Here is a 549,270-nt window from a genome sequence, read left to right as displayed (position 1 = left end):
AAAACACCAGTACTCTTATTTCATAAAACCAGAAAAATAATCAAATAGGAAAATCATTTTTAAAAGGCGTAATTCAAAAAAATAGTACCCAAGAGCAGTCCTAGATTTCAAATAGAATAAACCTATCTCCTTTCTTTACAAAGGTGGAAAACTATGGGTTTGGAAAAGTGCATGTACTATCACAATTTGTTGATTAGTTTTGCTGATCTTTTTTTATTCTAACAAGTGATCCTTTGATAATGTATTGATGGAGAGGAAGGATGAATTCATAAATAAAAAACAATTTTTTCAGCAATGAAAGTACACGAGTACTACCAACTATAAAGGTTACTACATAAACAATAGTTTTAAAACTAGTTGATACTAGTGGATGCAAAAATAATAGTGATAGAAAAAAGGGGGGAGGGGCAGCAAGGTGGTGCAGTGTATATAATGCCAAGCCTGGACTCAGGAAAACTTCCTTAGATCTAATCTGGCCTCAGACTCTTACTAACCCTAGGCAAATCACTTAACCCTGTTTGCTTCAGTTTCTTTATCTGTAAAATAAACTGGACAGGAAAATGGCAAACCACTCCAGTATCTTTGCCAAGAAAAGCCAAATGGAGTTACAAAGAGTTGGACACAAACAAGTGTGATAGATCTACGGGACAAAAAACTTGGAAAGTTCAAAGACTAAAACAATTAGTTGGGATAAGTCCACAGAGACAATAGTTGGAAATGAAATAACTTTAATAAGGTCTTGTGGGGAAAAAATAGATGGCTACATGATCCCCAAAAAGCTTAGCTCCACATAATACTATATAGGAAAACATTTTCCTAATTGTAAAAAAAAAAATTATCAAATTAAAAAAACATTGGAGATAATTCAGATTTGATAAAGGATTTTACACAAGAAAATATCTAAAAATACAAAATGGATTGGGGAACATTTTAAAAATAAATATAGCTATATATACAGAATTTGTAAAGTACAGATGACTTAATGGAGCAATAAAAAAAAGTTTCCCACTGAAGCAAGATTTGAAAATAACTTATGAAGGAAGAAATGTAATTTGTTAATTGTAACAAAATGTTCAACCTTGCTATCAAAAAATAGCCAAGGCAACTTTACAATATCAATTTATATTCCACTAGAATAGCAAAATACTAAAATTGGTAAAAAAAAAAAAAATCAATATTGGACTGTAGGAAAACACTATTAGAATTGTAGAGTATTACATTTTTGAGAACATATGTAATAAATCACAAAAACACCTTTCAATCTAGAAATTCCATCATTAGGATTCTTTCTGATGAGCTGCAGCAAGAGAACAAAAAGCAAAAGGACTTAGAAAAAGAATTGGAAACAAACCAAATGTCTAACAAATACAAAATGGCTTCATAAGTTAAGACATTAACATGTAAAGAAATAGAGTGGTACTGTAATAATCAAATGGATAGATGATGACCTAAGAGTTCCTTGCAGTGACATAGCTCACAATGCTTCCATGACCTCCCATTCTCTGTGACTCATCCATGTACTCTTAAGTTTGCCATAGTGATTTTACTCAACATTCTGTAGACTTTCCTTGCTTTCTCCTGATACTTTGAAGAGCCCTCTTGTTTAAAGCTATAAGCTTCACCTGCAATGTAAGCAACCCATCTTCATTTCCTGTCATTTCTCCTTGATGACATCTTTTATCAATTCAAAGTTCTTAATTTCCTAGAAGCTGCAGCCTGTTCACACATACTGTGTGTTTCCCTGTTGCCCTCTGTGACAGTTTTAATTCTTTGGAGATTTATTTTATTTTATCACTTGCTTTCATAATAGAACAAAGAGGAGATTGGAGTTTTTGAAGGCCTATTGTTTCCATGGTAAAGTGAGGATCATTAGAAGAGCTCTACAAATTTCTGAAGGCAATCCAACCCATTTTGCTTGACTTTCCTGCCTTAGAAATGATAAATAAGAATTGTGCAAGGAAATACCTATGTGAAATATGAAAACAGTCAATGGTTATATAGTGTCAAACCTGTCAAAATAGGAAAGGATCACAAAAGTGAAAGTATTTGTGTATTCTTTATTAGTTTGGTTCTGCTTTGTAGAAGGCTGGAGTTTCAGGTAAGATTTTGTCCCTTTTTTTGTTTTTTTGTTGTTGTTTTTTTTGAGACAGTCCCTAATAAAAGTAAAATTTTTTAACAAATTGTTTTTATTCATAGCTATTTATAAAATGGTTGTGGCATACACTGTGTTCATTGTGGAGGAAGGGCCTTTTAAAATCTTAATATGCTATATTAATATAACAATCTTTGATATTTGATATTAATAAACAACCTTTGAGAATAAAGGAAGTAAAATACAAATTGCACTCAATTATCTCAGGTTATGGAGGATAGGGGAAGTACTTTAAATTCCAGGTCAATTTTCACATAGGAACAATGATAGTAAGATTCACATTCTAGCCCAGGGGCATAGTGCCTACTAAAATGACAACAAACATTTAATCAACTTTCAATCATCCCTTCAACATCAAGCTTTTACATGTGTGTGTATATATATATTCATAGGAGTAGGAAATTGTGAAAAAATATTTTTATGATATCTTGTAATAATTTATTCTATCAAGTTCATATACTTTTAGAATTCCTGATTTCCATTTTAAATTTTATAAAATGTGTATTAGAGACTTAATGAAAATCATTGCAAACAACTTGCTTAGTAACTATTTACATTTAAATTAGTTTTAACACAAAGTATCAACGTTATTTTAGTCACTACTAAATACCTAGTCAGGAGTTTTTGGCCTTTCTTAATTACTTTTTTCATATTATTTTAGTGTGCACCCCTATTCTTATAGCTATTTTTTCATTTGCATTATTTCATAAAGGACTTTCAAGTTATTGTCCATACTTGTTGGTTTTAATTGCATTATTATATTCTATTGCATTAATATGTCATTTTTTTCTAACAAGTTCCATCATGTTTGACATTGAGATTGCTTCCAAATTTGGATAATTAACATGCAGTGATGGCATGAAACTACTTGAATAGATATATTTTTGTGGTTTTTATAAGACTTTCAGGATATATTGCCACCAGTGAATTCTTTAGACTAAAGTATATGACTAATTTGTAACTTTACTGAATATATTCCCATTGTAGTCCAAAAAAAGATCCTACAGGTTTTTAATTCTCCCAGCAAAGTATCCATTTTCCCACAACCACACCAGTTCTGAGCTTCTTTAACTTTTTAATTTTTTGGCAATTTGACATGTATAAGCTGGGTATCTCAAAGTTGAATGATTATTTCTTTTTTATGAAGTGAAAAAATATGCTTTAATCTTTAGTGAGATTTCATCATTTCTCTTTCTGGAAGTGGATAGCATTTTTTCATCATGGAACTTTTGAAATATCTTAGATCATTGTCTTCATCAGAGTAGCTAAATCATCATTACAATATTGCACTTACTGTTTACAATATTTTTCTTCACTTTGTATCAGTTCATATAAGATTTCCCAGGAATTTAAAAAAAAAAATTTGGGGGGGAAAGACTGAGAGACAATTGGGGCTAAATGTTTTCCCCAGGGTTACATAGCTAGTAAGTATTAAGTATCTGAGGTCAGATTTGAACTCAGGTTCTCAACTCCAGTGTTTTATCCATTGCACCATCTAGCTACCCCCATTCCCAGGCTTTTCTGAAACCATTATTGTTGTTATCCTTTTATTCATGTCTGACTGTGATCCTATTTGGGGTTTTCTTGGCAAAAGTATTCGAATAATTTGCTATTTCCCTCTTCAGCTTATTTTTACAGATAAGAAACTGAGAAGAACAGGTTTAAGTGGCTTGCCCATAGTCACACAGTAAGTATCTGAGGTCAAATTTGAATTTAAGAAAATGAAATCTTCCTGACTCTAGGTCCAGCACTCTGTTTATAGGGCCATCTAACGGTCCCTCCGACTTGCTTATCAGTTCTTATAGCATAACAGTACTCTATCACAATCATATACCACCACTTGTTCAGCCATTCCCCAATTGATAGGAATCACCTCAAATTCCAATTCTTTGCCACCACAAAAGTGGGGTACTAATTAGAACTAATTACTAATTTCTTTAGAAGTGGTCTTTAGTCTAAGTACTTTTTTTATCTCTTTGAGATTCACACCCAAAGTTGTATAGTGGTATTGGTATATCATAACCCATAGTTTTTAATTATTCTTCTCAGAATGGTTAAATTAGTTCACCACACCACCAAGCAATGCATTAGTATTCCTATTTTTCCACATCTTCTCTATCAATACTTGTTGTATTAACCTTATCTCATAAATTCCTCTCTACTAGCAATCATCATAATTAAGATTATTGTGTTGGATAAGATTGTGATTCTGCTTTATTGAACTATATCATCATTAGTAGTTTTACTTCTTGCTTTAATGGATCAGGTTTGCCTGAGAAAAGTATGGTGACCAGTCTTTGCTGTTAAACCAAATTTTTATTTTTTTGACCCATTGCCATGATGTGAAATCAAATATCAAAAAAAAAAATCTAAAAAAATTTGGCTTTAATAGTAGTTACACTAAAACGATACAGTCATGAGCTTGATTCTGAACCTACATATTTAAACGTCCTCCCTTATCCATAATGTTTTGTTGTCCTAGAATAATTGATTATGATTGGAGCTTTTTCCCCTTAGCTATTTTTAAGAGTTCCATAGGAGGTGTGATTGATACTCAGTTGCTTAGTTAAGAAAGGAAGAGTACGTATTGAAATAATCACTTTTCTAAAGTGATTGCATATTTTGGTCTATGAGAAAATATTCATCTTACCTGATTATTGGAGATAAAAATATTGATATCATAATTCTTAGGTATTTTTGTGAGGAAAGATTTCCAGTGCCCACTGGTTTTATGCCTATTTATCTGGTTCCATCAGTTCTGCTCTGTGGATATGTGGCAGTGCCACAAGGATTTTCAGGGTCAGAAAAAGATCTCAAAATCTGTAAAACTAAATATATGGTCCAAAAAAGTCTTTTGGCCAAACCATTGGTACAATTCAGCCAGCAAAATGTATGTTAAAAGGCATGTGGCCTAAAAATCAGAGGAAATGCGACAACTTAGGGAATTCAAACAAAGAAAGCCTATTTGGGGACCAAAGAAGAAAAAGGAAGCTCTTACTGCTTTATTCTAGATCATTGATTTAGGCTGAAATATCTTACAATTAACCCAACTGGAAAGTCTTTAGGAGAGAGTGTATATAGGAAATCCCTAATTAATCAAGATAGGTTTGAACCATTATTCTTTCTACCATATGATGGCTGTCATTAATTATTCATCCTTGCATCTTAAAGTTTCCTTAATTTTGGAAGGTTTTTTCTCTCTGAAAGGACAATTTCATACCTCCTCTCCTGTTTAAAAATGTGTACATAGTATAGCTAGATAAATCAAAATTGAAATTACAAATGATTTACAAAAAGACCTCCAATGAAGAGGAGCTTTATTTTTTTTATGATTTTGTTTTCCCCAGATACATGTAAAAAAAAAAATTTTGCATTTGTTTTTAAAACTTTTTAAGTTCCAAATTTTAGATTCTTTCCCTTCCTTCCCCACTGAGAAGGGATGTGTGAAGTTAAGCAAAACATTTCTGTAACAATTATGTTACAAAAGAAAACATGGATCTCTCCCCTCAAAAAAAAAATTCAAGGAAAATAATTTTCTAAAAGTATTTTTCAAACTATTCAGACATGACCGGTTCTTTGGGTATGGATAGCATTTTTCATCACAAGTCCTTCAGAGTAGTCTTGGATCATTGTATTGCTGAGAATAGCAAAGTCATCCATAGCTGATCATCTCACAATATTGATATTACTTTATACATAGTATATTTCATTTTGCATGAGCTCATGGAGAACTTTCCAAGTTTTTATGAGAGCATCCTGCCTATTATTCCTTATAGAATAAGGCCAATCACATACTACAATTTATTCAGCCATTCCCCAATTGACGGGCATCTCCTCAATTTCTAGTTCTTTGCCCTGAACATAGAGGTCCTTTTCCTTTTATTTATTTAATATCTCTTTTGGCACTCCTTACTGCTTGAAGCAAACCACTCCAAATTAGAATAAATATAATTGCTAGGAAGTTTTGCCTTACATTAGCCCCAAATTGGATTTTCTTTATCTACCTAACATTCATAGTTCTGCTGTTTGGGATCTCTAATATTCTATCTGTATTCTATATTTTATTCTATCTGTATAGAATAAAGCTCTTCAAATAATTTGAAAACTATGATGTCCCTTTCACTCTCCAAAACACATCCTTTTCATGCTAGAAATACTAGTTTCTTCAGTCCATCTCCTCAATTTTGTGGAGAACAAAATGCTAAATCATTCAGTCAATAAGTGATAAGTGCTTCCTATGTGGCAAGCACTATGTTCAATAGACTAGATAACTCAGCTCTTGCCTGAAATAATCATCTGAAATAATACAATACTGTGCCCATGAGCTGGGAATATTGAGACCCTGGAGTTGCTATGTTTGTCTCCTGATTTTATGTATCCTTATAATAAACCTTGCATGAAACTATAGCCTCTTGAGTGCCTTGCATGATCACTTTCTGCAACTCTGTACTAATAAATATAAATCTATAAATGGATTGACAAGCACAGAATTGGTAATAAGAGTAAGATGCAGAAACTGAATCCAGAAGTAAGGGCAAACAAGAATAAACATGAAAATATGAAGTCTCCATTCTGAATTGGATGGATGAACCCAGGTCAGATTTTTTTCAACCCTCAGCTGAGCTTAACTGGTGACACCAAGGTTTTTCATTGTGAAATTAAGAAGGAAGCACTAAGTGGAAGCTGAGGTCAGAAACATCTTGGGAAGAAGTGAATAGAGCACCATGAGGCTATGGTTTTGAAAAGAAAAATGGAAGGAGAAATACCACTGCCCATGATTACTTAACTATGAACAGAGTGAAAAGTACTAAGGAAAAGGCATTTAAACCCAGGTTAAGTTAGTAGAGCATGATATAAATCCAAAAAGGTTGACTGACTTTTCTTACTTTGTATGGTGCCTGATGACCATCTCTAGAAGGAAAATTATTTTGTTTTTTCAGTGTTAAATCTATATTTGTGTGTGTACATGTCTTCTAGTAGTAAAGATGATTGGGAGAGTACTATTTCTTTCCCTATTTTAGGAGAATATAATTCCTCTATATTTATATCTTTTTATTCATAAATATATAGTTTATATATTTAAAAATATATTTTGCATATTTATATTTATAAATTATAATTTATAATAATATAAATTCCTCTGGCATTTAAAATCTTTCAATTTTGGCCCCTAACTACTACCTCTCTAGCCTTATTGCTCATTATCTCCCTTTCACACTCCCTAGAATTCAGTCAAACTTTATTCTTTGTCATAGAGAGCACTCTATTTTCCGTTGTCTCCTGCATCTGTAATGCATTCTCACTTTATCTTACCTTTCACTTCCATGTCCTCCAAGGCTCTAGTGTTGCTCTCCCTCTTCCCCCACCCACCACCACCACCACTTTGTATTCCTTAAGAGAATGCAGAGACAATTCCCTTGAAAGTCAGGGACGGTTTCTCTTCTTTCTATGCTCAATAACATACACAACACCTGTCAAATTTCATGCTAAATGGTGACATTTACAAGGAAACCCGTTTCCTGTCCTAGGAGGGCAAGAAAAGGATTCTAGATGTTTTGTGGGAAAACAAACTAGGAAGAGAGGGATCAACAATGGCGGCCTTTGATTGGTGGAGACATCCTCACATACTGACTTCTTCCCTACTCCCATAAATATTACAAACCAGTTGAGATTTTTATTTTTATCAAAATTTACTGGTTTTTGTCTTTCACTGCCCTCTCTACCTCAACAGAACAATTTTTAAAATCCTTCATAGTAAATACTCTTAGTACAGCAGAACATACTCTCAAATTGGCCACTTCAAACTTGCATGTCAATCTCCTTTGGGTGGCAGGAAGCCTGATTCGTCTTCAGCTCTCTGGACTTGCCAAAATTCCTTTTTTGAAGTCGGTTGCTAAAATTCAAGACTTGTAAAGTCTTCCAGGTCTGGGAACTAAAGGGAAGCTGTGGCGGGGGGCGGGGAGGAAGAAAACGTCTCAGAAAACTTCCAATAACTAGTCTCTACAAGAAAGAAGCTGCGTGTGTCGTGGGATTCTGGGAATTGCAGTTCTGAGGACCCCTGGGTGCAGGCGCAATGCCTCGCCTAAGTATGAGCTAGTAGTTCCCTGTAGTATCTTTGGTTAAAACCTCTGGCGATCATTCCAGTTCCCAGATCCAGTCCCTGGTAATTTAATGACTTGACCCCCACACTCACCGCGCCTCTCTTGTCCTCATGACACCCTCGCAATCACATAGATCCAGAATGCTGGACATAAAATTGGACAGTTCTTTTTCTTGGGGATGTATATGTGTGCTCAGTCTATTTATTATTTATATATGCCCCAAATGAAAGACCTCATATATTTTTTTTAAATAATTATAACTTTTTATTGACAGAATCCCATGCCAGGGTAATTTTTTACAACATTATCCCTTGCACTCAATTCTGTTCCGATTTTTCCCCTCCCTCCCTCCACCCCCTCCCCCAGATGGCAAGCAGTCCTGTTTATGTTAAATATGTCACAGTATATCTTATATACAATGTATGTGTGCAGAACCGAACAGTTCTCTTACTACACAGGAAGAATTAGATTCAGAAGGTAAAAATAACCGGGGAAGAAAAACAAAAATGCAAACAGTTTACATTCATTTCCCAGTGTTCTTTCTTTGGGTGTAGCTGCTTCTGTCCATCATTGATCAAATGAAACTGAGTTAGATCTTCTCTTTGTCAAAGAAATCCACTTCCATCAGAATACATCCTCATACAGTATCATTGTTGAATGTATAGTGATCTCCTGGTTATGCTCATTTCCCTTAGCATCAGTTCATGTAAGTCTCTCCAAGCCTCTCTGTATTCATCCTGCTGGTCATTTCTTACAGAACAACAATATTCCATAACATTCATATACCACAATTTGCTCAACCATTCTCCAATTGATGGGCATCTATTCATTCTTTAGTGTCTAACCACTACAAACAGTGCTGCCACAAACATTTTGGCACAGACAGGTCCCTTTCCCTTCCTTAGTATCTCTTTGGGGTATAAACCCAGTAGTAGCACTGCTGGATCAAAGGTATGCACAGTTTGATAAATTTTTGGGCATAATTCCAGATTGCTCTCCAGAATGGTTGGATTCGTTCACAACTCCACCAAAAAATGCATTAGTGTCCCAGTTTTCCCACTCCAACTTTCATCATTATTTTTTCCTGTCATCTTACCCAATCTGACAGGTGTATAGTGATATCTCAGAGTTGTCTTAATTTGCATTTCTCTGATTAACAGTGATTTGGAACACTTACATATGAGTGGTAATAGTTTCAATTTCATCATCTGAAAATTGTTCATATCCTTTGACCATTTATCAATTGGAGAATGGCTTGGTTTCTTATAAATTAGAGTCAATTCTCTATATATTTTGGAAATGAGGCCTTTATCAGAACCTTTAACTGTGAAGATCTTTTTCCAGTTTGTTGCTTCCATTCTAATCTTGTTTGCATTAGTTTTGTTTGTACAAAAGCTTTTTAATTTGATGTAATCAAAATTTTCTCTTTTTGATCAATAATGGTCTCTGGTTCATCTTTGGTCACAAATTTCTAACTCCTCCACAGGTCTGAGAGATAAACTATTCTATGTTCATCTAATTTATTTATAATCTCATTCTTTATGCCTAAATCATGGACCCATTTTGATCTTATCTTGGTATATGGTGTTAAGTGTGGGTCCATGCCTAATTTCTGCCATACTAATTTGCAATTATCCCAGCAGTTTTTGTAAAATAATGAATTCTTATCCCAAAAGTTAGGATCTTTGAGTCTGTCAAACACTAGATTGCTATAGTTGACTATTTTGTCTTGTGAACCTAACCTGTTCCACTAATCAACTAATTTATTTCTTAGCCAATACCAAATGGTTTTGGTGACTGCTGTTTTATAATATAGTTTTAGATCAGGTACAGCTAGGCCACCTTCATTTGATTTTTTTTTTCATTAATTCCCTTGAGATTCTCGATCTTTTGTTCTTCCATATGAATTTTGTTATTTTTTCTAGATCATTAAAATATTTTCTTGGAAGTCTGATTGGTATAGCACTAAATAAATAGATAAGTTTAGGGAGTATTGTCATCTTTATTATATTCACTCGGCCTATCCAAGCGCACTTAATATTTTTCCAATTATTTAAATCTGACTTTATTTGTGGGGAAAGTTTTTTTTGTAATTTTGCTCATATAATTCCTGATTTTCCTTTGGTAGACAGAATTCCAAATATTTTATGTCATTGACAGTTATTTTGAATGGAATTTCTCTTTGTATCTTTTGCTATTGGATTTTGTTGGTGATGTATAAAAATACTGAGGATTTATGGGGATTTATTTTGTATCCTGCAACTTTGCTAAAGTTATGAATTATTTCTAATAGCTTTTTAGTAGAATCTCTGGGGTTCTGTAAGTATCCCATCATATCATCTGCAAAGAGTAATAGTTTGGTTTCCTCATTGCCTACTCTAATTCCTTTAATCTCTTTCTCGACTCTTATTGCCGAGGCTAGAGTTTCTAATACAATATTGAATAATAATGGTGATAGTGGGCAACCTTGCTTCACTCCAGATCTTACTGGGAAAGGTTCCAGTTTTTTGCATGTGATGCTTACTGATGGTTTTAAATATATGCTCCTGACTATTTTAAGGAAAAGTCCATTTATTCCTATCCTCTCAAGTGCTTTTTATTAGGAATGGATGTCGGATTTTATCAAATGCTTTTCTTGCATCTATTGAGATGATCATATGGTTTTTGTTAGTTTGGTTATTGATATAGTCAATTATGCTAATAGTTTTCCTAATATTGAACCAGCCCTGCATTCCTGGTATAAATCCCACTTGATCATAGTGTATTATCCTGGGGATGATTTTCTGTAGTCTTTTTGCTAATATCTTGTTTAAGATTTTAGCATCAATATTCATTAGGGAGATTGGTCTATAATTTTCTTTCTCTGTTTTCAACCTACCTTGTTTAGGTATCAGAACCATGTCTGTGTCATAAAACGAATTTGGTAGGACTCCTTCAATCCCTATTTTTTCAAATAGTTTATATAGCATTGGGGTTAATTGTTCTTTAAATGTTTGGTAGAATTCACATGTAAATCCATCTGGTCCTGGGGATTTTTTCTTAGGGAGTTGGTTAATAGCTTGTTCTATTTCTTTTTCTAAAATGGGACTGTTTAAGATATTTACTTCTTCCTCTGTTATCTGGGCAAGCTATGTTTTTGAAGGTATTGTTCCATTTCATTTAAGTTGTTGAATTTATTAGCATAAAGTTGGGCAAAGTAACTCCTAATTATTGCCCTAATTTTCTCTTCATTAGTGGTGAGTTCTCCCTTTTCATTTTTAAGACTAACAATTTGATTTTCCTCTTTCCTTTTTTTAATCAGATTTATTAAGGGTTTGTCTATTTTGTTGGTTTTTTCATAGAACCAACTCTTAGTTTTATTAATTAATTCAATAGTTTTTTTACTTTCAATTTTATTGATCTCTCATTTTATTTTTAGAATTTCAAGTTTAGTGTTTGACTGGGGGTTTTTAATTTGTTCCTTTTCTAGCATTTTTGTTGCAAGCCCAATTCATTGACCTTCTCTTTCTCTATTTTATGCAAGTAGGCCTCTAGAGATATGAAATTTCCCCTTATTACTGCTTTGGCTGCATCCCACACATTTTGGCATGATGTCTCATTATTGTCATTTTCTTGGGTGAAGTTATTAATTATGTCTATGATTTGCTATTTCACGCAATCATTCTTTAGTATGAGATTATTTAATTTCCAATTATTTTTTGGTCTATTTTCCCCTGGCTTTTTGTTGAATGTAATTTTCATTGCATTGTGGTCTGAAAAGAATGCATTTACTATTTCTGCCTTACTACATTTGACTTTGAGGTTTTTATGTCCTAATATATGGTCAATTTTTGTATAGATTCCATGAACTGCTGAAAAGAAAGTATACTCCTTTCTGTCTCCATTTAGTTTTCTCCAGAGATCTATCATATCTAACTTTTCTAGTATTCTATTTACCTCTTTAATTTCTTATTTGTTTTGTGGTTTGATTTGTCTAATTTTGAAAGTGCAAGGCTGAGATCTCCCACTATTATAGTTTTGCTGTCTATTTCTTCTTGCAGCTCTCTTAATTTCTCTTTTAAGAATTTAGACGCTACACCACTTGGTGCATATATGTTTAATATTGATATTGCTTCATTATCTATGCTACCCTTTAGCAAGATATAGTGCCCTTCCTTATCTCTTTCAATTAGATCAATTTTTGCTTTTGCTTGATCTGAGATGAGGATGGCTACCCCTGCTTTTTTTACTTCAACTGAAGCATAGTAGATTCTGCTCCAACCTTTTACCTTTACTCTGTATGTATCTCCCTAAACACTCCTCATGTGTATTTCCTGTAAACAACATATTGTAGGATTCTCGCTTTTAATACATTCTGCTAACTGTTTTCTCTTTATGGGGGAGTTTACCCATTCACATTGATGGTTAAAATTACCAATTCTGTATTACTTGCAATGTTGTTAACCCCTGTTTATGCTTTTCCCCCTTCTTTCCCCCTTACCCCCCTTCCCAGTATTAAACTTGTGAGCACCACTTGCTTCTCATAGTCCTCCCTTTTGAGTATCCCTCTCCCTATCTTAGAGTTCCTCCCCCATCTTACTCCTTTTTCTCACAGTTTCTGTATTCCCTTCTGCTTAGCTTATTCCTTCCCTTTTCACTTTTCCCTTCCCACTTTTCAATGAGATGGGAGAAGTTTCACCACAAATTGAATATATCTAAATTTTTTCTCTTTAAGCCAATTCTGATGGCAGTAAGATACCCACTGTATTCATCCCCCTCCAATCTTTCTCTCAGATATAATAGGTTTCCTTTGCCTCGTCATAAGATGTAGTACCCCAACTTTACCCTTTTTCTGGTACAATGTCCTTTCCACCTCTAGTTTCTAGAACAAGGTATACATGTATTCTTTATATATCTTTAGAGCAGAAATATAGTTCCCAAGATTTCTTTTTACCTTTTTAGGTTTCTCTTGAGTTCTATATTTGTAGCTCAAACTTTTTGTTAAGTTCTGGTTTTTTCATCAAAAATAGGTGAAATTTGCTTATTTTATTGAATGTCCATCTTCTTCCCTGAAAAAAAGATGCTCATTCTGGCTGGGTAAGTTATTTTTGGTTGCATACCAAGTTCCTTATCCTTTTGGGATATCATATTCTAGGCCCTTCTATCTTTTAATGTGGACGCTGCTAGATCCTGGGTAATGCTTATTGTGGCTCCTCTATATTTGAATTGGTTTTTTCTAGCTCCCTGCAGTATTTTTTCCCTCATCTGAGGATTCTGGCATTTGGCCACTATATTTCTTGGTGTTTTGATTTTAGGATCCCTTTCAGTAGGTGATCGATGAATTCTTTCAATGTCTATTTTACCCTTTGTTTCTATGACTTCTGGGCAGTTCTCTTTGATAATTTCCTGGAAAATAGTGTCCAGGCTCTTTTTTTCATCATATTTTTCTGGGAGTCCAATAATTCTCAGATTGTCTCTCCTGGATCTATTTTCCAGGTCTGTTGTTTTCCCAAGAAGGTATTTCACATTTTTCTCCATTGTTTGACTTTTTTGGTTTTGCTTGACTGATTCTTGTTGTCTCCTCGAGTCATTCAATTCCATTTGTTTGATTCTGATTTGTTTTCGAAGAGGACCATGACATCAGGGAGATTATATCATAACATGCAAGTGAATTGATTTAAATGAGGGAGGGCTGTGCAAAATCACCAGCCTTACTTTCTCCTCTGGAGGCATCTACACCCAAGGGACAAGATATAGATCAGGATGAGTGGAACATCATGTCTACATCAATAACTCCTCAATTCCTTCTGGCCTTCAGTCTCTTCTGAGCTTCAGTCTTGCACCACTAACTGCTAATTAGACATTTGGAACAAAATATCCTGTAAATAGCTCAAACTTGAAGTGTCTTGCATAGAACTCATTTCACTGTCACCTGCCACCCTTACTTTGGACCCGCTCCTTTTCCAAATTTCTCTATTGTTTTTGAGGACAACACCAACCTAGGTATCTTATTACTGACTGTCAGATAGATAATTTGTTGGATTGTAATGATCAAATTCCTGAGACCACCCCTTAAACTTACCCAAAAGCCATAAAATTAGCAAATATAATCTGTTTGTCAGTAATGACCAAGTTCCTGAGAGACCAATCCTCAAAGCTGAAAACCATAAAATTGGCAAATAAGTAACATGAAGCTCTGATCCAATTTTGTATAAATCTATCATCTCCTTCTCTCAGATCCCTTGCTAATTTCTTTTGGAATTTAGCCTGCTTGTAATGGTGTTACAATTAAAAATAAACTTTGCCATTTGACTAGGAAATGGATTGAAGCCTGTAAATTCTTTTGAGATACCTATCGACACTGGTCTCCTTCCCAATCTCAACAATTGCATTTAGATAAAGATTATATCATTGCATTACACAAAGCTCCAACAATAGTTAGGGAAGATGTGGGAGAACTAGTACTACAGGGAACTTATAGACATGAGGATTTTCAAAGTGTTTTATATACTTGTCCAGGATCACTTGATCCTACTTCAATAATGGGAATGGATAAGCCCTCTGTTCTGACCAGAGCCTTCTTTCCACAATACTGACATTTGTAGACACATCCCCACCACTTATCTTATTCCACTCCTTTGCCTCTTCTAATCCTCTTTGAAGGATGACCTCATTCAGATTCTTTCACTTGCCCTTTGTCTTCCTTTTCCATTCTCATCCACGATCATTGTGCCATTGTTCTCATCATTATCACTTCATTATTCTCAATTTAGTAATTTCCTGCCTCCCAGCACAGGCTATAGGGAACAGTTTTATTATTTTTCTTTTAGAATGGGATGACAGTCATGAAGTCAAGTATCCATTTTCAAAGCAGAGAATTTCTGAAGGGGAATCTTCCAAAGGATCCACGGTGAAAAGATTTACAGAGGATAGCATCTTGTATCCAAAGCTAGAAATCTGGAAGAACGATGACCAACTTGTTATGCAGAGATACCTACCAAAAATAACTGTTTCTCAAAAGACAATGTTTCAAGGGAATGCAGGTTCTGAGTATAATGAATTTAGTCCAATCTCAAACGTTGTTACAAATGGAATGGTTTTACAAGAGAGAGTATGCATACATGTGATATACACAGAAAAGTCTTAAAATATAAAATACACCTAATTGGACACCAGAAACTCTGTGTAGCAAAGAAACCCTATGATAATAATGAGCATGCAAAAATTTTTAATAAGATGCATTCTGTAGACAGCATCAGAGGGTCCCTGCTAGTAAGTAGACCTTTTCAACTACATGGAAAGTTTACTCAATATTAAAAAATCCATATTAGTGAGAAACTCTCTGAGAATGCTAAATGAAGGAAAGCATTCAGACTATATGGACACCTTAGTCCATAGATAGGAAATATTGGAAGTGGGAAATCTTTTTATTCACTGGGGCAATTAGGGTTAAGTGATTTTCCAGAGTCACACAGCCAGGAAGTGTTAAATGTCAGATTTGAACTCAGGTCCTCTTGATTTCACAGCTGGTGTTCTATCCACTGCACCACCTAACTGCCCCAAAATCTTTCAATAAGGGTGAATTCCCTTTACAACATCAAAGAGTTCATATTGTAGAGAAACCCTGTAAATGTGATAAATATGGGAAAGCTTTCTGTAAGAGTGCCCTACTGAAGCAACATCATAAAAGCCATAGTGGAGACAAGCCTTATGATTTTAATGAATGTGGAAAAGCCTTCAGACTGTGTGGACATCTCACTCAACATAAGAGAATTCATGTTGGAGAGAAACTATACAAATGTTACGAATGTGGTAAAGCTTATTGTCAGAGTAGAGATATACAGAAGTCCTGTAAGTGTATTGATTATGGTAAAAGTTTCAGTAATGGTGCATTATTTACACATCAGAGAGTTCATACTGGAGAGAAACCTTATAAATGTAATGAATGTGAAAAAGCCTTCAGCCTGCATGTAAACCTTACTCAACATCAGAGCATCCATACTAGAGAGAACCCTATAAATGTATAGGCGTAGGCTGATTAAATGTAATCAGCATGGGAATGTCTTTAGGCATAGTTCAGTCAAGATCAAGCATCAGAGACTTCATAAAAGAGAATAATACTCAACTTAATGAATTCAAGAAAGTTTGTATCATTTATTGAAACACCTTATGATTTTGGGATCACAGTTTGTCATCAGTTGAGAATTTTGGGGATGTTTGAGTGAAAAATATATTTCCTTTCATATGTTACCTTAACTGCATTTTATTTTTCTGTAAAATTCACACCAGTCCTGATAAAGAGATCTACATCTGTTCACCTCAAAATAATTAATCTTCTGATCAATATGCCTACTGATTAATTTACCTGATGCCAATTATTTAAATTTCTTAAATACTTTCATATTATTTTAATTACTTTATTTTATGATTTTTATTCCTTATTACAAAGTTTCATATCATTTTTGGTATATATCTAACAATAGTACTATTCTATTCTAAATACTATTCTAATATTGCTAGATATTTTAGAACAGTTGGTCATTATTTTTATTGACTTTAAATGAATTAGTTTGCTTCTTTTAGATGTAAAGTTGTTACATATATAATTAAATGATTTATTAGATAATAGCTTCTAAAAATGTCAATTCTTTAGAATCACAATAATTATTTTAATTTAAAAATAGAAACCAGGAGCAACTGGTCTAAGAAATCAGAGTGGACTGAAGGAAACTAGTCTCTTAAAGAGTGGTTTTATTATTAATATGGTTTATAATGTACAGTTTCCCTTATGTTGAACCAACTCTGCATTTCTGGTCTAAATACAACTTGGTAATAGTACATTAACTTAAATCTATTGTAGTCTCTTTGTTAATACTTTATTTACTCTTTTGAGAAAATATTCATTAGGGATGTTGAGCTGTGATTTTCTCTGTTTTAATTTTCTTTGGTTTAATTATCAAGACTATATTTGTTTTATTAAAAGTTTTGAAGAATTTCTTCTTTTCCTATTTTCACAAATAGTTCATGCTTTTTTTTAGTGTTTGATAGAATTCACTTCTAAATCCATCTGGTTCTGGTATTTCCTTCTCTGAAAGTTCATTTATAATTTCTTCAATTATTATTTTAATATTGCATTATTTAAACAATCTATTTTTGTTCTATTAATCTGTGTAGTTTATATCTTCATAAATATTCATTTCATCTTAGTTATAAGTTTTGTGGGTATATAATTTGGCAAAATAATTTCTGATAGTTTCTTCTACTTTATATTCAGTTGTCATGAATTCAACTTTTTTCAGTTTTACATTATTTACTTTTTCTTTTTTCTTAAAACTACTTTTAATCTATTTTATTAGTTTTTCTCCTCCCAAAAAACTAGCTCTTAGCTTTCTTAATCTATTTTATTAGTTTTTCTCCTCCCAAAAAAGTTATCTCTAGCTTAGGCAATTCAATTATTGCCTTTAATTTTACTATTCTTTTGTTTGGTTGTCAGAATTTCTATTTTGTTGTGTCATTGGCATTTCTTAATTTGTTATGTTTTTAGTTTATTTCATTGAAGCTTAATTCACTTATCTATTCTTTATCTCTTTTTGTTTATGAAAGCATTCAAAGATAAAAATTTCTTCTCAAAACTTTACAAGTATGTTGTTTCATTGTTAGAAGTTTCATAAAATCATTTATTGTTTCCATGATTTATTAAATGATCTCCCTTCCAATTCTTTAAAATTCTCAATTATTTATCCTCCAGTTAATGTGAATTCTTTCTATAAAGATGCTTTATTGAATGATACTTTTATTGTATGGTCGGCAATAAAGGATTATAGTTAATATTTTGCTTTTCTGTATTGATTTATGAGATTTTATGCTCCAATAGAGGGCTATTTTATAAAGGTGCTAGTTATTTCTGGAGATATGTAAACTCTTTTCTGTTCCCATTTAGTATTATGGCTATCATATCTAATTTTTACAAAGTACTAATCAGTTCTTATCTTTATTGTTATTTTTTGTTAGATTTATCTGGGTCTTAAAGGAATATACTGAGGATTCTCCCTATTTATGTTTTATTATTTCTCTCTGTAATGTAAGAATTTTTCTTGTATTTAAACACTGTTATTCATTGCATATATCTGTGTGTGTGTATATATATATATATATATATATATATATATATATATATAATATTTGTGTTAATCATCAGTGGCATCTTTAAACATGTTGAGGTTTTTATGTCTATTTTTATTTTTGCCTTGTCTGGAATCATCATTGCTACTCCTGATTTTTAGGCAGCAGGGTGGCTTATTAGATAGAATATTGGGCCTAGAATCAGAAAACCTGAATTCAAATCCACTTTCAAACATTTACTATCTATGTGACTAGGCAAATAATTTAACCTTTGCTTTTCTTAACCCATTGAAAACGGAGATTGCAAACCACTTCAATGTCTTAGGCAAGAAAATCCCATAGATATTATTCATGTGATATAGTCCACAGAGTTACAAAAAATTGGACATGAATGAATGACTGAATAATACCCCTGATTTTTCACTTCACTTGAAGTAAAAGAGATTTTTCTCTAGCCTTTATTTCAATTGTTTTAATTTTATATTTCAAGGATATTTCTTGTTTCAACCTCTCAAAACCTGAATGTGTTCTTTCATATTAAAATGTCAGCTTCTTCAAAATAGATTGTATTACTTCTCTATTTGTATTTCTAGTCCTTAGCACAGTACTTTGCCCCATAGAAAACATAAAATAAATGTCTTAATTTATATACTTTTGTATATTTGTAGACCTCTTCCCCTATCCCTCCATAGAATATAAACTCCTCCAGAGAAGAAACTGTTAAAAAAAATTTGTCTCACTTTGAATGTCTAGCACATAACACTGTGACTAGCATGTAATAAAATGATAGATCAATTGATTTTTTGTGACATCCTATGATCCTTATTATTGCCTCACAGCCTGTCTTCTTGGTTACTTTGTTTCAAATTGTTTTCCAGAAATGATCAATATTCATAACTTCACCAGCACTGCCTTAACATGCCCATCCTATTACAGCTCCTTTAACAATTATTTTAATCTTTTGTAATTTTTGCTAATTTGATAGACTGGGATATCAGGAATTGTGTTAATTTGCAATTCTATTCTTAGAGGTTTGGAGCACTCCTCCATATAGCTGCTAATTACTTTTATTTTTCCATTTGAAAATTAGTTGTATCCTTTACTTTACTATAGAATATTCTTATTCTTATATATGTGCATAAATCCTTATATATCTTATATAACAGACCTGTATCAGAGATATTTGCCAAAGAGCTTTTTTTTTCTCTTGTCCCAGTTAACTGTTGCATTTGCAATTTAACTGCATTCATTTTTGTTTGTAAAAAAACTTTTAAAGTTTATATGATTTAGACTGTCAATTTTATTTTCTATCATGTCTATCCCCAATCTACAAAACTTTTAAAGTTTATATGATTTAGACTGTCAATTTATTTTCTATCATGTCTATCCCCAATCTACTCTTGCCACCTTTTTCAATATTAGCTGCCCTCCCCCATCTTTTTAAAATAAACTAATTTTTAAAGTTTTCTTTTTAGAACAATTCTGGAGTTTTATGCTTTGTGCTTGAAGGACTCTATAGGATTTTCTTTCTCATGGGGTAATTTCAGTCCATTTTTCTCCATGTTATATTGTGTTATGATATTTGAAGTTTAATATTTTTTGTGTTTTTAATCTTTATCTGCTTATGAACTAAGTCTTATTCTTGCTTTCTCTCTTGGAACTTTTGGTCTTTCTAGACTTTATATTGCCAGTATTTTCCTCTGGCTTCCTTTGTGTCTTCTTCCTCTTCTACAGTTGCACAAATCTCCAAAGTTAGACATATCAGTTGTTCCAGGTTAGGAGGAGTTTTTGCTTTGTTTTTCTTTGGGTGGGCAGGGTTGGAGAGAAGGAGAAACTATTCCTTTTCACATTTGGCTGATTAGAATCATTGTATGCTACTTCATGTGAACTCACACTAAGTAATAATATAGAGTAAGTTGGTAGGATTGCCTATGGACAGACCCTGTCACAAATTTTTCAGTGTGCTTGTTCCTGCTGGGACATATGTGGATTGGATATGAGGGTGGGGCTACTGAGAGTTCTAATTGATGTTATTTAATGGTTTTGAGCCTGTGCAGTGTTTTTGTCCTCATTCATTGAATTTAGCATTAGTTACCGTATGTGTGTTGCATAGCTCCTTTTCTTGAAATTTTGTTATGTTAACAGAACACAACTATTCCACCATCTTTGATGACATGAGTCACTATTTGTTTTATATTAGTCATTTCCCAGTATATATTCCCTGACCCCCTTATTGAACTCTTTGTAAAATAGTTAAGCAACAGTGAAAAGGCTCTTGGAAATGAAAGTGATGTATAAACCAAATAAATCAATAAAACTATTCTTAAAGGGGTATTTACTTTAAAAACAGAGAGGAAACATAAAAGCTGGAGCCATAATAACAGGTGAAAAGGGATAACATGACTACAATATGACAGCATATTTAATATTTCTCTCATAAATGAGAAGCAGAATTAGACACTAACCTCAGAGACAGGAAGTCCTGGGTTTAATTTCTGCTTCTGTCATTTACTTGCTCTTTCCCTGGCAATTAAATTGATCTCTCATGTGTTCCAAGTAACTAAGACTGCAAGTTACAGAGAAAGTGATCTGCATTGGTACAAGATGTTCATCACGTGGAACTATTTACACTGATGAAACAAATTTCATTTTATACATACATACATACAAACTTACACATGCGTATACATATACACATGTGTATCGGTATGTACATACACATATATATTTACACAGAGTCAAAATATTTTGGAAATGACCCTATTTCTCAGAACTAAGGCTCAGAAAGCAGGCTGTGCCCTAAACTTGGCATAGCAATGATCCTTTGTGCTCTGGATATCACCCTCTGAAAAAGTGAATTACTTGTACCAGCACTAAGGGAATTCACTAAGGGAATTAGCTCTCTATTTCCTAGGATTGTCCATCACATATTCACAATCTCTGTTCTTTGTCACTGACAGGTACTGAACTCCTGTTTCTGGTTCTGTGCCCCACAGGGTGGATACAACCTTCCAAAAATTGAGAAAATAACTGTTCCCATGGGACCAAATACCACATTACTGTTCCAAGAAATGCTATGAGAACTATCTCCAGATCTAAGAATGCTGCTTGTGCACCAACCACTTTCTTTATATAAGTGGCTCCAGGCTTGCCAGGGCTAAGCCCTACTCAGAAGGAGTGCTTCCCCCTGCAAGTATCATTTTCTTCACTCTGAAATTAAATTTCTGTTCTGACTCTCCTGTCACTATTCTGTGTGGCTCAGCCACCCCCAAGTTAGAAGGCTTGTTCTGATCCAGTTGAGATTAATTGGTGTCAGAAATGGAATTTGACATGGAACCAGATCAAATAGACTTTCCAGTATTAGTGGAGATGAACTAGGTGCACTGGAAATTTACTTCTCTAATGTCTAATTCCCCTCATCTATTGGGTCCATCATCTTTTCCTACTCAAATCCTCTGGTTCAGCCTTGATTGAGCTTGACTTTCTTTATGAGGAATATTTCAGGATCTTTTTTCTTGACCAGATCACTTTGATAAGGCTGGTGAACCTGTGACCTCTATGTATAAATACCTGAAATAGGAGAGAGAATGGGACTGGAAAGAGAGAGGTCCCCTAACAGAGAAAAGGCAAGGAAACCTCTAACCATCAAGGGATAAATCAGTGAAAGTCATTATATAGAGCAATTCTCAATTTAACTGTTTATGAATGATGTGATCATAGGTAATTCATCCAACTTCTAGGAAATCTACCATGAAATGGGAATGAAAATGGTTATCTTCTTCATAAAGTACGAAGGTTGAATGTAATAGATATAAAACATGTATGTATATATGAGATCAATTGAAAGAGCATAGTAAGCTTCAAGAACATGGAATTAGAGAACCTTGTTATTTATAGTGATTATGAACAAGTCACATCACTTTTCAGACCTATCATTAGACAAGAACTGACCAGTTCATGAGACCACTAGACCTGAAATTGTTCCAACTGCTAAAAATTCCAGCCAACTAGTAATTTTACACAGAAATAAAAAAGACACACTTTACCCTTAACTCCCCATACAATTGGATGTTATAACATTCTAGCTGCAACTCCAGGAAGAGCAGATTTAGAGATTTCAAAGGGCTATTGATTTCTGTCTCTACCAATGGAACCCTCCCTTATAATATAGGTACAATTAAACAAATACATCTGACTACATATGCCTCATTTTACACAACAGCATACCATCTCTTTACTGAAATGAGATGTTTCATCATCAGTCCTTTGGAGTGGATCAGTCACTGCATTATCTAAGTTTTGGTGTTTTTCACTGTCATTTTCCTTTGCAGTATTGTTGAAATTGTGTATACTGTCCTTTTTTGTGCTTTGCCCTTCATCAGGTCATCTAAGTAGTTCCATATTTCTTGATATCTCATATTCATCATTACTGCATAGTAATACCCCATTACCTTAAGGTATCATTGTTCAGCCATTTTCTGACTGATGAGTATCTACTTTGTTGCTAGTTTCTTACTTCACAAATATACACATTAATCACTCTCATCATGCCAAAGATCTTTTGGGATTTTGGTCATCACTCTTAAAGGAAGTACATGACTTCTTCTATATCCTCTTGCTTCCCCAAACATATTCCTTTGCTGTAAAGAGTAAGAATAATAATCTAAATAATGTAATATAATCCAATAATCCAAAATAATAATCCAAAATTGAACTCTGACCAAGTTTAGCTCTGAAGATATGAAAAATGAAGCATACTTCCTTCTTTGCAAAGGTGGGAGACTAGGTTTTGGAACACTGAATATACTGTCAAACTTGTTTTAATTAGTATTGCTAAAATGCTTTATTTCCATTTCTTTTATTCTTTGTAACAAGAAATGATGCAATTCATGGGGGAATGAAACTAAAAGTGATATACAAACCAAATATATCAAAATTATTTTAAAAGGAAATTGACTTTAAAAATAGGAAAGTAACATAAAAGGTAGGGCCATGACAAAAGATAAAAAGAAGTAAAGCTTTATATGTTGCAAGTTGTGAAGTTTAATCCTAAATTTATGTCCCAATTTATGAAGTGATCTTAGGTAATTGCTTTCCAAATGCTCATTATTATTATATCGGAGATATCTAAATCACAACTGCACCTAATAATAATAATAATAATAATAAACCTTCCTAATCATATTAGGTGTAACCTATATTGGGCATCACACTGTTGTTTCATTAACAAAAATGATTTGGAAATAATTAATGGAAGCTAAAAATTATTCTGGTAAAATAGGTAATTTTTAAAGAAGCAAAATTAAAATGTTTATGATTTTTAGAAAATTGGTATGAAGTGAATTAATCATTAAACAAAATTATCAAATGAATTGCTTTGGTGTAAACTTATTTAACCTCACTTTGTAAGTATCAGCTTTTATTGTAGTAGAGAAAGAAACAAAGAAGCATATTTCTTATTTTAAATACCCCAAGTAAGGTAATTGATAACATGTGATATTGTGACCACAGAATATTTGGATATGAGTTTTCCTGAACTTACCTCAATCTTATGTTACAGGGATGAAAAATGAGAGTCTAAGATCAGTATTCCCTTTAAAGAGCCTCCAATTTGAATCTTCACAGAATATTTCAAACTAGATTATGAATCTAGCAACAACTTGACCTTGCTCTTCTGTTTACCAAGTAATACTATTCTCCTATTTGAACCTTAGGCTGTAGCATCTCATCAGATTTAGAAGCTTGTCCTTCTTCACGCTTTATCTGAAGAGAGAAACACTCAGGCTTCATGAACATTCATTCTATTGCTCAATCTATTTCTCCCAATTAGATCAGTCCCCACCAGACATTATGGGGTTTGGGTTCTCATGTTCTTCAGGTATGTAATTGGCTTCCAAATTTTACTTCTTTTCCTGACTCTGTAGCCCCTTGTGTTTCTTCTGTCTTAGCTTCCTGTTCACTGGCAGTATTGAATTGACAGAAACATAGAATTAATTGGCATTGGAAACTATCTTATTAAAAATACATGAGTATTACAACTGCATCAATGAATTGTAAATTTTTACCTTTCCAGTAATCAGGCAAAAAAAGTTTTATAATTATTACAGGCATAAGTATAAATACAAACACAATTACCTAGGACATTCATCAACTTTTTCAACATATATTCTGGAAACTCAGAATCAAACTCACAACTTTGGTTGGAGTTTGAGCATCATTAAAGACAAAACTTTGAGGTTTTTCATTCTTAAAAATCCACAACATAGTGATGAATCATAAAATGAACAGTGACAATAAAAGCTGATTCATGCATTTTCAAGGTAAGTCTGCTCTGCAAAACATCAGCCTACAAAGTGAAATTATTAGTGCTTAGATGACAGTTCAAAAAGAAGAAAGATATTCTGTCATAAAACATAAGAAAAATTCTAACAAGTTGACATTTCTATAGTTAATATTACAAGAAAATTTGAAATAAGACAAGCAAAAGTTATAAAACAAGAAAGGTAACAAGGAGCATTTTCTAATTTCATGATCATGATAAAGTTTTGCCTTTATTTTTGATTTCCCAAAGTACAAAATAAGGCAATAATTATTATGAAGAAAATAAGAATTTGACAGAGCACATTATGAATTTTTCTCTTTGCTATCTGTTACTGTGTTGTTCTGTTAAATTAACTTCCATATACTTTAGAAAGTTTGATATCACGAGATAAATTACTTAAAGTTAGTGTAGAAAAAACTATTTGCTAATATTTTTTTTAAAGTTGGGCAGGAATATTTTCTTAACAAATTTTTTTTATTGCAAAAGGTTTGTTTTTTAATTAAATATTTCAATGATGTGAATAGTCATAAAATAATAGTGTATGTATTCTCTTTCCCAATGCCCCTTAAAACTTTATCATATTGCAGTAGATGCTTTCATGAACTACTATGACTTAAAAATTATTTTATTTTTAAAATTATTCTATTATTTTGAAGACACTATGGAATTTAGTCATTATTACCTGATGATCCACACAAGTAAACTTTCCAGTGACATTTCTTTACACTTAAGGACAATAATAAACCTTCCTAATCGTATTAGGTATAACCTATACTGACCATCACACTGTTGTTTTGTTAACAAAAATAATTTGGAAATAATTAATGGAAACTAAAAATTATCCTGGTAAAATAGGTAATTTTTAAAGAAGCAAAATTAAAATGTTTATGATTTTTAGAAAATTGGTATGAAGTGAATTAATCATTAAACAAAATTATCAGACGAATTGCTTTGGTGTAAACTTATTTAGTCTCACTTTGTAAGTACCAGCTTTTATTGTAGTAGAGAAAGAAACAAAGAAGCATATTTCTTATTTTAAATACCCCAAGTAAGGTAATTGATAACTTATGTGATATTGTGACCATAGAATATTTGGATAAGGGATGTCTAAAGATCTTACATTATTCACTAAATACTCAGGTTTACTCTCCATTATGAAGTCTTTGATGTCTGACTAGGGCTGAACTATGCCTAAAGGCATTTCCACAATGAATACATTTATAGGGTTTCTCTCCAGTATGAATTCTTTGATGTCGAGTAAGGTGTACATGCAGGCTGAAGGCTTTCCCACATGCATTACATTCATAGGGCTTCTCTCCAGTATGAGTTCTGTGATGTTGAATAAGGTCTGAACTTCTAATGAAGGCTTTCCCACATTCGGTACATTCATAGGGTTTTTCTCCAGTGTGAATCCTCTGGTGTTTAGTAAAGGATGACCTGTCACAAAATGCTTTTCCACATTCACTACATTCATAGGGTTTTTCTCCAGTATGAATTCTCTGGTGCTGAGTTAAATGTGTACTTTGAATGAATGTTTTTCCACATTCAATACATTTATAGGGCTTCTCTCCAGTATGAATTCTCTCATGTTGAGTGCGGTCTGTACTCTGGCTGAAGGTTTTCCCACATTCCTTACATTTATAAGGTTTCTCTCCAGTATGAATTCTCTGATGTTGAGTAAGATGTCCACGCAATCTAAATGTCTTTCCACATTCATTACATTCATAGGGTTTCTCTCCAGTGTGAATTCTCTTATGGCGAGTAAGGCAAATGCTCTGACTAAATGCCTTCCCACATTCATTACACATATAGGGTTTTTCTCCAGTATGGACTCTCTGATGTTGCATAAGGAGTGCAGCTTTACTGAAAGCTTTTTCACAGTCATTACATTTATAGGGTTTTTCTCCAGTATGGACTCTCTGATGTTGAATAAGAAGTGCACCTTTACTGAAAGCTTTCTCACATTCATTGCACTTATAGGGTTTCTCTCCAGTATGCACTACTTGATGTTGCCGAAGAAGTGCACTTTTACTGAAAGATTTACCACATTCATTACACTCAAAGAGTTTCTTTGTTGCACAGATTTTCTGATGTCTAATTAAATGTGGATTACATTTGGAGTTTTTTTCAGATATGTCACATTCAGAATATCTCTCTTTTCTAGGAACATTTTCTTCTGTAACAAAGATTGAACTCAGACTATACATATTGTACTCATTGTCCCTCTTCACAAGCAGCATTTTCTTGTGGGGAACTGCCATTTGTCTCAAATGTCTCTCCTGGATTTTTTGCAGTCTCCCATACTGGACATCTGATTCCCAGACTTGTCCTAGATTAGAGTAACAGAAAAAATTTCTTGTGAATCTCTCCATTGTCACCTCCTGGGATGATTGCTTTTCAGAAATAAATTCCTTTAGAGTTAAGTTAATGCATTGATTTCAGGCATTGTCTCCCAATCTGAAAGATGGAAAAAAATGCAATTGTGCCATTGTGCTTACAAAAATGGAAATTATAAAGTGAAAAAAAGAAGAGTACATGTTTAAAATGTTGAGTAAATAAGTGGATGGTTTGTTTGTTTGTTTGTTTTTTGACAATTTTCAAACTCCAGAGAGTGGAAGGGAAGTCAAGGTACAATGAACAGAAATCAAAGAACTAATTCAGTGTGAACAATAAGCATGGTGGACACAAACTCACTGAGGAAGATTAAAAGGTAAGGAAAGCTAGAATAAGCCAAATAGGAGGTATTTATCTAGGATCAAATATCAGTATTATGAGAAGCAGTTTAGATTATTGTAATGGAATCCTAATTGGTTTCCTAGGTCACCTTATATTATCTATTGTAGTTGATACTACTGCTACTTAAAAAAAAAAATCATTCACAAGCAACATTGCAATTGATTATAAGGACTCTTCTGGATTCCCAGCTTCCCTTCAATCTCCCTAAATCAGTCAGAGCCCAACTATAGCCATAAGCATCTAATGTCCATTTCTCTTTCTCTACAATCATTTCCTACACAGATTTAAAGAGATTTAGGACTGCCTGTACTTATTAGGAACCATAAAAATGTCTGAAGCCAAACTGCTTTATTTTCTCCCTATCCACTGGTTCCTTCCCTACCACATCCACATCCACTAACCTTAATAGTTACCATCCTAATGACATTTCATTCCCTTCTCAACTAAGCTCTAGAATATGCTATGTTCAGTGCCTCCATTTTTTCTCTCTCACTTTCTTCTGAAATCTGGCTTACACCTCATCCAACCTGCTTTTTAAAAAATTATCAATGACTTTTTGATGGCCAAATTTTTCTCAGACTATATCATTATAGATCCCTTGCAGTATCTGACACTTTACTATTTTCTTCTCCTGGGCACTTTTCTTTCTTTTTGTTGTTAAAACATTATTCTCTCTTGATTTTTTTACCTTTGTGGCTCCTCCTCCTTAGTCTCCTTTGATGGTTCTGTGTCCATGTCACCCTCACTAACTACTGGTGTTACCTAAGCTCTATCCTAAGCCTTCTCTTTTCTATCTATGCTCTCTCATTTGGTAACTTCTAGAATTTTCATGGATTCAATTAACATAATCATGCAAATGATTCCCAGATCTATCTATCCACTTCACTTTCTCTCCTTAACTCTAATCCATCATTGCCAACTACCTGCTGGATATTTCCAATTGGATGTCACATAAGGATATCAAATTCAACATGTTCAAAACAGAATTAAGTATCTTCTCTCAAAAGTCTAACTTGCTTTTCTCCCAAACTTTCCTATAACAAGGTTTCATCATATTTCCAATTCTTAGGGTTTAACTTTGGTGTCTTTCTCATCTTCTCACTTTCACTCAGCTCACATATCCATTCAGTTCCCAAATCTTGTTTCTGTCTCCATAATGTATCTTTAATCCTCTCCCTTTTCTGCACACACAGCCACCATCCTATTTCAGGACCTAATCATTTCTTTCCTAGACTATTTGCAATAGTCTACTATTCAGTCTTCCTGCCTTAAGCCTCTTCCCAATTCTAATCTATCCTTAACACTAGTGTTAGAGTGCTTTTAATAAAGCATAGGTTTGACTGTGGCATAGGACTGAACCCTGCTGGAATTCCCTATTGCCTATAAAATTATATAGAAATTCCTTTGTATTAGTTTCAAGATTCTTGCATATTACTCCTTGACATAGTAAGAACGTAACAATGTCTGTTTATTCATTGACTGATAAGTCTGAAATACTCATGTAATATATTCAAGATATTTGAGGGAGCTTATGCCAAGTGGTCTTAGTCTTCTCTAAAGAACTGTAAGACTTTTAGGAGTATTGTGAAACCAATAGTTCCAAGATAACAATCTTTCATGACTTTGTGTTGGAATCTTTACAAAGTGTTAAGCCATTAGAGTTGATAGAGACAATAATTATCTAATTTAGCATGGTTCAATATGATTGATTTGATCTTAGAAGGAGATATTTTAGGCCAGAACTTGAAACAAGATACTGAGTACAACTGATGGAAACAATGCTTGTGTTCACACCTTTAGAGAACTCATCTAAGTACTCAATGGAGTTCACACTTGGGAGATTGCAGGGCTTAGTATGAGATATCCGAATTCACACCTCCCTTAAGGCCAGAGAGCACTCTGGGAGATAACCCAGAATCCCTCTCTCTCTAGAAGGAGGAGTTAACCTTTGGGAAATCATATATATACAGGAAGCTCTTAACTTTGTTATAATCATTGTCTTCTGTGCCTGGTTCTCTTTCATTTACCTTGGAAGGCATCTCTTGGAATTTCTCTCTCTATCAACCAAGGTTCTTCTCCTTGCTCCAATTGGGAGATCACATCAGGTTTGGAAATTTGATGCCCTGCTCATATGGAAAAACAAAAGATTTAGGTATTTATGCTCAGAAAAAAGACATCCCATAAAAATTCCAATTCCTTCCTTTTTTAGGACCTCTTTAGAATAACAATAGTTGTGGCATCAAAGGCAGCACAAAGAAAGCATCTAATTAATCCTCTATAAAGTATGACCTTTCATTCAGAAAGGGAGAGTAGGAAATTCTGTTTCTGTGACCAAAAGGCTAGAGATCTCTAATAATTGAGCCAAAGCCTCAACCCAGAGCAATATATCAGCATACCAACCCTTATCTTTTAATAACTAAGGAAATAAAGATATTACAGTGGACAATATGACACAGGAAAAGTAGATTTACCTAATGAGACCAGGTTCCTATAGTTCTCCAGCATAACATCCCTATACAAGTATTTCTGACCAGGATCCAGTTGTCCCCACTCCTCTTGAGTAAAGTTCACAGCTACATCCTTGAATGTTAATGATTCCTGAAAAGCCAAACAAATGCTGGCTCAAGTTAAGAGTCATTGACCTCCCTTAAAGGTCATGTTAATGGTCTTGAGACAGAAGCTAAAACATCAGAGTATATGTTCCAATAAGAATCAAAAAAATCTGACTGTTTGAACTTAAATTATTTAATTTACTTTCTACCATATGAGGAACACTTTCTATCTATAAAAAAGGATATCCAAAAAAGTATGAGACAGTCAGTATCCTTGAAGAGTATAAAGTTGGGTGGGGGTTGCACTTAATAGGATCTATTTTTCCCAATTACATATAAAAACAGTTTTCAACATTAATTTTTTGTAAATTTTTTATTTCCAAATTTTTCTCCCTCCTTTCTTCTTTCTTTCTCCCCAAGATAGCAAATAAATCCAATATAGGCTGTACATGTACAATCATGCTAAACATTTTTTCTATATTAGTCATGTTGTGAAAGAAGAATCAGAACAAAAGAGAAAAAAAAACAAATTTTTAAAAGTGAAAATAGTATGTTTCAATCTATATTCAAGACTCCATGTTTCTTTCTTTGGATGTGAATGGTATTTTCCATCCCATGTCTATTGGAATTGTTTTGGATTATTGTATTGCTGAGAAGAGCTAAGTCTATCATAATTGATCATCACAAAATGTTGCTGTTAAGTATAAAATATTCTAGTTCTATTCACTTCATTCAGGCTCAGTTCATATAGAATGTTTCTGAAATCTGCCTGCTCATCATTTTTTAATAACACAATAGAATGTCATTACATTCATATATCATAGTTTGCTCAGCCATTCCTCTATTAATACAAATACAAAGCTAATTAGAAAGTTTTTCCTTCTACTGAACTGCATCCTGCCTTCTGGGCAAAAATAGAAAGAATCCACCAAACAATTCCTAAAAGAACCCCAAAGTGAAAATTCCCAAGACTATTATAGCTCATATTGTATATAAATATGATGCAATACTCTTGTGCTGATTTTGTAGCTTAACAACCAACCACAGTTCCAAAAGAATTTTTTCACTATTTTTCAAAATATTTTCTCTTGTATTTATTTTTAGTTTGTTAATTTTATGGTTTTCTAGTTTTTAACACTGCATTCTCAATCTTCTCTTTTTCTATTTTGAAATATGTGCTTTCAGAAACATATTTTCTCAGAGGCCTGCTTTAGCTGCATCCCCTAAATTTGGAGGCTTCTAAAAATGATTTGCTTTTATATAGTTTATTATTTGGATGATTTGTTATTTGATCTGCTTAATTTGTTCTATCTCCACTGTCATCCTATATTCCTTCTGTCCTTTGCAGCTAAAATCCTTGAAATGATTCTCTATAATAGGAAATCTCACAATACCCTATATTTTTGTAGGACTAAACTGCAGGATGATAAAGTGTATGAGAGGAAAAGAGAGGAAGAAAAAAGGGGATAACACTTGCTGTACCCTAAGGAAAAAGATCTAAAATGCAACAACTTATTAATTACTTAATATCAGGTATCTCAGCAGCTTTTATCCAGTGATGAATAGATAGAGACTAAAGAAGGAATAGTGACTGTAAGGATCATGCATATTAATAATAAAAATCTAGAACAGATAGAAAGGAAAGAGAATTAATGGACAGAATGAGAAAAAATCCTTTTGTAAAATATATAAAAACCTTACAAAACAAATTGGAGATAAAAGAAAAAGGAAAATTAGACAAAAAGAAAGACAAGAGAATAAATCAAACAAAATTCTAAAACTAGGAAAAATAGTAATGTGGGGAAAAGAGGCCAAAGGTTTTCTCAAACTTTTTCTTTAAAAAAAATAATGTTTGGGGGCAGCTACCTGGTGCAGTGAATAAAGTATTGGTCCTAAAGTCAGGGGAACTTGAGTTCAAATCCTGCCTCAGACACTTAACACTTCAAAAGCCACTTAATCCTAATTGCCTCATTAAAAAAAAAAATTTAATGCTTTATATAGTCATAGGACTGATTGCTTACCATCTTAGAGAAGAGAGAAAAAAGGGGAAAGAAAGAATTTAGCACTCAAAATTTTAAATAAAATGTTTTTTAAAATAATGTTTTGCATGATTTCTTATTATAATAGATTATCATATTTCTTGCCTCCTTAAATAGATGCAGAAGGGAATAAAGGGAAGGAAAAGATTTGAAACTAAATATTTGGAAATCTATCTACCAATGGAAAGTCAGGAATTATATGAGCAAAATTACAAAACACTTTGAACACAAATAAAGTCAGATTTAACTAATTGGAAAAATATTAAGTGCTCTTGGATAGGCTGAGAAAATATAATATAGATGACAATACTCCCTAAATTAATCTATTTATTTAGTGCTATACCAATCAGACTACCAAGAAACTATCTTAATGACCTAGAAAAAATAACAAAATTCATATGGAAGAACAAAAGGTCAAGAATTTCAAGGGAATTAATGAAAAAAAAATCAAATGAAGGTGGACTAGTTGTACCTGATCTAAAACTATATTATAAAGCAGCGGTCACCAAAACCACTTGATATTGGCTAAAAAATAGATTAGTAGATCAGTGGAATAGGTTAGGTTCACAGGACAACATAGTCAATAACTATAGCAATCTAGTGTTTGACAAACTCAAAGATCCCAACTTTAGGGATAAGAATTCACTATTTGACAAAAAGTGCTGGGAAAATTGGAAATTAGTATGGCAGAAACTAAGCATTGACCCACACTTAACACCATACACCAAGATAAGATCAAAATGGGTCCATGATTTAGACATAAAGAACGATATTATAAATAAATTAGAGGAACATAGGATAGTTTATCTCTCAGACTTGTGGAGGAAGAAGGAATTTGTGACCAAAGGAGAACTAGAGATCATCACTGATCACAAAATAGAAAAATTTTATTATAACAAATTAAAAAGCCTTTGTACAAACAAAACAAATGCAAACAAGATTAGAAGGAAAGCAACAAACTGGGAAAACATTTTTACAGTTAAGGTTCTGATAAAGGCCTCATTTCCAAAATATATAGAGAATTGATTCTAATTTATAAGAAATCAAACCATTCTCCAATTGATAAATGGTCAAAGGATATCAACAGACAATTTTCAGATGATCAAATTGAAACTATTTCCACTCATATGAAAGAGTGTTTCAAATCACTACTGATCAGAGAAATGCAATTAAGACAACTCTGAGCTACCACTACATACCTGTCAGATTGGCTAAGATGACAGGAAAAAAATAATGATGAATGTTGGAGGGGATGTAGGAAAACTGGGAAACTGATACACTGTTGGTGGAGTTGTGAACGAATTCAATCATTCTGGAGAGCAATCTGGAATTATGCCCCAAAAGTTATCAAACTGTGCATACCCTTTGATCCAGCAGTGTTATTACTGGGCTTATATCCCAAAGAGATACTAAAGAAGGGAAAGGGATGTGCCAAAATGTTTGTGGCAGCTCTGTTTGTAGTGGCTAGAAACTGGAAAATGAATGGATGCCCATCAATTGGAGAATGGTTGGGTAAATTGTGGTATATGAATGTTATGGAATATTACTGTTCTGTAAGAAATGACCAGCAGGATGAATACAGAGAGGCTTGGAGAGACTTACATGAACTGATGCTAAGTGAAATGAGCAGAACCAGGAGATCATTATACACTTCAACAACGATACTGTATGAGGATGTATTCTGATGGAAGTGGATATCTTTGACAAAGAGAAGATCTAATTCAGTTCCAATTGATCAATGATGGACAGAAGCAGCTACACCCAGAGAAGGAACACTAGGAAATGAATGTAGACTACTTCCATTTTTATTTTTCTTCCCAGGTTATTTTTACCTTCTGAATCCAATTCTTCTTGGATTGCAACAAGAGAACTATACGGTTCTGCATACATATATTGTATCTAGGATATATTAAAACATATTTAACATATATAAGACTGCCTGCCATCTAGGGGAGGGGATGGAGAGAGGGAAAGGAAAAGTCGGAACAGAAGTGAGGGCAAGGGATAATGTTGTAAAAAATTACCCAGGCATATGTTCTGTCAATAAAAAGTTATAATAAAAAAAGATTTGAAACTGAAAATAATATTTTAAAAACTAATGTAATGGGAAAATGTTTAAAAGTTGGATAAAATGCTATAAAACATTTAAAATATTATTTGTTATATGGCATAGACATTCATCTCTGAGAGGGGGAAGGGGAAGCAAATACTGGAACAAATCCTGGTAATGAAAGAAAAACCCAAAATAAAAAAAATGTAAATTTATTTTTAACATTTCTCTGCATGATGGATGCATCATTTGATTATTTATAAGCACTTTGCAAACCTTAAAACTCTAGATGATGATGATGATGTCAGAGGTAGGACTTAAATCAAGTATTCCTAGCTCCAACCCTAGATTTCTATCCACTCTGTAATCTTGCTGCTCTTCATAGTGAAACTCATAGAATAAGATGCCTACATTTATTGCCCTAACTCTCTTACCACATACTTACTTCTCATCACTTATTCAACTGCAATCTGTCCCAATTCACTAAAAAATATTCTTTCCAACATGACCACTAATTTTTTCTAAAATTTTTTATTGCTACATTTTGCTTTTTTACATCAACATAATTTCCCCCAGTATTCCTTCCTCTTCTTCCAGAGTGTCATTCAGTAAAACAAAGAGTATTTTTAAGGGCAAAAAAAATAAATACAAGGAAAAAATCAACACAACTCTCAAATCAATGAAAAAAAATCTCTAAATATATGCAATACATGTAAGACCTTCAACCTTCACAAAGGGGTGGGTTGAAAGTGGCCTCTCATATTTCTTCTCTTGAGTCATAGTTGGTCTTTATAATTTTGCTACATTCACTTCTGATATGTGTGTGATTATTCTTTCCATTTACGATGTTATAATCCTGGTGAATTTTGGGTTTTTGGTCCTGCTTACTTCACTCTGTATCTGATACAGACTGCTTCATGTAGATATTCCCATGCGTCACTCATTATATTCATCATGGTTAATAGTTTTGCAATTCTTTCAAGAATTGTTTGATCATTCTCTGACTACTTATCTGTTGTGTAATACCAGGATCATTTTATTGCTAAATCCAATAGCCTTCTCATAGTTTTTATTCCTCTTGAAATCTCTATAGAATATTACACTGTTAATCATTTCCTATTTTGGAGCCGCTCTTTTTTTTCAGTCCATTTCTTGTAACATTCTTCTCTCTTGGTTCTGCTATCAATTTATTCATTTGTAATTGAAACAAAACTTTCAAATAAATTGAGTATTTTTATCATCTATTTTGTGCTTTATCCACTTGGTTAATAGAATGATTTGAAAACTCAAGAGTCGGGATATATATAGCTCAGTAAATAAGAATCAAAACAAAAAGAACTGCAGAGATTAATGGTACATTTTTATTATATGTTTGTAGACACTTAATTAGAAAAAATAATTTTTTTACCTAGTTACTATATGTACTAGAATACTTTGATCACTTTGTTGTGTTCAAGGACAAAATAGAAATGGCTTTTTATTCAATTATATAAATTATATGATTTTAGTCTTCTAAGGCTTACTTAAGTCAGATGTCCACAAGGAATCTAAAATACTTAGGGATGGCATTTATATTTCAGATACATACATCCATGTAGCATTGGAGTATAACTAATCTGTAATAAGAGTTAAAACCCATTCAAAATCAAAATGTTCTTTCTTAAATGTTTCTAGATCACTTTTTATAAATCTCTCCTTTGTACCCATCATTCCCTTTTATTATACTTTTATTTATATATTTCTTTTTATTCCCCACTCCTTTAAACTTGCATTTTAAGGGCAGAAATGGTTACTTCTTTGTATTCCAAATGCCCAGTCATGTAGGAGGCAATTTTTAAAAGTTTATTGAATGGAATTAAATATGGGGATAAAACATACATATGAAAAACTCTAATACAAGTCAGAAAACATATACATAGAGAATTTCAAGGAGGAAAGTCTCATGAGATCAATAAGAAAGGGATCAAAGGAAGTAGCACATGAATTGAACATTGAAGGAGAAATATATTAATGAATGGGGATGAGAAAAGCCTGTAAAGAGTGACTATGGGCAGTCCTTGAGGAGGACACAAATTAATTTCTACAGGTATTAGATAAATTAAGCAGTAGCAGAAAGCCTAAGCTGATATTTACAGACTGGGCCATCATAGCATTGTTGCATAACTATTTACTGAGTAAAAAAGAAAAACTGTTTAACTGGATGAGACCTTGTCATGGAAAAGCAATGCAACTCTAAGTGTTTCTTGAATATATTTGTTCATGTGTTTCTATGGTTCTTCTCCATTTACCTGCAGATGTTGGAGAGATCAGAAAGAGCAGAAAACTCTTTCTAGAAATTTAGTAGTAAAAGGGAACACTTAAAATATAACAATAGTTTAAGGATATAAAAAGTCAAAGGAGAGACAGCTAGGTGGCTCAGTGGATAGAGCACCAGCCGGGAAATCAGGAGGACCCAAGTTCAAATCTGACCTCAGACACTTAACACTTCCTGGCTGCGTGACCTTGGGCAAGTCACTTAACCCCAACTGCCTCAGCAAAAAAAGTCAAAGGAAAAAATTTTAGAATAAGAGACCTGAGACTGTATGCAGACAGATCAAAAGGTAACAAGAAAAAAGGAGAGGAGGTGAATCAATGAAGACAAGGGCATAAAGAGAAGGGTTAGGTCTATCAAGGTCAAAAGCCTCCTCATCTTCCAAGATTATATGGAAAAAAATATGGGAATAACTCCAGAGAAATTAAAAAAAGACTTTTTATTAAATTGTTTTAATATTAATTAATTTTATTATTAAATTAGATTTAATTTATTTTATTAATTATCATTAATTATTTTTAAAGATATAAGGGAACTCAGGTTGAATAACTTCATTCTCAGTAAAGGAATAGTTGACATTACTTCCTAAAAAAGAATGAGCTCAAGGTAGAGTTAGAGGCTTCCAAAGAAAGGAGGAGGCTTTTCATGGCCACTGTGGGGAAGGTAATGGGAAATCAACACTGGTAAGGCACAGTAAGGGCTAATTTGAGATTAGATAGTACTACGTGTGTGTGTGTGTGTGTGTGTGTGTGTGTGTGTGTGTGATCTCCCAGAAGTCCTCCAATGCTTCCAGCACTACATAACACATTTCAAACTCTTTAGTCTAATATTTAAGGTCCTAAATAACTTAGCAATGATTACATCTTTCAAGGCAGCAGTGTAGTAGAAAAAGTGCTAAACTTAAGAGTAAAAGGAGTTAAAATTGTGCCTCTGAAGTTTACTAGCTATATGACTATTTAAAATTTCTCTCTGCATCAGTTTCTTCATATACAAACTAAGGATAACAATTCTCATAGAGTCTACCCAGAGTTGTGATGAACCGCAAATGAGAATGTATGGAATGGCAGAGAATCATCCTAGACAGTTACCCTACCTCACTTTAAGCGTTAGAGGAGGTATAAGAAGACAAAATAAGACAATGTTGAACTTACCACTAGTGCTATATTTATGTAAGGTTCTGTGTGAAGAACTTCCTAGAGGGGTCTAAAGAACCCACAGAGCATATGTTTATGTACATATACATAGGTAAAAAAATCTGAAGTGTAAAACTGTGTAAAGAGGCCCCCAGTATCTCTGAGTGGTCAAAGAGGTACCATGGGATATTACCAGATGAAAGGTGAAATATTCCTAGTTTTTTGGACAAACATTCAGGGACCAGGTTCCTTGATGAAACTTAGTTGGATAGAGAAATTCCAGGACAGAAGAACAGCATGTTTTCACCCTCTATCTAGAAAAGGAATTTGAGGGCAAAGAAAAGAAACTCCCAACTCACCTGGGATCTGGCTGTCAGAAGCTCAGAAGTCATATTTAGCTCATCAGTGCTCACCAGTTGAACAACAGCAGGTTCTTGAAAAGAAAGAACTGTGGAAGAGAAAGGAGCTTCCTGAGGGTGAGATGCTTGCTTTGCAGTTTCCAGACTCACCTCTCTGTGAACAAATGTTCACAGGGCAGGCAGGTCTTAACATCTCTACCCCTCCTGAGTCTTATAGAAGAAACAAGGAGCCCATAAACAGCATCTCCTTAATTATAATCAAAGCAAGTGGGCAAAAATACTTTTGTCTGGAATCCAGGCTCTATCCCTATGGTCCTTGCAGGTCTTAGGGTTTTTAGCTAAGAATTTAGCCACTGCCTACAATCTCAATTTAAAACCCTCTCCAAAGACTACCATTTTTGACAGTTTTCACTAATGTCACCTTCACACTCATTTTTAGAGCATCTATGAAAGTCAAAATATTACAATCCATGCTCCTTGCACAAAATCCAAAATTTTATAAAGCCCTATTTCTTCCCAACCCAAACTCCAAGGAGATCAATATATTGAAATATTGCACTTTTGACTCCTTCCTGGTGAGTAAAAAATAGTAGGGATAATGAAAAGTACACTTTATCAGAGTACATAGTAACTCCCTAATTAAACAATCATTCTAAAGGAAAGGCAATTTCAGGTCAAGTAATGGAAAGTGCAGAGTAAACTACTAATGCTTTAGTTTACTCTGGCAACTAATAGAGAATGCAACTCCTCTCCCCACACCTCCTTCCCATTTTCTTTCTCACCTTTTTCCTCAAGCTTTTGGGTCAAATCCACCAAGGTCATCCACTCCTCAAGAATATCTGGATATCTGATATCACCCCAGTCCTATTTATACACAAACATAATGATCAGGAAATATTCAGGCATCAGCATCCTCAGGACTTGCTCCTTCTCTTGCTTGTATCTACTTCTGGAACAGATTCCATAGGTCTGGAGTCTTAGAAGGAAAATCACTTTATCTAGAAATTTCACTCTGAAGTGGAGATTTCTGAGTTCCTCAATAGAGAATCCTCCTGCTGGTTTTCCAGGTCAGACATGAAGTAGTTTTGCAGGGCTACTGTGGCTGAGAAGATGCAATCATTGGACAGAATTCAGCAGTCTCAGTCAGTCTCAGAACTGAAGAGCACTGAAAATATAGCCAGAGGACCAGACATGCAAATGAGTATATGATGGACTGAATTCATTACACAAATATCTAATTCAATTCAATTCAGTAAGTATTTAAGAACATGTAAGACTTTATGCTGCTGATGAAAATACAAAAACAAAACAAAAACATTCTTTTCCCTCAAGGAACCTCTATTCAATTGAGATAAATAAGTAAAAGGTAATTTGAGTAGAGAAGGATGAACCTGGCATATTAGGGGATCTAATGGGTACCCTCTGTATTCAAATAAACTTATAGCAGCAGCTGTGGAAGATATAACCTCAAGATATCTAACCTCAAGAGCATAAAATGTCAGACAGCACATGGCATTATGGTCACTTACTCTAAACAGAACTTATTCAATGGACCCTCACAGATGGACACATGCCACAGTCAGACACATATTAGGAGTTCCTTACATATAGTTACAGACACATGAGGGAGCTTTCTACACAAACACACTTTTAAGTTTCTTTACATACACAGGGATAAAGACACACTTCAGGTTCTTCAATTCTTAGATACAATATAGCTTCTTCATTCACACAAATCCCCTATGGGCTCATGTCATAGATACATACACTATGGGCTACACACATACACGCATACACATACATACATGATATGTTGGGTCCTCCACATACTATGGGTTCATTTCATAGGCACACACACACACACACACACACACACAACTCTATAGGCTGTTCCCACATACAATACACAAAATGCAGGTTCTTCATGTGCACCAAGAACACACATAGCTAAGTTTTGGGTTCCTCCAACACAGACCCACATACAAACTATGGGTTTTTCACACAAACATTTTAGGATTTTTCTTTGTTTTTAGTTGATTTATTTTTAATATACATTGTTTTATGAATTATATTGGGAGAGATTTTTTTAAAAGACAGAAAAAAGAAGTGAACATAGCATGTGTGATTTACATTCAGTCTCCTTAGTTCTTTTTCTGGATGCTGATGGCATTTTCTGTCCAAAGTCTATTGGTATTCCTTTGGATCACTGAATTACTGAGAAGAGTCAAACCTTTCATAGTTGATCATTGCATATTCTTGCTATTATTATGTACAATGTACTCCTGGTTCTGCTTGTTTTACTCAGCACCAGTTCATGTAAATCTTTCCAGGCCTTTCTATAATCAGTTTGTTTATTATTTTTTATAGAACAATAATCTTCCATTATCTTTATATATCAGTCATTCCTCAACTGATGGGCATCCATTCCTTTTATAATTTTTTGTCACCACAAAAAGAGCTGCTAAAAACATTTTTGCACATGTTGGTCCTTTTCCCTCCTTATGATTTCCTTGGGATACAGACCGAATAATGGCACTGCTGGGTCAAAGAGAATATGCATAGTTTGATAGCTCTTTGAGCATAGTTACAGATTGCTCTCTAGTATGGTTGGTTAGATCATTTCACAACTTCATCAGTGACCCAGTTTTCCCCTATCCCCTTCAATATTTATCATTTGTCCTTTCCTATCATCTTAGCAAATCTGAGAGGTGTGAGGTGGTACTTCAGAGTTGTTTTAATTTGCATTTCTCTAATCAATAGTGATTTAGAGCATTTTTTCATATAACTATAAATGGTTTTAATTTCATCATCTGAAAATTGTCTGTTCATACCCTTTTACCATTTGTCAATTAGGGAATGGCATGTAATCTTATAAATTTGACACAATTCTTTATGTATTTTAGAAATGAGACCTTTATCAGAAATATTGGCTATAAAGATTTTCCCCCAGTTTTGTACTTCCCTTTAAATCTTTTTTCTATTGTTTTTGTTTGTGCAAAATTTTTTTTAATTTAATATAATCAAAGTTGCCCATTTTGCCTTTAATAATGTTGTCAATTTCTTCTTTGGTCATAAATTCTTCCCTTCTCTAAATATGATAGTAAATTATCCTTTGTTCTCCTAATTTGTTTATGCTATCATCTTTAAGCCCAAATCTTATATCCATTTTGATCTTATTTTGGTATGGAGTGTGAAATGTACATCTATACCAATTTTGACATATTATTTTCCAGTTTCCCCAGTAATTTTTGTCAAATAGTGAGTTCTTATTCCAGAAACTGGAGTTTGGGGCTTTATCAAATATTAGATTGCTATAGGCCTTGCTTATTGTGTCATGTGTATCTAATCTATTCTACTAAGCCACCACTTTATTTCTTAGCCAGTACCAAATGGTTTTGATGACTACTGCTTTATAATATAGTTTTAGATTTGGTACTGCTAAGTCATCATCCTTTGTATTTTTTTCCATTAATTTCCTTGATATTCTTTTATTCTTCCAGGTAAATTTTGTTATTTTTTCTAGTTCTATAAGATACTTGTTTTGGCAATTTGACTGGTATGGCACTGAACAAGTAGACCAATTTAGACAGAATTGTCATTTATATTATATTAGCTTGGCCTAGCAATGAATAGCTGATATTTTTGCAATTGTTTAGATCTGATTTTATTTGTGTGAGAAGTATTTTGTAATTGTGTTCATATAGTTCTTGGGTTTGTCTTATTTTATCTATAGTAATTTGAAATGGAATTTCTCTTTCTATCTCTTGCTGATGGCCTTTGTCAGTAATATATAGAAATGTTGATTTGTGTGGGTTTATTTTATATTCTGCAACTAAAGCTGGGAATTGTTTCTAGTAGGTTTTTGGATTCTCTAAGTATATCATCATATCATTTGCAAAGAATGATAGTTTTATTTCCTCATTGCCTATTCTAATTCCTTTAATTTCTTTTTCTTTTCTTTTTGCTAAAGCCAATATTTCTAATATAATGATGAATAATAGTGATAATAATGAACATCTTTGTTTCACCCTTTATTTTTTGGGAATGCATCTAGCTTCTCTCCATTACAAATAATGCTTGCTGTAGATTTTAGATAGATATTGCTTATTATTTTAAGGAAAGCTCCCTTTTTCCCGATACGCTAGTGTTTTTAATAGGAATGAGTGCTGTATTTTGTCAAAAGCTTTTTATACATCTATTGAGATCATAGGATTTCTGTTGATTTTGTTATTGATATGGCATATTATGGTAATAGTTTTCCTGATATTGAACCAGCCTTACATTCCTAGTATAAATTCTACTTGGTCATAATGTATTATCCTGCTGATAAATTACTGTAATCTCTTTGCAAATATTTTATTGAAAAAATTTGTACCAATATTCATTAGGGAAATTGATCTGTAATTTTCTTTCTCTGTTTTGGTCCTTTCTGGTTTAGGTATCATGCCATATTTGTGTCATAGAAGGAATTTGGCAGTACTCCTTTTTTACCTATTTTCCCAAATAATTTATATAGTATTGGAATTAATTGTTCTTTAAATGTTTGGTAGAATTCACTTGTGAATCCAACTAGCCCTGGAAATTTTTTCTTAAGGAATTCATTGATGACTTGTTCAATTTCTTTTTCTAAAATGGGACTATTTAAGTATTTTATCTCCTCCTCTGTAAATCTGAGCAGTTTATAGTTTTGAAATATTCATCCATTTCAGTTAGAGTGTCAGAACTGCTGCTACAGAGCTGGACAAAATATTTCCTAGTTTTATTTATTAGTTCAAGAGTTTTCTTAGTCTCTATTTTATTAATCCTTCCTTTGAATTTCAGAAATTCTAATTTAGTATTTAATTTTTAATTTTTCTTTTTTTAGCTTTTTTATTTGCATGCCCAATTCATAGATATCTTCTTTCTCTATTTTATCCATGTAGCTATTTAAGAGATATAAAATTTCCCCTAAGAACTGCTTGGGTGGCATCCCATAAGTTTCGGTATGTTGTTTCATTATTGTCACTCTCTTGAATGAAATTATGGATTGTTTTTGTGATTTGTTGTTTGACCCACTCATTCTTTAGAATTAGATAATTTAATTCCCAATTGATTTTTAGACTATCTTTTTGTGGCCCTTTATTGAATATAATTTTTATTGCACTGTGGTCTGAAAAAGAAGCATTTACTATTTCTGCCTTTCTGCAATTGATTGTGAAGTTTTTATGCCCTAATACTAGTCAATTTTTGTGTAGGTGCCATATACTGCCAAGAAAAGGGGATATTCCTTTTGCTCCCTATTCAATTTTCTCCAGAGTACTCTCATATCTAGGTTTTCTAAAGATCTTATTAACCTTCATAGTTTCTTGTTTATTTTGTGATTAGATTTGTCTGATTCTGAGAGGGGAAGGTTGAAGTCCCCTACTAAAACAATTTTGCTGTCTATTTCTTCCTATGTAACTGACTTAAAATCTTCTCTAGGAATTTGCCTGCTCTACAAGTTGGTTCATACACATTTAATATTGTTACCACTTAATTATTTACTATACCCTTTATTAAAATGTACTTTCTCTCATCTCTTTCAATAAGATCTATTTTTACTTTTGCTTTATCTGAGATCAGAATTGCTACCCCTGCTTTTTTTACATCAGCTATGATAAATTCTGTTCCAGCCTTTTACCTTTACTTTGTATGTATCTTTTTTTTTTATTTAATAGCCTTTTATTTACAGGTTATATGCATGGGTAACTTTACAGCATTAACAATTGCCAAACCTCTTGTTCCAATTTTTCACCTCTTACCCCCCACCCCCTCCCCCAGATGGTAGGATGACCAGTAGATGTTAAATATATTAAAATATAAATTAGATACACAATAAGTATACATGACCAAACCGTTATTTTGCTGTACAAAAAGAATCAAGACTCTGAAATATTGTACAATTAGCTTGTGAAGGAAATCAAAAATGCAGGTGGGTATAAATATAGGGATTGGGAGTGCAATGTAATGGTTTTTAGTCATCACCCAGAGTTCTTTCTCTGGGCGTAGCTGGTTCAGTTCATTACTGCTCCATTGGAAATGATTTGGTTGATCTCCTTGCTGAGGATGGCCAGGTTCATCAAAACTGGTCATCATATAGTACTGTTGTTGAAGTATGTAATGATCTCCTGGTCCTGCAAACTGGTCATCATATAGTACTGTTGTTGAAGTATGTAATGATCTCCTGGTCCTGCTCATTTCACTCACTTACAGAACAATAATATTCCATAATATTCATAAACCACAATTTATTCAGCCATTCTCCAACTGATGGGCATCCATTCAGTTTCCAGTTTCTAGCCACTACAAAAAGGGCTGCCACAAACATTCGTGCACATACAGGTCCCTTTCCCTTCTTTATAATCTCTTTGGGATATAATCCCAGTAGTAACACTGCTGGATCAAAGGGTATGCACAGTTTGATAACTTTTTGAGCATAGTTCCAAACTACTCTCCAAAATGGTTGGATTCGTTCACAACTCCACCAACAATGCATCAATGTCCCAGTTTTCCCGCATCCCCTCCAACAATCATCATTATTTTTTCCTGTCATCTTAGCCAATCTGACAGGTGTGTAGTGGTATCTTAGAGTTGTCTTAATTTGCATTTCTCTGATTAATAATGACTTGGAGCATCTTTTCATATGACTAGAAATAGTTTCAATTTCTTCATCTGAGAATTGTCTGTTCATATCCTTTGACCATTTTTCAATTGGAGAATGGCTTGATTTTTTATAAATTAGAGTTAATTCTCTATATATTTTGGAAATGAGGCCTTTATCAGAACCTTTGACTGTAAAAATATTTTCCCAGTTTATTGCTTCCCTTCTAATCTTGTCTGCATTAGTTTTGTTTGTACAAAAACTTTTCAGTTTGGTATAATCGAAATTTTCTATTTTGTGATCAGTAATGATCTCTAGTTCTGCTTTGGTCATAAAGACCTTCCCCTTCCACAGGTCTGAGAGGTAAACTATCCTATGTTCCTCTAATTTATTAATAATTTCATTCTTTATGCCTAGGTCATGAACCCATTTTGACCTTATCTTGGTGTTCGGTGTTAAGTGTGGATCAATGCCCTAGTTTCTGCCATATTAGTTTCCAATTTTCCCAGCAATTTTTATCAAACAGTAAGTTCTTATCCCAAAAGCTGGGGTCTTTGGGTTTGTCAAAGACTAGGTTGCTATATTTGTTTACTGTTTTATCCCTTGAACCTAACCTATTCCACTGATCAACTAATCTATTCCTTAGCCAATACCAAATAGTTTTGGTAACTGCTGCTCTATAATATAATTTTAGATCTGGTACAGCTAAGCCACCTTCATTTGATTTTTTTTTCATTAATTCCCTTGAAATTCTTGACCTTTTGTTTTTTTCCATATGAATTTTGTTGTTATTTTTTCTAGGTCATTAAAATAGTTTTTTGGGAGTCTGATTGGTATAGCACTAAATAAATAGATTAATTTAGGTAATATTGTCATTTTAATTATATTTGCTCGCCCTATCCAAGAGCATTTAATATTTTTCCAATTGGTTAGATCAGACTTAATTTGTGTGAAAATAAAGTTTCTGATTTTCCCTTGGCAGATAGATTCCTAAATATTTTATATTATCAGTAGTTACTTTAAATGAAATTTCTCTTTGTAACTCTGACTGTTGGATTTTGTTAGTGATATATAAGAATGCTGATGACTTATGTGGGTTTATTTTATAGCCAGCAACTTTGCTAAAGTTGTGGATTATTTCTAATAACTTTTTAGTAGAATCTCTGGGGTTCTCTAAGTGTACCATCATGTCGTCAGAAAAGAGTGATAATTTGGTTTCCTCATTGCCTATTCTTATTCCTTTAATCTCTTTCTCAGCTTTTATTGCCAAAGCTAGCGTTTCTAATACAATATTAAATATTAACGGTGATAGTGGGCAACCTTGTTTTACTCCAGATCTTATTGGGAATGGTTGCAGTTTGTCTCCATTACATATGATGCTTACTGATGGTTTTAAATAGATGCTGCTGATTATTTTAAGGAAAAGTCCATTTATTCCTATACTCTCAAGTGTTTTTAATAGGAATGGATGTTGGATACTTTGTATGTATCTTTGTCAAGTGTGTTTCTTGTAAACAACATATTGTAAGATTCTGTTTTTTAATCCACTCTGCTATTTGCTTCCATTTTATGTTCATCCTATTCACATTCACAATTATGATTACCAGCTCTGTATTTCCCTCCATCCTATTTTCTCCCCTGTATATACTTTTGTTCTCTGTCCTTAGTCCTATGTGTTTTTTTAACCCACTCCACCCAATATCTTATTTCCTATCACCCCTACCCCTTCTTTACATTTTTTGTTAGTATTTCTGCCCTCCCTTCTATCCTGCCCCTCTCTTTTCTTTCCTCTTTCTCCTTCTACTTCTTTATAGGGTTAGATAAATTTCTATACCCAAGTGAATGATGATGAGATCAAGCTTCAGATAATACTCATCCCCCTCCCTTTTTATCCTCCATTTTAATAGGCCTTTTGCACCTCTTCATATACTAATTGTCCCATTATACCTTCCCTTTCCTCTTTTTCCAGTACAGACCTTTTTCCACCCTTTAATATCTTTTTTTATGTCATCATGTCAAGGATCATTCACAACCACACCCCTATCCATGTGATGCCCCCTTTGTCTTCCCCAATATGTCAGATACAGTTTGTAAGAGTTACATAAATTGTTTTCCCATCTAGAGATGAAAATAGTTTAACTTTAAACACACACACACACACACACACACACACACATATATATATATATATATATATATATATATATATTCCCCCCTTCTGTTTACTTTCTTATGGTTCTCTTGAGTCCTCTTCGTAAATTAAATTTCCTGTTTAGTTTTGTTTTTCTCAATAGAAATGATTGAAAGTCTCTTACTTCATTGAAGATCCATCTTCTCCCCTGAAAGATGATGCTGAATCTTGCTGAGTAGTTAATTCTTGGTTGTAACCCTAGGTCCTTTGCCTTCTGGCATATGGTATTTCAGGCCCTTCAATCCTTTACTGTAGAAGTTGCCAGATCCTGGTTAAATCTCAATGTTGCTGCTTGATATATGAATTATTTTTGTTTGGCATCTTACAGTATTTTTTCTTTGAGATTATAGTTTTGGAGTTTCACAACACTGTTCTTTGGGGTTTTCTTTGTGGGATCTTTTTCTAGAAGTGATTGGTGGGTTCTTTCAATCAGTATTTCCACCTCTGTTTCTAGACTATCAGGGCAGTTTTCATTAATGACCTTTTATAGAATGCTATCCATGCTCTCTTTTTGGTCATGGCCTTCAGGTAGGCCAATAATTTTCAAATTTTCTCTTCTGGATCTATTTCCAGGTTGACTGTTTTGCCAAGGAGGTATTTCACATTTTCTTCCATTTTTTCAATCTTTTTAGTTTGTTTGATTCTTGTTGTCTCACAAAGTCATTAGCTTCCATTTGCCCTGTTCTATTTTTAATGTGTGATTTTGTTCAGTTATCTTTTGTATCTCTTTTTGCATTTGGTTTATTCTACTTTTTAAGGAGTTGTTTTCTTTGGACAATTTTTTTCCTTACTTTTCCAAACTTTTGACTCTCATTTCTTTTCTCATTTTTTTCTTCTGCTCTCTCATTTGCCTTTTGAAGTATTTTATGAACATTTCCAAAAAGCCTCTTTGGGCTTCAGACCAATTAGCTCACTCTTTGAGATTTCTTCTGTGGACATTCTGTCCTCATCTGTGTTTTGGCCTGCCCTGTCACCATTGTAGCTTTCATGGCCAAGGTTCTTTTCTGTTTATTGCTCATTTTCTTTCCTTTTCTTTTGGTATTTCTTCTTTTTTTACTTTTAATGTGGAACTCTGCTCCTTGTATAAAGGGGACACCATCTTAAGCTTCCTATACACCTCTGAGTCTTGATTTTGAGCACAGGAGTCCTTGTGTTTGCAGGGGGGAGCTTTGCCTACTTTGTTCTGGAAACAGCCTTGTTTCCCAGAGTTTGCTTTCTGAGCTGGAACTGGAGGCTGCCCCACTGATTTGTTCCTCCATGAACCAAAACTGAGGGTCTTAATTGCTGATTTGCTGTAATTAAGACCTTCTCACTGGCTTTCCCAGAGTGTGTCTGAGCTGGCCTGAACACCCTTTTTACCTCAGTGAGAGTGACCTTTCTTCAAGTTTTTCCAGTCTATAATGAGCTGGAGAGAGGTTTCCTTTAGTCAGGCTCTGCTTGCAAGCTTGGGCATATGGTATTAGAGGGAAAATGGAAGAGCTTGAGCAGCTTCCTGATATTAGTCTACCATCTCAGCTCTACCCCCTCTAGATTTTTTCATACTGTGTACATATATGTTATCTCCTGGTATGCAAAAATATACTAAGATTTCTTCAAGCATGCACAGAGACATATGCTATTTCTTCACACAGATATGCACACTGTATTCTCATAATCAAAAACCCGCTGTAGGTTTTTTCACACAGATATACTGTGGGGTGCTTCCCTCAGAATCACAAATATGAGTACTTCTCATAATGCACATCTGCATGTGTGTGTATATATCGATACATAAATGTGTGTGTGTGTGTGTGTGTATATATATATGTGTGTATGTGTGTGTGTTTTCCATATATGTACACACATACAACCCCCCCCCCATATTATAGCCATTCATCCCTTGGGATCTTCACATACAGACACAATAAGTCCTTTGTACAAATGGAGACATACCAAACATTTTACACAAACAGGGACCTATGAACAGGGGGAAGGGGCAGAAAGGGGAAGGGAATCTTCCCATCCAGGGGAAGGCCTATTACAGCTTCCTCACATTAAAGGGTTTCAGTACGTGTGCACACACACACACACACACACACACAGAATTTCAGCTCACATTCACAATAACACACATACTGCACATTCAAAACATACTAATCACAGTTTCTAACCCACAATGACATATACAATATTACCAACATACATACATAGACTTCATGTTCTTTACATATATTCTGTGAGTTAATCTTACACTCACACTACACATTCTCTACACTTCCTGATATACTGCAATGCATGTTCTTCCGATAGTCAGAGGCACCCGATCTATCCCACAGACATGCTGAGAATTCTCATCCCCCACACAGGGACTTCTAAAAGCTCTTCAAACATAGACACATACATTTTGAGTTCACCTCACATACAAAGACCCACCCAAACACACATTGCAGCTTCTGTACCCACACACGCAGAAGACACTTATCTCAGAGAAGTACATAAAGACACATTATGAATTCTTGACATAAAGACACATATCTTGGCCCCCCCAAAGAGGGTTCTTCACACAGATACACCCAAACACACGTAGGGATAACTCTGGATTCTCTATACTCAGATAAACTGAAAACACAGGCACAGGGAGGGATACATCTTCTACATGGACACATACACACAAACAGTGAGCTCTTTCTACAAATTTATGCACACATAGATACACCTGCTACTTCAAGTTCTTCCCCCTATGGGAGTGGGTATGTCAAACAGAGATATATCAGGGGCACTTTACACCTACACACTGTAAGTTTGTATAAACACACAGTGCATTTTTCATACACAGTGACAGATTCTTCTTACATAGTCAGGAAATAGGTAATTCTCACACACAAAGTATAGATTCTTTTCATATACACAGTACAAATCCTTATATATAGTCTATGTTCTTTGCATGCAAACACATCCAGTTGTGTGAGTTCTTCTCACACATGATTCTTTACCCCCAAGCAAAGGTACTATAGGTTCTTCACAAAGGATACATAAAGACATAACATGGATTCTCTCTCATACATATTCAAAACTGAAGTTTCTCCAAAAAAATACATATATATATATATATGTATCTATATGTACATATAGATATAAGAGCCATGCCCCAATTGATAAATGATATGATCTATGCCCAAAGGGCTATAAATTCATGCATATCTTTGGACATAATAATACTACTACTAGTCATTCCAAAAGAGTTTTAAAAATGAAAAGGACCTATAGGTACAAAAATATTGTAGCAGCTCTCTTCTCAGGGCAAAAAAAAATTTTAAATTGAGTGGATACCCATCAATTGGGAGATGGCTGAATAAACTGTGGTATGTGATTGTCATAGAATATTGTTCTATGAGAAATGATGAGCAGGATGCTCTCAGAAAAATACCTGAAAAGTCCTCCATGAGCTCAAGCAAAGTGAAATGTACTAAATACAAAGTAACAGCAATGTTCTGAAATAAGCAGTTGTAAATGATTTTGCTCTTCTCAGCAGTATAATGATTCACACCTACTCTGAAGGGTTTATGATAAAAATCCTATCCACATCCAGAGAAGAAATTGATCGTGTTTGAATACCGTTTGAAGTATTCTCTCTCTGTGTCTCTGTCTCTTTCTACCTCCCCTTCCCTCTTTCTCTCAAAATATTAAAAATGCATGTTAAAAATATTTTACATGTGACTGTGGAAAATAAAATATTAAATGAATGACAATTTTAGAAAAGGGAAAGAAAGTATGCTTTCTTGACACACAGACACACCCCCAGAAAAAAAGCATACAAACAATATTACATTATATGCAGACACACACTGGACTCTTTACACTTGAACAGACATTGAATATTCTTCACAGAAACATAGACACAATGTATGCTGTATATATATATATATATATATATATATATATATATATATCTCAACAGACACACCAAGTTCTTGAGACCTTATAGAAACACTAAAGATTCTTCAGAGTGGTCATATCTATGTGTGAAGAACCTCAAGTGTGTCTGTATGTATCTTCACTCTTTCCCTATCTATTGGTTCCTTCCCTGCAGTCTTCAAACATTTCCAAGTCTTCCCATCCTTAAGAAATTTTCACTGAGACCTTTCATCTCCTTAAACTATTGTTTTATATATTTGCCCTTCCTTTTTCAGTCAGATCCCAGAAAGAGCTATCTACACTGTGTGCTTTACTTAATTCACGTTCTAATCCTTTGTAATCTGATTACTGACCTCATCTCTGCTTCCTCAAACTGCTTCCTCAAAGTTACTAATGACCTCTGAATTGCGAAATCTGATGGTCTTTTCTCAGTCCTCATCCTTGACCTCTGAATAGCTGAGAATAATCTTGATCATCTTCTCTTGTACAATGTCTCCTCTGGGTTTTGTTACACTACTTTCTCCTGGTTATCCTTCCACTTGCCTAACTTCTAATTCTTAGTCTCCTTTTTTGGCTCATCATCCATTTTATAGACATCTCTAAGTGTTCCCCAAGCTTCTGTTTTAGGCAGTCTAAGCTCTCCACATTATCTTCCTTGATGGCTTCATCAATTCCTATGAGTTTATCATCTCTAGATATATGATTCACAAACCCATATATTCATCTGTAATCTCTCTCCTAAATCCCAGGTCAACATCACAAATTGCTTTTTGGACATTTCAAGAATCTTTCGGTTTCTGTTTCTGTGCTTTTGTAATGGCAGCCCCCAGGCCTGGAATGTACTTTCTCATTTTTGCCTCAGAGAATTTCTTACTTCTATTGGGATTCAGCTCAAACAACACCTTCCTAAAGTTTCTCCTTAGGTCAACTTCTAGATCCCTGGTGTCTAACTACCTATATTTGTGTTTAATTTGTTCTATATATTCTTATATATGTACATATTGTCTTCCCCCAAGAGAATTCAACTTCCAGAGAAAAGCATCTCAAGTCCCTAGCAGAGTGTCTGGCATAGAGCAGAAGCTTTAAAAAAAATGCTTGAGTCTTTAACACCTGGTAGGCTCTAACCACAAACAGACACAGATACATTGTGGTCTCTTCAGAGCACACACACACACACACACACACACACACACAGTAAATCAACCAACAATAATTTATTACACACTTACTACGTGCTAGGTACTGTGTTCAGCTATGAAAATATAAAGAGGCAAAAATAGTACCTGTCCTCAAGGAACTTACTGTATTCTCACAGAGGTGACAATAAGTAAATAATTAGCTACATAATAGATAGAAGGTAACAGAGAGGAAGGCTCTGGAAAGGAAACAGTTTATAAAGAACTTTAAGTACCAAACAGAGGGTGTTCTACTTGATCCTAGAGTTTACTGAAAGCCTCTGGAGTTTATTGAGTAGGGGGTAGAGGTAACATGATCAGATCTACACTTTAAAAGTGTCAAATGCCAGGGAAAGAGTGAAGATTAATAAAAAGTCATTAGATTTTACAATTAATGGAGAATAACAATTATTTTGGAGAGGTGCAGTTTAAGTTCTTTGAAAAGAGAGAAAGTGGAGACACCAAGTACAGAAAATCTTTTCAAGGAATTTGTTAAGGAAGAAAAAGATATAGAACAACAGTTATCAGGAAAGACAGGAGAATGAACTGAGTTTTTTTTGAGCACGGGGGGACATTGTGTGTATGTTTATAATATGTGGGATGGGTGTGTGTCTGTGTGTCTGTGTGTGTGTGTGTGTGTTGTGTCAGAAGGGATGGAGTTAACAGATGAGGGGAGATTAAAGATAAATCATATATAAAGGCCTCATTTCCAAAATATATAGAGAATTAACTCTAATTTATAAAAAATCAAGCCATTCTCCAATTGAAAAATGGTCAAAGGACATGAACAGACAATTCTCAAATGAAGAAATTGAAACTATTTCTGGTCATATGAAAAGATGCTCCAAGTCATTATTAATCAGAGAAATGCAAATTAAGACAACTCTAAGATACCACTACACACCTGTCAGATTGGCTAAGATGACAGGAAAAAATAATGATGATTGTTGGAGGGGACGGGAAAACTGGGACATTGATGCATTGTTGGTGGAGTTGTGAACGAATCCAACCATTTTGGAGAGTAGTTTGGAACTATGCTCAAAAAGTTATCAAACTGTGCATACCCTTTGATCCAGCAGTGTTACTACTGGGATTATATCCCAAAGAGATTATAAAGAAGGGAAAGGGACCTGTATGTGCACGAATGTTTGTGGCAGCCCTTTTTGTAGTGGCTAGAAACTGGAAACTGAATGGATGTCCATCAGTTGGAGAATGGCTGAATAAATTGTGGTATATGAAAATTATGGAATATTACTGTTCTGTAAGAAATGACCAACAGGATGATTTCAGAAAGGCCTGGAGAGACTTACACGAACTGATGCTGAGTGAAATGAGCAGGACCAGGAGATCATTATATACTTCAACAACAATACTAGATGATGACCAGTTCTGATGGATCAGGCCATCCTCAGCAACGAGATCAACCAAATCATTTCTAATGGAGCAGTAATGAACTGAACTAGCTATACCCAGAAAAAGAACTCTGGGAGATGACTAAAAACCATTACATTGAATTCCCAATCCCTATATTTATGCACACCTGCATTTTTGATTTCCTTCACAAGCTAATTGTACAATAATTCAGAGTCTGATTCTTTTTGTACAGCAAAATAATGTTTTGGTCATGTATACTTATTGTGTATCTAAGTTATATTTTAATATATTTAACATCTACTGGTAAAAAAAAAAAAAAGATAAATCATATAGGAGGATGATGGATAATGGAAGAAATGGGTGATAGGCAGAGGGATTTCTTCAGAATATGCCATACTATAAATTCTTCATACTTCCAAAAACAGACACAGATATACTGTGGTTTCTTCACTATCACAGACACACACTGGGTTCTTGAGAACACATAGACACAATTTGAGTTGTTCACATATATAGATACATAACCAGTTCTTGAGAAGAGAGAGAAATACAGGTTCTTCACACAGACATAAAATGGGTATAACAAAACACAAAGATAATTGTAGTCATTTTTGGCACTTCAGAATAAACAGACACTGGATTCTCTACAGACAGATAAAAATAGAACAAATTCTTCACAGACAAACACATACAAGACAAAGATATACAGATTTTTTAAGACAGAAAAATAACTGAACATTCTAACACACAGTAAGGTTATTCACTCATAAACACACAGAGGGTTCTTACACAGAGACAAAAGTAGGTTCTTCACAACCTAGAATAGTCGTTTTTTCAGAGAGAGCATATGCATAGACATTCTTTACACAGAAACGCAAGACTGGACAGATATATTCCAGTTGCAACAGATATAGATACATTGGAGATTTCTTATCATAGGAAAAGAGGAGTTTTTCACAATCATACATACTGTTGCCTCTTCACACAGAAACAAAACATAACTTGGGCTACACACACACACACACACAGCAAAGGGTTACCAGAAAATACAATCCAGATTCTTTAGAGACTAAAGGACACAGGAAAAACCTACAGCTTTTCTTGAAAACATACACATCACTGTCTTCACAGAGAGACATACAGAAGACACTGAGAGCCACATGAATACTCCTGAGAACACAGACCCAGTGGGCTCTTCAGAAATAGCCCATACAACACACAGACAGATACAGTTATTTTTCAGAACACACAGCTACACAATGTGTTCTCTAGAAATAACACAAACATCTGCTCTTCAGAGCAGATTGTTTGCAGACACTTACATATACAAGTCACAACTACACTACTGTTCTTCAGAATACAGACCCAAAGGATTCTTCAGAGGAGTGCTTGCATGTGTGCATACACATGCACACATACATACACACACATCACACACACACAGTTCTTCAGAAAATAGACAAAAGATATGGATTTATAATTGTTCTTTATAACCAAGAATTTCACAGACACTCAAAAAAGACAAAAAGTTGTTCATGACACAGCTTGTTCTCTAAAACATATAGACTAAGTGAGGTTTTGATAGACACACTACTATTCTTTGAAACACACACATAAAATAGTCTACACAGACACACAAGCCCCCGGCCCATATATAAATCCAGAGCATGTATTTCATAAAAAGGCAGGTGTACAAGGCATAAGACATACAGCTGACTTTTCAGTACACATATATACAATGGCTTCTTTACATACGCACACAAAACAGACATATAGCTGTTTCTTTAGAACAATCACAAAAGTCAAACAATACAAAAAAGATTTTGACCATTGAAAGTGACTATGACGAAAAGGAAAATTAAAACATACTCATACTTTTTGTAGTGGCAAGAAACTGGAAACTTAGTAGATGCCCATCAATTAGAAAATGGCTGAATAAGTTATGCTATATGAATGTTGTGAAATATTATTATATTATAAGAAATGATCATCAGGATGATTTCAGAGAGGCCTGGAGAGACTTACATAAACTGATGCTAGTGAAATGAGCAGAACCAGGAGATCACTATACATGGCAACAAGATGATTATAAGAAGATCAAATCTGATGGATGTGGGTCTTTTCAATAATGAGATGATTGAGGCCAGTTCCAATGATCTTGTGATGAAGAGAGCCATCTACACACAGAAAGAGGATCCACACTCAGTTGAGAATATGGATCACAACATCGCATTTTCACTCTTTTTGTTGTTTACTTACATTTTGTTTTCCTTCTCATTTTTTTCCTTTTTCATCTGACTTTTCTTGTGCAGCATGCTAATTATATAAATATGTATACATATATTGGATTTAACATATATATCTATTTTAACATGTTTAACATATATTGGATTACTTGCCATCTAGGGAAGGGAGTGGGGGCAAAGGAGGGAAAAATTTAGAATACAAGGTTTTACAAGAATAAATGTTGAAAATTTACCCATGCAACCCACATTTGCGAAAAATATTCATGGCAGCCCTTTTTGTAGTGGCAAGAAACTGGAAACTGAGTGGATACCCATCAGTTGGAGAATGGATGAATAAGTTATGGTATATGTATGCTATGGAATATTATTGTCCTATAAGAAATGATCAGCCGGATGATTTCAGAAAGACCTGGAGAGACTTGCATGAACTGATACTAAGTGAAATGAGCAGAATCAGGGGATCATTGTACACAGCAACTGCAATATTATATGATGATCAATTCTGATAGGCATAGCTGTCTTCAATAATGAGATGATTCAGACTAGTACCAATGTTCTTGTGATCAAAAGAGCCATCTACATCCAGAGAGAGGACTATGGAAACTGAGTGTGGCTCACAACATAGCATTTTCACCCTTTCTGTTGTTGTTTGCTTGCATTTTATTTTCTTCATCATTTTCTTTTCTGGTTTGATTTGATTTTTCTTGTACAGCAAGATGATTGTATAAACATGTATGCATATATTGGATTTAACATATATTTCTGCCATGTTTAACATATATTGGACTATTTGCCATTTAGGGGAAGGGGATAAAAGAATAGGGGGAAACATGAAACACAAGGTTTTGCAAGGGCTATTGTAGTAGAATTATCTATGCATATGTTTTGAAAAATAAAAAGCTTTAATTTAAAAAAAAGAAGAAAAATTACCCATGCGTATATTTTGAAAATAAAAAGCTGTAATAAAAAATATAGAGGAAGATAACAAAGTCAAAGCTCCTATATCCAAAGCCCCAGAGAAAAATAAGAATTGGTCTCAGGCCATGGAAGAGCTCAAAATGTTTGTGAAAATCAAGTAAAAGAAGTAGAGGAAAAATTGGGAAAAAGAGATGAGTGATGTAAAAGGAAATACAAAAGGCTAATAGGATGAAGAATGCTTTAAAATGCAAATTTTGGGGCAACTAGGTGGTATAGTGGATAGAACACCAACCTTGAAGTCAGGAGGACTTGAGTTCAAATATGGCCTCAGACATTTTAACACTTCCTAGCTGTGTGACCCTGGGCAAGTCACTTAACCACAACTGCCTCAGGGGAGGAAAAAAGCAAATTTTGCAAAGGAAATACCAAAAACTCATTGAAGAAAACTCCTTAAAAATTAGAATTGAGTATATGGAAGCTAATGACTTTATAAGAAATCAAGAAATAATAAAACTAAACCAAAAGAATAAAAAAGTAGAAAACATCATGAAATATCATTGGAAAAACAAGTGACCTGGAAAAATAGAGATAATTTAAAAATTATTGGTCTACTTAAAAACTCTGATCAAAAAAAGAGCCTGGATATCATCTTTCAAGAAATTATCAAGGAAAACTGTCCTGATATTCAAGAACCAAGGATAAAACAGAAATTGAACAATTTGAATTGTAACAATTCAAATAAAATGGAACCATAGTAAGGATAATACAAGAGTTAACAGCTTCTACATTAAAGGAATACATAAAACGAAGGACTTTCAAGCACTTTGGATAAAAAGACCAGAACTAAATAAAAAATTTGATTTTCAAATACAGGACTCAGGAGATCCACAAGAGGATAGTCAAGAAAGGGAAATTACAAGGGATTTAAGGTTTACCTGTTTCTATTCATACATGGGAGAATGATACTTGAAATTCCTCAGAATTTTTTTCATTATTATGGCAGTTTAATATATATTGACAAAGGGAGTAGATGTGAGTTGAATACAAAGATATAATATCTAAAAAAATAAAATTAATGAGTAAGAGAGTAATGTACTGGGAAAAAGGGAAAGGGAGAAGTGGAATAGCATAAATTATCTGCTGTAAAAGAAGCAAGAAGAAACTTTTACAGTGGAAGGGAAGAAGTGGAGGAGTAGGGAAGTGAGCAAACCTCACTCTTTTCAGAATAGGCTCAAAGAGGAAATAACATACACACTCAATATAGGGGATATGAGAACGGAGGTTGGTAGAAGAGAAGGCATACTGGGGAAAGAGACTGGCAGAAGCAAAACACTTTTGAGAAGGGAGAGGATGAAAGGAAAGAGAAAAGAAAATAAATGGAGAAACTACAGTTAGCAATACTAATTGTGAAAAGAATTTTAAATCAAGTTTCTCTGATAAAGCCTCATTTTTCAAATGTATAGGGAACTGAGTCAAATTTTAAAAAATTAGAGCCATTCCCCAATTGTTAAATGATCAAAAGATATGAACTATGCCCAAAGGGCTATAAAATCATGAATACCCTTTGACCTAACAATACCATTATTAACTATAAAATTCCCAAAGAGATTTTTAAAAAATGAAAAGGATCTATATGTATAAAAATATTCACAGCAGCTCTTTTCTCAGGGCAAAGAATTGGAAATTGAGAGAATGCCCATCAATTGGGAAATATCTGAGTACATTGTGGTATGTGATTATGATAGAAACTGTTGTTCGATAAGAAATGATGAGGAAGATGTTCTCAGAAAAACTGGGAAGTCCTCCATGAACTCAAGCAAAGTGAAATGTACTATATATAAAGTAATAACAATATTGTGGGATGATCAGCTGTGAATGACTACTATTCTCAGCAATATAATGATCCAAGACTACTCTGAAAAATGCTATCTACACCCAGAGAAAGGTTATATGTATAGATATTTACTATATTAGAAATAAAAACTAATTTTGAATTTATAGACTTTCTGAAAGGGTTTCAGAGACACCAAGGATTTTCTGTACCACACTTTGAGAACCACTGATTTAGAGTTCTTCATAGAACCTGGGATTTTTAACATAGAGTCCATAGACTACTAAAGAAATTTCAAGGGATATGTCAAGTTGGGTAGGAAAAAAATTACATCCTTATTTTCAACGATTTCTAATTGAAAGTTAACCTTTTTTTGATTACTTAAAACATTATTTGAAAAAGAGTTGGTTCATAGGCTTCATCAGATTGCTAAAGAGATCCATGGAACAAAAAAGGTAAGGAATGCCTGTCATACAAAGAATTGGAGAATAAGTTATGGTATATGAAAGCAATGGAATGTTATTATTATTCTATTAAAATTGATGAACAAATTGAGTTTAGAAAGGCCTGGAAAGATTTACATGAACTGATCCTGAGTAAAACAAGCAGAAGCAGGAGTACATTGTACACAGTTAACAGCAAGATTGTGTGATGATCAACTATGAAAGACTTGGGTTCTTCTCAGCAATTCAGTAACCCAAGGCAATTCCAATAAACTTTGGATAGAAAACAACATCTGCATCCAGAGGGAGAACTATAGAGACTAAACAAAAATCAACACATGCTATGTTCATTTTTTTTCCCTTTCTTCTTTTTTTCTCTTTGTGGTTTTCCCTTTTGTTCTGATTTTTCTTTCCCAATGTAATTCATAAAGAAATGTGTATAAAAATTAATGCACATGTATAACCAGAAAAAAAAATAAAACAATAAAAACGTTTTAAAAAAAAAAGAATGCCTGTGATAGACAGATACATGCCAACACAAACAAATGGTGGAGTATTCACGGAAAGACACACACAGTCATGAATATACTGTGGGTTTTCTCCAAGAACACACAAACACTAACACGCACAATGTGGGTCTCCAAGGCAGATAGACCCAATGCAGGCTCTTCACATACAAAAAGAGACCAACTACACCATAGTCTGTTTTTTTTAAGCATGACACAAATACATGCTGCTGTTCTTTAGAACATAAAGATGGTGTAAGTTCTTCACATATATACATGACAGAGATACAAAACAGGTAAAACATGTAGAAACAAAGTATTTCTCATATACACTGCTCTTCATGGATACAATAGATATACCATGTTTTTTCATTGGCAGACAGAATATAGGTTTTTCACTACCATAGATACAATAAAGGGTTCTTGAAAAGAAAATCATGATTTGGGTTCTTTACACATAGAACACAACACAGAGAAACATTTCAGGTTCTTCACAGACTTAACAGAAACATCCACGTCATGGGTTCTTCAGAACACACAGACCCATTATAATTCTTCAGAGACAGATACATACAGTTACACATACACACTATGTTTCAGAACACACAGATACACTGTGTATCTTCACCAACTCATGCATACAGAAGGTTCATACCAAAGATATTATGAGCCCTGTACAGTCACAGACATAGAAAGTCTATTCACCATTACAAGCAGAAGGCTCTTTAGAACAGAGATGGTGTGGGTCATTCACATATATACACAGAGGATTAGGCCATAAAGCCATAGTGTGGATCCTTTTTACCCACAAACACTGAGTGCTTCAGAATTCAAAGATATGGTAGGGTTCTTGACATGCACAGATACAAAGCAATCAAAAAGCATTTATTAAGTCCTCATTCTGCAAACTAAGAATTCAAAGAAAGATAAAAATGGCCCTGCCCTTAAGAAGTTTAAATTCTAATGAAAAAGACAACATGTAAATAGCAAGTCAACAGGAAATAAATATAAAGTATATGGGGTATAATTTCAGAGCAAAAAGTACCATCATCTGGGGGAAGCAGGAAGACATCTTCTGAGGCAAAAGGTGGGATTTGAGTTTCGACTTGCAGAAAGCCAGAGAAAACAAGGAAGAAAGGAAGACATTTCAAGCATGAAGAACTATCTGTTCAAAGGCACTGAGGAGATGGCAGAGACTGCAAGGAACACTGAACAGGCCAGAGTACGTAGATCATAAAGTCGAGGAAAACTATAAAGATGTGAAGGGACAAGGTTAGGAAGAGTTACAAATGCAAATTGATTTTATATTTGATATCAGAGGTAACAGGAAGTCACTGCAATTTATCAAGTATGGCAAGAGGTGACATAATCAGGCCTATACTTTAGAACAATCACTTTGATATTTGAGTAAAGGACAGAATTGGAGTGAGGAAAAGATATGAGGCAGAGAGATATGGAGAGTTGCTGCAATAATCCAAGCCAGAGGTGATAAAAGGCCTGGACTAAGGTAGTAGTAGCTGCGTAAGTGAAGAGATGTCGATACATATGAAAAATATTGTGAAAGTAAAAATGACAAGATTTGGTAATTAACTGGATGTATGAGGTAAACAAGAATGAGGGGGTAAAGAAGGACCCCAAAGTTGTGAGCCTGGATGACTAGGAAGATGGTAGAGTCCTTTTCTTTGATAGTAACATGGGAAGTAGCAAGAGGGGAGTCACATTCAGTTTGAGATGCTTATAGGACATCCCATTTGAAATGTCTAAAAGCAGCTGGTAATGTGGCATTTTAGCTCAGAGGAGAGATCAGGGTTAGACATACATATCTAGGAATCATCTGCATGGAAATATTGAACCCATGAGAATTTATGAGATCAGCATGACAGATAATAGAGAGAAAAGAGAAGACAACCCAGGTCAGACACTTGAGGAATATCCTCAAGACACAGATAAAGAATCAGCAAGGAGATAGAGAAGGTGCAATTTGCCTGAGAAGTAAGAGGAAAACCAGGAAAGGGCAATCTCACAAAAACCTTGAAAGAAAACAGAATCGAGGAGGAGATGGGGATCAACAGTATCAAACACTACAAAGTTTTAAAAGGATGAGAACTGAAAAAAAATTATATTTAGCAATTAGGAAATCAATGGTAACTTTGGAGAGAGCAGTTTCAGTTGAATTAGGTTAGGAACCAGACTATAAAGCATTTAGACAAGACTGAAAAAAGAGGAAATGGAGGAATCTGGTATAAACAGCTTTCTTAAGAAGTTTAGCCTAGCAGCCTTTTTTAGTAAGAAGAAACTGCAAACTGAGTGAATGCCCATCAAATGGAGAATGGCTGAATAAGTTATGGTATATGAATGTTATGGAATATTATTGTTCCATAAGAAACATTTAGGAGGATGATTTCAGAGAGGCCTGGAGAGACTTACATGAACTGATGCTAAGTGAAATGAGCAGAACTGGAGATCATTGTACACGGCAACTTCAATATTATATGAAGATCAATTCTGATGGACATGACTCTTTTCAACAATGAGATGATTCAGATCAGTTTCAATGATCTTGTGATGAAGAGAGCCATGTACACCCAGAAAGAGGGCTATGGGAACTGAGTGCAGAGTACAACATAGCATTTTCACTCTTTTGGTTGTCGTTCGTTTGCATTTTGTTTTCTTTATCATTTTTTCCTTTTTGATCTAATTTTTCTTCTGCAGAACAATAATCATATAAATATGTATACATATGTTGGATTTAATGTATTTTAACATGTTTAACATATATTAGATTACTTGCCATCTAGGGGAAATAGTGGGGGGAAGAAGGGAAAATTTTGAAACACAAGGTTTTGCAAGAGTCAATGCTGCAAAATTATCCATGCATATGCTTTGAAAATAAAAAGCCTTAATTTAAAAAAAGTTTAGCCTAGGAAAGGAGAAAGATGAAAGCATAGAGATATGTACATCTGTAAGCATCCAGAAAAGATCCAGTAGGTAGGGAGTTGAAGCTAAAAGAAAGAATAGAGATGATAGTGGAGACAATTTGCTGAAAAAGATGGGAGGGGAAGGAATCAAGGTACATGTACCTGTGTTGGTAAGAAGGGACACCTTTTCATCAGAGATTTCATCAGAATTAAAGAGTAGATTCTAGTAAGGTAAGATTTCTGCATATTTTAAGATGAGGAAGAGAGGGGGGAAAAGTAATATTAGTAAATGGCCTCAGTTTTTTCAGTGAAGTATGAGAAGTACTATGGGAAGCTTGATGAGGAGCACAATAAGATTTGGAAGAACTGCACAGACACATGGTGGATTCTTAGAACACACACACACACACACACACATAACAAATTCTTCACAACACAGTATTCAGAGCACATTCCAACACAGTATGAGTTTTTCAGAACACATTCATAACTACAGAATCCTCACAAATACACCCAAATTTAGATAAACAAAGATACAGAGTAGATGTTTCAGCATACATACAAATTAAGACAGACACATTGGTCAATTTTCACAAGCAAACACCCAGGTGATTTCACAGAACACAAAAACACAGTGCAGATTCTTTAGAAAGTTATGTATTTTAGACATATTACATATTTGCAATATATATCACCTATATTCATACATATTCAATGATTTATGTATATGTTCTTCAGAATACTCACAATGCATGTTCTTCACATACAGACACACAAAAGGTTCTTCAAAAAGCAATGACATAAATGTTTCACACCTACATTTACAATGCAAGTTCTTCATAACATAGCTCAATATAGGTTCTTCACAAATGCAAGCATACAGTTGATTTTATAGAACACACAGTTTCAGATTCTATACCTACACAGAACACGAAAGTGCAGTGAAATTTTTTTGCAAACATACATACACTGAACTCAGTGTAACTTCTTAATACAGAGACATTCTTCTTGGATATACTGAGGGCAGTTTCTTCACACACACACACACACACAATGGATTTTTCAATACAGATATACACTATAGTCTTCATAGACACAGTCAATGTAGATATTCAGAGGCAAGCACAAAAAGAGATACATTGCAAATACCTCACAGACACAGATTGCCAATTCTTCAGACACTCAGTGACACCTGTATGGGTTCTTCAAAGATATCTCACAGTAGGCACATTGCAGGTTCTTCACCAATAAAGACATACTCTGGGTTTTAGGGTTCTTCACAAACAAAGCCACTTTATGAGTTCTTGGGTTACTCACAGTATAGGGGGCATAATCACGCATATCTGGATCTTCTCAGACACACACACAACTAGACAAAAAGAAGGTTCTTCATAAACTGAGAAAAAGTCCAGGTTATTCATTTGTATACACACACACACACACACACACACACACACACACACACACCAGTGAGTTCTGCATATTCACCCAGAGGCATATGAAAGGTTCTTCATTCAGACATGTTGAGAATTCATTACCTCATATAGATTGTGAATTCACAGACATTGAGTTCTTTACACATAGGCACACATGTGGGTTCTTCACACAGATATTGTGCACTATCTTTTTTACATCCTTACAGATACACTACAGGTTCCTCGCTTAAATGCGTATGTATGCACATACACACCCAAGTGAATTTTTCACTCACATAAAGCAGTTATGTGCTAGCTCTTCAAACAAACACACCTAAAGGATTCTACGTGTGGATAAAAGACACAGTGGCTGCTTTAGAAGACAAGTTCTTCACACATTCACATACACAAGGTAGGTTCTTCAGAACAGAAGTACACAACAGATTTTTCAAACAGACATTCAAACAGACATTTCACTGCAAATTCTTTACAGACACAAAAAGAGGCATGCATACAATTACATTCTGGGGCTTTTCACCTCATATACTGTGAGCTTTCCATAGATAGATAGATAGATAGATAGGGATTCTTACAAGGTGTCAAATAAGTGGAATTGAGGAGATAATGCTTAAATCTAGTTTAGCATTGATTTAATCCAACAACAAATAATGGTTTCCTAGTGATATAATGGTTGGTGTATACTCAGTATAGGGCATATAAGGAGGAGGTCTCAGAGCCAACAAGGACAAGCCCACTAAAAGCTCTCTCGGAGCCTCAGCCAGGATTCAGTTGAGGAGATTTACAAGCCAGAGAAGGCAGCTTAAGCTCTCAGAACCGACTACAGAAGGCCTCTAAGAAAACTAGCCAAGCCCCAAGTGAAGGAGATAATTTACTTTGAAAGAAACAATAAAGGATTTGCACTTTAACTCCTGGCTGCATTTGGGATAATTATACTGAACTGAAAGGAAGGCTGCTCTCAGAAGCCCCCCAAGAAACCTGCTCCCAGAGAACATTACATTTTAGAGAAGAACATTACACACACACACACACACACACACAACCCTTAAAAGTTTTTCACAGACACAATAGAGACATACACACATACCCTTTGCAAGTTTGTCAGAGGCACACAATATATTGTGTATTCTTCATAACAAACATACATACTGACACGTATCTATGCACAAAACATACTGCGGATTCTTACACAACACATACACATCAATTGTGGAGATCTTCACAAACTGGGAGTTTTGCAAATATACAGTTCTTCCCTCATGGATAGGCACTTGTTTTATACAGACACACACATTGTGGGTCTCACATACAAAGACACCTAGCCACCGCAGGTTCTTCACACACACACACACGTGTGTGGCACACCAGGGATAAGTCAGAGGAGATACACTGCAGATGCTTCACACACTCTGTGGATTCTTTGCACAGACAGTTTTCTTAACATAACACAACCACAGGCTATCTCCCAACTACGCAGGAGCACACACACACAACTGAGAATTATTTACTCACACAAACCAGATTCCTGGAGCTCTTCCAACAGACACACGCGAAGAGTTCTTCACATATAGAAAGACGGAGAATGCCTGCTTTAGAAGACAGGTTCTTTACGCAGTCATACATACCAAGTGGGTTTTTGAACATTGGGAGATTCTAATAACACATTCAAGGCAAGTTCTTCGCACAGACTCACAAGCAAAGATAGGATCACACCGTGAGGCTTTTCACCTTCTATATATACAGACACGTAAGTTCTTCTCTCACACACACACTCATTCTCCTCTACGGTTTCTTCGCAAGCAGATGCACATGGCTTCGGAACACAAAGATCTATTACAGTTCTTCATACAGAGGTATACACACATACTAGCATCCACTGTCTGTCTCTCACACGCACGCGCGCGCGCGCCACGGAACGGGCAGGGTTTTCACACGTTGCGGGTGCTTTATACATCCGCGGTTATCTGCGAGATTTAGGCACAACCTTAAGGCATCTATTAACACACCTTCCCCCATCCCCTCCACAGACGCACGCACGCACGCACGCACACCCACCACGCACGCACGCACACGCCCGCCCACAGAAGGAACCTCCTCCCCCGAGTCCTCCAGTGGCTTTGCTAAGAACAAGCCCGCCCCTTGTCCCGCCCCCGACAGGAGAGCTAATAGCTCAACTCACAAGCCCGGCCCCCGACCCCTCCCGGATCCGCCCAGCTCGGCTTTGGCAGCAGGGAACGGGCCTGATCATTAAATACCTGGAACTGGGTCCCGGGCTTGGCCTGACCTCCGATAGGTAGCTGGTTCAGGGCCAAAAAAAATCAATGATGGCGCTGATACTGCGCGCGCATCTTCAGGCCCGGCTCGGAAGTGCGCCTGCGCCCAGGCAGCCTCGGAACTACAACTCCCAGAAGGAGGCGGAGCGCGCCGCTTTTGTTTTCCAGGAGTTCCACCATTCCAAGGCGCAGCGGCCCGTTCGCCGGCGGCATCAAGTCCGATTCCTCCCTCGCACTAGGAAGGCTAACCTTCTTTACCCAGAGCATGGCTTGCCCAGAGCTAAACTGTCATTCTCCATAATCCGCTACCACATCCCCTACCCCTCTCCCCAGGGTTGACAACCCCTCAATCCGACTAGCGGAATTGCGCTTCTAGCGCTCCCCAAATTAGGAATACAATACGGACTCCTGCAACCCGTCAGTTTTTCCTTCGGAATGCAAACCCCTGGAGGGCAGGATCGGGTTTCTTGTATCTCAGCACTTTGCATAAGTGCTTACTAAAAGGTGGCGGAATTGAATTAAACGATTAGTTTGCCCTTTCAAAACACTGGCCAAAGTTTCTGCGTCAGAAATTAGTCTTTTTTTTTTTTTTTTTTTAATTTATAGCCTTTTATTTACAGGTTATATGTATGGGTAACTTTACAGCATTAACAATTGCCAAACCTCTTGTTCCAATTTTTCACCTCTTACCCCCCCCCCCCCCCAGATGGCAGGATGACCAGTAGATGTTAAATACATTAAAATATAAATTAGATACACAATAAGTATACATTACCAAAACGTTATTTTGCTGTACAAAAAGAATCAGACTCTGAATTATTGTACAATTAGCTTGTGAAGGAAATCAAAAATGCAGGTGTGCATAACTATAGGGATTGGGAATTCAATGTAATGGTTTTTAGTCATCTCCCAGAGTTCTTTTTCTGGGCGTAGCTGGTTCAGTTCATTACTGCTCCATTGGAAATGATTTGGTTGATCTCGTTGCTGAGGATGGCCTGATCCATCAGAACTGGTCATCATCTAGTATTGTTGTTGAAGTATACAATGATCTCCTGGTCCTGCTCATTTCACTCAGCATCAGTTTGTGTAAGTCTCTCCAGGCCTTTCTGAAATCATCCTGTTGGTCAAGAAATTAGTCTTTAAAAAGAAAATTGAGGTCTTAATTGGGGGGAGGGGGAAGAGAAACAGAATACACTAGAATGGAGAGGAAAGTTGAAATTCAGAGACCACTTTGAAAGGAAAAGTGTTAATGCAGCGATACCCAGGGCTAGGGTTTGATTTTTTTAACTCCGTTAAAAGTGACCGGAAAGGGAAAAGTGGAATACCCAATAAAATGTCCAAACTGGCAGCATTCACTGAGCTCTTCTGGGCACCTAGATGCCAACTCCACTGGGAATAAACTGCAGGAGAATATTTGGCCATTCTGTGAGTACACAAAAGAAGCGACAAATGAGTTTCATTGTCGGTAAATACAAGGTAATTCAGCCAGAAGAAAATTACAACTCTAACATAGGATGATGTGAATCTTACTCTCCCACCAAAGAAAGAACCAGGGTATTTGTAGATTGCTCTCTGAAGTCCTGTACCCAGTGTTACCACAAATCCCCGAGCGTCTTTGGGTTAAAAAAAAAAAATAAAAAATAAAAAAAAAAAAAAGGAAGTAAAATGAAAAAAAAAAAAGAAGAAGAAGTAAAACAAAGTATTTCTCTACCTTTGCAAAAATTCATGGTTCATCTGCACCCAGACAACCAAATATATCGTGATTTACATGTCAGAGCTGGAGAAGTCTCAGAAAATGGGAACTACAGTAATCAAGAGGATGAGGAAGCAGTTATATGAATTGATAAATAAATGATTAGAACCTTCCTCTGGAAAGATGCAAGGCAAAGAAGGGATCAAACTAACACCTACAAAATCAATAAAGGGTATGAGTAGGTTGAATATGAACTTGTTTACTAAGGCTTAAATGAACTAGCTAGCGGATGCAAACTCTGCTTGTCTTGAAATCAGAAAGACCTACTTTGAAATGGGCCAAACTAGCTCTGTGACAGAGAAAATCATTTATTTTCTGTTTGCCTCAGTTTCTTCATTTGTAAAAGGGGGAATAATAAAAGTGCCTGACACATATGTGTTAAGTGTTAAATAAATGTTAGCTGTTATTATTTATTAATTATTATTATGGAGATGGAGAGAAGTAATTTTTGAATAAAAAGCACTAATTTATATAGCACCTATTGTCCTTACAATGCAAAAATATCTTTATGTTCAAGAATAGCTTAAATAAGTACATGACTGATACATCCTTAATAGGTCATTTTTTATAAATTAGAATATTTGAATTTGACATTAAGACATCCTGTGCTGCTCCTACATTGGATCTTTTCCCATTTATATATATTCCAGTTCTCACATTCTTATTGAAGTCACTCTTCAATAGATCCCTTGAGGTTTTAGAAAAAAAAAATCTACCTTCAATAACTTCAATCTTCCTATTTACAAAAACTTAATTCTGGTAAAAGAAATACAGTGAATGTGACTATCTGTCTATATATATATATATATATATATATATATATATATATATATATATATATGTAGTTATTTCCTTGTTATGAATACAATTATTTTTAAAATGACATTTACCTACTGTTTAGTAAAGTTTGGATTATAACTGAAAAGACCAAAATATTAACAGAAATATTAAAGAAACTATCTGCAACATAACCAGACATGGCAGCACAACAGATAGGAATTAGTGGGGTCATTCATCATTAAAGTTTAGAAGAACAATAAGCTACTATAGCTGGACTGCATTGCATCACCATGCACCATGCATGCATTAGCATGCCCCAGTTGACATTACAGAAGACATTTATGTAAAGCTGAGGAAAGATTGGGTTTGGTTGTAATTATCAGGATGAATAGTTTTGGTGCCTTTATATTATACATTTTGGACTACTTGCAGAAAAAAGAATCAGAGCAAATAAATCTTGTGAATAATAAGAACATTTAGAGAGCACTTTTAAGGTTTACAAAGTGCTTTATACATGTCATTTCATTGGGCGCTCACAATAATTTTGTGAGACAGATACTATATCACTCTTCTGACTTTATAGGTGGGAAAAGTTAGGCTGAAAAAAGGTTTAAGGGACTTGAACAGGGTAATACAACTAGAAAGCATATGAGGAAGAATTATGAACTCAGATCTTCCTGACGTAAAAGGTCAGAACTATATCCACTATACCACATGCTCCATTCCCTATGTAGATGTTTTCTTCTTTTTATTCCCTAGTACACTAACTAGAAAGGAGGCACTAGGGGTGAGTTTGTGTATGTGCATATCCCTTCTTCTATACACCTGGTATCTGTTAATTAGTAGCAGAGTCAGGGCTTTAGAGTTTGGAAGCATGTGCTTCATTCTATACTGATAGTTCAACCACATTTCTGCTGAGGGGAGGGTAGTGCTTTAGGTATTCTGAAGTTAAGATTGGTCATTGCACTTACTTGATTTCTGAAGTATTTTAGTACTGTTTTCCTTTCCATTATTATACGCATTATGCTTCTTGTTCTCTCGATCATATGTCTTCTCTACTTTTTCTGAAACCCTCATATAATTTCTTAAGGAGCAATATTCCATTATACTCATATACCATAATTTGTCCATACTTCCCACAATCAATGAACACCCATTTTATTTCCAGTAGTTTTATGATATGATATCATATAGAATGAAGCACATGCTTCCAAACTCTAAAGCTAGAAGACCCAGGTCCAAAGAACACTTCTAATACACTTCTAATACCATCTTGGCAAGTAATTTGTCCTTCCTGGGTCCCAGTTTCCTCATCTGAAAAATAAGAGGGTTTGATTAGCTGTCTTCTCAGTCTCTTCCAGCTTTTAATCTATGATTTTATGATCTTATGTAAAACACATCATGGTCATTATAATGATATGTTTAGATTAACTGAACTTTTTTTGTTATGGCAGGACATGTATTGGAAGGGCATTGAAGAGTAACAATGTATAAATATTTTTACATAAATTTTAAAAAAATTTTTAATATGGAAAAATGTACAGAAGTTGGGGCTCAATAAATTAATTACAAGATGATGAAAGCATGACTATGTAGCAGCTGTTCTGAAAAAAATCTAGACACTTTAATGAATTCCAAATCCAGTATAATTAAGTTATGTCATATGGTAAAAAGTTAATGCACCTCAAGCTACATTGAGATACAGTGTCCAGCACTAGAGGGATAGCAGTAATAATATACATTATCTTGGTCAGACAGTATTGTATTCATTAATTTTATTAAGTACAGAAGTAGAATTGAAAAATCAAACAATTAAATTGATAAATAAACCAGGAACTGTTTTGTTAAAATAATAAAATTTGCAAATTGAATTTTTAAAAGGAAAAATGTAAATCAGCAAAATTATAAGTAAAAAGGAGTTATAATAAAAGATATTAAGAATATTATTAAAGTATACTTCATATATCTGAATGCTAACAAAGTATAGAATTTAAAGGAATAGGAGCAACTAAGTGGTACAGTGGATAGAGCACCAGTCCTGAGTCAGGAGGATCTGAGTTCAAATGTGGCCTCAGACATTTAACATTTGGGGTTTTCTTGGAAAAGATCCTGGAATGGTTTGACATTTTCTTCTCCAGCTCAATTTACAGATGAGGAAATTGAGCCAAATAGGGTTAAATGACTTGCCTGGATTCACATAATGTCTGAAGTGTTTGAACTCACTAAGATGAATCTTCATGATTTCAAGGCCAATGCAATTAAAAGCAAAAATTATTTACAAGTGGCCTTGATCGATGTAAATGCAATACTAAATAAAATGTGACCTAACAGAGTACACTAACATATTAAACAAATTATTCATCAGAATGAACGAAAGGGTTAAGTTAATTATTCATCATGGGTAGCATAAGCCTGATTCAAATTCAGAAAAAAATTATCACCATAAAAATGATCACAAAAAAAACACAAAAATAATTCTTTCAGTAGATACAGAAAAAGTATTCAATAAACTCCAATATTTACTTTTGATTTTAAATATATATGTACACTTTTCCCCTTAATACAATTTTAAATTATCTGTTTTAATCAAGTCCCAACATAGCATGCAATGAAAAAATATTAGAAGTATCACCATTAAAACAGAAACAAAACAAAGGATATTAATTCTTAGCAATTTATTTGGTATAACACTAGACATTCTAGAAATTGTCCAATTAATTTCTATTTCATACAATGCTTATCAGAATACTAAGGGGCTTTTTTTTGCAGAATGATACTAAATATAGGCATACAGAATATGGCATTAAAATTCCATAAAGAAAAAATGGTCTAGGAAATGGAGGCAGCTAGTTGGTGCAGTGGAAAGAGCACCAGCTCTGAAGTCAGGAGGAACTGAGTCCAAATCTGACTTCAGACATAGCTGTGTGACTCTGGGAAAGTCACTTAACCCCAATTCCCTTAGCAAAAAAAAATATTAAGGAAATGTTGAAAAAAAGCTGGTGAATGTGGTATTGCAGCCTTAATCATCAAATGTTATCTCAGGATTTTCATGGCAACATGATATGTAACTGCTAATTAAAAAAAAAAAAAAAACTAGAAACAACTAAAACTCCAACAGTAAAGATATGGTTAGTTGTGGTACATCAGGATAACAGAATATCATAATACAATGAAGTTCAACAAACATAAGGAGTATAAAGAAACTAAAAAGTACCTATATCAAATCATGCAAAAGAGAAAATTCATAATAAATTCATAATAAAGGATCCATTAAATACCATGTGAGAAAAGGTAAATTAAAACATCAGTGGACAAAGAATTGTGATGTTAGAAGAGAGAGAGGACAGATAGACAAAGAGAAACAGAGACACAGAGACAGAGGGAGGGAGGGAGAGACAGAGAAACAGAGAAAGAGAGAGAGAGACAGAAACAGAGACTTCAGCCTAGAGAAAAATCAGACTCAGGGGAGATGATGCTATTTTTAAGTCCCTCAAGGGCCATCTTGAAGAAGGGATTAGATTCCAGCTTTTGCCATGAGTTAAACTAGAAACAACTGATGGAAACTACAAAGGGGCAGGTTTAGGCTCGATATAAAGAAACATTTCCTAGCAATTAAAAGTTATTCCAAATTGGAAGAGAAAGAATGAAAAATTTTATTTTATGTATTGAAAAAGAAATTCAATGTTGCTACTAAACAAGATTAATTAGACGTATTGATGTTCAGTACTAATTTTTTAACAAAGCATCTTAAATATTTGTCCATTAGCTTGTGAGCTTCCTGAGGGGAAGGAATGTCTTTTGTCTCCCTTTGTATCCCTAGCACTTAGTACATTGTAGACAGAAAGAATACCCTGAAGAAATACTTATTGAATAGTTGACTTGAACAATCAGATATATGAAATAATATACATATAAATCAAAGGTGTCAAACACACAATCCATGGGTTACACTACAGCCCATAATACCCTCCAGTGCAGCTGGAACTAGATTAAAATTGGTATTTAAAAAATAAATATTGATACAAGAGTATATTGTCAATATGTAGTTTTCTAAGTTAATGTGGTATTGCAAGGATTCTTATGTACAAGTTAGTGGCCTCATTTCTATTTAAATTTGACAACACTGAATTAAGCTATTAAAAGTAAAAATCATTGTATGCTAGAAAGAAGAGGGAACTTGTACTTGTCCTAGTTCTGCAATAAACTAGCTACATGATTGTAGTGATGTCATTACCCTCTCAGTCTCAATTGTTTTGTGTGTTTACATAACATATACTTGCAAGGTCAGTAAACATTGGATGCTTGTCACTGTATCTAGTTGCTGGTCTCTTCCCCTTTCATTTACTTTGTATATAATTTATATGTAATTATTTTCATTTTTTTCTCCCATTAGAATGTTTTTCTTTTTTTTTTTTTTTTGTCTTGATTTCTTTATTTTTTTAATAGCTTTTTATTTACAAGTTATATGTATGGGTAATTTTACAGCATTGACAATTGCCCAATTTTTCCCCTCCGTCCCCCACCCCCTCCCCCTAGATGGCAGGATAACCAGTAGATGTTAAATATATTAAAGTATAAATTAGACACACAATAAATATACATGACCAAACCGTTATTTTGCTGTACAAAAAGAATCAGATTCTGAAATATTGTACAATTAGCCTGTGAAGGAAATCCAAAATGCAGGCAGGCAAAATTATAGGGATTGGGAATTCAATATAATGGTTCTTAGTCATCTCCCAGAATTCTTTTGCTGGGCGTAGCTGGTTCAGTTCATTACTGCTCCATTGGAACTGATTTGGTTGATCTCGTTGCTGAGGATAGCCAGGTCCATCAGAATTGATCATCATATGGTATCGTTGTTGAAGTATATAATGATCTCCTGGTCCTGCTTGTTTCACTCAGCATCAGTTCGTGTAAGTCTCTCCAGGCCTTTCTGAAATCATCCTGTTGTTCATTTCTTACCGAACAATAATATTCCATAATAGAATGTATGTTTCTTAAGAGTAGAAACTGTTTTTATCTTTGTGTCCTTAGCACTTGGCACTGTATCTGGCACACAGTAAGCCTCACTAAATACTTGTTGACTCATTAAATACGCATTCTAGATATTTAGTTTTCTTTGCTACACAAGACTTTGTGTGGGATGGTCATGACATAACCTCTATCCAACTGGATCCCACCATACCAATGTGGTACAGGAAAGCCCAAATTTGGCCAATATTGCCATTGCCCAAGTTCACTGTCATGAAAGTTTTCCCTTTACATTAGTAAGCCCAGGAATCAACTACTGGGTTCTCTTCTCTGCTGGGTTCAAGTTGCTACCATCTTGCCTTCTATTCTTGCGTTTCTGGTTTCCAGGTCATCATGAGAAAGGGACTCTTCTTCCTTTTACCCGTTTCCCCAAACAGTCCATTCTCTTTTTTTTTTGGGGGGGGTGTTAAAAAAGAGAGAGAGATTTACATCAAACATTACTGGAGAGTATGTAAGAAGCCACAATAAAACATAAAAAGGGGAAGAAGTGGCTTATAAATTGCAAGCTCTTAATGATTTAATCCTAGTTCGATGTCCCAAGTATACAAATATGGTCTACTTTTAAGTCTCCTTTTCTTCCCTGCATAATCTTCTTCCATAAGGTTCTATGTTTGACCTTAGCTTGTTTCTAGCTCCTTTGCAATGGAACTGGTTGACCAAGCTCAGCGTTAATCTTCTTGAATCTGCTCAATTGAACTATTATGGAGATCGAAATCTAATATCTGAAAAATTCAACTTTCTTCTAGAAGCTCTCATTTCATCAATCACAGGGTACTTCACTCTAGACTATTAACTATGAACACAGAAAGCTCTTCCTCTTGATTCCTCTGGTTCTCAAACAAGAAAGTATTTTTTAACTCTTCAAGTCATTTTAGTCCCTCAGATTTCAGGCCTTGTCCTTTTCCCATCAGCTGGAAGATTCCTGTGATTAATATGCAATGATCCCCTGAAAATTCACTGTTTTACTCCTCTTCTCTCAGGTCAATTGTTGACTGAACCAGATTCTGTTACCTGAATTTTCCATGCTGAATTAATCACCAATGCTTGGTTCCTGAGAAATCTTTGGGTTTGTGCTGCTTAAAGCATGAATTCAGCTTCCAGATAACACTCCAGTTTCTTCAGATTTGTCCTAGCTCCATATTCATTAGCAGAACTAGCAAAGTAGAATGATATTACTTTGAGCCAAAGTGTAATATAAATCTTTCTATAATCAGGAAAAGATTTTTCAACAATATTTTTAATAGTAATCACAGCCACAAATATAAATACAAATACAAATACCTATACCTGGGACATACAGAGATAATGTCAACACATACTCTTCCCCCTTACTCCTTTAGGAACTGAACAGTCTTATCACCCACCACCCTTCAAAACAGCTGATAAAAAGGATTGAGGAAAAACTCTTAATCATAATCAGTATTTTGGGTTAGTATGCAGAGTTAGGGATAGAATGTCTTGACATTTCTAGATTCATTTCATTTGGTAACCTTTAAGTTTGGTTATATTAAAACCAAACGTTTGATGTTTTTAGATAAAATCCAGTAACATGATAATGAATCAAAAAGTTAAAAATAAATGTCAGCAAGGGTTGATCCACGCATTTTCAAAGCAGGTCTGTCCTGGCTAATATTAGAATAAAAGATGAAGTTGTTTTTGGTGGTGTTGAAACAGAAATTCAAAAACAAAATGGAAAGATATCTTGTTTTCAAAAGCAGCAGAATGACCAACAAAAAGATCAATTAATTCCTGTGTTTGCTACTCCAAGGAAATCTGCAATGTGATAAGGGCAACAGAACACATCCCCAAATCAATTTTCTCCAAAAGCAATTAAATAAAGCTTTATCTTCTTAATTTGCTGCAGTATAAAATAAGAAATTTAAAAAATAAGAAATTTAAAAAAACTGATATATAATTGACACTGGATTATACTAAGTGAGATTTGAATGGTATTGTATTGTCTGTTGAATTATATACTTTGAAATGTACACTGATATCCCATTCAAGCTAATTATGGTTTCTACTCTCATTTCTACAAAAAGTTATCAAGAACTTGGTCATAATGTGAACCTTATTATAGTTGCTATGTGAAAATTAAATGGGACTAAAGAGTATTTCAATTTAAAGTACTTCCTGCCAATATGAAGCCTGGTTGTATTTTCTTAGTTTAATTCCTTCCTTCCTAATCTTATTTTTTAAAATTACATTCTTTTCTTACAAAGTCTTAGTTTGGTATTTTGCTTGTGTGTTTTAAAAGTCTGGGTACTTCTTTCATTCAACACACATTTCTTAGATTATTTCAACTGGGACACTAATACATAGTTGGTGGAGTTGTGAATTGATCCAACCATTCTGGAGAGCAATTTGGAACTATGCTCAAAGGGTTATTAAACTGTGCATATATTTTGATCCAGCAGTGTGAATTGGTATCCCAAAGAGATCATAAAGGAAAAGGACTCATGTGCAAAAATGTTTTTAGTAACCCTTTTTGTAGTGGCAAGAAACTGAGTGGCTGCCTATCAGTTGGAAATGGCTGGATAAGTTATGGTATATGAATGTTAGGGAATACTATTGTTCTATAAGAAACGATGAGCAGGATGATTTCAGAAAGGCCTGGAGAGACTTATGTGAACTGATGGTAAGTGAAATGAGCAGAGCCAAGAGATCATTGTACAGAGCAACACGATTACGTGGTCAATTTTGACTGACATAGCTCTTTTCAACAATAAGGTGATTCGATAAATTCCAATAGACTTGTGATGGAGAGAGCCATCTGCATCCAGAGAAAGAACTATGAGGACTGAATGTGGATCACAACATAGTATTTTCACCTTTTTTTTTTTTGTTTGCTTGCTTTTTTTTCTCATTTTTTTTCCTTTTTTTGATCCGATTTTTCTTGTGAAGCATGATAAATGTGGAAATATGTTTAGAAGAACTGCACATGTTTAACATTGATTATATTACCTGCTATCTAGGGGAAAAGGTGAAGGGAACGAAAGGAGAAAAATTTGGAATGCAAGATTTTGCAAGGGTAATGTTAAAAATTATCTTTTCATATGTTCTGAAAATAAAAAGATATTTATAAAGATTATTTCATCGATTACTATGACTGAAAATGAATTTTTTATTATAAGCTTAACAATAAAAACAACAAACATACAAGGTAGCAAAATATTGTCCCAAAAAGTATAACAAGGCAGAAACAGACAAATTAACAAGCCACAGAATAGACAAATACTTTTGTTCTGTGTCTTTCTAGGATTATTTAGATTTCTGCTACTTTAACTCTATTTTATTTCTTTTTTTATTTAGTAGTTTTAGTCACTGTATATACAGTTCTACTTCTGATTTTTACCTAATATTTTTCACATTTTTTGTATGCTTCATAGTTAAAGCACCACAATATTGCTTTATAGTAATAAGATTTTATCTAGCCATTCTCTAATTGTTTAACAATTAGGTTGTTTCACATTTTTCTCATTGCACAGAGAACAGCTACTAATATTTTATACCAATAAGTTCATTTTCATTTCTATATTATTTTTAGAGACACTGATGAAATCACTAGTTAGAAACAAGTTTAGTGACTCTTACTGTATGCTGCCAAAATATTCTCCAAATTATCATGTCTGTGTTCCCAACAATGCATTTGTTTTCTTTTGATTTTTTTCTTTTGTAAGCTTTTAAAATATAGATTCAATTAATTTTTTCTTAATCTAGATTTTTAGAATATGTGAATATTTTTAGAATATGAATCTTTTTTGAGCAACATTTTTGCCTGCATATCAGAGATTAATATATATATATAAAATTATTTTTGTGTTAATATGTCTGGTTTCTATAATTTGTTCTTTTCCTCAGTCTTTCTAGATTATTTTTAATTTCCATAGGGACTTAAATCCTTCATTCATAGAATATTAATATTATTGCATGATGGTAGGTTAAACATTACATAGTTTCTCTTTCCTATATTTGTTTAGCCCATGATCCACTTTTAGATAAGTTCAGTGAACACAAAAAAAAAAAAGGAATTTTTTGAATTTGGAATTTTTAACCTATAGAATTTTCTCCCTGTAGTTATCTACTTTAATATGCTTTAGCTCCATTTGTTTATTATCTTTTTGATTTATCATATGTCAGTAAAGAAGTTTTGAAATGTCTAAGTATAATCATTTAATTCTCATATATAACAATCTTAGATATACAAAGTCTTAGAAGATTGAGTTTTTCTTTATGAATTATGCAGAATTAAGTGAATACATGCACATATACTTACAAATATTTGATTGTTATATCCCAATTCATCATTTATAAGAATTCTTAGGAAAATATACATTATTACTTTCCAGTTTGAATTTAATCAGTCAATATCATTATTGCCACATGTGCTTCTCCTGACTTGACAGCAATGTGATGAATTTTAGAGTAGCCTTCTATTTAAAATCTATTGATATTTCTGAATTAAATGTGTCCCATAAGCAACATGTTATAGTTTAACAAAACTGTAAGTCTTTTGTACTTTAATTGGACAGTTTGGCCAATTTGTGTTCAGCTGTAGTCCTTAGTGGCTTTTTTTGTTTGTTTGTTTGTTTTGTTTTTTAACAGAGAGGTGGTACAAAGTAGTGGAAAGTGTTAGTCTTGGGAGTCAGGAAGCCCTGAATTTAAATCCTATCTCTAACACATATTAACTCTATCTAAGTAACTATGAATAAACTATTTAATTCAGAAAACATTTACTTCATAGTAAGCATTTAATATTTATTGAATTAACTTTCTTGCAGTTTGCCAAATTATAAAATTTAGTTATAGTAAATACTTAAGTTCTCTGAGGCTTAGTTTTAACTCTCTAAGACTATTTTCCAAGTTAAATATAGGTTATGTGAGATGATGAACTCACAGATAGTTGATATCTTTTTTTGACCCCTTCAGAATAAAGTATAAATAAGTTACGTGAGATGATGAACTCACAGATAGTTGATATCTTTTCTTGACCCATTCAGAATAAAGTATAAAACCTTTTAATTTCATTTCTATTAATCCAAACTAAATAGAGCAACTCCAAATGTTGTTGCTATTATGGTTGGACTTAAGAGCCTTGATTTGGGATTACCTTACTCCACTTCATTTTAATTGGGCCTTTTGTCTTTATCTGACATATTCTTCTAAAACCTTCAATGAATCAATATTCTAAGAGTCTTACCTTGTTTGTTTGTATGTACCTTAAGGGTCACCTGTTGGCTTTTTGAAAAACTGCTTAAAGACCCAGCTTTGTAAATTTTTTGAAGTATATTTGCCATCTCAAATACCCATTTGCTTTCTTCATATAAAACCTTTAATTTACCTGGATCAGTAACATTGAATCCATGGCTTATGTGCTTTTTTTAAATGCTGGGTTCCATTTTCTTAATTGTTAACTTTTCCTCCCTGAAAGATCTGCTCTTATGCCAATTATGATTTCTGGGTCAGTGATTTCTTCACTATTCATAACATTGCGTAGTATTTTTCCCTATCATTGTAGTGCTGTAGGTTAAATATAATCTAAATTAAATTTTGTTTTTGAAGTCTTTTTAATTATATTTTAATTTAACTAGTTGTGTTCACCAATTCTGAAAATATTCTTTGACAATTTCAGTCAAATAACAAACATTTATTCAGTGTCCACTATGTGTCAGGCAATGTGGTAGATGATGGGGATACAAAAAAAAAAAAAAAAAAAAATCAGTCCTTGCCTTCTTAAGAGTTTACATTCTATTGGGGAAGTCACATACACATAGAAATAAATACAAAATGCATACAAAATCAATACAAGATAATTTTAAGAGGAGGCACTAATAGCTGAGAACATAAAGGCCTCACAGAAGTGGTGCTCTTCAAGCTGAGCTTTGAAAGAATTTAGGGATTCTGAGAAATGTGAGAAGGGAAGTGTATTTTAAGCACAAGGGGTTGTATATGAAAAGGCACAGAAACAGGAAGGGAGAAGTTGTATACACACACACACACACATATATATATATATATATATATATACATATACATTTATGCACACATGTACACACATACATGAGGAACAATATGAAGGCCTATTTAAGCACAGAGTATATATAGGATAGTAATATATAATAAGAAAAGAAAGGTAGTTTAAAATGAATTGTGAAAGACTTTAAATGTCAGATGACTTTTATATGTGATCATACAAATAACAACCATAGTAGTTTACTGAATAGAGAACTAATATTAGACTAGTGCTTCAGATATATCACTTTAGTAGTTGAGTAAAGGATGTATTAGAAGAAGGGAAACCAGTTAGTGTCTAATAGATACTAATAGGGTATAGTGTACTCCTAAAATGGTGGCTCTGTGAGTAAAGAGGAGATGGATGTGGGAAATGTTGTAGAAGTAGAAACAAAAGAGATTTGATAACTGTTTAGATGTTAAGAATAAGGAGAATGAATCTAAAGTATTGAACCTGGCTGACCAGGAGGATGATGGTGCTTTTTGGCAGAAATAAGGATGTTAGAGATATTAATTTGGGATGGGGTGGGAATGGGGAATAATAAATTCTGTTTTGGATATGTTGAGTTTGATATGCCTACATTATTCAATTAATAGAAAACTTTCTGAATTGTAGTCTCCAGAGTCTTTTTCTCCCCTAAGTTCTCTGGGTTGTCAGTAATACTCAAATTACAGCATTGTAATATAACCTTTAGGTCTGTTACTTGAATGTGTTTTCCAGTAGTCTAGATAATTGTATGAGACTGGAGTTTGAGCTGCTGTACTTGAAGTAATTGCATTTTTCACTGAAATAAGTCTGGATTTAACTGCCACAGATTTCTGAATTTTTTTTTTACTATATTTTCCATTTACTTATTTTTTATATCTTAATTTCACATAATTTCTTCTTTCAAATTCTTTTATTGCCAGTTTTTGCTCAATTTCTTTGAAATTTTATCTATTTACCTCAGGACATCCAATAAAACAACAATGAATGGATTTGTTTTTCCTATCTCCATTCTAGTCAATTCATAACATTTTAAAATTGTATTAATAGTCTTCATTGTGCTTGCTTTAAAGTTTGGTTACTTTCAAATTTTTTGTATGAACTTTTAGTCAATTTCCATGTCATTTTTGTACAACATTCTGGGTCAACATCCCAAATTTCTATCTTTAAAATAAAAATCTTTTTTGTCCCTTTAGAGAAAACTAGAAGTTCATTGGTCTTCATTAAACAATTTCCATAAGCATACTTCTCACTGACTCATATAATGTTAATTCTAAGAAAAATAGTCTAATTTATTTAAAAGTTAAAAAAAAAAAACTAACTTCTATTGGTATCAACTCTTGAATGGTATCACACATCATGTTTAATCATGAAAATGATGCAAAAATAATTAGTAAAAGCTTTATGAAAAAAATTTGTAATTTAACAAAACTCAAAATATAAAAATGATTAGTAATTTTAAAATTTTGTTTAATTATTGGCAAATTGTTCCTGAATTTTTTTTAATATTATAAACTCCTTTATAGACAGCAGAGTGCATATATATATATATATATTTGTGTGACTATGAGGAAAGAAAGTACACAGAGGAGAGAGAAATGTGAATAGAAGCATATCACTTTAACACACCAAAAACAATTACAATGACAAACTGTGATATCATGACCAAAGAGAATGAAAGCTCCATCTAAAAGGTGGCTACATTTACTAAATTCCCAAGATTACTTTCCACGGTGAACTCTTTGATGTCTAATCAGGGCTGAACTGTGCCTAAATGCATTTCCACAATGAATACATTTATATGGTTTCTCTCCAGTATGAATTCTTTGATGTCGAGTAAGATTTGCATGCAGGCTGAAGGCTTTCCCACATTCATTACATTCAAAAGGCTTTTCTCCAGTATGAGTTATATGATGTTGAATAAGATATGAACTTCGAATAAAAGCTTTTCCACATTCATTACATTCATAAGGTTTTTCTCCAGTGTGAATCTTCTGATGTTTAGTCAAAGATGATCTATCACAAAATGCTTTCCCACATTCACTACACACATAAGGTCTCTCTCCAGTATGGATTCTCTGATGTTGAGTACAGTCTGTACTTTGACGGAAGGTTTTCCCACATTCACTACATTCATAAGGCTTCTCTCCTGTATGAATTCTCTTATGTTGAGTAAGGTGTCCACGAAGTCTGAAGGCTTTTCCACATTCATTACACTTATATGGTTTTTCTCCAGTATGGACTCTCTGATGTTGTCTAAGTAGTGCACCCTTACTAAAGGCTTTCCCACAATCATTGCATTTATAAGGTTTCTCACCAGTATGGACTCTCTGATGTTGAGTAAGGAGTGCTCCCCTACTAAAAGCTTTCCCACATTCATTACATTCATAAGGTTTCTCTCCAGTATGAATCCTCTGATGTTTGGTCAAGGATGATCTATCACAAAATGCCTTCCCACATTCATTACATTCATAGGGCTTCTCTCCAGTATGAATCCTCTGATGCTGAGTCAGGTGTTTACTCTGACTGAAGGTTTTCCCACAATTATTACATTTATAGGGTTTCTCTCCAGTATGAATTCTTTTATGTTGTGTAAGATTTCCACGAAGTCTGAAAGCTTTTCCACACTCATGACATTTATAGGGTTTTTCTCCAGTATGGACTCTCTGATGCTGCATAAGTAGTGTCCCCTTACTGAAAGCTTTCCCACAATTAGTACATTTATAAGGTTTTTCTCCAGTATGGATTCTTTTATGTTGAGTAAGATTTCCTCTAAGTCTGAAGGCTTTCCCACATTCATTACATTCATAGGGTTTTTCTCCAGTATGAATTCTCTGATGCTGCATGAGGAGGGCACTGTTACTGAAAACTTTTCCACATTCATTACATTTATAGGGTTTCTCTCCAGTATGGGTTCTTTTATGTTGCAATAGAAGTGTAGTCCTATGGAAAGCTTTTCCACATTCATCACATTCATAAATTTTTTCTCCAGGATGAATTTTCTTATGTTGAGTAAGGTGTCCATGCAATCTGAAGGCTTTTCCACATTCATTACACTTATAAGGTTTCTCTCCAGTATGAATCCTTCTGTGTTGAGTAAGGTTTCCACGAAGTCTGAAAGCTTTCCCACAATCATTACATTTATAAGGTTTCTCTCCTGTATGGATTCTCTGATGCTGTCTAAGTAGGGCACCCTTATTAAAAACTTTTCCACATTCATTACATTCATATGGTTTCTTCCCTACACAGATTTTCTGATGTCCAATTAGATGCAAATTACACTTGAAAGTTTTTTCAAATACATCACATTCAAGGTCAATCTCTCTTGTAGGAACTCTTTGTTCAGTAACAAGGATTGAGTTCAGACTAACTTCATAACACTCAGGGTCTATCTTTCCAATGAAAGTTTTCTTTGGGGAAACTGTAACTTGTCTCAGATATTTTTCTTTGTTATTTGGCTGCTTTTCAAATTTATCATCAGACTTACAGACTTCTCCTATTTTAGAGTACCATACACCATCCCTTGTGAATCTTTCTACTGCCGCCTCCTGAGGTATTTCCTCTTCAAAAATGCCCTGTATGGGAATTGGATCCTTGACTTCAGGTCTAATCTTCCAGTCTGAAAGAAAGAAAGAAAAAATGCAACTATGCCCTAATGCTTTATGCTGGAAGATATGAAACTATCATGCTTAAAGAAATGAATTTACTAACATAGGAATAGGAAAGGGAAATAATAAGAAGTATAAAATAAATGTTTTGAATACTTTCAAATAAGACTTTGCAGTTGGAGAGAGAATGAGAAGAGAACATTGGTGGTTAGATATTTATTTAGTGTGCAAGGAAAGTAAAGTCAACTAAGTCAATCAACTTGGAATAGCCTAAATAGATGGATTATAGGCAAAGATGAAAAGCAGGATACAAGGAGACAGGCAATCTGGAAGTCCACAGCTTTATTGTAGCATGCCATTATTATAATAGCAACTTTCCAGCAGATCTTAAGACACTGCCACCAAAGAAATTCTTTAAAGCAACTATTTCATATCTGTGACAACATTCCTGCAGTACAAAACCCTCCAACTCTTCCTAATCATAACTGGGTACCATCTACAGCCACAGTAATATCATCTTTATGTAGCTCTACTTTTATTGTCACTTTCTACACACTCATCTAGTTCTCATCTAGCAGGAAGTTAAAGGATTTAGAGGCAAAATATTGATACTTCAATATTTGAATCACTTCTATACTCACTTGTCTCATTTTATTCTCCTGAAATTATTAGATTTTATGTATTTATCTATTCTGACTGCTAAGAACTATTTTAACCATTCACACTTGACTTCCTCTATTTTACTTCTAATTCCCAAAATCCCAGGCCTTTAGCCATTCTTGAATTTTTGACAAATGAGGAATTACAAAAGTGATTTCCTTTTAAAGGATAAAGAGGAAGTAAGGGTGGGATTCTATTGACAAATTTTACAGGGGAGGTCACTCCTATAAATATAAGAAGCTCTGAAAAATTAAATTCTGACAGACATGAAGGAAGCAATGACAATATAGAATTCCAATAAAGAGAAAAAAACATTATGTGAAGAGATGTGGATATACAAAGAATTTTTTTAAAAGCTATGAACAGAAGAACATGGAAAGAATAGGTAAGTATAAAAGTGAAGCAGAATACTATAAAAGGTCATAAATTCTAAAGCCAAAAATTAATTCAAACTGGTGAAGAAAACTAAGGACAATAAAAAAAAAGGTTTCTTTTTTTTGTTTTAAGCTATTTTGTGTCAAAGATAAGAGAATCTTGAAGTAGAATGGATGATAATGTGCAATTTTTATTTTGCTTCTATTTTTTTCCTGTCAAAGAGAATGACCTTGGAACTAGAAAAAATGGAAATGGCTAATACTAAATGATAAAGAATATAAATGAAGGATAAAGAGTATATAGTTTTCCTTGATAAATTCAAGTTACCTGGGCTAAAATGAACTACATCCTTAAGTATTCAAAGAACAGAAAAAAGTAATTGCTGAGCTACTGTCATGGAAAACAAGAGAAGTATATCCAAATTGGAGAAGAATAAATGTTACCCTAATTTTCAAAAAAAAAAGTGAAAAGAATGTAATCTGCAAAACAGTGTCTCAAAAATCTTGGTGCAGTTTAAAAATATCAAAACTTAAAAGAAATGACTTTTGTGATTGAGTTGACCTTGATTTCTTGACAAAATTCTAGAATTATTATTAAAGATCTGCCATGTGAATATTTATAAATAGAAGTATTGTGGAACAAATAGCCAGCATAACTTAATCAAGAATAAATCATACAATCCAATCTTATTTCCTTTCTTGACAGATTCACTAAACAACTAGGTTATGGAAATACTGTACACAGGGGTTACAAAGAACACGGTAAAGCATTTAATAAAATCTTTCATGTCTCTTGTGGAAAACAGGGAGAGATATAGGTGAAATAATACCATTAGGAATATTTGGAACTAGTGAACTGGATAGAAGCCAAAAATGGTCATTAATGTCTGCAAGACAGTATCCATTTGAGCACCTCAGAAATCTATGGTTGATTTTATGTTGCTCAATTAAAATATGCTTATAATTCACATTTATTTAATAAAAATTTTAAACAAGATAAAATCAAGCATAAACCTAAAGGACCCCTCTAATTAAATAACTGAGATTGATATGAAATTGTACTAAGGATAAATCTAGTTTGAGCCACTTACTAGCTGTATGACTCTGAGCAAGTCATTTAACCTCAGTTTGCTTATCTGTAAAATGAAAATAACAGTACCTACCTTGCTGGGTTCTTGTGAGATCAGATAATTGTACAGCATCAACCATAGTGCATGGCACATAGTAAGTGCTATATAAATGTTAGTTATTATTTCCTGTGAATTCAAATCAATGACCCAACTCTATTATTATTATGGTAAGTTCTTATCATTAATATTCCTATTAATATTATGATGAATAATTTTGAAAAAGGCCACAAAACCATATTTGAGAACTATATATTCTGTCCATATTTCTTGTACTTAGTAATAGCTTTTGTTTCTTATATTTAGTAATAACTTGTGGTCTAATCTAATTGCCCTTGATTTTACTTCTTTATTATCTGTTATGTGTACCAATTGAAAAATGTAATCAGAATTCTTTGGCAAAAACAGTAAACTTTGTCACTCTACTAGATCTCCCCCAAATTAAAGTATCTCTGGATGATAAAAATAAAGTATCTCTGAAAGATATAAAAGTTAAAGGAGAGAATAAAGTTTGTTTCTTTCAAATGCCCAACAGATATACTAATTTTATATTCATTATATTCAAATGTATAAAACTCTTCAGAGACCAAATTATGTTACTCTCATCTTTAAAATAAAAGTTTTCTTTGACTTCTTGACTTATACTTCATGCTTCCTTGTTATAATTATCTATTTATATTTTTGGCTTCTCCATTTACTAGTTACCATCATCTCTACTCCAAACTAGAGTCCTTTCCCTTCTTTGATCTTCTTCTTTTTTCTCAATATAGTTAAATGTACATTTTATTATCCTGATTTCTTCACCTCTTCTCAGCTCATTTATGAATTATAACACAACTGACAACATTCTTTCAGGATGATGCCATGCTTCTGTATTCATCCTTCCATTAATTGTTTTTGTTTCCATCTTCTGTACAACTTTATAATATCTAAGTTAATTGATGAGTACCCTGTGTGTCCACATTAGTTTCTATAAAGGACTCCCACCTTTTTTCCTCATTGAATTGTCTATTTTTATGTTCTTTAGGTGGAGTTGGTCTTTTAATACATATTATCTTGGACAGAAACAGCACATGGACAATGAGCTGGGTCCAGAATTGAACAGGAGGAAGACAGCGCTGGATTGCATTTGGAAAAATTGTGCTTTAATAATTCCAAGCTGTTCTTAACACCAAAACATAAAAATTAATATTAATATTCATCCAATGAGACTATATGGCTGAAAATAACAAAATACCACAATCTCTAAAGAATTTAAATTTTGATCGACAGTCAAGGTAAGAGGTATAAGAATGTGAAAGCATAATGCCAATGAGGAATTATATATAAGAAGCATATACAAGATTTCCAGAGATACAAATTAGAAAATCAGGGAGGTCAGTCACATTTCAAAAACAATTGATAGATAGGAAGAGTGCTGTACTGATATTCATGTAATAGAAAAAAAAATCTGGAGACCTAGTTTGTTAAATAGTTCTGTGAAGGAATCTGTAGGTTCAAAGTCATTGACGTACTGAATTAAATAAATAAAAGGTAGGAGAATATCGGCATAAAATATAGGATTCAAGAGAGTATGTTGTATTTGGTTATATTATGTTAGGTACATTTATTCATTCAATAAGCACATATCACGTATCATACTTTGTGCAGAACATTGTGATGGGTGTTCGGGAAGAAAGATAGTTTAGGTAATAGCAAATCTCTACCCTCATGAAGCTTACAGTATACCAGAGGAATAAGAATTAAAATCTATTTCAAAAAAAGGTACATCAGAATCATAAAACAAAGTGCTACACAAGGTCAGAAGAAGAAAATTATCAACTAAGAAAATCTGTGAATTCTTCAAGGAGATGATGAAAAAACAATAAAGATTCAAGTGATATTCTGTAATCTAAATTTGTAGTAGGTTATGTTGTGATGTTATGCAACATGATGCATCAGGAAAATCAGTTGGCTATGGAAAAAAAGTCCCAGAAAATTCTGAAACATGTAGAATATAGACAGTCAATGATGGAAATAAGAGAGAAAACTTGGTGTTCATGGAGCTTAAAGCTTATAAGACTGAAATTATTCCTAAACACATTAATCAGTCCCCCTTTGCCCTATCTGTCAACAGGATGAAAAAGGCTGTTAACTTTTTTTTAAATTTCCTGAGAGTCCAAATTATTCTACAACTTTGGTACAACTGGAGATAGAGAAATTGGTTATATCTTCTCCTTGAGTGAAGTATGAAAGATGGTATAATGAAGGAGAGAGAGAGGGGGAAAGGACTCTATAGGCAGGGCAAATCCTTTCTGATATTTTCAACTTTATGCCTTAATAAATTCCAAGAGGAGGAAAAAAACCATAAATATGAAATCATACCTTTAAAAATTAGAAGAGAACTAAATGTTATATATTTATCAATTATAGTTGAAGGGAATTTATAATGATACAAGTTAGGTGGTATAACAATAGTTAAAGAGCTAGACTTGGAATTGGGATGACTTAGGTTCAAAAACTTCTGACACCTATTAGTTATGTGACTATAAGCATATCACTTACCCTCTTTCAGCCTCAGAGGTAAAATGGGGCTAAAACCCTATAGCACTTGCCTTACTGGGTTGTTGTGCAGCTCAAAGTTTGTACACAAATAAAATCAATGCAGCCTGAATTAGAAAAATAAAAAGATATAGATTGGGAAATATTTTTATTAAGCAATTCATTCAAATTGTACATATTTGTAATTTCATGCATACATGATTAAATTTTAAAAGTAATTATGATAAAAATCTAATACCTAAAATCTATAGAGAACTGACACAAATATACAAAGTTAAGAGTCACTGGACAAAAACACATCATGTCAAAGAACATGAATAAATATTTTGGTGGTAAGGAGAAAGAAAAAAATTCAAATTATCAGTCATAACCTGAAAATATTCTCTAAATTACTATTAAAAATAATCAAAAAATGAAAATTAAAGCCTACCTGCTATGAAACATTACTTATACTATCAGCCTCAGTTTGAAGCATAGGTTGGTTTTGCTGAATTGTTTTTCTTTTTTATTCTTTGTTACAAGGGATGGCTCACTGCATAAGGGAGGAGGATATATCTATTCAGAAATTAAGTTAATATAAAATGGATACCAACAAAAGTTTTTAAGCTGTAGAAAAATGAAAGCTACACTGAATTATCACTTCACGTCTATCAAGTTAACAAAAAATATAAAAAACAGAAAAATTAATTTTTGAAAAGACTGCGAAAAAACAACACTTCTAATTTCTGGGCTGTAGAGTTATAAAGTATGTTAATTCTAGAAATCAAATTTTAATTTTGAAAAAAAAAAACCTATTCATAGACTAAAAATTACAGACTTAAAACTGGAGGGGACCTCACCAGTCATATTGTACGCATACTCCAACAAGCATGAAAATGTTCATAGCAGCATTATTTGTGACCAAAAGATATAAATAAAATTTGCATTCAATGAATAAATGACAAATGAGAAGGATTCAGAGAAACATGGAAAGAATTGTATGAAGTGATGAGGAGTAAAGAAAGCAAAGTAAAAAAAAAAATACATAATGATTACAACCATTGTAAATAAAGGCAATATGAAGAAGAGACAAAATTCTGGTCAATCAATGTTAGTATCATACTATCAAATTTAAAGGACACATACTCTTCCTTGTTTGTTCCCATTCCCTACCCCATTTAATAATAATCCATAAACTGTTTTTCAGTAAATATACTTTGTAAAAGGAGTTGTTTAGAAGTACATTATTAAGTGTATGCTGTGGCAAAACAAGATGTATCAATAATTTTATTTTTTTGAAAGATGAGTAGGAATTCAACAAGTAAATGGGGAAAGGTAAACATTCTAAACACAGGGAGTAGTCTGAGTAAAAGTATGGAGGGAGGAGGGTATTATAGCATATTTGGGGAATAGAGGACAAACTAGTTTGCTTGGAACAGAGTACTAGTAATAATTCGACTTTAGGCAAGACAAATAAGGTAGTATGTGAATGTGGAAGATCTTAAATACCAGCAAAGGAATTAAAATTTTTTTTCAGAAGGCACAAATAAGCACCACTGAATATTTTTAAGTAAAGGAGTGAAATGATCAAAAAGTTATTCTGAAAGGCATGGGAAGGATTGATTGGAGAGGTAAAGGGTGAAAGAAGACCTGATGAAGATTACTGAAATAGTTCAGGTGAAAATGAGGACCTTTACAAACATGATACTATTGGGAATAGGGAGGAGGGAGTGGAAGCAAAAAATATTGTGAAGACTATAATGATAGCATCTAATAATTAACTGAATATTAGTAGTGAGACGAAAAACGCAATGGTACAATAAACAAGAGTGAAATCAGAAAGAAAAGCAGATTTGGGGAGAAAGATAGTAAGCCTAGTTTGAAATAATAATAGAATACCTACAAAATGCAGAAGATTTTAAGGGTTTTAGTAGAGGAAGAAATGAATTCAGGCTCACTCAATATCAGATATTCAAGTAGAAAGGGCTGGTGGATAGGTGTAAGGTAAACTTGGCATGCTTGTAAAACAAAGCCTAGAAATGAAAATGTTATTACTATACAAAGCAACTGAAACCATCAGAAGGAATTAGCTTTTGGGAGGAGGGATGTATAAAGAAAAAACTGACTAATTCCAGGAAGATGACAATAAAGCAGAAAAACTGTGTAAAAGATTTTAAAAAAAAGCTCAGGATACTATACAGCATCACCTAAAAGAAAGTTGAGAGGATCAAGAAAGGAAGATCAATATTCTCAAAGAATAAAGGAGGATGAAAAAGGGAAAAGTCATAAAATTCAATCAAAAAGACATCAGAGGTCACATTCAAAGAACTATTTTTTTAAAGTTTTGAGGGCCAAGGTTAGGGGAGGGAGAAATAGCTGAAACTGTATTGCAGTGAAAAAAATTTTAGCAGTGGGGAGAATGTACAAGTTTGAGAAATTTGTGAATTAAAGAAAAAAGAGAAAATGAAAGGGTCTATGAACATGTAAAGACAAAAACTACAGTCACTATTAGGTTGTTTAATAAATGTTTATTAAACTGAATTGAATGCTAGCATGAAGACTAATCAAAAGATTCAGGCTCAGGAAAAGGATATTGGGAATTGGATCCAAAGAATGATTAAGTAAATAGCTTTCAGGAGCACAAAATCAATAAATCTCAATGTATTCACTGATGTTTTTATGGACATGGCCTTTGAAGAAAAATATCCCCTCAACCAAACTATACTACTGGTTGTGAAACCTTTACTTGATGACTTCCTGTAAAATGAAACCTACACCATCTGCTGAATCTATCGATTCTACTTTAGGACAATTATTAAGAAGTTTCCTCCTTACATAAAGCATAAATACATCTTCCTGCACCCTCCAATCACTACTCTATTTTGCCCTCATGGTCCAGCAAAACAAGTCTAATCCTCTTTCTACAGATAACCCCTTCACTGCTCAAAAACAGCTACCATATACTATATAACTTCCCAAAAGTTCTGGGCTAAACACCCAGGTTTTTTGTTTGTTTGTTTGTTTAATTATTGGTACACTGGAAAGAGCACTGACTTTGGTGTTACAGCACCTAAGGTTTCAAATCCCAAATCTGCTCACTCTATCGTTGTAACCTTGAGCAAATCATTTAATCTAACTGAACCTCATTCCTCATTTATAAACTGTTGGGGGAGTGATTAGATATCATTTATATCCCCCACTTCAGCTTTATGATCTCAAGATATATAATTCTTTATGATCTATATTCCAGGCTACCTCAGAAAGGCAAGAAATTCCTGTCCTTGGAAATGCTCAAGTCTCAAGGCTTCTTAACCACAATCTTGGTTGCCTTTTTATGCTTGTTTCTCAGGGCAATTCCTTAAGTGTGATACAAAGAACTGTATATAATACTCCAGGATCTAATCTGACAGGGGAAGACTCTAAAAATCAAGGGACCAGGACCCTAATCCTGGTCATTATGTCACTCTTAATGTTAGCTTTTTTTGGTTGCCAGATCACACTGTTGATTAACTCACATGGAGATTACAATCTACTAAAACATGCAAATCTTTTTTCATGTGAACTGTCAAGGAGCCATGATGTCCCCCCTCTTGTATTTGTAAGATTGATTTTTTTTTAAGTGTTAGACCTTACACTGATCCCTATTAAATTTTGCCACAATGTGAAATTTCAGCAAAATGTTCTGTCAAACAAACTCTTTTCAGACTCAGAATCTGTCATCTATCTTGTTTGTTTTCCCTTCCCATCTTTCTGTCATCTTTGTTCTTGGTTCTTTAGAAACGTTGAGAGATATCTATTTCCTTCAAACTGGAGAGGTGTACAAAAGAAAGAAAATGTAGAATTAACAATTATTCAAATATATTTAAGATTATTATATAGAACAAGGAGTATGCCTTCAGTTTTTTTTTTCCCACAAAAGGGCAGAAGTAGGATGAAAGAATAGCAAGAATCTAACACAAACAAATTTGAAATGGACACAAAAAAAAGACCACTAAAAATTACTGGTACTTGGGGCAGCTAGGTGGCCCAGTGGATAGAGCACCAGCCCTGAAATCAGGAGGACCTGAGTTCAGTCTGGTCTCAGACACTTAAAACTTCCTAGCTGTGTGACCCTGGGCAAATTACTTAACCCCAATTACCTCAGCAAAAAATAATAATAATAACAATAAAAATTTTTTAAAATTTACTGGTACACTGGAAAGAGAGCACTGACTTTGGAGTTGCAGGACCCAAAGTTTCAAATCCTAAATCTGCTCACTCTATCTTTGTAGCCTTGAGCAAATCATTTAATCTAACTGAACCTCATTCCTCATTTATAAACTGGAAGGGGAGTGATTAGATATCATTTATATCCCCCACTCCAGCTTTATGGTCTCAAGATTTATAATTCTTTATGATCTATATTCCAGGTTACCTCAGAAAGGCAAGAAATTCCTGTCCTGGAAATGTTCAAGTAGAGGCTTCATGTTTAGTAAGAAGATAATACACCATCACCTCTCCCCAAATACCAGAACCTAAAATAACCAAAATTGTAACTCAAATAGGAAATAGGTTTAGAAATTTGTTTGAATTTTTGCCTTTTCAAGCAAGTACCATATTTTCTATTTGGTTGGGATGTTCTTTGGCTTTTTAGGATTTCTGAGTTTGGTGAGAGTTTGGATTAAATTACATTTATGTATAATTCAATTCTTAAGATTACAAAAATTTTTGACATATTGAGGTGAAGTAATGATACTTGAAGGACTTCAAGTCAAATTACCTCAGTTTTCTTTATAGGCCAGTTTGAAGATTACAAATCCTAAATTACTTACAGTGATTCCAATGTGGTTTGTTCCCTTACTCACCTTTGCAGTTACTTCTTGAGATTTTTCTCTCTACTATCCAAGGCTCTTGTCCTTGTTCCAATTGGGAAATCACAAATGGTTTTGAACCTTGATGCCCTGTTCACATGGAAATATGAAGGGTTTGGATATGTATCCAAGAGACAAAGAACCGATCTATAAAAATCCAAATCTCTTCTTCAGGATCTCGGAAGGATGAGATCATGGCAACATAAAAGACAAAATATCCATTTCAGAATTTACAAAGCATAGATACCTCTCAAATAGAAAGAAGGAGAAGAAACACTCTGTTCTGTTATTCAAAAGGGATTTGGATTTTTTGATCACTTAATTCCAAAGTCAAATACAAATAAACACCTCAGAGTGCTTTCCCCTACTCCTACATAAACACACACTTTATATCTGAGAAAACAAAGATATTCTAATAGGCAGACTGACAGGAGTCACAAAGGAAGCCTACTCTTACCCAGTGAGACTAGGTTCCTGTAGTTCTCCAGCATTACATCCTTGTATAGATATTTCTGACTAGAGTCCAGTTTCCCCCACTCCTCCTTGGTGAAGTCAACAGCTACATCCTTGAATGTCAATGATTCCTAAAATACCAAACACATTTCAGTTTAACCTAGGACCATCCATTAACAATACGAAGAAGAGTAAGCATCAGAGTATAGAACTGACAGGATTATATGTTCTGATAAAATTTAGGAATCGGAGAGTTCTAAGGCAACCAAATTATTTTCTATTGTATCCTTATGCTAGTCAACACATATACAAGACATTAAAACATGTACAAGACATGGTCAATGTCCTTGAAAACATAAAGAGTTTTGCTTAGTAGAAAAATATACAAAGGACAAAACTGGAGAAGACAATACTGTACACAGAGTAAACCACTAAATTGTGTGAAACAGAATAAGTCATATAAATCCAGAGAAGAAAGAGACTTACCTGGCTTCAGGGACAAAGGAAGACTTCACAGAACAAGAAAACCTTAAAGGTAAAAGAGATTTTGGAGGTATGTAGTACAACCTCTTAGCTAACAAATTATAATCTCTGGAATATTCCACAAGTGACCATTTGCAATATCCAGGATATAACTGACTGTTTCCAATGAATTATGCCCTCTTAAGACAAACTGGTGCATTTTTGTGAATCTCTAAATGTTAGGAAATTTTCAGTCTTATCAAGCTAGAAACTACTTCCCTTTATCTTCACCTAGTTTTTCTGTTTTCCCCAATGGAACTACAAAGAGTAAATCAAATCTGTATCTTATCATTATCACATGTTAATCATTCAAAAATTTGGAGGAAACTATATGGCTATTAAATTTTCTTTTCCAAGGCTAAGCATTCAAGTTCCTTCAACCATTTCCCAAACATCCCTTTCATGCTGCTGGCCATCCTCTTCTAGAGGAACACCAATTTCTCATCTCTATTAAAATATGACAGGAGGAACTCAACATATCACTTCAAAATTAGCATAATGAACCACAATACAGTACATATTTCATCTACTTACTATGGTCATTACAGTTATGCTAAGTTATGCTAAAGATAGCATTAATGAAATTTTTGTCAGCCATATTATATTATTATATCACATACCATAATATTATCCGTCATATTATATCATATTGTATGATAAGCTCAAAGCCAAATAACACAGCAAATATAATAGGCATTCAGGTCAACTAATCTTTGAAGCAGTCAACCTGCCTATAGTGGCACTACCTGGAATGTCACTTAAAGATAACCACTATCTCCCAAAATTCCTCAGTTTGAATTCATTTCATCTGAAACCAAGTATGACTTTTCCAAACACATCTGACACCTATGCATTAAATGAGCAGGCATAACAAGTTTTAGAGAATTTGTCGAAGAGCTTTTATCTGGACCTTGTGATCACTACTCCACATCCAATTTTTAATAATGTCACGAAAGGTGGGATAAGAAGATCCTTGTATTGATCACAGCCTGATTACCAGGCTGAAATCACTGTCTGAAACTGCTATTCACTCTGACAACTACTAGCTTTCATCTCCCAAATTCATAAGGAACTAAGCCTGATAGGATCTAGACCTTACAGAGCATAAAACAAGTTGCACCTACTATTTATTGGATGACCAATTAAGGGACTATGTCATTCAAGGACTATTTCTCAAGGGACTGGATTAGACCACCAAAGAAATTATATCTCTTGTGTGTGTCCTAGCACTGAATGAAACTGTCCACAGTGAAGAGATGTTCTCTGGGTGATATGAGTGTGCCCGTATGAGACACTGATTATATTCTAAAAAGAGGCGAGAAAGACCCTAGCTGTATGACCATAAGTAAGTCACTTAACTTCTCAAATGTACTAGACAACCCTCCAAGTCTATTAGTTACAAAGAAAGTAACAACTTTCATTGGTAGGGAGAGTTTCCTATACCAAAGAAAAAACATAGATCTAGTCCCTATCCTTCTCCTTGTGCTCAAGAAGTTTCTAACCTAGAAGTATACATGACAGACAAACATGCAGTACTACATAATAGCAAATAATCATAGTGCTTAACTGAATACAGTGTGCGAAAATCTGTATAATGACAAGTATTAAAAACCATACAAGACCAGAAAGGAAAGGGAATACCAGCTACGTAGGGGAGAATCAATGAAGGCATTATGGAAGAGGTAGCATTTCAAATGTAGCAGTGGTTGGAAGATGCAGAGAATCAGATTTAGCTTTATTTAACAATTAGAGTTGTACAAAAACAGAATAAGCTGCTTTGGGAGGGAGTAAGTTCTTAATCATTGTAGGTCTTTAAACAGATTACTTGCAAGGAATGGTCCCTTCCTGAAGTGCTGGCTGTACTTGAAGACCTCAGAGATGCTTTCAACAATAAGAATATCTGACACCTGGGCCTAGATGGGAAATGATTTATTCTCTCTCTAGTGTGAAATGACTTACTTAACCTAGATTATTGTCCTTCATTCTCGAAGAGGACCATGACATCAGGGAGGAGATGCCATGACATGCAAGTGAATGAGATTTAAGTCAGGAAGGGCTGACCTAAATTGCACGCTGAATTAATAGCAGAGCCAGAAAAAGAACTCTGTACACTGAACTAATAGCAAGTCAGGAAAAAAAACTCAGTTCTCTTAACCCTCAAATCAGTGATTTGGTAAAGACAATGTATATATTTGTTTTGGAGCCTAGAAAGATTAAATTAACATCAATGAAAATTTATTAAATGTCTATGGTGCATATGACATGCTAAGTATTAGGGCTACAAAGACAAAAATGAAACAAATTCTTCGATCAAGCTTATATATAACCAGGAGTGATGCAACATGTATATAAGTAGATACAAAGTATGCATAAAGTAATTTCAATTTCAGTGTGGGACGAATGTTTGTGGCAGCCCTCTTTGTAGTGGTTAGAAACTGGAAACTGAGTGGATGCCCATCAGTTGGAGAATGGCTGAATAAATTGTGGTATATGAATATTATGGAATATTATTGTTCTGTAAGAAATGATCAGGAGGATGATTTCAGAAAGGCCTGGAGAGACTTACACGAACTGATGCTGAGTGAAATGAGCAGGACCAGGAGATCATTATATACTTCAACAACAATACTATATGATGACCAGTTCTGATGGACCTAGCCATCCTCAGCAATGAAATCAACCAAATCATTTCCAATGGAGCAGTAATGAACTGAACCAGCTATGCCCAGAGAAAGAACTCTGGGTGATGACTAAAAACCATTACATTGAATTCCCAATCCCTATATTTATGCCCACCTGTATTTTTTATTTCCTTCACAAGCTAATTGTACAATATTTCAGAGTCTGATTCTTTTTCTACAGCAAAATAACAGTTTGGTCATGTATACTTATTGTGTATCTAATTTATATTTTAATATATTTAACATCTACTGGTCATCCTGCCATCTGGGGGAGAGGGTGGGGGGTAAGAGGTGAAAAATTGGAACAAGAGGTTTGGCAATTGTTAATGCTGTAAAGTTACCCATGCATATAACCTGTAAATAAAAGGCTATTAAATAAAAAAAAAGAAAAAAAAATTTCAGTGTGGGAGCATTAGGAGAGAAGCTTCATGTAGGTGGAAATATTTGAGCTGCACTTTGTGAAAAATACAACCTGTTTAAAATGATCATTTAATGACAGGTCCCAAGAAGACACTATGGTTAAAAATGTGGACAGCAGTACATGGCATGTGAGTATACACAGGTACGTGTGTGTGTGTGTGTGTTTTCACAAGTTATAACTAAAATTGATAAATTATTTTTCTTTGCTTAAGTTGTACAGAGTTGTTTAATTATGCTACAATCACATCAAGTATATATATTCATAAGTTGTCAACGGGGTCAATATTTCTGGAAGATTAACTTGTCCTTATTAGCTTTTTATTCCTTCTCTAATAGAAAATATCTTCCTCTCTTCAAGGACAAATTCGATGCTACCTCCTCATGAAGTCACTTCCTGTCCCTCTTTCTCTTAGTTATTTTATTTTCCTTTCTTTGCAATTTCTAATGTTAAGAGCCTAAACAGAAGGCAAGTAGGGATTAGAATGCTTCAGGGTGTTCTAACTTGCAGAATACTCATCTGTCCAAATTCAAATTTGTTCATAATTTTTTGGTATACACATTACTACTTTCTCCAGGTTCTGGTATGGCAGAATGGTGTCCAGTTCAGCCTTTTGCTGTAGCCTCAAATATATAACCTTGAAAAATGTAACCAGTAGTGACAGTTCAGTAGAATGCAATTATTTGTCTATAGCTATTAACTTAAGTGAAGAAACTGCTATGATTCTTCAGTCAAGTTAATCCATACAAATTCCAATTATCTGTAAGACACATGCCAACTCTTAATGTTTTTTAACCAGTAATGATATACTAGAATCTAGTTACTTTAAAATAAACCAATTATCCATTGTTGGTGTTAAAAGTAGTGAGTCTGATCAGCGCTCTGAAAATGGCAAAGAAATTAGAATATATAAAAATCAAAGTGTTAAAAGAAAATACTAAATGCAATCTATGATGGATAAAACAAAGCAAATAGATTTTAAATAATAACTGAATTGCATGCTTTGAGAATATTCCTAGGTATTGGAACAGTCATTCTGAAAAGCCATTTGGAATCCTGCTGAAAAAAATTACTTAACTATGCCCTTAAGTACAAACCTTACTAATTTTTTTGGTTTATATATGAGGATGCTAACACATGCTGAGTTTACAATTCACTAAAATCCCCAAATCTTTTTCAAATTGATTGCTGTCTTCTTTTTGTCTTTGTGAAGTCAATTTCTTAAACACAAGTATACAACTTTAATGTATCCCTAATAGAATTGATCTTAGATTCAGGATCCTTTTAAGTCCTATTATCTAATGTGTTAGTTACCCTCCTACCTTTGTATATCTGTAAGTTGTCTTTTTTATCTACCTTCTGAATCCAATTCTCCCTGTGCAACAAGAAAACTGTTTGGATCTGCACACATACATTGTATCTAGGATATACTAGGACATATTCAACATATATAGGACTGCTTGCCATCTAGGGGAGGGGGTGGAGGGTGGGAGGGAAAAATCGGAACAGAAGTGAGTGCAAGGGATAATGTTGTAAAAAAAAAAATTACCCAGGCATGGATTCTGTCAATAAAAAGTTACTATAATAAAAAAAAAAAAGGATAATATTTATTTTTTTATCCAAATCATTAATTAAAATGTTAAATAGCACAGAGCCAAGCACAGATTCCTGTGTCAGATCCCTGGCACACACCATTGAAGACATAGTCACATAAAAAATGTGGGACCATTCATGTTTATTCTTTTTAGTATAGTCATTCAACCAGTTCATATGCATTTAAAATTAATATATAGTAATCCCTTCCACATTAGGAGGGTTGGTTCCTTCCACTCTCTCCTCACCCCCCACAATCTGAAAAATCCATATAAAAATTATTGACCCTCCCTTGGTACCAAGAAAAAAATGACTATCTATGGCATTTTTAAAAATATGTGTTCGTATTATACAATATTATACCTGTATCTTATGCATTTCTGAATTTCTAAACTTCTTCTGTATTGTCTGTTGGCCTTCATGTGCCATCTATGGCTTCTACAAAACTCACCCAAAATTCATATTTAATTTCTTAAGTTAATCTGCAATATATTAAAAACTGCAATGGGAAAAGTTGTGATGTAAAAGGGACAATTGTAGTCTAACCCATCTCTATCCAGAGTTCCAAAACAACAACTTAATGAGACATTTCATGAATAGTTATGTTCATCCTAACTACCTAGATCATTCATTCTGCCTATGCAGAAACCCTGAAATCATCTCCAATTCTCTTGTCCTTTGTACTAAAGTAGTCAATGTTTCTTCAAACACTGTTTTCTTTTCCCTACCTCAACTCATTATCTCAGTCAATCCTAAAATAAATTTCTTATCTCTTTAAATTGCCATTCAAAGTCCTCTACTACATGGCCCATGCTATAGATTTGTTCTATAACTATTTCTCATTGCTTCCTAAAACACACCCTTTGTTTTGACCAGATGTCTCTTCACTAGTTTTTTTGTGAATGAAATGTTCAACCCAGTTTCACACTTTGAACCATGTTGTTCTCTCTGCCTGGAATGCCTTCCACCATTTCTAACAATATAATCCTCAAGTCCAATTGAAACTTCATCTCTTTCAGAAAGCTTTCTTTGTTTATTATAGTCACATTTACCTTTCTCTTCTCTCAACTTTTATGACATCATCTACACTATTTGCTTTGACCTGGTACTCATGTACTTTCTTAAATTAATTTTTATCCATGTCAAAATTATAGTCATCATTTTATGAGTATATTTTGTCTCTTTGAGGAAAACGTATGGTTCTTGAAAGCAAAGATGATGTTTTCTACTTTTTTTGTCTTGTTCACTACCCCAAACTCATTATATTAAAACATCCTGCTAAATGGAGAGGAAGAAGACAGTCCCTATGAACACTTCTTGTCTTCTGGGTGAAAACATTTGGGGACTCAGTCTTTGGACTGGACTTTTTGGAAAAAGTATCTCTAAGAAGAGGAAACTGGAGAGAAGAACTTTTTCTTTGTCCTGAAATGTCAACGTACCTGGGATCTGGTTGTCAAGAGCCCCGAAGTCATTCCTTCTCTCTTAGAACTACCCTCTTGTGAAGTACAGATTCCTAAAAAGGCCAAGCTGCAAAAGAGAAAAGTGTCATTTTTCCTACATTCACTGGGTAGCAAAGGACAGAAGGGTTTCCCCCTGTCTCAATGTTATAAAGGAGGAAGAAAGTCAAAAAGAACCTAGAAATAACCTGATCCCAATAATCCCAAATAATACTAATAATATCTAACATTCATATAGCACTTACTATATCTCAATAATTGTGTTAAGTAATTTATAATTATTGTATGTGCTACTCATAACAACCTAAGTAGGAAGATGCTATTTTTATCCCAATTTTACAGATAAGAAAACTGAGACAAACAAGTTATGTGACTTGTCCGGTATCATTAGCTAGTGTCTGAGGCAAAATTTGAACTCATATCTTCTTTCCAGGGCCAGACCTCTATCCACAAGAATACACGGCTATTCCAGTTCAAAGTGAAGGCATGTAAGTACTCTTCTGGGGTTAAAGTCTTTCACATGTTTCATGTTAACAATCACAGTTTCTAGTCCCAACCAAAAAACCACCTCTCAAGAAAACCGGATTAGTTGAGATCTCCCTTAGATGGGGTTTTCTTTTTTATGTTATCTACTTGCAAAGTACTTACAAAGCACCAACTAAATCCAAGCATTTTACTGTATGCCTAGGTTTTCAAATTCACAATCTCAGAAATACCATAAGCCCTGCTCATTGCTATACTTGAGAATACCCCCTGCTTCTCTTTCTCAAAATCATCCTTTTTGTTGCTTGAAGAATGGGGATACAGTTAGCCTCATCAGGGTGCATAGTACCCACTTACTAGGAAATTTTCTAGAAGAAAGGTCATTCCAGATCAAAGAATGTTGCAGTTTTCTATAAGCATCTGGTCTAAACTCAAACTCCTCTCTGGACAACTGATTCTTTGCCCCATAGTAATTCTCACCTGTCTCCTGAAGCACCTGGGTGAGATTTTCCAAGGCTAGTTTCTGGATAGTCTACTTTCACCCCAATCCTGTTTACCCAAGCAGATTGGTCAGGAATCAGTTCAGTACCAGTCACTTTCATGACCTTACTCAGCATTTTCGGAAGCTCTGAGCAAAGGTCTCAGAGCTCAGGTATGCATGCTCCTGGCATATATATTTATATCTGATTCCCAAAACCTGGGAACTCAGTAGGTCTCCCGGACCTTCATTGTGGAGTTGATATCTCTGCTTCTTCATTAGGAAACCTTTCCTCTGGTGCTCAGAGCTGGAAACCTGAAGTCTCTATACATCGCTGCTGTGAACAGAGAGAAAATGACAGTCAACATATAGAACCTAGCAACCTCAGTCACAGTGTGAATCCTGCAAAGCCCTTGAGAGACAGCCAGAAAGTCAAGCATCTGAATGGGCACTTGATGAATTTCATTCATTCAACAAACGCTTGGATTCAATTCAATAAATATTTAATAAGCATCTACTAAATGCAGAGCACTGTGCTAAGAGCTAGAGAGACAAAGAAACCTTACCCTGCTGGTATTATTCTACTGGAATGCAAATACAGAGTGCCTCGGATAGTATCTTTTGTGTTCACACACAAACAGACGCACGCACACAGAGCTCTCGCCTGACACTCGCACATGATCTCTTTCTCAGGCATAGGGCGTGGAGAGGATAACATGTCCTCTCTCTGCCCCATAAGCTCGGCTCCAGTCGACAGCTAAGCGGGAGTTGGTAGCTGGCTCATTAAGTACCTGGGACTAAGTCCGGGTATTGGCCTGACCTCCAATAAGAGAGGGTTCGGCCGAAGAACCAATTATGGCGTCAAGCCTGCGCGCGCATTACCAGACAAAGCTTGAAGGTGCGCTTGCGCCTAGAGAATCTCTTGGGACTACAACTCCCAGAATAATAAGGGCCTCTCTTATTCCCTCTGCCTTCACTACGCCCCAATCTCCTACACCAGTCATGAGCTCGATCTCCCACACCTGAGCTCCTCCAAGCCAGTAGCGATTACTCTGCCAGTCAGAGGCGCAGACTAGCTTCGCACTCCTCCCTCCACCCCAAACAATCCTAGTTATGCTCTGAGACCCCATCTCAGCCCGTCCTTTGGCATTTCGCTCTCCAGTTTGTTTCCCATTAGGGCCACACGCTGGTCGGTTTTCAAAGAGCGAAGGGAATCAATACGGCTGATGACGAGCGAGGCCGTGGAGGGGGAAACCTTCCAGGGACGGGGCCTGCGAGGGGAAGAGACTCGCAGTAGTCCTTTTTTTAGAAGAGATATAGGAAGAATATCAATAAATTGGGCCAAAAAATAAAAGAATGAAATTTAAAAATGAATTATGGATTTAATTTGTTACATACTTGGAAAGCAAACTGTATATAAAAGAATTTGGCAGTTTTGTGCATGAACTTCTTGTTCTATTTCACTTTGCATTTTAATTTATGGTTAAATTCTGAATAAAAAAATAAAATTTAAGATACAATGGAGGGAAGAAATAGAACTTGTTCATTAAATCTCAGTGGGCTAAGGATTCTTTGAAAGAGAGAAAAAATATTTTTGAGTAAATAAAAAGCCCTAATTCATAAAACATTTATAATTCTTAAAAGATCAAAGATAACTGTAGAATCAAAACAGATTTGGATAAGAGGTACAATTTTACATGCTAACATATACCTAATTTTTATATTCTTATAATCTCAAATCCCTTAAAATCATTAGGGGAAAAAAAGTGTACTCTTAACAGATTGTGTTTGTGGTCTTGATAAAGTTTAGCTAAATTCTGATAGAAGAAACAGGATTAATGCATGTTCTCTTTATAGAAAAACATTTTTTAGTGTTTTAAAGCCACCTCTCTGTGTTTATTGTTCCACAGTTTCAGAGGATTTCAAATTATATGGAGAAATGAAGATAGCTACTTCATTTATTAAAAAAAGCAATCAGCACCATGGCCAGGGGTAACAGCACCACAAAATAGCAACTGACTAAGAGAAACCTTAAGGCTTAGGAAAGCAAAGAAACTGTCATAGCTGAATTTAATTGAAAGGTCAATTCTCCAACATACAGAAGAGACATTATCAATTAAATTTACAAGGTGGAGAAGAGTTGTAACTAGTTGTGAGTATATTAATCAAGTTCACTCACTATGATGACTTTAAGTCATTTTGGATTACTTGCAGAGTGAAATTCAGAACCAAATAAGACTATGGGACTCACAGGGGTTCTAAGGGGTTCATTTGGTGTACTAAGAAGAAAATTCCCACATGCAGTCATTTTTCTATTTGACTTTTCTGGTATACTAATTGACAAGGAAGCAACAGGAAGAGGAGGAATATATATACACATATGTGTATGTGTGTATATAGTATATAGTGTGTGTGTGTGTGTGTGTGTGTGTGTGTGTGTGTGTATAATGTATATCTCCCCTAGTTGCCTGGTATTCTATGTTAATGCCACTTTCCTTGAATGGCAAGGGTTTGGTTTTTATGTAAGATTTGATTCTGTAATGAAACGGTCTTTCAGAGACAGATTCAAGTACATTTTTGATACATTTTCTGCTTCATCATGTCAGATTCTGCTTCATCATCCTATGATTGTGTTTGTAAGCCAAGATAAAATACAAGTGCAGGATATAATGATAGAGTGGATCAAAAGATGTCATGCCATAGCAAGCAACAGACTCAACCAAGAAAATGTCAACATAAACTCGGAATAAAAATCAAAGGATAACTAATTAATTGGAGAGGTAGGACCAGAACCCAAGTTTTTTGACTCATACACAGTCATTTAAAAAACACATATATAATAACAACAACATACTAAGCATCCTAGTCTTCAAAACATCATAGCATGTGTACACTTCAATTCCATTTAGTCCTAGTTCTGTGTTCAATGATGTCATGTAATCTACTTTGTCCAACCCCTTCCATCTCAAACCAACAAACACAATTTAAGAGAATAGGTATAAAGAGTCTAGGATTATGTATCCTGAACTTTACGTTGTTCTGCTTTACCTCTAAGATTCTATCACAGAGCGTTTATGCTTGCTGAATACCTATATTTTGCTAGTTATGGAATTGAATGTGTAGCTCATATAGTCTCGTCCTCCTAATCTATTTGTCTTCATACAGAGCCACTTAATCAATTTTCTTATTCAGTCATCAAAAATAATGATGATTAGCCATAACATTAAATTATTATTAAATTAATTCTTTTAAATTATTAAATTCCCCCTCACGATTGCTTTGGCGGCATCGCAAAAGTTTGCCATTATCGTTCACAAAATTATTTATTGTTTCTTTGACTCACCAAAGCTTCCTTAGCTTAAAAATTTGCTTTTCACTGTTTCTGACTTCTGCACTCTATTGTACTCACATCCCCACTCCCATTGCCGGCCCCCCATACCACAGGACTACCACGTGTGCTTCTTTTCCCCCTCTTTTCCCTCTTCCCCTTTTCCCCCTCCCCCCCCCCCCCAACTGTTTAGACCTCTTCTTCCAGCCCTGCTTAGTATCCCAAGGACCTGTGCGAGACCCAAAAAAAGAAATAATAGCTAACAAGCCGCGCTCCTCCAAAGTCCAAGGCACTAGCCCCACCTTCACTGGCTCCTCCCCCTTAAGTGCCTCTTTAGGATTAATCTAGGTAGAAGTTTCTCGTGTTGAAACAGACTCCTCAGCTTTGAGGGAGCATGAAAAGAAAATGCTTTTCAGGTCCGGCGTGAGAAAAAAATGGGGCAATTTCTATTGAAATAGACAGTGATGGTGGACTTTTGAAGGATAGAGAAGTCGATACCCTCTTCTCTAACATAGCCAATGAAGAGACCGAGTCTCCTTGCTGGGCAGGGATTAAACGTTAATTCAAGAACCATAAGGAATTTAAACAGAAGAGAACCTCTATAGAGATTGAGAGCTGGAGGGGAGGAGATATGGGAAGGAACGAGGAAAGCACTCAGTCCTAGCATTCTGGGAACTGTAGTCCACCTCTGGGCAGTTGTGTGGTAGGCTTGTGCCTGGAGATGTATGCGCATGCTCGCCGCCATGGCTGGACAAGATGATTGTGAGTTGCAGCTGTGTCAGTCCAGGCCCCGCGTCCGGTGACCAGGTATTTAGTGACCGAGCGTCCGGCCCCGAAGCCCACTCGCACTCTCGCCCTTATAGGGGCAAGTCCGGGAGGGGAAGAGTAGCGGCTGCGCTCTCTGGGCGTGACCGCTTGGGCCTTCCCACCGCGCCCTGGATATGCGCGGCGGGACCTGTCTGGGGGGTGCCGGGGACTGGCCAAGCATTGCGGACGTGTGGCCGCCTCCAGCAGCTTTGCTTATCCTGTCTGACCGCAACACCCCGTGCTGCCTATAGAGTGTAAGCTCCGTGAGGGCAGGGACTGTTTCGGATTTTATCGTAGGCACTTAATAAATGCTCTTTGATCGAATGAATAAGTGACTGAAACTCACCTTGTGTCCATTTTGTGTATCCAGGGTTTCTGGCCATCTCGGAAGGTCTCTGAGGGCCTACTCTGACTGAGGCTGCTGGGTCCCTCCTGCTGACTCCTTCCCGACTGCCTAATCGGCCCCGATTAGCTACAGGGGCAACAGAGGGAGGACTCATTCCGGGGGAGACAGATCAGAGAGCCCCAGAGTGAAGGAGCCCAAGCTCTGCAAGAAGGTGAATGTGGAGGAAGGAAGATACCACATCTGACTTGAGATCTTTGGCTAGAGCTTAGGGGCAGAAAGGAGTAAATCCTGGAACTGCTTGTGCTTTAGCCATTTTCTGATTCACCTGCCTGGTTAGATAGCAATTGGGTGACAGCAGAACATCCAGAAGCCATTGAGAAGTGGGTGACCATGGAAGATCTGACCCAAAGGCTTGGGGAGAGAGGTGAGATTTATAGAAGGGGAGGGAAGATGACAAGTACCCCAAGATGGGAAGAGGAGAACATATCTCAAAAGAAGGTGTGTGAGTGAAGGAAAGGGTGGGAAGGAAAGTAAGCAACATTTAAGGATTATGCCAACTTTGTTTTCCCTTCCCTCCCTCCCCCTTTTGACCCTTTCTCCCTTCCTGCTACACACATGAAGATTCTGAACCTGTTTGGTCCCGCAGCTCTTGATCACCTTGATCTCTGGGATCATGAGGATTCACCTTCCTTTTCTGTGCCAAATAGGGAATAATTCTGTTTCCTCTTAGATAAATTTGAATTTTTTTCCAAAAAAAACTTTTACTGAGAACTTAAGAGAAAACACAAGGGAAAAAACCTGACTCAGATACCAAGTTTCTAACATGCAGTTATCTGAATAATATTGATGCCTTTCCCAGATTAGAGTCTTTGGTCAGCCATCTCTTGCAGGACATCTGATCCTGGTTCCTCTTTATGTTAAACTCGTATGGAGAACCTTGCTGCACATCTCCTCTTTGTAAACCTTAAGTATTCCTTCTCCATTCCCTCTTGTGTTTCTTCCTTTACTCCGGTGAGGGCCTGAATTTGGAGTTTGGATTCCAGGTGATGGGAATTATATATACATAAAACACATGTACACACACATATAAATTGTTTTTCCATCACCTGCATTTCCCAATATATTCTTTCCCCTTCCTATTCCCAGCCATAAAAAAGAAAAAGAAAATTCAGGAAAACTGACTACAATGTTGAAAAAGTTTGATGAACACAGTGTTCTATATCCTTAGGCCTTCACTTTTCCAAAGTAGAGAAAAGGTACATTCTTTTATCTCTCTGGCTCTAGGCTTGGTTATTAGGGATAATATATTTTTAATTAATAAATAGGTCAGGTTTCACTAGAGAAGAAACCCGTTATATATCAATAGATAAACCTCATATTAAAGTCATTACCAATGTTGTCAGAATGATATTACCATAATATTGTATATACTTTGTTTTTAAAAGACTACAGAGATCATTTTCTTTCATTTTTTTTTCTTTATGAACTGATCAATATCAACAACCATGAATATTTGAGTACTTCAAAGATCAGTTTCCGATTGGGTATTATTCTTGGATTAAAGAGTAAGGGAGAGGTAGATATCTCTGGCCTTGTAGTCTGGTGAGCTCAGTGAATGAGAATGTTTGGAATCTCAATATGTTTCTCCTATGTTGTCCTACTGCCTTATCTTTTTTCTGCTTTGTAACATATCCTCTCAAGCCAAGGTTCTTTCCAACATTCACTATTAACTGTTCTTGGTGGCATTTGATGGGATAGGTTGATTAGAAAGGGGAGAGAAGAACTATCCAATCATACCTTTTTTTAAGCCATTTTCTCCAAAAGCTTCTCCCATTCTAACTATGTATCAAGTTGTCAGTACATTTAGCTCTATTTCACAGAAATCTTTCTCATCAGTTATCTCATTTGGTCCTCCCAAAGGACCCCATGAGTCAAGTAAGGTAGATATTATCATCTTTCCTGTTGTACAAGTATGGAAACTGAAACCCAGGTCAGGTAAATTGCAAACTATTTCATAGTGGGAAAACCAGGACTTGAATCCAGGTCTTCTGACTTTAGTCCTGTATATATTTCATTGAGTGATATTTCTCCCTGCTTGAAAACCTCGTGTTTTATATCTAAGAAGCTGAAGATTGTGAATTGGGGGAAAGACACAACAGAATGTTTTGATGAGCTTTATACTAATAAAAGCTTTTAGAACTACACCTTTATTTGTCTGGCTGTCTTTGAAAGTACTTTCACTGGGGCTGTAGGTATTAGGTCATTACATTTTGAACCTATCAGAAACACAAGGATAGACTCTGTGTTCTAAATGACCATATTTATGGTTCTCTCATTAGGAATGGGTTTCCTTTAGTCCTCCTTCCTTCATAAGGAGTGTGGGGAATCCACCTAACTGGCAAGTTAGTCTAGCATGTGGTCTAATGAGTCTGGGAACCACAAAGTAGATGGGTTTCCCTCATGGCTCCTTTCTCTTCCCCAGCTCTGCTTTCTCAGGATTCTACCCTTCCCCAAGAGGGGAGCATGAAAGAAGAGAGAATTAACTCTGGGCTCCTGACAGCCAAATCCCAGGTGAGTTGGGGTTGCTTCTCTCTTTTGAAATGCTATCTCAGGTATCAGAGGGTAAAAACATTTCCTCTTTCTTTTCTGCTTTTGCTTTTCTGCCCAATGACATGAGCTCCAATTCTTATAGGAGTTTTAGGTATTAGAATGACCAGTAGGTAATGTTTTCAACTTGCCTATCTTATCCTCAGTTTTCTTATTCTCTTTGCCCAGCATCCACTCAACCATTAAATAAGTGATTCAGAGCTACCTGTATATTCAGTACTATATTCAAGAACTACAAATAGGACATATATGACAACCTTCATTCTCAAGCAGTTTGCTTTCTCTTAGACTCCTAGTTTCCTTATTTGTAAAAATAAAGGAATTATAATAGATGATCTTTAAGGCCCCTACTGCCTTTGAGAGATTAAAGATTTACCCAATACCAGACTAAGAGGTAATTATTGGACTTCATCTAGAACCTGGGACCTTTGACTCCTTATTTAGTATTCTTTCAACTGACTGTAGCTCTCTAGGGAAAAAAAGATACATATACAAAATAATTATTTTTACTATAAAGAAAAATACAAATATATTAGTAAATGTTAAAATAAATGGCACAGACAATAGATAAAGTAATTGAGATCACTGTGGACCACAGTAACAAAAGGCTTTCTTTCAGAGTTGGGATATGAACTGGCCCTGAGGTTGGATAGATGATTGGAAAGGATTGGAGAGGATATTTCTATTAGGTAGAACATCATGAACAAAGTCTCAGAAGGGACCTGTTACACTGACCTGGCCAAAGTGGAAGGATCATGTTAGAGAGCAATGGAAAGTGGATTAAATATATAGAGTAGAGTTGGATTGTAGAGGGCCTTGAATGCTAGCAATCTGAGGAATTCATAATTTGAAACCACTTGATTTTGATGTGCTGAATGGATAGTTGTTTGGAATAAAGAAAGGGAAGATAATATAAGGGTTTATATGATGGAAGACTATTGATAGTAAATGTGGTTATGATTTTCTAGCAGTTTTTAGCCATTTCCCTGAAACATTCCCCATGGGAAAACATTTTCACTCCAACAAGTCCAAATATCATAACTCTTACAGATTTTTCTCTGAGGAGTACTCCATTTATTAGGAGTGTGGCAGCAGAGCAGCCTTTCCTAGACATTTTCTTAGAAGCTAGATGTTTATATATTCTGAACAAGAAAACAAAGAATTGACCTTCCAGAGGAAGCAATATAATACCTAATATAAGCTTTATTGTCCACAGTAAAATAGATAAGAATTTGCCCAGATTAAAATTCCATAGGTCAACATTTATATATATGTGATACTACTTTAATTAGTATTTTTAGATATCCAGTTTATGGAGACTGGGAGAAAAAAAGGTTATTAACCTCATATTTTTCTGAAGTAATATAGTGAATCTTAACTGTTGTGTTCTGGTGATTAGTTTGTATTCAGTTCAAGAAATAGCTGTGTGATCTAGTAGAAAGCACTGGACTTCAAGAGTCAGAAAAACTAGCTTTTAGTCTCAACCTTGATACAAACTGTGGAGCCATGGGCTAGTCATATAACTTGAAAATGTTAAGTTTCTTCTCTTATTAAATGGTATGTATACTTTTTACCTCAAGAGGAATATTGAAGGGAAAGTGTTATATAAGCTTTTGTAAAGCACAATGTAGATGTGAAATCATTAATATAGTTATTACATTCATCAACAATGAATTCAGTTCAACAGACACTAAGGTGTCTCCAAGACACCTTTTTGTTAGATCTGTAGACATAAAAAATGACACTCAGGCTTAAATAATGTCCAGTGTTATACCTGGGGAAAGTAAAGAATGATGTTCGTAGCTAATTATTAATATAAGATAGAGTGAAATGAGTGCCAAAGAGAGATCCAAAATAATCTAAGAAAATTTAAGGGGATGGAGAACACTTTTATTTGGCTGGATCCAGAGGGTTGCTTCATGAAGGAGTGGGGAACTAGACTAAGCCTTTGAATTAAGATCAGGATCTTGAAAGACAATTGAGGAGAGAGTCCCTTCCAAGTTTGGGGAGCAGCCTAAAGTGAGATCGGGGAAAGCTACAATCTAGTGTGGAATGCAAGAAGGAGAATAAAGTATAATAAGGCTGGAAAAGTAAATCAGACCCAGATTGTGGAGGGTTTTAAATGGTAGATTAAGGACTTGATTTTTATCTAAAAGTCAATAGGGAACAACTGATAATTTTTGAGCAGGGGAGTAACACCATTTCCACCGCTGTCAACATCATGATGATGTTTAGTTTAGAATAGTGCCAAAAGTTGGAATATCATTATCATTTATCTAGGTTTCTTATTTGGATCATACAACTCAAAAGCCAAGTTATCAAGTATTATAATATGACACGTTATTATAAATCTATATCTGATTTACAATTAGAGTTCTTTGCAAACATTAACATTAGCATAGCACTTTCATGTTTGCAAAGTGTTTTATATACATTATCTCATTTGAGCTTCAATAACCTTGTGAAATAGGTAAGAGTATTATTCTCTCTCCCCCTTTTATAGATGAGGAACCTGAGACTCAAAAGTTTATGACTAGTCCATGAGTACTAACACAACTGGAAAGTATTAGTGATGAGATTTGAATCTTAAGTCTTCCTGACTATAGAAGCAGAACTTCTTAAAAGTATGTTGCCCATTCCACTATGTGAAGTCAACATGCTCATATGCCTTAGTATATGATTAACTGACTGCTTTGTAAAATGTGTTTTGGAGAAGGGAAAAACTTAGGCAGAAAGAGAGTTATGGTGCTTTAAAAATTATTTGGGCAAGAGAAGCTGAGGATCTGAGCTAGAATATTGGTTGTGTGAATAAAAGGAAATGGATATTGTAGAGGTAAGATTCCCAGGATTTGATAAAGGATTGGGTATAGGGGCTTACACGTAGAGAAGAGGCAAAGATGATATTTTTATATAAATGCACATATAGATAGAGACATACATACCCCCAACTATGTCTAGACCTAGCTTAACATTTGAGGCTACAAAAAGAAAGGACAGTTTCTATGCATATGTAAGACACATGTATATTGTATGCATACAACACGAATATGTGTATGTATAATAATAGTGTATATTGTAAAACACAAGCATATGTATGATTATGTGTTTATGTGTATACACAGGCAGTCTATACTTCCCCTCCTTTTCATTAAGTTATTATGTTGCTAACCCAGAACTCAGAATCATAGAGCATTAGAATTGGAAGGGATGTCAGATATCTAGTCCACAGTGGGTCACAGTCCCGTATGGGGTTGTATAACTGAATGTGGGTCACAAATAATTTGGCAGTAGTAAAACGTTGCTGAATGCAATTACCAAAAATTAATTCAAAATCAAACGCATAATGAATGTGAGGTGTTTCTGGCAGCACTTGCCTGTGTTGCATTGGGTGACTTCACTGCAGCATTGGTTGAACACACAGCACTCACACTTTGCACTGTACATGCATGAATGCTGCCAGAAACACATCAGCTCCAATTCAAGACGGGATCAAGTCAAAACTTCGGTGAAAAGGGATTGTGAGTGGAAAAAATTTAAGAAACCCTGATTTAGTCCATAACCTTTACTTTATAGATAAGGAAACTGAGGTCAGAAAGAGATGAAGTCATAAGACCATGTGTTAATGGCAGAGCTGAGACAAGAACTCTAAAGTTTACAAAACATATTCTTTAGAACCCTGTGAAATATTGTAAGTATTATTATTCCCATTTTATAAATGAGGAAACTGAGGCTTAGAGAAGGAACTTGTTCTTAGACAGAATATGTCAGTTAGAATTTGAACCCAGGTTTTCTGACTCCAGGAGCTCTTTTTGTTGTTGGGTGAGATAAATTACCATATTAATAAAGTTGTTACAATTCCATTTGTGCTTTTCTTAATTGCTAGGTCTTTTATTATTCCACATACACTGAGCTATACTGATAGTTAAATGTCAACTTAGTGTTAGAACTTATATTTACTTTATGATCTGCAACCTTAGTGTCATCCCTGTTTTCACAGCCTGCTCCTCCTCCCCCCTTTCTTATCCAAATAATTACCAAGTGTTCACTTCTTCCTGCACATCTCTCATGCCCATCCCTATATCTCCCCTCATATACTTACTACCCTAATTAAGACCTTTATCACCTCTTGCCTGGACTACTGCAGTAGCCTCTTAATATTGTAGCTCACAGAGTTGATTTCATCTTTCCCTTGGCTTCTTATGAGACTAGAACAGGACCAGCACCATCCAGCTCCTCCCCAGGGGCCAGCATTTACCCTCCAGAGTCTGTCTCTAGACCATCTCTCCACACTTAGGTAATTCTCCTTTGCATATTTTGTGTTCTTGCCAAACTAGCCAAGAACTGTTCCTAGAAGCATTCTATCTCCTTTCTCTACCTTTGTAAGAGCTGTCTTTCATTCATGAAATGTACTCCTTTCTCACCTCTGCCTTTTAACATCATTAGTCTGAGTCCCCAGTTCAGGTACCACCTCTTCTTCATCCTACATCACCTTTTTTACTAACTGCATCTCTTTCCCCTTTACCATGCACTTCTTTCCCCTGGTTAATGGTCTCACCCTCATTACTTTAACCTATATTTACTTAATTGTGTACTGTTGGATTCCACAGGTAGAATGTAAGCTGTTTGAGAGCAAAGATACCTGTGTGTTTATATGTATGTATGTATATATGTATCCATTCCCCATGGGACAGATAATGCTTTGCCCCAGTGGGTGCTTAATAAATATTAGTTAAGTGGTCAAACGATTTTAAAAACCCATGTTGTCAATCCAAATCTTTTGAGCATTTTCATAAATTGCAATGAATTTTAACTTTCTTTTGTTACTTTGGCTTAGAATTTGGAACTAGAACAGATAATAGATCTTTTAGTCCAGACCACTTATTTTTCAAAGAAAATGGAGGAAAAAATTTTCAAAATGGAGGAAAAGTGACTTGTTCAGTGTTACATGGCTAATTTATGATAGAATCAAGGTTAAAAACTAAGAACATCTGACTTTACTAGTGTAATATTCTTATGCTACAGCCCCTGATTGTTAAAAAGAATTATCCTTTCTTTGCTTCAATTCAAATGATAAAATTAAGTGTGAATGATAATTAACCTTGAGTTGTAGTTGTCCATATCCATAAGCCATGGAAACTTGTTATCACAAGTTTGTGAGCTAGAATAGTGTCTAGGATTTTTTTAATTAGTTCAGAAATTATGACACAACTATCCTGAATTATAGGAAAATCCTCTTTTAAAATATCATCTAGATTACAATCAGGAAGACTCATCTTCCTGACTTCAAATCCAGCCCTAGGCATTTACTAGTTTGTGATTTTAAACATATCATTTAGCTCTATTTGCCTCAGTTTCCTCATCTGGAAAATGAGCTGGAGAAGGAAATAGAAACTATTCCAGAATCTTTACCAAGAAAACTCCAAATGGGGTCACAAAGAGTCAGATGTTACTGACAGTGACAGAACAATAGAAACAACAATGGATTTTAAACTCTTTTTGTGTCACCCTTGTCAGCTAACATATTTTCCACTAACTAGATGATTAACAATAAAATTATAAGATTTTAAAGCTGTCAGAAACCTAAAAATCTAATATAGTACTTGTTGAATAAATGAAATCATGGGGTGTCACTTAAAAACAAAACCAAAAACAAACTAAATGAAATTGTGAACCTAATAATGGTGTTTCAAGCATGAATTTTCAAAAAGGCACATATAATAAAAATCTGAATTTTCTACCTCCTTGATTTTATTCTTAAAGCAAGACTAAAAAGTTGAAGACAATTTCAAATTCTTCAGCCATCTGTATTGTACAAAATTTTATTTTTGAGACAAAAGACAGAGACTCACATTTCATGCATAATAATAATATTTTTGCTTGAAAATTCTCCAACTTTAGATTTCCCAAGTATAATTATTAATGTTTAAGTTCATTTTTTTTTTTAGCTTTTAAAACTATTCTTCTCTTTCTTGCAAGTTTATTGAAAGCATGACCTTATCTGAGTAGAGATGGACACCCTCATATATCTGGATTTAGAATCATAATTCATTTTTTGTTGTATTTTAAAAACTTATAAAAACAACATAGCTATTACAAGTAAGATCCATTGTAGATTGGTTAAGTACTCTTGTTTGTAGATAACATGCTGATTATTGTGAGCTCTATGTCTACTCATTAGATCTTAACTGATAATGATGAAGAATGCATATTACTCAGATCATTACATGGATGGACAGCCCATTCAGTTATTTATGTATGTTTTCACAAGTACTGTAAGTAGACATGAAGTAGGCCCAGAATTTAACACGAATCAGAATTGGATAAGTTGCACTTAGCAAATTAAACATTGTTTTCAAAAACCTTAAGATGCTCTCCAGCAAGTCTTTTCAATGCCAGTATTTTCCCAATGATGTTATGTGTCTATGAATCGATAAATACCATTATTTTCAAAGAATCAAATTTGTGGGTGATTTAAAGGAAAATAGAGAAATGAAGTTACCTTCATTTCTTAAGTAACTTAAATGACTGTGGCACTTTACTAATGACTTGCATGCAAGAGATTGCATAAAAGACAAAATACTCATGACAGAAGTCTGGTCATTTAGCCAGAGCAAGGGAAAATAAATGGATGGCCCAAATGTACTAGAATTTGTGAAATGATAACTCAAAGGAAGTTCTCCAGCACCCAGCTTCTTAAACTGTACATTGTGTCCCATATGGGGTCTTGTAAGTGAATGTAGGGATCACAAAATAATGACTTATTATCATTGTTTGATTTGTATATCTAATTTATGTACTTATATACCTGGAGTCATGCAAAAGTTTCTCATGCCAAAAGTGGTTGTGAATGGGGAAAGTTTAAGAAGTCCTGCTCTGGCACATTGAGTAGATCTTTCATGGAAAACTTATGACAGGACATAGACTTATATTGTAAAGATCAGGGAGGTACCGCACCAAAAGAAGGGGCATTGACATCAGCACGCATGTAATTACAAATCCATCAGAATTTTAAACATTAGATTAAATGTTTAATTTAAATTAAACTAAATTAAATTAGTTAATTTATAATATATATATTATATATATATAATATATAATTTATAATAACTAAGTTAAATTAAATTAAATTAGATTAAAACAAGTTATGTTCAGTAAAACATTTGGAATAGCTTCTAATGTTATCTTTATAGACAAAATGGAGGGATGTAGGCAAGATAGTTAATAGCTCAGATAGATTTGAATTTGGTGGAGTGATCCAAATTAATTATTACCATCTTGGAAATAGGTGTTGAATTGAGTGTCCCAGGGATCTGTTCTTGACCCCATGCTGTTTAACGTTTTTATCAATTGCTTATCTAATGAGACATAGAAGGTGTATCTGTAATAAACAATTAAAAAGCTGAATAAAAACTGATATTATTCTCTCATGTCATGTGTGTATTTACATTTTGAACAAAAAAAGTATGATCCTTAAAGGCAAAAACCGTGTTTTGGACTTTTTTTTTTTATGTCAGTTACATAGTAAAAAAAAAAAAATTTGATTTGCTTTGGAATGCTTAACATCCTTTATATTAATTAAGTCTCAGAGTTTGACATGTTATCTAAGACAAACCCTCCCTGAAATATTAAACTTCTACTCAACATCCTCACCACATTGATGAGGGACCCAGTTCTCTTCATAAGTCCAATCTACTTTTCTACAGCTCCAATTTTTAGGAAGATTTTCCTTCTATTGAAAAGAAATCCATTCACTAATCCTACTTATGACCTTCTAGGACAAGCAAAATCCAATACATCTTCCACATGAAAATCCTTCAGATATTTCCATGCTACCCATCAACAAGCATCTACTCAAACCTTGCCATTCCAGGCACTATACTAGATGCTAGGAATACTGTTGCAAAAATGAGTCCATGTCCTCAGGGAGCTTATACTCTCACAGGAGAATACAACCTTCACAAATAAGTAAATACAGACTATATAGAAAATAAATATATAGATAGAGGGAAGTACTAATAATTAAAAGAATTAGGAAAGGCCTCTTCAATGAGATGACATTTGAACTGAGCCTTGAAAGAAGCTGGAGTTTCCAAGGAGTTGAGTAGATGGCATTGTAGGCATGTGGGGACTGCTTGTACACAGCCACAGAGGTGGGATATGGAGCATCATGTAAGAACAAGAGCAAGTAGGTCAGTGTGGCTGGAATATAAAGTGTGCAAAGAGGAGTAGTATATCATCAGCCTAGAATGGGGGGGGGGGGGGAAATAAGATAAAAATAAAATAGAATGGGAATAGAAGATTTGTATTATTCTAAAGTATACTAACAAAAGTTTGTATTTTATCCTAAAAGATAAATCAGTGATATTTCTCTAGTAGGGAAATTGATATGGTTGGTTACACACCTGTGCTTTAGGAATGTCAGTTTGGCAATTGGGTGGAGGATGGATTGCAGAGAAACTGGATGAAGGGATTTCTGTTAGGATTCTAGTGCAACAGTTCAGGCAGCAGCCTGAACTAGAGGAGTTGTGGTGAAGAGAAACAGAAATGAATGTGAGAGATGTTAAGGAGATGAAATTGATACAACTTGGCAATTAATTGAAATTAAACATCCCATACACTTTCATAGATCCTGATTCATTTCCCCTGAATGCATTCCTCTAAGTTAATATCTTTCAAAATGTGACACCTGGATCTGAATAGATAAAACACTCCAATTTTTTATAACCAGGACACAATAGAGTGAAATTATTGCCATTTTTGTTCCGTGCACTACACTTCCATTAATGCAGCAAAAATCTACATTCGCTTTTTTGATTTTTCTGTTACAGTGTTGTCTTATACTTGACTTGCAGCCCAATAAAATCCTTCAGTGTTTTTTAAGATGAATTTAATCAGGTTGTGTTCTCATCTTTATGCATACAGTTGATTTTTGAAAAAATATTAATTCATCCCTATTTGGCCCATTTGTTCAGCCTATCAAAATAGGCTCTCGAATCCTGATTTTGACTTCTAACATGTCATCCACAAATATGATAAACATTCCATTTCTGTCTTCATTGAAGTTAAAATGTTGAACAAAACAGATCAAGAAAGGTTGCTGCAATACTCCCTGGAGATTTTCTTCTAGCTTGATATCAACTCATTAACTACTACTTTTAGGGTCCAATTTAACTAATTTTGAATACACATAATTGTATTGTCATCCAATCTACATCTTTCCATCTTGTCTTCAGTGATATAATGAAAGACTGAGAAAGGGCTTGCTGAAATTAAGGTATATGTTGTGCCGGTGGCACTTAATCTACCAGTCTGATCTATTTTTTAAAAGAAATTAATTTTTTATAAAATGATTTGGATTTGATTAATTCATGTTGATTCATACATCCTTGTTAAGACCACTTATAAAGCTTGTCCTCATCCTGTGATGCTCCCAGCTTTCCCCAAAGCCACGTTGCTGATGGTTCTAGGTTTAGCAGGAATGTCTTTGGAATTTCAGGAGTCATTGACGTTCAAGGATGTGGCTGTGGACTTCACCCCGGAAGAATGGGGGCAGCTGTACCCTGCTCAGAGGGACCTGTACAGGGAAGTAATGCTGGAAAACTATAGGAACCTGGTCTCATTGGGTAAGGGTGGCTTCCCTGGAAGATTCAGAATCTGCCTTTTAGATTATCTTTGTTTCCTTGATTGTTAAATGCTATAGGTCCTCTAAAATATTAGCAGAATTTGGGCTTGGACTTCAGGGCTCAGAGAAACAGGGTGTCCTCAATCCCTCTTTCTAAGTGAAAAGTCTATACTTCCTAGTATTAGAAATGGGCAGCTTCAGTGTGCTGCTCATTATGCTGCACCTTTCTCACCCTTCAGAGGTCTTGAAGAGCAAGTTACTGAGACTGAATTCTAGGATTGTTCTTTGTCCCTAGCACAAACAACCAAGTCCTTTGTCTTTATCCATGAGCAGGGCATCAAGTTTCCAAACCACATTTGATCTCCCAGTTGGAGCAAAGAAAAGAACCTTGGATGATGGAGAGAAAAATTCCAAGAGGGAACTGCTCAGGTGAGTGATGAGAGCAAAGCAAATAGGAGTCACTCATTGTAAGTAAGAATCTATGGGGTGAAATTTGGGAAATATTGTGTGGGTGGTCCTCTGGAAAAATCCCAATGCCTCTGAAGAAGACTGGGACATTTGATAAGATGTACCATGAGTACCCTGACTTCACCCTGCTGTGTCATAGGAGAATATTTTACTTTATACAGGAATTTTTTTCTTATTACATCTCTGAAAGATAGTTGACTATCCAGTCTCTTCTTGAACATTTCCAGTGGCTACAAGATAGCTTGATTTATTTTGGGACAACTCTAATTTTTAGAAAGATCTTTCTTGTATTTAGTGAATTTCCTTTAATTTCCTTATCCCCTGTAATTTCTGTTCCTTAGTCCTAGTTCTGGCCATTGTAGTAAAATAGAATAATCCTACTCATTCATCTGCATGCCAGCCCTTCAAATATTTGAAGTCAGTTTCCATATGTCTCCTAAATTTTTTCTATGTCCCAATTTTGGAAGAAGAATTGTCCTTCTTTTTAAAAAGCTAAATTCTCCCTCACACTATGGAGTGTGAATAGAATATAGAATCTTCTAGAACCTAGATCCTTTACTTCTTTTTCTAATGTGTGATCAGTCTTTTCCTATTCATAGCTCCCTATTTTTTCCTTCTTCAAATTTGTTACCCATATCCACTGCCTCAATTTCTATTCTGATGATGATGATGAGGATCATAATTTGCAATTATAATACTTCCTAAGGCTTACAGAGCCCTTAATACCTATGATCTGGTATCTTTCCTTCCTCCATTGCTATCCTCATTTCCATTCACCTTTCCCATACTCACATCTCACACTTTCCTAATGACCTTTTCTTCATCTGCATCTTCTTCACTTTCATTGTATTTTGTAGAGGGCGGAACTTTGGATTTATGTATACTCCAGATTCTAAACATGTCCTTGCTATAGATTTCCAGTCATTAGGGGTTAAAATTTCAAAAGCCAAATTCTGCCCTCTACAGTATTTGATAGTGATGACATATTTGATATTGATTCTTGAATTTCCTCCAGTGGCTTATATGATACACTACTATGTTGCTCTTTTTCACTGGCTTTTCACCTTCCTTTCTCCTTTTGTAATATATTATAGGGCTCAGTATCTTCAGTTCTCTGTTCCTCCTTTTCTGTAGCAGGTCCCTTGGAGAACTTAATCATGGTGATTATTTCACTTTTTTTATGCTTATGAATCTCAAATCTATATTTCCAACCTAGATGTGTCACATTTATACTAGTCACATTTTTACCCACCTCCATTATAATCTATTTGGATATCCCCCTGTTTATTTCAAACTCAACTTATTTCAAACAGAATTTATAATATTTTATTCCAAATACTTTAACAGATCCTGCATTTTTTTGCCAATAGTCCTACTCTTACTTTCTTGATCTGGAAATTATAGCATCATATTAAATAATCTATCTCCTTCATGCTCAATCTATCACCAAGTCTTGTTCTTTTAAAATTTCTAGGGTCTCAGTTTTTAGCATCCATCATTCTAGGCTAGGTCTACATTGCCTTACAGCTGGATTTGTGGTGTGGTGGAACAAGCACTGAATCTGAAGTCGGAAGATCCTAAGAGATCACTTCTCTTCCATGGCTAATATTAATTATACCTGGTCATTTTTAATGGTCGGCTCTTTCTCTCCACCAATTTATCTTGTATGTGGACTATCAAAATTAATCTATATTAAAGATGCCTGCTGTTGACTTTACAAAGAAAAGACATTTCTGATAAGTGGCATGGTAGAATGGATAGGATACTGAACTTAGAGAGACCTGGATTCAAATCCTATTTTGAAACTGTGTAATCTGGGCAAGTCTCTGTGCCCCAGTGTCCTCAATTGTAAAATTTGATAGTTATACTCAATGACACCTAAGGCCCATTTTAGCTTAAAATCTATGATTCTGTGAACTTCTAGAAAAGGGAAGGGAAAAGGGAAAGAAAAATACTTTGTCTCTGTGTTCTAAAGAAATCAGAAATGTTGGACAAAAATCTTTCCTAAGATTCTCTGAGGTTCTGTGATTTTTAATATTTAAGGAAAACAGGGCTTCAAATGGACAAATTGCAAATAAGTCATTACCCTATGAGTCAAAGTTCTAGGTCTCTTACTTGCCTCCTAAGTAATATCTAAATCTTACTTTCTCTATTTCTCAATCAATAAACTCTGCTTCATATTTTTTATAGATGATGCTTTTTTTCTCAAACTGTGGCTTTGGATTGTTTTGCTCTGCTTGAATATCCTCCACTTTTCTTTTTTGGCTACTAAATCCTAAGCACAAAGCCTTTACTGTCCCCTGAAGTTCTCCAGAAAATCTTCCTTGATTACTGCATGTTATGTTGATCTTCCTTTTTTATGAAATACTAAACATGTATAATCAATGCCACATAGACCTTCTGTTTATTTATATGGTCTTTTATTTTCAATTTTTCATGTGTTAGTCTTTTTTTATCTAGCTAGTAAGATCTTTGGAGGTAATGCCCTTTATCTCATCCCTTTCCTTGTATCTTCAGTTCTGCTTAAATAGTAAATACTTAGTAAATAATTTACATAGTAAATTCTATGGACCTATGTGATGAGATCCCAACATTGTTGCCTACTGGAGGAATCCTGTGACCTCTGACACCTGGAATAATTGAAAAAGGGTCACATAGGATTTATTATAAGAAATATGGCTGTTGCTGTCCTCAGGATTCAAAGTCATCCCCACTCTGTCTTTTAATATGTTTTGGGCTTTATACTTAAGGTAGCATTTAGTACTGTAGCCCAGTGTATAACATTTTCCCAGAGAAATACAGATACAAGGAAAGCCTCTTAACACCAGAAAGCCTAGAACTTTACTCTGCCACAAAGAGATCTCATCCAGCTTTTTTGCTTGCCTTCTTTCCAAAATAATAACTCTACAATTAAAAAAAGACCAATTTGGGAACATCAGGCCAGAAGACTAGTTTTTTCCTTCTTGTATATATTTCCTTCTAACATTTTCAGAGAGAAAAATGGACTCATGATAGGCAGCTTAGTATGGTAGCTAGCATGTTAGACTTGGAGTCAGGAGTGCCAGGGGTTGAATCCCACTCCTGTTGCTCAATAGCTGTGTGACCAAGGATAAGTACTTTATCTTTAAGAGCCAAGTTTCCTCATGTGAAAAATGAGGATAACACTATCTATAGTACTTACGTCAGAGGATTGTTAAAAGGCTGTCACAAGATAATATGTAAACTGCATGGCAGATTTTAAAGTGTTTTATAAATGTCTGTTATGATGATGATGATGTGAGTGCTATTGGCAGCTTCTGCTGCCTTCCTATTCCCACAATTCCAATGCTCTGCTTCCCTGATTGTGATAAGACCACAAGGGAAGGATTTTTCCATTTGTTTATTCACACAAAAGCATTTGTTTATTATGGAGTAAGATACAAAAGAAGTAAGTGATGTATTTACCTACACACAAGATCTTAGAATTCTTTGTTGGAAAAACAAAGTAAAATCTCACGTGAAATATTATATATCTGAACATAAAATATGGGTAATCTTGAAAGATAATATGGATAAAATAGGTAATAGCTTAGACGTACTTTAGGAATAAAATATAGGAAGTATTGATTGTGGTCCTACTGAGTGCAAAACCCTAAATTATACTATTTAGGCCCTGTATAGGGGATATAAAAAGAATAAATATGCTACAAAATTCATAGTTAATAGTGGGGATAAGACTTAAAAAAAAAAAAAAAAACTAAGTATAAATTCCATGAAAGGAGAACATCAGTCAGTATGGCTAAATGGCTTTGGAGACTTTTTTTTTTTAAGTGGAACATATCCTGAAGCATGTTTAGAATTTTATCCCAAAAGGGCTTTTGAGGTATATTGAACAATATGATCAAGGCTTGAAATTTTGAATGAGTATAGTGTATGTAAGAAACTGGAGTTTGGGTGGACTAAAGTGGAGGGTACTTGTTAGGGGAAAGTAGAGTATAAATTTGAATAGGTAAGACCATGCCAAATGGTAGTGATAGTTGATCAAATGGATAAAGACCACAGACTTCATCCTTTAGGGAGAGGGGCAAGCCATTTCAACAAAATTTTTTCAACAAAAGACTAACATTGTTCTTTTAGGAGTGTGATAGCAACTTTAGAGTGGTAGACAGCCTGATGCTCTTGTGAAGGAGATTGATAATAGCTTACTGTATTAGAGTACTGATGGTTAGATAGGTCCCAGGATTAGGAGATACTTGGGCAGGAGATCAGAACTAGGAATACAAGGTTTAAGACCTCTTTCCTGAAATAAAACATTCCAAGATCTGAAAAGCAGAAAGTTAAAGTTGTTACTAGAACGTCTAATATCAGTAATCAAGCAAAATGGATTTTGATCATCAAACAAAATTAGAATTTGCAATCTAGGAAATAAAGGAGATTAAGACAACAAATAAACTCCAGGATTAAAATGTCGAAATAATCCTAATTTTGGGGTAATTAATGATGGTTTTTCTTCTTGCTCTTTTTTTACTTCATGTTCAATATGGGTTTTTGCAGGTGGGTTCAAGAAGTGATTATAGCTAGATATTAATAGGAGACTGCAGAATTCCTCTGATCATGATATCCAAGAATATAGAAGACTTGGATGGACTTCAGGAATATTTTTAAAGATATGGTGTTATTGAAATATTTCTTTGGTAGTAGTATACCAGATGATTAAAAAATTAAAAGAAGTTTATGAGAAGATAGATTAGTTAATAGTTATGATACTGTTACAGTAATTCAGGTATGGAATAATAAAAATCAATGCTCTATTATCACACTATACTTTATTCCTAATTTGCTCCTACATTTCCTTCACTTAGCCTTTTTCCTTGGTTACCCTTCTTCCTATGTTTGTTAAATTGTATTTGTTCTCTGTGTTCAATTCTCATACTAGATTAGGTCTCCTGATGATTTGTGTTCCTTCCCCACTGTATATTCTTTCTATAATTATTTGTGTTCCTTCCTCATTTACTCTTTCTACTTTCCATTCTTCCCAGATTGGAAGGTCATATTTCAGAATTTTCAAAGTCATATATGCCTTTAGTTCCTCAGTTCCATGCATAGCATGCTATAGCAATTTCCCTGCTCTCAGCATAGGAGATATTTTCATGTTTTATTTCTTACAGACTGGGAAACTAGACCTGAAACCAAGGAATCTACTCCAAAGGAGAATATTGGTAAAGAAGAATTGCAGGAGGTGATAATGAAAAGATTCCCAAGGGATAATCTTTGGTGTTCCACAATTGAAAAAGCCTTGGAATATGATGAACAGTTAGGGAGGCAGGAAAGAATCAAGGAGAGAATGTTAAAACAAATGTCAGTCACCCACAAGAAAAACTTCAGTGGTAAGAACCATTCTGAATGTAATGAACTTGGAATAAGCCTTAGTCTAAGATCAATATTTGTTACTCAACAGAGAAGTTCTGTAGAAACGAGATATAATAAATGTGATACATGTGGAAAGGTCTTCAAACATAATTTAGATCTAGTTAAGCATCAGCAAGTCTGTGTAAGGAAGAAACCCTATGAATGTGATGATTGTGGAAAAACCTTCAGTCAGATTTCATACCTTACCCAACATCGGAGAATTCATACTGGAGAGAAACCCTATGAATGTAGTGAATGTGAGAAAGCCTTCAGCCAAATTTCATACCTTACCCAACATCGGAGAATCCATACAGGAGAAAAACCCTATGAGTGTAGTGAATGTGGGAAAACTTTCAGCCAGCGTACACACCTTACTTGGCATCAGAGAATTCATACTGGTGAGAAACCCTATAAATGTAATGAATGTGGGAAGGCCTTCAGTATCACCTCATCACTTAATAAACACTGGAGAATTCATACTGGAGAAAAACCCTATGAATGTATTGAATGTGGAAAAGCCTTTAGCCGAAGTACAGCCCTTACCCAACATCAGAGAATTCATACTGGAGAAAAACCTTGTCATTGTGATGAATGTGGAAAAGCCTTTAGCAGAAGAACAGCCCTTACTCAACATCAGAGAGTTCATTCAGGAGAGAAACCCTATCATTGTAACGAATGTGGAAAAGCCTTCAGACAGCACAGAGCCCTTACTCAGCATCAGAGAATTCATACAGGAGAGAAACCTTATCAATGTAGTGAATGTGGGAAAGCCTTCAGCAACAGGTCATCCCTTATTCAGCATCAGAGAATTCACAGTGGAGAGAAACCCTATGAATGTAATGAATGTGGGAAAGCTTTTAGTTGGAGGACACACCTTACTCAGCATCTAAGAATTCATACAGGAGAGAAACCTTATCAATGTAATGAATGTGGGAAAGCCTTCAGTGACAGGTCATCTCTTACTCAACACCAGAGAATTCATACAGGAGAGAAACCCTATCAATGTAATGAATGTGGGAGAGCCTTCAGCCGCAACTCATCTCTTACTAAACATCAGAGAATTCATGTTGGAGAAGAACTGTATGAGTTAAATTAACCTAGGGAGTTATTGAGTTGAAATAGACATGTTATTAATTAATTCATAGTGTAAAGGAGCACTATGACAAGAAAGATCTTTCTTATACAAACTCAGACCACAGTGGAGATCAATGCAAAGTCTCTGAAGAATAACACTGGAAATGAAGTGGATTTACAGAAATTTCTTTCAGATTCATAAATATCCTTAAATTATACAGTCATATAATTTGAGTTGAAAGGGACATCAGGGATAATTTGATACAATTTGTTCCCAAGCAGAAATTTCTCTAAAATATCTGTACCAAGTGATCACTCGCTTGGTTCCCAGTATGGAAGAAATTCACTACTCCAACCTCTCAAGACAGTCCTTTCTACTTTTGAACAGCTTCAATTGCTAAGAACTTTTCCTTTAAATCAAACTGAAATCTATTTTTTACCATATTTCTCTTTTATATGTTGTCTTCTGCCATTAGAATGTAAGCTCCTTGAGGGTAGAGTCTGCCTTTTTTTTGCTTGTATTTTTACTCCCAGTGCTTAGCATAGTGCCTGGCACATAGTAAGCACTTAATAAATACTTAATCCATCTTCTCTGTCACTTCATTCATTGTTCTTAATTTTGTCTTCTAACTGAAGACAACTGTCGTGTCTTTTCTGTTCTTCTCCTGGCTAAACATTTACAATTTCTTAAACTGATTCTTATATAAAAGGCTTTCTATTCCCTTCATCATTCTAGTGATTGATGGTTGAATTCTGTCTTGCAAATATCCTTACTAAAATGTGATTCCTAGAAAGGAACACCATCCTCCAATGTGGTCTAAGCAGATCAAGCATAAGTTTATATGCAACAGTTTGTCACTAGCTATGAGTTTGCAGTGTTATTTTCTCCTTTATTTCTTTCTCTCCTACTATATTTACTGGTTTCATCTCATATTCCTGTCACATTTGAACTCTAAATATGAAGTGTGCTGGTTTCAGTTTTCAAATGACATTTAGATGTGTTCCAGGTTTTCTAAATATGTATTATGTATGGATTAATATACATATTTTAATAAATATATACATATGTACACATGTTTACATATGTAAGCTTTTTAAAATAAAAAAATAATGTAAAAATCTTTTAGAGCAATTGGACTAAACCAATGCAAATAGCACATTACATTACTAGAGCTGAAGTTTAAATAATGAAAATTGAATCTAATTTTCTAATTAAAATGGTATAAGATCACACATTCTTTATCAGGAGACTGATGTCTGATTTGCCTTTTTTTTTAATTAAAAATTTTTATTTACAAAACATATGCATGGGTAACTTTTCAACATTGACCCTTGCAAAGCCTTCTGTATCAAATTATTCCCTCTTTCCTCCCCTCCTCTTCCCCTAGATGGCAGGTCGTCCAATACATGTTAAATATGTTAAATATACATTAAATCCAATATATGTATACATGTTTATACAATTATCTTTCTGCATAAGAAAAATTGGATTGAGAAGGAAGAAAAAAAAACTGGGAAAGAAAACAAAATACAAGCAAACAGCAATAGAAGGAGTGAGAATGCTATGTTGTGGTCCACACTCAGTTCCCAAAGTCCTCTCTCTGGGTGTAGATGGCTCTCTTCATAACTGAACAATTGGAATTGTTTTGAATCATCTCATTGTTGAAGAGAGCCACATCCATCAGAATTGATCATTGTATAATCTTGTTGTTGCCATGTACAATGATCTTCTGGTTCTGTTCATTTCACTTAGCATCAGTTCATGTAAATCTCTCCAGACCTTTCTGAAATCATCCTGCTGATCACTTTTTACAGAACAATAATATTCCATAACATCCATATACCATAACTTATTCATCCATTCTCCAATTGATGGGAATCTACTCAGTTTCCAGTTTCTTGCTGCTACAAAGAGGGCTGCCACAAACATTTCTGCTCATGTGGGTTCCTTTCCCTCCTTTAAGATCTCTTTGGGATATAAGCCCAGTAATAACACTGCTGGATCTACTACTGGGATTATATCCCAAAGAGATTATAAAGAAGGGAAAGGGACCTGTATGTGCACGAATGTTTGTGGCAGCCCTTTTTGTAGTGGCTAAAAACTGGACTGAATGGATGTCCATCAGTTGGAGAATGGCTGAATAAATTGTGGTATATGAATATTATGGAATATTACTGTTCTGTAAGAAATGACCAACAGGATGATTTCAGAAAGGCCTGGAGAGACTTACACGAACTGATGCTGAGTGAAATGAGCAGGACCAGGAGATCATTATATACTTCAACAACAATACTAGATGATGACCAGTTCTGATGGATCAGGCCATCCTCAGCAACGAGATCAACCAAATCATTTCTAATGGAGCAGTAATGAACTGAACTAGCTATGCCCAGAAAAAGAACTCTGGGAGATGACTAAAAACCATTACATTGAATTCCCAATCCCTATATTTATGCACACCTGCATTTTTGATTTCCTTCACAAGCTAATTGTACAATATTTCAGAGTCTGATTCTTTTTGTACAGCAAAATAACGTTTTGGTTATGTATACTTATTGTGTATCTAATTTATATTTTAATATATTTAACATCTACTGGTCATCCTGCCATCTAGGGGAGGGGGTGGGGAGGTAAGAGGTGAAAAATTGGAACAAGAGATTTGGCAGTTGTCAATGCTGTAAAGTTACCCATGCATATATCCTGTAAATAAAAGGCTATTAAATAAAAAAAATAAAAAATAAAACACTGCTGGATCAAAGGGTATGTACAGTTTGATAACTTTTTTTTAGCATAGTTCCAAACTGCTCTCCAGAATGGTTGGATCTGTTCACTGTTTCACCAACCCAACAATGTATCAGTATTCCAGTTTTCTCACATTCCCTCCAGCATTCGTTATTATCTTTTCCTGTCATCTTAGCCACTGATTTGCCTTTATATAAAAAAAGATAATACATAACACTATATTTAATTTCTACTTTGAAGTTTTTTATAGTTCATGTAAATCAGCCAGTTAAAGAAATAATAAATCACATAAATTGCCTTTAAAGCCAAACAGAGAATTTTGTCTTTTATCCCAGAGGCAACTTCTTGAGCAGAGGAGTGACACTGTACTTTAGAAATATCAATTTTAAAGATAGTGGAGGTAAATTGGAGAGGGTAGACATTGGAGATTGGGCCAATAGTAAATTACTAAAATAATCTAAGTGAAAAATGATTGATGAAGGCTTAAATTAGAGAGGTTTTGTGAATGGAGAAGGGGGAACTGATTTAAGACATTGTGGGAGAATTGACAAAACATGGCAATTGATTTGATGTGAAGAATGAGCATGAGAACAAAATTAAGGATCATAAGGTGCTCTCCATAGTATGATGGAAGTTAGGGAAAAGGGAGGATCTGAGGAAAAAAGATAAATGAGTTTTTATTTCTGACATGTTGAGATTGAGAAGTCCTTAGGGTGTCCATTTAGAAATGTCTGTTAAGGAGTTAGTGATACAAGGCTGAGTTTCAGGAGAGAATAGAGTTAAGATAAGTAGATCTGGGACTCATCTGCATGAAGCCAAATCCAGAAACATTTATTTTATTAACTGCCCTACTCTGTGCCAATCTGTTGTAAACACTAAGGGCATAAATACAAGCAAAAATCGTCCCTGACCTCATGGAGCTCACAATCTAATGAGAGAGGCAACATGCAAGCAACATTGTAAAAACCAAAATATTTACAGAATAAATTGGAGATAATTTCAGAGAGTGACTGGGAAAAGTTTCTTTCAGAGGTAGATTTTTAGCTGAGATTTGAAGGAAGCAAGGAGGTAGAGAAAGAGAAAGGAAATTCCAAGACCTAGACAAGATCCTGTGATGACCACATATTTTAAGATCAGCCCGAGTCAGGAATTCAGGTTAAGAGAAAATCTTCGATCTTTATTCTTTGTGAAAGTGAAGGGGGATGGCGATAGGAATGTGAGCCACCGCCACACGAACTGGCCAGCAGTCTCTCTGCCTCTCTCTCCACCCCTCTCTCTCCACCCCCCAAAATCGTCCCCACATCATTTCCCATACAATACATCAGAACTTGCACAAAGAGTGGGCGGGGCCATTCTTTCTCCAAGCATATATTAATAGAGTATGGTCCAGTTACTATTTAGTCTTACATGCTTGGGACCTCAGTGCATCAACTCGAGCTTCAGCGCATTACAAGATCCAAATAAAATACCCAGTGTCAGGAGTGTCTGCCTGGAGTAGCCAGGAGGCTAGTGTCACTGGATAGTAGAAATGAAGGAGAATAAAGTGTGAGCAGACTGGAAGATAGGAGGAGACTGGGGCATGAAGATTTAAAAGCCAAACAGAGGGACTTTATATTTCGTGTTGGAAGTAAGGGATAGTGAGACAGAGGGGATGACAGGCCTTTGCTTTGAGATCACTTTGATAGCAGAGTGGAAGGTAGGCTGGAATCTAGCAGAGCCTTGAGGCCAAAAGTCCAGCCAGAAGGCTATTGAAATAGTTTAGGTATAGGAGTTTTAGGGCCTGCAACAGAAGGGTAGAAGTGATAGAAAAAAGGAAGTATATTCAAGAGATGCTGCAAAGTTGGATGAACAGGGCTTGTTAAGAAATAATTAAATGGAGATAAGCAGTAAAAGAAAGTGAGAAATAAAGGATGAAAACTAGATTACGATCCAGGTTATCTGTAGGGCAATTAAGAATACGGTAAAGAGTTTGGGATAAAAAGTTAATAAATTCACATTGAAACATGTTGAGTTTAAGATGTCTATTCTCAAGTCTGCAGTTATTTTGTTATATCACTGATCAAATGTAGCCAACATCCAGTTTGTCTGCAACTGGAGGAAGGATGGTAATGAAAGATAGCATGGTTTATTTATTTATTTATTTTTGCTGAGGCAATTGGGGTTAAGTGACTTGCTCAGGGTCACCCAGCTAGAAAGTGTTAAGTGTCTGAGATCACATTTGAACTCAGGTCTTCCTGACTTCAGGGCTGGTGCTCTATCCACTATGCCCCTTAGCTGCCCAGCATGGTTTATTCTTTAAAATTTTGTATCATTGATCTTCCCTAAGGCTCTGTTGTTCATTCAGGGTTGGGATATCCAACAAGTCTTCCCTGTCTCATTGGTATGTTTGGTAGAGAGGTGGTTCAAAGATTATGTGAATAAATTGTGTTAAGGACCTAATATTGCCTCCCCTCTCCACATCCTTTACTGATCCATCCCATAGGTGCAAGACATTTCAGAATGCTAAACAAAGGTCCTGAATGAATGTTTACCCATTACTATGCCTGGCTAGATAGAATGCTTTAGTTCCTGAATGTTGGTTGAAGATAGTTAAGTCAGCAACTTCATGATAATTTGTTCTTCCTTTTGCCAAGTTTATATTTCCTGACTTTAAAATCCCTAATTTAAAGATTACTCCATTCTTTCTGGAAGCTTTTGGTTCTGAGGTCGTTTCTTGAACCCCATCCAGGACCACAAGAACAGTCCCAATAAATTTGCAAAGTTACCTATGGGGTAAGTGAGACTCCATTCCCACTCTTCATTTTCTCCCTTCTTTGTCCCCTTCTTCACTTACAAGGCTCAAAGATACTAGAATTAGAACTGGGAGTAGAGTGATATGCCTTATCTTCTCACTAATTACTGTCTTCAAATCCCTGGGAAGTAAGGAAAATAGACATACAACTTAGAGAGGATGAGAATGTGAGTAATAAAGAAGCTGGGAGTCCACATTAACTATCTATCTTGCAGTTGCCCTCAAAATTCACATGAGGGACTGTCACACCCCTGAATTGAATTGAGACTTCAGGCCCCTGCATTTCCCAAACAATTGATGGAGAACCAATTCAAAATGCATACTTGAAGAACCATAGCACCTCCATATCTAAGCCTACCAAGACTTCTGGCGGTAAAGAATAACTTAAAACTTAAAATAAACCTTATTAGGATATGTAAATTCAATGTGTATGTGTGTTCTTTTTTTCCTCTTTGGTAAAGTGGCTATTTACTACATAATAAATCATGAAAAAAAGATCATTCACTGCTAAATAACAAAGGAAAATTGGTAGGATTACTTGAACAATTCTTTTCACTTATCCTTTATGGGCCCAAAATAGAACTAATTTATACTGATGCAGTGGATAGAGCATCAGGAAGACCTGACTTCAAATGCAGCTCCAGACATTTAACTGTGTGTTCATGGGCATCTCTTAACTTCTGTTTGTCACAGTTTCCTTATATGTAAAGTGAGAATAATATAATAGTACCTATCTCCCAGGATTGTTGTGAGGATCAAATGAGATAATGATTGCCAAGTGCTTAGTCCAGTGTTTGGCACATAGTATGCTTCATAATAACCCACTTTCACATTGCACTTTGAGGTTTGCATAGACCCTACTTTAAAACAAGCATGTTGAGCCAGTACAAGGATTATTATCATCATTTTGCAGATAAGGACATAGAGACTCTTACTTTTGATTTCCTATTTATCATATATTATTTTCATTTTTATGCTGTTTCCCCCATTAGACTGTGAACTCCTTGAGGGCAGGAATTGTCTTTTGCCTTTCTCTGTATCCAGAGCACTTTGCCTAGTACTGGCACATGTTCAGTTGCTTTTCACTCATGTCAGACTCTTCACGTCTCCATTTGGGATTTTCCTGGCAAAGATACTAGAGTAGTTGGTTTGCCATTTTCTTTTCCAGTTTACTATATGGAAAAGGAAATGGAGGCAAACAGAGGTAAGTGACTTGGCCAAAGTCACACAGCCAGTTAGTTGAACTCATGTGAATAAGTCTTCTTGATTTCACAGTTCTATCCACTGCACCACCTACCAGTCCCTGTAGAAACTTCTCTGATAAGGCTGATTTCTAAGATATATAGGGAATTGACTCAAATTTAAAACAATAAGAACCATTCACTAATTGATAAATGGTTAAAGAATATGAATAGTCAGTGTTTAGAGAAAGTTCAATCTGTCAACAACCATATGAAAAAAATGCTCTAAAATACTATCAGTATTTTTCTATCAATTTAATGTAGATTAAAATAACTCTGAGGTATCACCCATCAGATTAGCAAAGTTGACAAATAAAGGAAAGTGACAGACACTGGAGGCTATGGGGAAACAGGTATATTGACACACTGTTTGTACAACTGTGATCTGATATAGCCATTCTGAAAAGTAAATTGGTACTATGCCCAAAAAAGCTCTCAAACTGCATATACCCTTTGACCTAGCAATACTGCCAGTAGGTCTATACTACCAGAGAGATCAGACAAAGACACACATGCAAAACTATTTGCAGCGGCTTTTTTTTGTAGTGTCAAAGAACTGGAAACTGAAGGGCATTCCCATCAACTAGAAAATGACTGAACAAGTTATAGTATATGAATACAATGGAATGTTATTGTTCTGTAAGAAATGATAAAAGGAATAATTTCAGAAAAGCCTAGGCAAACCTGTATAAACTGATACAAAGAGACCTAGGATAATTAACACAATAACAACATTGTAAAGACAAGCAATTTTGAAAGCCTTGAGAACTGGGATTGATAGTGATCAGCCAAAAATTCAGAAAAGAGATGTTACCTATATCCAGTGAGAGAAATAATACTTACAGTATAGATTGTGGTATATTGTGGGGGAGAACATGGCTGATAGGGAAATTTATTTTGCTTGACTATACATGTTTCCCTTTACCAATCAAATGTACTTTTTGAAAGTAGAAACTAGTTCATTTTTTGTCTCAACACCAAAAATAATGCCTTGCAGCTTAATAAATGTTTGCTAAATTAAATTAAATTGTGTTAGACTCTTTTATCTTGGACCTTTACAGATACTCACATGATCTGTATCCTAAAAGATCATAAAAGAGGGGAAAAGAGTCACATGTGCAAAATTGTATGTAGCAATTATTTTTGTAGTGGCAAGGAATTGGAAATTGAATGAATGTCCATAAATTGAGGAATGGCTGAATAAGTTATGGTATATGAATGTAATGGAATATTGTTGTTGTATAAGAAATGATGAGTAGATTGATTCAGAAAGACCTAGAAAGATTTATATGAATTGATGCTGAGTGAAGTGGGCAGAACCAGGAGAACATTATACATAATAATAACAAGATTGTATGATGATCAATTATGATAGACTTAGCTCTTCTCAGTATTGTAGTGATCCAAGATAATTCCAACAGACTTAGGATAGAAAATATAACCTGCACCCAGAGGGAGAACTATGGAGACTGAATATGGATCAAATAATACTACTTTCACCTTTTTTGTTTATTTTTTCCTTCTTAGGTTTTTTTTCCCCTTTTGTTCTGATTTTTACTTTTACAACATGAGAAATGTGGAAATATGTTTTAAATGATTGTACATGTATAACATATCAAATTGCTTGCTATCTTGGGTGGGGAGAGGTAAGGGAAAGAAGGAGAAAAAATTGGAATCCAAAATCTTTCAGTATTGAAAACAGACACTCGTGAAAGCATCCTGGTTGGCTTTTCAGTGTTCTTTTTGTCTAATTCAGACCCATCTTTTTTACCCCCATTTGAGGAAGCAGCGATAAAACTGCTTGCTTTTCTAAAAACCTCCGGCAGGGGACTCCAGAGACCATATCTCAGGCATCTGAAAAACTAATGACTCGGACATTGTTTTAGCGTGGACAGAGGATCTTAGAATGTTCTAAGCTCATTGCAGATTGCTTATGAATGGCTATCTCTAGGATCCATGAATGGAGCCAAGGCAACTATCTGTCTGGCCTGACTGAATGCTTATGGACAAGAAAATAATCTCCTAGTAGCAAAGGCTAAGAGATTAAGGGGAACTTCTTCCGTTGAAACTGCTAGTTAGATAATTTATTAACTGTCACAAAGGAAAGAAACTATGATATAAAAATTCTAAAATCAGAGTTTAGCATTAAATACATTTATTTGGATCATTCAGTTTTGTCTATTTCCATTGGAATAAATTAGCCCAATAAGACAAAGCTGCTGATTTATAGATGTTCCTAGCTGTATGCAATATATGTACCTTACAGTCACCACTTCACTTATGGCCAACCTAGTGATAGTCATTATAGAAGTCTGTCTGCTAGGACCTGGTTGTACTTGAGGGTGAGCTAGCATATTACAACTTATAAACCACAACATATATTGTACAGTCCACCCATAATGTTAGGGCAAGTATTTCCATTGAAAGAAATTACCCAAGAATTACTCTATTATTATGAGAAGGAGTCTGTATGATTTGCACTTCTTATCTCCAAACTGGTCACCTTTCACCTTATACCAGATGGCCTATCTCTTTATGATACTTGAACCCAAACTTCCAATTTTTATTGTAAACTTGTAATCTCCTGTGAGCTTTATAAATTTAATGCTGGCCCAGAAAGAGCAAATATCCCAGAGATTTCATATGTCCTTCTGGTATTTGAAGTGTAAAGGTTAGTGACCAAATACAGTGACAGCTGCTTTACATTGGCAGAGAGGGAATAGTTTAGTAGATAATCTAAGTGCAGAATACACAAAGACCAACAGATGGTGTTTAAACCTAATATGTGCTTGATACCACAAAACTGGGTCAAACTACTCCCTGTTTTCTTAGCCTAAATTTCTATCTTATCTAGGAATTTGATTAATTCTCAACATTGTTGAGAGAGCGAGAGCTAGAGAGAGATGATGATGATGATGATGGTGATGATGATGATGATGATGATGATGATGATGAGAGCTAGCTACTCATCTTCTGATAGAGCAAGTGAGGGACTACATATACAGAATATGTTTCACATTTCTGCACATGACCAATATGTACATTTGTTTTGGTTGACTATGAATATTTGTCATAATGGTTTTATTTTTATTCTAAATTGGAAAGAGAAAAAATCTTGATAATTTGACAAAAAACCCAAATTCTATTTTTAAAAAGTATTTAAAACCTATATCAGAATGCTTGCTGTCTTGGGTAGGAGAGTGGTAAAGTAAGAGAAAAATTTGGAACACAAAGTTTTACAAAAATGAGTGTTGAAAACTATCTTTACATGTATTTGAAAAAAATGCTATTGCAAAAAGTATTTAAAACACACTTATTCCAGTTACAGGATGTTGAAAGAGCTTTTTTTTTTTTTTTTTTTTTTTTTTTTGGTCATTTCTCACATGAGATAACCTTTTTTCAGGTTTATCTCACAATCCCAACTCTGATTCCTGTCACGTGGGGTCCCCATGCTACGTTACACAGAAAATAACAGATTCGATGAACATGCAGACCTATAGTCCAAGAACCAATTAAAATAAAGGTAATAAATAGTAAACCTCACAGCCTCTCAGGTATTCAAGTATTTATTCAAATTTTTCTTTCAGCATGAGCCCTGAAATCCCTCCTAATTTGAGATTCTTCGATTTTAAGAATGGAAGCTAATCTTTCTGGACTTTGGCTTCCTCATGTGTTAAATGAGGATAATAATGTTTTAGTATCTACCTCGAAGGATCATTGTGAGGAAAGCGCTCTGTAATCTAGACGCACTATATAACGATAAGGCGTTATTAGTGATAATATTTTTTATTAATAATATTACAGACATTTTCTAATGGGCAGAGTTTGATCTAGCCCCCAAGATGAATTTCGTCGACAGCTTCTAAAGACGGATAATTCTTGGGGCGGGGTGGTGTCTCTTCCGGAGGCTGCGGACAATTCCAGCCGACTTCTTTGAGCTTCTCGGGTCGGTCAGAGAAAGCCTTCAGAGAGCAGAAGGGTTGGTTGAAGAGGGAGGAAACACCTCAGACAGAAAGACCTGAAGTTCGAGGCTCGATCTGCGCAGGCGCAGTTATCAGTTGGCCAAGAACTTTATCCCCTTTTGTGCAACTGCTCCGCGTGGTGGTAAGTGCGGCCCGGGTCCCGGGGGTCCGCAGCCTGCTCCCCACATTGCTCAGTGTCCCGCTGCCCCGCTTTCTGCACGTCCCAAGCTCCACAAACCTCCTCCCCGAACCCCTACCTCACTTCCCTGTCCCGCATCTTTCTCTGCCATCCCTCAGTCATCCTCTCTCCAGTGGAGCCTGAGAACATCGCGCCCATCGCGCCCATCCCACGTCTCTGAACCTCTTCTGCGCACCGCTCCGGAGAAGCTCCAGGTTCTCTCTCCCTACGTTTCGTACCTCCTCCTCCCATCTGCACCCCAAAATCCTCATCCCTTCTCTTGGGATTCCTCCTCCCCAGCGATTCCCACTTCCCGGTGGCTTCTCCGGAGCCCCCCGCCCCTCCCCGCGTGCCCTTCCATCACCCTCTCTTCCAAGCTTCCTTCTCCTCTAGTTGTACCGTGTTCCGCATCCTCGCTCTCTCCAGCCTCACTTTCTGCCCAAGTTCAAGCTCCGTGAGATCCTCCGGCTCCCATTCTGCCGCGCGCCCCGCCCGTGACACTTCCCTAGCTTTGATCTGGACGCCCTGTGGAGACTGGGAGCGGATGAGTGGGTGGGAAGAAAACGGATGCGAGGAATTCAAAGGAAATCTGGTGGAGAGGGTCAGGAAAAGGGAACTATCTGAGAAGCGTCATACTTTTACCCACACACACACAAGGAAAAGCGCTGAAGAGTCGTATTTGCGTGAGGGTGTGCTTAACTATGGATGTGAGGAGCCCAGGCTTCCCTTTCCTACTCTCTATGTGGATGGTTTTAGTAACTAAACAGGCTTCCGGTTCTTGCTGGACGGTCAGGCGTGGGTGGAAAAGCAGACTCCTTCTGAGTCCAGAGGCTGGCTCAGCGCCTCATATTCTGAAGTTAGATGGGGAACTAGATGTTTGTCTCTCTGGGCCTCTCAATGCCAGTGAAACACCAGTGGGATGGGGTGCGCTGGGGGGCTTCTTGTCAGAAGACCCTTGCCTATTTGACTGTGTGTACCTCAGAAGATCCCCGGCATAGGTCTATGTATAAATCTCTTTGGATGACTCAGTGAGCCCTCTGAGTAGATAATATCAGAAAAAATTATCTTGTATATCAGAGAATATTGTGTAGGTAGGTAGCTCTTTAAAGTTAGAATTTAAATTATTATCATTTCATTATTAATAATAAAAATTAATATTATTTAATATTATCATTTATTTCATTATCATTTAATTCATATCTCCCCATCTTCTCTACATCAGTGTTTTAAGATAGTATGAGATACTTTATCAAAAGATTTGCTAAAAGCTAAGAAAACTGTATCCATAGCATTCCTTTCATCTACTAGTCTAAAAATCTTTTCAATGCATGAAGTTAATCCAGCATGCTCTTGATTAACCCATGCTGGCTTTTCAATTACTGCTTTCCCTTTTTGGAAATTCAACTAAATATATTTTTATTGAACCTTTACAGAATTTTTTCAGGAATTGAAGTCAAGCTCATCAGTCTATATTTTTCAGTTTTTGTTATCTTCCTTTTTTGAAAATTAGATTAACATTTACTTTTTTCCAATCTTGTTCCCTCTTTCACATTTTCCAGGATCTCTCATAGCATTGACAGTGACTCTGCCATCACCTCTGCTAGTTCTCTTAGGTCCCAGAAATGTCATTCATCTGAACCTGGTGACTTGAATTCATGAAGGTTAAGGGTTCATTCAATTTCTACTTACTTATCCTGGATATATACTTTCTGTTAATCATTTTCTTTTGTCATTTCTAATGTAAAAGTTATTCTCCTTTGCTGAGAAAATAGAAACAAAATAAAAATTGAGCAGCTTTACCTTCTTTCTTTTATCATTTATCATTGTTCTTTCCACCCTAAGCAAAATTCTTATTGCTTCTTTCATCCTCCTTTTCTCTCCCAATATAACTTTTTTAAAACTCCTTTTTGTTGTTAGTTAATAAGCATTTATTTAGCACTTACTTTGTGCGAGGCATGGTGCCAAGCATTAGGATTAAAATAAAGGCAAAAAGAGTCCCTACTTTCAAGGAGTTCACATTTTAATAGAGGTGGACAATATGCAAACATATATGTGCAATACACAGGGTGTATTAGAAGTAAACTTAGGGGGAAGGAAGTAGCATTAAGGGATGCTGGGAAAGGCTTCTTGCAGAAGGTAGGATTTTAGCTGACTTAAGGAGTTGGTTAAGAGAGAAAGTATTCCAGGCATGGGGGACAGCCAGGAAAAATTAAGAGAGTAGGGAAATAGGTTATTATGTGTAAGTAACGGCAAAGAAGAGAACAGTGACACTAGACCCTAGAGTATGTAAAGAGGAGTAAAGATATGAAAGGGAAGAAGCACCTAGTTATAAAGGGCTATAAAAGCCAAGCAGAGTGTCATATGTTTGATCTTGGAGATAATAGAAAGTCATTGGAGTTTAATGAGTAACTCTACTGTGATATGGTTAGATCTATGCTGTCAGAAGACCACTTTATTAGCTGTAATGGTGAGAGGTCAGGCAGGAAGACCAATCAGAAGACTATTAAAATAACCTAAAAATATTAAATAAATAAAAATATAAAATAATAAGGACCCTGCACTAGGGTGGTGGCAATGTTTGAAATGTTGCAAAGATAAAATAAACAGAATTTAGCAAAAGACTGGAAAATTAGATTGGGGAGAGGGAGTGAGAAGGAAAGGAGCTAAAGATGATACCTGTGTTGCCAGCCTCAGCTCATTCTGAGCTTTAGCAATCCTGACACTATATTTATAATATCCCATGCTGTGCTCATATTTTTCTTCTGTTGCCTGATCTGCTTCCATATTATTTACGTTTCTTTTTAAAATCTAAATTAGTTGGTGAGACCAGAGCTGAATGCATAGGTTTGAAAGAAATCTGCATGGTGATGATAATTTGAAACTATAGGAATAGAAGCTTTTGCCAAGAGAAAGGAGTGTAGAAAGAATAAAAGAGGTCAGAGAGCTGAACATTGGAAAGCATTCATCTTAAGGGGTCAAAAAGAAGATGCAGAACCAATGAAGGAAATAGGGAAGTAGTAGAATTTGACTCCAGTGCTTATACACTATGGCACCCAACTGCCTCAAGAAATCATGTCAGGCTGTCCCCATGCATGATTTATTCTTCTTCCTCACCTCTATCTCTTCTACCCATGTAACATGTTTCAAATCCATTTCTTCCTCTCTATTCCCACCATCCTTATCTTCCTTCAAGCTCTCCTTATCATTTTTGTGAATTATTGCAAGTCTAATAGGTTATCTCATCTCTATTCAATTCATCTTTTATATAATTATACAAAAAATCTTTCTGAGACATTCTGAGAATAATAAAAGTTATTATTCGGTTTAAAAAAACTTAAGAAGCTCCATATTGTCTCTTATATAAAGGTCAGAATCCTTTGCTTAGCTTTCAAAGTTTTCTGCAACGAGATGGCAAATCTTTTCAGACTTATCTTGATGATTATTCTCCATGTAGTTCTGCCTCAGCAAAACTGTACTGACTCCTCTCCATCCTCAAATATGTATTCTCCAGCTTCTATATATTTGCTTAGAAAGATCTCTATTTCTATAATCTTTTCCCTCTGAAATTGTTAAAATTCAGTGCATCTTTAAAGTAAAAATGCCCCTTCAGTGAAATTCTTCTTAATCTCCTTGGTTGGTAGATTTTTCCTCTCAATCTTAATATGGTACTTTATTTTATTACTTTCTTAAGTATTCATCATGCAACATTGTATATTATATTTCTCTTGATGTTGTATTTTTTCCACTAGAATAATCTCAATGAGAGTGAGGATTTTTGTTTTATCTCACATTTGTATATCCTTCAGAATCTAGCTTGGTGTTCTATATACCATAGATACTTAGATGTCTATTGAATGAATAAATGACTACTGAATTTACTGATTAAGCTTCAGAATTGCAGATGGAACAGAAGTCAGACTGCAAAAGGTTATAGAGAAACTGAATATTGATTAAGTAGATATATGTACCTATATGTCCATTTGAGATTTCTGTTGATTTCTGAACAAATCTTTGGTTGAATTAATGCTGATAAAAGATTGCACCTTGAACTACAACTAGGAAGCTGTCTCTCTGGGTCTTTTACTGGAATTGTGTAGCCCCCATTTCCTGGATATCAGTGGTTTCCTAAACAAAGGACTACTCTAAAATATCACCTGACTCCTGAAGAATATAAAGGAAATAAGGCTTATTGCTCCCCCCACATCCCTGCCATGGAGGTTAAAGAAAACTAAGGAAAAGAGGAAGATGAAATAAGTACTTCTGCTAAAGATGGATGACACAGTGATTAAAAAAAACAAAAACAAAAACAAAAAAAAACCTGCTGGATTGCTAGGTCCTTGTATTGCTTTTTGGTTTATATGTTTTTTGTGTTAAAGAGAATAATATTTGGATTGGAAAGGATAAACAAAACTATTATAATATCAGACAAAAGTGGATGACAGTAATATTTAAATAGCTGCTCTTGGAGTCAATTTCTCTGGCCCTGATCATCAGGCTTAAAGGTTCTGAAAGAACAGATGTAATTTTTGAGCCACTGTTTGAATGTTGAAAGATTGTTTGAAAGATTATAGAAAGTAGGATAGAAGACACGGGATCGGAGAAGAGCAAATGTAGGAATTCTTGGTACAAAGAAAAGGAAGAAATTAGCATAGAAAGCCAGAATAGCTACATTAAGAAAATGTCACAATCTTAGTTGTGGTTTTTTGAACAAGATAAACTGGTAAATCAAGGTATTGTTATAGATATAGTTTACTTAAATTTTAACAAAGCATTTAATGAATACTCTCATTCTATTCTAATGGGAAGGAAGGAGAGATCTGGGTTAGATAATAATATAATTGGTAGATTTGGAAAAGTTGAATGAGCAGATACAAGAGTTAGTCATTAATAATTGTATGTCATCTTAAAAATCTTGACTGATTAGAATGTTGGATCAAATCAAAGAAGATGACATTTTATAGGGATAATGTAAAGAGAATTAGTCAGGTTAAAAAGAATTAGCTTTACAAAATAACGTTTTGGTCATGTATACTTATTGTGTATCTAAGTTATATTTTAATATATTTAACATCTACTGGTCATCCTGCCATCTAGGGGAGGGGGTGGGGGGGTAAGAGGTGAAAAATTGGAACAAGAGGTTTGGCAATTGTTAATGCTGTAAAGTTACCCATGTATATATCCTGTAAATAAAAGGCTATTAAAAAAAAAAAAAAAAGAATTAGCTTTAGTTACAAGTTATCCAGGAAATGGGGGCTACACAATTCCAGTAAAAGACCCAGAGAGACAGCTTCCTAGTTGCAGTTCAAGGTGCAATCTTTTATCAGCATTAATTCAACCAAAGATTTGTTCAGAAATCAACAGAAATCTCAAGTGGACATATAGGTACATATATCTACTTAATCAATATTCAGTTTCTCTATAACCTTTTGCAGTCTGACTACTGTTCCATCTGCAATTCTGAAGCTTAATCAATAAATTCAGTAGTCATTTATTCATTCAATATGTGGTTTTTAGTGGACCCGCAAGCACATTGACTCAGTTGTACAATGTGAGAGCCAAAAGAGCTTATAGGATTGTTAGAAGCAGCACAGAGTGTCCAGAAATAATCCTAGTGAGAATCTGGTTGAACTCTGGTTGGATCAGACCCAAGTAGCATGTTATAGTAGATCCTGGGCATCACGTTTTAGGACAGACACTTATAAACCAAAGAATGGCCCAAAGGAAGGTAACCATGATGGAAAAGGACCTCAAGTTCATGACCTGTGGGGATCAAAGAAAAAAGCTGGAGATGTTTAGCCTGAAGAAGTCTAAAAGGAGCCTAGATAAATGTCTTTGCAAGAATTTGAAGGACTGTCACATTTAAAAAGCTGAAGATTTAAGTTTATTCTGCTCAGCCCCAGAAGGCAGAACTAGAATCATGAGGGAAAGTTTAAAAAATACAAATTTAGGCTTGATATAAAGAAAAACATCCAAGAATTATTGCTACATTCAGAGTAGGCTCTCTTGGGAGGAAGTTATTTCCCTTTCAGTTGAGTTCTTTCAGCAAAGTCTGGATGACCCATTTCAAGAATATTATAGAAGAAAGGATTATTGGGGAGAGGGGAGATGCACTGGAGTAAATCACCTCTCTAAATTCTTTAGTAGTCTACAGCCATCCACAAGGAAAAATGGAAAACAAAAATAAAATAAATAAAAACTCTAAAAGAAGATGTCCAGAGCTAAGACATGGTAGGCAGACATAAGCAATTCTTTCATTAATTTTATGCCATCTCTACCATCTTTCACTATTTGGCCTTCCTCATTCTATTTTGATAAAATTGGTCCTTGTATCTGTCCCCTAGACTGATCACTAGGTATGTTGGTGGCTCCACACCTTTCAACTATTTTACCTCTTTTAGCAGTATCTTTGGGTGTTGAGTTTTGATTTTCCTCTTTATTATAATTTATAGAGATTTTTTTCCCATTCATATAGGACAAATGGGCAGCATGAACAGATCTAGGTAACAGGAGCAAAGATTTGAAATCCATATCCTCATAAATCCTTTTGTTTACTTTATTCTGTTTCTGCCCACTATAGCAGAAATTTATAGCCATACAGAGTCTGGGATACTAGAAGGAGGATTTTCTGTAAGTTGCCTTAGAGCCTGAAGGCTCCAGTTTCTCAGAAAGCCAAAGATAATGAAGTTAAAGAAAGATTCTTCAGGGAACAGGTATCTATAAAAGGGCAAAATAAATCTAACCTAAGGCCTTTTTCCAAATTGTCATTTCAGATCTACCAAGATAATTCATTTTTTCCTTGTGTAGCTATAATTCTTAGAATTTTTTTAAAATACTAAGCTTATATCAGTCTTTAAAAACTTGCACTCATGGATGTAGTTCTGTTTCCCGGGGCTGAGCACAATAAATCTAATTCTTCCTCTACGTGACATATTTGAAATAGACATTTTTGAAATATTTGAAAAGATAGTTATCTAGCTCCTCTTTATATTTCAGATCTTAGTTTCTGATACAAAGGCTTTGGGATAATTGGTGCTGGAAAAATTCTTGCCCAATCTGGCTTTGTATAACTTTGCTTAACTTTCCATATTTTTTTTGTAATCCTCATTTTTTATGTTAAGGATATAATATTTTCAATACTCCAATATATTCACCATTTACTACAATATGTTCACTATTTTCTATTGTTAGACTTTACATTAATTTCAGGTCTTCACTAGGACAATGGATGCAGTTATGACTATTTTTGTATGAAGTTTTTTTCCCCTTTTAAAATTATATTCTTAGGATATAGTCCTCACAGTAGATCTATTAGATCAGGAGATAATCGTTTTCATGCAATACACAATAAGAGTGTTCTGTCTCATATTGCTTAGTAAAAATATCAATTTCCAGTTCTATGAGTTATGCAATGGAGAGTCTATTTCCCCAGGGCTCCATCAACATTGAGTTTTGACCTTTTTAGGAAATGTTTTTTTTCAAAATATATATTTTGTTATTATTTTATTTGATTCTGATTAATATTACATTAAATTATAAATTAATTTGGGAAACTATTAGCCCTCTATTAACATTTTCCAAGCTCTGTCTTGGTGTGGGGATGACCATGGATTCTTTTTTCCCCCCAGATAAAACTTAAGGAAAGTTTTATGTCTAACCCTATTAATGTTAAAGATATAGAAATTATTTCATGAAAGAATTAATGAATTAAAACATTGGATTGGGATAATGAACATTTTCAGTTATACCTGATTAGTGGGCTAGATTATATTTTCTTTATTCCTTATGTTTACTAAAGAAGAAGTTGAGGTTGGTTGTCCAATGACAAGGTTAGATTGTTAGCAGAAATGCTGGAATGCTGTCGTATATCATTAGGGAGAATAATATTTGGGGAATTAGATGAATGTCTTCAAACATATTCTAAAACAGTTTCTAGAACATGTATTTACTATTATTCTCTGCCCTAGAATAGCACCAGGAAAGACAATGTAAGCAAGGGGCTAAAGTTGAAAGTTACCCAGTGACACTCTATACATTCTATTAAGAGTAGATTTGAGAAAGTATATAATGGATGTGATGGACTTCTCCTTTCTGGTCAATTCAATACAGTCTTCTAAGTGGGTGCATCAGTATTTAACGCCTAAGATTCAGGTTGGCCTAGTGGTCCCAGAGACAGTCTCAAAGGCAAAAAGACCCAGCTTCAGGTTCTACTTCTAACACTTACTGGCTTTGGGACCCTGAGCATTTAAAGTCACTTAAACTCTTAGTACTTTAGACCTGTAATGTCAAATTCAAATAGAAACAGTGGCCATTTACCTAAGCATAAGAAATTCTGTGGGCTGCATATTGACTTAGAAATAGCACATGTTTATATACTTATTTTTTTAATTAAAACACCAATATGTGAAGATCAAATAGGAACTACATTTTAATCTGGTTCTGGTCATATTTGGAAGTGTTATGAGCTGCACAAAGCCTGCTTGTTTGACACCTCAACTTTAGGCAATTCTCTAAGACTATAAATTACAAAAACATATCTCATTCCATTGGCATAGGGAAAAAGAGTTCATTATACCAATGAATTGCAGGTCTACTCCCTTTTCCTAGCCTGTCTCAGGTGCCTTTCATTTAATAAGTATTAAGTTGGATTTGTTGTTGTTTGAGTCATGCCTGACTTTTCATGACACTATTTGGGTTTTTCTTGGCAAAGATATTGGAATGGTAATTCATGTTATTAATTGATCTGCTATCTCATTTCTCATAATGACTGTTCCAGACCTCTTCTTTTCTTTTTTTCCCTCCACAAAAAGCTTATTTTTAAAAAGCTTTTTATTTTTTAAACACATGCACAAATAATTTGACATTGACCCTTGCATAGCCCTGTGTTTCAGTTTTTCTCCTCCTTTGCCCCACCCCTCCCATAGATGGCAAGCAATTCAATATATGTTAAACATGTTAAAATATATGTTAAATCCAATATGTCTAAACATAGTTATACCATTCTCTTGCTGCACAAGAAAAATCAAATCAAAAAAAGGAATGGAAATGAGTAAGAAAACAAAATGTTAGTTCTCATAGTCCTTTCTCTGAGTATAGATGGCTCTCTTCCTCACAAGATCATTGGAATTGACCTGAATCATCTCATTAGTGAAGAGAGCCACGTCCATCAGAATTGATCATTGTATAATATTGATGTTGCCGTGTACAATGATTTCCTGGCCCTGCTCATTTCACTAAGCATCAGTTCATGTAAGTCTCTCCAGGCCTCTCTGAAATCATCCTGTGGTCATTTCTTACAGAACAATAATATTCCATAACATTCATATACCACAATTTATTCAGCTATTCTCCAATTGATGGGCATCCATTCATTTTCCAGTTTCTAGCCACTACAAACAAGGCTGCCACAAACATTTTTGCACATGTGGGTTCCTTTCCCTTCTTTAAGATGTCTTTGGGATATAAGCCCAGTAGAAACACCACTGGATCAAAAGGTATACACATTTTGATAACACTTTGAGATAATTCCAAATTGCTCCCCAGAATAGCTGGTTCTATCTTGTCACAACTCCACCAACAATGTATAAATGTTTTTATCTCTTCAGTGATAGACTCTTTCTTTGTCTACATCAGCTCCTCTTCTTTAACCCTTAATCCCATCTCCTTTGAAACATTGCCCTCAGTAATCCTTCCTACCTCACTTTATTCCTTTCTGCCTATAAACCCTCTCAAGTTTCCTCTGTCCTCAAACAATTCTCATTTGACCCTACCACCCTGTCTAGGACTCCTCCTAGAACTCCCCTCCCTTTCTTTGAGGTAGCCAGGTGGTATGTATAGTGGATTTAGTCTCTTTAATGGGAGAACAGGGAATAAGCACACCACAGAGAGTCAGGACTTGAGTTCAAATTTGACCCTGGGCAAATCACTTTACTCCATTTGCCTCAGTTTCCTCATCTATAAAATGAGCTCAAGAGGGAAATGGTGAATTATTCTAGTACCTTTGCCAAGAAAACTCCAAATGGAATCATGAAAAGTTGGACACGACTGAACCAATTGAACAACAACAAAAATTTGGCCTTTAGAGCTTTTTACAATTTTACAATCTCAGTCAAGGCCACCTTTCTAACCTTATTCTATTTTATTCCTCATGCACTCCCTTTCTCTTCCTCTTAAAATCCTTACTTTCCATCAAAGTTCAGGTTCCTAATGAGTGCCTCCCTGCCCTCCCTTTTTTTAAGGTATTATTTTGTGCTTTCTTGCTTTGTAAGTATTTATGTGCATGTGTATATATATACATACACACATACATATATATCCTCATGATAGAATGTCTTTTTTTTTTTTGGCTGAGGCAATGGGAATTAAGTGATTTCCCTAGGGTCACACAATCAGGACATGTTAAGTGTCTGAGGCCAGATTTGAACTCAGGTCCTCCTGACTTCAGGGCTGGTGCTCTGGCTGCCCCAGAGAATGTCACCTTCTTAAAAACCAGGAGTGTTTCAATTCTGGCTTTGTATTCCCAGCATGTAGGATAATGCCTGGCCCATACAAGATCGTTAAGAAATGCTTATTAATAGAATAAATAGGTTTTGAACAGAATTGAATAAGGAGAGAACAGTGTCCAAAAAAAAAGGTCAAAGCAGAATAGAATGCCCAAGATAAGAGAGTGGTAGACCGTGTTAAATGTTTCTGTGATCAAGAAAATGGGGAATGATAAAAGGTCATAGGATTTAGCAATTTAAGGACAATTGGAAACCTTGGGAATATCAGGGTAACTCAAGTGGTGAAGTCAAAGCCAGATTGCAAGGATTTGAGAAGAGAATAAAAAAGTAGAGAAAATGAATGTAGAATGTACTCTATTAATATACATGATTGGATAAAGAATGGTCCCTGCCCACTCTCCATGCAAGTCCTGATGTGTTGTATAGGAAATGACGATTTTGGTGGGTGGAGGCAGAGAGAGAGACAGGGAGAGAAGCTGGGAGAGATTGGGCTGGGTTCGAGACTCCGAGCTTCTGGTTGTGTGGCTGCTGGTCGAGCTAGCTTCTTGACTCAGCTGCACACATTGCTATCGCCGATTCTCTTCCACCTCCGATCCTTCTTCACTGAGAATAAAGACTGACAATTTTCCCCTAACCTGAATTCCTGTCTCGTGCTGATCTTAAAATACACGATCTTCACATTTGGCTTTGTACAGGAGTTTGGGTATATATTGAATGGTTGCTGAATCTTATAAAACTGTTTTCTCTAGGGACCTCAGCAGCTTTTCTGGACAGAAATAGAAAATAGAATTTTTTTTTCATTCAATAAGTACATCTCAAAAAGATTATATTTCTTATCCCATATTACATATGAGAACAGTTATAAATTCAAATAAATAGGTCCTGAATTTCAGGGTGGATATGGTTCTATCTCCTGGGACTTGGTTGAACCACAGGTTCAGAGTATCAAATGCAGGAAACCTTATTCTTGCACCTTTTTTTTTCCTATCCTTGGAAAAGGATTGGGACTGCTTCTAAACTGAAGATTGGACACCTGTTCTTAAGGAACATGGTGGTGATATCCAACTGGTGTGTGATGGGGTTGAGCCAGATGAGTCTGGAATCTACAAGACAAAATGATTTTTCTCATGATTTCTTTCTCCCCAGTCCAGTTTTGCCTTTTCAAAATTCTGACTTTCCTCAACTGGAGAGCATCAAAGAGGAGGGAATGGCTTCTTGGCGCATGAAAGTCAAATCAGTGGTAAGTTGGAATTCCTTTTTCTCTCCTGAAATATTAGATCTCTGAGTGTAGAACATTTCCTTCTCTCCTAGAGACTTTCCTAGAGCTTCTTTGCCCAACAAAATACTATCCTTCACAGGGATTTTAGCCCTTATTATTCGCTCCCAGGAGCTGTGCTATTTTCATATAGGAAAGAATCATGACACAGTCTCCAACTCTTTGAAGGCAGCAACTATTTATTCGATTTTTTGTCTTTGAATCCCTAGTGTACATAGGAGGTACCTAATGTTGGTTGGTTGAATGAATAAATTAATTTGCCTAGTCTCCTTTCCTCTCTACCAAATGTTTACATGATCATTTGACAAATCATTCAGAATTTTGAAATACTCAGAAATGCATTAGGGTCTATGAACAAACCAAATTGGAAGTATGAAAGTGTGGTTCGTTACCTTGAATACTTTCTAGTTTTCTTGGGGGGAGACAGAGGAGTGACAAATTCATGAAATAATAAGTCACTAGAGCCATAACTAGTCATTTTTGTATTTGGGGCTAATTATACAAAGCCTTCAAATCAACTATGTCATTCATAATGTGAAAATAATACAAGAATAAGAAACATTCAATTAAGTAGAAGGGAAAACCAATTGCATTCATAGTGAAGAGGACAGAATCTCAGAACAAATCTCCAAGGTCATCTAATCTTACTCATAGGATATGGACCTGCTCTTTCCACTTAATAGGCATTGGCAAATCACATGGAAAGGTACCCCTGGGATTATTAATGTATAGGAGGGAGAAAGGCTGTTTCTCCTGGAAAGGATTGAGAGAAAGAAAACCCAGGAAATATTTGGGATGGAGTGAGACTGGTAGAGAATTATTTTATTGGAATGAGGGAGGGATGTAATAGGCTTAGTCTGTTGTTCCCACACATACTAAAAATCTAAACCTCTTCTTCCTGGCTTTTTTTTATCATCATCTGAGATCTAGTAGGAAAGTCACCAAAGAAGAGACCCTGACCAACATCCCAATTCCAAACTCACGTTCTTTTCAACTCCTTCTACTCTCCTGAAGAAACACATGCTGAGATTTTCACTCTCTACATTTTTTTCTCACTTCTTTGGAAAAAAATGTTGTTTCTTATTTATTGTAGCAACATCAACAAATATAAACATTTTAATATACCAAGAAGTACAGAAAGGAGAATTGTATATGAAATCATGTACTTCTATTGTATAGTTTGGTTTTAAATATATATTAAATTTAACATGTCCTTCAGAACTTCTTTTTGCTCTTATCTGTGTGTTTTTAAATATTTCATTAACATTCTCTTGGTCCTTTTTTTCTTTTTCCTCATATTTCTACTCACCAACTCTACTCTGCATTCAGAGATTCTTCCTACTAAGTGTAGCCAAGCAAAACAAATCACTATATGGGGTATGTCTGAAAGTATATATATCTCATTCTGCAACCCCAGTCCATTACTTATCTGCCAAGAGGTCATTCTCAGAATTTAGATATATTGTGTCAAAGAAGAAAATAAAATTAACACAAAGCAACTTTATGAGAGTGAAACCCTGATTACTAGAGAGATCAGGAAGAGTGGAGAAAAGAGAGTTGATGTGAGATATGGTGTGGAGGAAGAATATGTTAAATGAATAGGGATGGAGATTAAAGAATGAAGAATAAGGCTGGGCCTGAGTTTGTGAACCTGAGTGACTGGAAGGGTGGCAGTTTCTTGGCAGAAATAAGGTTAGGAGGAAGGGCAATTGTAAAAGGGAAAATGAGTTTCGTTTTGGATGTATTGTGTCTGAGATGCATATGGGACATGCAGATTGGTGATGTAAGATTGAGCTCAGGAGAAAAACAAGGACAGGATTTGGGAGTGATGAGTATAGATAAATGAAACTTATGGATGAGGTTACCCAAAGACTGTAAAGAGAAAAGAAAAGAACCTAGGCACCTCCAGCTCTGGGGATACAGTGGCAAGTGAGGAAGTAGAGGCTACCAGTATAGATAGCTTTTTTGGAAGAATACAGGACAATAGCTGAAGCAGAGACTAAGATCAAGAAAAGTGTTTTTGAGAATGAAGAAGAATTGAGCATGTTTGTAAAATCAGAAAAGCCAGCAGATACAAGATGACAGTTAGAGAGAGAGGAAGGGATTATCCAGGGGTCCTCAAACTACGGCCCACGGGCCAGATGCAGCAGCTGAGGACGATTATCCCCTTCACTCAGGGCCATGAAGTTTCTTTATTTAAAGGCCCACAAAACAAAGTTTTTGTTTTTACTATAGTCTGGCCCTCCAACAGTCTGAGGGACAGTGAACTGGCCCCCTATTTAAAAAGTTTGAGGACTCCTGGTTTAGACCTTCACAGGAGAGATGCAAAACAAGGGTATCAAAGTGAAGCGTAAAGGAAAAAAAAAGAGTTTCTATATTCCAGAGAGAATGGAACTGAAGAGGAGAGAATAGGGGAAGATGCTGAGATGTGGAATTGAGAAAAAGGATAGTACTCACAAAAGATATTCTCTGTTTTCTCAGTAAAAGTAAAAAAAGCTGAGTGGAGGAGAGCAAGAATGGTGATTTGAGGAAAGAAAAGGATTGGAACAATTACTGTAGGCAATGTAATAGTCAAAAAAGAGTAAAGCAATTTCCAAGCATCAAGAAGAACCCGGGTGAAATTAATTTAACTAAATTCAATAAGCATTTATTAAGTGCCTACTTGTGCTAGGCATTGTGATAGGTGCTAGAGTACTAAAAAAAGTGAAATAGTCCCCACCATTAGCATATATTACTGGGAAAAACAATATATTCAGAGATAAGCAAATACAAAAAAATAAGCACAGTATTTGGAGGGAGGGTTTGAGACCATGTTTCTTATTTCTTTGTTCTTCTGATAGATTTGAGCAAACTTTTATACATAATAGCAAATCAGTAAATACTTTGTTTGACTTGGAACGTTCAGAATCTTTCATTTAATCAGCATATATAATTTCATCCACTTTCTCTGCTACCAGCTCTTCTCATTGCCATTTGGGGGTATGGTCCCAGGTTGAGCAGAAATGTGTTTGCTATTTCAGGCATCAGTGACATTTGAGGATGTGGCTGTGAATTTCACCAGAGAGGAGTGGAAGTGTCTGGGGCCTGCTCAGAGAGCCCTCTACAGGGATGTGATGCTGGAGAACTACAGAAACCTGGTCTTCCTGGGTAAGGGTGGCTTCCCTTGTGCCTGAAGAGTCTCTCTTTTGGGCTGTTTTTATTTCCATGGTTCTTAAAAACCTATGGAACCTCTGAAAAGTTTTTCAGGGTTTGACTTTGAAGTTCTAGACTCCTTTGGGACCTAAAAACAGGATATTCATAAATAGGTAGTTTTATTATGCTTCTTATAGCGCTGCACTTATCTCATCCTTCAGAGATTCTGAAGACCAAGGGGCTGGGACTCAATCCTAGGATGAATCTTTATACCCAGCACAGATACCCGAGTTCTTGTTTTTACCTATGAGCAGGGCATCAAGTTTCCAAACCCAGTGTGATCTCCCAGTTGGAGCAAGGAAAAGAACCCTGGATGGCAAAGAGAAAAAATCCAGGTGAGTAAAAAAACACAACATCACTGATCCAGAGTTGGGAGGACCATTAAGGTTATTGAATCCAACCCTTCTCAGGGAGAATCCTATAGTGGAATCCCACTATTTCTTCCTGAGATGCCCAGTCCACATATATGCAACCCTAATTGTTTGAATACTTTGCCTTACATCAAACCTAGATACTCTTCTCTGTCTTCAGGTCTTCTCTAGGCCAAACAACCCTCAATTTCTGATCCTTAAATGAAAACCCAGGAGACAGGAATCACTGTCAGTAACAGTTATTGAGGGGGTGGGAGCTTGGAAATGTTGGTTGGATAAATCCTTAAAGCTTCCCAAGCTTGTGGAGAAAACTGATTCCATTTGTATGAGTCTCCTCAGAAACCTTAACATATCCTATAATAGGAAGGAACATGCAAGGTCATCTACTTTCCCACCCAATGTAGGAATCACTTCTTTGATCACCACCTTGCCTTGGTTTGAATTTTTTTAATAGTGTTTTATTTTTTTCTAATTACATGCCATTCATTACTTTAGTATTCATTTTTTTTTTTACTTTGTATCAATAGTATTTTATTTTTCCAATTACATGTAAAGATAGTTTTCAACATTTGTTTTTGTAAGATTTTGAGTTCCAATTTTTTTCTCTGTCTCTCCCTTAACATCTCCCTCTCCAAAAGAGCAAACAGACCAATATAGGTTATACATATGCAATCATTTAAAACATATTTCCATATTAGTCATGTTGTGAAAGAAAAATCAGAACTAAATGGAAAAACACTGAGGAGAAAAAAAGCAAATAAAAAGGGGGGTAATAGTATACTTTGATCCACTTTCAGTCTCCATAGTTCTCCTTTTGAATGTGGATAGCATTTTCTATCTTAAATCTGTTGGAATTGTATTGGATCACTGCATTGCTGAAAAGAGCTAAGTCTATCATAATTGATCATCAGATAATCTTGATATTACTGTTACAATGTTTCTCTAGCATCAGTTCATATAAGTCTTTCCAGGCTTTTCTGAAATCATCCTGCTCATCATTTCTTATAGAACAATAATATTCCTTTACATTCATATACCATAACTTATTCAACCGTTCCCCAACTGATGGGTTTCCAATTCCTTATCACCACAGAAATAGCTGATATAAATATTTTTGCACATGGAAGTCCTTTTTCTTCTTTTATGAATTCTTTGAAATATAGACCCAGTAGTGACACTACTGGATAAAGGGATATGCACAGTTTTATAGCCCTTTGGGCATAGTTCCAAATTGCTTTGCAGAATAGCTAGATCACTTCATAACTCCATAAACAATGGATTAATGTCCCGGTTTTCCCACATCCCCTGCAATATCATCTTCTCTTGTCATCTTAAGCTAATTTGATAGATGTGAGGCAGTACCTGAGAGCTGTTTTAATTTACATTTCTCTGATCAATAGTGATTTAGAGCATTTTTCATATGACTAAAAATGAATTTAATGTCTTCATCTGAAAATTGCCTGTTCATATCCTTTGATCATTTATTAATTGGGAAATGACCTATATTCTTATAAATTTGACTCATTTTTCTATATATTTTAGAAATGAGGTCCTTATTAGAAACATTGGCTGTAAAAGTTGTTTCCTAGCTTTCTACTTTCCTTCTAATATTGGCTGCTTTGGCTTTGTGCAAAAAATTTTTAATTTAGTGTAATCAAAATTAACCATTTTGCATTTCATAATGTCTCTAATTTATTTGGTCATAAATTTCTCCTTCTCCAAAGATCTGACAGGTAAACTATCCTCTGTTGGACATTCATCTTTATAAGATTTTGAGTTCCAAATTTTTCTCCCTCCCTTCTTTAAAATGATCAATTTGATATAGGTCATACATATACTATCACATAGAATATATTTCCATATTAATCATAGTTGTGAATGAAAAAAACAGATCAAAAAGAAAAAAAATGCCATGAAAAAGAACAAAGAAGTGAAAAAAAAGTTTTCTTCAATCTGCATTCAGAGTCCACAAGTCCTTTATCAGGCTGTGAATAGCATTTTCCTTCCTCACTCCTTTGTACTTGTCTGGGATCATTGTGTTGCTGAGAAGAGCTCAGTCATTCATCATTGACCATCATACAGAATTACTGATTCTGTTTATTTTGCTTTGCATCAGTTCATTCAAGTCTTTCCAGGTTTTTATGAAATCTACCTGTTCATCATTTTTTTATTGAACAATAATATTCTACTACATTCATATACCATAGTTTGTTCAGCCATTCCCTCATTATTGGGCATCCCCTCTGTTTTCAGCATTTTACCATCATGAAAAGAGTTTCTATAAATATTTTTGTATATGTAGGTCCATTCCCCCTTTTTATGATCTCTTTGGTATATAGAGCCATTAGTGGTATTGTTATTAATTGTTTGTTGTTAGTTCTCCTAGAGGTTGCTGGATCAAAGGGTATGCACAGTTTGGTTGTCCTTTAGGCATAGCTCCAAATTACTCTCCAGAAAGATTGGATCAGTTCACAGCTCTTCTAACAATGGATTAGTGTCCCAATTTTCCCACATCCTCTCTAATATTTATCACTTTCTCTTTTTTTTGTCATATTAGCTAACGGATAGCTGTAAGGTAGTATCTCAGAGTTGTTTTATTCTAATCAAAGTCATTTAGAGCACTTCCTCATATGTATACACATAGCTTTGACTTCTTTATCTGAAAACTGCCTGTTCATATCCTTTGACCATTTATCAATTTGGGAATAGCCGGTATTCTTATAAATTTGGCTCAGTTTCTATGTATTTGAAAAATATAATCAAAATTATCTATTTTTCACTTCATAATTCTCTCTCTTGTTTGGTCACGAATCCATAAATCAACTTCTCTGAGAATTTAGATGCTATACCACTTGGTGCATATGTTTAGTATTCATATTACTTCATTGTTTATGCAATGATGTAGTTCCATTCTTTAACTCTTTTATTTAGATCTATTTTTGCTCTTGCTTTGCCTGAGATCAGGATTGCTACTCCCACTTTTTTTTTTTTTACTTCAGCTGAAGCATAATAGATTTTGCTCTAGCCCTTTACCATTATCCTGTGTCTTTCTGCTTCAGGTGTGTTTCTTGTAAACAACATATTATAGAATTCTAGGTTTTGGTCCATTCTGCTATCCACTTCTCTTTTATGAAAGAGTTCATCCCATTCACATTCACAGTTACTGGGTATTTCCCTCCTCCTGTTTGTCCTCCCTCTCCTTTCATCCTTCCCTCCTTCTGTTTACCATGTCCTTCTTTCTGTTAGCCCTATCTCCCCCCCCCCCACACACACACACACATCCTTATCTTGATCATTTTCCCTCCTACTTCACTGTCTGGTAAGAGAGATTTCTAAATTCAACTTATTGTGTATATTATCCCGTCTTTGAACCAAGAGGTCTGAGAGTAAGGTTCAAATGCCCACCCTCCCATCTTTCCCTCTGTTGTAATAGGTTTTTCATGCTTCTTCATGTGAAATATCTATTGCATTTTATGTCTCCCTTTGTTCTTTACACCCAGTATGCCCCTCTTTCTCATCCCTTAGTTATTTTTTATGTCATTTCCTCAAATGCACTGGGGCTTAAGAGTTCTCATTGGTTTGCTGAAGAGGGGCTTGCTGCTGGCTTTCTGGGATGTTTCCTGTCCTGGAATGTGTTCTCTTTTTGCCCAAATGAGACAGACCTTTCATGTCGATCTTCCACATTTCTTGGTCTAAAACGTCATTTTACCCATCTTTTTGCTGGTTTTGCTAACCAGGATTTATTTTGGGGTGCTATTTTATGGTTGTTTGGAGGTGAATATGGGAGATTTATGGCAACTAAATGCTAACTCCACCATCTTGGCTCTGGCTTGAATGCTTTTCATGTCAAGCTCACTGCTTTGTTCAGTGGCCTGTTCCATTTTGCTGACTGTTCACAAGTTTTCCATTTATTTGAGATGGATTCTCTTCTTTGTAATTTTTATCCATGGGACCTAGCTGTCCTCTTTTGAACAATCTATTCTATTTCCCAGTCCATGGGGAAATCCATTAAATATTTGAGTAGGACCATAATGTGCATCTAAATATTTGTCCTTTATTCTTTCCTCCTTCCCTTTTGTTTCATAAAAGGAAGCTCCCCTCAGTTTAGGCTCATAGGCTTATAAAATATTAGAACTAGAAATAAATTTAGAGAGCATTTAATTCCATTCCCCTCTTTTTCTAGATATGCACATTATAACCAGACTTACACCTTGTGGATTACGTCCTTCCTCATTTCCTCCAAAACTTTGATCTCCTGATTATTTCTTTCTTCTCTAGAATCTTCCTTTATTTCTTTTTCATTTATAGTTCCTTCAGTTATATAATCAGTTCTACAGTTGCCACAGTTTATTAACTCTTTCAATCTTGAATTTTTTACATTGCCTTCTTCACATCCTTCTTATGACATACTGTTTCTTGCAATTGTGTCTTTGAATGTCTTCTATCCTCTGCTGGGAGTACCCTTTCTTTCCTTAAAGTATATCTTTTTTCTTAAAATTCCTATTTAAATTCTTCACTTTGAAACCGCTCCTGACTCCTTTAACCTATATTAATCTTTTCTTTATCTGAAGTTCTAAATTGTACCAAGTCCTATGGTTTTTGTTCTATAAAACATTTTATACAATTGTTACCAGTCTTTGTACTTTTTAAAAAATGCCTCTTAGTCTGGACTATTATAATAACCCCCTAATTGTTCTCCATTTATTTTTTCCTCCCTTTTGATAATCTTCTACCCAGGTCCCAAAAGCAGAAGCCTGACTATATTACTCCTCTGCACAATAAACTTTAATGACTTCTCTTTTCCTTTGGGTTCAAATAGAAATTCCTCTGTTTGCCCTTTAAAGCCTATCACAACTTGTTTCCAACCTACTCTTCCACCCTTAAACATTCATTGCTCCTCTTCCTGGTGCACCCAAAATGATTTTCTTACTATTCCTTTTATAAGGTCCCACATTTCTAATCTCAATGACTTTGCATTGGCAGTTCCATTTCTGTAATGCTTTCTGTCTTTCTTTTCACTTCTTAGAACCCCTGGTTTTCTTCAAGGCTTTAATCTCTTGCCATGAAGCCTTTCTTGATCCTCCAAGTTCAAATTAATTTCCCCAAACTACTTTGTATTGTTTTGTACATAATTTTGTACATAATTGTACATAATGTACATAAAATGTACATTTTATCTTCTCAGGCTAAAACATAAGCTCTCTGAAGGCAAGAGCTATTAAACTTTGATCTTTGTATTCCTAGTACCTAACATGATATCTGACTCTTTGTAAATACTTAATACATGTGTGATGCTGTACTCTGTCCTAAAATCCTGGCTTTAATTATGTTGTGCTCCCTTCTTGGGAGTCTTTCTTCTCCATTTTTTCCATATTTTGAAAGTCAGAGAATCACCCTCATACACATGATCGTTAAACTCAAGTAAGCTGATGAAGTCACCAAGTGAAAACACAAAAAAAAAAGTCCAGGACAGAGCCTTTGGTATAACCTCAGTTAGAGGGAATGAAATGGATAATAATCTAGCATAGCAAACTGAAAAGGAGTGGCCAAACAAATGAGAGGAGAAGCAAGAGAGTGTGATCACAAGCTTCTCGAAAGGAAAAGCTAGCAGGAGAATCACACAAGTAGTAAATAATCTTGCAGCAATGAGAGATGACATTATAGGAAAAGAGCAAAGGCAGAAAAAACTGTTAAGGGATTATTGTAATATTTACCATAAATTAAAGCCTGTTCTAAAGTGGTAGCAGTAAAAATAGAGAGTTTATAGGTGCAATGGTACAATCATGGTTGTAGAGATAGAATTGGATGTAGAAATTAAGGAATTAATTGCTTAATGAAAAAGCATTTAAGTGGTTTTTATGTACAAAGCACTTTTACAAGGTCCAGTGCTGAGCACTGGCCATCCAAATACGAATAGACAACCTCTAACCTCAAGCTTAAATCCTAAAATAGAGAGATAACATATAATATTGATGTCTGGGGAAGAAAATTTTACTTTGGGGAGCCATAGGGATAGATGGTTAAATTTATAGGGCATTAAATTGACATGACCTTTTCAGAAGCAATGGTAATATTGATTTGATTACCATGACCAGGGCAAAAGGTGGAATGTGAGAGATAGCTAGAAAGGAATTCTGGAGGTTCATGTCTGGTATAAAGATGATGGTCCCACTGGGGACAATGGCAGGCAGATGATGAGATGCTCTAAGTCAGGGGTCCTCAAACTTTTTAAATAGGGGGCCAGTTCACTGTCCCTCAAACTACTGGAGGGCCAGACTATAGTAAAAACAAAAACTTTGTTTTGTGGGCCTTTAAATAAAGAAACTTCATAGCCTTGGGTGGGGGGATAAGCATCCTCAGCTGCCGAATCTGGCCCACGGGCCGTAGTTTGAGGACCCTAGCTAGGATGAGATGTGAAGGTGAAGAATATTCTGGGAGTTAAGGGCTAACAAGAAGAAATGTAGCTAAATGGGCAGGTATATTTTCAATCAGTCACTAATCAAATTAGCTTTTTCCAAGGAGAAAGAAGAGTCAAATAATACCAAGATTTTAACCATGGGACACTGGGTGAATAATAGTGCTGCTAGAAATAAGAAAAGTCAAGAGAGGAACACTTTAGAAACAAAGAGGTTCAGTTTTAGATATATTGAGTTTGAGGTACTGGTAAAATACTTAGGTGGAGATATCTAGCATATGGTTAGAAATATGATTCTAGCTCTTGATAGAAAGGCCAGGCCTAGATATAGAAATTTGGGAGTTTTGAATATAGCATTATTATTCAGTCCTTACTTTACTTTGTAGCCAGTCTTAATCTAGTTGTCACCTACTTCAACAAGATACCTTTACCTTCACTCCCTTCACCTTCTAAACTTTCCCACCTTGCTGACCTTCAATAGTGGAATACTCCTACCATCTAGTTTCTCTCCTCTTTTTTTGATCAACAAAAGCTTCAGGAAAAAATCATGAATCACTTCATCCAGTACCTTCTTGAGGTAAGGGATTTTTGTTTTCATTTTGCCTTTGTGTCCCCAACACATAGTACAATGCCTTGTACATAGTAGGTACTTAATAGGTACTTATGGTATTAGATTGAATGAAACCATCCTGAGTCCACTACAGATTTGAGCTCCTTTAATTTCAACTAGGCTTTCACTTTTGAATGCCTGTCTTTGTCTTATTAATCTTTTCATATTACTCATAGGATTACAGTCTCCACTGAATTGAATACAATATTTGTTTCATTAAATTCATTTGCTTTCTGAATTTTTACCATATTGTAGGACTCCTTGCCCACTCCCCACAGGTCCAGTTTATGAATAGAAAGGATCATTTGTGCCAGTTGGTTCAGAGGGTCAGGGATTAACAGTAGGATGTAGCCACTTCAGGTGCTCATGGAATTTAGAATATGATACCAGTGACAAATATGTAACTCACCATTTGTTTTCCATGGGAGCATTACCTTGGTAGGTAAGGTCAGTAGACCAATGAGTTCTGATTTTGATTTCTCAGTAAACTTGAAGATGTAATTAGCAATTAACATAAAAGGACAAAGTAATTTCAACATATTAAAAAATCATACTTTATCTACCAACTAGTTGCATACTTGGTGGTTCATAAACTTTCTAGATTTCTAGATTGTTTCTTGGAGAAGTGCAGTGTAATAAAAAAGAACACTGAATTTGGAATGACCAATACCTGCCTTCAGATCCCAGTTCTACTTCTTAGTGCCTGTATGTTCTCAAGCTTGTGAATTAATTAATATGGCCTCAGTTTCATCATCTATAAAAGGAAAGGTTTAGATTTGATAACATGAGATCCCTTGCAGTCTAAATCTTTGGTCCTCTGAACTGAAGTTCCAGAGGTCTTCTCTAGGCCCTGAATCCTCTAGGTAAAAGTAGTGATTTTACTTCAGGGAGTAAGTCAAGCATTAAGCATTTATTAAGCACTTACCTATGCTAGACACTGCCCTAAGTGATGAGAATACAAAGAAAGACAAAACACAATCCTTGTTCTCAAGGAGTTTGTGATTTAAAGGAGGCGACAATAGGAAAAACATTACATTCAAACAAGATATAAACAGGATAAATTGGAGAGGACTAAAATTAAGAGCAATTGGGAAAGGCTTCTCAAAGAAGATGGGCTTTTAGCCAGGACTTGAAGAAAGTTAGGAGGGAAAGAGAGTGCCACACAGAGATAGAGTGTCTTGTGTGAGGAACAGCAAGGAGTCCCTTAGTTAGGCTCTCTGATTTGGGCTCATTGCTTCATTTTCCTGTCTCAGGCTCACTGTCAGTCAATCAGGCAGGCCACTTATACCTTGTACTCATTATTTAGTTTGTATGTTTGCACTGATGATTGCATCTGTATAGAAAACTCTTAGTGTGGAAAATCCCTCCATAACTGCAGTTTTTAGGACAATGAATGGTTAAGTTCAGGGCCACATAGCTAATATGTTAGAAACCGGACCTGAGCCCAAAGGTCTTTCTGATCCTAAGGACAACTTTTCATCTAATAGGGCCATACTGACCCTCCACTTTGTACTCAGTGTTGTAAATTTAATTCTCCTATTCACTCTATATTAATTTCCTTATTCCTAGTTCAGAGAACAGAAAACATGTACTTTTTTTTAAAATTTCCTTTAGTATTGGAGACTAAACCTGAAAATAAGAAGTCAACTCAAAACAACAGCATTTCTGAAGAGGTCTCATCCCAGGAAGTAATAAGGAAAAGACTCACAAGGGGTAAAAAATTGAAAAGTAATGATTCATTAGGGAACCTTCAGAAGGTACAGGAGAGAAATTTGAGTCAGAAGACATTGCCCAAAAATCAAATCCTCACTGGAAATAGAGATTCTGAATGTAATGAATTGGGAATAGATGTGAGTCAGAATTCGGACCTTATTATACAACAAAAAGTTCCTAAAGGAGAGAGTGACAATATAAGTGGAAAGAAGCTCAAATGTCATTCAGACACAATTAAATCAAAGAAAATCCGTACAGAGAAGAAGCCATATGAATGTAAAGAATGTGGAAAAGCCTTCAGGTGGTGTGCAGAATTCACTCAACATCAAAGAATTCATACTGGAGAGAAACCCTTTGAATGTAAAGTATGTGGAAAAGCCTTCAGATGGTGTACAGACCTCACTCAACATCAGAGAGTCCATACTGGAGAGAAACCCTATGAATGTACTATATGTGGGAAAACTTTCAGATGGAGTACAGATCTCATTCAACATCAGAGAACTCATACTGGAGAAAAGCCCTACAAATGTAGTGAATGTGGAAAATCTTTTAGTCAAAGAACAAATCTTACTAGACATCAGAGAACTCATACTGGAGAGAAACCCTTTAAATGCATTAAATGTGAGAAAACTTTTAGCCGGAGTACACATCTTACTCAGCATCAGAGAATACATACTGGAGAAAAACCCTATGAATGTAATGAATGTGGAAAAGCCTTTAATCGAAATACACACCTTATTCGGCATCAGAGAATTCATACAGGAGAGAAACCATGTGAGTGTAATCAATGTGGAAAATCCTTCAGGTGGACTACAGACCTTTCCCAACATCAGAAAACTCACACTGGAGAAAAACCTTATGGATGTAGAAAATGTGGGAAAGCCTTCAGTCGAAGTACACATCTTACTCAACATCAAAGAATACATACTGGAGAGAAACCCTATGAATGTAATCAATGTGGAAAAGCCTTTAGGTGGCGTATAGACCTTACTCAACATAGAAAAATTCATACTGGCGAGAAACCCTATGAATGTAATGACTGTGGAAAAGCTTTCAGTCAGAGCACAAACCTTACTCGACATCAGAGAATCCATATTGGAAAGAAACTTTAGTATCTGAATGATTATTAAAAAGATGAAGCAAATATTTTATTCAGCATTTGAAAATTCATTACTACAGGGAAACCCTATGTGCATAATTTATAAGGAAAACTCATATATATGTGTTTCAATAAGCACAATGGGAACCTTGAGAAGGTAGTGAATAAAGGCAAGGTTCATTTAAGGCTGATTCTTTCCTTAATTAAATATTCTTAAATCAAAATATCTCAAATTGTTTCTAAAATTGTGTAAAGAGGATAGATTTTATTCTCTTAATCACTGCCTTTGAAAAGCCTATTCTTGTTCTTCTTCCTCTTGGTTAAAGAGAGATGTGAACTATAAGAGTCTATAGGTATCCATGATATGAGCTTTATGGAATTTTATCCAGTATTAAAATCAGAAAAGAATAAATGTTCTTGTGAATGACAGAGCCATGTTTTGTAAAACCAAACAAGGATTCAGACAAATGCACAAAAGATTCGGAGAACTGAAAAATACAGAAAAACAAGGCATGCTTACACACTCCTGCCATAGAAAGGCAGAAATGCCAACTTGTAACATTGATATATGTTACAATCTTTAAAATATATGCCTGCTCTTTATAGTTTTTTTTATCTTTGCTCCATTCCTGAGTTAAGGAGTAGAGAAATTTGCTAATAAAAATCATTACAATACCTTTTTTTCTCTCTGATCTTGGAGAGTTTTTGTATCATTAAAAGAAAAAAGATGGGAAACAACCATTTTACTAAGGAGTACAATTCCAAATGAGAGATTACTCTCTTCCTAATTGCTAGATATCTTTCTTGAATAGGGAAAACAGCTCTTTATTAACCCAATCAAATTGGGTTCATTGTTCATCTTGTTCAGCTCGTCTTGTCCAGGCCAAACTGAACTGAAAGAGTGGGAATTTTGGCCCTTAACTCCTCAGTACAATACATTTCCATTGCTGCAGATTTCCCTTCCTTAGTCTTGTTATTTTCCAATTTTTCAATGAATAAAATGTTGTTTTAAAATGGGAGCATCATGTATGATCTGATTTTGTTTTAATGGAAATGAGAGTAGCATTTTATTTCAATGGAGATAAGAGTAGCATAAATATTAATGTTCAATATCTTTCCTGTTTATCCTCTTCCTCTCCCCCATGTAGTCTTCTGTTAACCTCTTCCTTTGGCCTCTTAATATTCCAAAATTGCTTCTTTCTCTGATCTCCTTTTTTCTTTCTCTAATATATTTCTTCTAATATGAAGAGTTTAACAAAGAAGAAAAATTTGAAAGAGAAGAGATAAGAAAGATTTAAAAAGTATGTTATTTTCTGGAGTTATATTCAATCTGTTATATTTCATTCTTCTTTCCTTCTCCAGCTTGTGCCTAGAAGATATCTATCAAATGAATGAGTTTAGGGGCTTCCTGAAGAGCTCTCATCTGACACTATGGTAATGAGCAAACTTTGCCTCATCATTCCTTAGGCCCTTCTATTCAGAAGTTAATGATGTTTTCCTGGGAAAGGTCTAGAGTAGAGATTCTTACCTTTTTTGTGTGTCATGGACACCTTGGGCAATCTGGTGAGATCTATGGATCCCTTCTCAGAATAAAATACATAGAGTGATAGAGAATAGCAACTTATATTGAAATTGTTATTGGAAATCATTTTAAAAAATAACATATGGTCCATCTATGGATCCCTAGTTAAAAATCCTAATAGAAATGAAGTAGCCTCTATGTTTCTTGCAGGAAGGGAATGGCAGTTGATCCCTGTCTTGGCAGTTTTGGAGGCCAAACTTGGCCCTTCTTTTGTTTCTGAAAGTTCTTCCTCTGTGGCTATGTCAGTAGCCATCTATTTCCTTGTCCCATCCGAAACTGAAATGAAAGAGTCAGAGAAGTTAGAAGCAAATATACCTTCTAGCTTTGGTGGTATTACTCCCTAGAAGTCAATGGCTAGGAGTTGACAGTGGGACCCAGAGGATGCTGTCAAGTCCAACACTAGAAGTTGGCTGTCGTGGGTTCCAGGTGTTGGTATAAGTGTATTTTTTATAGAACCAGGGGCTATTCCCCACCCCTTTGCCCTGGTAGCCTCACTCCTTCTCATTTAACCATAGTGACCAAAAAGGACAGCTCCTAATGAGATCACATTCGCCCTCTGGTCTGAAGTTGCTATGGCTGTTACTGCTATTCTCTTGGGTTTTTCCAGTCCAACACAGAGTCGTGAAGTTGGTCACATCTCAGGTAGTCACTGAGATGGAACCTATTTCTCAGAAACCCATTCTGGATCATGAAGATCTGCAGTCACAGGAGAAGCGATGTCATTGTCTCTGCTATGGGTCTGGGGAGAGCAGCTGAGGTTATGCTATAGGACTTTCTGCCAAGGGCTTCAGGAAGAAGACCCAAAGCTACAGGAATCATAAAGCATTCCCTTATCACATATGTGTTGGGGAAAGGGGTCTCTTTACATAGTAACTCTGTTATGTAACAATATATGTCAGAGATGGTGCTAAGTATGGCTACCGCATTTGGAACACTTACTGTGTTCCCAGCACTGATCTAAGCAACTTGACTCATTTATTAGCTCATTTGCTCCTCGTAGCCACTTTGGGAGGATGCTCAGTTTTATAGATGAAGCAAATAAAGGGTAAGTGACTTGTCCAAAGCTAATATCCGAGACAAAATTTGAACTCAGGTCTTTCTGACCTCAGGCCAATGCTCTATCCACTGTCACATAGCTGCCTGTGATGCATATGAACAAGAAACAAAAGTCTGAAAGGAAGTCAAGGAGGGATGATCATAAAACAAAGCATATAGCAACAGCCTTGAGTGGCTGTGATAATGCTGTGTTACTAGGTCGGAGATGGCTAAATCTTTGACAATACTTTTGAAGCCTATCCCCTTTCCTTCATTAATGTGTGCACCAGAAGTTGTGGGAACCTGGCTAATATCAGTAGTTTCATCAGTAGGTGAGTTCAAGTCAACAAGCATTTGTGAATCATCTGTTATGTGCCAGGACTATACTAAAGTACTGAAGGTACAAAGAAAGGCAAAAGGCAAATCCATAAATATGTACTAACAAGCTAAAGAAAGGATAAATTGGAGATTATCAACACAGAGACGGAACTAGCATAGCCATTAGAAATAACTGGACCTCAGAGAAAAGGCTAGGATGTCTGGCAAGATGGCCAGATGAGGGGCTGAAATGAGCTCAGATCCTCAAAGAGATAAAAATGAGGAAGATTAAGTAGGGAAGAAAAGAGAAATCAATGAGCCCTCCAAAAGAATAGCACTGATGCAGAGCCAAGAGGGCACAGTAGCAGGAAGGAATCCAATTAACTGGATCCATATCTACCACCCCTGCCCAAACTTTTCCAAACAGATCTAGAAATTTCACCAGGCTGAATCCTAATGGGGAAATCCAAGAAAGAATCACAGTGGGTCACTCTTCCAGCTAAGATCAACATACAGATGTCTGTGGACACTTGAAACAGGTACCAAGACCATAAGGAGCACTCCTGTGCCCAGGGAGGGGCAGGGCAGTGGGAAAGAAGGCAGCTCAGACCCATACTGGGGCACATCCGGGTGACATTTGGCAGCTTTGGCACCCACTATGCAGTGCAAAGTCATAGGTCCAGGGTGGAGTGAGGAGACCTGTTTCCAGGGATAACATTCTGAGATAAGAAACAGGAACAGGTCCTGGGCTATGTACAGAGTGAAGAATTTTAGAAGTAAGGAGCAACTTTGTCCTAATCACACCACTTTCAGAGCACTGAAAGCTTGCAAATCCGAAGCCTATTCCAGAAATCCTGGAATAGCACAATACCATTAGAAAAGTAGCAGTAGAACCTAAACTTTCCTTCCACAAATGTACTAAGCCCAGATACTATCTTCAAATCCCAAATTAGAAAGTAGGCAGGAGGAATGAGCAAACAAAAAAGAATTCTACCATGAAAAGCTATTACAGTAATAAAGACATTCAAGACAAAAACTTAGAAAAAACTCCTAAAGATCTCTTATCAAAGCCTCAAAGAAAAACACAGATTGAGTACATTTTCAAATAGAATTCCTAGAGAAATGAAGTCAGAATTTTAAACAGTTTCAAGATGCTTCAAAATGAGCTCTAGAAGGGGAAAAAAATTAAATGAGAGCTATAGTAGAAATGATTGGATTAACAGCATGGCACAAGGACAAAACCTTTGCCCTTTACAGAGAAGAGGGTAATGATGACATTTGAACCTCATTATCATCTAAACTGGTTAAAGAAGGGAACAATACATATACACATATCCATACAGAAATATATTTCACTCAACAGGGAACTAAGAGGAAAGAGGGAAAAGAAAAAGAAAATTAGCAAGAGGAAAAGTTAAGGAAGGAATTAGTCCTAAGCAAAACAAACTATAACTAAAGATGTACAAAAATATTTACAGCTCTCTCTGAGGTGGCAAAGAATAAGAATCTGAAGGGGTGTCCATAAATGGGAAATGAAAGTAGAAGAAGTTAATGATTTACAAATGTGATGGATGGCTATTGTGCTATAAGAAATGATGAAGGGGATGGTTTCAGAGAATCTGGAAAGATTTGTATGATCTAATAAAGAGTAAAGAACAATTTATACGATTACAACAAGATCTTACAAACAAAATTGAAAGAATTAGGGATTCTGATCAGTATAATGACCAACCCTGATTCCAGAGGACCGATGATAAAACATGCTATGGCATACCTCTGAGAGATGAATTCAAGAATACAGAATGAAACATTTTCTTTGGATGGACCAAAAAGGATATTTGTTTTGTTTAACTATACATATTTGTAACAATTGTTTTTGTTTTTCCTTCATTCTCAATTGAGGGAAGGCAGAGTTTGAATAGGAAGGAGAAAAGTTGAATTTGTTCTATTTGAAATATATACATATGTATATATCTGTACATACATGCACACACAAATATATAATGTCTTTTCTTTTTTTTTTTTTTTTTTTTTTTAATTTAATAGCCTTTAATTTACAGGATATATACATGGGTAACTTCACAGCATTAACAATTGCCAAACCTCTTGTTCCAATTTTTCACCTCTTACCCCCCCACGCCCTCCCCCAAATGGCAGGATGACCAGTAGATGTTAAATATATTAAAATATGACTTAGATACACAATAAGTATACATGACCAAAACATTATTTTGCTGTACAAAAAGAATCAGACTCTGAATTATTGTACAATTAGCTTGTGAAGGAAATCAAAGATGCAGGTGTGCATAAATATAATGTCTTTTCTCTCCAGTCTGAATTCTGTGATATGAGTAATAGTTCTCTTAAATATGACTCTATGTCTAAAAAAACTTTGGCTCTTTCTGAAGAGTTCAATGATTAGCTCCTCATATTCATTCTCTTTCATGGTACAAATAATGATCTATTGAAGCAAGATCTTCAACATTCATTAAATTATTGAAGTTTTGTCTAGTTTCTGATGTAGGGAAAGCTTGACTTTCTGACTTCAAGATTTTCCCAAATGATTTTTTTTTGTTTTTATGGCCAGTATAAATTATCTTATGTTAAATAGTATAAAGCCTTCCCGGTGATCATTTGTTAAATACTAGGAATGTTTTTTCAGTATAAATTTCCTGGCATTAAATTTCCCCTCTAAATGTTGCTCTGTGCCTGAAAGCTTTTCCAGATCCTCCTTCACCTCGGGGCCTTCGTGCTATAATTTATTTCCTGTTTGTTCTACATATAGCTTGCGTGTACTTGTCTGCTTACTGTCTCTCGTGAGCTCGCGGAGGAAAAGCCGGTGTATTTTCCTGCTTTTTGTATCCCCAGCGCTTAGCACAGTGTCTGGCACGTTGATTGTTTATTGACTGACTGAAAATCGATGTCTAGGAGTCAAAATGTGTTAGATGCTTTTTCTCATATGAGTTAATGGGGGGGGGAAAGAGTTTCTCAACCTTTAAAGAGCTTAGAAATACGATTTGTCATTGCTATCATCATCAGTCACAGTCAGGGAAGTTCACAGACGTCCTTCACCACAAAGGCGGAGACCATTAATAATAACTAAGGACAAAGGAGAAGGGACCCCAGTCGTCACGGAAACCACAGCTTGGGCAGAGAAACGCGGAGAACTACGTTTCCCAGAATTCTGCGGGCTGTGACCCAAGCGGTGACTCGCCCGCTCCCGAAGGCAGTCTCCCAGCGGCCTCCGCGGCTCCGCCGGGTCCTTGCGGTCTCTGGCTGCCTTTGGTCTCCGGGATTGCGGGGTACGTCGGGGGAGCGAGTTGGTTCCGGGAGGCTCCGGCGGTCCCGCGGGAGAGCGTGTGGCAGCTGTGGGGTAGGGGAGGCAGTAAGCCTGGGAGAGCCTGCAAGCCTGGGAGAGCCTGCGCGTGCGTCCGCGTGCGCGCCCCCGTGCGCGCCCCCGTGCGCGTGCGCCCGGGCCTGGCCCGTCAGCGCGGGAGGGAGTTTGGGCCTGGGTGTATTCGTCTTCTGTCGGCGTGCGCGGGGGCGGTTTGCGGGCAGGGCCTCTCCGAGAATGGGAGGTGGCCCGGGCACGCGCCCCGCACCGCCCGGGAGGACTGGCTGAGGCCGAGGGCGGCCCTTGCTAACCCCGCGCCGCGCGGGCCTGGCTGCCGCCGCCGAGCCCCCCGCCCGCACCCCCGCGTGGGCTGCTCGGGTCCCCAGCATGGCTTGTGAATGCGTGCGTTTGTCTGTGTCTCTTGGCGTTGCTTTGGGGCCGTTGATCCGGACTGACAGAACCGCCCCGTTGTTGTCGCTGTTGTGGTGGTGGGTGATGCTCAGTCGCTCCTTCCGGCCCGGCCCTTCCTGGGGCTTTCGCCGCCTCCTTCCCCGGGGGGGGGGGGGGGGGCGGCCGGCCGAAATCAAGCGGCTTCCCCGGGGCCGCGCAGCCCCCAAGTGGGGCCGGACTCGAACCCGGGTCTTCCAGCTAGCCGTGAGCCCCCCTGCTGCCTCCGGAGTTTCCCTAAGCCAGGACGGGGAGGCGGCTCCGGGCCGGGGGCAAGCCTGACTAAAGCCACTCTGCCCCTTGGCCCCAGGTCTTGGCGTCCATGGAGCAGCACATATGAAAGTGGTGGAAGCGGCTTGAGTCCGTCCTGAGCAGAGACGCAACCTTGAAGTGAGATCTCTGGCCAAGGCTTCGGCAGAGGCTGCAGAGAGTCGCCGGAAGGGACACACCTTGATGCTGAAGTCATTCCGCGGGGGTGGACAGTGAACCTGGAGCATCAGGCCCTGCCTGCCCGGCAGAGAGGTGAGGATCACTGAGCTGTTGGGGGAGCGGGAGAAGAGCGTCCCATTAGCGCGATGAAGTGCTTTACATGCGTTGGTTCTCCTGATCACTCTGAGAAATTCACACCCCCACTTTATATATATGGAGCTTAAAGCCCAGAATTTCAGCAAGGTCACAAAGCTACTTAATCTGACTTCTCTATTTATTAATCTATTTATTTGACTCCAGAGACTCTCTGAAGTCATGCTTTAGGGGAAGAGCCCCTGGGGAGATAAATTATAAGGAAAGGAGTTTTCCCTGTCGTTAGGGTGTCAAGAGATGAACCAAAAGAGTGAGAGTAACACTGTGGCCACCTGATTTATCACATCCTAGATCCCAATGCTCTCTGTGTTATGACTTTTAGAGTAAAGAAGTTCGTGACTTGGAGTCTGTGAACTTTTTTTAAAAAATATTTTGATAATTATATATTTTCATTATATTCCTATTTTGTTTTATGCATTTAAAAAACATTATTCTGAGGAGGGTGTGGAAAGGGTATTTTACACACACAAAAAAAAATTAGAAATTCCAGCTTTAGAGATCAGAGGCAACCTTTTCTTATTCATGCACAACCCAGGTACCCTATCCCTGTTCAAAGCACTTCTCCCTGAAAGGAGGCCTTTGACAGTCTTGCTCTGAAATATCTGGGTACATGAACTTGTCTTTTAACTGCTCCAAGAATTTTTGCATCTTTACTCTTACTGTGTTTTCACGCAGTCTCTTGGACAGGTAGTCAATCATTTTTATCTTCATTTTTAAAATTTTTTTAAAAAAAGAACCTGTTCCTAAGGGATTGAGTGTCTTGCTTAGGGTCTCCCAGTAGTGATACTAGAGGCAGGTTTGAGTTTGGACACTTGGCTTCTCTAAATAGTGAAGTTCCATCTAGATACTATAATCCTAGTCAATTTTCATAGGGTATTATCATCATGTATCTCATTACCTTCCTCTGTGTCCTTTACTCACATTTATTCAGAATAAATGGTCTTGACAAAAAGTCCTCTATGACCTCATATGTACAAGTTAGAGACCACTGGGTTGTCAGGCAGGGCATTACCCTGAATAAAGGTTTGGATAATTAGAGGAGAAATTGTGAGGGCAAGCCAGATTTCTGGAGAGTAGAAGGAAGAAGTGTGTTGGGTTTGAGGGAACCTGGAATGAAGTGAAGACTTGGCTGGACCTAACTTGAAATTTCATTGGGGGATAGTGGAAGGTAAATTTGGACCTGTAAGAATGGGGTTAGATTGTAAAAGAACCGGAGCTAGATTGTGGGGAAATTGATGCAGGTCTTTGTGTTGGAGAGGAACCATAGCTTCGTGATCTTAGGCAAGAGACTTAACTCTGTTTGCTTTAGTTTCCTCATCTGTAAAATGAACAAACCACTCTAGTTAATCATTGCCAAGAAAACCCAAATGGGGTAACAAAGAATTGGAAAACTCTTCAGTCATGATTGAAAAAATACTGAACAATAACAGAGGAACCATAGAAGAGAAGAGACATCAAAATTGTTTATGCAAGAGTAGAAACTGATTGAGTAAAAAGTGATACAGAGTAGGGAAGATAATTGGGGGAAGCATCTAGGATGGCAGTTCTGAATAGGATTGAAGGCATTGGATGTGGGAGTTATTCAAGGTGGGGGCTAGGCAGTTCAAGATCTGTGATAGAATAAGGTGCACTGACTCTCTCATAGAGTTGGTCAAGAGGGGGAAGGGAAGGAAGGGTAGGCAGCACAATAGAGAAGAAGGACTGATGGCCTAGGAAAGAAGTGAAAGGTGAAAGGATTAGAGGCCACAGCGAGGGTTTCCCCTCCTGACACTCAGTCAAGTTAGGAGACGTTTATCTAGTACTAGTACCTACTATGTTAGCTTGCAAAAGGAATCTTTGTACTCAAGGAGCTAATAATCTAATTGAAAGGCAACATGCATGCAAAAAACTATATACTAACAAGATAGATGTAAATTAAGTTGGTGATAATCTTAGGGGGAAAAAGTACTAGCATTAAGGAGAACCAGGAAGGGCTTTCTGTAGAAGGTGAGATTTTAACTGATACTTGAAGGAAGGCGAGTTAGAGAAGAGAGAGTATTTCAGGAAAGGTTACATGGTCAGATATGAGCTTTAGGAAGATCACTTTGACAACTGAGTGGAGGATGGACTAAAGAAAGAGAGACTTGAGACAAGGAAATAACCAGAAGCTTATTAGAAAGTTAAGGCATGAGTATAGTGATCCAAAACAGTTCCTAAAGGACTAATGATGAAGTATACTATCTCCTTCTAGACGATGAACTGAAGCCAATTGAATGTAGACTGAAACATGGCTGTTTTTCACTTTTTTTCATTTTATTTTCTTTTATTCAAATCTTCTTTTACAAAATGACTAATATGGAAATGTTTTGCATAATTGCATTGTGTAACCTATATCTGATTGCTTACCATCAGGTAGAGGGAAGGAATTGTCAGGGAAAAAGTTAAGGCATGAAGTGATGAAGATCTACTTGATGGCAGAAAGGGGAAAACCCAAACAATTTCTTTGGGGTTCAGCTATACCTGAATAGGAATGAAGGCAGCAAATGTGGAAGTAATCCAAGCCCAGGACTTAACAGTTCAAGATCTGTAATAAGAGTAATGGTGCATGTGACTCTCATATGTTACCCCAGTTGGTCAAGATGGGAAAGGGAGAGGGGGTGACCAAGTACAGCACTGAAGAGAGATCACAGTTATGATGGAGACCAGGCTTAAAGTTTGTAGGACAGAGAAAGATGGAATGATAAAAGATTATGATCAGATGAAAAGATTTCAGTGAAAATGGAAGTGGTAGAACATTTGTGGGTAATGGCAAGTTCAACTACCTTTCTGTGTACCTAAGGTGGAATGGAGGAGGAAAAAGTGGGAATTGAGTAAGTTGAGGAACTGATTTGTATTTTGACATAGTTGCCTAGTACAGTGAGGACAGTAATTGGGGAGGAAAGAAAGAATATGAGCAAGACACTGGATTCATTGAGGAAAGAGTGTCCTAGCGGTAATAACTACCAAAATCTTGATTGGGTAATAAATATGAATTGAAGAGGGACAAATTTGAAGTCACTTGTGAGCTCAAAAATCAATTTCACAAGCACTATATGGGAGAGAACAATAAAATAGGTAGATAGTAGTTTGTTTGAAAAAGATCTTGAGTCTTTTAATAGACTTCAAGTTCTATATAATTCAGTAGTGTGATGTCAGCCAGAAAAAGCTAATGAAAACCTTAGGCTTCATTTAGAAAGTCTTACCATCCAGACAAAGAAGGTTCTAATGGACTCATCCTCCGTCAGAGTCCTGCAAAACAATGCTCAATTGAAGGCATTACATTTCAGGAAAGACATCGATAACCCTGAATACCCCAAAAATTAAAGGATTAATGAACAGGCCCTAGCTGTCATGTGGTATGAGGGTAGATTGAAAGAAGGGTTTATCATGGAGAACAAGAGTAAGGGAAGACATGAAATTGGACGTGGGAAGACCATCTAGTCCAACATCTCACATTTTTAAAAAAAAAAGTTATTTTTATTCTGACAACATTGAATGTTATTTAACGCTGAATAAAATGGGTATTTCCATTTACAGAGTAGAACAGAATAAGATGATATAAATGAAATACAGATCTTTATTATATATAGTTTGCTTTTCTTTTTAATTATATAATAAGTTCATACTGTAACTTTCAAAGCCGCTCTTGCTTGTCTATAACTCTTTTTTGGTCTTCTGTTTACTTATTTGTATTTTTTAAAAAGATGCTTCAATGATCTTATTTCCCTTCCTTGCTCCCTCCTTTCCTTTTTTCCTAGCTTCCTGGCTTCCTTCTTACCTTCACAAAAGTCATAGTGCAGTTTTAAGCCTTAATATCTTACCAGCCCAAATCAAAAGCAGCCAGTTTCTTCTGTAACCTTAATGGTGTTTGTTTTCAAACCAACTCAACTTCTGTCATAGTTTCTACCAATTTTTTGCCAACCCTAAGGGGTCATTTTCTCTAATTTGTCCAGCCAATGAGATGGTTTAAGAAGCTGTTTGGCAACAGGAAACTATGGATCAGGGTGTGCTTTGTTCCTGGATTTCCAGGCAGTAGATACACTCCTGGTCCTAAGAGGAACAGAGCCTAAATGAGGCTGTAATAGAGGTGTACCTTAAAATAACACAGTAGAGTAGCTAGACACTAGGGTTAGCACCAGCAAGAGCGAAGCTCTAGTCCTGCTCCTGATTCTTTTGATCTGTGAGAGAGACAGAGACAGAGAGAGACAGAGAGATAAAGAGTGTGTGTGTGTGTGTGTGTGTGTGTGTGTGTGTGTGTGTGTGTGATTAGGGCACTAACTTCCCTGAATCTTAGTTTTTCTCATCTAATCTATAAAATGGAGATGGTAATGATAGCACCCCTCTCAAAAAGGTATTGTGAGGCTGAAATGACATGGCATGTGTAAAACACTTTTCCAAACCTGAAAGCATTTGATACATGTCAGTTTTCATTCATTATTCCTTGATGTCCTTCTTTTGATTCCAGATTCATTATTACAATATTTCAAGTAACTGTCATAACCATATTTGCCTCTAAGATAAATCTTATCTTAGAGGTTTATTGAGAGCATATCATAAGTGGACCCAAACAGTGAATCAGCCCTAGAGTCCCAGACTTGTCTTATTCTGGGAAATAAAGTCATGTACCCAACTGCAACCATGTAGTCAGCTCCTAGTTTGATTGGAATAGCCCTTGGTAGTTGGGGCCAATTTTTTACTCCCACATTGACAAAGGAAGATAGAACCTTTTTTAAATGCAGAAATCTAAGGTACTTTTAAATTCAAATTGGAATAAGCACAGTGTTTAATAGAATTGATTGCTTTTATTTAGATGCTACATTCCTGGGTTCATCAATCATTCACTTTATAACTATGTGTTCTCCTTCCTTTCTCAGGTGGAAAAGGCCTGGTCTGACCAGTGGTCATTTTTCTTGATTAAGAAAGTGGCTTTTTGTCATTAACAGGGTTGGTTGGACCTTTTTGATGTAAGATTGACTTCTCAAGCATGGAAGCATCCATCCAAAGACCACACCATCCAGGCCCCGGAGGAGACAGCAATACCACAGTAGACAACCATGGCCGTGGCTTCTATGACTTTTCTCTGTCAATCCCCTTCCCATCCTCTATGGAGGCAGAGATCGCCTGCCGCTCTTTGAACCCGGATCCTGAGCCTCGTCGGAGTGGTGTCCAGCGGGAGTTAACTGTCATCGGGAACAAATTGATTCTTCACTGGAGAGCAGAAGAAGCACGATTCTTTCGAGCTTCTGTCACCACCTTCCTGGACTATCTGGCTCTGGTGCTGCAGACAATGGAGCGTTTTGGGCCCCCAGGGTCCCACTGAGACACCTCTCCCTGATCCACTCTTGTCCCACAGGCCCTGGCCCAAGTACCCCCATAACTCTCACCCCTATTCCTCTAATGAAGAGCTACCAAAAAGGCTAAGCTTAGAAAATGTGGGAAAACAGAAACCAAGACCTCTCCCCAACTTCCTTCCCTGCTTATTCCCCTTTCCCATACCACCATCCACTTTTTAATACCACATTCTCTTCCACCAAGAAGATGGAAGTTGGAACAGGAGGATCTTGATTCCACTTGCCCATTCCAATATGAACTTGTTACAGAAAAATAAATCTCATTATACAAACACACACAAACCCCAAACTAACTGGCCCCTTAATAAGGAGCAGTCAATTTTGCCTTCTCATAGCTCATAGCGTAGACATCAAACTTGGCTTAGAACTTGAATTGCAGAAGGTGTGGGAATTTTTTGTGTTGTTTTTGGGGGGTGAGGTGGGGTGAGGGTCATCTTTAACAACCCTCAGGGGACAATTGGTAAACAGGAATGAAGATCGAAGATACTTATATATGTGCATGTCATCCCTCTCATTAGAATGTAAGCTCCGTGGGGACAGGAACTGTTTGCACTTTGGTTTTTGTTTTCCTAACTCTTAGCATGGTACATGAAGTATAGTGAGCACACTTAATAAATGCTTGTTGAATGGTTGCTTGATTAAGATGGGAATATCTGGAAGGACTTTAGAATGCTTGATTTTCCCTCAGCCTCTTTTGTCCCTTCCCTTCCTGATCATCAGAATGGAATCTCATTATGGATAGAACAATAGCTGATAGCAGTAAGTCCTTCCTGTCCTCCCCTCCTGGTGCACCCAGGAACGCACATACTTTCCTCTTCCCTTCTTCCCTGTGCCTCTTTACCTTTTAACCCTTCCCAATCTCTGCCTCCCTCTCATTAGTTTAAGGGTAGAAGGTTCAGCTGGGCCCAGGAGAAGGAAGGAAATTCTTTTTGCAGGACTGGTTAGGTCTCTTGAAAATTAGAATTATCTGTAGGATTAATTCTATAAATCTAATGGCTTTTCATGTTTGTATTGAACTGGAAATTTTCAAATCCATATTGTTACAAATTCCTCATTAAATTTTTAATTTCCCTCAAAATTGTCTCTCTATTCATTAGGGTTCAAGACAGGGTGTCTCAGTTATTCTTTGTCTCAGGAACAATTGACCAAGTGAAACACATCCATGGACAAGTCACTTAGAACCTCTATCTCAAAAAAAAAATTGGGGATAAAACTATTTGCATTTGCTACTGCTTTTGTAAGAAAAGCAAATGGCAAACTATGATTAAAAAAAGCATTTATTGAGCACTTCTGTTGAGAAGCATTGTACTCAATGCTGGAGATTTTAGGACTCGGCTCTCAAGAACCTCACATTCTAATAGGAGACCACATAGGCTCCAGGGGCTTAAGAAGCAGCAGCAAAGTGGGTAGCTGGTAATGCATCTTAATATTTCGGTTGAAAAATATCCAATTCTGACACTGAGCTATTCAGTAATTGAGGACTTTTGAGAAATTTCTAAATACTCAAAAGCTGCATCTGCTAAGAAGTGGAGGGAAGAGTGTAGCACCTGCAGACATGTTATGTTACTGATGAGGTCTAGATTTAGGGTGGTCAGGGAACCAGATGAGATAAGGGTTCCTAGTGGTCAGGGAGTTAAATGATGAGGTCTAGTGGCAGGTTCAGGGTTCAGGGAACCAAATGGAGAGATTTGGCTCCCCTACATGCCCTTGGGAGTCAGTGCAAAGGTAGGGAGTTTGGGGAACCCCCCTTCTGGCGATAGGGATTCTTCGTAAAGGAATTACAAACCTGAAAACCTAGACTGATAAAAGAGGTTTATTATAGGCATTGGGAAGTCAGCCTTTACTATGCATGAATAGAAAGGCTGAATTCCTTAGTGGCAAGGCCTGACAGAGGGAAGTAAAGTTTCTAGCAGAAAAATCCCAATAGAGATATAAAGTCTTATTAGAGAAATAGGTGAGGATAAAGAGAGAGTAATGCTGAAAGAGAATATCCCAGCAGGCAGAGTTTGCTATGCCAAGAAGAGAATTTCCTTGGCATTTTAGTTCCTCTGCAAGGAACTAAAACTTCATTTTTATAATAGAAGCTTTGGCTACAAGCCAAAGGGGGCTAGTGGGTAGAGTTTCAAGTTGGCTCTTTTTATCTACAAGCTGGATTTCAGCTTGAGCTGGAATTGAATAGAAAATCTTCAGTTGAATAGGGTGTTTCTCCAATTCAATAGGGTTGGAATCTCCAGCTCCCAACTCAACCAGCCCCACCCACACAACAGAATGAAGCTGCTAGTCCTTGGGTAGGTCCCCACGGTGGCAGGATTCAAGGAGAATTTTTCCTTCAACTTTAGAGAGTTTCAGGGCTCCCCTCGTCACTACCAAATTGCATCTTATTTATTATAAAGACCACCATAAAAAGCCAAATTATAAAGTCTCCAGTCACAATTAAGGTTTAGTTTAAAGCTATATTCCCATGTCTTCACTCAGTTAATTCCACACACATCTATAGAGAATCATCTTGAGTCACTTAGGCTATTACATAGTAGTGGTATAACTTGTGTCCCCTTTAATCTGGGGGGGATGTGGCCTGATTAAACTGTGTCCCCTTTGGGGAGAAGAGTGCTCCTGACTCTCAAACCTCTGGGCACCCTTCCCAGACAACTCCCAGACAAGTAATCTCATTCAGTTGGGAAATTGGCCTGGGGCATAGTAAACATTGAGTTGCTCAAACTGCTCCCCAGCTCCAGGCCAAGACTAACCCGATATATCCAAGGATTTGTCAATCCTTCTTTGCTAAATGCCCTTCTGTGGACTTAGCCCATTGAGGAAGATGTTTTCTTCTCAGTGTAAACCCATCCCTGCTAAATTCCTAATCCGAAGTTTGCCCTCTAAGAAAACTTCTTAGTGTACTGTTCTCTAAACCCATTCTTTGCCATTTTTGTTTTTCTTTTGGCCAATTCTTTGGCAAAACCTGCCACCAGCCAAGGGGATCCTATTTCTATTAGGGGATCTCTTACCCTCAATTCTCACATCTCATCAGTATTTGAATTATTATTACATGCAATTGATGAGGACAATACAGCCTCGTCCAGAAGAGCATCTGCATTCAGTGGGAAAGACTCTTCCCATATATTATACACCTTTTAGATGCAAAAACTACATTCCCTGGGAAAGACTCTTCCCACACATTATGCACCTTTTGGATGCAAAAACTACATTCCCTGGGAAAGACTCTCTTCCCATACCCTATCTCAAGTATGTTTCTTTCGGATGCAAAACCCAAATTGTTTTGCTTTTGTATATAAGCCCAGAGAAAATGTCTCTTTGCAATTCTTTGACATTGCCCACTAAGAGAACATCTTGGTGTCTCTTTAATAAAGTGCCTTTTCTTATCACAGCCTTTTGTGTAGCGTTTCTCACTGCAAACCCGCCCTAACTTGGTGTTTTGGAGAACTAGTAAACCTACCCATATTCCTGCCACGATCCATACCTCATCACAATAGTAATGCACTAGAACTTTTCCACAAATAAGAGAGTGAAGCAAGGATGTCCACTATCATTTGATATGATTCTGGAAATGATAATAGCAATAAAACAAGAAAGAAATTAAAGGAATAAAGATGATAGGTAAAGAGGGGATATCGTGTTTGTGATGTAATGGTTTATTTGGTATACCACAGGCAAACAATAAATGAGACAAGAGCTTCAGCAAAGTTGCAGGGTACAAAATAAATCCTTATAATCAATGTATCTATTGTTATTCAAAAGCTGCAGCTGCTAAGAAGAGGAGGGGGTGCTGTAGCACTTGCAGACATAGTTATGTTTACCAAATTATATCTCCATAATGATTGATTTGCAGGATGGCAGTTGTAGGGTCTGGGCTGATGGTCTAGAGATGATGGTGCTTCTCTTTCTGCAGTTTTTGAGCTCAGGATGCTGGGCTTTCTCCACCAATGTCAGAGATGTGGTGGAGGTGGTTTGCCATATACAAAAAAGAAATAATAGGAAATTTCATTCCAAATAACAAGACACAAAATTGCTTTTTTAAAATTTTATTTATTCTTTTTTATGTTAAAGCTTTTTATTTATAAAACATATGCATGGGTAATTTTTCAATACTGATCCTTGCAAATCCTTATGTTCCAAAGTATCCCTTCCTTCCCCAGATGATAGGTAATCCAATACATGTTAAATATATTAAAATATATGTGAAATCCAATAAATGTATATATATTTGTTATGGCCAGAACTCTGAACTTGAAACAAAGGATGGTTACAAAGTACTAAGTGGAATTGAGGAGACAATGGTTAAATCTAGTTTAGCATTGATTTAATCCTACAACAAATAATGGTTTCCTAGTGATATAATGATTGGTTTATACTTGGTGTAGAGCATATAAGCTAGGAGCCTCAGCCAAGATTGATTCAAGGAGATTCAGGAGACAGAGAAGACAGGTGGGAGCTCAAGCTCTTGGAATCGAGGAGAGAGAGAGGCCTCCAGAAAAACTAGCGGAGCCCCAAGTGAAGGAGATAGGACTGTGAAGGAGACAATAAAGGATTTGGACTTTAACACTTGGCTGCACTTGTGATGATTACTGAACTGAAAGGAAGGCTGCTCCCAAGACCCCCAGAAATCCCAAGAAAACCGAACAGGAGAACATTAGATATATTCATACAGTTATCCTGCTGCACAAGAAAAATCGGGTCAAGAAAGAAAAAAAAAAAAAAAACTAAGAAAACAAAATGCAAGCAAACAATAACAGAAAGAGTGAAAATGCCATATTGGGATCCACACTCAGTTCCCACAGCCCTCTCTCTGGGTGTAGATGGCTCTCTTCATCACAAAATTATTGGAACTGGTCTGAATCATCTCATTATTGAAGAGAGATACATCCATCAGAATTGATGATCATATAATCTTGTTATTGCCTTGTACAATGGTCTCCTGGTTCTGCCGTTATGCCACAATTTCCTTGAATTATTCTGCCTCAGTCTTCCTGGTGGCAACCCCCCTTCCTGACCATTAGAACTGAGAGAATTAGGACTGGGAGCCCTGGCTACTCTAGCATTACAAAGAGTCATAAACATAAGATTTAGGTTAATCTTAAAATAGGGGGACTATCTCCTATCTCAGGCTTAGTGGCTCTTAGTCTTCTAACTTATCATAATTTATGATCCTTCTTCACCTCCAATCTGTCAGAACTGAATTTATGGTCTGAACCTGGAAATTCCCACTCACCAATGCTCTACTTCTTCTGCCTTTATTTCCCTGATCACTGGAGCCCTATAAAAATCCCTGGAATCTCTTTCTCCCTGCTGGATACTTTGAGACAATAGTCCTGTTCAGCCACTGGGGATAACATGGATCCTGTTTTCCCCCCAGCCCAATCTCTCCCTCTAAATAAAATATTAAAAACTCTTCTATTGCTATCTTGCCTCAGTTTCTCTGGCATTACACTGCTCATTTCACTCAGCATCAGTTCATGTAAGTCTCTTCAGGCTTCTCTAAAATCCTCCTGCTGATCATTTCTTATAGAACAATAATATTCCATAACATTCACATACCACAATTAACCATTCTGCAAATGATGGGCATCCACTCAATTTCCAGTTCCTTGTCACTACAAAAAGGCTGCTAGGAACATTTTTGCACGTGTAAGTCCTTTTCTCTTTTTTATGATCTCTTTGGGATACAAGCCCAGCAGCAGCACTGCTGGATCAAAGGGTATGCACAGTTTGATAGCTCTTTGGGCATAGTTTCAGATTGCTCTCCAGAATGGTTGGATCCATTCACAACTCCACCAACAATGCATCAGTGTCCCAGTTTTCCCACATTCCCTCCAACATTCATCCTTGTCTTTTCCTGTCATTTTAGCCAATCTTAGAGGTGTGTAGTGAAGACATAAAATTTCTGAGGATAAACTTGTCAATGCATTATATATATATATATATATATATATATATATATATATATATATAGGTTCAATTACAAAGTGGCCCATAAATAAAGAATAACATAAATATCTGCAGAAATATTCAGTGTTCTTGGTTAGATCATGCCAATAAAATTAAAATGACAATATTCCCAAATTAATTTACATTGTAATGCTTTATAATCAAGTTACAAGAGGATATTTTGCAGATCTTGAGAAAATAATAAAATTCATTTGGAAAAACAAAAGATCTAGAATATCAAGGGAAATGACAAAGGTAAAGATTTAAGCAGAATAGTTCTTCCAGACCTCAAAAACTAAATTTGAAACAGCAATCATTAAAACCACCTGCTATTTGTTAAAGAATAGTCTATATACTGGCTAAACATATTGTGGAATATGAATATGTGGGATAGAGCTCTTACCCAAATTAAAATCAGAGACTCTCAAGGTAAAAAGCAGGAAGGATTTATTATGATCTTGGGAGAAAGGGCAACTCCCAACAGACAAGGTATCAGTAGAGTGCAAAATGCAAACACAGGATTATATAGACCCTAACCAGAAGCCCCCACTTCACCTTCCGACCTTTCCTCCCATTGGCTGGAGAATTCTAATTTACCCAGGGACTAAATATGGACCCAGAACGCACTTTACCATATTAGGTACTTAAATGCTAACGGGTGGGGGGGGGGGGGGGGGGGGTGTGGGGGGGGGGGAACAGTAGGGAAATGTTTGTTTAGCTGAGATGATGGAACACCTGCAGCTTTTAGCTACAGCTCAACTTGTTATTGCAAAGTCTCAGGGCACAATCAGGGCAAAGGTCAAAGCCACATCCTTATGAGAAGTCTTCACTCAGTTTTTCCCATTCATGAATATAATGGAATGTTACTGTGCCATAAGAAATGAAGAGTTGGTAGCTTGGTGGCAAAGTGGATAGAGCACTGGGTCTGGGGTCGAAGGCTTGAGTTCAAATGTGGCCACCTAAGAGTTGCACAAGTCATTTAACCCGGTTTGCCTCAGTTCCTCCTCTGTAAACTGAGCTGGAGAAGGAAATGACAAAACACTCTATTATCTTTGCCAAGAAAATCCCAAATGACATCACAAAGTATAGATACAACTGAAAATTAATGAAAGCAAAAAGGGGGTAGGGGAAAGGAAAAGGGGCAGATACATAGAAACCATGGTGACGTAAGAAACAGAAAATATCAATAAATACTTATTTAAAAATAAATTTTATTAATCTTTTTTATATTTCCTAGATTTCATCCTCTACTCCTCCTTTTATAATATTTTTTTCATTTTAAATGTTTTTATTGATTTTTTTACATCACTATAATTTCTCCCACTGTTCCTCCCATTCCTTCCTTTCTAGAACATCCCATTTGACAAATAGTAATTTTAAATACAAAAAAGAAAACAATCAGAACTGTTCAACACATCAAAAAAGTTCCATATGTAAATATGAACAGTTGAGGAGCTCCCACTCTACAAAGAGGTAAGATGGATTGCTTTCTCATGCCCTTCTTTTTAGCCATGCTTGTTGTTTATAATATTTCAACATTCATTATTTTTTGTGTGTGATGCTTCTTTTCATTAACATTGTTATAGTCATTGTGTATACTGTTGTCTTGGCTCCGATGCTTCACTCTACATTAGTTCAGAAGATCTTTATAGACTTCTCTATAGTCATTCCTCATTTCTTATAGCTTAGTAATATTCCATTACTTTCATGTAACACAGTTTACTTAGACATTCCCCCAGTTATAGGCATCTATTTTATTTACAATCTCAGCGATCATAAAAAGTACTAATAAAAATACTCTAGTTATATGAAGAGTTTCTTCTTATCAATGGTCCACTCGAGGAATAAACACAGAAATGGAATCTTTGGATTAAAGTATATGTATATATGATTATTTTATTTGCATAATTCTAATAGTTATAATGATTCCCAATTTCACCAACAATGAACAACTATCTTCCCACAAATTCTCCAACATCAAGTATTCCCATCTTTTTTATCTTTATTTGCAGATGCTAATTATTCATATATTTTTGGATATTAAACAGTCTTATCAGAGAAATTGGACATAATATTTCTACCATTTGACCACTTACTTTCTTACACTAGATACATTAATTTTTTTTATGCAAGAGTGTTTGTTTATAGTTATCTGTTTTCTCTTTTATAGTTACCTCTATCTCTTGCTTAGTTAAGATTATATCTTCTATCCATACCTCTAAGAGGTGTAATGATCTGCCCCTCTTCTAATTTTTATGTTATGTATCCATTTAGCACATATTGTGTAATATAGTATAAGGTTTTGATATAAGCCAAATTTCTTCCAGATGACTTTCCAGTTTTTCCAGCAATCTTTAAAAAAAACTAAACTCAAATAGGTAGTTTTTCCCTATGAATTTATTGTCTAGTTTGTAGAACACTAGACTATTTAGTTTTATTGTTTCTGATTCTCCCTTGTCTAGTCTGTTACATTGATCTGATTTTTTATTTTATAGACTTAGGTAAGTAGGCCCTCCACTCATGCCTTGGTCCCCCTTTGGTCCCTTTTGGTCCTGTCTTAGGCTCCTGTTCTTTGGAAGACTCTACTCATCATTAAACACAAAAAAGTATTAAGATATAAAGGAAACAAGACAAAATTGTGCCTCAGAGTGGACATAGCGTGGCAAGAATAAACAAGAGTTGGAGCAGAGCAGTGGTTCTCCTGGGACTCCTGGAAAAGACTTGAGGAAAGATCTTAAGACAGATCCTCAGACTGGATTTCTCTGATAAAACACCTCTAGGATTTCTCTGCTAAAAAACAAGCAAGGTTGGGAGGTAGCCTCAGCCACAGAAATTCTTGCCTCCCAGTGTGGGGGATCAGATATCCAAGCAGGAGAAAGGTGAAGGACCCTCTACTGCTGAGATGTGGCTGAAGGGAAGAAGAGACTAGTATTTGCCGGTGAATGCAGAAGCAGTGGGGTGAGATGCTGCTGGCTATAGACTCTCATTCAAGAGCTGAGTTCCTGGTTTTTGTTTCAGGCCAAAGGAGAGAAGTAAAGGTTAGAGCCACTGGAGGATTTTCAGAGAGCAAGAGAATTTCAGCATAATGTGGCTAGGGGCCCTAGCTGTGGGTTGGAGCAAAAAAGGAATGCTGAGGTTGGATCCTGGACAAAGCTCAAAAAAAGTAGGAAGGACCTGAGATCAGAGGCACCATTCCCCATACCCTGGGATTAGAGGTCATTATAATAATAAGCTGCTAAAAATAAATACAAAAAATGAACACGCAAAGGAGAAAAAAATAACCATAGACAGCTACTATGGGAATAGAGAAGAGTGGGGTTCACTATTAGAGGAAGATACTTAAAAGGGAAAAAAGAACCCTCTCCTACTCTAAAGAGTAAAGTCAAATGGTCACCTGCCCAAAAATAATTCTTGGAAGAACTTAAAAAGAACTTTAAAAATCAATTTTTTAAAAGATTGAGGAAAAATTAGAAGAAAAAGAAAACAACCCAAGCAAACCAAGAAAATTTTAAAAAGAGTCAACCAACTGGAAAAGGAGATCTAGAATTTTAAGGAAGAAAACAACTTAAAAATTAGAATTGGGCAAGGGAAAGTGAATGATGCTAAAAGATACCATGAAATGATAAAACATAAGAAAATAATAAGATCACTTGAAAGTTATGATAAAAAAAAGTGATACAATAATATAAAAAGGAAGAAAGTTTAGCAATATCAGATCTTAAACTATATTATAAGAAAATAATTTTCAAATCTCTCTGGAACTAAGAAATAGGAAGGTAGATCAGTGGAACAGAGTAAGCATACAACCTAGAACAGCAAATGAATATATTTACCCTGTGTTTGACAGGTGTAATAATGGAAGTTTTTTGGTACAAGAATTCATTATTTGGTAAAATTTGTTGGGAAACCTGGAAAGCAGTCTGGCAGAAATTAAACATAGGCCAATATCTTACACTATTTACCAAGTTAAAGTTAAAATGGATACATGACTTAGATATAAAGCAAGATACAAGAAAATTTGACATTTAAAAAAAAAATTTCTCCATTAAACATACGGATAGGCAAACAATTTATGAATAAACTAGAGTATCATGAGATATAAAATGGATAATTTTGATTGCATCAAATTAAAAAGAGGTTGTACAAATAAAATGAATGTAGTCAACATCAGAAGAAAAGAAGAAAACTGGAGGAAAATTGTTGTAGACATTTCTTTAGATAAAGATCTCATATCTCAAATATGTAAAGAATATTGTCAAATGTATAAGAACACAAGTCATTTCTTAATTGATAAATGGTCAAACGATAGGAACAGTTTTCCAATAAAGAAACCAAAACTATAGTCATATAAAAATGCAATAAATCAATAAATTAAAGCATTAAATTGCAAATTAAAATAATCTTGAGATATCATTTCATACCTATCAAATTGGCTAAAATTATAGGAGGGAAAATTTATAAATGTTGGAGGGGATGTGAAAAAATTAGGACCTTAACTCATTGTTGGTGGATCTATGAGCTGATTCAACCATTTTGAAGAGAAATTTGGAATTATGTGCAGAGTTATTAAACTGTCTATACCCTTTGACTCAGAAATAGCATTGTTAGGCCTGTTTCCCAAGATGAATTAGAAAAATGGAAAAGAATGTTCTGAAATATTTATAGCAGATCTCTTTGTAATGGCAAAGAAGTGGAAATTGCAGGGATGCCTGTAAATTGGGTAATGGCTAAACAAATTATGATATATGTTCATCATGGAATGTAACTTTGTTATAAGCAATGATGAATTTAGTGATTTTTAGAAAAGTATGGAAAGACCTCCATGCAACAATGAAGAGAAAAATGAACAGAACTAAGAGAATAGAGGTATATACCTGTATAGAGGTAACAACAGTATTGTTTTAAGAACAACTTTGAGCAACCAAGTCATTCTGATTTTAAGTGGCCCAGATTAACCTCAAAGATGCATGGAAGGAAGATACTATTTGAATCTAGAAATGAATAATGCTGTGGTATAGGAAATTATGAGCTGGTTGACTTAGAAAAACATGCAAAAGAGAAAGAATTGGTAGAGCCTAAATGCAGATTAAAAATACATTTTTTTTAACTTTATTTTTCTTGACCTCATGATAGAGTCAGTCAATACCTATGGATTTACTAGGTTCCCACTATGTACCAGGTCTTACACTAAGTCCTGAGTATACAAAAAGAAGCAAAAAATAGTCCATGCCCTCAAGGAGCTTAAAATCTAATGGAGGAGACAACAAGCAAATATATACAAACAAGCAAGGCACATGATAAAAAGGAAATAATTAATGGAGGGAAGGCACTAGAATCAAGACATTTTGGGAAAAACTTCCTGTAGTAGATGAGATTTAGCTGGGACTTAAAGGAAGCCAGGGAAGTCACAAGGTGGACATGAAGAGGGAGAACATTACAGACTTGGGCATAAGTGTCAAGTGAGTTAAATGTACTGGGGTTTTTTGTCTTTGTTTTCTTTTACAGAATGACTTACATGGAAATGTTTTTGCATGTGTACATATGTATAACCTATGTCAAATTACTTGCCTCTGTCAATGGAAAAAAGAAGAAAATTTGGAACTCAAAATTTGAAAAAAAAAAAGTTAAAAAAATTTTTACATGTAATTGGGAAAACTAAAACAAACATTAAATAAAATTTTTTTAAAAAAAGAAAAACATGGAAAGACTGGGACATATGAAAGACAATGCTATCTACCTTCAAAGAAACAGATGATAGGAGGAATTAAACATAGTATAGTCTTATGTATATGTGTATGAGTGTAAATATCTATGTATATGTATATATATCCACACTTAACTGAAGCCTTCTTTGAAGTGCAGGGTGAGGAAGGAACAGAAAACAAAAGAAACCAACAAGGAAGTAAAAGAAAAACTGGGCAGCTTTGAAAACAATGTGTAGTATTTATTATATTGTAATGCGGGAGAAACTGAGGTAAGATAGAGATTAGAGAGTTTTTAATATTTTATTTGGATTTCTGAGAGGGAGAGATTGTATGGGGGCTGAGGGGGCTATGTTGCCCCCAGGGCTGATATGCAAAGCATCCAGCTTCGAATGTGAGTTCTCAATGACATACATATATAGCTCTAAACTCAGGTAGCTAAAAAAGATAGAAGGGGTTGAAGTCCAAACTCTGGTGAGCAGGAATCTCCAGGCAGGGACCATCAATCCAGTTCTGACAGGTTGGGGGGTAGAACCATAAATTCTTTATGACTTAGGAGGAGTTAGGAGCTAGGAAGTCTGAACTCCCCCTTATCTTGAGTTTATACATTCACAATTTATAACTTTAGAATAACTAGGACTAAATTACATTAGTCCTAATGATCAGGAGGGAGGGTTGTAAACCAGGGGGATTAAGGCAAAACAATTCAGGGAAACTGAGGCAGAACAATTTAAGGAAACTGAGGCAGGACAATTAGGGAAACTGAATCAGGACAATAAAAGGGAACTGTAGCACAACAATATAGGCTTTCTTAAAGTGGAAATTTGTTGTTTTATACTGAATTCTTTCTTCTAGTATGCTTTGTACATAATAATGTTTTTAATTTCTTTTTCTAATTTTGTATTTAAGCATAAAATTTAAAAATTCACAAAAAAGAAAAACCAAGTGAAAAATCCCTCCCACTGGGGAGGGAACAGCATATTGGAGTAACAGTACTGTATCAACAAAACTTAAAAGAAAAAAAAATGCACACTTGGTCAAATGGAACAAGAGATAAAAAGCTCAATGAAGAACATAATTGCTTAAAAATTAGGATCAGGCAAATGGAAGTAGTGACTTTATTAGACATCAAGAAACAATAAAATAAAATGAAAAATAGGAAAACATGCGAAATATCTCATTGGAAAATGATTTTAAAAATCTTAGATATTCTTTTTCAATAAATTATCAAGGAAAACTGCTCTGATATTATAGAATTACCAGAGAATAAAATAGAAAAACAAATATTGCATGAAACCAGAAGGAAACAATAGAATCACACAAGATTTAGTGGCTTCCATTTTAAAGGAATGGAGGACTTGAAATATGATATTTCATAAAGCAAAGGAGCTAGAATTAAAAACTAGAATAACTTACCTAGCAAAACTGAGTATAATTCTTCAGGGAAAAATGAATATTCAATGAAATAAAGAACTTCCTAGTATTCTTGATCAAAAGATCAAAGTTGAATAGAAAGTTTGATTTTTCAATACAAAACACAAGAGAATCATAAAAAGGTAAACAGGAAAGAGAAATAATAAAGTTTAAATTTAAACTGTTTACATTTCTGTATAGGAAGATAATTCATATAACTTCTGAGAGTTATATTATTATTAGGGCAGTTAAAAGGAATTTACATAAAGGGTGGGAGTCGGTTATCTTGGAATCATCTCCAAAAGAAAAAATGAATGAGTGAAGAAGAGGGATGCACTAGGAGAAGGTGAAAAGGAGAAGCAGAAAAGGGTGGGCAGGAATGAAGTAGCAAGCAATGACTGAAACTCAAGCTCATTGGAATTGGTTCAAAGAAAGAAGAACATATATATATATACACACTTGGTTGGGTACAGAAATCTATCTTATTCATTAAGGAAAAGGAGAGGAATGAGATAAGAGAAGGGGAAAGGGATGATAAAAAGGGAACACATTAAAGTATGTCATGATTAGAAGAAAAATAAACGTTTGAGGAGGGACAGAATAGGGAGAGAAAAAAAAAACAGAAGAAAATGGGATGGAAGAAAATACACAGTAATCATAACTGTGAAGGTGAATAGAATGAGCTCATTCATAAATGAAAGCAGGCAGCAGAATGAATTAGAAACCAGATCCTACAATATGTTGTTTACAAGAGACACACTTGATATAGAAAGGCACACACAGAGTTAAAATAAAGGATTGAAGCAGAATCTAATATGCTTTAGCTGAAATAAAAAAGGGAGGGATAGCAATCATAATCTCAGACAAATCAAAAACAAAAATAGACTTCATTAAAAGAAATAATAAGGGGAAGTAAAAATTTATGGCAAGTTTCTCTCATAAAGGCCTTTCTTAAATACATAGAAAATTGGAAATTGGAGGGATGCTTATCAATTGGGGAATGGTTGAACAAGTTATGGTATATGACTGTGATGGCATACTACTGTGCTATAAGAAATGAAGGATTGGGGTGGTTTCAGAGATATATGGCAAGGCCTATATGAACTTATGGGAAGTGAAGTGAGACAACTCTGAGATCATTGTGCTCAGTACAGCAATGTCTTGATGATGATCAGTTGTGAAAGACTTGGCTACAATGATCCAAGACAGTTCCAATGGACTCATGATGATTTTTCATCCACCTCTAGAAAAAACTGATGAATTCTGAGTGCAAATTGATGTATAATTTTCCTCACTTTCTTTTTTTTTTGAGGGCAGGGGAGAAAACAACATGGATAATATGCAATATTGCAATATGTTCTGCATGATTTATGTATGTCATATTGTTTGCCTTCTCAGTGAGTAAGGGGGAGAGGGGTATGAGAGGAAGGGAGAAAATTTGAAACTCAAAATTTAGAAAGGAAAAAATGTTAAACATAAATAAATAATACTTTCAAAATAGTTTCTAAGGCAGAGTTTGAATTTTAACCTTCCAGATTCCAAATCCAGCTTTTTCTCCTTTGTGCCACAAGACATTTCAATCACTATTTTTTATATGTCAGAAATGATAAATTTGATTTTGGAAATCCACTTTTAAATTTTGACAAGAAGTAATGGTTATAATCTGCCAGGAGGCAGACTTCAGTTCAGGGTAACAACTATTGCAAGGTAACTTGACCTACAGCAGGCCAGGTCCTGATTTATGCTGTGTTTCCTTGGGCAAATCTCATAAATTCTAGTATTTTCCAAACTATTTTAATAGCACACCCAGCAGTTAAAAAAGATATTGTTTATTTACAATTTGTATGCCAGGACTAATATGTTGATTATGAAACATATTGAATATTACATTAAACAAAAATATTAATAATTATTAATATTGTGCTAATTATGTAACATATAATTATATATGATTAGTAGTATATTATATAAATGTGTTAATAATAATTAAAATAATTTTAATATTAAAAATAGATAAAAGATAGATAAGTTTTAAAATATATCATATCATATTGGCACAAAATCTCTCATTTTGATGTTAGTTGTATACTCTCTATGTTCCAAGCAGTTAATTCCTTTTAATGTCCTGTATTTATTTCTTGAATTTCTAATATGTCCCACATTGCTTAAAAATTCTGAGTACTTTACTTGAATTTTTAATAATTCATAAATCACTATTTCTTAAAATTTCCTTTAAAATATATCTTACAATACAATATATCTTACTTACAAGGGTAAGTGGAAACAAAAGAACATTGTGCACAGCAACAAGATTATATGATGATCAACTTTAAGGGACATGGCTCTTTTCATCAATGAGATGATTCAAGCCAATTCCAGTAGACTTGTGATAGAGAGAGCCATCGACATACAGAAAGGAGTTTGGGGACTGAATGTGGATCACAACATGATATTTCCCCCCTTTGCTGGCTGGGGAACAGCGAGGGGAAGAGAGGGAGAACAATTTGCAAGAATTTGCAAAGGTGAATGTTGAAAATTATTTTTGAATGTTTTGAAAATAAAAAATAAAATAAATCAATCAAAGCTATGATTTTATTTATAATAAACTAATTATTCTATCCAAAAAGTTTCAGATTGATGGTTGCCTCTAATGTTTGTATAATTGCTTGCTCAACATATAGTATAGGAGTGTGTTATTTCTCTTATGTAAATATTATATTAGAGGCTGGAGACTAATTAAGACACTATTGTTATAATCTAAGAGAGAAGAGACCTTTGAAATTTTACTTTCAAGCCATCTATACTTTTATCTCTTCTATCTTACTTACTACATCTAATCTGTTCTTTTTGACCTCTGGCCCTTTACCCATTCTTATTTGCATAGCCCATTTCACCCACTCTGGTTTCTCTTTCTTACTTCATTACCCAGCCTTGACTTGTTGATAATCTCTTACCTTTATAATGTTCTACCTTTTCTTATCTGAGATGCCTAGTTAGTAAGCTCTAGTGCACAATTTCTTGACTGTTGACTATCAAGGGGAAAAGTCACGAAATGGATTTTATTTTTGTTCTTGTGTTTCAATCATTTTTCATTTGGGTCCAGTTCTTCATGACTCTATTTGGTATTTTCTTGGCAAAGGTATTGCAATGTTTTGCCTTTTTCTTCTCTAGCTCATTTTATAGAGAATGAAACTAAGGAAAATGGGATTAAGTGACTTGTCTAGGATCACACAACTAGTGTCTGAGACCACATTTGAGGTGAGGAAGATGAGTCTTCCTGACTCCACTGTGCCATTTAACTGCTTCAAATTTTATTTTATCCACTACTAATTTAAGTTAATTTCAATTGGATCGCTTGATATCATTTAACCCTTAGTGATTACTTTTCCTTATGAGCATCCTCTATAGTAAAATGTGTGTGTGTGTGTGTGTGTGTGTGTGAGAGAGAGAGAGAGAGAGAGAGAGAGAGAGAGAGAGAGAGAGAGAGAATTCTTTATTGGAATGGAAAGTCCATGAAATCCTTTTATTTTATGTAAACTTTGTGTCTTCCCAACGCTTGGCACATCATAGATGCTTTAAAAATGCTTATTGAATTTCAGAGTCTGATTCTTTTTATACAGCAAAATAACGTTTTGGTCATGTATACTTATTGTGTATCTAATTTATATTTTAATATATTTAACATCTACTGGTCATCCTGCCATCTAGGGGAGGGGGTGAGGGGGTAAGAGGTGAAAAATTGGAACAAGAGGTTTGGCAATTGTTAATGCTGTAAAGTTACCCATGCATATATCCTGTAAATAAAAAGCTATTAAATAAAAAAATAAATAAATAAATAAAAATGCTTATTGAATCATGAGATCATGGATCCACTGGAGTATCAAAATATAATTTTATATAGTATTTATTTAAAACCACATCATCTGCAATAGAAAAACATTATAAACATTCCTACTCAAACAGATTTGTTCACTTTCAATATTAACATTCATCATTGTTTCAGAATGCTTAAGCTATAGCAATAAGGCATAAAAACAAATGAAAAAAAGAATTTTGTAATGAATAAGCAATCTTTATTTCCAAATAATATAGTTATATATTTAGAAAATCCAAAAGATTGAAATGTACTGGATCTCAATGTAATCTTAAAAGCTAATCAGAATCAGGACTAATTAATTAGTCTCAGAAAGTATTAAGAAATACTTGTCTTTGTTAAGAAGGGGATATGATAAACCAACAAAAATTATCTGCATTTTTATATATCACTAAGAAAAAGAAAGAAAAATTATAGAAAGAAAAATACTTTTTACAATAATAAAAATATCAACTATTGAGCATTAAACTACTAAGATGCAAGACCTCTATAAAGAGAGTTTTCAAATTGTATGACAGAAATAAAGAAAATAACTGGAGAGATGGCCTCTGAAATGGTTAGAACGATGTAATACAACAAAAAAGTCATTATTTTTCATATTAATACATAGCTGTAATACAATATCAAGAAAGGATAGAGTGTTGCACTTTGGAGTCAGGAAGAACTAGAATCAAAGCCCACCAGCCCTGTGATCATGAGAAATTCATTTGCTTTCCTTCAATCCCAGATAAGTTGCAAGTTGCTAGACCTGCAAGTTACAAATGGTTGCCACAAATCTTCAGTTGAAGAAGGTATTCCCTCACTAACACACTGAATGATGCTAATACTAAATATAAATTAGTCACTTTTTAGAAAGAGATAAAATAACAAAAGCACAAAAGAGTTATGAAAATTACGGAATTATAAAAAAGGTTAATGAAGCATATATTACCATATTGCACTTCAAAAACATTAATCATCAAAACTATCTGATATTAGATTTAAGAAATAGAAAAATACAACAATGGAATAGAATTATAAAACAAATAGTTCTGACTACATAAGCTTTCTGGACATTTACTCTAATTTTGTTAGTTTATATTTTATGAAACTGTCATGTTGATGCTTTCTCCCTCCTCAATATAACTTGTAGTTACTTATTCACTTCAATAAGCATTTATTAAATGTCTCCTGCCATCTGCAACAGTCCCTGTGTTAGCAAGGAGCTCAGAAGGAGAGGGGAAAAAAAGATTAATTAGGTGTCAGGAATAAAACTCAGGCAATAGTTTCCTACATTATTTAATAAGAGCTTAGCAGAGAATAGAAAATACATAGAAATTTAAAGAAAATACAATTTAATCTGCCGAGATTCTAAGATTATGACTAATTCAGGGTAAATGTAAAGAAAAAAATTTCTTTTCTTATTACCAAAATTAAAGTTATGTAAAAGGTGAGGTAGCAAAGAGCAGATGTGTCCTTAAAATGAATTTTCTCAATTGGATTCACTAGTTCTAGTATATTTCTATAAAATGTCAGTTTCATTATTTTAGTGCCACTGCATAATTAACTATATTAAATGGCTAATAAAACAGAAAAGAATGCTATAGTTTAAGTCCTCTGTTAAAAGGCAACATGTGGGATAAGTCAACACCTAGGGAACTGGTGTTAAAAGAAAACTTCTTTAAATTTGTTGTTCTTAAAATTACTTCTATACGTATTTGAAATAAAATAAGATCCCTTGAAAAATGTGAGATAAACTTCAAACAATTGACCTCTCAAGATTAATGTTAAATGAGGCATAAAACTTACCATGTTATGACTTTTCTCCTCTTTGTGTTGTAGTGTTATTAGTTTTTGTACTGAATTGAGAAGGGTGATGGGTGGTGTGTGTGCAGAGATATGTAATTGCCCAAGTTATTTGTCACCATTATGGAGGCTGTTTGGTAAAAAAAAATCCAAATGGAAGGTTTATTATAAATACAATAAGGTCCTCCAGATGTTCCCATTTGTGGTTAACATTGTGTAGATTGTATAAAACTCTGGAGCTCTTGTAGAAAACTTATGGAAGATATGGACAAGATTTTTTCAGAATGAGAGGACATGGATGATCTGTGATCTATTTTACTGATGGAAATACTCTTACCAATAAGATTATAGATCCATTATAGATTCAAAATATATTTTCTGATTTTCCATGTAGAACTGACCTGAATTAAAACTAATTACATGACACATTCTTATGATTACTCTCCAATATGAACTTCAATTAATATTAGTTTGCCTATCATAACAAAAGAAAAAAATGCTTAATAATGCCTATTGTCCAGATGATACGCAGTTAGATGGACAACCTATAAAATTGGTTTATCAGTACATTTATCTTAGAAAGACTGTACATTAACAAAGATTTAGGTTAGGAGGGCAGCAATCTCAAGACTGGATTGAATTTGGAAAATGACTCCAAATTTCTTCCTGAAACAAAGGTCCATATTTTTTTTTTTAAACAACAATATTTTTCAGAGATGCTAAACAGCTATGAATCATGAAATACTATAGTTTCCGAAGAATTCAAGTGTTGGGAATAAGTGAGCTGTAACAACACTTCCCAATCAATAAATACACAGAGAAGTGGCACAGAGGATGTCACTAAAGTGCTGTCTGATTAGAAAATGAGTTAGAATGTTCATGTGGTGAAAGTAAGTGATAACTGATTGACAGGCCACATGCTTCATCTGTAGGCATGCACAGGAGTCACAAGAATCAAAGACTTCCAGAATGCTTAAAGATTTAAGGAAAAAAAAAAAAGTTGCTCACTTTGGAGAGAGTAATTACATTAATGAGATCACAGATCCATTAAAATGTTTGATGTTTTAGGTGAGCTGAAGTATATCTGAAACTTTCTTACATGTCATATTCATATGGTTACTCTTTACTATCAATTGTGATGTTGAATAAATGCTATACCTTGCATGAAAATTTTCCTACATTTTTTGTGTTCATATTACTGCTCACCAACATGATTTCTATAATGGGTAAAGGATGAATTTTGTTTGAAAGATCGTTTTGGAACTGGAAATAATCTTAAAGAATTCTTTTGCTCAACTTCCTTATTTTAGAGATGAGGAAATTGTGATCTAGAAAGGTTAAATGACTTTGCCCAAAGTCACAAGTGGTAAGTTAAAAGAGCTGGTATTTGAGCTAGATCCTCTGATACTAAATCCAACTCCTTTCACTGCACCACATTACCTCAATGTTCTCTAAGATGAATTCTCTAATGTTGAATATAAGTTAAACTTATAAGGAATTTTTCCCCATGAACTAAAATTTCTCTCCATTATGGATTCTCTGGTGTTTAGTAAGGGAGGATATGTGGCTAAAAGCTTTCCCACATTCATTACATTCATAAGGCTTCTCCCCAGTATGGACTCTCTGATGTTTAGAAAGAGATGACCTATCAATGAAGGCCTTCCCACATGCATTACATTCATAGGGTTTTAATCCAGTATGAATTCTCTTATGCTGAGCAAGGTTTGTGCTCCGGCCAAAGGCTTTCCCACATTCATTACACTGAAAGGGTTTTTCTCCTGTATGAATTCTCTGGTGTTGAGTTAGGTACGTGTTACGGCTGAAAGCTTTTCCACATGCATCACATGCATAGGGTTTCTCTCTAGTATGAACTCTGTGATGCTCAGTAAGGGACGACCTATGAGGAAAGGCTTTTCCACATATACTGCATGCATAGGGTTTTTCTCCTGTATGAATTCGCTGATGTTTTGTAACAGATGACCTGTCATTGAAAGCTTTCCCACATACAACACATTCATAGGGTTTCTTTCCAGTATGAATGAGCTGATGTTGGTTAAGGTGCGTGCTGCGGCTGAAGGCTTTCCCACATTCATTACATTCATAGGGTTTCTCTCCAGTATGGATCCTTTGATGGAGAATAAGTTGTGTATTCCATCTAAATGGTTTCCCACACTTACTACATTTATAGGGTTTCTCTCCAGTATGAATTCTCTGATGTCGAGTAAGGTGTATACTCTGAATGAAGGCTTTCCCACACTCATTACATTCATAGGGTTTTTCCCCAGTGTGAATTCTTTGATGTCTACTAAGGGATGATCTGCCAGTGAAGGCTTTCCCACATTCATTACATTTATAGGGTTTCTCTCCTGTATGGATTCTCTGGTGTTTATTTAAGCATGACCTCTCATTGAAATTTTTCCCACATTCATTACATTTGTAGGTTTTCTCTCCAATGTGAATTCTCCAGTGCCTGCTGAAGGACGACTCCTTATTGAAAGCTTTTGAACATTCATTGCATTTATAGGATTTTTTTCCAGTATGATATTGAATAAAGTCTAAGTGGTACCTGAATGAGTTTCCACATTCATTGTAATTATAAATTTTCTTTCCTGAGGAGATCCTATTACATTTAATCAGATTTGAATTCTGTTTGAAACTTTTCCCATGCTTATCAAATTTCTGGAGATTTTTTTCTATAGGAATTCTTTGTTGTAAAGCAAATACTGATCCGAGTTTGAATTTTCTCACAAATTTATTACTTTCATGGTTAGTCACCTTGTTCGTTTGCATGTGACTTGTTACCATATGCCTGGAAGGTCTCTCCTGGTTACCCTGTTGCTTCTCTGACATGACCTCATATTCCCAAGTTTTTCCCAACTTGAAGTCTCTTTTACATTTTTCCTGGGATAATTCTGGAGAAATGATCTGCTTTGTATTTGACTCCTCTATTTCAGGCCTTGTCTTCCAATCTGAAAGAAATTTTTTAAAAATGCAAATTTATTCTCTTTTCTGTGTTGGGAAAATAAAACACCAAGGAAAACAATCTTTGTCCTGGGAAGTCCTACTCCAAATACCTTATTGAGCCAGAGTGGATAGATAACCGTGGGTTCTTTAAGAACATACCAGTCACTAGGATAAAAATTATGGTAGGTCCTACCAAGCTAAAAAAAAATTAATTCAGTTATGAAGATAGCCTTTAATGTGTCTGTTCTCCTATCATAGCTAAATTTGAAGAGGTTCATCATTAAGAAATTGGTTATGAAATGATGGATCTTCTGAAATGATGCCTTACATAGACATAGCAATGCGCAGTTTATAAAAAAGCTTTCACATTCATCCATCATTAACAGAAACAGTCTGAGAAATACAGGGCAGATGACATTCATTTTAATAATAAAACTGAGGCTTAAGAAGAGCAAATGACTTTGCTTGAACAAGTACTAGAACCTATGGCTTCTGACTCTTGGTCCAGCATTATTTTCATTTGAATATTGCCTTTCAAAAGTCATTAAGTTGAAACTAAAGATAAAAGATAATAGAACACAAAACCAACTTAAATAAAATACATCTATAAATCCAAACAAATGATAAGTCAAAATACAAAAAAAAAAAAAAAAAAAAAAAACCCAAAACTTTCAGAGTAACTAAGAAACCCTATATATCATCTTTGGAGAAATCATGCAGAATGAAAAGGTAAAAATTTGAGATAGGAGGTTATTCTGCTATTCTAAATGGAGGTAAGAAGGATTCTTAAAGTTGTAGTCTGACAGTTTTTCACAGAACAATTCTAGAACACATTATTAAATAGATTATTTCCAGACACTTAGAAAATGAAGTGAATTCATGTAGACTGTAAAAAATCATGCAGAATAATTCTTTCAGAATAATCTCACTTGCATTATTAATAAAACTATTAGATATGAGGAATATTATATTCTGAATATCTAACATTGTTTTTTGGTATTCACACCACTATCACTTCCCAAAAACCTATTCTACCCACTAATCCCTCTCTGATAATAAAGAAACAGTTAAATAAAACAAAACAATACAGCAAATTTAATTGACAAAATATTCAATAATCTATACTCATGATCTAATACATCATTCCCTAAAGGAGATTGTATTATCAATTCTCTACAATCTAGACAGGTCATTTTGTTAAATCTTATTTATGTCTTCAATTCTTATTTTCATTTCTATATTGTTATTTATATTGTTCAATTGGTTCTGATTAATTTGCTATGTATAAGTTTGTACGCCTTATTTTTCTCTTATTTCTTCATATGTATATTATATTTTCTTTATTACATATAATTTCTTTAGTCATTCTTCAATTGAGGGGCACCCACTTTGTTTTCAGTTTTTTACTACTATAAAAAATATTTCTGTGAATATTTGAATAAATATGGGATCTTTCTACTACTGACCTCGATGAAATAAAGATAAATCAAAGGGTATGATCAGTTTATTAACTTTAATCATGTGATTCCAAATTTTTTTCCAAAATGGTAAGCTCAACTTACAACTTTTCCAACAGTGTTTGTAGTATGTCTGAGTTTCCACAATCTTTTAGATATTAACTATTGCTTTATCAGATTTTCCAATTTGATAGGTACGAACTAAAATCTCAAAGTTCAATTAATTTGCATTTATAAAATTAAAAAAAATTGAAAACCAAAAAATGAGCATTACCATATTTATAATTCATACAAAGTAATCAAAGGAAATTATATGCTAAACTATAAATCTCTATTCTATATTATTTGCCTTCAAAAATATACATAATAAATTTAACCTAATAAACTTTCAAAATTGTTCTCTATATCTCTACTTTCTTTTGAATTTCTTCTTTATTCTTCTGTGCACTTTGAAAAATGTTTCAGTGGCCCTCCTTTTTCCTTATTTTTAAGGAAACATCATCATTTATATTTCCTCTCTCCTTCTAACTATCAAAAACAAACCAAAAAAAGGTATTATCAAGAAGAGCAAATCCAACAGTGACCATATGTCCAGAAAAAAATGTTTTTTTTTTTTTCCTGAACCTTGAATCTATCACCTCTGTACCAGAAAAGGTGTATTATGCTTTCTAGGTCCCCTGGAAAAGTGGTTGGCTGCTGCTTTGAACAAAGTTTTTAAGTCCTCTTACAGTTTCTGTCACTGTTTAAATTGTTCTACTCATTCTGCTCACTTCTTTATGTATCAATTTATATACCCTAGGATTACTTACTTACTGTAAGTAATTACTTACAGTGCAACAATATCCCCTTACATTCATAAACTACAATTTATTCCACCATTTCCCAATTGTTAGGCACTCACTTAGTTTCCAGTTCTTTGCTATTTTGTTTTTGTTGTAATCTCCACTTCAGTTTCCACCATTTCCTAATTGTTAGGCACTCACTTAGTTTCCAGTTCTTTGCTATTTTGTTTTTGTTGTAATCTCCACTTCAGTTTACTTAGCTTCAGACAGTTTATTCACAGTTATTATACTCTCTTTTAACCCCTATTTTGCCCTATCCCCTCCTGTGTCTGCATTACATTTGACATACTGTTCTACCAGACTCTTTTCTTCTTTTTGTGAGCACAGATACAAAGCAATGTAGGGGAGAAGTCAGTGGGATTTCAATGATCCTTCCTTCAGATAATAGTGAGGTTCATCAGATGCCTATTTCCCTAGTCCTTTCTCTGTTTGTATACAAACATAAACTACTTCAATTATGAGAAACAGCTTCATTACTTTCTTCCCTTCTATGCGTGTGTATACATTTATGATACTTTTTTTTGTCCTCCCCAAGCCTTCAGAACAGAACCAATCCAAACCTCAGGTTTTCTGTTTTTCTTATTCAACCTCCTCAATATTCTTTGAAGACATCAAGGTTCTCAGGGGAAATTTGTTTTTTCTTTTCCTATTAAAATGTTAGCCTTTTATCATGACAGTTATTTCCAATTGTTCAAATTGCATGCCTATTTATTCATGTTATCATCTCAAAATTCCTACTTAGCTTTGATTTTTTTTTTTTATCAAAAAGAAGTGCTTGAAAGTCCTTTATTCAATTAATGATCCATTTTCCCTCGGGAGCATTATATTTAGCTCTCTAGTAAGTTACTCTTCATTAAAAACCAATTTTTTGCCTTTTGGAATTTTATTCTAAGATTTCCTCTTATTTAAAGTAAAAGCTGCCAAGTTTTATGTGATCCTGAATATAATTCCCTGATACTTGAACTCTTTCTTTATGACTATTTAAGTATATTTTTATTTGATATGGGAGCTCTGGATTTTGACTATAACATTACTGAGTCTTTCTTGGGACTTCTGGCATACCAAGGGTAGAGAGGTGGGAATGGTTTGCCCCAGGTCCAAGAAATATGAGGATGCATCATCCGTAAAGAATGTAAAAACAATAATAAACTCAACAAAAAGTTGGCCTTTTTTTTTTTATTAGCACCACAAACTGGCTTTTTTTTCCCTAGCAATTTCAGTAATAAAATTATTTTCCCTGAAAAAATATTTTGTTTGTCTAAATTGACAATTGCTAGGATCACATGAGCTTTAAGAAATACATGCAAGCTTCATATTAGCACATTTTTATTGCTTATCCTTTAATAAGTATTACATTCTGCATAGATGTTATTCAGAAAACTTCCAGTTATATATTTGGCCCTTGACTTAGATTTCTAAAATAATTTTTTTTAAACTTTAGAAAAGAAACTACTATGGATTAAAATAAAGGGTCTTTAAAGTAGATCACACCCATTTGATTTCATGTTTTTGTCCTATGTAGTTTTTTTCTTTTTCAATACAATATTGGTATTTTGTGACTTATTTTGAATATTTTTATTTTATCAGAGAGGCACCATTTTTCTTCTTATATGATTAAAAAAGTTTGCTAGCTTCTCTTTAAAAGTTTATTAATGATTCAGAATTGTTTGATCTCCCTTTGAGGGCAGTCTTGTGGCACTATATATTTCTACCTTAAAATAAACAATACTAGTATAGTGACAGTAAAAATGAAGAAACAGAACTGAAACTACTTTAATTTTGTCATTCCATGTGATTACTTGGAGTTTTAATTTGTGTTCAAAATTTTAAAAGTGATGGTATGAATTGCAAGGTTAATATTTTTGTGTGGTAAAACCAAATTTAAGTTTACACATTAAATATGTTACTGAATTTTAATATCTTTAAAATTTTATATATTCTTTTTGAAACTGTAATCTTCTTGTTTAAAAACTAGAGTAAATTAAGAAAATGAAATATTACATCAGTGGCATGATTTTATAGTTGCCTAAATAGTACCTTCTGCAGACATTTTGCTTTGTTAAGATTAAATTAGTTACAGGACAATTGTTTATATAAAAAATTATTTATATCATAATGTAACCAAAAGATCAAAGTTCAAATTGTTAAGCAGACATTAAAACTACTGAATAAATAGTTGGGATTTTTTGTCCTGCAGGAAACTGGAAGAACTTTTGAGGAATAAATGATAGTCATTTGTAGTATCATTATAAAATCAGCAACTACTGTTCATGTATTTTGAATTTTGTAAAGAAATTTAAAGCAACTATATTGTTTATGGAGCACAAACATTCAATCACTGATAAATTTGTAGAAGTTAAGGCTCAAAACTAGAAACTATTACTGAATAAACCACTCACTATATAGGTATAATTTTTCCCTTTTCCCCAAAAGATATATCAATGTAGTTAGAAGTATTAAACCATTTCCCCCTATTTTGTACTCTTTATTATTTATTAGTATTATTGGCATGATTATTGTTTTTTCTATTTTTTCAATCTTATTTTTTCTCTACTATTTCTTGCTATCTCATTGAATCACTTATTTCTACTTATTCTATTTTTATATTCAGGGAATTCATCTTGACTGAAAGCTGTGCATTCCGAATGCTAGTTGATCATTTTTAGTTTTTGAAATCTATTGATATCCTTTGATCCCTTACATATTCAAGAATGGGTTTTGGCTTTACATATTTTTGCCAATTTCCCCACTTATCTTGGGTATTGGACTTGAATATAAAATGTTTGATGCAAAGTACATAAAAAAAAAAAAACTTCTTAACCGATTTCTTATTCTAGATGCACTAATTTTTAACTCAAAATTTTTTTAATTTTATGTAACTGAAATTACCCATTTCATTTTTTATCACCTCTACCTTTTATTTATGAATTCAGCCTCTTGCAATAATTGTGAAATGTACCCCCCTATTTTTTTCAAAGTTTATAATTTTAAATATATAAGTTAAATATCCATTTCAAGTTTATTACAGTATAAAGTGCTAGGCTAAACCTGTTTTCTGCTAAACTTCAAACTGCTACCTCAAATTTTCACTATAATTTACCAGACAGTCCTACAAAGAATTGGTACCTATTACTTTCCAACACAGCCAGTTTCACTTTTTTTATCAGTCATTTTTCAGTCATGAATGACTCTTAGTGATCGTATTTGGGGTGTTCTTGGCAAAGATAATGGAGCAGTTTCCCATTTCCTTCTCCATATAATTTTATAGATAAGGAGACTGAAGCAAACAGGGTTAAGTGACTTGCCCAGGATCATACAGCTATAGAGTATCTGAGATCAGATTTGAACTAAGCAAGATGAGTCTTTCTGACTCCATGCGTGGCATTCTATCCACACTACCAACTTAGCTGCCCCAGTTTTACTTTTGGACAAGTCTAATTGTTAGGAAGATTTCTTCCTGACATAAGCTTAATTTTGTCTCTTTGTGTGACTTCTACTCATTGTTCCTAATTATGCATTCTAGGCTCAAACAAATCAAATGTATTCTTTTTCAATGTAGGAGTCTTTCATATACTTGAAGACAGCTATCATGTGCTGATAAAGTCTTCTCTTGTCTGAGTTAAACATCCCCAGTTCTTTCAATGAATTAACTTATGATATGGACTCAAGAGGACTCAGTATTATGCCTCCATTGTCTGGACATTTTCCAGCTTATCAGTAATCTTTGGAAATTATATTAAGATGAAATGAACACAGTATTCCAGATGTAGTGTGACCAGGCAGAGTACAGTGGACCCATCCCCTTTTTCTAAGAAGTTTCTTAAAGTAATCTAAAATCCCACTATCTTTTTTGGCAGTAATATCACAAGGCTGGCTCATAGAGACCTGCAAGCAACTAGAACTCCAGATTTAAAAAAAAAAAAAAAAAAAAAAAAAAAAAAAGAAGACAAAGTGCTGTTTAATCCTCAACCAATTTTTCCTTATGAAGTCAATTTTAAAACTTTTAAATTTCATAATCCTATATTCAACCAAATGTTCTAGCCTATCAAAATCTTTTTTTTTTCATTCCTGAAACTGTTAGTTCTCTCAATTCTGTGTAATCTGCAAATCTGATAGCATGCCATCTATGTACCTTCATCCAAGTCATTAATATAAATGTTAAATAGCACAGGGCAAAGTATAGATCCCTGGAGATCTTCAAGGGAGCTTCCTTTCAAGCTGACACCAACCATTAAGGAATGATTTCTGAGTCTGGCCATTCAGCCAATCCTGACTCCATCTAATGGGATTATAATTGAGCCCTTATTTCTCAACATCTTCCACAATAATATCATGAAAAACTTTATTTGTGCTAAAATCATGCTGGCTCTTTGCAACCAGCAGGAGATATGTCTAACCATATCTTTAAAAATAGATTCTAACAATACTATATGATGATCAATTCTGATGGACATGGTCCTCTTTAAAAATGACATGAATCAAATCAGTTCCAATAGAGCAGTAATGAATTGAACAGCTACACCCAGTGAAAGAACTCTGGGAAATTAGTATGAACCACTACATAGAATTTCCAATCCCTCTATTTTTGTCCACCTGCATTTTTTATTTCCTTCACAGGTTAATTGTACACCATTTCAAAGTCCGATTCTTTTTGTACAGCAAAATAATTATATGGACATGTATACATATATTGTATTTAACATATACTTCAAGATATTTAACATGTATTGGTCAATCTGCCATCTGGGGGAGGGGGTGGGGGGAACGAGGGGAAAAATTGGAACAAAAGATTTTGCAATTGTCAATGCTGAAAAATTACCTATGCATATATCTTGTAAATAAAAAGCTATAATAAAAAAAAGAAAAAAAATAGATTCTAAAATTTTTCCAGGAGTTGAACAGTCTTATATTCATTAGTGTATAATTTGCAGACTATTTTCTTTCTTTCTTTTTAAAAAACAAAAACAGGACATTTGCCTTTTAAGTCCTGTAATTCTTTCCTCATTTTAAAAATGTTTTCAGGTATCACCAATAGTGAATTAGCAATAATATTCCCAATGTTTTTGGTATTGTAAGATAGTGCAATGTACAGATAATGTATTATAGAATAGTAAAGATAATGTGATTTATCTAGAGTAGATAACTTGAATTTATTGGCTAGATGCTCTTTTATCTCCTTTTCAACAATGAATATCATCTTTTTTCCCCCCTGAGGCAACTGCCCAGGGTCATACAGCTAGGAAGTGTAAAGAATTAATTCAGGGGTGGTGCTTTATCCACTATGCCACCTAGCTGCCCCAAATATCAACTTCCTTCAGTCATTTGTTCTATCCTTTTCCATCTAAAGGTGATTCTTCTTTGGAGGAGCTATATTTTTCTTATTAGTTATCACTGTTACATCTATGCCCCGTAGAATTCCCATACATTCTTTAGTCCTCATCTTTTCCACAATATACCTACCTAAAAAATTCTTTTTATTGTCCTTGACTTTCTTCACCAGTCACAATTCCTGAGATTTAGCAATCCTCACCCTCACTATTGGACAACATCTTGCTTTGCATTCATAATTACTACTTGCCTTAAACATATATTTTAAAAATCTAAGTTGGTTGGTGATATATCTGTGTATGCATGTAGAACTCTTCACATGACTCCTCTTTTTCCCTTTATACCTGGATGCCCTTCAGGCATCTCAAACTTAATGTGTCGCAAACCAAGTACCTTATCATTCCCCTTCACAATGCTTCTCTCTTATTATTCTTGAAGTCACCATTCTTGTAGTCACCTAGATTTGCAACCTCAATATAATCTTCTACTCCTTTCTCTCTACCACCCACATGGAAAACCAGTTGTCAATTTTTATAATTTCTTTTTCCACATCTTTTATACACATCCATTTCTCTTCATTCACATACTCCTGTCAGGTCCTCATAATCTCTCATTTGAATTAATATAATAGTCTTCTACATGATTTCCTTGCCTCAAATCTCTCCCTACTTCAATCCATCCTCCACTTAAATTCTAAAAAGACTTTTTTAGAGCACAGGTCTCACCATATGACATACATACTGAATAAACTTCAATAGTTCCTTATTACTTCTTTTGTTTAATCGTCAAAGCTCTTTACACCTAGTCCCTTCCTAGACTTATATTCCACTCCATATCCTCTACTATTCTAGACCACTTTCTATTCTCACATATCACATTGTATTTCCTATTCCTTTGCCTTGGTACTGTCCCCAATACCTAGAATTCTCTATCTCTTTAAGTCTAATACTTAGAATCTCTGATTTCCTTCTTTAAGACAGAGCAAAGTATATACCACTATTAGGTCTATATTCTAGACATTATAAAAAAGGGAAAGAAACCTACATGTACAAAAATATTTATAGTAGTTTTTGTGGCAGCAAAAAATTATAAAGTGAAGGGATGTCCATCAATTGGGGAAATGGCTAAACAAAATGTGGAATATGGATATAATGGTATACTATAATGCTATAAAAAATGACAAGCAGGAAGATTTCAGAAAAACCTGAAAAGACTTATATTAACTGAGTAAAATGAGTAGAACCAGGAGAACTTTGTACACAGCAACAGTAACATTTTGTGATAACTGACTTAGCTCTTCACAGCACTACAATGGATCTAAGAGAATTCCAAAATATTCACAATGGAAAACGCTATAAACATCCAGAGAAATAACTGATGGATTTTGAATGCAGATGAAGTATACCATTCTTATTTTATTTTTTATAGTTTTTTCCCACTTTTGTTGTGCTTCTTCTTATACAACATGATGAACATGGAAATGTCTTACATGATTACACATATATAACCTATGTCAAATTGTGTATCATCTCCGGAAGGAGGGTGGAGGAAAATAATTTTGAATTAAAAAAAAATTTTTTTTAAATGTTAAAAATTTTCCTTACATATAATTGGAAAAAAATAAAATGCTATTTAAAAAGAGGAAAAAAACAAACAAACAAAGCTAAATGCTACTTTTACTGTTCATTCTCTTGACCCCCAGCTATTAGTGTCATACTCTAACATTACTTTTCATCTATGTGTATCCTGATTTAGATATGTTGTCTCCCCCACTATTAGAGGTAAGGACTATTTTTGCTTTTTTCTTCATATTTCTACCACTTAGTACAGTGCCTAATCCATAATATATACTTCAAAAATACATTTTGGGAAACTGGGAAAGGACATTTACAGTAAGTTTTTCTGATAAAGACCTCATTTCTTAAATATTTAAGAAGCTAAATCAAATTTACAAAAATAAGAGCCTTACTCAATTGATAAATGATAAAATGATATGAAAGCAGTTTTCAGAAGAAATCGAGGCTATCTATAGTCAGATGAAAAATTCTTTAAATCAGAAAAAGGCAAATTAAAATAACTTTAAATATTGAAAAGTAGGGACACTAATACAATATTAGTAGAACTGTGAACTGGTCCAACCATTCTGAAGAATAATTTAGAACTATGCTCAAAGAGTTATAAAACTGTGTATATCCTTTGACCCAGAAATACCACTATTAGGGCTGTTACTCAAAAAGATAAAAGAAAATGGATAAAGATATATGTGTACAAAGACATTCATAACAGCTTTTTATGGTAGGGGCTAAGAAAACAATTATGATGGAATATTCTTGTGCTGTAATAAATAATGATGGGGATGGCTTCAGAAAAACCTGGGAAGAAGATACAGAATGGAATTAGCAGAACAAGATCATTGTACAAAATAATAGTGGTATAATAACAATTCTAACAATGAAAGATTTTAGCTACTCTGAGAAGTACCAAGGGACTCATGATAAAATATACTATCCACCTCCAGATGGAAAACTGATTAATTCTGAGTGCAAATTGAAGTATACTTTTTTCATTTAATTTATTTTTTATGGCTTTTTTAAACATGATTAATATAGCATGTTTTATATGACTTCATGTGTATAATTGATACTATATTGCTTACTTTCCTAATGAGTAAGCAAGGAACTAGAGGAGAGAGAGAATTTGGAATTCAGTTTTTAAAAAAGAATATTTTAAAAACAAATAAAACACTTGTTGACTGAGCATAACTGTTTGTCTTCATGATTTTATTTTTTCATTTTCTAGTACCCTTGGGAAAACTTTTCCTGTAGAATTAGAGTCTACTGGATTCTGAATCACTTGAAATCTACTTAGACCATACCTAACGTTTAGGATCATAGGATTCTAGATTTAGAGCTGGAAAAGACCACAGAAATAGTCCAAATTTAGTCCAACCCCTTCATTTTAGAAGAGGATTGTATCTCTGAAAGCTTAAATGTCTTGACCAATATTACATACATAGTAATCTAGGATTCAAATGCAGGTCTTCTGACTTCAAATTCAGGACTCTTTCCATTACATTATACTGCTCCATTGTCGCCAAAATACATTTTAAAAGGTCAGTCATTTCTACCACAGAAACCAGGCTCTCTCTATTAGCAGAAGCAGATCCAAATTTCCCCTTTGCTGGATCTTCTCTTTTGAAGGATGCAATAATGGATGCAAGTCGAGAAGTTTTGGGTTTTTTTTTTTTTTTTTTGTAAATAATTCCAACATGTCTAGATAATTCAAATTTTCCATCATTCTGTACTATTGTGCTATAAGAAATGATGAGAATGGTTTCAGAAAAACCTGGGAAAATTTTTATGAACTGATGCAAAGTGAAAGGAACAGAATCAGAAGAATACTACACAGTAATAGAGATATTATAATAATGATTAACTGTGAAACACTTAGCTACTCTGATCAATGCAATAATCCAAGACTCATGATAAAAAATGTTATCCATCTCCCTAGAAAGAATTGAAGAACTCAGAGTGCAAATCAAAGTATAATTTTTTCACTTTCTTTTTTCTTCTCTCTTTTTTTTTTTTTTGCAATATGGTTAATATGGAAATTTGTTATGGGCCAGAACTTTCACCTTAAAATAAGGATTCTTACAAGGTGCAATTACAAGTGGAATTGATAAAGACAACGGTTGTTTAGCATGGTGCTTAATAGTTCTCTAGTTCAGTACATGTACTTAGTACTTAATATAGTTCTACAAGATTTTCACCTACGATAAGAGAGCATATAAGCTTGCACAAACTCAGCCAGATTCAGAGGCAAGAAGACAAGAGAAATTATTGTTTTCTATCACTATTATGTCATACCTCTGATGTTTCCTGTATTTTCACATGTCATCTTTATATCTAAGTGTGTATATGTATATATATATATATATATATATATATATATATGAAATATTCTGCAGTATACTCTAATGACAAAATTGTTTTCTTCTTTCTCTCATATATTCTCTGTCATACTTCCCTATTTGGGTCCCTGTATTTCCTCAAGTGAGCATACAATCACAGAAACAAAAAATTTCAGAATTGGAAAGGCCTAAGAAGAAATTTTATCCAACCAACACCTGAACAAAAATTTCTTCTACAACACATACCAAAAATTGTTATACACACCTTGCTTGAAGACCACCAAGGGGAAGATATCACTTTGGGATTGTTGTCATTATTAGAAAATTTTTCTTACTGTCACATCTAATCTTGCTTCTTGGCAATTACTATCCATCAATTCTAGCTCAGCACATGCCTTTAATCTAATCTAATCTTCACTAGATAACTCAAAGTCAACTGTACAATGTCTTTTCCCTCTTATTTAATTCAAGTCTTTCTCTTTACTCTTCTGTTACACAAACTTCACTCTCAGAAGTTGGAAGTAGGAAGAATTTAATGTTAGACTTCTTTCATTCTTACTTTTTAAAAATTTTTTCCATGAACACTCAACTTCTTGTTCCTCAAATTTTTATTATTTTGTTTAGCTTACTAAAATATCCTCTTGAGAATTTAAATGATATCACTAAATTTGTGAAGTAATTTATGTATTTTATTGTGTTGCCTATCTTTGATTTTTATGTATTCCTTTATTTCCATAAATACATTTTTTTTCTAATTTGTCTCATGGAAGAAGTTTGTCAAGGTGTCTTCTTTTTCTGTTTTTGCAAAACTTTACACATTATATCAAGATTTCAGTAAAATATTACATTTTCCCCTGAGATCTGTGATTGTCCTATATCTTCTTAAATTACCTTCATTATTATATTTAATAAATATGATTAATAACAATAATATATTATGACTCTCATACATGAGTATTATACTTGTTTGCAATGAATTATTATTGATAACTGACATCTCAAAACCTTCCATAATTCTGCCATCTAAGGGCATTACACTATAAAGAGACAAAATGACAACCACAAGAATATCTCATACTCTTAGAAATATGAAAAATTCTGGCCTTTCCCCTCAAATCAGTGTCTAGCCCAGGAGGAAAGACAAATTCATGTCTTTGAATGAGAATTCCAAATTCTCTCTCTCCTCTAGTTCCTTGCTTACTCATTAGGAAAGTAAGCAATATAGTATCAATTATACACATGAAGTCATATAAAACATGCTATATTAATCATGTTTAAAAAAGCCATAAAAAATAAATTAAATGAAAAAAGTATACTTCAATTTGCACTCAGAATTAATCAGTTTTCCATCTGGAGGTGGATAGTGTATTTTATCATGAGTCCCTTGGTACTTCTCAGAGTAGCTAAAATCTTTCATTGTTAGAATTGTTATTATACCACTATTATTTTGTACAATGATCTTGTTCTGCTAATTCCATTCTGTATCTTCTTCCCAGGTTTTCTGAAGTCATCCCCATCATCATTTCTTACAGCACAAGAATATTCCATCATAATTGTTTTCTTAGCCCCTACCACAAAAAAGAGAAAGGGGACATGACCAGAGATCCACAAGGTCTGAGAAGTGGGCATCAGAAGAGTATATATATCTGAATTTTAGCCTGCAAAGTTTAGTTTTGAGATACAACTGGAAAGTTGAGCTACACAAAGTGTAGGATGGTAATTTCTAGACTTACACTGCTACAGAGATATCTTACATTTTTAAGCTCAGACATCTCTCAGCTAAAAATCTGGTCCTTCCAACTATCCCGAAGTCTCACTAACTCAGAAACTCCTCATATTTCTGCTACCATACTTAGCCTTCATATAATCAATAGGTTATATACTGATCCATATCATTATAATCGTTGGAAACTTTATATCCTGCTTCCACTCTTATCAATGTCTATTGAATTCATTCAACAAGAGTTTTAGATTTAAGATTCTATGATTTCTTCTTCATTGTTCAGTTGTTTTTTCAGTCATATCTGACTCTTCATGATCCCATTTGGGGTTTTCTTGGCAAGGATATTAAAATGGTTTGCCATTTCCTTCTCCAGCTCATTTTATAGATGAGAAAAAACTGTGGCAAATGGGATTAAGTGACTTGCCCAGAGTCACACACTAGTAAGTGATTGAGTGTTGGAATCTTTACAAATTGTTAAGCCATTAGAGTTGATAGAGACAATAATTATCTAATTTAGCATGGTTCAATATGATTGATTTGATCTTAGAAGGAGATATTTTGGGCTAGAACTTGAAACAAGGTACTAAGTACAACTCATAGAAACGATGCTTGTGTTCACACCTTTAGAGAGCTCATAGAAGCAAGAAATATTTAAGTATTCATTGGAGTTCACATGTTTGGAGATTTCAGGGTTTAGAAAGAGATATCGGAATTCACACCTCCCTTGAAGTTCTTAGGGCCAGAGAGCACTCTGGGAGATAACCCAGAATCCCTCTCTCTCCAGAAGGAGTTAACCTTTGGGAGATCATATATATGGAGGAAGCTCTTAGAGCTTAAGAGAATTTCTCCGGAACATTGACTGGGGTTGGAGAGGAGCACTCTGGGAGGAAGCCCACAAGCCCTATCTTCCAGGCAAGAGAGATTCATTGCATCTTCCAACTTGGTGCTGGCTGGAGGTTGAAGAAAGCAGAGGCAGAAGCCAAGGACAAAGCTTCAAGAGCTCTTGGAACCAAGTAGAGAGATAGGCCTGAGCTAACTGGGCTATATTGAAGGACACAATAAAAAATCTGAACTTTTATCAGCTGGCTGAGATTTTGGAGTAATTATTTATTTCAACTGAGACTAAGGCTGCCTCCAGAAAACCTCTCTGAGAAACCTGCTTTCTCTCAGAGAGAACTCTTATTTTAAAGAACAAAAACACCAACAATTGAGTTCAGATTTGAACTCTCTATTCACTATGCACTTAATTACTCTTTTATGATTTAATACTTTTATGAATTTGTTATCTCAATAATGTGGAGATTTTCTCACTAAGACACATTACAGTTAACAATCAGGATTATGAAAACTTAAGAGTGATATTGATAAACAATAAGTCTTTCCTTCCCTAGGGGTTCTATCTGCTGTTGATCACTAGACTACTCTCTCTTCTCACTACTGGAAGGGCTCAGTAGAGTATATCCTTTCAATCCTCACAACATACCAAGTGGAAATTCTGATGGCAAGAAAAAAGAAGTTTGGGGAATATAGTAGGAGGGCAATGGTCCAATAAGTCATAGTATCATACTTGATAAGCCTTCTTCGGGATGCAGAATGAAGTGGCCTTTATTCCCTTTTAGGAAGTGCACTTTCTGCAGGACTTTTTTGACTGGAGAGCAGGAACTGGATTTGCATACAAAAGACTACCAAGGGAGCAACTTGCCTCTTTCCTGCCTGGCTGGTTCAAGTGAGGAAGAGAAGCTATAAGTAAACCTTTGGGTGGGGAAAGAGGGATATTTGGAATAAGAATATGGTTTTCTGGGTGTGTGTGTGTGTGTGTGTGTGTGTGTGTATGTATGCATCTTTGAGTTGTTTTTTTTTCTTGCTTGCTTCTTTAGAGCAAGAAAGAAAATCAGATGAGGTTGTAACCCTGTGAGCTTCAAATATTTGGGATTGAGAGCTGCCACATGTCTAAGAGCTGGAGTGTGGGCTAGATTTTGCAAATAGCTGAGCCTGGTGAAACTTCAGTGAAGCTCTTAAGAACAATTTGTGTTTGAAAAAGCCTGGAAAGATTTACATGACCTGATGCTGAGTAAAGTGAGAAGAACCAAGAAAACACTGTACACAGTCATAACCAAGTTATATGATAATCACAACCAGATGATCACAACTGTGGGGAAGAGAAGGAGAAAAATTTGGAACACGGAGTGGAATGTTGAAAATTATCTTTGCATTTATTTAGAAAAATAAAATACTATAATAAAAAAAAATTAAATACCAAAAGCCAAAAAACCCAATCTGAATTCCTATCCAGGAGTGGATTGACCAAGAGATATTGTGTCTTGTCCCAGTGCAAAATAGCAACTGGTTCAGTGACCTTGCTGAATTCAAAATGAATTTGTGGGTTGAATGTTCATAGTCACTTTAAATTTGTACCTGTTGTCCTCAGGGATGTAAAAAGGAAAATGTGCTCCTATTTGGGGAAATGCTGTGTATTTCTGATCTCTTTCCTAACTTGACCCCTTGTTGAAACAATCCAACTCTGTACTATCCTCTACAATTAGATTCCTTACTCTCACATCCCATTACTGACCATACCTTGCCAAGATTCATCCTTGGATCATTTCTACCATCTGCTGCTTTCAGTCTTTTCACATGCTGCTGAACAAAACTGGAGAAAATTGTGAAATTGTAAAGAATAGATCCACTATAAATTTGTTATACAATCTCAACTGGGTACTCATTGCAGCAAAACAATTCTTTTATGCCTACAAAACAATTCATTATCTTTCCCTAAACATTTTCCCCTCTTTCCAACTTCTCTATTGCTATCACAGACACTATCATACTTATAGTCACAGAAGTTTACAACCTGAGTATCATCCTCAATTCTCTGACATTCACCCACCTTCCATATGTAATCTGTAGTCAAAATTGTTGACTTTACCTCTGACTCCTCTGACATAGCCTCCACTCCCCGGGGAAGGCTCTCAGCAGCTCATGTTAGATTACTACAACAGCCTTCTAGTTGGTCTCCCTAAATCTCCCCTTCCACTTCATTTTCTATTCAGTTATCACAGTGATCTTCCTAAAGAGCAGATGAGACTATGTTCATCTACCAATTCATTAAACTTCAGAAGTTCCCTAATCTAGCATCAAATATAAAATATCATGTTTGACTTTTAAAGTCCTTTCAAATCTGGTCCCTTCCTAACTTTTCTAGTATTCTTGTACTTTATTTCCCTCCATACATATACAGAGACCTAACAATTTCCTGACTATGCCTTTTAACTGGCTGTCATCTATGCCTGGATTATTCTCTCTCATTACTTCTATCTCCTGGTTTCCCTGGCTCCAATCCCACTTTTCTGCAAAAGGCTTTTCTCCTCAGTGCTAGTCCTTCTTTTTGATATTAACTTCAACTTACCCAGTATATGTCTTGTATATATTAGAATCAGGTTTTTGATCTGATTTGAATATATCTTGTCAGTAAATATCCTTCTCTAAAGGGTAATTACTATAAGTAGTAAATGATATTACAGGGCTAATCAATGGAGGTTAATGATGATAAAAAGGAGATACTAATTGTATTTGGCAATTGAAATTGAGAAACAACAAGAATAGGAGTCAGCTTATTACACTGGAAAAATACCTTTAATCCCATAAGAAGGGAAGACTTAGACAACTTTGTTCTCAGAAACCTAATCTGCTAGTATATGATTAAAAGTTTGATTAAAGATTCCCAGAATGTAAAAAAGGTTACAAATGTGCATCTGAATTGTTATAATAAATCTCTAACCCTCTGCCATAATAACATCCTGAATATAGCTAACTGTAGAGGTATGGAACTCTGAAAAGGTGTACTTAAATCTAGGTCAGCATGTGCTTATAGTTAAGTACCTACTCACCTGTGAGATAATGGTTCTCTATGATGATATAATGGTTTTCAATACTCAGTGTGGTGTAGTGATCTAAACATACTGAGGTATTTAAGGGAGTCTCAGCCACAGCTCTCAGCCACAGACACAAGAGAAGACTCCAGCCTCATAGTAGCTCTCCTGCCTCCTTCACTCCTCCACTAAAACCAAGGACTGGGCTAATCCAAGGTCCTCCAGAGAGCTAGTCCAAACATTACAGCTAATAACTTAATCTTCTTGCAATACTAATTTCATCTTGTCATTTCTTGTTTTATAAATCTCAAACAAATCCTTATTCTTTTCCCTCTACTTGCCCTAAGGATAAAGTCCCAAATTCTCAATCAGGCATTTTAAAGTTCCACATAATTTGAAATCCTAAAGCAGAGATAAGAGCAATGTCTATTTATATTAGAGCTTTGCAGAAATGTGCTATGTATCATTCAAGACAAGATGAAAAGGTTAGCCTTTAAAAGGTGAAAAAGGGGGCAGCTAGGTGGTGCAGTGGATAGAGCACCATCCCTTAAGTCAAGAGGACCCGAGTTTAAATCCTGGCTATGTGACCCTGGGCAAGTCATTTAACCCCAATTGCCTGGAGGGGGAGAGGAGGAAGGACAGTGAAAAAGAACACAGCAAATAAAGCCCACTCAGGGTAGGCAGAAGGATGGCAAGCATGCAGATTACTCTGTAGATTGCTCTAAGATTTGGCCACAAGAGCCACTAATTTGAATAGTAGAAGACTAGGACGGCTTCCTTCCAACTACAATGACTAGCAGAAAGTATATTATACCAGGGATAAGTGAAACCTATGCATGTGTTTGCCCTCTTAAAAGAGGGGAAAGGGCTATGGAAACATCTCTATACTCTCCAGATTGACAGTAAAATAAAGGTTTTGTTTTTGTTTTTTTTAAAGGAAAGGGATGATACAAAGAAAACAAAGAAGGAAAAAAATCAGAATAGGCTGAGGGGAACGCTATAGAAGAATAGAGGATGGAAGTATAAGGCAAAGAGAAGAGAAGAGGACAATTGAATACATGAATTCATGTATGTATGTAATAGTTATAAGGCTGTTTCCCTTAGAGGGAGAAGTCAAAACCGCCAGAGAAGCACCTTCTTATGCTTCAAGGATTGATGGGCTTACTCTTTTCCACAGAAGTTACTTAGAGAGAGATAGGTCATCAAGTAATAGTAAAAGGAAGAAGGCAGAAGAAGTGACCCAATAAGGCAGCTATTATTTGTTGAATTGATGGAAATAATGGAGAGAACTGCCAGTCTTCTCAAGTCACATATCAAGAACCTAACAAAACAAAACAAAAAAAAAATCAAGAGATCTGCCAAATCTTAAGACTGTTTCACCCTACACAAATTCACATGGGGACAAAGGCCAAATGTGAGCTAGAAAGCATTCCAGTATCAATTTTGGAGCTTCTTTGGTTGCTCCTCTTCTTTCTAAGCATTTTTAGTTCTTCATGTGGGAGGGTATGAAAATTAGGTTTTTCACAATCCCTTATTTTATCATCTTGACAGAATCCCTCCATGGAATTTTTACTTAGATATTTATTGTGGCACAGAGGTGATTCTGGTTTCTGGATTTTATTAACCATAATCCAAGCATAAGTCCTATCCCACTAAATTTCACTGATTCTTAGGAAGTAAAATTTGTCTCTGAATTATTGAGACTTGGCAGGAGGCACTCAGCCTAGAAAATGGATAAGGAAAGTGACATTTAATTTAAAATATCAAAGACACAATAATTCATCATTGTGGATACACCTTTTGCTGGATGGATGGATGTGTAATTATATGTATATACACAATAGAATGCCACCCTGCATAATAAATTATAAATATTAATAATTCTATTAAACTTAGGAACTGTTTTCTTTACCCTTAAATCCTCCCCTCTTTCAAACCTCCCTAGTACTTTCAAGGGTGCTAACATCATTCCATTTCCACAAGTTGGCAATACAGCTGTCATCCTCAACTAACACAATTGTATTCTATATACCCAAAATGTTTCTAAGCCTTGTCATTTTTATCTTCACATCTCTACTCTATGTTTTTCTCTCCATTCAAACAGCCACCACACTGGTGTAGAACTTCATAATCCACCTCAATTCAGACTATTACAATAATCTTTGGGTTCATTCCCTTGTTTCAGGTCTCCTTCCAATCTAATCCATCCTCCATTCAGGTGCTCAAGTGATTTTCCTAAAGTGAAAGTTTGTCCATGTCATTCTAGTATCCAAATAAACTCTAGCTATTTTCTATTACCTCCAAGGTCAAATATAAAATACTCTGTTTGGCTTTAAAGTCCTTTATATACTTGTTCCCTTGCCAGACATCTTACACTTTATTCCTACTATGTAATTTATAATCCAGCAATAGCTTCTTTCTGGCTTCCTCAAACACCACACTCCAGTCCTTCATTCCACAGTTTTTCACTGGGATGTTTCCCATGTCTAAAATGTTCCTCCATCATCTTTATCTCCAGGATTCCCTAGCTTCTTTATTAAACATAAATCTTGAATGTAAGGAATTGTTTGCATGTTGCATCCCTCCATTAGACTGTAAGCTCCTTGAGTTCAGGGACCATATTTTTGCTTTTATAGCTCAAATCTTAGAACAGTGCATGGTTCATAGTAAGTACTTAATAAATGCTTAACTGACTAAATGACTTGCAGTTACCAATGCAGAGCAAAGTGAGTAGAACCAAGATAAAAATTTACATGATAATCACAATAACATTAAGGAAAACAACATTAAAAGATATCAAGACTTAAATCAATGCTGTCATGACTAATCATGATGTCAATGAAGTTTTGATGAAGAATGGCTGTCTCCTCTCAGCAGAGAGTTTTTTTAAAGGCTGACTGAAAATGTAATGAGAAATAAATTTTCAAGCATGACTAATTTTTAAATTTTATTTTGCAATCACTGATATTTTTGCTTAATTGTTTTTCTTTGTTTCAAAAAAAAATTCATTTAGGGAGTATGAGATGAGGAGCTGAAATGACTATAAGACAAAAAGGCATGAATAAAAAAGTTTTTGATTTTTTTCCCCGAGGCAATTGGGGTTAAGTGATTTGTCCAGGTTCACACAGCCAAGATGTGTTAAGTGACTGACACCAGTTTGAACGCAGGACCTCCTGATTTGAGGGCTGGTGCCCTATCTGATTTGAGGGCTGGTGCCCTATCCACTATACCAACTAGCTGCCCCTAAAAAAGCATTTTTTAAAAAAAACATCAACCACACTTTTATTTTTAAGGAAGAAATATAAACTATCAATACAAATCAAAATATGAGAAACTGTCTAGTGAGAAAAATTCCTTGTATGAAATCTCTGAGAAATATATGATATCTAGGATATATAGGAAATCGTCATATGAAAAGCTATTTCCTAAGAGATAATTACTTAGTAAAAAGATAGATACAATTTTCAAAAACAAAAATGAAACTGTCAATAATCATATAGAAGAATGTTTTAAATCACTAATAATTATAAAATGCAAATTAAAACAACTCTAAGCAAGCAGTAAGGATAGTGGAATCTTATATTGTCAAATTATAATTATGTAATATATAATAATTGGCTCCAACTCAAAGAAAATATACAATGTGAATTTGAACAATGGGACCACTTAATGGAATTCATTATTCATAGTAATTGGGACCTAAGTGTATAGGTTAATCTCATAAAATTTTTTGTAGAGATATGAAAGTAAGTATATCAGTATTATGTTGCTTACAGTTTCCTCAGTAAAAAGATCCAAAAATTTTAAAACCCACAACTGTAAGGTTTGATTTCATCCCTATCAAATTGGCAATGATCATGAATAATGGAAATAGCTATAACTACAGAAAGTAAAGGACATTAATAAATATAATCGGTGGAACAATAAACTAGGCCAAGCATTCTTCAAAGAATCTGGAAATTTTACAAGAAAAGTTACTAAATTATTCATATCTTTTGATCCAGTGATCCCATTAATGAGCATATAAAAAGTTCATATATGACTAATTATTCATAGCAGCACTTTTTGGGGAAGCAAAAAACTGGAAACAAAATGGATACCCACTAATTAGTGAATACCTTAGCTAAATTAAAAAACTCCCTGAAAAACGAAATGAACCAACTAGAATGATTCAGTGAAGCAACAAGAAGTATTAAAACAAAGTCAAAAGGCTCAAAATATAGAAAATGTAAGTTATTTCATAGCAAAAATAACTGACCTAGAAAACAGATCAAAAAGAAAAAAATTTAAGAATCACTGTACTGAACACAATTACAAAAAAAAAAAAAAGAGCCTAGACAGCTATTTTTAAAAATACATTAAAAAAACTGCCCAGATTTCTTTGAATTAGAGGACAAAATGGAAACAAAAATATTATAGTTACCCCCTCAAAAAAACTCCAAAATGAAAACTCCCAGCAATATTACTGCCAAAAGCCAAGCTTTCAAATCAAATAAAAAATACTACAAGCAGCCAGAAAAAACAATCTCAAGTACCAAGAAGCCACTGTCAGGATCACCACAATTTAGAAGCTGCCATTACAAAAGGCAAGGAGAACTTGGAATATGATATTGTAGAAGGCAAAGAATGTGTGCCCCCAATTAAGAATAACTTACCCAACTATGCTAGAGAGGGAAAATGGACTTTTAGTGAAATAAAGGACTTTCAAGCATTCCTGATTGGAAAAAAACAACAACAACAACACAGCTATAGAGAAACTTTGAAGTTTAAACACAAGAGTTAAGAGAAACAAATTCTGAGTGCTGAGATATAGACATGTGCCATGTCAAAATTTGTGTTGCTTGTCTATACATGTTTGTAAGAAGGGTTTTGTTTTGTTTTGCTTTTTCAGTGTGGGACAAGGGAGGGAAGTAGGAGCAAGAATAAGCCTATCTTTATTAAAATAAAATGTAATCAAAGAAAAGAAGTAGATGCTTTCATAAGACTCCCAGATCAAAATGAACCAATAGTGTGATATGGAAGAGGTTGCATTAAGAAAGTTGTAACATCCCAAATCAAACATTCAACCAAAAATATTTATTGTATATGATGTGCCAGGCACTGTGCTAGGTACTAGAGTTATAAATAGAATGAGATGATCCCCATTAACAAGGATCTTATAGAACAAAAGAAGTGATATTCTAGCTAATCTCTCCCCTAATCAGACTATATATATGGGGCACTGTCTTCTGTTCAGATAAGTTGCACAAGAAGAATCTGTTCTAAGACAATTCTGAGGTACCACTTCTCACTTTTCAGACTGGCTAAGATGACAGGAAAAGATAATTATAAATGCTGGAAGGGATGTGGGAAAACTGGGCCAGTAATACATTGTTAGTGGAATTGCAAAATGATCCAACCATTCTGGAGAGAGATCTGGAACTATGCCCAAAGAGTTATCAAACTGTGCATACCTTTTATGTCTCTACTGGGTCTGTATCCCAAAGAGTTCATAAAAAAGGGAAAAGGACCCTGATTGAATAAGTTCTGGAATATGTACGTTACGGAATGTTATTGTTTTGTAAGAAATGATCAGTGGGATGATTTCAGAAAGGCCTGGAGAGACCTACATGAACTGATGCTGAGTGAAATGAGTGGAACCAGGAGAACATTGGTTTTGCAAGGGTTAATGTTGAAAATTATCTATGCATGTTTTAAAAATAAAAAGCTTTAATTTAGAAAAGAAAAGAAGTGCATTCAGAAAACAGACAAACAACAACAAAAACTTTAAAATGAATTATAATATAATGAAGAGTGGAGTGAGCATAACCAGGAGAACAATTTACATACTAGCAACCACACTATAAAAATGAGATCTTTTAAATTCTTAAACCTGATGACAAATTCTATCCAACATCTGAAAAAGAATCTAAATATCTAGAACACACATTTTAAGGCACTGACAACAAAGAAATATGTTTTGCTTTATTATGCATATGTATTGCAATTATGGGAAGGAGAGAAAATAATGTGAATTAAGGAAAAAAAAAAAAAGAATAGGTTCTTACAGCTCTTTATGTCTCTAAACCAGAATATATTGTGTGTATGTGTGTTTAGGAGTGAAGAGAAATAGGGGATATTGCCATGAGAAATAAATTATGAGTAAGATATTTAGATGTTAACTTATCCACACAAATTATCCAGGAAAAAAAGTAGATAGAATGCTGGCATATATGAAAAGGTGGTGGATATGAAGTCATACTAGGAGTAGTGTAACATGGTAGGAAATTTTGTTGTAAGAAATGTTGAAATGAGAAAAGAGTGAATATGCTTACCTAGTCACCTTGCTAGGGTTTCTGCTTCAAAACCAAGAAGGGCATTTTTATAGAAAGCAGGTGGTTTCCTTGAGATTTGTGCTAGGTCCAGAAAGACTACAAAAGGATATAATAAATATATATGCTATGCAAAACCAAGTTCTATGCGTTAGATTCAAGCCCTTGCATATTTTTCCAGAAACAGTAAATTTCTATAATTTGTTCATTCCAAGCTACTCAAAACTAATAGAACCTCTTACTATTAAGTGTTAAGTATTAAGAAATAAGATATTCAATGATGGACAGAAGCAGCTACACCCAAAGAAAGAACACTGGGAAATGAATGTAAACTGTTTGCATTTTTGCTTTTCTTCCCAGGTTAGTTTTACCTTCTGAATCCAATTCTTCCTGTGCAACAAGAGAACTGTTCAGTTCTGCACACATATATTGTATCTAGGATATACTGTGACCTATTTAACATGTATAGGACTGCTTGCCATCTTGGGGGGGGGGGGAAGAGAGGGAGGGGGAAAGTCGGAACCGAAGTGAGTGCAAGGGATAATGTAGTAAAAAATTACCCAGGCATGGGTTCTGTCAATAAAGTTATAATTATTAAAAAAAAAAAAAAAAAAGAAAGAAAATATTGAATAAATGAGTTCAGAAAGGAGAATTTTTTCTTAAAGAGAAAATTCACTGTTGTGTTTTTGATGTAAAATGGGAAACCTAGTTATCTTTTTTTTTTCCTTGGTGAGTAGAGATAGATTCCTTTCAGTTGTCTACATAGGGAAAATGATGACACAAAATTTGTCAGAACTCCAATGGGCTTGCTGGAACTTTATTACTCCTGTCTGTTGGGTCAATAAATTATGCTTTTTATGTCCCAGACACTGAGCTTGATGCTGAGGATAACAAGACAAAAGTGAAATAGTCCCTGCCCTCAAGCAGCTTACATCCTAGCTGGAGAAAAAGAGAAGCATGTGAACATGCTCAAAATAGAGAAAGATAAACACAAGCTGATGATGTTTAACAACTAAGGGTATCAGAAAAAGTCTCATTTCAAAGATTGTTTGAGATAAGTCTTGAAGGGAATTGGGAGAAGTGGAGGTGCATGGGGAAAAGCCCATGAAAAGGCACAGAGATGGGAAATGGATACGTGAGGCCAGTCTGACTAGACAAAAAGAGTAAAAAGAGATAAAAGAGTAAAAGAGGAATGTGGTGTGTAACAAGGCCAGAAAGGTAGGTTAAATCCAAGTTCTAAAGGGCTCTAAATGCTAGAGGAATTGTAGTACACAAATAGTATGGTATAGTCTAAGCAGCATTATTCCCTTGCATGAACTTCCAGTACAGATCATCTAAATTAGGGCCCAAAGTTGATCAAAAAACATCAGAAGAGTCTACAAAAACAATTAGAAGTCCAGTTATTGTTTACCTAAGCACTGCAACTATAAACTAATGGTTACAGAGCCATATACATTAAAATTTTTAAATACATATTAACAAATATTTAAACATTTATTCTTGCAGTAGCACAAAAACAAAAGTCCATCTACTTCCTTCTAATGGGAGAACTTGCTAAGCAAACAAACAAAACCCAACTCCAAACATAAATATCCTCTTCTTAGCCGTCTTTCCAGGTAGTCTATGTGCAGGATTATCATCCATGTCATTTTCTACATGGGTATAGCCCATGCCTCTGTCCTGAGTCTCTTCTCTGTTCCTTCTGTACTCTGTCTTGATGATCTCATAAGTTCCCACTGGTACAATTATTTCTATGCAGAATGTAGATATTTAGTCCTTATCTCTTTTTTGAGCTCCAGTTCATTATCACCAACTACCTGCTGGACATCTCTTTTGTATGTCCCATCCATATCTCAAACTCAAACATATCTAAAACAGAAATCATTATTTTCCCCCATAAATCTATTCCTCTTCATTTTCTTATTTTGTCAAAGGCTCCACCATCTTTATAGTTTTCCAGATTCATAGCAAACTGAAGAAACAGCTTCATTTTTCCATTTTCCTTTACTCCTCATATCCAATCAGTTGCAAAATCTTGATGATTCTACCACCACATTCTCTCTCACATCTGTCTTTTTCTTCCTACTCACATGTTACAGTCCTAGTTTATGACTTTGTGAGCTCTTAGAGAAACTGCTGTGTTTTTTAACCTGGACTATTTCAATAGCATTAGGTTGTGAAACTCAAAAGCAATGATGTAATTACAGCTAAGTGGCAAAATGAACAGAGCTTGGTCTAAAAATCAGAAAGATTCATCACTGGGAGTTCAAATATGGCCTCCGACATTTTCTAGCTATGTGATCCAGAGCAAATCACTTAACCCTAATTGCCTCATCTGTAAAACAAACTGGAAGAGGAAAAGGCAAACGACTCAAGTATTTTTGCGAAGAAAATTTCAATGATTGAAATGATAGTCATTGTCAGCAACAACAAAATGAAAGAGGTGATTTGCTCAAACAGCTACTAAGTGTAGCTTAGTCTGAGGCCAGATTTGAACTCACAACTTCTGAGGACAGAAACTGTCCGTATTTGTCTTTGTATGCCTGTCTTAACGCTTGTTTTTAATAAACATTTGTTTCTATAAACTGATATGACCATTCTGGAAAGCAATTTAGAATTATGCCCAAAGGGCTATCAAACTGTGCATACCCTTTGATCCATCAGTGTCTCTACTGGGCTTGTATCCGAAAGATATTGTAAAGGAAGGAAAGGGACCCACATGTGCAAAAATGTTTGTGGCAGCCCTTTTTGTAGTGGCTAGAAACTGGAAACTGAGTGGATGCCTTATCAATTGAAGAATAGTTGAATAAGTTATGGAATATGAATGTTATGGATTATTATTATTCTATAAGAAATGATCAACAGGATGATTTCAAAGAGGCCTGGGGAGACTTACATGAACTGATGATGAGTACAGTGAGCAGAACCAAGATAACATTGTATATATACAGTAACAAAATTATGTGATGATCAACTGTGATGGACTTGGTTCTTTTCAACAATCAGGTGATTCAGTTCCAATTCCAATAGACTTCTGATGGAGAGAGCTATCTGCACACAGAGAGAGGACTGTGGGGACTGAATGTGGATCAAAGCATAATATTTTCACATTTTTGTTATCGTAGTTGTATTTGCTTGTTTTTATTTTCTTTCTCACATTTTCTTTTTTCCCTTTTGATTTGATTTTTCTTGTGCAGCATGACGAATATGGAAATATGTTTAGAAGAACTGCATATGTTTAATCTATACTGGGTTACTTGCTGTCTAGGAGAAGGAGGGAGAAAAATCTGGAACATAAGGTTTTGTAAGGTGAATGTCGAAAATATTTTTGCATGTATTTGGAAAAACAAAAAGCTGTTATTAAAACAACAATAACAACAACAACAAACCAAACACTTGTTGAACTGATTCAAATGGTTTCTTCCAAATAATTTGCCCAGTAGATAAAAGAAATCTTGGTGAATGGGGTAATGATACTTGCAAATAAAAGTTCTACTTATTAAAACTTGGAAACCAGATCTGGTTGAATCATATAAACCTCCTCCCTTATATTAATACATGTAACTAAGGGAAACCAACAGAACAAAGGGATTAGGAGAACTGCATTTATGAATAATTGTGCTACCTTTCAAACATGCAGAGGCGTTCAGGTGGGAATATTTAAGGAGACAAAGAGTAATGACTATTGCCTGCAGCCCTACTGCCTTTGGAAAGAGTAAGCTTGTTATTACAGAGAAGATTAGATCCAAATAAATCTTCAGGGCACTGGGAAGGTAAAGTTTCACTTTTGGGTATCCTGCAGAATTTGTGTGTGCTTCACCTGGTCTGAGGTCCCCGGCTCAAGAAGCACATAGACCATCTGGTGAGGTGCAATTATGCTGACTAATGGTGAGAATAGGCATAATAGCAAAGGAGCATATTGACAACAGAAGCCTCAGGGATTGGTGACCTGCCTAATAATAGACTTTACTTTCCTAAGGCCTCCAGAAAGGCATGCTTCTGCCCTCTGCAACCTGGTACAACAGCCCTGCAAAGGAAGCGTACCCCCTTAGTGTCAACACCATGAAGCAAATTTCCAAGGGTCCTGTGATACAGAGAACTTTGTTTTTTCTTTCCCCTCAATTATCATTTCTAATTTGTTAACAAGTCTTGTCAATCCCATGTCTAGGATATCTCTCACATCCATCCTCTCCTATTTCTATTGCCAACATTCTAGTTAGTACAAGCCTGCCTGACCACAACTTGGACTATTACAAAATCTTCTAGGTCTTCTCACCTTCATCTTTTCTCTCCTATAATCCTTCATATTTTTTCCAGATTGATTTTCTGCATACATAAACCAAGTTGTGTTACTTACTTGTTCAAAACTGGAGCAGCCATGTGGCACACTGAATAAAGCACTGAGCCTGGATTCAGGAAGACCTGAGTTCAAATGTGGCCTCAGATATTTATTAGCTGTGTAAGGCTAGGTAAGACATTTAGGTCTGCTTCCCTCAATTTCCTTATCTGTACAGTTCTAGCACTTGCCTCCCAGGAGTGCTATGAAGTTCAAAAATGAAATAATTGTAAAATTTAGCACAGCACAGTGCCTGGCACTAAATGCTATATTAGTGCTATCTATTATTATTATTAATGTTCAGAAATTTTCAAATGCTTCCTACTATCTTTCAGATAAAGTTCTAATTCCTTAGTCTGGCATTCAAAGATCTATACAATCTGAATCCATTTTACCTTTCCAGCCTATGATATACTATTTTCCTCCATATATTCTACACCTCAGCCAAAGTGGATTGTTTATCCCACTCTGCCCTCTCTCCTAAATCTCCAAACATGCCTTTTTCCCTAATCTTTATGTCTACTATTCTCTTTACCTGGGATGTGCCTTTTCTTGATTCATTTTCTGAATTCCTGCCTACCCTTAAAAGTTTAACAAACATGAATATCTCTTTTATTCCCTCAGTGGGTAATGACCATCCTCAGACCTTTCAAAGCGCATTCTATATGGGACTTTCTAATGATGTGCATATTGTGTCATATCCTGTTATCAAACAGCCTCATGAGAAAGATAATGCCTTAATTAAACTTTATATCTATTTCAGAACTTAGCAGAGTGCTTTTCATAATGTAGGTGCTTAATAAATATTTACTGAACTGAACTTCAGATTAAAACAAGAAAAGATATATAAAATGTTTGAGCACTAGAGCATGTCAACAAGCTCATCAAATAATTTGGAGAATAAGGCTAAGAAGATGAAAAGATATTATATGCTGGATCCAACCATTCAGGAATAGTATCCTGAGAATGACTAAGTAGGAGGCTGTGATAATGATAACGATGATGATAACAATTGTAACAATAATGATACCTTGCATTTACATCATTCAAATGATTCTTGCAACAATCCTGTGAGGAAGGACCTAGAGCAAGTATTATCATCCCCAATTTTCAGATAAAGAAATTGAAGCTCAGGGAAGTTAAATTACTTGGTTAAAGTCATAGAATTTAGGAAACCTGGGACAGTTTATACCCTGAGGCTTTATAAAATGCAGGGATAGGGAACTGCCTAAATTCAATTCCAGTGGACTTTTCCCCCCACTGTGTGCCAACAATATACATACCATACTAATTTCATGACTTTTTTTTTTCTGCTACTTCTTCCCCTTCAATGCATTCTCTCCAACTCATCAAATCTCATTTAGGTATAGCTCAGGTATAACTTCCATAAATTTTTTAAGAACTCATTAATTACCCCATTCTCTAAATTCCAAAAGCGCTTATTATCAATACTATTCATTCTGCTCCTTTGTTCAGTCATTAGGAAATTGTTCATTTACTATTTCAAGTCAAGTTAAAAGTATTTATAAAGCACTTGTTATATGCCAGGCTCTATGCTAAGACATGATGATACAAAGAAAGATAAAAACAGACCCTGAACTCAAGGTGCTCACAAACTAATGGGGAGACAAAACTTGCAGACAGCTGTGTACAAGCTGTACAAGTTATATAGAAGATAAATTTTATATAGTCTCAGGGAGAATGAAAGCTCTAACATTAAGAAGCACTAGGAAAAGTTTTTTGCATCAAAGTGGTATTTTAGCTAAGACTTGAAGCAAACTAGGGAATCCATGAAATGAAAGTGAAGAGGAATAATGTTTCAGGCAGGGAGAAAATAAGTAACACATACATTTCCTCATTTAACTTCTTTGCTTAGAATTCTAAATTCTTTTGTCCACCTTTTAAGTCCTAATTTGCTTCACTCTCTCTAACCAAACTAACTTGCCTATACTACCTGCACTAGAAGGTACATTCTCTCTATGCCAGTCCAGAAAGTTTCTTTTATGTTTCCCACTGGTGTCTTCCATGTACCTTCTAGCTTTAGGAGGAGAAGAGCATGGAGCAGGGGAAAGCAATGAGAGACCTCACAGTTTGTGACAGGAAAACAGTTAAGAAGAGAAAATTCGAATTGTACAAAAAGGCTAAAAAAAATCAAAGAATTCAGTAAAGGATGCATCTTCAAATTAGGCACTGATTTTAAGAATCATTAAGACTGAAAAAAAGATTTGTAAGTGTTAACCTTCCAGAGAAGATTTTACACAGTAGTGGGGATGGGTGTTAGAATTTTAATAAGGGAGATGGAAGCAGCAGATGTAAACAATACAGCTGAGAAAAAGGAGTAAATCTGAAGTAAAAAAGAGAGTAAAAAGGAAAAATCTGAAGGGAGTTAAGGAGCAAGAGAGTTTTTGTGTTTTCCTTTCTTTTAAGATATAAGTCAGATATATCCAAATTTGAAGACAGTAAGGAAAGAGCCAGTGAAAAGGAAGAGAACTATGACACTAAAGAAAAAAAGAATATTCATGAGATCAATGTTTCAGATGAGATAAAGGATGGGATTCAGAGAAGAGAGTTGTTTGGATAGCAGCCCTTTTCCAATGGCTTCAGGATTTTGGGGGTAGGGAGAGAGCACTCTGAAGAGGGTTTCCTAGTGCACATTTCCCAAGTGACCCTCTGAGATAGTCCTTACTCACTCACCTGTATAGGTGCACCTTGAGTTTTCTTTTTCTAGGATCCATGGCTCTTCCCCTTGCTCCAAATGGGAGATCACATCAGGTTTGGAAAAGGGATACCCTGAAAAGGAAAATAAATGGAAAAGAGATATTTGTGGAGGGATAAAATCATCTCAGAATTCAATTCTGATCCTTTCCCCTTCAGAAAAGACAAGTAACTATACTTGAAAGCTCCAAAGTAATACAAAAGACTCTTCAAAAGTATTCATCATTCTGCTGCTGAAAAGAGAGAGGAAAAGATGATCTTTACTCAGGAATATAATTTGGCTCATAAATCTCTCTCCTTGTTAAAAGAATGGGAGACTACCACATTTAAAGATGTTTGAAGTGGGACTTTGAGGAAAATCTTCATCTAGGGAAGTAGGTAAAAATGTTCATATACAGGAAATATGTTCAAGTACAGCACAATGAAATAGTCACATATGGTTCCATAAAACAAAGCCCTTTCAAATTGATTAAGAATCTTTAGTTCCCACACCAAATAAACCCAAACAAACACATACTTCATTTTATCAATCCAGAAGCTCCACAGTTTTTAATGACAGAGAAATCAAAGAAACTCATATAGGAAGATCATGGGGGGAAACTGCTCTTACCTAGAAAAATCAGGTTCCTGTAGTTCTCCAACATCACCTCCCTATACAGATTCCTCTGAGCAGGATCCAGTTGTCCCCACTCCTCCTGGGTAAAATCCACTGCCACATCTTTGAATGTCAAGGATTTCTGAAATATCAAAGTCAATTTTATTGCATAATAGTATATAAAATATATTTATTATTTCTGTCTGTCTACATTTATTTATGAATTATTTGTGTAAAAGTATTGTACAATGTTGGAAAAAATTAGTTTACGCCTTTGGATGGTATTTAATAATTGTCATAAGTAATATCTAATCTTGCTAATATTCTGTTATGAGCTTTAACTTGTTGTTTATTAATTTTTTTATTACATTTATCTACACTGGAGAGAGGCACATTGACGTTCATTATAATTAGTCTTACAACCGGGTCTTTATACAATTTCAGTTGGTTTTTCCTTTAAGAACTTAAGTTCTATGCCATTTGGAACATATATAATTCAGAATGATATCATTTCATTAGTTCAGTAATCTTTAAGCATATGATAGTTTTTTTGCTTCTCTCTCTCTTCCATTTTTATTTTTATCTGAAATCAAGATTGATAAGATAAAATGTTTATCTTTTCTGGTGACAGTTAAAAATCAGAATAAAATCAAAATAAATACAGATACTCCAGATCAAATCTAGCCAAGTAAAAGAAAAGTCACAGTATGGTTATTTTGCTCTGAACTGGACAATTAGGAAGTGGAGTCAAGATGAAGGAGTGGTATGGGGCAGTGTGATGAGCTCTACTCCACAAAGTTTTCCAAACACCAGACCAAATACTGATGGGGAAAACTAGGAAAGATCATAGCAAATCATTTGAACAATCCAGGCTTTGCATAGAGAGAGCTATTTGGATAACAGGATCCTTGAGACTGGTTTGATCAGGAGCATGCAGTACATCAAGCAATCTAGTATCTTGAGAGAGTCTGTCAAGAGGACAAGAGGAAGTTTCAGATTTATAATGGAACACTTCAGTGGGAGACAGATACAAACTAGCAATTTTGTCTTCTATTACCTAGTTCTGGGTCACAGATTCAAGGCAGACTGAGAAAGGAACTTGTATTATAAGGGCAGCGTTTCTCAGTAAGGAGTCCCGGGGAAGTGTATCAAGAAAGGAGGAAACCAACAGCAGCAGCAGAGCTGTAGTAGCTCGCACCCTAAGATCAAACCAACAGCAGCAGCAGAGCTGTAGTAGCTCGCACCCTAAGATCAAACATTTTCAGCATGTAGTTTAGAAAATGAAACTCATAATTCTGCCACTCTAAACCAAGAGACCTTTACACATGGTTAAAAGGAGGAACTCTAGAAGCAACCTACTTTTATACAAACCTAAGCCCAGGTCAGAAACTTGCTCAGACCAGAGAAGCACTAATTAGACTTTTCCTTGGATCAGACCACTGTGGGATCACTAAAAGCTTGCCTATCATTTACCTGCCCCTGAGATTCTTGAAAATTTCAGCACTTAACAACCCAAGAATGTTGCAACAAGATAAGCCCAGACCTTTTTTCCAGAAGTGCCAGAGAGCTCAGTAGTGCAGCTTCCAAGACGATGTAGCAATAACCCTAAGGCTACCTGGCCTTGGGAGTGCTGTAGTTCCACAAACAATACTGGCTATCAAAATAACAATCTGTTGGTCAGTGATAACAAAGTTTCTGAGACAATCTAAACCACAGAATTCAATAATGGCACCACTTCTAAGCCATAGAATTCAATACTCCTCAACTCCATCTCTAAGACCACTCACTCCTCCATTCTATCTCTAAACCATAAATTAGCATTTCAGTGATATAAAGTACCTGGTCTTTCTATCTTATTCCTATAAATTTATCTTCAATTGGCGTTACAATTATAACTTTGTCCCTTGACTTGGAGATGGGTCCAAGTCTACAAATTCTTTTGAGACACCTCATGACACTGGCCTGGAGCCCCAACCTTTTTAGGATCTCCTTTGAACTCCAACATTTGGGGACCCATATGGAGAGAGTCTGGTCTCCCTTGGCTTTATTTCCTCCTTATCAAGGTGAGCCCCCCTTTCTTCTCTCCCTCTATTCTCTAGCTGGGGTACTTTAAACATCTAGGAAGTCTTGTCTGGGTCGGTAGGAGCTCCATGCTCAGCAAACTTTCCTTGATTGGGGATGCCTGATCTTGGGAGTTCTTGTAATTCTTAGCATATTTCTAACCAGGGAATATTGTAATGTTAAAGGTCACTTTTAATGGGGTGATCAGTTTCTCCATTTGTCCTATTTCGTATTCTGCCTTAAGGTTATGACCATCGCCTCTTAATGGTTGAGATAAAGGTGTTATAGACATTCCTTAATGTCATTAGAATATCAGTAACCTCCATCTATGAGGCTATCCCCACCTAGGTATCTGCATTATGTCATTGTTAATGTTATTCCATAAAGGCTTGCTGTCCCGATACTAGGGGCTAGACTCTTTGAGATGATAGTCTCGAATAGCCTTGGGATCCATTGGTCCCAGTATTTCTCTCCATTTAATAAATTACTGAATTGGTCTCTAATCTCTGTCTTGCTCAGTTTCTTTTAACATTACAATATCTGCCACTTTTTCACCTTCCCTGGGATGCAGGAGGAGGTAAGGAGCTATAGGAATAGAAATTTTAGGGTTTTTGGCAAAGATGGGACAATCCTCTCCCATGTCAATTTTTCTGTGTTTTCATCTTTGTACAGAATGTCTATGTCATATACGTGTCAAGTTTGTTCTGTGGGCTAGATTTTGTAACCTGCATAGATTTAAAATGCAGCTAACAAGAAAAATCTTCTGTGCTGTACTTAGAATCCTTGCTGTACTTAGAATACTGGGAAAGATTTCTTAACATCCTTAACTCTCCCTTAAAAAGAAAAAAGGCTAACTTTTTTACTGGGGACTACAGAAAAAAAAGATAATTAAAATCATAGAACTCTTAAAATAACAGTAGATTCTCAAGGTTTTAAAAGGAGTTTGGCAATTAATCATTTTAAGATTGCAAGGGGAAAAAATGCTGACACATTGGGGATAATTGCAGGAATTTACTCCATTCTGAAAGAATAAAATAGGAAAAAAAATTTGGTAAATGCAACTTTCTGGTAACCTTTCCTTGAGTCCTATCTTGTCCAGAGTCCCCTACTTCTCCATTGGGAAAGGAAATTAGATGCTAGAAAAGGAAAGCACCCTAGAAGGTATTAAGGGATCCTTTCCACAACCTAACTCCATAATAGCTCCTCTCATCTCAGAATGATGTGGGAAAAATTCCTATCTTTGATTCCCAACACCCCCCTTCTCCCCCTCCCCCCAACCAGTTAATGTAATTATCCTTTGACTCACAAAATCTGGTCTCTTTGAATTCCAATAGAAGATCCGGGCCTGTCCCAGCCCCACCCGGATCTGAGGGAACGTTGAAGCTACATCCAAAAGCCCCTCAAGCTAAATCTCACATTATAAAAGGGAGATGCTGGGACCCCCTTTTGACAGAGATTCCAAACATGTTACCCATGTGACGACCCTCTGTCCACTGGACCCTCTGTCCGGTGTCCTTCTTATTTCTACCTTTGCCTATACTTTAACCTTGCTTACCCAATAATAAACCTCTTTTATCAATCTAGCTCTAGGGCCAATAAATGCCATTGTTGGGGACTTGGGCCACTACTAGACCCCATTTACCGCCATATCCTTGCACCGAATCCAAGAGGGTTGCAGGGGAGCTCTGTTTGACTCCCTGTACCCCAAACCTGCCACTGGACCTCAACTAAACCCTAATTTCATTTAGGTACCCCAAATCTCAACAAGATCAGATTTTAAAAAGGGAATGCTGAATAACTATAGAGAAACTCAAATTCTGCCCCACCAGTAGAAATGAGAAAAGCAGCAACAGCAGTAGGGACCCCACACACTTTGTCCAAGTACCTCTCCAAACCAGATTGAGGGGATGAGGTAAAGTGAGGGTCAGGCCCTATGGTCAGCATTCCCTGAGCCCTAGCACCTGAAACTCCCATCAAAAGGAGTCCCTGGCACTGGCCACCCTAGCCTTCAGCAAGATCTGTCTAGCAACTGTTTGGGAAGAATCTGGGTGCCCCTGGCAGCACCAAACATGGCACTGTGAGGTGGGAAAGTCATTCAGCCTCTGAATTTAGAAAGCCCACCATTCTCTGTTTTAGTTGCAGAAATGTATTAGTTATTAATTTGTGGCAAATTATTTTATCTCTGCCCAATTTTTTGATTTGTATAGAGAAATAATAATGGTTGTTGCTGTGAAAGAAAACTATGACAACAAACAGCCTGCTTTTGCATTATGGAAGTCAGACTTCTGAGGGCCCTGTCAGTAAAAACGGGCACTTAACCCTTTCCTGGCTCACAAATGAGAACTGGCTTGTGTGAATTGGAAAATAACCAAATGGTAATTCAGGTTGGCTGGAACATTTAATTACAATTTAGGAAATCTCATGAACTAAAATTAAATCAATTTTAAAATAACTTTTTAAAGTAGTATATATGCTAAAAATCATAAACTTGACTGTAAATTATATGAGGCTCCTGTTCATTTTTGTAATAGGTTCTGCTCTATCTCCATTTTAAGAATTGTTTTCTGCCTAAAACAAAAGAACAACTTATTTAAGGAAACAAGAAGGGAAATTGGAACTTGAGAACTTCCAAAGCTACAACAATTTGGGGACAGAATTCTTTCACATTTGACTGCATTGATCAGAGGGGATTCCCACAATTCTGTACTGCCACTAACTGCATCACAACAACCCAAACAATTCCCTGAAAATTAGGATGAACTAAATAGAATGAGTTTATTAGTCAACAAGCAATATTTTATTTGTTTTTATTTAGCATTTTATCTTTCCCCAATTATGTGTAAAAATAATTTCATATTCAATTTTTAAATTTTTAGTTCCAAATTTTCTCTCTTTTCTTTTTACTACTCAAATAAGAGCTGCCTGAGAAGGCAAAAAATTTGATACAGGTTATTATACATGGACAACAAGCAATAGTAAAACAAAATCCAAAAAATGAAAAAAAAAAAAATAGAAGAAACTAAAAATTATTTCAGAGCAAAAACAACTGACCTGGAAAACAGATCTAGGAGAAAAAACTTAAGAAACACCAGACTACCTGAACAACATGACCAAAAAAGAGTCTAGACATCCTATTTTAAGAAATTGTAAAAGAAGAAATAGAAGGAATTTATCAGTGACCACCCCATACAAGAAACTTCAAAATGAAAACTTCCAGAACTGATCACAGCCAAAATCCAAAGCTTCTAAGTAAAAGAAAAATACTTAAAGCATCCAGAAAGTCAACAGTACCAAGTAGTCACAATCAGGATCAGGATTACACATAATTTAGCAACCATCATTATAAAGGAAAAGAGAACTTAGAATATGATATTCCAGAAGGTATAATATGTGAGTTCACAATCAAGAAGTTATTCAGCAAAATTAAAAATAATGCAACAGAGGAAAAAGTGTTTTTTTAATGAAATAAGGGATTTCCAAGTAGGAAAAAAGAAAAATATAAAAAGGCAAACCTGAATGAACAGTGACAAAAGGGCTAAGAAGGATAAATTATTTATATTTAAATATGGGGAGATGATATATGTGTCTCTTTTTAATCTTATCATCATCAGGGTCCATTGAGAGAATAAAATCAGACCAAGTCTGGGAGTGATTCCATGAGGTCTTGAAGAGCTTAAGAAAAAAAGGAAAGACAGAAGAAGACTACACTAGGGATGGGAAGTGGGGTGGGAGGGAAAAGAAAGTTATCTCACATAATCAAGATGTACAAGTTGATATCCATACAAATAAGGAGAAAGTGGAGAGGATGAGCTGACACTCCCAACTGAACTGGTCAAAAAATAAAAGAATATACATAAAAACTGAGTATAGAAATACCTTTCACTCAACAAGGAAATGGGAGGAAAAGGGGATAAGGGAAGAAGGGGGAATTAGAGGAAGGATAAAGAGAAGGACTAGTTTGAAGCAAAACAAACTCTAAGGATGTAAAATATTTCTAACTTTTTTGAGGTGGCAAATCTGAGAGGGTGTCCATAAATTGCAGAATGGATGAATAAGTTATGATATGTAAGTACGGTGGAATATTTAACTCTTACTAGCATAATGATCAACCAGAATTCCAGAGGACAATAATGAAATGTGTTACCCATCTCCTGATAGAGAGAAGGTCTCAGAATGCAGAATGAGATAAATATTTTTAAGATATGAACAAGGAAGACATTTGTTTTGGGTGGCTATACATATTTGTATTGGGTTTTGCTTTTTTTGTGCTTTTATTTGGGGGTGAGAGAGGGGGCCATATTGAGGAGGATATTGGCTCATTAAAACAAAACAAAAATTTTTTTAATCTAGGCTTGGGATTTTTCAAGGCATGATTAGTATTAGGATAGGGAACAAGGGATTCTAGAGTAGAAGTTAGCATAGAATTGGTAAAGATGAACTGATTAATCAAAATGTCTAGATAGGGAAGGGAGCAAAGAATAGCCAGTGAAAGAATATATAAAATAACATGTCTATTATTAAAGGGATGGTTTCATAGCATTTTAATAGCAGTGAGGCATCATTTCTTTGAAAAAATAGATCAGGACAAACTAACTTTTCTTTCTTTTTAAAAAAAAATTATTAAACCGGTAGATCATGGAAATGCCACAATCAGATTTTAGCCAAGTATTTGACAAAATTTCCCATGCCATACTTAAAGACAAGATGGATAGATATGGGCTACACAATACTATAGTTAGATGAATTCAAAACAAGATGAATTACCACAGTGGAGCTGTCATTAATGGCTCCCTATCAATTTAAGTGAAGAGCTGTAGTAAAGTTTTCCCAGAAATCCATTCCTAGTCCTACTGCTATTTAACATTTTGCTTTTAACAATGAGTCCACATTGATAAGGTGGTAGAAAAGAATGTTCATGAGACGGAGGAGAGTGGACATCATGCCACATGAGGCCTAGTATAACTTGAATGAGAGAAGAGTTCAAATATGTATAAAGAGCTGTTATGGAGAAAGCAGATTTGACTTGTTATATCTGGCTCCAAAAAGAGAATTAAAAGGAGACAGACCTTGGATGAATGTAATGAAGGACTTCCTAACAACAAAAAGTATCCAAAAGTGAATGGGAACCTTTGAGATTTAATGGATTCCCCTTCATTGGAGATCTTTAAGTAGAAGACTGATGAGCATTCATTGGGGATCTATTCAAGCACAAGTTGGATTAGATTGTTTCTAAGTTCTTTGAGTTCAAAGTTCTTTGAACTTTGTAATTTTGCTTTTTATATATTATATTTATACATTTTATATATATATATATATATATATATATATACAATAATTATAGTTAAAAAACAATTAGTTACCATTATTACTAGTTATTATAATAACATAATAAAACATAGGGAACATACTGAGGATTTAAATATGCTTTCTTTTCCCTATTTTCTCTGTAAGAAAATGGCATCTACTTTTGAATCTCACACATTAAGTCCAGCAGCATTCTCATTACCTTATTTAGGGGCATCCTCTCCAGATGGGAATTTTACTTTGGAATTTAAATCTGCATCCTTAGCAGAAAGCTGATCTCAACCACTCATACTTGGAGCTTGAAAATTCTATTGAGGAACCCTGTGGATCAAACATACCAATTAGAGGCAACAGGAGGAACTCAATAACTTCACCTTCATCCCTACCACCCATATCTAATCACCTACCAAATTTTGTCAATTTTATCATCACATTTTGTTTTCTATATTCTATCCTGCTATATGTATTTTTTCTACTATATCTATTCCTGCTTCCATCACTCTCATAAGACCTTACCACTATCCACCTGCCTAATTTACTAAAAAAGCCTCCTAACAAATTTTGCCAATTCTACACTCTCCCTATCCAATTATTTATATTAGTTATTGCCAGATTATCCATGTTATTTCTCTGCTTTATATCATATAAAGTCTAAAGTCCAAACTACTAATATCTTAGCATCAAGGCTACTTTCCAAATTAGCATGTGATAGGAATAGCCCCAACCACACAAAGGAGACAGGTTCCTCTTTAGGTCCATTAGGTCCTTTCTTAAACCAAGAAGTCCATAGAGAATGAAAGTTGGATAATTTGCTCAATAAATACCTGAAAGGCAACATGATGTACTGGCAAGAACACCAGATCTGGAGACAGGAGACATAGATTCAAATCCTAACTCTGACACTTATTAGATGTGTAGCATCTTCTTGGAGCCTCATTTTTCTGAAAAAATTAAGATAATAATATTTATATTATCTAGCATATGGTTTATTTGGGGGAAATGGTTTATAAACTTTACAATGCCACAGATATATTAGGTGTCATTATTATTACTTCTGTCAAATATAGGTTCCTAGGGCCAGATGGACTGCATTTGAAGTCATATCCAAGCACAGTACTTTGTTTCAATTTATGCACTACCCTACTATTAATTACATGTTGTATTCCCCTACTAGAGTGTATGTTCTATGAAGGCAATGATGACTTTCCTCATTCATAAAGGTATCTTGTACAATTTCCAGCATAGGACTCTGAATGTTGTACTGAATTCTCTCCTCTTCCTACCCTTCAGATCCTCTCCTTCATCCCTTTTTAATCTTAGGATTCTTCATTGCCATAGCATAATATCTGGGAACATGGTAAGGGTTTAATAAATTGTTGTTTAATGAATGGCTTTTAATTCTGTCACTAATTTGCTGTATGACTTAGCTTAAGTCCTTTTCTGTTTTAATTTATTCTTCTATCAATCAACCAATCAACATTTATTAAGCACCTGCTGTGTGCCAGGCACTATGCTAAGCGCTGGGAATACCAGAAAAAAAATTGCAAAAAACAATCCCCTGCCCTCAAGGAGCTTACACTTCAAGACAACAAAATTGCAGACCAGTCACACTTGATGGCTTCCAGTTTTGAATGCTGTAGAATGGCTGGAACAAAACACAGGACTTTTAAAAAAAGCCTCAAAGATCCCTTTTAATTCTGCCCTCCTAAATCCATCTCTTCTCCCAGCCCCTCCACAAGGAAGGCTTGCCTCATCCTTCTCCAGAAAGAATGCAGTGACGGGTAGGTGGAGTCAAACTCTGAGAAAAGAGAAAGGGCGGGGCGTGGGCGGGGCCGAGCTTCGGCACATGCGCAGAAGGGAAAGCTCGTCAGGCGCCCCCAAGGTCCGTTTAACGCACGGCTTTGCTCGTACTTCTGGGCTCCGGCCCCTCCCCCAGCGCGGAGAGCTGCTCTGATCTTACTGAGGCAGCGGGGAAGCTGGTCAGATGCCTGAGCCGCTAATTACCTGGTGTTCGGGGTCCCCGGGGACGAACTTACCACAGACCAAGGAGGCGCCTCCGAACAGACGTCCCTACAAACCGCATCGGGCTGCGCGCGCATTCCTAGTCAGGCAGGAGTTGCGCCTGCGCAGACACAATGCAGAACTCAGCTACCTGCCAGAATCCCCCTTGGGGATGGACCAAATCATTCCCCACTCATCAAAAAAAGACTGAGCTGGAAAGAATTTTCTTCTTCTTCTTTTTCTTTTCTTTTTTTTTTTTTTTTTTTTTTTTAACTATTAGAGTGTTACGAGTTGGAAAGAGCTCTAGAATGATAGACTGCTAAAGCTGTAAGAGCTTTAAAATAAAGCATTCAACACAAGGCTGGAAGACACTTTAATTAAAACGTTTATCAAGCTCCTATTAACTAGAACATAGAATGTCACAATAAACTGACATATTACTGTGTGCTGGAAGCTGGGGATATAATATAATGAATGAAACAGTCCTTATTCAACGGGGAGCAAGGATATGTATGTGTCTCAAAAGTCATTGTAAGTTTTAAGTTTTAATAACTTCAATTAATCAATTTCAATTTCAAGCAATCAGTTAATTAACATTTAAGTTCCTACTATGTACCAGGTACAGTTAAGTGTTGGGGTAGAAAAAGAAGCCAAAGATAGTCACTGACTTCCTAGTGCTTACAGAAGTATACAAACAAGCTATATAAAGTATAAATAAGAAATATTTAACTTAGAAAGAAGTTTATTATGTTAATAATATTGGAATTTTAAGCGTGTGGAAAAGACTTCCTCTAGAAAACTTAGAAATATCAATGATCTTAGAAAAACATGGAAAGACTTGCAGGAAATAGTGAAATGAGCAGTCAAGAGAACACTGTATACAGTAACAGAAACATTGTTTTAAGGATTTAAATCTTTTGGTCGTCTGTCTTTTATCCACGTTGTGGTAGACATCTTTTCAGGATTCACTTTTGCAATACCAGCAGTAAAAGACACAGCCCAAGTGGTCATTGAGTTCCTTATTTAAGCATTTGCAATTATGGGTGTGCCACAAGCAATAAAAACAGATAATGGACCTTCGATATACTTCTAAACATTTTGCACACTTTTGTGCACAGTATAAGATTTTACACACCACTGGCATACCCTTTAATCCTCAAGGACAGGCAATAGTAGAGAGAAGAAACAGAGACATTAAGACATTCCTCCAAAAACGAAAGGGGAAGCCACAGGTAACCTAGAGAACTTCTAAATTTAGCTCTTTATATTATTAACTTCTTGATTTTTTGACAAAGATGCACTGACTTCGGCAGACAGATTTTATAACCCACCGGAAAAGCAGTGTCCTGTGCGAGCAGCTCCACTATCTTTAGATAATCGCCAGGTGATGTGAAAAGAGACAGAAAGTGGTGAATGGAAGGGACCAGATAGGTTAACTGCTTGGAGAAAGAGGGTTTGCTTATATTTCTACAGACAAAGAAGAAATCAGATGGGTGCCAACGAGTTCTATTTGCCTTATCCATCTGAGAGAGACAGAAAAAGAGAAAAACCTCAAAACAAAGAAGACCTAAGAACAACATCTGCAGAATCATTGGATTCCCTAACACAATATGAGACTCTTGCAGGACTTCAAAACTTTCAGGAATTATTGGATTCCTGGCACATGAACTAATGGACAATGGATTCCTTTTGGACTATTTCTAGGACTTATGGACATGTATAAATCCTCATGTTGATTCATCTTATTTGTTAAATCACTACTAGCCTTATGTTACTATGTGCTTATGTAATTATATGTAATATCTCCCATATTGAGGGATTTCTGTATACCTGTTTTAAGAGTGAGCCCCTTCAGAAACCCTCTAATCTGATTTTATTTCCCATTTCTTTGGTGTTTTCATCACCCTTCCTGAGAAGTCAGGGAGGGCTTGATCACCTCCTTTTATGGTGTTTTCAACCCATTTTTGAGCAGTCAGGGAAGGTGTGATCACTTCCTTTTTTGGAGTTCTCACCTCCTTGAGAAGTCAGGGAGGTCATGACCACCTATGTTCTAAAAACAAAAGAAAGTGGGAGATGTTATAGGCCAGAACTTGAAACAAGGTGCTAAGTCAGTGGAATTGATTTTATTTAGCATGGTACTTAACAATCCTCTAGTTCAGTACATGTCCTTAGTAATTACTACAATTCTACAAGATTCACACCTTTAAGAGAGCATATACAAGCTAGGAGCCTCAACCAGGATTCAGTTGGGGAGATTCAGAAGCCAGGGCTCAAGTTCTCGGAACCAAGACTACAGAAGGCCTCTAAGAAAGCTAACCGGACAGCAAGAAAGGAAACAAGACTTGGAAAGAGACAATAAAGGATTTGGACTTTAACACCTGGCTGCATTTGGGGTGATTACTGAATTGAAATGAAGGCTGCCTCCAGAGACCCTAAGGAAACCCCAACAAGAGAAGATTACATATTTAGAGAGAATATTACATTTAGTGAATGTCGTTTTGACTATTATGACATATAAAGACACTGTCTGCATCCAGAGAAAGAACTGAAAAATAGAACTATGTAGGAGTATAGAATAATGTTACATAGATAGATAGATAATTAAGTCTAATGGTAGCCATCTCTAAGGGGAAGAAGAAAGATTAAAAACAGGAGGAAGGAAATTTGCATGATAATTTTGTTGTATATTTAAAGTGAATAGCAAATTGTACATAATGAATTTTCAATTTCATGTGTGATCATCTTTTTATTGTACTGTTATAAAAATGTTTTATTACATAAATTAAAAATGAATTTTAATTTAAAAAGAAGTATCAATGATATAAACTTGGAGAAATCATTTGAAAGGTTAATTATAGACAATTTAAAAACATTAATATTTGTTATTAAAATTCCACATAGACACTATCACTCTATTTAATGTTTAAATTTTATGGAAAAAAAAACCCAAACTTTTAGCAGTTGCTGCTAAGTGACTATACTGTAACACTAGATGTGTTAATCAAAGAACAAATTTTAGTGCACATACCCAAAGATCAAGTTCTGATGTGATCCTTCAAGAAAATCAAATCTATTTTTAGCAAATACAACTCAATTGACTAAAGTGTCCAAGCAAGAGAACCTTTTCTATGGATCCATATAATGAGATCAGTATCATCCAAAAACTGTTTTAGAAGCAATGCATAATCACAGGGTATCTCAAATTCCTAAAATTGAAAATTCAAATTTATTTTTCAAATTAATAAAATTTTAAAATAAATTTAAATAACTGAGCTTTAAAAATGATGTTTTTGCAAGTTTGTAGCTTTATACTTCTGAAGTTAGTAAAGTTTAAACTTCACTAAGACTTTTGGGATATCCTATATAAAGAGAATAAAGTAGTTAAATACAATGTATTTTGAGAGGAAAGACAATGAGTAGCTTGAGGTATGAAGGATAGCTTAATGTAGTAGTGTAAGGACAACAAAAGTTATCTAATCTTAATTTTACATATGTGGAAACTAAGTCCCAGAGAGGGAAAGTAACATTCGGAAGGTTACATATGGAAAAAAGCAGAGTCAAAGCTAGAACCCAGTGACCAGTAACTGCCCAGTGTTCCTTCCCTACAATCATTCATTTCCATTGTTACCAGTAATTTTTCCCTGACCAAGTCTAATAATAAGTTTCCAAATCTTCAAAAAAACCTAAGCCCATGGATAACCCTGGGTAAGAGGGGGGAAGGCTAAGGGAAGATCTCTGATCTTCCCCTTATGAGTCACAGGCCATACTCTTTGTCTTTCACATTTCCATAAAGACACAGCAGCACTAGCTTGTCTCCATGGAAACTTCATAAGCTCTAATTCCAACTTTGTCTACTAGAATGATACCAGATACACTTCTTTCATTGTGTAATTCAGACCACATCAGGTCTAGCGCCTGGTACAAGAGAGATGGATGTTGCAGAATGGGATGAGAGTCTGTGGAAACAATCCACCAAGGTTAGGCTACAGTAACAGGCTCAGGAGCTGGAATTTTGCCTCACTAGGCTGGCTCTGATCTCTTAGAAGGTGAATTTGTTGTTGATAAGGAAAGAAATAGCAATAAAAAATAAGATTTATAAAAGAAGCCCAACAGGGTACCTTAAGGTTATTTAAATACATGTTATCCAATGAGGCCTTTGTGTCATATTAAAATGGGGGTTAGAAAAACTGCTTGAGAGTGTTGGAGTCAGGAATATCTAGGCTGAAATCCTATTTCTGATACACTCTGGCTGTATGACTCTGGGCAGGGTACAACTCTGCCACAGTCAACTCCACATCTGTAACAGTTACAGGCTGCAAGAGGAAAAGAAAAGAAGATGGCCTTTTCCATTCATTTTTCTATCAAAGTTCATTATTTTCCCCCCAAGTTTGTTTCTTCCTCAAACTTTCCTATTTGTATTGCAATCCTATTTTTATTATCTCAGTAACTCAGGATGATAATCTTGACTATTGCCTCTCCCTCACTCTATCCCCATAGCCACTCTGACACTCAGCTATCCTGAATGGCTAATCCTTTATTTTTTGGATTGCCATTGATGGAGGGATGCTCAAGAAACACTTTGTCCTACATGGGCATAACTCCTCATGGCTCTATTTTTAGCCTCCCTTTATGTATTATCTTTCCCCATCAGGATATAAGCCTCTAAAGGAGAAGAACTGTCTTATTTGCCTATATTTGTATATAATAAGGGCTTTTATCTATCATTCTAATCGTTTGTCATCTCTTCCTCCATGTCTTGTTCTTCTTCTTTCTACTTGGACATATCTGTCCTAATTACTTCCTAATTAGCTTTCCTGCTTTTCGTCTCTGCATGTCTGTACCTTTACACACTGCCTCCACGCAAAAGATACATTCTCTACTCACCTCTGCCTTTTAGGAATCTTACTGTCTTTAAAAGTTCATTCAAGTATCATCTTCTACATCAGAAATGTCCAACTATTGCTGCTTGGTGCCTACAAAGCTCCCAGTGCAACCTAAACTAGATTAAAATATAACTGGGAAATGTTTAATAAAATAAACAAAAATATAATACAACATGGAACAACTAGGTAGTGTGTAGCTTGGAACCAGGAAGACTCACCTTCATGAGTTCAAACTCAGGTTCGGATATTTCCTAATTGTATGATCCTGGGCAAGTCACTTAACCCTGTTTGCCTCAGTTCTTCTATAAAATGAGTTGGAGAAGGAAATCACAAACCACTCTAGTATCCTTGCCAAGAAAACCCCAAATGGGGTCACAAAAAGTTGGACATGACTGGAACAACTTTACAACAAAATGTTAATTATGCTGCCTCCAAGCCAGCATGATTTGTTTCTATTTGAGTTTGACATAGATGAGGCATTCTTTATTCAGATTACTTTCCTTTATACTCATTTGTACGAATATCGTATTGTCTTAAAATGTCAGCTCTTAGGCAACAGAGACTTTTATCTTTTGGATTTTATATCCCCTCAGTATCTGGCACAGTGCTTTCACAAAAATGCTTGCTAAATGGTAGTGGCTGTCATTTGGGGACCCAAAGAACACTGAGGTTTATTCCAAGGACTGCCAATTACCAGCCATGGGATTTTGAGCTTGTCCTTGCCCCTCTCCAAGTTTCAATGTCCTTTAAAGTAGGATAACAATGTCTATTATTCCCACTTCTAATGGAGCCTAAATAATCTTCCACAAGAAGAGACCTGGTCATGGCTCTCCTCTGCTCAGAACCCTATAAGTTACTTAATAAAGTTTAAATTCATATGCCTGTTATACAAATACTTCAATCGACATTTTAAAATTCCTTTTATGTGTCAGGCACTGTGCTCCACAATTTGGTTCTACAGTACCTTTCCAGACTTTTCTTATACTTCTCAGTTCCATGAACTCTGCAATCTAGCCAAATCTGACAACTCTGTGTCCCCAAATCCAAACCCATGAATTCTCATGCATTCTTTGCCTTTGTTCAAGTTAATTCCTGTGTGTGGAATTCACTCTTTCTCTCCCTTGATGTGGTGAATTCTAACAAAATCCTTTAGGTTTCCTTATCCCCATGTCAGTAATGACTTATCTTTCATCTTCATATATGGTACTCATATATGGCACTTTCCTTGTAACCTCATATATGGTACTTTCATTTTTATATGTCCAAAAAAATATATATATTTAAATACCCAGAGTCACATAAAAATATATACTTATATACCCAGAATTATGCAAAAATTTCAAAAAGTCCTGATGTAGTCCAACTCCTATTATCCGTAGATGAGGAAACTGAGGCTCAGAAATAACTTTGTATATAGTTTGTTTATTTCTTCATATGCATGTCATCTGCCTCCAATAAAATATAAGCTACTTGAGGGCAAGGAAAGTTTCTTTTTATATCTTTACTGTCTCATCCTCAATAGATCCTTGATTGATACTTTTAAAACAAATGAATGAACAAATGAGCTGATTAAAAGACAATACAGAGCCCTGAAGTCAGGAGGACCTGAGTTCAAATTTGGTCTCAGACCCTTAACACTTCCTAGCTGTGTGACCCTGGGCAAGTCACTTAACTCCAATTGTCTCAGAAAAAAACAACAACAACAACAAAAAGATAATACACAGTAATAAAATTCCAGATCATTGAATTATTGAAGTATTTTAGTAGTGATATTATATGGACATGAGAATCAAGATATTCCACTATCTATCTTAGAAAAAGCAAAATTGCTGATGAATCAGAGAGAATGGAAAGAAATAAAATGAATAAATATTAATGGCAAAATATTAACTAATGATAATTTATATGACAGAAGTAATATAAAACTATTACAAAAAATACAAATGATTGGGGGGAAATGTGGGTAAATCAAGTAGTGAAAATGAAGTACCATAGATGGATAGTCCAGACAACAAAGTGTTTTTCATGAAATATTTTTAAAAGCAGAAGCTATCATATTATTAGCAATATGGTAGATGGTCATTTTCCATAAACCTCTCAAATCCAACAAACTTCAGGAAAAAGAATTACATGGCAGATACAGAGCTGGATTCATAGAACATGAAGACTGAAACATTACACAAGGTGAAATAATTTAATTTAAATATTTCAAGTTCCCATTCAAGAGTCCAAACTCTTCAAACTCTCTATGTGAGAGACATGGTAGGGACAATCAATTTCAAAAGCTTGGACTTTAGGGTCTGGCCTTAACTGTAGTAGTGAGGTTTCTGAAGCAATGAATAAGCCTGACCTTCTTCATCCCTGCCCCCACCCAAAAAAAAAAAAAAAGTAGACTGATTCTGTTCAGTAAAGAGAAAGCAGCAGGAAGATAAAACAATAAACACAAATAGTACAGAACTGTGGTAGAATCAGCTAGATAGGAAATAGAGGCACTTGGAGGAAATAGAATCATTATGTTAGAGAGAAAGGGAATAGGGATTCACCTAGGAACATTCTTTGTCTTCCAGGTTTAGTCTGGTCAAAGACCTAAATTAGGTCCCTACAATTTCTATCAATAACGTCAAGGAGGTGAAGAATGCCCTGTCCTGAATGCTTCCAGGACTAAGCAGCAGTGGAAGGAGGAAATGGGGGGTAAAAAAAGGAGGGAAACTAGAAATAAGTGTCTAAAAATACAAGAGAAAGCCAAAATACCAAAAGGTTAAGGGAAAATACCTTAGCAAAAACCTCACCCACAAACAGATAAGTGTAATGGGCTGAAGCTTGAGTTGATGCGCCGAGGTCCCAAGCACATGAGGCTAAATAGCAATTGGATGATACTCTATTAATATATGCTTGGAGAAAGAATGGCCCCGCCCACTCTCTGCAAGTTTTGATGTGTTGTATAGGAAATGACTAGAGATGATTTTAGTGGGTGGAGAGAGTAAGGCAAAGAGACTGCTGGTTGGGTTCGTGGGGTGACTGCTCTCACTTCCTATCGCCATCCCCCTTCATCTCCACAAAAAATAAAGATGGAGGATTTTCCCTTAACCTGAATTTCTGACTCTGGCTGGTTTTAAAATACCCGGTCATCGCTGATAAGCAAACAAACAGATGAACTTATAAAAATAAAACTAATAATGAATAAAAACTAAAACAGAAGCTATAGTGCTACAAATGTGTATTATGCCATGAAGGAAAATGAACCAAAAATTTCCAGTAAGTATCCTCTAAATGCTACAAAAATCATGAAATAATAGCAAAAAAATTCCAGGATGATTCAAATAAAAATAAAAATTTTAAAAGAAGAATGTGTCAGGTCAGAAATCAGATTTCTCACTATAGGACTTAAAAACTTAAAAAAAAAAAAATCAATAGATTAGAAAAAAATTGAGTATGCAATAGAAAGCCAAATGGGAAATTACAAAGTAATAGAACATCTGAGAGAGAAAATAACAGAAGTATATTCTGTAATGTGTAAGAAATGGAGAGACAATTTCAGAGATTACTGGATAACATGACCTGAATAAGATGGGCAGAATTGGGAGAACAATTTATGCAAGAATAAAAACATCATAAAGAAAAACAACTTTGAAAAACTAGAATTTTCATCAAAGCAATGTCCAGCTGTGTTTCCAAAGACTTATAATAAAGCATAAACATAAAAGTAGGAAAAAATCTGGCAGAAGACTCATTCAATAAGTTTTTAATAAATGCCTACTATGTTCAAAGGCTTTGCTGAGTGTTAAGATACAAAGAAAAAACAATCTCTGCTCTCAAGGAGCTCACAACTTGGTAGAAACAACATATAAACAAGCTAATATACAGGATGACATTAGAATTAAGGGCAATTGGGAAAGACTTCCTGTAGAAGTAAGGAGTTTAGCTAGTGTTTGAAAGCCAAGAGGTGAGAAGGGAGAAAATAACAGGCATAGAGGATAGCCAGTGTAATGCCTGGATTATGGAAATAGAATATGCCTTATTTGAGGAAACCTGTGTCAGTGGATCACAGTAGCAAGACTGGAAAGCTGTGTGTGTGTGTGTGTGTGTGTGTGTGTGTGTGTTGGGGGTGAGAGAGAATCAAAGGCTCCACTTCACTCTAATTAAAAACGGAAAGAAAGAAAACCCTTGCAATAAATAAGTATAATCAAGGAAAATAAAACGCTATGTCTGTTTCTGTACCTTGTATCCACACTCCCTCTGTTAGGAAGTTGTTAACATGTTTTATTATAAGTTTTTGGAGACACAGATGGACACTACTTTGATGAGTATTCTTGTTTTTCAAAGTAGTTTTTTTAATGATATTTCTGTCCTTGCATAAATTGTCTTCCCAATTCTGCCTACTTGACTGTGCCAGGTCATATTACCCAGTAATCTCCGAAATTGTCTCTCCATATTATACACATTATAGAATATATTCCATTACATTCCTATATCACTATTTGTTTAGCCACTCTCCAGTTGCACTAAAAAGGCAATTAAAGACAAATCCTTAGCTTTTCCATCTTGTCTTTTCTGGTTTTTTGTCTTCAAGAGCAAGGTAATCTATTTCCCAATATCCCATCCTCAGTGATCTTTATTATATTGGCTCCAGCTTCCTTCTCCCCAAATATTAGTCAATAATTCTTCAGCTCCATGTAACCCATTGACATCAATATACTTATACAAGAAGATATTTACCTTGAAGAGAATAGTGAAAATAAAAACAAATATTTTCCACTACCACCTCAAGGTCATATTCTACTTTATACTGTAATGCTGGAGAAACTGAGGCAGGAGAGAGATTAGAGAGCTTTTCAATATTTTATTAATTGGAGAGTATGATTGACTGGACAGGACTCTCGTCTCAAATTATCCAGTCAGATAGAGACAAAAATGTACTGGGACCAAGGAAACCATGTTGGTCCCAGGGCTGTCATCTCAAAGAATCCAGCAATCAATAGGAGCTGCCCAATTCCTTAAATACCCTTAAATATCCTTAAAAAAAAAAAAAAAAAAAAAAAAAAAACAAAGAGCCAAGAGGGAAGGCTTCTATCAGGATGGGGGGAGATCATAAATCCTAAAAGCCCAGAGACAGGATGTTTGAATACTCAGAGATAAAGATGTCAGTGAGGTATCTTGGAATATTTTAGAGAGATATTGTTAATTCTAGAGAACAGGAGTTCTGCTCTCTTGTTTATCTTGCTAGCAATTTATAACCTTAGAGTAAACGGTTCCCAATCTTAATGGACCAGAGTGGGTTTTTACGACTAAGGGGATTTGACAGAACAGTTAAGGAAACTGAGACAAAGGAAACTAGTTCAGGGAAACCAAGTCAGAACAGTTAAAGAGAACTATGGCATAACAATACCACATCAGTGTATGAAGAGAGTGGGTTCAGTCCAAACACTTTGTACATAGCATTAGCCCCCCAAATTCACATCCAAATGAGGCTATCTAGAAAAATGTCAGGGATGCAGCTAAAGTAGTCTTTTGAGGAAAAATTATGTCTCTGACACATTCAAAAATACAAAAAATATAAAATATAAAAAATATACTGACATATTGAAAATATATTAAAAAAATGAAATAAATGTTCATAAAAAAAACTAGAAAACCAACACATAAAAACCCAAAATAAGCACCAAAAGGGGGAATTCCAAAAACAAGAAAAACTGACAAAAATATAAAGCAAAAAAAAAACTATAAAATGATAAGCAAATCAAAAAACTAGTTCTCTGTAAAGATTTATAAAATTGGTGAAATTTTAGCTAATCAATTTTAAAAAAAAGGGAAAAATATCAAACTGTCAAAATAAAAACTGAAAAATGATTATAGCTACAATAGGAAAAAAAGAACATTAGGAACCTACTACTATAGAAAACAGCATATTATATACAGATAGATGCAAGCAAAATTGAAAATTTAAATATATGGAGTATTATCTAAAGGAATATAAAATACCAAAATTAATAAAATATAAAATAGAGATTTCTTAATGCATTAGTAGTATTATGATAGGTAGGTATATGGATATGTATATATACACATACACAATATACATATACATTGTATATGTGTGTACATATGTATTTTATAGATAATCTCCCTAAAAGCAACTAGGTAGTACAGTGAATAGAGCTGTGGGCATGGAGTAAAGAAGACATGTATTCAAATTGAGTATCAAATGCTTACTGGATGCCCCTGGACAAGTCACTTACCAGTTTTTATCTGCCTTAAAAGAGGGATAACAATAGCATCTTCCTCCCAAGATTGTTGTGAGGATCCAATGAAATAATATTTGTAAAAAGTGCTTTGCATAGTATCTGGCACATAGTACAGCCTAAATAAATTCTTTTTTCCTTTGCCCTTCCCCTTTATTCTCTTCTCCCCTGTCCAGAGAGTCATCCTTTACAACAAAGAATGAAACACAGAAGAAAAAAGTCAGTTAAAATTAACCAATACATCAGTATAGAGTGAACATATAAGTAGTGGTTCATGCCTGTAATTCATCAGGCTTGCAAAGAAGGGAAGGAGTAACATTTTCTTATCTCTTCCTTAGAACTAAACTCTGCCATTATAAATATACATTTTTCAGTTTTGTTATTTTTGTGGTTGTTTAAATCTTATGTTAAATTTAAATTGTTACAATCACTATGTTTATTATTTTTCTGGTTTTAATTACTGCCATATGCATCAACTCAAAAAATTTGCTATGCTTCTCTGAAATCATAATAATCATGTATTAAAGTACAGGAACCCATTTCCCAGTAGATAAATAGTCAAAAGAGAACAGTTCTCAAAAGAATTACAAATTATTAGCAGCATTATAAAGAAGTATACCTAATCACTAAAACAAACCAAAAAATACAAATGAAAACATCTACAAGGTTTTACTTCATATTGACCAAATAGACAAAGAGATAAAAAAAAAAGTGAAAATAGTCAAAAATAAAGGAAGACGGGCATACTAATACTCTATCAATAGAACTGTGAATGATTTAATTATTCTAAAAAGCAATTATGTTATGTTAGCCATATTATATGTGGCTAAATGTTCATATCCTTTGGTATACAGATACCACCATTGGATACAAATTCCAATAAAGTCAAAGATAGAAAGTTTTTTTAAACATTGGAAGGCTCATATAAATACTTTTTTGTAGAAGCAAAAAGCAGAAAAAAAAGTTATTGTCCATTGAGTGAGGAATGTATACAAATTGTGATAAATAAATACAACTGATGTTATTCCCATGCTTTAAGAAATTGTAAATAAGGAAAATGGCAGAGAGTAGACAGGACATTACCTGAACCCTCCCCAGCTTCTCTCAGAATCAAGGCTAGACGAAGATTCTGAATGGTGGGGTTTCTAGCAGGAGGTTCTTAGTCAAAATTCAGCAGTGTGGGCTAGTTGAGAAGGCCAATGGATCAGCAGATCATCTGTGAGACCTCCAACACAGAAGGTAAATTGTGAGGCCTGGAAGCCCAGCATAACAGGAAGGACTTGTTCAGGACCACCCAGTTCAGCAAGAAAGCCTGCAGGACACCCACCCCAGAGCAGTCAGTGAGAGGCCCCTGTTCCCCTACAAAAGAAGCTTGAGACAATTCTCCCTATGCCCTAGGAGCAGAGCTCAACTTTTAAAGATGGACAAAAAGAGCTGTGACAATATGGAGACAGGGAAGGAACAAACCCAGACAAAAAGAGCTGTGACAATATGGAGACAGAGAAGGAACAAACCCAGAAAAAGGACAGCAAAGGCAAAATGCTTTAGGTGAAGCTTCAAAGGAGGGCATAAACTGGTCTCTGGCTGAAAAGGCTCTCTCTTAGTGTAACTATCCTTACTCTTTGAAATTCTCCCAAAATCTAGGGTTTATCAATCAATTAATCAACAAGCCTTTATTATGTTTTTACTATGTATCAGGCACCATACTAGGTTCTGAGGGCAAAAAGATGAGAATAGAACAATTCCTTCCACCAAGGAGTTTATATATATACTAGTTGAGGAAGCAACATGTATACATGTAAGCAAATATAAGAGTTCAAAAAAAGATCTTAAAAGATAGAAGAAAAATGGAGACTAGAAATAAGAGCTATGAGGAGAATTAAAGTTTGGGGAGAAGTTAACAGCTTGGAAAAAGAAATGCAGAAATTGAAAAAAACAACTTGTTAAAAATAATTTGACAAAACAGAAAATGAAAACTTAAAAACAGAATAGGCAAAATGGAACAAACATCCATTGAACAAAACGATTCCTTTAAAAATACAATTGGTCAAATGCAATATAAAGTAAAAAAGATAACTTAAAAAAATAATTCACTAAAATTAGAATTGGACAAATGGAAGTATATATGTACTGTGTGTATGTATACATATACATACATGCATTCACACACATATACACATTGATATGTAAGGTAAACAGAAAGAATATAATATACATATATTATTTGGTAAACCAAATTTTAAAAATCTGAAGTAAATGCCATATAATTATAATAACCAACTTTGGTTCTAGAATGAGGAAATGCACTCTCCTTTCTTTATAGAACAGGTAGGGGTGACCATAGATATGGGATACTGAATAAAACTATCATAAATGATGTCTTAGTTTGTTTAACTTTTAAATTTTTTGAAAATTAATGCAATGAAGCAATAAAAGGGAAATTTTACAATGTTATTTTATTAATGGGATGCAATATCTTTATTGGACAGCAGAGGCTGCCCACCTCACGGAAGTTTAAACTGCTATCTTACTGCCAGTCCATAGATTCAGAGATTGCTGCCTGGATCTGGAATTAATCCAGTGGATGAAACAAAATATTATTCAAAAATAAAATCTACAACACATGTACAGTTCTAGAGTTTTCACCTTGTGGTTGGGCTCTATTATCTCTAATCATAACTCTCTTCCCATTCCCTCCAATATAGGACTTAGATTTTAAACATACTAAGATCACAGAAAGAGCAATTAGGTGGTATGAAAAATATATACACTGGTCTTGGAATTAGGAAGATTCATCTTCATGAGTTCAAATCCAGCCTCATATTCTTATTAACTGTGTGACCCTGGACAAGCCATTTAACTCTGTTTTGCCTCAGTTCTTAATCCAAAATGACCTGAAAAAGGAAATGGCAAACCATTCCAGTCTCTTTGTCAAGAAAATCCCCAAATGGGGTCAGAGAGAGCTTCTCCCTCTTCTCCCACTATTCCTCTCCCTAAATCATCACCATTTTGGGGCTAGAGGAAAATAAAAACTAAAGATAAGCACTATGGTAATAGGTTACACATTCTTGAGAGTTTTACATCTCTTCTTGGTTGACTTTCCCTGAAGAATTTAGTGTAACTATCCTTATTCTTTGAAATTCTTTTTCCCAAACTTTAGGGTTTATCAATCAACCAATTAAGCAACAAGCATTTATTACATTTTTACTATGCATCAGATACCATATTAGATGAGGATAAACTATCTGAGGATAAAAAGATGAAAATAGAACAATTCCTTCCACCAAGGAAATTATATATTAGTTGAGGAAGCAACATATACACATGTAAGCAAATATAAACTATATGCAAAGAAAATACAAATGGGATTGCAGCCAGGAAGATGAGGAAAGACATTCTATAGGAGGTAACATATGGATTGAGTTTTAGAATAATCTATAATTTTCCATAAGACAGAGGGAAGGTGGTTGATTATGAATGCATTTCATATTATGCCAGGATTTCCTAACTTCTGTGTAACAAATTCTAAGTAGAAATGATCATTTCCTTTTTAAGTTCAACTGAAAATATTAAGAAATAAATATTTCTCTAGTCTAAAACCCTTTTAATATATATTTTTTTCCTTTTAGCAAAGCACATGAAAAGCCAAGAAGACTAAGGTTCTAGGAAATAGATTGAAAGATCAAATTTTGAATAAAGAACATCTCTTTTTTTTTTTTTTAAATCTTTGCTTTCTCTATCCCCTGAAATAATTGGCTTATATCATCCAAGAGAAATGTTTTCTTTTCCACTCAGAAGCCCTCTTATTTTATTCAAGAAGGATTTCAGGAACATTTATCACAGAATAGAGACTCTCAGTCTTGGAGGGAATGTTGAAAGGAAGGAACTGAGCTCTAATTGAAGGGTTTCCTTTTTTTTTTTTTTTTGAAGGATTCTGTTTATCTGAGAGAGGTAAGTTGAGGTCCCCCACTATTATAGTTTTTGTCTATTTCTTCCTATTTAACTTTTCCTTTAAGAATTTAGATGCTATTCCACATGGTATTTATGTTCAGAATTGATACTGCCATTGTCTATGGTACCTTTTTAGCAAAATGTACTTTTTCTGCTTATCTCTTTTAATTGTCCTTTTTTACTTTTAGTTTATCTGAGATCATAATAACTACCCACCTGTCTTTTTTTCCCCTTCTTCAACTGTAATATAATAGGTTCTGCTCCAACTCTTTATTTTAATTGTATCTTTCAGTTTCAAGTGCATTTCTTGTAAACAACATATTGCTAGATTCTGATTTCTGTTTGCTATCCACTTACATTTTAATGGGTGAATTTATCCCATTCACATAAATAATTATGATTGCTAACTATGCATGTCCTTCTATCTGATTCTTTTATATTTATCCTTTTCTTTTCCCCACACCCCCACATCCCCACACCCCTCAAGGGTCTGATTTGCTTCTGACTCTTTACCCTCTTTCCTTACTAGATTTTTGTTAGGTAAAATGTATTTTTGTACCCAACTCTATGTGCATTTTTAACTATATCAGATGTTCAAGTGATTAGATGAAACAACTTCAAGTGCCATTTAATCTCCACTACACCATCCCCTCTTTGTTGTATAATGAACTAATTTTCTTCATTCTTTCTCTTGTTTCTCCCCTCTCCTAGTGCATTTCTATTCCCATTAGTTCCAATTTTCTTTTAAGATCAACCAAGTACAAAAGAATCACTCTCAGATATTTTGTCCAATTAGTCTCTCTGTAATCCATGGTGCTGATAAAATTCTGAGGGATAACATGTGTCATCACTATGTATATGAATTTAAATTTTGTTCCCTCATGATTTCTTACTCATATTTGCCTTCTCTTGAATTCTTTCCCATTCTTCTATTGCTTTCATTTGATTTTTAAAATTATTTTTAGCTCCTTTAACTTTTGTAAGATTTTTTATTGGATTTGGGTCCAAGCTGCATCTTTGAGGTTTTGCTTAATTTTTATTCTTTTTCTGTGTTTGTCATGAACTTTTCTATCACCATAATATAATTTGGTTCTTTTGTTTTGTTTATTCACTCATTCTGTTATTTCTTAAATTTGGATTTTATAGTAGTGCTGAGCTCTGTACATTTCTGGAAAAGGGGAATGTTTGGTCTCAATTTCTGTGCTCTTTCATCCTTCTATTGCTTTCACAGCTCTGGCTGGGGTCCTGAAAGTTTTTAGTGCTGCCAAAGTACTGTGATTTGGAGGAAGGTTTGGTTACTGTCTTTCTGAATTATTCAATTCCTGACCCAGGTTTTGGTCTATCAGCTTGTTTCTATTTGGAAATTGCTGCTAGACTTGGCTACTATTGGTTTGCTAGATGGCTCTTCATGTTCTGAGTGGCTGAATTGCTGGCTATTCTTTGGTTTGGGATGCTGTGCTTTCCTCCTGAGATAACAGCTGTTTGCTTCCTAGAACTTGTTCCACGTTTGATAGCTAGCTAGCACCAATGCTCATAACCACTCCCCTCCATCCTGAATGTATAACTTGGCACTGGCTGGTAGGTGACAGATGGCACCCATTTCTGCATCCAAGATTTGTTTATGGGTCCCCAGGAATCTCTTTCTCATGCTCTGTTTTGGGCCCCTTGCAGTCCTTGGCCACTAGAATGTTCCTCTTCATAGCTGTTGCCATAGTCACACGTTCCTGGCCAGACTCCTCCTCCAGAGTCCACAGATCTCTCTATCTATCTCCACAAACCATACTGAGCTAGAAAAAAATGATTCACCATGATTCCTTCTTGGCTTTCCCTTTTCAGAATTCAATCTGGTGCATTTTCTAAGCAGAGGGTGGGAGGGGGAAAGGGGGGCCAGACTCTGTAATCTCAGCTCTTAATTGAAAATTAAATAACTATTGTTGGTAATTATTGTTCTGGAATGACTGCAAATAGTATTCTAAAAAAACCATTTTTCTTGTTTAATATTCCTGTCAACGTCACTAACTTATCCCAGTACCCTATCCTTAATTGTCTTGGATGTAGAGAAATATTCAAAATCATGTGTAAACTATGTCAATATGGATATTTCTTTCTCTAATCTACATATCTAAATTTAGAATAGTGTTAAATCAATAAAATTTGCTTCAGGCTGACATGTCTAAAACAGAATATATATATTATAGTTTTTCTCCATCCCCTCTAAGATTTTCACTATTTCCAATCTACTAGCTAGTTCTTCTCTATTAGTGAGATTAGAATCCATAATGTAATTTCCCCTTGCTGGTTCTCCTACCTTTTGAAGAATGGAATTATTATGGTAAGTAAAGATGTTATTGACTGCTCTGTTTTTGGTGTTGAGAGAGCCCAATTCTGGGCTCAGACTCTTGATATTTATGTGATGGTGGACAGGTCACAACATCCCAGAATATTTTTTAATCTCTCAAATAGAGGAAATAATTCCTATACTCCATACTACATAGGATTTTTGTGAAACAATATACAAATATAATGTATTGCTTTTATTATTACCCTATAAATGTTGTGCTTTAGACCTTTACCTACAACATAGTCTTAAGTATATCCTTCAGGAATGGTCAAAGAGCTCATTACACCAAAGGACTTTTCCATTGTGATTATATTGTTAGAAACTTTTCTCCCTTCCCATTCCCTTTAGTTTTCTTTGCTTCATCATCATCAATATCATCACTATTAATTTGGGTATCTCTTCTCTGGGCCTTCTCTTTTGTCTCTATACTTTCTTACTTGATGAGCTCATGGATATTTTGTAGACATTGAGGCTGATAGAAGCTATGACTTCTCCAGGGTCATTCAACAACTAAATGAGACAATTTAAACTCAGGTCCTCCCAATTCTGGGTCTAGAGTTCTATCTACTATGCACCTAACTGCTTATTTCAAGAATTGATGATTTCATCAATATAAGTATTCTCTTCTATCACACAGAGAACATTTTTACAATCCCTCCAATGCCTAAGTAAATGACCCTCCTATATTATAGTAATCAAAAAAGTTCTTCATATGCCCAAACATCTGGTGGAGAGCTTCCATACTTACAGAATCATAACCAAGTCTTAGAGAGTGCTGGAAAAGACTTCAGATTTAATTTAGTACAACTAGTACTAAAGTGACAAACTGCTGTCTAGCCATACTTCCTCTAGGTATAAAGGGTTTTTTCCTTTTTGGCTTATGTATAAGTTTTATATTCAGCCATATTAAGTTTTATCTTATTAGAATCAACCTAATAATCTAACCTGTCAAAATATTTTTGGATCCTGACTGCCATCCAGTTTGCTAATTATGCTTTACAGTTTTGTGTCATCTGTAAATCTGATAAGCAAATAATCTAATCATTTTTCTCTAAATCACTGGAAAAAATACTAAAGAGAATAAAAATAAATATATCTTTTTAAAACATCCTTCCAAAATGACATCAAACCCATTAATGAGTATTCTCTGGGTCTGGGCATTTAATTAGTTGCAAATCAACCTAATTGTACTAGACTCTGGACCAGATCATTCCCACAAAAATAGCACAAAAATTTGTCAAATGTTTTACTTAAATCTAGGTAACCTCTATCTATAGCTTTCTTTTAATCTACAAGTTTGGAAACCCTGATAAAATAAAATGAGTACTAACTAAATAAAAGTATGAACCCATGCAGATAGGAAATTATGAGAGAAGTACCAATCCTAGATATTAGGTTCCCACAAGGTTTTCCAAACAAAATTATAGGATCACATGATTTAGAGTTAGAAGGAACTTTTATTTTTATTTTTTTTGCTGAGGCAATTGGGGGTTAAGTGACTTGCCCAGGGTCACACAGCTAGGAAGTGTTAAGTGTCTGAGACCAGATTTGACTCAGGTCCTCCTGACTTCAGGCTCTATCCACTACACTATCTAGCTGCCCCTAGAAAGAACTTTAAAGATTATCTAATGCAACTTTGTAATTTTATGAAAGAAACTGAGGGTCAGAGAGGTGCCTAACATCACATAACTACTATAGCAGAGTCTGAAGCCAGTTTTTCTCAGTCCCTGTAGAGAGAACAGGAAGTGAAATAGAAAATGAACAAAATACCTAAGAGAAGACTTACTAGAAAATAAAAAAGTATTTATTATCTAGGTCCCTAGCATTGGCATATAAAATAGTATTTGTTTTTAAGGCTCTTGTAAAATTCCTTTTATTACAGTGTCCTCAGAATATATAGTAAAAAGAAATCCTTTTGAAAAAAAAGTGTATCACAGAAAGTTAGGGTGGTATTCTTGGAAAAAAGGTAAAGGAGAAAGGGAAAAAATAACCACCTTCTCTTTCAAATCCTACTCTGAACAGTAAGGAATCCACTTCAGCAAATAGAAAACTACAATAATGATGAAAAAAGTAGAGGATGCCAATGAGTCAAATCCTGGAGCAGACTGTTGAATTCTGTTCTAGAAAACAACTTTATGTAACTGGACTGACTCTATAAAGTCCTGTTTTACTGAAATTTGCGTAAATGTAATTAAGTCCCTACCCTGCTGTACTCAGCAACATTATAAGGAGGAAATCAGGCACCCTATAGGGAGAAACAAAAAGAAACAGCACAGAGTATCATCCTGTAAATACTGATCTCAAGTGATTCCTAGTTCACATGGAATTCCTAGTTCAATGGAACTTTTAAGTCAGCCTTACAGCAAGGTGACTACATAGCTCAATAAGTAATCTTTGCCATAAAACAACAAAAATCTTTTTATCAAATCTTGGCCTTAGCTATTTAGTCTCTGTATAACTTTTGTACAAATTACTGAGTCCAAGTTTCCACATATACAAATGAAAGCATTGGACTAAATGAATTCTAAGATTCTTTCCAGCTCTAGCAATTATAATCCAGAATTCCTTGAGATAGAGAGCTAATGAATGCAGAACTCAAAGATCACTCAGAATTGGTATGGAAATCACTTCTCATAAACTTGAGATGGTCAGCCAATTTCTGCTTGAAAAGTTACAGATTATATCATTAAGCAGACCTCCTTCCTCTTTGGGAAAGCTTTAAGTATTAAGAAGTCATATCAAGACAGAATTTGTCAATTTAGAAAATTCTACCTATTGTACCCATCCCTGTTCTCTGGGGTTATAATCAAAGCAAGTTCAAAATTTCTTCAGGATTACAGTCCTTCAAACATATGATTTTTAGCTTTAAACTGAAGACCCCAGTTCAAGAAAAATATATTTTTTTTAAAGACGCTATTCCTAATTGGGACACTGATTCATTGTTGGTAGAGTTGTGAACGAATCCAACCATTCTGGAGAGCAATTTGGAATTATGCCCCAAAAGTTATCAAACTGCAAACCCTTTGATCCAGCAGTGTTACTATTGGGCTTATATCCCAAAGAGATACTAAAGAAGGGAAAGGGACCAGTATGTGCCAAAATGTTTGTGGCAGCCCTTTTTGTAGTGGCCAGAAACTGGAAGTTGAGTGGATGCCCTTCAATTGGAGAATGGTTGGGTAAATTGTGGTATATGAATGTTATGGAATATTATTGTTCTGTAAGAAATGACCAGCAGGATGAATACAGAGAGGCTTGAAGAGACTTACATGAACTGATGCTGAGTAAAATGAACAGAATCAGGAGATCATTATATACTTCAACAACGATACTGTATGAGGATGTATTCTACTGGAAGTGGCTATCTTAGACAAAGAGAAGATCTAATTCAGTTACAATTGATCAATGATGGACAGAATCAGCTACACCCAGAGAAGGAATACTGGGAAAGGAATGTAAACTGTTTATATTTTTGTTTTTCTTCCCGGGTTATTTTTAAAACCTTCTGAATCCAATTCTCCCTATGCAACAAGAGAACTGTTTGGTTCTGAACACATATAATGTATCCAAGATATATTGTAACATATTTAACATGTATAAGACTGCCTGCCATCTAGGGGAGGGGATGGAGGGAGGGAAGGGAAAATTCAGAACAGAAGTGAGTGCGAGGGATAATGTAAAAAATTACCCATGTATATGTACTGCCAATAAAAAGTTATAATAAAAAAAAAAAAAGGGAAAAACAACAAAAAAAGACTCTATTCCTTCAATCAATCTCTCTATACATAATTTCTAGTCTGATCACCCCCTTCTGGAAGCACTCCAATTTATCAATGTTTTCCTTAAAACTGGGCCCCAGCTTGGAACACAATAGTGCAGACATAGCTTAAGGGTAGAATACCCTGGAATGAATGAAAAATTATTTATTAAGCACTTACTATGTACAATGTACAATGCAAAGCCCTGGAATTAAAAAAAGAGATAGTCCCTTCTCTCAAGTAGTTTACATTCTAGTAGAAGAAAAAAACATGGCATTGGGAAGAGGTAGCTAGGGAAAAGTCAAGTCACAGTGATGATGAGTGACAACATAGGGAAATCAAATGATGCACCCTAGATCTGGACACCGTGCTTCTCATGAAATACTGCATATTTGTAAAGTGCTGCGCAAATCTTAAAAATGCTATAGAAATGTCAATTATTATTACTCACGCAGCCCAAATGTGAATTATACCCATTTTTAAAAAGTCCTACTCTGATGCCTCAGCATGGAATAAATTAAACAAGTATTTGAGAAATTCATACTATGTAACCAGGTATTGAGATTGGCACACAAATACTGTATGGAGTATCCCAAGTCTTTAAAAGTTTAAACTGCACCAAGACTTCTTGGACAACCTGTATGAGTGAATCCCTTGCCCTAAGGAGTCCTGATTTTAATAGACCATCAGATGAACATAATAGAATGTTAACTTGAAGGTAACAGTTTCATTTTTCCTTTTCTATTCTCAGCATCTATTATAGTTTCTAGCACATGCAGGCACTTAATAAATGTTTACTGAAAGAATCTATGCTTTCATTCAAGTCACTGCTAAGTATGCTAACAGAACAGAAGTAAGGGCGGACCTCTAAAAAGAAAGATCATCCTTCTAGGAAAATTAGTTCCTAGTGACATCCACTATGGGATTGACATCCACTATGGGACTTTTTCTTCTGGAAACTTGTTATAATCCAGGGCTAATGAAATTACAGATAAATGAGGAAAATAAAGTTCCCAATGGGTGTACCTAACCAAGATCCAACTCCATCAAACTTCTGTAAATTCAGGAAACCACCCATTCTATGTCTTCTCTCAGTCTGGCCAACTTAAGTACTTCTAAACAGTTTTTAGGATAGGTATCATCATGTATGGGAGGCTCACAGAGAAATGAATATTAGTTCACATAATATTTACTGAATTTACAATCTTGTTTTCATGTTACATTTTCCCCAAGAACAGGTGTTGAAGGGGCATCATCCTAATGCTCTCTCCTCTACTCCGACTCCTCATATCTCATACAAGTCAAGACAATGAAACTGTGCTTGCAAAATTCTCCTTCTTCCCTTCTAGCAATGCCAGATGTATAAGGAATATTCTGAGGAAGTAGAAAAAAGGAGAATATTTAGTATCATTAGTTCTGATATCAAATACAAAAAAAGTACAAGGTATTAAGGACCATGTCTAAGTATTAAGGGGCAGATTGATTCTCTAAAAGCCCCCACAGCTGTGAATCATAAGGAATTTCAAGTCAGCCTTTACCTGACACAGATGTTGCTTGTGAATTGGGAATGAAATAAATTGGAGGGAAGAGGGAAGAGAAGAGAGGTCAGAGAATGCACCTGCTTCTCAGTCTTCTTGTATCTTGATCATCCTCTTACATGAAGGGATCTGTTCTGCTGGTCAGTTAGATCCCCAGAAGCCACTAGCAGATGGCTCCCATAACACAAGGGATGACCATTTTACATAATTTGGCATGACAATATAATAAATGTTTACCCAGCTCACATGTGTTAATCACACATGGAAGTAACTAATAAGGGCCCCAAAAGGGCTAAAGGGAATCAGTAATGAGTACCTCCCCTCCAAAATCCAACCTATTCTAATGGAGTTGTGGCTAAATCTGGTTCTGAGATTTGGCTTTTGCATGACCTTCTATTCTTTTCTGTCTAGACTCATTATGAAAGGAATGAAGCTTATATGTAACTGACATTTAATAAGAAATCATAGAATCTTTTCCCCATATAATTGGCATTAGAGGTTTCAAAAAATGTTGTCCCTAATATTCTGAGATAGACTTATACTGAAACTCCCAGGATGAGGCCTGAAATTTAAGCCGCTTTGTCTAAAGGAAATAATCTTAGAGCAAAGCAAAGTCCCATTTCTACTTCCTATACTACTAACTATTAAATCAATTAGAATTTTCTAAGAAAAATAAGGCAAGGTCTTACACTTGGAAGATTTACATTAATCATCTCAATCACTGAATCGACAAACACTTATTAAATCAATGAGCATTTATTCAAGTCTTCTGATTGTAGTCCTGGCCTACCGTGTTATAAAAGGAAACAATTTGTAACAATAGCCTGACCTCAAGTAGCCTTATAGTCTCTTCTGCCTAACAACTGACCACAGTTTAAAAAAAAAAGGAAAAACATGTGACTGAGAAATTCCCTCCTTTCATTATAGTTTTGTGTTTACTCTCCAGTATGAAGTCTTTGATGTCTGATGAAGGCTGAACTACACCTAAAAGCTTTCCCACACTCTTTACATTTATAAGGTTTCTCTCCAGTATGAGTTCTCTGATGTTGAGTAAGTGACGAGCTCTGATTGAAAGCTTTCCCACATTCATTACATTCATACGGTTTTTCTCCAGTATGAATGACATGATGTCTAATAAGGGCTGAGCTATCACTGAAGGCTTTCCCACATTCATTACATTCATAAGGTTTCTCTCCAGTATGAATTTTTTGATGGATTATGAGGTTTGTACTCTGGCTAAAGTCTTTCCCACATTCATTACACTTATAGGGTTTCTCCCCAGTATGAATTCTCTGATGGTTTGTGAGATTTGCACTCTGACTGAAGGCTTTTCCACATTCATTACATTTATAGGGCTTCTCTCCAGTGTGAATTCTCTGATGCTGAATAAAGGCTGCACAATAACCAAAGGATTTTCCACACTGAATACATTTATAGGGTTTTTCTCCAGTGTGAGTTCTTTGATGGTTTGTGAGATTTGCACTGTGGCGGAAGGCTTTTCCACATTCATTACATTCATAGGGTTTTTCTCCAGTATGAATTCTCTGATGCTGAATAAGAGCTGAGCAGTCACTGAAAGCTCTCTCACATTCATTACATTTATAGGGTTTCTCTCCAGTATGAGTTCTCTGATGTTTTGTGAGATTTGCATTCTGACTGAAAGCTTTTCCACATTCATTACATTTATAAGGCTTCTCTCCAGTATGAATTCTTTGATGCTGAACAAGGGATGAGCTCTGGCTGAAGGCTTTTCCACATTCATTACATTCATATGGTTTCTCTCCAGTATGACTTTTCTGATGCTGAGAAAGAGATGAGCAGTAACTGAAGCCTTTTCCACAATCATTACAAGTGTAGGGCTTTTCTCTGGCATGTATCTTATAATGTTTAAGTGGGTCTGAATTCTTTCTATGTGTATTACACTTAAGTAGACTTTTTCCTATAGAAACTCTCTGTTGTGTAATAAGAACTGACCTATGGCCAAAGTTCCTCCCAAGTTCACTACCTTCATGATCTCTCTCTCCAGAGGAAGGTTTCTTGTGGGTGATTTTTACTTGCCTTAAATCCCTCTCTTGGTTTTCCTGCTGCTTCTCTAGTTTGCCATCACATTCCCAGGTCTCTTGAAATGTGGGATCCTCTGGACCAATTCTTGGTAATGTTTCCATTATTGTTTCTTCAAGTGCAGTTGAGTTATCTTTAAAAAATTCAGGATTTGGAGGTGATTCTTTGGACTTAGGTACCATCTCCCAATCTGACAGAAACAAACAAAAAATAAAATGTATCTTGGGAGAGATTAGACTATGGTTGTGAGAATGCTGTTTAGCAGTAATATCATACCACTATAATTATATAAGCTTTATATACATACTTATATAGTGTAAATAATATTTCGGCTCACAGTACAAAATTTCAGATTTCTCCACAACACTAAAGAAGGTATTGAGATGATCTCAGTTGCAGACATTGGTGCTACTACTAGGACCCACTGCAAAATCACAAAATAAATAAAGTCTGCTGTTGGTACACTTATTCTAAATTCTTTTCCTACCTTGCAATGCTCCTTAGACATTTAAGACCCTAATGTGGTCCATAACTTTCCAATATATCCTGAACACTTCTGCCAAAATGAATTAAATCATATCGGAAGTAAGAAAAGTCAGCAATCCTTGACCTGGCTCTGCACTATTTAGATGATTTTTAAGCAATTCACTTTGCTGCCCTGAGCCTTGTAAAAAAAAACCAAAAAAACAAAAGATTCATAAAGTATCAAAAACAGAAATAATTTTTAGTTTGTTCATTAAACTCAGAAAAAAAATATTCTGTAAAGAAAGAAAAGTCACCAAAGCAATTTTTTAATGCACATTAGAAAACAAAAGAAATTTAAAAGGAAACAATGACAAGTAAGACAGCTTTGAAACTAACATACTGAATTTTTAATGAGAATATACATTTCAAAGAAAGCAAACTACATAACAGAAATTAGTGTTTTCAAATATAATCCTCTTTTTCTGTTTTACTTTGTACTGTACATGTAAATATTTGGGGCAGTTCATTAAATCAGAATCAGAAAAATGTTTTAAAGAATCTTAACATTGTAGAGGGCTGAAATTCTGTATGACTGATTTAAACAAGGTGTTAACTCAGTGGAATTGATAAGACAATGGTTATCTAGTTTAGCATGGTGATTAATAGTTCAGTATGAACTCTCTAGTTCAGTATGACTGAATTAATATTACAAAAAATAATGGTTCCCCTAGTGATATAATGATTGGCTTATACTCAGTATGATGAATGGATTTAACTGTAATAGAGTTTTTAAGAGGCCACAGTCAGACCTAGAGGAGGACTGGAACAGACTCTGGAAAGATACAGGACTGGAGGCTAGAGCACCAGCTCCTGACTCAGGGAGACTTCAAGACAGAGACCATCGTGGTGGTCCTCCTGCCTCCTGCACAGAAACCAAGATACGTTCTGGAGGACCTCCAGAAAGCTAGCCCGGGCCCTAGGCAAGGAGACAAGACTGTGAAGGAGACAATAAAGATTTTTGGACTTTATCTCTAGGTATTCTCATGGTGATTATTCTCCTGAAATGAAGGTTGGTCCCAAGACCTCCAGATGTTTTTGTTAGAACACTACATAACACAGAATATAGATCATGGATGATCAGAGCTGGAAGAAATCTTTCACATTAACTATTCAATTTAATTCAACAAGGTTTTTATTAAGCACCCACTATATGCTTATGCAAGGGAATATGCTAGGCACTAAGAATACAAATATATAATCAGTCCCTGCATTCTAGGAGGTCACATTCTACTAGCATGATACAGCACCTATAATGAGAAGCAAATATAAAATATGGACAAAATAAATACAAAGTAGCTTTAAGTAGGGGATAACACTAACAATTTGAAGTTAAGAGCAAAGGTTCTGGGGAAGACATGGCAAACTAAGCTTTCTGGAGACTCTAAGAAGCAGAAATGAAGAGGAAAAAGATTCCAGCACTGAGGAAACATATAGGAGATATAATATTGCATCGCAAAATCAACAAGTCCAAAATGAAACTCATTTCTTTTTCTCCAAAGGTATACTTTGTCATAACTTTCCTTAACATTTTCATTTTTCACCTCACTCATATACCCTTGCACAGGTTTCTTCTATCTAAAAAGAACTTTCTATATCCTGCTGCCCCTTTAGTCCTTGTTTATTCACATTGTTGGTCTTGTTTCCATTTCCTTTCTACCCATTTCATCCCTATCCGTCTGAACTACTTTTCTGCCCGTTTTATGACAGAAGAAATACATTTGGAATGTTTACTTTTTCCTAGTCAGATCCAGTGACATTTTCTCAATCTCTGTTCCCCTGGACTTTTTCACTAAATTTGATCTATTTTTATATCTTAAATTCTTGCTTTCCTTAGTTTGTTTGACATCATACTACAATGGTATTTTCATAGCTCTGTAACCACTCTTTTTGGTTTTCCTTATTTGTTTTCCTTCCACTTTTAACTGAGGTAGTCATTCACAGCTGATTTTGACTCTCTTCTTTTGCTCTTTCTAAATTTACCCTTTCACAGAGTTTGTTCATTCTTAATTCAAGTCACTTTTACTTAGGTGCAAAACTTAAGTAAATTTTAAATGATTCCCTCATTCTCTTACTCACTTGAACAGATGCTTCCTGAAACTTCTTTCCTGGGTATCCATGAGTCTTCTTGCTCAGAGTTCCCATCAGGCTTAGAAATTGGAAGCCCTACTCATAGGGGAAGAGATGGGATCTAAACATTTGTGGCTGGCACAAAGAACCATTTTAAAGTTCAGTAGTAGCCCTTATTCTTATAAGAGAAGATGTAATATGAAGGATCTTAGGAACATGCTTTGAGGAAGAGAAAAGTCAGGAGATTATTCTTAGTTCATAAAGAAAATGACTTAATTTAACCATGTAGAGTCTTTGGAAATTAAGCCAAGAAGAGAAAAGTGTGTCTTTGTTTTGTTTTGTTTTTTTGGGGGGAGAATATAAAGATATAGAGAAAAGTACAGGTCTCAAATCCATCATGACATTTGCCTAGGAACAGGGAATGAAACAATATGTTCCCAGGTGCAGGAAATTTAGATATTTATAACCCACAAATCCTAAGCCAAATATTAATTATACACTTCAGATGATACTTAGGGTTTTAAAAATTAGAGAGCTGAAGATGCACTAAAAGGCAATTGTTCTTACCCAGCAAAATCAGATTGCTATACTTCTCCAATATCGGGTCCTTGTACAGATCTTTCTGAGGAAGGTCTAGTTGTCTCCACTCCTCCTGAGTAAAATCTATGACCACATCTTTAAATGCCACAGATTCCTGAAACACCAAATATTTCTATCCATTCAAGGCTCCCACTCCCACATGGTCCTAGAAAAAGGGCAAAAGTGGTTGAGAATTAAGTGAAGAATTAACCATATGCTATAGAAATAGTTCCTAATGATGTTGATGTTCTGGGTGTTTCAAGTCAAGCATTTATTGAGCATTATATCTACCTATGACAATTAGGCTTTCTTCATAATAATAATAAAAAAAGAATTATGAAATAATTTTCTCTCTTCTTGGGCTAATGATTTTGCTAAGAAAAAACCAAAACTAGTATCTAACATTTAAGTGCTAGTATCTAGCACTTAAGAAACTATATTTGTTAACTTATCCAGTCCTAAAGAGAGAACTACTTGGGAGCAATGCACTTGGCCTTTTAAAAAGTGGGTCCAAGTCCTGGCTCTTAAACACCGTCTTTCAGCAGAGATGTCCATTTCAGTCAATCATGTAAGTTCTCTGATTCTCAGGTTCCTCATCTGTGAAATAAGAGCAGTAAATACTTGAGATCTATATGGATCTGGGCAAGCTATGTAATCACCCTGAATCTCACCTTCATCATCTGTAAAATGAAATTGTTGAGCTGGTATTTTATGACTAGATGAATTTTATGACTGTTAGCTTTTATAGTCTATGACTTCAACAACTAGAAACAATATATTGATGTAGAGATGACATTTCATCTGGATAAAGAAAAAAACTTCCTAATAATTAGAGCTATCTAAGAATTAAATAAGGATGTTAAAAAGTTTATTTTATCTTAGGTAATCTTAATAGAAACAAAGTATACAAAATGAAGGAAGCAAGAATAAATTATTTTATTTGATCAAACATGGGGTATTGTATTCAATTTGGGGCAACAGTTTATTAATTAAAAAAAGGGAAAAAAAAGAGCTAGTATTTATAGTGCTTTAAGGTTTGTAAAGTGATTTTGCAAATGTCCTCATTTCTTACTTGATCATACTACTCTGGTACTTCTTTGATTCCACAGTTTTCCAGGAAGCTCATTACTGGATAATGTTATCCCACCTGTAAGATTTCCATTAGTCTTGGTATCTTCTCATTGCCACCCTTTGTCCCTCTGGAAGGCAGGGTCATAATCTCCAAAACTTCCATTTAAAGAGGGAGTTAACTCAGATATCCCCTCATTTCTTATCTGGCTGCACCACTTCTATTACTCTTCTGACTTCTCCACTATGCCTTTGTATTGGGTCTCTTTCCTCTCCTCCTCCCCCCACTTTTTAGCCTTGTGTGTGTGGTCTTCCACCAGTAAACTGTAAGCTCCAAGATGGCAGAGACTCTCTTTTTGCACTCAGAATAGTATCAGGCACATAATATAGTGCTAAACATCTAGTAGGTACTTAACAAATGTTTAATGTCTATCTCATTTTATCCTCTAAACAACCCTGGATGGTAGATGTTATTATCATCTCATTACAGATGAGAAAACTGAGGAAGACAAAGGTTAAATAACTAGGTAGCTAGCAATGTCTGAGAATGGAGTTGAATTTGGATCTTCCTGACTCCAGTTCCAAGTTTCTATTCCCTGTGCCAACTACCTGTCTCTTTTATATAAGGTAACTTTTTAGAATCATATTATCTTTAGAGGCCTCATTCCATCAAGTCTCAATAATTATTTATGAGATTAAATTTGCTTCCATGCATTAATACCTATAGTTAATGTTGATTATTAATTATACTTGTGGATTTTTTAGGTTTTTGACATGAAAAGTAAATATATATCATAATCTGGATAACATATTCTTCAACCATTTGATCTTTCTTATGTGGATGGTTGGGACAATTCTTTTGTGGGGTTACAGATTGCCTCCAGAAGATTCTATAGTTTGTCAAATACTTTGGTATTTGATATAAGAAATAAGGTTTGCTTATTTCTCATCCATTCTCTAATAAGAAACATCAGTTCTAGTCAAATGTACACTGTTTTGTGGAGATTACATGCTTTCTTATGCTTGACTATTCCCAACTACTTTCCACCCTCCTTGCTAAAAAAAAAAAAAAAAATCCTACTTACTTCTCAAGGTATAGTTCATCTCGTCCCCCCCATTTTGTCCATGAAGCCTCCCAATGACATGAACTGAAATTATAAATCATGGTAAATTAAAAAGATTTGGGTGGGACCTTTGAGGTCACTTAATCCAATCCTTTTATTTTTATATATGAGTAATTAAGGCCCCAAGAAGTAAAATCACTTGCCTAAGAACACATGGTAAGGATATAGTAAAACTAGGTCTCAAACCCAATCTCCTGACGTTTAGATCTCTTCCAAAAGGATGAAATATTTATAGTAAGGGAAGGGACATCAGACAAAGAGTCTATCTAATTTTAAGGATAAGATGAGTGGAGTTTAATTTGTTAAGTCAGAAACAAAACTAAGATTCAAATCCGTATCTTTGAACTAAATCTAATGACCTTTCCATTACATCATGTCAATCACACCTATTAAATACTTCATGTATATCTTCATTCTTCTATATAAATTTGAGGTAAAAATTAAGTTTAAATCTTATATTCTTTGCAGAGCTCACTTGAACATAGTGTCTGAATAAAAATGTGAAGATGTTGTTGCAGAAAAAAGGAAGCTGGGCAAATGGGAACATTCCCTATGAAATTCATGATTATTAGCAATGGCTCAATCTCCTGGAAGGAAAGAGGGATTCATGCTCAAGTACCTAAGTAATACTTAGCTACACAAAAACTCTATAGGATTAGAGAGGGAAATTTATCCAAAAATGAGAAAATACATTCTAACATACCTGGGACCTAGCTGACAAAAGCACACCAGCCATACCCTCATCTCCTAGTCTCCCTTTTTCGGAATGGACAGAGTCCTGAGAAGGCAGAGCTATAAGAGAAAGGAATCATGAAAGAGGCCAATGCTGCAATTCTCAGTCTCACCAAATAAGAAAATCTCATGTTTTTACTGGAAAGAGAGAATTCAAGTGAAACAACATGTTTCTCAGGGCCAGATAAAAAGCCCACAGACTTTGCCAGCTAGCCAAAGTCCCAATCCCTTATGATGATCACAGGGGAAATCACATGATTCCTGGGGAACAAAGCTGACACAGAACTAAGAAGTTTACAACTTTATTCCTCCTACACAGTCTAATGATCAGACGGTAACAAGACTCAGTATAATCAGCAAGTCACAATAGCTTGCCCTTTCATCCACCCACAGGCCCACCGGGGGTATGCAAGTCAAGGAAGAATGTCTCCGCGAGCTCTATTGCATTACTGCAAACAGCAAAGCCAAGAGGGAAGAACCAAATACCAAGAAGCCCAAGTTACGCCCCAAATGTTCATTCCCAGAACCTACCGCACCCCCGGCAAGAAAGATCAGGGAGGAGAGTAATTTCTTCTTCCCCTAACCAGCGGGCCCCTTGTGGGGAGGGGGTGATGGAGTGAAGGCGAGAGGGCTCGCATTACTCCATCCTTCCAGGGCACTGACCCCCGCCACCAGTCCTCCAATGTCTCACCTTCTTCCCGCATTGGGGGCGAGTGCGCTAATATCGCTGCCACCTGGCAGTCTCTGGATGGCGGAGAGAAGAGTGCCCTCCCTGGAACCCTGAATTCTCGCTAATTCAGGAGGTTTAGCAGCTAATTCAGAAAATGCTCTTTTCCCTGATTCTCCCACCTTGGTCCCGAAGAACCGTGGAACACTCCGGTCAGCTCTAGGATCAAAGGATGCTGACGTCCAAAGGGTCCTTCGGGATCGGGTGAGACCTCATTTTAGGGCCATAAAGAAGCCAGTGACCAGCCCAAGGTCACACAGCTGGAAGGGGGAAGGGGCAGGCCTCAAATCCAGGTCAGTTGAGTTTGCAAACGTAGCGCGCTTAGATTTTGCCTCTCCGCAGGCGCGTGGGCGTGCACGCTCCGGGGTCTCCTAGGCTACCGTTCTTCCTACCGCCCGACAAGCGCGCGGTCAGCCCGCTAGCTACCCCAGCAGCGGCTGAACCAGGCTCGAGACCCCGCCGGGGCACTTCCGGCCATGCGCGGAACCCCGCCCCTGTCCCCCTTACCCCGCCTGCCTTTTCAGGAGTCCCTACGGAGGGCGTGCCTGTCTCCCAAATTAATTCATTCATCTTTCCATCATCTATCCATCTATGTATCCATCTATGTATCCATCTATGTATCCATCTATGTATCCATCTATGTATCTATCCATCTATGTATCTATCGATTTATCTAGTTAGCTAGCCCTAATCTATCTAATTTATGTATCCATTCATCCATCCATCTATCCATCTATCCATCCATCTATGCGTATATGTATTTTTCCATCCATCCATTCGTCCATCTAGCTAATCTATCCATCCATCCATGTTCTATGTATCTAACTATCATCTCTCTATGCACACACAATATAAATTACACATAAAAATATATACCTATACATATATACATGTGTACATAGGTATATGCACATTTTGTTTTTCAGTTTGTCTGGCTTTTCATCACCCCATTTGGGTTTTTTTTGGTTTTTTTTTTTTTGTTTTTTTGGCAGATATACTGAGGAGTTTGCCATTTCCTTCCCCAGATCATTTTACAGATGAGGCTAATAGGGTTAAGTGATTTGCCCAGGGTCACACAGCTATCAAGTGTCTGAAGCCAGATTTGAACTCAGGAAGACTCCCAAATCCAGCACTCTGTCCATGGTACCATCTAGCTACATACAGATTTGTATAGTTACGTACAGATAAACATACACATCTATATATACATGTACATATATATACCATACATGCACTATACACACACACACACACACATACATATAGACATGTTCAATTGTTTCCAACTCTTCAGGACGCCATGAATCATAGCATTTCCAGGCCCTTCACTTTCTCCTGAAGTCTGTCCAAGTTCATGTTTATTGTTTCCATTACACTATCTAACCATCTCCTCTGTCATCTTTTTTTTTTTTTTTTTTTTGATTTGTTTTGCCTTTAACCTTTCCCAACATCAGGGGCTTTTCCAATGAGTCCCATCTTCTCATTATGTGACCAAAGTATTTAAGCTTCAGCTTCAGTATTTGACCTTCCAAACAGCCTTACTTAATTTAAGTATTGATTGATTTGATCTCCTTACTATCCAAGCAATCCCAAAACTCTTCTCCAGCACCACAAGTTGAAAGTGTCCATTCTGCAGTGTTCAGCTTTCCATATAGTCAAACTCTCACAGCCATATATTGCTACTAGAAAAAACACAACTTTGACTATATGAATCTTTGACATGAAGATGTCTCTGCTTTTTTAGTATGTCCTGATTTGCTATAGCTTTCCTTCAAGGAGTAAGAGTTTTAATTTCATGGCTGTAATTGCTGTCTGCTATGATCTTTGAGTCCTTAAACCTGCTTCCATTTCTTCTCCTTCTGTTTGCCAGGAAGTGATGGGACCAGATATCAAGATCTTAGTTTTTTTTGATGAAAGCTTCAAGCCAGCTTTTCTACTCTTCTTTTTTACCTTCATCAAGAGGCTTCTTAATTTTTCTTCACTTTCTGCCATCAGAGTGGTGCCATCTCAACTCAGATTATTTCATATACATGCATAGATAGATGTAGATATTAACACAATAAATGCATATACAAACAATATACACACATGTAAGTATACATCTCTATGTAGTGCATATAAACATCATAAACATATGCATACATGTATGCACAATAAGCACAACACACAATAGGATCATTTATAAATGCAATATATTGCACTGTTTACATATTTGCACATATGTGCACATAGTTTATATACATGTAAATATATTTATTCATATGTACATAAACAACATATATATGTGTGTGTGCATTAGAAGCAGAAGAAGTAGAAAGAATATATTCCAAGTTTATCAAGGCTTTCTATCTATTTACCAAGCTCACTCTTGCAAGCAGGCTAAGATGTATGCCTGGATGGACTTCATTCACCAGAATGCCTGCCTTCAGACTTCATCTCCCAGAATCCCATTGTTCCTTTCACTTAGCAAGTTTGAAATGCTCCTTTTCTCAATTGCTAAGGCTTTTGGAAGTTGTAGTTCTGAGTGTCCTTTAGAGCAGATACATGTTTGGAGCCTGAATTGAATTTTTTCCTAGCCCAGTCTAGAGTCCCAGGGACTTGGAAAGATTGATTCTTCCCCGGACAAACTTATTAGGTGTCTGATAAGAGATTGCCTCCTCCATGATAAAACTTCCACCCCTCCAGTTTCTGGTTGATGGGATCTGGAATTTATCTATACCTAACCACCTACCTGGGATGCTTTGCTCATTTCCTTAACAGACTTTGTTATCTCCTCATCCCAAATATTTCTTCCTGCTGCTAATACTGATCTCTTCCTCTCTCCAGTTGATACTCTACACAGCTCTCCACTTTTCCTGATGAAAAGATCTGACTATGACCCTTCCCCTACCCACTCCCTCCCCAACTCCCTCCTTCTCATCCCAACTTGAAAACCCTAAATCATTCCCTAGTGCCTCTAGGATAAAATACAAAGTTCCTCAGCCTGGAATATGAACACTTTCATGATCTGGCTCCAACTTTCCAGACTTGACTATTATTACTCCATACTTCATGATCTTATAATTCCATTCATCTGCACAGACCATTTCTCCTTTTTAGAATGTGCTTCTTCCTCATCTCCTGTGTCTCAGAATCTTTATCTCCCTTTAAGAGTTAGCTCAAGAAACAACCTCCAAATTGGTCACACTGCTTCTGATCTCCCTTCTGTAATCCATTCCTCAGCTCCATACCTTTTTCATTAAGCTTTTTCAAATTATCTTTATTGATATTCTGTCCTCAATTTAACCTGTATTTATTTATCTGTATACGTCCAAGATTAAACTCTTGAGTATAGGAATCGCCTCATTTTTGTTTAGTATCTCCAGCCCTCAGCAAAATGCCTTGCACTTTTAAGAAAATGTTGCCCCACTGAATGTCGATTACACCTTGAAGACTAGACTGCAATTTCAAATAACAATATATTGTACTTTATATTTTACAAAAACTCTCAAGTACATACTTCTTTGCTATCTTCCACTATACCCCATACCACATTAGATAATGAACACTTATTGAATATAATTGATTCAGGTGCATAGTAGGGAGGGGGTAATCAATTATAGTAACAATTTTGAGAGAGATTTCTGTGAGTTTGATCTGTGGATGAAATAAAGGAGTAGTAGTTTAAAAAAAAGTTTATATATCACATCCTGTAGGAAACAGTGGCACTATAAAAAGGATCTTTCCCCCCTAAAGTCAAAGCTTGAAGAATTTTAGTGGGAAAAAAAGATCAGTGGCTGGCAACATTATGAGAGGTAATAATTTCTCAAGGAAGAATAAAAAAAGATATCAAAGGGATGTGGGACAAAAAGATGAAATGGGGAAGCAGTTATGGAAATTTGGCAATGATGAGACTATGGACAGCAGAACTATAAGCTGAAAAGGTAAAGGAGTCTACAAAAGGCATTGAGTGGGTTACAAATTCAATATTTGTGGGATCTCATCCTATAATTGTTAGGTTTTTAAGCTCTCCTATAATTGTTAGGTTTTTAAGCTCTCACTTCATTTGCTGCATTTCAAAAATTATTTCCTTTACTTTATGAAGTTTTTAATGTCAGATAAGGGCTAAAATCCAAGTAGTGGATATGCTATTGTATTTGTGTTTTTCTTTCCAGATTTCTTTCCAGGATGAATTTTTTGACTAAAGTATCAACTTTGGATAAATGATTATTATTTTTTTAATTTTAAAAAAATCTATTTTCCCCACTTATATGTAAATTCAATGTTTAACATCTGATTTAAAAAAAAAAAAAACTTTGAATTCTGTAAATTAAGACAACTCTGAGATACCACTACACACTTCTGAGATTGGCTAAGGTGACAGGAAAAGATAATGATGAATATTGGAGGAGATATAGGAAAATTGGGACACTAATATATTGTTGATGGAACTGTGAATGGTTCCAACCATTCTGGAGAGCAATTTGAAACTATGCCCAAAGAGTTATCAAACTGTGCATACCCTTTGACCCAGCAGTGTTTCTACTGTTTTGCTTATTATACTATAATACTCCAAGATCTCTTCTCATTTAATGTAAAAGCTGACAGGTTTATGCAATCCTGACTATGGTTCCTTTGTACTTGAATTCTTTATAACTATCTATAGTGGTTTTTTTTTCTTTTGATGTGAAAACTGCATTTTTGTTATAAGATTCCTGGGATTTCTCCTTTTAGGGTTTTCTTTCTGGAAGGATTAATGGATTCTTTTATCTTTCCAATAGTTCTAATAGATATCAGCAATTTTTATATAGAATTGCATATATAATGTATATAGAAATATAGTATCCAGGTTTCTTAAAAATGGATTTCAATGAGTTCAGTGGTCCTTAAATTATCTCTCCTTAATCTGTTTTCTAGGTGAGCTATCTTTGAAAATAGATATTTTTCATTTTATTCTGTATCATAAATCTTTTGATTTTATTCTAATATTTCCTTTTTTAAGAAAAATTCATATTCTTTGAATTATCAAGTATTCACTTTTTTTCTCTCCCACCTCCCTCCACCCACTGAAAAATTAGACATGGAAGAAAGGAAGGAAGGTAGAGAAAGAAGGAGAAAAAAGGAAGGAAGAGAAAAGTAATCAGGCAGTAAATATTTATTAAATACTTATTGTATGTCAGACACTATACTAAGTTCTAGAGATGAAAAAAGAGGCAAAAGACAATTCCTACCCTCAAAGAACACAGTTTCATGGGGTAGGCAACAAATAAATATGTACAAACAAGTTATCTATAGGATAAATAGGAAATAATTAATAGAGAGAAGACAGGCAAACGAAGTGGAGTTCTGAAAGGTTTCTTGTAGAGGATAGAATGTTAACTGGAACTTGAAAGAATCTAGGGAAGCTTAATAACTTTACAATAAAGTGTAAGAAGACTGGGAAAGTAGGAGGGTAGTAGGTGGTTATGAAGAGCTTTGAAGGCAAAACAGATTTTATATTTTGCCTTGTAAGCTATAAGGAGCCGCTGGCATTTATTGAGTAGAGAGAATAATGGTTGGACCTGTACTTTAGTAAAACCACTTTGGTGACTGAATGGAGAATGGATTAGAGTGAGGAGAGACTTGTAAAGAGTTACAAGAAAGTTATTACAATAGTCTGAATGTGAGATGATGAGGATCTGCATCAAGATAGTGGGAGCATGAAGAGAGAATGGGGAGTATTTGAAAAATGTCTCAAAGTTAAATCAACCAGCTTGGCAAAAGTTTGGATATAGAAGCCAGGGGTTGGGGTGGGGTGAAAGTGGTAAATTGAGCATTATACGTGGGTTGTAAGCCTGGGGGACCTGAAGGAGAATATTGATCTTGGACAATTATAAGATGGTTTGATGGAGTGGGGACTTAGGGGGAAAGATAATAAGTTCAGGTTTGATTATGTTGAATTTAAGATGTCTATTGGATTTCCAGTTTAAGATATCTGAATTATTGCTTTGCAGTTTCGTTTTGAGATCTGGTATTGCTAGGTCCCCTTAATTCTCACTTTTGGAAATTTCCCTTGAATTCTCGACTTTTTGAACTTTGAATATGGTTATTATTTTTCACTAGTTCTACAAAATAATCCATTTGTAGTTTGATTAGACTGGTACTGAATAAGTAAGTTAATTTTGGTAGTATTCTCATTTTTAGTTTAGTGACTCAGTGTGCCCAAGAACAAAAAAATATTTCTCTAGTTACTTAAACCTGTCTTTATTTTTGTAAAATGTTTTGTTGTATGCCTATAAGCTTTTTTGTTTATCTTTATAGGCAAGGCTTCCCAAAACATACATCATATAGTTATTTTAAATGGATTTTTCTATCTTTTTGTGTTGGGTTTTATTAGTATTATACCAAAAAGCTGCTGATGGTTTGTTTGGATTTATCGTATATCCAGCACCTTTGATGAAGCTGTTATCTCAGTTACGTTTTTAGTCAACTTTCTAGGTTTTCTAAGAACACCATTATGTCATTTGCAAAAAAAGAAAGAAAGACATTTTTGTTTCTCCTTTATACCTATGTTTATTCTCTTATTGTCTTTTTTTATCTTATTGCTAGAATGAGCATTTCTAGCACTATGTCAAAAAGTGGGGACAATAGTCATCCTTGCTTCACTGCTCTTACTGTAAAAGAATATCATTTCTACTTAATATATATAATTCTGGCTCTTGGTTTTAGATATATGCTATTTATCATGTTAAGGAAAAATCTACTTATTCCTACATTTTCAATTTTGTTGTTTTTTGTTTAAAGCTTTTTCTATATCTATTGATATTTCTAATTCTGTTTTTATTGTTTTTGTTATCAACATGGTCATTTTCTGAAAATAAATCAATCTGGTAATCTTGGAACATTACCAACCAGGTGATATTGTATAATCTTTATAATATGTTTCCATAGGTTTTTTATTAATATTTCATTTAAAATTTTATCTCAATGTTCATTAGAAATATTATTAAAGAATAACAGTGATTCTTACTTTTCAATAATCTACAGTCAAAATTGTTTTTATAACAATGCTAAGACATAATTTGCCAATTAAAATGTTTCTTTCTTTTCCAAATAAATATCTGTGTGAATCCAAATTTTCTTCACAAATTTCAACCAAAATAACAATACAACAGACTGAATAAAAAAAATAAACATGAGAATTCTGCTGCCATCTAATAGACACCGAAGAGCTTTGCAAAAGTATGTAAAGCAGTTCTAAGTTCATTAATGATTTTGTTCTTAAATAAATAAATAATTTGTTTTTATGGGAAAAATTAGACCTATAAAACTTATGATATTTAAATGAAATAGCAAGTGTATATATATTTCTTGACACCACATAGAATTTTTATAAGTTGATCATGTATTACAGTTTTTAAAAGTTCTGATTCATTGAGAAATATAGAAATTGATCCCTATATTTAGGAATTGTTAATCCAAGATAAAGTGTGATTGTCTTTTCCCTAATCTCTTGAGTCATCTTTTAGTTTATGAATACATGAATGAAGAAAAAGCATTTGAATGCCTACTATATGTCTGACGCTAAGCATTGAAAATACAGAGACCAGAGAGAAAGCATCTCTGCTTTTAAGGAGCTTATAATTCTTTTTTATTTTTTAAAAAACATTTTTATTTAAAGTTTTGAATTCCAATTTTTATCCCTTTTCCTTGTCTCTCCTATTCCTTCCCTGAGGGGTTAAGCAATAGGATATAGGATACACATATGCAATTATGTAAAACATTTACATATTAGTCATTTTGTACAAGAAGACTCAAATTTTTTAAAAAATGAAAGTGAAAAATAGCAAGCCTCAGTCAAATAATATCAGTCCTTTCTCTGGAGGCAGTATGCTTCATCCTTAGTCCTTTAGGACTGTCTTGAATCATTGTATTACTAAGAAGCACTAAGTCATTCACAATTCTTCACTGAACAATATTGCTGCTAATATGTAGGATGTTCTCCTGGTTCTTTTCTCTTTGCTATGCATCAGTTCATGTAAGTCTTTCCAGGTTTTTCCAAAATCATGCAACTTGTCATTTATTATAGCACAATAATATTTCATTACAATAATATACCACAGTTTGTTTAGTGATTCCCCAATTGATGGATATCTCTTCAATTTCCAATTCTTAGCCATCACAAAGAGAGTTGCTATAAATATATATTTTCAGCTTTATATAACACCTTTATATAAGATCTTTTAGATCCTTCCTTCTGGCTTTTTTGAATGTTAAGCAGGTTGTAAACCTAGCAGTGATATTTGTGGATCAAAAGATAGACACAATTATATAGCACTTTGGGTATAGTTCCAAATTGGTCTTCAGAATGGTTGGATCACTTCACAACTCTACCAGCAATGCATTAATGTCCCAGTTTTCCCATATGTCCTCCAATATCTAGCATTTTCCTTTTTCTGTCATATTAGCCAATCTGATAGGTGTGTGGTAGTACCTCAGAGTTTATTTAATTTGTGTTTCTCTAATCAATAGTGATTTAGAGCATTTTTAAATATGATTATTGATAGCTTTGATTTTTTTTTTTTTTTTTTGGGTCTGGAAACTGCTTGCAAATATCCTTTGACCATTTATCAATTGGGGGATAACTTGTATTTTTATAAATTTGATATAAATTTCTATATATTTGAAAAATAAGGCCTTTATCAGAAATACTTGTTGCAAATATTTCTCTTTAGTTTCCTGCTTACCTTATAATTTTGGTTGCATTGCTTTTATTTGTACAAAACCTTTTTAATTTTATATAATCAAAATTATCTATTTTATATATTGTAATGTTCTCTATAACTTTTTTTAATCCTAAATTTTTCCTTTATCTATAAATCTGAAAGAGAAACTATTACATGCTCTCCTAATTTACTTATGGTGTTACCCTTTATGTGTTAATCACATACCCATTTTGACCTTATCTTGATATATACTGAGAGTTGTTGATCTATTATCTAGTTTCTGCCATACTATTTTCCAATATTCCCAGAAATTTTTGTCAAATAAGGAGTTTTTGTTCCAAAAGCTTGGAACTTTGGGTTTATTAAATATAAGATTATTCTGTTCATACTACCAGTTTATTCCTTAGTATCACATTGTTTTGATAATAAATATTTTAAAAGAAACAATCAGTTTTAATTTCTAAAATAATAAATATAGATATAATTCACCTTAAAAACCTTCTTATTGATCTTCAATAATTTTTAAGCATGTAAGAGTCCCAAGACCAAAATATTTGAGACTTTCTAGTCTATATTTTTCTTTTCTGTTTTGGCTCCCTTGTTTATATGTCAAGACCATTTTTTCATGTGTCATAGAAGGAATTGGGTAGGATTCCTTCTTTTGCTTTTTTTTTTTTTTTATAAACAGTTTGTGTATTTTAGAATTATTCTTTCTTTCAGTGTTTGACAGAATTCACTTGTGACTCCATCTGGGCCCAGATGGTTTATTTTCCCTTTGGGAGTTCATTTAATAACTTTTTAAATTTCTTTTTTTTTTTTGTGAATGCATTATTTAGTTCTCTATTTCTTATCCTGTCAATATGAGTATTTTATTTTTGTAAGTATTCATTTATTTTATTTAAGATTTTTTGGGAGTGGCAAATAATTGGGCAAAATAATTTCTTATAATATCCTTGATTTCTTCTTCATTTGTTGAAAATTTTTCATTTTCATTTTTGATACTGGTAATACAATTTTTTTTCTTTTTAATCAAATTAGCTAATGGGTTGTTTATTTTATTGTTTTTTTTTTAAAACAATTCCTAATTTTGTTTATTGAATGGTTATTTTACTTTCAATTTTGTCAAACTCTCCCTTGATTTTCAGTATTTCTATTTTGATGTTTAATTGTAATTTTGTAAATTGTTTCCTAGAGTTTTAAAAATTGTATGCCATTAATCTTTCCCTCTTTTGTTGATGAAAATGTTTAGAGATATAATTTCCCCCCAAAACTGTATTAATTATTAATCAATATTATTAATAAATAATTTGGCTATATTCCAAATTTTTTGGCATGTTATCTCATTGATGTAATTATCTTTAATGAAATTTGGTTTTTGATCCAGTAATTCTTTAGGATTAAATTATTTATTTTTCAGCTGATTTTTAATGTTTTTTTCAATGACAATATTTAATATAATTTTTTGATTAGTAAAATGTACTTAAGGTTACTAATTTTTTTTAGCTTTTGTGAGCTTATATGTCCTAATATATGGTTGATTTTGTAAAAGTGTTATTTATAGCTGAGAAATATACATACTAATCCCATTCAGTAACTGGCAAAGAGTTCTAATATCTAATTTTTCTAAAATTCTGTTCAAAACTTAAACTTTTCTTTTGGCTACAATCACTTTTTAATTCGTTTTTTGGTTATTTTGTTTAGCTCTTTCTAATTATTCTAGTTGTCTCAAAAAATAATTTCTTTCTGTTTGAATTATCTTAATTTTCATAAAGCTTATTACTTGGATAAAATTACTACTTTCTATTCTGAGCTATTTATTCTCTTACCAGTTGTTTCCTTTAAATCTTTTATTTCATAAATTTTTTTTTTTTTGCTTAATTTCTTCTAGGTATTAACATAGACATTGTGGAAAATTCATTTTTTCCTTTAGCTGTCTATAGTGCTATGGAATTATTCTCTGTAGATTGAATATCTCTGGATCTAGAGTAAATGTTAGTAGAGTAAATCTTCTATTTACTTATCCCTCTAAACCTAGTTCCTGAATTACCACTTACTGTCTCATGCTGTGCTTTACATGGGATGGTCTCAGCTAGGAATTGGAATCTTTGGGTTCTTGTGTTGATCTCCATCTCCCAGAGTAGGTCCATGCTAAGAGGACTGGCAAAGATTGGTGCTCCCCCTCCCAGACCTTGGCTCTTTGAGATTCAGAATGTTGAAACTGAAGACTTTTTATGTTGTCATGGAAACTCAGTCAAACCTAGTGATCTGAGGAGTTCTTGTCTGAACACTATTATTTTCAGACTTTTTTTTCTGCCATTCTCTCCTGTTTGCTTTCAAAGTCCATGCTGTGAATTTCTGGCCCCCCTACATCTTTCTTGTGGGTAGTCTCCATTCTTGCTGTCTCTGTGGATCCAGCAACTTGTAGGCCACAAATGCCTTTAGCTGATCTCTGATCGCATCAGAAGGCTTACATCTTGTTTGCTTGCCTGCTGGTGCTAGCTTTCCTGCCAGCCCATGGATTTATGGCTGACTTATTGAATGTATTTAACTGTATATTCTCATTGGCTTTCTGGTGTAGTTTTAGATATTTGCTGTAGTAGTTAGCTGGGAATCAGGCTATTTGCTTCCATTCAGGCATGGAAATAGTAGGTATATTCTTAGTTGGTTAAATAAAATATGCAAAGAATGTGACCAACTGATCAGTTCCATAGAGGAAAATTTCTATATTGTTGCTCCAAAAAGCAATCATTCTGTTTCATCCAACATTTTCAATCAACAATGTATATAAATATTTCTGTTTTATTTGGCACATAATTTTAGGATTATTTTTTCAAAAAAAAAAAAGAAAAGAAAAGAACATTTAAATCAAAAGGAATGGAACCTTCTACTAATAACAAAACACTAAAGTGACAGTTTCTGTACTTCTCCCACACACACTTCTACTGTCTCCCCCTCCATTTCACTGCCTCTCCTATCTCTGAGAGATGTGGTAGTAACATTCTTCATATTTTAATTTCTGCTTCCCAAAAAAACTGGCTTCTCTCTGGCTCTGGCCATATTTCCACATGAGATAACAGATGGTGATAAGCTCCTTTAATTTCTAAGATTCTCTACACTTAGAGTTTACCTTGAAAAATTCATAGTGCTCAGGAACCCAATTACTCAATACAATTAGCTTGATTCCTGTGTGTGAAAGAGGGATGGAACGTGTGAACACAATAAAGAACTAGGATCAAAAAAGGAGAAAAAAGAAATGAAGGAGACAAGCGAGGAAGAAGATGGGTTAAATTTATATTCCAGGTAAGACAAAGTTGACTTAAACAAATCTCTGCTCCTTCTACTAATATAGTGCTCAAGCTATCCATACTTTTTTGCCCAGTGTGATTCTTTTTTTTTCTTGTATACACGTACATATATATGTATGTGTGTATACATGAATGTGTATGTATGTATCTACAAAAACATGTTTTTTTGTAGATACATACATACACATTCATGTATACACACATACATATATATGTACACACACACACATACACTTGTGTGTGTGTGTGTGTGTGTGTGTGTGGTGTGTGTATGTGTTTGTATTCCATGAAGGAGTCCTATTCAATATGCTGGAGGTCTTCCTTTGGTTTTTTAATTTGTTTTTAAGTACCTCAAGGGTACGAGTATAGCACTTATTTCTCCTTCTTAATAAATGACCAGTTGACCTCTCTGGGGAAGAGAAAGGAGCCATAGAAGATGTCAATCTTCCCTTGAAGATCTCATCAAGCTAAGAATCTGTTCACACAAACTGAGTGTTAGCCACAAACTTCCCAGTGTAAGATGTCAGAGGCAACACAGAAATAACCCCAGTCTTTTTAGAATGAGCAAGACATACAATACACTGAAGTCCTGATTCAGTTTTTGTGATTATGGTATGTTCCAGAGAAGAGATATGGTCTGGAAATTTAATTCAAGAAAAATTTAGTAAGCCTGTACAGAACTTCAATTTTTAAAAATTATTAAAAAGGCAGCAATAATTAATAGGAAAAAAACAGGATGGGAAGCATGGGAAATAGTTTCAAACTCAGTCACCAAATAGCTGTATGATTTTTAACAAGTCATATGCTTTTTCTTGGCATGTGTGCATCTGTAAAATGGGCATAATACTTGTCCTACCCAACTCATGAGACTTCTGTGAGCCCAATTATTAGACCCATTGATTTATGATCTTAGAAACCTCAAAATCTTGTGGATAGAGAAAGAATTTTATATTTTTCAAAGAGCTACCTTATGGAAGATGGAGTAGATTTGTTTTGCTTAATTCTAGAATGCAGAAAAAGGGGAAATAGGTAGAAATTACATATTTAGGTTTTATGCAAGGAAAACCTTTCTAAAAACTGGACTTATTCCAAAATGTCACATGCTGCCTCAAGTTGTAGATTTTTCCTTATTGGGCTAACAAAGACTGAATAACCACTTGCTAGAGATGTTGTAGAGGAAGGGCTTCCTAGTTCAGATACCAGTTTGATTAGAAGGTCTTTTCTAATTATTCATTAATTCTATAAAATATAGTTCTATACCAGGATTCAAAAATCAACCCCACAAGAGAGACTGAGGAAAAATCAGAGTAATCCAAGAAAATTATGAAAAGAAAATCAACCAACTGGAAATAGAGAATCAAAAACCTAAAAATTAAAATAATCCCTTGAAAATTAGAATTGGGAAAGGGAAAGCTAATAACATAATATCAATAAATCATAAAACATAATCAAAAGAAAAGAAAAAATAGAAGAGAAAGTGAAAAAAGCCCGTAAGAAAAACAACTTATCTGCAGAACAGATCAAGGAAAAATAATATAAGAATAGTTGAACTACCTGAACATTACACTAATTATATATTGATGTAATAGTAAAAGAAATTATTAAGGAAAATTTCCCTGAAGTTTTATAACAAAAAGACAAAGTAAAAATAGAAAAAAATGCACTGATTACCACCTAAAAGAGATTGCAGGAGGAATACCATAGCCAAGTTTCAAAGCTTCCAGGATAAAGAAAAAATATTGGAAGTAACAAGGTATATGGAGCTATAATAAAAATTATATAAGATCTAGCAGCTATTATGTTGAAGGAATATTAGATCTAGGAATATTATATTCTGTAGAGCAAAAAATCTGGGTTTATCACCAAGGTTAACTTATCCATCAAGTTAAGCCTAAATGAAAAAAAAAAAAGATATTTAATGAACTCAAAGACTTTCAAGATTTTATGATCCTCAGAACTTAAGGAATATTCAACATATAACATCTAGGAGAAATATGAGGTAAACATTAAAGACCCATTATAAGGGACTCATTAAGTCAAATTGTTCATTTCAAATATGTGAAAACATTAGTAGTACCCTTTATTTGGATAGTTTGAAAGAAAAGCATAGACTGTATGATGTGGTGATTCTTTTTAAAAATGAAGTATAAAAAAAGACAATTTTAATGATTTTAAATTAAAATTTTCTCATGTAAGTAAGATATATGTAGCCAAAAATAGAAGGAATACAGAAAATTGAGGAGGAAACTTTCATAGACTATTTCTCAGATAGGATTTGATTGGATTGGAAAGATTTGGACTTATGAAGGAAGATCCACCCACTTTCAGAGAAACAGATGATAGGAGGAAATAAGCATAGTATAGTCTTACATATATGTGTACAAGTGTATTTGTGCATATATGTGTATCTTTATAGATATTTCTGCATATATATGTGTTTTATACACACACACACACACACACACACACACACATATATATATATATATATATATATATATATATATATATCCACACTTAATTGTAGCCTTTAGAGTGATGGGGAGGGAAAGGTAAAAAAATCAAGTAAAAAATGCTTTGCAGAGAATAAAAGAAAACAAACATGGAAACAAAGCTGTACAGCTTTGAAAATAATGTATAGTATTTATTAAATAAGTTTTATTGAAATGGACATTTGTTATTTTATATTGAATCCTTTCTTTTGATCTTTTGTATATGTGGCAATTTTTTTCTTTTCCTATTTTGTTATTTAAGTTTAAAATAAAAAAATTTATCAAAAAAAATTATCCTCACAAGTATAATTTTTCAAGAAGTACAGCTAGAAAACAGCCATTGTAAAGAGACTGTTAATTAAGAAACATGTGGTTCAGGTCTGCTATCTTGCTGCAATGGTTACTTCCTCTAAGCCTGAACCTCCACTGGTTGGGTGATCTTAAGTAGTTCTATGTCCGTCCCTCTCTATGATTCTCTAGCCTCAGTGCTAAGAAATTAAAAATCAAGTTGAGGATTAGATATCCCTCTCCTCCTTGGACTGACTCTTTTTAAAAAATGTGGTAGAAATATATGTTAATCCAATATATACATATTTATATAATTATCTTGCTGCACAAGAAAAATCAAGCAGAGGAAAAATGAGGAAGAAAATAAAATGCAAGCAAACAACAACAAAAAGAGTGAAAATGCTATGTTGTGAATCACACTCAGTTCCCATAGGCCTCTCTGGGTGTAGATGGCTCTCTTCAGCACAAGATCATTGGAAATGGTCTGAATCATCTCATATTTTAAGAAAGCTACATCCATCAGAATCGATCATCATATAATCTTGTTATTGTCATATATAATGATCTCCTAATTCTGCTTGTTTCACTTAACATCAGTACATGTAACTTTCTCCAGTCCTCTCTGAAATCCTGTTGATCGTTTCTTATAGAACAATAATATTCTATAACATTCATATACCATAACTTATTCAGCCATTCTCCAACTGATGGGGGCATCCACTCAGTTTCCATTTTCTTGCCACTATAAAAAGGGCTGCCATGAACATTTTTACTCCTTTCCCTCCTTTAAGATCTCTCTGGGATATAAGCCCAGTGGAAATTCTGCTGGATCAAAGGATATGCACAATTTGATAACTCTTTGGGCATAGTTCCAAACTGCTCTCTTGGATTGACTCAAAAAAAAAAAAAATAGTGATGTCTTTTGTTTTTGTCATCTAATTTTCTCCCTGTATCCTTTTCCTTCTCCTCATTCTAAGAAAAAATGGAAAAAGAGAAAAAAAAAATCAGCAAAACTGATCAATACATAGGAAAAAAAAATGTGACTACATACAATATTGGGCACAACCTAATTTGCAATAGAGTAGGGAGGAGCATTTTCTCATGTCTTAAGGCCATGCTTATTCATTGTAATTTTATAATATTTACTTTCAAATGTTTGGTATTCTTTCTATTTACATTTTAGCCATTGTGTATATTGTTTTCTCTATCATTTTCTGTAAATCTTTCTACATTTCTGAGTAATTCATCATATTTGTTGTTTCTTGTTGTAGTTTGTTCTTTGTTCTTGAAAAAGACCATGCCATTAGGGGGGTGATACCACAACATGCAAGGGAATTGGGTTGAAGAGAGGGAGGGCTGTGAAAAATCACTAGCCTCACTTTCTTCTCCAGAGCTATCTGGGTCCAGTGACCAGATATAGATCAAGATGACTGGAGGTTGGCCCACTGTTGCTTCTTAAAGCACAATATCCCATTACATTCATGCACCAAATTTGTTTAGTCATTTCCCCTTTGCAATTTTGCTGGGGGTGAGGTGAAACATCAGAGTTGTTCTGATATACTTCTCTCTTATTATTAATGATTTGGAGCAACTCTCTCAAACTTTTTGTTCTCAGCATTCTTAAAAATTATTAAGAAACCTGAGGAACTTTTGTTTATCTATCACAATATATATTAAAAGTAATACATTTTAAAATGTTTATTTATAACTTCTTTTAAAATAATTAATAAATCCATTACATATTAACATAAATATTTTATTGAAAAATAACTATTTTCTAAAACAATAATGATTTCTAAATAATGTATTGAAAAATTTATTTTGCAAATGACTGGTTTAATAGAAATTAGTTGTTTTTTTATATCTACTTCTACATTCAATCTGTTATTTGATTGAAATATATAAAGACAATCTGGCCTCATACGGATATGTGGTTGAAAAGGGGAGGAAGAGTATTTTAAAAGTCAAATAATACATAATACTGAAATGTTTTAGAATATGGAAATTTTTTTCTTCTTCACAGATCCTCTGAAAAAACCTTAAGAACCCTTTAGGATCCATAGACCACACACATCATTAATTTGGAGGATTCATTCCTATAGCTATTAATAATTTGCACATTTCTTGTGTATGGGCTTGCTGTCTATTTCAGGACTGAGCATTCTTCACCTCTGGTGTCTACCTCTTACCCAACTCTTACCTGTGGTTCCAAGAAACTATGGTATATGCAGCAGCCATACCCACGTAGTATCTCAACAGACAGACTAAACCAATTAGGGGGTAACCAATAGATCTCAAACCTATAGGTGAATTAGGGGAATGTCTACCCCAAGCGTGTGAAGACTTATTTTGCCACGCCCTCTCCTTGCCTGCCATGGAATGGATAGATGACAACAATTTGTTCCAATTTCCATGAAGGTGGCAAGCAGGTGTTGTGGAGTGCTTAGATCTTGGTCAAACATTTTAAAAAGTCATACATTGCATCCTGGGTCATTACCAATTATTTTGACTTTTGTCTTGCCACTGGGCTTTGGTGACTCTGGAAGAAAGAGTAAGGCTGATGACTTTGTGTAGCTCTGTGTCACTTAAATCTAATTCATTTGTGAGTTATGCTATCAATCTGTAATTTCATTAGTCCTCTTCAAAGAAATGAAGGAAGAACAATATTGCAGGATGGCTTTTGGATTTACATATTTAAGGTATCTATAGATATCTTGGATACCATTCCTTTAACCTAGAAACTTGGCATAAAAATAACTGTATGGACATGTATACATATATTGTATTTAACTTATATTTTAACATATTTAACATGTATTGACCAACCTGCCATCTGGGGGAGGGGGGAAGGGGAAGGAGGGGAAAAGTTGGAACTAAAGGTTTTGCAATGCTCAATGCTGAAAAATTACCCATGCATATATCTTGTAAATAAAAAGCTATAATAAAAAAAGAAACTTGGCATAAAGAAAAAATTTCTCCATGTGATTGCTTCCCTTCCTTTTCTAAGTACATTCATTTTGTTAGTGCAAGAGCTTTTCAATTTATGTAATCAAAATTCTTGGATTGATTCTTATTACTCATCTACTTTTTATTTCTGAAACCCTATGTGTACCTGTGATTCCAGGGGCAATATCTACCTAGTATCCTCTTATCTGGGGGGTTAGATTTGAACATATTCAGGAGAAAAACTATTCTTGAAAGCCCAAGATCTGAAATCCATGGAAGGCAATTGTCACTAAAGATTGGCCAGAGTTAGTTAGCAAGAGAAACCCTCAAACCTGTCCTCAGGGTTCCTCAGAGATGATCAAGAGATGTTTGGACTAAAAAGATGTATATCAAACAGAGGCGCATAGCAAAGAGATAGCTTGGAGGTGCTTCAGATACCACATCTCTCTGTGCTCTGGAAACTATGCTGCTTTTACTCTAATACTTGGCAGCAGTCCCAGCAGCCTGTTATTTAGTTGATCCAGTCATGTCCAATTATCTGTGATTCCAATTGAGGTTTCTTGGCAAAGACACTGAAGTAGTTTGCCATTTCCTTCAGTTCAACTTGCAGATGAGGACACTGAGATAGAGTTAAGTGACTTGCTCAGGATCGCACAGCTAGAAAGCGAAGCTGGATTTGAACTCAAGAACATAAATTTTCCTGATTCCAAGTCTGGTGCTCTAACCATTGTGCAACAATGGCCCAACTAAAAAGGGGATGTGTAAGCAGTAATAACCAGTTTTCCTCAATGGAAGTCAAAGAACCTTTTATCTGTTCTTTTCTGATACTCTTTTCATACAGTTAGGTATTATTAATTTCTTTTGCATATGTATCTTGTCCCCCATTAGTCCGTGAAGGCAGGCATCATCTGCCTACTATAGAGTTCTGCACATAATAGATGGTTAAAATAATTTTCTTAGTGGACTGAATTATAAAGAATATTACTCTTTTGTCCCATCCAATCTATACTAGCTCACAATACACCAAGATTCCCAATCACAAAGAAACATTAGCTCATGGATATAGGCATCCACACATTCAAGTATATGTACCCACTTCCCACATATATACACATATAGACATATACATATAAAACACCTCTCAAGGTAAATTTATACATGTAATAGACACCAACTCAACATCACAGATATTAGAAGAGTAGGAGCATTATTCATTCAGCAACTATTTACAAATGCTTGCTTTGTGTTACATACTGTTAAATCACCAGAGATAACAGCAATAAAGAAAAGCAAGAATCTTTGCCCTTAAAGGGATTACTAATTTCTATGGTAACTGGGGCAGGGAGGGAAGCTGGAAACACGTACACATATAATTATAAAGTAGATAACAAAGGAATTTTTAGGAATTATTAGGCAAGATCTCTTGTAGGCAGTGCCATTGGAGATGAGGTTTAAAGGAAGCTTGCAATTCTAAGAGGCAAAGGTTTACTAGGGAGTGCATTCCCGATAAGAGACACAGCTGAAGTACAGTACAAAGACAAGAAAAGGCAAGCACTTGCAGAAAACAGAGACCTCCCAGTGCCCACATCAGTCTGAAAGGGCAGAACTAAAGAAGAAAAGATTGTTTGTCCTCTCCTGAAAGCCAGGGAAGAGATGGTGGAGGTGGTGACAATTGGCATGGCAACCAGAAACCTCATTCTCAAATTTATAGGATATTCAATATTCTTTTGCCTTGGGAGGTGCTTGAGGTTTCTGGAATCCCTGAATAGGGGCAGATAGTGGTGGTGGTGGTGGTAATGATTCTGTGTGTTTTCTGGTGTGTTTTCATTCATCTCTAAAGCCAAGCACAGTTATGCTAGGCACTCTTCTCACCAAGACCTTGAAGAGTTGCACTCGATGTTCTTCTGTTATTGCTTCCCTGAGAAAGAGTAACAGAAGGGGATCCTGGGAAATGGAGTCTAACCTGAGACTAGCTTGACTCTAGATATTCAAATTCCAAATTTGGACTAGGAGCGTCTAAGAATATGGGCCTAACAACTGCTAAGGCTTTGGAAGTTATGGTTTCTAACTCTCAGATCCTGGCTTTGCCCATAAGCCTGGCCTCTCCCAGGGGAAAAAACCTCCACTGGCCTCGTCTCTTTTTAATGACATCTGCTGCCATTTTGGGTCAGTAGATTCTCTTTTGAACCTTAAGTCCAAGTCATCATTTAATGCCTTCATGGCTATAGAGCAGGGTTGGATAACCTTTTTTCTTCCAAGGGCCATTTGGTTATTTATAACATCATTCATGAGCTGGACAAAATTAACAACTTAAAAACTCAAGCAATGGAATGTTGTACCTTCACTTATCATTGCCTGTGGTTGCCTTGGCAGGGCCAGACCAAATAATTTCTCTTGCTGTAGAGGTATACATATCAGGGGATGGGGTATCAACTGTTTACTGGTGCCATGTGTGGCAGGTTATAGTCTAACCTGGCATTCCATTACACAGATCCAATTTTGCCTTCGCTTCAAGAGCAAAGTACCTTCCAGGGATTGAAATTTGAATCCCCTAGGTTCATTCCCTGTTTTTTGGCTTATAGCATTTCTCTCAGTCTTTTGTCAGCTATTAGTGAGTTCATTCTACTAGTCATCCAATCACCTGGTAGAAAGAGAGTTGCTTTGGTAAAATAAGATTCTTGTATACTGCTGGCATACTGTCTGGTCAAAGTACTAAAATGCTCCTTCAGCAATTACTTTGAGGATCATGGACAACTTTTACTTCTTTAGATAATCACTATAGTCATATGGCCACCAGAAATGAGAAATTATCCATCCTAGTCTACCCTGGCTGTTAGGCTGAACTAAGAATTGACTGTTGCAGCTGGCATCCAATTTGGCACTGTTCAAATTATATGTTAGTGGGCTGTTGTCCATCGACATTTAAATTTTGGTTCCATAAATAGTCTTTAAATTTTTCAGTGACAGTTCTCTTCAAAGCCAAGAACTCATTTTCTGAATGGGATAGTGAGTTTCACTGTCAATAAGTTCTCTGCTTTTGGCATAGAACTTTCACTCTAGGGATATAGGATTGTTCTCAAAACTCCCAGGTAGCATCCAGATTTAAGGCTTTTTTGGATCTGAAAAAGCCACAAAAGCATGGATTTGAGATAAACCAGACTATCCTTAAAAGCTTGCTCACATTTGTCAATCCAAAAGTATCATCTGTTTGTTGTTTTGCTCTTCTCAAGAAATATTCCCTTTAGGTTATGCAATATTTTTCACTAATCAAGGGCAACTAGGTGGCAAGGTGGATAGAATGCCAAGATTGGAGTCAGAAAGATTCATCTAGTAGCTGTGTCAGCCTGGGCAAATCATTTACTCATTTGCCTCAGTTTCCTCATCTGTACAATAAGTTGCAGAAGGCAGTGGCATGCCTCTCAGTATCTTTGCCAAGAAAAATCTAAATGGTGTCATGAAGTGTCATACATGATCAAACAAGTGGTGATTTTAAAAACTGCTTTGTTCCTGCTCCTTCTGCTAAAATCTGTAGACTAAATGGCTGACTACAATTTCTAGGTAGACTGGCTCAGGTAGGGCTGAATTAATTCTCTACATTTGGGTAGAATCTGTTCATTTGTCTCCTGGATCACATTCCTCACATTCTCAAAAGCAGTAACATATTTTTCCTTGAATAATTGATTGATGATCTAACAGCCTAGAATTACTCTCAAATCCTCTCAAATTCCTGATAATAAGATAAACTGGCTAAATCACTGGTCTTTAAGGGTCTTATTTCCTGCCTCCTCCTTGCTTCTCTTCCTGAAGTAGTCTCAATCCCTCTATGTTGCTCATACTGATTAAGGAAGGCACCACCTTCCCTGCCAGCAACATAAGTTTTTTTCTTCCTGAGGCAATTGGGGTCACATAGCCAGGGTCTGAGGTGAGATTTGAACTCAGGTCCTCCTGACTTTAGGACTGGTACTCTATCCATTACACCGACTAGCTACCCTAGCAACATAATTCTTAATAAATTTATAATAGCCAAGAAAAATAAACTAATATTAGACCTCAAAAAGCCTTTAGACATGGACAATTAAATATTTCTATTTTCTCAAGATCAATGTTCATTCCTTGATGAGATACTGTTTTTTTTTAAATATTTCATTTTTCCAATTACACTTTAATGTAATTTTAATTGATTTAAGGCAATTTTAAACATTTTTTAAACTAATAGAAATAATTTATTTTATTATTATTATTTTTTATTATAACTTTTTATTGACAGAGCCCATGTCTGGGTAATTTTTTTTTTTTTACAACATTATCCCTTGTACTCACTTCTGTTCCGACTTTTCTCCTCACTCCCTTCACCCCCTCCCCCAGATGGCAAGCAGTCCTATACAAATTAAATATGTCACAGTGTATCCTAGATACAATATATGTGTGCAGAACCGAACAGTTCTCTTGTTGCACAGGAAGAATTGGATTCAGAAGGTAAAAATAACCTGGGAAGAAAGACAAAAATGCAAGCAGTTTACATTCATTTTCCAGTGTTCTTTCTTTGGGTGTAGCTGCTTCTGTCCATCCTTGATCAACTGAAACTGAGTTAGATTTCTTTGTCGAAGAAATCCACCTCTATCAGAATACCTTCTCATACAGTATTGTTGTTGATCTCCTGGTTCTGCTCATTTCACTTAGCATCAGTTCATGTAAGTCTCTCCAATCCTCTCTGTATTCATCCTGCTGGTCATTTCTTACAGAACAATAATATTCCATAACATTCATATACCACAATTTACTCAACCATTTTCCAATTGATGGGCATCCATTCATTTTCCAGCTTCTAGCCACTACAAACAGGGCTGCCACAAACATTCGTGCACATACAGGTCCCTTTCCCTTCTTTAGTATCTCCTTGGGGTATAAGCCCAGTAGAAACATTGCTGGATCAAAGGGTATGCACAGTTTGATAACTTTTTGAGCATAGTTCCAAATTGCTCTCCAGAATGGTTGGATTCGTTCACAGCTCCACCAACAATGTATCAGTGTCCCTGTTTTCCCATATCCCCTCCAACATTCTGCATTATCTTTCCCTGTCATTCTAGCCAGTCTGACAGGTGTGTAGTGGTATCTCAGAGTTGTCTTAATTTGTATTTCTCTGATTAATAATGATTTGGAGCATATTTTCATATGACTAGAAAAAGTTTCAATTTCTTTGTCTGAGAATTGCCTGTTCATATCCTTTGACCATTTATCAATTGGAGAAATGACTTGATTTCTTATAAATTAGAGTCAATTCTCTATATGTTTTGGAAATGAGGCCTTTATCAGAACCTTTGACTGTAAAAATGTTTTCCCAGTTTATTGTTTCCCTTCTATAAACATTTTTTAAAAATAAAATTTTGAGTTCCAAATTTTCTTTTTTCTTTCTTTTTCTTTCTCTCTCTCTCTTCTCTCTCTCTCTCTCTCTCTCTCTCTCTCTCTCTCTCTCTTTCTCTCTCTCTCTCTTCCTTCCTTTCTTTCTTTCTTTGCTGAGGCAATTGGGGTTAAATGACTTGCCCAGGGTCACACAGCTAGGAAGTGTTAAGTGTCTGAGGTCAGATTTGAACTCAGGTCTTCCTGACTTCAGGGTTGGTGCAAGTTCCAAATTTTCTTATTCTCTCTCTTCCTGCCTCCCTAAAATGATAGACAATTTGATAGAATATATATGTACAATCATGTAAAACATATTTGGATATTGTTATGTTGTGAAAGAAGAAACAGAACAAAAGGCAAAAAGCTATGAAAAAAATAAAGTAAAAATAGTATGTTTTGATCTGTATTCAGACTCCATTGTTCTTTCTCTGGATGTGGATAAAATTTTCCATTATGAGTCTTTTGGAATTGTCTTGGATCATATTGCTGAGAAGAGCTAAGTTAATCATAGTTGACACAGTACAGTGTTGCTGTTATAGTTGTACAATGTTCTTCCTATTCTACTTAATTCACTCAGCATCAGTGATAAGATACTGTGTTACCCATATGGTTGACAGTCTCTGAAAAATTGGTACATACCAACTGATGATTTGAAATCAGCATTTTTCAACCAAATCAACTTTCATCAGACTTTCCTTAAGTCTTCCCCTACTTTTAAAAAATTGAACTTAATACCACATAAAATTAATTTTTTTGCATATACATAGTACTATAGAGAAAAAAAGGATTATATGTGAAACTACTAATCTCTCACAGACAGCTTACTCTCTCTATACATATACACATACATACATATATATCTCATAACAAGCAGCTTTCAAAGTTGTCCTGCTTGTCTGGATTCTTTCTGGCCTTCTGTCTGTTTTTTCCCCCCCTGTACATTAAACATTAAAAAAAAAAATCTTCAATAATTCTTGTTTGGGTTTATTTTTTTTTTCAGTCAACAACTTTTCTTTCCCTTTTCCCCTTTTGAAAAAAAAAATGAGATCTCTTTAACAAAAATATATAGAATGATCCTTCTCTCTTATCTTCTACTGCTTTTAGAAAGACAATGAAGTCATCTAGATAGACCAATTTCCAGGTCATTCATGCCTCCAACTACTTCCATAAACCCTGAAATGACAGATGCTGAGATACTTTGGGGAATAAATACAAATTAATAACATCCCATTAGCGGTCAAAAGCTATCTTCTTTTTGACTTTTCTCTAGCCACGCAATGGTGGTCATGCACAAATCCAACAGTGCTTAGCATTAGCTGTCTGGCAGACAATACTGAGCCACCACCACCTTAGTTTAGGTCCCCATTTCCCTTTACCTCAACTAATACAGTTCAGCCTTCTGCAATTGGTTTCTCTGCCCTAAGTCCCCCCATCCCCTAACCTTCCCTCTTCCAGAGTCCATCCTCCTCACAGCTGCTGAAGTGATTAAACCATGGGTCTGAACCCCATCATGTTCTGTACTCAGTCAACCGCAGCAGATCCTTATGGTCCCTGGGACAAAATATAAACTTTTCTGTTTGACTTTTAAAGTTCTTCACAATGTAGTTCCACCCTCCTTTTCCAGTCTCATATTGCATTGCTCTCCAAGGATTTGTGGTTTAGCAATACTGACCTTCTTACTCTTCCCCCAGCTCTTGATTCTTTTGTGCCTTTTTCCATTTGATGTTTCTGGAGCCTCAAAAGTTCTCCCCCACTTTACCTCATTCTTTTATAATCCCTTTAAAACTAACATTATATACCATCTTCTTCCTAAAACCTTTCCTGAACCTTCTCCCCAACTGCTAGTGACTTCCTTCTCTAAACTACTTTTTTTTATAACATTTCTGCAAATGCTTGTATATTTTTTCTTGAATCTTCTCCCCAACTACTAGTGACTTCCTTCCCTAAACTAAAAAAAAAAATTTTTTTTTAACATTGGTTCTGTAAATGCTTACATATGTTATTGTTGTTCAGGCCTGTCCAACTCTTCCAAACTCCTTTTGGGGTTTTCTTGGTAAAGATACTAAAGTAGTTTGCCATTTCCTTCTCCACTTCATTTAAGGCAAACGGGATTAAATGATTTGCCAGAGTCTCTCAGTTAGTAAGTGAAATCAGGTCTTGCTCCAGGTCTATCACATACCCTTAGGCTATAGAATGTCCCAAAGTTTTGGGGCAGTTTTAAGATTAAATAATTTCAAAAGCATAAATAATGCCACATATTTTAAGAAAAACCTCACATTTTCTTTTTCTTTTTTTATTCAACTTTTTATTTTTAAAACATATGCATGGATAATTTTTTAACATTGACCCCCTGCAAAACCTTGTGTTCCATATTTTCTCTTCCTTCTTCCCATCCCTTCCCCTAGATGGCAAGTAATCCAGTTTATGTTAAACATGTTAAAATATATTTTAAATACAATATATGTATACATATTTATGCAATTATCATACAAAAAATGAGCTCAAAAAGGGAAAAAGATGAGAAAGAAAACAAAATGCAAGCAAACAATAACAAAAAGAGTGAAAATGCTATGTTGTGATTCACACTCAGTCCCCACAGTCCTCTCTCTGGATGTAGATGGCTCTCATCATCACAAGATCATTGGAACTGGTCTCAATCATCTCATTGTTAGAAAGTGTCATGTCTATCAAAGTTGATCATAGTATAATCTTCTTGTTGCCATGTATAAAGATCTCCTGAAAACCGCACATTTTAAAGGTTATTTAAGTTTTAAAGATTACCATATCGTTCTTGTTAAAATTCAACCTAACTACTATCTTGTGATATACATCCCTTTAGTCTATTTTTGAACTTTGTGAAAACTTTTATTAGCTGCCTCTTTTAATGCATTTGCAATCCTAGCCATAACAACATCCAATGCACAACAATTTTGAGGCTACCCAGCAGAAAAACATCTAATAGAGGTAGCTCAGATGATTAAGGTGACCAGCCTACCATGATGAATAGGTTTGAGATAGGATTATTCATTGACTGTAGTGCACACACATGCACAGCATAAGGAACAGGGTTCCTTGGCTTGTTAAAATTAAAACTCAAAATTTGTTGCTCCAAATTCACAATGATCAAGCCTTCAAATGATGTCTTTCAAAGTTTGTAGCATTTTCTCTAATAGATTGTAAACTCTTTGAGGGCAGGGAATTTCATTTTTACTTTTGTCTAATATAGTGCCTACTTAATAAATAATAATTATTTGACTATGTATTGGTCAGCCTATTATGAGGCTCTTCTTATCTAGCTAGGCTAGTCCTCAGAAAACAGAATCAATCTGTTTGCCTGGATTATACTTGATCCAGCCTTACTAGTGTGACAGAACCTACCAGAACTTGGGCTGTGGTGTCCTAATCTTTGAGAATTTAGGTCACTTCTCTCCCTCATGAAGCATCAGGGTAGAAAATTATGGAGGGATTCACAGTGTTCTCAGAATTAAACTGTGGGTGGCATAATGATGAATACACAAAAACAAACATGATGTACATTTATATACATAGTGCTTCACAATTGAGCTTCAGAACAACTGTGGTTTTGGGGAATGAATCCTGGATTTGTCAGGAAATGCAGGTGAGCATTTCAACTTTGTCACTTGCTAATTATGTGAATTTAGGAAATTCTCTTCTCAATATCTTCCTTTGCAAATTGGGGATAATTTTATTTTTATTACCTACTTCATAGAATTGTAATGAAAACCTAATGAAATAAATGTAATGGATGATATAATTACTTCATTTGCCCAGTCACATATGTAGTAAAGATGAAACTTTTAGTTTAGCTCACCCTGTACTATATAGCTGATTATTGAATCAAAGTGTAAAACTTTACATCTATCCTTAATAAATTTTTTTCATAATCAGTCTAGTATAATCTGTTTGTGAAAATCTTTTTATTGTCAAATGAGTTGATTATTCCTTCCAGGATTGTGTCATCTGTAAATTGTTAGCAAAATAAGAAGGGAAATAATAAGAAAGAACCTACCCATCCTTGAAGAATTGTTAGCAGATAGAAATGAACTAAGCAGATAAGTGGAATGGAGTAATAGAGTACTAGAGTTGGAGTTCAAACCCTACCTCAGATACTTATTAGTGTGACCCTGGGCAAGATGGCAGTGTTTAGAGTGCAGGAAAACTCCTTTTCCTGAGTTCAAACCTGGCCTCTGACACTGTATGACCCTGAAAAGGTCACTTAATCCTGTTTATCTCAGATTCCTCATCTGTAAAATGAGCTGGAGGAGGAAATGGCAAACCGTTCCAGTATTTCTGCCAATAAAACTTCAAATGGGGTCACAGAAAGCTGAACATGATTGAAATGACTAAACAACCCTAGAGCTGAATTGATGTAAATAGTTTTAAGTTTTTCAAAGTATCATCACTTTTTATGAATCTTTTACAATGACAAACATTATTAAAACTTAATATAGAACTGATGCTGAGTGAAATGAGCAGGACCAGGAGATCATTATATACTTCAACAACAATACTAGATGATGACCAGTTCTGATGGATCAGGCCATCCTCAGCAACGAGATCAACCAAATCATTTCCAATGGAGCAGTAATGAACTGAACTAGCTATATCCAGAAAAAGAACTCTGGGAGATGACTAAAAACCATTACATTGAATTCCCAATCCCTATATTTATGCACACCTGCATTTTTGATTTCCTTCACAAGCTAATTGTACAATAATTCAGAGTCTGATTCTTTTTGTACAGCAAAATAATGTTTTGGTCATGTATACTTATTATGTATCTAACTTATATTTTAATATATTTAACATCTACTGGTCATCCTGCCATTTAGGGGAGGGGGTGGGGGGGGTAAGAGGTGAAAAATTGGAACAAGAGGTTTGGCAATCGTTAATGCTGTAAAGTTACCCATGTATATATCCTGTAAATAAAAGGCTATTAAAAAAAAAAAAAAACAAAAAAAACTTAATATAGTTCCTATTGGATATAGGGTGAGAGAAATATGACTTTAATTTAGGAAAGCATTATAATAAAATTTTGTCAGAGGGTGTCCCTTTTAGATGACCAAAACGTTCAGTAATAATCTGGTGAAATGTATAAGACTTTCCAGATAAAATACATTTTTTCCCCTTTTAAAAGGAGTTGAATCAAGGTAGCCTAACTTTCCCAAGGAAATAGCTTATCTAAGAATGAAAAAATGTAAACCTTGGGAAGTCTGGTAACTGATTCTCACTGGCTGTCATCACTGTTGACTCTACTAACTGAGCTTTGAGGACTAAAATAACAGAAACAGGTCTCTGTGACCTATGTGTTTAATTACTTTTATCTCTGAGAAGTCCAGAACTGTCTGATTGCATTAAGTAGTCAGTTTCTGTTTGGAGATATACTGAGAATTGATTTTTCAAAAATAGCTTTCCTAGCTCAGGGCTGTGCCCAAGAACCTCCAAGTGGCATCTACATATCTTATTCTGATGTTTCCAATTTACTGTTGTGGTCACCTTATATCATTTTCCTGAATTTTTATGTGACCCTTTCAACAACCCCTTTATTTCCAAAAAAAGGAAAAATTTTGGCAAGTAGATATTGAAGTCACCCAATTTTCAAAGCCTATTATTCAATCATATATCATCTTATAGAAAGATTGAAACATTCCCTTACTTAATTTCTTATCCCTGTTTCTCTACTTTGTCATCATCGCCTTTGCTCCACCATAACTTTGAACCACCTTGGATTCTGAGGATATTTCCCCTTATTTTTTTTAGGATCAGAGTCTCTATTTCCATTGTCAGGCCATACCCTTGCATGTGTCCTCTCCTCTTCCTCTATTTCCTGCTCTTCTAATGTCTCTTCCTGACTGATTTTGCTTGGCTCCAGAAAGCAGAATTAGAATCAGTGGACCAATTTTAGAGATATCATTAACAACAGTAAGTATTATTCAAAGGGCTGCCTCAGGTGACACAGTAGATTTACCTGGTATTTTGGGAAGGTATCTTTCCCACAACTTCCTTATTTTTTTTTTTTTTACCATATCCCATGAAGTCAATATGAAATACAGTGCTTACACTTGATTTTTAGAATAAAATTTTTATTTGAGGAAAACACAGTTCTTCATTAGATTATTGTCAAAGATAAAAATTATTTGGACAGGAATCAATTTCTAAATATCTTTGCTAGTCTGATAAAGGGCGATGGATATAATAATTGAGTTTCATCGCTTTCTTTTCAAAGGAAAAATACCTGTATGAAAGAGACCAGTGCTGAGGTTTTAAGATTGCTGTAGGTTTTTTTTTTTTTATCCCCCTCATGCCAATTTAACCTGGAATTAAATGGGAATAGATCCATCCCATATAACTTGGCTAAAATCTCTCAAGAATGAGAGCACTTGGGGCACTGTGGAGATGATTTGGAAAAAAACAAAAAACAAAAAACAAAAAAAAAAACCTGACTAGATTTAGCAGCAATTAAAAACTTGTTTTTACATGTATTCTGTATTGGTTCTTTCAGTTCCACCTAAGGCTCGAGAGTTCTGGAGAGAGATTATGCTTCTTGGGAGATACAGAAGAACTCCATTTTCAAATCACCATTCTTTCATTAGGATCAGTCTTCCCTTGCTTGGCAAGGACACAAAATCAGAAGGTTGTCATCACCTTCCTTGAAAATGAGCTTCAATTTGCTCTAAAGTCTTTCCTTTTGTTTCAGGAACATAGAGTAATGTGAAAACGACACTGAGGACACAGAAGGCAGAGAAAAGCCAGAAAGTTCCATATGGAGTCAGAATATCCTGCAAACAAAAGAAAAACTTGTAGTTTAAAAAGAAAACTAGGTCCAACAAATTAAACTCTTAAGCAGGAGGAGGTAAGAAAGTTCAATACCTTTCCCTGGCTAAAATTAGAAATCTATTAAGATGGCACTATCCTTAGTAAGAAATTTCTTCCCTGCAGGCTGTGACTGTCCTTTCTGAGAGACATGTCTGCACATACCAGGCAGGTAATACCTGCTGATTCAAAGTGAGTCTGAAGAATTCTAACTAAGTAATAGAAGACAGAAGGGAGTTAGAGAGACGCAGTTGCCCTTTACTGTTTAGGAAAGTGGTTTATATAAGGGAAATGATCAGAGACACACAAACCCTGGAAAGTAACTTCACAGTTGATGACTTTTTACCTTCTAGGATTTGGGCAATCAAAGGGAGGAAAGAAGAAAATTTGAGTAGAAGGTAGCAAAAATTTGAGGGGTTTTTTATTGTTTAGAACAAGCAGTAGTAGGTAGAAGGGCAAATCCAGGAGAGGAAGAAACTGAAAATACATGGGAATGAGGGAATGAAGCTGGAAGAAGATAGGAAAGGATGGCATTAAAGTCATAGGTAGAAGAAAGTCGCTTAACCCTGTGAAAGAAGGAAATGAGTAAGTCAGAGATTTCAAATGCTAGAAAATAAGGTTATAAGGAATGTGATGGGGAATCAAGGGATTAATCAGATGGTTACAATTCAGTGGTAAGGGCCCAGTTACCTATGACAATTATGACAGTGAACTCAATGATGATTAAAAAAAAAAAAAAGATAATACCTCACATTCATCTAGCACTTCAAAGCTTATAAACTGCTTCTCTTCACTATAAACAGCTATTGCTGCTACCTACCCAGAATGTAGAAGAATGCACTTAAGAATATTTCAGTTACATTAAAAGGTGACCAGGTTTTTGTAAATGGCCTAGGGAGTCTAACTATAATATTACATAAAAAATGCCTCCTAAATTCCAAATACAAACTTAGATAAGGGGCCACAGTGCACTGCTACAAGTGAGAAGAGTTGCAAAAGATTACAAAGCTAAGGTGCAGAACAAGCATTTTCCCCTTGCTCACCCCTCCCCCTCCCACTCTTGACATTCTTGTTCCTTGAGACTATCTTTCTACTGTCTCGTGATTATGGTTGGGTTCTGTGTCACATACACATGACATTACATTTGCTGCCCTTGGAAACCACAATAATCTACTATAGAACATGGATACTTTAAAATGTTTTTTTCCCCCCCAAACAGAAGAAGAGGTAAAAGTCCACTCCCGAGTCACAGGAAGCTCCTACCATGAGACTGCTGAATTCTTTTGTCACCAGAAAGGCCATGATCCAACTGGAAAGCACACAAACGCCACTGGCCAGCCCCTTGACTTGGAGGGGAAATATTTCTGACATCAGCAGCCAGGGGATGGGACCCCAACCTAGAGAAAAACCTGAAATGGCAAACAAATAGAAAATTACAAAAACTGTAGCATAAAGTTGGCTGGGGCGGATGAATTTTTTTTTTCATAGCAGGTCATGAAGAATGTTTAGATGGCACTGGAGTCTGTATGGGGAAAAGATGGGTGAGAGTCAGGATGGAATTTGGAGCCTGAGAGAACCATCTGACAACTCACCTATGAGGAAGAATCCCATGCTAAATACCGCTAGCCATGGCAGTCCAGAGCTGGCTTGTACAGACTCTGGATTCAAGTATGTGAGTAGGTCAGGATTTGAAGAGTTGTTAGGACTTGGAAGAGAAATTTTAAAGTAGATACCAAACATCATGCAGCTCAGGGCCATGATACTACCTGCAGGAGGAAGAGAACAATCAATAGCAGAAGCCTGGGTCTAAGGCAGAGGCTCTTTAAAAAAACAAAAAAATAAAGCCCTGACAGAGAAAGATTCCAGCAGAGACTTTTAAAAAATACTTTTTGTTTTTTTTTTCTTGTGGTTTTATGTATATATATTAAATATTAAGCTATAATTGTTGCTTCAAGAAGAGTAAAGTCTAAAATTCAGATAAAATTCTGAAAAGCAGCTGTTGATTAGATGATCATCTGACTGAGCTCTCTCTATCACTCCCTGATCAGGGTTGGTATGGGAAAGGGAATTATGAGAACTTTTCAATGTCCTGGTTCACAAGGTACAGGTGGGGTGCGCCTTGTATTACCAACCCTTGTATTAAAGAGATGGTCTCTATTCTTGGGCCAGATAGCTTCAAGGAAAAATCCCTGTGTGACAAAACATTTTAAGCTAATCAAACAAGCATCTTCAAATTTGTTGGGGTGGGATGCAGTGCAGAACAGCTGTTAAATGCTTTTCTCCCCCAGAGAGGAAGAAACAGGGATGGGTATGATATCCAAGTTTTAGTATGCTCATTTTAAAAAAGGAGGTTAATACTTACAGTACTTACTTCATAGATTACTGTAAGGAAAATGCTCTGAAATCTTAAATCACTATAAAAATGCAAACTACTATTATTTCCTTTGATGCTATGAGATGCTTGGACTTACTAATTAGGAAGGAAACAAGTATTTATATTGCATCTCTTTTGTTCCAGACACTGTGTTTTGTGTTTTACAAATATCATCTCATTTGATCCACACAACCATGCTGGAAGATATCCCCATTTTAAAGTTGAGGAAATCAAAACAGACAAAGGTAAAGTGACTTGCCCAGGCTCAGACAGCTATTAAGCATCTGAGGTCAAATTCAAATCTTCCTAACTACAGGCCCAGGGCTTGCTCTACTGAATTTTCTAGTTGCCTTGTAACCAACCCATTAATCAGGATCAGTTCAGATCTTTTGGGATTTCTTATACCTTATTCAGTTTGGAAAATCTTAAAGTAGGTATTCTTAACCTGGAATCTGTGAACTTGCTTTTTAAATTTTTTAATAAATGTTGTATTGATTATTGACTATTATTGTACTATTCTGAGGAGCCAAACAAGTGCAAAGAATGCTTTGTTTAGAGCCATTGAAACATAAATTGTCCCACTTTCTTTATCCCTAAGGTGGCTGTAGCAAGATCTTTTCTCTCTGAGGACAGGGACTGTAAGCATAAATGAGAAAGGTGCTGGAAGTCTTGAGTCTACAAGACTGGGCAGTTAGTTCCCTTTGACTATGAGTCAAACATGCAGACACTGGTCCAGAGACCAAGATATCAAGTATTCTGAGAACTGTAGTGCAAACTATTTCATTTCCTTGAAAATGCTGGTAAGGTCTGGGATTGTGTTCATCTCACCTGATATCACCAGGAGTAGTTTCCGGCCGGCTTTGTCCATGATAAGGGCAGCTATGGCAGTAAAGACCACCTGCAAGACCCCCACAATGACTGAGGCAAGGCTACTGTCCTGGGCAGAAGACAGAGGATCCAGAGCATTAACATCTCCAAGAAAGAACAAATTTGGAGAGAGAGTTCCAGAACAAAGATGTAATATTTTAGAGTATTCAGGAACCTGGCACAAGTACCACTTCCACTGACCAACAAGGATATTTTAGAAAAACATTATAATAAATCAACCAAGCTCATAGAAACGTAAGGTCACTTTGAAAGTGTCAACTTGTACCTTAAAGTTGGCTTGTTCAAAAATTGTCTCTGCATAAAACATCATTGCATTGATCCCTGAGAACTGTTGGAAAGCCATCAGCAACACACCAATGAGAAATGGCTTGTAAATGGCTGGATTCTTCAACCTTGCCAGATGAAATCCCTGTTTCAGAAATAGGCATTTTCAATTAATTTATGTTCAAAAAAGGAATCTTAGATTTGGAAGGGCTCTTGAAGACCAGAGGTGTCAAAGATGCAGCTTACAACACTCCTGAGTGTACCTGATGTAACTGGGAAAAACTTAATAAAATACATACAAATAAAATAAGAAGTAGTTAGAATTATATTTTGAAACTAAGTCAATTTGTAGCTTGCAGTGATCCTTTTCTAGGAATTAATGGCCCCGTTTCTAAGTTTGACACAACTGTTGGAAGACCATCTATTTCAGTACTCTGAAAGAAAAAAGGATAAAGAAACTGAGGATAGAAAGAATGAAAAGAGTTGTCAGTCATATTTGGAAACTGGTGGAGCCACAATCCATGCTGACTCTAAAGACTCCCATGGAAGGAGGCAAAGTAGTTTTTCCACTAAATTATATGGTCTGTCACATTTTTTTCCCCCTGGGGGGTAGAAGAGTCACAAAAGGAGAAAGCATTAGATATTAGAATGTGGCTAAAACCAAGTCGATAAAGCACATATGGTAGAAAAAACACCATAATATTTTTGTTGCCGTTTCCTCACCCATTCTGCTCAGATCCCATCTGGAATATTGTGTTCTGTTACAAGAAAGACACTGATGGACTGATGACCATGCCATGAGTATCTATCCATTGAAGGAATTGGGGATGTTTAGTCTGGAGAAAATAAGACTTTTTACAGGTGTTAGAAGGACTGCCAAATGGAAGAGGGATGAAACCTATTCACCCTAGAGAGCAACATGAGAAAGTTATGAGAATGAAAATTTCAGCTAGATAGAAAGCTTTTTTACAATTAGAGCTGTTCCAAAACTGAACTGGTTGTCTTATGAGGTAATTAGTATGAATTCCCCATTCATTGAAGGGCTTCAAGACAAGGCTGAGTGACAGACCATTTGCTGAGGAGTCTTTGTTCAGGCATGGATGGGCTCGAACAGTCTTTGAGGCCCCTCCCAAATCAAATGCAATGTAATGGTAATCTCCATCTTCCCTTCCTCTCTCAAAGGAGCTAATGGAAAAGGTGTTTGTGAAAGTGCTTTGGAGAAAACCAGCAATTTTTATACCCATAAAAGGCACGATTAGTAAAGGGTAAGTCTGTACAAAAGCTTTATGAAAACTATTTCTGCCATGTGTCTGGCAAACCTGGCCTCTGACAGATGAAGATTTCCTGTTTTTAGCAGCTTCCATGATCTGACTCCTTCTGAATTCATGTCCCGGGCTTTTTGGTTAGTGATGTTTAAACCAAATGAATAAATATTAATGAAGCATTCACTCAGCATTATAATTACAGAGATAGCTTAATCAACCATTCTTTGGTCCCCAAAGCTCTGCTAGTTTTGGTCAGAAAGTATAGGGTGAGGAGGCCTCATTAATCATCCCTGCAGACCAACTGTTAGAGTATCTGAAACTTCCACAGCAGGTAATGGGCAGGGAGAGGATTTATCATGAACAAAGGAAAAGACGGTCATTTCAGTAGCATTATTTACACATACCCATACATGCTGGTGGCAAATACACTGTGTCATTGGGGGGTGGGTGTGACTAGGTTCAAATCTCAGAGTTACTCCTTATTGTTGTTGACAAGGAGTAACTCCAGGATTTGAACCCAGTCACACCCCTCTATGACACTGCCCAAGTCTCTGGACCTCTATGGATGTCAATTTCTTCATGTGTAAAATAGGGATGGACTGGACAATATCTAAAGTCTCTTCCACTTCCGATACATTTTGTAAAAGTCTGCATGGTGTGACAGCATAGTGAAGAGTCACTGGACTTTTTAGAGAGAAGTTCTTGGTTTGCATCCCAGCTATAAACACTTTCTTTATCAAATGGGGACAATGATAATTGATACTTGCATTACTTACCTTATAGGGTAAAGTTGTATAGAAAAGTGTTTTGTCAATCTTAATGTGCTATGGAAAGAGAAGCTGTTAGGATGAAACTTTTTATTGCTACCCAGAAACAAAGTATAAATGTCCACCTCCTTACCTGATCCTCATGACTGTATTCCTTCTCTTCTACTTCCTGTTCCTGGTCTATCCCCCACAGAAATCTCATTGCAGCTATTGCTTCTTGCTGCTTATGCTTAATCAGCAGAAACCTTGGAGTTTCAGGCATGAAACACATGAGCAGCAGCATGAAGAAAGGTGGGACGCAGCCCAGCACAGCGAGCCAGCACCAGTCTAGGCCCAGCCCTGTGGAGAAAGTGGAGAAGGGAGAATAGGATAAGAGAAGGCATAAAGAAGGCTTCCGAGGACAATTCCATGAATACCATACAATCCATGGAGCAGGTAGGTGGACACACTACTGAGGCAGGAGGCCCTGAGTTCTAATCTAGTCTCAAACACTTAACTGTGTGACCCCAGGCAAGTCACTTAATCCTGACTGCTTCCAAACTGCACTTCCCTCTTCACCTCCCTAAAAAGGCTTTCATACAATCCTGACCTGACTTTTCTAGTTAATTCCTTTAACCCTCACACAAAAGAGAAATGGGATATTTAGTTTCTTTCCTTAGTAAGCCCACAGCAATCACCTACTACCTTCAGTCCACAAAATCTAACCATCCCTCAGCATAGTACAGATAAGGTGGTATAGTGGAAAAAGACAGGACTTGGGAATTTTTAGTCATGAATTTTTAGTCCAGGGTCTGAAACTTAAGTTTCTTTATTTGTAAAATGGGGAATACCTGCCCTTCCAACTTCACTAGATTGTTCTAAGGATCAGTGTAGTAGTGCTGAAAGAGTGCTAGAATGGAAGACAAAAACTCTCACCATATATCCAGCTCTGCCATTCATGGACAAGCTATGCAATAACCAACTTTCTCAGTAGCTGAGAACCATTGTGTATATAATAGAAAAAAATCCAGAAACTCGTCATCAGAATTCCCAACTTTAGTTTGGGCTCTGACATTTATTGTTTTTAGGATCCCAAGTAAGTTCTTTTTAGCACTATGAGTCTCTATGAGAGAAATGGAATAAATGATGACCAAGGTATTCCCAGCTTGACATCCTATGGTCTTAAAATGTCACTTAATTCTCAGTGGAATGAAGCACAGTATAAAGCTTAATGCTCTATGGATACTGGAGTTGTTGCTAAATGATACCACTGTATCATTGCTGTATCATAAGCATTTTGAAAAGAATACCACCACTTAAATTTAAGGCTTTGTCATGGCTAAAGTCCAGAAAACTGTACCTGCAACATATGCTCCAAGGATCCCAATGACAACCATCAGCTGCACACAAGAGCCAAGCAGTCCTCGGATTTCTGGGTAAGCTATTTCAGCTATATATACCTATGTATCCCATAAAGCATTAAAAGTGAATAATACTAATGTAAAATAGGTAGAAATTTGAATTTAATTTGCATTCATAGGTTCCTTTAAATTTTTGTTCATTCTTATTCAACTTAACAAGCATCAACTCGCCTTTTTTTTTTTTTTTTTTTTTTTTGCTGAGGCAATTGGGTTTAAGTGACTTGCCCAGGGTCACCCAGCTAGGAAGTATTAAGTGTCTGAGATCAGATTTGAACTCAGGTCCTACTGACTTCAGGGCTGGTGCTCTATCCACTGAGCCACCTAGCTGCCCCCAACTAACATATCTTTATATATAAATAGAAAGACTAGATAGAAAACCATGAATCTCTATGTATTTGAAAAACTTTGTCTTTGAAAGTTTTTGAAAAACTAAATATTAAATTTAATATATTAATACAATCACCTGTCCGTATTTCTTTCTAAAATTCCTAGCCTATTTTTTTTTCCTATTTGAAAAATGATTCATTGAATTAAAAAAAATTTTTGGGGGGTTCTTCTCTAACATTACCTTTTAACCTAATGCTAGAACTCCCAAAGGCAAGATATCCAACAGCTTCAGCCTCTCTAGCAGCAGGGCTTATCAGCATCACATACTGATATTGTCATGCCCAGTAATCACATCAGTTCTTATTTTTAAAACATTTTATTTTTGAAATTTAATTTTACTATATTACTTTATTCTTTCTCCTCATCTCAATAAGAAAATAAGCAAAACAAAATCCTGTTACAAACATGTACAATCAAGAAAAACAAATTTTTATATTGGCTATGTCCAAAACAAATAGGCGTCATTTGGCATTGAATTCTCAGGTCTCTTTCTGGGACATCAGTAGCATGTTTCATCATGAATCCTCTGAACTGAATTGTTATGGGCCAGAAGATTACACTCCATCACATAGGTTTCTAAAAGTTAAATCTTTAAAAAAGGAATAATATTGGAATAATAACTTCTAACAAAAAGATTATTGTTGCTAGCTTGTTTTTAAAAGAAATTAACATATAAACTTATTTTCTTACTATCCTTCCTCTTAAGAAATAAAGACTATCTCAACTTATTAAGCATCAACCAAGGGTAGGTTCCATGAGAAAATGAGGAAAACAAACCAATAAACACTCTTCCCCTCCAAGCCCCCAAATCTATTTCTCTTCTTGAGTAGTTGCTGAGAAACAATATTAGGACACTTTCTTTTTTGAAGCCCTGTGGGGATAAGCAGGAGTGTCCTGGAGTCAGCTCAAATTGATGAAAGCTGATCATTAAATTTTCAATCTCAAGAAATCGGCAAACACTACAAAGCAGAGCTTTCTTTACTGTTTTGCCGATTATCTAGACTTAAATGATGGAAAAATGTAAAAATTCAGATTAAATGTAAAAGTTTAGTGTTTTGATTTTTCCCCCCTTCTGGAAAGTCTGCTGTTTTAAGTATTTACTTACTCAGCTTTTTGCTTTAAACAAATTTTGGCCCAAGTTCTTTAAAAAAACAACAACAAACTTTTAAATAGTAGTTGTATTGCTTATATGCACCAATTTGCTAATTCAGTTAACATTTGTACATAAAATAACCAAGTTAACAGGTTTGGGTTTTTTTGCGGTAATTATAAAATTCATCTAAAAAAGATAACATCAAGACAATTAGATGACGCAGTGGATAGGGCACCAGCCCTGAAGTCAGGAAGACTTGAGTTCAAATTTGTTCTCATACACTTAACACTTCCTAGCTGTGTGACCCTGGGCAAGTTACTTAACCCCAATTGCCTCAGCAAAAAATAAAATTAAATTAAAAAGATAACATCCCACTGCTTTAAAAGCATACTCAGTAATAGGTACATATGAAGCCCCATCTCAACCGTAGAAAATACATTAAAATTATGCCAGAATCATAAAAGAACTAGTTAGAAGGAATGAATTCAAGGAACCACAAAATCATTTGCATATTGCCTTTCCCATTAGAATGTAAGCTCCCTGAAGCAGAAATTTTGTTCAGCCTTTCTTTATATTCTCATCACTTGGCATAGTGCCTGGCATATATATAGGTGCTCAATAAATAAGTGTTGATTGATTGATCTATTCAACCTAAAATGACCAAGAATCCAAGAATTCCCCTCTATGACATCATTAGTAAATGGTCATACAGTCTTTTCTTGAAGATCTCCATTGGGCAGAATCCACAAATAATGATAACAATAATAAAAACAACAACTTAGTGTGTATATAAAGCTTTAAGTTTTATAAAATGCTTTATATTTATGTTAACTCATTTGATTCTTAATAGCAACTCTATAAGGTAAGTGCTACATCCTCATTTTACAAATGAAGACATGAAGGCAGGCAGAAGTCAATTGACTTGCCCACAACCATACAGCTAGTAAATGTCCCAGGCTGACTTCAAACCCAGATTTTTGCGATTGTAAGGCACATACTCTCTTCATTATACCATCTAGCTGCCTACCTTCCAATTTCATTTATAGGTGAAATTTATTTCACTTTTAGATAACTAATCAGGAACTTTTTTTCTAACAATAAGATGAAAGTCTCCTTTCTAAAACTTATCTGTTCTTCCTAGTTTTGTTCTCTGAGATATAGGAGAACAAATTGAATAATTTTTCTTTCATTTGATAACCCTTCAAATTTTTGAAGATTGCCAACTAAACTAGAAGGCACTTTTATCCTGGGAAGAAAAATCAAGTTGAATTCAGATTGTGATTTAATTTGTGTAAACTCTGCATTTTTTAAGATAATTTTCCCAGAAGACAAGGAAAAGAAAGTAATAGTAAGTAATATCTAATATTATATCAAGATTTAATATTTGCAAAGTACTTTACAAACACTGTCTCATTTTATCTTCACAACAACTCTGTGTAGTAGGTATTATTATCTTCATTTTACAGATGAGGATATTGAGGCAGACTTCAAACTCCAATTTCTCCCCCTAATTTCATATCTAGAGGTATGTGTTAAATCTGGTTTGCTAATTATCATTTAACCTTTCTGGTACCTCCAGGCAACTATCTAGAATAGTTAGTTGCTAATCTGATTTGAGCAGGTAGAGGGAACTCTTTATCACTAATGATTAAGAAACCACAGTTTCAGGCCAAAACAAACCTATGAATCCCACCCTATAATCCTTAAGGAGATATCAGTGGACAAGAAAGCCTGAGAACGAATATGTTCAGTATTCATTTTCATTAAAATCAAGTTTGCGGGAAGAAGTAGCTGGTTGTGGTACCAAGATTTTGAGTCAGAAGACCTGGGTTCAAATGGTAGCTTAGTCAGTCACTAGTTGTACAAGTCCAGGCAGGTGAATATGTCTCCCAGCCCTAGTTTTCCTCACTTGTAAAATAAAAGGGACTGAACTAGAGAAGGGGTTCACAAACTATCGTCAGAAGTAACCAGATCCAGGGGGTGTTCAGCCAGGGGGCTAAGAATACTTTTTACATTTTTAAAAACAGTAACACTTTAAAAAAAAAAGTCATTTAAACAATCATTCTTAGCTTGTGTCTTCACAAAACCAGGTAGGAATAAAAACAAACAACCAGGGCCTGGTCTTCATACTTTGCTCACCCTTTGGTGACATGATCTCAAAATTCCCCTTTTCAACTCTAAAATGATGACCTATGTTTTATTCTTGGAAACTTTTACAAGTTTAGTTCAGCATAAGATTCTTTAAACTCGACCAGAATGAGACTAAGGACAGGTGGTTCTGCTTGAGAACCAGAAAATCTTGCTATCTTAACGATCTTTCATGTGATACATATGAACAGATAGTTTTAAAGTATCTGAGATGACAGTGTGATTCTTTCCAAGTCTAGGTCACCTGACGGTGAGAACCAGACTAAACTGGGCCACAATCCTTTCCCATATATCATCAATTTCATTTGCCAGACTTTTCAAGGGCATGAGTGTTTTAAAATCTTTATTCCTGTGACAAATCTAAGTGTTTTCCAGATAGCAATTTCTTGTTATTATCTATTTAACTAGTTTGGCCTTTGAAACGGTCCCGGGAAGCAGAAATTCTCCACAACTTCACCTCCAAGGGGAAAAGGTTTTCTTTTCTTTTTTTTCTCAGGGAACCATTTTAGATGTTCGAATTAACATGTGACTTACTGGGACAACAAGAGAAGCAATCCCGCTTGCCAGGCCAGTCAGAATTCGACCTCCATACAGCATCCATACGTTCTGGGATCCAATGATCAGGGTGAAGCCACCAACAAAGGGCACTGTGCTGAGCATCAGGGACAGTTTCCTTCCAGCCTGGTCTAACAACCAGCCACCTAGTATACCACCTGCAGCAGCCCCAAGAGTTACCAGGGACTACTCAAAAGAGGACAAAAGCAGCACAGCAGCGTAAACCATTTAAATCATTATTCCATATCCAAAGAGTGAGGCATGGGAAGAGTAATGTCTGGGTAGGGAAATGAAAGAAAGACATAATGCCCAATAGTAGTAAGTCAAAAATAACAACATTGCGCTTTAGAACGCACATTAAGACTCGGATGCAGGTTTATCTTTCTTCTTATTCCGTTTGGATTCAGATAATTTCAGCCTCTGTTACCAGAGCTGATTCACATGTTTAAAAAAAAAAAATGGAAAACCTGATTCTATCAACAACCAACTCTGGGCAGGGCTTCTGTTTTAGGTGCGGAGGAAGATACACGGCACATATAGGACACGAACCGACGGTCTAAGCTTTCTGACCCGCCAGGATATGTATTTGGGCAATGGGGCCTCTCTCTGCTCAGAGAGGGAACCCTTGGGGGCGGCCACAGGAGGGTGAGGCTTAGGAGGAGAGAGGGTGGTTCAGGGCCAGGGTAAGGGAGACTGGGGGGAGGAACCTGGAGAAAGGAGAGATCCTGGGAAGGCAAGATGAAAAACAGGGGTGGGGTCCTGGGGAGAAGCTGGGAAGGGGGCCAGGGGCACAAAAAGCAGCGGCCGGCGGAGAGGGTGCAGTGTGGGGTGGTGGGAGCTGGTCTGAGGATAGCGGTCTCACCCCGAACCAGGAGGCCTCGTCATTGTCCAGTCGCAGGGGCGCAGGTCCGACCCGCCGCAGGCTCGGGATGGCCGGCGAGCTGTAGCCCAGCACGAAGCCAAAGCTGAGAGGGCCCAAGGTGGCGGCGAAGGCTGCCAGGAAGAGCCCCCGCGGCCGGCGGACGCTGCGGAGACAGCAGCAGGTGAGAGGGTGGGGGCGCGCCGCGGCCGCGACTGCCCGGCTTAGCCCCCCCTGCCCGCCCCCCGCCCGGCTTCTGGGAGCGTCCCCGCCCCGGCTCACCGCGGGCCCGGCTCCTCGGCTTTGGTCCTTGGGCCCAGCAGCGGCTGAGTGGCCTCGGCATCCATGGCGTCAGTGCAGCCGCTCCCTCCCGCAGCCACAATACCGGGGAGCTAAGGCCGCGGCGGCTGCTCGGCCACTGCTCCGGCGGACCCCGGCCCGGGAGCCCCGCGCCCCGGCGTGGGGGCGGAACCTCTCCGGCGGGGTGGCAAGGGGGAGGAGCGCGTGCCCCGGCAGGCCCAAGCAGGCGTGGGGCGGGGTCATGCACAGGAGGCGGAGTCGCACCCCGCCTCCTCAGTGTAGGGCCGGGGAAGGGGCGTGGTCACCACGGGGGCGGTGCTCGAGCCCACCTGATGGGTTCTGGGCGGGCGGAGGTGCGGCCTTTGGGCTCGTGTCTCCCGGGGGGGGGGGGGGGGCCGGCTGACGGCCCGGGGATGACAGCGTGGGAGGCGCGGACAGAGTCAGACTCCAACACTGAGGGCCAATCAAATCCCACACTTTATTTGGGGTCTGGGGCGGGAGCGGGGCGAGGAGAGACACGAGAGCCGTCCCGGCCACGGCCGACGGAGCTGAGCGGCCACACACGGAGTCACGGCACAGACGGACTGGGCACGAAAAACAATGCGCACAAAGTGGATTTAAGACACTTGGTGGTTCGTCCCTTGATAGACAGACAGCACAGAGGGAAACTGAGCCACAGCCCCTCAGCGCAGGCGTGGTAAGTAAGGGCTAGGCAGCACAAGGCTCAGGGAAGGGCAGCCCGGGGAATAAAACGCACAGAGAAAGAGCCCTGCGTGATATCTCATGTTTAACTCGTCTCCCACCGCCACAGGTGCCCTCCTTCAAAGGGGTCCCCTTCTCGCAGGGAGACGCAATTGGTTGCGCCGGCGCTGTTGCCCCGCTCAACGCGCCACCTATTGGAGGAGGCCAGTGCTGGCAAGGACCGAACGTCTAGAACGAACCCCTCCATCTCACTAGTGAAACAGCAGGTTTGTGGAAAAGAGACTTCCCCAACGTGGCACAGCTTTCCAGGAGCGGAAGAGCTGGGATTGACTAGTTCTCTAACAGCAAAAAAGGGGGGGAGGGTCGTGGCGTGGGGGGGCCCCACAGGGAGTTCCGGGCTGCGGCGGTCTGAGTCACACAGGTGTGGGAAAGGAGGCCCTGGAGGAGGCAAGAGCTCAAGTAACAGGTTAAGTAATAGGAATGGGCTAGCTGTGAGTGGCCACTGCCTTCCCAACTGGGTGTCATAAGAAAATCCGCTAAAAAAAATTCAAACAGAAGTGCGATGGGTGCTTCATTTAAGGGAGTTCATTTATCAAAGAAGAACATCTTTAAAGGATGCTCAAGGACAGTGGCAGGTCATAGAATGTCAAACAAGAGCAGCTTAAACTTTCACAGTAATTCCTGCAGGATCAGCAAGGATGAATATACACACAAAATTCTGTTGTAAATATCTACGAGGAATTCGTGTTTACTTTCACTTCTAGCCCCCTTCTTTTCTTAGTGGACAGTGAAATTGGCTCTCTGTGGCTTGCTTTTCTAAGTAATGCTGTACTAGGGAAGGAACCACCTACATCCATTCTGGTGACAGAGGAATGTCTGTTTAAAGAAAAAGTCTATTTTGCTCTAGGAGGTAACATACAAACTAATCTTACAGATGTCTTTACACCCACTCAGCAAGAACTAAGGCCAAACCTTAATCTTGGGAGTTTGAAGAGACTTTAGGAAGGGTTGTAGAATTTATAGACTCATTGAATTTAAAGTAGGAATGGGCTAGAGATCATGTAAGGCAGCATGGTGGGGAAATCAGGAAGGCCCGAGTTCAAATTTTGCCTCATTCCCTAGCCATGTGATGCAGGGAAAGCCATGATATTTGTAGCACATATCCCACAGAGTTGTGAGGATTGAGAAAGATAATGTACGTAAAATATTATAGAGAAGTGGTTATTAGCTAGCTTAACCTTTTCATTTTACAGATAAGAACGTGAGGCTCAGAAAAGGGAAATGATTTTTCAAGATCATACAGCAAGTTCAGTCAAGAACGAGGATCAGAGCCCAGGGGAGTGGCAGCATGGTACAGAGACAGTATTGTCTCTGGGGTCAAGAGCCTGGCTACAGCTCTTACCTCTAGCATTTACTACTGGTGTGACTTTATGCAAGACACTTCAATCTCCCTGGCCTAGGATCCTACAGGTTCCTGATGGTGCATTTTGATAGTGTCACACCCACATGTCCTATGGGGCCCACAATGCTCTCCAGTTATAGGGAGAACCAGATTAAAATGTAATTGGAAAATATTTAACATATATAATCAGGTTTTTGAGCAAGTCCAATTTACTCAGCAATGAGCCTTCCTGCACTTTCCGATTGTCTGCCTCCTTTAAAAGGTAGGGAGACTGAGCCAGTTGCTTTTTTCCTGGTAGGGAAAAAAAAATACAAATACAATAAATCTGATACCATCACATTTAAAATTAAGTCAATATGTAGCCCACAGAGATACTTATGTATGGAATGGTGGTCCCCTTTTTTATTTGAGTTTTATACCCTTAGCCTAGAACCCTCCCAGACCCTAGTACCATTGGAAGCCTGTCTGGAATTCTACAACTGCAATACTCCCAATCTGCTGCTGTAGCCAGAACTGTCTACTTTTGCATTTGCAGTTTATTTATATATATGATAGATGTTTAGTCTTTTAGAAACTTAAGAGGTCCGTAACAGGACTGAAAGGAGTCTGGACCAAATTGTCAGTAAATCAATATCAAACTGCCTAGTTCAAATGACTTCTGGGGAAATCAAGTAATCCCCTACAGCTGCAATATCAGCCTCATTTGTAGCAATGTGGTAGATGGCCTAGCAGTAAAGGCAAATTATGATCCTGAAAATCCAAGTCCTAGAGGTTTTAACCTAGGCCCAGAAGGATGTTCAATTTGTCCTCTGGTATCTGGTCATTTCTCTTACCACAGTCTATTACACTTTACTACAGATCTTCCAAGTAAAACAATGCAGAAATACTAATCATAGCCTCAAAAAAACATATATAACTGTGGAACTTAGGCACCTCCTTCATTTTCCTCTCCCTCATACCCTCACCTTCTAAGAACTCTAAACAATAAATGACTGGATTATTTCACAGAACCTCAGAATTGAAGTAGTCATTCGGATTTCACTTGAAGACTATAGTGATGGGGAACCACTCTCCTTTTGGACTACTCTAAGCAACAGAAAGATCAGTCTCCCTTACAGTTACAGCTTCTAGTTTTGCCCTATACAGAACAAGTCCAATCACATGGTAGCCTTTCAAGTACTCTAAGACAGTGATGATATTCTTGCTAAGTCTGCTCTTTTCTAGATGAAATGGGAATCCCAGTTCCTCTCACCTATCCTTATGAAACACAATTTAAAGTCTTTTCCCCAACTTGGTTGCCTTTCTTTTGGATACACTCTAGTTTGTCAAAATATTTCCTAAAAATATGGTGTCTCAAAACCCTGGATTCTAAAACCTAAGATTCCACATTTGAGACCCTATGCAGAGCCCTGTTTCCCAAAATTACTTAAAGTTAGAATTTAAATGCCTTATTGAAATTTACTAAGTCAAGACTAAATACAAACAGTTCTTGCTTTATGTAAGTGGATAGTTCCACAGATCACTGTGTAAAATGATTTTTACATAATACAAATTTGCCTGTAGAAGTGGAGAAGGGAAGGAAAAAGGGAGGTAGGAAGAGTGAAGGCCAGAGACAGAATCCAGAGCAAGAGGAGAAATAAGTAGGGCCAGGGGAAATCCTATGAGGGCCTGATCAGAACCAAGGGAAAGGGGACAAACATTCGGAACTAGAGTACAGACAGAAGGAAAACAGACACGAAGAGGGGGCAGAAAAGAGGATGGGTAGGTGGATTGGGGCATAGGGATTCTTGATTAGCACAGGGAGGTCTCAAGCTAAGTTCCCAACCTGGCAGAAGTGGCAGTGTTCTTTCTGCAAGTTTATTTTTCTGCTTTCACTTGGAGGTTTTGGGGGGTGGGGGAGTAGGGAATGGGAGTCCAAGAGTGCAGAGCTGAGGGGTAAGAGAGGAGAGACAGCAAGCACAGTACTATACAGTAAAGTTAACAGAGGATTGTTTTATTTTTTTTAATGTGGATTTCGTTCAAAATTCTTTACATAAATTCAAATCTCTATAAAGCAAGAACTGTCTATGTTTTTTTCTTCCTTATTTAAAGAAATAGGCATGCAGGAGGTGAACAAGTGCATACCAAATACAAACCATTCCTGTGAAATATTACTAGGGATTCATTAGTGTAGGGGATGTTGAAATATAGGAGGAAACTTCAATTTGGATCGATTTCTCTTAGAGCATGATCAATTTACTGGCATCTGTCAGTTAATTTGTAGGATCTTTAAAAGTGGAAGAAACCTTAAATTTCATCTAGTCAAATGTCCTCTATGTGCCTGTATTCCACATATGAGGAAACTGATTTGCTTTCAACCAGTAAGTTGGGAAGTTGACTTGGAGAGAAACCTAGCACTTTGGACTCCAAATTAATCCCTTTTCCACCAAACTACATTCATTTTAATGCCAAATAAATTTCCGCTGAATCTACACATTCAAGTGTCAAAATAACTGCATTCTTAGAGTGACCAAATAGAGTAGGGAAGGATAAACTATATAAATACAAAAAAAAAAAAAAACCAACCAAAAACAAAAACATAAACCCAGACATTAATATTATTTCAATCTCAATAGATTTAGAGAAATACCAGGTAGTTTTTAGCTTCTTATACAAGAAAAAAAATACCCAGCTGGACAGGAAAAATATCTGACTGAATTTGCCTCCATCTAAATCAACTACTCCCTCCCTTTCTTTCTTCCTTCTTTGAAGGTAATAATACTGTGAGGAAAAAAATATTTTTTAGAGCTTTTGATTTTTCCAAACCTCTTGGACATATATCTAAAGTGAATTCATTTCAACAAATATTAATTGAACATTGTGGATATAGCCTGTGGTCTTAGCTGGGAAGTAGTCAGATATTGAGTTTAGCTCTTTATAATATAATTGTGAGGTAGATGGGAGTGACAGAGTAGAAATAGTAATGAATTTGGGATTAAAAAGATGTAATTCAAACCTCAGATTCATAATTAAAGTTGAGTAAGTCATATGAGAGTTTCATCATCTGAAAATGAGGAAAATATTTTATATTATTTCATAGGATGTATATGATGAAAAGGATTTGTAAACCCTGCCATGTTATATCAAAAGTTCCTCACCTGGGGATGTCTGGACCTCATGTTAGATTTCAGGAGTCTGTGAACATGTATATGAAAAATTGTATATTTATTTTCACTAACGTTTGGTTTCCTTTGTAATTTTATTTATTTTATTTTATGCATTTAAAACCATGGACTGCCCAAGTGGTCCCTTGCACAAGAAAGGTAAAGGAACCTTGTTCTAGAGCAATGGAAGTAATAATCCTTATTATGCCAAGAATTTGTAATACTGGTAGATTAACCAATTTTAAGTTATTTCTGTGGCACTTTAAGGTTTACAAAGCACTTGGCTCACAAAAGTCCTGTGAAGCAGGTAGCCCAAGTATATTATCTTCCACATCTTACAAATGAGGAAACTAAAGCTAAGAAAAGAACAGAAAATTCCTGTTAAATCTGGGGTCATTTTTGTTCTTTCTATGAGTCCAAGCTATCTTGAGACATCAGTCTTCATAAAGGCTGCTAACAATTTTGCTGGATTTTCTCATGAGAAGAATGCCTGTAGAAAAGCCATGTATGAGTATTCTGTGGAGACAGGAGGACAATAAAGAAGCTTCCAATACTGATATGGAGAGGCTGAATTTATTTAAAGATTTGACTTGACAAATCTTCCTATCTCTAACTATAATATCTTTTGAAGTCTTGGAAAGATGCTTTCTGATGCATCATTTAAGGAAATGTAAACACTACTATATCTAGAACTCTCTATCAAAGAAATTATTCTTCATGAATGTGCTGATAAACTGTCACAGTGAAATTTCAAGGCTGGAAATAAATCTATGGCTTCTAAGACTATAGCAGGCTATCATGAAATTCTTTGCTTTAGCTTAGAAGAATAAAAAGTTACAGAATCAGATCATGTTCATTCACTCATTCAAAAAATATTTAATGGGTGGCTGTGTGCAGTGCACTGAGAGATAAAAAGTTATACAAAAATGGTACCAGCCCTCAGAAGTTTCAAATATAGTAGGAGAAATAAGACACAAACAGAAGTACTTATAATGTCAGGCAGTAAGTAGTAAGTGCCTTATGAGTAGTACAAATAAGAGTTTTAAAGGTACAGAGGATGCAGGAATCAGCAGGCTGGATTAAGTCATGCATTGTTGAGGAGATGACATTGGAACTAAAGAAAAATTGGGTTGGATTTTAATAGACAGAGTTTAGGATATGGGGGGCACTTTAAGAATTAAAGTTCAACAATGTGGAAACAGTGCACATTTTGGGAATGGTGATTAAAGAGTGGCTGAGAGTGTTTATTTTATGGAGTAGGGGAATTTAACAGTAGGTAGGTTAAGGCCAGATCTCGGAATGGAAATAACTTATTCAAATTCATGCAGCAAGTAAGCAAAGTTGGGATTCAGCCCAGGTTTTCTGATTTCAAATGCATAATGTAAATTTGTATAAAGCAAGAACTGTCTATGGTTTCTCTAAGACATGATGCTGCTTCCCATTTACTGCCTCCATTTTGCAGCATCCTTGTCAGGTGGCAGAACAAGACTCTCCATGAATGTTTCCAGTGATGGAGAGTTCGATGCTCTCATTTAAGGCTCTTATTGTTAGAAAATTTTTCCTTATTTTGAGCTGAGTGCTGCATTCCATTTGTTATTTTTTCTGCCCTTTGGACCAACCTAGGACAAGCCTGTGTCTTTCTTCTTCCATATGAAAATCCTTTATATATTTGAATGAAGTTTTCTTGTTCCTTCCTCTGCCTTTCAGTTCCCTTGACCATTCTTCAGAGGACATGGTTTTAAATAATTTATTCTGACTGCCATACATCTTGTCAATATTTCTCTTAAAATATGATGCCCTAAACTGAAAATACAGTCCTCTAGATGCAGCACAAGATAATAGAGGACTATTATATTTCTTAATCTAGATAATACAGGGTATTCCCCAAAGACTTGTTGTAGCTTTAAGATGTTAAAAGTCTAGGACTATACTAAGACTTTGGGGATATTCTGTAAACTTCAATAAATGCTGTCTGATATTGTAGTCCTCTACCACAGGATTTTTCTAATACCTTAGTATGGTATGAAGGTTATCCTAGAATCTCAAGGGCTTTGCTAAGAGAATACAAACTCTTGCACATCTTATTAGGCTGGAAATGTTTTTGTTATGGGCTTGGTGAATGATGCTGTGTCTTTCAGCTGAGAATGAACCTATTTAAATTGGGAGAGGTTTGACATCAGGTTGGCCACTAGGTGATGAATTTGTTCTATCTGCAGCATTTCATGAAGACTGTCTTCTAAAATGTAAAAAAAGTTTTTGAACTCAGGAAGGGTGCCAAAACTAATGAAATGATGGATTTTTTAAAGTACCAAAGTATAAGATTCTTATAGCTTTTTAAAATTGTAAAATCATGCTTTTGACTCAAGCTGAATCTGAAACTAAGCCTCCAGGTCTTCAAATTGCATTTCACTAACTGAATAATCAGTCTTTATCCATTTAGTTTTACTTTGACAGATACATGATCTCATTAATGTTGGTATTTTTTCCAAAAGGAGATTGCAACTCATTCATACTTTCTTATCCAGTGCAACTTTTATCCATGCTCTTCTATACATCTTCCACAGAAAGGTCCCTCCAAAGGGCTGGAGTAGATCTCTTGATTTCATATAGGCTTGCAGGCAGTCCATTAGTTACTAATTGCTGTTGCTACATGATGAGCACTTCTCTTTTTCTGTTCATACATCTGATGACATCTCACTTGTACATGTGTGCAATCTTCACCAATAATGTGACACAGTCTATTCATGCTGACCATGTGCCTTTTCATTGCATGTTAAATATCTGCAGTGTTAATTCTTTGAAGATTGTAATATTCCATGACTCAAACAGTATCATTAGAAGAATACGATTAAGAAGATGGACCTCTGTTTCAGGGAGAAACGTGTGTGTTTATGCATGCCACTAAAAGTACTTGTGTGTTTCCCCAAAAGTGATCCTGCTTTCTCTCTTCCTCTCGTTCAATTTCAGGCTAAAATCATTGTCCATGTTCAGTCTCTGTCCATATATTTGTATCACTTCTATAAGGCTTTCCATCCAATTGCACATCATAGTTTCAACAAAAGGAATTCTTTTTTTTTTCTACTTGGTTTATTTTCTCTGCCTAGTGAAGATGAACTCTTTTGAATGATTATGGACTTCTTTAAAGAGTTCTGCAATATTCTGCAGTTTGATGAAGTCAGCATATTGTAATCTGCAAAAAGAAGCATTCAGAGAACTTCAGTGTCTTTAGGGAATTTCTTTTCTATTGAATCTGTAGTGGACATTCTCTGTGATAGTGGCAAACACTTTTTGGGTAATTATGTCCTTTTTTTTGTTTGCTTAATATTCATAGTCAGATAGTTAAACTTTCCAACAATCTTATGTGATTATGGAAGATACCATGTAAGAGGAAAGCCTCTGCTTCAGTGAACAAAAACTTTTGTATTATAGTCAACAAATAATAATTATGGTGGGATTTTGTATTCTTTAGAACTTTCAGTCACTTACATGATTGTAAAGAGGTGTTTTGTAGTAGAATGTCATTTGTGAAAGCCCGATCCTTTCTTTCTCAAATCTTCATCAACAATGCTGTCAGTTAGCATGTGGATTGTTCTCATGAAATTTTTGTAGAAGGAAAATAGGCATTTGGGTTGGTAGTTATTGAATGTTTTCTTAGTTGTTTAAAAAATAAGGTCTGAGTTTTTTCCAAGTGTTTAGTATCTTCCTTTTTTTTTCTCCACATATCTTGAGAATTGAATTCTGTTTCCTGTTATGTTTAATCTTCTTGGTTTTAGCTCAGGCTTTTGAGATGCTTTTGGGCTTGATTCTGTCATCCATCATAATGGCCATCCCTCTGAATCTTGTGCCACATGAATAATCAACAAATATTCCTTCCGTGTCTTCATGCAAATTTCTGAAACAAATATTGACTAGGCCAAAGTTAAGGCTGGAACCCTGAGACACAACACTAGAACTTTCTTTTTCCAATTGACTTTAATTACATTTTGAATGTGGTTGAATTCTTTGGGTATGGTTGTTGAATCAGCTTCATATCAATGTAATTGTACTATCACTCGCCTCATATTTCCTAAGCTTATCAAATGTCCTAACTTTATCAAATGTCTCATGTCCAGGTTTATTATATGTGTTTGTGTGTATGTATTCACACAAGCACATATATGATATATACACATATATACACATTATATTGTGGATCATTCATGTTCCCACTTCATAAATTCATAGGTTTAAAGATGGAAGAGCCCTTAGAGGTCATGTGATCTAACCCCACTGTTTTATATAAGAGGAATCAAAGGCCCAGAAAGATAAAATGGCTTGCTCAGGGTCACAAAGATAGTAAGTAAGTTGGGTTAGAATGTGAACCTATATTTTCTTTCTCCCAAATCTACTACTCTTTACATTGTACCAGACTTCCTCCTCCAATATAATTCAGTTAATGGATATAGTACTATTTATCAAATAAATTTCTCTCTCTTAATTTTTACACTATCAATGACATAGTAGATAAATATTCAAGATAGGCAAAGATAATAATCTGTAATAGGTCTGGTTTTCAGTTGTATTATATTAGATAATATGAATCATTTTTAATCATCTTTCAACTACCCCCACTCCCCTTACAATTTCTTCCATTTCTTTTCAAGCTAAATTGTATGCTCACATTACAAAAAAAAATTTTTCTCCTGAAAGATCTAATTAGATACATGCTTTCATTTTATAAAAGTGCCTGTTTTCTTTAGTAACTTACATGAAGTAAGTAACTGAGGTGAATTTCAACAAATCTTCAAAATTTTTTATTTTAGAAATAGGACCAGAAATATTATCTATGTTATATTGCAAAACTCGGAGTACTTCATAGTTAAAGATAGTAATTTGACACATCATGTATGTAGTAATAACAAGTACACTACAATTAAATAATTTTATGAAAAATGGAAATTCACCTGAGTTACTGACCTTCATATTTTTCAGTACTTTAAAACAAAGGAAAGAACCATCTAGAACGTTTTGCTTAAAACTACAGACCACGTGCAGCACTTAATTAATTTTATGAGTATTTACACAGAATTGAATTTAAGTGACCAAATGCTATAGAGAGTTTTGTGGTTGATCACCTGTTGTCCTCGGCATATTAATCAGAAATTATATTTAATGCTGTTTAGTTCCTCCTTTTTGACACTAAAACCTCTCCCATCATGGTGTGCAGGTGATGCTGGGTTTTAGAAGACTCTGCCATCTAGAAATTTGGCACATCCTTCCAAGTTGGAAAGAATTTTCTTATAGGCCCAACAATAGACACAGGACCAGCCTAGCTAAAGGTAGAGAGGCTCAGCACCAGGGTTGGCCGTTAGTTCAGGGATGTTTTTGGCCACAGCAACTACAAGAGCTAATGGATCAGTTGCTGTATTGGTTTTCAGGATGAACTGAAGCCTAAGTAAAAGAACTCTTTGGGTTGGCTTTACAATATGAAGAGTCACAATCTGCACTGATGGTGGGAGAACCACAAGAATGAAATAATGGATTCTTAAAATAAAGAAATGTTAAATTCTTCTCCCAAATACTAGAAATAAAACAATCCTAGTCTATTATGTTAGCTACTATTATAGCTTAAAGTATCTATTCCAAGTTGTTTTTTGTTTTGTTTTGTTTTTTTTTTTTGTAGCTCCTTATGGTTCTTGTGTCTGTTATCTTCACTGTGTGAAAAAGGCTAGGAATGAAAACAGCTTGTCACGTGTATGGTGGCCTCCTTCTGGTTTTTTTCCTCTGCATTACATTCAACTTCCCTCCCTCTTGGTACTTCTCTCAGATTTTTAAATGCTCCTTTGAATTTGTGACTCCTCAAATATTCTGGCTCAATTGATGCTTTTGATCCCTTCATGGAAACAACCTTTAGCAATTTCTTATTCATATGTATCAGGATGAGGAGAAGCCAAAGTAGGAAAAATAACAAGATGAAGAAGATAAAAATAAGCTTATGTTGAGAAAATATTTTTAAAAAACCTATGACATAAAATAGCAATTGGGGAGGTGAACAGAAAATGATGCGATACTTCTGGAGCATAAATGCTCCAAAAGCTAATGGATCAGTTCCTAATTTTGACTTTTAGGCTGAAATGATGCCTAAGTAAAAGGACTCTTCTGCTTGGTCTTGCCTTTGAAATTATTCTTTTCAACCATCATGCATCTTGTGCCAAACAAAAGTCTGGCCTTTCTTCTGGGGTTTAATACTGAGCTCATCATGCAGAGGTAAGGATTTTTCCAAGTAATCCATAATATGCAAACAAGGGAGACAGTATTGATGTTGCATGTTTCTTTTCTATTTTTATATTAAGGCTGTATCTCACAGGTTAGTGGGCTAAAAAAAAACAGCCCTGTCATAGCCTGAACTATAAAAACTGTAAAATCACTGACCTGCTATATTTCATTGAATCAATATATAAAGTAGGAAATTACCTTTTAGAGCTAGATTTAATGTGGTATATATACTGTATCACTCTCTCTTAGGTGGACAGCAAAGGTCTATACATACAAAAAATGAAAGTAACTAGATGTACTGAAATTAAAGGGTTATAAAACTGTGCTTGATGGAAAATGAAAGAAATCTGCCAACAGAATTAAAGAACTAAAGGGAGAGAGCACCGGGTGGTGGGAGGGTGAGAAAGGGATCATCAAACTTTTATAACCAAAAAAGATCAGGTATCCACCTCTACATTATAATGTAGTCTTCTAATATAAAAGGCTGAAATTTTGCCATGAAATTTGTTCTAACAACCCAGCCCCAAATTGTTTTTAACCTCCTATGTTAAACTAGGGAGGAATGACAACAGTATACATCTTTGCATGCATATGTGGGAGGTCTACCCATTGGGTGGTAGTTAGTGAAAAGACAAGAAATATGCACAATATTTCAAGAGACATTTTTTCTTGACATTCTGATTCAAAAATAAAAATAAATTAACATAAAAGACAAGGACACTAAAGAAAGGAAACCATAGTGTCTCTTGCTTTCAATAATTCTCATTCTTCTGCATATCAGGAAAGTTACCTCTGAAATTTAACCAATCAGCTTCCCTCTAAAGAGTGGGTACAGAACTGGCAGAATAAGAAAACAACTGGTCATAACTTTGTGTAACCTCATCACTTCTTTATATCTAAGCGAAACTGAGTTATCAACAGGAGCAGGATTTCTTGGTTATAGAAAGCAAAGCTAAAGAAAATCCTTATTTGTAATAAAATCAAATGACTTCTTTATAAAACATTTCTACGAAATACTTATAATGTGAAATAAATTAGAATTGTAATGAAAAATAATTGTTTATCTAAGTATTTCAAATATAAGAGGTTTGAGGTAAAGAAGAATGAATACTCTTATTTTATTAAAAGTTTCAATCTAAAACCTCAATGAAATCTACCACTTTTATTCCAAGAGGGGCTGATGGTACTTGAACAGGGAAAGCAAGGATCAAGATGGCACCAAATGTTGAAGATTTACCCATACTGGCCTAATATGCAGAACAGTTGGTTCAATAGATCAGTGACCGATTTTCCTCAGGAAGTGGTGTCAAAACTTTCCTAGAGAGTATAAACTGCTGTAAGAAAAATAAAGATGGCAAATATGATTAAGATTGTCTTTACTTCAAGTCAATAATATCTTCATCAAAGGAAGCTGTGAGCTGAAATGGGCTTCCGGAGGGTGGACTCTCCTCTCTGGTGGCCAAGGTATCAGGATCTGAACTTGTAGAAAGGAGACGCCCATCAGAGTTGTCTTCAAAAACAGGTCTTTCAAACGAGCCTGATAGGATCCTATAAGAAAAGAGAGAAAAATTACTATGTAAAATAATTGGTCAGGTTAAGGTGGCTTTCATCTTCCTTACAGGGGTACAATGGATTCGGGACTGCTGTCCTAAAATTGCCATTGTAAAAAATCATTTTTTTTCCATATTCCATTCTATAATAACGGCTGTCATTGACACAGAATTTAAGACATTCAAAGTACTTTACATATATTATTTCACTTGAATCTCACAACAATCCCTATGAGGTAGCTATTACAGGGTTCCATGTTACAAAAAGAAACTGAGGTCTAGAAAAGGTCAGTCAACTTGCCCATGCTCACAGGCAGGTCAGATGTAACATATGAATCCAGCTTTTTCTGACTCCAAGTCCAGAAGTTCATCCATGCTTCTTTAGCCCAATTGGCTTTGGAAGTGTGCCAAGTGGGGTTCAGTCCTTAACTAACACTGACCTCATGATAGTCTAATGGATGTACCCCACATAATCACAATTATACAGGAGGTCATATGGACTCTGTTCCATGTCCTTCTCCTCCTTTCACTCAACCACAAAGGTGGTGGGGAGAGGGGTACAATGATAGAACCTGCCAAATCTAAGTTAGATTTAGGCTTGGTGTAAGGAAAAACTTCCTAACTATTAAAACTATCCAAAAGTGGAATATGTTGCCTTGGGAAATATATTTGTTCTGACTTATCACTGATCCTTCTAAAATAAGATGTTCTGAGCTGCCCACAAACCCTGAAAGGGTCTAACCTGGACAAAATATATATAGCAGGATGCTCCTCTTAATGCAGTTAAAAATTTGTTGTCATGTGATATGCTGAACTCCCCCAGATCATTTTTCAGATAACTGTGGCCTGCTCAGACCTCCCCCGTCCTATCCCTGGGTGGTTGGTTTCTCCATTTGTGGCTGCTAGAGCATGTCCGTGGGCTGCAGCCAGCCCAAGTGAGGTCTCGGACACAAGCACATGTCACACAAAGATTGACCATTCTTGCCCTGAGACCATCGTATATCTTAGGTCACCATATTCTTAGTTTAACAGAACTCCAAGGCCAGTGCTTGAAGTATTAGTACATGAATTGTACTCTTTCCAAGCTGCACACACAGCTGTGTGCACACACAGGATACACAGGAAGGAGTTCCATAAAAACCAGCCCTCATTCATGGGTCAGGGACGGTCAGCTCAGAGGGTTTTTGATCTTGCTGCTTTCAGATCAGGTCTGAGAGGAGGTGTGTAGCTGTAGGAGGAGCAGTAGCTATAGTAGTAACTCATGGATAGAGATCCATTTCTGAGTCACAGAGAAAGGAAATAAGACCAGCAGCAAGGCCAGAGTACTCAGGGACAAAGCCAGAAGTCTGAGATAGATGCTTTAATCAGATTTCAAGAGAGGGTGGGAGTAGAAGCAAAATTGACCCACATGGATCATGCTCCTTTACCCTGCATCCTGCACATACCAGGAGAACAATGACAGAAAGGTCCTATATATAATAAAATATCCATGGAAATGTTCTTTGTGGTAGCAAAAAGAAAGAATGAAAAAAGCCAAGCTGATGGCCCTGGGGTGGAAGCAGTCAAACTGTCAGTTCTGATCCATGTGGATCAATTTTGCTTCTACTCTCACCCTCTCTTGAAATCTGATTAAAGCATCTATCTCCTTGGCTTTGTCCCTGAGTACTTTGGCCTTGCTGCTGCTCTTATTTCCTTTCTCTGTGACCCAGAAATGGATCTCTATCCAATGAGTTAGAGCATGAACAATTTAGTGACTTCACTTGTATTGTTATAAATTGATTTCCAGAATCGACCAATTCACAGTTCCCTATCACAGACAGCAAGGCGGTGCATTGGCCAGTCTCAGATACTTATTAGCTATGAGTTGGGGCAAATCATTCACTCTTTGCTCAATTTCCTTACCTGTAAAATAATAGTAATAATAGAACCTATCTCACAGAGTGGTTATGATTATCAAATGAGATATTTGTAAAGCACTTAGCAAAATGCCTGGCATATAGAAACTGCTTATTTTTCTGTAGTCTCTTCAATATTGATTGTTTCCATTTTAAAAAAATCATTTTTGACAAATTGATGGGTATGAGGTAAAATCACAGAATTGTTTTAATTTGAATTTCTGTTGTCATTAATGATTTAAGCAATATTTCATGTAATTGTTGATATTTTCCTTTTGTTCTCCTGAAAACTAATACAAATATTCTTCAGTCACTCAAAGGATAGTTTTGAATGTGCTTCAGAGAAAGAACTTTTGGTGAGCTTTCCAACAATATTTCTACCCTTGTGGATAGCTATCAATATTTTTATCTTTGACTAGGAAGGGATGATCTTTCCCTTTTCTTTTTATAATATTTTTATCTGGATTTCTCCTTTGCATTTATCCCATATACTCATATATTAGAGTTGATTATATACTTAACTTTTCTTCTTTATTATATTTTTAGCTCTTCTGAGAACAGAGTCCAGGTCCTAATTTTTTTTTTTTAATTTCCAGTAATGAGTTTTACATATAGCATATGCCATGCATATAGCATTTAATAAGTATTTGTCAGGTTTGTTTAATGATAGATTTCGGGCCTTTTAGACCCTCATGAATGCCATCTTCACTATAATTTGCTCATTCACAGGCTTGTTCACCTCAGCACCACTAAGAAAGGTACCAGATCCAAGATTATGATCTCTAAAATAATTTTCTCTGATTACAATTTCCTGTTTTACTTCTCCCACTTCACTTCTGACAAATCCATTCATCACTTTCATCTTCACTGCCTGCCCCTCAATCTCCCCTAGTTCTCCCCATCCACTATCCCCCTTCAGGATTCACTTTATTCTCTTTGCAGTCCTGATTCTAGTAGTCACATATTTAAACCACTCATGGTCCTCTACCTTTGAATCCCTGCTGTACTCATATCTTTGCTAACTATGAACTGCAATCTCTTCTTCTCTAATTAGGGACTTGTCCTGTTTCTGTCTTGCAAATTCTAGGTCATTCTGCAATTTGCTTTTTCTGCTTATCTCAGGAGTCATTCAGGGTGAAATCAGATGACCACACCAAGTCCATAACAAACTGAATGTATCTAACGTTAGCTTGACCCTTGCTACTGCTATTATTTATCCTGGATTGATTCTCCAGTAGCCATTCCAAACTTTTTACTCTCCTTTTCCCCCTCAGCTCTACTTCCATTGTCCTTTTTCTCAAATGGAATGCCTCCTTATTTTCTTTTTTCTTTACATAAAAGCCATATATATGTTCTTCTTGTCTTTCTTCTTCCCATTAGACTCATTGAGTGGACAGATTGAGTTTTTTGTTTTTGCTGCTGCTGCTGCTGCTGGTTTTTTGTTTGCTTTTTGTTTTTGCTTTTCTTTGTATTACTAATTCTTAGCACAGTGCATGGCACTTAGTAAGCATTTAATACTTATTTGTCGACTAAATTCTGACTTCATGAGGTAACATAAGGTCAGTGGAGAATATCCTGGGACAGGATATTAGAACAGGAAGAGAAAGTTAATCCAAGGAGGCCTTACATATGAGTTACATCCTAAAGTATGAAATGCCTATCTATCTATCTATATCTATCTATATATGATTAGTATCTATGATTGTTCTAAGATACTTAACCATTACACAATAATTAGATGACATTCTCTGGTATAGTAGAACAGTATAATGAAGATTACACCTCTCTACACCATTCTCCCCCACCTTCTAAAAGGCTGAGATTGTAGTTTTTGCATGAAATGTAAATAAGGTATCCACCCTGAGAATAAAGGTTGTATATTTTAGATGAAAGAGCACCAGTACTTGTGTGATGAGAAGTGGGGCTGGGAAGGAGGGGATTTCTATTTACCTTGCTCAGGGATAGTTGGTAATATATTAATAGCAAACCTTGTCTTTTTTTTACTGTACTTGTAACTTTAAGTAAAATGACTTTTGCTTAAAATGAGTATGTGTACTTATTCTCTTGTGAAACACTGACTCAGTTCAATAGACTTACAAATCTATATTTCCAGTCCTGATCTGTCTTATGAATTTATATTCTACATTTTCAAATGATATCTGGACACTTTGCTGCCTAGATATCCTCCTGCCAACTGCATGTCCAAAACAGAATTTATTTCTCTCCCTAAAACTTACCACTCTTTCCAACCTTCCTAATTCTGCTTATGACAATGCTATCTTTTCATTCATACAGGTTCAAAATATCAGTCATTTTTGATGACTCATATAATCTAAAATCACAGAATCTAAGAATGGGAAGAATTTTCTTCTTTCTCTACATCCTTGACTTCTTACTCTTAGACCCTCATGAATGCCATCTTCACTATAACTTGCTCATTCACAGGCTTGTTCACCTCAGCACCACTAAGAAAGGCACCAGATCCAAGATTATGATCTCTAAAATACTCTCTCTACTTCTCTCTCACCTTCCATCCAATCTGTTGCCAAGTCCTGTGGATTTTACTCTCATCACATATCTCGCATATGCTCCCTTCTGGCTGACATTTCCACCATGCTGGTACAGTCCCTCAACATCTCAAATCTGAACTATTTTAATATTTTACTAATTGGTCACCCTCCCCCAAGTCTACTTATTGACTGATAGCCTCTCTCAGTGATCTCCTCAGCTCTGATGGATTGAATTATTAACTCAATGCAAATGACTCTAAAATCATATATCTGTCCTGTCTGTCCTGCTCTGTATTGCCAACTATCTGCTAGGTATCTCACTTGAATGTACTATTGATATCTCAAACACCACATGTCTCAAATGAAACACATTTTCTTTCCCCTAAACAAACCCTTCCTCCATACTCTGCTATTTTTGTGGAAGGCAGTATCATCCTATGAATAACTCAGGTTCACAATCTCTGATTCATCCATGATTCTTTCCTCTGCTTCACTTGCCACATGTAGTAATTTATTAAGTCTTGTGGCTTGTGGCTCCACAACCTCTCTTACATCTATTCTCTTATCTCTACTTACAGCACTAATTAAGACCCAGCACTTATACTATTTCAAAAGTTTCCTAATGGTTTTCCTCACTTCTAGTCTCTCATATCTTTATTATGTTTTCTATACAACTGCCTAAATAATTCTTTTAAAGGCACAGAACCGAAGTCATGTCCATTTCCTATTCAAAAATGTTTGACAGCTTCTTTATTGCTTCTAGGATAAAATAGAAAACTTGTCAGAGTGACATTTGCAGCCCTTCATAAACTGTTTCCAACCTATCTTTCCATCTTTGTTTCATGACTAGGCAGCTAGGTGACACAATGACCATGGGGACTTACTTAACTCTATTTGAACTTCAGTTTCCTCTCTGTAAAATGGGGATAATAATAACACCCATTTTCAGAATTGTGAAGATCAATGAAAAAATATGTAAGCACTTAGCAAACCTTAAAGTACATTATACACGCTAGCTATCCTTATTCTACTGTTCCTCCCATCTTTGTTTCAGTTACTTTAGTTCACATACTTTTCTCCAAACTCAACAGTCCATCTAAGATCAAGAATTTGCTTCTTCCTTGCCTATGTCTCTTAGAATATCATTCCCTTCACAGTTTAGCTTAAGCAACACTCTATCGGCAGCTAGGTGACTCAGTGGATAGTGTGCTGGGCCTGGAGTCTGGAAGACACCTTCCCAAGTTCAAGTCTTCCTATGTTTAGTCTTTCCTTGTTCCCTTTCTGGTATGTCTCTCCTGCGGCTCTCCCCACTGCATTACTACTGTTCATTCTCACCTCAAATTATCTTATTTATATATTTTTGTACATTGTATCTCCCAGCATAATATGCATTCCTTGGTTTTCATTTTTGCATTGACATCCATGGCACCAAGCATATGGTAGGCATTTAATTAATGTTTGGAGCATTTTTTTCTTTTCTTTTGCACCTCTGAACCCTCCCAAGATATTTTGGGGTTTGCTGGTTAGATTTCTTTCTTAAGAACCATGCCTTAAACCAAAACCACTCTGATTCTCATTGGCCACCAAATGGTCTTAGGCCAAGTCCCATTTGGTCATTGTTTGGGAACCACTAACTCAGATTGAATGTATATAGCAGCCATTTCTGCTTTGGCCAGAAATCCTGGGGGTCTTCCCCTCCAAAATTCATTTATTTAGATTTGTTTCTTTTTTGGACTAGGTGAAAGAGGAGATTCTTTGCCTCAATTGCTACTCAGCCTTAATCACGGAATGGGTGCTGCCTCAGTCACACTGAGACCCGTTGAAGACCTTAGCTTAAAAAGGCTCCCATGGCATCCAGGACCATCTCCAGTCATGCTGATCTATATCTGGTCACCGGACCCAGATGGCTCAGGGTGTGTGTGGGGGAGTGAGACCAGTGACCTTGCAGAGCCTTCACTGGAATCCAGCTCATTTACATGTCCCAGCACCACCTCCCTGATGTCCTGGCCCTCTTGAGAATGAAGCACAAACAACAACAACCTCTGTGAGTAAGCTGAGGCCGCTAGATAGAGCTCTAGTCTGGAGTCAGGGAGACATGAATTCTAATCTGGCCTCAGACACGTGTGATCCTAGACATGTCACTTAACCCTGTTTACCTCAATTTTTTCATCTGTGAAGTGAACTGGAAAAGGAATTGGCAAACCATCTCAATATCTTTGCCAAAGGGCATCACAAGGAATCAGATGGGACTGAAAATGACCGACAATAATGCAAGTCTATTGGGTTGAGTTGCAGGTAGCTCTAAAATTCTCCAGCCCAACTTGTACCTGATCAACAATAATATTATTTCTTTGTACCGTACTATTGCCTCTGATGCTGCCTATGGGAACCCAGTCAAAGTCCATTCCACACACTAGCTCTTCAAGTACCAGAAGACTGCTATCTAGTCCCCCATAAGTCTCCTTTAAGAGATACCAAATTTCTTTTACTGATCCTCTTATGTGATGGTCTCAAGTCTTCTCATTATCCCCCTTTCTCTTTTCTAGATGAGTTCTAGCTTATCTAGACACATCTTAAAACATGCTGCCCATAACTGAACTCAGGACTCCAACTGTAGCCTGGTTAAGGCAGGGAACCTTTAGAATCTCCCTTGTATAGCAGCCAAGGCTAGCCCCAGCTGTCTTGTTTACCACTTGCGTCAACAATGTGATGCCATTGTTGGCTCATGAAAAGTTTGTAGATCATTCAAACTTCAATTCCATTCAGCAAACGTTTATTAAATGTTTACTATGTGCGAGGCATTGAGCCTGTTACTAGGAATTCAAACTAAACAAAACAGTCCCTTCTTTTGAAGAGTTTACATACTACTGAGAGAAAACAATATGTACACAGGTAAACAACACAAAATGTATACTACATAAATGCTCAACAGTTTTTCTGGTACATGGGAGGAAATATTGATGAGAGGAAGTATTGATAGCTGGGAGAGTCAGAAAAGACCTCTTTGGAGGTAGCACTTGGGCTGAGCTATAAGTGAAGTGAATGATTCCAAGGAATGAAGATTAGGAGGGAGCACATTCCTTTCATGGGCACAGACTGAGGAAAGGGATGAAAGTAAGAGGTGGAATATCTTGTATAAGGAATGGCAAGTGGACTTCACTAGCTGAAATGTGGAACACATAAGATAGAGTAATATAATCAACCCCTCAAATTAGGTTGTAATCTTATGGAAAATATTTTAAAAACAGAGTGGTTTATATTTTATCCTAGATAGGAAGTTAGATTACCTATACTCAAGTTTTAGCTCTGTTGTTTGCTATCTTCAGTTTAACAAACATATTCATTTAGGATCATAAACCAAAATTGATTGGAAGAGATGAAAATCACTGTATCTTTGAGGAAAAAATTCCTACTACAGTTTTTTTCTACATGTAGAAAACTAGATGACTCTTAACTCTCTGATACTGTCCTGTGTGGTACATTTGTGCAGGTTGTCCCCTCCATACCTAAATTGTACTTCTTAGGGACCTGGTCATTTCTATTTCTTACTTCAAGTTCCACTGCAGATACCATCTCTTCATGCAGCTCTCATTTCTCCTATAGCTACGATTGCTCTTTGTCTTTGATTCTTGCTGCCAAATACCATGATATGAGTGCTCTCAAAAGAGCGGGGATCCTAGAGTTAGAGTTGGAAGAGATCTCAGACATCACTTCATCTGGTTCTCTAGTTCTGAAGACAAGGAAATGAAGGGCAAAGATCATCAGATGACTTGGCCAATGTACAACAGACAGAAAACAACAGAGCCAAGATTTGGATTTGGTCTTTCTTCAGGGTCAGCATTTTGTCTTGCTGCACCATACTGATGGGCTTCTCTGCCATCTTTATTTATCAGAAGGAGTGAATAAGGACATTTCTTCTGATATTTAATTCCTTTTGGCAAGCCAAAAGTCAGAGCAAAATGATGTGGTAAGTCTGAACAGACAAGCACCTGAGCTTTATCTACCTACTTGTCAAAACCAATTTTAAGCTATCTAATTTTAATCACCCACTCGGTGAAATGTTATAGTGGACTGCTCAGGTGTGGTAAGAATGACAGATGTTTTATGTAGCTTCCTTTTAAGGAAGCAGGGAAGCCATTCTGAGGAGTCTATGTGACTTCCTTGTCACTTATGGCATAAAAGGCTCAGTATATGGAAAGTTGGTATTGGAAGTTTTACTGGAATGGCCACAGCTTTGATGGAATCCCTTTTTGACCTAGTCTGGCAAGATGCCACAGGGAACGTGGAGGCAGAGGGGAATAGAGTCTGACTTGAATTAATATACTACTTTAAGATCCCTGCTGTACAGGGAATGTTTCATTTATGTATTTATTTTTGTCTCCAGCACCTAGTATATCACCTGGCACATGCAGTAATTACTTGATAAATGCCTGATAAACTTGAGGAACTGTATCATTTAAGTAATGTTACATTTTAAATGAGTGCCATGAGTACCTTATTGCATTGTAATCCCAATACTAAGACATAGAACTGGCCCAGAATATCAGGTTACCTGTCACTGCTTGTTGATCTCACTGCCCCCTGCTTGGGTTCCCCTTCTAGCTGCTTTCGGGATGCTGTCTTCTGCTTTGGTGCTCCTTCAGACCTGGGTCCTACTTCATCAGACAGTCCTAGGCCCAGGGGAAAAAGATTAGTTTAGAGGAACACAGAAATATTCTCAAGGTCAAAGTTACTACATGATTCTTGATCAGAACCCAGGTAACCTACAAAGGGTTGACAAATGACATTTGGTTTTCTCTGACTGGTACTTTACTTGTGGGTAAAAAACAAGTCATTGGTTCCTAAGTGGTTTGTCTAGGTAAGACGCAGGGATTCTTAATTATCTTTATAATATTGCCAAAACAGTCCTTTATCCTCAGAGACATGCACAGACATTTCATTGCTGCACTTTTCTCCCTCCCATTACCACAAATGTGAAGGCTATTCTTACTAGAGGAAAGGTATGGTAGAGAAAAGCACAGCTGGAGCAGTCTAGAATTAAAGAATGCCTTCATATTTTGGCTGTCATTAAAACCGGCAAACATTCCATAGCTTCTTTCTCTTTTCTCCTTTCATAATTACAAGAGGCTAGAGGTGTCCAGCAATGGGTTACCAAATCTGGATCTGGGCTAGATTTCAAGTCCATATCACAACCACCTACCCCAGAACTTGGACTAGACAAAGTGATCCAGGCATTTTTCCTGTCCTCCTGATTGCCCACACCCCCAACTCTCCTGTATTTGGAGAAAGAATATGCTGAGGACATTAATGTCCGTTCTTGCCTCAACCAGTTAAAAATAATTCTTCAACACAAAATTTTCACAAGTAGGCTTCCCAAACAGTTGGTACTTCCCTTTGTTTTCTGGCTCCTGTTTTCTCTAGCTCCCCTAACCCTTGTTCTTGAGAATTACTGTTTGTTGGCAAAAATGCTTCTCTAACATTGTCATCTCCATTCAGTCTTAGCTCTATTTCTCCTCTACTTCTCCCATACCTTTCCCTTCTATTGTGGTCCCTAGAACATCTACCATATTATTAACAATTTTTCTTTCATCTTAGAACTTTTACTCTTATTTTCTTTCCATTTTATTGTTATCCTACAGCTTTCTCCAGAAGAAATTTCATTCCTGACTACCTTCTTTAGTGCAGTTGCTCTTTATTATCCAATCACTAGAGGAAAGGCCAGGAGGAGGAATGGCCATATGCTTTGTTTCTCATGGCCATCTCTAGACTATTCTTTAAAACTCTGTACCTATCTTTTAAGGTTAACTACATCTTAGCACATTCTCCAGAGACTTATGGCTGTAAATCTACTGGTTTCCAAGCTATTTCTTTCTTATGGGGTTTAATACACGGGTTTCACAGTCTTCTCTACTCTAACCTTTCCCTCATATTTGGGGTCTTCAATATACACCCTGATTTTCATCCACCCCTGTTCATTCACCTCTTTAATTCCCTTCTACTCCCACTTATTCAAATGACCTTGCCTCCTATTGTACTGAGAAAACAGAGACCATGGGCTCCTTCAATCCTCTTCTTCATCCTTCAAAATAGTATTACATCTTTACCAGTTCTTTACTTTTTAATTCCTATCTTTGAGAGAAAAAATTGCTTTTCTAGTTACCAAAACCTAAACCTTTGTGCCCTCAATCCAATCCCATCTCTTCTCTGGGAGCCTACCCATCGTTCATGTATTTTTCTCTTGGCCTAGGTCTCTCTTATTTCCAAACTGTCTTATCTACTACCTGATTCCCCAAGGTCTATAAGCATGGTGAAATCTTCCTCATTTTTTAAAAAATACCTTTCACTTGACTTTCCTCTACCCTCAGATTGTCATCCAATATCTCTTCTTCCTTTGACTGCCAAATTGTTAGAAAGTCACCCACACTCATTATTTTCCCTTCCTTATCACTGACTTTTATTCCCAACACTTGACTGAAACTGTTCTCTCAAAGGTTAACAGTGAGTTCTTTACTACTAAGCTTGATTGTATTTTCTCAGCTCACATATTCCTTATCATGTCTTCAGTTTTTGACACTAATGATTGCATCTTTTTTCTCTATTCCATGATACTGCTTTCTCCTATTTTTTCTTCTACTTGCCTGATTACATCTTCTCAGTCTTGTTTGTGGGATTATTATGAATTTCCTACCTCACGGCTCTATCCTGAGTATCCAGCCCTTATCTTTACTCTGAATGTTGGCCTGCCTGCATTCAATTTAAGAAGCATAAAGTATTGACTACTATACCTCTACCTGGATGAGTCACTTATATTATATGAGTCCTAAAGATTTTGAAGCAGGACTCATTATCTCTCTTGAATCCATTCCTTTCTTCAAATTTCCCTATTGCTTTTGAGGATATTACCACCAGGTATGTTATCCTGAAGTCATCCTTGATTCTTTCCTTTCCCTTATCCCTTCCCATATCCAATCACTTGACACATAATGTTGATTCCAAATTCACAACCTCTCTTGCATTTACCTCCTTTCCTCCATACACAGACATGGCCTTATTTCATATATTTATCACATGATATTTGGTAAAGAGTGGATAATACTTGATTAGGAGTCCCAGAACATGGGTTTAAATACCAGCTCTGCTCTGTGATCTCAAGCAAGTCACATAACCTCTCTAGGTTCCTGCCTCCTCTGTAAAATCAGAGTTGGTCTTGATGGCTTCTAGGATTGCTCCCAGCTCTGAATTTACTTGGATCAATGAAACAAAGTTCTAACTGGTGTTCCAGTTTTCAGACTATCTCTCCAAATCACTCCCTTTATAGCTACCAAAATCAGGCCTGATAATAATCACTCTCTTATTTAAAAACCTTCCCTGGATCCCTATATATGTAGGCAATGCCAGTTACTGAGGTGCCTCCATAATTTGGCTTTATCCCCCTTCTCCAGTCTCATATCATATTTCCCCCATCTGCCCTCTCGATATTTCTTACAAACTGGACTCGTGGCTGTTTCTCCCTAAGTGGGATAGCCAATTCCTCACCTCTGAACACTTCCCCAGGCCTGAAGTGCACCAGTCTTCATTGTCTTCCTCTCAAGATCCTTGTGTTCCTTCAAGTTTCAACTTGGGTGCTACCTCTGGGAGGCCTTCCTTGATCAAAGGATCACCATTGCTTTAGAGCTCAAAGGAACCCTAATGACCACATAGTCTAGTTCTCTAATTGTACCAAGGAAGAAGTGAAACTCAGAGAGGTTATCTAGGCTAAATATGTCATTTTACTGCCAAGAACATGGCATCTTGAAGAAGATTAAATGATTTATCTAAAATCATGAGGTGACCCTGCTTGACCAAGCCTGGATTCAAATTCAGGTCCTTTGATTCCACATCTAGAGTTCTTTCTTTTGCATCCTGTTATTAGTGTTCTCTCCTCATATCCTTTAAACTATTTTGTATTTACTTCTCTGTCTCCCCTCCCTCTCCCCCCCCCCCCCCCCCCCCCCCCCCACTCAGGGAGAAAGTAAGATCCCTGAAGGCAGGACTACCTTATTTTTGTCTTTGTTTCACTAGTGCATAGTAACTTGCACAGAGCAGGCATTTAATAAATGTTTACTTAGATGATTTGAACAAGAATTCTGATTAGAGAAATTTACCTTTTCATTCTTTATTCTGAGAAGATTGACTAATGTTAAAAAAAATCACTGGTAGATTTTAAAATAAAGGTGCTACCAATCCATAGGAAATTACCCAGTAGTTCTCTTCGTGTCCTACTTGCTATTTCTTTAATTTCCATCCGAGATAGGGATAAGGAGTGAGTGACAGGAATGGCTGCTATGCCAATCCCCACTGATGTTGGGGTGGTGATGACCTTGGGTACCAAGGGTGACTTGAGAGGTCGCTCAATGCTTCTGCCAACAAGGTTTCTCAGAGGAATCTTGTATAGGTTTTTACAGGGAATGTCACCTAAAACATAATTAGGAAAAACAGAGATTTAAGCGAATATATGTTTTTGAATAAGCAATATTTCAGGTAAACACACACTGCATGGGCTAAATATTTAAAAGAAAGAATATAATCAGTAATATAATTATTTTCTGAGTGTTGAGGGGCATTATGATAATAGGGAGAATTGTTCATCATGATATCTCAGCTTCTTCTAGTAACATATTCAGTACATGTATAGGAAAATTCACATGGCTCAACAAGATTACCCCAGAAAGTAATAGGAATCTAACACCTTATCACAAGTCTTCAAAGAATAATTTCTTTCTTAGTGGGCTACTCTGGCTTCTTTCATTAGAATATCTAAAAGAATCTAAACACAACTGAAGAACTGTGATTGATAATTCAAAGTCTGTGATAGCAGAGCATAGCACTATCATCTATAGATGGAAGGAGGCTTAGAAACCTTCTGATCTCACTCTCATATTTTATATGTAAGGAAACAGAGGTCCAGAGGGCTTCAGTGTCTTGCCCAAAGATCACACATGTATTAAGTGTTGGTGAGGAGGGGGGATATGCATAGTGGTAATTTGAACTTAGGATCTCTGACTCCAAAAACCAGTGCTCTTTTGATTTTGCCCTAGTTTTATGCTGAGAGGACCGTAGCCTGGGTACCTGAAACTGTTCAGAGAAAATTAGGATCCACAAATCTGATTGCCTCAGACTACTTAATGGGAAGTATCAAGAGGATAATTAGGAATTGAAGTCAATGAAGAAGGTCAAACCTTATAGATGAAAAGGGATCAACTAAGGCCAATAGAATTCACACTCAGGCCATTAAAGCTCTTCTAGCTTGCTTAAGGCAACTGCTCAACAACTGCTTTTAACCAAGCCTACTCCCCCTTCTAGAACTGACACATAAATTTCTGTGCATACCTGTTTCTTACCCTTGTGGGGTCATAAAAGAAACTGTGTGGGTACTACTGTTAAAACACTGGGATTCTGAGCATGTTCCTAAGCTCAGTCTTTCAGTTTACATATCTTCCAGTTGATTAAACAGTACACTTAAATGTGCTATGTTTTTTAGTCACCTGTTGCTAGTGACTCTATCAGAGGGACTGTAACTTCTGTTGGATTTTTGAAGTAATGACTAGTAAAACATGGAGTGTCATGAGTTCCAACCAAAAGTCCATTCTTTTTGTAATCAGGAAGGGACCAGTGGCCTTTCATGGACAATCCAGACACTGTCACTTACCTGAAGGGCTCTCATATTGCCACTGATTTGTGGGTAGATTTCACCTTATCCATATTGGGCTGTATGTAATTTTGAAAATATACCATCAAACTCATTGCTTTTGGTAAATTGCACAAAAAGGTGGTTTGGAGTGATAAAATGATCCTTCTGTTTGCCAATCCTTTACATACATATTGCTCTCATTTCCTCTTGTCTTCTTTAGTAAATTGCCCCCATCATTATCTACGCTATCTCTCTAATTATTAATTCTTTCTTATTTATTGGCTCTTTACTTTCTTTCCTATCCTTAAAAAAATCCTTCTTGAGGAAAGGGACCCACATGTGCAAACATGTTTCTAGCAGCCCTTTTTGTAGTGGCAAAAAACTGGAAACTAAGTGGATGGCCATCAACTGGAGAATGGCTGAATAAGTTATGGTATATGAGTGTTATGGAATATTACTGTTCTGTAAGAAATGACCAGCAGGATGATTTCAGAAAGGCCTGGAGAGACTTACAGGAACTGATGCTGAGTGAAATGAGCAGAACCAGGAGATCATTGAACATGGCAACATCAACATTATATGATGATCAATTCTGATGGACATGCTCTCTTCAACAATGAGATGATTCAAATCAGTTCCAATTGTTCAGTGATGAAGAGAGCCATCTACACCCAGAGAGGACTGTGGGAACTGAGTGTGGTTCACGACATAACATTTTCACTTTTTGTTGTTGTTTGCTTGCATTTTAATTTTGCTTCTCTTTTTTTCTGGTTTGATTTGATTTTTCTTAGACAGCAAAATAAATGCATAAATATGTATGCATATATTGGATTTAACATATATTTCTACCATGTTTAACATTTATTGGACTACTTGCCTTCTAGGGGAGGGCGTGGGGGAAGGAACGGAAAAATTGGAACACAAGGTTTTCAAGAGCTAATGTTAAAGAATTGTCCACACATATGTTTTGAAAAATAAAAAGCTTTAATAAAGGAAAAAAAAAAAGAAAAAAAAATCCTTCCTGGATCCTACCATACCTCCCAGCTATCATTTTTCTTCTTTCCTCTCCTCAGCTAAATTCCTTAAAAAAGGTGTCCACAATTGGTCTCCCTACTTCTTTTCAACCTTTTGCAGTTTAGATTCTGTATTCTTTTCAAAGTTACCAATTATTCTTAATTTCTAAATTTAATGGATTTTTCTCAATTTGCATTTTCCTTATTTATTTATTTATTTTTTTTTTTGTATCATCTAATACTGTTGCTCCTATTCTGCTACTCTCTGGGTTTTCATGACTTCATTCCCTTTTAATTCTCCTCTTTCTGAGTCTCTTTTACTGGTTCTTCATTCATGCCTATTCATGCCTATTAACTACAGGTATTCCCCAAGGGTCTGTCCTGGGTCCTCTTCTATTTTTTCTCTGTATCTTGCTTGATGGTCTAATCAGCTCCCAGGGTTTCCATTATTATCCCTCTGCAGATGATTCCTGATTTGTTCATCCAGCTCTATTCTCTTTCCTGAACTTCAGTTCTGCTACACCAAGTATGTATAGAATATATTTTTTTCAATTTAAAAAACATTTTTATTTAAAGTTTTGAGTTTTAAATTCTATCCCTCTATTTCTTGTTCCTCCCTCCCTCTCCCTGAGAGAAATTTGATGAGTATTAGATATAATTATTAGTTATTAGATATGTTATATTAGATATAATTAGATATATATATATATATATGCAATCATGTAAAATTTTCATATTAGTTATTTTGTACAAAGATATTCAAATAAAAAAATAATTAAGTAAAAAATACTTTCTCTGGAGGCAGATAATATGCTTCATCATTAGTAATATAAGAAATTTTTAACTGGATATATTATAGGTATATCAAACTCAATAGGTCCAAAATTTTTAATTCTAAACTGTCCCCCTCTTTTGAATTTCCCCAATTCTGAGAAGGGTACTGCTGTCTTTCTAGCCACTTACTCTCACTCAACTCAGTCCATTGCCAAATCTCATCATTATTACTTTCACAATCACCTCAGTTTAGCTCTCATTGGTCTTCCTATTTCCAGGAAGAAATCTCCACTCAATTCATCCCCTGCTCATCTAACAATGTTATTTTCTTTTTATTTTTAAGTTCTAACAATTTGCTTTATTTCTTCTTCATGTTCTTTTATTAATTTATTTTTAAAAGAATAATAACTTTTCCCCAAAAATATAGCAAAAATAGTTTTCAACATTCACCCCTGCAAATTTTGCCAATATTATTTTCTAAAAAATTTACATATAACTATGTCAACCTTCTCAGTAAACTCCATTGTTTACCTATTACCTTCATGATTAAACATAAAGTCTTTTAACTTTTAAAACTCTTTTACAAACTGTTTTCTTTCTATCTTATAATCTTCTAACATTCTGATCCCATCCAAGTACTTTTTGATTCTGCCGCCCTGGCCTATTCACTGTTTCTTGTGCATGACAACTATTTCCATGCTTAGAATGATCTTTCCATGTTTTATTCTTAGAATATTTGGCTTCCATTCATGGGTAGGCTGATCAAATGTCATAAAAATGGCATAACTACCTAAATTAATCTATTTATTTAGTGCCATAACAATCAAACTCCAAAGAAATTATTTTACAGATCTAGAAAAAATAATAACAAAATTCACTTGGAAGAACAAGGTCAAGAATTTCAAGGGAATTAATGGAAAAATTACCAAAGAAGGTGGCCTAGCTGTGCCAGACCTAAAACTATATTATAAAGCAGCAGTCATCAAAATCATTTGGTACTGGCTAAGAAATAGAATAGTTGATCAATGGAATAGGTTAGGTTCATAGGACAATATTGTCAATGACTTCAGCAATCTAGTGTTTGACAAACCCAGTATTTGACAAAAGAACTCACTATTTGACAAAAACTTTTGGGAAAATTGGAAACTAGTATGGCAGAAATTAGGCATTGACCCACACCTAACACTATATACTAAGATAAAGTTGAAATGGGTTAATGATTTAGACATAAAGAATGATATATGCAAATTAGAAGAACAGGATAGTTTATCTTTCAGATCTGTGGAGAAGGAAGGAATTTGCTACCAAAGAACTGGAACTCATAATTGAACACGAAATGGATAATTTTGATAATAGTAAGCTAAAAAGTTTTTGTACAAACAAATAATATAGACAAAATTAGAAGGGAAGAAAAAATTGGGAAAACATTTTTACATTTAAGGATTATAGTAAAGGCCTCATTTCTAAAATATATAGAGAATTGACTTAAATTTATAGGAATTCAAGCCATTTTCTAATTGATAAATGGTCAAAGGATATAAACAGATGATTTTCAGTCATGAAAAAGTATTATAAATCATTATTGATCAGAGAAATGTAAATTAGGACAACTGAGGTATTTCTACATACCTCTCAGATTGGCTAAGATGACAGGGAAAGATAATGACAAATGTTGGAGTGGATGTGAGAAAACTGGGACACTGATGCATTGTTGGTGGAACTGTGAACGGATCCAACTATTCTGGAGAGCAGTTTGGAACTGTGCTAAAAAAAATTATTAAATTGTGCATACCCTTTGAGCCAGCAGTCTTTCTATTGGGCTTATATCCCAAAGAAATCTTTTTATTATTATTATAGCTTTTTATTTACAGAACATATGCATGGGTAATTTTTCAACATTGACCCTGGCAAAACCTTCTGTTTCCACTTTCCCTCTCCTTCCCCCCACCTCCTCCCCTAGATGGCAGGTAGTCCAAGACATATTAAATATGTTAAAGTATATGTTAAATACAATATATGCATACATATTTATACAATTATCTTGCTGCACAAGAGAGATAGGATCTAGAAAGAAGGTAAAAAAAAAACTTGAGAGGGAAAACAGAAACGCAAGCAACAATAACAGAAAGGGTGGAAATGCTATGCTGTACTCTCTCTTCATTACTGAACAATTGGACTTGGTTTGAATCATTTCGTTGTTGAAGAGAGTCACAAACATTTTTGCACATACAGATCCCCTTCCCTTCTTTAAGATCCCAAAGAGATCTTAAAGGAGGGAAAGGGATCTAAATGTGCAAAAGTGTGGCAGCCCTTTTTGTAGTGGCAAGAAACTGGAAACTGAGTGGCTGCCCAAAAGTTGGAGAATGGCTGAATAAGTTATAGTATATGAGTGTTATGGAATATTGTTCTATAAGTAACGATCATTAGGATGATTTTAGAGAGACCTGGAGAGACTTATATGAATTGATACTAAGTGAAAGGAGCAGAACCAGGAGATCATTGTACATGACAATGGCAAGATTATATGATGATCAATTCTGATGGACATGGCTCTTCTCACAATGAAACGATTCAGAACAGTTCCAATAATCTTGTGATGATAAAAGCCAACCACACAGAGAGAGACAACTGTGGATCCTCTCTCTGAGGATCTTGAGTGTAGATCACAACATAGCATTTTCACTTCTTTTGTTGTTATTTGCTTGAATTTTATTTTCTTTCTCATTTTTTTCCTTTTTGATCTGATTCTTCTTGTGCAGCATAATTGCATAAATACATATGCCTATATTGGATTTACATATATTTTTACCATGTTTAATATATATTGGATTACTTGCCATCTAGAAGAGGGGGTGGGGGAAAGGGGAAAAATTGGAACACAAGGTTTTGCAAGGGTCAATGGTGAAAAATTATCCTTGCATATGTTTTGAACATAAAAAGCTTCAATAAAAAAAGAATATTTGGCTTCCTTTAAGAATCTGCTTAAGCTTTCAGGAGATGTTTTCAGGTCTTCCGAGCTGTTAGCACTATCCTGTCTAAGGTTTCCTTCCATCTTCTCATATATTTTAATTTATATTATTTCTTCTCCATTAGAATGTAAACTCTTTGAAGGAAGTACCATTTTATTATTTTTGTTTTTCTTTGTATCCTCAATACTTTATACAATGTTAGCATTTAGATAGTACTGATTTTGAGATGACTTTCTTGATATTAGGGAGAGAGAGAAAGAGAGAGAAAGAGAGAAAGAGAGAGAGAGAGAGAGAGAGAGAGAGAGAGAGAGAGAGAGAGAGAGAATATGTGAGTGTGTGTGTGTGTGTAGGGAAATGGCCTGAAGTTATAGTTGCTTCCTACTTCACCTATCAAAAGAATTACTTGATTAGATGTTTCTACCATTATAGGTAAAACAAAAGTTTGATACTAGAAAGCCAGTTGTCCTTTTGTGGGAAATATAATACTAGAGAGACTCATTTAAGGAATAATTCTGCCAGTCAGTTTGCTCTTGGGGTTAGTGAGACAGACATAAATTGGGCTTGTTTTAAAATTTTGAGATCAGGGGCAGCTAGATGATGCAATGGATAGAACATCAGCCCTGAAGTCAGGAGGACCTGAATTGAAATCTGGTCTCAAACACTTTCTAACTGTATGATCCTGGGCAAGTCACTTGACCCCAACTGCCTCAGAAAAAAACCCAAAACAAACAAATAAAAATTTGAGATCAAGTGTGGAATTGGAAGATCTCCTACATAAATAGATATGTTGCTAGCTTTATTACAGTGAGGGATCTAGAAAAAAGAGAAAGTTGGCTATATTAGTGGACTCATTCATCTACCAGCAAGGGCACTCGTTTTAAAAATTCAGAAAGGCATATATTAGAACCTGAAGTCTGTTAACTTATTATGAGTGCCCACTAGGCCTCAGTTTTTTTCATTTGTAAAATGAAGGCATTGAACAGAGTGAGTTCTAAGAATCTTCTAGCGCTAAAACCTATAAGCTAATGAAGATCAGGGTATTAGTTATTAGACTATCAAGTCTTCCTAATTTATCTTTAAATGGGTAAAGAATTTGTAGGTGATGTACCAAATCCCAGCATACCGACTAAAGGACCATTCATATTTCCCAAAGCTGAGGAACATCCTGGGATTGGATTGATTCCTAGAGTCTACTAATAAGACCTCTATATTTCATATTATTCAGTCAGAATGGAGGAGAGACAGTCATTCCTTCTTGAGTGAATGGATCTTGTTGCTTTTGCTACTGGTAGATATTTTACATTATCATGAATTGTGGCAAACTGGCCTTAAAGTTCTTGGATCTTCAAAATGCTTGAGGTGACACTGTGGAGGTTTCAAACTAGAGCTGCCTCAGTGGTGCATATATCCACATATTCTACAGAAAGGAGACATAATGGTTGCAAAATATGAATTGGGTAATGGTTGCTGACTAAGCTTCAGGGCTGTAACTAAAATGGGACCAGATGTGGGAGAATGAAAAGATCACGGGATTTAGAGTCATAGGATCTGAGTTCAATACTAGCTGTGTGTTGACCTTGGGCAAATTACTGAACATTTCTGGGGCTGTTTCCTGTAGAGGGCTGAAACTATTGAGTTGATGCACTGAGGTCCAGACGGTAGAGCACTTGAGGCTAACTACTGATTGAATAATACTCTGTGGGCATATGCTTGGAAAATGGTCCTTCCCACTATCCTGTGCTGGCTCAATGATTGGTGTATACAGAGGATTGTAGGAGGGACTAGGGGGTGAAGTAAGACTAGCCAGAGTCACTCTTTGGCAGTAGACTAGGGAGAAGGCGGTTGCAGAGATTCTGCTTCCATCTTGTTCAATCCTGAATCTAAGACCAAGAATAAAGAATAAGGACTTTTGCTTATCCTGACTCCAGCTGATTCTAAGGTATCTGGGGTGCTAGTGTGGGCGTCACAGTTTCCTCATCTACAAAATGAGGGGATTGGACTACATGATGTCTGACTGAATTTAGTGCTCCTTCAAGTTGATGACTATTTTTAAACATAGTTTTTTTTAAATCAACATCTCTTCTTAGACCCCATAGTTGTATTCTGTCAGTGTAAAAGAAGTCATAGGAAGTAATGGTCTGGAAAATGCTATATAGTCCTATCATAAAGGAGCAACATGGTTAAGCTATCAGAAATAAAGAGGGCAACAAATGGCCTTTTCAGCTCCTATAATTAAAATTTTAAAATGATTTAAGCCAAAAGGAAAAAAGGAGAAAATTGGCTAGGATAGACAACAAGGTAGACAAACACCATAGAGAGTAATTATAGTTTGGAAAGAAGAATAGAAACAGAGATGTGACAAAGTCAAGAAAGAAGCCATCAGTACAAACCATTGCCTCAGATATTTATATACAAATGCAAAAAATATGGGCAACAAGCAAGATGATCTAGAGGTCCTAAAACAAAGCATATTTGTAGAAGACAAACTCTGAAAAGGTGTACTTGAATCTAAGACAGCAGAGCACTTAAGGCGAATTTCCTACTTGATGTGAGATAATGATTCTATATACATATATTCAGATGATATGGTGATTTGATGGCTCTCCTCATGGTTAGCACTTGCTGAATGTGTTGTGATGAGGTAATTGAAGGCAAGGATTGGAGGGCTGAGGGAGAGAATCAGACTCTCTCTGCCACAGCATGCTGAGGAGAGAGGGCTCCAGAGTCCAGGATTCATCTTTGGCAAGCTTGCCTATCTCCTTCACTTCTCCTCCTAAAGACCAAGGACTTTGACTGATCCTGACTCTGACTGATGAGGTCCTCCAGAGAGCTAGCCCGGATATTATACATATTCTCCTTCACAGGTATCACTGAGACATTGTGAGCTAAGACCTATAAATCAAATTTGAATCTTGAAGGGTATAACTCATTTAAAAAAGAATATGATGGGTGAAAGGCACTATTGGTGGGAGTCATTGAATATTGAGAAGATGTACTCATGAAAGAAAGTCTAGAAATTAGACAGTTGGAGATCATTTATATAAAGGAAAATGGAAAGAGAAAGAAGCTAAATTGTTATCAGGTTATACTACAGATTACCTGAATGGAAAGAAGGAATAAATGAGAAAACAGATCACAAACTTAAGACAGATATCTTTTAGTAGTGATGAAAGTCTTTAATTATTTGGACACTAACTGGGACTTTTCTTTTTTGTCTAAGGCAGAACGGCTAGTAATTTCTTGGTTTGTCTCAATGATAATTTCATTCATTAAATGGTATAGAAACTAACCAGAGAAATTGATATTCTGGAAATCCAGAGAAAAGCCAGGCAAAGTCTGATATGCAACCTAAGCTTTAGGAGTTGTTGTTTAGTTGATTAGTCAAGTCTGATTCTTTTTGACCACATTTTGGTTTCCTTGGCAAAGATACTAGAGTGTTTTTGCATTTCCTTCTCCATCCTATTTTACTAACGAGGCAAACAGGATTAAGTGACTTGTCTAGGGTCACACAAGTAAATTAAGTCTGCCTGATTCCAGGTCTGGCTCTCTACCTAGAAACATGGAGAACTTACCAACTTAAATTTAATTTAAAATTTAAAAAGTCAAGGACAGAAAGATGGATTCAAGATTCAGGATGAATATAAAAGTATGGTATGGTCCCAGAAGAATAGTATCAGGAAGGCACAAGCTTTGAATCGGTTGAGATTGAAAAGGAAAGGACAAGGAAAAAAAGTTTCTTTTTAATCTATTTTGGGGAAAAGAGGATTAAAGAAGAAATGGGGTCACTGCTTGGTATTGAAGAAAGTACAACAGATGAAAGTGCTAATTTCCTATTTTCCTTCTGTTTTTTTTTTTTTTTTTTTCTTGCTAAGAAGAAGGATCTTTGGCCTGGAAAGGACAGAACAAAAAAATGACCAATGGGAGTTACTAGTTAGGATAAGCCAAAGTTTTCCTCCCTATAACTTCAACTCATTGATATATTTTTTTTTTGCCATCTCCAGGGGCCAAGACTATAGGTTAAAGCCCCTTATTAGTGGCAGATGATTTCCTATTTCTTAGATTTACAGTAGCCATTTTAGGGATTATTTCTATTACCAGATGCCAGCAACTAAGTTTGTTGCCACTGCTCTAATGTAAAGAATAGCTAGGAGATGCTCTTATTGAAAAAATTTCAAACCTCCAGGCATTTTTCCTATTCTCTGAAACCGATCAGAGGTAGTTCTTTGTATTGATGAAACTGTGCCAGGACAAAGAACTCTAGATGGCCACTTATTCAGGATAACAGAAGGTCTCTATACTTCAGGTAGGAATGGAACTAGATATACTACTGCTAAGGCTCTTTCTAACTCAAAGAGGATATTACATGATTCTATGACTTTGGAGTTCTATTAAGGTGGTCTAAAAATAGCTAGATATATCATACTGTATTGAATTTCTAGCATTTTCCTTTTTTTTTTTTTTTTTTAGCTATGTTTCCTTGATTCTTGTAGTTATTTTGAAGATAAGAATGAGACTGTATATTTTTCTTTATTAAGGCTATCTTAAGCCAAAGGTAAAGTTCAATGCACATCTGATAGACAAAGCTCAACAAAAATATTTTGGGTCCCAAGCCCTAGATATGTTTTGGGACTCCAGAGTTGAGAGACATATAATGCTGTTCTTTCTGGATGAAAATTACTTAAATTACTAAATCACCCATATCCTTTAGGACTATAAGCACACATTTTATAAGGAACCCAACTAAGATCAGGGGTAGAATCTTTCGCCTTACCAGAATCAAATAATGATGGCATAGTTGGAAGAGACATGCAGAATGGAAAGAGCTCTGGATACAAACTCCTGGTCTTCCAATTTTTACATGACTCTGAGCAAGTCATTCCACCTATTGGCTTAAATTTCTTCATGTGAAATGAGGAAACAAGGGGTGAACCAGATGAATTTTAACTTATGATTCTCTTTCTTTTACTTACTATAAGATCATAGTTAGGTTACTTAACTTCTGAACTTCAATTTTCTTATATGTAAGATGGAGTTATATCTGTATTGCTTTAGAAGGGGTACTGTGAGCAAAACATTCTGCAGTCTTTACATGGATGGGTCAATGTGAGTTTAATAACAGATCCTGGATTTTTATTTTCTTTTACACAATTGAAGGTGTTTTTGACATATAGCCAGCACACTTACATATGTTCTATCTGAAGAACATAATGATAAAGCTCCATAAGATATCTTTAACTCATTTCCTATATAACTAATCTGGAGGCAGTTGAGAACATTGAATGGGGAAACAGTGTGTGTGTGTGTGTGTGTGTGTGTGTGTGTGTGTGTGTTCATACTTCAGAATTGAAAGAATCACCTTGACAGGGAGAGTTAATTGTCTTAGAGCAGTTGCTTTGGGCTTCTCTGTTTTTCCATTCTTTATCTACTCTTCTTCCATGCCCCAGCAATGGAGAAAGTAGCCCTCTTTGTCTCAGCCAGTTGGATGGATCAAGTTGGTCTCCATTCCATCTTTCTGCCTCCTCATCTCTTCCCCAGATATGGACAGCACATTTCCCAAGACTCCCTTTTCAATGGTCCTTGAAGATCAACAATACTGTTGCCTTTGCCAAGCAGTCAGTACTCACCTCACCAAAAACTTCCATTTTATATAACTGAATCTGAGCTTTAAACCAATTTGACCTTATTCTGTAATTCCTGACTACCAGAGAAAGGAATTAGGAGTTAATAAAACTATTTTCCCTCTGGAGGCCAATGGAAGAAAGTATTCCATACCTTTACCCAAATCTAGATGCTGTATCTGACTAGATTCAATAACAGATTAAAAAAGCATTTATTTAGATATGATATTATCCCCATTCTCAATGATCTTAAAGAGATGAGGATAAGATATACAAGATGAAGTCCAATAGGGTTAAGACACTTGCTCTCAGTCACACAGGTAACTGGAAGCAAGACTGGTATTTAAACCTCTGCCTTTAGATGCAATGATATTTCTTCATTATAATATATAAATGGTTAAAAACATGGGATGCAAACAGAAGGAATGGCACTTCTGGTGCCATCACATCTGGGGTAGATGCTTTTCTTCCCCTAAGATGCTGGTATGCAATGACTGGCAGCATAATTTGGTATTAGGTATTAAAGCCTTAGAAAACTAGCTAGATAGGAGAATTGTTGGGAGTAGCATCAAATAAGTTAAATGTGATAGACAACACCTGAGATGCCTCATTTATCCCATCTAGAGAAATAGTTTGGTTTAATTTTTATGGCTTTGAAATCAATGTGGTTAGCATAAACTCAATGATTATTTGTCTATAGAAGGAAAATTACCACAATTTGCAACTTAGGATGTTTTTCAATTTGTAAATTCTTTAAAATTTAGCTCAATACCCATATACCTGAAAATTTCTATTCTATCACTGTTTATGAAGATCATCCATAGCTTGTGACAAACTGGGATAACATGTCCTATATTTTGTAAATTGCTCAGGAATGTAGTTGCTAGCAGAGATTGAAACTCTGTGTCAGTTCATGGGTTTTTTGCTATTGTTTTAAAACATTCAAAGTTAATATAATCTGTGTATATTACCACTTATAATTTCCTTTGACCTACTACCTACACATACAAACATATACCACCATGCATAGTTGAAGGGTTGCAACCCCTCTCTATTCCAGACATACTCCTCTGCCCTTCATTCTCATTTCATTATCTGTGACATCTATTCATCTTTTCCCTTCAAATTCTTCTGCTAGGGGTTTGCTATGACCTGATTTCCTATGAATAAAAATTTTGTGGGTAGTAGTAGTTGAAAGGAATGATAAGGTGAACTGCCATGGGTCCCATGACCCCTGACTGAAAGCTCTGCTATTCACTTATTGTTCCACATCCCTCAGTATTTCCTAATCATGGCAGGATTCAATGAATGGTAGGGAAATATGTTTTCCTGATAGGCAATAACACATCCCTAGTAAATTGGAGGAGGGAGTGGGAAACATCTTTCCCAGATACTTACTACAATTTAGGATCACAGGACAATAGGGAAAGGTAGAATGGGCATGATGAATAAACAGCCTGCATTGGAGTTAGGAAGGTCTGGGTTTGAGTCTTGCACAAGTAGGGTCAGTCTGTAAACATTTATTAAACACCTGCTAAGTTCTGGGGATACAAAAAAGTAAAAGATAGTCCCTGCCCTCTAGAAGGTGACTGTGTAATCCTGGCCAAGGCATTTAGACTCAGTGCTCTAAAGAAAGCAGAGCAGTTGCTGATATATATTTCTTCATCCTATACAAATAGAATCTCCTTCCTAAAAATCGGGACAATACGATATTGGAGCTGAAAGCTCACAGAGAACACTCTGTCCAACTCCCCCATCTTGTAGAAAAATAAATTATGGCCTCATCCAGTGAAAGAATTTGTTCAAGGCCAAAGAAGTGGTGTGGCAGGGCAGGGCATCCTGTCCTGACACCTGATCTGATTCCAAACCCAGACTTCTGCCTTACATGTTTAGAATGTCTGTGAGCTGCGGCTTTTCCCATTTCTACTCTGTAGTGACTTGGAATCCTCAGGAGCTTGTGGCAGAGAGAAAAAGATCACATTTTTAAAAGACTATCCACTCTTGTAAAATAGCTACAAGTTTGCATAATAGGAAAAAAAGGACTTCACCTTCCCCCTGGGAAGAAAGAAACACTGGAGTCTCCCGGCCTGTGGGTGTCTGCGGAGAGCTGTGGGCACTGGCATCCTTAGAGCTGCTGCTGGACGCACCGTTTACAGCTGCGGCGGCTTTGAAGTATATGTCTGACTGGAAAGAAAGAGCCCAGGTTTATGGGGATACCTTGCACTCCAGGGGGTTCTTCTGTACTCCTCCCACACATCTCATAATCTCATCTTTCTTGGCCCTGCCATTATCCTCTCTGTTCCAGCCAGGCTTGTTTCCTTACCATGATCCATTCAGTTCAACACACATTTCTAAAGTACCTACTATGGGCACCAAGGATTGTTGTTTGTCCTTTGTACTCCAAGAGGACCAGGACATCAGGCGGGTAATGCCGTGACATGCAAGTGAGGGAGGCTGTACAAGGTCACCCACCTCACTTTCTCCACCAGAGCCATCTGGGTCCAATGGCCAGACATAGATCAGGACACCTGAAGATGGCTCTGGATGCAACGGGATAAAAAGAAGATAAATAATATAGTTCCTGCTTTCAAAGAGCTTTGTTCACCACTGGGATACTTGGTAGAATGTGACAGATGCCAAGGAGACCAGTTACAATGGAAAAGAGCAGTGGAGAAGTTCAAAGAAGGCTTTGTAGAGGAAGGAAGCCTTACAGAGAAGGATTTTAACAGGCTTTATTGTTCCCTTTTACCTGCCTGAGTTCATGTTTTTTTCAACCCAGAATATCACCCACACTCTCCCCTGCCAATCTAGGTGGGATTGCTATATGACAGAGTGGGGAAAGTGTAGGATTTGAAGTCAAGAAGAACCACATTCAAATCTTGCCTCAGATACTTACTAATTGTGTGATCTTGGGCAAATCACTTAACATTTCCTACTTTCAGCTTTCTCATCTGTAAAATGCAGGTAATCATTTTGTGTTGAGGATGAAATGAAATAACATGTTCAGAGCTTTGCAAAACTTTAAAATGTTATAGAAGTGCTAGTAATCATTATTGTTGTTTTTTTGGTTGTCTAGGTTTTTGTCGTCTAGGTTTTAGTCTTAGAAACTCAAATTGCATCTTCTTTATGCTATTTTCTTGCCTATCTCCATAGCCCAAAACTGCATCTGGTTAGAACCTAGAATCCTGCATGACACCATCACATAATCACCTGTATTCTCTAGCTTTGTTTGTTAGTTTCTTTTGATCAAACCATTTCAGTGCCAACATATAACTGGATTATAAGGAATGAATCTTCTAATTTTTTTGTGTTCCTTGTAACATCTAAAATAGTTCTCTATCTATTCTGGGCACAGAGTTCAGCCAGGGACCCCTGTTCTTTAAATACCTAACCAAGAGACTTTATTATTTGAACTTTTTCCTTTCATGTGTTGATTTTAAATTCTGCTTTTAATATACATTCCAACTTGACTATAGGGATATAATGATAAACATTTTATTCTAAATTTCTTGGTTCTTCTCTTTCTACCTGGTAATTAGTCTATGGAATATCACAAGTACATTTCATTAAAATACAGAGGCTTCCAGTTCTACTTACCCTTGAAGCCACGAGCTGAAGTTGAGGCACAACAGCTGTATGCACTAAGTTTCCATTCACCACTAAGCGGATCTCAATGGAATCAATAGTAAAGGCCAAAATATATGGAAAAGCACACACTGCAAGGTAATAATAGACATGAGTTATAAATACATTGGTTTAACATGGTGAATGATGATATCATTTGTACTGTGATTTCTTTTATAGATAAAGAATTTTTATCTATCAGGATTACAGCTAAGAGGTGACACAAGACAATTGTTTATCAGATGTAAAACAATTACTATTCAATTCAACAAACATTTACAAAGTTTCAACTATGGGTTAGGCCCTATCCTTCTTATGGGGCTACAAAGATGAAGAAGAGCACAGCTTTCAAGGAGATTATAATCTAACATATATTGATAAGTATGACACAAGGAAGAAACGTGATAGGGGTAAAAGTGAGATACAGACAAAAGAGGTCTAGGAAAATATAAGGAGGTAAAAATGAGTTTCATCTGGGGAGAGTGGACTTCATGGAGGAGGACACACTTGAGATAGACTTTAAAGGAAGATAAGAATTTTAATAGATGGGGATGTGGTGGGAGTATATTTCAAAAACGGATATATATGAATCTCATATGAATGCCCATAGGATAGATACTGAATATCTTCAAGGGAAAAAAATGAACAGGAATTCTCTTTCTTTTACCTTCTGACCTGTACTCTACATCATATTCCTTCCTTATTTTTACGGGACTTTGTTCTCGTAAGTAGCCTCTCTAGCATCTTTAATTTTATTCCCTGACTCCCCCTAAAATACTACAAATGTGTGTTTTGGGTGTGTGGCTAATACTTTACCAAAATAATTCTTTGTCTGAAGCAAATGACTATTCATATGAACATGTCTTCCATTCCCTTCCTTTTTCTTCATCTACCTTGGAATTCTTGCTCTCAGCTTCACCAGATAACATTCACCACTGAAGCTCACTATCTCGGTTACCTCCTAGATTTCTGGCTTTGGCCTCTGGAGTACTTACCAGTTGCTCCCTTTGATCCCTAAAGTTGAGCACTGTCCTTAGACCACCATCCTTCTTCACTTCAGGCTTCTTCACTTTTTCCTTGACTGTTAATTTCCTAAGCCAGTGACACCTTCTGTGTCAGACATGAACAGGTCTTCCTTCTCTTCAAAGATTCAACACACCTTCTCTTATCCATCCTGGCTTCTCTGGCCTACCTCCTTTTTTTCCCCTTTCCTTTAGTTGCCTGAATAGATTTCCATTTATGATCTCCTTTTTTTCCATCATCCATTCATCACTATCTATAATCTGGCTTTCTTGAAGGTCACCTCTGACTTTACTCTTTTCTAATACTCCAAACATTTTCTCTGTTCTCATTTTCCTAGGTGACTTTACAGCATTTAACCTTGTTGACTGATTTTTCCTTCCTGATTTTCCCACTATGCCTCGGAACACTCCTCTGTTCCCACTGCTTTTATCTTCTAATTGTCCTTAATCTCTTTATTTATTTGTAATCTCTCTTTCCCTCCCTCCTTTGAGATCATATTTCTTTTCATGACTTTAGCTATCACTTTTCTGATGCCCAACTTTGGTGCCATCTTCTTGTTTGGGCTTTGTTCTGCCTTTACTTCAAACTCACCACATCTGTACTAGAACTTATCTTTCCTCTTAAATGAATTCCCACTTCCATCCCAACATAATAATATTCTCACTTGAAGCTTTATAGCTATTTTAAATTTATTTCTCTCTTTCATCTCTTGTGTCCAATATGTCATCAATCATGTCAAATTTCCTTTTTAGCAGAGGTATCAACACGCAGGCCTTCACCTTCCAGAGTGCTGCTGGAATCAGCTCAAAATGTAATTGAGAAATATTTAACAAAATAAATAAAAATATAATAGAACAGAGATAATGGTACTATGGGGTATTATAAGTTAATACGTGGGTCACAAGGATCCTTATGTGTAGTTTAAAGACCCTTGTTTCTATCTGAGTTTGATAGCACCACTTTATAGCATCTGTTGAATTTGTCCCTTTCTCTTCAGTTTCAATCTTGTCTATAATAGTTTATTCTGATGTTTTAATACAGATCTCTATTTTTTTATGGAACAAAATTAAATAAAAAATGTTTCATATATAGTTTTATATATAATTCTTTTATATGTGGATCTTGAACTGAAATATAAACCTTGCCTTGGACCACCTGGGGCTGACTACTCTAATTTCAGAAATTCTAGAAGACCTAGATCTAAAGTGATAAGAGGAAACATTCATCTTTTCTTAGGATAAAGACCCAGTTTCTTTGTCTAACACTTAAAGTTTTCCACAATATCTACCTCTTGTACCCTGGAGCCATACTGGGCTATTCCCTGTCTCTCAGATTCCTCCTATGCTTTCCTGTTTTTGTGTCTCTACTAATGGCTTTCTCCCGCTACCTGTTGAATTACTACCTCCTCTTTAAAGCCTAATTAAAATGCCCCTTCAAGTAAATCATCCCTGAGTTCTCATCATCCTGTTATTATCTTCCTGAATTTGCCTTAGAAAATATTTGTCACATCACCTTTTTGACTGTAAAATACCATGAAGGTATGAAAGTATATACTATATTTTTTAACAGTATTTCCTCCTGTGTCTAACATTGTTCTGTACACAATGGGCACTTAATAATTGATCGCTGAATTGAATTAAATCATAGAATTTCAGAGCGGGAAAGGACCTCTAGTCCAAGTTCAGGCCTTAAAGATTAGCAGAGGTTAAATAGCTTAATGAATGATTAACAGGTGATCAAGGCACCTCCAGATGCTCAAATGTTATGGCAGTTAGGAGGAAGTAAGGCCAAATGAGAAGACTAAAATTTTGATGAAAAAAGGCTTTTAGAACTGGCCATTTAAAGAATTTTTTTCTTTCTCATCCTTTTTTTGGTTGTAATATAATCACTAAATCAGTAAGTGAATTTGTATATGATATTAAACATTTAAAAATATTCCAAAGAGCTTACTGTGATGTAGATTTTTTTCTTACCAACAGCATAAGGAACCTGGTTCCAACTAAAGTGAAAATCTGATGCTGAGGGTTGGATCAAAGGAGAGCCACCATTAAAAGGACACACCTTTTTATAATTGCAACTATCTGCAACAGAAGGAAAAAAGTGCTTATTTTTACAAAGGCAACATTATAACACAAGACATTAAAACTTTACGATCTTTTATAATGGGCCCCTCATGGCCAATAATTCCCTAGATAAAGCTGACACAAGCAATATTGAAACCAGGAGTTCTCACAGATTTAGAAAGACAGTTCAGAAGAAAAGTGCTCTAAATGGAAAATATCACTACAATTCTTTTATGGAGAAGAGGACCCCACTTTGAAAAAGGCAGAAAAATCCTGTTTAAATATGAATGAATTCATGTTAAAATTTGGTCATGGTAAGATGGAAACCAGCAAATTACTGTATATTAAAAATAGATCTTTATCAATTTTTTAAAAATGAAAATTGAGTATGTTTTCATTTCTTTTAGAGTGTGTGGTTACTAGAGAGTTTGCTACTAAGAAATGTAATTTTTTGGTCATGGCATCTCAGAAAGACCACCCAGGTCTGTGGAGTGTTTACAATCAATATCATTATTGGGAATGCCCATGCCAACAAAATCATAAAGTTTTTGAATTAGTGAAGTAAAGTAATTTACTAACTAACAGTCTCAATTTTGGCTCCACTTAATAAGCATATATTTTTTTGATTCTGCAACATGCATATGGTCAAATGACTCACATTCCATCTCAATAATGCAAAGAAGTTTGTTTATTCTTCAATTTGAAATGAGTAATACAGTAGATTTTTAAGTGGTGGTTTTCCCCCCAGTTAAGAGTATTTTATTTTTCCCAATTAATGTAAAGATAGTTTTCAATATTTATTTTTGTAATATTTTGAGTTCTAAAATTTTCTCCCTCCCTTCCTTCCTTTTCCCTTTCCCAAGACATCAAGCAATCCAATATAGACTATACATATATAATCATGTTAAACATAGTTCCACATTAATCATGTTGTGAAAGAAGCAACAATACAGGAGGGAAAAAACACGAGAAAGAAAAATGAAAAACAAATTTTAAAAAAGCAAAAATATACTGTGCTTTGATTTATATTCAAACTCTATATTCATTTCTTTGGATGTGGATGGCACTTTCCAATACAAGTTTTTTGGAATTGTCTTAGATCACTATAACAAAAAGAACTAAACCTATTATAGTTCACTGTCACACAATGTTGCTATTGCTTGCATTATGTTCTTGTAGTTCTGCTCACTTCATTTAGCATTAGTTTATGTAAGTCTTTCCAGGTTTTTAATAATTGGCTTGCTCATCATTTCTTATAACACAATATTATTCTACTACCTATTCAGTCATTCCCCAACTGATGGGCACCCTCTCAATTTCCAGTTTTTTGCTACCACAAAAATAGCTGCTAAAATATTTTGTATATGTGGGTCCTATAACTCTTTAAAAATCTTTATTTTCTGAGGTTGACCAATGAAATGAAAAAAATATTTTCTGAAATAAAAATCTGATACTAACTGCTAACATTTTGACTTCCAAAGCAGAAAACATTGCTTCTATAAACTGTCACAGGAAGCTAGCTACTGTATGCAATGGCCTTGGGTCAAAAGCAACAATGTTATGTTCAATTGTGTTTATAAATAACTAAACAGGAAAATTATATTTTCTATAAAAAACTTTTAAAATTGTCTACTAGAACCTTAATACAGGTTCTTCACAACTTGAGGCAGATATGTATCTATTAAAAAAGGTACAATGTAGCAATGCTATATTTATCTAGTATCATTTAGGAATGAATTGTTTCATGTGACTTAATTTGCCAAATGTTAACTCCTTAAACATCTAAACTAAAAATAATTGTAGTGATTTAAGTAGAGACATTCTAAAATGTATTTATAACTATAGATTCATAACTTCATTGTGGGTATTCTCTCTTAAAACTCCTCTATTACTTTGGTCCTCAAACTACAGCCTGAGGGCCAGATGCAGAAGCTGAGGACAATATCCCCCTCACCCAGGGCTATGAAGTTTCTTTATTTAAAGGCCCACAAAACAAAGTTTTTGTTTTTAACTATAGTCAGGCCCTCCAACAGTCTAAGGGACAGTGAACTGGCCCCCTATTTAAAAAGTTTGAAGACCCCCTATCTCCTAACTTAGGAGATAGCATTCATGAGTTGCCATGGCCAGAAAAAAATTCATCCTCTTGATGGAGAAATGTGTGTGCATGTATAGTATTATAGCTGACATGAATGATAATGATCATCAAAAAAGGTTGTTATTCTCAGGGTGTGTGTCTCTGTGTTTTTGTGTATTCACACATACAATTTTTCTTTCTTCAAAATGTTCCTTTTTCATCTTTTTCCTCAAAAGGTGGAATTAGTAGTAAACATTAATGACTGCATCAAAAGCTTTCTGACAAGGGGTTCTCTCACTATCCTGCAAGTGGTTATCTGACTCCTTTTCATGATAATTAGAGTATTTTGGCTTAACAGCCATATTTGAAGTTTTTTGTTTTTGTTTTTGTTTTTAGTGGGGGACGTGCTCAAGCTAGTAAGTATTAAGATTTTGAGGCCACATTTGAACTCGGGTCTTCCTGACTCTAGGGCTAGTGCTTATCTACTTCATCACTTACCTGCTCCAATATTTTAAGTATTTCCATTACTTGTACATTACAGACAAATAACCTCTCCTTTATCTTGTACTCAGACTTTAATCTTATTAGTGGGTTGTTGTTTTCTTGATGGAATGTGAAAGTAAAGACAAAGATGTTCTTGCTAACACCTTAAAAGTAGTGTGTTCTTAGTGATAGTCTTATGGCTCTTTTTTTTTTTTTTTTTGAAGAAAATGGAATGATGATGATGATATATCAGCATATAATACATTTTTTAAGAGAAAAAGAAGTTATTAGTTAGAAGTTACTCATACATCTTCTTGAAAAGAGTTATACTTCAGTTGTACCCAATAATAATAAGATTATGTGATGATCAATTGTGATGGACTTAGAATTCCAATAGGCTTGGGATGGAAAATGCCATCTGCATCTAGAGAGAGAACTATGAAGACTGACTATAGATCAAAGTCTGTTAGTTTGCTAGTTTTTTTTCTTGTGCTTTTTTCCCTTTTGATCTTTTTTTTTTTTTTTTTGTTCAGCATAATGAATATGGCAACATCTTTAGAAGAATTGCATAGTTTAACCTATATCAGATTGTTTAATTTTGGGGGGTAGGGAAAAAGGGGAAGGGAGGAGAAGAGGGAGAAAAATTCTTGGAACTCAAGATTTTGTGAAGGTCAATGGATATTTGAAAAAATAAAATGCCATTAAACCTGAAAAAAAGAGAAAAAAGTTATAGTTCATAAAAAACATTTCCCAAAAGTCCTTCAAATGTAAAATAAGCCCAGTTACTATTAATTAAGTTTTATATAGACTCAATTTTTTTTATACAGAAGAATTGTATTTGTGTGTGTGTGTGTGTGTGTGTGTGTGTGTGTGTGTGCTGAACTGGGGCCCCTTTTGTAATCACTGTACAAAGTACAGATATGCCTGAACTTGGAAGATTTTTCTAGAGAAGGCCATGATATGACATGAAAAGAGCATTAGGGTCAGTTGCAGTTTTGGCATTAAATAGCATTTACTGGGGACCAATGACTTTGCTTTCTCTGGACTTTTTTCTTTAACTGTAATAAAATGAGGGGATAAGACTAGACGATCTCTAATGATCCCCTCTACCTCTAAACTTCTATGCCTTGGAAAATAATTTTATTCTCATTCTCTCTCTCTCTGTCTCTGTCTCTGTCTCTCTCTCTCTTCTGAGGCAATTGGGATTAAGTGACTTACCTAGGGTCATACAGCTAGGAATTATTAAATGTCTGAGACCAGATTTGAACTCATTGGCTAAGAGGAACATCACTATTTATAGGAAAGCTCTCTTCCATTTAGATTCTGGATTAGACACCCTCCATGATAGTGGCAAATGCCTTCAGATTACATGTCTCCATGGTTTATATGTATTTTTTTTGTTTTACTAATAATCAGTGGGTCAGTTATTTCTGTTATTATTTCTTTCAAAGAACTTTGTATGATTTTGACATTTGCATAGTAGGGAAAAAATAAGCATTTTTAAAAATTTTTTGTCAGCCTGGATCCTCACAACAACACTAGGAGATAGGTGCTATTTTTATTGTTTATGCGGAAATTGAGGCAAGACAGATGTTAAGTGATTTATCCAGAATCACACAATTACTAAATGTCTGAGGTCAATTTTGAACTCAGATCTTCTTGACTCTGGGCCCAGTATTCTATCCATTATACCATCTGGCTCCCTTGTTGGAGAAGAGATATTAAGGAAGCACTTTGCTTTACTGATTCAAACAAACAAAATCTTTTTTTAAAATAACCAGTGGACTATGAAATCAATGAAATTTTATTAATGAGATTCTCTTCATTTTTCAGTCAATTGTATAACTATAAAGATGTGATATATTAAAATATATAATTTGCAGAAGCCTTCCTATTCCTCTCATACTTTTATTAAGGGTGTCCTCAATATCTGTTTAAAAGTTTTAGCAATGGAAGAGTAGGCATGTGAGTAGGTAGTTATTAATTTTCTCTTGATTGACTTTTTCAGTTATAATAAAAGCTATGAGTTTCCTTAAGTTGGTTTTTTTTTTCTTCTTTCAGACATCTTGAGAACTGATCCCAATGTCCTCAAAATTGTTATATCCAGCATGGACCCCTTTTGGGTTATTATATGGTCTAGTTTAACAGCTCTTCCTAGTTTGTTAATTGCAATTTCAAACCCCCTTTTGTGGTACGTTGTGAATTTTGAAATTGAAGGCCAAATGAGGTACCTCCACTGACCCTAGTAGAGAAAAGAGTTATAGAAATTCTGACAGCTTTTTTCCAATTTTCATCTGTTCTTCCAATTCCAATCATAAATCCTCAAGAATGACTGGCTTAAATTTGCTTTTAGCTAAGCTTTCTGTAAACTTGTTTTTTTTTCTCCTGATTTCCCAGTTTTATGAGAAAATACATCTTATAATATTCCACCATTTTCCCTTGCAAAATATTAGATGCAAGTTTATATTCTAAGTAAGTATTGCTTTTGGCTGCTACACCTTGACTAGGTCATCAAGTATCTTCTGGCTGAGACTTTCTAGGCTTTATAGGTGTCTTATTATGGCAATTGATTTCTAGTGGTTAAGCTTGCTTAGCAATTGTGATGATCTTTATTAACATCTGATTTTTTTTATCGATTTCCATTTCGTTGCATCAACATTCAAATTCAAATTAGAGCTGTTAAATTACATGATTTATCTTTTCATTTTCATTCTTCTAATGATATCAGTCTTGATATTTTCTCTAAAAATTAATTGTCTTACAATATATTATTGCTTTAGAAGTGGTTCTTTATATCAGTAATGGTCATTTCCTGTTCATTAGAAAATAATCAATTTCTTTCTTTTTGTGTGTATGTGATACTACTGAGTGCTCATCATGCTTATTTAGCTCCTGCCTCTCTTCTTGAAGAACGGATGAATTATTCTACAACAAACACTGAGAAATGTGAGGAAGTCAGGGAAAAATAGGAAGACTTGTACAAATTGCTAATGACAAATCAGTAAAACGCAGAGAACAATGTACACAGTGATTACAACAATGTAAATTGAAAGAACGCCAAAAGAAAGCTGAGTTTTGAATAATTGAAAAACCGATAATGGCCCCAGAATGTTAAATATCTCTCTCTTGGTTGCAAGGTGGGAGACCATCATTGTGAGATGTTGTCACTATATCGATTGTTTTGTTTTCATTTAGGTCTTTTTCTTTGTTACAAAGGAAGGTTCAATTCTGGTATAGGATACAGATGGAATGGGCATATGCCAAAATTACTGTGATATAAAACCAAAAGATATTGATAAAAATTATTTAAATTTAGAAAATTCATCCACTCATAATTTATAGGCATAAAACCATTTTCAAATAATGCCCTCTGTCCTTCCTCTTACCAGAACTTGGAACTTTGCCCCTGGGACTCTTAGTTCTGATAAATGAGTTTTTTACTTTATCTCACTTGGAACCAGGATGCCATGCCATTTCTGATCATTAACAAATGTACCTATCTATCCCCTTCCTATCTTCCAATTTTGGCTTCTTTTTTATGTGTAATCTTCCTATATTAGAGCAGCTAGGTGGCTCAATAGATAATCAGCCCAGGAATCACAAGGACCAGCGTTCAAATGTGGCCTCAAATAGTGACTATCTGTGTCATACTGAGCAAATTGCTTAACTCTGCTTGCCTTAGTTTCCTCATCTGTAAAAAGCTGGCAAAAAAAAAAATGGCAAACTACTCCAGTCTCTTTGCCACAGAAACCCCACAGAGTCAGGTATGACTGACTAAATAACAACTTCCTATATTAGATTGTAAATTTTTTAAGGGTAGTAACTGTCTTGTTTGCTTATTTTTGTATCTCTAGCACTTAGTACAATGCCTGGAACACAGTAAGATTTTAATAAAATGTCTCCTTCCCTATATACCTTCTCCCCTTTCTTCCTTCCACAAGTTTTTAGATTCTCTTGTTTCTCTTATTCCTGAATCATTATAAATCATATCTATGATTTATGTGATACTGAATTTTTTTAAAAATAAGGAATTAAAGTCCTAATTATCATTCTGTTTCTGTGGCCAAATATATAGTCACTTTCAAATCATGCTTTTGATTCTTTACTGTGATGATTCACTTAGATTGCAGTTTTCAGAAATACATTGTGTAAAAGTAGACACTTTGAAAATCTGTTCTATAATATTTTGGGAAAGAGCTAACTCCAAGGCTTACAAATTCATCTTTATCATCATAAAATAACATTTCTATAAATACAAAATTAGGCTATAATTTTCTCCTTTGTTGATAGCTGACTGAAAAAAAAATCCAGGCACAAACAACATTGAAAATGCATTTATATTATAAGTACAATATAATACTTGCATTTTGGTTTGGCTTTCTCATTAAATATTCAGTACTAAAATCCAATATTCCATATATCACTCCAATCTTTAGATATGACTAACTAACCCTACTTTCTCAGGAGCAATTCAACAATTGCTTACTTACAGAATAGTTCTGTGATCCTCAGGTAAGGTAGTGGTTCTGAACTGCTCTAGAAATAGTCAGAAAAAATTCTTTGTATCTGTATTAACTTTGTATTCTGTTAAGTGTGATAAGTTGTATGACAATAAACAATAACAAGTATTTATTAAGTGCTTAATATGTATGTGTCAGGCACTGTGTTAAATGCTAGGGATACAAAGAAAAGCAAAAAATATTTCCTGTCCTCAAGAGCTTATAGTTTAATGGGGGAGATAACATGCAAACAAAAGTACAATTCTTTGTACAATTATGTACAAAGAAAATATAAACAGGATAAATTGGAGAAAATATCAGAGAAAAGGCATTAAAATTAAGAAGAGGTAGGAAAAGGTTTGTTTGTGTGTTTTTGATTGTTTTGTCAAAGGTGAGACTTTAGCTGAGACTTAAAGTCAGGGAAGTGAAGATGATGTGGGACACCCTTCCAGGCCTGGAAGACAACCACAGAAAGTATCCAAAGTCAGGAGAAAAGATGTCTTGTGCAAAAAACAGATAGAAGGCCAGTGTCATTAGAGCACAGAACATTGGACAGGTGAGGGGTATTGCAAGGTAAAAGAAGATTGTGAAAGAGTAGGAAAAAAACAAGTTATAGGATGATTACATTTTCCAGTAAATTAAGGTTTAATTCTAAGAGAGCCCATGGTCTTGGAACATAAAAGAAAAATATAAAATTTCTTATTTTTCTCAAACTTGGGAGTATTTAATTCACTAGTATTTTCTAAAAGTACAATTTAGCAAAAATCACCAAAAGAGATGACTTAAGCACAAGCAAACATTGGTTAGATTGTGTTCATTTATTTCTTTATCAAGTATCTATTAAATGGCTATGATATGTCAGGCACTGTGTTGGCATTAAGTGAACAAAGACAAAAATGATAAAAACTTCATTTTACAGATAAAAAATGGAGGCTTAGACTTTAAGTGATTTGCTTGGGTCACCCAGACAGCAAATGTCTCATTTGAACTTGATCTTCCTGACTCCAGTTCAAGCACTTTATTTCCTAGTTTCTTTAAACTTCAGGTTGTGACCCCATATGAGATTTCATAATTGAATGTGGGGGTTGTGAAATTATGATTTATTATCAGTGTTTGATTGGTATACACATTTTATATACTTATCTAAAGTCATGTAAAAATTTCTTGGGCAAAAAGGGGTCACAAATGGAAAAAGTTTAAGAATTCTTGCTCTATTTGACAGCCTACCCTAGAATATCTCTCCTTAAAAACAAAGACGTAAAAGTCACATTGTAAAAGAAAACATAGATCTGCCACTCTAATGAAAATAAAAACCCTTAAGAAAAATTAAGTTAGAAATAGAGAGAGTAATAGAGAATGCTTCAGTCTGTATTCAGACACAATCAGTTCCATCTCTGGATATGAATAAGATTTTTCATCATAAGTCCTTCAGAGTAGTTGTGAATGACTGTACTATTGAGGATAGCAAAGTCATTTATATTTGGTAATCCCCAAAATATTGCTATTACTATGTATACAGTACATTTCATTTTGTTCATGGAGGACTTTCCAGGGTTTTTTTTTTTCCCTGAGAGCATTCTTCTCCTCATTTCCCAGATAATGTTAATATTCTATCACAAACACAAACACATCAAATTATTGAGCTATTCCCCAATAATGGGCATCTCCTCGATTTTTTTTTTTTTTTTTTGCCCTGAGAAGAGAGCTACTATGAATATTTTTTGTACATACACACATGTCATTTTCCTTTTTTATATTTTTGTTTTTTTCTGAATCTCTTTTGGTATTCATGCCTAGTAGTGGTATTGTAGTAGGTATTGTAGTGGATATGCATGAATTTATAGCCCTCTGGGCATAGATCCTATATCTTGATCATTTATCAATTGGGGCATAACTTATTTTTTATAAATTTGACTCAATTCCCTCTATATTTGAGAAACAAGGCCTTATCAAAGAAACTTCAATTTTTTTTTTACAATTATTATTGCTAATTATATTTTACAGCCCCCCCCCACTATTTATTCTCTTTCTTTTTACCCTGTTCCTTCTCAAAAGTATTTTGCTACTGACCACTCCCTCCCCCAATATCTTTTATTTTTTATTTATTTTTTTGCTGAGGCAATTGGGGTTAAGTGATTTGCCCAGGATCACATAGCTGGGAAGTGTTAAGTGTCTAAGACCACATTTGAACTCAGTTCTTCCTGACTTAAGGGTTGGTGCTCTATTCACTGTGCCACCTAGGTTCCCCATACCCTGTCTTTTATTACCCTCTGCTTTTTCCCATATCGCATTCCTCTCCTATTTTCCTGCAGGCTAAGATAGATTTCTTTACCTGTTTTGAGTGGGTATGTTATATCCTATTTGAGACAATTCTAATGAAAGTAAGGTTCACTCACTTACCCTTTCTTCCCCCTCTTCCCTTCCACTGTAAAAGCTTTTTGTTTTTCTTGCCTTTTTTATTTTTTTAAAAATTCGCACCATTCCACTTCTTCTTTTCCTTTTCTCCCAGTACATTCCTCTTTCACCCCTTAAAATCATAATTTTAAAAAAGATATTCTTTCATATTCAACTCATACCTGTGCTCTGTCTACATATCCTCTGTCTAGTTGCCATAATGAGAAAATTCTAATGAATTACAAGTATCATTCATATAAGATGTAAACAGATAAAGCTTATTAAGTCCCATATGAGATCACTTTCCTGATTACCTCCTTTTGCTTTTCTTGAGTCTTATATTTTAAAGTCACATTTTCTATTCAGCTTTGACTTTTTCATTATGAATGCTTGAAAATTCTCTATTTCATTGAATGATCATCTTTTCCTCTGAAGGATTATACTCAGTTTTGCTGCGTAGGTGATTCTTGGTTGCAATCCTAGCTCCATTGCTCTCTAGAATATCATATTCCAAGCCTTTTGGTCCTTTAATGTAGAAGCTGATAAATATTGTGTTAGTAAATACTGAGGCTCCACAATACTTGAATTACTTCTTTCTGGATGCTTGCAATATTTTCTTTTTGACCTGGGAGTTCCAGAATTTGGCTATAATATTCCTTGAAGTTTTCATTTTATAATCTCTTTCAGGTGGTGATCAATAAATTCTTTCAATTTCTATTTTACTCTCTGGTTCTAGGGTATCAGGAAAGTTTTCCTTGATAGTTTCTTAAAAGATGTAGTTCAGGCTTTTTATTTTTATCATGACTTTCAGGTAGGGCAATAATTTTAAAATTATCTTTCCTGGATCTGTTTTCCAGGTCAGTTGTTTTTCCAGTAGGATATTTCATATTTTTTCCTATTTTTGCTATTATTTTGTTTTTGCTTTGGTTTTGTAACTCTTTTTCAGTTGGCCAATTTTACTTTTTAAGATATTCTTCCTCCTCATTAGCTTTTTGCATGCCCTTCTGCACCACTCTTAATTCTTTCACTAATTTTTCCTCTATCTCTCTTGATTTTCAAAATCCTTTTCAGCTCTTCCATAGTCTGAGCCCAATTTTTATTTTTCTTGGAGGCTTTGGATTAGGAACTTTGACTTTGTTATTATCTTCAGAGTGTATATTTTGATCTTCATTGTCATCATAATTAACTTTCAATGGTCAGAAATTTTTTTTGTTATCTATTCATTTTCCTAGCCTATTACTCGGCTTTTAACTCTCTGTTAAAGTGAGGCTCTGTTTTCAGAGTAGAGAGTGCACTGTTTCAAGCTTCAGGGATTTTGTATAATCATTTTCAGAGATCCTTCTAGGAATTCAACCACAAGCACTTTTTTTCTGTCCTGGAGCTGTCAGCAGTGTCCTGCCTCGCTGTAGCTGTGAGATCTAATGTGCTGGATGGGCTGGGGCTCTGCTAATCTGGGTTGTGTTGGCACTGCACACCACCTACCCTGTTGCCACAGACCCTCTCCCACCGACCTTCTAAATCCTCTGTGGTATCTCCCAGGCCAAGTGGTCCAGAAGCCTTCAAATATTGCTGCTGACTCAGAGGTCTCACTTTGCTGATGCTGGGAGTCTGGGCCCTGGGGGACAGGCCACGCTGGCATAGGCTACACTGGGTTTGGATGCCGGGCTCCCACTCTGGTTCCACAAGCCTTTTCTGCTGACCTATCAGGTCTTTTTTGGTGCCTCTAGGCTGAGAGGTCTGGAAGTCATCAGTATTGTGGCTGAATCAGAAGTCGAGCTAGGGACAGGTCCAAGATTGGGTCTGGGTCTGGGTTAGTGCTGGCGTGGCCTGTCTGGGTCTGGGTTAGTGCTGGTGTGGCCTGCATCAGGACTGCATGTTGGACTCCCATCTTGATATTATAGACCTTTCTACTGAACTTCTAAGTTGCCTTTGCCTGGAAAATGTTCTACTCCATCTTTTGGAATGTTCTGATGCTCTAAAATTTGTTTAGTCATTATTTAAAGGAATTTGGAACAGTTTGGGGGAGAGGTTGGTGAATTCCTGCCTTTACACGGCCATCTTGATTCTACCTTCAACAAAGGAGTTAAAAAAAAAGTTTTGGGCAGTGAAAGTATCATTGAAGTAAGTATATAATCTTCCACAGTGACTATTTTAAAGATGCTACCTATTTGAATGCATAAGTTCTGATTTTCTAGTTAAAAATTAGATCACATTATAGTATTTTAGAGGCTTATATGATAGAGAATTATTTCTCCATTACACATTACATTGCCATACTATAGTAGCTGATGTACCCTTAGCTTGGTATTTACTACCTCAAAACAATGATACTCTTAGAGCTATTTGAGTTATGGGTATTTTTTATATATTAATTGCCCCTAGAAGAGGGAGAAACACACTTATGCTTACTTATTGTGATATATGCACTTCAGTACAGGTTAGTTTCATTGGGGGAAATAAAGGAGACCGGCTCCTTTAAATTATCAGCTTGCTAACTTTTTCTGGTCATTGTAATTGACCAGAGAGATTGTTAATGATATGAATACTAATAGGAAGGAGTAGGCACAATACCAACACAGGGCTCCATTATAAAAGGCTGAGAACCTGTGAGTACAGTGAAGTTGCTCCAGAAGACAAGGTTAGGACCGGGGCCTGGGACTCTAAGAAGGAAGAATCATATCAGAGAAATTCAGGAAAACCTGGTCAGACATATGGAGACTTAGTCATGTTGATGTGGTATTCAAACCCTGGTCCTTGATAGGATCATAGATTTAGAGGTGGAAGGAATCCTTTAGTTCTTCTAGTCTAACCCCCTCTGTCCCATTTTACAGTTGAGGAAACTGAGGCTAAGACAGTTTAAGCAACTTTCCCAAAGACACACGGACAGTAACTGACAGAGCCAAGGTTTAATTCCAGGTTCTCTGACTGAAGATCTAGTCTGCTTTTCATGGTATGATGTTATTTTGACTTATGTTGAGAAAGAGAACTGAAACAGTCATATGGGAAGCAGAAGGAAGAAGTGACAGGATACCTTATGGTCACAACTGATGATATGAAAGCTTGGTCTAGATTGCCTGAAGTCTGCAGTTCTGAATAGGGGGTGTATCTGAAAATTCTAGGAGTGGACATGTGTCTAAAAGTAGACACAAAACTAACAGATCAGTCCTGGGGCAGGAGTTAGTGGGGAAGAAAATGGCACCAAATATTAAAAAAGAAAGATTTAAACTGAGTCTAAAACAAGGGCATTCATCCAAGCCGATGGTGAAAGATGGATGGTGGTGGGTGGATTGCTATTGGAAGTCATGAAGAAACTGGGATTCATTGTCCAAAAATAGCCACTGGAGAGAGAGAACAAGGCAGGAAATCCAAGCACTGAGAGGATTTTGGGGAAAAGTGAGAATCCAATTTCTGGGGAACTTAGGTATAGGGCAAGGAACCCAGTTAGAACTTGGATACAAAGGTCAGAGTAGATTTGGCAGTAAGACTATTACTGAACAACTCCTGTTTGCCTCCTTAACACAAAAATTGAACCCAGAATCAGTAACAGGGCCGAGTTCATAAGTGTGTGCACTGTATATGTGTGTGTGTGTGTGTTTGTACACAGTTCAGTTTTTAGGCTCAGTAGAGCCTAAGAGGGTGGGGAGCAAAGTAGGACAGTATACTTTTTTGTTCTTTGTTTAATTTGATATTATAGATAATCCAGACGGAAAAGTAAATTAGTGAATTTTCAGCCCATTCACTACAGATTTATATGACTGAAAAAGGAGCTAAGCTAGTTATTTACTGAGTAAAGGAGAAAGAAGGACACTCTGAAATATTAAGAGAACCTTTGTAAGGCTCTAAGCTGAAATCTAATCTCTCTACAAGTTCTGCCACTGGATCTAAGCAAAATAAAGTAATTCTTCTTATATGATTGGCCTTCAAATCCTTGAAGAGACTGAGCGTATCTCCTCTGTTCCTTCTCCTTCAAATTTTCTCTTCCCCCATGACAAACACTCCTAGTTCCTTCAAATGATTAATACGTTGCATGCTTTAAAAATCACCTTTTCATACTAGTTCTCCTTTTAACAGTTCTCCTTAAAATGCTGTGCTTTGGAAGGAAAATCCAACTCATTGATAAAATGTTGGAAAGAAAAAGGCCAATGAAAGAGCTTTGTAGCATTCTACTAGAACCTTTCTAGAATGACATGAATCTGTTAATTAACATTTTAATTACACTTGTTCAACAAGCTACCAATTCACTGGAATGTATCATCATTCCCCTACATTCTTCTATCTTGCCTACAAGGCTATCTTGGAGATTGTTAAATAGCTTGCTAAAGTCCAGGTATATTATATCTGCAGCATTTTCCTGACCTATCAGCCCAGCAATCTTGTTAAAAAAGAAATTAGATTATTTTTGCTTGCCTTAATGAATCTTGGCTTACAGTGATTCCTGTGGCTCTAAGCCACATAGTAAGTGCTGAATAAATATTTGTTAACTTGATGTCTAAATTACAAACCATCCAAATTAATAATCCATTTTAGATTCTGACCAGAAACCAATGTCAAACTCATCATCCTCTAGTTTGTAGAAATCACCTTATTTTATCATCAATCAATCAAATCAATCATCAAAATTGCTTTGAAAATAAGGGCCGTCAGTCCTTAAGAAAACCAATGTATCTGAGTTAAAAGGGTGGAAAGGAGGCAGGTAAGGTTATCACACTCAAGCAAACCCTTTTGTAGCAAGTATTTAAATGAGCATATTGATACAATGAAAGCAATATAGTCATTACTGATCTATGAATCTACCCCTATATAATTCTATGATACAGAATCAAGAAATCTAAGAGCTGGATTCATACCTAAACAAGAAGCTATTCTCTAACATCTTCAACGTATAACGACCTAGCTTTTGTTTGAAGACTTCCTAATGAGAAAGAATTTATTATTTCCCAAGGAAGCTCATTTCTCTTTTGGATAGTTTTAATTATTAAAATATTATTCCTTACATGAAATCTAATTCTATCTCACAGTAACTTCAAAGAACTCTTGTCACATGTCAGCCCTTTAAATAACTAAAGACAACTATCATGTCAAATGATATTCTCTCTTCCAAACTAAACAGCTCTAGCTTCTTCATTTGATCTTCATATGGTATATGCTCTCCAGGGCTTTCACCATTTTAGTTGCTGTCTTCTGGACACATTCCACCTAATCTACGTTTTTCTTAAAATGTCCAAAACTGAATATGTTACTCCACACATGGTATTTCCTAGGACAGAGTATAGTAAAACTGTTAGTTTCCCTGTTATGGAAACTGTGCTTCTCTTAATAGTGCTTTGGATATAAATTACCAATTTTAGCCACATTTAACCAACAACATTAACAATATAGGTCAATATTGAGATTACAATCCACTGACATTTCCAGATTTTTTTCTGCAGGAATTTTTGCCTCAAGAGGTAGTGGCTTTCCCTTCATTGGAGGTTGGATGACCCTATCTCCCAACACATTTTGTTAGTGAGACTCAACTTCCAGAATGTTAATTTCCTTCATTCATTTCTTCATCTTTTGAAAGATGAAATTATAATTAAGGCAAGTCCAAAAGTGACTTGATTCTTGGATAAAGGGCAAGTTCTAGCAAATTGTCTCCATAACCGAAGTCCTCATTACGACTCCAATATGACCATGTCAAGTTTGTGCCATTTCCCAGCTTCCATTTCCACACACATAACTCTTCAGGTAACACTTCTTACCTTACTGCAGTCAGTCAGTTATCCCAGCTTCCTTTCCATTGTCTTTACCAGCTTCGTTGAGTTCTTCCTCCAGCTCAAGTATCTCTCTTTCTCCTGCTGCTTCAATGTTTCTCCTTTTGTCCAAGTCTTTTGCAACCTTCTTGGATTCCTACCCTGGAATTCTTGCCCATGTTTTCCCATAAATTTTTCTTTGAGAAACTACCAAATGTGCTGGCTGCCTTCTTCGATAATAATAGTATCTAATATTTATGTAGTGTTTTAAGGGTCAGAGAGCACTTTACATGTATTATCTTATTCAATCCTCAGAAAAACTCTGAGGGAGATTTTCTTTCCACCCCACCCACTTTACAGATGAAGAAACTAAGGATAAAGTCAACTAAAGCTGACTGACTTCTCCAGGTTCACACAGCTAGGAAGAGTCCTTAGCAGGATTCAAATTCAGGATTTCCTGATTCCCACTCAGAAGCTCTACATACAATACCATCTAGCTGCCATTTGTCTAGTTTAGTTTATAGCATTTTTCAGTTTGATATAATTATCGTGTCATCTATAAATAGTAACGGGTGGAAACCACTGACACCAATATGAAATTATTGCTTTATTTGAATGTTATAAAAAATTCTTCATAACACTAGTAAAAAATCTTTTGGTGAATATACTGATTTCTTTTGGACATCTTACTTGATGTTAATGCTGAGAGTGCTGAAAAAAAGCTCTTTCTAGTAGCATCTGTCTTAGATTCTTGTGTAATTCTGAGACATCTTGTCTAAGTTAACTATATGGCTACATGTCATGCAAGTCAAATGTTTTAAGAATATTTAATTTAATTACTTTTTTAAAAAAATAAAAAGTTACTAGAAAGGGTGCAAAGGTTATTATCTAGAAAATTCAGCTGAAGATCAAGAAATTTACAAATATTCAATGGTCCATCTTGCCTAGACAGGGAAAACATATAGTTTGGGGCTTACCAATAGAAAATAGCATTGTTTAAGCATTATTTAGCTAATATTCCTAGGGATACATGCAGAGAGGCCTGTGTTGAAGCCCTGTGATGGGGGGGGGGGGGGGGGGAATGCAGAGGATGGAAGGAAAACTATAGGAAAAGAATGTTTTTTTAGTCAATAAAAATTCTATTTTCTCTTCTTCCCACCTCTTCATTGCCTATTCCTAATTGAGAAGAAAAAGATAAAACCCCCATTAAAACATTATATCATCAAGCAAATACAATCCCATATTGGTCATTACTTCTCTATCAGGAAGTGGAATAATTTGTTTCATTATGAATCCTCTGGAATTGTGGATGGTCATTGTGTTGATTAGAGTTCTAAAATCTCTCAACATTGTGGCTCTTCACAATAATGCTATTATTATATAAAAGGTTTTTCTGCTAATATTCTTTTCATTCTGCATTCATGCAAATTTTCTTAGGTTTCTTTGAAACTATCCTCTTTATCATTTATATAGTACAATAGTATGAAGAAAGAATACAGTTAATTCTATGGGAACAAAGCAGTACAGCTGAAGCATAATGTAAGGAAGGCAATAAGTTCGGCTATTTCATTATCAAATTTCTGTCCCATACAGGACAGGAGAATAATGGATACTAATGATTAAAGGAAATTAATATGGACTAAAGGAAGGGTAATCTTGGAGAAGAAAACTGATATGATCTACAATGTGACAAAAAAGGAGCCCAGATACCATGCATTTACTATGAATTCACAAGGATACCAAATCCAAAAGGGCACAGAAATTAGAATGGAATTTGGTATATCTGTCTAAAGTTGAGGAAGGTAGTATGAAGTCATAAAGAACACATTACAAAAAGAAAGGGTCTAGGTGTTGATAAAATAGTTTTGTCCCATACAACTTTATTGCCCATTATAATATTATTTTATGAAAATAGAATGCTAATTATGCCTCTGCATCATTCTGGTACGTGGGCTGGCATGGTCATTATAACCACTCTTTAAAGTAGAGTTTATTAACTGTATAAATTTGGACTAATCATTTATCTCTGGGTCTCAGATTCTTCATTTGTAAAAAGAGAAAACTAAACTAATCTCACTTCAAGTTCCAAATCCTATGATCTTATTAGTATCTCTTTGAAACTAAAGACTATAGGCTAAAAACTGGAAACTGAATGGATGTCCATCAGTTGGAGAATGGCTGAATAAATTGTGGTATATGAATATTATGGAATATTACTGTTCTGTAAGAAATGACCAACAGGATGATTTCAGAAAGGCCTGGAGAGACTTACATGAACTGATGCTGAGTGAAATGAGCAGGACCAGGAGATCATTATATACTTCAACAACAATACTATATGATGACCAGTTCTGATGGACCAGGCCATCCTCAGCAACGAGATCAACCAAATCATTTCCAATGGAGCAGTAATGAACTGAACCAGCTATGCCCAGAAAAAGAACTCTGGGAGATGACTAAAAACCATTACATTGAATTCCCAATCCCTATATTTATGCACACCTGCATTTTTGATTTCCTTCACAAGCTAATTGTACAATAATTCAGAGTCTGATTCTTTTTGTACAGCAAAATAATGTTTTGGTCATGTATACTTATTGTGTATCTAAGTTATATTTTAATATATTTAACATCTACTGGTCATCCTGCCATTTAGGGGAGGGGGTGGGTGGGTAAGAGGTGAAAAATTGGAACAAGAGGTTTGGCAATTGTTAATGCTGTAAAGTTACCCATGCATATATCCTGTAAATAAAAGGCTATTAAATTAAAAAAAAAAAGAAACTAAAGACTATAGACTGGATAGGGTAGGAAGACATGTACATTTTATGTGCTGGTTTTTTTTTTGTTTTTTTTTTTCTGGGATCCTAACCTTACCAGTCTACCAAGTTCTGTCATGGTCCATAGGATCTTTTGAAGTATTTACTTCCCTTTCCTGTCTACAGCTGCTGAGGGTAGAGACAGTGACTGGATATAGTTTGGGTCAAAGTGAGCCTGTCACAATAAAGACTAGTAAAACAAAGTAGATATATTGTGAGAATAATCCTAAGTGGCAGGCAATTGAGTTTACTGCTGGAAGGGACCTATAATCTTCTCCACCAGTTTCTGGGAAGTATTAAGGTCTATTGATAATCAAATTCCAGGAAGACAGCCATCCTATGCCTAAAGGCTTCCTAAAGATAGAGAGAGCTCCATGTGTCTGTTTTGTTTGCTTGTCAAGTTGGTCAAAGTTGCACTAACTTGCTCAGCCAGACTGTGTAGACTATGGAATAGTCTACACATACTTGTGGTATGCAACACACCTGATTATAGCAGGGAATTCATATTAAAATATAATAGATAAATATTTAACAAAATAAATAAAAATACAATAGAACACTGGTAATAGTAATATATGGTTTTCCAAGTTTATAAGGGGCTTTACAGGGATCACTAATTACAATTTAGTGGTCCTCATTTCTATTTGAATTTGACACTGCTGAAGTAGAACATGGAGAATAAATGCATGTAAGATAGTGATGGATAGCATATGAAGCCTATTGTTCTAAGAAAATTCAATGGTGAGCAGTTGAAATGACCAATCATCTGGGCAATAGAAAGCATTATACCTTAGCTCAAGGATGTAATTCATGTGCTTTGTATACCTATTGAATTAAGGATAATATACTGTGAAAATATAACTTTTTATTTGTATAGTGAAAATATAAACTTTTACTTGAATAGTACAGTCTAGAATTGAGAGATAAATTGTGGAACTCTGTAGGAGGATATATGAAAGGGGTGATTACAAAGTCAGAAAATTTAAGAAAGTCATCATATTCCTGGGATGGGTGCAGGTCCTTGGCAAAATCCAGCATTATTGCTGCTTAAGGGAGTTGGCATGTAATCCAAGAAGCCTACTGCTTCCTATCAGAGTTCTTGGTTAGGTCCAGCACAATTTGTTTTAAATAGACATATTGCATCTGTAGCTACCCAAAATCATGAGAATCTTACATGGACCCACATGGCCTGCCATGGGACTTCATGGTAGAGATGAAATATCGCACACTAGGCCTCACTGGGATGAATGTTTAAGATTACTATGAAGAAAAGATTAAAGCTACAAAAATTTAGAATGTTTTTCATGCTTTCCATTAGTGGAATGGAAGAAATAGCTCTGGTCAGATTTCAGTGGCTTTAAGCATCTTGAATGAAGCTTTGATGAGTAGTTTTCCTCCATGACATGTAGTTTTTTCATGGCCTCTTCATCAGTGAACTGAAACTGTTCTCTCTAAAGTTAGCAGTACTTTTTGAACTGTCAAATATCATTGCCTTTTATTTATCCTCATCCTTCCCAACCTCTTTTACACTGTTTTCTACCCTCTATTTTCTTGGTTTCTATGATACTATTCTCTTGGTTCTTTTTCTATCCTTTTGACCACTATTTTTGGTGTCTTTTGCAGGCAATTATAGCTGTACCCTGAGGACTCTTATTTCTCTTTTCTCTTTATGAGATCTTCTCAGCTTCCATGGGTTTAATTATCATCTTAGTACAACTGACTTACATATACATATACACACACACACACACACATATACACACACACACACACACATATATATATATAAAACCAGCTTTATTCTCTTTCCTGAGCTCTGATTTTGCCTCAAATCCTTATTGCATATTTCAAACTTAATATCTTTTTGGCATCTCAAACTCAATATATCAAAATCAGAATTAATTAACTTTCCACCCAAACTCAATTTCTTCCTAACTAACTTTTCTCTGTTTTGAAAAATCATCATCTTCACAGTCTCCCAACTTTGCAAGTCTGGAGTCATTTTCAACTCTTCTCTTGTTAGCTCCATATGTATCCAATCAGTTTTCAAGTCTTTCTCCACCAATTTCTCTTGAATCTACTTCCTTCTCTATTCACGTGGTCACTAACCTTCAGGTCTTCATCAACTTTCACTTAACAATGGTAATAACTTCCTAATTGATTTATGTGGCTCAGAAGAATGATAGACATAATATTCTCTTTAGTCCTCCTCTTTTCATTTTTTTTTATTCAATCAAGTGAATTTTCTAATTCATAGGTTTGACTATATTACTCTCTTATATAATAAATTCTGTTGTAATTGTCTTCTTTTTTCATTCAAATTTTATTTTAAAGTTTGCATTATTTTACTCTTACCTCTTCTCTCTCATATTAATTGAGAAATCAAGAAAAATAAAGCCTATTGTAAATATAGTAAAAAAAATCATATTCCTATACTGTCAAAAAAAAATCCTTAATTTGAACTTTGAGTCTATCACGTAACATCTTTCCTCATTAATATTCTGCAACGTTGTTGGTCCTCATATTATTCAGAGTTCCTATATCTTTTGAAGTTATTTGTAGTTATAATCTTATTGCTATTGTATACATTGTTGTCCTGGTTCTGATCACTTCACTGCTTCAGTTCATACAAGTCTTCCTGTGTCTTTGAAATCTTTCTCTTTGTTATTTCTTATAGCATGATAGAATTCAATTATATTAATGTAATATAACTTGTTCAGCCATTCCCCAGTTGATGGGCACCTATCCTACTTTCCAATTCTTTTTGCTATAATCAAAAGAGGTGCTATAAATATTTTTGTACATATAGATCCTTTTCTTCCTTGATTGACTTCTTTAGAGTATGGACCTAGTAGTGCTATTGCTGAGTTAAGGGGTATACACAATTTAATAGCTTTTGGGGGGATACATCAACTTTGCAGAAAGGCTATATCAGTTTACATTCCATCAATAGTACATTAATTAATAGTACATTAAAGCAACTTTTCTCTTTAGCCCCGCTAGGATGTTATTTTCCTTTTTTGTTAACTTTGTTAATCTGATGGGTATGAGGTAGTACTTCAAAGTTGCTTTCATTTTCATTTCCCTAATTATTAATTATTTAGAACATGTTTTTCATAAGGATATTAATAGCTTAGATTTCTTCTTCAGAAAACTGCTTGTTCATATCTTTTGGATATCCATTTATCAATTGGTGAATAACTTTTATTTTTATTAATTTGAATTAGTTCCCTACATATCTTAGAAATGAGACTTATAACAGAGAAATTTGCTTCAAAGATCTTCTCTCTACCCCATTTCTTGCTTCTTTTCTAATTCTGATTAAATAATTTTGTTTATGGACAAATTATTTAATTTTATGTAATTAAAACAGTCCATTTTACATCCTGTGAACCTTTCTATCTTTTGTTTGGTTATGAACTCTTCCCATAACTACAGATCTAGTAATTCATTCCATTATTCTCTAATTTGTTTAGATCACCATGTCTAAATCACATACCTAAATGGAACTTGGTATATAGCATGAGATATTCTATACTTCATCTGTGAGATTGCTTCCCAAATTTCCCAATAATTTTTGTCAAATAATGAATTCTTGTCTCAATAACTGGAGCTCTCTCCTTCCTTTTTAAACAAATAGTATTGAAGCTTCAGTGAAGAAATGGGCGAATTATCCCTTTCTTTAAAAAAAAAAAATTCCTATATAATTATTGCCTCTGGTATTGATTGGCTAGAATTGGCCTAGGACTAAAATGAATTGCCCAAACATTTTTTCTGCTTCAGTCATTTTAAAAAATGTCTCTATAGATCTGGGTGGAAACCACTCATCATAAATTCCATGGTTATAAAGATAAGAGTAGCAAATGCTATAGTGGACAGGTACGTACACAAGACAGCTCCAATTTTTACGGACAAAGAAGAAAGTAATGGGAAAAGCAATTTTTCACATGACAAGAGATTTGAATGAGTTGGGAGAATGGAGTTCTAGATGAGCTGAAAATTTACATATGTATGTACGTGTGTGTGTGTGTGTGTGTGTGTGAGAGAGAGAGAGAGAGAGAGAGAGAGAGAGATTGAGATTCATTTCTTTTTCATCATCTACCCTCTTCTGTCTCTGAGGCATCTGATGCTTTCAACTTTCAATGCTGACCCTTAAGATATTGTTGGGAATCTTTGGTTTTGAGTCTTCTTCTGTCTATGGCAATATCTTTTTCTTCTGCCTCTTTCCAGATAACCTATTTGTTTAATCTGCTTTATACTATCCTAAGATCAATAGACATGCCCAAATGGAACTTCTCTGTTGACCCTTTTATCCTTATTTCTAGGATTGGGAAAGGGTTCCATCCAGACCACAGCCATAGCTCCACCTTGGCCCATGACATGAATTTCATCCAGGGACTGGAATGTGCAGGATACAGAATTTTCACCATTACAATCTGTTCTAAAACTTATTCTCTTTTACTTTGACTTCCAGTGAAGACCTTTTCTTATTATTAGAAGTTACTAGAAACCTCCAGATAAATGAGATGATGTTATTCTGTAGTTTTGAGAACACATGGATAGTTTAAAAGGTCCACTATATAGAAAGTATATGTTTTCATATATACCTATATAAAAAGTAAGTAAATAAAACTTTAAATTTTTGTTTGTTTACCAAAATTAATTGAAGCTAATGTTTATAGAATAGAAAGAACAAAAGACTTGGGGTCAGAACGCTTAGGCTTAATTGTTGGTTCTGCTTCTCACTAATAGAATAATGTTGGGCAAATCATTTAACTTTTCTGGACCTCACTTTCCTTATCTGTAAAATGAAGAAGTTGATCTCACTGACCTCTAAGGTCACTTCCTGATCTATGTCTAAGAGACATGAAGTTTTTAGGATGCAAATTATTATCTATTACATTCAGGAATATTTGGGGATAGTTTTTCTTACCTAGTATTAAGAAGTCAATACAACTATTTAAATTGTTTTAACTAAACTTTATATATACTATGCATTTTGACTTCACCAACAAATATATATTTTAACAAAAATAATATATTTAAAATTTTGAGCTATATTAATTGCATCATTTTACTTTTAATTTTGATGTGTGCTTTAAAAATCAATCAAAACTTCATTCCCCAACTGAATCTTCAAAAATATCATTTCAGCAAAGTTAACATGAAATACTCAGAATAACTTTTGTGTGTGTATGTATGTATGCAGTTCAGTCTTCACCTTCTTTTTCTTATATATTTGAAACTTGGAACAAAAGGATGAATTTTTCTACCTTTTTCAGTTTTTAGACAATTTCTTACTTTAAATGATGATACAAAAGGTTCCTTCTTTAGCTAAGGAAAAAAATTACTGTATTAAATACTGTATTATATATATATATAATGCTGTATTAAATAGACTAGCATTTCAAAAATTTCTAATGAATCTAGGTATTTAAGTCTTTCATCAATTCACTGGTATAATTTTTAATAAAATCTTGTCAGCAATTGTATTTCATCCTTTACTCTGAAATTTATTATAGCTTAATTCTTGATAACTAGCTAGAGGATTCCCATGTTGTGGTCAGCTTAATAATGAGTATTAAGAATATTTATAAGAAAAGGGGAAACATAGGATCAGAAATTCAAGTTGGAAAGAATCTTAGAGGTAATCTACTCTTCTCATCTTACACATCAGGAAACTGAGGCCCAAAGAGTTTATTTAACTTACCCAAAACTATGCAGATAATAAGCAGTAATACTGCATTTTGTAGACAAAGATTTTGATTCCAAATCTGGCATTATTTCCATGATATCATATAGCCTCATATACAATACACTATTTAGAAAAAAAAATTCTAAAATCTTTGTAACCATATTGTTCCAAATACTATCAAACGTTAATAGAATTTATTCCAAAATAATATTTTCATATAACATATCTGATGTGACAGAAACATGACATTAATAGAATTTATTCCAAAATAATATTTTCATATAACATATCCGATGTGACAGAAACATGTCTATTGGCATATACTTTTTTGCATTTACAAAAATATTTTAAATAAAATAATCTAATTTAAATTAATGATTTGATTTTATTTCAGGGAAGAGTTTATTTGAATTTCCTGACCTGCCTTAACTTTCTGTTTTTCATTTTCCCCCCTTCCCTATCAATTCTTCCTTCCCTTCCCATCCTCTTCAGGTACCTAAAAGAAAAAAAAAATCAAAATCTGTTTACCAAAGCAAGTAATCTGATAACTATTTTCCCTGGTAATTTCAAAATAAAGACAAAATACCAAAGTCAAAATATAATTTTTATTTAAAAGTTCAAAAGTTTTCTTACAAGAAAGATAAAAATAAATCAAACAACTATCTCATAAAACTGTAAAAAAAAAGCCAATGATTGGGAAACAGGGGAACCATTACTTTTGAGGAAATCTTTGCTCCCCTTTTGTATATAAGTGTTTCCAGGTGGAAGCAGGTTTATGAGAGGGGGCAATGGAAGAAAGTATTAGATTTCATTTCCAAAGGTCCCAATAGGACTCCAAGGATCCTCTAAGTCTAATCTCTAAATCTAGTTACATGACTGTGGGGAAGTTCTTTCATTTTTCTGAGCCTCAATTTCCTTATCTTTAAAATGAGAAGAATAACCTAATGTGCTTTATAGAATGTTGTGAGGAAAGTGTTTTGTAAACCTTCAAATACTCCTAAGTATGTGATATTACATTATAATAGTAACTTAGGCAGGACTCTTCTGATTTTTTTTTTTTTTTAACAAATGAAGTTTTTTTTTCTTTTTAAATGGTCCACAACATCCATAGCCACCCATATACTCATTCCCACACTCACATGACACAATTTATTTCAAGAAAGGTTTAGACAAATTTATGGAACAGGTTACTAATGCAAAATAAGAGATACTTGGGATAAATACATCCTTATATTTTAAAGTTAATGCCATGGAAGGCAATATAACACAAACTCTCAGAATATTCTTTGGCAATTCTCTGACCACTGTCAGAGAAAGAAAAAGATGCTTGCAGACTGACCCAGCTAGGCTATTATATTAGCCTTATGTGGTAGAGAAATTTGAAGTACAATCTATATAAATGTAAAAGATGCATTTAGTCAAGTCCTATGGCTAACTCACTTAAGCCTTTATAAAACTTTAAAAGAACAAGCTTCACATATTTAAATATTTTAGGAATGAAACAGCACTTACAGTTGTAACACAGCAGGAGGCCAGCTTCCCCATCTTCATATACATCAATAGCTGCAACAAAATTAACCTGTAATGATAATGGGCAAGGGTAGTGGGCAGACTGAATACTGACACTACTGAAAAAGATTTTTTGAATCATTGAGATGCTTAGTGTGGATATTAATATCTACAGCTGGCCCCCTGCATTATAGAAACTCAAGGAGAAATGAGTTAACTACTATCAGAAAACATCTATTTAGTCTATGGGAGTGGGGGGTGATTAGAAAACACTGAGGAAAAAGACCTGAGGTAAAGCTAGGTCTTCACTTCCACAGATCTGCCTTAATAATGATTTCTTTTTCCTTCCATCCTGCCTGGTTCAAAAGTATTTTTCTTTTTTTTCTCCCTCTGTACTTTCAATCCCATCCTTTCCAGATTTTCAATGGGTTTTACTAATGTCACTCATTATTTTTTCCACTCATTCCATCTTCTTCTCCTAAACTTTTTTTGTCCTTTATAGGTATAATTATATTATATTCTCCTCTTCTTTGTGAAACTTGAACAAAGATAGATTCCCCTCCTTCCCCCCACCAATTAAACAGTTTGCCTAACTTAGTTAAAACTGCTACCTCCTTTTCCTAATTACTTGTTGCCTCTTAACTCCCCATAATCTAATTTCCATTATTACTACTTTATCATAATACCTCTAAGGCCACCAATGACTTCCTTTTAGGCAAATAACTCATCTTTCTTCACTACTCATTAGCACCTGACTTTTTTGATCATCCCCTCCTGGAAACTCTCCTCATGTCTCTGACCATTCTTTTGTCTTCTTGAGTGACTTCTTCCTTTCATGTTTATCTGTGTCATTCAAAGGTTAATCCTTATACTTTTGTTCTTTTCTCTATTTTCTCCAAACTTTAATTTTAGGGTTTCAGATTTAGCAGACATTAGAGGCCAGTTTAAAGACAAAGTCTTCCTAACTTTATGTCTGGCCCTGTAGCTGCTATGTCATATTGATTCTTCTTGCATATGAAAACATAAGGTTAATAGAACATATTCACACACACTTGAACACCTATACACCTATAATAAAGTTCTTAATAGTAATTTAGACAAATAATTTTAGCCCAAGGCAGAATGAGACAAATCCATAAGAAAGACAAAGTGCTATAGGAATTTTGAATTGAAATAGAAATCACTACATTATAGAAAATTCATTCATTCAATAACCCTTTACTAATTGTATAATAACCTGTTTTAAATACTGGAGGAGATATAAATATAGTTTAGGAATGGTCCTTGTTTTCAGGGAGCTTACAAGGCTTCATTGATAAAAGTGACATTTATAATAATGACAATGATAAGTGACATTTATATAATAATATATAATTTTACAAAGGGGATTTTATGAATTTTTTCACTGCCTCATTTGACAGCCATAATAACTCAGTGATAGATATAGTACAGGTATTATTATCTTCACTCTGCAGAGAAGGAAATAAAGGCTTTGGAAAGTTAAGTGTCTTATCTAAGGTCTACAGAAAGTGGTAGAACTGAAATTCAAGCCCCAAGTGCTCTTTCCCCAACTGCTCCAATGTATCACCACTTTATGAAATTTGGAAGGATTTCACTAGGGAGAATCTGGGGAAAGGGTATATAGCAGATGGAAGAAATTATCCATTAATCATTCCTTATAAGTTCACCTCCTCTACCAAGGTTTCCTTAATATCATTAGCCCACATTAAATTCTTTTATTCTTTAATTTCTTTGGCAATCACTGCCTATGCCATACAAGCAACAACTTGTATATTTTGTCCTATTTTTCAGTTTCTTATTTATGTGTTAGTACTACCAAAACCTAAGGGAAAACCAAGGTCAGAAACATTGATAAGTAATTACAGTTTTAGATTTTGACAGAAAAAATTTGCCATACTGCACAATATGACATTTGACCATATGCTTTATTTTCAACTGCTTTTTTCATGTAAATATACATTTCCCAACTAAACTTTAACCTCCTTCTAAGTTTGGACCATATCCTATACTTCTCTCATACTCCTAGCACCTAACTCAATATTAGGCATGCCAATACTGCTCAACAGTAATTATTAGTTGATTGGTTGGCTGAAATATTTATTAAGGCTTCTCATTTTTCTTTCTAGTCTAGAGGATAGTCATTATAAAACAGGTGGAAATACCTTCTGACACCATTTTCTTTTTCATTCAGTGGCACCACTCTTGTTCAGGTGTTGCATTTTCTAAATCTTGGAGTTATTTTAGAACATTTATTTCAACTATGTCTCTCTAGTCTTAAGTCCTGTCAATCCCATGTCTACAATATCTCTTATATGTATTCCCCTTTTCTATTCTAATTGCACCCTTCATTTGGATTACCACAAGGGCCCTACCCATCTTTCTACCTCCCTTCTACTATGCTCCAACTGTCTTTCACCTTACTGCCAATGTAATATTTCTCATAGATCTGTTCAAATCATCTTTCAGATCAAAAATCTTCATTGACTTCCTACACCAGTGGTTCTCAAACCTTTGTTCTCAGTATCTTCATGTTGTTAAAAAAAACTATCGAGGATCTGTTCAAAGAGTTTTTGTTCACATGGGTTATATTTATAGCTATTTACTATATTAGAAATAAAAATAATTTTGAATTTGTAGACCCTCTGAAAGGGTTTCAGAGACCCCAACAATTCTTTGGACTACACTTTGAGGACCACTGTCCTACACCTTCCTGAGTTAAGTCCAGATTCTTTTTTCTGACATTAAAGTCTAGTTTAGACTCCTTAACTTGGTGTCATGCTACTTTTCAGACTTATCTTCTATTTTTCTTCCTCTCCATCAAATTGGATTGCTTCCCAAATATGTTTCCCCACATCTGTGCTCTCCTTCAATGAACCTTCTTCAGTTCTTTTCACCTGTCAAATCCTACCCAACGTTTAAAGCTCAAGTCATATGCCATGTCTTCAGAAGGTGTCCCTCATCTTTTCTATCTATAAAAAATTAATAAACAAAAATAAATTGATAAAAGATTTCCCATGGAGTATTTTTTATGTATTTCTCTAATGCTTATTACTCATATGTTACTATATATTTTGTGTTTGTGTCTTATCCCCGTTTTAGATTATAAATTGTAAAGGCAGGAACTGTACTTGACCTAAACTTTTTTTTCCCAATTTCCTCTAATGTTGAGCATATTGCTCTGTGCTTATAAGCATTTAATAAATATATTCTGACTTATAAAATCCATATCTCTCTTGTGGAGAAATCACTTCTTTATCTTTTTACAGGTTTTACATTTTGTTTAAATATGTTTAAAATGTGTTCTGGGGAAATAAGTACAAAGGAGAGCAGAGTTAGTCTTGTATATCTCAGTTGAGGCAATTAGTTATGTGTAGTTAACCATTCTGCTGATCAGAAAGGAATTGGGAGAAGCTGAAGGACTTCTCAGGCAGAAAAAGCAGTTATGGCTAAGACGCTCATTGGGGAATAAAAAAGATTATGATGTGCTTTTTATACAGACCATCAATTTCATGTTGCCATGTGACTCTTCTTTCTATTTTTGCCATGCCACAAAGGAGGGGGACAGGAGGGAACATGAAAGGGCCAACTAGAACTTTTCTTTAATATGTTACAAATAAGAGAGAAAAGTTCTTTTCAGTGAGAATGATCAAGAGCTATATGGAAGCTGCTTGCAAGAGAAGCTGTCCTGAGACAATGAAATAAGCTGTTAGATGTTCTATTTCTAAGAGAGAAGATTCAAAACAAGTTACTTCTGTTAAGTGTCTGGAAAGTATCAGAATTAGACTATAGAGTAATTGATAATAATCAAAGATTAGAAAGAAAGGTACCTAAATGTTACCTGTTTTTGGATTAAAAAAAATCTTGCCATAAATTGTGTTCTCCAAAATATAGCAGTTTTCAATTTATCATCTATTACTATATTATTATTTGTTTGTTATTATATTTTGCTATTTATTACAATGAGTAATTCTGGTTAAGTATGATGCATGGACATTTTATAGGATAAGGATAACTAAAGAAAACCATGATAAAGTTGCTGACAATTAACCATGCTTAAAGGAAACCTCATATGTTCAGGTCACCAGGCGAGATCTTGGCTACCACTGCTTGCCTGGTGGTCACTTACCAAATGATAAATATGGGTCCCCTGTTTATCTTGCAAACATTATTAAATGATGACAAATGCTATAGCTTTCCTGCCCTTCACAGAGATAAAATGCTATTCTGAGATGAAAAACACAAGTATTGAGAGATATCATGAGCTTCTAAAGTCAGAGCTAAAAAATGTCCAATTTGAGATCCCCACTAATGACAAACTATTCTCTAATTATTGGCACAGCTGTAAGTGCTCTACATTAATTACATTTGAACCTTGCCTCTTATCCAATTATGACATCCAAGGAATTATATACAGATTAACAGTTCTCAAAACTTTTTGGTCTTGGGACCCTTTTCTACTTTTAACAATGATTGAGGGCCTGCCAAAGAGTTTTTTTTTGTTTGTTTATGTAGGTTATCTATTAATATTACTACATTAAGAAAGAAAACATCTTAGTATTATTACAGAAATAGTTTTGACCTCCAGAGGTCTCGAAAGGATTTCAGGGACCCCAAGTGGTCCCTGGATCATACTCTAAGATAGCATAGATAAATAATAAACACCCTAATTTGTCAACAGACTTCTTGATAGTTTGGCATTAACAGTGGAGTTCTTGGCACAGCTTAGATTGTGGGATATGTATGTAGTGATACTCAAATACTCTTTATTACCAGCCCTGAATTGCTGAGCTTTTCCCCACTATCTGGATTTTAGGGCAGATTCCTGACTATACTTTCATTACCTTTGATGCACCTAAGACTGCCTGTAGTCAGTTGTATAGGTCTGAGGCTAGAAGAACTTAACTGCTTGTCTCTGTGGAATTTCCACAAGGATTCAATTACTGAATTAGTTATTTTTCTTTTTGTGAACCTCCATTTTCATTTATATTTAAATGGACTAAATGGCCAAAAAAGTTTCAGAAAATCATCAAAAATGATGTAGATATAGACATAAGTAAATTTTATTTTGAAAAGAAAATATAAGTTATCGTTCTAATACCAATAAGAACATACAATAAATTATGGTCCTCTTTTATTCTTGTTGGTTATGTTACTATGAACTTACCCTGTTAGCATCCACATGGTGTAATCTGAAAGATTCCCCTGTGCTCTCATTCACCAAATCAAACTGATGCCGATATGCCACACAAATCAGATTGTCATTCTCTTCAGTTGGCCCATCCACCAGGGTCATCACCACAGGGGGGTCAGACAAACAGATCTCCTGGGCCATCAATGAGGATATGTTAGAAAAGGTCAGAAAAGAGAGAAACTGTCCTGTTACCTCTCTCATAAGTATTCCATCCTCCTAAGATTTTTTTTTAATAACATTAGTCTTGCAATGAAAATGATACTATCTCTAGTAATAAGTGACTTTATTACATCTTCATGTTTCCATAACCTGTTCTCAGTTTTCAGGATGCTAGTCACCCAAAGGGTGTGGAAATTATGGATTTTACAAAATTGATGCAATATAAAACTGCCATGCCTCATGTCTAGTTAATTTTAAATGTCCTAATTTGTTTATTAGCATAACTTTTTATACTAAATGCAAAAGGCTATAACTCTAGCTAGGCATAAAAAAGATAAATTTATTATTTTTTATTTTTTGCTGAGGCAATTGGGGTTAAGTGACTTGCCCAGGGTCACACAGCTAGAAAGTATTAAGTGTCTGAGACCAGATTTGAATTCAGGTCCTCCTGACTTAAGGGCTGGTGCTCCATCCACTGTACCACCTAGCTGCCCCTAAATTGATTTTTGTAGCAATCAATGTTGTCTTCAAATCTAGTGTTCAAAGTTTCAACTTCTAGGCAATTTGATACAACCTAATTTTTAAAGTAGAGGGAAGGAGGATTTCAAGAATGAAAAAGAATGGGCAGATTTAAGGTAACGTGAAATAGTGAAAAAGGCCCTGGGAGAGAAGACAGGAGGCTTGGGTGTATTCCAAGCTCTGTTACATTTAGCAAGTTAAAAAACTTTTAACTTGTGATCTCAGAAGTCATCTAAGTCAACCTCCTACCTATGTAGGGTTTCCACTACAATACTAGTATCAAACTCTAGTAGAAACTGGAACCACTAAATCATACACAAGGATTGCTAAGGGTAGCATATTGACTTAGAAAATCACATATCATCATTATCTGTTCTCTCTTGTACTTTCATTTCCTTTGTTAAATATTCCCAATTACATTTTAATTTGGTTCACGCCATGATCAGTAGTCCCTATGTTTAACATTTCTGCTCTACAGTATCCCCTCAAATGTAAAGACATTGGGTTACAAAGAAAAAAGCACTGGCCTAGGAATCAGGAGACTAGGTCTCAAGGCCTATTTCTGTCACCAACTTGAAATCTGACCCTGGACCTCGTTCCTCACCTGCTAAGTGGGGAAGTTGAACAAAATAGGATTTAAGATTCCTTCTAGCTGTCATGTTCTAGACTTCTTTTGATATGAAATATTTCTGAAAGTTTTGAAACTGAAATAAACACCCAGCCTTTTAAGAAGTAAGATGTAATAAGGCAAATATTGTTTACTATAGATCACTTGGGGTATCTAGAGCATTAAGGGAGTTAGTTTTGCCAGTCTGTTTTCTACAACTGAGAATGATCCCAGAACTAGGCTTTGTTGGGTAAAAAAGAAATGGCCTGCACTATCATGAATATGGCACAACTAGCTTAAATCAAGGTAAAATTTCTTTGAAAAGTAAACAAACCCTGATATACTGGAATTCTTCAACAGGTGATTCTGACAATGAAGATAGCAATGAAAGGCTTGTTAAACCACTTTGCTTATTGTGTTTCCTTGTGATAAGAAGCAGCTTGTTGCGAATTGCAACAATAATCCTCAATTCACTGCTGTGATGAGTATTAATGGCATACAAATGGCAACCTGTAGAGATAAATAAATTGCAATGAAACCCAAATAAAATATGATCTTTCGATTCTTGTAATCAAAAATTTTTGTAACTTTCTTCTAAGTTATAAGCCAATTAGTTTGTTCATTAAATTAATGTGGTCACTGCTTTACAAGCAAACTTTACAAGTTGAAAAAAATTTCTTCACTTTATATTTCCAGGTGTGTTTTTCTTCCAAATTCTTGTTGGAAGAGGATACTCTTCTCATCAAGATATTTTCTACTGCCCTCAATGTTCTACTTTTTAAATGTAAAAATGGGTCACATCATTTTGTTGCTCAAAAATATTTCATGCTTTACTAACACCTACTGCTCAAATTCCTTGTAGGAAGTTAAAGTTATTCAAGACTATCCACAACCTGGTATCAACCTTTTTTCCAACCTTATCTTGATCATTGTTTTCCGTGTACCTATGCACTATATATATTTTGGCCAAAAAAGATTGCTTTATGACCCCTAAACCATGCCCCCACCTTGATGTTTTCTTACCTCCATGATTTCCTCCTATTGCTCCCTAGGCCTTAACTTTCTCTTCATATGAATTCCTACCCATTCTTTAAAATGCTGCTTCCTACATGAAATCTTCTCTGTTGACTCCCATTGGGAACAACTTTCCCTCTTAGACCTCAGGTAGGATGATGTTTCAAAACACCTGTAGTGCATTTAGCATGTGATATTGTGAATTACTGTGCCTTATCTCCCATTAGACATAAATTAATGAAGGAAAAGACCTTACATTATCTAAACATTGTATTTGCACTACCTCTAACAATGTGCTACACAAAGAATGCACTTAATGTTTTCTTAATTATTAACAAATATATACTGCTACTACTCTAGTGAAGGCCCTCATTACCTCACATCTGACCTATTACAATATTTTGCTGCTTGCCTGAAGTCTCTTTCCACTCCAATCCATTCTCCATTTAGCCACTAAAATGATCTTCCTAAAGTGTAAGTCCAGTTATGTCCTCCTACCGTCAGTCAAAAGCAATAAAGTCCATTGGCTCCCTATTGTCTCCAGGAGAAAATACAAAATGCTGTATTTGGCATTCAGAGCCCTTTATAATCAAGTAAGCCTCCTACCTTTTCAGTCTTCTTAATCCTTATTCCCTAACCCATACTGTTTGATCTAGTGATACTAGTCTCCTAGTTTAGTTGTTCTACAAAAAAGACACTCCATCTCTCAGCCCTAAGCATTCTTTCTGATTGTCCTCCAAGTCTGGAACATTATCCCTTCTCCAATCTGAGTACTGACCTCCCTGGATTCCTTTAGGTCCCAATTAAAATCCCACTTTTTACAGCATGCCTTCTCCAATCACTCTTAGTTCCAGTCCTTTTACTTTTTCTTATTAGTTCCTATTTATCTTGCATATAGTTTGCTTTATATAGATTTTTTGTGTGCTGTTTTCCCATCATATTATAAATAGTGCAAGGGCTTTTTTTTCTTGCCTCTTTTTGTATCTCCATTGCTTAGCACAGTGCCTGGCATATAGCAGGTGCTTAGTAAATATTTATCAAATTGAACTGAACTTTTGTTGTATTGAGATAAAAATAAAACTCTTAACTTTTAGTCACTTTCATTTTATATAGAACTTATACTGGGGGGAAAACAACTAAAAGAAATAAGCTATGCATTTTATTTTCTTTCTAATTTTCTTTCCTTTTTGATTTGATTTTTCTAGTGCAACAAGATAATTGTATAAATATGTATACATATATTGGATTTAACATATATTTTTACTATGTTTAACACCTATTGGATTATTTGCTATGTAGGAGAGGGGATGGGGAGAAGGGAGGGAAAAATTGGAACACAAGGTTTTGTAAGAGTTAATGTTGAAAAATTATCCATGCATAGCTTTAGAAAATTAAAAATCTTTAATAAAAAAAAAAGAAAAAAAAAGAAAAAAGCTACTACTTAAAAATAACAATAGGAACCCCAATCACCTTTTGTTTTTTCAAGTTTGTTTTCTCTACAGTCATACTTGCTCTTCACTATCTGCTTCCCCTCCACATCTTTCCTCACAGTGCTTAGCCTGAAGACAAAGAGGCGAGCATCTTTCCCTGTCAAGAGAATAAAGGTGAAGGCACTTAAAATTCAAATAGTAAGATAATAACTGCAATGTTTCTCCCAAATCAATGAACCTTCTGTATAAATATCAGAATGAAGAAACTTTCACATTTATAACTAAGCCTAAAGGAAAACTGTGACTTGAGAAGAATCCTGCTGAGAAATTGTGGAGATCAGCCCAGCCCTTTCATTTTACATTTTTTACATAGGACTACCTATGTAGAAGAGCCAATTTTTGAACCCAGATCTCATAGCTTTTACCCTAGTGCTAAATTATGCTCACTAAATTATGCTGCCTTTTCTTTGATTCCATGTTTGTAAAGCAAACTTTTGATTTTTAACTTTTTTTTTTTAAAAGAAGAAGAGGATAGTCTGGTTGACGATAATATAAATACTTTTTAAAGGCACCCACTGTTTTGGGTTTGTTTTTTGTCTTTTTGTCCCCATAATCTTGAACATACAAGAATTTAATAGATGTTTACTGAACTGAACTCTGGATGAATGGAGATGTCATTTTGTTCTTCACTAAATCATTATTTTCAGATTTCAGATTTCATTTCAAATGACAAAATATCATGTTAAATGCAGGAAATCACAAGTTAAATAATGGAGAAATAACTAAAAGTGAGATCTCCAAAAGTATTTCTCGCACAATAATACAAGCTATTGTGAAATCATTTGCAATAATAAAGAGGGGGAATTGTTAAAGCTCTTGGCAAACACTTAATTGTTTCACTGTTTTCTGCAATTTAATTCTTTCTTTATAATAAATAACAGTCTCTACCTTCCCCTGCTAGGACTAACCCATCACTCATTTCAAATGGATATTTAAGGCTGGGAGTATGTTTCTGTGCCCATGAGATACTATCCAATCATCTTAGAAGTTTTTGAGATGCAGCTATGGGGAATGAGTTACAATATCAATCCAGGGAATTGCTGTACTCTTACTATAAAATCCCTATAATATAATTTGTCCCTTTGATAATTTATACCCACTGTCATATACTTCTTTCTGTGCCTTTATTCATCCCATCTTCAAAGGCCTCCTCAACCCTAACTGGATTCAGTTTTGTCTTCTCCAAATCAGTCTATCCCTCATTTCTCTCTTCATGGAAATGATTTCTCTTCAACTTTTCATAGTTCCTTGCCTGTTATCCTATAATTCAACATCTTTTTACTCCATTAGATTGTTATTGTTTGTCCTTCATTTTTAAGAGGACCATATTGGGGAGTTGATGCTATGACATGCAAGTGAGTTGAATTTAAATGAAAGTTAGCTGTGGAATTATGGGCCTCATTTTCTCCCTTGGAGCCAGCTGGACCAGTGGCAAGATAAAGATCAGGACACGTGGAGATGGCCATGGATGCAGTGGGAGATCTGGGCTTTTTTTAAGCTAAAGTCTTTAATTGTTCTCAATTTGTTTGAGGCAATGTCTATTTAAGACTAGGTAAGAATTGAGGCAAAGAATAGTATCTTTTACCTGGCCAAAAAAAATCCAATCCAGTCTGGAAGGGAAAGACCCTTAGGGTTTCTGACCAAAGGAGAAATAATTGCTGTTTACATTCAATCCAAGCCAATCAGGACCAAAACAATAACCAAGTAGGGCTTGGTCTGGGACCTACAATTGGTGATTCAATAATGCCACAGGGACTTGGATTTAAAGCATGGCCCTTAAGAAAGAGGTCTAGCTGATTAAACCCCCTTTTATTAGAATATATGCTTCTTGAAAACAAGGTTATTGTTACATCTATTTTGGTGTTTCTAGTTCCTATAATTGTGACTTGTACATGGTAGGCACTTAACAGATATGTTATGCATTGGGCAGGGGACAATAAGATGGCACCTCATTTGTTTTGAACATTATACTTCTGTAAACACAAGCTAAGATTACATTCTTTATTTTGACTGTCAAGTAATAATGAGTTTATAATCTGATTTTGTTCATGTGAACTGCCATTTTGCTGTTTTCTCAATTTCAGACTTTTATGCAGCTAATGTTTTTGAACCCAAGTGCCCACTGATGGTACTCAGTTGTAGGTACTGAGAATATACTTTCAACTATCCCTTTATATTTTTAACATCACACTGAAGCATAGATGATGAAAGTGCTAGGACTGAAATTGAACTATTTTCAAATCTTGCCTCTGAAAAATTTAACTATGTGATCAGGATAACTGAAACTTGTTTCTTTGAAATTGTTTCTTCATCTGAAAAATGGTGACAATATCTACATAGTTGTTTTGGTTTTCAAATGAGATAATTTTTGTAAAGTATTTTGCAAACTTTAATATACCAAATGTATGCCAGCTATCATCATCATCATCATTATTATTAAATGTACTTATTTATTTTTATAAAATACTTTGTGCTTAGAAAACACCTATGGCCTCATCCTAAGAAATACAATTTTAATTCAATCCTAATGACCTCTAATGTTAATTTTTCTAATATTTCACATATTAGTAAAGATCTACCTTTATCTAAAGATATATATATGTAGGGGCAGCTAGATGATGCATTGGATAGAGCATCAGTCCTGAAGTCAGGAGGACCTGAGTTTGAATCAGAGCTCAGACACTTAACCCTTCTAGATGTGTGACCCTGGGCAAGTCATTTAAACCCAAATGCCTCAGCCAAAATATATATATATATATATATATATATATATATATATTACATATATATGTATTTACACACACACACACACACGTATACATAAGTACACATACATATAAATATGTATGCACATGAATGTTATCCCTAATTTATAAATAAGGAAACTAAAATAAGAAGAGACAATGATCAGTAAAATAATATATTAGAGCACTAAACTCTTGTTTTCCTGGATAAATCAAATTCTTCTAGACATTTTCTAGAACAAATCAATGTTTTCTACACAGAAAGCTGTTTCTTTATTTTTTCTACTTTTCTTGGTATCATAAACTTTAGAGCTAAAAGGGATCTCAGAGATATTGTACAAATCTCTTTATTTTAAAATTTTAACTTTTTTTTTCAATGAACAAAAATCATTTTCCCCCCTTCTACCTTCCCCAATCATTAAAAAAATAGGAAAACAAAACTGTTGTAATAAATAAGGACAGTCAAGCAAAAAAAATTCCCATATCCAAAAAATATCTCTCATTTTGCACCTTAAGTTCAAAATCTCTCTTTTAGGATGTGAATAGCATGCTTCATCATTGGTTCTCTGAAATCAAGGTTGATCTTTGTGTTGATCAGCACTCTCAAGTCTTTCAAAGTTGTTTGTTTTTATGATGTTGTTATTATGTAAATTTTTCTCTTGATTCTACTGACTTCATTCTGTATTAATTCATACAAGCCTTCTCATATTTCTCTGAAACTGTTCCTTTCATTATTGCTAACAGCACAAGTGTTCTATATTCATATATCAATCATATTCTATAATTTATTTTGCTATTCCCCAATTGAAGGATAGCTACTTAATTTCTAGTTCTTTGACACTGGGAAAAAAAACTGCTATAAACATTTTTGTACATAAACCCTATTGCTTTTTCTTTGATCTGTTTGAGATATAAGCCTAATAATGATAGCATCAGGTCAAAGATATGCACAGTTCAGTGACTTTTTGGTTCTAATTCCAAATTGTTTTCCAAAATGGTTGCACCATTTTTAAAGCTCTACCAGCAGTATATAAATATGCCCATTATTCCATAGACCCTTCGAAATTTTCATCACTTTCCTTTTTTGCCAACTTTGCCAAACTGATGGATTGATAAAACCTCAGAATGTCTTTAATTTGCATTTCTTTAATAATTCCTAGTATTTTGAAACAATTTTCATATGGCTAGAGATAGCTTAGATTTCTTTCTTAGAAAATTGGCTATTTGTATCCTATGACCACTTAACACGTGAAGAATAGCTCTTATTTTTTATAAATTTGAATCAGTCCCTAAAATATCCTGGAAATGAGGCTCTTATCAGAGAAATTTCCTGTAACCCCTCCAACCTCAGTATCTGTTTCCATTCTAATTTCAGCTGCATGGATTGTGTAAAATTAATTTTACATAATCAAAACTGTCCATTTTATCCCCTGTGATCTTTCCCTATCCCCTTGCATGGTGATGAATTGTTGCCCTATTTTGTAGATGTGAAAAATAATTTCTTCCTTCTTTAATTTGATTTTCTGTGTCTAAGTCATGAATCCATTTGGAACTTATCTTGGGTAGATGGTGTGAGATAATGGTATATATCTAATTTCTACAGTGTCCTGTAGTTTTCTCAATAGCATTTTCTGAATAGTGAGTTCTTGAGAGTTTTTGTGTTTATAAAACTGTAAGAAAACATGTTTGTATGCTTTGATATATTACGTTCCTAATCTTTTCCATCGCTTTATCTATTTCTTAAATAGTACCAAATAATTTTGATGTTTACTGCTTTGTGGTTTGAGATCTGGCACTGCTAACCTCTCTTTCTGCTTTTTTCCATTATTTCCCTTGAAAGTCTTGATTTTTTTTTTTCCTGTAGGATGAGTTTTATTTAAATCCCTTTGGTTTTACAGAGGAGAATTTTTTCAAGGTCACACAAGTCATAAATAGAAATACTGGGATTAATCTGCAGTTTTCTCTTTTCAAATTCAGTATTATATATCCTTCTCTTATTGGAACCTATGTGGGCAGAGAGTCTCTGGTATTAGCAGAAAATTACCTTGCCTAATTAGCCCCTGCAATCTGATGCTTACCAGCATTCCTGAAACATGTTATGTATGTTTTGTTCTTCAGCTTTTTTCTTATGTATTATCTCCTAAGGAGTGAGAATGAACCCTGAGTGAGATTTGCATTTCATTTTATATTTCTAAGCCTCAATTTTAACATAACCAGGGAAGAACTCAGATTGGCTGTAAATATATGATAACAGCAGATATTATTTCATCTTTAACTTCTAATTGACTGGTTACTAACAAGTGAGTTTGTATTTCAAAAGAAATCATTTACTTTGTATAAGTAGTTACATGCATAATTTCTTCATGAAAATTTTTGCACTACATGTTTCAATTCAGTTTTTTCTTCTCTGAAAGAGTAAGCATGATTTCAATATCTTTTATGTATTTGACTTAATTATTATCATTCTTCCAACAAAGTCCTGGTCTATCACATCATGATGGCATGCAGGCTACCTGGATTCCTGCAAGTTATAACAGTTGACTAAAAGCTGTGGAAGGTCCTATCAAACTGTAAATATCCAGAGATGGTCAACTGCCTTTGGACCAGTTTAAATTTGAAGAGGCTCATCACCAGAAGAGCCACAACCAACTCACAAAACTTTTTACTAAGGTGTTAGAGTAATGCAACCTGGAATGGTGGGGGGAATAGCTACATCAATGATATCATGGATCCTTTAAGTAATAATTTTTGTTATTTATAATATTATTTTTATTGTAATGCCTTACATTTGTATAGCATGTTACAGTTTTCAGAGTTCTTTCACATATTAATGTTGGCCCATTAGTTTCTCATTGCAACCATGAAAGTTATAAAAAGTAGCTATCATTTTTCCCATTTTGTAGGTGAGAGGAAGAAGAAGATAACAATCGTTTAAGGCCTATTATGTGCCAGGCACCATGCTAAGTTCCTTTTATAAATATTATCTCTTTTGATCCTTTCAACTACGGGGAGATACTATTATCATTACTGTTATAAGGCTATATTATATTACTATATGATATATTATATCATATTACTATAATATTATATTTATCATTACTATAATCTACTATTATCTCCATTTTACAGTTGAGAAAACGGAGGCAGAAAGAGGTAAGTCACTTGCTCAGAGTCATGCAGCTAGTGTCTGAAGCCAGATTTGAATTCAAGCATTTTAGATTCCAGATCTCTCACTCTATCCACTATGCCATTTAGCTACTTCCTTAGATGAGGAAGCTAATGTTCCAAGAAGTAATTGAGTTCCTGCTTGTCCAATCTGAAATTGGTATTTAGAAGCTACCTTGTTAAAATTTTCTTAGCTAAGTCAATAATACAGCTAAATGACATCTTGAAGGAAACTTTTGCATTTTCAAAATATAAGAATTACATGTTGCAGAGTAGTCATTCTAGATATTTTATCTTTCCTTAATTTTTTTTTTGTAATATATATGTTTTATGCAAATATGAAGATTAAAAACTAACAAATGAAGAGCTAGAGTTACAGTACCGATTGAGCATTTTTACACTTGGAAGATTAGTAGAGAAAATTATAAAAAAATTTTTTTGAATGCAGGAAAGATTTATTTTACTTTCTTGCAAGAATGGGCACTTAGGTTAGTACACACACCTTTGAAACTCCAAAGGCAACAAAAGTGTAAATTCTTAAGCTAAACCACAATATAAGATATTATATAAATTCATATTTAGATTAGGTAATTTTCATGGTCTTTTCCAACTCCAACTTTCTAGGATTCTTTGACTTTCTGAAGATAACAGAATGTTAAGGTCTTATGAGCCCTGGAATTTAGGGTTTTAAGACCAATGGTATGGCCAAGAACACAACTGTTCTTAATTTTATTAAAGTCATCTCTTCCCAATGTTATCTACATTTTAGATTTCCAACTCACAGCTAGGTATAGCCCAAGTCATGAGACTTTTTTAGGGAAATGCAAATCCAAACACAAAGGGAAAGCCACAATAGTTACCAGACCTCCCTATATTGTTCTTTCACAAGGAGCTCTTTCCTGTCCCTCATATTCTCCCTCTTTCTTAAGTGCAGACACTGTCTAAGGGTCATTTTAGGAATATTAGCCCCGAATCTGTACCTCTCCCTACTGGCTCAGAGTAGGAGAGAAGCTTGATAGCCTTGCTATGGCTGCTAATAATAACAGTTGCCTGTGTTCCTCCTTACACAGCTCTAATGCCCTGAATCCCTAATAGACAGTGGTAACAAATAGGTAATAAAAGATAGAGTTAAGACTGGAACCCAAGTTTTTTGATACTATTTCTTAGAAAGGATTAGAGTGCCTTCTCTTATGCCATGGCACTTGGTTTTGTTTCTTCCCGTTTTTCATATCTGCTCATCAAGTACTTGTCATTTTGTCAGCCACCAGGCAGACTCTTTATAACTACCAGAATTCAAAATACTTGAAAATCTTTTAAGAACATCATTAGGATGTTTCAGAGATTTCATCTTTTTTGACTCAAAACCCAAGACTGTTTACCCCCAGAGAAGACAAAGATCCATTTTTTAAAGAATAATGTCAATCTTCTGTATGAAAATCCTTTTCTGGGCAATAGGGCAAAATAGGTAATAAGAGATAATGGTCTTTTGTGGTGACTATGGTAAAGAAAAAAGTAGACATCTTAGGATCACAGCAGTTACTTCCCAGAAGGTGCTAATCCATTAAGATTCAGCTACATCTATAAGCAGAATACCTATTTTGGCAACAAACAAAACAAAACAAAAAACTTCCTAAAACATTTAAAAATATTTTATTTTTTCCCAATTACATGTTAAAACAATTTAAACCTGGTTTTTCCTCATACTTTACAGTTCTAAATTCTCTCCTACCTTCCCTTCCTTCTCACCACATTGAGAAGGCAAGCATTTTGATAAGTTATACATGTATAGACATGTAAAACTTCTGAATTAGTCATAAAACAAAAAACTTCAACTGTTCTACCGATAAAATATGTTCTTTAATATTTGGAATTATAAATTCAATTGTCCAGTTTAAAATTTAAAGCAGCATAGAAGCTGAGACATAAAAAGTTGACTTGTGATCTCTGAATCTTACTAAGAAATCTGTTACTAATTTATAAATGATTAATTTCCATTTTAATATGAGTTTCATTAAAGGCAAAGAAGATTCAAGTTATATGAAGATTTACATGAGAAGACTATAAATAACATGAGGAAATTAGTTTTCATTCATTTAGTGACCTGATAGCCAAAAGGGATAAAATATATGTAAGATATATATTAAATATATAAACATATGTAAATTTATATGTAACATATACAAACACACAAATGTATTCTACAAGATGTTTTTTTTTTAAAGAGGTGGTTTCTAAATGCCCATTTAAAAGCAGATAACATCTTAGAGTTTTAGATTCCTTAACAAAGTTGACGCAGATTGTATATATGCCAAACATAAACATACATATATATATATATATACATTATATATGTATGCATAATATATATATATACACATACACATATATTTATATTTATAATTTTTTGGTCCTGGTTTGGGATTTTATAGAGTATGGAGCTACCAATGAAAAAATTCCTTCAATTAATGCAGGGAAGTCTTAGAGAATTGTTTTGGGCTTTGAGAGGTTATGTGACTTGTCTGGGGTCACATAGTCAGCATGTGTCAGGGGCAAGACTTGAACTTAGCTCTATTCTAACTCTAACTCATATGACCCTCTATATAACTCTTTATCTAGTGTCATCTGTCTCTTGACTCAATTTTGGATTGCAATAATATGTCTAATGTCCAGAAAAAAAAACAGAGGCAATTTTCAGATAACTTTCTGAAAGTTGGGTCATTTTTTGAGTACTGCCTTCAATTTTCAAAAGACAATTGAGAAACTGGAGTGAATCCAGAGATGGGCTGCCAGAGTAGGGAGGGGACTGGTGAACATGATTATGAGAACTGGTTGGGGGAACTGGGAAAGGGAAAACATGAAAGCTGTCTTCAACTATTTAAAGAGTTGTCATGGAAAAAAAATTAGAATTGAATGCAGGGAAAGAACTGGGAGAAAACCATTTGACCATTTCTTGATAATGATCAAATCTTAGTTAGATAAAAGGAAAATCTTTTTAAGAACTTTTTTATTTAGTTCTTTTTTATTTAGAAGTTTCAGTCATATCTGACTTCCTGGCAAAGATATTGGAGCAGTTTGCCATTTTCTTCCCGAGCTCATTTTATGGATGAAGAAACTGAAGCAAACAAGGTTAAGTGACTTGCTCAGGATCTAGTGTCTAAGTCTGATTTGAACTCACATAGAGGAAACTTCCTGGTTCCAGGTCCAGCATTCTAGCCACTATTGCCCCTTTTAAGAATGAGAGCTATCTAAAACTAGAAAAGGCTGCCTCAAATAGTGAGGTCTAGCATAAACCTCTTTAAACAGAGGATATAATACCCTCTATTGGTGATAATTTAGAATGGATTCCTTTCCATATAACTTTAAATAAATGATCTCTGAGATTCCATTTCTGGGATTCTATAGAATGAGTCAAAATTTAACATTACATCTTGTCTAGTCTTCATATGATCTGACCTTCTTTTGATATCCTCCTATACTATATGAATCATTCTGCTACCAAGTAGTTCTCATGTTTTTCTTATTTTCTTAAGCTATTTGTTTCCTTAGTTTTCTTCCATAGATTGCTCTGAAATATACACAATCTCTTTAAACTTATATTTATAGCTTCTAAAGGAAAAGATTGTGTGGGAAAAGGAACAAAAAAGGTTTTGAGAAGAATAAGAAGGAAAAGCAATTGTGAAGGTGATTTCAAGGGCTTTATAACTGCAAGTAAGGACAAGGATGGAATGGGAAAATGAAAATGGAATATTTAATAAGCTGAAGGAAAAAATCTTGAGCTGAATGAGAAGGGCTGGAGCTAAACCAAGGCTTTTTTATGGCAGGCATGAGGAAGAAGATAAAGATTAAATTTAAAAGAGAAGAAAAAAATCGATTTAAGGAGAAGAACCCAAGGAGAAGAAAGAGCAGAAGAAAATGAAGAGTACAAGGAGAAACAACAGAAGAGTTGAGCAGAAAAGGAAAAAGGAAGAGGAGAATAACTTATAGACATCAAGGTAATAAATTAGGGAGAAGCAAAAGAATATTTTCTTTTTCTATTTCTATTTTTATGTGTGATTATCACCAATAGAGAGAAACTAGTTGCTAGGACATAAAATGATGGCAACCTTAAAGGAAAGTGACCACTTTATCTGAGAGTTTGTGATAAATGAGAGAGAAATCAGAAATAATCTAGATTTATCCCCGATATACAAAAGTTACAGTAGAAGGTTAAGTAGGATCCCATAAACTAAAATTTTGCAGTAAACAGCTCAAGAAGAATGGGAAAAATGCTTAGAAAGATGAAAACTTGAAGATAACAAAGAAAAACAGTTCTGAAGAAGATAAAGGAGAACCATGGAAAGAGATGGATGTTTTCTTAGGGAATTAACTAACCAGCTTTGATTTCTGAAGCATGGAAAGAAGGTAGCAAGAACAAATAATATAAAAGTCTAAGTCGGACTGTAAGGATGGTATTCTGAGTATAACACCCAGATAACGTGAAGCTGGAATGAAAAGATAAGGATAACAGAGAGGGAAAGAACTACTATTTTGGGATAATGATAATTAATAGAAATAGAAAACACATATGCTCAATTCTTATTTTCCTTTTTCTTCCCCAAGGAAAAGAATCTTTGGACTGAAAAGGTCAGAACAAATATGTCTAATAGGAAATTGACAACTAAGATAAAAACAAAGGCCCTTATTTAAATGACCTTGTTCAGTTATCTAGTCCACATGAGCTACATTCATGGGTAATCATAATAAAAATAATAATAGATATTCATTTAGAATTTTAAGGTTTGCTAAGTGACTTACATATGGTTTTTCACTGAAATTTTACAAGAATCTCATGAACCAGATACCGTAGGTATTATCTTGCTAAGAACTAAATTTGAGTTCAAAGGCAATAATGTTAATTAAAAATAAGAAATTTAATAAGTCCTTTAAGATTTGCAAAGCATTTTACATGCATTAATTTCTTTGAGTCTAACAACAAAAGAATTATCAATGTGCTTTTTAAGGGCATTTTTTTTTTTTTTTTTTTTTTTTGCTGGGGAATAGGCAGGAAATAGTCTTGCTGGAGAATGAGCAAAAACAGTTTTCAAAAGAATATAAATGATCAAAATTATATGAAAAGGTATTAAAATTGCTAATATGAAAAAGGCAAATAAAGCAGCAAACTTTTATCCATGATAAAAAATGGAAATAGTGAATGTCAGAGAGGCTGTGGGATGGAGAAGTGTGTGGACCTCCACAAAGATTCTCACAAAAGATAATCTACTTTTCTCCACAATCACATGATCATCACTCTTCCTTAGGTCAGGTCTTCATCAACTTTTGCTTGAACTATTTTAAGCAATTCTAATTAGTCTTTCTTCTTCAAGTCTCTTCACCGTCTCATCTATATTCCACACTGCCAAAATATATAACAAAAAAGATCTGACCAGGTCAGTTGCCTATTTAATAAATGTAGGGGACTTCATCAGATCAAATGGAGCCTTCTCTGGCTTTTAAAACCCTTCACAACTTGACTACAATCTCTAGCTTTCTGCATTATTCCCCTTTAGTCCTGTCACAGTTGCTTTCTTGCTATTCCTCACACATGACATTCTATCTCCTGACTCCATGCCTTTGTCCAGGCTGAATCCCTAATATCTAGAATGCATGATCTTTTCACATCCACTTACAGGTCTCTGGTTCTCAACTACTACTAAGTGAGGTCCTTTCCTGAACTCTATAGATCAGGTATCTCTATGGATGCATACCCAAGCTTTTCCTTCTCCCCTTATTATATTGTACATATTTTGTGTATATAAATATAAGCATGTTGTCTCCTTCCATAGAATGTAATATAAACTTTCTTGTGGTTCAGCTGCTTCATTTGTCTTTTATCCTTAGTACTTGATGATAATTAGGAAATGGTTCTTAATCGACTGATTTTTAGTGAATCTATTAATTTGTTTAAATACTTACAAAATAATTTGGAGCTACACTAGAAAATTGACTAAACTGTTTATATCCTTTGATGCAGTAATACTACTAACTCTAAATACCAATATCAATATGCTCCAAAGAGGTAAAGGATAGAAGGATAGAACCCTTGTTTAACAATATATTTATGGCAGTTTTTTTGCCACAGCACCCCTCACCAAAACCAAACCAAAACCAAAATAAAAGAATCCCTTGAAAACAAAGTGGCTTCCCACTGATTGGGAAAAAAGCTAAGAACTATAGTATATGAATAAAATGGAAAATTACTATATTTTAGAAATAAAGGATATAAAAATTTAGAGAAACTTAGATGTATATTAACAGATGCAAAGTAATCTAAACAAAATCAAAAGAACAATATAACTAATGATCATGGTGATAAAAAGGAAAATTATACTAAAAATATCAGTATTTACATCAGTTCTACAGGATTGATAATGAAACAAATCTCTCTCTTCTTAATAGAAAAGTAGTGAATCTCAGGTATAGAATATGGTAGTCAATGGCAAAACAAGTTTGTTTTGCATAAATCTATTTATAACAAGGAAAGATTTTGAGAAGTTGTTGTTAAGAAGTGATATTGATGTGGGGAAAAAAACATCAATGAAAAATTTTTAAATTCAAAATTAAGGGACAAGAAAGAAGGAAGCAAGACTGATACCTAGTAAGTGTATTACTGAAATCTGCATTTTGCAATTTATTAAAAATTCAATGATATTTACTTTGTGGACTTGTAACTTTGACTTTATTTATTTGGACTTTTCCTATCTGCTTGCCTCCTTCCCCCTCCTATATTTACTACAGGAAGCCTCCCATAATTTTCCTCAAGCAAGGTGGTTTCACAATAACTTTGTTAATACATCATGAAGAAACTTGAACCTTTTGCTCCCTGACCTTCCTTCTCATTATTCTACTCACACAATTCTTTTGATGATGCCAATAATCAATTCAATGAGCATTTATAAAATTCCTATTGTATGCAGAGCACTGTGCTAACCATTAGGTAAACCATAAAGTTTAGAAATAAAATGATCCCTAACCCTATAGAGGGCTAAATTAAAAAATTATAAGTAAGTCCATAACAGAGATTAGGTTCTGGTGGACATTCAAGTGGATCGATCATAAACAACCATTTATTAAGTAAGCACTTATACCAAGTTGACTCTGAGCTAGGGCGGCAATACAAATGTCTCTCTCTCTCTCTTTCTCTCTCTCTCTCTCTCTCTCTCTCTCTCTCTCTCTCTCTCTCTTTTTTTTTTTTTTTTGCTGAGACAATTGGGGTTAAGTGACTTGCCCAGGGTCACGGAGCTAGGAAGTGTTAAGTGTCTGAGACCAGATTTGAACTCAGGTCCTCCTGACTTCAGGGCTGGAGTTCTATCCACTGGGCCACCTAGCTGCCCCCAAATGTCTTTTTTCAAGGAGCTTAAACTCTTCTTTGCTGGGGGATATAACATGTCCAAGGAGTACAAAATAATTAAAAGAATATTTTGGTTTTTTGGGAGGGCTGCAGTGCTAAAAATCGGAGAAGTTAGATGAAGCCTAAGTGTTTCAAGATTGCTGCTTGTTGCTGTTGTTGGATCTTCATTCTCAAAGAGGACCAAAGACATTACCTTTGTAATATGGAAGTCCATTAGAATGCTATTTTTATTATTTTTTCTATTTATTATTGATTTTAAATACTTTTATTTTCCCTAGATATACATTTTTTAAAATAATAGCTTTTTAATTTAATTTTTTATTTTTATTTATTTTTTGCTGAGTCTATTGGGATTAAGTGACTTGCCCAGGGTCACACAGCTAGGAAGGGTTACATGTCTGAGGTCAAATTCGAACTCAGGTCCTCCTGACTTCAGGACTAGTACTCTGTCCTGCACCACCTAGCTGCCCCTTAGCTTTTAATTTTAAAAATGCATTCAAAGATAGTTTTCAACATTCACCCTACAAAACTTTGTGTTCCCAGTTTTCCCCCTTCCCTTCACCCCTTCCCCTAGACAGCCAACAATCCAATATGTTAAACGTGCAATTCTAATTAGAAGGCTATTACAGAGCCCAGTTGAGAAGTGATGAGATTCTAAAGTAGTGTCTTTGGAGCAGACAGAAAAAAAGGGATGAATATGAGATGCTTGAGGAGATAAAGATGTTTTGTAGGCCACTGGAACTTAAAAGAGAGGTCAGGTTTAGAGATATGGAAGCCATATGCAAAACAATCATAGCTAAAACTGTGGAAGTGAATGAGATTGCTAAGGGAGTCAGTCTAGGGAGAGAAAGAGGTTAAGGACAGATAGATACTGGATAAAAAACCACCTCAAGGAGTAGGGAAGGGGATGAAAGAAGGGCTAGTGAAGAAAACAGTGAATAGAGAAGTCACGGTATAATCAGGAGGGCGTGGTGCTTCTGAAACCAAGAGTGGATAGAATACTCAAAGAAAGGTAATGGTCAATAATGTCAAATGTTAAAAAGACCTAGGAAAATCACCACTAGGGGAAAAAAGACCATTGGATTTGGCCTTTAGAAAATCTATACAAACTTGGAGAGAACAGTTTTGGTAAATGATTGCTAACTATGGAAGTTGTTGAGGAAAGAGTAGATGGTAAGGAAGTGTAGGAATTGGATGTAGATAACTATTTCAAAAAATTTTGCAGTAATGAAAGCTCACCTATTCTTCTTCTTGTCCTTTTCCTTTGCTTTCTTTATTCACTCTCTACTTTTCTGACTACTGTTTTTCTAGCTTCTCTTTCTCCTCCTACTTACTAAGTATCTGCATTTCTCTGAGCTGCTGCCCTTAGTTCTAGTTCCTTTATTCCTACATGTTTGCTCTTGGTGAATTAATCTTGGGTAATAATTGTAATTATCCTTTTCTATAGGTGACTCCCCAGTCTTAGCTCTAGACTCTCTCCTAGGTTCTAATGACTAAATTTCCAACTGACTTCTAAAGATCTACATTTGGATATTTTAAAAAATTATCCTAATATAATTCACCTATATCAGATTACTTGCTGTCTTGAGGAGGGGGTAGTTTGTAAGAGAGGGAGGGAGAAAAATTTAGAACACAAAATCTTACAAAAATGAATGTTGAGAACTATTTTTACATATATTTTGAAAAATAAAATACTATTGAAAATTAAAATAAAATAAAATTGTATTAATGAAAAAAAATCTAGTTTATTTCTTTTATTGGCATTATTCTAGTTACCCAGGCATAAATGCTCAGTCACCAGTGAATCTGGAGAATGACTCATTGTCACTGTCTTATCAGTTGCCAAGTTCTATTGATTCTTCTTTTTTCCACATCATTTCCTCAGGACTGGAGAAAGTACTAACAGGGAAAGAATTGTGTCCTTAGCTTCTGTCCTACCAATTTTCTGAAGGAATGGCTGCTTCATGGGCCTTGCTATTGACTGCTTTGTCAACCACTCCACTAGGACTTTACTTCTCTCCACTCTTATTAATCACTTTGTCAAATGATAAATTTTCTGATTTTTTCTTTCAATTCTTTTTCAAAATTCATTGGATTAGCAACAATTGCCATATCTATTCTCAGATCCAATAGCTATTCTTAAATATCCCTTGCAATGTTGACAGAAGAGTTTGTATCATCTAATTTCATTGTTAACTAACCCTAAATAGACTTTTTATCTTATTGGAAAAGATTTTAATTTATCCCCATTATACTTATAATACTGGCTATTGGTTTAGAATATGTACTGTTTACCACTGTCAGCATTACTATCTGATATAGTGCTAGAAAAGTGCTAACAATAACAATAAGAAATTAAAGAAATAACCATAAGTAAAAAACAAAGAAAATAATCACTTTTTGTAGATGCTTTTTGTTGGTGCTATCTGTTACTCATTATATCTAGGGATCCTTCTCCCTCCCAGTTATCACATTGACCCTTTTATCTTTGTAGAAAATAATATCTTATATAGTACTAAAGCCTTGGCTATATTATAAACTATTAAAAACACTATTATGACAATTTCCTAGTTTGAAATGCTTAGGCTCACATGAAGCAAAGTCATAATAAGTCTTCTTTGAATAAAATAATTAATTCATTACCTGTTTGGGAAGGCTTCCTCAATTAGAGTCTTCATAAAAAATGTATAGAAATTGATAAAATCTTCTGTTCAACAATCACCTTCTGGTTACTGAGTCAGAAACAAGCTTTCTTTGCTTTTTTGATCTATACCATTCTTATGGTATGTACCACAAGCTATTTGGGATAGCATAATATCTGAGATACAGTAGGTATATAATAAATGTTTTTTGATTAATGGTAATATAGCAATTACTTATGTAGACCTTATTTTTATTTGATTATAAACTCCTTGAGGACAGGGACTATGTTTTTCTCTTTTCCTATCTCTGTTACCTCCCTTAGACTTAATATCTGGTGCTGCAGAAGGAAAAAAGGAAAGAAAGAAAGAAGGAAGGATTCATTATACCTACAAATGAGGTTGTACTACATGTCAGAGATTGGATTCACACCCATGTCCTCACTGTGAATCTAGTATTCTTTCCATGGAACCATATTGCTTCCCTCTCAAGTTAACAAATTAAAAAAAATTATTTGAAATTCTTTATTTTCAGTTCTGAATTTCCTCTCTTCCTCCTGTCCTTTGAGAGAGGCCATTAAGAAGGCAAGAAAAAAAGCAAGAAAAATAAATGAAAGAAAATTGCTTTCAAATGCACTTAAAAGCTCTCTCTTTGGAGGTGGACAGCATTTTTCTCCACAAATCTTTTGGAATTCTTTTGGATCACTGTATAGATCAGAATAGCTAAATCTTTTACATTTGATCATATTTGCAATATTGCTGTTACTGTGTACAATGTTTTCCTAGTTTTGCTCACTTCATTCTTAGGTTTCTTTCTTTTCTTTCTTTCTTTCTTTTTATTTTTTATTTTTATTTTATTTTATTTTATTTTTTGCTGAGGCAATTGAGGTTGAGTGACTTGCCCAAAGTCACACAGCTAGGGATTGTTAAGTGAGTGAGGCCAGATCTGAACTCAGGTCCTCCTGACTTCAGGGCTGCTGCTCTATCTACTGCATCAGCAAGCTGACCCATTCTGATACCATCCCCTTTCATCATTTCTTACACAGTAGTATTTCATCACATTAATTTACCACAATTTGTTCAGCTATCCCCTAGTTAACAGACATTCTTTCAGTTCCACATTCTTTGCCATTACAAAAACAGTTGCTATAAATATTTTTGTACATATGAGTCTTTTCCTTTTTCTTTTGATTTCTTTGCTGAGTCAAAGGATACATGCAGTTTTATACCTCTTTTTGAATAATTATTTATTCTCCAGAAAGACTGTACTAGTTTACAACTTTAGCAACTTAATGACCCTACTTTTCCATATTCCTCCAGTATTTGTCATTTTCCTTTTCTCTCATTTTAGCCAATTTGATGGGTGTGAGATGGTACTTGAGAATTGTTTTAATTTGCATTTCTTTAATTCATAGTGACTTATGGCATTTTAAAATCTGACTATGGAAAGTTTCGATTTATTTATCAGAAACTGTTCATATCTTTTGGCCATTTGACCAACTGGTGAATGGCTCTTATTTTTATAAATCTGATTCAGTTCTCTATATATCTGAGAAATGAGATTTTAGTCAAAGTTATTTGCTATAAATTCCCCTCCCCCAGTTTCCTGCTTTCCTTCTAAATTTGGGTCAGTTGATTTTGTTTGTGTAAAAAACATTAATTTAGATATACTCAAATTTATGCATTTTCCTTCCCATGATCTTTTCTATCATGTATTTTATTATGACTTCTTCCTTTATGCACAGATCTGACAAATATTTTTTCCATGGTCCCCTAATTTGATTCTATCATCTTTTATGTCTAAATCATGTATTCATTTTGAGTTTATTTTAGTATACAGTATGAGATGTTGGTTTAAAGGTAGCAAACTTTAATTTCTTCCCTTGAATTTCATTTAGATATGCCATTTGAACATGCTCTACTTCTTTAGTTAAAACACTGGAGCTTGTGGAAGGAAGGTAAAGGGGAAGGAAGAAAAGAAGCAAGGAAAGCAGGCAGTAAGGGAAAGAGAGAAGGAATGGAAAGAAAGAAAAAGGGAGGAATAAGGGAGGGAAGAAAAAAAAGAAGGGAGAGAGGGAAGGAAAGAAGGAAGGGAAAGTAAGAGGGAAAGAAATAAGGAAGGAAAGGAGGAAGGGAAAGAAGAAAAAAGGAAAGAAAGAAAATAGAAAGGATGAAATGAAAGAAAGAAAGAAAAAATTTAAGAAGAAAGGAAGAAAAGAATGATGGGAAGAAGAAAACATAAATTACATGAGTAATTGATATTTAGATTATACTTGCATTTTAGGTCATTACTCTCTGTACTAAATGCTATTCCCAGATAGAAGGTATTAGCTTTAATTTAAATCATGGAGAAATTGCAGCTTCCTTTTTTCTCTATAATAACAAATTAATAAGGAATACTACCTTTGTCTGCTCTGGTAATTAGTAGGTCCAAGGATTCCAATACATGTATCTGCTTCACTTGCAGAGTTTTGTCAAATACTGGTACTATTGGTTGGCCATCTGAAAAAGAAAACAGTTCATTCAATCCTATAAACATGGCTTAGGCTTATTAAATATTCTACAGTTTATTTTAGGGTTACTTGTTTTTCTAGTCAAGAAAGAAGAGTTTATCTTGCCAGAGATTTCGTAAGTCTGTACAATGAGACCATTATTCTGCTCTTCTTATTTTGGATGGAAGGTAGGTGCTTTCTTCCTCACGGGGTTCATCAATGCACAGTGATTTACACTGGCAGCTAGATGTGGTCAATTAATGTTTTCTCTAAGTTAATCAAAAAGAAAGTAATACCTACCAAATCAAGAATTCAATTCTGTTCCTCCTTTATACCAAAGGTCTGAAAATGATTTTTTAAAAAAGAAAGGCAATCTGGCCCTTTTAGAAGTTTCCTTTTTAAAAAAAATACAATATAATAAGATTTTGTATAACTTAATTTCTTATATGAAAACGAGAAATAATTTTAAGGAGTGGCAGTTTGTTTTATGTGGAAATTAATGCCATGTTCAAGTGCTAGTTCAGATCACCATCTATCCAGTCTGAGGCACATGTATCAGGCTGAATAACATTATAGTGGCATTAGTTATAATGTTTTAATAACTTTTTATTGTAAAGCTCTCCCCTCCAATATCTTATCACAGAATAGAGATATGAGTTCACAATGGACTGCAAACTCTGTCAGGCATGATCAAACTGGAAAGATTTTAAGCATGAGTCAAGTGACATACTATCAATATACAGCAGTCCTAACCAAATATGGAGAGATTTATTAATAGAAGATTGGTCATTATTAGAAGGCATCTTTTAGCTATAGCGACTTATAAAACTGCTTACTAATAATGCATGAAGGGGCTAGAATCCACTTGAAGAGGAATCAATATTGGTTGGAACAACATTTTGTGGGGGCATACTTGAAAATAAAAGGTTCCTTTCTTAGAATTTTGACTTGGTATCATAGAGTTAGAGTTGGCATGGATAGAGGTCATCTAGTCCCAACCTCCATTTAACATATGAGAAAACAGGGCCAGAGAGAAGAAGAGACTGCCACATGGTTAATTAAAAAGAAGGCAATGTATCAGGCTGTACTATACCAATAAGGGGCAGAAGAAGGCTTAATACTTGTTTGCTCTGAATCTAGAACTCTTTCCATGATACTATACTGCCTCTTTCTAAAGATAATAAACATTTTTTTCTTTTGCATTTCCCACAGATGCATCATTTTAACATATATTACTTTTGTATCTCAACTGCTCTCTGTATGGAAATTCCAGATATTTCATTCTATCCAGGAACATTCTTTTTTACCAAAAAAAAAAAAAAAAAAAAAAAGGAAGAAAAGTCAATTAAAATGAACAAGTAACAGAAAAGTCAAGTTAGCAAAAATGTTTAGGAAGAATATAGATTATGGCAGCTTTAAGAGATGAATCTAATGAATAAAGTTTAGTAGGGATGATTTAAAAAGACCTACACTTGTAGTTTTAAAAAGCTAGTGATTTTCATGATCTGTAGGTTCAATGTAAATCAAGAGTATGACATAGGAAGCAACCCCCAAAACTGAACTAAAAGTATTTTCTTTTTGTTTGGGACTAGTAATTGTCAATGGGAATGCTGAATGAATAAACTCCTCCTACCAGTGGTAACCTTAGAAAGTGGCCTGGAAAACTGAGAGGTTAAGAGATGTCCTCAGAGTCACATTTTAAGGAGTTTTACCAATTTTACATATAGCTGGCATATGTCAAAAGGCAGGCTCTCCTGGACTTTAAGGGCAGTTCTCCCTCTAATGTGATCCAGACTAAATTAATAAAAATATATTAAGAAGAAGGGCCTTAGTGAATTATATTTGGAATGTTCTGTTTAGTTCTAAATGCTCTATTTTAGATAGGATATAGACAGAGTGGAGCAGGTCCAGAAGAGGGTAATCAGAATGAATAAATTTTGGGACACATGATAGCTAATCTTTAAGTACTTGAAGGACTATTGTGTCATCCAGATAACAGCTTTATTTTGCTCGGCCCTTAAGGACCAAGATGGGAATTAGGAAGAGGCAGACTTCAGCACTGTATAAAAAACATCTTGAAATGGAGTGTTTGGAGAACTCGGACTAGGATGATGACTTATAAGATATGTTGCAGAAGATATTTCTGCTCAGATGTAGGTTATGCCTTAATAATCTCTGAACTCCTTTCCAACTGTGAGATTATATGAATCTTTATACTTACTATCTTCAGGATTTCTTTAGAGTATTTGCTACTGTTCTAAGTGTCTGCTAATTAGACATGTTCTCTACCAGTGCATAGAGGAGAGGAAGAATTATTAAACCAATTTCATGAGGAAGAAAATTTGTCCTAAGCTTAAATGAGATCTAGAACAGAAGATGTAGAATATTATAAAAATTCCACATAGAAAATTACTTTTTGCCATCATATTTTTACTTTTCCTTATTATTTTTCTATTTCCTTCCTTCCTCTCTTTCTCTGGTTTCCTTTTCTTTCTCTGTCCTCCCTCCTTTCCTTCCTTCCTTTTGTTTTCTTTTTTCTTCTCTCCCTTCCGTCTTTCCTTCCTTCCTTCCTTCCTCCTTCCTTTCCTCCATTCCTCCCTTCTTCCCTCCCTTCTTCCTTCTCTCCATTCCTCCCTTTTTCCCTCCCTCCCTCCCTTCCTTTCTCCCTCCCTCCTTCCCTCCCTCCCTCCTTCTCTTCCTTCCTTCCTTCCTTCCTTCCTTCCTTCCTTCCTTCCTTCCTTCCTTCCTTCCTTCCTTTCTTCCTCCCTTCCCTCTCTCCCTCCCTTCCTTCTTTAACTCTTTCTTCCCCATTTTCTTTCTGCCTCTATTTTTTCTTTCCCCAGAGTTTTCATAAAAAGATTAGTAAGTCTTGCTTAGCAAAGTTAGGAATATTTCTGAGAGAGGGATAAAGTTAAACTATCTCGAAAAATATCTTCACCTTTCATTGGCATTTGGGGTCATTTGAAGCACTATTATTGAGATCTGGTGTTAGTCATGCCTTCTTAGTTCTGATTAGTCTCTGGACTTTTCTCAGTTACAATTATTAGATGAAATATTATAAAACTGATTGTAATACACTAGGGTCTTTACTTCTGCCAGTCATTCTCCTCTCTGTCTGCCTTAACCTCTCATGAAAAATTTCTCAGAGGTCACTTGATGCACCTTCTCTGGAGCATCTTTTCTGAAAGAAAGGTATTATCTCAAGTTACTGAAATACATTTTCTCTCACTGGAACAATGTGTTATTGGAATTTGGTCAGTGTCTTTTATTAAACGGTTTTTAATAAATGGATTAATAATTAAATAAATTAATTAAATAGATAACCATTATAATTATATCGTTACCTGGTAGAAAACTTCAGTGCAAAAGACATTGTGCTTCTATCTTTTTTATAATCATGGGGTGAATGAGAAAAAAAGTCACTCTAAAGAAATGTTACATAACAATTTATATTTTTATATAATTCATATTTCATGATTTATCATGAAATAACATTAATATTACAAAAACATGTACACATAGCAAGTATGTGTTCTATATTGAAAATCTTTTTTTCATGTGGCTAAAAACTGTTAAAAATGGTTGAAAAGTTAATTTTATGGGAAGAAATGAATCAGCCTATTCTGGTCATATAGGATAATATCCTTCAGCAATCTATTTCATGATAAATTTAGTATTAAATAAGAAAAATTAGGAATATTTATGTCATCTAATCATATTTCAGACTTTTTTGAAAGTAGTTTTTGCTATTTATAAACTACAAAGTAAACGGGCGAAAATGGCTTTATGGCAAATAGAATATCAAGTGTGTAAATCTGTTAGTGAAAGTAGTAAAAATGGGACAGTAAAATATGGAACTTGCTCAAAATGTTAGGTTCATGTGCTGAAATAAATCATATGATACAGCAAAAAATGTGGAAGGAATTATAAAAGACTACAAGCTAAAAGCATATCATAAAATATAGAGAAAGCCTTGAGGTTCATCCTGCTTTGTTGATGCTTGATGTAAGAAAACAGGAAAGCATGATTTTGTAGCAAGCATATGAAGAAAGGAAAAATGCCTATATTTATGCTTTGGTCTATGCATTTAAACAACTCTATTTAGCAAAGTCCTCTAATTCAGAAGAAAACAATTTTTTTTCTTGGCAAGTCATGATAATGAGTGTACATATAAGACACAAATCTCTAATGCTAGTTTCATAAGGTGTATATAAAATGTACCAGATGATATTTATAGGGGGGGGGGGAGTGTTTAAGAGTGGGAATGAAAGATAAATTTAATCTATATATCTGATCAGAAGAGATCAGAAGTTTTCCTTTGACTGAACTTCATCTAGGCTAAAATTTAGAAGCAATTAAAAATATATATATAAATATTTAATGTGAAAGAAAGTAGGTACAATTTACCAATACTTTTCTTCAGGAAAATACAGTAATATCATATATGAAATGAGCATTTTTGTCAATAGTTTACCATAAACACTTATCCTGGAATGATGGTTATTTTAAAAGCTATCTTTAAGGCACTATTACAACCACTGAAGATAATGAGCTTCGGATGATTTAACATTTTATATACATGTTGTAGCAGACATAGTACCATGGTTGGAAATTAGAAGAACAGAAATCTAGTCATAACTCTGCCACTACTCACTAATTATGATCCTAGGTAGACTGTTTAATCTCGTTGGAACTCAGGAGACTGGGGCTCTATTCCTACTTCTGCCACTAACTAGTTATGATCCTGGGCAGATTGTTGCCCAGACCCTGGGCAATGTCCTTGGGCCTCAGTTTCCTCACCAGAAAATTTAAGACATTAGACTCTTTACATGAGTCTAATCTCTATATAATCTCTACAATCTCCAGTTCTAAAATTCTATGATTCTATTCATCTGAACAAAAAAAGAAATATAGGGGTTTTTATTATTTTCTCCTAAATTAATCAGGAAATGAAAATTCACAAATTCTCAGGAATTCAGCATTTGGAAACAGATATGAAACAAAATAGATATTAAAATTTAACCTATTTTAAATAAGGATAGAACTATATTAGTTGTCCTGTAAGGTAACTTCATGTCTTATAAATCACAGCCCTTACATGCATGATAGTGTATATAATATCCTATTATAACATAGAATACCTATTATTTGGTGTTATTACTATTTCCTGACTACAATTTTAAAAGTTTCTGTTCAAGTTAAAATATAAACATTATTTGTATGTATATGGCTTAGCCTGCAACATTTTGAAGTTACCAATAACTGTAATTTTTGAGTCCATGGCCTCAATAGCAAATGGCAGTGTAAGTGATTAAACTTGAATTCATATACTAGCTCCAGTATTTAATAGCTGTGTAACCCTTGAAGACACTTTACTTCTCTGGATATCAGCTTCTTCATCTGTTAAATGTATATAGCAATCTTAGTACTACCTAACATTACCGGATTGTTGATGATACTTTGAAAATCTTGACAAGATATAGCAGAGCATTCCTAATATCAAATATTCCTATTAAATGTTGACCATGTATTAAAAAGAAAAGCTAACATACTCCAAACTAGATTTTTCTTTTAGAAGTATACCCTTCTTCAGATTTTAAGTTTGGGGATAATAAAAATAAAATTGTAGACTCTGGAAAAAGATTCCTGTTTAAGATTAATATTTTCTCAGAAGAAAATATGCAATCAAATTTTGTTTTCTAGCACAGGCTTATTGTTATATTCTCCTTCTCTTTAAAAATTTTTGCCTTTGATTATTAACTATTGGTTAGGAGATATATCCTAGTTAATATATTTCACAGCTAATAGGCCTGATCCTCAAGATGGCAGATTATGTTTTTTTGCCACCAGCTATGCCTAAGTAGACAATCCTTCCTATACTATATATGGGAAGAGATGAAGTCATGCTCTTGATGTTATTCTCTCTGCATTTTTAATTGTTGGGCATGGCAATGGACTCAAAAACGATAGAGGCTAATAAAGTGCCTGCATTGTACTTATAAAGCAATGTTATATCTCTCTATTACACATGGGAGTATATTTTATGTACTTTTACCCTGTTGCAACTCTGCTTGTTTCTTTAAGATTCATAATACTTCTTTTCTGCATACTTCTTTCAGAAACAGTATTATTCAGGATGTGGAAAGTTAAACACAAAAATTTAAAGGAGGCAGGACAGTCCCTGAGATAATGATTTAACATATCTATTAGTTTCAGATAAAACCTCTGAAGCTAGCCCAGAACTCTATCCACATTCTTTTTATGTGTGTAAACTTGTGATTTAATTGGTATAAGGAATTTCCAGTGAGGAAACTCCCTCTATGACAGCAGCTTAATAATTTATACCTCAATTTATAGTCTTAGAGAGTTGTCTGGGGATCACCAAGAAGTTAAATAACTTGCCTAAGGTTAGTAATATAGTATGCATCTCAGGTAAGCCTTGAATTCAAGTAGGCAATGTTAGACTTCCTAACTATTCATAATGCCTCTAAAATCCAGAATGTCCAGGTCCTCTTTTGCCTTTGTTGAGTTCTTCCAGAGGTTTCCATTGTGGGGAGGGGCCCAGATAGGCTAACTTTCATTCCTTTCTCACCTGTGCTTTTGACTTTCCAGACATGAACACCAGGTCCTTTCCACCCCCCTTTTGGTTGCCTTTTATATACTTTTTTTCCCTAATAGGATATAAGCACCTTGATGACATTTTTGCTTTTTCTATGTTTCTAGTTTTTAACACAGCACATGCCAAGTGCTTAATAAATGTGCCTTGCCCTTTCTATTCATTATCATTTGCTGATACTTCATTAAAGTATTTTATTTCCTGAACAATCAGATGTTTGATGTATAGTTGGTTCTTTGTTCTTTCCCATAGTTCCTTCTTTCAAAATATTTGGTATCTGCAGGGGTGGGAAGGGTAGAGGTCATGGAGAACTGCATAGACCCCAAACTACACTCAGGTGGCAACTAACACAGACTGTTGACATCTCAGATTTAAGCAATTCCATTCAGCTATTTTGGAAGCTCAAGTTGCTCATAAACAAGTGAGGGATGTTTTCTGGAGTAGAAGACTCCCACTGAAACCTAGGATTGGGATCATCTCTGGAAGCTGGAGGATGATGGGAAATTTGCTCTCTGGACAAGATGTAGTATAGCTAGATGAAGATAGGAACAGTGATAAGGGTTTTTTTTTTTTTTTTAAATAAAAGGGCCAGTATGATGGGGATTATCTTTGAGCAGTGATACTAAACAGGTCCTACTCTACAGAGTACAAGGATCTTTGAGGCCATAGAAAGACTTAAAAAAAAACTACCTATTAACAATATCCAAGTGCTACTGTATTTTTATTTATTCTGTTAAATATTTCCCAATTACATTTTTATCTTATCTTCTGACAAACAAAACAAAAACAAGTTAAGATTTTTCATTCTGTACTGGCAAAGGCATCCTGCTTAAAAGACAATAGGTAGAAGGAAAGGGAAGGCCAGGAAGGAGAGAGAGAGAAGGCTCACAAACGTTAGCTCATAATGACCAAAGGAGCCATTGCAATGACAGTGCCTGATGACACCTGCTGGACGAACTGAGGAACCACCAGAGAGTTAAGATCAACACCTACTGAACTAGCTAAGGGAAAGGAACAAATCCACTCAGGATGATGATGGGGAATTTACACAAATCTTTGAGAAGGGCTTGATCATTAGGAAATTTAAGTGTGTTTTGCAAAGTTTTCAGAATCAATCAATCAATATTTTAAGTGCTAGGCATCTTGCTGAGCATTGGAGATATAAAGAAAGGGGGAAAAAGCCAGCTCCTGCCTGCCCTCAAGAGATTCATAATAAAAAGGGAGACAACAATCAGATGTACAAACCAACTACATAAAGGATAAAGAGTTAATAATCCACAATCCCTTTTAAATTAAGAGGGCTCAGGAAAGGCTTTCTAGAAAAGGGTAGGTTCTAGCTGGGAAGTGGAACTAGGGAAGCCATGAGGGAGAGATGAGGAGAGAAGGCATTCATTCCAGGCCTGGCGACGGCTGGAGAAATGGAGATGGAGGATCTTGTGCCAGGAATAGCAAGGAGGGCAATGTCACTTGATCTAATAGTATGTGGGCAAACATGAGAATGATGTGGTGTAGCTTCTAGGGGAGATGTGTAGCAATAACCCTAAAATCCTCTGGTTTTGGGAGTTGGAAAAGATATATTTCTTCCCATAGGTTATTCTGTCCCAGTTTACTTTATATGATCAGGATGCTAAAGCTACAAATATTGCTGGCTGTCACATAACAGCCAGTTGGTCAGTGATAACAGAGTTTCTGAGACAAATGATCAACAATAATGAGATGCTTAAAGCTGACATAGGCGCAGAACAAAATTGGGTATCCTAGTGACTTTTCAGGCTTAAAAGCACACCTCCAGCATCAGCTCTGCCCAGAGAATTATGGGTATTATATCTGCACACTAAGTCAGAACCAGGCTACTCCTCAATTCCACCTCTAAAGCATAAATTAACATACCAGGTTTCTCCAATTTTTTCCTATAAATTTATCTTTTTTCTCCTGATTCTTTGTTAACTTCTTCTGGAACTTAGCCCAATTCAATTAGCATTACAATTAAAATAAACTTTGCCTCATGACTTGGAGATGGGTGCCAGGCAGCCAAAATTCTTTTGATACCTCACAATACTGGTCTGGAACCCCAACCTTTTTGGAGTACCCCTTGAATCCCAACAAGAAGACTGGAAATATTGAGGTGGAGCAGAGCTAGGTCACAAAGGGTGTTGAATGCCAAACATAGGATTTTTTTTTTTATATAATCCTGGAGGTGATAAGGGAACTACTGGAGTTTATTGAATATGGCGTGTGTGTGTGTGTGTGTGTGTGTGTGTGTGACATGACTGGGACTGGAGCTTTAGAAAAATCATTCTGGTGGTTGCTAAAACTTTCCCTTTTTTGGAGGGGAAGACATTGTGAACTTTACTTCTGAAGGGATCTAGGGCTTTTCCAGGTTTCAGGCACAGAGGATGGTAGAGGGTAATGAGTGGGAGATAATGACAAAAGTCAGAAATCTTTCTGAAGGTTACCTGGATCTTTCTTATTGTGAGGGCTTAACACAAAAGTTATATATGTATTAGCAGATTAAAAAAAATATTTCAGATCTAATTTCTTCATATTACTCTAAAAATAAGGCAATTTAAATAAAAACATGAGAATTTATAGAATTTCATAACAAGTGAGACCTAAAAAGAAAATTCAGAATCATTTAATCTAACTAATTGTACAGGTGATGAAATTGAGGTCCAGAGAGGTTGAATGGTTTGCCTAAAGTCATACGAGTATCAAAAAGTAGAGCCAAAATTCAAATTTAGGTTTTCTTACTGCAATTCAAGTATTCTCTTTCTGTTAGGCCATTGGTTTGATCTTTGTCCTTGGACTTTGGGGTCAGTGTTCTTTCCTGGTTCTTTATTTAATTTCACTATTGCTAACCTCACTATAGTATAAAGTAGTTTAATAGTCTAAAATGAATCACATTCATCATTATCAGAAATTCTGTTACACAAATATAGACATTTATAGGAGCAACTACTCACTAACCATCTACTAGCAAGACGCCAGCATCTGTAGAGACCAGCAAGGCCTGGCCCCAGGAATCTGCGCATACAGCTTCGTGAGGAAAATTACTGCAGAAACACTGGGACTCCCACGGCTACGAAACAATACAAGCATTGAAAAGTAAGTGCACCCGAAAAATCAAACCATGGATTGTCAATGGAAATGTTCAGTACCATGGCTGAAACAGTAACACAGATGCCCTTATTGAACACTTCAAGATTTAAAAAGGAATAGAAATTTATTAATTTTCTTGAGGAGAAAAATCCTCTTCCAATTAATTTATTAGAAAAAAAATCTATTAACATGTTTCTGGGATGGTAAATTCTGTTTTCCTATATTGTTGATATAATCCATTTAGTATTTGGGGGGGAATCAAAACATTATAGAGATTTACTACATGAAGATATAGTTTTTCTTTCCCCCTGATACCCTTGAATCAATTGATATACATTTTCAGGGGAAGATGAAAAGATGTTTGACTTTCATTTCACCATTAAACGATACCCCACAACTTTGTATTAAATGAGATAGTGAATGTACAGTGCTTTGCAAACCATAAAGCACTATATAAATGTTAGCTATTATTATTTGTTAAAAAAAAGTTTGTCTCCTGTGTTGCTGATTCAGCAAAAATATCAATCCATACATCACACATGAGGTTGATTCTATATAAAATTGCTTCTTGAGTGATTTAACATTATAAAATCTAAAAGAGAAAATTAGCAATAGATATAGGAAAAGAGCCTATGAAAATACCTATATTCTCTCAAATAGAATATCTGATGTATGTAGACTGTTTTTCTTAAGTTGAACATTGTTTCATTTAACACAAAAAGCATCATTTCTCGTATGCTTCTATACCTACCTTGCAAATGATGGGAGAGAAAAGTCAAGTTATATCACAGTCATTCAGAGATCTTCATCTTGTTAAAAATTCTTTTGGGGTGTGTGTATGGTAATTAACTTTCAAATCATATTGCTTAGTTCTGAAATATTCAAACCCCAAAGGTCATAATAAGCTTGGGGTGATCTTGATTATCCCAGTTAAATTTTAATACTGTATCTTTATTCCTGATTTCATTGACAGATTTTGAGAATCCTGATGTGTACAAAAATATGGGATGCTTGTGTGTGTATGTGTGTGTATTTTTTTTTTCAATAAAAATGAAGAGGTCACTGAGGGGTTATTACATATCATTAGGCCTCAGGATGGAAAAATTTTTCAGAAAAATAAAGCAATTATATTTTCCCTATGTTAAATGAGAAGCAATCACCAAACATGATAAAAAAGAACCCATCAATTGATGAGATGCCCTTTTTGAATTAAGTTGTCTGATGAGTATAGGAAATGGATGATAGGAGGAAGAAATTAAACAACTGCCCTCTAGTAAAGGCAATGTCTGTTTCTAATAAAAGTTTAATTAATTTTTTCATGGCTAAGTTGTTATCAACTAGAGGAGGATTTCAATGAGACCATGAGGTAAAAATTCTTCTTGGACCAAGTTGTATCCTTAATACACAAGATAAGACTTAACTTCACTTGGTTAAGTTGAAAAATTGACATTTTTGTGACTGTGGCTCACAAAATGAGAGCTCATTAGAAACTTGACAATATGATTTTTTTTTAGTACTAACCCAAGTCCAGTTGTTTTGGGGGCTTAGTTATACTTTAGCACACAAAGGCACATGCAGATAAAAGGCAACTCAAACTGACAGATTTTCCTGTATTTTTTAGAGTCTGAAGTTTTGATGTGACAAGCAAAAGAAAGTGGAGGTTCTTAAGGAGGAGAGTGACTTAAGATGGGTGTTTGATTCATACTAATAAATATTTACTGGAGCTTTCACTTTGAGAAAGTTCTGGTGTTAGGTATTAGGTATAGAAAGCAATATAAAATTTAATCCAGGCCTTCCAGGCATTTATAGTCTAATAATGAGGCAAAGGCATGAATAAAAATAACTGCACCACAAGGGGGAGTGCACTAAGTTTACAGAAGATAAACTCTATCTCGGCAGGGCATTGGAAGACCAACTGGAACATAAAGACTGGAAAGCTAAATGTTGAAACAGTTTGAATTGCCTCGAATAATGCATTTGACTTCTAGTCATTATTATTTCTGAACTGTTTCTAATCATGTGTCAAGAACATTCTTATCTTCCACCATAGCAAAAATTTCAATTCCCTGAATAATTTAATGTACAATGTACATCTGCACACTAACATGGAAATATTATTAACTCACCTCTTTTTTACAGAGACTTGAAGTTGCCAAGCTAGTTGGAGCATCCCCTCTCACAATGGTTTTCAGTTTCAGTGCCTTAACAGGACAGATAGCTCATTTAAGGTGTGTTCATACTCAGTTTAGCGAGAGAAGGCTAAATAGCTATAACTAAACAATGACAACAGCTGACATTTAGATGAGGCTTTTCAGTTCAACAAAGCACTTTCATAGCCATCACCTCATTTTTATTTTCATAACAATTCTTTGAGGGAGGTAGTTCAAACATTATTATTCCCATTTTACAAAAGAGGAAACTGAGCCTTAACTAATTTGTCCAAGATTACAAATCTGCTGAGGGAGCCTGAACTTGTCTCCAAAGTCCAAAGTTCTTTCCACTATACCACTTTCCACTATACCAAATTCATAAGAAGATGGGTAATTTTAGGCTCAAGTATTCAAATATCTTGTGCTGTTGGCTTACAGCCATTTTCTAGCGATTTAAATAGTCACAATTTCTTTACAATATATTATAATGTAACTCAAATGTTTCAACTAATTTGCATTCATTAATATATTGGTGCCTCTCAATCCAACAAATGTTTATTAAGTAACTACTACAATGTTTATTAAGTAACTATGTACTGTGCTGTGCTGAAGATACAAAGACAAAAAAGATACAGTCACTGTCCTGAAGAAGCATACTATTGACAGAAAATCTACAAGATGATTATCAAATACATATTAAAAATTAGAGTGTGATAGAAGGAAAGGGGAACTCTAGAGGGAAATATTACTCATAACTGAGAGAAACAAAGATGACCTCATGAATATGAGTGGATCTTGAAGGAAAATAAGAATTCAGCACTTAGGTATGTGAAAAGAGTAATCTCTCCCACATCTATATAAATGCATAAAGGTATAAGGTGGCACGATGAACAGTAGAAATAATTAGCAATCTATTTTGGTCTAAACTTAAGAGTATATCAGAAATACGAAAATAGCTTGGGAAGATGCAGTGGAACCAGGCGGTCAATGACCTTGAATGTTAAACACAGGAATATTCTATGGGTAACAGGCAAATGCTGAAAGTTTTTAAATAGTGTATGAGAGAGCATCAAATTTACAAGAGTCTATCAAGATAACTTATTGAGCAGTTTTGTGAAATATATCAATTAATCAACTGGCAGGGGTAGGTTCAAGAGACAGGAAACTCAACTGTCAACAGGAGACTATTATACCAGAATAGATGAAAGATGATGAGGGCCCAAACTAAGGCAGATGAAATGTGAATGGATGGATACAAGAAATGGAGAGGAGGGAGGCTTGTAAGAACTTAATTCCTAGATGAATGTGGAAGGTAAGGGAGAGAGGAGAATCAAAAATGACACTGAGATCTGAGTCTGGCTGCCTGAGGTGGTTCAGAGAAACCAAGAAGTTGGGAAAGGGCAAGGTTTCTGGGAGAAGAAAGAGGAATCTGGTATATAGACCATGTTAAATTTGAGGTGCTGGTGGACCGCTCAGGTGAAAGTTATTTATTAGGCAACTAGAAATGTAGGACTGGAGCTCTATGGAGAGGTTGGAAGATAGATTTAACTCACCTCAGTGAAGCCAACTATGTATAAGATATAAGTGTAAGCTAGGGATACAAAAATAAAAAAAAAATTAGTGTCTGGCCTCAAGGAGCTTACATTCTACTGCATTATAGAACTGCACATTGTATTAGATAGGTAGATTTAAGAATCACTGGTAGAGAAGTGATAATTGAATTCAAGGGAGCCCATAAGAGCTAAATGTGAGAAAACAGAGAAGAAAAAGATGCTGAAGATTAAGGCTAAACGTGATCAATCAACCAACATTTATGAAATGCAAACTTATGTGCTAGGTACTAAAGACCTTACATTTTATTGGAGTAAACAATGTGTGTGTGTGTGTGTGTGTGTGTGTGTGTGTATGCGTGTGTGTATATACATATACATATATATATATATACACACACAATTACATGGAAAATATGTATAAAATACATAAAAGATAATTTGGAAGGAATTGTCTTTATAATTGGAAGGGATCAGAAAATTTCTCTAATAGCAAGTGATGGCTGAACTCTGTTTTGAGAAATGCTAGGGAATCTAAGTGGTGGAGGTGATGAAGGAGTGCATTTCTAGCCATGGAAGAAAGACTTACAAGGAGAAAGCTAGAATATGGGAGAACAGATATGGACCATTCTCTGTAAAAAACAGGAAAGAATCTGAATCTGGCTGAACCACAGAGTGCTATGTAAAAAGTCTGCAAAGGTTAACCAAAGCCAGACTGTGAATACTAAGTAGAAGAGTTTATATTTTATCCTAGAAGAAAGATTTATACTTTAGGACTGTCACTTTGGCAGCTGGGTGGAGGATGAATTGGAGATGAGGGAGACTGGAGGTGGGGAAATTAATTAAGGATAATCTAGGCTCTAGCTTCTTAAACTTTGGGTCACAACCTCATATGGGGTCTTGTGACTGAATGTGGGAGTTGCAAAATTACGATTTATTAAAAGTAAATATTTGATTTGTATTCATATTTTACATAGCTGTATACCTTGGGCAAAAAGGGGTTGCAAATAGAAGAAATTTAAGAAACCCTGGTCTAGGCTGAAGGTGATGAGGATGTGAATAAGAACAGCAGCCATGTAAGGGGAAATAAGGGAATGGAAGTAAAAAATATAGTGGAGACAGAAGACTTTGCACTTGGCTGGATATAGGGATAACTTAGAGAAAGAAGTGAAGGATGACTCTGAAATTGTGAACATAAGTCACCAGAAGGATTGTGGGACTTTGGAGAAAAAAGTAAAATTAGAAAGAGGGGTGGATTGGGGATTGAAAGATAACAAATTCTATTTTTGTTGCACTGAGTTTGAGAAGTCTATAGTACATCCTGTTTGAAATGTAATTTGGGGCTGGAATGAAGAAGAGAGAGAGAAAGGCTAGTTATGTAGTCTGGGAGTCATCTGCATAGAGATAACTGAATACATGGGAACTTGTGAGATCACTGAGTGTAGAGAGAAAAAAGAAGAGGCTCAGAACAGAACCTTAGAGGTCTACCCATAAGCCAGTGAAGGAAAGGAAGGAATAGTCAGGTAGGTAGGTAGGGGGTGAAGTAGGAAGAGTAGAATAAAAAAAATCAAGGGAAGAAAGAACGTCAAGAAGAAAGGAGTAGCCAACAATCTTGAGCTACAGCAAGACCAATGAGAATAAAAAGTGAGAAAAAGCTAATGAATTTGGCAGCTCAAAGGCCAATGGCTATCTTGGAGACAGCAGTTTCAGTGAAATTTTGGGAATGGAAATGAGACTGAAGGGATTCAGCTATGAATATGTGCTAAGGAAATATAAGCACTAAGTGTGTATTATCCCTTTATAGAAATTTAGAAGTGGAAAAGAGTAGAGATATAGGATGACATAATAACTTGAAATGATATAAAAGAAAATGCTTTGTAAACGTTAAAGCCTTGGGGAAATGGCAATTATTATTACTTTTTCTTAAGTACTATATCTATTATATGTCTTCTCTAATTAATAATATTCCCTCTAAATATACATGTAATAAAACCATGAAGTACATTTTACTCATATAGTACCCAAATTATTAGATCCAACATTCCAGGCGTCTGATATGATTTTAGAAGTCTATCTTATCATAATACCTACAGTAATCCCAAGGATGACTCACTTAGATGGCCATATTATTTTATGAAAGCCTTAAAAAACACTCAAAACAACCACTAAAATTTCAGACATTTGATTGCCCTGATGTAGAAGTTGTTTCTAAATGAAACTTACCTGTCCAATTCTAACAAACTCTGCCTGACGGGCTTCTTCTTTCTTCCGAGCTGACTTGGGTGACTCTGGTAAGACATCACTAAAAGATCGTCTATTAAGCATATTCTAAATAAAAGGAAAGAAGTCAATGAAGCAGTGTGATGGGAGGGGAAGGGAAAGGGGGAGAGAGAAAAGGGCTTTAGGATCAAAAGTCAGAAGTATGAATTCAGAATGCTACCTTAGTATCTGTGTGGCTTTGAGCTAATAACTTACCTTGTCTGAACCATAGTTTTCCATATATATATATATATATATATATATATATATATATATATATATATGGAGGGGATAAGGACTATATGATTCCCTAATGTTCATTCCAGCTCTAAACCCATGATGCTATTTGAATAACTGAGGATATTATTCTGAGGTCTTGTGATATTATCACAAGATAATTTATCACAAGATAAATATCACAAGATATTTCTTCTCAATTGGTCAATATTATTAGCAGACCTGGGATCAGATCCTAAGGTCTGTTCCTAAACAATGTAGCCACCAAGAATAATGTTTCATGTGTCTATGGAGCTTTAAGGTTTACAAAATCCTCTCTGAAAAATAAGCCTGTAAAATATTATTTTCATGATGAAATTGCTATAGATGAGCAAACTAAGGCTAAGAGAAGGAAAGTAAATCACCCATTTACACATAGTTAGTGTCAGAATCAGGTTCTGAGAGGGAAGCAAGGTGGCAGTGGATACAGTGCCAGCTCTGGAGTAAGGAGGAATTGAGTTCAAATCCAGCCTCATACATTTACTAATTTGTGTGATCTGAGCAAGTCACTTAATCTTCTTTGCTTAAGTTCTTCATCTGTAAAATGATCTGGAGAAGGAAAAGACAAACCACTCTGGTATCTTTGCCAACAAAACCCCAGAAGAGCTCATAAAGAGCTCTTGATTTTGAAGACCGGTCTCCTGACTTCAAGTTCAGTATTCTTTCCAATCTGATCTCCAAAATCTCTTCCTCCTTTAGATTCTATCCTATTTTTCATAGGCTCTCATCCTTAAAATAGATATTATATGGATTTATATTGAACACAATGATGATTTATGGGCATCAAATAAGGGATAAAACAAGGCATCTGTATCACTGGCAGAACATCCACATTGATGTGATAAGAAATTCATTTGAGAACTACTTATCATAAAATAACACCATTACCTTACTGATGTAATTCTATGTAGATAATTCTATACCTCTTACAGCTATTGTTCAGTTATAATTTTAAGAATGGAGACAACTAGTCAACTTTGCTAACTCAGAACTCTTTTGCTTGAATTCCTTTCTTAAGTTCTGTTCAACTAATAATTCTTAACAGAAGGTGAAAACTCATGTGTTACCTTATGCAGATCTGGCATCAGATCCTGATATAAAGATCGGATCAACATATCCAGAGTTCGCTGTCTTTTCTGGGCAAATGTTGGAGTTTCCAAGGTAGCTTTTTCACCATTAATTACTAAAATAAAACAAGTTTAAAAGGGAATGCAGAAAAAGCACATCAGAAATTAAAGGCTGAAAAAATTCCTAGGAACATTTAAGTGCCCAATTAAGTGCCAAAGATTTAAGTGGTGGGGATAAAAAATACAATAATAAAAATTCAAAATGTTTTCTTCCCTCAAAGAATCCCTTGCATTCTACTAAGGGATAGAACACAAATACAAATAGACTCACTCCTTAGGAAGCTTATCTGAATTAACTACCTCTAATTCAATGACATTACTCTTCCTTCTAGGATACATGCCTTTAATATACCACTTTTCTTATAATGCTGTAAATTCATGGAACACAGAAATTATATGTAATAACTAATATTAGTTTTCTTCCTTGTAGTACTCAATCATTACTAAAAGGGACTGAGCTAACACAATGAAACAATGGAAGTAAATATAAAAATTATTTTTTGATGTCTCACCATAGCGAGGCAATTTTTGGGGGTTTTTGAAGGCTATACCAGTGAAGCAAAAGCTTTGTAGCTCCAAATGGGCTGGAGAGGCTTTAAATATCAGAACAGAAATCCCATGTTACCTGAATATCAGTCTAGCTATAAGCATAGATACTCATCAGTAGAAGATTGGTCATTTGTTGGTGAAAAAATTTTTTTCAGCCAAAACATTTACACAGTCTACTCTAATATAGAGGGATCTCAATCGGCAATAGTAGAAAATGTACTTATACCAATAAAACCATAGGTCCCTAAGGTACAGAAATTAATGTCATAAAATTCTACATTTTGGTTAAAAAAATCAGTTGCACATAGGGAGGGAGATATGGGTTAAGAGCTTTTTACATAAAACTAACCTAATAACTGAAAGACATAAGCCAATTAACACTGATGTTTGTGTATGCCACTTTAGAGTTTTCAAAAGCATAATTTCATCTGAGTCTCAGAAAAGCCCTGTGAGCTCAGCAGAGTTGGTATTATGAAATCTAGTTAATAGCCAATAACAATATAAAGGGCTTTAAAAATTAAATTGGGGGTAGGTGAAAGATAAAATAAGGGATAATACTGCTATTTAGAATGGCTGAGATGATAGAAGATGATTTAGAGAAAGCAAAATTACTCAGTGCCTACTTTGCTTCTTTTTTTTTTTAATCAAGGAGAATGCTTTAAAACTGGAAAGGCAAGGCAGAAAGGGGTTACTAGGGAACTGAAATTAAATATAAACGAAGAGACTGAGACGGTACCTGTTTCCTTCTGAGAATTCAAAATATTAGATGTGGAAGGAACGGGGACATGTGACTGCTGAATTGCTCTAAGAATTATCTATGAGATAGTAATTAGAGAATTGGAAGAGTGTCACAGGACAGGAGACAGATGAATATCCAAATGTTTAAAACAGGATGAAGGTAAAGCCTTCATACTATAAGGCAGGGAACTTGATAGGAGGAGAGAAAAACATCATGTGTGAAAACAGAGAAGTTCTGAGTTGGGGAAGAGAAAATCTGAAGATACCCATATTAGATAGCATAAATCTCTTCAGTAATGTGAGAGGTGAGGTGATCTGCTAAGAGTATGGTACAGGCCAACAGTGGGGTGAGAAGAGAAGACTGGAGAAAATAAATAAAACAGGAACTAGGAGAAATGCACTATGGAATAATTGAAAAATGGATAAAGGTACTGTGGAAAAGCAGGCAGGGCGAGAAGAAGTTAAATAACTTGAACATGTATCAGTTGAAATCATTAATACTTCATGACTTCTACCAGCACCATTTTAGGAATGTCAACAAGGTAAGTGAGTATAACCCAAGATAGGGAATTAGCATAATAGATAGAGCTAGGAATAAGTCAAGGGGGTAAAAGAATGGAAGATTCTGAAGAGTACTAAAACAGCTAAATATGGGGTCCAGTCAGATAAAAAGGTAAAAGAAATAAAACAAGAGAGTTAGACTGGAAAAATGCAAATATATCAAAGAAACAGAAGTCATAAGGAAAATTAAACTCAATTTTATCTAAGACTAAAAGAGAGGAAGAAGTGGAAGGACTAAACATTGTTTTCAACTGAGGGAGATTTCAGAAGATAGTAGAGGTAGAACAATTTCAAATTTTGGTGAGGATAGTGGTATGACCATGTAAATAATTATCTGTAGTAGAAAGATATTAGAGTTAACTGAGATTGAGAAACCATAAAGTTAGGATTATCAATATGGATCTTAAAGTCAACAAAGATGATAGTGGAGGAAAGGATGGGATACAGAGAATGGACAAGGTAGTGCACTGTAGGAAGATATAGCTATTCAGAATATTCAGTTACCCCAAAAGATGTTTAGGATTCTAGATAGGTGGAAGTTTGCTGCAAATACCATTTTATTAAAGTCAAGTTTTTTTTTTGAAAAAGTACTTTCTATTGGATGGCCTGTTTTTTAAGTAACAGGTCTGAGACAAGTAATCTGGAAGAACAATTAATCTGTCCCAATTTTAGCTGTCCTATAGAAGACACTGGATGTCAATTTTTTTAAACAGTGTAGATTTCCAAAGAACCAAAAATTATTAATTCCTATAGTATTAACATTTTAATGTATAGATCACACATATGTTCTAATGTTTTCTTGCTTCAATTTTTTATTGAAAAATATACTGAAATATAGAGACTAGATTGGAAGGTGTGGTTCCAGAAAATAAGAGATGAGAAGTAAGAACATTCTAGGAATGGGGGACAGACTATGCAAAGTTCTGAAGAGAAGATATGGAAAATTATATATAGGGAACAGCAAAGAGAGTATATAACAGGAGTAGTGTTTTATTGTCTTAGAGAGACTGGAATCACATTGTGAAGGACTTTACATGTCAAACAGAAGAGTTTGTTTTTTTAAGAAGCAACAGGAAGTCACTGAAGCTTCTTTAACAGGAGTGTGACAATTAGAGCTTTGCTGTAGGAATACCAATTGGTACATGTATAGAAGACGGATAGCAGTGAGGAGAGACTGGATTCTAAGAGACAGTAGGAAACTACTGCAAAAGTCCAAGATTGAGAGTGAAAGATTGACTAGAGAAAGAGGTGTGGAAAAAGGGAATGATGAGTAAAAGAATAATGGAAAATCATTCCTAATTTTGACACTAAAAGGGTAACAATTACTGATGGAAGTATTAGAGACCTAGAAAAAACATTCTTACAGGGTCTGGCAAGGTGAAATAGCAGAAAGAACATCAGTTTTGGAGTTAGGCCTGGGTTATCATCCTAAAATGCTATTCTTCTACCTTGGGGATCTTGGGTGAATTTCTTATCTTCTTTAAGTCCCAATGTCCTCCTCTGCAAAATAAAGGAGTTGGACTAAATGAATTCTAAGGCCCCTGAAAAGTTTAAAAGTCTCTGAAAGGCTTATGATTTGAACATTTCTTTGAACCCCAAGATGCCACATTAGGCAGTCCTTTAAGAAGGAAATTGTATGGGGGAGAAAATCAAAAGTTTGCTCTTTAAAAAGGGGGGTTTGGAAAAAATACATAAAAGAGAATATATACCAGTAAATATAGTATGTAATTCAGAAGATCTGTCTGTGATTAAAATCAATCCCTGTCTACCACGATAAATAACCGTCTACACTGGTTTATCTTAATCCAGGCCCCAATCAGAAACTGCACACAATTTCAAACTTAATGACAATCTTTTCACACAATTCTCTGTGCTGTCCCCCTGCCAAGCCCACAAATATATCCACAAAGACAGTGATAAACTAAAGCAAAAACACAGAGATGGACAAACTAGAGGGCTAAGTGTAAAAAGAGATACATGGCTTGATGGTCAGAAGACAGAGAAGAGGTGAATGGAGAAGTAGAAAGGAGGTAAGATGCTCTGTATGATAAGACAATGGGTAAGTAGTCAGCAAAACACCCACAGAATTAAAACTACTTTACAAAAAGTTTTTACAATGCATGGAGATGCATAAGAGAGATGAAGTTTCCTTGTGAAGTCTCATGAGATAAAATGGCAAAATACATTGTGACCTAGATCAAATAAGGCTTCCAAAAAGACCTCAAAAAAGAAACTTACATTTCACTAGCAAAAAGTCCCTGAATTCCTGGTGATCTGTAAACACAGGTGGGGATGGCAAGGGCGGGCCAAAAAGGGGCACACTTTCTTCTGAAAATATTTTCAGCCTAAGGAAAGAACATTTTATAATTAATTGGGCCTCTTTTCTCTAAAGCATGGACTGTACACACCAGATTTTGTTATGTTAAAAAAAAAACCCAACTCACATCATGTAGGGATTTCCAGTTCACAAATCAGTTTCCATATAACTCTGTGAGTGAGCTAATGAAAGAATAATTGTTCCTCTGTTGTAAAGGAGGAATCTCACAGAGTCTCACAGAGATGTGACTTATTTGACGTCATGAAGAGAGTAAATATTTGGAACTTGGAACTCAGGTCTTCGGCCTCCAAGACTAGTATGTTTTCTTCTCCATGATACTGGCTCATACCATTAATTAGTCCAACATCCTTCTTTCTATAAGGTGTGTAAATTACATTTTGTGTGGGGTCTTGAGAATACTTCCTTTCCCACTTGACAATCTTATTTGGAGCATAGAGAGTGTCTTCTATATTTAGTAGTTCCATTCATTGGATAAATGACAATTCAATTTAATTCAAGTAAACATTTACTGAATATCTACCATGATAAACAAGACTGTGCTAGTGGTGTTAAGACATTGCCATGCAATCTAGAAATGTTCAAGAAGTATTATTAGTCTAATGTAATAAGCCTTCAGTAATGTTTTCCTTTGATATGTCATCTGGGGGGGAAGATAGAGATGACTCTGGGTTCTTAAAGGTTGTGGCATGAAACTCAACTTTGGATTTTTCCTATCGAGACAGAAAGCCTTCAAGTATAGATCCAAATGTCTGTCATCTGAGGCGTATTAATGAAACATCCCCAGGAAATTGGACATCAGGTGATAATTTACTTTGGCTACAACAACTAATTAGACTGTCTACTAAAGGCATGAGAGGAGGTAGGTGTGATCTGCATCAGGAAATCATCACCATATCACCCAGGTGAAATCAAAGCTCTTTAAAGACTCTGAAATGTGACAATGAAAGGCAAAAGCAACAAAGACACACCTTGGGTAAGGGAAAGCCAACTCTAGCTAAGTCAAACTTCTACTCATTATTAATGTACAATAATCTCTTGGAATACAAATGCTTTGCAATTTAGATTTGGGGCATAGAATGAGGTTGCACAAAACTGCCTTTAATAAACTTCATCTTCCCAAAGAGATGACAACTCAAGTCAAAAATATTACAGTGGCTATTTAATGTAAAGGTAATCAATGTAGTAGGAATTAAATCAATGCTTAAAAAATTTTAATAGCATGAATTTGATAAAAGGCATTGTCAGCTTCAAGAGTAAGTATGGGAAATAAGGCCGATAATTTGGTTAAAGTTATAACCTACCTGAAGTTGTCATTTTGTTGATTATACCTCACTAAGGCAAAAATATCTGCCATCTTGGTTAAAGAAACTAATCAGCGATTTAAAATGGTATCAATGATCAGTCTGTTCTTAGAAAAATTATTCTGCTAATGAAAAACAGAATAGGTATGGCAATAGTAGCACTCTTCTGCAAGCACTTCAGATAATTCTTCACACACACAATCTTCACACACTTGAGCTATGATAGCAAATTTTTTTTCAAACAGATGGAGGAAATCAGTATTCCAAGAAAACAAGACTGTGAGATTGCTACATCAGCTTTGATTAGGTTCATCCTCTGGATAAGGAGTTATAGTATCAGGAAAGCAATATTAATGAAGGTTTTTAATAGGAACCTTGTGGTCAATTAAAACAAATCAACCAACAAGTATTTGTTGATAAAATATCATGTACCAGACACTGTAGATACAAAGACAAAAATTAAATTATTCCTATTCTCAAGTAGCTTACATTCCATCAGGAGAATTAACTATATGCATATAAATATATAAAAATTGATACAAAATAAATCAAGTTGATTTTAAGATGGAGAAATAAGAAGCTTGGGGAGCATGTAAAAAGCAATACTTGAGCTGAGCTCTGAAAAAAGAGAAAAACCCAGATAGGATGAATGGAAATAAAGCTATGAAAGAAATGGGATCCCTCAAGGAACAACAAAATTCTAAACATACTAAAATACCCATATTTACTCACATTTCAAGTAGAGCATTTCAAAAATATTTTTCCCTTTAAAACTCCTCCTACCACAACTCCCCTTCCCTCTATTTGGCATTGTAATAGCATTCCCAGAAATATCACACTTTGATGAAATCCTCCACCATGTCAGCCAATGACAGTGTCACACAACAATTTTTACTCAATGATTAATTCTTTCTGTTCCTTGAGGACTAACTTAGTAATTCCAGGTTATCAGGTGATAATCACATTATCATTGTCAGGTGATTGACCACAGGTCCCAAGTTTTGGTGCTGGTGAATTCATAAAAATTGATAAAAATCCAAAAGTACTCTTCAGCCTAAAGCCCACTTCAGCAGTGATGGTAGAAGAATAGCAAAAAGGTTTAAAAGATCCAAAAAGTCACATGCTTCTTGCACAGTTTACAAATAATACATTGCTGGCATTTTAAATGCTCCATATACCATGAGAACTGAATGTACAAATTGACATGGCATGGGGAAATGAAGTAGAAAAAAGCTAAAAGAATGTTTCTGGTTCTTACATAATATTTATAGAAAGAGATGGGCAAGAAAGGCACAGGTATGGAATGATTGGTATCTGGAATAGGAGAAGGCAATACCCATCCTGATGAAGTTAGAGATAGAAGGATCTACATAGATTTAAACAATGAATTCTAATAAAAAGGAGGCTTCTCTATGTTAAACAGATTTGTCCTTGCTACTGGATCATTTGGACGGAAGAGTTAATCAGCAGTCATTCCTTTTCTTCAGTCTTTTATCTCATCTCTTCTTATTTCTCTTGAGCTAGAGTTACCTGGGGCTCTCAATATTCTTAAGTATCTTACACTGGTGATTTGAGATACCAGAAGTGAATGAGTTTGTAACATCTGCTTGGCCCTTCTTTTTGAGACCAATAGAATTTAAAAAGGAAATTTAATAAATAACCATTTGATTTCAATCATTTGCAATCTTCTTGCTCCCTCTTACATAGAGTTACTTATAAAGTAAAACTGGTAAAGGAAGGAATAAATTCTGGTACAAATTTCAACTAATTTTGCCACTGATTACTATATAACACACTGAATAACATGGTTTTAGTAAATGGAGATGTCTGAAGTCTAAGAGTACAGGACTCAGATGACTGCATAATTATCATATCTTCTATCCTATCTCATTCGAGAACAAAGATATCAGGGGGAAAGTGAAACAATGTGAATAAATAATCTTTTCAACTTTAAAAAAATGAATGTTATTCCATTAAATAGATCAAATGAATAAACGTAAATATATAATGCAATCAGTTTTCAGAATTAACTAAGCATAGTGACAAATACAATAACAAATATAAGAAGCATAAGAAACTCTCCTATTTGGTGCATTATATTTAAAGACAAATAAACACATTCTGTACAGAACTTTCTCTTAGTACCATACATATGGTATGATCTCATACCATACACATATTTATTCTGTTTTAAAGAGCAACACAATCAAGTTATGGGGTTCTATGAAGCTAATTGTCTTAAAAGTTCTGAATCTCTCTGGGTAACTGAAGCTATCAATGTTCTGAAACTGGAGTGAAAGAAAAGGGGCTAAGCAAAAGTAAAATTAGCTTTATCATTTTTCAAGATTACAAGCTACAGTTTTATAATGGCTATAGAAACAACAACTGTGAACATGGAAGAAGAATTTGGCCTTTTAACAGATTGGTAACCCTCTCCCTCTGACAAACATCTTAAAGGATCTACTGTCTGCCATTTGACTTCTTCATGCTGCCTAATGGATGGTTGAAAAGTAGGGCATTAATATCACAGTAATTTTAGAAAATCCCAAGGGAAGGAAAAATTTTTGTAACTCAAGTATTCTCTAAGAAAAAAGTTATTTTGTATTCTTTGAAGCAAATAAAGATCCATAATCGAGAGGAGACAAAAGAGAAAAGAACTAATTAAAACAGCCAATTCATGAATCCAAAAATATAAAATCAAATAAATTCTATGTGCATACTGAATTAAAATAATCCTACTCAGGCAGATGACATTCAATAATTAAACTTTAGAAACGGCAGAGGATACGTGTAAAATGAGAGCGAATCATAGAAGGCTTAAATGCTGGAGAAGATTCTTCTCCTTCTTGGAACACGATGGTGACAATATCATTTCCAATATGGCGCTTTCTTTCAACCTGTAAATAAGGACAATAACACATTATAGGTTAGAGGAAAAATACTGCTATTCTTTTTTTTTTTAATTTAATAGCCTTTTATTTACAGGATATATACATGGGTAACTTTACAGCATTAACAATTGCCAAACCTCTTGTTCCAATTTTTCACCTCTTACCCCCCCACCCCTTCCCCTAGATGGCAGGATGACCAGTAGATGTTAAATATATTAAAATATAAATTAGATACACAATAAGTATACATGACCAAAACGTTATTTTGCTGTACAAAAAGAATCAGACTCTGAAATATTGTACAATTAGCTTGTGAAGGAAATCAAAAATGCAGGTGTGCATAAATATAGGGATTGGGAATTCAATGTAATGGTTTTTAGTCATCTCCCAGAGTTCTTTTTCTGGGCATAGCTAGTTCAGTTCATTTACTGCTCCATTAGAAATGATTTGGTTGATCTCGTTGCTGAGGATGGCCTGGTCCATCAGAACTGGTCATCATATAGTATTATTGTTGAAGTATATAATGATCTCCTGGTCCTGCTCAAAAAATACTGCTATTCAAATAAAGTATGTAAAACTTTTCCAAACAAGGGGAAAAAAATCCTCTAATCCCACCTTTTGCATGAAATTTCTTCTTTTTTTGTCATTTTTACATTTTCAGTTTTACTATGTATTTTTATTCACATTTTTATGTATTAATTTCTCCTACTAAAGAAGAATTAATAAAATAGCAAATTCATTTGAATGTTCATTCATGTATAGCATCCCCAACCTATTTTTTAAAAAAATTAACAGAAATTTATTTTTCTCTCATTTCCACCACATTAAAAATAAAAAAAGCAAATTTCATATAACAGATGTGTACAACTAAACAAAATAAATTCCCCAAAAATCTGTATACAAAAGTATAAATGTCTTACAACAATCGAAGGCCAGCATAATGAGTATTCCAATTTTCTCCAGTTCTCTGGCCTGTCTTTTCCCCATGTTACTTATTGTTAAGTCCTTCAAATCATTTTTTAAAGGAGTCAAATGAAAAATTAAACAAAAACCCAGAAATCTTAGAGAACATTAATGTTTTTTATTCAAAAGCCATTGGCATACCCTGTATATATGTGTGTGTGTATGTGATATGAAATCCTACCTGTGACTGCTAGAAACCCAAGAGCAAGGAGAAAGGGATCATTTTATTTATATGCTTTTGCCATATACTATATTTACTTAGCATACTGTGACATTCAATATAGAAAATCCCAATTCTCTTCTTAAAAGGTCACTATTTGTGGCCATTGGTTTTATTTCCTGGATATTACCATGTGTTTGAGTCATTGAAACAATGAAGTAAAAGATAACTAAAATCCATTTTGAGCCAAAAGAAAACATTTTCTTATATTTAGGATGAGGATATAGAAATCCATCACCTTAAGTACAAAAATTCATTAAGACAGTTTCTTTATAAACTTTATTTCATAAATTACTATTGTTAAAATAGGAAAAAAATGGTATTAGTAGGTAGCAATGGATATAATTGACCATGAATTTGTAAAAATGAATATTTTGGATTGTTAACACAAGTACCGATACTTAGTCCAGTTTCCTGGAATAACAAGAATTTCATAAATGCTTGCTGATTGCTAGATTATTTGATAGAAGGTTTTGCAATGATATCAGTGGAGAAAGCAGTTTTTATTTCTACTGTATTAAGGCTTTAAATTTCACAATAACACACCGTTAGGTGGTATAGTAGAGAGAGAATCAAGATCTGTCTTAGAAGATCCAAGTTCAAATTTGTCCTTAAACACTTAGAGCTATGTAAGCTTGAGCAAGTAACTTAACCTCAGTTTGCCTCAGTTTCTTCAAATGTAAAATGAAGATGATAAGAGTACCTATTTTTCAGGGATGTTGTGAGGATGAAATGAGATAATCATAGGAAAGTACTTAGCACAGTTTCTGGTACAGAATAGGTGATATATACATATGAGCTATTATTATTATCTTTAGGTTACACAACTTTTGTAGTAAAAGTCTAGTGGAAAAAGCACTAGTGGGACAGTCTGAAGATGCTTGAGTCCTGGCTCTGCTTCTCAATGTTAAGGCCTATAAGACGTTTGACTTCTTTTTGAAAATTTATTTCCTCATCTATAAAATGGGCCTAACAATTATACTAACTCACATGGTTTTTCTGTGAGAAAAATATTTCATAAAACCGAAAATGCTCTGTAAACATGAGTTTTTATCATAATGATGTCATCATACTTACTTGCTGTTTGTTTTCTTTAGAGTACGGTAACATGGTAGAAACATGAAACATAATCTCATGTCCTTGGTACACAGTATACACAGACTGTAGTCCTGTAGTGTCATCTGTAAAAATGGGAAGATAGATTTCGTGAACACAACATATAAAGTCTATAGGAAGAAATTTTTTATTTTGTGGACCAGGGTAGTAGTATTGGAAAGCTCAGTGTCTTTGCAGATGTGTTAGCACACACCACATATCTACATTCATTACAGACAACACTTGATTATTTACATTAGTAAATAGGGTGTGGGAGTAACATGGATACTCCAAAAGGAATAATTTATAATGAAGTTATATTTGTTTTGGGAATTTAATTTTGTACTTATATTTGATTATGGGTGTTTCTGGTAGCCTGGAAATTCAGAAATAAAATATATGATTCAGGGAATGTGGTGTAGTGGGAAGAGCACTGGACTTGGGAGTCAGAGAATTGGGTTGAGGTATGGCTCTATTATTTACTAGCTGTGTGACCTTGGCCAAGTAATTGTGACCTTCTGGGCCTTGAGTTCTTTGTTTTATTATTACAAGGGGCTCTCAAGTATATGGGAGATCTTTTATGCTTCTAACTTCTGAACTACTTGATTCTTGCTGTGGCTCTGTTCCTTTCTCCATTTTGCACATTTCAATATCACGCTGACAACCTGAATGATTTCAACTATTAGATTACAGAAAAACACCAGTCTAAGAAAAAGCCACCACTTTTTCTCTCTCTCTCTCTCCTCTTTAATTTTCATCTTTTTTGGGAGTGGAGATCAGTGTTTTGGTTAAAAAGAGAGAATGTTACTTTGCTCTGTTTCTGGTAATCTGTCCAGAGGGTGCTTAAAGATTTTTTTTTTTTAATTAATAAAACAGAGCATGTGATATTGCAGAGAAGCAGAAAACGACACTGGAAAGCATATGCTTGTAAACAACAAGGCTAGTCTAGTGGTTAGAAATATGTACCTGACAACCAGGGTTACAAGCTTTATCCCAGTTCCCCCAAATCACTTACTGTGCATTTCAATACATGATGGATTAGTGATTTTATCAGTTTGGGTGCTTCCTCCACGAAAGCAGATTAAACCAAACTCCTCTATGTCTTGATAAAGAGTATTCATGAATTGCTTTCCCAGTGTGTGCAGACCTCTGCCCCCTTTAAGAAAAATTCATTACTTGGTAGTCAAACCTCTGGTGATTACTTAGCTCTAAGATGGTAGACCTAATAATGTCCATGGCCCTTCTAATCTGGAAGAGCCCACCTGAGTTTGTATTCCATTTGTACAATCTTCAAGAAGTTAGTCATTTCCCTGCCATGATGAGCAGATTCCCTATATGCCTTAGGAAAGTCATTTCACCTCTCTTTGTATGTCAATTCTTCATCCATTAAAGGAGTATATCAATACCCAAGTCTATTTAATCATAACAGATTACTTTCAGAATCAACTTGGATAAAGGAAGTGAAAATACTTAAAAAACTGCAAGCACTATATAAAATATAGACTATTAATGTTATCATCATTATTACTACCATTGCAATAATTTTAAAGTACTGGAAAGACTGATGTTCACAAAGCATAACAATATCATAATGTATATATAATTAGTATTTCTGTGCTCATGATGCTGACTTCATGATTTTTTTCCATTAACATTTATAGTTCCTCGTTCCCCCCACTAGAGTTTATCATCAAAAACTGACCAGTTTATTTTTGAGGGATGTCACTATAAAAATGTAATTGCAACTACTGGAAATCTTACTTTTGGTATCCAGACCTCCTCGATACCCTGTCCAGCCTTTCAGTGTAATTGTGTCACCCAAAAGATTCACTAATTTTTGAAAAGCTTCACTGCCGTTTTCTGAAGAAAGAAGAAATCAAGGATTAGGAAAATAATCCAAATTAGAAGCCAGGTGACATTGATTCACACTTTTCATTCTCTAAGGGTAACTTGAAAATTGGTACATGGTAATATGTTCCACTGGTAAGTAAAATGTGAAATTCACATTCCCTCTCCCTGGATATCTTCCCTTCTAGGAAAGACCACAGTCTCTGGAATTTCAATTAGTGCTTTGTTCTGGGCCTAATTGTAGTTATCATGTATTAAATATCATAGTTATCTATGTATGTGTTACAACTTTGGCATATGAAATCTATAAAGTCATGGACTGGATATGAGTTTAACTTTTTATGTCCTTCAGTGCCTAGCATAGTATCTGCCCAAAGTAAGCACTCATTGAATTCAAAACAAGCCATTGAATTTGCTGAATTGAATTGGAAACCATATTGTAATTTTCATCACGATAGGGATTACATATACCAATCAATTAAACAAAATATTACATGGCTAACAGTTATTGTTATATAATTTCTGTTCAATTAATCAATAAACAGTCATACTTATATGCTTATAGACAATGATTTAGATGCTGAGAATACCACAACAAAAATGGACTCATTCCTTCCCTTAAAGAGCTTACATTCTTTTGGGAGAGACAACACACAGAGACAGAAAATAAATGCAAAACAGATACAAAATACTCTAGGGAAGGAGGACATTAACATTTGGGGGAATTGGGGAAGGTTTCAGGTATAAGGTGGTGTTTAAGCTGAGTCTTGAAGGGAGTAAGAGCAATCTAGTTATAAGCATGACTAGTGTAAAGGCATAGAGATGGAATAAAGCATACTGTGTATTAAGTGCTTCAAGGTTGCCAGCTGGTTTAGATGAGGGACTGGCAAACTATAAACTAAGGGCAAGATGGAATGCTGCCTGTTTTTGTATTATCTCTCCATCTAAGGATTTTTTTTGCATTTTAAAATGCAATAAAATCTGATATTAAAATGTAAAAATCATTCTTAGTTCAAGGGCCACACAAAAACAGCCTGAGGCTGAATTTGGCCCCTAGACTGTAGTTTCCTAACCCTTGGCCTAGACCAGGAATGCTTAAACTTTTTCCACTCATGATCCCTTTTCATCTGAGAAATTTTTACATAATTCTGGGTATATAGGTATATAAAGTAGGCATACTTAAAATATTTACTGATAAAAATCATAAAGAAATTTATTTCAAAGCAATTCTTTGGTGTATATATAATTTTACCATTTATTAAAGATGAGAGCAAATTTGCACAATAATGAGATGAATGTGTGTCTTCATTTTTATATGAAGAATTAAATCCTGGTGGAATGCTAAAGGATGTAGAGTATTCAGAAACCTTTGGTTGTTGCCATATTTTTTGCAACACTACATTGTTATATGATCCCATATAGGGTAACAACCCACAGTTTAAAAAGCTTTGGATTTAGACCATGGAGCATAGGAAAAGATGCTGAAAGAAGGTGTATATGATAGTGGGTGTAAGAGTAACTAGACTCCCTTTCTAGAAGTGGTATGAAGGGAGGTATGAAAAAAGGTAGAGTTTGACTTGGGAAGGACAGACAAGGAAGCAGTGTCTTTAGGGGAAACCAAGTTTTCCTTCAGTGCTGAATGTGAGGGGCATAAAGGGAAGATGTCTAAAGTGAAAAAAAGTGAATGAGTCAGTTAAGGAATAGGAATTCCAGAGCACACTTTATAGGTGCTGATAGGAAGGAAGTCAAGTTGTTCATTTTCAAGAGTAATTAGAAGTAGAAAGTGTAAGTATCATAAAATATTAAAAGGACTAGAGAAAGATTTCTAACATGTTAGGCAGATCCTCTGGAGAAATTTAGGGAAAGTTATGACAAGAATTGTCTACGATTGCTAGAATGGCAATCTAATTGCACTATTGAGGAGGTGTCTACTTTAAAGAGATAGAAAGATTTCAGGATTTTTAATAATCCTCTATTATTACACATAGTGATTTTTTGTAGAAACAGCAGTTTCACTAATTTCCTTTTGATAAATGTTTTTGTCATGCAAATTGTTGAATGTAAGGGCAAGTCTATTATTGTGAGTTTATTTCTCCATTTCCTTCACCTTCTGAAGTCACAAAGCAAATCTACAACATGTTAAAAAGTAGCATATTATTCTACTTCTGCATAAAATGTTAGACAGCTTTGTGTGAGAGACTTGGGATCATGAATTTTACAAATATTATTATTGATAGTGCCTCCTCTGCAAAAATTCTCAAAACTGAAGGAACAGGGGTTGCTAAAACAGATAATTGATTTTAACTCCTGGAAAGTAAGAGTTATCACTGGACTCACCATTACTGAACATTTCATCATCAGTGAGTTGCCCATCTTTGGCATAAAGAATCCCAAACTTGAAATTTACACAGCCCTTAAAAATATAAAGACAACATTTTAGAACAAAGATAGGAACTGAAACGTTTTATTACTTTTGCCAGAAAAGCATGAATGATTATAAAATGTTCTACTTTATATACTGAAAAAATACTAATGTCAACAGCACAACAGTATTAGCCTGTATAATGTAGTGGTAAGAGCATTAAATTTGAAGACCTGGGATTATTGTTCCAATACTAGATGTGTGACACTAAGCAATTCGCTTAAACTCTCTTAGATTCACAGTCCTAATCTGGAAAATAGTGAAATAATTCCTACATTGCTTATATCACCAGATTGTTCCAAAAAAGTACTTTATAAACATTAATGTGTTATAGAAATTATAGGACAGACCCTTTCAATAGAATCATAGGATTATCAATATAGTGCTGGAAAGAACTCTAGAGGCCAAGTAACTTGTCCAAGATACACATGTAGTTAAGCATTAGAAGAGGGATTTGAACCCAGATCCTTTGATTCTACTGTCAATGTTCTTTAATGTTTTACAAAAATTTATTTTTGTTACATTTTAAGTTCTGAACTGTCTCTCTCATCTTCTACTCAACCTGAACTAAAGAAGGTTACTATTTGAGAGAGATTTATAAATACATGTAAAACTATATATACTTGTATTTATTAGTTCTTTCTGTGGACTTGGGGAGCATCTTCCTTTATAAGTCCTTTGTAGCTGATCTAAGTATTTATAATACTGAGAATAACTTAATTGCTCACAATTATTCTTTTACATATACAATATTCTTTTGGTTCTTTTCATTTCACTTTCCATCATTTTATGCAAATCATTCTACATTTTTTCTAAAATCAAGAGCATGTCATTTCTTATAGCAGCTCAGTAGTATTATATGTCAGTGCTTTTTTTTTTTTTTTAACGGTACCATGTTGCCTGAATAGTATTTTTCAGTGTCTTTGTGATATGGTAGCATGCATCCAGGACAATAGGTTCAAGGGAAATTTCAGAAAGGTAGATTTTTATTGGATTTACATAAAAGCCTCCTAACAAATAAAGATATTTCAAAATAGAAGGAGCTACTTTTCCGAATGACCACTTAAGAGAAACTATAGAGAAATGTACAAGTTAGACTACATGACCTCCAAGGTCTCTTCTAGATCTAGATCTTATGATCTTAAGTATTTGTCATCCTGTTAATAATGGGAAAATCAGATCCAAAGAATGGAAACAATTGGTGGGTGACAAGTAGATCTGGAGCAAGAGTGACTTAAGTATGTGAGCCATAGTGGCTCACAGATGAAAGTCAAATCACAAGGTCTGTGCCCCTTCTAATAGACTAGAGTGAGGAGCTAGGAAATTAAAGTATTAAGGGAATACCAATATCCTAGCTGAAATTCTCTAATATAAAGCAACTGTTGAGGTAGAGGAAAAGCCTGTGAGCCTGACATTGAATTCAAGATATGAATGGAGAGCTCCAGACCAAGATAAGTTCTAAATGGGTTCATGATTTAGACAGAAAGGGTGATAAGAAAAGCAAATTAAGAAAACAAGGAATAGTTTACCTGCCAGATCTTTGGAGAAGGGAGGAATTTATGACCAAACAAGAAATAAAGAACATTATAAATGCAAAATGGCTAATTTTATTTACATTAAATTAAAAGGCTTTTGCACAAATAAAACCAATACAACCCAAGTTTAGAAGGGAAGCAGAAAGATGGGAAACAATTTTTAGCCAGTATTTCTGATAAAGTTCTCATTTCTAAAATAATATAGAGAACTAAGTTAAATTTAAGAATACAAGTGGTTACCCAATTGATAAAGGAGAACAAGATATGGACAGGTGGTTTTCAGAATGAGAAATCAAAGCTATCTATGGTTATATGAAAAATGCTCTAAATAAGTGTTGATTAGAGAAATGCAAATTAAACCAACTCGGAGGTACAAATTTACACCTCTCAGATTGGCTAAAATGGCAGAAAAATAGAATGATAAATGTTGGAGGGGGTGTGGGAAAACTGAGACACTAATGCAGTACTAGTAGAATTGTGAACTGACCCAATCATTCTGGAGAGCAATTGAGAACTATAGCCAAAGGGCAATCAAACTATGCATACCCTTTGATCCAGCAATACCACTACTGGGTCTATATCCCAAAGAAATAATAAAAAAGGGGAAAGGATCCACATGTACAAAAATATTTGTGGCAGCTCTTTTTTTGTGATGTCAAGGAATTGGAAATTGAGGAAATGGCCATCAATTTGGGGAGTAGCTGAACAAGTTGTGGTATTTGAATGGAATGTAATACTATTATGCTAAAAGAAATGATGAGCAGACAGATTTCAGAAAAAACCTGTCAAGACTTACATGAATTAATACCAAATGAAGTTAAGTAGAATCGGGAAAATATTGTATACAGTAACAGCAACATTATATGATGATCACCTGTGACAGACTTAGTTCTTAGCAAATACAGTGAACTAAGACAATTCCAATAGACTTGTGATGGAAAATACCATCCACATGCAGAGAAAGAACTTTGAAGACCGAATGAAGATTGAAGCATATTATTTTCACTTTTTTTCCCCTGTGTTTTTTTCTTTTGTTCTGATTTTTCTTTCATAACATGATTAATATGTTTAACATGATTGTACTTGTACAACCTATGTGAGATTATTTACTCTCTGGGGAGAGGGAAGAGAAGGAAGGAGAAAAATTTGGAATTTAAAATCTTACAAAAATGAAGTTGAAAACTATCTTTGTCTGTAATTGTAAAAAAGTAAAATACTATTAAGGGGGGAAAATAAAGGATGGAAAGTGTCTTGGGAGTAGGTAGACAGCAGCTACCAAGCTCTTTTATCACTGGATGATAAATGACTTTCAAAGGAGGAAAAGTCACTGAGTGATGATAGAGTGTTATGGGCCAGAACTCTGAACTTAAAACAAAGGATTCTTACAAAGTACTAAGTCAGTGGAATTGATAGAGACAATAGTTATATAATTTAGTTCAGTATGATTGATTTAATCCTACAAGGAGATGTTATGGGCCAAAACTTGAAACAAGATACTAGGTGGAATTGAGGAGATAATGGTTAAATCTAGTTTAGCATTAATTTAATCCTAAAACAAATAATGGTTTCCTAGTGATATAATGATTGTTTTGTATTCAGTATACAGCATATAAACAAGAAGCTCTCAGGGCCAAAAAAGAACAAGTGCACTAGAAGCTCTCAGAGACTGAGACAAATTCATTCCATCTTCCACCTTTGTGGTGGCTAGAGGCTGAAACACAAACCTTTGAATTCAGAGACATTTGGAGAGATTCAGAGGGCAGAGAAGGAGGCAGGAGCTCAAGCCCATGGAACCAAGGAGAGAGAAAGACCTCAAAGAAAGTTAACTGGGGCCCAGGAAAGAAGACAAGACTTTGAAAGAGACAATAAAGGATTTGGACTTTAACCCCTGGCTATTAGTGTGGTGATTACCGAACTGAAATGAAAGCTGTTCCCAGAGACCCCAAGAAAACCTCAACAGAGAATATTATATTACTTTCTTTATCTATTTATTTATTATTTTTAAATAATTTTTTATTATAGCTTTTTATTTATAGAATATATGCATGAGTAATTTTTCAGCATTGACAGCTGCAAAACCTTTTGTCCCAATTTTTCCCCTCCTTCTCCCCACCCCCTCCCCCAGATGGCAGGTTGACCAATACATGTTATATAAGTTAAAGTATATGTTGAATACAATATATGAATACATGTCCATACAGTTATTTTGCTGCACAAGAAGAATTGGACTTTGAAACAGTGCACAATTAGCCTGTGAAGGAAATCAAAAATGTAGGCAGACAAAAATAGAGGGATTGGGAATTCTATGTAGTGGGAGAATATTACATTTTAAAGAGAATATTACAGCAGAGGAAAAACCTAGAAATGGCAATGGGAAACAAGGAATATTCTGACACTCTCCACTATAACCAGTGAGATGGGGGTTATGAGTGAAAGTACAATCATTACTAAAAAAGGGTGGCTGAAGGCAGCCAGGTTTCAGAGCCAAAAGATGGAGGGAGTATTAAAGGGATAGATTTAAGATACAATCTAGAGGCTTTTGTGGTAAGCCACACCCATTTCCCCTTCTGTAAAGAACTTCCTGGTGGTATACAAGAAATTTTCTAAGACCTAGATGGTATTCATATATTTAATATTTGATTGATAGATAAATCGCTATATTAATATTTATGACAGTTACTGAAAAAACAGACCATACTATATTCTTTTTAGTTAAAAGAGTTCATACCATCAAAAGACGGGTTGAATCACAGAATATGTGATATATGCCATACATATGCTGCTGATATAGAAAATGAAGCATGCCCTCTTATTTGGCAAGCACACTACAGTTGGATTTGGAGAATCATGCTAAAGTTCACAAAATCTAGGGCTATGGATTTTCATGGTCCTTCTAACTCTAAAGGTTCTAGGAGCTCTTCAGGCCTTTCTCTCCCCCTCCTCCCTTAAGGTTAATACTTCTTGGTTTGTGTACAGAATTTGCAGGTCTCCATCAAGCTTCCTTATATGTTATAGACCACCAACAGCAGGGACTTTGTTAATTATTTTATGAAGCCCTAAAACAATAGTTTAGGATTAAGTGGAAGAGATTGAGCACATTAGCCAAGGTATAGGATAGTATTAACAAACAGTTAAAGTGGGAGGCTGGGTTGGGTACCAAATGGCTTAGAGGCATGTGAGGTTTAGTAACCTTTTCACTATGTGAAGGTAAAATCACAAATGGATTAATGCCACTTCTTCCCCACAGTGGGAAATTATATTTAATGATGGGTTCAATGCATGGAGAATGTAGGTAAAAAACGAATTGAAGCAGAGTAAGAATAAGGACTAGTTAGTATGTTTTTGGTTGAGTTTGGGGGAGTTCATTGCTTCATAGCATATATTTTGATCATGTTATAAATTTTCCAAGATCTAATGCCAATATTGAAATGGCCAAGTATTCTTTCTCCCAGATGGTATGAAGTCAGTGGGTAAAAGAATAAGGCCATGGGTTATTTCACTGGAACAGTATACTAACACTGGAGCAATATGCAGTGCTGTCAGAAAAAGCACATGACTTGAAAAAAAGAAATCTAGGTTTGAGTTCAGATTCTGAAACTAGGTGTATGACCACAGGCAAATCATTCATCATCTCTGAGCCTAACTTATTTCATCTGTAAAATGGAGACAATAGTACTTTTAATTCACATCTAATGAAGGGGATTAGGAAGAAAGCATTTATGAACCTTAAAGTGCTACATAAAGTTAGTTGCTATTGTTGTTAATCACAAAAAAGCCACTTTGTGTTGAGGAGAAAAGAGATTTTAACTACTACTACTACTTTAGTTCAGTGAACCTTTCTATATATGCTATTATCCACATGCCAATGTTGTGAGGGTAAACTTCGATCATCTTAAAACAATGTTTAAATGTGAGGTATTATGATGATGATTTTAAGCTGTTTCATCTAACTGCTCAGTTTCCTGTGGATGTGTATAAGATCATAGATGGTTATCATAAAACATACCAAGTAGAACTTTGCTGAATACTCTCCTTATGGTTTGAGCAGGGTGGCACAGAGATTCTTATTTCCTTTGTTATAGACCCTATACTTTTAATGAGACAAAGTTCCATTAGTTTCCCCCTTACCACCCCAGGGGTGGGAAAAAGTATTTGTATGGTACTGTTACCAGGAATAAATAAAACAGACATATTGAAGGCCTTAAAATATACAAAGGGACTTATATCCATTGCCTCATTTAATTCTAACACAACTGAGATAAATTTTTATTTAAAATTTCATTATCCTCATTTTATAGATGCACAAAGAAATTAAATGATTTGCTCATGGTCACACAATGAATTGTAAGAGATGAGATTTAAACTCAGGTTCTTCCCAACATTACAACCAGAGTTCTTTTCATTATAGAATATTACCTCTCAATTTAATTTTTTTTCGGATATTAGTTTATTCAGTTCCTATGTTATTCTTCAATTCTAGAATTGATGAAGTTCATTTGAACCTAAATATAGAACTGTGAATTTGTCAGTAATAAATTTCTTCCTATTAGGGCTAGCCCAGTCTTTTGAAATATTTTTGAATTCTGCCATTCAATGTATTAGCTATTCTTCCTAGTTTTGTATAGAATTATATGTATGTTTAATTGACTAATATGATTATTATTTCCCTAACAGTGAATCGTATTTGCATTTTTGATATTAATCATATTTGATCAAGATGAATAGTATTTTTTGATATATCATTGTATTTCCCCCAGTATTTTATTTAATATTTTGTATTAGTATTAATATCTATGCATCTAAGTTGGCTAATAAATTTCTTCCTCTGCTTTATTCAAAGGTGGTTTGGAGATCAAGACCATATTTGCCTCTTATAAAGTATAGAGTACAATACTATCTTTATATTTGAAAATGATCTATATATGGTGAAGGGATTATTTACTCTTTGAATGTTTAAGAGAAATGACTTATGAATTAATCTGGTCTTGAAATCCCATAAATCAATCAGCATATACTTATTATGTGCCTATTCCAGATATCGCTCATTTTTAAATTTTTAAATACAAACTCAATTCAATCATTAAAATTAGATGACCTTTGTGGTCAATCAATCAGCAAACAGTGATTATCTACTATGTGCCAGGTATTTTGTTAGACCCTGGGAGAGAAATATAAAGAATGAAATAATTCTTATTTTGAAGGAGTTTATGTTCAAATGAGAGAGGATATATATATATGCAGACACATATATATTTATATATGTATATATATATGGCATGGTACATATATATAAATATAAAGAGAGAATAAGCATAAAGAGAACAAATGCAAATAAGTATAAGGTAGTTAAAATATGAGGCAACTGGAGGGAGAAGCTGGAAAACCAGGAAAGGCTTCAAATAGAAAGTGTAGGTTTTATGTGATCTTGAAGGAAGAGGATTTTCTGAGGGATAGGTGAGGAGACAAATGCCTTTCAAGTTTGGAGGATACAAAAGGCAATGGTACAGTGAGTGGAGAGGGAGAGTTTGGCAAAGGGAAAGAGAGAGTAACTTGGAAGCTATTGCAATATTACAGATGAGAAAGGAGTGACTATGAGTAAAGAGAAGGGGTTGAAAGAAAGATATAGATATAGAAATATATATAAGCAATATATATATATATACCCCAGTAAGCTGAGGTTAAGAAAAGTGAGGGGCCAAGTACTAAACTGAAGATATCACTATAGTGGAAAGTTTGACAAAAACAGAAAGTTTGGAAGATATATGTTTCTTGGGGAAAAGATAACTTCTACTTTGGACATTCTGAATTTTGAGTTCCTTCCATCTCAGAAAAAATGATTTATGATTTTTTTCTCTATTGCTTAGGGATATAAATTTGTCATAAAGAATTCTTCAGTTGCATCCCCTAAGATGTTATTTTATCTTTAGCATAATTGTTATTGTTTTTTATAATTTTTATAAATGTTATAATTTACAAATTATAACTATAATTTTTTATGATAAAAATTTATAATTCAAATTATAAAAGCAATATTCATTTATTCTGATTCTATTTTTCTCCTTGATTACTAATGTATTTTAGAAAACTTTTTTCCCTTGAGAATAGCCAAGCCAGGCCCCCGTTATTTATCACTGATGGGAGAGAAGTATGCTGGGGAGAGGCCAGGAAGGATTTGAGGTTGGGGGAAAGCTGGCTCTTTTAGGCTGAGAGTAAGTGGCAGGCATCCAAGCACAAGAGGCTAGGAGCTGGTGCACTAGTAAGTCCAGCAGGCTATCATTAGCAATAGAGGTGTTCTCCATGATGAAGGCCTTATCTCTCTGGTTCTGGGACCGCAAGGTCTAAAAAAGCTTTAGATGGCAATTAAGATGAGCCTTTATATATCATTCCCTTCTTCAAAGTTCTGGCAGATTTCTGACTGTATTTGATTTGGAGGTCGTTTGCCTTGGAATTTGCTATGTCTACAAAGTGGCTTTTCAAGTATTCTTCCCATCTAGTCCAAAAACCCAGGTATCTCAGAATGGTACTACTCTGGTACAAGATGACATCTCAGTCTGTGATTCTAGAAAGCTTCTTATAGAAACTGCTAACCTTGAGATCTCTGCATCTAGATTTTTTTGGTTACTATACCTTCCTTTTGAATCCTGCCATGATTACCCCAAAGTATCTATTTGGTTTCATGTAGCCTTAGAATGAGATGATGGCATAGAGAGGCAGAATAGAAGAGCAAGACCTGATTACTATTTTAATTACACTGTGATCTTTAATCTGGTGCTTAAAATTGTGTCTTTCTAAATTTATAACTTCTGTGTCCTTAGAATATAATCTTTTCCTTATGCATGTTCTGGGTGTATATCTGAATAAAAAGTCTATTTCCCAGGGCAGCTAGGTGGCGCAGTGGTTAAAGTACCAGCCCTGAAGTCAGGGGAACCTGAGTTCAAATCTGATCTCTGTGTGACTCTGGGCAAGTCACTTAACCCCAATTGCCTCAGGGAAAAAAAAAAAAAAAAAAGTCTACTTCCCTACTTTCATTTTTAAGCTATCTACAAATCTCCTACCAAATTCATTTCTTTTCAGCATTCTATTTATTTAGGTCTTTTTTTTTTTGGTAGGTGGTGAAGACATTATATTCTGTTAGTGGGGTAATTAAATCTCCAATTATGTCTTTTTTAATCTTTTTTTTTTTTTTTTTTGCAATTTATGTCACTTTCTTTTGAAAAATAAGTTTCTTCACTATTGGTTATGAGATGATATTGGAATTCTTTATCAATAACCATGAAAAGATGATGTGGTCCTCTTGATTATCCCTCTTAATGCTTTCTAATTTGAATTAAGTTTTGTCTAATTCCAATCATGAGTCCAATTCTTGATTCTTTGGTGTGAAGTATTGTATACTTAAGTTTTCCACTAATTTTAAATCTGTGTGTACTAGTCTAAGGTGGTTCCATGTAGACAAAATATTGTTAGATTTTTAATCTATTTAGAAACTAGTTCTTAAGAATTCAATCTATTTACATTCAAGATTACAACCATTAAATTTCATTTTTCTTACTATGTCATATTATATTCTATTATCTGTCTTGTCAGCAAAGATAATTTCACAAGTACAAATACTATTCTGATCTCAAAGCATATACATATAACAAATAATTCTTATACAATATTACTTATGTAAGTCTTTCAAAAATTTAACTTCTTGACCCTCTTTCTTATTTAACATAGAAGTATCCCTCTGGGAGTATTTATCTTTCTCTTTCCATAATTTGTTTTCCCTGATTTTTTTCCTTCCTTTGTAATGTTCATAACAAAATTAATCTTCTTATCAATCCTTTTTACTATTTATCTTTTAAAAATCTTCTCCTCAAACCTACTTGTGTTATTTAATTAATAAAAACAAGATGTAGTTGGCTTGTTTTCCTATTATGAAACTGAAGCAGATTCCATGGATGGCTCTAATTATGATAATACCTTTATAGATGCTAAACAAATCAATATTTCTGCTATTTGTTATCTCCTCACTCTTATTCACAGCTCTAACCCCACTACTATTAAGTGATTATACTGAGAAAGATATTGACCAAAACAACATTAATTTTATTCATTTTATTGTTCCTCTGCAGAATTTATAGGAAGTCAGTAGTTATTCATAGTTGTAAAGAATACTTTTTTACCTTGGTAACATTATCAGTGTATTTGAACATCAAAAATCATTCAAGGCTAGGTTGCTTGTTTATAAATTCCTGAAACTTTTGTGATAATTTGCAAAAATTATGCTCAGTTTTTTTCTAGAACTTAGGGATTAAGTTTTCTTTTCTTTGATTTTTATTATATCACAATTTCTTTTGTCATTCTTTGAGTGAAAAACCCCTATTCAATTTGGTATAAATACATTAGTTTATTTGCATCCCTCAAAAATTATCTCCTTTTACCTTATCGTTGTACTCTCAGAATTTAGGGGCAATATTTTTGGATGAGCTGAATCTTAAGTTTATACTTGTTAGGATCCTGTGGATCTTGCCAATTTGGAATTGCTGCCCTGGTTTCTGTATTCTTGGGGAACTTTCTTGCACCATTTTTGAATTATGGTATTCAGAGTCTTTCTTTACCTTTCTTGGTGAGTCCAACAACTCCTAAGCTATCTCTCTAGTGCCTAATATATTTTATGTTCAGAGTTTGAGGAATTTGCAATTGTGTGTTACATATGTATACATCCCATTTCTTCAAGTAGATCATACGGATAATATCTTTAAATCATTGTTCATGACCGCAAGTGAAGGCAAAACTCACTGCTTTCTAAGATAGTCTATTCCATTTTAGATCTTGCAGATTATTAGAAAATCTTTTCTTTACATCAAAAGGTCTATCTTCTTAGAGATACTGCCAATAGTTACTGTCCTTCTCTCTATGTCTCAATCCTGATAATGAGGCACTAGCTCTTAAATATCTCTTTTACTTGGCCCTTCCTTTCTACTACCACTGCCACCACACTAGTTCTGATCCTAATACATCTCACTTAAACTATTAAAGAAGCATTTAACTGACTTCCCAGACTCCAGACTCTCTCTTTCCCAATACATCCTATATACTGACGACACATTCATATTCTTAATGTTAAAAGAACCACAGATTTATAGTTATAAGGGATCTTTGAACTCATTAGGGCATCTTCTTCATTTTACAGATGAGGGAGCTAGGGCCCAAAACTTTCCCTAGGCTATATTAGGTATTAAATGTCAGAATAAGGATCTAAACTTAGGTCTTCCTGATTCCAAATCTTCTGCTTGTTCCACTGCACCATGATACCTTGTTCCTCATTCTGCATTTCTTTGATTCTCTCTACTCAAAATATATTAAAAAACAACAAAATTTAAAAAAATACCTTCTCACTGTGAATTAAACTTAAATAAATTTTAATTTTAAAAAATCACCTTTTATCCTGATATTTAATGCTTTCCACAATATGATTCCAATCTCTCAACAACCATCTTATAATCTTATGCCACTCTGTTTTACATATTCTATCTTCCATAAAACTAGGTGGCATAGGATAGAGTACTGGGTCTAGAATCAGGAAGATCTGAGTTCAAATTCAGACTCAGATACTTATAACTCTGTGATGCTGGGCAAATCACTCAATCTCTTGTTTGTTTCAGTTTCCTCATCTATAAATGGGAATAATAACAGCATCTACCTCCTAGGGTTTTGCGGCAGATCAAATGAGATAACTGTAAATTGCTTGGTATAGTTTCTGGCTCATAAAAAGCTACATACATATTAATATAACTCAGCTTCAAGCATACCTAGTTTCACTAAGGATTGTTATTTGTGTCTTTAAAGTTAGTGTAGTTGAGTAGTCTGTTCTCTTTGCCAACTTTTTGGCTGTGCTCCTAACTGCTGAGCTTAGTGAGGATGCTATGAAGTGACTGCTGACCTGAGGAGAAGGAAAAAGGGCACTGCAATTCCCCTGATCTTTCTCTTTTACCATGGCTCTAAGAAATGGGCTGGAGGCAGGCTGTTTCTGTTCTATGTTGCTTCTCCTCAATTTCAGATGATGGAGGTGATTTCCAAAGGACAAGGAGTTTGAGCTGGTGATTATATATAGGGGGTACAGCAGCTAGTTATTTCAACATGGAAGCTCAGAGGAGCCAGGGTGCCTGAGACTCAAGCTAAAGGAGATTTTGGACTTGGTTCTGGAATTGTGCTTTATGATAACCAAGTTAAACTATGAATCTAATTCCCCTTCTGTCCCCAGTGACTGAGGTAGTGCAAAAGGGGAAAATGATACTTCCCACAAACCCACAAGTGAGTTTGTATATTTATGATTATACCTTCTGAGAAATATTTTCTTTTGTAATAGCTCCACAGTGTTACATTGGCTATTATTATTATTATGGTATCTGGATAGGACTTGAAATATCATCAATCTGAGCCTCTCAGTTTACAGATAAGAACACTGAGTTCCAAAGTAGTTAAGTGACTTGCCCAAGACATATAGCTGCTGGACAGCAGAAACAAAATTATCTAAGGGTCAAAGCTTTGACTTGAATATAAGCCACTTGACTCTAACTCCAGTTCTCTTAGTGAGGATCCTAAGTTCCCAGAACAAAGGCTGCTAGTCTTCTTTTTCTTTTTACCTTTCATAGATTTAGCACACTCTTCCACAGAGTTTAATCAACATTTGTCAAAGAAAGGCTCCTGTCACTATTTCAGACAGAAATTTAACTCCTAGTCAACAGGACCTGTCAATGTATTTATTAAAACAATTTTATTACAACAAAAGGATGTGGAGAATGTAGGGAGTATGCTTTTAGGGATACCCAGATCCTCAGGCAGAAAGGCATGAGATTAACACTAAATATAGAGTGATTTAGTAGTGACAGAATCATAGATTGTTCTTTGGAAGTAAACTGAGTGAAAGATCACCTATTTCAACACCTTAGAAATAAGTCAAGTGATATCCAAGAGAATAAGAGATACCAAAGACTTTGTGGTATGACTGAAATGGAGTGCTGTGGTTATAGACAGAAAAATAGGGTTCACTTTGGACAGTCAGCTAAGTTCTCTGTGAAGGACTCGGCCTAAGTTGCTTCTTAGCTCTAAATGCCAGTATCCTGGTCATCTGATCTTAGTCCAGTGCTTTTTCATGTATTCATTGCTCTGGGAGAGTCAGTTTGATAGTCAAACAAAGATCAGCACAGAGGATAACCTCCAAGCCAATCCAATTCAATCCAATCTAGTTGAGGCACTGATAAAGCAGGTGGATCCTTTAGAATCCTGCATTAGCTTCTTCAGGATCTAATTTCTTTAATGACTCAATTTATATATGTTCACTGATCTAAAAATCATAAAATATGAAATATATACATACACATATAATATATTTGTAAGGAAACTCCTTTTATGGAATTTTTAAGTTATAATTTTTAATTTTTTGAAGAAAATTTTATAATTTATAAAAAATTTTTGTAACAGATCTACAGGATATATCAAGTAAATATTAGTATCTCTTTTTTATAGATGAAGAAATTAAGATTAAATAACTTGTTGAGAGTTATACAAATAAATGTCAAATCTGGAATTCAAACTCAAGTTTCTATTAATTCTAATTATAATACCTTTTTCACCATATTACTCGCTTTCATAATTAGCATGGCACTGGATTAGTTCCCCTCCTAGATCAAACTGTCCTCTCATTCTTCAAATTTCTCCTAACACTGTACCTAGAACCCTTCTTTGTACTTACCATATTCTCATTTTATCATTTACTTGAAAATTATCCATTACCCAGTTGGAATGTTAAGTTCCTTGAAAGCAGAGCCTATATTTTTGGAATTAGGTCCTCAATAAATGTTTGTCCTACTAAACTGAGTTGAAATTAGCTTCACTCAGGGAGGAACAAGAGAAGAGTGAAAAGAGATACATTTTGGGAGCAGGACTACATTCTTTTATTGTTGGAGCAGGTTATTTGGCTTAAAGTCATAACTTTTTCTTTGATCCTCTCCTTTTTTAAAAAACAGCACCCTTATTCTCATAAAGGCCTTATCTCCAAAATATATAGAAACTGATTCTAATTTATAAGAAATCAAGCCATTCTCCAATTGGGCAAAGGATATAAACAGACAATTTTTGGATGAAGAAATTGAAACTATTTCTAGTCATATGAAAAGGTGTTCCAAATCATTAATGATCAGAGAAATGCAAATTAAGACAGCTCTGAGATACCACTACACATCTGTCAGATTGGCTAAGATGACAGGAAAAGATAATGACAAATATTGGAGGGGATGTGGGAAAACTGGGACACTGATGCACTGTTGATGGAGTTGTAATTGCATCCAACCATTCTGGAGAGCAATTTGGAACTATACTCAAAAAGTTATCAAACTGTGCATACCCTTTGATCTAGAAGTATTACTACTGGGTTTATTATATCCCAAAAAGATCTTAAAGGAGGGAAAGAGACCCACATGTGCAAAAATGTTTGTGGCAGCCCTTTTTGTAGTGGCTAGAGACTGAAATTGAATGGATGCCCACCAATTGGAGAATGGCTGAATAAATTGTGGTATATGAATGTTTTGGAATATTATTGTTCTATAAGAAATGACCAGCAGGATAAATACAGAAAGGCTTGGAGAGACCTACATGAATTGATGCCAAGTGAAATCAGCAGAACCAGGAGATAATCATACATTACAACAATAATACTACATGATGATCAATTCTGATGGATGTGGTTCTCTTCAACAATGAGAGGATCCAAATCAGTTCCAATAGATCTGTAATACTCTCTCTTTGCTACACCCAGAGAAAGAAAATGGGAAATGAGTATGGACCACAACATAACATTTCCACTTTTTCTGTTATTGTTTGCTTGCATTTTTGTTTTTTCTTCTCAAGTTATTTTTACCTTCTTCCTAAATCGGATCTTTCTTGTGCAATAAGATAACTGTATAAATATGTATACATATGTTGTATTTAACATATACTTTAACATATTTAACATGTATGGGACTACCTGCCATCTAAGGGAGGGTGTGGAGGGAAGAAGGGGAAAAGTTGAAACAGAAGTTTTTGCAAGGGTCAATGTTGAAAAATTACCCATGCATATGTTTTGTATATAAAAAGTTATTTTAAAAAAGCACCCTTGTAATTGTTTAAACTATTTCTGTGACTCATTTTCTCTGTTTTTATCTTGAAAGCAATTTTTAAAAATTAGGAAAACATCTCTAATTATATAAAGGAAGTAAATGATAAGTATGAGTCTATAAAAATGCTTTCATTACCATAATCTTCACACTTTACTCAACATATTCCCTGGAAAAAATTTTACTATTTAAACAATGTAGGATTATGTGATTAAAGAAAAACTAAGCACTAAAAGACACAACAATACTCCAGGGAGCTTCTGAAGGTGCTTAATAACACCTCTTAAGCATTTTTACTTTTTTTTATTTTTTTAAGGTTAAGTGATTTGCCCAAGGTCACACAGTATTTGAATATATGACACAGGATCTGAACTCGGGTCCCTGACTTCTGGCCCAGTACTCCATTCACTGCAATACCTGTCTGTTTCCATTTTTACTTTCAATGGACAAGATTTCACAGATCCAGAAGGAAGATTAGAAATAATCACTTTCATCACAAAATGGAGTCCCAAAAAAGGAATTAACTTATCCAGTGGCACACAGTTTAGTAGCAAAGCCTACATTCAAACTTTGGTCTTTACTCGCTCTGACCAAGCTTTCCATTTCATTGTAGGTGATGTTTCAATCAAATCAGTCCCTCATAAAAAACCAAAAACATACACACACACATACAAAACAAAAAACAAATGGGGTGGGGAATGATATTTCTTTCTCAAAATTAGAAGGCTAGAAGATAAAAAATTGAATAAATATAAATGGTATAATAATAAATATTCATGATGACAAATTCATTCATGCCAGCCAATCATACCATATATGTAAGATGTAAAAAGGAAAAACTACTAGATTTTCCCCCAAAATTTTCGAGTGCCTAGCTACAAGCAAATGTTAGAACTGCCTAAGCAGTCTTGAAGTCTTAAAAGATACACGCTTCTGAGTAGGTAATCAGCAATTTCTGCTAAAATGAATAGTCACTCCAAAAAGCAAGAGCTATACTTGTCAATACCATGGAAGGGTAACCCAATTTTTGAACAAATGTATCTATAACAATTGGAAGGCTCTGCAGATGAGGTTACACTTACCTCTTGCTCCTCAAGAACCAGTAAGTCCTGTTAAAGACATCAAAAAATTAATGTTCATTTTCAAAGATGTTTTTACTTTTTTTTGAGGTTAAGCAAATTTATTCTTTTCAATCATTTTTTATATTCCTTTTTAAATCATTAATATCACATAAAAATTGGTTCTCTAAATATTTTTCAAACAATGTCATAGTCAAAGAAAGGAGACCCCGCTGAAGTTCTTTGTTCTGGGAATTATCTGCTCCTTTTCCTATTACAACTTAATTCATATTGAAGTCTGTATATCAAGTAAAATTAAATCCTATTTACCTAGAATGGTTCTTTGTGAAAAATAAACAAATATAGACCTAAATGAAAAAGTGAAAATTACATGACAAAAAGCACTTCCCAGCTAGGACTTATTTCTAACAGCCACTGGGTAAGCTTTAGGCTTGGAATAATCTGAGCAAGATAATTTACACAAAATTTTATTTTTGGGCTGGTAAGGAAACACTTACTGCCCAAAGAGCTTTCAATCTAGTTCTAAATATGAATACACCATAATTCAGAATCTGTAATGATAGCTATCTTACATGGTCATAATGTGAGTTAGTCTGAAATGGAATTTTTATTTGTAAGATTAAGTGGTCAAATTTGCATGTTCAGCTCCTGAGTCAGATAGGATATCACAAAGTTATCACTTCATGACTTTTGTTGTTCTAGGATTTTAGGCATTAATTGTTTCTGTAATGTGGCTGGCCCTTAAATTTCAAGAAGTGGTTGATAGTAAGAATGGAGTAAGTACTAGCCTAAAATTAGAGAATTAACATCCTTTTCTAGTCTATAAACCTAAAAATAGATCCTCTTTAACAAAAAGATTATTTTCTTCAAATTTCTCAGTATTTTGAAGGAACCTCTACAGAATCTCCCAAATTCTCTTTCAGATCTTTCAATATCCTGGTTACTTCTTCTGAATTCATTATACTTTCTCAATTCCCTCTTAAAATGTGCTGAGTTAAATAACAATAACAAAAACAATATTCTACAGCAGTCTGACCAAGGTAGAGAGCTTAACTTTAATCAAGACATCTGTATTACTATAGCCTAAAATATATTAATAAGGCTTTCTTCTTTAGACCTATTTTGTTCAACATTTTTAAAATTAATAACTTTGTGGATTATCATGGCCTAAAAAGCATTACACTAGTGATTTCTCATATTTAAGATAGAATATTAAAGAATATGTAAAACTAAAACTGTCTATCTAATATGTAAAATTGGAAAGGTTTAAAATTACAATGGAGGGTTGAAGTTAGCCCACATAAATAATCAAATGTCTGAGAATTGGCTATGGATGTGAGGAGGATAGTGGGAAAGTTAATGAAGATGGGTGAAGAAAAAGGTATGCAAAAGTATCCTTTAAATGAACATTGCCAAAATTTCTCATGCTGTCAGGGCTCTAAATATGTATCTATATGTTATAAGACCACCAAAGACCAACACTAGTAGAATGACAAGTATAAGCATGTATAATTTCCCCAGTCTGGTATTTTCACAATTTGTTAGTTTGATTCCAAGTTTGGTGCTCTGGGAGTATAATTTATCTACATGTGGGAAAATGAATTTCTTTATTTTGCGTTTAATTACCTTTTAATAATATTTCTGCCTTTCTCAGTTTGATAATCACTGTACTTGATGAAGATGAAGAAATAATGTAAAATTATGTAGGTCAGCTTTCTGTCATTGATTAACATTATATCATCTTCCTCAACCAGTGTGTTCGTCTCTTCCTTGTTCATTTGGCTCTTAAAAAACAACAAACTTTTTTGTTGTCTTTTAACATTTTTTTCACATGCAGCAATTTATTCCAGGCTTTAAAAGCCTTCCTTTTTACTGGTCTCACTAACGGGTCCATGATAATTTTTTGTAATCATATGTAATCATATGCCCTCTTATTTTCTGTATATGCCCTTTTAAAATCTGAGCTCTTTGGGGAGTCTTCTATGTACCTTCATAAGTTTCTTTACATGACTCTCTTCATCAGCATAAATTGTGACAATATTAGTCTTATAAAACACAAATGAAATGTGAATCAGAACCAACTAAAGCCTTGACATTCTATCTCCTATCCACATGCTTTTGGACAGGTTATCCCTTATACCTGGATTCCTCCCCTCTGACCTCTACCTTCCTGCAAAGCACATCTCATATGCCATTTCCTACATTAGTCTTGTTTGGTGAATGGCAGCAGTACTCAGAATTCTGAAGTTAGAGGACTTGGGATCAAATTCTGTCTTTGATGCTAATGTTCTCCATAATTGGGAGTAAGATATCTAAGCTCCCTCGGTCTTAGTTTCCTCAGTGAGGGAATTGGATTATCTGATCTCTGATGTACCATTTAATTCTGGATCTAGGATCCCCTTAGCATTAGCAGTCTTCCTCCTCTTCAAGCTATCACATTCATACTTTGGTGTTCAGTGAGGTATCCCTCTAGTAGATTATTAGCTTCTTGAGGTCAAACTGTTTTTTTTTTTTTTTGTTTTCTTTTGTTTTTTGTTTTGCCTTTGTATCTCCACCACTGAGAACAGTCCCTTAGATGTAATAGGTACGTAATAAATGCTTATTGAATTGGAATAAAGAATATAATTGTCAAAGTAAGTGACATATTATGAAAGATCAGAATGGGGAGAAGAATCAGTGTGGATTAGAAACTATCCAGGAAGTTTTCATAGAGGCTGAGAAATTCCTTCAACTATAGGTTGGGTCCTTTGTCTTGAGGTATATACCTACTTAAGGTTCTGATTGTGGAATACAACTTTTTTTTCTCAATATTTCGGAATTTACTTTGTTACAATCTAAGGTACCTATCTGACTATATCCTTGTTTTCCCTTCCTTTATTATTATAAACTCTAAGAAAACAGGATCACTTTGCTAGTTTCTCTTTATAGTATCTGAGATTCTAAGAAAATTATTTTTTTCTTAAAAAGCAATCTGAACAGCATTTTAACTGATTTTTACTACATAGGTTCTATACTATGAGGGCACAAGAGGCAGATTACAAACTAAGAATGGAGATAATACAAAGAAAACAAAAAAAAGAAGTATTATCATTGAGTCTGAACACTAGGACAACTGATCACTGAGACCTTGAGACCTCAAGACCTAAATTACTTTAGACCATTTAACAAATAGAAGGGGTAGTTACATTTTGTCTTGAAATACTACCACACATCACTATAACTATATTGGAATGGACTATAGAAGACAAAACATTCAAGCTGGTAGAACAGAATTCCAAGGCTCAGGGAATAAAAAAGGACCAGAGAAGTCACTTAGTTCATCCCTTGTTGAACAAGACCAAAATATAATCATCCAGCCTCTGCTTGAGGTCTTCTAGTGATTTGGGACCCACTATCTCCTGAGGTAATATAAATGCTACTTTTACCCTAATGAGTATTAAGTTTTTTTTCCTTACATTAGGCCTAAACTTGCTTTTCAGAAATTTTCATTCATTATTTTAGTTTTATTCTCCAGTCTAAGGTCAGGCAGAACAAACTGAATCTTCTTTTACATGTCAGCCTAAGGAACTCTCATCTTCTTGCCACCTATGAACAGAGACTGCTGTAGCTGAAAGAGATCTGAGAGGATATATAATACAAGTTCTTTGTTTGGTAGATAAGGAAACTTGAGCTCAGAAAGGAGGGGGGCGTCTATTTTTAAGGGTGGCTTATGGATTCAAAGTAGAAAAGACTTTAAGGAGCAGCTAGATGGCACAGTGGATAGAATACCAGATCTTGAGTCAGGAGGATCCAAGTTCAAATCATACCTCAGAAATAACAATTACTAACTATGTGACCCTGGGCAAGTCATTTAACTCCAATTTTCTTGCAAAAAAGAAAAGATTTGAATGGTCATCTAGTCCAATCCTCTCATTTTACAGATTAGTTTCAGAGAAATTTAGCCACTTGTCCATAATCAACAGAGCCAATCAGTGGCAGGGATGTGGTAGAACTACCAAGGCTCACTAACTTTGAATATGACGTGATATTTTCTGTCTAAAGCTGAAAGACACTATTTTCCAGCATTCACTAAAAATAAATAGATGACTGTAGAGAATGATCAAGATATTAAGTAACTCTTATTAATAAAGAGCAACCTACAAAATTTAGAGTTCTGAATCAATAATCATATGGAACAGCCTTAAAATTTAGAAGTGACCAAAGATAGTCAAAATACTCCTGAAAAGAGGCAAAAATTAAAGCAGATATAAAGCTTTTAACTTAAATCACTCTCCCCTGAGGACAAAGCCTAAAAAAATCAGAGAAGGGATACCAGCAGATTGAATGGAACCTTACTTCATGCTATAAGAAGGCAAGGGCAAGTTGCATTTGTACCAGTAGAGTACAAGTGAAGCCATAAGTGAATAATGTGATTATTGTACAGAAAACTATTGTTTGTCTCATATACATGATAGGTTTACTATTTAACATATAAAATTTATGTTATAAATGAGCTTGTTTCTTTAAAAAAATCTTTTGTTGAATTCTAACAGCCTTGTGATGGAAAGAATCATCCACATCCAAAGAGAGAACTATGGAGACTGAATGTAAATCAAAGCACAGTGTTTTCACCTTTTTGTTGTTGTTGTTTGCTTGCTTGTTTTTTCTTTCTTTCTTGTATGTCTTTTTTCCCCTTTTGGTCTGATTTTTCTTGTGCAACATGACAAATATAGAAATGTGTTTAAAAGAATTGTACATGTTTAACCTATATTGGATTGCTTGCTACGTAAAGGAAGAGGAGGAAGGTAAAAAATTTAGAACACAAGATTTTCCAAAGGGGAATATTGAAAGCTTGCATGTATTTGGAAAAAATAAAAAACTATCATACAAAAAAAATCTTTTGCTGAATTCTTCACTAGAGACAGTAGATAACACAGAAACAACTAGGAACAAACATATGGCATTACATGTCTCCAGTTCAAAAGGTAAAGAAAAGTAAGAGAAGAAAATTTCTTCCAGAAGATAGGATGAGGCATTATAGATGTGAAGAGATTAACCAGAAATAATTCGAATGAAAACATGTGGATGAGAAAGTTATACTTATCAAGTGCATCTTATGGTTGTTAGAGAGTGGCTATAGTTGTTAACTTTTGTCTCCACTGTGTCATCTTGAAAATTCCAATTTTACAAATTAAGACCTATCTATAATTCATTGCTATTATTATTACTGGTACTGTAAGATTTACAAAGGGCAGATAAGTGACACAATGTATAGAACTCTGGGCCTGAAGTCAGGAAGTCTCATCTTCATGAGTTCAATTCCAGCCTCAGATATTTATTTGCTCTGTGCCCATGGGCAAATCACTTAACCCTGTTTGTCTCACTTCCTCATCTTTCAAATAATCTGGAGAAGAAAATGAAAAACCACTCCAGTATCTTTGCCAAGAAAATCCCAAATGGGATCAAAAAAAGTTGGACACAACAAAAATTAACAAACAACAAAAGATTTATAAAGCGCTTTTTGGAAAAAAATAATTCTGTGAGATGGCCAATACAAAAATTATTATCCTCATGTTATGAATGATATTCAAGGTCAGACATGCTCAAGATCACATAACTGATAAGTTTCAGAACTCAAACATAGTTCTTTCAACTCTAAGACCAAGTTCTTTATATTAAGTATCCATTTATCTTGGGATGTACTGCTAAGAAAAAATACTCCACTCTGCAGGGAAGTTTTCTAAAATAAGGGCTTAAGCAGAAGGATGCTGGTTTATCTGAAAGTTAACTATAGCTGAAATTATGTATACTGTGTATCAAGTCTTAAGTCTACAAAGGGCTTAGGTAATGATGAATCTGTATCCAAGGTTAGAGACAGCTACATCCTGATAATATCCCTGTGGCTATTTCTTGTTTCTTGGGTATATTTCTGTTAGAGGTCATAGAATCCTCCCAGATAATGATTATAACCCTGACAGAAAGAATCTGAGTGTCATCAAATTTCACCTTTACCTTAACAGGAAACCCTGCTACATACAGTATCTTTAAAAATATTCATCCACTCTATGCTTAAATATCTTTAGTAACCGAGAACTCACTTCCCTCCAAGAAAGCCCTTTCCAGTTAATGAGAGTTTGAATTATTAAGAAGTTATTATTTATATTCTTCACAAAGCCTTAATTATCCAATTAAAATTTTACTTTTTTTCTTCTTTTGTTTCCTTTTGAAATAATTCTTTCATCTTTTCAAAGAATACTGCATTTTACCTGAAAACCTGGAAAATAAGGAAGTCTACTGCTTCATAAGATCATAGGATTTTAAAACTGAAAGAGATGAGGAAACTGAGGACTAAAGAGATTAAGGGATTTGTTCAAGGTCACACAGATTGTAAGTCACAAAGTAAGAATTCTAACTTGGGCCCTCTGACTACATGTGCGATCTTCTTTTCCCCATGCCCAAATTACTATGCCTTGTCACTGGTAGAACCATACATACAGCACAATCTCTCAAAAGTGAAGCCAGTTTCTCCTTGTTCTGTCATTTATATCTACAGCCTCTGTGGTTCATTCCTATGACAAGCTGCTGGTGGGCTGGGCCTGGCTACTTTGCTGGGGCACACTTACAGATAATTCCTGAACAACTCAGTGTGAATGTGCATGTGTGTGTGTGTGTGTATGAAAATAGATTGGCCTTGTCCTTGATAAGACTTTATTAGTCTTTTCTTTCCAATCCAACACTAATTTATTAGCCGACTTTGGTCTGTATTTAGCAGATTCCTCCAAAACCCACTTAGTTGGTTGTCTTTTGTTCTTGAAGCAGACCAAAATGACATCACTCTGTTAGAGTGAAGGTAGTATGTCTGATTGTAGTTGATCAAATCAATACGAGTTCAGAGTGTACAGATAATCCATGTGAACACGGGATGAATTCGCTTGTATTTCTTTTGAGCTAATTCAATTCTGCTTGGCTTAGAGAACACAGCACCTTCTCTGATGAGAGCATGCCATGCTGAGTGGTACTGTGCCAGTATCACCCATAATGCATAATCCTTCCAAAGTTCTTAAGAGAAATCTCAAGAGTATTCTTGTACCACTTTTTCTGACCAAAATTCTAATGTAAAGACAATCTGAAATCTTACCTAGAAATCTTAATTTCTGCCATTTCTCATCTCTTCTGTTTTCCTCCGTTTCCCTCTTGTCTTGTTACCACCTCAGTTTTCCCTCAGATTAAGTACAAATTTCTTGTTGTTATTGTGTTGTTGTAGTAATTACCCCCATAATCCCCTCTCCCAATTATTCCTAGTTTTTTGCTTTGGGAGCAATAGGACAAGTCTAAATTTTCTGTTCTATAGAAGCCCTTCAAATGCTTAAAGCTAATAATCGCCTTTCTCCTTAAGTTTTTAAAGCTAAATATTCAGAGATTCTTCAAATTATTTTTCATGATCTTCATGGCATCCAGCCTACTCCCTAGTACTCCTCTGGATACACTCTAGCTTATCAAGTTCCTTCATAAAAAGGTGCCCAAAACTAGACATAAAAGACAAAGACAGACCTCTAAGTAAGATAAATTTATTTTCTATTCAATTTTTTACCTGGTGACTTTCTAATATATTTTTGCCTGTATTTGAAGCCAACTGCTAAAAAGAAAGAAGCATTTATGATTAATTTAAATACTTTATACAGATAATGATGATAGATATTTCATTGGTTATTTATAATAATGATATTAAAGTTTAAATATTTTTAAGTTAAAAAACAACAAGGATAACTAAGAACATACAAGTTAGGTAAAGCCATTACAGGTAGAAATCTCTTTTCACTAGAACAATAGTTCTACATCTGGAATCTGTGGCCCACCCATGATAGACTTTGGTGAGAGGTCAGTGAACTTGATTTTTAAAAAAATTAACCTTTATTTTCATTAATCTCTAATTGAAATTTAGTATTTCTTTCAATTATTAAAAAAAAAACATTATTCCGAGAAAAGGTCTATGGGCTTTACTATGGCCAAAGGGACTTATGACACAAAAAAGGTTAACAAGCCTTGGATTATAACACACTGAAACTCCCTCCAACTTGTATAAAAGTATTGCTTGCATCTCTCTCTCTTCTTGGAAAAGAGAATATAAAATAAAGATAACTGTATAGATCACAAATTAACTGGAAGAACTATCCTGAGAAATACACTATAGAAGACAGCAGTTCATCAATGATATCTTGAATTGTAGTATCCATACCTATAGTTGATGGCTTTGATAATATAATAAGGAAAATAGTAAAGGAAAGGACTGATAAGAATTAAAACTAAATTGGAAATGGGTGAAAACACCCGAGTATCTTTCTTGGAAGCAAAGTATAACATTAAAAAGAGGGAATAAGAAAAGATTGATTAGAGAGAAAAGACTTCTTTTTTTCATTTGTGATTGTAATTTTTAAAGTGACATAAAGGGTAAATTTTAAATGTAATGTTGTTTAAAGTGACTTAAATTTTAAATATTTTGATAAGATTTTTTTTAAAATACAAAAGGATGGAAATTTATGAGGAATTTCAAATAAGATCTCCCATCTTTCATCTCTGAGAAGGAATATTTACTAGGTTACATATATAAGTTATAGGAGTACTTTTATTTTTTATTATTGCTTTTTATTTACAAGATATATGCATAGGTAATTTTTTAAAATTGACCCTTGCAAAACCTCTTTTTCAATTTTCCCTTCCTTCCCCCACCCCCTCCTAGATGGCAGGCAGACTATAGGAGTACTTTAAAGAAATGAATAAACTCCTTAAGGCTGAAGATGATAAAACAAATATACTGTGCTAGTTTTCTGATATGCTCAGTGAGGTCATGGAGCCCATTATCATTGTGGCAAAATTCTTCTATCTGAAAGTTCAAGGTCATACAGAATTCACTGATACTATCTTCAGTTTATGGCTGCCACTACCTCTCCTCTCTATCTATATCTTAAATACCTACATGGCCCACAGGAGCACACAGAAGTCCTTTACCTTCTTCTTTGTCTGTTCCCTATAAAGAGTGTATAACCTTTCTTGCACATGTTCTGAACTGTTGTTTGTTTTTAGTGTTTTGCATTATTATAGCATTATAAGAAAACATATTGAAGATTATTAGCATAATAAATCAAAGGAGAGATTTAAAAAAGGTTTATTTGCCAGGCCCAATGTTCACAAACCCTTTTTACATCATTCTTTTTTACCTTTATAATCTCCCAATTTAAAATAATTCATTTGCACCAGATTTTTAAATGATATTATTTTGTGACTGAACAAATCCAGTCCTGTCTTGGCTAGAGCTGAGATTAATTCTCATCAATGAATGAAGATTAATAAGGGTATAGCTGTCACAGCTCTTCTAGAATTCCTTGCCTCTAGTTTTTAGCTCTTGATTTGCCTCTGGCTATCAGAATATGTGTACCTTATACCCTCATTTACAGATAAGTCTTTCTCTTATTATTTTTAGCCTATGAACAAGTGACAATTGTCTTCTCTATTCTAGAAGTCCAACTTCTAGGATCAAGTTAAATCTTGATCTTTTCCTGTCCTTTCCCTGAGACTAAGAGGTTCACTTCTATACTTCAAAAATGCATCAAAGTAGGACTTTGGTAGAAGTAATAAACATTTAATGAATTACTCTCATTTATCTCATGTAATTCAACATCATTTTTAAGTTAAAAAAGGATAATTCGCAAGCCAGCAATACTTCTTTTAAACATATAGGCTCCATATATTTCATATACCATCCTAAAAATAAATAAATAATGTTTTCTTTTACCTTCTGTATCTCAGGATGAAAAATTTCCCTGGGGCTTTTTTCAAACTTTTCCAGATTCATGGCACTGAAATAAAAGGGAAAGAATGAATTTCAATTCAATGTGATAGAATTTTAAGGAATAGCAACTTATTTTTCAGATGAATTAGCCATAAGAAAATATGTAGTTTGTACCTAGAAATGGAATATCTGGCAAAAAATTGCAAAATTTTAAATTATGTCATCTCTTCAACAATGTTTTCCTAATATTATTATTCTAAAATAAAGAATGCAAAAATATATTGATAAAAAGAAATTTAAGATACCAATATGATACCATAACTATAAAATGACAAAAATAGACAAAAACACAAGTAAATGCTATAAGCACTGTGAAGGATTGAGTATATTGCACTGTTGGTGGAACTTTTTTTTTTTTAAAGTAATTTGACAACATACTCTAGTATTTGCAAAACTGATCATGTCTTTTGATCCAGAAATCCTAATGTAGGAAACAACATCTTAAATATATTATTAAAAGGAAAAAAGGACTATTTATATCCATAGCTGATTTACTTTTAACAGTAGAAAAGCTGGGAACAACTAACAGTTGGAGAATGGATGAAGAAATTACAGTAGACCTATATAAGGGAGCATCTTTGTGAAAAAATAATTATGGAAAGATGCTCAAAGTCACAGAAAATAGAAGAATTAGAACAACATACCCTATGTGTTGACTATAACTGTTTAAAAAACAAAACAAAACAAAACAATGGCAACAAAACCTAACTGGGAGGAAAAGATTGGAAGAGGACAAAGAATAAAATAAACTATAATTATCAGGTAGGACTCCTGAGGATGGTGGAAAAATGGAGTCCCCCCCCTCATCACTTCTCCACTAGGAAGATATATCTTAATCACCTCAGTGTAGGGGCTCTAGAAAGATATGGTATATTTTGTCACCACAACTTGGGGCATTTAGAAAGCAGGACGCAACAGATGATCTTTATAGTTTTTTTCTAAATCTAAAATAAATATAAAGGAGAGCCAAGATGGCAGAATAAAGACAGGAATTCATCCAACCTCTCCCCCAAACTATTCCAAATTCCTTTAAATAATGAATCTAAACAAATTTTAGAGTATCAAAACACCCAAAAAGATGGAGAAGAACTTTTTTCAGTCTAAAGCAATTTAGAAGGTCAGCAGAAAAGATCTGTGACATCAGGGTGCAAGTCCACCATACAGTCCTGGTGCATACCACTGGAGTAGAAATGGATCTAGGGACCTCTGATTCAGCAGCAGTACTTGGAGCTTCCAGACCTCTCAGCCTAGAGATACCAAAGAGGACATGGAAGGTCAGCAGAAAAGGTCTGAAGCAACAGGGGGAAGAATACAGCCCCAGAGTAGGCTGAGCCAGTATAACCCTGGCCTCGGTCCCAGCCCCAGCCCCAGCCTCAGAAAGTAGGGAGGGGATATTCCTAATAGTTGCAGGGCAGAAAAGAGTGCTTGTGATCAGGTCCCTAGAAGGATCTCGGGGGATAGCTGCATATAATTCCTGAAGCTGGGGACAATGTGCTCTGTTTCTAAAGAAACAGAACTTTAACAAAGTTAAAAGCTGAATAATAGACTAAGAAAACAAACAGACAATAAATAGAAAAAAATTTCTTACCACTGAAAGTTACTAGGATAAAAAGGAAGATCAAAACACACATTCAGAAGAAGATAAAGTCATCCAAAGTCATCCTACATCCAAAAACTCCAAGAAAAATAAGAATTAGACGCAGGCTTTGGAAGAGCTTAAAAAGAATTTTGAAAATCAAGAGTTAGAAGGAAAATTAGGAAAAGAATTGAAAGAGGGGCAAAAGGAAATGTAAAAAACTAATGAGGAGAAAAATACCTTAAAAAGCAAAATTGGTCATTTGGGAAAGGAGATACAAAAGCTCACTAAGGAAAAGAATTCCTTAAAAATTAGAATTGAGCAAATGAAAGCTAATGACTTTATTATGAAATATGTCATTGGAAAAACAACTAACCTGGAAAATAGATTCAGGAGAAATATTTTAAAAATGATTGCTTTACCTTAAAGTCAGGATGAAGAAAAGACCTTGGACATCAGCTTTCAAGAAATAATCAAGGAAAATTATCCTGATATATTAGAACTAGAGTGTAAAATAGAAATGGAAAGAATACATTGATCATCTCCTGAAAGAGATTCCAAAACGAAAATTTCCAGGAATATTATAGTCAAATTCTGGAACTCCCAGGTCAAATAACCAGGAAAAAAATTATCCAAGTATAGTGGAAACACAGTCAGGATAACACAAAATTTAGCAGTTTCTACATTAAAGGACCATGGGCTTTGAGTGTGATATTCTGGAGAGCAATGGAGCTAGGATTATAACCAAGAATCACTTACCCAGAAAAACTGAGTATATTCCTTTAGAGGAAAAGGTAGATATTCAGTGATATAGAGAATTTTCAAGCATTCATGATAAAAAGGCCAGAGTTGAATAGAAAATTTGATTTTCAAATACAGAACTCAGGAGAAGCATAAGGAGGTAATCAGGAAAAATGATATCCTAAGGGATTTAATAAGATGTTATCTGTTTACATTCCTACATGGGAGGAAGATACTTGTAATTCATTAAAACGTTCTCATTATTATGACAGTTTGAAGGAATACATATATGTTATATATCTCTGTTGATAGAAGGCATACGTGTTAGTTAAATATGAAGGGATAATATTTTTTTAAATGATGAAATTAAGGGGTGAAAGACGAATGTATTGGGGGAAAGAGAAAGAGAGAAATGGAATAATATAAATCAAATGCTACAAAAAAAGGGGGAAAAAGGCTTTTATAGTGGAGGGGAAGGAGAGGGAAGAGATAACACAGACATTCAATATGGGCATAAAAATCTATCTTACTCTGCTGAAAAATAGAAGGGGAAGGGGAGAAGGCTGATAAATGAGAGGGAGTAGGGGAGGGAGTGGTCAGTAGCAAAACACTTTTAAGGAGGGACAGGGGTGAAAGGAGAGAGAATAAATGGGGGAAATATAGTTAGCAATAGCAATTGTAAAAAGAATTTTGAAGCAAGTTTCTATGATAAGGCTTTATTTCTCAAACATAGAAGGAACTGAGTCAAATTTATAAAAAAAAAAAAAGTAAGAGCCATGCCCCAACTGATAAATGATCAAAGGATATTATCTATGCTCAAAGGACTATAATTTCATGCAAATCCTTTAACTTAACAATACCACTACTAGGCATGAATTTAATTTAAAAAACAAAAGGAAAAAGACCTATATGTACCAAAAATTTGTTACAGCTCTCTTCTCATGGGGAAAAAAAAACTGGAAATTGCGGGGATGTCCTTCAATTGGAGAATGGCTGCTGTGGTATGTGATTGTCATGGAATATTATTGTTCTATGGAAAATGATGAGTAGGATGCTCTCAGAAAAAACCTGGAAAGTCCTCCATGAACTCAAGGAAAGTGAAATGTACTGTGTATATAAAGTAATAGCAATATTCTGGGATGACCAACTGTAAATTATTTTACTATTCTCGCAGTAAAATGATCCAAAAAATTATTCTAAAGGATTTATGATGAAAAATCCTATCCATACTCTGAGAAGAAACTGTGTCTGAAAACAGATTGATTCATTCTCTCTCCCTCTCCATCCCTCTTTCTTCCTCCCTTCCCAATCCCCCCTTTCCTTTCTTCCCTCTTCTCCTTCTTTCAATATCTCTCTCCTTTATTTTTAATGAGGCCTTTTTAAAAAAAATTAGGGTGGGGAACTATTTTAATTAGTTTCCAAAGCTCCTTCATTAGGAAACTCCTTATATCAATGAAGGCTGGCAACTGATCTGCAACTTATAATTTTAGAGAATTGCCTGGAGAAATGGGAGTTTAAGCAGGCCTTGAACCTAGGATTTCCCTTGGATCTCAATATGCTATGCCATACTTTCTTTCCAGCATCCCATAGTAGATGTTTTAGATGAGTCACTTTCTAGGTGCATATTCTTTGATGATGATCAAACCAAACTTAGCAAAACTGGCCCTCAGATGAGACATATCCAATATACTTGACAGATCCTATGACAAAGATGTTATTGTTATAAAATTTGCAAAAGATAAAATGCTTGATAGAAAAAAACATTTATAAAACACTTATTATATGTCAGGTACAGTGCTGATTGATATAAATACAACCAAGTAAAACAGTCTCTGTTTGATGGGTGATGATAGTGGTATACACATGAGGCAGCATGTTTTGGAGATGTGAAGTGAGGGAAAGTGAAGGAAAGCCTAGATATAGGCAAGATCTAGCTTACTGAGGCTCTGGGTGGTCCCAAGGATAGAGTCCTAATTTCTAGTGGGAATGACAGACAGCTCAGAATAAGGCAACATGGTCTAGAAACAGTTCAAAAGTCAACACCTCAATAGGCCATGTCAATGGAATAAATTTGATAAGATGCAATAGAGTAATGATAAATATAAGTTAAGTACACTTGGGTGGAAAGAATTTATTGTACCTAAGTTCAAACAATTTAATAAAAAGATTTGGGAGTTTTAGGATTCAGTATTGCACAGTGTGATAAGACAGCCACAAAAGCTTATATGACCTTATAGGCTACGTTAAAATAGGGATTAAATTTAGTCCAAGAAAGATAATTCTTTCTGTGGTCTTTTCTCTAGTCAGTCTTTTATGTTAAGCTCTGGTAGTAAGGACAAGCTTAAGCATGTTCATAAGATGGCAACAAGCATTCAACTCAACAAACAGTAAGCATCTTTTATATTTAAGGAACTGAAGAATTCCTTAAATAGGAGACCAGACATTAGAATATAGGCATAATGACAAAATGAATTGGGAATGGTTGGTTTAGAGAAAAGAAAACTTAGTGAAGACCTGACAATTATCATATGGAAAAATTTGACATCTGAGGATATAGCTATAGGTAAAAGTTAGAAAAATCAGAATTTATACCTAACGTAAGAAAAACATTTTCTAAGAATTAGAGATGCCCTAAAGTGCCATGAGTTTCCTTGGAAGATAGTTTACCCTAAAGTATAGGTGGTTTAAGTTGATTTTGAATAATTACTTTTTCCCCATTTCATACTTATTAGATTGACTATTATGACAGAAAAAAATGTTTGTTTTTTTCTGTTTGAGGGAATATAGGAAAACTGGGAGGCTGATGAACTGGTGGTGGAGTTGCAAACTGATCCAACATTCTGGAGAACAATTGGAACTATACCCAAAAAGCTATAAATCTGTGTATACTAATACCATGATTAAGTATGTATTTAAAGAAATTTTTTTTAAAAAGGAAAAAGTATATATATGTACAAAAGTACTTATAGCAGCTTTTTTATGGTGGCAAAGAATTGGAAATTGAAGGAATTCCCATCAATTGAGGAAAAATTGAACAGTTGTAGTATACAATTGTGATGAAGTAATAAGCCTTAAGAAATGAGAGCAGGATGATTTAAGAAAAGCTTGATAAAACTAATAAGAACAGATGCAAAGTGAAGTGAGCAGAACTAGGAGAACATCGTACACAATAATAGCAACATTGTATGATGATGAATTGTAAATAACTTAACTCTTCTCAGCAATACAATGATCCAAGATAATTCCATGGTGACAAATGCTATCCACATTCAGGGAAAGAACTGATGGAATCAAATATTCACTTTCTTTTTTTCCATTTTTTTTTATCTGAGACTTCTTTCAGAATAAGGAAACATCTTTCTTTTTCTTTTGGTTTTAATTTTATAAACATTTTATAACCTATATATAATCACTTACCCTCTCTGGGACATATGTGTAATACATTGGAGGAGGAGGAGGGGAAAAGGGAGAGAAATAGGAACTCAGAAAAATTTTTAAAAGAATGTTATAGATTGTTTTTACATGCAATTGGAAAAAATAAAACATTATTAAAAATAATTACTTTGGGGGAATATAGAGGAGGGGGTTCCTGTTCAAGTATGGACTGGACTGTTTCCTTATCCTGGAATGCCCTCTCCTTTTATCTTCCCACTTTGGATCCTTGGTTACAAGACTCAGCTCAAATGCCATTTCTTCCAAGATGTTTTCTATGGTACCCCCAGTGGCTAGTGCCATCTATTCTAAGGTTACTTCTATACCTACTCTACTCTATTTATATTCTTTCTTCAGTAAAATGATAGCCCTTTGAGGACAAGGACTGTTTATGCTTATTTTGACTGCACAACACTTAGCAGAATGCCTGGCATACATATACACACGTGCGTGCACACAAGTGTGTGTGTGTATGTATAGGACTTAATAAATACTTGCTATTTGATCAGACTAAATGGTTTCAATTGTTACATACCAGTCATTCTGTAAGATTTGAAAGAATTCAGATGAAAGACATTTAAGCCACGATGACAATGAATCTCTAATGATTTGAGAAAGATTCTCAAGACTGAAATCCTTATGACACAAATGCAAATAATTCTGATAAGGAAAAAAAGGACGAAGTATCTAAAGAGACTGAAATGATTTACAGGAAACTAAGCTTTAGGGAAAAATTAAGAATGTATGAAATAATGAAAGAAGCACTGGATCTGATGTTACAGGTACTATATTTGAATCCTACTGCTGCCATTTACTGCCTGTATATAGATACTGTAAGACTCATTTCTGTGGTAATCAATTTTCTCATCTATAAAATGTGGGGGTTGAACTAGAAGACTTTGCAGCTCTAAATCTTTGATCCGAAGATAATTTAAAGGCTCACTTATGCAGCTAAGAAAAGTGAAAATAAGGAAATAAGCATTAGGCCTTGTGAATATGTTAACTATTATGTCTATTCTCATGTATTTTTGACAAGACATGGGGAGATATGGAGATTAGAAGCACATTTAGGCTGGGCAGAGGCCCAATCAGATACATTTATAGTGAGAATAAATAGACTACAATTCAAAAGACATGAATTCCAGTCTAGGCTCTGCCATTAATAGTATATTTTTACAGCCTTTTCAAATTTGCTGATGACATAAAATTAGAAAGAATAACTGATAATCTGAATCAAGATTCAAAAAGATTTTAATAGTCCAGAATGATGGACCAAGACTATTAAGATGGAATTTAATAAGGATAAATCTAATATCCCATGCTTAGTTTTAAAAATTAAAATGTACGAATACAAGATGGGAGGGACATAGTGAGATAGCAATTTGTATGAGATAGCATAGTGTATAGCAATTTCCAGAAAGACAGGGAGTTTTAGTGGGCTTCAAGTTCTGTATGAGTCAACAGTGCGGCATAGAAACCATAAAATATTACATGATCTTAGACAGTTATTAAAAAGAAGAGTGTAAAGAAAGAGGTGGTAGCTCCACTGTACCTTGTCCAATGTTGGAAACATTGTCAAATCAGAGATAGGACTTGGTCTCTTTATGCCTAGAGGACAAAACCAGCAGGTGGAAATTTCAGAAAGGCACAAATCAGTCCAACACAAGAATTTCCCAAGAGTTAGAGTTGTCCAGAAGTGAAAGTCTTCCTGTAAAGGTTCCCTAATGGAGCACAGGCCAGGTAATCAGTTGTCAAGAGTGCTGTGGAGCAGATTCCTGCTTTCAGTAGTAATTGGGCTACAATACCATTCTAGTCCCTTACAATTCTAAGATTCTTGGTGAATTGGAAGTTAAAGGTGTTAATCCAAACACAGACTGGGGATAGAAATGCAGGGCTCAGTGAAGAGCTTTTAGTAAAGTGATTACATTTGGTAACATCTGCCCTATTACTTCAAACTTCTTCGGCCTCCTTCTATTTTATTCTATTGAAGCCCGCTAAAGCTCCCTGTCTTTCTGGAAATTGCTATACACTATGCTATCTCATACAAATTACTATCTCACTATGTCCCTCCCATCTTGTATTCGTACATTTTAATTTTTAAAACTAAGCATGGGATATTAGATTTATCCCTATTCCAAAGCTGCCCCAAGCACTGAGTATTCAGTATATCTGTCTTCTATGACTTGAATTTCTATAGTCAGCCATTGAAAATATACTAAGTAAAATTCATTAAAAAAAAAAACCTCAAGGAGGCAGCTAGGTGGCACAGTAGATAGAACACCAGCCCTGAAGTCAGGAAGACCTGAGTTCAAATATGGCCCCAGACACTTAATACTTCCTAGCTATCTGACCCTGAGCAAGTCACTTAACTCCAATTGCCTCAGCCAAAAAAAAAAAAAAAGGAAAGGAAAAAAAGAGAAAGCATATTTTTCATATTCTCCACTAATAATAATCCTGCTTCTGCTTCTGGCCCTGAGAGTAAGATGGCAAGTTTTAAGTTGGTTCAAAAACCTCTTTCCCAATTAGAAATCTACTTTACAGGGGAGGGAAGGCTCCCCTATAGGATAAAATTAAAAAATACTAAATTTAGCATTTAAAGTTCTCCAAAAACTGACTCCAACCTTGTTATGGGCCAGACCTCTGAACTTGAAACAAGAATTCTTACAAGGTGTTAAGTCTGTGGAATTGGTAAAGACAATGGTTATCTAGTTTAGCATGGTGCTAAATAGTTCTCTAGTTCAGTACATGTACTTAATACTTAATATAGTTCTACAAGTTTCACACCAATGATAATGTAATTATAAGAGAGCATATAAGCTGGACAAACTCAGCCACAGTCAGAGCCAGCAAAGACAAGCAGACTGGAGGACTGGAGGCAGGAGCTCTAAGAAAGCTAGCCTGGGCCCCAGGCTGGCCTGGCCTCCTGCACTTCCCCTACTGAGACCAAGGACTGTCAGAGCCAGAGACAGACTCAGAAGGCCTTGGAGAAAGACTCAGAAGGGCCAGACATAGACTTGGAAGGGACCCAGAGACACATTCATTCCATCATTCACTTTTGTGGTGGCTGGAGGCTGAAGCATAAGCCCTTGGATTCAGAGAGATTCATTCCATCTTCAGCAGCCTTGTGGTGGCTGGCCTGTCCTCCTGCTCCCACCACTGAAACCAAGACTCCAGAATGTTTCTAAGAAAGGTAGCAGGGCCCCAGGCAAGGAAACAATATTGTGAAGGAGATAATAAAGGATTTGGACTTTATCCCTGACTGTTCTCATGGTGATTATTCAACTGAAATGAAAGCAGCTCCCAAGACCTTCAGAAAAGCAAATGAGAACATTACACAACCTATCTTTCCACATTTTCTCATCTTCACATATTCTTCATTCAGCTGGTCTGGTAGGTGATATTTACTATCTGTGCTATTTTTGTATGAAACAAACAGTGCTGGTCTGTCTGAACAATGAATGGAGCCTACAAGAAGAATTAGCCTTGATGTCAATAATCTTTAGTTGGATTTAAAAAGGCCAAAGGCAACAGTTTGCCTCTTCTGCTTGGTTAAGTGCCCCAGATTCTGCCAAGTAGCAGCAAGGATTTTGGCTACAGAGACATGAGCTCAACAGGACATAGATCTTGGGCTATCTTTGCTGTTAGAAAGCAAAAATGGAGACTCAGACAGGAAATCATTTGTCTGGAGTTATATAGTTAGGAAATGATAAAGATAGAACCAGCATTCAGATCATGTGTAATCTAAATAATCAAGACCACATAGATAAATAAGAAAAATAAATTAGTACAAGTATCTGACAATATTTCAATTCAATTCAATATACCTGAATAAAGTATCTACTCTATGCACAGTACTATACTAACCATTGGAGATACAAAAGTTAAAATAAAATTGTACTTGTCCCTAAAGAAAAATGAATATGTACACAGATAAATTCTAAATATATGAAAAGTTATAAAAAATAACTTCAAGATGGGGAGAACTGGAAGGATATGGAAAAGACTTCCTATAGGAAATGACACTTGTCTTTAACTTTCAAGGAAATAAAAAATTTATAAGGCAGAGAAAGGGAAGGAATAGCCTTCTGTGCAAAGTTACAAAGCCAAGGGAAAGGAGGAAGTCAGGTTGGAATGAAATATCACAGATGGTAAATATCACCTATCAGGCCAGTTTCAACTGAATGAAGAACATGTAAATATGAGAAAGTCTGGAAAGTTAGGCTGGAGTCAGTTTTTGGAGAACTGCAAATGCTAAATTTATTTGTATTTTTTTGTATTTTATTTGTATTTTATTGTATTTGTAATAATTTGTAATTTATTGTATTTTATCCTATGGGCAATAAGCTTTCATTCAAGATTTTTCAATAGGAAAGTGTCACTGTCAGCTCTTCGTTTTAAGAATATCACCTTGACAGCTCTATGAAAGGATGAATTGGAGAATAAAGAAATTGGAAGCATGACTTGAGAATTTATCTAACTACAAGTTTAATGAATCATTAATATGACACAGAGGCCAAAAAAGGTTAATGAACTATTTCAGTTTCTAGTAACAGAAATCTAATTTCTAAAACAAAGAAAAGTGATAATCCTGCTGTTTTCTGTACATGTGGGACTATAGTGAATATTATGTTTAGTTCTGGATACCACATTTTAGACAGGACACTAATAAATTTTGTAGAAAAAGGTTACCAATTTCATATGCAGACTTGAAATTATGGCATATAAGGATAAACTGAAAGAAGTGAGGATATTAAGACTGGAAAAGGAAAGACTTGAGAGGAGGAATATGAAATGAAAAATACATTCAAACATTTGACATTATGTCATGTAGAAAAAATTAGACTAATTCTGTTTGGTTCTAAAAAGGGAGAACTAAGAATAATGAGGTAATCTTTCACTCAATACAATGATAAAACTTTCCATCAATTAGAATTAGAAGAAAAATGAATGCAATTCCTTAACAAGTAGAGAAATCATCTTGACTGAACTTGAAGAAGCTTGATAACGACCTGTAATTTTTATTATAGGTTTAGGTTTTGGGTAAGGCTGAACCTGATGACCCCTGCTAGGGGTGGTACAGTGGATAGAGTGCTGAGCTTAGAGTCAAGAAGACTCAACTCTCTGCTCAAATCTGGGCTCAGGCACTTCCTAGTTGTGTGACCTTGAGCAAGTCACTTAATCTTGTTTGCCTCAGTTTCCTCATATGTAAAAAGAATTGGGGAAGGAAAATGGCAAACCACTATCTTTGGCAAAAAAGCTCTCATAAGGAGTCATGAAGAGTTAGACATGACTGAAATCATTGTACAACAAGATTCTCTAAGATTCCTTCTAATCCTGGAATTCTACTATTTTATTTGTTTGACTTTTATATAGATATGTAAAGTTTGCAAAATGTTTTAAAAACAAACATTCTCTCGTTTGATCTCATAGCCATTCTATGAAGGAAGTATTAAATTAAATATTTTTAAATTGGTAGATACTAAAGTCGATAGAATGTGGGAGTTGGAATCAGTAAGATCTGAGTTCAAATTCTGCCTCAGACACTTAATAGCTGTGTGACCTTCCAAGTCATTTTCTATGCTTCAATTTTCTCATTTATAAAAAGAATAAAAATGTACCCACCTCACTGGATTGTTGTGGGGATCAAATGAGTTAACATAAATACATGTATGTACATGTAAAGCATGTAAATGATAAAACACTATATAAATGTTAGCTGTTATTATTATTATCAATATTGAAATCATTTCCATTTTTCTCATCTGGAAACTATAATTTAAAGAGGATATCACACAATTAGATAAATACAGGAAACAACATTGAAAATGATGCTTCTACTGACTTCAAACTGAGCTACTAAATACTGGTAGTGATGTCTGAGAAAAATATATGAATAAGAAACCACTGGGTAAGAAACACAATAGAAACAAAAACTGAAAACTTCCAGTAACTTTTTTTTCATTGTGAGCACTCACCTTAAAATAGACTTCACTGAGAGTGTCTTTGTGGGACTGTAGGGGAGGCATATTTTCTGGGTACCCTGTAAAGATAAAACACCAATACAGGATGAAACCAAACTAGTTGCTCCTCATTTAAAGTCTTTCCTTGCTATCTGGAGTTCTCAGTGCCTGAGCCTCACAGAAATTAAATATAGAAATGTATATTCAGAATCCCATGGCTCAAGAGTTATTTCTTTTCAAAAGGGTGCATACATATATGGAAGAAAAGAACCAGAAGACATATGCTTTTATGATTCCAAAGGCAGACATTTTAATCAGACCATTAGGTAATTAGGGAAAATTAACAAGAAGCTTATCTATCCCTCATTTCTTGTATCCATCACACAAAGCAAGAAAATGTCTAAACCTTTTGTGGTACCTAGTGACCTATTGCTCAAAGATTTCTAAAAATAAACTCCCCAGGTCTTGATTATAAAATGTATTTTTGTGTTTGTATGTGTGTATGTACATGTCTCATGTATTCTACATACATGTACATACACACATACAAACACCAAAATACATACACTTTAACTACCTAGGATATTACACACTTTTTTTTTTATTTTAACAACAATAAAAAAATGTGTTCTGAAACACCTAATTTCAACACACTTTCATTTCTTTGCCAGCAATTTCTTAAATACAAGGAAAGAGCTAGGGAGAAAGAAAGAGAGAAGGAGAGAGTTAGACAGACAGACAAGAAAGAGATAGGGGGGTAGAGGAAGAAGGAAATCCTTAGGATACTGAGAATATCATGGCCCAAGCCTTCTTGTTTCTTTTAGAAGGGGTTCATGCATATATAGAAGAGAATAACTAGAAGGCTTTTTATGATTCCAAAAACAAATATTTGCATCAGAGAGAGAAAGGGAGGGAGGAACATAGGGATAGAAGAGGGAGAAGAGAGAGAGGAGGGGTACGGAAGGAAGAGAGAGAGAGGGAGAGAGAAAGAGAGAGGGGAGAGAGGAAGAGGGGAGAAGGAAGGGAGAGAGGGAGAAAAGGAAGGAGAGAGGGAGGAAGGAAAGGAAGGAGAAGGAGAAAAAGAGAGGGAGGAAGGGAAGAAGAAAGGAAGAAAGGAGTAAGAAAGGAGGAATGAAGGAAGAAAGAGGTAGAGAAAGGGAGGGAGAGAGAACTAGCTTTCTCTCTCACACACACAGGCAGGGATCAAATATGCAAGTAGTTTTTCCTATGAATTATTATATTTTCCCTGAGGAAGCCTAGTAAACTCACCCTTTGGACTTTTTTAATCCCACTGATAACGAAACCGTTGGACACTTGTGTGAAAAATGTCCTTTTCCTGCCACTACTCATTGTTTCTATTCTTCTCCCAACTCAGCCTTATCCTTCCCAAGTCTCCATCTTCTTTTCTCTCTCCTAGCATGCCTTATCTGTTGTTAAAGAGTTTCCACTTCTAGAAATGATCTTTTTGCAAGAGATACAAAGAGAAATTCCATTCAGAATAACTGTCGACAGCATAAAATATTTGGGAATCTATCTACCAAAGGAAAGTCAGGAATTATATGAGCTAAATTACAAAAAACTTTCCACACAAATAAAGTCAGACTTAAACAATTGGAAAAATATCAAGTGCTCCTGGATAGGTTGAGAGAATATAATAAAGATGACAATACTCCCTAAACTAATCTATTTATTTAGTGCTATACCAATCAGACTTCCAAGAAAATATTTTAATGATCTAGAAAAAATAACAACAAAATTCAAAGGTCAAGAATCTCAAAAGAATTAATGAAAAAAAAAATCAAATGAAGGTGGCCTAGCTATACCTGATCTAAAACTATATTATAAAGCAGCAGTCACCAAAACCATTTGGTATTGGCTAAGAAATAGATTACTTGATCAGTGGAACAGGTTAGGTTCACAAGACAGAATAGTCAACTATAGCAATTTAGTGTTTGACAAACCCAAAGATCCTCACTTTTGGGATAGGAACTCATTATTTGACAAAAACTGTTGGGATAACTGGAAATTAGTATGGCAGAAATTAGGCATGGACCCACACTTAACACCGTATACCAAGATAAGATCAAAATGGGTCCATGATTTAGACATAAAGAACGAGATTATAAACAAATTGGAGGAACATAGGATAGTTTATCTCTCAGACTTGTGGAAGAGGAAGAAATTTGTGACTAAAGACGAACTAGAAACCATTATTGATCACAAAATAGAAAATTTCGATTACATCCAATTAAAAAACTTCTGTACAAACAAAACTAATGTAAACAAGATTAGAAGGGAAGCAACAAACTGGGAAAACATCTTCACAGTTAAAGGTGCTGATAAAGGCCTCATTTCCAAAATATATAGAGAGCTGACTCTAATTTATAAGAAACCAAGCCATTCTCCAATTGATAAATGGTCAAAGGATATGAACAGACAATTTTCAGATGATGAAATTGAAATCATTACCACTCATATGAAAGAGTGTTCCAAATCATTATTAATCAGAGAAATGCAAATTAAGACAACTCTGAGATACCACTACACACCTGTCAGATTGGCTAAGATGACAGGAAAAAATAATGATGATTGTTGGAGGGGATGCGGGAAAACTGGGACACTGATACATTGTTGGTGGAGCTGTGAACGAATCCAACCATTCTGGAGAGCAATCTGGAATTATGCCCAAAAAGTTATCAAACTGTGCATACCCTTTGATCCAGCAGTGTTTCTACTGGGCTTATACCCCAAGGAGATACTAAAGAAGGGAAAGGGACCAGTATGTGCCAAAATGTTTGTGGCAGCCCTGTTTGTAGTGGCTAGAAGCTGGAAACTGAGTGGATGCCCATCAATTGGAGAATGGTTGGGTAAATTGTGGTATATGAATGTTATGGAATATTATTGTTCTGTAAGAAATGACCAGCAAGATGAATACAGAGAAGCTTGGAGAGAATTACATGAACTGATGCTAAGTGAAATGAGCAGAACCAAGAGATCATTATATACGTCAACAACGATACTGTATGAAGATGTAATCTGATGGAAGTGGATTTCTTTGACAAAGAGACCTAATTCAGTTTCAGTTGATCAATGATGGACAGAAGCAGCTACACCCAAAGAAAAAACACTGGGAAATGAATGTAAACTGTTTGCATTTTTGTTTTTCTTCCCGGGTTATTTCTACCTTCTGAATCCAATTCTCTCTGTGCAACAAGAAAACTGTTTGGATCTGCACACATACATTGTATCTAGGATATACTAGGTCATATTCAACATATATAGGACTGCTTGCCATCTAGGGGAGGGGGTGGAGGGTGGGAGGGAAAAATCGGAACAGAAGTGAGTGCAAGGGATAATGTTGTAAAAAAAATTACCCTGGCATGGATTCTGTCAATAAAAAGTTACTATAATAAAATAAAAAAATAGTTTTAGAAATGATCTTTTCCTCTTGCATTATTTACATATTTTGGATTCGTAGAGACTTGGCTCCCAACTTCCTCCAAAAATATATTGCATCACTGACCATTCTTTTTCAAATGCTGATCAGTATCTTTTGTCAAGGTCTTTGAAATAAGTGCCAGGAAGTGGAGCCGGCATACTTCTTGCTCCCCAATGCCACTTTTAGACTTTCTCAGTACGATTAACAATGGACAATCTATTATCCTTTGAAATTGTTCTGTTCAGATATATCATCATATCCAGATCTTGATGGGAATTTTCTACCGGCCCTCAAGTCATTGGTGCTTCACTAGCATAGATCTGAAGCTCAGTCATGTCTAAACTACGATGACAGACAGGAGATGGATAACCCAAGAGTTAAGTTGGCATTTTTTGAGATATTAAAAGAACTGGAGGAAGGGCTCTAGCATTTAGTGGATCCTCCTAGGCAACTAGGTAGCAAAGTGGTTAGGGTGCTGGATCTGGAATTAGGAAAATAAGAATTATCTTGTCTGACCCTAAACTCCTTTCCTTCCAATTTTCTCTGCAACTCACTCTTCTAAAACTATTCTTTATCCAAACTGAACTTCTAATCTCTCTATCCCTCAGTGCTTTCTCTGGCCGTAACTCCTATTTTGGCTGTCTCAATTTTGAACTCCTATTTAACAAGTTCAACTGTATACTGTTTTACATGTTCATAACTGTTGAACTCTTTCATCACTTTGGCTTTGCTAAATAAACATCATTCCAGAGTAATCCCATTATCTGCTTTTTCCACTTTTACATGTTGCATGCAGAATAGTGCTGGACTATACAAGCGTCTTGAATCCACTATATCTTTTTGTTATCTAATCTCAACAGTGTTTTTGCCATTTTATTCTTTCTTAATTGATTCTCCATGAAATCCTTACAGATATTGTTCCCATTTTTTCTATTCTTTTTAAGCCTCCAACAATACTCCCACCTCCTTTTTCAGCAGATGATCTTGTGCCTCTTACTTTATTGAGAAAATTAATGCCATTCACTAGAAGCTCACTCTTTTCCTCTATTTTATATCTCAAAATACCTTGACATCATTCTCCATTCTTACTGTCTTCAGTCTCTGACAATAATGCATCTTTTCACCAAAATCAAATTTTCTACTTATATCATTGAATCCTCAAGGCTCTTCTAGCAGCTTATTCCACAATCATCCCCTCTGCTCTCTAATTTAAATAAAAATCAAATGTTATTGGTACCTTTAGTTTTTACATACCTACATTCCCCAATATAGTTCTCTCTACCTTCAAAGAGTCATCTCTTAGAACAAAGAAAAAAAGAATTAAAAAATCATTCAGCAAATGAATCACCCCATCAACCATCTAATAGCTTATACAACACTCCAAACCCATAGTCTCTCAACATTTATGGCTTTCATTTTTATACTCTTCCCCATCCAAAAATATTCTTCACTCTACTCTACTGTCCCATAGTTTTCTATTTTTTACAGCTAAACTCTAAGTCAAGTCAACAAGTATTTATTAAGCACCTGCTATGTTCTAGACATTATGCTAAATACCAGAGATACAAAGAAAGGCAAACATTCTTGCTTTCAAGGAACTCACAGTCTAATTGGGGGGGGGGGGAAATACAACATGCAAACAATTATATATATATATATATATATATATATATATATATATATGATAAACTGGATAAAACAAATAAGGAAGGAAGGAAACAAGCAATTACTAAGTGCCTATGATGTTTCAGGTATTGTGCTAAGTGATTTACAAATATTATCTCACTTGAGCTTTAAAATAATCTTGGGAGATGGTTGCCATGTTTAGCCCCATTTTACAGTTGGCAGCATAAGGCAAATAGAGATTAAGTGACTTGGGCCCAGAATTATAAGCTAGTAAGTACTTAATGTCTGGTTTGAATTCAGGTCTTCCTAACTCTAGCCTTAGCACTTTTTCCACCATGCTATATAGATACTTTTGAGGGAAGGCAGTAGCATTAAAGGTAATCTTGCAGAAGCTGTGATTTTAGTGGTGACTTGAAGAAAGCCAGGAGGAGGAGATCAGGAGGGAAAGAATTTCAGGTATGATGGAAAGCCAGCAAGAATGAACAGAACTGGGGAGATAGAGGGATGGTTAGTGTCACCAAAACACAGAGTATGAGGTGGGGGAGTATTCTGGAACAAGGAAGTTATAAAAAGACTAGAAAGACAGAAGGGAGCCAGGTTATGAAAGGCTTTGACTGTCAAACAGGATTTTATATTCTCTACTAACAGTGCCAATTCCTAGAGTTATTTAAATAATCAGGAGTCGTGAGTGGAGCTGGGAAAGGATTATGGCTGGGTTGGACACTTCCTTAAATGAAGGTTCTGGAGAGGCAGTCACTAATCAGAGGAGAGAGTAGAGAGGTAACTAAGGTAGTTAGATGGAGCCAATGATAGAGTACTGGATTTGGAGTCAGAAGATTTGAATTCAAATATTGCCTCTAATTCTTTCCTGCTGTATTACCGTGGACAAGTCACTTAACCACTCTATGCCTTAGTTTCTTCATCTACAAAATGGGGATAATAATAATATTTATCTCATAGAGTTATTGTGAGGATTAAATGAGATAATACATGCAAAGTGCTTTGTAAACCTTAAAGCACTCTATAAATGTTATCTATCTATCTATCATCATTATTATTCCAGAGTTAGAAAACTGGTGGGGTGGAGATAGAAAAGTCTAGAGAATTGGGAGTGTGATATGTTCCTTTCTAGAAATTCCACTTGAAGAAATACTCGAGCAACCCCTCATTCCCTCACCCTCTTTCAGTTTGCTTTAAATTATGTGTTGTCAGAGGCATTTACATGACTTAAAATGCAGATGATATCAAAAGAATCCATATTATTGGATAAATCAAAAATTCACAATATCAAAAGAGAAAAATAAAGAGATTACATAATGTTGAAAGGAACCAGATAATAACCCATTATTAGTACTAAATTTATATTCTCCAAATGTCTTACAATCTAAATTCATAAAGGTAAAAGTTAATTGAATTTCAAGAACACCCAGAAAGCAATAATTATAATAATGGTAGATTTGAATATCTCACTTTGAGTTTTAGACAATTCTAACATTAAGTAAAACAAAGGAGAAAAAATGGATTCAACAAATATTTGGGAAACTGGGACTTGGACCTCTTCATATTTCTCAGTACCGCATGACACTTTTAAAAAATGGATTCTATTAAGGCAAAGAAATGTTGCAAACAATTTATAAAAAGGCAGAAATAGTAAATACATCTTTTACTGACCATAAAACATAAATAGATTAATCAATTTAGGAAGCACAAACCAAAGACAGAGATCCAGATGGAGACTAACAATAAAATCCTAAGAAATGAGTAAGTCAAAGAACAAATAATAGAAACAATAAATATATGAAAGAAAATTATAATGATGGAATCAGTATCCCAAAACACAAAAATTCCTTATATAGATTCAATTATAAAGTACTCTTTAGAAAAATAAAAAATTTAAATAAATAAAAATACTATTTGTTATATAGGATAGATCTCTTCAAAAAAAGGAGGGAAAAGAAGAGAGAGAGATTTTGGCATGTAAAATAAGATAGGAATAACATTTTTCCTGCTTCATAGTATTTTCCAATTACTTATAAAGGTAGTTTGCAACATTAATTTTTGTGAGATTTTGATTTGCAAATTTTTCTTCCTTCTTGTCTTCCATCTTCCCTCCCCAAGAAAGTAAGCAATCTCATATAGATTAAATATGTGCAATTCTTTTAAGCATATTTCCATATTTATCATGTTGTTCAAGAAAAATCAGATCAAAAGGAAAAAAACACAAGAAAGAAAAAAAGCAAACAAATCACCACCACCACAAACCAGTGAAAACACTATGCTTCAATCCACATTCAGTCTCCACTGTTCTCTCTATGGATGTGGATTTTCCATAACAAATCTATTGGCACTGTCTTGAATCATCACATTGATGAAAAGGGCCAAGCCCATCACAGTTGATCATCACATAATCTTGTTGCTCCTGTGTAGAATGTTCTCTTGGTTCTGCTCAATTCATTCAGCATCAAATCATATAAATCTTTCCAGGCTTTTCTGAACTCAGCCTGCTCATCATTCCTTATAGGTCAAGAATATTCCATTACATTCCTATACCTTAACTTGTTCAACCATGCCCCAACTGACTGGCATCCACTCAATTTACAATTCCTTGCCACTACAAAAAGGACTGCTAATTGCTGTAACTATGTATAATATTTTCTTGGTTCTGCTCACTTCACTCAGTATTAGTTCACATAAGACTTTTCTGATGACTAAAAATTTTGAAAGCATAATTCTAGTAATAAGGGGCTGGTTACTCACCAGTGTGATTGGCTATATCATTACCACACATTCAGAAGAAAGAATGGTTATTGAAAGAATGCTTTAAAGATTCTACCAGTTAAGATCTATTTGCTAGGAGATTGTTTTAGTGGAAATTTTTAAGTTCAACAGTGGAGAAAAATGTAGCTTTAAACAATTTCCTTCAACAAAAAGATCAGTCTCCCCTACATACATTAAGATCATAAAGATCTTGTCACAGATGCAACCAAAGAATACATTCAACACCCTATCAGTGTTAAGGCATAAATTAGATACTTGCCAAAGGTCAGAGAATTATAGGATTATAGTTCTAGAGCTGGATTGAGACCTCAGAGATCATCTAGTAACTTCCAATTCTAAGGATCTTGGTGAGTTTGAAGTTAAAGAAGAAGATCTCCTAAATAGAGACTGAGGATAGAAAAGCAGGAATTCAGTGAAGAGTTCTTAATAAGATGAATTACATATGACTACATCTGCTTTTGATGAAAGAAGAGAATATATGAAGAAAGAATATATATTGCCCAGAAGGCATGCAGATGTATCATCAGTCTATTGAATTTGAATCTCAGTACCTCTACTTTAGACAGATGCTATAGAGAACAGTGAGCCAAGTCCCAAATTGTAGAAGAATAGAATTATGCTTTATTACATGTGGGAAATTACATAGATCTTTCAATGGGTCTAAGTTGCTTCTGAAGCTCATTTTAAAAAATTTAAATATTCTCCCAGAGATGCTATGAAGTATAGAACACTATCTCAGAAGTACAAATATTATAAATGCATAAAATATCATGAGAAAAATTATATAATAAGTTTAAGTAGTATGCTGCAGTATAAATATGCCAAAGATAAACCTATTTGTGAGAAGAGGCATACAAGATATCAACCAGGAATTGTATAATCAGAAAAATTAGTGGGCCAGTTTTATAGCAAGAGCAAGAGACAAAGAATGGATAGTCCAAATGCTTCACTGATACCAAAAGAATGTCAAAAGTAGATGAAAAATACATACTGCTCAGAAAGCATGCAGGTGTATCCAAAAAAGCTACCAACATTTATGAGAGGACATCATCAGAAATCACACAGGATAAGAAATTTTGAAGGAGATTACATCAATGAAGCAAGTTACCAAAAAATTTATGCATTTATAAACCTATCAATGTCTCTCCTGACATACTTTTTCCTATTATAATCTGATTTTAATTCCTACTTCTATGCTTTTCAAAACATCTTTTTCTTATGTCGTTCCTTTGCATTTTAAAATGTCCTTTTTATTAGATTTCTCCAATAATTAAAGTAGCTTACATTTATATATAATTTTCTGGTTTCAAAATATATTCCTTATTTGATCCTCATATCACTCATCCAGTGAGCTATGCAGTGCAAGTATTATTGTCTTTATTTAACAGATAAGTAAATTTAAAAAGGAAATAGCAAAACGCTTTAGCATTTTTGTCAAGAAAACCCCAAAAAGAATCACAAAAGATCAGGTCAAGGCCAGTTGAACATGACTAAAAGGACTGAACAACAAAAAACTGAAGGTTAAAGAGGTAAACCAACTGAAACAAAGAAGTGAGATATCCTTTTAACTTTGTTAGCCCTATCATTCCATTAAGCCAAGAAAAAATGCCCCAATCAATGAGACTAAACATTGGCAAAAGTCTTTATGATTCCAAGAAGAAATTAATTTATATGAGGATAATAATAAACTTAGGATTTTATTTTACAATTTTAAAAACAACATACTGGAATATATACAATTATATGTTTTGTTAGGATCAAAGGATTTAGAGCTAGAAGGGATCTCAGCAATCAGACTAATTCCTTCATTTTGTAGATGAGTAAAATGAGGCTCAGAAAGAGGATATGACATAAGCTCAATCACACCATGCATAAAATAATTAGCTTAGGAGATAATACATTTATTATAATGATACTGTCATTGCTCAAAATATTTTTTGGAATGTTCCTTTTGAAACTTCCTTAAGTGCCTGTGGCATATTCTTCTAATTGACTACATTGGTCCCAATTCTTTATCTCTTAAAAATGAATTTTATTTTCAGTATTAGGCAAAAATATTTTTAAAAAATAAAAAGGAAATTGAAAAGGCTATTTTCCAGTTGGTAAATAATCAAAAGATATGAAGTTTTCAGATAAAGTAATCATATGAAAGTCATATAAAAATGCTCTAAAACATTACTGAGTGTGATGTACAAATTTAAAACAATTCTGAGATACTACCTTACATCTATTATATCGGCTAATAGGACAAAAAAGAAAAAATGAAAAATGTTTGAGGGGATGTGGGAGAAATGAAACATTGTTAGTAGAATTTGAACTGATTCAACCATTCTGTAGATCAATTTGGACTTATACCCAAAGGGCTATAAAAACCCTGCATATCTTTTGACCCAGTAATACCACTACTAAATCTTTATCCAAAAAGAGATAAAAACTAAAAAGGCAATGGACTTATATGTACAAGAATATTTATAATAGCTCTTTTCTGGTGGCAAAAAATTGGAAATGGAGGTGATAACCATTAGTTGGGGAATGGCTGAACAAATTGTGGTATGTAATTATGTAATAATGATGGAATACTATTGTGCTATAAGAAATTATGAGCAGAGTGATCTCAGAAAAACTTAGATTTACATGAACTGATAACATATGAGACTGTACCCTGAATGAGTATGTCAAATAGAAATAATTCTTGTTCTAGTTTGAGCTGGTGCTGTGCACTATATCAGTCCTACATAACTCCATATCTTATTACTCTCTTGCTCTTTTTAATATCCCGTTGTGATTCCTGATTTTTGTCTCTGTCTCTTCTTTAGCCATCCCACCTCTATCCAGACTTTCAGATCTTCTACTCATTGGTCTATTTCTTGATCTTGGCTCATATATCCACAATTCTGCTATCAGTTGAACAGGACATTTTTTCTTTACTTTCTCCTCTCCAATTCCACCCCCCATTAAAAAAAGGAACAAACTATGCATAACAAATATGCATAGTCAAGCATTGCGATAGGCCATGTTTAAAAAAAAGTCTCCATCTTTATCCTGAGTCCATTACATCTCTTTCAGAAGGTGGGAAACATGTTTCCTTACAGCTCCTTTTGGAATTGTAGTTGGTCATTTTGTTGATAAGAATTCTTAAGCTTATAAAAGTTGATTTCTTTACAATGTTGTTATTATATAAAATGATCTCAGTTCTGAGTAGGATTGTTTTAAATAAATCACTTTTCCCTCCCACCTCCAATTGCTTTTCAAAAAAGTAAGTATTCAATCAATACCATGAAACTAGCTGTATAATTCCATTATATCTTTGTGTTAGAATACAACAGTTTTAGAGGAAACAGAGAAGACTTTTATGAACTAGGGAAGAACCAAGTAAGAAGAATTAGGAGATATTTATATAATGATAACAATATAGAGAAAAACAAGTTTCAAAAACTTTAGAACTCTGATCAACAATGATCAAGCATGAGACCAAAATATTGAAGATAAAACATACCACTCATCTGAAAGATGATAAATTTAAAATTCAGAAAGACACACGTTTTTAAATAGGGTAAGTATGGGAATTTGTTTTGCAGCATTATGCATCTATGTAGTAAGGGGTTTATTTTGGTTGTTTATTTTAATATTCAATCAGTTGGAAGGGACAATGGAAAACAAATTAATTTTTTAAAAGAATATTAAACTTGTTTTAAGTACCACTTAAAACATGATTGAAATGAAGATTTAACTTAAAAACATGCACACATACGTATATATTGCCTCTAATACTTTACACAGTGAACAGGTAAATTTGTTATATAGAATGTCTCACGATTTACATTTTAATGAATAAAAATTGAAAAGAATTAGTACTGTTAAAAAGGTAGAGAGCTCCCAACTCATTGGGAGCAGCTCAATGGGGGAAAGGGGAATAAGATTTTTTAAAATTGGAAACATCTACTCAGAATCCCTGAAGAACATCTATATTAGACCCTGAACAGAACCTTGAGCAGAAACCAAACCTTGGACACAAACAGTATAGAAAAAGGAACATGAAATCACCTGCAAAAGACAGACACAAGTGTCTTTAACTATACAACTCCGTAAGTGGCAATTATCATAACAATAATAATTCTAAAAATTCACATTCTATAGCTCTTTCCTCATAACAGGCCTGGTGTGTGGTACAAATATTAGACCTATTTTAGAGATGGAAAAAACTGATGTTCACATAAATGGCATGAAACTACTAACAAATGTAAGATCCAAGATTCTAACCTCAGTCTTTTTACATACCAATAGTAGCCCTTCAATCACTAAATAAATTCATTATTCTCTTCACTCCTAAAAAGCTTGGTGGCAAAGTGGATATAATACCAAGCCTGGAGTCAGGAAAACCTGAGTTCAAATCTAACCTCAGACACTTATTAGCTATGCGATCTTGGGCACATTATTTCAACTTTACCTGCCAAAGTTTGCTCATCTGTAAAATGGGGATAATAATAGCACATGCAGTACAAGGTTGTTGTGAAGATCAATTGAGATAATATTTGTAAATTCCTCAGCACACAGTAAAGTTGGGCACACAGTGGATGCTATAAAAATGTTATCTATTTAATAATTATTATTTTTGTTGTTGTTATACTATATTGCTTTGTTTCTATCACAATCTCAGTGAACTCTCTCATTAAGAACTTTTCTAGGGATGTGTTTCCCATGAATCTACTTTGAAACTTCCCAGCTTACATAGTAAAGGTTTTATTTTGGGTGTTCCCACACACCATCCTGGTCTCCAGATGCTCTAATTAGCAGCTGATCATGTCCACTCTACACAATTTCATTTCTTGCTGCTTTCTCTGATCCTTTCTATTCTTTTCCTTCCTTTTTTCTACTACTATCAGGTCATACCAAACTAACTTGATTTCCTTTTTTTGAAAGGATTAGAAAACTAGAACATGAAGAAAAATGATGGCGATATAGTTTAGCTAGATTTTTAAGAAGAACTTTTACTAAGGTATATTATTTTTATAGAGAACATACATTTGGGCCTAGTTGGATAACCAGATTCAAAGAATAGTTGTTAATAATTCAATAATATGACATAAAGTATCTTTACAGTATAGTGCTACAGGAATCTATGCTTGGCCCTGTGGGTTTTTTTTTTTGTTTTTTTTTTTTAACAATTGATCTCAGGTAAAAGTAGAGATAGCAGGATCATCAAATTTGCAGATAATACCAAGCTTTGGGAGACAGGGGACATGAAAATGCCCTGGATAGTCAGAATTAAAAAGAACCTTATAGGTTAGAACTTTGAGTCAAATCAAATAATATGGAATGCAATAGGATAAAGTCTAACATTTGGATACCAAAAAAAAATTTGCTTCATAGTATAATAAGGTGGAAATATGATCAGAAAGTAGTTTCTCTCGTACTTTAATGTTTTGTTTTTGCCTTTTGCTTTTGCTTTCTCAATGGGTGGTGGGAAAGAAGATGGTGGGAAGGAGAAAATTTTAAATTAAAAATAAAAGCAAATTAAGAAGAACATTTAAAAAAAACCAGACTTTCTCTGAAAAAAAAGATCTGGAGATTTTGGTGGATTAAAAGTTCAATATGAGTAATGTGATGTACAGCCCCAAACAATAATGTGATCTTCAGTTATATGGTTAAAGTAATATCCTAAGGCTTCCCAGACCATTGCCCTTCCCCATCCCCTCAATATGCACACATGCAAGTCAAGTTTGTTTTTCCTTAAAAGATATTGCAAACATCCTCCAGATTTAGTTGGCTCAGGACATTACAACTCAGACCATAGCTATGATTTCCCGGTCACTTGGGCTTCTCTCTTATGTTTTTGTCCTTAGACTAACAGGATGGTCAACACCATTTTAAAAAAGAGTAGCACTCATCTATACTTTGAATGAATATTCCTTTCCTGTCCTGAATATTCCTCGCCTTTCATGGACAAATCAACTTTCTCCTGATAGATGATGAGGTTCAATTTTACTCTTAAACTACCAAAGAGTTGGTCTTTGTCAATCTCAGTTTACAATAAACTCCATTAAGAGAGACATAGTTTTTAGCATCAGATTTCACCTAGAATATCACGTACAGTTCAGAGTACCACATGTAATGGGCTGAGGTTTGAGTTGATGCACACTGAGGTCCCAAGTACGTGAGGCTAAATAGTAATTGGGCTATACTCTATTAATATACATGATTGGATAAAGAATGGTCCCTGCCCACACGCCGTGCAAGTCCTGATGTGTTGTATAGGAAATGACGATTTTGGTGGGTGGAGGCAGAGAGAGAGAGAGGAAGAGAAGCTGGGGGAGATTGGGCCTGGGTTCGAGCTGCTGGTTGTGTGGCTGCTGGTCGAGCTAGCTTCTTGACTCAGCTGCACACATTGCTATCGCCGATTCTCTTCCACCTCCGATCCTTCTTCACTGAGAATAAAGACTGACGATTTTCCCCTAACCTGAATTCCTGACTTCTGCTGATTTAAAAATACACGATCTTCACAACCACAGTTTAAGTAACCTGAGTCAAAACAAGATAGTGAAAGACATTAAGTTCATGTTATATGAGGAATATTTGGAGGAAATGGACATGTTTAGCTTGAAGAAAAAAAGATTCAGGGTGGACAGGATAGAAATCTTAAAAGCTAAGAAATAAAAGGAAATATGTGAAGGACCAAGAGGAAGAAGAATTAGAGTTATTCTGTTTGTCCCAAGAAAGAAGAATCAGGAGAACCAGAAGCAATGGATGGAAGTTACAAAAAGGTATATTTAGACTTGATGTTATTAAAACCCTCCTACCAATTAGAGCAGATCAGAATTAGATTTGGTCTCTTTAAAAGGTGATGTGTTCTACTGTCCTTGGAAATCTTTATGCAAATACTGGACAATCACTTGTTTGGCAGACCGAAGTGGGGAGTGCTTTGTGTAAGGCTTGGAGTCAATGGCCTCTAAAGTTCCTTCCAGTTCTCAAATCCTGCGATTCTGTAATCTTGGAGCCCCACTCTATGCAGTCCATGGTTCACTAATACTCTGTTGAAGCCCTGTCAGCCTCTAATTGAAACTTCACACCCTGAAAGACTTTGTTTTATGAGTTAATCAGGGTTTTAATATACCCAGACCTGGGACAGTTCACAAAGACCAAGAAGAATAAAAATCTCACATGCTTTAAATAAAGATTAAACTGGATTCACCCTTCAGTACTCAAAGTCTCATATAACAGATTATGGGTCTTTAGAAGAATATTTTTAGTCTAAGCTCTTCTTTTTATAGACAAGGAAATTGAATTTGAGAAAAAAATTAAATAACTTGTTCAAGGTCATATAGGAAGTTGCAAGTAAATTTAAATCTCTAACCCAAATGCCAGATCATTTTCCTTTTTTTTTTTTTTTTTTTTTGGAGAAAGTCAGTACCTGGCTTACCATCCATCCTCTCTCTCTTCCCAACTCCTTTATATTAGGGGACTTTAATATTCATCCAGATGTTTCCCAAAACTCATTCACCTCCCAGTTCCTCAGTTTCTTTAAATTCCATGACCTACTCTTTCACTCAATCATATACAGAAGGGGATGGGCACACAGATCTCACCATACTCCATTAGTATTCCACTTCCCTAATTAAAGATTAACATCCTCTATCTGACCATACCTGCTTATCATTCTACCTCTCTCTATTCTTCATCTCTCTGAAGCTTATTCTTTGATCTATAGTCCTACTACCTCTAGGTACTTTATCAAGTCATTGCCCAACTTTGATTTCACATTCTTTTCTCCAAAATCTTAACCCTAAAATTAAATACTTCAACTTGCCCCATTCTCTATTTTGATTCCTTTTCCCTCTTGTCCTATTGCTACCTATCTCTTGTCAAACTTCAGCTCTATATCACTTCTTCCATTTGCTTCTTCCGTTCCATTTACAAGACACTAAATTCATTTGGAAGAATCTAAGATCTTTGCTGATTCTCACAAATTCATATTATTCAACCTCAATTGAACCCTTACCACAACAATTGATTTCCTAATTGATTCCCTCTCTTATTCTTCACAAGGAACCATATCAAATCCTCTCATTCTTGCTTGAGCCTCCACATCTTCTCTTCCCTCTCTCACAGCTTAGGACTATCTCATTGCTTACTTTTTTGAGAAAATGGAGGTCATGTCAATTCCAATAGACTTGGGATGGAAAATGCTATCTTCGTTGAGAGAGAATTATGGAGACTGAATATGAATCGAAGCACAGTATTTTTACCTTTTTTGTTTTGGCTCTCCTGTGTATTCAAACATTGTTTGTTTGTTTGCTTTTTCTTTCTTGTGTTTTTCCCCTTTTGGTCTGATTTTTCTTGTAAAATATGACAAATATGGAAATATGTTTAAAAGAATTGCACATGTTTAACCTATATCAGACTGCTTGCTGTCTTGGGGAAGGGGGAGGTAAGAGAAGGAGGGAAAAAAATCAGAAACAAAAAAATCTTACAAAAATGAATGTTGAAAAAAATAGCTATATATAATTGTATTCCCTCCTGCCCCCCCAAAAGAAAAAAGAAAGTAGAAGTCATATGACTTGAGCTCTCACTTATCCCATTCTCTTTATCTTAAAATCTCGACATTATCTATCACCATCTCTTCCTTTCCCACCAGTCTCTGACAAAGAGGTAGCCTTTCTCCTTACTCAGATCATGCAGATGAATGCTTGATGCCCTATCCAACCCTTCTATATTCTTCAATAGACAGTATCCTTCATCTCTCTCTCTCTCTCTCTCTCTCCCTCTCCCTCTCCCTCTCCCTCTCCCTCTCTCTCTCTCTTCTTCAACCTCTCCTTATTTATTGGTTTCTTCCTTACAAAACAGTTCGTTCCTGGTTCTCCATCTTACCATTCCACATTACAACTCCACTATCCATGGATATATATGTAAACATACATATATATCTAAGATATATATGCATATATATATATATATATACACATACATATAAACGTACAAAGGCACATACAGGTACGTATATGTACACACATATATGTGTATCAATGTTAATTAATTAATTAAAGTTAATGACCTTTAGAACCTGGTACTAACTTATTTTTCCAGCTCTAGTATTTTATCCCCTCTCCTTTTGTTGAAGCCAAATGGACCTTCCCACTTTTCCCAACACACTATACTCTACTTCTTGATTTTGTGCCTTTGTATTAATTATCCCAGATGCTTGCAAAGTACTTTCTTTTTAATTCCATCTCAGAGTCCTTCTAGTCCTTCAGGATAGCTCAAATAACATCTGAATAAAGTGGATTTCCCCTCTGCTAATATTCTCTCTTCCAAATTATCTTGTATTTAACTGTTTTGTGCATGTTTGTATTTATTTTCTATTCATGCTGCATGTATTTATATAAGTTCTTTTCTCCATTAGGATATAAACTTCTTACGGATGGGGATTATTTCATTCTTTGTTTCCCTGGCACCTGGCATAGTGCCTACCATACAGCAGGTGCTTAATAAATATTTATTACTATTTTAATGCTATTTCCATTATATCATACTACCACTAAGGGAGGAAAGGATACGACTAGACTTATGACTTCAGTGATACAGGGAATTCTCAGATAAAGGTAATTTCATCTTCCAGTGCAGGCTGGTACTATCTCTGACACTTACAGTCTCAGACAGTTGCCTGGAGCCTAGAGAGACTAAGTGACTTGTGCAGGGTCACACACTTAGTATGTATCCGAGGCAGAACTTGAATCCGGATCTTCTTGGTTGCCAGGTCAATTCTCTACCAACAGTGCCATGCTGCCCTTCTGAAGAAAAGCTCATCCAGAGAGAAGTGACCATCCCCGGAAAAATATGTGTGTTCAATGGAGAAAAAGTTGAACAAAGAAGACAAAATATCACCAATGTTGTGCCTTTTTAAAAATTTTTGGGATTGAGGGAATAACATATATACACGTAGCAATAAAAGTGACAAATAATGAATAAATCATGTTCAAATACTTTACCTAGAAATGTATTTCATGGAAATAGGGCAGACAATTTTAGATCTAAAGAGAAACTTAGCAATCATAGTGATAATTCGTTTTGTTGCCAGTTCCTCAGGATTACCACTTAAAAGAGAATAGTGAAAAGGAACAATCCAAATGATGGAGGCTCTGGCTGATTTTTAAGGGAGACAGATTGTTTTGAAAAAAGGCCTCGTGCTGCCATCTGGTGGCTAAACTAAGAGTTATGAGGGCAAAGCAAAGGAGCATGAAACTGGATCTTTATGGAGAAAATAAGCAAAAATAGCTCTTCATATAATAATGTAAAACTTAAAGCTGTAAAAGAATTGTTTTATAAGACACAAAATTAATAGCAAAAAATCCCCTACCAAAATTAACTTACTAGCACTAAGAACTGATCATGAGATAGGTTGTTTCACTGCTTAATAACTTGATTTATTCAATATGGTGTCATATTTATTTTTCAAAGAACTCACATAATATCATTATTGACATCACTCTTTGAGAAGTAATAATAAACTAACAGGAAGAAATTCACCCCATGAGTACAATATTAGAAGAGAGCTCTAGGTAATCCCCACAACAAATGGTTATTCTGGATCTAGTGCAATGATCTCTGAACCTTACTTATACACCCCTATCAGTAAAAAAAAAAAGTTTGAGCACCTCTCCCCTGTCCTGTATATATGTATTTCTATTTATTATAAATTATACACATGTGCCACTATAATAATAATTATGTATACTATCAAATTGACAGAAAGAGAAATTACAAAGGATAAGGTTAAAATATTTAACCCTAAAGTCACTAGGGAGCTGCTGGGACTTAATGAGAAAGGGAGTGATATAGTTAGATCTCTGCTTAAGGAAACTGATTGAATTATGGACACCTAGAAAGTGGAAAGACTTGAGACAGGGAGAATATTTAGGAAGACATTGCAATAATCCAGGTGAAAGATAATTTTTTATTTGAGTTGGCAATATGTGAATAGAGAGAAGGAGGGATAAGGCTAAGTGTGGTTGTGTTAGAAAATGAGTTCTACAATTGGCTACTGAAGGAAGGGTGTGATTCATCTAATCTTTCCAACTTCCTATTGGCTGATCACCCCCAATTTGGATTAAGTCTATCTCCAAGCAAGCTTCTAAATTGAAAATCATTTACTTAGGGAACCAGAATGAGATTCATCTGCACGAAAAAGATAAATGGTTTGCTCCAGAAAAGGATCCAGAAACCATGAAGTAGGAGTAAGCATGACAGGGAGAAAGAGATGGGCTAAGCTAGAATTTCATACATAGTCACACCTCCTAAAACAACAGGCATAGGGATCTGAAACTAGAATAAAAAGTATAAACATTCCTAAGTATAAAAGAAAAAGGAAATTATCCAAAAGTCAACTTCCTCTATATAAGAGAGGATGTATAATATAGGGACAAAATATGAAATTTGAGGACTTGGACTCAAAAACTGATTCTGCCAATTATTACCTCTGAGACGCTGAGGGAGTCACTTAAGTTTCTGGGTGGGTCTCAGGTTCTTCCTCTGAAAAATGAGGATGTGGAACTAGATGACCTCTAAAGTCTCTAGACTCAATACCAAAATAAATGTCTTTTCTTTCTTCCTTCCTTCCTTCTTTCCTTCCTTCTTCCCCTTCTTCCTTCTTTCCATCTCCCTCCTTCCCTTCTCCCTCACTCCATCCCTGCTTTCCTTCCTTCCTTTCTCATTCCTTCCTTCCTTCTTTCCTTCCTTCCCTTATAAGTTCCAGCTCTTGGAGATGGAGAGTAACTTGTTTTACTTTGACTGGGATGCATTTTCACTGATGCAGTCACTGACTCTTGAGAAGAAATAACAATAATGTCAAAGATGATTTTTTTTTTAATTACAGTAACCTTATTGACAAGGTCCTTGTCTCCTGGACTGGAATCTAAAGTCAACTTCTCAACCTCAGTAGCAAAGACTTGAAAAATACACTATCTTCTCAATTCTTGCTTGGTGGTAACCATGAGAAAGCAGAACCAGTAGGTTGGAGAATATCAGGGCTTCTCAGTCTGGGATAGTCTAGGTATGGGGAAAATAGGTAGAAAGAAGAAAAGGCTATTGTACCATCTTAACAATACCATAAATACAAATATCTGTTTACATGGAATATTTTAGTACTTAAATTTAATATTTTGGTCTACATGCTGAAAATAATGTGTACTATAGTTGAGGTTAATTAGTGAATATGTCAGTATGGCATGAATTCATTGTATGGCACAAAGAAAAGAGGACTGGACTTAAGAGCAATACTTGATACCCCTTTATACTAACAGTGGGACACATTACTTTACCTTTCTGCTATTCTGCAACTATGGAGAAGGATTGGTAGAAGTACCTGACGATCTTTCTCTACCAAACTCTAATCAATAAAGTAATGGTCCCCCAAGGAATCATGGGAATTAGGGAATGAATTACCATGTTCAAAAGGAATAGGACCTTCTTGATAAAACAATGTGATTTCTACTGAGTCAAATGGACTTGGACTGAAAGAAGTGATATTCTATTCATATAATGCTGTCAGACTTCACTTGATCCAAACTATATCCCTCTAGCAGCTGAGTTGGTAAGGCACTATCAGTTTTAAAGTGGAGCAGAGGCATAGCTTTGGGTCATAACTGTGGGGCACATGACTAACAGCATGAGACCTGATTTGACTGGGAGTATTAGGTAAGGTTTTTGCAGTTTGGTTCTTGACTTCTCTTCCAATCTCTCTTTTCTTCTGATGTGTGACAAAAAGTCACTTCTAGGAGCTGCCTTCTCTTCCATAAGGAAGCAGCTTTTTGGCTTTGTTCCCAGCCTTCCTTTACCCCAAATTACATAGAAAAGTGGAAGATGAACCCTATTTAATTTGTATTAGACCTCCTTTTCCCCGCTCTTTCTCTTCTAGTAGTTGTAAAGTTTGTGTATAGGTATTTTCAATGGAATCTAAGAGAGGTATGTATTCCTTTTGAGAAGAAAAATTGAATGCCTTATGTAGTTAGAAATATGGGCTAAATAATTCTATTTTCCTTACATAGAATATATTAGAATGTTTATTTATTATTAAGAATTTTCCTGTATTCTATACTCTGATGGTCACCATCATATAACTCTTTACAGCAAAATTACAGTAATCTTGGAAAGTTTAGCTTTGCAAATACAATGGGACTGCTAGGCGTAACCCCCAGATTATTATAGTAGGCAGACTATAATCAAAATCTAAAAAGATCTCTAGAGTTATGGTCATTAACAAATTTGGGGATACAACATTTAATGGAAATTGGGGATCTCCTCTTTCAGCAGAGAAGCTTCCTAACATCTTGTCATCAAAAGGCAGAACTGTATGATTTTTCTTTTTTTCTAAAATTTTAGCTGAACCACAAGAAAAGAATGGAAACAGGGAAAGCAGAACTCTCAAAGAAGTAAACAAGGCCTCTCCTCTGTCAAGTAGTAAAAAAAGGTTATTTTTTCCCTTTCAGACTAAAGATTAAATTAAACTAAATTAATATAACCCTGCAGAGAAATAAAGCCCATAGGTGCTCTGACACTTGGCAAAGGTGCCCAAGGGGACTTAGTATGTAGACAAGGCCTAATGAACAAATCAGGACAAGTAAAGAAAGATTCAGTATGAGTTCCATTATCATCTTCATTTTAGCTCCCCTTCCCCATTTCACAGAAAACTTACTAAAGGTTTGCTCAAGCAATCCTTAAATACTTTGAAGGATTCAGGTGTGAGAGTGAGCTAAAGACCAAGAGCACTTCTCCAACAGCTTGTTCACACTTTTAGCACTTCTGCTTCTAACTTCTTCATTTTCTCACTAATTGATTAAAATTTTCTTGGAAGCTCACTCTCTCTCCTTCCTACCCCTTTTCTGATAACAATTTTGAAAAGAAGTTTTCCATTATCTATAATGTCCCCAAAGTTTCCACAGATATACTTGACTTTTAAACCTGTCATTACCTCCTTATGCCTTGTAAGGAATTAATACTCAACATAAATTTTTTCCCTCTTCTCTTCTATATACTAAGATTCAGTTCACAAAGTTATTTACTGAGCATTTACTAAATATTTTAAAAATCATATTGTTCTCTCAAGGAGCTTGGAATCTTATTAGAAAAACAAAAGATACATCCATTAAATAAAAAGGTGAGCTAGTGACAAAATTAGTTGTAAAAAGAGAGAAAAATAAAAATAGATAGTAGTCCTCACTTATATAGCATGTTATGGGTTTACTTAATGGTATTTTTTTTTGAAGAATCACTATAATAGCCAGGCAAAATTTTGAAATTCTCTCCTCTCTTCCCCTCCTTTCCACTCCCCTCTTCCACTGCATCTAGGGCAATCTCCAGTTTTTTGATCTACATTTGGCCACTGGATGCAGATGGTTCCAGAAGAAAAAATGAGGCCGTTGATGTTGCACAACCCTCCACTGCTCAAATCCAAGTCACTTGTATGTCATAGCATTAGCTCTCTGTCATGATTTTCTTGGAGAACTGTAATGTTCAGGTTAGCTTTCTAGAGGTCTTGGGACTAGCCTTGGTTTCAGCAGAATAATCTCCACAAGAATAGTCAGGGATAAAGTCCAAAGTCTTTATTATCTCTCATAGTCTGTCTCCTTCACCTGGGGCAAGCTAGTTTTCAGAAAGCCCTCCGGAATGGGTTTTGGTTTCAGTGGGGCAAATGCAGGAGGCAGGAGAGCCACTAGAGGCTGGTCCAAGATGGAATCTCTGTGGCTGACTTTGTCCTCAGTTTATATACTCTATTACAATTACATCATTACAGTATATTGAGTATAAACCAATCATTATATCACTAGGCAACCATTATTTGCTGTAAGATTAAATCAATCATACTGAACTAGAAAACTCACATGCTAAACTAGATAACCATTGTTTTATCACTTCCACTAAGTTAATACCTTATTGTAAGAATCCTTGTTTCAAGTACATTTCTCCAGAATTCTGGCCCATTACAGAGAACGAAGGATGAACAAAACAACAACTATCTAGAGACCATGGCCATGCCAAATTGCCTCCTACAGCCAAATTATCTGTCCAAAGCTGATTAATCAGTCTCACTGGCTTAGTTCAAGTAGCATGTGAAACACTATCTTCTCCCATCCCCTGCCTTTATTTTTATCAACCATATTCTTCCTCAGGCCATTTCCATTCCAATTCATCACTAGATAATTCATTGAATTCTGTTCTTGGGAATACATGTTCTATTCTCAATAACTCTCCTATACCTGCAAACTTTTCAACCAACATAATTTCCAATTCCTTGATTTAATGAAAATTTCTTTTTCCTCTGAGCTTGCCATATCATCTGTAACTCTCTCCTTTGGAAGTTACTTTCTCATTACATTAAGCCAATTCTCCTCATTTTTAAACTCTTTTCCCCTGTCTTTTCATTCACAAAGCAAAAAAGAGTGGGAAGAATCTTTGTTCCCTAATTCAAGGTTCTAGCCCATTTCTATAATTTCTCTTTTGAGGTTCATGTAATGAGCTTATACCACTCTATCCCTATGCTAGTTGTTGTTATTTAATGATCTTCAATTTATTCTTCCAGGACTTGCAATGCTTTCTCTACCTGAATCACACAATCTCTCTTATCTTCATCCTCAGGGACTTCAATATTCACAATTAAGACCTAGCAACCTCCTTAACTTCATGACCTCCATTTATGCCCTACTTCAGGAAGAACAGAATGACTGAACTACATTAGAGAAATTGCAAGCATTTTTTGTAAAAGCTGCTCTGTCACAAAAGCCCATCTTTTTTAATACTGGTGCTACATAGTAGTAAACCACAGAATACAACAAACTCACAAGAATCAAAACTGCAGGTGCTAAAAGGACAATTTGTAGGTGTTTGGTGGGTGAGTGAGCAATCTACAAGATATGTCAATGATCACTTTGGTTTGAGAAGTGACATAAAAGATAGCATTAAGGACATTTATGACTAGAAGAAATGAAGAGTAGGTTATGTAATGAAAGTGAGGGATAATAACCTGGAGAGTCACACTGTTGTCTGCAAAATACTAAAAGATCTGAAGGAAGGCCTATAGAATGATGGAAAGATCATTTTTTAGAGAGATTTTATAGAAGGGCACAGACAGGAGTTTCACTAAATGAGAATGAAAAGGTATGGATGACTATAATCTGCCCAGGTGAAGCAACTGCCCATATAAATGTTATCAAAGATTCCTTGAAATAGTTAAACAATTTGATCAGATGACCTTTAAGGTTTCTTTCAGGTCTAATATTCTTTATCTTTGAATATATCTTGTTTCCAAAGAGATCAATAAAAAACTGTATGCAGTTATCTGTCATAAACTTGAATTTTTACAATTGCATGTATGCAATTGTTCTGACTACAGAAATACAGTTCTTAAAATTCAAGTAGGTGACAGACCTTTATGTTTTATAAATAATGGAGAATAATTTTTATATGTGGCTTGGGTGAGGGAGAAGTCCAGCTACATCTCACAGTTATAATAATTTCATTTTTTCAACTTCCTGTCCCTTCAGAATCTAATCGCATTTAAGCTGATCCATCTGCTGACCCATTGTGATTATTTAATAAGGCCTTTCCATTGATGAACTGACATCATTTTCTAATGGGTAACTTCACCAGAGACAGTTTTACTCTAATAAGCTGCCAGTTTCACTGTACACTAGAAATAATGCCATTTGCTCGCTGGCTATCACTACATCTTCTTCCTATTACGGAACCTTGTTTGAAAAGTGAGCTTTTACCTTATCTTCCTAGAACCCAGGACCTCTGTGTTATTGGTCTCCCCAACTCTGATAAGTGAGTTTTTGCCTTATTTTTCTAGGGCCTAGGCCCTCCATGCTAACGCTTGCAAACCACCAATGCCTCCTACCTCCACATCCCCTTTTTTTTTTTTTTTTTTTTTTAAATCATCTTCATTCATGAAAACCTAAGCTTCATTAGGGCGGGAATGGATTGGCTTACTTTGTATTTATATTCACCACACAGTGTCTTGCAGATAGTAACAATTAACAAATGTTCTCATATTCTCTTCTCCCTCTCCTTTCTCTCTCATGCAACCATCACCCCCATAGAGCCCATGAAGACTGGTAGTCAGTGACTTCATCTGCAAAATCAATGAAATGGCCTCTGAGATTCTTTCTAGTTCTAAGACTATACTTCTGCATGTCTAGACTATGTGAGGTAGTTACACTTATTCACCAGCGGTATTAGCCTTTCAAGAATTAAAAATAATAGTTCACAACAGAATTCCAGTTCTGGGCAGCATTGTCTAGTACTGACAGTCAATGGCCATTACTTATGTGATTCTAAGCTCCTTCTGAGAAAGTGATTATTTGCCTTTTCTTTTTCCTAATGCATAGTACAGTTTTTGTTTTGTTTTGTTTTGTTTGTTTTACAATAGAGGAATTTAATAAATATTTATTGAATGAATATAAGAAGTTAAACTTTGAAAAAATATCTTAAAACTGAGGGTACAACCTAAAACTTCAACCATTCTTAGTACTTACTGTTTTTCGCCAGAGAATTGCCCGGTATTGAGGAACACGTTGATTGTTCTGGTCAGAAAGTGCTACAGATAGGAAGAAAGGGCTCTTCTCTATATCAGTGCCAACATAGTTCTGATGAACTGGAAAATAAATTTATTTAGAATTGCAAAGTTAAAATTTGCTCATTCCTTTCTTTTTTTAATTCCAGCATCCTGTGATGGCTTGCCCACAAACCTACTTGCTCTCTTCATACCCGAATGCTACCAAACATCAGAAGAAGCCAGGTTTCATGCTAACTTTTTTTACTACAAGTTTTGGGTTTTTTTTACTTCTTTCCCTAACTGAATTATCCTTATATGGAAAGAAAATTAATTAAAATTATAAAATTTTTAGATCTAAAAATGGACCATTACAGATCACTTATAAATAAAGAAAATAAAGCTAAGGGACTTATTTATTAAGAGAAATTATAGTTACAAATCTGATTGGCGGTACAACTGGGCTCAGAGGCCAGCCTTTACTTGGGTTGTCCATTTATTGTTTGCCTCACTGTTCTACTCTCTCTACCTCCTTCATTTTCAATCTATTCATTATTCTTCCTAATTGGAAAAGGCGCATACATCAATAACCAGCATGACACAAAGAGTGAGATAAAGGTAAGAGAGAGAGTCAGGTATGAGAAAGTGAAGTGGGGTGGGGGGAGGGAAATTTTTTTATTTAGTAGAGATGGGGGGAGGAAAAGTTTCATGGAAGAGAAAGTATCTGAGTTGACACTTAAAGGCAGGGAGAAGCTTCCAATAGTTGAGAATGGGATGGGTGAGTAGGAAGGAAGGGAACAGAAGACTGTCCCTCTGATGATGTGAGTAAAGACAACAAAGTAAGAGAACAGGACAAAAATGTGGGGAAGTGGGGAGGGAAGTGTAGTATATTTTAGTAGGAACATTGAAGGGAAGTTGTGTGAAGGCTGGAGCTGCACTATGGAATGTCAGAGGACAGATTTTTCTCCTTTATTTGATAGCCAATGGAGAGTTAGTGACTCACAAAGTCTGGTTCTGTGTTTACAATCTGTTCTCTGATAGAAAGTTAAGCCATTTCTTAAACTATTGATTTCTTCAGAGAATTAAAAGAACATGTAAACAGCTGCTACTTTAATGCCCAAAACAGCACCCTGGGGGACTGCAAGAATTAAAGGAACATCCCTAAGCAGCCAGCTAAACCCTTTCCCTTTCTCTGTTCTTCTAATCTTTCTGGTCTTGTGATGATTTCTTCATTTTCTACTCCTCTATCACTAATTTCAGTCCCTCATAGGCTCTTCCTCTACACTCATATTTGTCCCTCACTAGTACCAATTCTAGCTTCACATGACCTTCCTTCATTCATTACCATCCACAATCTCTGAGCATTTTTTTTTTTTTTTACTACTTATCCAGGAGAACGAAAGCACAAAGTTCACGTAAAATATGCTACACTACATGTGGTGCTTGATTCTGTGCACTCAATTCTATGGACACAGTGAATTTCCACCCTAACTTTCCACCATGCAATCTATCTTTTAATCTTTCATTTCAAGTGCAAAAATAACTGGTTAAAATTCACATAAACAGTCTTTCCCTCCTGCAATTCTAAAATGAACCTTTAATTTTATAAAGTTCATCTTTAACTTTGAAGTCAGTGTTTAAAACTAAGTTTCAGGTATACCAAACTGATCAAATGAGTTTAATCTCTGCATATACTGTAGGTTTTCAGAAATTATAACATCAAAGATTTTTTTAGGTCACCTCAAATGTCCATTTTTCTAAAGTAATATTCTTACCTTGTCCTAAGAAATACTTGAAATACCATCTGGTATGATATTCTGGGTTTTCCAGATGCACATCTGTTCTACGCCAGATACCTGGCAAGTCAGGAGTATTCTGAAATGGAACAAAATGATGCCATTAAAGGCTTATTCAGAAAGAGTAAACACAACCTGGAATAAACAAGCAGGGTGTATAAATGAAAACAACAAACAGAAAAATGATAGGCAAATACTTTTTCAAAAGTATGATCAAAAATTGTTGGTACATGTTCTACTGAAAACTTACAATGACCTGAGAGATTGTAGTATGATAGAAAATGATGGGCTTGGAGTCACTAGGGTCAAATTCTTGCTCTTAAACATCATGTGATCATGGATAAGTCTCAGCCTATTTGAACCTCAGTTGCCTAACCTGTCAAGTGCGAAAAAATGCTTGAACTATATATGTCAGTGAGTTATTCTAAAAAAAAAAAAAAGAACTTTGTAAACAAGTATTAATATGTATTCTAAATATCTGGTCTAACACATCAGGCTTTGGGGCAATCTAGGAGATGCCAAAATAGAGCATACTGAGGAGACGGCAGGAGCTGATGGTGCTAAGATCTGATTTCTAGTACACATGACAGGTGTAAGGAAATGGAGGTGTTTCAAAATTAGAAAAATTATATAATGTATCATTATATAGTAATATATTATGTATATAAAATACAGTAATATAGAGAGTAATATTCCAGTAATATTACCCTCTTCCTCATTCCATCTAGGCTCTCATGCAGAAGAATTAAACATATTCTTCTTGGGTCCAGAAAATGGTGGTAGGACCAATTTCAGAGAAAGACCCTAGAGAAGTCTAGGATCTGAATTCATTGAATTTATGGTATGAACTCAACAGTTATCAATTCTATTTATGACATCATTGGTCTCTCTCTGGCCCAGTGCTTCTACTCTATGTATTGACTGTGATCTTCCCTAAAATTAGCTGGTCCATGAAAATTCCCCATTGCTTCATGTTATTTTTAGAAATTCTCAAAAAGCATTTACAAAGTACTTACTGTATACTAACAGGCACATTCATAGACCACATGATTTAGAGCTGGGAGCTTTTTAAAATATTATTATGTAATTACAAGAGCCCAGAATCATAGATCTGTAGCAGCAAGATATCTTAGAGATCATCAGGTCCAACTCCCTCATTTTATCTATGAAGAAACTGAGGTCCAAGGAGGTAAGGCATAATTGCCACAGCTCACAAAGGTTATCAGTGGCAAAGCTGCCCTGGTCAGACCATGTTTGGTCTGTTCAGTTTGAGGTACTATGGTTCAGGAAATTTATCGACATATTAGAGAATAATGATGAGGACGATGACCATGATGATAGCATTCTAATGTTTATACATGCTTTATAAATATTTCATTTTATTTTCACAATAATCTCAGGAGGTAGGTGATATTATTATCCCCATTTTACAGATGAGAAAACTGACTTAGGCAACAATTAAAACACTTGTCCAAGATCTCACAGTAAATGTCTGAGGCAGGACTTGAATTCAAGTATTTGTAACTCCAAGCCTACAACTCTTATTTACTGAGCTGCCTGGCTCTATCCAAAAAGAAAATGCCATAATCCAGTAAGACCTCATGTCCATGCAATATGTGGATCAGATGAAGGAACTGAAGATATTTATCTTGTAAAAGAGATGACTCAGGGATGACGTGATAGTTATCTTCAAGTATCTTAATGGCTATCACAGAGAAGAAAAATTAAGACTTTTTCTGTTTGACTTCAAAGGGCAGAACTAGGTGCAAAAAGCAGATCTTGCAGAGACAAACTTAGAATTGAGGTCAGAAAAAATTTTCTAAATAATTAGGTTTCCAATAATGGAATGGCTGCTAGGGAGGTACAGATTCTCCCTCATTGGAGGTCTACAAGCAAAGATATTGTAGTCCAGCTAGGGGCTAGCTTGGAAGAAAGTTGAGGTCTCTTCTTCTTCTTGGTGTAGCTAAGTGGTACAGTGGAGAGGGTGTCTGGAGTCAAGAAGGCCTGAGTTCAGATCTAGTCTCAGACACTTAATAGCTGTGTGACCCTGGGCAAGTCATTTAATCTCATTTGCCTTTGTTTTCTCATTTGCACTGGAAAAGGAGAAGGAAATGGCAAACTACCCTATTATCTTTGTCAAAAAAACCCCAAAAAGGGTCACGAGGAGTCAGACATGACTGAAATAACTGAAAGACAACAAAGTGTACTTAACAGGGCAGTGGAATCATCAGATCTGTGCTTTGGGAAAATCATTTTGCAGTAGGAAGATACTTGACATAGGGAGACCAATTAGAAGGCTATTGCAATAATTCCTGCGAGAGAACCTGAATTAAGATGGTGTCTGTGTACTGTAACGAGAAGGAAATGGCTATGAGAGACCTTGTGGAGGTAGGAATGTCAAGATTAATATTACATAAGACAGCTAATAAATAGCAGAGCTGGAATTTTAGCCCCAGGTGTCCTGGTCTAACACATCAGGCTTTGGGGGAAATCTAGGAGATGCCAAAATAGAGCAGACTGAAGGGATGGCAGGCTAAGATCTGATTTCTGGTTGGCATGACAGGTGTAAGGAAATGGAGGTGTTTCACAACTAGAAAAATTATATAAGGTATCATTGTACAACATAATATTATTATGATATAGTAACATATTATATATTTAAAACATAGTAACATAGAGTAACATAGATATTCCAGTAATATTACCCTCTTCCTCACTCTATCTAGGCTCTCATGCAGAAGAATTAAACATATTCTTCTTAGGTCCAGAAAATGGAAATAGGACCAATTGCTGAAAACTCCACAGAGGCAGATTTCAGTTAAATATAAAGGTCAATTAGAACAGTTCAAAAGCAGAAAGACTTAATAAATACTTGTTGATGGACTGATTGAATTCTCTTGAGAGGTATTAAGCTCTCCTTTCTCATAGGTCTTCAAGAAGTGATTTGATGATCTTGTTAGGAGTACTATTGAGGGGATTCTTGTTCAAAAGACTAAATGACCTTTGAGATTACTTCCATTTCTTTGATTGTCTTAAGAACCAAAAAGAAAAACAGTAAAGGCTTCTTTGAAGGATGGGGTAGGGTGAAAAGTACAATGCACTTAAACCTTTGCTCATTTAGGAATTAAAACTTCTGGGTTTAAATCCTAGCTCTGCCAGCAAGTAGCTATGTGACCCTGAAAAAGGTCACCTAACATCTCTTGAGTGTCAGTTTCTTTCTCTCTTAATAAGGAAGTTGGACTAGATTATCACCAAGAGCCTTTCCAGTTCTAAATCTTCTGAGACAGATAATAACAGCTCACATTTCTATAAGCACTTCATGACCTACAAAATGTTTTCTTCACAACAACCCCTAAAGTAGGTAGTACAGCTACTGCCCCCATTTTACAGATAAGGAAACATGTGAAACTTAAACCAAGGTTGCATAGCTAATAAACTGCAGAACCAAGACTCAAACTCAATCTTCTTTAAGCCCACTGTTCTTTCCACTCTAGAATGTTTCACATACTAATTCCCACTTTACTCATCGAAAAACTTCCCAGGCTCTCTCAAAGTCCATTCATTCCCATTTTAGAGACAGTTCTAATAAGTTTGCTAACTGACTTTCCAGAGCACCCTAAGTACAGATTAGAAGTAATCATTTACAGCAGGTATGCAGCCACTAAAACAAGCACTCATGACTCACATACAGAATAAGGGTCAGTTGCCAGCCTCACTGTGAGTAAGGAAACAAAATAAATTCTAAAAAGCAAACATAACCCCAAACCACAGCATTTTGAGGTCATTTAGTTTAGGGTCAAAAAATCCTAGAGAGCTTAATAGCACCTTGAGTCAGGCAAGGAAGAAAAATGAAATTTAGAATGATAAACCTGAGTCATGTCCAAGAAATATTCTATGTTCAAAAAGAAAAGGATGAGTCTATAGCATTTTAGAAAACTTTTCATCCAAAATAGTGAAAATAAAAGCATTTCTTTAAAGTGAGGGTTTTTAACATGGGCCAGAGGTTCTTGGATAGATTGTGGGGGATTTAATAACTTGGATCTTTTTTTTTTAAAGAAGCATCTTTACTTTCATCAATCTCTAACTGAAAATTAGCATTTCCTTTAATTATAAATTAAAACAACAATAAAAACCACTATTCTGAAAAGAGGCTCATATGTTTTATCAGACAGCCAAAGAATAAGTTTCAATTACCTGGAAATCTTATTTATATTGAGCACTTTCCATAGAAAATACTGAAGTTAAGTTAAAAGCTACTGGGTCAATGAGGATAATGACAGGGACAATTGATTTATATTCAGGAGATTGGGATTCAAATTCCATCTATGCCACTTACTAGTTCTGTGACTTTGGGCATGTACATAAACCTCCCTAAGTCTCAGTTTCTTCATCTGCAAAATGGAAATAACATACTAGTTTTGCTTATTTCATAGGGTGATGCCAAAAGCATTATTAAGTGCATACTGTGTGCCAGGCACTGTGCTCTGTGCTAAGGGCTGTGGCAATCTGAAGGTCTTCCTTAGGTAAAGTGCTTTGTAAACCATAAAAAAACTATGCAAAGGTCAATTATTTTTATTGTTATCAACAGGATTGCTTCAATAAAAGCTATAATACACTACACTTGTGAATATATGGATTTCAGTGCTTTTTTCCCCCTCATCCTTCCCGAGCTTGTTGAATTACTTATGTAATTCATATCAGAACATATCATTCATATGTAACATGAACATATTCATGTTATATTCATGAACATTCAGAACATATTCATATGTAACATATCAGAACAAGATCAGCCAATCTGTTATAGTAGAAGGCAGAATTTGCCACTGTCAAGGACAAAGGAATATTTTACACACACATACACACACCCCTGTACATTTCTCCTATCTGACAGACTGCTCCTTCTTAGTTACTTCTTTGGGCTCATTATTCATATCATGCCTCTCAACTGTGGGCATCTTCCAAGTTCTGTCTTGTGTTTTTTTGTTTTTTCTCGCTGTATTCTACCTGGTGACATCATCATTTCCCATTGGTTTACTTCATATCTCTCCTTAGATGATTTCCCAATCTATATCTTGAGCCTTTGTCTCTCTTCTGAGATCATTTTAAATTGGATGTCCCATAGGCGTTTTGAACTCAACATGTCAAAAGCAGGTTACCATTTTCCATACCTCCTTCCCCACTACATTCTCTTCTCTTATTCCAAATATCCTATTACTGTTAAAGGTACCACCATCCTTCTAGTTAAACAGTTTTGCAACCTCAGTGTTACCATTGACTCCCCCTCACTTCATATGTTCCCAAAGTTGCAAATCTTGTTTCTACCTCCATAACATCTTGCAATATATCTCCTTCTCTCTATTCACATAGCCACCACCTTAGTTCTGGCTTTAATTACCTATCACTTAAATTACTATAACAGCCTCCTAACTAGTTTTCCTGCTTCAAGACTTTTGTCTTTCCAATCCATCCTTCATATACATAGTTCCTAAAGTTATTCCTCCTTCCTATACAATTAACACCAGTGGCTTCCTCTTACTCCTAGGATCAAATATAAACTCTACTGTTTGTCATCTTCTGGCCCCACCTACCCTACTAACCTTCTTACATATGATATGCTTCTGAGAATTCATATGGGGCTGTGGGCTCTTTGATCAGACCATATTAGCCTTCTCATGGTTCCTCATAAAAGATACATTCTATCGCTTCTCTAAGTTTTTGCAATGGCTGTCCCCCGATTCCTGAAATGCCTTATACCTCTCTCTCTCTCTCTCTCTCTCTCTCTCTCTCTCTCAATCTCTCTTGTTTTTAAAGAATAAATGGTTCCCTTTAAGACTTAACATTTCCTATATAAGGCCTTTCCTGATTTTCCCTCTATCTCTTCCCCAACCCATATGCCTCTCCTCTCCCCAAGATGACCTTATATCTATTTTGTAGATACTTATGCATAGAGATATGTCTCTTCTGTTAGAATATAAGCCTTATGGGCTAGGACTATTCATTTTTGTTTTTGTATTACCAGGGCCTAGAACATAATAAAGTACTTACTGTTTGTGTCTTGATGAAGAATGAGCTCCAGAAATGGCTAATTATTGTGTTAGGTGCTTCATGTGTATGGTGAAAAAAAAAAGGGGCATTGAATTCCCTCACCTCATCTGAAGAGCCATTTTCCACCCTGAATCTTCCAGCTCTTTGTATAGCTCCATCAGCATCACTGGAAATAAGCTAGGAAAAACAAAAAAGTTAAAATTAGATAGGCAGTCCCTGATTTCCAACACTCTCTTTTATCTCAACATGTCTAAAATATCAAAATTCAAGAATAGGAGATAAAGGACAGAAACTGGCAGTTATTTAAGAGAAGTTCTATCAGCCAACCAGGCAAGCTTCTATTTACATTTATCCTGAAGATCCTTCAGGGTACTAAGTTAAAAGCCATGATTGTAATAATATACAAAATATATATATATTAACTTTTGCTACTGGAGGAAGGATTTACCATTTAAATTGTAAATATTAAAATGAGCCACGTCAAAGAGCAAAGAATATCCAAAACAAAAATGTGAAAAACACAATGATAAAAGATCTAAATTTAAACCGTTTTCACAGAACTATTTTTCTTATATTAATATTGTTAGTATATTTTACATCTAAGTAAATGGAAAGGAATGAATGGTAAAAAAAAATTGCCTGCTACAAATTCAAACTGTGAAAAGTAAAGCCAAATGTCCAGTCACAGGCTGGCATGAAATCAAGACTATAGTAGTATTATTAGAAAGCCATATTGGTTTATTCAGTTAAGATGGCTCAGGAAAATTCTTTTCCGAATCAGGCAGATTGTGTTTTAGCTCTATGTACAGTCTGTAATTACAGACAATCTTTAAGGCAAAATATGATTTAATCCTGGATGATGGTGAGTGATGAGGGAAAATGTGGTTTGGCAAATCAATATTGATCATTAGCTTTAAACTGCTGACTCAATATTTGCCTTTTTTTCTCTTCCTCAATTTTTCAGTAACAAGCCTAGAAATCCGCATGCCCCTCTTTCCTCTTTTTCCTTCCAATTTAGAGTCTACAATATGTTTTGTCATACAAACTATGATTCATTTCCATAGACCTGCCTAATTAGCCAGCTTATGTCAAAAATAACTTTTAATTCACTTTAATTCAAGGCTTGCACATTAGATGTATACAAATTTTCATACCAATTATATCAATTTTCACATGGTTGGAAAAAGATATGAGAAACTCCTAAATAAGATTGGAAAATTTAGAAGAGAACAATCTTGAAAACTGTTTTCCGAAGTTTGGAAATAAAAAAGGAGGAAAGGAAAAAGTGAGGCATTCGTTAAGTACATATTATATGCCAGGAAATTTACCAAATAAATAACAACTCTGTGAAGTAGATGCATTGTTATTACTATTTTACAACTGTGGAAATTGAGGGATATGAGTTTCAGTGAATTATCCAAGACTACAAAGATATTAAATTTTTATTCTGGATTAGAATTCTATATTCCTCATTCCAGATTCAATATTTAAACTGTTACACAAAATACAATGGATGAAAGGGAGACATGGAGTCGAGGAAAGCTAAACAAGAACTTAAGAACTTTCCAGTTTGTAAAATGTTGCTGTTGTTTGTTGTCATTGCTATTATTACTAAAATTATTATTAAATTTAAATGATACCTAATAATTTAAAAAAATGAAAAAACTGTTTTCAAAAAACTGAAAAAAGTTATTTAAAAATGTTAATTGTTGAATTCAGTGTTTAAAATAAAGCATATACTCAAATTTTGCTTTATTCTTCAAAAATTATTTCTAAAGAATTAAATTAAATATAATAAAAATGACAATACTCCCTAAACTAATCTATTTATTTAGTGCTATACCAATCAAACTCCCAAGAAACTATTTTACTGACCTAGAAAAAATAACAATAAAATTCTGGAAGAACAAAAGGTCAAGAATTTCAAAGTAATTAATGAAGAGAAAAGCAAATGAAGATAGCCTAACTGTACCAGATCTAAAACTATATTATATAAAGCAACTATATTATATAAAGCAGCATTTGGTAATACAATGGTATAAACCATTGTAAACACAATGGTATAAAAACCATTTGGTACTGGCTAAGAAATAGATTAGTTGGGCTCACAGAACAAAATAGTCAATGACTATAGCAATCTAGTATTTGACACCTAAAGGCCCCAGGCTTTTGGGATAAGAATTCACTATTTGACAAAAACTGCTGGGAAAATTGGAAACTAGTATGGCAGAAACTAGGCATAGAACCACACCTAATACTGTATACCAAAATAAGGTTGAAATGGGTTCATGATCTAGACATAAAGAAAGATATTACAAACAAATTAAAAAAAACATAGGATAGTTTACCTCAAAGATTTGGAGGAGGAAGGAATTTATGACCAAAGAAGAACTAGAGACCATTATTGATCACAAAATAGATAATTTTGATTATATTAAGTTAAAAAGCTTTTGTACAAACAAAACCAATGCAGACAAGATTAGAAGGAAAGCAAAAAACTGGGAAAACACTTTTATACCCAAAGGATCGTCATTTCTAAAATATATAGAAAATTCACTCAAATTTATAATAAGTTCAAGCCATCCTCCAATTGATAAATGGTCAAAGGATATGAACAGACAATTTTCAGATGATGAAATTAAAACTATATGTTGTCACATGAAAAGGTGGTCTAAATCACTATTGATCAGAGGAATGCAAAATAAGACAACTCTGAGATATCACAACAAACCTGTCAGATTGGCTAAAATGATAGGAAAATATAGTGGAACTGTGAATGGATCCAATCATTCTAGAGAGTAATTGGGAACTATGCACAAAAAGTTATCAAACTGTGCATACACTTTGATCCAACAGTGTGTCTACTGGGATTATATCCCAAAGAGATCTTAAAGGAGGGAAAAGGACCCACATATGCAAAAATGTTAGTGGCAGTCCTTTTTGTAGTGGCAAGAAACTGGAAACTGAATGGATGCCCATCAATTGGTGAATGACTGAATAAATTGTGGTATATGAATATTATGGAATATTATTGTTCTGTAAGAAATGACCAGCAGGCTGATTTCAGAGAGGCCTGGAGAGACCTACATGAACTGATGCTAAGTGAAATGAGCAGAACCAAAAAGACCATATGACTATTAATTCTGATGGACATGGCTCTCTTTTCATGAGAGGATTCAAACCAGTTCCACTTGTGCAGTGATAAAGAGAGCCATCTACACCCAGAAAGAGAACTGTGAAAACAGAATGTGGAGCACAACATAGCATTCACACTCTTTCTGTTGTTATTTGCTTGCATTTTGTTTTCTTTCTCAGTTTTTCTTTTCCTTCTCAGTTTTTCTTTTCCTTCCTTCTTGATCTGATTTTTGTTGTGCAGTAAGATAATTGTATAAATATGTAAAAATGTATTGGATTTAACATGTATTTCAACATATGTAACATGTATTGGACTACTTGCCAGCTAAAGGAGGGGGTGGAGGAAGGTAAAGAAAATTTGGAACAAAAGGTTTTGAAAGGGTCAATGTTGGTAAAATTACCCATGCATATGCCTTGTAAATAAATAAATAAGAATTACACTATTAAAAACTACAAATAGGTTTGGCAACTCAGTATTTTGAAAATGCATATGCCTTGTAAATAAATAAATAAATAAGAATTACACTATTAAAAACTATAAATAGGTTTGGCAACTCAGTATTTTTAAAACTGCTTTTCAAAAAATTGAAAAAAACTATTTTTAAATTTTAATTGTTGAATTCAGTTTTTAAAGTAAGGCATCTACTTATATGTTGATTTGTTCTTCAAAAAATTTTCCTAAAATGCTACTTCATACTTGTCATAGTCTACCTCACAAACCTTCAAAGGCTACTTACTGCATAACAAATTTGGTCCATACTCCAGACTGTAACATTTAAGACCCCTCACAATTTGGCCTTATCTACACTTGCAAATAACTACTTCTCTAAACTAACTGCTCAACTAAAATCTAACTAATTAATTTACTTTTTGTAACCCAAACATGCCATGCATATTGTTGACTCTGCATTTTTGTGTCAGCTCTCTTATTTAGAATGTCATCTCCCTTCATTTCCCTTTACTTGTATCCTAGCTATCCTTTAAGGCCCAGTTCAAATCTTACTAGCTCTATGAAACTTTCCCTCACCTTCCTAGCCTTTAAAGAACTCTGCTCCTTTCAATTCTTACAATATTTATTGTCAAATGAAGGGATATGGACAATATGTTATCTTGTATTGTTTTATGTATTATATCATCTCCTTGAGTAGCAACAATTCTTAGGGGTAAATATCATTATTTCATAAGCCTTCATCTAACCTTCCAAACTCAAACAATGCCTTGAATAAAAGTTAAGAAACATTATTTCATAATGACATGAAACAAAAGAAGCCCCAGAACTATAAACTACTGGGCAAAGCTAACTGCTGTCTTTGGTTGCTGACTTCAACTCAAAGCTGAGAGATTTTGGGGTCTGTGAGAAAGAAGCATTTTACTATAATGAAAGGCTAGGATAAAACCAGTGTTGGATTAAACTGTGGTAAGTAATAGTTAAATATCCGTGAGAAAACTGCCAAACTCTACCTAAGTATTTGTTGAACATTTTCTCTAATTATAGGAATTTAGTGCTGGAAGGAAACCTAGAAATTAATCTAATCCAGATGAAGAAAATGACTGTCAGGGAAGTCAAAGGATTTGTCTATAGATAGAACTCAAATTCAAGTCTTAACTTCATCTCCCTTCTTTGCCTATTCCCCTAGCTCCTATCACTATATTATGTTGACTTATCATGTCATATCATTATGGATCATCCTTCTAAAAAGGAGAAAGGAACAAGCATTTATCAAGTACTTCTATATGCTAAGAACTATGTACTTTCCAAATATTATCTCATTTGATCCTCACAACAAATCTGGAAGATAGTTGCTGTTATGAGGAAACTGAGGCAAATAGAGTGACTTGCCTAGTGTTTTTAAAATGCTGCTATGTCTACCTGTTTTTGAATAAAAAGGCTGATTTTCAAAAAACACATGTGGAAGTAATTTTAGTGATAAAATTGGATTTTTTTAAGGGATACAAAGGAAAATGATCTTATCTAGATTTCTGACAAAAGCATGTACTTTATCATTCAGACTAAAACCACTACTTATCTGATAAGTGTATACTCTAAATATAATTTATACTACAATTTCTCTAACTTTGGAGAAAGGACCAGAAAGGAAATAGCTTCTATAAGTACTGAGTTGCCAAACCTAAAAAATACAAATTACCAAAGTAAAAGGTCACATTCAACAAGTTTCTAATCTTCTTTCATTAATATTCATTAGATGTTATGTATTGAGTATCTACTATATGCAATAAATAGAAAAGGTCACAAAACAGAATGGGATAGGAAGATGGGAAAGACATCATCCTTGCCCTCCAAGAACTTTAAAATTCAGTGTAGGGGATAAGACATGGAACAAATGGCAGTTTCAACACAGATCTAAAGAATAAATTCTTTTAAGGTATGCAACTGGGAGACAAAAACTGTGCTTATAATATTCCAATGTTCTTGTAAACCAAGAAACACCTATCCAGGCATTTTCCTCTTCCCCTGTCCCAAAACCCTAAGTTTGATTGGCTGGGTTATATCAATGGAAGTTCACATAGTTGTGTAGCATTGCTCTAAAAAGCTTATTCCACAAATTTGGCATCCCACACATGAGTGATATACCAGTGCAGTATTTTAGAGGACCAAATGGCTATTAGTATGAACTCCAGGAAGACTATAAGAACTTAGCTCCACAGTGGTCCAGTGAAGTTATTTGGCCAAAAGGTCACTGGCCTGTTTGGCACCTGAATTGTGAGGAATCTGACCATGAAACCTAAGCCAGTGCTGACTGGATCTGTAGGGACAGAAAGAATAGAGTCCAGGACAGCTGAAAGGAATTTCAGAATTAGAAGGATATTCTAGTCCAATCCAAATCTGAAGGGATCCCTCTGTGATTCAGTCAACAAATGCCCTCCAATCATGAAGATCTCTGTAGGGGAGGAGTTTGCTACCTCATGGGCTATTCCATTTCATTTCTGAATAGCTCTGAGAAGGTTTTTTTTTTCCTTATATCAACTTAAACTTGTTTCTCTGCAGCTTCCATTCATTAATCCCAATTTTTTCTTTATAGGCTGACCAGTTGAGAATCACCAAAGGAATTAAGTCAAGTTAGCAAACATTTATTAAGCACCTATTATATGCCACACTCTATGCTATGTGTTACAAGAAGCTACATATCTTTTCAGTACAATGTGAATAAGCCATGTGAAAAGTCTGTGACTTGTCAATAACATGTAAAATAGCCCATCCTTGATGTATGGATAACTTTCCAATGACATCTATGTGTATTGTATTTATCTGTATTTGGGGTGAGAAGCAGTTTTTAAATTCCATCAATATAAGCTAGGAATAGAGGAAATTCAGATCTGCAGCTCATCTAAAATTTATATTATTAGAAAGCTCATTGGTATATTGGAAGTTTAAGTGATGGGGAAACTAAGTAGTGCTGTGGATAGAGCACCGGCCCTATAGTCAAGAGGACCCGAGTTCAAATCTGGCCTCAGACACTTAATACTTCCTAGCTGTGTGACCCTGGGCAAGTTACTTAACCCCAATTGCCTCAGCAAAGAAAAAAAAAAGAGACAAAGGAAAAAAAAAAAAGAAAGGAAGTTTAAGTGACTGGCCTATGGTCAATCTTTTGTTTTTTTTATTATTATGTTTTCCAATGTATCTCTCTTTCCATCCTCTCCTACAAAGTAAACAATAAAGAATTCTTTAAAAGAGAGGACAAAAAGAGTTCAGCAAAACTAATCAATATATCAAAGAAGTTTAATGTTATATGTAATCCTTCACCCTACAGCTTTATAAAAATTATTGTTTCCTAACTATGAAAAAGCATTTGATTAGAGCAATGTCATCTTAAAGATTCTTTTTCAATACAGAATCTCATATTCATAAATCAAAATCATTCAAAATTTCTTTGAAAACAATAATAGAAAGCTGAGTTTAACACCTTTTTATTATAAGAAATCACTGAGGCATAAAAGAGGGAGATAAGTATATCCTAGATGATTTTTTAATTGCATACTAGGGTATGCTATAGAAATTAAAGGCTTCCAAATGATCCTGTATGTAGAAAGTATTGTGCTGGTTGTACTAAGCTTTGGAACACTGAGAATCTCCTGGAAAAGATATATAACTACTCAAAAGTAGATACAAGAAAAGCCAAGTGAATGAAAAATGTCTATTATGACATACTGTTACTTTTCACATCAGAAACTTAAATAATGCACAGAATTTCATTATGACTAATTAAAGACTAATAATCAAAATGAATGAGAGATACTAAGATAAGAAGGCAAATCTGACCTCATGAATATCACTGAAACATGATGATATGAGACCTACAAACAGAATGTGGCTTGGAAAGGCTATACTTTAAGTGAAAGAAATGAGATAGGTAGGGAGAGAGGAAGTAGAAGGTAGAAATATATTAAAAAGCATCTGAGGAAAGATCAATAAAGAGAAACAAGCCTATTATAGAAGTATTTTACACATCACCTGAAGAGAGGAAACAGGCGAAGAATTTAGGTGACGGATGAAAATTTGATATGGAAGCTTGATATAGTAGTATAGAAGTGATGGGGGGTTTGAACTATCCAGACAACTGATAAAGACAAAATGAAAATAAGCAAAGGAGAAAGAACCCAACCATACACCGCTACACTGAGGACAGAGTTTCATTTTTGGAGAAGGATAATGAAAAAAAAATGCCTTTCTTACCCAAAAGAGTAACATCAAATGGACACCTGCCCCAAAAGATCTCTTGGGAAAACTTAAAACATTCCTTAAAAATCAAATTAGAGAGACTGAGGAAAAAATGAAAAAAATAAAAACAATCCAAGAAAACCAAGAAAATTATGAAAAGAAAGTTGACCAACTGGAAAAAGAGATCCAGAATCTTAAGAAAGAAAACAACTCCTTGAAAACTAGAATTGAGCAAGGGGAAGTGAATGATGTTATACCAAAAATAATAAAAAATAAAAAGAATGAGAAAATAGAAGATAATATGGAAAAAAGATCAAGAGAAACCATAAGAACTATTGTACTACCTTAAAGCTACAATTTAAAAATATAATTTTGATAAGTATCACAAAATATTATTAAAGAAAATTACCTGAAGTTTAAGAACAAGAGGGGAAAGAGGAAATAAAAAAAATCTACCAATCATCACTTGAAAGAGATCCCAGGATGAAAACTTAATAGGAGTATAATAGCTAAATTTCAAAACTTGCAGGTAAAAGAGAAAATATTAGAAGCAGCAAGAAAAGAAAAACACAATTCATTTACTGGGAACTACAATAACAATTACATAAGTCTTAGCAGCTGCTACATTAAAAGACTGCAGGTCTTAGAATACAATATATCAAAGAGCAAAAGAATTGGGGCTGTGGCCAACAGTAATTTACTCTGCAAAATTATGTGTAATCTTGAATGGAAAAAAGGACATTCAATAAATTGATAGACTTTCAGATTTTTGTCACAAAAAGATCAGAATTTAAAGGAAAATTTGACATAAAAGATCCAGGAGAAATATAAGGTAAACACCAAAGACCAATTACAAGGGATTCAATAAAGTCAAACAATTTACTTTTTGTATGGAAAATATGTGGAAATGTAAATTGTACTCAAGATTGTCATTAATAAGTGCATAGTTCAAAAGAAAGATTGGGGATTAGCTGAATATGATGTGGTGATTCTAAAAAAGCAAAACTGTGCAGGAAAAGATAAAAAGAGCAATTATCTAATACAAATGAGTTGTGAGAGGAAGAATTGATAACAAAGGAATCAGATGGTGGATGGAATGCTTCAGATCTGGGTTAAAAAGGGAACAAACACATTTAGAAGGTTTATAAGGAAATAAGAAGATGAAGGAACAGGATTGGGGAGAGGGACTTTAGAAGGGTGTATAAATAAAAATTTGGAAATGTAGGGGGAAAAGAGAGAAGGGATCCTTAGAGGAGTGGACAGAACAAGGAGGTTTAGGGGAGAGGATAAACACTAATAAGTGTTAAGTATCTGAGGTTAGATTTGAACTCCTCCTCCTGACTCTTGGACCAGTGCTCCATCCATTGTACCATCTAGTTGCCCCAACAAAGGAGAGATTCTTTTAAAGGGTGTGGAATAGGGAGGCAGTGGTTAGAAATAAACTAGAGAAAGGATAGAATAAAAAGACAGACTGAAAAGGATAATAGTGAGGAAAAACAGGCTAGACAGAAATACACAAATAGTAATTGTAATTGTGAATGTGAATGGGATAAATTAACCCATAAAACAGAAATAAATAGCAGAATGGATTAAAAATCAGATTCTGACAATATGCTGTTTCCAAAAAAGCACATTTTTAAAAATGAGAGATAAAAGGCTAAATTAGTACATTCTGTACTAAAATATATTATGCCTCAACTGATGCAAAAAAAAAAAAAGCAAAGGTAGCAATCATGATATCAAAGTCAAAGATAAAATAAATTTAATGAAAAGAGATAAACAGGGAAACAACAATATGATAAAAGATACCCTAGATAATGAAGCAACATAAATGCTAAACTTGTACACACCAAATAACATAGTATCTAAATTTTTTAAAAGTTCAATGAATAGCAGGTGGAAATAGATAGTAGTAGTATATAACACTAGAGGATTTTTATCTTTTCCTCTCAGAACCAGACAAAGCTAACCAAAAATAAATAAAAAGTTAAAGAATGAAATAGAATTTTAGATAAGCTATATGGTAGGTAACTGTAAAGGACTGAATGGAAATAGAAAGGAATATGCCTTTTGTTTAATCCCTTTAAAAAGAATGGCCATATATTAATTGGGGCACAAAATTTTATAGCTAAAAGAGAAAAGTAGAAATATTAAATGAGTCCTTTATTGACTACAATGCAATACAAAGTTTATTTAATAAGGGATCATGGAAACATAGAAAAAACTAATTTGAGATTAAATAACATAAATACATAAAGAATGTATGAGTTAAAGAACAAATAACAGAAACAATCAGTAATTTCATTAAATAAAAGGACAATGAAACAACATATCAAAAAATGCTTATATTGAAAAAAAAAAAAGAGAGAAAGGGCAGATTAATGACCTGGGTATGCAATTTTAAAAAACTAGGGAAAAAAAGAAATTACAATCCCCAATTAAACATTAAATTGGAGATCCTAAAAATTAAAGATAAAATTAATAAAATTGAGTGTAAGAAAACCATTGAATTAATAAATAAAACTATGAGTTGGCATTATAAAAATCAATAAAAAGGATATATCTTTGGTTAATATGATTTAAAAGAGAGAAGAAAACCAAATTACTAGTTTTAAAAATGAAAAGAGAGAACATACTACTAAAGAAGATGAAATCAAACTAATTATAAGAAGTTATTTTGCCCAATTATGGGCCAATATATTTAACAAGGTAAATGAAATTGAAGTTTATAAGACTACAAACTGCTTACATTAGCAAATAGTCCATAAATGAAATTCCTAGTGAATTTTATCAAACAATTAAAGATCAACTAATTCCAATATTAAATAAGGTATTTGGAATAACAGACAAAGAAGGGGTCCTACCAAATTCCTTTTATGAAACAGATAGTGATACCTAAACCATGAAAAGTAAAAATAAAGAAAAGACCAATTTCATTAATGAATATGGGTGCTAAAATCCTAAATAAAATAGTAACTAAAAGATTATAACAATTTATTACAAATATTACATACTATGACCAAGTGAAATTCATATCAGGAATTCAGGGATGATTTCACATACGGAAAACTACAAACACAATTGATTATGTCCATAACAAAAGTAACAAAAATCATATGATAAAACTAATAGCTGCCAAGAAAGCATTTGACAAAGTACAACACTCATTTCTATTAAAAACACTTGAAAGTATAGACTAGTAAACCCTTAAATGGACAAGAAGCATTTACCTAAAACCATTAGCAAGCATTATACATAATAGGGATAAGTTAGAAACCTTCCCAATAATAATGGATGTGAAACAAGAATACCTACTTGTCATCAATATTATTAAATATTGTATCGAAAATCTTAGCAATAGCAGTAAGAGAAGAAAAAGAAATAGAAGAAATCAAAACATGGAATGAGATAATTATCTCTTTGTAGGTAATATGATGATATACTTGGAAAATCTGAAAGACTCACCTAAAAAGTTAACTAAAATGATTAATAATTTCAGAAAAGTAGTAGAAAATACAGTAATCCACAAAAATCATCAGCATTCCTATATATCATTAGCAGGATCCCTCAAGAAGATATCTCGAGACATACTCAATTTAAAATAACTCTCGATAGTATAAAATACTTGGAAATGAACCTATGAAAAAACAAACCTAGTATCTATATGAATAAAATCATAAAAAACTCTGTGCACAAATAAAATAAGATTTAAATAAATGGAGAAATATTAATTATTGGCAAGAACAATATAATAAAATTGACAATTTCACCCAAAAGAATCTATATATTCAGTGCCATCCCAATTAAAATACAAAAAGATTATTTTACAGAGGTAGAAAAAATAAGTTCATTAGGAAGAACAAAAAGTCAAAAGGAACTAATGGAAAAAACACAAAGGAAGGAAGTTTAGCATTACTATATCTTAAATTATAAGATAGTAATTATCAAAATCATGTGGTATAGGCTTTCAAATAGAAAGGTAGGTCAATGGAACAGAGTAGACACACAAATCTACATCAACAATCAAATACAGTGACTCAGTATTTGACAAGTATAAACAATTAAGTTTTTTGGATAAAAATTTATTATATGGTAAAAATTGTTGGGAAAGCTAGAAAGCAGCCTAGCAGAAATTGGGCATAGACTACTATCTTACACCATTTACCAAGATAAGTTCAAAATGGATATATTACCTAGATACAGGGGAGATATTACATGAAAATGTGAAGAACACAGAACAAATCACCTATAGGTTTATGAATAGGCATACAATTTATGAACAAACACGAGACTGAGAGTATTGTGAGATGTAAAATGGATAATTTTGATTATTTTTAAAAGTTTCGTACAAAAAATAACAAATGTGAGCAAGTTCAGAAGGAAAACAGAAAACTGGGAAAAAAAATTATAGACAATTCCTCAGATAAAGGTTTCATATCTCAAATATATGAACTCTTATCTAATCTATAAAGAATGCAAGTCATTCCCCAATTGATAAATGATCAAAGAATATTAATAGTTAATTTTTGATGAACAAATCAAAACAATTTATAATCATTCATTATTGATTAGAGAAATGAAAATTAAAACAACATTGAGATATTATTTTATACCTAACAGATAGTCTAAAATGATAGAAGGGAAAACTGACAAAAGTTGGAAGTGATGCAGAAAAACTGGGACTTTAATTCATTGTTAGTGGAGCTGTGAGCTGATCCAACCATTTCCAAGAGAGATTTGGAATTATGTCCAAAGAGTTATTAAACTGGCCATACCCTTTGACCTCGCAATATTACTTAGTAAGCCTGTTTCCCAAGATTATTAGGGAAAATGGAAACAAACCTACATGTTCTAAAAATATTTATAACAGCTCTCTTTCTGATGGCAAAAAACTAGAAATTGTGGGGAAACCCATCAGCTGAGGAATGGATAAACAAATCATGGTATATGTTCATGACAGAATATAATAAGAAATCATGTGCTCAATGATTTTAGGAAAATATGGAAAGACATTCCAGGAGATAATAAGAGTGAAATAAATAGAACAAAGAGAACATTGCATAAAGTAATAACAGTACTGTTTTAAAGAACAACTTTAAGCAAACAAATCATCTATATCCATAAATCATAAATACCCAAATAACCTGCAAAGATTCTATTTGAATTCAGAAAAAGAACATACACACACATATAAATCCACACTGACTTGTGACTAATTTGTGACATCTCAAAGTTTGAGGTGGGGGGGAAAGGGAAAAAGTTAGATGACAACTTTTTTGTATATTTGAAAGGAATAGCAAGTTGTACATAATGGATCTGCAATTTCAGATGCAAGCCTCTTTTCTATTCCACTTTGTTATGGAAAATCTTATTTTATTAAGTTCATAATAAAAGAAATAATTTTTAAAAAAGATTTTAAGATTTTGAAGACATATATAGAAAATGGAAGTAAGATAGCAAAAGATGAATATAAAATCACAGCATAGTGCTGTAAGAATAGTGTCAGAAGTGTTGAAGTTAAAAAGGAATTGAAGTTACATAGGAAAACTAAGAATAATCAAAAAAGGTAGACTTAATTGGCTTAGGCCCATCTAGAGAAAATAAGATCAAAGAATGGATAAAACCATTTATGCTTGGGATGTTTGGGGCAATGAAACATCTTTATTTATTTTATTTGTTATTTATCAATTTTTATTTTGTTTTCCCTATAAAAGAAAAGGATGTTTGGATTGGAAAGGGTTGAACAAAAATTGCTCAACAGAGAACTGATACTCAAGACAAAGTAGGTGAAATTAAGAAAGTACCTATCCTTCCCTTATGAGTTCTAATCACCAACTACTAAATCCTTGGGTACTGAAGAAACTGATTTATATGAATGTATATCAGCGATCTCTGAAAGAATAAAAAGAACTCGAGAGATACCACAGGACTGGAACAAAATAAATGTCCCAGTTTTCAGAAAGTGAAAGTGAACAGAGCTTGCAAACTATGGGCCAGGGAGCTTGATTTCAATATCTTGTAAAATTCTAGGAAGTATTATCAAAGGGATCATTAGTAAAGCTCTAGGAAGGAGAAATAGTAAAACATTAGGCCAAACTAAAGTTCTTTTCTTTTTTGAACAGGGTTTTAAAAAGGGTTACAAAACTAGTAAATCAAGGGACAACTGTAGATACAGCTTATCAACATTTCAGCAAATATAAAATATCTATTACTATAATTAGATGGATTTGGAACTGGGTTGAATATCCAGTAGTCATTAGTGGTTTGATGTCAACTTGAGAGAAGATCTGCAGTAGAGTGGCCCCAGATTCTGTACTTGGCTTTGGATTTAACAATTCTGGATCATTTAACATGACTTGGATAAAGTCATTGATGGTACATATATCAAGCTTATGTATAACTCACATTTGGAATGGATAACCAACATGCAAATTGACAGAAACAGTATTCAAAACAATCTTGGAAGGGTAAAGCATTAGACCAAATTGAATAAGATAAAATATAATAGGCATAATTCAATAATTCAACTTAAAAACATATTTATTAAGCATCTACTATGTGTCAGGCACTTTGATAGGTACTGAAGACACAAAGACAAAAATAAAACAGTTACTGTTCCTATACCCTCTACTAGGGCATAAAAACTAGGTACACAGATAAGTAAATAGAAAAAATATATAAATTAATTTTGAGTAGAAAAAATGCTAACAATTGGAAGGATTAGAAAAGGCCTTTCATAAGAGATGGCATTAGAGTCTAGCCTTGAAGGGAGGTAGAAATTCCTAGCAGGAAAGGTAAAGAGGGAGAGAAATTCAGACATCAGAGATAACCTGTGAAATAAGAGATGCTATGTTGAGAGATATGTGAATTGCAAGTAAGCCAGTTTGGCTAATACACTGTGCAAGGGAGAGGAATACATAATCATTTTGATGGACTGAAAATTCAACATGAATCTGGAAAGACAGCTTGACAACAGATTGTGAGGGACTACGAATACCAAACAAGTAAGTTTGTATTTTATCTGCAAGACAATAGGAAACCACTGAAACTTCTTGAGAAGGGCAAGTCTGATAATAGTCAGACCCATGCTTGAGGAATATCAATTTGGTTGCTGTGTGATGGATGTACTGGAGTGGAAAAAAAGCTGGATGCAGGGAGATCAATTAGTGGTCTATTGAAATAGTCCAGGCAAGAGGTGATGAGCATCTGGGTTAGACAAATGTGAATGAAGGGAAGGACAAATATTCAAGAGATGTTGTAGAGACAGAATTGATAAAAATTTGCAAATGATTGGAGACAGGAGGGTAATTGTGAGTGAAGGTAAAAAGTCAGGATAAACTCTAAATTATAAACCTGGTTGACTGGAAGAATGATGATTCTTTCTACAGAAATATGGAAGTCAGGAGAAATGGTGAGTTTAGGATGAATAAGTTAAGCCTTATGATTGGGTTTTAAAAAATACTAGTTTCAGAAGTAGAAGAAAAAAGAATGATTAAATGGCAATTTATTTGAAAATGATTTGGGGCGTGGATTACAAGTTTAATATAAGTCAATATTGTGATATGAGAGCTAAAAAAAGTGAACATGATCTAAGGCTATCTTAAAAAAGGCATTTCATCTAAGAAAAAGAAGACAATAGTGTTCCTATATTTGGCCCTAGTCAGACCACTTCTGGAGTTTTGGATGTTACCTTTTAAGGAAGGAAAAGCTGGAGAGTATCTAAAAGAAGACAATCAAGATTCTGAAAGCCTTTGGTTCATGCCATATGAGAATCAATTAAAGGAACTGGGACAGTTCCTGCTCTGAGGGGAAAGGGGAATGAGGTAGTGTTCACAAAGAACACTGGCTGTGATTGAGTTCGATTACTTAATTATCTATCCTTGTCCTAAATAAAAATTACTATAAAAAAGGCAGCCAGATGACAAGGTGGATAAACTCTAGGCCTAAAGTCAGAAAGAACTTGAGTTCAAATCTGACTTTAGCTATTTATTAGCTGTGTGATTCTGAACAAGCTTCATTTCTGTGTCTCAGTTTTTCAACTGTAAAATGAAGACAATGATAATCAGGAATAATAGCAAAAAATAATAAACAGGAACTGCTTAGGACAATTATGGAGGCCTGTTTTTATCACTGTTAGGACAAAAATAAACCGGGATTATTTAGTCTGAGGAGAAGACTTAATGGAAGCATCATAATTCTATTATTTGAAAGGCTGGCACATGAAAGGGAGGAAGAGGAGGAAATAAACATTACATGAAACCTATTATATGCCATCACTGTGCCAAGCACTTTACAAATATTCTCTCATTTGACTCTTATAATAACCCTGGGAGGTAGATTTCTTTATTATCCCATTTTACAACTGAGGAAACTGAGATAAACAGAAGTTAGGGGTTACACAATTATAAAATGTCTGGGGTTGTATTTGAACTTAGGTCTTCCTGACTCCAGCATTCTATCTATTTGTTGCACCAACTAGCTGACTTGTTCAGCTTGGGTTCAAGGAACAGAATTGGGAGTAAAGGATAGAAGCTGCAAAAAGACACATTTCAGTTTGATGCCTGAAAAAAAATTTTCCCTAACAATAGGAACTATTCCAAATTAGAATATGTAATCTTGGGACATAGAGGGCTCCATCTCATTGATGGGTCTGTATGTAAAAGGCAGAAATCCATTCTTCTGATATGTTGGAGAGGGGATTCCTTTTCCATTTGCCAGGGTAGATTAAAACCCTCTCTGACTCAGAATTTTGTAATTCTGGAAGTTAAGGACATCTCACTCCCAATGCAGATAGTCACACATGTCTCCATTTGGTTCTTATAAATTTTCAGTTTGCAACTGTGTTTTAAACAGTGCTGCCAGTGCCTGGACATGTAATGACATCTTGGGACACAACTCATCCCACAAAGAATTCTTTTCTCCAATTTACACCTACAATTTTCCCATCACAGAGCACTGATCTGACTATATTATTCAACACCAAAAATGCTTCTGTAGTTTACTATTTCTTCTAGGATAAAATACAAACTCCTCTGACATTTAAAACTCTTCACAATCTAGTTCTAGCCAATTCTAGGCTCTTCACATATCAATCTCTTTTGTGCACTTTTTGTTCCTGCAAACTGACCAATTTCCTCACTGATGACATTCTACCTCTCTTGCACCCATAAGTTTGCACAGGCTGTCTCTCCTCTCTGTCTCACAAAACTTCTCCATCCAAATACTACCTCCCAAATGATGCCTTTTTTGAACCTTTCTCCAGGAGGCAGTGCCTCTACCCCACACCGACAAACTACCTTGCATTTGCTTTCTATGTACATATTTTTATTTATTTACATATATATACACTCATATGTATGCTATTCATCCATGTCCATATGACAAAGATTTCATCTGACAAAATGTAAGATTCTTGGGAAACAGAGAGTTTCATTTTTTTCTTTGTTTCTTGTTCAGCATAGTGCTGGACACATAGTGGGTGCTTAATAAATGTTTATAGACTGAGCTGCCCATGATCACATAGTTATCAAGTGCTGGGATTCAACATAGCCAGAATTATAATTTGGGTGTTCTTGCCTCCAGGTGCAGCACCCCTCCATCATAATATTCACTCTGTCTCTCTACAAAGAGCCAGTATAACTTTATCATGATTAGGTCATAACAGACTAACCTCATTTCCTTTTTTAACAGGGTTACTGGATCAGAGGAATACTATAAAGAGCTATCAAGATTTTAGCAAAACATTTTATAAAACTCCTCCTCCTTTTAGAGTGGACAGAATGGTGAGATGTGGGCTAGACAAAAGTTTAATAAAAGGCAAGTATGAACCTGATGGCTGGGCATTCTTGTCTGGATACAAGTTGGCTTCTGAGGTTCTTTTTAACTCAGACTCTGTCATGCTTTGTTCTCATTTCTCTCCACTATACAACTGCTGCTTTAGTAATGTTTTCTCCTCATTGTCTCCTAAACATATCATGATCATTGATATCTCTCTGCCTTGGTTCAGACTTGTTTTCCCATATAACATGTCCCTCCTCACCATCAACCCAGAATCTACACATCCTTCAAGGTTAGTTCAACTTTCAATTCTTCAATTAAATCTTTCCTGGCTAATCTTGCTCCATAAAGAACTCTATTCTCCAATTTATCATGCACCTATAATCTGTACCACAGCCATCCTTGCATCTGATTATATTACATGAAATATACTATTGAGGCAATAATACATCTTATTTTCCCAACTAGATTATAAGTTCCCTGAGGACAAAGGTCATATCCTCTAATTCTTCTGTATCCTTCCAGCATCCAGCATAGTGCCTGATATATAAGAAGCATTTCAAAATAATCTTATGAATCAGACACAGAAAAATCTTAGTAATATACATCTCTGACAGATTCCTTACATACTTCAATATGTCAAAAAGAAAGTTTGTTTCACAAAAGATTTTAAATTAATGGGTAGCAATAAGAAAATAAACTAGATTGAAATAACTCATGTCTTAAATTTTAAAAATATAAAAGGAGTATTTAATATTCTCAAAACAATTGCTTATCAGCACAATTGAGAAACACACTTTTTAAAACATTTATTCATGCTTTTTTGCAATGTAAAGTCCCAGTTATATTTATCTCTGATATACTGGTAGCTATTGGATAAATATGCTACATATTCGTCTTCTGATATGTAAAATGCTGATTTAAAAATCTCCAAGTAAAATACTAATAACTTGGTAGAAAAAATATATTTTCTCATTGCAGAGGTTTGTAATCAACAAATTTACCTTGTTTTAACCAACACTTTTGTTTTTTCAGAAAAGCAACACATATTGTTACCCTAACAACAAACTGAAGCACTTTATTAACAACATATAATGAAAACTTAATCTTTCTTTTCCAATCAAAAATTATTTTATTCAGGAGTTATTTGTAGTTTGTACCTATCTTTCAAAATCTGTCATGAAAAATATTAAAGTGCAATCTTTTTTTTAAACAAATCAACAAAGATGTGAGGTTAAAAGTGTGTAACAAAAGAAAAAGATTAAGATGATGTAATTGTCAAAGCCGCTTCAGCACTCTGATTTTTCCCAATCCAATCCTCATACTATGATCATAGTATCACAAAATTAGTAAATATACAAGCAAGATCTGATGAGCTTGGTGATTTTAACAAAATGTAAAACAATCTGTTAGCACTGAATAGGCTATAAACTTACCAGCTCCACAGATCCATAATGTTTTCTACTGAATTCCCCTCGTCGGCAACCTAGGTCTTCTGAGACGGAGCTGGAACAAAAATGCTTCATCAGTATTATACATAGCTCTCTGGCCACAAATCTTCTGCAAAAATCTACCACCATTTGCAAAAAAGAGCTCCTACTGAATAAGGTTTGAGCTCATCACTGCAGGGGAGCCTCCTTGCAACACACACAATCTCCAGCAGCCATTGCAGAGACTAGCTTTCATGTTAGCTTCAAAGAATATAAAATGCTCAAGCCATCCCTGGAAGGGCAGACAATGAGGAAATTAAATATTTAGCCATTTGCGATCGATTGAGATTTCCAAGACAGCTACTGGTGGTTTATAATTGCATTTGAGAGCTTTCTGTTTATAAGCAAAGAGAAGAGAAACCCTGCAGTAACCCTGATGCATGTCATGAAACAGCTGAAGCAAATCTGCAACCATTTTGTCTGCTGCAATTAACTTCCATTCAGGAGAGTCTCTTCTAATTGTTTTAAATATTCAACAAATAAAGGAACATATTATTTTTACTGCTAAAACTTAAACTGAAAACAAAACACCTTCAGAAACCATTATAGATAGGCCCATCTCTTTTAATTTAAGAGATCAATGTCACAGCACAAAGGACTGGAAAGACTAATAGAAAATCTAGTATTCGATTTGAAGGTCTATTAGGGAGAATTTCTTGCACAGCAGAAATTAGCATTCTCCAAATAGAAATAAAAACCTTAGCTCAGATATAACAAATCATACACATTCCATTTAAGAATAAATTCAAACAAAAGGCAAAATAGTAAAAATCTTTGTACCTTGGATGCCAAAGACATTTAATTCTATTTCTTATTATATTTACAATCCCAATCAGTACTATGAAATGAGATGAGATACACTAACAGAAACCATGCAGTTTTACTTTAAGGATTTTTCTACTAGTATAAAGTCATAGATTTAAATAACTAGAGTGAAAAATAAAAATAAAATCTTACAACAATGGCATTTTAACATGTAATTCAAAATATCCTAAATCTGATACAGAAAGAAAAGTGCATTTAGTACCCTTTCATCCTTTCTTAAAGAGCAGGATATGTTTTCTAAATTACTGCCCTTTTGCCATTTTCAGGAACAAAGCGACTGGGATGTTCATCATACACTGAACTGGATCTCTTGGCCAGCACACTGCTTGATGGGCTCCAAGAAAGTAAGCGTGATAGAAATAAGATTAGAGAGTCTGATGGCATTCTGCTGCCACCATTTCACAGGGCTGGCTGAACTCATCTTGGATGAGAAATTTAACCTTTTCACTCCCTCAGTTCCTGTACTAAAGGTATGGGAACTGTCTAGCAGAGGTCACCCAAACAATCTTCCTGCTTCCAGAGAGAACAAAGGAGATGAGGAAATCTCCCTCCTTCACCTCTTTCAGTAAATTCTGCCCAATCTTCCCTGTTCTACAACATTTTTCAATCACTTCATATTCTATTCCATCTGAAAATACTATGTGGGAGTTTCTATTAATCTACAAGACTGAACCAGGCACCTTGGGCTATCCTGAATTTTACAATCATCTTTTTCTGTCCTATTCAACTTTCACCTTTCAAATCCTTGAAAACAGCCTTCTTTTTCCTCTTAAGTTTTCTCTTTTTATCTTTATTCTAATTCTTCATTGAGGCTGAAGTAGATTGCTTGGCACTGTCATGAAATCTAATTCCTTTCTCATAGTATGGATCACATTTCCACCTGTTTCCTTAAGAACTGTCACTTTAGAACAATATGGTCTCTATAGCATGAGGATCTAGTGGAAAGGGTTCTAGTCTTGGGATGAGAAGACTTTGCAGACTCAACTACATATTATTTTTGAGTCTTGTTCTGTTTCTTACTACCAGTATTTCACAAGATTTGAAGCTAGAAAGAGCTTAGTGAGTACAAAGCCAAATGCCCTGATTTTACAAATGAGGAAACTGAGTCCTATTCACTTGTTTGAAGTCAAACAGGTAACGGTCACCAAGCTGAGCTCTGATCCAGGTTCTTCAAATCCAAATCCATTACACATCATGTTGCATGCATGTCACTTACTCTGTCTGAGACTCAAGTTTTCTCATTTGCAAAATAAAGGAACTAAACTAGATCAGTAGTCCATCCTTGGGAGCCATGGTTTCACATGAAGAGGACCATAAAATGATCCAAAGGAGTGTGTGATCAATCACAAAGTGGGAATATGGGTTATATCTCATCCTTCTCATGATAGCCAGTTATGGGGATTGTTTCCAATGCAAACACACCCTTATCTTCTAAAACTGCCCCCAACACTACCTCTAATATTCCCCTCCATTCATTCTGTAAGGAATATACAGAACTCTCTTTCTGGTCAACTTGTGCTGACCCCTTACATTATAACCTAACTGCTACCTGGGCAGGCTACTCACAATAGCAGGTGGCTTTTGGGAAAATCTCCCCTCCCTCATCCTATACTCACCCTGTCTCACAGATCATTCTGTAGCTAACAGGAACACTTAAGAGGGTGGTCTCTGGAGCTTAGTGAGGAAGATCCAAATTCATTTTCTTCTTTTAATTTTGAATGGTACGGTAAATTGAACAGAATGAACAGGCATGGATGGAAAGATGGCAGTATACATTGCAGATCTTATTACATTATCTGTTTTCTAAGACTCCCTCATTTTCTGAACGTCCTTACTTCTGTTGAAGATAGCAACATCCTTCCAGTCACTCAGGTTGCCGCCACTGGTGAAATGTTGATGTTATCTTTGACTTTTCTCTCTTCTTCAACTTAAATAATCCAACCAATTGACTAACCTTTTTATTTCTGCTTCTACAATATCTCTCTCCTCAATCCTTTCTCTATTCATTCACACAGGTATAATTCTAATTCTGGACTTTATCACCTCTGGCTTGGAATACTGCAACGATTTACTAACTTCTCACTTCAAAACATAGTCCACTCAACTGCTAATGATTTTCCTAAAATGTAGGCATGATCATATCACTCCCCTACTTAAAATAAATGCAGTGGCTTTAGGATAAATCATTATTTTATCTTTATCTCATATAATTAAAATTTCTATTTTGTGTAAGTTTTATAATGTATATAACTTAGTAACATGAAAGATGCATATAATTCATAAATAAGAAATATATACATATTAGAGTTGTGCTCAAATTTTTTTACTGATAGGGGTGTATAATCAAAAAATTATGGAAAAAATGACCTAGCTGATTTTATCTCTAAAGTCTTTTTGTACCCTAAATCTTATGATCTTATTAACTTGTCATAAATGTCATTACCAGAAGTACAAATGACATAAAATAAAGTAAGAGATAGAGGAATTATGATATAAAAATATAATTAAATACTAACTAAAATAACTTTAAAATGGGCCAGAAAGCATAAGTTGTTTTTTGAATCTTGAGGCAAAGAGTAAAGGAAGGTTAGAAAAGGGAAAGTATTGGGCTATGGTTAAGAGAAGTTCGGGAGGAAGCATGACTTGGAACAAGTGTGGAAATGCTGAAGGGGCTTGTTAGTGAACTTAAGCTAGGAAATGACAGGTCCTGGAAGAAGTTGGCCATAAGAGAATTGAGTTTCTCTACTTCTAGCAACTCCAAAAAAAATACAACAAAACAAATCTGTGAGCACCTATGGTTGAAGTAGCACCTGATAGCTCTTCCCCAATCAAGACATTTATAAAGGGGGAAAGATCCAATGGGAACTCTGATTGATTTTTCAGCTTTGCTCTTTTTACTATACATCAAGCTTTGCATTTCTGAGGGAGGGAGAATAAAGAATTCCATATTTATCATAATTAAAATGTAAAGGCAGGTTAAAGTGAAATACAGAAATTAATTCACAGGGAAGTATAATCACTATACCAATCAACAAATGTAGTTAGCTTGCACAGGTTGGAAAAAACAGGAAAGGGAAAGAAAAATAGATACTAGAGAGGAAATAGTCTTCAAATTTTGAAGACTTGTGATTGCATCAATATGAATGTTCATATTTCCTCCATTGGTATAGAGAGTAAGCCTTCCAATTTTCCATTCTGTGTCTCATCCTTGCCCTTCCATAAATTCTCCAAAAAAGAAGAAGGCAAAGGAAGAAATTAGCATTTATTAAGTATTTACTGTGGGCCAGGCACTTTGCTAAATAGTTTACAAACATTATCTCAGTTGATCCTCTCAACAATCCTGCAAGATAGGTGATTTTTTTTATGTTGAGGAAACAGAGGCAAACATAAGATAAGTGACTTGCCCAGAGTATCACAGATAGTTAATGTCTGGGGTAGAATCTGAACTCAGATCTTCCTGACTCCAGGACCAGCCCTGCAGTCACTTTGCCACTTAGTTGCCTAGGAGAATACACTAAATGCTAGAATACTTCCTTTTTTTCTTTTAATGTCTCAAAAATGCCAATTTAACTCTTAAACTGTCCATCTCCTAATACAGGCAGGATTCTGAGCCCCAGCAGTTCATGTTAGTGTAACACCAGCCCTGGCAAGTTCTAAAAAGCAGGAAAGATTTCTAGTATTAGCTGGCAGGCAGACAGAATCGTGTCTCACCACTAGAACTGGCCACTGGATGATTTTTTTTGCCACCACAATGATTCAGTGCCAGAAGATACATAGCTCTACTTTGCCCGATTTAGGAAGCTGTTATTTGTAACAGACTTCGAAATAAAGGAGCCTCCTTCCTTGATGATCTGTTAAAGTATCATTGTAACCTAGAAGTTTCCAAAGATGGTCATGTGCATTTTCACTTCCTAAGTTATCTGTGGAACATTTGTTTAGCACCTGATTTATCTCTAGAATTTGTTGATTACATGACCTGTACTGTAAGTTGAGCTTGTTATATAATGGGCTGTAGCAAAGCCAGGCACTGGGCCAACTTGACTCACAGGTGGAGAGGATATCTCTTTCACCTGCTGTGACTGAAACCTGCTGCTACTAGGCTCCACCTGTCTTTAACCATATTCTCCATTGGCTCTAAGGAGTGTTACCTGATGGCCTCAATTTCCCACCATAAAGATCACTTAGGGGAGATGATTATGGAAAACAGAAGCATTACCTGGGATAGCCTGAAGCTTTTCCTCTAGTTTTATCCCATTAGAACATAAGTACAGATCAGTTTATCAGATTAGGCTAAGGCTTCTGAGAAGGTCTGGCCCTGAAAGGATAAGATATAGGGCTATCTGGGAAGTCTCAAGGAATATAGTGCCATAAATCTAAGCAGCTAGTGAGGCTTGAGGGCAGCTCAGGGCAGGTGGCTGATTGGGCACTGGGATTCAGCAGGGACCCACTTAAGGCCCTTCACAATCTGGCTGCAACCAATCGTTCCACACATACAGCATATTATTTCCTTGTGGGCACTTTTGATTCCAGTCTAACTGTCCTATTTGCTGTTGCTGGTAGCTGATAGTCTTGCTTCAGGCTCTGTGACTTTACACAGGGCATCATCATGCCTGGAATACTCTCCCTCCTCACTGCATTTTCCCAAGGCTCAGTTCAAGTGTTACCTTTTCTAAGATCCCCGATTATCTCTTTTCCCCATTCTTTACACTGCTTTACACTTGAAATTACATTGTATATATTTTATATTTATTTATTTGTGTGATTTTTTTCCCCTCCTAAGTAGAATGTAAGCTCTTTGAGAGAAGGCAATTTTTTTTGTCTTTGCATCCTAGGATCCTAGCATATAAAAAAAATGCTTATTGAATTGTGTGGGGTGGTTGATCCAACAAGGGCCCTGAGGCATTGCTAAAAACAAACGTCATCAAATGTACTAATCTGATTTAAGCCCTAATGAGATACATCTATAGGCTAATTCTGCCTTTTCAGACAGTAACAATTCTGCACTGTCCCTTCAGATTGTAATTTCGATTAAAGAGCTCTACTAGAATGCAATCTTCTTGGGGGTAGGAATGGGGTTTTTTTGGTTTGTTATCTTTGTATCCCTAGCCTGGCACATGCCCTACATGACTGAACATGTATTGAAGATAATCACTCATTCTGTGGCACCTGCCCACAAAGCACCCTCCTCACCCTAAACCAGAGGGGATAGTGGATTTTACATAGGCTAAGCTGAAACTTAACTCCAGGTCCTCTGACTCCAAAAGCAATACTCTTTCCATATTTCCTGTTTCATATAAGAGCATTCCTACAATAATATAATCTGCTGTCAAGTCTAATAAAAACAATTTCTCCAATTCCATTCCATTAAAGAAACATTTATTAACTGTTTACAATATGCCAGGCATTCTGCTAAGGACAAAGGATCTAAAGACAAAGCTGAAGCCGTTCTTGCTTTTAACGTGCCTTTATTCACTGGTATGAACCATGTAAAAAAGTAGTAAATACAAAATATTAAAAATCCATTTCTAGTGAAGAAGAACCCTAACAATTAGATAATTTAGGAAATGCCTCTTGGATGGAGGAAACTCGACATGAATTCTGAAAGAGATTCAAAGGGCAGAAAGATGGCACAGTTCTGTATAGAATACTTAGTCTAGAGTCAGGAAGACTGAGTTCAAACCTGGCCTCAGACACTTACCAGCTGTGTGACCCTGGGCAGGTCATTTAACTTTGCCTCAGTTCCTTCATCTGTAAAATAAGCTGGAGAAGGAAATGGCAAACCTCTCCTGTATCTATGCCAAAAAAAAAAAAACCAAATGGGGTCATGAACAATTGGATACAGCTGAAACAATTGAACAGCAATAACAACAAAAGATATTTCAAGAGGTAAAGACAAGAAAGAGATTTCTCCAAACATGGGGGATAGTCAGTGAAAAGACAAGGAGACAGGAGATGGATGTCTGATATATGGAAGGCAACTAGAACTAGAAGATGGCACTTGGGCAAAGATGGGGGGAGAGGTCTTTAGTACAGAACAGAGTTGAACCCATAGAAATTACTGGAGTCACCAAGAAAGATTGTAATGATAAAAAGATAAAGCCCAGATGTAGAGGATGGTAGATAGATGATGATTCATTAAAAGAGAGCTGAGAAGGTTAGGAAAAATAGGTAGGAATATTCCAAGGCAGAATAATGTTACAAAAACCTAGGAATGAGTATATCTAGAAGGAAGGGGTGGTTAAGAAGATTGGGGAAAAGCCATTAGACTTACCAAAAGAGACATGATTAGTAACCTTAAAGCAAGCAGTTCAGCTGAGTCATGGTAAGGGAGCTGTACTTCAAGAAATGAGAAATTAAGAGGTGAGAAAAAAGTGAAGGCACGATATATATGCTATTTTTTCTAAGAGTTTGACTATGACTATGACTCTGAAAGGAAGAAGAAACATAGGAAAGTAATTTGAGGGGATTCTAGGTACAAGAGAAGGACTTTTTTTTACATTAAGATCTGGGCCCATTTATAGGCAATAGAGGAACCAACTGATAAGAAAGGTTGAAAATTGAGAAGGAAAGGGGCATAATCTAAGTTGTAAATTCATGATAGACACAGGAGGAGAAGGGATCAAGGACATAAATAGAATGGTTGGTTTTGGCTAAAGGAAGAGTCACTTCTTTCTTTTCTCCTGAGGCAATTGGGGTTAAGTGACTTTCCCAAGGTCACACAGCTAGGAAGTGTGAAGTGTCAAGTGTCTGAGGTGAGATTTGAATTCAAGTCCTCCTGACTTCAGGGCTGCTACTCAACTACACCACCTAACTACCTCAGAAGAATCACTTCTTAACCACTTCTTCCCCTCAAATGTGGTGCAAAGGAAGAAAAAATGGTCATTGTGGTGTATGTGTTAAATATAGGAGTATGAGAAATATAGAAATGTCACTCTGCTTAGTTTGAATTCTACTCTGTAGAACATGAACCTGCCCTGGGTAATACCTGATGATACTTTCTAGCCCCTATTTTTCTGCTTCCTTTTGTCTTTTCCAATTAGATCATAAGCTCCTTGAGGGCAGGAACTGCTTTTCATTTTCTTCCTTATGTACCTGGCACATAGTAGATACCTAATAAATATTAACCAAATTGAATCAAAATAGAAATGGGGAGAAGGAACTTATGTTGTACAGCTTCAATTTGATTAGAAAAGTGTTAATAAAGTCTTTTTATGAGAAAGTACCCTTTTTATGGGGTAAAGGATAATCTAGGCAACTTGAGGAGGAAAGATTTTGAACAGACTGTATTCATATATTATAGTTCTATAGGTCTCCTGAATCCTAGTCCCCAGTTTTTTCTACTACACAAAGCTTCTTTACCAAATACAAATGCCTATTCATATGAAATTTTAAGCCTGTTTTTGACCATAAACAATGAGATGGTTGGTGCAATTATTATTATGTCTAGTTGAAAGATGAAAAACTGAGGCTGAGAAAAGTTAAGACTTGCCCAGGAACATTCAACTAGTAAATGCCTGATTCAGTACTAGAATTTACTTTTTATCTTAAGACTAGTCCTATTTCCATTGTACCAAACTAATAATTCCTGTCTTTGGGATAGTTCCCAAAACCTTTTTTTCAAAAGCTTTGTATGAAGCTAACAATATATGACAAAGAAGTCCTAAGGGACTCACTAAAGTGAGCACATTTTGAAAGCAATACCTAAAAGTCAACATAAGTTGCCTATTCACTGATAACATGGTTTTTCAAAAACTCTCTAAGGATCTATAGTTTTTAATATTTCTTCAAAACTTCAAGGATTCATCTGAGGGGGATACTCCTTCTATATCTTAGAAGACAATTTCACTAACTGCTGTGACCAAAAATATTCATCACTTGGTGAATGAATCAACTAGTGATAAAGTACTTTTTACTAAAGAGATAAAAATATAAATTTCTGAAATATAGAACTGTGCTAATTGATACTATAATACTAAATAAATATCCACATAAAACAAAGAAAGAATCCTAAATTTAAATAAAAGTGAAAAAAACCAGGCAAGTTATATAGAAATAATTTCATTTCTGTAAACTCATTCTAAATCAGGGCTTCTTAAACTTTTTTTTTGCTCATGACCCCTTTTTTTTGCCCAAGAAATTCTTATGTGATTGAGTATATAGGTATAAACAATAGGTATGCAAATCAAAATTTACTAATATAAATAATTTTGCAACCTCCACATTCAGTTAGGAGAACCTACATGGGATCATGACACAATTTAAGAATCTAGGCTCTGAGATGAACCAAATCAGTTCCAATAGAGCAGTAATGAATTGAACCAGCTACACCCAGTGAAAGAACGCTGGGAAATGACTATGAACCATTACAAAGAATTCCCGATTCCTATAATTTTGTCTGCCTGCATTTTTGATTTCCTTCACAGGCTAATAGTACACTATTTCAAAGTCTGATTCTTTTTATACAGCAAAATAACTGTTTGGACATGGATACTTATATTGTATTTAATTTATACTTTAACATATTTAACATGCATTGGTCAACCTGCCATCCGAGGGAGGGGTGGGGGAAGGAAGGAGGGGAAAAATTGGAACAAGAGGTTTTGCAATTGTCAATGCTGAAAAATTACCCATGCATATAACTTGTAAATAAAAAGCTACAATAAAAAAAGAAGACTCTAGGCTCTAAATAATTGCTATCATTAATATGATGGTTTTCTTTAAGTTCTGATAGCAGTCATCAGTGTGATTATTCAATCAGTCTTGCCAGTAATCTCCATATTATTTATACCTAATATCAGAAGAAACTAAGACTTAGAGAGATTTTGATTTGCTCAATGTATCAAGAGGGACCCTTGCCAGCTGATCTTATAATCACTGCAAATCTTAATCATCACTGCTTGCTATTCATGTGTCCACCTGAGCACTAAAAAAGAGAATGTCTAAGTGAAGGAGAAGGACAAAAGATTCCCAGTAGCAAAGCTGTTCTTTTATCTCATCAAGAGAATTCACAAGGAATGAGAGATACACAGAAAGAAGAAATTTACCACTTTGTAGAACTCACAGAGAATAATAGTAATGGTGAGCACTGGTTTAATAGTTTAAGCAATCAGCACCATGGCTAGGGGTAGCAAATACTGTGGTCAGCACCAAGACAAGGGAAAGCAGGCTTCTCTGGGACATAAAAAGAGGGTTGTTCTCAGAACTGGTAAGACCCAGATAAATATTTAAGGGCGTGGGCAGAGTATCAAGGCATTGTCTGAATTTCCAGAAGCGAAATATTCCTGAAATATTATCTCTGGGTCTCCACCATAATATGTTGACTAGTAGGTACAGATATAACTGGAAGATAAAGTGTCTCTGTGTCCCTGGCAACATCTCAACATGGCAAAAGATTAGTGTTCCAGTAAGAAGTAAGTCTGTGATGAGAAAATCTTTCAGAGATAATTCTGGCTATATTTTAAAATGCATTTGTTCTAAGATTGGCCCATACTCCATCATCCTAAGCATGTGTTTGAAAGTACAAGTATTACAGGTAAAGCCTGATCTGGATTAAAACACTTAACTTTTTAAAACAAGGCAAATGATAAAAGGATGACAAGTCCCAAACATCCTGTCTTTGGGTAATTGGCAAAATGATCCAGATTACGTTTTAAATCATCTCTAAACTTTAAGAATCGATGCCATTTCCCTGTTCCAAATCCTTCATACTACTTTTTATAATTATATACATATATATGTATAATTTTATAATCAATTTGAAATATGATAATCAAACATGCAGCATTTTTGCCCCAAATCACAAAGCTAGTAAACTGGGGAGCCAGGATCTCTTAACTTCAAATACAATGATCTTTCTATTTCACCATGATGCTTCAATATCCAGTCTAATTTAAATAGTTCTCCATAGGATCATGGTAAAATAACTGAATAAAGTATGTTTATGCTAAATAAAATATTAATTTTCTAATAAAGAACCATTTTCCATAGAGCATAAATTTAGGTATGTCCTATCAACCTGGAAAAGCTTCAAATAAGAGTCCAGAGACAGATACTGTTATATGAAAATCACCCTAGATCCATTTGGAGAGGCTCAACAACATCAAATAATCGGTTGTTTGGCCACAGTTCCTTAAGACTGTCTGCTCAGCTGAGATCTGCCTCAATAGAGGGAGGACCTAGACTGATTAAGTTACAAATTCTTCAAAGTATCAAAATCAAACATTAATAGTCGAAAGATCAACTGTCATGATTAAATGTCCCATGAAATTGTTGCTCTTCTGAGGCAATTTAAATAATTTGACTTTGGAAACCTTTTAGAATGAAAGCAAAGACAGAAAACTATGTAACAAAAGAACTTCATGGAGAGTCCAGGAATGACTGACACAATACAGGTAAACTCATGTAAAAAGATTCCAGAAAGTCATGTAACAAAGATTATGGACATTATGTCCACTAGCTTAATTAATAGACAATTTTACAGGCCCATAAATAGACAATGAAAGCAAAAACCAAAGCAGATGAACCAATGTTCTGACTTTAGCAAAAGTGAAAAGAGAATCAATGCTTCTAGAATTTAGTGGATTTGGACACAGATCCTAAAGAATAATGGCAGATTCAAACATTGGTATATGCCATATGCTTTTAGATAACACTATGTTCTTCAGAGATTTTCTAAAAATTTATCATGTCATTGCTTCCCTAAACTAAAATATAGCTTTCTAAGAAAATGAACTTAAGAGAACAAGAGGGACAAATATTTCCTAACCAAAAAGCAAGTATTAACTTTAATTGGAAATGACAAAAAAAAACACAACAAAACATCACGACAATTTTCTATACCTAATCAAGAATTATAAAAACAAATTAACTTTAAAACAAACCATAAATATTATTCAAATTATTTTAAATTATAATTTAAAAGCAGAAATTTCATCAAAATCAATATTTACAGAATGTTCATGGAATCACATAATGTTGACACAAAAAGAGGAACTGCAGAGACCATCTGATCCAACTCACTTATTTTTACAAAAGGGGAAACCAAGATCAAGAGAGGAGAAATGAATTACATGGCTTTTTAAAAAAATCTATATATCACCTTTATTTTCCATTATATCATTTCTCTTTTTTCTAACAAGAGAGTCAAGAAAAAAATGAGTTTGTGAGTTTACAAAACTAACCAACATATCAATCAAGTCCAAGATTATAGGTTTTCTCATATCCAAAGTCTTCTACTTTTGGATCATATGGCTTTTAAGTGTCAAAGTCGGGACCCCGTTCTTTTCAGTTCATCATGCTGCCTCTACTACTGAATATGGTACCTGGATGTGAGTTCCAAAGATATGGCCTTAGTAATTAATTACAGTGAAAGATCAGAAGCCACATTTCTCAAATGAGGAATCCTCTCAAGGGTATCCAAAATGATTTCCCTGGACATTACCTGCCATGTAAACTAGAAATCCCTGTTCAAATGTGAATAAATCATATAAAACATTTATTTCTAGAAATACAGGAAAGTCAGTGTCCTATTCAACTTTCCTTCTCTTCCTGGGCCAGAATGGAGTAGGTGAATCAACAATTGCTGTTAATGAACTGTGAAAACGATAAGGCAACTATGAGTGAGTTATCTTCTGCCCTGTCTCAGGCACATCTATCTTCTCAATTAAAGATTAGGATTATAGATAAGACTGGAAAGAACTCATTTTAAAAAATCCTTTAAGTCTGTAAAATACTTCCCTCCCCAAAACCTTGTGAAGGACCCAGTGCTCTTTTATTATCACTACTTACAGATGAGGAAATTAAGGCTTTGAGATTTAGTTATCTTGTCCATCATACACAGCTAGCAAACATCAAAGGTCAAACTCAAACCCAAGTCTCCTTACTTTAAGTCCATCACTCTACTTATAGTATCCTGCTCCCCCCCCCAAAAGAAACCATTTTCCTGCACAAGAAGATTCAGGACTACTAGATTGACTGAATCTTGCTAATTCTTAATTGAGAAATGAAATAAATCTGAAAGGATAATTTTTTTAAATCACTTTAACCTACAGTTTTAATAAAAAAAACACACCAAAAATCTCTTGCACCAAAGTTAAAAATAAAAATTTTTGTTATTGGGCACTGATAGGAAATATCTCCAGCAAAAAGACAACTTTTGCAGTTTATATCAACAACATTTCCCAGATAGATTATAAGTACACAGAAATTCCAAAGTTCCTATCAACCTCACTATCCTGGAGATTATAAAACTGAACTGAAAGAATTTAAATTTTGGTAATTTAAAATTTTCTATTGCTATTTTGTTTTACAAATACTTATCTCTCTTAAAAACTCAAATGATTTAATTCCCATTCCAATTCTAGAATGTCCAAAATAAGTAATTAGAGAATTTACAACTTCTTGATTTATATTATTTTTTTCAGGCATTTGGGATACACTACTTTACTTTAGAGGAGCTATGTGGCAGAGGTTCTAGAAATGTGAATTGCTATCATTTCTCCATTTAGTCTTGATTTTATCTGCTTGCTAACTGTTACAGAATCAAGATTTTCAGGGGATTTTGACCACACTTTTCCTTTCCCCTTGAATTGGGCTAGGGACACCTGAGGAAGAAACTCATTGCCCATATTCATACAACACTTTACAATTTGTAAAACACTTTACAAAAATGACCTCATTTGATCCTCACAACAACCCGGGGAGGTTGGTGCTATTATGATCCCCATCTTCCAGCTTAGGATATTGAAGCTGACAGAGGGTAGGTACCTTGCTCAGAGCCACATAGCTCATGAGTGTCTGAAGTTGGATTCAGACTCAGGTCTTTTACACGAACTGATGCTGAGTGAAATGAGCAGGGCCAGGAGATCATTATATACTTCAACAACAATACTATATGATGATCAATTCTGGACCATAGACCTGGCCATCCTCAGCAATGAGATGAACCAAATCAGTTCCAATGGAGCAGTAATGAACTGAACCAGCTTCCCCCAGTGAAAGAACTCTGGGAGATGACTAAAAACCATTACATTGAATTCCCAATCCCTATATTTTTGCCTACCTGCATTTTTGATTTCCTTCACAAGTTAATTGTACAATATTTCAGAGTCTGATTCTTTTTCTACAGCAAAAAAAAAACGGTTTGGTCATGTATACTTATTGTATATATAATTTATATTTTAATATATTTAACATCTACTGGTCATCCTGCCATCTGGGGGAGGGGATGGAGGGAAGGAGGGGAAAAATTGGAACAAGAGGTTTGGCAATTGTCAATGCTGTAAAGTTACCCATACATATAACCTGTAAATAAAAGGCTATAAAACAAAACAAAACAAAACAAAACAAAAAAACAGACTCAGGTCTTTCTGATCCCAGACTCAGTGCTCTTTTCAGTTTGCTTCTCAGCTGACCCTCTACCAATGCTGATAAGCATCTGCTCTGAACCATCAAGCCTTAGAAAGCAACATTAATATTGTTGATGGAGAAGCTGATCTTGCAAACAGGAAGAGCTAAATTCAATTACTACCTTTGGTACACAGTGGCTCTGTTACCCTGGGTAAGTCTAACTGCTCAGTACTCTAGACAACTCTATTAATAAGATATAAAATAAAAATTATCATTTTAGATTTAAGGTATCTTTTCTCAAGAGTTCAAAGTTTTCACATGTATAATAAAAAAAAAACTCTAATTTAGACAAATGGAGAGGTAGAAAGAAATATCTGAATTATGGAATGTCTAAAGAAACAAAATGTAATAAAAAAAATTCCACAAAATTCTCTTCCAATGGTTCATCATAGTATAGACGTAATTGTAGATTCCCAAAAATTAGACACTGCTAGTAGGTCATCTTAAGCTGATCTAGTAAGGTTTTGAGTAGAAGTCAACAATGGGCTTGTATCTCTAGACATTACTTGTTATCTAGTTGCCCAGAAAGGGAATATGGGTCCATGGAAAAAATTGGCCAAGAGGTGAATTTTTTAGTTTAAGGAGCTTTTAAGGGTTTATAACCTGCATTGGAAAGTCCCTAATTTTTCAAACTACTAAAGAAAATATTTTAACTTGAACTAGATTAATGAAAAGCATTAGTTGAGTGGCATGGCAGCTGCTTCTGTTTAAATGGGATAGCTGATGGTACTTTAATTTATTTGTTTTTTTTATTTAATAGCCTTTTATTTACAAGTTATATGCATGGGTAACTTTACAGCATTAACAATTGCCAAACCTCTTGTTCCAATTTTTCACCTCTTACCCCCACCCCTCCCCAGATGGCAGGATGACCAGTAGATGTTAAATATATTAAAATATAAATTAGATACACAATAAGTATACATGACCAAACCGTTATTTTGCTGTAAAAAGAATCAGACTCTGAAATATTGTACAATTAGCTTGTGAAGGAAATCAAAATGCAGGTGGGCATAAATATAGGGATTGGGAATTCAATGTAATGGTTTTTAGTCATCTCCCAGAGTTCTTTCTCTGGGCGTAGCTGGTTCAGTTCATTACTGCTCCATTGGAAATGATTTGGTTGATCTCATTGCTGAGGATGGCCAGGTCCATCAGAACTGGTCATCATATAGTATTGTTGTTGAAGTATATAATGATCTCCTGGTCCTGCTCATTTCACTCAGCATCAGTTCGTGTAATTCTCTCCAAGCCTCTCTGTATTCATCCTGCTGGTCATTTCTTACAGAACAATAATATTCCATAATATTCATATACCACAATTTATTCAGCCATTCTCCAACTGATGGGCATCCATTCAGTTTCCAGTTTCTAACCACTACAAAGAAGGCTGCCACAAACATTCTTGCACATACAGGTCCCTTTCCCTTCTTTATGATCTCTTTGGGATATAAGCCCAGTAGTAACACTGCTGGATCAAAGGGTATGCACAGTTTGATAACTTTTTGAGCATAGTTCCAAACTACTCTCCAGAATGGTTGGATTCGTTCACAACTCCAGATGGTACTTTTAAATGTCTTCCTCTAAAGATTTTAGTCAATTCTCCTATAACCTTATTATTTATTTAAATCAAAACCCAACAATGTGTACTATTAATGAAGGGTTTACTATACAAACTCTTGTTTCAACCAATCTCTGTCAATTTTTAATTAAGGGGACCTCAATTACAGATGTTACTACATTATCTTATTCAACCTCACAGGCTTATGATAAACTCTTATTAGTGCTGTATATTGTGTTGTTTCCTGTGGATTTTTTCTTTAATAAATCCTACCTGATTATGTATTATATTTGCTATGCACATTTTGCAGAGAAATTGGCACAAGATATAAAAGTGATTTCATGGAAGTAGCCTAATTTGGAACGGACTTGCCAAGAGCCCTAGATTTCGTAAGTCTTCTTGCCACTTCCAATCTAGGCATCTGATTATCATCAACTAAACAGCACCATACTAGCACACTGGGTTGGTTGCCTATTAAAAAAAAAAAGGGTAAGGAAATCCAACAAATAATTATTAAGCATATGTATAAAGTGTATATATATATATATATATATATATATATATATATATATATATATATATAAAGCATGTGTATAAAGTGGTAACTAGTTTCTGAGGAAAAATATAAAATATAAAATTTAGATTAGAAAGAGTCCTTGTCCTCATGAAGCTCACAGTCTAGCAGGGAGATACTGACAGTGACTTGTGAGTAAATTGTTATAAGGGAACTCCTTGATAAGGAAACTCCCTCTAATAAATTGTTATGAGGGAATTCCTTGATAAGAAAACTTTCTCCATCAAAGCACATTGACAGCTTCTTTGAACTTTATAGTCTTAGCATGTTGCCTAAATCATTGAAAAGTTAGGTGTATTGCTTAACGTCATACAGTATGTAAAAGCATTGGTCTTAAAAACCAGGTCTTTCTGGTTAAAAGGCCAGATCTCTAATCTATACCTTGCTGCTTCTGCAGGGGGATAAGGTAAAAACAACATGCAACCTTACATGATAAGAGCTATGTAAAAAACTAAGGGGAAGGTCATTCATTATCTATTGGATCAGGGAAGACTTCCAGGAGCTGTTAGCATATAAGTTAGAGTTTAAATGATTGAGAGGGACATAGAATATATTCCAGAAGGCGCAGCCGAAACAAAAAGGCGGCAGCAGGAACACCCTGGTTGTGTTTCAGGAGGTAGCACATCCTGTTAGAAAGGATGCTTTCTACTTTCTGCACAATTTGGGGAAATTTGTTTCATCTCTGTGGACTTCATCTCGATGATACTTCTAATTTTAAATATTAAATATTTAAATAAAGATTTTATAGTTGCAAGCGACTTCAAAGATCCTCGAAGGCAGGTGTTCTTAACCTTGTGTGTGTGCGTGTATGTGTGTGAGAGAGAGACAAGCCCTTTTGGGAATCTGGTGAAGCCTACGAACTCTTCAGGATAATGTTGCCAAATGCATAAAAGAAAACGCACAGGACTACAAAGGAAACCAATGACAATGATGCACAGTTACCTACTTTTAAAAAAAGTTCGCCGGCGCGGGGTTAAGGACCGTGATACAAGTGTGGAAAGCATGTGGGGGAGTATGAGACAGGGTTGGGAAAAAATGGCTTTCCCGGGGAAAGGAGGCTGAACTTTATTGTGAAGGCTAGAAAGCAGGGTTCTTAACCTTTGTGGTGCCATCGACGGGCTCCTTTTGATGCATCAAAAATCCATCTACGATTACAAGGTAAATCAAGTACACTGAAATACAGCAAAGCCCACCCACAAGTTCAGAGCCAGGTTCACAACCCTAGCTAGAGATCTCGCTCAGGCTGCAGAGAAGCACAGGAAGGGCAGCACGGAATAAGGAAGAGGAGGAAACAAGCAAGTTCTGAACGCCAGAACAGAAAGCGGGGACAACTGGACTCAGGAAGCAGCCCCGCAGATTGGGACAAGAAGGCGGACCCCGCCCCTTCGCTTTGTCCCGCCCCCATACCCCCCTCCCCATCAGCCCTGCCCCCAGCCCCGCCCCTCCCGGCTCGGGTTACCGCTGGGTGAGGCTCAGCAGGCGGGTGGATGTCAGGTAGAGGCCGCTCGGTTCCTCCATGAGGGCTATGTCGTGAGAGAAAAAGCACTTAAACTCCCCGCTCCTACGGGGTCGCAGCCATCGGGCGCTGGGGCAGGGCCTGCAGTGGCGGCGCAGTGCCTCCACTCGCTCGGTCCGCTACCTCAGACCGGGCCCCCGCCACCAAACGCCGCGTTCTGGCCCCGCCCCGGAGCCTGTCAGCCAATTGGAAACTGGAGAGGCCGCCCCTCATCTCTCGTTTGATGAGTGATTGGTTCTCTGTCAACATAGTCCAGCCCTCTCCTCCAGGGCTCTGTCCGCATAGTGCACGCTGGGACTTGTAGTCAGCTGGAGGAGAAGGGGCGTTGGTCTAGCCATTGCAGAATCCGGCGATCCCCCAGTATTAGGGATGGAAAGGACGGTGGGATATAGAATTTTAAAGTTGGTTCGGACATGGAATGTTGGCTTTAGAACGGACTTGAGGAAGCAGAATGATAGCCCTGAAAAGGACCCTAGAACATAAATGTTGGGAGTGAAAGGTGCTCTGGAGCCCAGGCAGTCACAGCTGGAAGGAACTTGAGAGAATTTCAGGGCTGAAAGGGACCTAAGATCATACGCGGACTAATGGTCCGTGAGAGGAGAAGAGCACAGAAAGCACAGTGTCGCTGCTGGTACAGATCTCGTCTTCTCTGGCATCTTTTCTTTCATCCAGCCCGCCTACGGGCAAGCTTGCCAAGGCTCTTCACCAACCGCATTGCCTTCCTCGGAGCACCGCTTCGGTTTGTCAGTGTCTCTGCTGGGAAGCAGTGCTCGCAACTAGGCGATTCCAAAGGGAAGGCACCTAGGCTGCCCGTAACGATGCTCTTAACCAATCATTGGTACTTAGAAAAATGCAAATTGGAACATCCTTCGGGATCTAGCTCACCATCCGTCAAACTGGCCACGCTGTTAAAAAGGAAAGAACTGTTGCAAAGACTGGCGAGGTGCATACCGGTAGAGCTGGTCCAACCGCTCTAGAAAGCAATTTTGAGACAGACCCCTCAAGTTACTAAATTGTGCGTGTCCCCAGTGGTATCGCCGCGAGGCCTACATTCCAAAGAAATCAAAGAAAGTGGAAAGATCCTATAGGCACAAAAATAGTTACAGCATCTCTTTTTGTGATAGCAAAGGACTTGAAACGAAAGGTGTACTCATCAATTGTAAAATGACTGAACAAATTATGGTATATAATTCTATATTAGACACACAGTATGTAAGTAGTTAATACTATTGAATTCCATGAAAAAAAGAAAAAAAGAGCCAATTTCCGGGAAACCCGTGAAGACTTGTATGAATTCATATAACGTTAAGTGGACCAAATCAAGAAAACAATTTAAATTATAATAATATCAATATTGAAAAAAGAACAGTTATGAAAAAATCTGATTAGCACAATTGTCAATAATGTGTTGAGGACTCATAATGAAGAATATTATCTACCTCATGACATAAGTGATGGATACACCATGAAGGATGAAATGCCCATTTTTGGACATGGACACCATTGGAACATTTTTAGATTGATTATGCTTATTTGTTCTAAAGGTTCTCTATTTTTTCCTCATAGGAGTGTAGAGAAGTGGGAGACAGAAAAACAAATACCTGGTATTTGAAAAAAAAAATCACACCACACATAAAAGAAACCAAATAGGAACTTATCAATTGAAGAATAGCTAAACAGGATGTGATACATGAATGTAATGGATTATTATTGCTCTGTAAGAATATGAAGGATTTAGAGACACAGAGACTTATGTGAAGAAAATCAGAAAAACCAGTCTTTAAATATAACAATGTCTTTTTTTTTTAAATAGCCTTTTATTTACAGGATATATACATGGGTAACTTTACAGCATTAACAATTGCCAAACCTCTTGTTCCAATTTTTCACCTCTTACCCCCCCCCCACTCCCTCCCCTAGATGGCAGGATGACCAGTAGATGTTAAATATATTAAAATATAAATTAGATACACAATAAGTTAAATATAACAATGTAAACAGAAAGGGTAATACAGTGAAACCAAACAATATAGAATTAGAATGACCAAGTTTGAGTTGAGAAGGTATCTCCTATCAGATATAGTTGATATGTTAGTTGGTTTTGCCTAACTTTTCTCTCTCTCTTCTCCCTCTCTCCCTCCCTCCCTTCATCCCCCTCTCTTTCTCTTTGTTTCTTTCTTTCCCTCTATCTGTCTCTTTCTCTCTCTCTTAAAATCTTTGTTACAAGGTATGGTTCATTGCTTAGGGGAGGAATATATGAAGAAATAATGGTGATATAACAACTAAAAGAAAGCAGCAAAAATAAATTTATAAAACCCTGCAAAAGGAACCATAAAAGATGCTTCAGATATGTTTTAATCAGGACAAAGGGCAAACAGAACTATCATTTCCTTTGCTATGGATATCACACTTCTTTTAATGAAGCCTAAGATCACCTTAACCTATAAGAATGGTATGTAGAAGACTAAGTCTAAGGGTTCCTCACTAATGCAAGGACAGTGGCCTATCTGGACATTATGCCATTACTTACTGACATCAACCCTGAAAGCTGCAAGGATACATATACACGGAAGGGTGAGAATTGAGGGTAGAAAGGGAGTGATAGTGTGATTGCTTGTTGGGCAAGGAGGTGCTTTGAGGTGAATAGCTGAATGAAATAAAGCATGGTTTGATGTCTGAGTCTGGCTAAATATATAGTCAGCCATGTTCAGTGATGTTGGCTGACTCACTGATCAAGACAGCCCATTCTCAGAACTTCTGCAAAAGCTAGGTGGATTAGGTGAACAAGGGGACAGTTTCAGAAGTTCTGGTGGTCCAGAGGGAACTAGAGCAGGATTAATGGGAAGGAGCAGGCTGAGGTGATTGTGGATAAGGTATGAAACATAGTCTGGAATCTGGGACAGGCTAGATATAGTGGGACCACATGCATTTGTACTGGCTGACTCACTAGGGATTTTGGTTTCTCTGCTTTCAGCCAATTTCCTAGAGACTCCAATTCTTCCTTGGAACTGATACAGAGGAGTTTTGTCTTTGGCACAGAAGGCTTTCATCTCTTATTTCCTTCTTAACTTCCTCATCACTGAACATGAACTTGAGGTCCTTAGCCTTAAAACCTTACCTAGACTCTGAATCTGCTTGGTAATTTGGATTAAAAATATCTATTTTGTTCAACAGCGAGAAAACATTTGAAAATAAAAACAAATCCATAAATAATATATTAGATGAGGATCGTTAAAAATATAAATTAAAATCATCTAGTCCCAGATTAAATTTCTCAAACTCTTCTTCCTAGCTATATATCTCATCTAACCTGGCTTGTCCCATGATCCTCCCCAAGCTAGCCCTCTATTAATGTAACAATTGTTACACCCCAGAGAGTAATATGAGGGTGCACTTACATAGAGGACATTCCATAGTGAGTATACAAGCATTGTCCCGTGACTACTTTGGGGAAAATGTGTGATCCAATTCAGAAAGAGCTTAGTGGTTGACTTGCACCCTATATAATAGTGAGCCTGCACACTAGACATTTCTGATGAAACATGTGGCTCAGTAGTTAGAGGGTACTTTGGATGGCACCTCAAACCCTAGGTTTGATCATTTTCCTTCCTCTTTCTCCCTTCCCTCAGCTGCCAGGAGTTAAAAATGAGACATAGCGTCTGCATTTTCTGCATTTTATCTCTTCCTTCTTTTCTGTGGAACGTGTGGCAAATAGCTTGGCATCCTTGGGCTTCTCATGAGGTATGGGAAAGAGCTATTAATTTTCTAGCATCCTGGGACAAATGCCAAACTATTCATATATGGCATGAAGAACTGGGGATGTAGAATTGTAGATAAGGAGAGTCTGGCTCTTGGGCCTCCATCTGCCTTATTTTTTTTTTTTTTTTTTTTTAATGTCTCTTTCTTATAGTCGCACAGGTGATTGGATAATGAAATCAAGATAGATATGTCCAGCCTGGGAGGCAGCCTCATATATTTGAGAGTTCAAGAGCACCTGGGTTTTTCAGTTAGAAGTGACTGGCAACTCAAGAGAAGAAAACTACCTGCAGGAGAATGCTCCCCATCTATTGCCTAGTTTGCTAGAAAAAATGGATCTGGATTTGATTGGATAGTA

The 549,270-nt window shown here is 35.2% G+C and overlaps 9 protein-coding genes across 24 annotated transcripts; 4 read left to right on the top strand and 5 right to left on the bottom strand.

Moving 5' to 3' along the window:
• Positions 1-23,059: 23,059 nt before the first annotated feature.
• Positions 23,060-101,359, bottom strand: LOC105751145 (zinc finger protein 420). Its single transcript, XM_031949328.1, has 12 exons — positions 101,258-101,359; positions 100,469-100,803; positions 99,488-99,575; positions 92,839-92,965; positions 92,376-92,471; positions 80,968-82,861; positions 65,584-65,701; positions 38,639-38,720; positions 37,857-37,945; positions 29,884-30,010; positions 29,440-29,535; positions 23,060-27,005 (listed from the first exon to the last, which is right to left on the bottom strand). The coding sequence occupies exons 2-12, from the start codon at positions 100,603-100,605 to the stop codon at positions 25,819-25,821; spliced, it is 4,041 nt and encodes a 1,346-aa protein (XP_031805188.1). The 5' UTR covers positions 100,606-100,803; positions 101,258-101,359; the 3' UTR covers positions 23,060-25,818.
• Positions 101,360-104,461: 3,102 nt separating this feature from the next.
• On the top strand, positions 104,462-124,688 carry LOC111718518 (zinc finger protein 501). 3 transcript variants are annotated; one of them, XM_031954332.1, is made up of 6 exons: positions 104,462-104,601; positions 104,972-105,371; positions 107,430-107,518; positions 117,051-117,177; positions 117,510-117,605; positions 122,792-124,688. In XM_031954332.1, the coding sequence occupies exons 2-6, from the start codon at positions 105,338-105,340 to the stop codon at positions 124,126-124,128; spliced, it is 1,683 nt and encodes a 560-aa protein (XP_031810192.1). In that variant the 5' UTR covers positions 104,462-104,601; positions 104,972-105,337; the 3' UTR covers positions 124,129-124,688. The 3 variants fall into 3 exon arrangements, with proteins under 3 accessions (XP_031810192.1, XP_031810194.1, XP_031810193.1); XM_031954334.1 differs by having other exon boundaries at positions 104,463-104,601; positions 104,972-105,158; XM_031954333.1 differs by lacking the exon at positions 104,462-104,601 and adding an exon at positions 104,608-104,855.
• A 10,182-nt stretch (positions 124,689-134,870) lies between these two features.
• On the top strand, positions 134,871-161,675 carry LOC116421743 (zinc finger protein OZF-like). The gene is made up of 5 exons (XM_031954335.1): positions 134,871-134,985; positions 146,667-146,760; positions 149,817-149,943; positions 150,243-150,323; positions 158,999-161,675. Exons 2-5 carry the CDS (start codon positions 146,728-146,730, stop codon positions 160,207-160,209), a joined length of 1,452 nt encoding a protein of 483 aa, XP_031810195.1. The 5' UTR covers positions 134,871-134,985; positions 146,667-146,727; the 3' UTR covers positions 160,210-161,675.
• A 4,651-nt stretch (positions 161,676-166,326) lies between these two features.
• On the top strand, positions 166,327-173,941 carry LAGE3 (L antigen family member 3). Of its 5 annotated transcripts, none has more exons than XM_012553739.3 (3): positions 166,327-166,433; positions 167,223-167,434; positions 172,456-173,941. In XM_012553739.3, exon 3 carries the CDS (start codon positions 172,497-172,499, stop codon positions 172,830-172,832), a length of 336 nt encoding a protein of 111 aa, XP_012409193.1. In that variant the 5' UTR covers positions 166,327-166,433; positions 167,223-167,434; positions 172,456-172,496; the 3' UTR covers positions 172,833-173,941. The 5 variants fall into 5 exon arrangements, with proteins under 5 accessions (XP_012409193.1, XP_023349900.1, XP_031810203.1 ...); XM_023494132.2 differs by having other exon boundaries at positions 166,428-166,504; XM_031954343.1 differs by lacking the exon at positions 166,327-166,433 and adding an exon at positions 166,860-166,953.
• A 15,861-nt stretch (positions 173,942-189,802) lies between these two features.
• Positions 189,803-235,097, bottom strand: LOC105751148 (zinc finger protein OZF). Of its 2 annotated transcripts, none has more exons than XM_031954330.1 (6): positions 235,032-235,097; positions 233,820-233,936; positions 233,198-233,316; positions 225,646-225,772; positions 225,015-225,110; positions 189,803-194,549 (listed from the first exon to the last, which is right to left on the bottom strand). In XM_031954330.1, the coding sequence occupies exons 3-6, from the start codon at positions 233,210-233,212 to the stop codon at positions 193,093-193,095; spliced, it is 1,695 nt and encodes a 564-aa protein (XP_031810190.1). In that variant the 5' UTR covers positions 233,213-233,316; positions 233,820-233,936; positions 235,032-235,097; the 3' UTR covers positions 189,803-193,092. The 2 variants fall into 2 exon arrangements, with proteins under 2 accessions (XP_031810190.1, XP_031810189.1); XM_031954329.1 differs by lacking the exon at positions 235,032-235,097 and adding an exon at positions 234,573-235,005.
• A 22,448-nt stretch (positions 235,098-257,545) lies between these two features.
• ZNF79 (zinc finger protein 79) lies at positions 257,546-277,473 on the bottom strand. 7 transcript variants are annotated; one of them, XM_031954337.1, is made up of 5 exons: positions 266,551-267,076; positions 265,831-265,919; positions 262,924-263,101; positions 262,366-262,452; positions 257,546-259,954 (listed from the first exon to the last, which is right to left on the bottom strand). In XM_031954337.1, exon 5 carries the CDS (start codon positions 259,944-259,946, stop codon positions 258,639-258,641), a length of 1,308 nt encoding a protein of 435 aa, XP_031810197.1. In that variant the 5' UTR covers positions 259,947-259,954; positions 262,366-262,452; positions 262,924-263,101; positions 265,831-265,919; positions 266,551-267,076; the 3' UTR covers positions 257,546-258,638. The 7 variants fall into 7 exon arrangements, with proteins under 7 accessions (XP_031810197.1, XP_031810199.1, XP_031810196.1 ...); XM_031954339.1 differs by having other exon boundaries at positions 266,709-267,076; XM_031954336.1 differs by lacking the exons at positions 265,831-265,919; positions 266,551-267,076 and adding an exon at positions 277,325-277,473.
• Positions 277,474-295,774: 18,301 nt separating this feature from the next.
• On the bottom strand, positions 295,775-308,894 carry SLC2A8 (solute carrier family 2 member 8). Its single transcript, XM_031954323.1, has 10 exons — positions 308,815-308,894; positions 308,536-308,698; positions 307,653-307,859; positions 303,430-303,529; positions 302,224-302,429; positions 300,060-300,203; positions 299,735-299,843; positions 298,125-298,298; positions 297,796-297,941; positions 295,775-296,498 (listed from the first exon to the last, which is right to left on the bottom strand). Exons 1-10 carry the CDS (start codon positions 308,877-308,879, stop codon positions 296,361-296,363), a joined length of 1,452 nt encoding a protein of 483 aa, XP_031810183.1. The 5' UTR covers positions 308,880-308,894; the 3' UTR covers positions 295,775-296,360.
• Positions 302,351-314,994, top strand: LOC116421007 (hornerin-like). The gene is made up of 6 exons (XM_031949327.1): positions 302,351-302,440; positions 303,449-303,505; positions 308,527-308,724; positions 308,796-309,529; positions 309,644-309,800; positions 310,788-314,994. Exons 1-6 carry the CDS (start codon positions 302,351-302,353, stop codon positions 310,797-310,799), a joined length of 1,248 nt encoding a protein of 415 aa, XP_031805187.1. The 3' UTR covers positions 310,800-314,994.
• A 6,699-nt stretch (positions 314,995-321,693) lies between these two features.
• GARNL3 (GTPase activating Rap/RanGAP domain like 3) lies at positions 321,694-545,326 on the bottom strand. Of its 3 annotated transcripts, none has more exons than XM_031954321.1 (29): positions 545,100-545,326; positions 527,220-527,289; positions 508,296-508,370; positions 502,125-502,224; positions 500,333-500,451; positions 474,983-475,047; positions 463,202-463,265; positions 453,436-453,462; positions 437,592-437,667; positions 435,168-435,266; positions 433,389-433,492; positions 431,026-431,134; positions 428,238-428,283; positions 426,837-426,943; positions 422,691-422,806; positions 421,312-421,416; positions 417,515-417,589; positions 415,257-415,368; positions 405,585-405,683; positions 387,227-387,343; positions 385,077-385,252; positions 383,431-383,589; positions 378,249-378,315; positions 352,954-353,061; positions 349,931-350,049; positions 348,382-348,517; positions 334,528-334,743; positions 330,842-330,959; positions 321,694-321,882 (listed from the first exon to the last, which is right to left on the bottom strand). In XM_031954321.1, the coding sequence occupies exons 1-29, from the start codon at positions 545,156-545,158 to the stop codon at positions 321,711-321,713; spliced, it is 3,015 nt and encodes a 1,004-aa protein (XP_031810181.1). In that variant the 5' UTR covers positions 545,159-545,326; the 3' UTR covers positions 321,694-321,710. The 3 variants fall into 3 exon arrangements, with proteins under 3 accessions (XP_031810181.1, XP_031810182.1, XP_003757203.3); XM_031954322.1 differs by lacking the exon at positions 545,100-545,326 and adding an exon at positions 528,301-529,798; XM_003757155.4 differs by lacking the exon at positions 545,100-545,326 and having other exon boundaries at positions 527,220-527,841.
• Between the last annotated feature and the right edge of the window lie 3,944 nt (positions 545,327-549,270).

This window comes from Sarcophilus harrisii, chromosome 2, assembly GCF_902635505.1.
Source record: "Sarcophilus harrisii chromosome 2, mSarHar1.11, whole genome shotgun sequence".
In the NCBI taxonomy this organism is placed as follows: domain Eukaryota; kingdom Metazoa; phylum Chordata; class Mammalia; order Dasyuromorphia; family Dasyuridae; genus Sarcophilus; species Sarcophilus harrisii.
The sequence above is the reverse complement of the archived record's forward strand: the minus strand, read 5'-3'. Positions and strand labels throughout refer to the sequence as shown.

Coding starts and splice junctions, on each gene's coding strand:
- LOC116421007 (XM_031949327.1), top strand. CDS start 302,351: ATGAAACACATGAGCAGCAGCATGAAGAAAGGTGGGACGCAGCCCAGC. Junction 303,506..308,526: donor AGCAGTCCTCGGATTTCTGG/GTAAGCTATTTC, acceptor GTCTGAGGATAG/CGGTCTCACCCCGAACCAGG. Junction 308,725..308,795: donor AGACAGCAGCAGGTGAGAGG/GTGGGGGCGCGC, acceptor GGCTTCTGGGAG/CGTCCCCGCCCCGGCTCACC.
- LOC116421743 (XM_031954335.1), top strand. CDS start 146,728: ATGGCTTCTTGGCGCATGAAAGTCAAATCAGTG. Junction 149,944..150,242: donor CAGAAACCTGGTCTTCCTGG/GTAAGGGTGGCT, acceptor ACCTATGAGCAG/GGCATCAAGTTTCCAAACCC. Junction 150,324..158,998: donor GGCAAAGAGAAAAAATCCAG/GTGAGTAAAAAA, acceptor AATTTCCTTTAG/TATTGGAGACTAAACCTGAA.
- LAGE3 (XM_012553739.3), top strand. CDS start 172,497: ATGGAAGCATCCATCCAAAGACCACACCATCCAGGCCCCGGAGGAGAC.
- LOC111718518 (XM_031954332.1), top strand. CDS start 105,338: ATGGAAGATCTGACCCAAAGGCTTGGGGAGAGAG. Junction 107,519..117,050: donor TCCTGACAGCCAAATCCCAG/GTGAGTTGGGGT, acceptor TTGGAATTTCAG/GAGTCATTGACGTTCAAGGA. Junction 117,606..122,791: donor TCCAAGAGGGAACTGCTCAG/GTGAGTGATGAG, acceptor TATTTCTTACAG/ACTGGGAAACTAGACCTGAA.
- GARNL3 (XM_003757155.4), bottom strand. CDS start 527,363: ATGGTGGTAGATTTTTGCAGAAGATTTGTGGCCAGAGAGCTATGTATA. Junction 422,807..426,836: donor GGACTTTTTGCTAGTGAAAT/GTAAGTTTCTTT, acceptor GTTTTATTTTAG/TAATTAATGGTGAAAAAGCT. Junction 415,369..417,514: donor CAAGTCTCTGTAAAAAAGAG/GTGAGTTAATAA, acceptor ATTGTTTCGTAG/CCGTGGGAGTCCCAGTGTTT.
- SLC2A8 (XM_031954323.1), bottom strand. CDS start 308,879: ATGGATGCCGAGGCCACTCAGCCGCTGCTGGGCCCAAGGACCAAAGCC. Junction 308,699..308,814: donor GCCGAGGAGCCGGGCCCGCG/GTGAGCCGGGGC, acceptor CTGTCTCCGCAG/CGTCCGCCGGCCGCGGGGGC. Junction 298,299..299,734: donor ACTACTCCTGGTGATATCAG/GTGAGATGAACA, acceptor TTCCTCCTGCAG/GTAGTATCATGGCCCTGAGC.
- LOC105751145 (XM_031949328.1), bottom strand. CDS start 100,605: ATGCTGAGTAAGGTCATGAAAGTGACTGGTACTGAACTGATTCCTGAC. Junction 99,576..100,468: donor CCAGGTGCTTCAGGAGACAG/GTGAGAATTACT, acceptor TCTCTTTTGCAG/CTTGGCCTTTTTAGGAATCT. Junction 29,536..29,883: donor TAGGAACCTGGTCTCATTAG/GTAAATCTACTT, acceptor CCATATGAGCAG/GGCATCAAATTTCCAAACCT.
- ZNF79 (XM_031954336.1), bottom strand. CDS start 259,946: ATGGTACCTAAGTCCAAAGAATCACCTCCAAATCCTGAATTTTTTAAA.
- LOC105751148 (XM_031954330.1), bottom strand. Junction 225,111..225,645: donor CAGGAACCTGATTTTTCTAG/GTAAGAGCAGTT, acceptor TTTCCTTTTCAG/GGTATCCCTTTTCCAAACCT. Junction 194,550..225,014: donor CTCAAGGTGCACCTATACAG/GTGAGTGAGTAA, acceptor AATTTCTTTCAG/ATTGGAAGACAAGGCCTGAA.